General features: G+C 53.3%; 7 protein-coding genes, 3 long non-coding RNA genes, 1 other non-coding gene and 2 pseudogenes across 33 annotated transcripts; 8 read left to right on the top strand and 5 right to left on the bottom strand.

Annotated features, from left to right (window-relative positions):
- Positions 1–54351: 54351 nt before the first annotated feature.
- NOS1 (nitric oxide synthase 1) lies at positions 54352–139595 on the top strand (the record flags this gene model as incomplete). The annotated part of the gene is given in 28 exon segments (NM_001082385.1): positions 54352–55089; positions 69132–69258; positions 82932–83060; positions 84784–84929; positions 86157–86319; positions 87675–87766; positions 90597–90738; positions 93482–93621; positions 94526–94700; positions 98867–98968; positions 100970–101164; positions 101553–101638; positions 104188–104332; positions 105255–105359; positions 106693–106751; positions 109741–109857; positions 114191–114365; positions 117848–117986; positions 118419–118497; positions 125686–125879; positions 127898–128067; positions 130621–130831; positions 131485–131572; positions 133406–133527; positions 134829–134977; positions 135936–136130; positions 137200–137318; positions 139029–139595. Coding segments are annotated over 28 exon segments (4308 nt in total). The 3' UTR covers positions 139045–139595.
- LOC127484767 (U2 spliceosomal RNA) lies at positions 115303–115388 on the top strand (annotated as a pseudogene).
- A 9247-nt stretch (positions 139596–148842) lies between the features above and the next one.
- On the top strand, positions 148843–193697 carry FBXO21 (F-box protein 21). Of its 2 annotated transcripts, none has more exons than XM_002719805.6 (12): positions 148843–149152; positions 149824–149959; positions 151594–151688; positions 159893–160014; positions 162922–163068; positions 163346–163482; positions 164659–164795; positions 171552–171731; positions 173354–173486; positions 181293–181483; positions 183070–183227; positions 191575–193697. In XM_002719805.6, exons 1-12 carry the CDS (start codon positions 148914–148916, stop codon positions 191763–191765), a joined length of 1866 nt encoding a protein of 621 aa, XP_002719851.1. In that variant the 5' UTR covers positions 148843–148913; the 3' UTR covers positions 191766–193697. The 2 variants fall into 2 exon arrangements, with proteins under 2 accessions (XP_002719851.1, XP_002719852.1); XM_002719806.6 differs by having other exon boundaries at positions 181272–181483.
- A 12298-nt stretch (positions 193698–205995) lies between these two features.
- LOC149119841 (uncharacterized) lies at positions 205996–209279 on the top strand. 3 transcript variants are annotated; one of them, XR_016227222.1, is made up of 4 exons: positions 205996–206126; positions 206532–206582; positions 208678–208753; positions 209143–209279. It is a non-coding gene; the product is annotated as an uncharacterized LOC149119841 (long non-coding RNA). The 3 variants fall into 3 exon arrangements; XR_016227221.1 differs by having other exon boundaries at positions 208678–208801; XR_016227220.1 differs by lacking the exon at positions 209143–209279 and having other exon boundaries at positions 208569–208707.
- A 7930-nt stretch (positions 209280–217209) lies between these two features.
- On the top strand, positions 217210–259939 carry TESC (tescalcin). 7 transcript variants are annotated; one of them, XM_089323241.1, is made up of 9 exons: positions 217210–217400; positions 239621–239690; positions 249240–249320; positions 252827–252966; positions 254539–254600; positions 254708–254815; positions 258366–258413; positions 258732–258822; positions 259719–259939. In XM_089323241.1, the coding sequence occupies exons 1-9, from the start codon at positions 217343–217345 to the stop codon at positions 259739–259741; spliced, it is 681 nt and encodes a 226-aa protein (XP_089179367.1). In that variant the 5' UTR covers positions 217210–217342; the 3' UTR covers positions 259742–259939. The 7 variants fall into 7 exon arrangements, 5 of the variants coding, with proteins under 5 accessions (XP_089179367.1, XP_089179366.1, XP_051682598.1 ...); XM_089323240.1 differs by lacking the exon at positions 259719–259939 and adding an exon at positions 259180–259220; XR_016227218.1 differs by lacking the exon at positions 258732–258822 and having other exon boundaries at positions 254539–254605.
- Positions 259940–260726: 787 nt separating this feature from the next.
- FBXW8 (F-box and WD repeat domain containing 8) lies at positions 260727–392339 on the bottom strand. Of its 7 annotated transcripts, XR_011385213.2 has the most exons (13): positions 391895–392324; positions 373223–373327; positions 353448–353612; positions 348011–348099; positions 333143–333300; positions 306025–306221; positions 302598–302804; positions 281202–281329; positions 267310–267483; positions 266139–266249; positions 265577–265747; positions 263024–263105; positions 260727–261613 (listed from the first exon to the last, which is right to left on the bottom strand). XR_011385213.2 is itself a non-coding variant. In XM_051826628.3 (12 exons), the coding sequence occupies exons 1-11, from the start codon at positions 392210–392212 to the stop codon at positions 265603–265605; spliced, it is 1797 nt and encodes a 598-aa protein (XP_051682588.1). In that variant the 5' UTR covers positions 392213–392324; the 3' UTR covers positions 260727–263105; positions 265577–265602. The 7 variants fall into 7 exon arrangements, 6 of the variants coding, with proteins under 6 accessions (XP_051682588.1, XP_069922077.1, XP_051682589.1 ...); XM_051826628.3 differs by having other exon boundaries at positions 260727–263105; XM_070065976.2 differs by having other exon boundaries at positions 260727–263105; positions 392093–392324.
- On the top strand, positions 311657–312900 carry LOC138847456 (galactose mutarotase pseudogene; annotated as a pseudogene).
- Positions 392340–410654: 18315 nt separating the features above from the next.
- Positions 410655–412537, bottom strand: LOC149119840 (uncharacterized). Its single transcript, XR_016227223.1, has 2 exons — positions 412419–412537; positions 410655–412315 (listed from the first exon to the last, which is right to left on the bottom strand). It is a non-coding gene; the product is annotated as an uncharacterized LOC149119840 (long non-coding RNA).
- A 683-nt stretch (positions 412538–413220) lies between these two features.
- On the top strand, positions 413221–430493 carry HRK (harakiri, BCL2 interacting protein). The gene is made up of 2 exons (XM_008272334.5): positions 413221–413695; positions 430026–430493. Exon 1 carries the CDS (start codon positions 413364–413366, stop codon positions 413637–413639), a length of 276 nt encoding a protein of 91 aa, XP_008270556.1. The 5' UTR covers positions 413221–413363; the 3' UTR covers positions 413640–413695; positions 430026–430493.
- A 4826-nt stretch (positions 430494–435319) lies between these two features.
- RNFT2 (ring finger protein, transmembrane 2) lies at positions 435320–504943 on the bottom strand. 6 transcript variants are annotated; one of them, XR_011385211.2, is made up of 13 exons: positions 504803–504943; positions 503521–503699; positions 503051–503109; positions 496432–496883; positions 493305–493381; positions 488178–488278; positions 484274–484427; positions 448921–449070; positions 446433–446498; positions 446206–446307; positions 439548–439782; positions 437728–438580; positions 437215–437503 (listed from the first exon to the last, which is right to left on the bottom strand). XR_011385211.2 is itself a non-coding variant. In XM_051826636.3 (11 exons), exons 2-11 carry the CDS (start codon positions 503542–503544, stop codon positions 435435–435437), a joined length of 1212 nt encoding a protein of 403 aa, XP_051682596.3. In that variant the 5' UTR covers positions 503545–503699; positions 504803–504943; the 3' UTR covers positions 435320–435434. The 6 variants fall into 6 exon arrangements, 4 of the variants coding, with proteins under 4 accessions (XP_051682596.3, XP_051682591.3, XP_051682594.3 ...); XR_007911926.3 differs by having other exon boundaries at positions 437215–438580; XM_051826636.3 differs by lacking the exons at positions 437215–437503; positions 437728–438580; positions 439548–439782 and adding an exon at positions 435320–435461.
- Positions 504944–505124: 181 nt separating this feature from the next.
- Positions 505125–532207, top strand: SPRING1 (SREBF pathway regulator in golgi 1). 2 transcript variants are annotated; one of them, XM_070065975.2, is made up of 5 exons: positions 505125–505386; positions 517375–517531; positions 523181–523332; positions 523616–523729; positions 531526–532207. In XM_070065975.2, exons 1-5 carry the CDS (start codon positions 505276–505278, stop codon positions 531580–531582), a joined length of 591 nt encoding a protein of 196 aa, XP_069922076.1. In that variant the 5' UTR covers positions 505125–505275; the 3' UTR covers positions 531583–532207. The 2 variants fall into 2 exon arrangements, with proteins under 2 accessions (XP_069922076.1, XP_069922075.1); XM_070065974.2 differs by lacking the exon at positions 531526–532207 and adding an exon at positions 525475–525985.
- Positions 518889–518956, bottom strand: LOC127484774 (small nucleolar RNA U2-30). The gene has a single exon (XR_007911984.1). It is a non-coding gene; the product is annotated as a small nucleolar RNA U2-30 (small nucleolar RNA).
- Positions 532208–537752: 5545 nt separating the features above from the next.
- Positions 537753–551809, bottom strand: LOC149119839 (uncharacterized). 2 transcript variants are annotated; one of them, XR_016227217.1, is made up of 2 exons: positions 548300–551809; positions 537753–545292 (listed from the first exon to the last, which is right to left on the bottom strand). It is a non-coding gene; the product is annotated as an uncharacterized LOC149119839 (long non-coding RNA). The 2 variants fall into 2 exon arrangements; XR_016227216.1 differs by lacking the exon at positions 548300–551809 and adding an exon at positions 546710–548284.
- Between the last annotated feature and the right edge of the window lie 13409 nt (positions 551810–565218).

Genomic DNA, 565218 nt, shown 5'->3' with positions numbered 1-565218 from the left:
CTGGGCGGTGGGTGCTGCTGCTGGCCGCAGTGGGGTGACTGTGAACCAGGGAAGTTGCTGGACCCCTGCCACCCACGCAGGGCACTTGGGTGGAGTCCTGGCTTTGCCCTGGCCCAGCCCCAGGCACTGCGGGCATTTGGGGAGAGAGCCAGTGGATAGGAGCTCTGCCTGTCTGGTCTGTCTCTGCCTCTCAACTAATTCTTTCAAGTCCTCACGGTGACCCTGTGGAGTATTGGCCTCGGGTGGGAAGAACAGCATGTGATCCTCCAACAAAGATGTGCCTTGGGGAAGCAGGAGGATGGGGTGTGGCAGGAAAATGGACAGTGAGAGACCACCTGATCCCTATAGGTGAGGGAGCTGGGGCTCAGGGGGTCGGCCCCTCGCCCCGTCTTCAGGAGCTGCCCCTGGAACTCCTCGGCTTTGGCGTCTCCCGTCACGGAGGTCAGGTCCATGTCTCTGGGTTGCGGCCGTGAGCCACTTGGTTGCCCTGAACTTGGAGTTTGAAGTTGTGATTAATGGGGTCAGGAAGGCAGCACCCTGGCTGGTCAAAGGAGCCTCGCGAGCGAACCATAATTGGGTGATGCAGTTTCCTCGCCAGGCCCACGGCGAGCTCCGGGCCAGCGGCAGCACAGCTCCCAGCCTGGCCAGCAGGGCTCGCCGAAGACACCAAGGCCCTCCATCCCCCGAATCTAGCATCGCCCACCTGGTTTGAGATCGTGAGAGCAGGCTGAGCCCAGCGGGAGGGACCTGCCCTGAACCCCCATAGGCAGCAAAGCACAGTGGCCATGCCCAGGAGGCAAAGGGACAGGCCCACCCCAGCGGATCCCCGCCCCCCAAGAAGCTCAGAGCAAGGAACTGTCCCCGCTGTCCCCACGTGGGGGCAGAGGCCACGCTCCCCGCCCCACCTCAGCCACCATCTGATTGCAGGACCCTCAGCAAGCCACAAAAGCCTCCTGAGCCCTGGTCTCCTGGCCTGGGAAACAGAGGTGATGGTCCCCGCAAGGCCACTGCTGGGATGAGAAAGCGCATAGGGCCTACTAAGCGCCCAGCGCACAGTAGGTGCTTCGCAAGAGTAGCTGTTCTCAGCGTGGGGGACGTCCCAAGCAGACACCGCCGCCTTCCCACTTGTGTACCTCCAGTCTGGCCCTTGGTCATTCAGCTGGTGAATCAAGGAAAAAATGCGGTTTCTGAACAGGGCATGAACTTGGAAGTTGCAGGCTCCAGCCCTTGAGCCGTGCTTGGATGTGGAACCTATGGGAAGGGGGGTCAAAGTCCCATTCCTAGAGAGAGCTGTAGGAGTAGACATTTGGAGTAGTGGTGACGGCGGCACAGGAGACATCTGCACACCGTGTCAGGTGCCAGGGTGCAAGTCCCAGCTCTGCCCCCGACTCCAGCATCCTGCTGGTGCGCACCCTGGCCGGCAGCAGCTGATGGGTATCTGCACCCACAGCGCCACACCCTCATGGAGTTCGTGGCTCCTGGCTTCAGACCGGTCCAGCCTCAGCCATGCTGGGTGTTTGGGGAATGAACAAGTAATAGAAACTCTTGTCTCTTTGCCTTTCAAATAAGTACATTTTTTTTAAATTTTAAAATAGAACGCTTTGGTCAAATGAGCCAACGATGTTAACGTGCTGCCTGGCAGTTGGGGGCGTGTCTTAACTCCCGAAGGGCAGCGTCTCCACCCTGAACAGGCAGCCAGGTACAAGACTGGCAGGGAGCAGCCCACGCCTCTCACCAAAGAGGGCTCCCGAAGACCCCACCAGGACACGAGTGATGGGCCCTCCTCCCAACCCTGCTACGTGATCCCCAGTGGTCTTGCGTCATGGTGCCTGGGGCCTCATATAGACCTTAATTAATGGCAGTTCCCTTGGTTACGAGGAGTCTGTTTCTTTAGCAAGGGCCGCTCGGGTCCCAGGGAGGGGAGCTGGTTGTATTTCCCTGGAAGCAGGTCCAGGAGAAGCAGGGAATTTTCTGGCACATGAGCAAGAGAAGTCAGGGTCTCTCTGTAGGTCAAGGTGGGCTGACAGGCAAGGGTGGCCCTTGCCCCGCCCCCTCTACATGCTTTCTCCCATGGCTGAGGCTTTAGCTCATGGCGTTCTGCGTGTCTTCCTTCCTGCTTAGCATGAGGTTAAAGAAATGCCCCAGTGTACTGAGGAGTGGCGCTTAGACAGGCAGGTGCAAGTCACAGACAGGGATGGTCTGACAGGCACAGCTACCAATGGGCTCAGTATCCATTGGTGCTCCCAGGGCATGGAGGCCAGGTGCCGGCAGGTGCATGGGTGCCTAGGGTGTGTGAGGTGCTCTGTCCTGCGCAGCCAGCAGCAGACCCAACACACAAGGTTGGCGGAAGGGCTTTCTCATCTGCAGGGAGGGGCTGCCGGCTGCAGATGGCCAGATATTAAATTCTGCTCAGCTCCCTCTCTGCCGGCTGCTCTAGCTGGCCAGGAGAATTCCCATGGGCTGGCTCTGGGCTCTGTACCAGCTGCTCTGCCACAGCCCGACCCTCTGGTGACCCTCCGCTCATCAGGAGAGTCCTCCCTTCACAGCCGAGTGTTCCCCCTGCCTCTCGGCCAAGGCAGCCTCTCTACTGTCCCTAGACCAGTGGCTGAGGGCTCAGGGTCCAGCACCCAGCCAGCCAGGGCTCCCATCCTGGCTGCACTGGATATTTGCCTGTAGGTATCTAAGCCTCAGTTTCCCCCTCTGTGGTACTCATGTCAAGGGGCCACTGGGAGGGTGAAGCCAGAGATACCACGTGTGGCGCAGGGTCTCAGCCTTGGCACTGTTGACGTTTTGGTCTAGAGTGTTCTTTGGGGTGGATGCTACCCTGTGCACACAGATGTTGCCCAGCTTCCGCATCTGCGGGATATGGGTCTCCCACTGAGTGGCAGGAACTCAAGCGCTGGGACCATCATGCATTGCTTTCCCTGGTGCATTAGCAGGAAGCTGGATGGGAAGCAAAGCAGCCAGACTCAAACCAGCTCTCCCACGGGGGCTGCAGCTGTCCCAAGCGGCAGCTCTAACCCATTACACCACAATGCCTACCACAAGGTTTCTTTAAAAAAATTATACACACACACACACACACACACATATATATATATATATAAAATTTATTTGACAGAGTTACAGAGAGGGGGAGACAGAATCTTCCATCCGCTGGTTCACTCCCCAGAGGGCTACAACAGCTGGAACTGGGCTGAACCAAAGCCAGGAGCTTTATCCGATCTCCCATGTGGGTGGCAGGGGCCCGAGCACTTGGGCCATCTTCCGTTGCTTTTCCCAGGCCATTATCAGGGGGCTGGATTGGAAATGGAGCTGCCGGGACTCAAACCCGCACTCACAGGGGATGCCGGCATCACAGGTGGTGGCTTTACCTGCTGCTCCACAAGATTGCTTTTGACACGTGGTGAGGAAAGGGTGCAGGTGGAGGGTCCAGGCTGGAAAAGTCCTGCTGTCCCATCACAGGGCAGCCAGCATTGTGAGAGGTGAGCCATGCAGAAGTGGGAACAGCAGCGGCAGGGCCCCCCACCCAGCCCCTACCACGTTCTCTTGCTTTCTCCAAGACCACGCCCCACCTCACACCCAACCAGTAGTGCCACAGGCTCTGTGCAGCTGCTGTCAGGCCACCATAGCCACAGCTGCCTGTTCCCTTCTCAACCTCATTCTCCCCAGATCGGTTTCCTGGAAGAGGCGTACCCAAGACAGAACTCCCGAGGCGTAGAGCTTCTGATGCTAGAACCCCAGGAAGCCCCAGGCTGGCCAGCAAGGTCGGCTGCCCAGCCCTTCACCCACAGCGTCCTGGGTTTCTGCACACATGTCAGTCCAGGTGAGTCAGGTGCGTCCCCCACCCAGCAAGGTCCCAACCCTCCCCTGGAAGGGCAGGTGGCCCAGGAGCTGCTTTGCAGAGCCCAGAGGGGAAGGGGACTTGCTCAGGACCACCCAGAGAGTGAGCAGCAGAGCTGGCACCAGAGGCCAAGACATCTGGATAAGCAGCAGGATTTGAACTTGAACTTGAAGCCGAAGAATGATAACAATGAGGGTCCTCAAGCTCTGACGTTACCCAGCCCTGTGCTGAACACTCTGCTGGCCTCCTGGCACCGAATGCCATCCTGACCCCAGAAGTTAGTACTTTCCCACCAGGTCCGTGCTACAGGCAGAAAAAACGAGGCCCGGATACGTAGAGTGGCTGATACGAGGGTACCCGCTGGGAAACAGCAGTGTCAGGATGCAACCCCAGCAGTTAAGGATGGCAACCACTGGGCCACAAGGCCTACAAGCAGGCTCCTGCCCCAGCCCCCCGGCCTTGGTGTTAGCAAGTCTGAGTTGGGACCCCGGCACAGAACCACAGTGCACACACACACACACACACACACACAGGCATGGACACCCCTCGTTTCTTCATCGCGGGGTCTCAGCCTGAGCAACACTTTCAGAAGATTTGTTCAGGGAAGCATTTCTGGCTCTGGGGGACACTGGAGCCACTGTGGTTGGGGGGCCTCTCCGAAAGCCCCTCGCTCCCATTCCGTCTCTTTAAAAAGGGAGGAGGCAGGTGACAGGAGGCAGGCGTGGAAAGGGAGATGGCATTCTTTCAAATCCCTTCTCTCTTTTTTTTTTTTCCAATTATGGGGTGCACTATGGCATTTCAATATACGCGTCGTATAGTGACCAAAGCAGGGTCGTTAGCATAGCCACTTCTCATGCGTTTGCCACTTCTCTGTGGTAGGAGCATCCACAATGCCTCTTCAAGCTATTTAGAAACACACAATGCATTATCATTAATATCATGGCCTTCCGTGCAACAGGAACCGGAACTTGTTCCCTCTGACTCTTCCCACCCCTCCCCGCCAGCCTCTGGCTCTGGGATTCTGTTGGGTATTGCAGAATCAGTTGTGAGAACAATACAGAGACAGAGACACATGGGCGACCAGGAATCCAAGCACAGCATGAGCTATGGCAGCTTGGCGGTGAGCCCACAGGCTCTGCAGATGGGGCAGGGCCACTGCACTCAGTCTGGGAAGTACAAGAGGCTTCCTGCACGAGGCGATGTTTTAACCGACATCGGAAGGATAAGAAGGGCTTAGCCAACTAAAGACAGGTGAGAAGATGTTTTAGGCATAAAAAAGCTTGTGCAAAGACCCCCAGGGGTGGAAGAGAGTGGCCCATTCCAGTAACTGCGAATTACGTTATGTGGCTGGACTGTAGGTTACAAGGTCGGAGAGAGGCAGGACTGCAGAATCGGATGAGGGCCAGATCTGGCGGGACCTGTAACTCGTTCTATCTCGAGAACAATGGATGGCCATTGAGGGACTTGAAGTAGGAGGGGTTGAGAAGATATCTGTGCTTTAGAAAATCACTCTGACTGCCAGGGGGAGATGGGCTGGACAGGTGATGGGGGGCAAGGCAGGGGAATCTAATGTGGAAGTGGTTTGTGTCTTCTTGGTTCTCCAACTATCTTTGGTATTTAGCACAGTGGATGGACGTGTGCAAAGAAGAAAGAAATGGAGAAGGAAGGGAGTCAGGAAAGAGAAAAGGGAGATGGATGGATGGATGGATGGATGGGTAAATGGGTGATGGGTGGGTGGGTGGATAGATGTATGGTTGAAGGGATTGATGGATGGGTCGATGGAGGGATGGATGGATGGATGGATGGGTGTGTGGATGGATAGATGGGAGGAAGGAAAGACCCTCGGGGTAGAATAGAACCAATAAACACAAGTCCAAGGAGGAAATTTCATTTGGAAGGTTAAAACTCATGCAGTGATCAAAATGATCCAAGCTGGACAGAACTGCCCGGGAGATAGCGAGTTCTGTGTGTTGGGAGGTATAGAGATGCCGACTAGAACAGAATTCACGTATCACGGAGGTAAACGATAGTGTTTGTACCTGGTTTTCCTGTTGGGCTTTCTCCTTCTGAAACAGTAAGTTTATCACCTCTAATTGTCGTAACAACCTTGTGTCTTGAGTATGAACCAGAGTATTTCCTGCTTTCCACAAGTGAGGAAATTCACAGTTGGAGACTTCCCTGACTCGGTAACAGGTAGAGCCTGCCCTGGAAGCCTTGTGGCTCCAAGTCCCTTCCTCCTCCCAGAGAATCCCAGCCCACCTCTCAAGTTCCTTCCCACCAAGAAATGACTTAGTAGAAGCCAGTCCTGCCCTACAGAGCTTGAATTAACAACAGAAAATACGACATGAGAGGCCTTCCAGAAGCTCTTTGGAAATGCATACTCTGAAAAAAATCATGCCTGGCCTCAACACTTGCACCAAAATAAACCTAATTCCATTCTCCCACGGAGTTTTTTGAAGACTCCTCATATCAACTGCAAACCAGACATCTGGGTCCACAGGACAGGCAGAGCAACACGGTAGAGACAGGGTCAGCCTGGGGGCATCAAAGCAGCCTCTGGCCCTGGGAAAGTCACCTCACCTCTCGGAACCTCAATTTCACGTGTAAAACAGGTGTTCTGAACGCCAGCTTTGCAGGGGTGATGAAAGAATTTGACTCGGAATTAGGATTCTGTGGTTGTCAGTGTCAGATAGAGGAACCTGGTGCAGCCCTAGCTTCCTTTGCCCTCTGCTTTGTCTCTTCGCAGTCTGACCTCCTGGAGATGAGCTTTTTCCAAATGGCACGCCCATTACCACCTGCAGCCTCAGCACAAAGATGGCTTCCTCCGCCCAGTAACAAGTATTTCAGTCCCAGGGAAAGGCTCTGATTGGCCCTGCTTAGTCACATGCTCACCTTTCAGGCCAATCATTTTGGGGGAAGGGTCTGAGGCACTGTGGGAGGCCAGACCTTGGTCACGTACTCACAGCTATTGCCAGGGAAGCAGAATCTATGGTGAGAGGAAAGGTGCTGGGAACACGAACCGAGGGCAGACGTGCGGTGCGGCTGTGGAAGCGCCACTTGACACACAAGCGTAGCACGTTGTGGGGTCTGGGTTTGAGCCCGGCACCTGCTCTGGCTCCAGCCTCCTGCTAATGCGCACCCTGGGAAGCAGCAAGTGGCAGCTCAAGTTCTTGGGACCCTGACACCTACACCAGAAACCAGACTGAGTCCTGGGCTCCTGGCTGCAGCTTGGTCCAGGCTCAGTTGTTGTGGGCATTTGGGAAGTGAACCAGCGGATGGAAGATTTCTCTCGGATGGGTAGACAGTTGGACTACTGTGTGTGTGTGTGCACGTGTGTGTGTGAGAGAGAGAGAGGGAGGGAGAGAGAGAGAGAGATCTCCGTTTCAAATAAAATCTTTCAAAGCTAAATAAAACCCATTACAGATGTCTAGAACAGTGACTGGCATGCAGTAGCTGTGCACTAAATGGGAATATTATTGCTACTCGAGTTGACTGAGGTTGTCACTGATAGGTTCATGTTTAGAAAAGTCTGGAGCTGCACTTATGAGCCTGATAACATTTCGGCAGGGAGAGAAGAAGGGGCTAAACAGAGACCGCTTCGCTGGCCTTGCTAATGCTGTGTCCGTGATTCTCGGTGAGGGCCAGCACCGAGCAGCATCCTGTAGGCATCCTCCATGGACAGCAGTGTAGATGTCGCACAATGGGAATGTGCCGCCTGTGGGACCACAGAGTCCCCCTCTTCCCCCCCAAGACAGGCAGCCGGAGCTCGGAGTTTGTGCCTCCTGTGGTTCATCCGGTTCCTTCCGTGCCTTCCTTTACTTGCCACTGGTTTCTGTGCATCTGCTCAGCCCTGGTGTCAGCAGCAGACAAAGCCAAGCCAGCTTCCCGCTCCACCCCTAGCTCACTCTTCATCACAGTTGATCCTGCCTTTTGTTCTCGCCAAACTAAACATGGTAACCTCGCCAAAGAGGGCATTGAAAGGAAACACAACGATGGTTCATCGTGGATGCCATTGAGTCCATGAACTTGGGCTGCTTCCATAATGATTCCAAGAGGATTAGATGTTTTCATCCTTGGACAACTTCTTGGAAAGGAGACTCACGTGGGTGTTGGCACACCACTTCGAATGCCCGCGTCCCACCCTGGAGTGGCTGATCCAAGTCCCAGCTAATCTGTGCTTCCAATCCAGCTTCCTGCTAACTCCCCTGGGAGCCTGTAGACGATGTCCTGAGTGCTTGCCCCTCACCTGGGAGAGCTGGATGGAGTTCCCGACTCCTGGTTTCAACCTGGTCCAGCCCTAGCTATTGCAGGCATTTGGGGAGTGAACCGGCAGACCAAAGATACCTCTCACTCCTGCCTGTTCTCTCACTCTCCCTCGCTTTCCCCTGCACTTCAGATAAATAAATCAGTTCCTGAAAATGTGATTAGTCATAAGCATTTTTAAAATTTGTTTGAGAAGAAGATGGGTAGAGAAAGGGAGAAAGAAGGAGAAAGCTCCCAATCAGTAGTTCACTCCCCAGATGTCTGCAACAGCAGGACTGGGCTGCACCAAGGCCTGGAGCCTAAAGCTCCTGTGGAAGGCAGGGACCTAAATACCTGAGCCATTACCGACCACCTCCCAGGGAGCCAGAATCGGGAGGAGAGGCAGGCCTTGAACCCAGGCACACTCCAGCATGGGGCACGGACGTCTTAACCACTGTGCCAATGGCCTGTCCCAGCTGCCCGCATGTAAAACAAAACATTGCACATCAAATCTGAATGTGAGACTTGAGAATCCAGAAGCCCTCACATGCCGGGCCTTGTGCTCTGTGTGGCAACAACCAGTGGGAGCCATGCCACGCCCATCCCTTTGCACGTGGCCTGTGCCCTCCCCTTCTCCAAGGTCCCCACATGACCCACGTCTCTGAGCCAGTGACTGCTTGGCTGCTGCAGCCGTTGGAATTGCTCCCCTGGGATCAGGAGACCTCTCAGCTTCTCCAGGGGGTCTCCTAGCCGTGCTGCCTCCCAGCTTACCCAGAATCCCTTCCTTCTGCAACAGCCCCTCCAAAGACCCCCCATGGAGCCGCAGACCTGTCGCCCCGGGAGGGAGACAGAGGCCTTGGCTCTTTTACGCTCTGTTTTCATGCCCCGGCCTATTAGGAGAAGCTGCTTGAAGGAATAAAAGGCAGACATTTGAGTGGGTTTCATTGCTTCGGAGATGAGAGAGTTTCACTCGGTGCAGCGGGCAGGCAGTGCAAAATATCGCCAGAATCGCCTCCATTCAGCCTCTGAACAGCTTCATCCTCGGGCTGTTTGGAGCTCAGAGAGCCTCTTCAATGGGCCACACGAGGAAGCCAATGGTCCTTGAGCTTGCTGCAAGGTCAAGGGGACTTTGAAGTCACTTTTGGATGATTTTGTGCCCACCGGCTTCCAAAGGTTTGTTAGAAGCAAGGAAGAGATGAGTCACATTCCAATTCAAAGAATGTTTGTTGAGTGCCTACTAAGACCACAGGTTCCTGGCCTGTGTCTCCAGCCCAGTTTTCTCTCAGATCCTTATGTCCACCTTGCTTCTTAGCATATACACTCAAATGGCTCTCAGACTCCGCACACATCCTTGTTCTAAACTCTTTACTCCCACAAAAAATCAACCTTCTCCTTCCTTCCCTCTTTCAGTGAACATGAACCCCTTCACACCAGTGATCTGTTCTTTTTTTTTTTTATTTGACAGAGTTAGTGAGAGAGAGAGAGAGACAGAGAGAAAGTCTTCCTTCCACTGGTTCACCCCCCAAATGGCTCCCATGGCTGGCGCGCTGCGCCGATCCAAAGCCAGGAGCCAGGTGCTTCCTTCTAGTCTTCCATGCGGGTGCAGGGGCCCAGGCACTTGGGCCATCCTCCACTGCCCTCCCGGGCCACAGCAGAGAGCTGGACTGGAAGAAGAGCAGCCAGGACTAGAACCCGGCGCCCATATGGGATGCCAGCGCTGCAGGCAGAGGATTAACCAAGTGAGCCATGGCACTGGCCCCCCGTGATTTCTTTCTTGCTTATCCACAACACCCAGTCCAAGGCCAGATCCTTCTGGTCCCCTCCCCTCTCCTCCTCCTGCAGGTCGGTTAAGCAGTCCCAGCTGCTGTAACACATACGCCTTCCATCTCAGTGGCTCCCTGTAACAGAAGTTTATGTACAATCAGCTGAAGTTGAATGTAAGGTGCAGGTAATGATTCAGAGACCCAAGGAGCTCCCGAGGTAGGACTCTGTCATCCCCTAGGACTTTGGCTTCCACCTGAAGGGCAGGAAAAGGGAAGGCAGGGGAGATGCACCTGCTCTTAACCACTTCAGCCGAGACCGGATGCTGCCACTTCTGCCTCTCTCTCATTGGTGAGAACCAGTCCCATGACCTCATCTGGATGCAAAGGACACTGGGAAATGTAGTCTCCAGCTGGAAGCAGCTGCTTCCCCGTCAAAGCCCTCCGCTGTGGAAGTGGAGCCTGACCTTGGGTGGACAGCCAGCCATCTCTGCCACCTTCACGGCCACTTCCAAGGCTAAGTCGCCATGAGGTTTTCACTTCTGGCCTCAGTTCCTATCCCCTCTCTCGTCTGTTCTTCACACAGCAGCCAGAGCGGCTTTTCAGATCAGCGTGGGACCACGCCACACCTTAGCCTGGAAGCAGAGTACCTCCCTGAGACACGCAAGCCCCGCCGCACTCCGCACCCTTCCCCCTCCACCGACCACCTCCACCCCGGCCGGGTCTACACGTCAGGGAGCTTTCTCATCCTCCGAGGCTCAGCCCGACATCCATCCTTTCCTTGGTGAGAACATGAAGATTCCAGCGGAGCTCCTCAGAAGAGGGCTTTTCGCAGGGAGTGCTTGCTAGGCGCTTGCGTGGCTCCCTCTGTGCTTGTCCACCGCCCCCCCCCCCCACAGGCTGTCAGCTCCCTGAGGGTAAGAGCGGCATCTCACCTCGTCACTGCTGTGTCCCCAGCTCTCAGCACATGGCCAGGCCCTGAGTAGTGGACCAATACACAGTTGTCCGACAAATGAAAGATGCGAAGTCCCTAACTCTCCAGCACAACTCAACACAAGAGGCTCGCTTCTCATTTTATAGAGAGGCTGTGGCTTAGAGACGGGGTGTGGTTTTCCCCAGGGTCACAGAGCTGGAGGTGGTAGCCCCGGTCTACTCACCCCGGAGCTCTTTCTACAGTGTTTCTTAGTGCTCCCTGGGGGGTACTTTAGGCAATTTTTCTTTGTTCTATTCCAGATCTTCCATGCCCATCCAACCTCCCAGGAACCTGGGAGACTCCTCTCTTCCCACCTCCCCTGCATCTGAAGTGGGCACCGATCATGGCAGACACCTCCCCTGCTGGGAGTCAGAACCCTGGCAGGAAGGAAATAGGCGAGCTGTTGGGGAGGAGAGAGCAGTGCAGGGCTGGTTCGCAAGGGTGCAGCCATGGTTAAGGGAAACCAGCGAGGAAGGGTGCAAGACCCAGGACCACCGGGGGCTCCGGGAGTGAGAGGAGGAAGCAGTTAGCAGAACCCGCGGAATGAGCGGCATGGGAAGGGCTGCCGCTGACATGGCTGTAGCCATAGCCACTGGACCACAGAGGGGCTAAACCCAACCTCATTGTCCTCCGGCGCCCACCGTCCTGCTGAGACTCTCCGCTGGCAGGCAGGGGGCAGGAGCTGGAGTGACAGACGGCAGCCCACACCCCACCCCCAGCAGGTTGCAGGGTGCAAATGGGCCCCGTCCATTAGCGTTTCTTTGGGTTCAAACACCATCAGCCCACTCTGACAAAATGCCAGCAAAGTGAGGGATGCTTTGGATGGGTTTAGTGGTCGCTCTAAGAGATCAGGAAAGAGCTTGGGACAGGAGACAGAGCCCCGAGCCTCTGAGTGGATGGGAAGGAGAACTCCCCTAAAAAAACTGGGGTGCAGTTGCAAAAAGAAGGTATGTGAATGCCAAACTCACACCAAGAGACATCGCCCTCAGGTTTACTCCTACCAGAACCGTCCAGAAACGAAGGCTGCGGCGAAGCGCACGCTTCATCAAACCTCATCAGGATCACCCAGGGGCACTCAGTCAACGTTTGTGGCTTGGAGGAAGAAATGAACCAGGGAATGCTGAAGAACGCGAGGGCATTGGAGGTGACGTGGCCAGAGCTGAGCCTTGGGAAGACCCCTGCCCCCAGTTGGACGGGGAAGCCTTGGGGCTGAGGAGAGTCCTGGACGGGGAAGATGGGATCTGAGACTGGAGAGCAACCCTAGAGAAGGGAAAATAATGTTATCGGAGGGTACAGTCCGAACTGTGCACACGCTCTACGTGTGACAGTTGGTTTAACACAGCTCAGAGTCCGTGCAGTATGAGGTGGTCTTGATGCGAGCACCAGCAGGTGCTGGTCCCAACCCACCCACAGCTGTTGGCGCCTATGCCCCAGATACTCCAGGGGGTCTAAGGCAGCCCCACAAGCTGATATAAAGATCCCTCCAGCTGCCGGGATGATGGAGGCCTGGTCATTGAGCCCAGGGAGCTTCGGTTCTGTTGGTGCAGGACGATGGACCCAGGGATGGCCTTGTCTGCAGGAGGCAGAGGGAGTCGCTCACACAGGAGCCACCCACGTTGGGGGAGCCAGGGCAGCCGTGGGCTCCATCGTGGACGCAGAAGCGTGGCTGTCATCCAGCTGAGCTCTGAGCTACACAGCCCCTCGGCATGGGGCCAACTCCAACTTGAGCTGCACGTGAGCTCTGCCGTCCCAGGCTGTGCAGACGTGGCTCCCCTGTGCTCATCCCTGTCCACCACCGTCACGGTCATGGTGTGACCTTGAGCAGGTTGCTTCACCGCCAAAGTGGGGCTCAAAGAGCAGCCGCCTCTGGAGTCATCGTCGGGCTTAGTGGCATGGCCCTTGCAAGGGACTTGGCCGGGGGCAGATGACACAGCAAATTGGGAGTGGCTGCTTCTCAGCCTTGCGCCTGGGTACAGCACCCACCCCAGACCAGTTAGGGCCAACGCCTGTGGTTTCCTGTGACCTCGGATGGCCCCTCATTGATTCTGACGGCTCTGCTACAAGTATTGATCAAATATCAATGCCTTTTTGCTCACTGGGGTGTTAATTGGCCAAAGGAAACTGTATACAAAGGAGACCTAGCAGAAAGAGTCATTGTTTCCCCCCTTCCCCCTACCAGCATCAGTGCAGGGAAGGACCCATGCGGTTGGGAAAGTTGACATGGCTGTCGTTTTAAAAATTGTTTTCCATGCATTTACTTATTTGATAAACAGAGTTCCTATCCCCTGGTTCACTTGCCAAATGCCCACAGTGGCTGAGGCTGGGCCAGGTCAAAGCTGGCAGCTAGGAACTCAACCCAGCTCTCCCACACGGATGGCAGGGACTCAGCCACTCCAGGTGCCACCTGCTGTCTCTGAGGGTGTGTGCCAGCAGGAAGCTGGGGCCGGGAGCCAGAACTGAAAATGGAACCCGGGCACTCTGACATGGGACGTGGGTGTCTCAACCACCAGGCTATACACCTGCTCTCTGGGCTTTCTCCTCCCTGCCCTCCCTCCCGCCCTTCCTCTCTCCCTTCCTCCCATTATTAGAAAATAGAGAGAAAGAGAGGTCTTCCATCTACTTGTTCACTCCCCAAATGCCCACTACAGACAGGGCTGGGCCAGGCGGAAGCCAGGAGCCTGGAATTCACATCCACGTGGGTGGCAGGGGCCCAGGCACTTAAGCCGTCCTCTGATGCTTGCCCTGGGGTGTTAGCAGGGCTTGGGATCAGAACTGGAGCAGCTGGGACCAAAACCAGCACTCCTCAATGGCTTATCTCACGGCGCCATGCTGCCATGCCGCCAGCCCCTGGTTCTCCTTCCTTCTACGAAGGTGACGTCCTCACCTGTCGCCTCACTCCCTGGCTGGATGGCTGCTGGAGATTCCACCTTCCTGTATTTAAAAAGCTCCTTTATTGAGCACTAACTGTATGCACATCCTCCAAGAAGCCTTCCCTGCCACGGGAGCTAAAATTAGCCCCAGCTCAGTCCCCCTCTGCCCCTTGCCCCTGCTGTGTGTGTCGCAGTTGTCATGACGATCTGACATTATGTAACGTGCGTCCCTGTGGGCTTTTCTGTTGGCTGTGTCTCTGCGTGTGCCCAGCCTCCCTGAGAGAGACCAGCTCCGTGAGGGCTGGGGCTGCGGCTGCTTGCTCACTGCTGTCTCCCCATGGGCTGGAACACACCGTCGGTGCTCAGTGCATGTTGACCAGGCAAATAAAGATAAGGGTCCAGGGTCAAGCATTTGCAAGAGGCAAAAAAAATGTATGAGCAGTGAGGCGGAATTCTGGCCTGAACATGCTTATTCTTTCAATGGTCAAGAAAAGGCTGGGGAATAATAATTGCGGATCTGGAACCTGTGAGATGTAGTGTAGAAGGAAGGTCACGGTGTTCTCTGCCAGGAGAGGAAGCGGGAGGAGCAGATTTTGAAAGGGAGGAGGACACTGGGGATCAGAGGAGTTAGGTAACTTGCCCCAGGTCACACAGCTGGCCAAGGGAAGAGGCTGGAGTTGGGCCATGTCTTGAGGTTCCACGTTTACTGCCTTTCCCTCTGGTGGCCTGACACCAGCTGTCGTGTCTACCCAGTCAACGCAGGCACAAGGTGGAGTCCCCTGTGGCATGTAGTAAGGGTTCAATAAACACCTCCATGTAGCTTTAAATGGGACCCCCCCTAAAAGTAGACCCTGAGACAAGGGCTGGACCAACGAATTTCTCTGGAGCATGGTCCAAGGAAACACTGGGCAGGAGCGAGGGAAAGAGACAGGGAAGGGGAGGAGCCAGTTAAGGGCGTGTCTACCATGGGCCACCAGGGAGGGAGCCAGTTAAGGGTGTGTTCCCAGATGCAGGTCCACCATGGGCCACCAGAGCTTAATCCTGCAGGAGCCCCAGGAGCCAGCATGGAACCTGCACCTCGGAGTTCCCCACCCCAGGGGGAGGGCGGTGGGCTATCTGTACCCGACTCCTGGGAGTCGTTGGTTGAGGGTGCTCCAAGGGAGATGCTGGTCACTCGGCTTTTCCTCACCAAGACGCTGATGGCTGGAGCTGGGTCAGCACGATGACAATAGTGGGGGTGCAGCTGATGTGGGTGGGGGTCTACGAGAAGATGCCACAGTGCTTTGAATGACTGAATGAGTGAATGAAGGAGTGACACAGGCTGAGTGCCCCCTACACACCAGGTGTCTTGTAACTGTTAGTTATGGTGGTTTTCAAAGATTCTGAGAGACGGGTAGACACTGGGGCTTGCCCCAGGTCCCAGAGCTAGCCAAAGGAAGAGGCTGGATGCAGGCCAAGTCCTGACTGGCTCAGGGCCCACCCCCCTCTCTCCGTCCTGCTGAGCAGTGCGATGCTGGCATGAGGAGGGTGTGGGGAGCAGCCCGGACTGGACTGAGTTACTGGAATTAAGACTTATTCTATGCATCTGCTCTCCCACAATATGGCGCTGGGAGAGAAGTAAACAGCTTCCGCACAGCTGCCTCCAGTTCAACCAATAAACTGTAGGACTTGCTCCTGATTGGAGAGCAGCGTACTCGGCGTGTGGGCAGCCGAGTTAGGATTGGCGGAGGAGGACTATAAAGGAGGAGAGAGACGGCATGCACGAGGAACATCTAGGGGAAACATCTGAGGGGAACGCCTGTGCAGCCCCCGAGAGAGCCGGCCGGCGGTGTGCCGCTCCCCTGCGGAAGTGGGGAATGCGGCCAGGGGGAACTGCCCTTCCACGGAGGTGGAAGGGATAGTAGCCAACCCGGGAAGAACCAGCAGCAAACCCGGGGAGGGCCGAGCAGACGAAAGAACAGCGCAGGGTCCTGTGTCGTTCCTCCACGAAGAGGGGGAGCGACATAATGGTGCCGTGACTCGGATATGAAGCCTAGGCAAGGTTTAGTGTCGTTCCTCCACGAAGAGGGGGAGCGACAGGAGGGTGCCCTGGGCACCTCTTTCATCCCCCGTATCCCACTGTCGGCTTTTTGGCTCCAGGTCGTGGTCAAACAAACCTCACCCCAAAGTCCAGCCAAAGGAATCCTTTGCCCCGAGGTCATCCCAACCCTCCAGGGCTTCATTGCAACCAGCCTCTCCCCTTAACTAGTAGGCTTTGGCGTGCAGCAGACCCGGGTTCAAATTCTGCAGCTGCCCCTGCAGAGCTGTGTGCCCTTGAGCAAGGAACTCTGCCTCTCTGTGCCCCATATTCCTCCCCCACCACCACCACCACCCAGGGTGACTGTGAAGGACAGGAGGGTGAGTGTGGCCACCGTAAGTGCTTAGGAAAGGGTCGCCATGGTGATGGAGCGATGCAGAGGCTGCCTGTGTGTTGCTACCCCATCCCTCTGGGCCCCAAGCCGCCCCCTCAAGTCATTCCCTCCTCAGCAGCAACAGCCGCCATCCTGCAGTGATGAAGTGCGCAGACCCTGGAGCCGGTTCCCATGCTCCTGGGTTCAAATCCTGGCTCTGCCATTTTAGCAAGTGTTTGAAACCTCAGGTACTCGTGCCGACAGAGGACTGCTGATAGGCAGTGTGTCGCTTACCTGAAATGCGTGGGACCAGAAGTGTTTTGGATTCCAGATTTGCTCTGAGCTTGGAATATTTGCATATGCATGATGAGATACACTGGGGATGGGACCTGACTCTAAACATGGGATTAGTGTAGGCTTCATGTACAGACAGCCTGGGAGCACTTTAACGTGGTATCTTTGGTGCACCTGTGTTTTAACCGAGACCCATCACATGAGGTCAAGTGTGACATTTTCTACTTGTGGCATCCTGTCAATAGTCAAAAAGAGTTTCTGATTTGGGAACATTGCAGATTTGGTATATATTTTTTTTTTTGACAGAGTTAGTGAGAGAGAGAAAGGTCTTCCTTCCGTTGGTTCACCCCCCAAGTGGCCGCCACGGCTGGAGCTACACTGATCTGAAGCCAGGAGCCAGGTGCTTCCTCCTGGTCTCCCGTGGGGGTGCAGGGCCCAAGCACTTGGGCCATCCTCCACTACACTCCCGGGCCACAGCAGAGAGCTGGCCTGGAAGAGGGGCAACCGGGACTAGAACCCAGCACTCATATGGGATGCCGATGCTGCAGGCGGAGGATGAACCAAGTGAGCCACGGCGCCGGCCCCCAGATTTGGGATTTTTGAAACTCATGGATCGCTTTAAGATTTTAAATGTTTTATCATTTCATTTAAGAGGCAGAGAGATTCTCCATCTGCTGGTTCACTGCTCTGAATGCCTGCAATAGCCAGGTCTGGCTCAGGCAGAAGTGAGGAGCTCAAAGCTCAATCCGGGTCTCTCCCATGATTGTCCTGTCCTGGTCCCAAGTTCTGGATCCACCATCTGCTGCCTCCCAGGGTGCACGGTAGCAGAAGCTGGATTGAAAGCAGGGGGGCTGGGTAGGATTTGAGTTGGGCACTTTGATGTGGAATGCGTGCACCCCAAGAAACAGCTTTAACTGCTGTGCCAAATGCCTGCCCCCATTTGGATTTTCAGATTCGGGAGGGTGAGCCTGTGTGCTTCTTAGCACAGGGCTGAGACTTTAGGGCTGTGCCCAGCAAATGCAAGCCCTAAGTGTAACTGTTTATCTTCAGGGCTAGGGAACCTTGCTCCTACATAGGGCTGTTTGGATATTTACAACATCATTCATGGGCCAAAGCCATCATCTTAAAAAGCAGCCCGCTAGAGATGGATTGAATTTCAAGTCCCACCTGCAGTTGCCTTGGCAGGGCCAGACCCAATGATTTCATGGCTCTTACAGGGGCTGAGGGCTGAATGTTCCAACCCCAACAGGTGTGTGTCAGCATCTCACCTCCTGTTATCCTCTTCATCAGTATCTCCCCCGAAGTCCTCCTCTGAGCCAGCAAGGCCTTGTTAAACACCTGTGTGTATCCAACACTGCATGGAGTGCTTAGGCCCAGGTGGGGAGGCGAGCAGGGTCCCTGTCCCAAGGAGTGCAGAGGTGACCAGGGCGGATGCAGAGCAGGCGGACCAGTGCTGGCACAGTGGGCGGGACTGAAGGACACTGTCACATCCGGGGGATAAGTCGGAGAGTCCAGGTTCTTCCCTCGGCCCCCTCAGAGCTACAGCTTCCTCTGGATCTCCTGCTGTCCCCTCTGCCACAGAGTCCCCCACTTCCTGCCTGAGGCTTAGCCAGTTGAAGTCCTGCACCCTGGCAAACCAGCTGTGAGTGCTCAGAGGTTGGGACCATGTGTGAAGCAGCCAACACACGGGGCTGGGGGACAGGAGGGAGAGGGGAAGCTGAGGGCAGCAGCCATGGGGAAGGTTGGGGGCATTCCCCTGCTGGCAAGCTACTGCTCCAGTCGTCATGGTTCTGGGGATTCTAGCAGGAGACCCGAGATTCCTGGGCCCGACACACAGCAATAGTACTATGCAAGGCAGAGTTTCGCCATTTGTGCCAGCTCTCACAGGGCAGCCCAAGCAGGACCAAGGGACAGGAATTGGATTACAGAGAGGGAATCCCAAACCAGGAAACAGACACGTTGTGTAAGGGACAGACCTGCCCTGCTGGTGTCTTCATTACGCTGGACGGGAAGCACACTGCTCTGTCTCTGCATGGACACCACTTCTATCTTCTAAAGCCGTTCTGTATACAAACTCCCTTGGAAAGACAGTCTCTTAAAAAGGCAGCCAGTGCTTCTGTGGGTCAGACACACAAACATGCAAGACAGAAGTGGTCTCCCAACAGACAGAGATGGATGGATGGACAGATGGATGGATGGATGGGTGGGGAATGGACTGGTGGATGGATGGATGCACTGATGGACAGATGGATGGGGGGATGTGTCAGCGGATGGGTTGCTGGTGAGCTGGCTGAGGAGGTGAGCACAGGAGTAGAAGAGCAAAGATCTGCCAGGCGCGGATTTCCCAGCTGCATCCCAGGCAGTCCCAAGCGCTCCAGCAGCTCACAAGGAGGCCAGCGTAGAGAGGGGTCTTGCTCACTCTCTCTCTGTCTCTCTCTCTCTCATGATTCCACCATAGCTAGTATTTAGCTATTTTATATATGGGCTTCTGCATACAATTCTATTTAGAAAAAATTTTTCAAACAAAATATTTCCCTGACTAAAGCAAGTTTAAAAATCATCGATGTCGACAAGTGACTCCTCGCCTGGCAATGCATCAGGATCACAGGTGGCTTCTTGAGGTCCAGATTGCCAGGTGCCACCCCGGTTCCTGACTCCGTAGGCCTAGGGGAGATTCATAAAATATGCCTTTCTTTTTTTTTTTTAAATATTTATTTGAAAGGCAGAGTTATGGGAGGAGGAAAAAGATCTTCCATTTGCTGGTTCACTCCCCAAATGACTGCAATGGCCAGAGCTGAGCTGATCCGAAGCCAGGGGCCAGGAGCTTCTTCCAGGTCTCCCACACAGGTGCAGGGGCCCAAGGACTAAGCCATCCTCCACTGCTTTCCCAGGCCATAGCAGAGAGCTGGATCGGAAGTGGAGCAGCCAGGACTCGAACCAGCACCCATATGGGATGTCAGCACTGCAGACTGGGGTTTTAGCCTGCTGCACCACAGTGCCGGCCCCAAGGTTCACTCTTCACATGGCCACAATACCCAGGGCTGAACCAGGCCAGAGCCAGGAGCCCAGAACTCCATGCAGGTCTCTCATGTGGATAGCAGGTCCCAAGAACTTGGGCCATCTGCTGCTGCTTCTGCAGGCACATTAGCAGGGAGCTAGATCCAAGGTGGAGCAGCTGGGACTTGAACTCATGCTTATGCAGGCTGCTGGCGCCACAGGCAGCAGCCCAACCCACTGCACCATGATGGTGGCCCCCAAAATGTGCATGTCTGACAACAGCCTGGTGCTGCTAGCCTGGGGACCACTGGGTAAAAAACCATCCTAATACCCGTAGCACCTGACGTCAGCAAGCAATCTGTGAGTCATACCGGAAAATAGCAGGATAGGTCCGGTCATGACTCCCAGCCCTCCGTGAGCCTCTCATTGCCAAGCATGGGTGGGAGGAGAACCTCACACAAAACAACAGGAGAGGCGCTTCCAGGGGCAGGTCTCACATGATGCACCAGGCTGTGCTAAGGGCGCCACGTGTGTGATCCCATTTAACCAGCACCGTCCTACGCAGTAGGGGCTGTCATTGCCCCCCGCCCCAGCTGGGAAAGCTGGGGCTCAGAAAGGGTGGTTAACTGGCCCAAGCTCACACAGCTAGGAAGCAGCCAAGGCCAGGAGCGAGTCTGAAGCCGTGAAATCACACCGCCGCTTTGTGCCCTGTTGTCTTCCACAGTTAGAGAAGAGGATAGGCCAGCGTGCTCGCGTGTCTGTTTGAATCCATCAACTGTCCCAGCACGGGAGGTGAATGGAGCTCTGGGCTGTCAGTCAGGCTGGAGAGAAAGTGGTTCTCCCATGAAGGCTTTGAGAGTCTGGTGAGGGGCGGGCACTGAGCAGCGGCTTGAGCCACCACTTGGGGCACCCGCATCCCGTATCCCAGTGCCAGTTCGAGTCCTGAATCCACTGCTCCTGGCCCAGCTTCCTGCTAACGCCTCCCGTGAGGCAGCACGTGGTGGATCAAGTCCTGGGGCCACCGATGTAGCTGACGCAGGTGGGGTCCCAGGCTCCTGGCTTTGGCCTGCTCCAGGCCTGGCTGGGGCAGGCCCTTGGAGAATGAACCAGCAGATGGAAGATATTCATTCTCTCTCTCTCTCTCTCTGCCTCTCAAGTAGATGAAAATAAATACTTTGTTTTTAATTTGAGGTGAGACCAGCAGAATCGGTTCCCAGGGCTGGCCAGTGGAGACATGCCAACAGACCTGGCTGTTCTGCCTGTGTGACTTCCCACATCAGGCTGGGACAATCCTGCCCGGGGGGACACAGCTGTCCCAGCCCCTGGCACAGTGCTGGGCGCATGGCCCACCAGCAAGAGCGGGGAGTGAATGGGTCACAGAGGGAGATGTGGAGAACTTCCAGTCCAGCAGCTCTCAAAGAAAGCTAAAGGAGGAAGCCAGACAGCTAAGTAGCTAACAGGATGTTCTGAATGGGGGTGGCGACTCAGGGACCCCACAAAACCCTGCCCCAGATGCCCCCGTGGCATGCACGACAGGCAGCCCCGTAAGACACTGTCCCAGGGCCCGAGACAGTCTTGGAGCAGAGCAGGAGGCTAAACTAAGGGGTCTTGGCCAAGGTCACACAGCGGACGGACGACAGAGTCGGGGAAGAAGTGGAGTACCCTCGCCTTGGCTTGGGTAGCTTTCTGGAACAGCCAGCAGGAAGTTCACCTGCTCTACCTCCTCCCCCACCCCTACATGCAGGGGCTGGCCTCAGAATCGCCCTCACTCTCACGAGGAAGCCAAGCTGTGCGATCTTTTCTAGCAGGTGGGGAGGGCAGTCACCTCCCCGGCCACTCAAGCAGCTCTGCCCCCTGGTGCTGACCTCCCTTCCTTGCTCAGGGCTCTCACGCCAGTGGACGGGGCCTTGGGATTGTCTGAATGTGAGTGCCTTTGGTGGGGCAGGCATGCAAGTTAGCCACAGACCCCACTGCTCCCCAATGTCTCACACCCAGCCCACTACATGTGTCCCCTGGGAACACAGCCAGGGGGCAATGTTCCAGCAGCGGGCTTCTCCCTGCCATTGTCTTTGGTTGGTGTTGGCTGCTCTCTAGGACTGCAGCCATCAGAACTCCAGCTCTGGGCGCTTCCTGCTAGGTGGTGCCTTGATTCAGGGTAGGACAGGAGGGGGTTCTACAATGAGGGAGGAGGGGAGACCAGAGGACTGCATTGGAGCTGCAGGCAGCAAACTTCGGGCTCCTCTCCGTGTTCCCCCTGGTCCCCACCCCTCCCCTCCCTCCACCCCAGTGCCCCAGTCCTCACATCCTTTATGATGCCTCCTCTACCGGGACCTTGCTGCAAGACGGGGCAGGGAGCCAGAAGATGCTGATCATCCCTGGGGTGGCCCAGCATTCTCATCCCACCCACGTCAGCCCAGCTTTCGCCGGGACCCAGGTCCCAGGTCCAAAAAGCTGAGTACAGGAAGCAGCAAGTCCGCCTACTTGGTCTCAGGGAGGCTACAGTGAAGGCTTAGCGCCATCTGTTGGTCACTGTGGGAACTGCCTCTTTATCACACGGGCTGGGTACCAAGCAAAAGGCACCTACAAATTTATTTGCCCGCTGGATTCTTAGGAGACTTTCCCCGTTTTTGAAGGTCTGGTTCACTTGTTCCTAACCTTAAGAAGTTCTCATGCCCCTTTAAAAATGCACCTAACACCATAAACCCTCTGCCCCAGAAAAACACACTTGTCCTCAAACGTGCACACAACTGCAGGAAGCTAACCATCATCAGGTTAGGATCCCTGAGACCCCAAGATCTGAAGGGGTTTGCATGTGAGTGGCAGAGCCAGGTCCGGAGGCGTTCCCTCTTCTGCCCAGGCTGTCTCTTTAAGCCTTAAAGGGCTCTCCCTCTTGCTTCCCTGCGGAATCCTGCCGAAGTCCTTGGGGTGTTGATATTGCCAGGAACTGTGGCTGCGCTCCCTCCCTGTGGCTGTGGGCTGTCCAGCAGCTCTGTCCTCTACTTCTTTCATGATCCCCTCTCTCGTCTCTTCCAAGCCCCAGAACCAGCATCCACAGCTGACCTGCCACTGACCAGTTCTTGCCCCTGGGATAAATCTCTGAGCCTTCCTGGACCTTGCCTTCCCCTGGGTACAAGGTCAGGGGCAGGGGCAGCCATTTCCAAGGGTTCTTGTGCCACCTGCAAAGCCAGGCCCTGGCGTCATCCTTAGTAACAGGCACAGCTGACTGACTGCCCCGGCCAAGCAGCAGAGAGTGTGGCAACAGCGAAGTTCCCTTCCAGAATCAGAAATCCTGGGTGGGTGGGGCTGCTGCCTGGAGGGAGGGGCTCTGAGTGACAGCAGGAGGGGGGGACACAGGGGGCTCCCCCTGGGTCTCAACACACCCCTACTGCCCTATAATTAGGGACAGATCCAAGAGGCGCTTCTTGGGGAGGAAGCCATGTGGGGGATGGTGAGTGATGGTTCAAGGTCACGACGCACAGGGCTGGGCAGCCAGTGGGCGCCTAGCAGCAGGGTTACTGGCGTTAGGCGAGGAGAGCTGAAACCCAGCTCGACACTGAGATTCTCGCTCACTTATTCACGGGTTCTGGCAGGAACAGAGGCTCCCGACCTGAGCTTGTGCCCAGGCTTGCCTGAAACATAGATAGCAAGGCCCCACCCTGCCTGTCTGATTCAGCAGGTCTGGGGTTCGGTCCAGGAAACGCTGCTTCCGACACCTTTTCAGGCCGGCCCTGACATCGAAAGAGCAGGCTCTGAGGGTCACTGACTGAGCGTGACTGCTAGCCAGGCTGCCCTGCCCCGGGGTGGGGGGTGGGGGCTCTGCATGGCCTAGCATAGAGCCCACAGGGATCCCCAAGGGGGTTGTGTGTCGTGAGCACTGGGGAGCTCAGAGCAGGTGCTTCTCCAAGGTGGGGTGCCTGTGCTGAGCCCCGACGGCTGGCAGAACTGGCAGAAGAGGGGTGGGGTTTGGTTAAACTCTTACTTAGAAAGGGCTGGGCCCCCTGTTAATATCCTTCATCTCACCCTCCCGTTCAGTGTGAGGCGGGGAAGGCTAACCCCATTTTACAGATGAGAAAGGTAAGGCCCAGGGACTCAGGACAAGCCAGAAGCACGGGTCTGTCGCTGCCACGACTGCCTGCACCCTCACGCTCCCCTCCCCGCCCCGAGGCAGCTGCCACCTGGCTACGGCCCCAGGGTGCAGCAGCCACTCTGTCCACTCCCCGCGCTCGGGGCCTTCAAGTGTTTTCCCTGCTCGGGGAATTCAGCAGATGCCTTTCGATCGCAGCCTATTAAATTAGCCCCTCTCTGCAGCCAAAAGGAGATAATTATGTTTTCATTACCCTGGGTAATGCATTACCCCTCCACAGCAGCCACGCTGGCAAAGCCGGCCGCCCCGCCCCGCCCCCTCTCCTCCCCTGGGCACAGCCAGAGGGCTCTGCTCCCCCCAGGCCCACAGCTGCACCGCGGGTGGGTGCTGATGGCGAGGAGGGTGAAAGGGGACGGCAGGGACTGAGGGCTGAGGGCCTGGGCGACAACCCAAGAGTAACTTCTCACGATGACTCTTCATGGAGCCCCGGCCCTGGGCTGACACTGGGACAGTCTTGGCTCACTTCATGCGACAACGTTCTAGACAGAAGGGCAGCATCAGGGTCACCTGCCCCCAAAAAGTAAGAGGCTCTGGTGGGATCGAGTAGGCACCAATGCCCAGGGCCATCTCAAAGGCTCCCCACCCAAGGGGCACTTTGGGAACTGTCATTGTGCATTGTCCCAGAGCCACCTGGCTGATGGCAAAAGTGGCTCTTTGATTACAGTTGTTGGGGACCCCTGGAGACACTGCCTTCCCAAATGGTAGCGATCCCCTCCGAACCCAGATGCTCCCCAATGGTTGTGACTGTCCCCCTCCCTCTGTCGCCACACTGCAGTCACAGGAAGGTAGGAAGAGCGCCCCCTTCCGGGTCCCGTGAACTTGGGAGTCACTTTGACTCAGAGCCTCTATTCTCCCCACTGTAGAATGGGAAGAAGAAAAGGAGGCATCTCTTAGCACCTTGATGACGAAGCCTGTCAAACGCTCAGCTCCAAACCAGCAAAACGAGTCCAGGGTGGCCTGGAGTCTCTCTACCGCTGTAGCCCGTGGTGTCACCTGCTCCCCTGAACCCCACACAAATCACCAGAGCGAGGCAGGGCAAGTCTCAGTCCCCCCTCTCCCTCCCTCTCCCTTTCTGGATCTCCTCTCTATGTCTCTCTACTTATCTCTAACTCTCCCCCCAGCCCCGCAGTCTCTCTTCTCCTCCCCTTCCCTCCCCCCCCCCCCGACACGTGGGGGACCTACCCTGGACTCAGAGGCTCCCCCTCGCCTGCCGGAGTGGGACCAACTCTGCCTTCCAGTCTTGGCCCTGGCCCCACCTGGCGGCTGCCCTCCCTCTCAACCACTCCTCCAGTTCCAGGAAGGCAGGTGCACCTCCCCTGTTCCAGCCTCGTGGCCCCAGCCCTCACTCAGGTGAGCGGCTAGCCCAGCAGAGAGCAGCTTCCCTTCCCCTGGCTTCCTGATTTTCCCAGTTGCCATGGTAATCAAGGGAGCAGTGTTCTGAGACTGACACCTCGAAGCCCAGCGCTCAACTTTGAAATGGTTCAGGCAGGGGAAGCAAGGTCCAGGAGGGAAGGGGACCTGGCTGTAGGGATCCAGCTGCAGCCTCGCTCTCCGGGCAGCCCCTGTGCCACCTGGGTGTCGCTGTCATCGTCACCCTCAGCCACTGTTTCCGAAGCACTTGCTACCGGCCACGCTGCCTGCCAGAGCCGAGCCAGCGTCATCTCAGGCATCCTCACAGTGACCCCTGGCCCAGGTACCCATGGAGGAGACAGGCTCTGCAACTGGCCCGGCGCGTGCGTGTGTGCGTGCAGCAGAGGCAGGAAGTGGCAGAGTCCTGGGGCTGACGGAGTTACTTCTGCGCCCTTACCAGCAGCTGGAAGACAATCCAGACCCCCCCCTCCCCCCACCCGTCCTGTCCCAGCCCTGTCTTTAGCTCCTTGGTTAGTCCTTCCTCCCCTGTCATCCCCCCACACCCTTCTTCCTGCCCCAGAAGTCACACCCCCTGTTTCACCGCTGGATGTGCAAGACGCTCTGAAAAGCATTTATTAGCGACAGAGGGGGTGGTGATGGTTTTCCTCTTTGCGTCTTCTGGAGGCTACTTGGAGCTGCAGTGGGCTTGCTCCCCTTGGCAAGGCTGGGCAGGTGCCATGTGTGTGTGTGTGTGTGTGTGTGTGTGTGAGAGAGAGAGAGAGAGAGAGAATGAGCAAGCAATTGAGCACAAAATCCCCCTCTCGTTCCCTAATTCCCCACCCCACACACACACTGCTTTCCCAAGAGTGTGTGAGCAGCAGCGACAGTGAAATGTAAAATCCTTTGCAATCTGCCCAGGAAAAGACAGCTTTTGAGATGGGTTTATATGGTTACCCATATGGTAGGGCCCCTAAGAAAGGAAGGGGAGCTTGGGTCTTTGCCTCTTCCCTTCCCCCAGCCCAGCCCAGCCCCTGGCCTCTCCCCACCTGTGAGTCTGCCAGGCCACAGGTGACTGCGTCCTCTCCACGCCCCCCCCCCCCAGAGGCCAGACCTCAGCGCTGCCCTGGGAGATGCCAGGAACCAGGCAACACTTGCAGAACCGGCTGCCTCCATCCTTGTCTGCGCACCCAAGCGCTGGTCCCAAACACCAGCTGCCACCCCAGCTGGGGCCTGGGGGCCTCCAGCCCTGCCCAGCATGGGGGGCTGTGCCTTCCGCCACAGTCCCCTTCAGAAACGGTCCCCACCAGCAATGCGGGGACACAAATAACCATGCTGCCTCCCGTGGACCCCGCTCCACCCAGAGAGAACTGTCCTTCCTGTGTGGTCACTACACTCACCCCCTCCAGCCTCGCACATTGTGTGTGTGTGTGTGTGTGTGTTTCCTGATAGAAAAAAAATGGAAATTAGGTTATATAAAAGATGTATGCTCCGAAGCCCGGAGCCACTCTTTTAACGAGGGTTGCGCCGTCTCCCTCCCCACACCCATAAACCAGCCGGGTTGGACGTCACCACTAATTCGTTTCAGTGATGATAGGATAAAGGAGGGACATTAAGAAATAAATTCCCCCTCACGACCCTCCCTGAGCTCACGGCTCCGTCCCCACATATTTACGCCGCGCCTCCAGCCGCTGCGCGAGGAGCCACTTCGCGCCGAGGGGCGGCCGGGCGGCGAGCGGCGGCCGGGGTGAGCCAGGGGCGCGCACGGGGGAAGCCGGCACCGCACCGGCGTCCCGAACTTGGGCTGGCGGGGCCGGAGGGCGGGGAGGGGAGGGGAGGCCAGGGGAGGGCGCAAGGCAGGGGTGGGGGCTAGGCGAGGGGGTGGGGAGTGAGCTCGGCGGCACAAAGCGGAGGGGAAGGGCAGGGACGCGCGCGGCTCCTACCCGAAGGTGAGTGGGTGCGCCCAGCGCCCTGCAGCCGCGCGCGGGGCGGCCGACTCGGAGCACTCGGAACCCGGAGCGCGGCGGTCGCGGGCGCCCCGGAGGAAGCGGCGGCGGGCGGGCGGGCGCGCGGAGCGAGGAGCGAGGAGCGAGGAGGCAGCCCTAGCGCTGCCCGTCTCAGCGGCGGCGGCAGGTGAGTTCTAGGCGCAGGCTGCCCGCGCCCTCTTCCTGTCCCCCAGGGCTCGCCTCTCCCGCGCGCAAGGTTTGCGCCGTGTCCCAACCTCGTTCGGGCAGCCTCGTTGTCCTCCATGCAGGCGGTCCCGGGCAGAGGGGCTCCGGTGCCCTGGGGGTCGCTGTGCCCGCCTGGCTCCAACTTTGCAGGGACCCGGGTCCGTCCTCCGCCGCGCGCCGGCGGTAATGGCCGACCCCTCGGCAGCGCTCGCTGTCCCCAGCCGGCAGCCCGCGGCCGGGGGACCGCAATCCACGGGGGATCCTTGCACCTGCTCCGCCTCAACTTCGAGCTTTGCCCCGAGCCTGGCTCGCCGGCCGGATTGCGCTGCCAGCCCCGCGGTAATGGCGGAGCCGGGCCCTGCCAGCCGCTCGCGGCGGGGTGCCCGGGGCGGGGCGGGCTCAGCTCTTCACGAGCGTCGCTCCTGCTTGGCATCCAACTTTACGGGGACCCTGGCTGCGCCCCTGCGATAACCGCGAAGCCTCTGGCTCCTCTCACTTCCGCAGTCCGGGCCGGATTGGGGCGTAAGAGCGCCGGCTCCCAGGACCCGCGAAAGTTGCGCTTCTCCCACAAAGGGGGCTGCGCGGCTCCTGGAGCATACCCCGGGCTGGCGAGGGGGTGCCCGCAGGTGGCCGCGGGCCGGAGCAGGGTCCCCGTGAGACCCAACTCCCTTGGCCTCCCGAAGTCCCTTGGGTCCAAAGGGTCCAGACAGGGCTCAGCCCTGGGCGCTGCTCGGGACGGGCGCTGGGCGCGCGCCAAGAACCAAAGCACAGGGGCCTCTGGAGTGACTCCCCCCGGGTCCCAAGGCTAGAGCTGCCTTTTGCTTGCTGCGTGGCTGTGGCGTGAAGTCCCTTCACCTCGTTAAGCCTCGGTTTTCCCGTCTGCAAAATGGGGGAACCATATCTTTCTCGTAGGGTTATGATGGGAAACCTTTAAAAAAAATCATTCGTGTGACTCTGAACCCCAGGGCAGGGCACTGAATGCAGAAGATGGTGCTGTGTTTTTTTTCCAGCTCTGGGACCCTCTCAGAGGCTCCTCGGGGCTCGGGTTTCCCGCCAATGGGATCCGACCCCTGCTGCGGGATGGAGACACCCCAGGGTGGATTGCACGGGCCTCCATCTCGGCCCAAGTGGCCCCCAGGAAGCCAAGCGGGTTGTTTCCCTCAGATGTGCGTCCCTGTACTCTCTCGGTTCCGCTCACAACGCGCTCTTGGGGCCTGGGAGAAAGGGCCTCTGGGCCAGGCTTTGGTGCTAGGGAGCGCGCGCCCCAGGGCACGCAGTGCAGCGCTGGAGGGGCGGAAGGAGCTGACTCTCGAGGTCGCACCCCGAGAGAGCTGAGGGAAAACCATTCGCAGACACCAGAAAACATTGACGCAGCTCCCGGGAGCATCCATTCTCCTGCCCTTCTCCTTCTAAATCTCAGGATAGAACAGGGAAGGAGTTTCTCATGGCTGCTGGGGTCACATCCACTCCCTGCCAGCAGATGGATTCGAGAAGCCTGCGTCTTTTTTTTTTTTTTTTTTTATTTTTTGCCCCCTGCCCAGTGTCATCCCAGCCCCCTTCTACCTTGCAGGAACCCCAGAAGCCGGCTGGGGGACCAGGGTCCAAGGGGCTGTCACCCACAAGCTGTCCCCAGAATCTCTTCACACGTCTCCAGCAGAGCAATCTGAATCCCATTTTTGCAAATATGGAAACTGAGGCAGGGCTAGCCTAGCTACCTGCCCGTGGTCACCTGGCTGGCGGGCAGCACTGTTGGGGACCCTAACCCCGGTTTTCGGCCTCTTCATCCAGGGTGTTTTGCAGGCGCACACACCCCTGCCTCAGCACATACCACCTCATTTCCAGTATGCTCAGTCAGAGGCTGTCCCAACAGTCAGAGGTGTGGCTACATCTCCAGAAATTGCGTTTTTCCCCCAGGGTCCCGGACCATGTAGAGAAAGAGTAAACAGCAGTTGAGGCCTGGTGAGGACCTCTGCTTGAGGTCCAGCTTAGCTTGCTCTGTAGCTGTGTGACTTCCTGCGGCTCATGACCCTCTCTGAGATTCCATTATTTCTATAATGAGAACAGCAGTTCCCATGAGGGCCCGTTTTGATTGTGTGATAATGTGTGTGAAACGATGGCTTTCTATCAACAGTGGTGACTATAAGGAAACCCCAGCCCACGGGGAGAGTCTCCTGTGCGGCTCTTTGGGGCCAACAGTGTGGATGTGGCTTCCAGATCAGCCTGCCCATTGCTCTTCCTCTCTCTGTCTGTGCGTTCTCCCCAGATGTCCAAAGCCAGTCTCTGGAGGCTGTGTCTTCTATGCGCAAGGTCCCTCCGGGAATGATGAAGAGTAGAGAGTGGTGATGGGGTGGGCTGCTCCTGGCTTGTTTCTGCTGGTAGCCGCAAGGAGCTGTCCGAGGTACCACTGGGACGGTTGTCCAGAAACGTCCCTGCGGGTGGGGGTGCTGATGTCTCAGGACGCAGGAATACTTGGGGGGGGGGTGCTGTGCATACATGCAGGGTTGGCGGTGCCCCCTTCTTGGGTGTATTTTTGGGGAACCTTAAGACAAGCCTCAATGTGTTGCCTGTTGCTTGGATTCTGTGGGTCTTGGTGAGGCTGGGAATGTGGTTGGAGCCGTCTGCAATCATCCGTGCCCCCACAGAATTGGCGTTTTCCATGTCAGACACTGGGCTGCATGGAAGATGAGCTTGTGTTTCAGGACCACCTGGGCAGGTTCAGCAAAGGGGCTTGCTTCCTGCCAGGACCGGGGTGGGTTTGTCTGATTCGTAACACGAAGGCTGCAAGGCTTGTAGCTGTGGCTGTCATTGTTATCCTAATATATGAGAGCATTTAGGCATCGTCTTGTCTGGTGAAGCCCAAATGCCAGCCTTAGTGGCCAGCAACATCAGAAGCCACTGAGGCACTGGGTCGCCAGACCCCACCCTAAATCTAGAATCTGCATCACCACCCAGGGGAGACTTGAAGTAGCTCTGTTTGTAACATGACTCCTCTGGGAGATTTCGTGCCCACCACCCTCTTTGTGCAAATGGGGAAACTGAGGCTCGGGAAGGGTGTGTGTTTTGGTGAATGTGATGGGCGTGTTTCAGACGGAGCTGGGATCGAGCCTCCGTGTCTTGATTCTCTGTCTGGCATTCACTGATGATCACTTCAGTGTGGTGAAGCCCAGGACTCTGAACTTGAAATGTGGTCCCATCTCTTCTGATGGTTGTTATCAGCTGGACCAATTGTCGGGACTGAGTGTGATTCCTGCCACCTTGGCCTGGCAGGACATCCACCCGAAGTCCCCAGCGATGATGGCTGTTAGCCCCGCTGGTTGGCCCTTTGGAAGAACAAATTCTTACAAGGGATAATCAGGCTTAATCGTGGGAATCAGTAAATGTGGGAGCTAATGGGTCCAGTTTAATTACTGCTGATTTCACCGAAGCCCATGGTTTGAGCTCATTGCAGCGGCCAGCTCAGTGCTCCACCCTGCTTTTGCAAGCCCTGTATATGTTTATGTTACTTTCATGCTCATTCCAAGGCAAGGGGGAATGTGCACAGCACCAGGCAATGCTGGGAAAGTGAACCCATGCAAAGATACTAAGTGAAAATGATGGGGCAACAGAAAATGCCAGCACAGAGGTGGTTTACAGGGGCCTGGGGGCAAGGGTCTTGAGTGACAATAAGGAGTTATCACAGGGCGGTTCTGCAGCAAACAGCATGTTTGTCAAAAGTATTGTGATGAGTGTTAATTGGCAAAGCCCAGGGCCTGGCTTGTGCCCCGAGGCAGGTGCCCAGACAGAGGTGGTGTGAGCACTGCCCAGAAGCAGCCTGAAGTCTAATCAGGCACTGGACACTGAGCCAACCCTCTCCCAGGCGTGAAGTTCTGTAAGAGATGTGGAGGTGAGATGCTGTCTGTTTCATTTTGGTTTGCTTTTCTGCCTTCAGCTCACAGCAGGTGCACTGTTAGCTATTGTGTGCGGTGCTGTCCTGACCCTGGGTGGTGTTGTATAGCCCCTGGACTCACTTCCCTCTGACACGTTTTCAACTTCGAATCTCTGTGCCTCAGCTGAGACACCCAACCGGCTGACTGTCAGTATGTTCCGTGGTTTCTGAGGACAGTTTTTTTTTTTTTTTTTTGACAGGCAGAGTTAGACAGAGAGAGAGAGACAGAGACAGAGAGAGAGTTATAGACAGTGAGAGAGACAGAGAGAAAGGTCTTCCTTCCATTGGTTCACTCCCCTAATGGCCGCTACAGCCAGCGCTGCGCCGATCCGAAGCCAGGAGCCAGGTGCTTCTTCCTGGTCTCCCATGCGGGTGCAGGGCCCAAGCACTTGGGCCATCCTCCACTGCCCTCCCTGGCCACAGCAGAGAGCTGGCCTGGAAGAAGAGCAGCCAGGACTAGTACCTGGTGCCCCAACAGGGACTAGAACCTGGGGTGCCGGCACTGCAGGCAGAGGATTAGCTTAGTGAGCCACGGCGCCGGCTATGTGGACAGTTCTTAAAAGAAACTGTACGGCCCAGTGCAGTGGAAAACACCGACGTCCTTAGCCAGGGGCCGGAAGTTCCCAGGTAGAGTCTTCCTCCCACCTCCAAGTTGCCTGTTCTGTTAGCTGCTGGGATTTGATCGCTTCTTCTTAATTGGGATTTCCTGAGAATAATAGGACTTCCTGTTTGGTCATCCAGGTCGCTTAAGGAGTCTTGGACCTAAAGTACCTGAACATCTACAGGTTCTCAGAGGTGCCTGCCAGCATTCAGGAATAGCCAGGGCTCGCTGCTTTCTTCAAAGCCTGACAAAATTACTAAATTGCTACCGAGGGGATTAAAGGGCTGGGTGTTTCGCAGGCCCACTTTCAGTTAGCAATGAAGGAAGGTTCTTGTGAATTCAGAAAGCTTGGCCAGCCCCAGATAGTATCACGAACAGCCGCCGCTTCTGAGCGCGAGGATTTGCGGTTGTTATACATGAGAGTCGAGTCAGCCACTTCTTCATTTAGGGCACCGGCCCCGAGCTCCCAGCTCCATGCCAGGCCCCAGATGAGAGGCTGCAACATAGACATGGGAAAGATGTGATGAGACATTCAACTGGCTCGCGGGGTCTGAACAGGTGTCCACCTGCCAATAGCTAGAATAGGGGGAGGCTAACAAGGTGGGCCGTCTACCTGTCCCATCCCTGCTACATGGACCCCACAGGGCTGTATTTCATTCCAGAGATTTTGACCATAAAACCAGAACCTTCGGGGGATAAATCAGAGCAGTCCTTGATTGCAACTGACATATTCGGGGTCTATTTTATCTTTGAGTTTCGAAGCAGCTCTGAGTAAGGAAAATGAAAACCAATTACGTTCACGCAGCAGACTGCAGGTACCGAACAGAGCTGGCAAGCTCTAGGGGCTTGTTGGTTAGGATACGTCTTCCCTGGAAAGACCGCCAGCTGTCCTTCTGCACAGTGGCGTGGGAGCCACTGACGGGGGCACCTGTGCTTCTCACAGAACTCGGGGTAGATTAAGGGGACTGCCTAGGTTTGTTGGCTTGACATGTGTATCGGTTTTGATCCTCTTCTTAACATACACAGCTCCTTCGTGTAGATAAATATTTCTTTTACTTTTCATTTGGAAGGCAAAGGAAAAGAGAGAGGGGCAGGGAGAGAGGTTGATCTTCCATCTACTGGTTCATTCCCTAAATTCTCGCAACAGCCAGGACTGGGTCAGGCTGACACTAGGAGCTTGGAACTCCATCTGGGTCTCCCGTGTGGGTGCAGGGGCCCAAGCACTTGGGCCATCTTCTGCTGCTTTCCCAGGTGCATCAGCAGAGAGTGGAAAGTGAAGCAGCCAGGACTTGAACTGGTCTCTAAATGGATGCTGGCATTTCGAGCAGTAGCTTAACCCGCTGTGCCATACCACCCAGCCCGATAAATGTTGCTTCTTTTACAGTGCCCAGGATTCCCAGAGGTACCCCTCTTTACGCCTTGCCTCGGGAAGGGTGGTTGCTTTCTGAGTCCTCCCTGTGAGACCGCCCCGAGCTCTGAGGGTACATTTGAGTTTCAGAAACAGCAAGACGTCATCAGGGGCTGCATGTTGCGGTGAAAGCCGGTGATGGTGTCGGAAAAAATGTGGAGCCTTAGCTTTGAGGATGGCTCCCATTCTAAAAACAATGTGGCGTAAACGGGCCGGCTGTCTTGTCTGATTCCAAGGGTGTGCCTTGGACACGCACCGCGCCCTGTGCTCCTCATCCTGGGGCTCTGAGGTCAGGAACCAGCTTCCACGGAGCCCCGAATCTCCCCACCTGAGAACCCCAGGCTGCCTTTGGCGGGGGGAGGGGTATTCAGGTTGCCTTTTCTCTCCCAAGCGATGCAATTAGATTTGTGACTTAGGTTGTCATTGTTTAAAAAATAACCTTACGTGAGTATTTGGCGAGATTTTGCAAGTCTAATTAATTGTTTCAAGTATAATAATAGTACTGTGGCTTCTGTGGGAGCCCTCTTTATGCCTAAGATGTGCCTGCTTAAGATTTTGGGATGGAAGCATCATGAGATCTGTAGCTTATTTTCATTAATTAATTAATTAATTGACTTTGAAAGTCAGAGACACAGAGAAATGGAGACAGACACACAGAGTGAACCATCCATTTGACTCACTCCGCAAATGCCTCCAACAGCTGGGGTTGGGTCAGGTCAAAACCAGAAGCATGGAACTCCATCTGGATCTCCCACGTGGATGGCAGAGACCCGGGTACCCAGGCCATCATCTGCTGCCTTAGAGGGTGCACATTAGCAGGGAGCCGGAGTTGAAATCAGAGCTGGGACTGCAAGGCAGGTGCTGTGGTGTTAGTACGTGGGCGTCTGGACTGTGGCATCCAATGCCTGCCCCCATAACTTATTTCTAAATAGCTCATTGTGAAGACAGAGATGATGGATGGATGGACGGATGGATGGATGGATGGATGGACACTTGATAGAGGCAGACGGACAAGTATGCAGAAGCTCCTATGTGAGTCCTTCAAACAGTTCTTGAAAGAATGGAATTAAGACGCAAGTTTACTTTTTGGTACAAGAAGAATGTGAAAAGCTATGCCTGGTTTTTTTCAAATCCGTATTTTCTACGACCTTTCTGAAGATGCCCCCCTCAGCGACTGAATCGAGTTGAGGTGGCTGGGTTAAGTTTCCTGTGTGGAAATCTTTCCTAATAAAAAGTTGAGAGGCAGGAATAGCATTAGTGAGACTTTCTCCTGGGCTCAGTTTTCCCACGTCTCCTAGGAGAAGAATGTTCAGCGTACCCAACTCCGCTCCGTCCCCCTGCACACATATGCACATGCACACATATGTACACACATGCCTTGCACACAACCCCCCCTCTCGCTCTCATTTCCTGGAAGATATAACCATGCAGCTTAGCAGAATGTCACTGTTTTCCATGGCAGTCTTTCTTTACATTTTTCCCTGAGCATTTTAATTAGGGCCGTGAGTCACCATGCTTTATGAAGGCTGGTGACAATGTCATTTACGGCTGTTTAGCATCCCAGCCGAGCCCTGTTTGGCAGTGCTCATTACATCAGGGGCACTGAGCAGTGAGCAGGCGACAGTTGCCTCTGTCAGCAGCCGAGCAGGCTCGGGGCCTCTGGAGGAGTTAGGAAATGAGCCCAAGATTCCTCCCTGGAATGGCTTCCAGCGTCTCTGGCATGCGTCGGAGCTTGGGCACGCTGGGACGCATTTGAGCGCTGACCTTCTTCTGAGCGGCAGCTTCCTCCCAGGCTCAGCACTGTCACTTCTAGAGGGTGCTGTGCCATGACATTGGCTGGTGAGTGCTTCAGACCCCTCTGGAGGTGAAGTGATGGGGGGCGGGGAGTGGGCGGAGGCTGGATTCTGCAACCCATTCATGCAAGGTTCAAATCCAGCCACTGCCAGCGAGTCTCCCTGTCACCTTGGGCATCATTCATTCTTCTGTAAGCTTAGAGATACTGCCCCCTCCAGGGGGTTATTGGGACCAGCCAATGCTTAGTGCATCTTGAGTCCCTAGGTTTATCAGTAAAGATGGGGCCGATGCTTGGCCGGCACCGTGGCTCACTAGGCTAATCCTCCGCCTGCGGCGCCGGCACACCGGGTTCTAGTCCCAGTCAGGGCGCCGGATTCTGTCCCGGTTGCCCCCCTTCCAGGCCAGCTCTCTGCTGTGGCCAGGGAGTGCAGTGGAGGATGGCCCAAGTGCTTGGGCCCTGCACCCCATGGGAGACCAGGAGAAGCACCTGGCTCCTGCCTTCGGATCAGCGCGGTGCGCCGGCCATTCTCTCTGTCTCTCTCTCACTCACTCACTGTCCAGTCTGCCTGTCAAAAAAAAAAAAAAAAAAAAAAGATGGGGCCAATGCTTAGGATAATCCATCTCAGACGGATGCCCTGGACCATCCAGCTGCGTCTGACTTACCTCATCCCCAGACCCAAGGGGCAGAGGAGATGAAGATTTGTCCATCAGCAATCCAATCAGAAACCAGGGGCCAGTGAATCTGTTGATGTCGGCAGAGGCCAGCCTCCTCCTGGAGCCCAGCCGAGTCCAGAGCAGGGCAGAGAATGCTGTTGAAGAGAGAAGAGGAAGAGTTGATTGATAATAAAGCCAGCCCCGGTTCACCCACCCCAAGCAAAAAGATGCTTCCCGGATCTGGGACGTGCCAGAGGGGTCTCCAGGGTTCTGTAGAGCCCTCGTGACATCCTCAAAACAAATCAAGCATTTGCTTTCATTTCAGACACAAAAATACACCCCAGGGCACGCTGAGGAAACAGGAGTGGGCATGACAACATCAGAGGAACGGCGCCAGGGCGCTGCAGCCTCACCCGCACATTTGTGGCGGGAGGAGTCCTGCGTGGGAAGGGCACCCTGCTTCCCCGAGGAGGGGACGCTGTGGAACAATCTGGTAAAATGGCTTGGATGCCCTGTCCACAGGTAGCTGGTGGGCATCTGACCACATGGCCCCGTGGGGACGGCCAGCAGGGCCGTGCCAGCCAGGGCTAGGAGGAGATGCCTTGGATTTCAAAGCAGGGAGGCGGGGTCCCAGGAATGCTGAGATGTTAAAGATTTATTATGTGAGAGACAGAGTTATAGACAGAGAGAGGGAGAGACAGAGAGAGAGAAGTCTTCCATCTGCTGGTTCACTCCCCAAATGGCTGCAAATGTGCCCATCCAGCTAGGAGCTTCTTCTGGGTCTCCCACGTGGGTGCAGGGGCCCAAGCACTTGGGCCATCCTCCACTGATTTCCCAGGCCATCAGCAGGGAGCTGGACCAGAAATGGAACAGCCAGGGCTCAAACCAGCTTATGGGATGTGGGTACTGCAGGCAGAGGCTTACCTGCAATGCCACAGCGCTGGCTCCGAGTTGTAGATTAAACTTGGAGAAACTTTCCTGGTGGAGGTACGAGAGGTTGCACAAGGCTGTCTGGCAATGACCGTCACAGTGGCCAATGTTCTTGATGTATTTGCCGTGGGCCAGGTACCATGCCGGGAGCCAAGCCCATATATGCACAGGTTTCCAGACTCACTGGTGGTGCCGTTTTGTGTTGTTTTGTTTGATGGAGGTAAAATTCACGTAACGTAATATGAACCCTCTTAAAGTGGCATTTAGTTCATTTCCGGTGTTTTACAACCATTGCCTCTGTCCACTTGCAAAACATTTCTTGGCCCCAAAAGGAGCCCCCACAAGCACCCTGAGGGTTGGAAACAGATGTCCAGACGGAAGCATATCTGTGAAAGTTCATGTGCCTTGCAGCGTTACTTTGGTAACCACAGAGTGCGAGAAAAAGAGCCCATCAGTGGCTGAATGGCTGAACAAAACGTGTTCTGTCGGCTGAATGGCTGAACAAAACATGTTCTGTTCGTGCAATGAACTATTATACTCCTCCTTTAAAAGGTGAGAAGTTCTGACATGTGAGATACACGCTACAGCACGGGTAAACCTAGGGGACACAGCGTTCCATGAGGAAGACAGATACAAGGCCTCGTGTTGTACAATTGCACTGCTAGGCAGTATCCAGAATGGGCAGATCTGTAGAGGCAGAAAGCAGGTGGGTAGTTGACTTATTTATAAGAGGCAAAGAGATGGGGGGGTGGGGAGAGAGAGAGAGAGAGAGAGAGAGAGAGAGAGATCTTCCACCTGCTGGTTCACTCCTCACATGTCCACAATAGCTGGGCCAAGTCAAAACCAGGGACCAGAAACTCAATCCAGGTCTCCGATGTGAGTGGCAGGGACCCTCCTGCCTCCACAGGTGTGACTAGCAAGGAGCTGGGATTGGGAGTAGAGCCGAGACAAAGGCCAGCACCCTGATACGGGATGCAGATGTCTTCACCAGTGCTTCAGCCCCTAGGCCAAACACTGCCCCTGGGAGCCCACGTTTAGTTTGTGGTAATTTTAGACTTACAGAAGAGTTATAAGCAACTACAGCATGTTTATACCCCACCCAATCTGGCGTCCCCCGATGCGACTCTCACATGTGACCGCAGTACAGTGAGTGCAGGCAGGACCCTGACACAACATTGTGTTAGCTCGGCCACGGACCCCCTCCTCCGCCCGGAATCGCTCCCCCCCCCCCCCCCCCCGCGTTCCCTGTCCCAGGAATTCACACTTCTTCCTCCGCAGCGCCATCCGTGCTGTGACAGTTTGTCTGTCTCCCCTGGTCGCTCTTGGGCTTGTTGACACTTTGGAAGATTGCTCGTCATTCATTTTGCATGAAGTCGCTCTCTGTGAGTTTCCTCGAGGTTTTCTCAGGACTACAGTGAGGGGGTACCCACTTCTAAAGACTTACTCATTAAATATTTGTTTTGATAGAGGATAGAAAAGTGTAGCTAGCACGTTCATAAGTGATTCCATGGGTAATGATCTGTACGGTGAGGATCTAGTGAGTATTTAAGGTAAAATCATGAGTCGATTTTAAGGAAAGATATTAACCACATAGGTGCCTGGGTGAGACACAGGTGTGATGCAAAGATGCAGAAGTGGACGGAGCGCCTTGGGCCAGCTGACACTGGTCCACGTGGCCCTCTCAAGAGCCCTGCAAAGCAGGTGCTGCTGCCATTTTCCCTTTACCGAAAGGGAAACAGACACTGAGATGCCACAGGCCTGGTGCAAAACCACATGAACTGGGGCCTGGGGTCGTCTTTTTCTCTTTCAGCCTATTTGAGATATGGAGGAAGAGAGAGGTGGATGCACAGGTTTGCCACAGAGATCTCCCATCCGTTGGCTCGCTCCTCCATTGCCCACAATGCCCAGGACGGGGCCAGCCCAAAGCCAAGAGCCCAGCACTCAATCCAGGTCTTGCCCAACTACTTGAACCATTGCCACTGCCTCCCAGGGTCTGCATTATTAGGAAGCAGGAGTCAGAAGCCGGACCCAGGAATCAAACCCAAGTACTCTGATGTGGGATTGCTCGCATTTTAACCAGTGTTTTAACTGCTAAGCCAAATCCCTGCCGATTTCTTGTATTGTTGTGTTTACCTATGCTCTTTCTTTTAAAGAGATTTCTTTATTTTTTTATTTGAGAGGCAAAGTTACAGACAGAGAGAAGGAGAGAGAGAGAGGTCTTCCATTCATTGGTTCACTCTCTAAATGGCCTCAATGGCCGGAGCTGGGCAGATTTGAAGCCAAGAGCCAGGAGCTTCTTCTGGGTCTCCTACACAGGTGCAGAGGCCCAGGCACTTGGGCCATCCTCCACTGCTTTCCCAGGCACATTAGCAGGGAGCTGGATCAGAAGTGGAGTGGTGAGGACTCAAAGCGGTGCCCGAATGGGATGCCGGCGCCACAGGAGGGGGCTTAACCTGCTGTGCCACAGCACCAGCCCCTAACTATGACCTTAATCATGATGTTCCCCCACCAGCCTTCCTTCCCTCCTCTGATGTCTGCTGAGGGACTGTCTAGGCAACATTAATTCTCATTCTACTGTGGGTTTTATGGGGGGAGGGTGGGAAATTTGCAGAGCTCTGTTCAGTAAGGGAAGCAGGTGCCGAGGTGGGTATCTTCCAGGGGTGCAGCAGGTACCCAGGTGTGGCAGAAAATAAGACCAAGCCAGTCTGTGTCGCCCCAAGGTGGAGTCGCTAAGGACAGGTGAGAGGCCTGAGACCGTCTTCCTCAACTCCTGGTGGCAAGGACTGAGTGCACATCAAAAGAAAAATCTCCTCTTGGAGAGAAAGCTGTCACTCCAAGAAGGGTTTGGGGCAGCTTACTAAGGGGAAAAGAAGCAGACGTGGAGTTGAGAGTGACTGTCGCTTCCAGTGTGGCACTGTGCTCAGGCAGGGCTGAGCACTAGCCTGGGACGGATGTCGCAAGCTCTTGTGCGTTGGGGGGAGCCCACCAACCTCCTGGGTCGCCTGGGGGCACCAGATCACTCATCTTCCACAGTTCTGAGACACCTGGAAATTTGTATCTTGTACACAGTCTCCAGTTTTAAATGGTGGTTGGGCCGGAGCTGTGGCTCAATAGGCTAATCCTCCGCCTTGCAGCGCCGGCACACCGGGTTCTAGTCCCGGTCGGGGCGCCGGATTCTCTCCCGGTTGCCCCTCTTCCAGGCCAGCCCTCTGCTGTGGCCAGGGAGTGCAGTGGAGGATGGCCCAAGTGCTTGGGCCCTGCACCCCATGGGAGACCAGGAGAAGCACCTGGCTCCTGGCTTCGGATCAGTGTGGTGCGCCAGCTGTGGCAGCCATTGGAGGGTGAACCAACAGCAAAAGAAGACCTTTCTCTCTGTCTCTCTCTCTCACTGTCCACTCTGCCTGTCAAAAAAAAAAAAAAAAATGGTGGTTGCCTGCACGCAAAAGCAATTTTTAAGACTATGTTAACTAAATAGAACACATCTGTATGCATATGGACAGTTCTCTGTAGACTCCAACCGGAGTGTTGGTGAGGCGCGCACGTCCTGGATTTGAAGCATTTTTGTACAGAACAGGTTATAGTTGGAATTGAAATTGGAATGTTATTTGAAATTGCCATTTTGGTAAGTCATGAAATAGTTGAATGACAGCAATTTTAGACCGTTCAACCTGACATTATCACCCTCACTAGATCAAAGTATTCTCTTAGAAGTTTTATGGAACTGTGAAATAATGGCCCAGACACTTAGAGGCAAACTGGGGCAGGTTTTGCCAGGGTGCACGCGAAGCCCCTGGGGACCTTGGATACGGGGTCTGCTCCGTAGGCCTGGAGTGGGGCCTGGGTCTCTGCATTCCCAGCATCACCCCAATGATTCCGATGATGCTGGTCACAGACCACACACAGCGCAGCAGGGCCCAGGCCACACCCATGCTGGGGTTGTTACAAACTCTGTTAGGGTCCCTCTCCCTTGTTAGGGTCCCTTGACTCTCCTTAAATATATATATATATATATATTCATATATACATAGATATATATATTTACTTGAGAGGCAGAGTTACAGAGAGAGGTAGAGACAGAGAGAAAGGTCTTCCATTCGCTGGTTCACTCCCCAATTGGCCGCAATGGCCGGATCTGTGCTAATCCAAAGCCAGGAGCTAGGAGCTTCCTCCAGGTCTCCCATGTGGGTGCAGGGGCCCAGGCACTTGAGCCATCCTCTACTTTCCCAGGCCGAAGCAAAGGGCTGGATCAGAAGCAGAGCACCCAGGACTCAAACCAGCACTCATACGGGATACTGGCGCCTCAGGCAAAGGCTTAGCCCACCATGCCACAGCGCCAGCTCTGACTCTCCTTTCTCTGACTTCAAGTTTTATTAACCAAGCTTGTGAAGCGTGCCTGTGCTTGTGAGGAGCTATGGCACTGCCTGCCTCTCTGCTTGGCAGCAGGTGAACTGACATGGCAGGACCTCTCCGGATGTCTGCAGTCCCCACCACTCCCTCTCACCTCGCACCTGGGCTAGTTCCTTCAGCAGCTGCACACCTGTGTTGTTCAAGTACCTACTACGTGCCAAGCCCTATAAGATTGTAAGCCAGAGAAACATAATCTCCACCTTCCAGGAGCAAAGTAGTGACTCCAAGGAAGAAATTGTGGCAGAAGTCTCTTATACCACAATCCTTTTTAATTCTATTTTTTTTTTTGTCTTAAACACTAAGTTATCACCTATGGTTTCTTTACAGTATGAAATAAGAATAGTTGGCCCTCCATGTCCACGGGATCTGTATCTGTGGATTCAACCAACTGTAGATTGAAAATATTTGAAAAAAAAAAAAATTGTACCCGTATGAACATGAAAAAGACTTTTTTCTTACTACCCCCTAAACTGAGCAGTATAACAGCTGTCACCATTTGCAAGGCATCTATGGATGGGTTAAAGTAAAAGGGGGACATGCATAGGTTATGGGCATGTACCATGCATTTGTAGAAGAGACTTGAGCGTTCACAGGTGCTTGCATCCATGAGGTTCCTGGAACCAGTCTCCCAAGGTTACTGCAGTTGACCACAGCTTTTCATCCTAAGTAACAAGCTGGTCATTTAAACATGTGCCTTGACAAGTGACTGGACGCAGCCTCTCCCCTTCTCCCCACCTGACGTGGTGTCATTAGAGGTCCTGCTCTCCACCCTGGGGAGACAGGTAGTATTTGGAGGTGGTTCACCAGGAAGGGAAGTGAGGTGATATTTGACTGCTGAGGTGACTGGATTTTTAAGAAGTAATAGAACTAGATAGAAGCCGTATTTCCTATGAAGTCTGCAGCTTACATTCTGATATTGCCATCACTGTCAAATATAGGACTCCAGCAAATTTCCTAATTTCATGGGGAGGCAAGGAAAATCAGCATGTATCCTGAGTTTGAGAAACTTGAGTTGACTCTAAGAGCCTGAGACAGCACACACACTCCAGCTGTGACCCTCAGCCTCCTTATCTACTGAATGAATGATTAATCCACTGACTCCGACCCTTTCATTTATTGGATCAGGAAGTGCTTGGGAAATTATATTAAGGAGAAGTGCACATTTGCACAGTCACAAAAGTTGGGCACAAAATCCCAGAATTTTCAAGGATCCCTAAGACCTACAGGGCATCAAGCAACTCCATATTATGAATAGAAGAGAAAATCCATTGGGATAGACTATCCTTAGAACTCCTTGCATTTTACCAATTGCTCTCACATAGTTAGTGATCAGGCCAATTGCTTTAAAATATGTAGCATTACTTAGAAAGCGATGAAAGAAAAGACTGCATTCAGGCAGACTCGGGTTGAGTGCCCACCCCTGCTGACACTAGCTGCAGAATCTAGGACTCAGTGAATGTTATTGAGCCTCACTTTTGACATCTGTAAAACGGGGATGATAGTGTCATATCCTTTATATGGTGTTGTAAAAATGGGATAATTCAATAGGTTGTGTATAAAAATGTTCAAAGCATTAAGTTGAACATATGAAACTGATTATTTACAAAACTAATTTTATAATTCTAACCTGATTATACGTTCAGTGGAGGACAATCCTGTGACTACCTGATCATTTACTCAGATATTTATTGTGTGTTAGGTAGGTACCAATGTATTCTAAGACAATCAGTTCGGTTTTTTTTTTTTTTTTTTTTTTGGACAGGCAGAGTGGATAGTGAGAGAGAGAGACAGAGAGAAAGGTCTTCATTTTGCCGTTGGTTCACCCTCCAATGGCTGCCACGGCTGGTGCGCTGTGGCCGGCACACCGCACTGATCCAATGGCAGGAGCCAGGTGCTTCTCCTGGTCTCCCATGGGGTGCAGGGCCCAAGCACTTGGGCCATCCTCCACTGCCTTCCCGGCCACAGCAGAGAGCTGGCCTGGAAGAGGGGCAACCGGGACAGAATCCGGCGCCCTGACCGGGACTAGAACCCGGTGTGCCGGCGCTGCTAGGTGGAGGATTAGCCTAGTGAGCCACGGCGCCGGCTGACAATCAGTTCTATCATTCAAGTTAAACCGTACCATTGATGCCCACAGCCAAGTATGCCAGGCAAGATGTGCACCAGGCAAGGCCTGCCTCAGTGAACTGGTTTTCCTCTTGTCCTTGTCTTGTCTCCATTGTAGGGCAACTACAGATGCACATTAGCTCATCTAAGAGTCTTAATCTTTTACTCAAATTTGACTTGATTGTATTTATTGTTATTATTGATATGTCTGACATGTGGAATTATTTCTGCCATAATGGTTTGTGTTTTTTATTGATTGTGTTCTGTCTTTCCTGAAATTCATTTATAACTGATGCAGGCCTACATGGAGGATGTGATTTATTAAGCAGCAACTTTTAAGTAGATGTTGTCACTGTTCACTTAAAATACCCATTCTTGCTTCTTTTTCCTTCCATGAGATACATTTTACTATCCTCTTGATCCAGTTTCTCTGCACCAGGGAGCACCCAGAGATGCTAGATAAGAAAGGAGAGCCATGGCTGAGTCTCAAGTCAACCCTGAGCTAAAATTCAGAAGATACTGTTTTTTTTTAAGATTATTGGCCGGCGCTGCAGCTTATTAGGCTAATCCTCCGCCTTGCGGCGCCGGCACACCAGGTTCTAGTCCCGGTCGGGGCGCCGGATTCTCTCCCGGTTGCCCCTCTTCCAGGCCAGCTCTCTACTGTGGCCTGGGAGTGCAGTGGAGGATGGCCCAAGTGCTTGGGCCCTGCACCCCATGGGAGACCAGGAGAAGCACCTGGCTCCTGCCTTCGGATCAGTGCAGTGCGCCGGCCGCGGCGGCCATTGGAGGGTGAACCAACGGCAAAGGAAGACCTTTCTCTCTGTCTCTCTCTCTCACTGTCCACTCTGCCTGTCAAAAAAAAAAAAAAAGATTTATTTATTTACCTGAAAGACAAAGTTACAGAAATACAAAGGCAGAGGCAGAGAGAGAGAGAAAGAGAGAGAGAGAGGTCTTCCATATTCTTGTTCACTCCCCAAATGGCTGCAACAGCCGGAACTGTGCTGATCCAAAGCCAGGAGCCAGGAGCTTCTTCCAGGTTGCCCAGGTGGGTGCAGGGGCCCAAGGATTTGGGCCATCTTCCACTGCTTTCCCAGGCCATAGCAGAGAGCTGGATCAGAAGTGGAGCAACCAGGTCTCCAACCAGCACCCATATGGGATGCTGGTGCTGCAGGCGATGGTTTTACCTGCTACACCACAGCGCCTGCCCCAAGGATACTATTCTTGATGCTTCCTAAAAATCAACATCAGGCCGGCGCCGCAGCTCGCTAGGCTAATCCTCCGCCTTGCGCCACCGGCACACCGGGTTCTAGTCCCGGTCGGGGTGCCGGATTCTGTCCTGGTTGCCCCTCTTCCAGGCCAGCTCTCTGCTGTGGCCAGGGAGTGCAGTGGAGGATGGCCCAAGTGCTTGGTCCCTGCACCCCATGGGAGACCAGGAGAAGTACCTGGCTCCTGCCATCGGATCAGTGCAGTGCGCTGGCCGCAGCATGCCAGCCGTGGCGGCCATTGGAGGGTGAACCAGCGGCAAAGGAAGACCTTTCTCTCTGTCTCTCTCTCTCACTGTCCACTCTGCCTGTCAAAAATAAAAAAAAAAAATCAACATCACCATTACAGCCGACAGTTTACAAAGTGCACTTTACTGTGTCCAGCTTCCTGAATCTTCTCCAAAACTTAGGAACCAGTTGTTGTTAGCATTTCAATTTCACAAAATGAATTTGAGGGTCAAAACATTGATTTGCTTGCCTAAAATCAAATAGCCAGCCAGTGGCAAAGCTGGATAATGAATTAAATTATTTCCTTAAATCCCCCGAGTTCCCAGAATTATGCAAGTGATGGTATCGGAAAGTGTTGACTCGTAGAATATCCTTGACCACAGTGAAATTACGTAGTAATATTCAGGGAGGCGGTTCTTTAAGTGTTTCATTCACTCTTAATTTCAATCCATTTTTTTCCTTGCCATCTAGTGTCCCTTCTCTCAGAAAATGACTTTATACGCCTGTCTACCTGTGCAAGCCAGGTTCTAGGAGGTCACCACAGATACCTCTTTCTCCCTCACCCTGCACCCAGTCACCCACCACACGTCATTGACTCAATCTCTTAAGTCCACCCACTTACTCCTTTCCTCCCTTTTAATACCCTAATGCTAACCACCATCACCTCACATCTGTGGCCTAGGGCAGCCTCCTGATTGGGCTTCTCAAGGCCAAGGCCAGTCTTGCTTTCTCACCCATTTCCCGTCCCGCAGCAGCCGGAGTGATTTCATAAAATCGAAATCTGACCATGGCACGTCTCGTCTCAACATCCTGCAGTCCATACTGTGGCTCTGAGAATCGAGTCCAGAATCCTGACCTTGTCTCTCGAGAGACTTGCGTGAGAATCTCTGCAACTTTATAGCAAGAGGGTGGCTTTCTTCTGCTGCCACAGAGGGCTTTGTCCAGCGCCTCTTCCTCCCCCACCTCCGTGCCATCCCCCATCCTGGCCTCTCCTCCATCTCTCACCTCCAGCATCTGCCTTTTTCTCCTGACTTCCTCCAAAGCCTTCCCCACCCACCACTCCTCAGTCTGCTAGGTCTCCTGTACACAAGCTCATGAACACCCTGCAATCCCACCTTTGTCCTAACTGCACTTGCCGCTGACCTCTTTCCCCCACCCACCTCCCTCCCAGATTACCACTTCAATGCACTGCATTTCACTGTCCATGTATTTGCCTTATCACCCTTCCATGTTACAGATGAGGAACCTGGGGCTAACAGGTGGGAGAGCTGGGTCACGCTCCTGTCTTTCTGGCTCCAGATTCACAGCTTTGACAGCTTCATAGCACTGACATCAGTGAGGTGTGTCCGTGGGGACTTTTGTGTCATTGGCAGGTCAATGGAAGGACTTTAAGACCCTTAGCCCCGAAACCTGGGTTTAGCTGTCCATGTGTTGGATATAATTGGCTACATTCGTCTGAATTAGTTCATGTACACAAACTCTGCAAAACAGAGAGAGAATGGAGGCTCTGTGCTTCCCCCAGATGTCTCGCTGCCAACCACATCCCCACCCCCACCTTGGTGGTGCTGACTCACTGCTAGGTTCCACGACCTCACCACTTCTGCCTGCATCTGTCTTCCCCGGTTCCAGGGACACCAGACCCTGCCCTGTGGGCATGAGAAGGGGGAGCTGGTGACAAGCACCCATCATACTGGGAATCAGGATCAACCTATGTGCCCATAGCTTTTAACTGGTCTTTTAGCGCAAAGTGCTTAAGGCAACCTATGTCCGTTAGCTACCACGTGCTCAACAGAAAAACGAGTGCTTATGCGATGATGGTGAGTAACAGTGGAAGTAAAAGGACCTCTTCAGTGGACACGTACCACAGTCTATGGTGCGTTAAGAACCCGAAAGATATTGACTATTGTCTCATCTCCTCTTCACAGACACCCTAAAGAGATGCTCTTCTCGCCCCCGTGTTTCAGGTGCAGAAACTGTGACTTAGAGAGGTTAAGGGACTGGTGTATTGTCACAAAGCCCAGCAGAGAAGCAGCAGTGGTCCGTCTTTAAAGACCTTGTTCTGTTTTAAAATGGAAAACATGATTTTTAAAGCAGCCAAGCAATACAAAAGAGTACAATAAAAAGTCAGCTACCCTCACGTGTAATCCCGGGCCGCTTTTGCAGAAGTAGCCACGGGTACCCATCTACTGGATATTTACTGGGACAGGTTGCTGCATCTCCAAGCTCTTCCGTGGAAATGGGTGAATATATACCTATGTTTCTTTATCGGCATTCTTTTTATTTTTATTTTTTATTTTTTTTTAACAGGCAGAGTGGACAGTGAGAGAGAGAGACAGAGAGAAAGGTCTTCCTTTGCCGTTGGTTCACCCTCCAATGGCCGCCGCGGCCGGCTCACCGCGCTGATCCAAAGGCAGGAGCCAGGTGCTTCTCCTGGTCTCCCATGGGGTGCAGGGCCCAAGCACTTGGGCCATCCTCCACTGCACTCCCGGGCCACAGCAGAGAGCTGGCCTGGAAGAGGGGCAACCGGGACTGAATCCGGCGCCCCGACCGGGACTAGAACCTGGTGTGCCGGCGCCGCTAGGCGGAGGATTAGCCTAGTGAGCCGCGGCGCCGGCCTCAGCATTCTTTTTAAATCTGACAATGTTGTCTTGGCGATTGGCCCCTTTAGATCTCATTCCCTCTTGTTTTGTTTATTTTTAGTAAAGTTTATTGAATTTATTTGAAGGGCAGTCAGAGATTGTTCATCGGCTGGTTTACTCCTCAAATAACCTCGGTAGTGGGAGGTGGGCCAGGCCAAAGCCAGGAGCAGGGAACTCCATCTGGGCCTTCCACGTGGGTGGCATTGACTCCGGTATTTGAGCCATCACCTGCTACCTCCCTTGGTGCCTGTTATCAGGAAGCTGGACTCCAAAGCAGAGCCAGGACTTGAACCCAGGCACTCCGATATGGAACGCAGGCATCTGCCCCAAGCAGTGTCTTACGTGCTCCACCAAAATGCCCACCCTGGCTCACCCCTCTTTATTTAATTCCCTTCCAGAATTCCATTGTGTGGATATGCTATTATTCATTTAATAGTCCTGTGTTCATGGGTACTTAGATTTTCCCAGTCTCTCCATACTCTGAACAACCCTACAAGGCATCAGTGTGTGTGTGTGTGTGTGTGTGTGTGTGCATGTTTTTAAGGATATTTATTGCACTTGACCTGCAGGAGAATGTCCTCAAATTTAGCGCCCATCCAAAGAGGTTGTAGGAAGCAGTAAGCTAGGAGAGTGCAGGATTCTCAAACCTTCCACAACAAGGTGCGCTGTCAGGTTGCCACCAGTGCTTGGCCAACTCTAAGCTGAGCCCATGCCTGCCTCTCAGATGTGGGTGTTACATCTGGGAAGATTAAAGTCATCTTGGGTCAACAGGGGCGGTGACACTGGAGTGGGGGTGTTGGGGGGATGGTTCCCTGGCTGGGGAGACTCAGCTGGGCAGGACGCACCCATGCTTGGGACCCCCAAGGCACCGAATGCCAGCTCACCCTGGCTTGCTGGGGGCTGGCTGGTTTTCAGCTGTGACTTGCCCGCGTGGGAGAAAGCACGTGAGCTCCAATCCTGGGTGGTGATGTCTCTGGGGAAAGACTGCAAATTAGCAGTTCAGGGCATGCAAGGAAGTTGCTTGTTTTTAAAAAGCACAGTTGGATGCACACTTTCAGTCTTTTGTTTGTCTGGGGGGCGGGAGGTATTTTGTTGTTTTTTAAGACTTGGAGGACCTGGGATCGATTTTTAAATGAGCTTGGAGGGGGGAGTGGAAGCAGGGCTAGAGATGCTGTGGGTTTATGACCCACAGGTCGTAACGACCTGAAACGACCACAGGTCCTCGGACTGGGCCCTGTTGCTTTCGTATTGTCTGTTTACATGTAATAGGCTTGGGATAAAATAACGTATGTGATGTTCAAATAGGAAAAATGTTATTTGGTGCAAGGTGCACCTCCCTTCTTCTGACTTCCAATAGTCCTCGCAAGATGCAATTGTTGATGTCCATTCCTTCCAGAATAATCTCTGTAGTTATTTATGCATTTACCCATGTAAAATTTACCCCTGATAGCATACCTTGGTGCTCACTCCCTGTCTGTAAGTACAGCTTTGTCCCTGCTTCGAGTGACACGTTCATGACACAGATGAGTTAGGTTTCAGCTGCCGCTCGGGAGGCAGGATTTTGGAAACTGCACTACTGGCTTAGCCGACATCCTCTTGCAACCTCTCTCTCCGTGTGCTTATGGGTGGATTCTCTCTCTCCCCAGTGCACCCATTTCCAATGATCCACCCGAAAGGAGGGCAAGCTAGTGGCAAATTCTCCTCATTTTCCTGGTGTCTTCAGAAGGCAAAATCTGAAAAAGTATCTTCCACCTAAGTTAGCAGAAGATTCTTGGAGAGACCTGCGGGACAGAAAGGTCCGGGGAGACACAGTGGTCACAGTCTGGGCCAACCAGCCCAGTGACCACATAATGGAAGCCACATGTGGAATGCTTGGTTTTATAGTGGGCACTTTGTAACAAGTGGAAAACAATTGGGCAGATGAATTTTAATAAGCAGTTTCTTTAACCCACTACATCCATAAGAGCGTCGTATCAACACGGATCCATATGGAGGGTTGTCGGGACTATTCTTTTTCTCATCCTTGTCTTGGGAACCCAGCGTGGATGGCGTCTTGCAGGACACCGGCCCAGCCCCAGTTCAGGTCCACAGTGCTCGGGTGTGGCAGGAGGCACAGCTGTGCACCATACAGCTGGGGCTGGATGACCTCTTTGATTCTCAGGCCTTTATTTTGCAGGACCAAGTGCCCACAACAGCCAGAGCTAGGCTGGGCTGTAACCAGGAGCAGGGAGCTCAACCCAGATCTCCCTCATGGGCAGTAGGGGCCGAAGCACTTGGGCCATCATCTGCTGCCTCCCGGGGTCTACACTAGCAGGGAGCTGGAGTCAAGAGCTGGAGCTGGCACTCGGCTGTGGGATGGGGAGTGGAGGAGCCAGACTGCGTGATCCCCAGGACTCCTCCTCTTGGTTCTAAGGTTTCCCAGCTGGGCATTGTGGCACAGGGGGTTAAGCTGCTGATTACAATGCCCACAACCCGTATTGGAGCACAAGTTCAAATCCCAGCTCTTCCACTTCCGATCTAGCTTCCTATCAATGCACGTGGGAAGGCAGCTGCTGGCCCAGCTACTTGGGTCCCTACCACCCCTACCACCCATGTGGGAACCCCAGATGGAGTTTCTAGCTCCTGCTTTGGTCTGGCCCAGACCTCTTGATTGTGGGTATTTGGAGAGCGAACCAGCAGATGGAAGTTTGTTCTCTCTTTCTCTTCCTTCCTCTTCCCTCTCTCCTTTTCTCCATCATCTCCTTCCCTCCATTGTCTGTCTGTCTATCTCTCTCTCTCTAACTCTACCTTTCAAATAAATAAATAAGTCTTTTAAAAAAAAAGATGCCCCAACTTTCAGTGCCAGAAGTGGAAGCTGTGGATAAGCCAGGATAGGCAGCAGGATGAGAAGGCTGCGGGTGAAGATGTGCTTTGGGCAAGGAAAGGAGGGAGGCAGAGTGTCATAGGGTTGCCGTAAGGTTCGTGGTCAGCAGTGGAGAGCGCTCGGAATCCACTCACTCAGACCCAGGTTAACTGCAAGTCCTCAGTTTACTTCCGTGAACCTCATCGCCCTGGAAAGCGGTGATGGAAACGGTACTGCCTCCTAACCTGGCTGTGAGGAATCAGCAAGACGCCCCACACAGGGCCCGCACCGTGCTCGGCCGCATAAATCCTCAACTACCCAAGCCGCTGCTACGACCCTTCCTTGGCTTGCAGAAGTGAGACGTGGGGGCGGCGAGCAGTTTGCCCAGGGTCACGTGCCGAGGGGCGGGAGCCGACGACGCTGGTCTGTCTGGGCTCCCTCCTCCTCCCTGGCAGTCGTCCCCGGCCATCAGCCACTAATTTCTTCGCAGCAAGGTAAATGAAATAAATACACCCGCAACCGCCGAGCTACTCCAGGGAGGCGTGAGGCCAAGTGTTGTTCCCATGGTGTGTACTCAGGTGCGCACGCATTATGTGATGTGTTTAAAACCCAGCGGCAAAGGGCAGAGGCTGGGTGGTCCGCCCAGCTCCGACGTCCTGAAGGCAGTGCCCCCCGAGAGTGCTCAGTGTGACTTCAAGTGGGAGGAGGGGGCTTTCTAGAAGGGTGCACAGAGGAGCTTGGGCAGGACGGTGGTAGAACAGGAAGCCCACATCATTAAATATCACATAACCACCCCAGGGAACCACGTCGTGAGCCTCTGCTCTGTGGCATCACCAGGTTTCCTGCAGCCTCTGTTTCACCGGATCTCCCCAGCTACCCCAAGAGGCAGTTATTACTAATGACCCCATTTGACAGATAAGGAAACTGAGGGTGAGAGGAAACAGACCCCACCTGAAAACACACTGCAAAGCCAGGAGACACCTTACCTGGCGTCCCTGAGGCACTGGGGGTGCTGAGGACGCTCACAGAAGCTGGGCACCTGCAAACCAGCACCAATAGGGTCCGACAATAGCTTCACGTATTCCTCTGCCAAATGAACCTGAGAATTGAACTTGACCTTGATGAGGATGGAAAAAATATATATATAGCATGAGGTGAGCATGAGATTTTTGGAGGAAAAGAAAAAGTGTTATGGGATTGTTGCGGAGGGGGGTGGTACGGGGAGACTGTGTGTCTGTCTCTGTCTCTCAGAGAGCAAATTCCCCTGCCTGTCCCCAACCCAGCCTCTTTCCAATTCCTTCCAAACATTAGGTTTCCTGTCTAAGGCCAATATATGAGAAGGAACCAGCCCCCCATGTTCGCATGCTCCAGCCAAGAGGGCCCTCCCTGATTCTTGAAGGCAACAGGGAAAGAAAGGACAAGCTGAGAATGGCCCCAGAAACGCTGGGAGGGGCGGGCGATGGTGCGGATTGCTTTCTTTCTGTTTGCTTTGTTCTTCGGCCAAGTACACCCAGAGGCCAAGTCCGGCCTCTGTACTCCAGTCTGACCAGAGCTGGCACCAGGGAGAAGTGAGCTGGGGTGGGGGTGGGGGGGGCCCGCCTCCCTGGGAGCTCACCTTCCAGTCCTTTCTTCCATTGAAGGACAGAGGCTGGGGCCACATTGGGGGCCTAAGGGAGTCCTGGGGGTCAGAGCCCTACCTGCACCTGGAACCTGGAACAGATAGGGTTGGGAGGAAGTAAGGAAGCCAGCAAAGGGCCAGCGCTGTGGTGCAGCCGATGAAGCCACTGCCTGCATCCCGTATGGACGCCGGTTCAAGTCCCAGCTGCTGTACTTCCAATCAAGCACCCTGCTAATGCACCTGGGAAAGTAGTGGAAGATGGCCCAAGTGCTTGGGCCCCTGTCACCCACATGGGAGTCCCAGATGAAGCTACCAGCTTCTGGCTTCAGCCCGGCCCAGCCCCAGTCATTGCGGCCATCTGGGGGGTGAACCAGCAGATGGAAGACCTCTCTCTTTCTTTCCCTCTCTCTCTCTAACTCTGACTTTCAAATAAATAAATAAATCTTAAAAGAGAAAAAAAAAAGCAAAAAACAAGGAAGCCAAGAAAGGGTGGACCGGCCCTCGCCAGGGAGGTGGCCGTGGTGTCCTGTGTGGACTTCCCTGCCTGCCAGGACCTCGGCGGCAAGCTGCTGAGAGCCGCCCAGCACACGGCCACACACAGAAGAGAAATGACACAGCACCCCGGCGATGCCTGAATACACAGAGGGAAACACACACGCACGGCGACAGCAGATGGAGACGCAGCCTGGGCTGGGGCCGGGCATTCGTTATCCCCCACCCACACGGAGGGGCTGACTGGGGGGATTACGTAATGCGAGCTGCAAAGACACTGCTCCCCCTGCTCCCCCCAGGGTGACACCTCCTCCTGGGGAAGGGTGGGGAGCCCTCTGCCCCCAACTTGCGGGCATCTCAGCCCCCGGGTGACCCTGGGAAGTGGCTAAGAGGGAAGCGAGAGAGTGAGTGTCATTTCGTGCGTGGTGGCAGATGGGGCTCCCTCCTTGTGCTGAAGTGTGGCAAGGATGCTGGCGGGAAGGCTGCTGGGCTGGAGAGGGGCCGCAGGGGAGGGTAGGGGAGGGGAGGAGACAGGGCGGCTTGTGGAGGCCTCCAACCCCTCACACCCACTGCTGCCTGCAGTCCTGGCCCCAGCCCAGACGCATCCGACACACTTACCCCACCCGCTGTGCACCTGCTACATGGTACACACACACACTTCACCTGGGCCCCGGCATCTCCACTTGGGCCCCTGTTGGCCTTGGGTACCCCAACATGCAAGTTGGAAATTTCCAGCCTTTCTGGGGAGCAAAGCTGGGAATTGAGATAAAAAACTAGAATAGACACTTAGAATAACTAGAGCACAATTTGGTAAGCTCAGGCGCAAGTTCAGATCTCATCTCTGTCATTGTGAGACCCTGGACAAGTGACCAAACCTTCCCCAAGCTTCCGGCTCTTCCACTGCTGGCAGGGTGTGGGGGGAGGGGGGCTGTATTGTGGGGAGCAGAGGAGGAGAAAAATACATGTGAAGAGCATCAATGCGCTGGCGCCGCGGCTCAACAGGCTAATCCTCCGCCTTGCGGCGCCGGCACACCGGGTTCTAGTCCCGGTCGGGGCACCGGATTCTGTCCCGGTTGCCCCTCTTCCAGGCCAGCTCTCTGCTGTGGCCAGGGAGTGCAGTGGAGGATGGCCCAAGTCCTTGGGTCCTGCACCCCATGGGAGACCAGGAGAAGTACCTGGCTCCTGCCATCGGATCAGCGCAGTGCGCCGGTCGCAGCACACCAGCCGCGGTGGCCATTGGAGGGTGATCCAACGGCAAAGGAAGACCTTTCTCTCTGTCTCTCTCTCTCTCTCACTGTCCACTCTGCCTGTCAAAAACAAAAAAAATGCTTTGCAAGTGTCTGCTCCGCTTTGTCTTTGGGAGTTTCCTGAATGCATAAATATTCATTGAGTACCTACTATGTACCTGGGCTGGTCCTGAGGGCTCAAGGTCAGCTGTTGCTGGTTTTCTCCAGCAAGGTTTCAGCATGTGGACTCATCTCTGGGATATACAATGTCTGTCAGCGTCAAGTCTCTCTTTCTGAACTTGGAGTCAGCTGATAAATACAAAATGGCTTATGAAGGCCATGTGGCACCCATCGCCTGCGGGTCCCCGGAGGGTGAGTTTGTCGGGGAGGTTTTGGGGGACAGGGTGTCTGGAATGGGAAGCCCTAAGCTCTGTGCCAGAAACTGTTTGCAAAATGCAGAGCTGAGGGCTGAGTGACAGGTGGGTGTGCCAACGCCTGCCCTGGGAAGGAGAGAAGAGAGGTCTCGGGATTTTTGTCACTTGGTTTCTGGCACTGTCCCTGGTGTCCCCAGGAGGATCTTTGGTCTCTGGGGGTTCTGATCACGGGGATGAACTTGGGAAAGGCGTCTCCTGTGGGAAAAGGGATTTGGTTTCGAGGTTGGTGGCTTGCAGCTGGGGCCTGTCTGCTGGCTACCGTTTCCGTCTTAGCTTTGAGAGTGGTACCGTGTACTCCACGTCAGTGTCTTGTTTTTCTTCTTCTTTTTACGCCCTCCCTCTTCTCCTTTCCTCAGCTCCGGGAGCCCCAGATCGGCTGTGCACCTCACGGACGGGGGACCACGATGCCCAGGGAGTAGACAACATCTGCCACATGTCCCCCTTGACCCCTCCGCCAGACGCTTCTCCCCCTCAGCCTGTCTGACCCGTTGATCAGGGACACGTCCCCCCGCCACCTCTCCCGACGTCTGCCTGGTCAGCCATTGCTTCCTTGGAGAACGAGGACGGCGGCAGACGCATGAAATCATGCCACCGGCAGCCAGGCGGCCGTGACTGGGTGACGCCGGGTTGACGTCAGAGCCGGAGAAGACTGAGAGAGCTCGGCGGCCCCAGCTCCCGGCCCCTTCCCTTGGCGAAGCCTGGAGCCCAGCACCTCCTGGTAAAGTCTTCCCGGCTTGATAGGTGTTGAGGTCTCCCGCCGGGCACCATGGAGGAGCACGTGTTTGGCGTTCAGCAAATCCAGCCCAATGTCATCTCGGTCCGTCTCTTCAAGCGCAAGGTGGGGGGCCTGGGGTTCCTGGTGAAGGAGCGTGTCAGCAAGCCCCCCGTGATCATCTCCGACCTGATTCGAGGCGGGGCCGCCGAGCAGAGCGGCCTTATCCAGGCCGGCGACATCATTCTCGCCGTCAACGGCAGGCCCTTGGTGGACCTGAGCTACGACAGTGCCCTGGAAGTGCTCCGGGGTGTTGCCTCGGAGACCCACGTCGTCCTCATCCTGAGGGGCCCCGAGGGCTTCACCACGCACCTGGAGACCACCTTCACCGGAGACGGCACCCCCAAGACCATCCGGGTAACCCAGCCCCTGGGTGCCCCCACCAAAGCCGTCGATCTATCCCACCAGCCGCCGTCGGCCGGCAAAGAGCAGCCACGGCCAGTGGACGGGGCCGCGGGGCCTGGCAGCTGGCCTCAGCCCGCCCAAGGTCACGGGCAGGAAGCTGGCTCACCCTCCCGCGCCAATGGCCTGGCCCCCAGAACGTCAAGCCAGGACCCTGTCAAGAAAAGTGGCTGGGCGGGCCTGCAAGGCAGTGGCGATAAGAACGAGCTCCTGAAGGAGATTGAGCCCGTGCTGACCCTCCTCGCCGGTGGAAGCAAGGCAGTCGACGGAGGGGGCCCTGCCAAGGCGGAGACGAGAGACACGGGAGTCCAGGTGGACAGGTGAGCTGCCCAGGTGTGTGTGTGCATGTGTGTGTGCGTGTGTGTGTGCACGCGGGAGTCTCAGCCTCACAGCCCAGAGCTGCTCAGATCATGCACATGCATTTGGCCACCCTTGACCTTGCCCCCAAACTTGCAGTGACAACAGGTGAACGGGCACAACTTCAACGATGCGTCTCTTGCTGTGGGACCCATAGCTCATTATGAATCTTGCAGGTGGACATGGTGCCTTTCTGTTTCTATCCCCAGACAGGGAGAATCTTGTAAGAGCCCTACAAGGTGGTGTGTGTATGTGTGTGTGTGTGTGTGTGTGTGTGAGAGAGAGAGAGAGAGAGAGAGAGAGAGAAAGTTCCACATTTTACCTCTGCAAAGACTGAGGCTTAGAGAGGAGGGTTCCTTCCTGGGACTGCCTGGCAAGGGAGAGGCACCGGCGCTCAGTGCCAAGGCCCTGGGCCACCCTCCGCCTAAACCGGCTTTGTCTCCAAGACAGACATTCGGGCACAGGGAAGACAATCAGAGTGTGGGACAGGCACGGGCTCCCGAGCTCAGCGATCTCACTCAGATACGCAGGAGCTGAGGCTACGCTTAAAGAGCCGGGGACCAGCCCCTCTGTGTCTGCCAGACTGGAGTTTTCCAGTTCTCCATGGGTGGTGCCAGCTCCTCCCCAGGGAGGATTCGGTGTCTGGGCCAGGTGGTTGGAGGGTGCTGGGTCAGGAGAGGGATGAGAGGAGAGAGGAGTCCCTCTCTGCCTTCCACTCTCGTCGGAGCCCTGGTGTGGACCCTACAGGCCCTATGCTGCCAAGGCGGGGCGGGGCGAGGGTGCCCAGAGGGAGGCTGGGGCTGGGCCGCCCGGGAATCCAGGCCGCCATGGTGTCCCAACCACCTTTCCCCAGAATCCTAAGAGGCCTGGGAGCATTTAGAGAGCCCCAGGAAGCCCCTGGGGACCTGGGTTACAGGAGCTGTCTGAGTCCTGGCATTCAGGCATTTACTGAGTGTGCACTGAGGACCTACTGTGTGCCAGGCACCGTGGTTGGCTCTGGTGGTGGCTCAGTGAGTAGGAAGGGGCATCCCCTGACCTGGGGGCATCTTAGTATCGTGGGGGAGATGGCCCACGGCGAGAGAAATATTTAAAGTCACACTTAGGTCAGCAACGCGCTAAGGACATGAAGGAGAGGAGGCAGGACGCCTGAGCAGGGCGGCCAGCACCGTTCTCATTGGGAAAACAGCATTTGAGGTCCTGGAGGGAAGGAGCAGTGGTAGGCATTTGCCTGACATGTGTGAGGGGCGACGTGGGATCTGGGTTCCCTCCCTGATGGGGCAGCCTCAGGGCCACCGCCTGGGGTTTTCCTGACTTCCTGCCTCGGCTCAGAAATGGAGCCCATTCCAGCGAGGCCCTAGACCCCCTCTGCAGGACACTGGCGGCCCCATCACAGGCCCCAGCAAGGAGAACAGGGGTCCCTGCCTGCCCTCTGAGCCCCTGCCACTCCTTTCCCTCTGCAACTCCCCCGGACACGGCTTGCAGTCCCCTTCCTGTGGTCTCACCTCCGGGAGAAGGCACTTGCAGTCTTGGCCCCAGAAACAGGCCAGGGCCCACCCTCTGGCTGGGACAGGTGCTTGCGGACCTCTGCTGCCCTGGGGGTCCATTTCCAGAGCTGGCCACCAGGGTCACTCCCCAGGGTCCTCCTGGCCGCCGGGGACTAGAGGTCTGGTTTGCCCACGACTGCCTCCAATAAGCAAGAGACCTCCCAGGCCAGCACTCAGCCCCCCACCACGAGGAGCTGCCCCAGCCCAGGGTCCCTGCAGTGTCACATCCAGGGCAAGCAGCACATTCAGGCTGTGACCACCTCCCGGGTCCCAGTCTCTAACTGAGAAGCAGTGGTGTGTCTGGGATGAGCAGCATTGGCCTTGCTGGCTGGGATACATGAGCAAGTGCCCGTCTGCTCCAGCCATGACCTCTGCCTCCCGCCCCTGTTGACCCTCCCTGTTCCTCTTACCACCTCTCCCAGAGAGCAGTGAGGAGGACACTGAGCAGGGACCCTGCCCAGGGGCCACTGGCCTGGATGGCCGCCACTCGCCCCTGCACTTGACTGTGGTTCTCAGCTGGGCAGCAGGGAGACACGGGCAGTCAGAGCAGAGCCCCCAGGAGTCTGAACCACAGGGGAGGATGTGCAGTCCCCAGAGGATCCCCTGTTGTGGGCTCACACACACATACACAGGCATACATATACATACACACACATATATCCATATGCATGCATGTACATGTGTGTACATACATATGTGTGTATACATATACATGCATGTACATGCATACAGATACATATATACATGCACATACATACCCATATGCATGCATACACACACATGCATCCATACACACACATACATACACATATACACATACATGTGTGTGTGCATGTTTACATATACATATACACATCCATATATACATGCACATACACACCCATATGCATGCATACACACATGTATCCATACACGTATACATACATACACATACATGTGTGTGTTCACACATACATGTACATATACACATCCATATATACATGTACACACATGCACACATGCACCACACACATGCACATATACATACACATGCATGCTTACACATAAGTACACATGCATGTGCATATACACACGCGTCCATACATGCATATATGTGCATGCACACCCATGTACATATACATGCAGAAGCATGCACATGCACCTACATGCATGCAATACACATATATGCATACATGTATACATGCACGTGCATGCTCATATGTGCGTGCATGTGTGTGCATGCATGCACATATAGACATGCAAATTTATATGCACAAATACACATACACACACACACACACTCCAAGGAGCTACTTTGACCTTGTTCCCAACAAACAGGCTCTATAGAGAACATCAGGCTTAGGCTTGGACTTGGACTTGACTGCGGGTGTGAAGACTTTAATGGGAGCCCTGGGTGTGTGTTTGGGGGGGCATTCTTCAATCTCCATCCCAGGGAAGCCATCTCCTGCCTTTGTGTCTACAAGGACAAGGGAGGAGGGCCGAGCTGCTCTGTGGGCTCCTGCCCTGACAGACCTGTTTTTCCAGCTCAGGAACCTACATCAGGAATGCTTCATCCATCACTGCCACCCATCTCTACCTTGCACGCACGATGAGGCTGTTTGACCCTAAGCAGCAGGAAATGCAAGTTTGGGGCACTAGGAAGCCCACTGAGCCAGCAGTTCTAAGGCTGAATGTTTCCTAACAGCACATGCACCCCTATCAGATTTCTAAGATATGATTTTTTAAGGTTTATTTATTTATTTGAAAGGCAGTGTTAGAGAGAAGGAGAGACAGAGATCTTCCACCCACTGGTTCACTCCCCAAATGGCTGCAACAGCCAGGATAGGGCCAGACAGAAGCCAGGAGCCTGGAACTTCTTCCAGGTCTCCCACATGGGTGCAGGGGCCTGATCACTTGGCCCATCTTCTGCCGCTTTCCCAGGCCTTAGCAGAGAGCTGGATCGCAAGTGGAGCAGCCAGGACTCGAACCAGTGTCTATATGGGATGCCAGCGTTGCAGCCAGTAGCTTAACCCTTTGTGTCCCAGCACCGGCCCCATAAGAAATATTTTTAAAGGGCCAGGCATTTGGCACAGCAGTTAATATGCCTCTTGGGATGTCCACATCCCATATCAGAGTGCTTGGGGTGCAATTCCAGCTCCACTTCTGATCCAGCTCCCCAGGAGGCAGCAGGCTGTGACTCAAGTCCTTGGGCCCCTGCCACCCACGTGGGGGACCTGGACGGAGCTCTCGCTCCAGCTGAAGCCTGGCCCAGTCCCAGCTGTTGCACACATTCAAGGAATGAACCAGAGGATGGAAAACATCTTTCTGACTGTCCCTTTCTCTCTGCTTTCAAATAAAAAAAAATAACTATTTTTACAATATTTTAAGTGCCCCTTTTACTAACTGCAAGCTGATTCATGGATAATACCAGGGTACCTTAAAATATTTGTGGAAAATTTAACTAAAAGATAAGCTTATTTGGGTGCAGCAAGGTTTGAAGGGATCAGTGTCGTGATCCAGTCAATTAAGCCACTGCCTGTGACACCGGCTTCTCACATGAGCACGGGTTCAAGTCCCGGCTGCTCCACTTCCAATCCAGCTCCCTGTAATGTACTTGAGAAGACAGCACCAGATGACCAAGTCCTTGGGCCCCTGCCACCCATGTACGAGACCCAGCTGGAGTTCCAGGCTCCGGGCTTTAGCCTGGCCCAGCCCCGGCTGTTGTAGCCATTTGGGAAGAGAACCAGCAGAAGAAAGATTTTTCTCTCTTTTTCTCTCTCTCTCCCCCTCCTTCTCCCTCTCTTTCTCTCTCCTCTTCTCCCTGCCCTCTGCCTCTCTTTCTCTTTATCTCTCTAACAGCCTGCCTTTCAAATATGTAAATAAGTAAATCTTTAAAGAAAGAAAGATTTGAAATCCATGCCCACAACAGTCTTGAAAAAAGGTCATGGAAAACAGAAATGATGGGAAATTGATGCATGGATTTTAAGAAGATTTTGCACCAAAATAAGCTTACCTTTTAATTTGATATTCCCCAAACTTTTGGAAGCACATCTTATAAGCTACCCGCACTTGCTATTGTGTGTTCAGTCTAACGCCCTAAGGGTGACATCCGGGAGTCAGAGCATAGGGTGAAATCCGGTGGGTGCGTGGGTGGGAGCATGAGCGCCCAGACAGGCCCCCCACGAAGGGTCGGACGTCGGCACGTTCACGTAGGCTCGCTGCGCACACCACGGCGTCAGCTGCAGCCGGGCACAGGTGTGTTGTTTTGGCAACGCAAATGCCACCAGCAGCGTCGCCTTGGTGACGCAAGTTCCTGAGACAGCAGCAGGCCCCATCAGCCTTTCCTGGCTTTGCCCGGTACTGCGGGTTCGGCAAGTGTGTGCGTGGGAAACTACATTTTGGAGCCACATTTCTACGTGAGACAGGGAGAGGATCTCGGGCCGGGAAGTGGAGCTTGCTTTCTCCGTGGAGGGGCAAAGGTCATGTGGCCGCCTGGACCCTTGGTCCTTGTGTGGGTTTCTCCCACCTCTGATGCCACCCCTCTCCCACTGTGACACCAGGGGCATCCTCCTGCCCCGGTCACCATAGCAACCTTATGTGGCCCCATTGCCACATAAGGACCCAGTGAGACTCAGTGTCCCAAGTCAGGAATGGGAGGCCAAAGGCAGAATGTTGTGCGTGTCGTCTGGGGCCACCCCCAGGACTGGCAGCTTGGAGCCCACGGCTGCCTGGAAAAAACTCACCCTCCACATCATCTCTCCATGCAGCCTGTGGCTGGGGCTGTGTCGGCACGGGCACCCTGGTTGTTGGGTGAACAGCGGCCAGCCCGGGCCAGCTAGGAGGCCCACCAGCCTGGAGCCCCGTGTCCAGAGCCCACTCAGCAGGTCCCTGAGGCCAAGCGGCGGCCATGACCCTCACTGCTTCCCGGCCCCCGGCTCTCTGTTCTCTTGCCCTCGTTTTTCCTGCCTTCCTCTTGCAAACAGATCCGAGCTCTGGCTCCGTTTCTTGCATTTCGTGCATAGGGCGTCCCTGTTGTTTGGGACTGGGGGGAGGTGGTATGTACTCAGTCTCGCCCCGGCACCCTTGGTGGCAGGTGGCCCCTGCAGGCAGCGGCAGCATGGGAGGGGGCTTGAGCAAGGGGGGCGGGGGCTCGAGGGGCTTCTGGCTCCTTCTGTGCTGGGAGCGATCACTTTAAAATGCTGCCTGCCGGAGAATATCCAGGTTGCTCAGCTTGGTGCCCTGAAGGAGGGTTTTAAAGAGGCCAAGGTCCGCGGTCCAGCCTCCATCTGGACCTGCGGGTCAGCCACGCTGTGCTCTGACAGCCCCTCCCCATCGCGGGCCACTTGGTGAGCCACAGAGCACCCTCTGGACAGCTGCCTCTTTAGAGATTTGTGAGTTCAGCTCTGGAAGTAGGACGTGTGTGGTCTCAGCCTGACTGCGTAGATGAGAAAGCTCAGAGAGGTGGAGCAACTTCCCCAGGGTCACACAGCACTGGCCCCAGGGGGCAGTCCTCGTTCCACCTGGAAGTCTCAGTGACCACACTGAGAGGGAAGAGAATAGAAGGTGGGGCTGAGGACACACAGGTCAAGTTCGAACCTAGGGGCTGGGGTTCCTCTTCTGGCAGCCCTGGGGTGCATAATTGTCAGGAGAGGAGACCTCTACCCAGCTCTCCACGTGAGCCTGGCCCCATGCCCACATCTGGATGTCAGTCCATTCACCTGCTCCTCCCAGCACCTTGTTTTCCTCATGAGCTCACCTGGGCTCAGAGACATGCACTCACTGGTCCTAGGCCACACAGCTACCAGCACCGAAGTCCAGAGTTGCCCTGGAGGTCCCCATGCTCCTGACCTCATCTACTTTGCAGATCACACCATTGGCCATGGTGCCCTTGGCTTCCAGCCATCAAGTTTTCTGAGGATGATGGGATATTTGCTCAGGGTCTAAAAGGGAGACTGAGGCGCCAGGGTACACCTACTAAAGATAGCACCCATGGCCCCGTGCAAGGGACACAGATGGAGATGCCCGAGACCCGGCTTCCTGCCAGGCCACAGGGAATGCCCTCAGGCCACAGAAGCCCCACCCCCATTTCAGCATTCAGTTCAGAGCTGGGCCTGGAATAAAAGGAGGGAGGCAGGGAGGAGAGGGGCAGTTACAGCCGACCTCAGGAGGGCCACTGGTGGTGTTGACCCCAGGGCCATCTGATGGGTGGATTCTCTCCCAGGCTGCACGTCTCCCACCTTTGAATTCTCTGCCAGGGCATTTGTCAGTAAAGGCCCTGTGTACAGTAACCTTGAATTTCGCTGTAACTGGGCTTCTCACCTTGAGCTCTCGGACCCAAACAGCTGCCCCCGACCCCGTCTGTTCTGTCCTGGGTGTCATCCTGCATTGTCCCTCCCCTTTGCATCTGTGTCCCTGCACCCAGGAAGAGCCCACCTACCACCACATGGATGTAAGCAGAGGGCTTCTCCCCACCGTTCCTGCCACAGAGACTTAGCTGCATTCAATGCCGCTTGTAGCCCTGGGGACAAATAGCAAGCCTCAGCCCTGGCACGGTGCCATCAGAGATGAGAGACGGGGAATAAACCAGTAGATCCACACGACTGTATTAGATAGCGACACGTGTTACAGAGAGAACAGGAAGAGCGACTTGGGGATGGGGAGAGCATTAGATCTGGGGCCAGAGGAGGCTGGGAGCTGCCAACCAGGTAAAATATAGCAAAAGGTGCCCCTGGAAGAGGGTGGAGCAGAAGCAAAGGCCCTGAGGCAGAGGTCAGGTTGGAGGGTATGAGTGGGGGTCGTGGTTGGCAGCACTGTGGGATATGTGGGTGGGGCCACCATGCCCCACCACCATCCCTGCCCCCACTCTCTCTCTCTCTCTTTTTTTAAAGATTTATTTTATTTATTTGAAAGACAGAGTTGCAGAGAGAGGTAGAGACAGGGAGAGAGGTCTTCTATCTGCTGGTTCACTCCCTAGATGGCCGCAACGGCTAGAGCTGCGCCGATCTGAAGCCAGGAGCCAGGAGACTCCTCCAGGTTTCCCACATGGGTGCAGGGGCCCAAGTACTTGGGCCATCCTCCACTGCTTTCCCAGGCCATAGCAGAGAGCTGGATCAGAAGAGAAGCAGCCGGGACTAGAACTGGTGCCCATATGGGATGCCGGTGCTTCAGACCAGGGCTTTAACCCACTGTGCCACAGTGCTGGCCCCCACTCTCTCCTTTTATCAGCTTCCTGTGGCTCTTGAAACACATCACACCCAGTGGCTTGAGACCACACCCCCAAGCTCCCTGGGCCCCCATCACCATGGGTCACCAGCAAGGCTGAGTTCCTTTCCGGAGGCTCCAGGGGAGAGTCCATTTTCTTGCCTCTGCCATCTCCTAGGCTGCGGTCCGTGCATTCCATAGCTCACAGCCCTTGCACCTTCGAGACCAGCACGGAAGCATCTTGTTTCCATGGCTACATCACCTTCCTCTCCTGTGGCAAAGCTCTTCCCCTCTTGTGGTTCCATTGAGGGCCCACCCAGATAACCCAAAATAATCCCCCGTCTCAACACCCTTCACTCCCTCCGCAAAGACTCCTGTTCCATATAAGGTGACAGAGACACAGCCGGTGCCGTGGCTCAATAGGCTAATCGTCCGCCTGCGGCGCTGGCACACCAGGTTCTAGTCCCGGTCGGGGCACCAGATTCTGTCCTGGTTGCCCCTCTTCCAGGCCAGCTCTCTGCTGTGGCCCGGGAGTGCAGTGGAGGATGGCCCAGGTGCTTGGGCCCTGCACCCCATGGGAGACCAGGAGAAGCACCTGGCTCCTGGCGATGCACGATGCGCTGGCTGCGGCGGCCATTGAGGGGTGAACCAATGGTAAAGGAAGACCTTTCTCCCTGTCTCTCTCTCACTATCCACTCTGTCAAAAAAAAAAAAAAAAGTGACAGAGACAGACCTGGCCATTGTTCAGCCTTCCACGCTCATCCAACCCATACTGTGACCCGGCCCTGGGCTGATTGAGGCTGTCCCTGTCCCTGACCCTGTCCCACCCACTCTGTGAGCTCACAGCCTTGCTGCCAGCCCTCATCCTTTGCCACTCGCAAGCTCCTCATTTTGTGAATGCACTGGGCCTCCGTTTCCCCACCTGTAAAATGGGATGTGGACCAGATGAGCCCTCTGATTCCTTCCAGCCCTCCCACACAGGTTCCTCATAACGGACAGTGGAGGTCATGGCCACTGCAGGCCCAGCCACTGACCAGTCCAGCTCCTACCAGGCCACCTGGAGTGCATACTGCATCCTCTCTGCAGTGTCACTCCAAGGGGGGAACCAGGGCTAGCCTGTAGGTCAAAGGTTGCAAGCTGGGGGTTAAGGGTCACCGTGCTGCAAGTTTGTTTGACCTGCAGGGTTTTCTGAAAACGTGCATCTGGGGCAACATAGATGAATCAAGAGAATCCACTTTGGGAGTGGTTCCCTGTGTTTCGCAGCAGACAGGACTGTCCCTCAGTATCCGTGGGGGACTGGCTCCAGGAGCCCGTGGATGCTTGGGTCCCTTGTATAAAATGGCACAGCGCTGCACAGAGCCTCTGCACATCCTCCAGTACAGTTTAAGTCATCCCTCGACTACGTGTAATATCTGATCCAGGGTGCACACCGTGGAAACAGGGGTTCTAGGAGCATTTTCTGATGTTTTCCATCCGAGGTTGGTTCACTCTGCCGGTGTGGACCGAGGCCGACTGTGGTGGGTGTCAGAAGAGCGGTTAGCGCAGGTGCTACATCTCGCGCGGCAGCCCGCTGCGGGAGCAGGAAGGGGATGCTTGGGCTCTTGCCCAGACAGCTCCGTCCACCCATTCTCACTCCTAGCCTGGGCCCTGCAATTGTGCACATTCGAGAATGCGGCCCAAGCCTCAGAATATGAGGGACGAGGAGTCCCCATTGTGACCGCGCCCGGGGGTCCAACCTCCCTTCTCAGCTGCAGCATTTGCGGAACTCCTGCTGGCAGAAGCAGGCTTCGCTAGAATCTGGGGCTTCCTCTCACCCTCCAACCTGCTCTGCAGAGACCCCAGACCCAGCCATCCCGACCCCCAAGTCTTTGTGCCAGCCACGGCCACGGGCAGGTGGGGGCGGGAAGCAAAGGCTGCCGGACCGCGGAGGGCAAGGAGACGGCAGAGTCAGAGCATAGCTGGCGTCTGTGGAGATGCGGGCAGGGCTTCCTGCCAACGCCAGCTGCTCCTTGGCGGCCTCCCTGCCTGGCTGGGCAGGAGCAGGCAGCAGGCAGCAGCCCCCGCCTCCCAGGACCTGCACTCAAACCCACTCCCCTCCCAGGCCCGAGGGTTGGTCGGTGGTCATCCCAGACCAATGAGCCCACGTGCAAGGCACCTGTGGGGTCAGGCTCAGGACCTGGTGCCTTGTGCACAAGACGTCGGGGGAGCTGGCGGTGGGGAAGCCAGGCTTCAGACCAGCGATGGTTTTCAGAAGGTTTAGAGATGCTAGACTGACTCTTGGCTTGGGCCTGTTCACCCAGCCAGGAAGGTGGAAGAAAAAGGCACTGGGCTGAGTTCTTGCCACAAAGAACAGAGAATACTTGCCAGGTGGGAGGCAGAACTTCCCACCTGGCCTTCTGCGAGGAAAAATCAGAGGAGCAAAAGAGCTGGGATGAAGGGCCGGTGAGAGGGGAGGGGAGGGAGGACAGCAGAGAAAGGGACCTCGCTGTCCACTGCTGGAATCCGGGCCAGGCAGATCCCGGGGAAAGGGGTCCCAGTGTGTCTCAGAAGTCACGTGACGCCCCATTCACCACCTTCAGGGAGTTCCTGGTGCATTTCTTCAAGAAGAATGATGAACACAGCTTTACCAAACTTGCGTGCATGCATTCCACACATTGACCCTATTTGGAGGGAACAACGGATATTTACATTTAAGGTTCTGCATGAACGCGAGGTGTAGCCCACTGCCCCTCCGGGGGGGGGGTCCCCCTGATACACCCTGTTCACAGTGATTCTCAGCTGGAGCCATTGCTCCCCGGTGCTGTGGCCTCTGCCAAGTTAACCAAGCTCTGCAGGCTTCAGTTTCCCTTCTACCTGGAGATAAGCACGGCTTGTGTTTAGTTAGTACTGACTGCGTGCTAGGCATTTTCCATGGATGAGCTCCTTTAGGGAGTCCAAGGAGAGGCGAGGCGGGAAGTGGGCCTTGATGCCTGGGTGGGTGTTGGCTCTCAGCAGAGGACAGATGAGAGGGCAAGGAGGTGAGCAGTGGAAACACAGGCATGGATGTGGTGTGCTCCTTGGGAAGAGGGGAGAGGCAGACTGGGGCTCCAGTGATGGGCAGTGAGACTCTGGAAGGGAAGCAGAGAATTCACGAACTCCTGGGCACCAAGAACAAAACGTGGCCGTGCAAGCAGTGGTCTGAGGCAGACGTCCTTGCCCGTGCCCCAGCCCCCAGGGAAGACGCCTCCTTCCTCAACAAGGAGCCACGTAGGCTCCCATTCCCCCGTCTGCAGAGATATGAAGGCTTCAGTCCATACTGTCCGATGATGTACCCACAAGCCACCTCTGGCTGTTGAATTTAATTAAAACTCAGCAGAACTTAGCATTTAATTCCGCAGTGACAACAGCCACGTTTCCAGTGCCACACGTGGCTGGTGGCTGGAATAGCAGACGGTACAGACACGAAGCAGTTTCGTCATCGTAGAAAGTTCTAGTGGACAGTGATGACTTAGAGGGACTGTCACCGGCCTGCCGAGAACTACAGGTTCCTTCATCCATGTCTGATGAGCCCATAAACAAGCTAGTAGCAAGAGTAACAGCAGGGGCCGTGCAGCTCAGAGCCCCAAGCTTTGCCCCACTGCACAATCGTGTATACTGTTATTAACCCTATGTGAAGCAAGAGCCAACTGAGACAGGTTAGATGTGCAGAGTCATACAGCTTAAAACTAGCAAAGCTAAGACTTGGACCCAGTTCCACCCACTGCATAGCCCTGCCCCTACCCAGCATGCCACACCCACCACTCTGGGTGAGCAGGTTCATGGCGATAACCGGGTATTTCTCTCCGACCTGGCTGTCACTGACAGCCTGTGGGTTGGGAATCCAACTAAATCTACTTCTGGTTTGGCTCCTGGGTGAATGGACGCCAAAGAGCCCAACCTGGCTGTTCCCTGTGGCCACCTATTTAAAACATTCTTGCCTTACTTATCACACAGGACCCTGCAATAAGTTTGTATTGGCAAAACACTTCAGCTGTGTTATTTAAAATAAGAGCAGTGGTGGCTTGAAAGAGAGAGAGGAAAAAGAGAGAGAGAAGGATGTTAATAAACCCACAAATTCTCCCTGCAAATTCACACAAGACAGACTGTGTGATTCACTTTGGAGTTGCCTGGGTAATGTACCCTGTAATTTTTGTAAACCCGCCTCATTTGGCAAGAGATGTTGGGTTCCTTGCTCTGTCATCTCTGGTTTAGACCAAACATCTCAGCCAGATTTAAGAAAAGAGAGAATCTGGGCTGCCCTCATTCAGACCTGGTTTCAAATCCTGGCTCTGCTCTGTGCTTACCGTGAGGCCTTGGAAAACTTGCATCACATCTCTGGGCTCAGTTTTTCCATCTGTGAAATGGGGCTTCTCTTGCCTGTTGAGATGGAGTGAAACAGCTCAGGTGCAAACAGCCAGTGTGTTGCAGATGCTTTGAACACATTAGCCTGCTCCCCTCCCGGCTGAGTTAGCCTTTGCAGTCATGTGGGCTGCTACAGTCAGGAGCTGCGGAGCTGAGAGGGAGCTGGGTGACGTTCAGAGCAGCCCTCTCAACAGACAATCCCGCTGTTTATCACCACGTAAGTAAACCATTGACTCGGGTAATGTCTGTAGTCAAGAGCCACTCTGGCTGTGTTTTGGTGACATTTTAAAGAGGAGAAAACAGAATGTTCCCGCTGACAAATACAGACCTCTCCAAGCAGGAGAGCTAAGTGGCTGTGGTGTGGGCCGTGGGGACTATGTGAAACCAACAAGGATGGCTCTGGCTGGCCCTGGGTGAGCAGACGGAGGGGCCGGGCAGGGGCTGTGCAGGGGCGTGAACTCAGAGCTCTGGCCTTGACTTTTGGTTCAACCCAAAGGCTGTCAGTGCACCAGACTGGGGGACACAGGAGGCCCCCAAGCTGGCAGTGTACAACAGACGGCTGGCCACATGCCAGCCTCATCACCTGGGACCAAAGCCAGCATGGGTCACGTTGCCCCACCCTAGAGGACACAGAGTGAGACCACAGTAGGATGGGCAGGTCACAAAAGGAACAGGACAGAAAATCAGAGGTCAGGCGGGGCCAGCGGATGGCCTGAATCCCCGCCACTGAAGATGGCCAGCCTTGGAACTTTGCTGAGATAGCCTCGTCCCCAGTGTCTGAGAGTTCAAGGTCCAGGAGCCCAGTGAGCTCAGTGGTTAAGATGTCGGGAACAAATCTGAGTTTGCATCCACATCGCACCAGCTGTGTGACTTGGGCCGGGGATGTACCCTCTCTGTGCCTCCATTTCCGCATAGGCTGAGGAGTTTGAGGATGACGATGGTGGCGATGAGTGTGCTGACAGTGGAGAGGACGGTGGTGGTGACGGCGGGTCTGGGAATGACGGTGATAAGCAATGGTGACATTGATGATAAGACTACGGTGTGATGACAATGATGAGAGTGCTTCTGATGAGGATGGTGGTGATGTGGTGATGATGAGGAGGAAAAGTGTTGATGATCATGACGGGGACAGTGGTGACCATGATGGTGACCGTGAGAGTCGCTACTTCCAAAGAGTGGGTGGGAACGTTGGTGACCTTGAGCAGGTAGCTTCTGTCTCCTATGCGTCATCCATAAAATGGTGATTAACAATCATTCCTACCTCCTGGGGTCGTCCCAAGGATGAAATGAATTAGAGCATGCTTAAAGTGCTTGGCCCATAGTAGGTGCTTTATAAACATGAACTACCATTCAGAGTATCACTGTGTTGTTGCTGCGGCCCCTTTATCTGCAGAATCCTTCTGTTTATCGTAAGCTGGAATTGTATTGTTCACAGCCCTGGTCATGATTGGAATGATGGCCACCACCCTGGCCAACAGAACTACTGGATCCCACCAGCCTCCTGCTTCCCCCCCCCACGAAGTCCCACGGGCATGGAGTTGTCAGGCACTCACAGTACACGAAAGTCCTCCAGGGATGGGCCTCTTGTGTTCCCAGATCTGTGAAACAGGGAAGTAGGGAGCGATGTGAAAAATCCACACCACGGCGGCCATTCTGAAACCCCGCTCACAGAGATGAGTGAGCGCCAGCCCTCGGGGTCAACTTGTGCAAGGTCTTCTTTGTACTTGACAATGGCGGCTGCTTCCCCAACAGCCACTGGAGAGTTTTAGGGAGCCGCAGGCCGGGCGGCCAAAGCTGTGGGTGGACCCCGGGGGATCCCAAGAGACCCGGGGCTGGATTGAGGCAGTGATCTGGCCGTTCCTTGTGTGTCTCCTGCCTCACCACCCCGCCTTGCCTTGCAGGGATTTCGATGCCAAGTCGCACAAGCCTCTGCCTCTTGGCGTGGAGAACGACCGCGTCTTCAGTGACCTGTGGGGGAAGGGCAGCGCGCCTGTGGTCCTCAACAACCCCTATTCAGAGAAGGAGCAGGTAAGTGTGCGAGGCGAGCCTGGCGCCCACACTCCCACACCGCCCTGAACCCTCCCAGGGGAGAAGCCGAGGGGAGGGAGGCCAAGCCCCAGGCCGCGTGAGGATGGAACGCAAGCGCCATGGCCAAAGAGCCGGGTGCAATGGCCAGGGATGCTTCATCATTACCCTGGGATGAGGACTTGGGCTTCAGTTTGGTTTTATGTGTGCGCTTGCCGTTTTTCAAATTTTAGTTGGTTTTGCCCAGAAAGACCTTCCTGTGGTCCCAGGTTTTAAAAACATCAAAGGTGCATGGGAAACATTGTCGGGTCTCTCTTTCTCCCTCCCCAGAGGCAAGCCATAGTTAGAGCTTTAGGTACTAGTTGGCAGTATTTGATACAGACAAATATACACACATCACTTTCATATATTTGTATACGTATAACAGGGACCACGCATGGTGTTTTGTACTTGTTTTTCACTTCTCCACCAAACTTAAAGAGCTGTGCCAACTGCTAGGTGAAGAGAATCCTCGCTTGTTTTGGACAGCTGCATAATATTCTACTGCATGACCAAACCCTAATCTGTTGAGCCAGTCTCTGGTGCTGGACACTTGGCCATTGCCAATGCTTTGCTGTAACAGGTGACATTGTGCAAATGCCTCGTTTGGCACATGAGCGGACTTATCAATCGATTCCTAGAAGTGGAAGTGCTTTCTAGGTGAAAGGTCAGGTGCATTTATGATTTGTACAGAAATTACCAAATTGCTCACAACACAGGTTGCACCAGTCTGACGAGCCAAGTAGGAGAGTGACTGCTTTCCGCGGCCTCGCCAACTCCATCTGTTACCAAAGTTTGGAGTCCTCGCGAGAGTGCTGGGATGCGTGTTGACAGCTGAGCCAGCGTCATTCCCCAGGCGCGGCTAGGTTTGGCTGGAGATCAGCAGTGCCTTTCTCCCCCGGACCAGGCGGCTGGTGACCAGGCCAGGGCAACCCTACGGAAGCCTGGGAGTTGCGCATGCGTCCTCTGAGTGCCAGTGAAGTTGGGGTGGAAGGACCAGCGGAGGTCAGACGGGGGATGGCCCAGGTCACCCTGCACGTGATGACAGCTTTCCTTGTCCCTGCTGTCCTACCTGGGCTTGGGGCTGCCCCGGATGGCAGCTTCCATTCCAGCTCATCAAGCAATGGCTCCACGCCTCTCTAAGTTAGCTTCCAGGGCAGGACGGGCAAGTGCCGAGCTGCGATGGCCCCTATTCTCCTTAGCTGCTCGTGGATAGATAAGGATACAGGGATTCCCCGGGGCTCAGACCTACAGCCCTGTGGGCTGAGCCTCCCTCAAGCAGAGACGCCTGGGCCCTCTTGAGGGAAGAGCCCAGGTGTAAGTTCTTATTACGCTTGCCCCAGAAATCAAGGCCAGGGGCAGGCAGTGCCACTGACGAAGCCCACATCATACAACAGAGTGCCTGGGTTCAATTCCACCCTCCAGGCTCAGCCTAGTCCTGGCTGGTGCAAGGGATCCAGGGAGTGAACCAGTGATGGGAGATTGCTCTCTTTCTCTGTGTCTCAAATCAATAAAACAATTAAACCTTGGTTTAAAAAACCAAGGTCACACTATGAACATTAGGGAGCTACTGTCCATTAATGATGAAATGAAGCAAATACAATTTCAGATTCCTTTATGTTGTCTTTCTTAATGGAACATGAAGAGCCGTTGCCATCATATGAGCCCTCTCAAAACAAAGGAAGCAAAGAGCCACCTCGGGCCAGGGCCAGGCTGCTGACCACATGTCAGGGCCGCCCTTTGTGGTCCTAAGGCGACATTCACATTTATACCTCTGGTATGTTGCTGGCCTTTCAAAGTTTTAAATGCATTTATCTACAGCGTCCCTTAAGAAAAAGATTTCTTTCTTTACTTCAGAGGCAGAGTTACAGAGAGAGGGAGGGAGAGAGACAGAGAGAGAGAGAGGTCTTCCCTCTGCTGGTTCACTCCCCACATGGGCGCAATGGCCAGGCTGAAGCCAGGAGCCTGCAGCTCCATCCAGGCCTCCTCTGTGGCCGGCAGGGGCCCAGGCACTTGAGCCATCTTCAGCTGCCTTCTGAGGTGCTTTGGCAGGGAGTTGGATAGGAAGTAGAGCAGCCGGGACTCGAACTGGCGCCCATGTGGGATACAAGCATTGCAGGCAGAAGCTTAACCCACCGCACCACAACCCCGGCCCCTACAGCTTCTCTTTAAAATGTAAAAGTATGCATTATCTGGCCAAACTGAGCCTGTATTATTTAAATTTATTTATTGAAGAGACAGAGATAGCAAAATGGAGAGAGGGATGCAGACATAGAGAGAGGCTCCTTCCCCATGTGCCTGCAGTGGCCAGGGGCTCAGTCCAGGTGTGCGATGTGGGTGGGGGAACCCAGGGGCTCAGTCCAGGTGTGCAGTGTGGATGGGGGACCCAGGGGCTCAGTCCAGGTGTGCAGTGTGGGTGGCGGGAACCCAGGGACTCAAGCCATCATGGCTGCCTCTACCAGTATGCATTATCTGGCCGAATTGAGCCTGTATTATTTAAATTTATTTATTGAAGAGACAGAGCGAAATGGAGAGAGGGTTGCAGACATAGAGAGAGGCTCCCTCCCCATGCACCTGCAGTACATGGGTCCCACGGTCTGCATTAGCAGGACTCTGCAACCCGAAATCCAAGGTGTGGGATGCAGACACCTTAACCAGCATTAACTGTTAGGCTACCCACTCACCCCAGCCTTCGTTCCTATGGGGCAATAATATGCATACACTGGATGGCAGCTGACTTCTCTAGATGGGGCATTGCTCCCCAGCTTGCCCCGGTCCCCACCACTCCTTATTGTCTTCCTCTCAAATGTCCATGATAACATCTATCATATATATATATATATATATATGATATATATAGAACATCTATCATATATGTATATATATGAAGCATTAGTGTTGTTGATTTTCTTACAACGGCGAGGGTGAATGTTAAATCTTTTTGTACCCATGTCTTGATGACAAGGGCGGATAGAGATAGACCAAGAGGCCTGTATGTTTCAAGAAAGATGGGGAAGATTTTATTTGTTGTGAAAGTGAAGACTATTTTATGTGTTTCACGTGCAGTCCAGAGTTCTGTTTTGAAATTACCCAGACTGCTTTGCTGATCTACCTACCTGGCACCTCTAGGTGCGAGACTTTGTAACTCCCCAAGGAGGCCTTGACCTCCCCCGGGAAGACCTTGAAAGTCACGGCATAATCGGAGCAGTGGCAGATCTGTGCCATCCACCTCGTCCACCTGAAGAACTTAACCTTGACCTTCAAGCCGGGGGGTGGGGCTGAGTGCTGAGAACAGGGCACGGTGGGTCCCGGGCGGATCCTGCAGGGCACCCTGGTGAAACCCTCAGGGAGGGGCACTGAGAACCTACCTCCCAGCCTCCTGCAAAGCAGAAGTCCTGCTTCCTTGGAGGGCGTTGGCAAATGTGGGAAGACGGAGTCCTCCCGCGGTCAGGGCTGCCACGCATGCTAACCTGGAAGCTCCAGGAAGCAGGACGCGGAGGCCAGCAAGCCTAGGGTTCAAGTTCGCTCCACTTCCCCCCAGTGACCCACGGGGACTCAGCACCATTGGGCTGCGAGGTCCTCCTGGCTCTGTTGTCTGAGGTTCAGTTTTCTGGAGACCTCCTGGGAACAGAGCCGAAAGGGAGCAGAGACCCCAGTGCTCGCTTAGAGTTGAGTCCCGGCTCCAGAGCCTAGGACACAGCCCCGTGACGCCCACTAGACTCCTCGGGAGCTGGGTCCTTCAAGACGCCTCCCAGGCCGAGCAGACCTGTATTTGTTCTTCTGCCTTCCTGAGGGCCCGGATGCTCTGCTCAGCCTCTCCGCTCCTGCCCGGAGCACCTGGCCTGGAGCCCACTCCATCGGCTTCCTTCCCCGAGTTGTAACCCACGTGTGCTCTCTCGTTAAGTGTCCATGGGGGCTCAGCATGGTTAGAGACACACAGAGACCCAGCCAGTCCTCCTTCTCTGAGGTGGCAGCAGGGGAGCCACTGGTCTGCATTCCACCACCACCCCCACCGCCACCACCATCACCACTGAGCAAGGAAATTTAAGTGAGGCATGGTGGATGCAGGCTAGACCCAAGACAGAACTTCCTGACTCAGACCACTGTTAGTGGGGAAGAGTGGGGTCAGTCCCTTTGGCCCAGAAGGGGTTACCGTCCTCCTTGATGGTCTTTTTATCCAAATTCAAGGATGATCAGCCAAAAAGGCACTTTCTCTTAAGTCAGCCTCAGAAAACTAAGCCATTCGTGTTGCGTGATTAATCTTTGTCTGGGTTAGCTGTGGGCAAGGCCAGGGAAACGCAGTGTGTGGAAGCCTTGTGGCCACCCCCTGGCCAGCTGCAGCTGGCCCAGGGCAGACGGGATGAATCACCCCCCACCCACCGCTCCCCCATCCCTGGCGTCGCATCACATAGCTCTAGGGGGAGCAGAGACTGAGCAAACTCGGTCTTCCCAGCCTACGAGGCCCTGCGGATGAGGGCAGGGAGACGGGCACAGAGACACAAAAGGCCATGGCCACCGAGATATGTCAGCAGGTGCCAAGGAGAGGTTTACCCCAGGAGGTGACATTCAGCTGGGTTTTGAAGATGAAGTAGGAGTTTGCAGAGAAAGGCATTACAGTAAATGAAGTGATTGCGGCTGATCCGTTGCCCCTGGGGTCACCTTTTGAGCTGTGTACCCCTGGAGACACCGGCTGAGCCCTGACACCATCGTCAGGCCCTTCACGTGGGAAGTGTGCCTGTGAAACGTCACTCTAGATAAAGGCCAGGAGGAACTGCTCTTTGTCCGTTCGTCCTAGAACCTTGGGATTTGGACCAAGACTTTCCCAAGCTTCCTTCTCCATATGCGTCCAGCGTATCTAACTGACTGTTTCACTTTCCTAAGAGAGGAGAGGCAGAACCATGCCCTGCCTAGGGACCAATGTTCTGTTTTCAAATCATGAAGCATCATCAAACCCTCGGCAGGCTGAGGGAGGGAGGGAGGGTCTGGGCTGGGGGCGTGGTGCTTTTGTCCGTCCGTGCATCCTTCGCTGCCGTGAACCCTCTTGGCCCTCTCTGCTCTGAAGTCACATGGAACACGGTTCCATTGCGGCCCCCACCCCACCCCAGCAACTCAGCAGGAGCCTGGCCTTTCCCCCCACCCCGGGGACCCAGGGCTTGCTGCTTGCTTTTGAAATGTCAAAATCTGTTGAGATGCCTTTCTCTCCTCCAGGTAAGTGTCAGTGTCACCCAGCCTCTCTGAGGGCTCCAGCTTACAAGGCAAGTGGGGGAGGGGGAGGAAGCAGGTCTGTGGGCCACTGGTTCCCCAATCTTTAGAGGATCAAAGGCAATCAGGGCCCCTGTCCCCATCTGCAGATACAGGTGGGTGCTGGCTTTGCGGAAAACCCACGGGGCCAGCCAGCCCCGGGCCACCGGGCTTGGCACGCAGGCAGCCAGCGGCTGCTCTGCCTTTCAGTGGCAATCTAGGGCCCCGGCAAGGAAACCTCCGTCAGCCCTGACTCACCGTGCACTGCTGAGGTCGGGATAAAAATAACGCTGGCAGGGATAATAATACCGCCGCGCAAGCGTGTGGCTGTTGCAACCCTGGGACTCGCTCGCCTGCAGCATGGAGTCCATGAGCTCGAGGGGCAGGGGGCTGCTCCCCTCCTGGCTGGCGTTAGACCACTCGTGAGCATTTCTGCTGAGCCTGCCCTCTCTAGTAGGAGCGACAGGCTCCCCCCAATCGTGGGGAGGATGAGACGCGCTCATGTCCGAGATGCCGCCGTCGACCACGACTAGCGTCAGACGCTGCGCTAAGCACCCGGGCCGTGGTCTTGGGAAATCCTTTCACAGACCCCATTTTACAGAGGAGGAGACTGAGGCACAGAGTGGGTAGCGGCTGGATGGGGTCACATGACCAATCAGTAGTGCAGGTGCAGGCGGGCTTTAAACACAGCCCATGGGACCTCAGAACCCGCACACTCCCCACTCCCCGGATGCACACAACAGCCAGGACCGGGCTGGGCAAAATCCATGAGAAGGGAGTTCAATCCGGGTCTCCCATGTGGGTGGCAGGAATCCCTGGGCTATACCCTGATACCTCCCAGGGTGCACGTTAGCAGGAAGCTGGAGGTGGAGGTGAGATTGAACCCAGGCACTCTGGCCAGGATGTGGGAATCCCAAGCATTGGGTTAACTGCTGCAGCAGGTGCCTGCCCCCAGAGCAAGCTCTTAGCCCTACAGAGCCCAACAGAAGGAAGGCTAAAAAATGTTGTTAGTATCCTTGTTCTTCCTTAAAAGCTACTGTGTTGCCGACTTAGGTAAATGACTCTTTGGCTAGTACAGGTATGTGACTAATATAGGGCAGAGCAAGAAGCTGTCTCCCCATCTTTCAAAGGAGACCCTGTGACCCACCTAGAGCTCCATGATGCCCAGTGGACCCTGACAAGTGCCTCTGTCTCCCTGACCAGCCGCACCATCGTCCCTGTCCATCCCAGTCCACGTGACACCTGTGATTCGTGCCCCCTGGGTGCCAGGCTGTAGGAATACACAGAGAGAAAGGTGGGAAGGTGGGAGCAGAAAGACAGGAACTGGTGGGGAAGGGTGGGGGCTGCACTTTAAGCCCAGCTGTCTTGCTTGTTATTTGTTAACTTGGGGGGGTCACTTTGCCCCCTGAAAACTTCCCTTTCCTCATCTGAAAAGTGGGTTCCCAGGAGGTCTGACTGAGCCTATGGGTGCACAGTGACCCAGCCCAGGTCAGCCACCAAAGAGGCATTTACTGAACGTGGCTCCCACGGACAGGCAGTGCAACAGCATCCGTGGCCCAGAGGGGCTCACAGCTGAGCCGTGGTCTCTTCAGCAAATATTGGCTCCAAGCTCCAGAAACTTCCACCCCCAAGACAAGCGAGAGACAGACACAGGTGGCAGTCATCATGCTGTAATAGTTGGGGTGTCCCAGGCCCACCGTGCGCCAGCGTCACCCACGGAGCCCACCTGGCGGGCCTTGGCAGCCTCCACTCGGGCTGACAAGCTGAGGCACCTGTCGGCTCCTCCCTTCCGGAAGCCTCTCTCGGAGCTTTCGAGAAACCTCCTGTGTTTTGACATTAATTCCTCTCTGTGGGAGGGGCCCCTCATCCCCAGCTCTGTGCTGCTGGCCAACTCATTCTTGCCCCGACCCTGAGAAGGTCAGCTACCCGTGCCTTGGTCTGGTTCATGACCCAGGTGGGTTGTCCCCAGAGCACCTCCAGTGTCCCCCTTCCTCGAGTTGCCCAGGGTTTCTCGGTCCCCTCTGCTCTGGTGCTTTCCAGGAACATGCAGAGGCAGTCTCTGTCCCCTCCAGCTCTTGCCGGCATCTCACCTCCCTCCCCCAAGCCATCTCCGGCTCAGCGACTTGTCACTCGGCCAAGAGACCAACCCCCAAGCCTGCTGCCCTGTGTGGCCACAGCCAGCATGGAGCCAGGAAGTAGGGGCCTGAATGGACGGCTGTTTGGGTGCAGCCCTGCAGGAATTTCCACGTATTTTGCTGGCCGTTTGTTGTAACAGCAAGTGTATTCACGGCCAGGCTGTCCCGACTGCTGTCCACGCGGGACAATGGTCAGGGATCCGCAGCCCTACTCTGCAGGTGCATTCTCTGCATCACCTGGATTCAGGTCCTTTTCCCACAGAGGCCAAGCTGGGTCAAAATCATCATTCTTCTTCTCTTTGCAAATGGGTATTAGTTGCTAAAACCCCCTCCCAACAGAGACCCTCGGGGTCAAGAGAGCCCTAACCCATTTGCCGTGTCTGAAGGTCCCAAGAGGCTTTCAAAAGTCAAAAGACCCCCAAAAAAATCACAAAACTGGGTGTGCACTTTCCATATTTCCTTCTAGCAAGTTCGAGCTTTGAACAGAGGCACGCGGCACAAGGCAGTATCGTGGGGGTGGGGGTGGGCGACAAGATAGCGACAGGCTTCCTTTTCAGATGCACTCCCGGTGGGCCTGTGCTTTCTGGTCCGATCGTGGGAGCAAGTTTAAAGTGGTCTGGTCGTATCTAGCTATGCTGTGATCTCGCTCAGAGCAGTTTGGAGAAAGTAATCACACTTAAAGCGCCCTTACTCCCAGAGGTCCCCGCTCACTGCCAAGTTGCAATGGGTCTGACTCACGCATACCCCCTTCCCCACCCATCCTCCTGGACTGTTGAATAGGCGGGGGGAGATCAAGGGAAGAAGAAGTGATGTCAAGCTTACATGGAATTGTTGTAAAGAATGAATCCCTTTAGAGCTAATACTTTAAATGCACTACAAGGCAATTGTGCTATAATTGTTAAGTTCTCGAAGCGGCAAGTCTCTAAATGCATGGATGGATGTGTCCCCGCCACTTTGGGGGTCTGTGATCCTGAACTCTGAGCTGCCACAGCTCATAACTGGGTTGCATTTGCTGCCCAAGAGGTGGCCCCACAGGTTGGAGCAGGGCTGCCTCAGGCTGCTGCTAGGGGCACAGCGTGTGGCGTCTGGTCCCCTGTGCGGATGGCCCACTGCCCAGCTCGGGCACAGCATGCCGACCTCATTTCGGGACAAGCCAAGCAGGACAGGTTGCTGCAGGCCTCTCATGGAGAAACTGTTGCCGGTGCCAAGAGTGTGAGAAGACGAAAGCCACTTGCTTGCTTTGTGCAAGCTGGGGCCTTGGCTCCTGGCTTGGTGTGCAGGGCTGCTGTCACAAAACACTGCCAAGCCGGTGGCTTCGAAAGCAGAATGTATTATTGCGTCCCGGTTCTGAAGGCCGAGAGTCCAAGTTCAAGGTGCTGGCAGGTCTGGTTCTTTCAGAGCTGCGAGAGAGGAACGGATCCAAGCACGTGCTGCCTTCCTGGTCACAGGGCGTGCCCCTGGCGTGTGTATGTGTCCCCAAGATTCTCTTTCTATAAGGACACTGGTCGTATTGTACCAGGGCCTCCCTCTTGACCTCATTTTAAACTTGATGCCTGTAACGTAGATGCTGAGGTCCTGGCGGTGGGGATGGCCAAGGTGTATTTGCAGAGGGCTGCGGTCAGCTCCCCAGGTGTTTTGGGAGGGCCCAGCCTTGCCCGAGTGCTCAGCGCTGGTTTCCCTGTGAGGCTCGTGGTGATGAAGGCTTCCGTTTCTACAGCTTCCTGATTCTGGGGCTGCATTTCTGCCTGCCTGCCCGGGTCACCTCCCGACCCTGCTCCTCCAGCGATCCCTCCACATCTACACCACCGTCTCCCAAGTCAACCCTGACTCTGCACTTTGCCCTCCCACCTTCTCTCGCACCCCAAGGCGGCTCTCCGTTCCGCTTCCTGCACCCCGATCTCCACCAGCTTCCTTCCCGCAGTGACTGCAGCTGGGCTTTCCACTCTATGGTCTCTCACCTGCGTTGTTGCAGCAACTGTGGGTTCTCTGTCCCCACCCTCTGCAATCCTTTTCATCACACACAGGCAGTCCCCAACATATGATGGTTCTACTTACGATCTCTAGACTTTACACTGGAAACACAGAAACTGCACGTGTGGAGTAGCAGCCATGCTTGGAATTGAATATGGGTGTTTTCCCGGCCTACTGCCTTGCAGGTGCACGATACCACCCCCACCTCAGCCCCCACCCCCATGAGGAGAAGCAGCCTGTGCCAGGCGGTGGGCTGTGTTGCTAGGCCCTGGTGTGTGGCAGGTATACTCAACACCCCTTCTACTTAGGACATTTACAGCAGGTTTATTGGGAAGCCGGGGAGCGTCTGTGTTTCCTGAACATTGGCTTTGATCAGGTCACTCTGTCAGTCAGACAGCTCCCAGGGGACTAATTCAAGCCCAGCGCCCTTGGCTTCGCGTTGGAGGGGGCGCCACAATTTCACAAATCATTCACGTCTCCTATTGCTGAGCTCAGACTGCCATAGTGAGATGCATGGGCTGGAGGGGCTTAAAACCAGGCACGCATCTCTTGCAGTTGTGCAGGGCAGCCGTCTGGGACCGGGGGCCAGCGTGGCCGGCTTCTGCTGGGGCCCCTCTTCCTGCCTCACAGGTGTCTGCCTTCTTGCTGTGTGCTCACATGCAGAGAAAGACAGAGAGCGCTCTTTCTTACTCTTCTTCATTTTCCAAAGTTTATTTGCATGTTATTTGAAAGGCAGATCTTCCATCCGTTGGGTCACTCCCCAGATGCCTACAACAGCTGGGGCTGGGCCAGGCCAAACCCAGAAGCTGATAACTCCATCTGGGTCTCCCGCGGAGGTGGCAGGGACAAAGCTGAGCCATCACTGCTGCCTTCCAGGGTGCATGTGAGCAGGAGTGGGAGATCAGAAGTAAGGAAGCCAGGGAGAGGCATGGGGTGGGGGGGAGCAGAGTTCGGATGTGGGTTTTGTGTGCGTTTTTAAAATTAATTTATTTATTTGAAAGGCAGAATTACAGAGAGGGAGAGAGAGAGACAGAGAGGTCTTCCACCTACTGGTTCACTCCCCCAAATGACCACAACAGCTGGAGCCGGGCCAATCCGAAGCCAGGAGCCAGGAGCTCCTTCCAGGTCTCCCAGGCAGGTGCAGGGGCCCAAGGACTTGAGCCATCTTCCTCTGCTTTCTCGGGTACATTTAGCAGGGAGCTGGATCGGAAGCAGAGCAGCTAGGACTCGAGCTGGTGTTCTGATAGGAAATGTGGGTGTCAAAGGTGTGGTTTAACCCTCTGTACCACAACACCAGCTCCTGGCAAACCCACTGTTGGCTCCTGGGCTGTGCAGAAACAGGCAGAGGGTCAGAGCTAGGCTGCAGGCGGCAGCTTGCAGATCCGAGTTTTAGAGCAGCTGGGAGGCGCCTTTCCCAACTGCAGACTCAGTCCCTGGAGGGTGGCGACCTCACCTTCCACTTAGGGGCCTGCACTGCCGGACTGTTACAGTCCCTTTTCTCAGGCCCTCTGCAGGCCCTCTAAAGCCACATCTTTGCAACACCCATGCCATTGCAGGAGCAAGTGTCCCTGAGGGGCCTGGCCCGTGGGAACCACTGAGAGCCACCTGCATCTCCTGCCACCACCATACTCCCATTGTCCCCTGCAGACACACAGCCGGGAAAGGACGCAGAGCCACAGCCCCAGCCCACCCATGCCCAGTCCTGAGTGCCACCAACCTTCACGTGGAGCGGGAGCGCCCGGGGCCCCTGACTGCTCTATGAAGCTCCCTCTCGGTCCCCTCCGGAGTCCTCTAATATGACTGCTGGCTAATTAAACCATCAAAGCCCCAAGTCCAGCAGCCCTGCCGGCAGCCTCCTAATGCCTGGTTTCAAGTGTTCAATCCGATGACGCTCGGAGTGGCCCAGCTCGCGCTTGCACAGCCAATTACTCCGCTCTTAACAACCACCCCTTGCACATCTGGAGCCTCAGCAGATGGGCTTTTTATTAGGCCTCCCTCCCTCTGGTGACTGCCTGCCTGCAGGCCACACCCCCACCCTGAGCCTGGCCACCCTCCCCACCCTCTGCATCTTGGGCCCAGCCCCAGTGCCCACGCCACGTGTGTCATCCTCAGTCTCCAGAGCACACAGTAGAGAGGCCAGGATGGTTCCTCGGCTGGAGAAGAGAGGCCCGGTGTTGAGCGAGGGCAGCTGGGGGCCTTTCTCTCCAGCCAGGCTGGCCAATTTTCCAGGAGGATGCGGGTGGTCGGCAGCATCAGATCGTGTGGCCCCAGTGGCCTGCCCAGCACGTGACTTCGTTAGCTGCTGGGAGAGGCAGGGCACAGCCAGAATCCCCATGAGGTGCACAGGACATCAGGCCCTCGGGGGAATGGGGTTGCCTGCAGGCGGCGTCCCCTGGAGACTTAAGGAAAACAGTGCAGGGGTCAGAAGGGGAGGAGCGCATCCAAGTCCTCCCTGCCAGGCTGCCGGTGTTCGCTCCATCGGAGACCAGGGAAGGTACAGAGCGCAGGGGTCCTCGTGGCTCCCCAAGGCCTGGAGAGCTCGGCAGGTGCACTTGCTCGGGTCTCTCTGCCCCTTGTGATAAAGCCACGGATGCCATGGTGACAGCCCCGCCCTCAAGACCTCAGCTAATGCTAATCACCTCCCAAAGGCGCCACCTCCAGAAGCCTTTCACCTAGGAACTTGGGAATTCAAGTTCAATTCAATGTATCAACTCTCGGGAGATACATGCATGAACTTGGGAATTCAAGTTCAATTCAATGTATCAACTCTGGGGAGATACACGCATACCGTAGTGTGTAGCGAGAAAGTTTGTCTCTGCGGTAGCAGCAGTAGTCCCAGTGATACAGGAAGTTGGGCCAGTGGCAGCCTAACGGTCAGGAGCAGTGGCTACCATTTAGGCGGTGAGAGATGACAGTGAGTGGCCGAGGGTGCCAGCCGGCACAGCGGGGAGTGGGATGGGTGGACCCTGGAGCTGGGAGCTTGCTAGTGCTGTGATCTTGCCTGACTCTGTGTCCCTCAATAGCCTCATCTGTGAAATGGACACAGCAAGTGTTAGTTTTCAGTCTTAGCCCTTTGGAGCTCTCTGTGACTTCTGTCCTGGACCCAGCCTGTGGAATCCTAATTCACAGACGTCCTCGGCAGCCTGAGCTGCTCCGGGCTGATGCACTGTGGGCCCTGCCAGCCCTCTGCCTCCGTCTCCTGGCCCTCATCCTCACTCCCCCTCATGGCCACATTGGCCTCCTTGCACGACCTTGAACTCAACAACCTCATCCTCCCCCCATGGCCTTTGCATGTGCCTGTGTCGCCTCTACCTCCTCCTGATTTATATTTTAGCACCACCTGAGCTCCCATCAATGTCGTATTTGCTTGCTTACTGTTTGTCTCCACTTACCCTCAATAATGCTGCAGGAAGCCAAGGGTGCTGGGTGCTCAGTACATACTAGTTGACTGCATGAGTGCCCCACTTCAAGGTCATGGTCATCTACTCCTCGCATGTCACTCAGCTGACTCGTCTGATCTCTGCTTGGACAGCTCACCAGGGTGTGCCTGCTGCCTCCCCGGGACAGTGGCTGTGTCCCTGTTGCTTGCCCAATATGTAGGCACGCTTCTGCCCAGGCAGGGTGACAACTGTGCAGAATCACCCAGGACAACGGTGATCCTTGTCCATGAGGTCTGATGCAGGTACGCTGGCCTCAGTCAGCCTGGGACATTTCCCCCAGCTCAGTTCATTGACAGAAGTGAAGGTGAACAGGTGGACTGGAGGTGTTCAAAGACAGGAGTTGGGGAGCGTTATCACAGAGAACCTGAAACCTGGGGCATGTGTCCTGTGCCTTGAAACTTTCTCCTGCACTCCTCTCTGGTTTCCCAGTACCTTCCAGAAGTGGTAAGTTTGGACTGTAGCAGGAATCCCAGGAACCTCAGCAAACTGACCCATCCTCAGGTTTCCTCAGCGCTGGGTGCTGTCATCACCCAGAGAGACTGGTGGTGTGTTTCAGTCATGTATTCATTCAACAAATGTTCGCTGAGTCTGCTCAATGTTGCGGACCCTGCTCTAGACCCCAGCAAGACCACCTTGGGCTTCCTGAGCTCTCTCCCCAGAAGGATCTTCCACAGTGCTTCCCCCTCCACAGGGAGAGGAAGCAGGTCCCCCAGCACCCTGCACGTGTCCACCAGAGGGGCCTGGGCTATTCTCTCACTGAGGGCAGTGGCGACTCCGTGCAGGTCCGGGGGGCAGATGCACAGTCCCCTCAAGACCCTGGCTAATGCTCCACCTGCGTTCTCTCCTCCAGCCCCCTGCCTCGGGCAAACAGTCCCCCACTAAGAACGGCAGCCCCTCCAAGTGCCCCCGCTTCCTCAAGGTCAAGAACTGGGAGACAGACGTGGTTCTCACTGATACCCTGCACCTTAAGAGCACCCTGGTGAGTACCTGTGGGGGCTGCGGGGTGCACCAGGGCCTGTCAACTTCGGCGCTGTCCCCATTTGGAACCGGGTCAGTCTTGGGAGGTGGTGAGGGTGGGGAGGACCACCTGTGCCTTGGCTTGTCACAACCAGGTGTCAGTACCCATCCCCACCAGGTGTCGGTACCCACCCCACCACCAAGTATCAGTACCCACTCCCACCAGGTGTCAGTACCCACTCCCACCAGGTGTCAGTACCCACCCTACACCAGGTGTGAGTACCCACATCCCCACCAAGTGTCAGTACCCACCCCCCCACTAGGTGTTGGTACCCACCCCCCCACCAAGTATCAGTACCCACCTCCCCTCTAGGTGTCAATCCCTACCCCACCACCACCAAGTAACAGTACCCACCCCCCACCAGGTATCAGTACCCACCCCCACACCAGGTGTGAGTACCCACCCTATACCAGGTGTGAGTACCCACCCCCCACCAGGTGTTGGTACCCACCCCACCACCACCAAGTATCAGTACCCACCCCACACCAGGCATCAGGACCCACACCCACCACCAAGTGTCAGTACCCACCCCCCACCAGGTGTCAGTACCGTCTCCAGACATTGCCTAAAATCTCGGCAAGACACTCACCCTTTGAGTATTCACTGGTGAGTACTCAGGTGTAAGTGCTCTTGGTCCCTGTACCTCGTTCCCAAAACACCCGAGGGGCTCGGGAAGGCACCCCGCGGCCTGCTTGAGCGCTGCTGGAACGCTGAGCTGAGCGTCCTGGCCCGCACAGCAGGCTGTGCAGCTGTCGCAGCGTCTGAAACCTCAGCCAGCTAACGCACTGCTCTGCAATTTTGTAGGCAGCAGGCGTCTTGGAGGAATGGTGTACCTGTTAGCTACGGCAGCGGAACAAACCGCCCCGAAGCTTAGTGGTGGAGAACAGCACCAGCGGCTACTAGTCAACCCTACAGGCTGGGCTGGGCTTGGGGGTCACCCTGGGGCTTTCTCAGGCACCTGTGGTCCCTGAGGAGTCAGCCCAGGCCAGGCTGGTCTAGGATGGCCCTGGCTGAGATAACTCTTTTTTTGTTGTTGTTATTTATTTTAATTTTTATTTATTTATTTGAAAGGCAGAGAGATAGAGATCTCCCACCTGCTGTTCACTCCTCCAAATGCCTGCAGTGTCTGGGGCTGGGTCAAGCCAAAGCCTGGAGCTAGGAACTCAGTGCGAGGCTCCCACGTGCATAGCAGGGACTCAAGTACTTGAGTTATCACCCGCTGCCTCCCAGGGCGCCCATTAGCAGAAAGCTGGAATTGGACACAGAGCCGGGATGAGAACCCAGGCACTGTGATATAGGATACAGGCTCTTAACCCGAGCAGCATCTTAACCGCTGTGCCAAACACCCTCCCCAGGGCTCAGACAACCACTTCACGTGGTCTCCTCTGCTGGCCAGTAGCCTGGGCTTGCTCACGTGTGGCTGCAGGGCCCTGGGGGAGTGAACAGAAGTGTGCGAGATCTCTTGAGACCTGGTCCAGAACTGCCACATTCTTTAGGCCCAAAACCAGTCCAGACTCGAGGGGTAACAGAACAGGGTGGCGGGGTAGGGGCCCCCTTCTTGATGGGGGAATCAAAGTCAAGTTTCACAAGCAATGATGACAAGGAAGGAAAGACAAGAACCACGCCCATCAGTTCCAGGTCCACAGCCCAACATGGCCAAGCAATGCCCGGCTTTGTCTTGCAGGAAACCGGATGCACCGAGCACATATGCATGGGGTCCATCATGTTCCCCTCCCAGCACACACGGAGGCCAGAAGACATCCGCACAAAAGAGCAGCTCTTCCCTCTTGCCAAAGAATTCATCGATCAGTACTACTCCTCCATCAAAAGGCAAGTAGGCGCCGCCTCTCGGAGGCCCGGGGCAAGCTCCCCAGGCTGAGAACAAAGACCCCGGCTCCAGCCTTAGCCACAGGTGCACGAGAGCCTGAGCACGCCCAGGGATGGAAACCTGGCAGCCCAGCAGCCCATGCTGGCTGCCAGAAGCGTTTCGGTTGAGTTTACAAAGGACGGCCTAAAATCTGGTATCCTTCTAGCAAGTTCATAGGTACAAAAACTCTCCCACCTTTTCACAAAAAGGCACGCATGAGAATGTTCACAGGGACATTGTTTATGGTAGGAAAAGGAAAAGAAGCAGTAGGAAACTGGCCCAACTCTGTCAGCAACAGAGTGGGGGAAAAAAAAAGTTGTCTGGTCCAGGCCTGGAATAGTATACAGCTGGAGGCAATGAAGGGGTTAGCATCGTGCATGTTCATGTTCATGTTCATGGGGACGACTTTGAACAAAAGAGACCGAGGACCAGTTGGGGAAGGAGAGATGGGACACAGCACCATTTATGTAACCTTTGAAAGCAGGCTGACTAATACTGTGTGCGGTTTACACAGGTGGCCAAAGCATAAACAAATGTCTGACGACGGTAAATGCCAGTCTCACGACAGCAGCCACTTCTGGGGAGAGTGTGGGCTGGGCTGGGAATATTGTCCCTCAGGAGCTGTCAAATTATCTCTTAGGCCAGGGGAGTGGGGGTGGTCATTCCTTGTCCAAGAAGTCTTCCAAAAGTTCATAGACAAGGTGGGGGCTTCAAAATGTTTGTGGCAAAATAAACTTAGCTTTGAAGTCCATTTCCCACAAGTTTTTGGAAGTACCCTTGTGTTACTCTCTCTTGTAAACCTGAAATCTTCCATAGTCATTTACCATTCCGTGATTAAATTCGCTGCCAACATTTAGAAGTTAGAAGCGATCCTGTGAAAAGTCAGATCTCCAGTTGCTCTTGCGAGCAGATCTGGGAGCCTCGGGGCCCCCTTCCTATCTGGCGACATCCAATCGGCTGTGCTTCTTGGACGAGGCCTGGGCTCGCTTCTGTGCCACAGTCCCCACCCAGCCAGCGTGGTCCACTGCATACTGCTAGAGGCATGGTGGACACGTGAATCTGCAGCCTCAGCTCAAACTCTCGTGTGCAGAAACCAGCTCGGGACTCTGTGTGGCCCCTGGCCTCCCGCAGTAGCTGAGCCCTCCGCCAGCTTCTGACTCCCTGTCCATGACCCTCCCCTCCTCACTCAGATTTGGCTCCAAAGCCCACATGGAGAGACTGGAGGAGGTGAATAAGGAGATTGAAAGCACCAGCACCTACCAGCTCAAGGACACGGAGCTCATCTACGGGGCCAAGCATGCCTGGCGGAACGCCTCCCGCTGCGTCGGCAGGATCCAGTGGTCCAAGCTGCAGGTAGGTGGTGAGGCCCGGAGGCCTCCAAGGGCCCTTTGGTAAGGGGAGGGGATGGGACCGGGGATTGTGGGTGGAGCTTTAAGAGGGTCAGCTCCTAAGGCAGGCATTTGGCCTACTGGCAAAGGCAGCTGGGAAGCCCGTGTCCCACATCAGAGCGCCTGGGTTCTGTACCCGGCTCCAGCTCCTGACCCCAGCTCCCTGCTGATGCAGCTCTTGCCAGGCAGTGCTGGCTCTGATCTCTGGGTTCCTGCCACTCACGTGGGAGGCCTGGACTGTGCTCCTGGCTGCTGGCTTGGGCCCCAGCCCGGGGCCATTGTGTGCATCTGGGGAGTGGGCCGGTAGATGGGAGCACTGTCTCTCTCTTGCTCTCTGACCCTCGAGTAAATTTTTTTTAAAGATTTATTTATTTATTTGAAAGTCAGAGTTATACAGAGAGAGAGAGAGAGTGAGAGAGAGAGAGGTCTTCCATCCTCTGGTTCACTCCCCAATTGGCTGTAACAGCTGGAGCTGCGCCAATCTGAAGCCAGGAGCCAGGAGCTTCTTCCTGGTCTCCCACGCAGGTGCAGGGGCCCAAGCACTTGGGCCATCTTCCACTGCTTTCCCAGGCCATAGCAGAGAGCTGGACTGGAAGAGGAGCTGCTGGGACTAGAACCAGCACCCATATGGGATGCCAGTGCTTCAGGCCAGGGCGTTAACCTGCTGCGCCACAGCGCCAGCCCCCTCAAGTAAATTTTTTAAAAAAGAGAGAGACCAACTCCTAGCAAGATTCCCTGGTGCCCATCCCGGCATTTGTTGGATCCCAGATTCTCAGATCAAGGCCACAATGGGTGATAGTCAGGCCTTAGTTAGCCAGCACAGCGGATTTTTTACCTTTAATGACTTGTCAGTTTCCTGGTAGGGTTTACGGTCCCCAGTGTACCATACACCTCACCACTCCCATTTGTCTTACACCCACTCTTGTCGCTGCTGTCTGCCTCCTCCCTGAAGGTACCCGTTTCAGTGTCGCCTCGTGTGATTTTATTCTAGGGAGTCACTGAGAGCTGGAAGTAGACTAGTTATCAAGATCACAGGGCGTTGGTTTGATCTCGTAAGAGGAAAAGGAACCAGCTCATTCAGACTCCCTCTGTTACTCACCATCCCTCTCCCACGGTTAGGGGTGTTTGCCTGCTCTGAGTAACCTCGGTTATTAACATAGAAAACCCAGCCCGGGACCAAGTCCTGCCATGCTCATCGCTCCCCTGGGGCAGCATCTAGGGCAGCCCCCGCCTTTCTCCTAACGCGGGAAGACCGTGGGTGCCCGGAGCCTCGGGGGTGGGGCCATGGGGGCAGCCAGACTCACCGTGGGCCTCCTGCAGGTGTTTGATGCCCGAGACTGCACCACAGCTCATGGCATGTTCAACTACATCTGCAACCACATCAAGTACGCCACCAACAAAGGGAACCTCAGGTGAGCGCCCCCTGCTGGACGCCGGGGTGGGGGTGGCCGGGGAGCCTCAGGTCCCCGCTGCAGGGATCCTGGACCCTGGTTCACCGGGCAGGGCTTGTGGGAGCGGGGCCATGCTGGGAGAGCTGTCCTGTGCATCGCCTCTGGGACAAGCAGATGCTAGTACAGTTTGTAAAATGATGGCAGCAAACACCGTGCTCGACATCACCCAGGGAAAAGGCAGGCAGGAGTGTTTCAGGTTCCCAGGAATAGGAAAATCCCATTGCCAGCCACGACTTCCCCCACCTCCTGCTCTGTGGGCAGACCCACTTCTGATGCCACCCCTGGTAAAACAGGCACCGTCTCCTCCTGCTGCCTGCTCATCCTGCCTTCAGGCCCCACTGCTGCTGGCCACAACCGCGGATGCCTGTTGCACCAGGACAAGAACCAAACTGCAGGAGCAGGCGGGAATCATGGGGGTGGCGGCCTCCATCACAGCAAGCCTCAGCCAGGAGAGGCGCCCACAGGCAGCTGGCTGCACTTGCTGATCCCACTCCATCTGTTCCCAGCTGCTAAAGATCAGCCTGGCCCCACCCTAGAGATGCTGCCGGGCTGGCTAACCAGCCTGCGCGGCTACACGGAGCTTATCCAGAGTGGCTTATTTGCATTAAACACTGATTTTCTTGGATGTGTCTCTTCTTTGAAAGAGAAATTCATCGTGTCTGCCAAGGGTCTGAGCCCACTGGTAGGAAGAGAGCTTAGAATCTGAGCCTGCACCTGCGTGGCAAATTAGCGTGCAGGTCTCTCTCCCAGGCAGCCTCGCCCCTCAGAGGATATCCAAGAACCCTCCCTCTTCACATCTTGACCATTCATGGAGGAACCAGGCGTGGACCCTCCAAGAGTTTATGAGCCAGTCTGGTGGTTTTCAAATGGTGCTGTGATGGTGGTAAGGGAGGGTCGCCCCAGACCCAGCAATGCACCTCCACTTTTTAAAATTATTTGTGCAAGCAGAGCTTGTAAAGAAAATTTGCAGCTGGATTTTTAAAGTTTAAGTTCCCTGTCTGAAAACAATGAGAAAGTCATCCAAGAATAGAGACCATGTATCGGAATAGTTGATACAGAAGAGGGGGTGTTAGTCCATTTTGTTGTTCTTGATACTATGATGAAATACCCGAGGCAGGCTCTTTTATCAAGAACAGAGGTTGGTTTTGGCTTGGAGGTCTGGAGGTGAAGCTGGCAGAGTCGCCAGGTGACGTGGAGCACCGCACGGCAGGACACAGAGCGTGGGTGTCTGTCGGGATCTGTGTGTCTCTCCTGCTTGTAAAGTCACAAGGATTTAATCACGGGAACCCTACCCTAATGCCATAATCGGGTTCCGTTTCCTCTCCCTTAATGCTATTAGCATACGGCTTGGGGCAAGAGCATCCTGGAGGAGTTTGGGGGGGGGGGGACAAGCCGTTTTCACACCATAACGGAGAGGAAAAGGTCGAAGAAGAGGGGCAGAGGAGGAGGTAAAGGGCCGGGCATCCCACCGGCCCTGCTGCGAGATTCTGCTGAGGCCCTCGCGCTCAGAGAGAGAGAAAGCACCTCCTTCCTACACTTGCTGTGCGACTCGGCCTTTCTCAGCATGCTGTAGCTACGCGTACCACACGAACGTGTCTTAGCTGGCGCTCCTGCAGAGACACGGCAACAGGTGGCCCACTCCGTGTGTATCTCCTGGATGGCACTGAGACATCTGGGGACTGGGATTCATAAGACACGTGACTCTCAACTTACCCCTAGGTGTGACCCTAGGTGTGACCCCCCCCCCCAGACACACACACCCACAGCTTGAAATGCTCTTGTATTCTCTTGCATAAAAATGTTCTCAGAAGGAAGGTCCAGTGACCTTGGTAAGACCGGGGGTGTTACATGTAAGCAGGGCCTTTGACTTTGGCCTTGAAGTTGGGCTTCTGACAGCAGAGAGAGGGAGCCGGGCAGTGGGACCAGCAGGGGCAACGTTCTAGGGGAAAGCTCTCTTGGGAGCAGATCTGGGACCAACGGTTAGCCCTGACACGTGACCCGCTGAGTTGACCCAAGAAGCAACCAGGACAGTGGAATTCAGTGCCCTGATGGGACAGGTGCGTGCAAGCAGCCAGAACTCCTGGCACGCTGTAACGCTGAACCATGTGTGAGCAAATGATTCAACTTGGATTTCTGCTGATGCCACGGAGAAAGGCTCGACTTGGTGCTTGGGTGTCACCTGCACTTCTTTCATGCTTGCTCATCTGCCTTCTAACAAGGGAGCCTTGAGATCTGCAGCTTCTACAGTGCAGCAACAGAATTCAGGCTCCATGGTTGCCTGGGTAGGCAGGCGAGGGCCATGGCTGGTGACCTGCATAAATAAACGAGAGTATGCGGGCAGGTTGATTTCTTCCTCATCCTGAGGCTGTATGTGATTTACAGGGGTGTAGGGTGGACAGACTCGGAGAGAAGGATGATGATGGTGGTGGAAGAAAGGCTGGAACTAGAAATCGACCATGCATCCTTAAAGGGGCCAGGGTCCGATTGTCCCTAGAGATGAGCTGCTGCGAAAGAACTTTCTGGAAGCCTGGCTCAAGTCAATGTTGTTTTAAAATCTCCAGCTGCAGAAGCATTTTTGCTTACAGCAAGCTGGCACGGGGCCTCTGCAGACAATGGAAGAAGAAGCCATGGTCCTTCCCTCCAACAGGTGTCCCAGTGGCCCAGGGGAGCCTGCGCAGGAGTAAGCCACCCCCAGCCTCCAGCAGGTGTTGGCCTGGGCGTCACCGTGTCCAGCACGTCACAGTGTGCAGGGTCGGCCCTGACGCCGGGTGTCCTCCCCTGTCTCCCACAGGTCGGCCATCACCATATTTCCCCAGAGGACTGATGGCAAGCATGACTTCCGTGTCTGGAACTCTCAGCTCATCCGCTACGCCGGCTATAAGCAGCCCGATGGCTCCACCCTGGGGGACCCAGCCAACGTACAGTTCACAGAGGTACAAGCGTGCATGCCCCCACCTGGGTGCTCAGGGCCCCAAGAAGCCTTTTGGAATCTCAGTTGATTGGTTTTTATTTATTTGAAAGGCAGAGGGACAGAGACAGACAGAGACCTCTCACCTGCTGGTTGACTCCCCAAATGCCCACGCTAGCTGGAGTGATGCAAGGCTGGGAACTCCCGGGTCTCCCCCATGGGTGGCAGGGACTCAAACATTTGAGCCATCACCTGCCACCTCCCATGGTGTGCATTAGCAGGAAGCTAGAATTGGAAGCAACGCCAGGACTTGAACCCAGGCACTCCGATATAGGATGTGGGTATCCCAAGTAGCGTCACAACCATTGCACCAAACGCCTGCCCTCCCCAGTGGTCTCTATGCAAGCACGCTTCCTGTTTAGTGTTTCCATCCAAGCGAGAGCAGCTGGTGGCATTCTATTTGTCCTCCTCCAGACCCCCGTCCCATTTGGTTGTCCCCTCCCTTGTCTTTCTGGAATCTTTACAGCTGGGCATTTGGTCATTTTCCTCTCGTGACCTCACACAACCATTTTGTTGGGAACTATCGTCCTATTTCACAGACAGATAGACTGAGTCTCATTGAGGCCAAGTGAGTAAAGGAAAAGCTAGAACTGCAGCTTAATCTTTTGCCTTCCACCAAAAGGAAAGGAGCTGATATGTGGGAGCCAGGTCTGGCATTCTGGCATCCTGTCTGAGTTGAGCACTATGTCAGGCCCGTATCATTCATTCATTCCCTTATTTCTACAATGATTCAGCCACCCAACCATTCTTTGAGTCTGCATGGCACCAGCACCACCACCATTGCTGGTGGCCCAAGTCAATTCAAAAAACCCCCGGAAAAGTGAGCACCCCCCCCCCCACCATCCAGCTTCCTCCCAGGTGGTCGTGTGGACAGGCAGTACAGGTAAGACACGGTAGCCTGTCTGGATTGTCACTACCTCTTGTTTGTCACCCAGCCCAGCCCCAGGGGATTGTGTCTTTGTTCTTTCCTTGAACCCCACCTCCAAGACGGAGCTGGCAGGGCTAAGAGTTGCCCCACCCCCTCGTGGCTGCTGGCTTCATTTGCCTATGGCTTCTCTTATTAAAATAGCATTGTCATGAGGAGGGGGGCTGTAACCAGGGCGACCAGGAGTCAGCACCTGTGCAGTTCCAGCCTCAGCCAGATTCTCTGCTCCACTTGGCTGAGCACTAACTCTGTACTTGGCCGACCTTGTCTCGTGGATACCAAGTCATGAACGCCGCAGCCTCTCTGCCCGTTCTGTCTGCAGACAGGATGCGTTCCCTCAGCACAGCCTCAAGAACCACCCCCAAACCTGACCGCAGAATTACGCCTTCAGATACCCTCTCACCCAGCACAACCCAAGGGGCAGCCACTGGCGGCTCACGGCTTTGAGCAACTTCCACTGTGGCTTGTCCAAACAGAGATGAGTCAGAAATGAAATGTACACACCAGATCACTTACAGATTGATTTATCTGTTTGAAAGGCAAAGTTACAGACTGGGAGAGACAGAGACAGAGAGAGATCTTCCATCTGCTGGTTCACTCCCCAAACGGCTGCAAATGTGCCCATCCAGCCAGGAGCTTCTTCTGGGTCTCCCACGTGGGTGCAGGGGCCCAAGCACTTGGGCCATCTTCCCCTGCTTTCCCAGGCACGCATTTGCAGGGAGCTGGACAGGAAGTGGAGCAGCTGGGACTCGAGTGTTCACATGGGATACCAGCATTGCAGGCAGTGCCTTTACCCTCTATACCACAATGCCAGCCCCCACTCATGGGAAAACTCTCATTGATAACTGTGATATTGATTACCTGTTGAAATGATGATGTGTATGCATCCCCTAATGACCGGAACATGTTCTGAGAAATGTGTCATTAGGTGATAATGTCATCATGCAAGCGTCGTACGGTGCATTTACCCAGGCTAAGATGGCTGTGCTGTCAACAGATGACATGATTTTATGGGACTGCCATTGTATATGCAGTCTACCATTGAACAAAATGTTGTTAAGTGGTACATGACCATTTACCATACTTATTAATAAATTAATGGATTTATTGGATTAGTAAAGCAGTATAGATTTAATCTTAACCTTAGATATATTCATATTAATAATTTATCAATCTATCAAAATTAGTTGATATCAATAGTGTATCAAATTATCTTTTTGATATGTTTATTGGATAATAAGTATTTGCATATTTAATTTTATGTCCTATATTTCATCAGAATATATTGATAGCAGTACTTTAACACATTACTCATGATTTAGCATCAATATAAAGCATATTGTTGAGTTGTAAATATATCATTTAAGGTGAGTCCGTTATTAAAATTGGTTTCACCTGCTGGTTTTCTGTGACCGTCGCCACTAGAAAGCTGTCATGGCTTAAGCAGCTTGCGTTTCACCCTGTTGAGCAGCTGCTCTCCCGAATGCGTTTCACGCAGCAAAATGCCCTGGACACGCTTGGTACCCTGCGACCTGCACCGCGCTGTGGGAGTGCGCAGACCGCACATGCGCAGAAGCCAGATTCCGCCGCGTGGGAGCTCCCGGGCCCTGAGAAAGCAGGAGCGCTCGCTTGCCCTGGAGCCCACCGGGGTTCGCGCTGTTACCCGGCGAGGTCCAGGAGTGACCGCAGGGGGCTTGCGTTTGGCTGTCGTGCCCCGCCGTGCCCACGTGGCCGTGCACTCGGAGGGCCTGGGCACGACGGTGCGACCTTGGCTGTGTTGCAGATCTGCATACAGCAGGGCTGGAAGCCCCCGAGGAGCCGTTTCGATGTCCTGCCGCTGCTGCTCCAAGCCAACGGCAATGACCCTGAGCTCTTCCAGATCCCGCCGGAACTGGTGCTGGAAGTGCCCATCAGGCACCCCAAGTAAGACAGGGGCCGACGGGCGTGAGTGGGGTGGGGGTGCCAGTGCCCCTGCCTGTCCATCCCCACACCTCCCAGCTCTCTGTCCAGCCCAGACAGAGCTGAAGGGGGCTCCGGCTCCTGTCCTCAGTGGCTCGGGCCCCAGTGGTCTCTCATGAGAATCACTGAGACCCCCCCCTGGGCAGACTGGGGTCCCCATGTGCTGAGTCAGACCCTCCCTCTCGCCACTGCCGAGCAGCCACTAAGAACCTGCCCTGATCCAGCCCTCGGGGCTACAAACATGAAGCATCTATGGTCCACTGTAGACATCGATTTTTTAAAAAAGATTTATTTATTTGTTTGAAAGGCAGAGTTACAGAGAGGCAAAGAGAGAGGTCTTCCATCCTTTGGTTCACTCTCCAGGTGGCCTCAACAGCCAGAGCTGAGCTGATCCGAAGCCAGGAGCCAGGAGCTTCTTCCTGGTCTCCTACATGGGTGCAGGGGCCCAAGGACTTGGGCCATCTTCTACTGCTTTTCCAGGCCATAGCAGAGAGCTGGATCAGAAGTAGAGCAGCCTGGGTGGGCACTTCAGGCTGCGGCTTCAACCCCTTCACCATCACTCAGACCCATTGATGTTCATTTAAAACTCCTCGGGGCAGGGTGGGGTCAAGTTCTAAAGGAATCTGTAGCTGGGAAGGCACTGTGCAGGCTACAACCAGCAATGCAGGGAAATGCAGAGGGAGGCCCTTGACTCAGGGACTTAAAAAGCTCAGTCATAATGAGATCTGCAGACAGGGCCCAGGAATCAGCTTCTGACATAGTCCCGTCAGTCCCCAGGTCAGGGTCCTCTGACGGCAGAGGTCCCGCCCCTGTGTCTGCCAAGGAGACACCTGCCCCATGGTGCACTGGGCTATGTTGCACTCCACAGGTTTGAGTGGTTCAAGGACCTGGGACTGAAGTGGTACGGCCTCCCAGCTGTGTCCAACATGCTCCTGGAGATTGGCGGCCTGGAGTTCAGCGCCTGTCCCTTCAGCGGCTGGTACATGGGCACGGAGATCGGTGTCCGCGACTACTGCGACAACTCCCGCTACAACATCCTGGAGGTAAGGCCCCTCCCCGGTCCCCACAGGGGAAGCACACAGCAGAGGGCACGGCTCAGTAGTCGCGAGCTTCAGGGCTCAGGGACTGGAAGGGCTTCGAACAGAACCACACTCCTGGGGAAGCTTCTGGAAGCTCCTTAGACACCCATGTCTGTAGCAAGACACACAGCACACACCTGTGCTCACCCTGGTCATTGCACCTTGCATGCAAACTCAGACATTCCCAGTGTCCACAAATGCTCAGGTCCCTTAGGGCATGGAATTGGCATTGAACCTGCACACATCCTCCCATACCTGGAGTCTCTAGTTTATGAAAACAACATAGTACAGTGTGTATATATATATATATATATATATATAAACTATACATGGTTTCCAGTTTTTTGCAGCACAATAAGCTTGTGTTTTAATTCTGTTTTCCCACAAACTTTCTGAAGTCCCCTCATAACTCAGAATCATCTCACGGTGACTTACAACGCCTAACCCAGTGCCAGTGCTGTGTAAATAGTTGTTACGCTGTGTTGGTTGGAGAATAAGGACAGGATAAGTCATCAGAATGTGTTCAGCAGGGATGCAGTACTTTTGTGAATATTTTTGTTCTGTGGTTGGTTGAATCTACAGGTAGGGAAGTCATAGTTGTAGAAGTGGATGTAGATGGTATCATGCGAGTGTGCATTTTTTTTAAAGACTTATTTATTTACTTGACAGGCAGAGTGACACAGAGAGAGAAATCTTCCATGCGCTGGTTTACTGTACTACAACAGCTGGGGCTGGGCCAGGCCAAAGCCAGGAGCCTGGAACTCCATCCAGGTCTCCCTCCCAGGGGGCAGGGACTCAGTACATCTGCTGCCTTCCCCCATGCATCAGGATCAGAGTGGAGCAGCCAGGACTGCAGCTAGCACTCTGCCATGGGTCGCCAACATCACAGGCGGCAGCTTAGCCCACTGCACCGCAGCTCTAGCCCCCGCAGTGTGCATTTTCTGTGGGTGGTGGCGGATCATCTTCTTTCATGATAATGTCTCTGAGATTCTTTCACGTCACTGCATGTAGCAGTAGTTGGGGTACAGAGGGCCACTGGGTTCTCACGTAACCCTTACTGTAACCCCGAGGAACCATAACCGCCCCTTTACAGATGAAGAAACTGAAGTCTTTTGGGGAGAGAAAGTGGCAAATTCAAGGTCACACAGGAGAGCCCTTTTGGCTTTTCTCCTTTGGTGGCCGGTGGGGCCGGGGGAGGGTCTGATCCCCTCCAGGGCGGAGTCACCCTTACCTACTAAACAGCCCCAGATGGAACGTCCATCAGCACTGCTCTGCTCGCCTAGGCACCCCGCAGCCTGCTGCTGTCGGCCTTGCATCTAAGGGCCTGGACAGAGAAGGGGCTGGCATTGCGGTGTAGCGGGTTAAGCCACCGCCTGCCACGCCAGTTTGGGTCCCAGCTACTCAGCTCTCAATCCAGCTCCCTGCTAATGCGCCTGGAAAAGCAGCGGAAGGTGGCCCAAGTGCTCGGGCCCCCGCCACACACATGGGAGACCCAGATGGAGCTCCTGGCTCCTGGCTTCAACCTGACCCAGCTCTGGCTGTTGTAAGCTATTTGGGGCATGAACCAACAGATGGAAGATCTCTTTCTTTCTGTGTCTCTCCCTCTCGCTCCATAGCTCTGCCTTTCAAATAAATAAATTAAAAAAAAAAAAAAAAGAAGAAGCAGAAGTTAAGTGCTGGGCCTGCTTCACACGGTAAATAAGGCGGAATCTAGTTCAGAACTCATGGCCAAGTGCCAGGACTACTGGTGTCTCCCCCAGAAAGCAGATGGCGATATCCTCAGTGTTGCTGTGCCTTGGAGTTACCCAGGGATGTTTGGGGTACCCAGGTCCTACTCTCCCAGATTCTTTTTTTTTTTAAAGATTTATATATTTTTTTGAAAGGCAGAGTTATAGAGAGGCAAAGGGAAAGAAAGAGAGAAAGAGAGAGCGAGCGAGAGAGCGAGCTTCCATCCTCTGGTTCACTCCCCAAATGGCTGCAATGGCCAGAGCTGGGCTGATCCAGAGCCAGGAGCCAGGAGCCTCTTCCAGGTCTCCCACGTGGGTGCAGGGGCCCAAGGACTTGGGCCATCTGCTATTGTTTTCCTAGGCCAGAGCAGAGAGACTGACTGGAAGTGGAACAGCCAGCTCTTAAACTGGTGCCTATATGGGCTCCACCCACTACACCAGAACACCAGCCCCTCCCCCAGATTCTGACATCACTGACCTGGGGTAGGGCCTGCACATCAGCATTCTTCAAGAAGTCCTGGAAGATTCCACCGGGTGGCCAGCAATCCGGGCTCTGGCAGGAAGAGGAGAAGAGATTTCCACCTATTTGCATAGCTGTGGCCGGAGCTGCTTTGGGATTTGTAAAATCACATGTTTTTTTTTTTTTTTTTTTTTTCCCTTGCAATTAATTTCTATTCTTTTAACTGAACTCGTGCAGCTAAATGACAATAACAGCGTCAGGAGCTGTACACAGTTTCCTCTTTGCTAAGCGAACTCAAGTTTCCTGTGGATTTCTGTAAAGCAGTGGCTGATTGCTCAGCTTCTGCCTACGTGTCACAAATAAAGACCGCACGCAGAAGCCGGTCCGGCAGCCTTGGAGAGCGAATTAAGAAATCCGCTTTCTGATCGCAACTCAGAGTTCGGTGGCACAGAGCAGTCAGCGGGTGACTTCACAGAGACTCCCTCTCCCACCCCAGCCGTGCTCTCTCAGCCGCCTGTGTGTATAAAGGTTGACAGCTGGGACAAGGACGCCACTTACCCAAGCTACGTTCCGGGCCCGTAATGAGACCCGGGCTGCCGTCAGTGACTAGAATTGACGGAGAAAGTAAAAAAGCAAGGCTTTAATTAAGGAATTTGCTACAGGGTCCTCCCCCGTCCTGACATCGGCGCCTGCATCTGTGTTCGCTGGATCATCAGTGCCGTGCGATGTTTTGGCCAAGTGTTTGGCCAAAGGTGTCAGCTTGTAGGGGAGTGATTCCCGAGCCCTGGCTGCCAGGCAGCTCTCTGGGCTCCAGCTGCAAAGCCCACTGGCTCCGTGGGCCTCGGGCAAGTCCAGGCACCTCTCTCTGGACTTCAGTCTGCCCATCTGTCAGATGGAGTCCTCTGGGTCCCCACCCCCCAAGCTCGGGGCACCCCTAGTCTGCATTCCAAGTAGGACCCACTCCAGGGGTGGCGTGGGATGGGTGGGGAGCTTTTGACAGCAGATGATGTCACACCTAGACAACCTCGGTAACAAAAATGCTCCAGGGATGCCTGGAGTAAAATCCCCCAGCCTCCTCCACCCTCCCGTGTTGCCCGCTTCCCCCGCCAGCTCCCCTGAATCGCCCGCTCTGAGCACAGGGCACTTCTTGTTGTCTCTTGGCTGGCACAAGCCTGGTTCCAGCACAGGGCCTTTGCACTGGCTCTTCTCTCTGCCCACAGCCGCCGCCGCCCCCACTGCCTCTCATCACTTAGGCCCCGCCCTGTGCGCCCTCTCTGCAGCCGGCCACTCTGGCTGGAGTCATCCACTCCCTCCAGTTCCCCGGTCTTCTGTCCCCAGGGATTGCCACTTATCCCAGTGTTAACTCTCTCCCTTCCTTCTGAATGGAGGCTGAATAATTAAAAAGCCAGCCAAGTCTCTCTAGTTTCCTGCTGCCTGTGGGGTCTCAATTTACAAAAACAATAGTAATTCTTTTGCAGGGAGGCCGTTTGGTTGGGATGTCACTTCGGGTACCCACACTGCGTATCAGCGTGCCTGGGTTCCAGCCCCAGCCTCACGTCCTGCTGTGTCTGCCTGCCAATGCAGACGCTGGGAGGTAGCAGTGAGGGCTCAAGTTCAGGAGTTCTTGCTCCACCCACTCGGGAGACTCAGATTACATTCCGGGCTCCCGGCTTCAGCCTGGCCCAGCAGTGGCTGTTATGGGCATTTGGGAAATATACCAGCAGATGGGAAAAGTCTCTCTCTCTCTCTCTCCCTCCCTCCCACTTTCCCTCCCTCCCTTCCTTCCTTCCTTTCAAGCCAATTTTTAAAAGTATTTTGAGGAAGTCAATCCACCCGTGACCTGAGTTGATTAGTTAGGAACCTGGTGAATGACGCCCACCGTGCCCCGCTTTGCCCCGCAATCCAGAGGCCCCCCAGCACACTGTGTTTCCCTCTCCTTTCAGGAAGTGGCCAAGAAGATGAACTTGGACATGAGGAAGACGTCCTCCCTGTGGAAGGACCAAGCGCTGGTGGAGATCAACATCGCCGTTCTCTACAGCTTCCAGGTCGGGGTTCCCAGGAACCGCCTCTGGGGGCGTCTGCCCACAGCAGGGGCTGCTCCCCATACTGAGTCCTGTGTGGGAGGGACTGCCTGATGGGGGCAGGAATAGGTGGTGGGGGTGGGGCTTGTTGCTTGAGGGCCTCCAGAATTGAGATGACAGGCACCCCTGTGTTCTAGGCACCCAGTCACATACCAGTGACAAAATCACTGTCACTGTCAGAAACATGCAGGGCCCCGATGGCAGCTGCTTGGTGGTTGAAGGCTGGAAATGTTATCTTCTAAGCCTTGCCTTCAGAGGGCGAAAGGGGGCGCTGTTAAACACCATGCCGGGTGTGGCTGGTTAGAACCACTGTTTGGGGAACCCATATCCCAGATCAGAGCTCCTGGGTCCCCGACCTGGCTCTGCTCCCAATCCCAGCTTCCTGTGAATGCACACCCTGGGAGGCAGCAGGTGACGACTCCAGCACTGGGGTCCCTGCCACCCACGTGGGAAACCCTGAGGAAGTTCCTGGCTCCTGGCTGCAGCCGTTGCAGCCATTTGGAGGTCCAGCAGTGAATGGATGATCTGTTTCCTTTTCTCTGCCTCTCCCTCTTCCAAATAAAATGAAGATTTTACTATAGATGAAAGAAAGAACAATTATGCTGGCATAAATCAGGATTCTCCTGGACCTAGAGATGGAGGCCACTCTCTAGACTACAGCCCAGCTCTGTCCCCTGCGGGCCTCCTGCCTGGGCAGCTGGACACCACAGGTGCCCAGGAAAGGCACACGCGGGTTAAGTGAGACTGTGGATAGCCCGTGGGTCCCCATGCCCGGTGCAGGGAGCATGACTGCCCTGAGGACGTCACAGGGAAGAGCCGAGTGGGGGATGGGGTGCCTCCCTCTTCTCTCAGCTACCGGCACAGAGGCAATGGAGTTTCCAGGCTCATGGATGTGCTTGGGCGTGGCTTGAGGACAACGGTGAAGCCAGACAAGTGATTACAAAGGGAAAGTGCAGCGGGATCGGTGCTGTGACACAGAGGGCTGAGCGGCCCAAGGGCTTGGGTCCCTGCCACACAGGTGGGGGACCTGGATGGGGCTCCTGGCTCCTGGCTTCGGCCTGGCCTAGACCTGGCTGTTACAGCCATTTGGAGAGTGAACCAGCAGAGGGAGGATCTGGGTGGGTCTCCTTCTCCCTCTCTCTCTGTTACTCTGCCTTTCAAATTAATTTTTTTAAAAAAAGTGCAAGAACAAGGCAAAGGTTTGTGGGTAGAGAGGGAAGACGTTGCTAAGACAATGTGCAGATCCACATCTGCCAACCACAGCACGCCCTGGACACGCTTCGCTGTATTTACTGTATTTTTTTTTTTTCAAGATTTTCATAGACCTGGGAGACAGAGAGAGGGAGACAGAGTTCCCATCAGCTAGTTTATTCCCCAAATGCCTACACTGGCCCATTTTCAGCCAGGTCTGGAGCTAGAAGCCAGATCCACAATCCAGGTCTCTTAGCAGTGTCGGGGACCCAATGACTTGAGCCATCACGCCGGTCTCGCAGAGTCTGCAATTAGCAGGAAGCTGAGTCAGGTGTCAGAGCCGGGATTCAAACCCAGGCCCTCCCGTGCAGGATGCGGGTGTGTCAACCACAAGGCTAGATGCCTGCTCTGCTTGTTTTAGCTCACCTTGACCATCTAAAATGTGTGTTTTAAGAGGATTTTATATCAGCACCATAAGGGGAGAGCCAGTATTGACTGGCATAAAGAGAAGGTGATTATAATGTTAAATAAACAAAAAAGGAAAACAAAGCAGAGTTATTCCAAAGAGGAGGAAGGGGAAGGGGAGGGGATGGGGAGAGGGAGGAGAAGAATTGGCAGGAAAGGCGATAAAGCACCAAACAGAGATGCTGTCCTGGGAGAGAATCAAAGCTTCACTTCGCTTCCAAAGACCGTCTTGGGGCCCCTCCATGGGGAAGGCTGCTCTGTGGGCAGGGGCTCTTCCTCCCTGACCCCTCGTCCCTTCTCCTCCTCCAGAGCGACAAGGTGACCATCGTGGACCACCACTCTGCCACTGAGTCCTTCATTAAGCACATGGAGAATGAGTACCGCTGTCGGGGGGGCTGCCCCGCCGACTGGGTGTGGATCGTGCCCCCCATGTCGGGCAGTATCACTCCCGTCTTCCACCAGGAGATGCTCAACTACCGACTCACCCCCTGCTTCGAATACCAGGTCCTGCCCCCTCCGGCCCCCTCTGCACGCTGTGCCTTCTGCTTCCGGTGTGGGTGTTACACTTTAGAGGGCGTTTCCATACGGGCCCGTGAGCCTCCCATGACAAGTGGCTGCCGTATTGGACAGCACAGGTGTAGCCGCAAGACCAGTGCCCATGAAATGAATAGTCGGGGGCCACGAGTAGGGAATAGGAGAGGCACTGGAGGCTGCGTGGGAGGGGGGCACAGAAGCAGGTGCAAGGCACCTGTGCTGTGGTTGCCCCTGGCCGAATCTGTCCCGTGGAGGCTGAGGTTTGGGCCGTCCTGAGCTGCAGCCGGAGGAGCCATTCCCTCCCTGCGCTGACCACATTCCTTCCCTGAGCTGACCACAGTGCTCTTTCTCTTCCCAGCCTGATCCTTGGAACACCCACGTCTGGAAAGGCACCAATGGGACCCCCACGAAGCGGCGTGCCATCGGCTTCAAGAAACTGGCAGAGTGAGTCCATGGCAAGGGGGATGGGTGGGTGGGGTGCCCACAAGCTCGAGAGCCCGGCAAAGGGACTGCTGGCTTCTCGGGTGAGCGATGGCTCCGTTTCCTCCAACGCCCTGTACCTTCATGGCCTCTGGGTCTGGGAGGTGAATGTTGCCACCGCGTCTTCTTCTCAGCCTCACTTCGGTGCCTAGTGCCAGAAATGCCGCAGGTCCTGGGGGCAGCGTGAACTCACTCTGCTGACGATAAAAATGGCGGTGCTAATGCCCTGGCTTGTAGCATTGGCCAGTTTCCATGGTGTAAATATTCGTACCATGGTGGTTTCTGAGCTGCCAACAGGGAGTCTTGAACCCAGAGCCAGGGAAGCTATGATGTTGGCTCCAGTCCCGATTGCACACACCCCATTCTTCATTCATTCTGCTGACAAATGACTACCAAGTGCCTTCTGTCTGCCAGGCACTGCGCTGAGCTCTACAAATGTCATAGCAAGCCTGAGAAATAGGGCCCCTGCCCTCAGGAAGCTCGAAGCTATTGGTGTGCCAAAGAATTACACAAGGACAGTCAACATTACAGCTGTGGCAGGTGCATCAGGGGCTGGCTCATGGTGCCATGATATAGATGTGGACTCGATGGAGGTCCTTCGGGGCAGTTGAAGAGACAGCTGAGCTGAAGAATGAGATGGATAAGTCATCAGTGAGCAAAGAGGAGAGGAAGTAGGGTTATGGCCCAAGGCTGCCCAGGAGAGATCGTCCTGAAGAATACTTGGCCAGCTGCTCAGCGGCATGGGCCCAGCTGAGGCTGTTTAATGGGGCTGTCAGCCTTCTGCCCAGAGAGAACCCCCTGTGCCCAGAGCAGAGACCTCTGCAGCTGGCTTTGTGGCACAGACCTCGGTATGGCCTGAGCACCTCTCTTCAGCACCCCCTTGAGTCTAGAACTCTCTCTGTTTGACATCTACAACAGAGGCCTTGAGACAAGACACTGGTGGGCCTGCCAGGGGCTCACACCTAGGTCCTGGCTCCATGAAAGGGGTCATGGGACCTCTCTCCCTCCCTCCAGGACTCGCATCCCCTCTGCCAGAATCTCCCCTCCCCCACCCCCCGCCAGCCAAGCCGACACACAGCAGCAGCCATGCCTTCTCCAGCAGGAAGAGTTGGCGTACTCTCTGGGAGGGAATCTTTGCCTCTGTTCAGTCCCTGGGAGAAGAAAGAAAAAGACATCGAAAGCATCCACTGCACTGAGTTCGGGTAGAGACAATGGGAGTTAATTATAGATGCCTTTTCATGCTCGGATCATTTCAAGGGAATCCTCCAGGCACCTTTGATTCCTTTGGGTTTCTCCCCCTTAGCTGAGTGTCTTCCTGCAGCGTGGGTGGCTTGTAAAATGGTGACTCTCCCGGCAGTCAACCCCAGGTCGGGCAGACGGAGTGATTTGTCTTCACTTAGATTCCTAGAGAGAGGAGGGGCGCTCGCTCACAAGCTGAACCCAGGATTCCCCAGCCTCTGTCCTCTGTCCAAGGCCACCTCCTTGTCCCCAGCCCATGAGAGGCAGAGGAAGGAGCCCTGCTGTGGGCTTCTCTGGTTAGCTGGACAGAGGCTTGGCTTGACATTCAGCCCCTGGCCCAGGGCTTCAGGGCGAGCATCTTGGAAACCCATTGCTTCTCTTGGTAGATATTTATTCAGTGCCAACAGGAGCCGGGCTCTGCACAAGACCCTGGATGTGCAGTGCCCAAAAGAGCAGGCCTGCCCTACCCTTGTGGGTCTCTAAACCTCCTCATATCCCTTCTAACTCAGTATCTGTTGACTTATTAGGAATTCGTACCTATCACACACACACACACACACACACACACACTAGAATATAAGCTACCCGACAGCTGCTCAACCAAGAAAAGTCATCTGTGTTTCTCAGCTACTCTAACAGTGCTGGGAACAGAGTTAGACCTGGACAAGTACTGATGAGTGAGTGAACAAGGGAATGGGCGTGGGAGCAAATTTCAAGGCAATCCTTGGCATGCCAAGGGGCTCGAGACCAAGAGAAACCCATCAAAGTATCAAAGTACAGACTGATGCAACTAACCAACACACTGTGTTAATTTTATGTATTTATCTAACGTTTGAGAGGCAGAGGGACAGAGAGATCAGGCCCATCCCCTGTTTACTCCCCCCAAAGGCATACAGTGGCCAGGGCTGGGTCAGGCGGAAGCCGGGAGCAGAGAACTCAATCCAGGTCTCCCACACATGTGACGGGGACCCAAGTACTTGAGCTGTCACTGCTACCTCTCAGGGTGTGCATTTGCAGGAAGCTGGAACCAGGAACACTACACAGGACTTGAACCCTGGCCCTCCAACATGAGACACAAGTGTCTTACTTAACCAGCATCTTTAGCACTAAGCTAAACACCTGCTCCTAACGAACCATTGTAACGCATGCCCCCACACACACACACAGCCCCCATGCTGTTTCGTGGGTTGTGGCTCTTGCCCAAAGATTCCAACCTGGCATCTTCTTGACCTTGTCCGATTCCCATCTTTTCCTCTCTTATCTTATCCCCCCAGAGCCGTGAAGTTCTCAGCCAAGCTGATGGGGCAGGCGATGGCCAAGAGGGTCAAAGCAACAATCCTCTATGCCACAGAAACGGGCAAATCGCAAGCCTATGCCAAAACCCTGTGTGAGATCTTCAAGCATGCCTTTGATGCCAAGGTGGGTAGAAAGGGGGCGGGGCATAAGAGAAGAGGAGAGAGGGAAGTCAACAGGGAAGAATTTGGCCTTGACATTGAATGACAGCACACCTAAAGATGCCCATTAGCACACATGCAATATTTGCCTAGTTCTCAGGGGACTGTGATGCCCCTGCCCGTGAACCCTGCATGCGTCCCCAAAATGAAATTCCAGTCTCTAGAGCAAAATACTGCAGCTTTGTGAGAAACCATTGTAAGGTCCATTTGGGAAGCTGCACGTTACTTGCATCTCAGTGGGTTTCCTAGCTGCTTGCAGGACTTCTCGGAGCTTTTAGACACAAGCAAGGAATGTAATCTCCAAAGGCAAAAAGAACAGAGTGTGTTTCCCAGACATGAATGACCCTGGATCACTTACTTTCATGGAGCATTTCGGGAGACTGGGCTGTCCTAGACCCTTTCCGCTTAGAGAAATGTCGCTCAAGGGTGCTAAGACACAGAGCAACAATCTCTCCCTAAAGCAGGTGTCTCGGGTCCTCCATACTGCTGAGGGTGGGGATCCAGCTAGGTCCAGGCTGGTCATTCCTAGCCTAAATGAGCTCAGGAATGAGCCAAGATCAGGGGGTTCCAAAGAGTCCCGGGGACTCAGTCAAGATCTGCCAACAAACGGCCAAGCCCTGGACCACTGCGCCCGACAGTGTGTGCTCCTTCAGGCCACAGTGACCCTGGTAAGGCCTCCTGCTATCAAATACAAGTGTTCGCTTGAGCCCATTGGAACAGCAACAGCCGAGAACTTAGGGTGCTGCTCCCAAGGGAGATGCCTTGACATGACTCACCTGTCCCTTTCTCTCTCTTCTGCCCCACTCACTTTCTTCTACCTCCTGTCCCTCCTCCTCCTCATCTTCCTCTCTCTCCCCTCCTCCACATCTGTGCCCTCACCCACCCAGGTGATGTCCATGGAAGAATACGACATTGTGCACCTGGAACACGAAACTCTGGTCCTGGTGGTGACCAGCACCTTTGGCAATGGAGACCCCCCTGAGAACGGAGAGGTGAGAGGAGCTTCCACCCATCCTAGCATGTGGTTCCATCAGCAGGGAGAAAGAGGGGTGCAGCTGAGGCCCTTCCTCTGCACCTGCTGTTGGGTGACAAACCCCTCCCCGAGTCTCAAAGCCAGTGACTTCGGTTTGGGTCCAACTTAGGCACAGATCGGACATTCCCAAGTCCTCAGTCTGCTAGCATCTGCTGGTTAGTCCGACCCTGATGAGAATATTGTCACCTAAGTGTACTCCATGTTTGGAATAGGTCCCCCAACCAGGAGCTGCGTGTCCCCAGCTCCACGTGACAGAAGTCAAGACAGTATTTCTTTAATACATTTTTGTTTGTTTTGAGAAAGAAAGAAGCAGGGGGCCAGCGCTGAGGCATAGCGGGTAAAGCCTCCGCGTGCAGTGTCGGCATTCCCATTTGGGCACCAGTTCGTGTCCCAGCTGCTCCTCTTCTGATCCAGCTCTCTTCTATGACCTGGGAAAGCAGTGGGAGGTGGCCCAAGTCCTTGGGCCCCTGTACCCACGTGAGAGACCCAGAGGAAGCTCCTGGCTCCTGGCTTCAGATTGGCCCAGTTCTGGCTATTGCAGCCAATTGGGGAGTGAACCAGCGAATGGAAGACCTCTCCCTCTCTCTCTCTCTCTCTCCCCCCTCCCTCTCTCCCTCTCTCCCTCTCTCCCTCTCTCCCTCTCACCCTCTCTCCCTCTCTCTCTCCCCCTCTTCCTCTCTCCCTCTCCCCCTCTCTCCCTCTCTTCTCTCTGTGTAACTCCGACTTTTAAGTAAATAAATAAATCTTTAAAAAGAGAGAGAGAGAAGCAGAGAGACAGAGAACACCCATTCACTGGCTCACTCCCCAGACACCCACAACAGCTAGGGCTGGGCTGAGCTAAAGCCAGGAACTCGATCAAGAGTCTCCCACGTGGGCAGCAGAGACCCAGACACTTGAGTCATCGCTGGAGCAGGAAGATGGAGTCAGGAGCCAAGCCAGGACTCAAAGCCAAGCTTTCTGATCTGGGGTACAGGTTTCTCCACCAGCATCCTGACCACCATACCAAATGCCCACTGGGACGCTACTTTTGTGGAAGGAAGGCCGTCCAGGGCAGTTATGCGTTTGGGTGGAGGAGCCACACCTGCATTCCTTCAGTCAGCTGACCCTTCGCTGCACCTGCAGCCCGAGCTCTGTGGTCTAGCCCAAGCCCCTGAGCGTCCCTGGCATCACCCCCCACTCCTGCCAGCCATCAGCTCCTTTTACCACCCACGACCCCAGCCCCTCAATGCCCGACCCTGTTCCACATTCACCAATGCAGGCTTCACATTGTGCCCATCTGTTTCGGCTTCCAGAAATTCGGCTGCGCCTTGATGGAAATGAGGCACCCCAACTCTCAGCAGGAGGAGCGGAAGTAAGTAGTGGCCCCTCCAGGGTCCCATGACACCCCGGGGGGCCGCCGAGAGTGGGCTCACTCGGAGGTCTCCTTGGAGTTCCAAGTGGTGGGTGGGGCCTCAAGTCCACGTGTGACTGATTTCAGCTAATGGGTATCTGGGCGCCGCCAGGGCTGATGCCTTGGTTCACGTCACAGCCTTGCACCTAGATTCCTTTTTCTGTCAAATTAGAGATTAGAATCCCTGCCTTCGCTTTCTGGTGGGTAACGGCCAAGCAAAAATCTGGAAGGAGAAGTCCTGGGAAACATTAAGAGCGCTGTGGCCGGCGCCGCAGCTCACTAGGCTAATCCTCCGCCTAGCAGCGCCGGCACACCGGGTTCTAGTCCCGGTTGGGGCGCCGGATTCTGTCCCGGTTGCCCCTCTTCCAGGCCAGCTCTCTGCTGTGGCCAGGGAGTGCAGTGGAGGATGGCCCAGGTGCTTGGGCCCTGCACCCCATGGGAGACCAGGAAAAGCACCTGGCTCCTGCCTTCGGATCAGCGCGGTGCGCCGGCTGCAGCGCGCCGGCCGCGGCGGCCATTGGAGGGTGAACCAACGGCAAAGGAAGACCTTTCTCTCTGTCTCTCTCTCTCACTGTCCACTCTGCCTGTAAAAAAAAAAAAAAAAAAAGAGCGCCATGTAAATATCGGTTCTCTTTCTCCCTCCCACCCCCACTCCAAAGTCCGTGCAAGCAGCTGTGTCCCTAGACGCTGCCTGTCTGATGCTCCTGGGGACTTGCAGCTCCTGTGGAGGGGGCATTGGAAAGATGGGGCAGGTGTCTCAGAGGGCGGACCCTCGCGGACCCTCGGTCAGAACATGTTCTGGGTGGAATTGTGTCAGGCACAGTGCTGGGTTCCTAAGGCTGAAAACGTCTATAATCAGGGTTACCCTTGAAACGCCCTTGCCCTCGCCATGAGGTCAGAACGACCGGTGCATGCTCACACAGCCTCCCTGCAGTGACGCCAGCGCCGTGTCCCCTGCAGCACAGGGCAGATCTGGTGCCTTATGGAGGGCTCCGAACACCGCAGCTGACTGAGCTGTGCAGAACTTCACTCCCGGCGTTCTCTGTACTGAGCGCGTGTTGCCAGACGCACACACATCTGCTGCCCAGGAGACAGAAAGTCCCGGAAGCCAACTCCAACACCTGAGTCCTCACTCTCCCTGCCCTGTCCTGGGTGGCCTCCCAGGAGGCCCCCGCCCCCCTCCTCCAGGGAGAGATAGGGTACCATCCACTCTCCCCTCTAGGTACCCGGAACCCTTGCGTTTCTTTCCCCGTAAAGGGCCTTCCCTCCCCCACGGTGACACTGAAGTCCACGGTCTGGCTGCAGCCCGTGACAGCCAGCGCAGGTAGAGTGTGCGAGTGGGCATGTGTGTATCAGTGTGGATGCACGCGCCTCCATGTGTGCACATGTATGAACGTGTGTGCACGCATGCCCAGTGCCTGAGCACCCTAGACCACACCCAGACCTCAAGGAGGACCAGCGTTCTAACCCAGGCAGCACCGCTAACCCGCTAAGCAGCCTTGATCAAATTGCTTGACCTCCGTGGGCCTCAGTCTTTCTCATCTGCCAAGTGGGGAGAACATTTCTGTGCCTTGCCCACCACTGGGGACTGGGCTGTTGCAAGGATCCAGAGATAAGAACAAAGAGGAAGGCATTTGGAAAAACCCCCAGGCTCATACAAATGCACGTGGTTATTTTTACCCCACACCCATCAGCCGTCCCTCCCACACGAACGGCGCAGCCGCCCCCTGATACGTTGCGTCGCTTATTTGGAGAAGTGACTCAATGTGAGACTATTTTGGGGCAGCAAATACACTTCCATATATTTAGAACTATCCTGATGCCGGAGCAAAAACTTTGAAGAACGTCCAGCTTGGAAACCCTGCTGCCAACAGGCACAATGTTGTTTTTTCCTTTTTCCTTTTCCTTTTGCACTCAACTGTGTGTGTGGGGGGGGGGGGGTTGTCTTGAGTTTTAATTTGGGAGCCTGCATTTTGGAGGTCTTTGCTTATCTGCTCTGTCTTAGGGTTTTTTTTGGCTGCTGTTTTTGCTTTGTCTTATTCTTGACTTGTCTGATACAAAATTTACCAGTTTGAGAGGAAAACTGAGAGGCCTGGCTTCCTTCTTCTTGGTCTCAAGGCCAAGGTTTGAGTCCCAGGGACAGCTCTCTGGCCCTTCAGAGTAAGGTAATAAAAATGTAATCTCTTTGTGGCAGGGCTCAGCATTTTTCATGTTTACTCGATGTGTGAACTGCGACTAACCCCTGAAATACCTAAGGGACCGTGCTGTGGGAGGGGAGTGCTGAAGGGGCTAGCCCAACACTGCCTAGTGGAGCTTTCTACAGTGATGTAAGACGTTGCTTATCCATGCTGGCTCTACTTGGCTGCCGAGTACAGTGTGGCTGGTGCAAGTGAGGAACCAAGTTTTTCACTGCACTTAATCAAATGCACCTCTCGCCAAACAGCCACACGTAGCCAACAGCTACCACACTGCACAGCACGGATCTAGTCTTCACTACCTAAAGTTAGGTCTAGGAACAGGTGGCTTTGGCATCTCCCAGGAGCTTGTTAGAAATGAAGATTATCAGGCTCACCCCATGTTAACAAGATCCCGGGTGATTCTGGGGCACATTATTATTTGGGAAACAGGAAAGACTGGTCAGTTGGTAGTTAGGGGTGGTCAGTTTGAATCCAGCCTTCTTACTGGTTTAACCATTTTAACCATCTGCATCTCAAATGTCCTAAGGCAAACGTGGCTAGACACCTTGTGCAGGCAGGGTCAAGTTCAGATGCACAGATCCCACTGTGATGGATGTGGAACTGTAGGCACAGCCAGAGGAGTGTAATGGTTTGACTCTACACACCAGAGAAGGTCTCAGGACCACAGCGAGTGACTTGAAGATCCATCAGTGGTGTTGACCTCAAGGGAGGGCTCCAAGCCAGAGCTCACAGACTCCCCTTTGTCTTGGCAGGAGCTACAAGGTTCGCTTCAACAGCGTCTCCTCCTACTCGGACTCCCGCAAGTCATCAGGCGATGGGCCCGACATCAGAGACCACTTTGAGAGCGCTGGACCCCTGGCCAATGTGAGGTGAGCAAGGGTCTTGGGGGCCCAAGAAGGCTAAGGCTCTTGGGGGGCTGGGCCTGGTTGCAAGATGGGGTCTTCGTCATCACGGTGGGGAGGGGATCTACCTTATGTGCCCATCCATCCCTGGTAAAACCGGCTGCATCCTGGCTGTCTCCAGGTGGCTGACCCCACACCCACTAAAGCACACTACCTCGTCTCCCCATTTTCCATACCCGAGTTCTCTTTCTGTACACACTCCCCCAGAACCCCACACCCACGGTTCACCCATCATTTGTGCCAAAGGATATTACTCTCTGGACGTTGCTCAATGAACAACCCTTCCTAAGAGATGCATTTTACAATTGATAGAAGCTTCTAGAAACAGTCTGCCATGGCCCAGTGGTTCTCAATCCTGAATGCACATCAAAAACACCTGGGGATGTTTACAACATACCAATGTGACAACCAAGGCCACTTCCAGAAATTCTGAGGTGATTGATCCAGAACTGAGCCCACCCATTTCTTTCTTTTTCTTTTTCCCTGTAATTCTCTGCAATTGACTCTAACATGCAGTCAAATTTGAAAAATACTGGCCTAACCCCATATTTTCTACTGTATGGTCGCTTAGTATGTGATAATTTTAGGCGGCCCATGAACAAGGATTTTGTACTTCAAAAGTTACATGGTCAGTTTGATTTGGGAAGAAATTAAGCGAGGCTGTCAGAGTGACATTGGCCATCATGAGACTGATGTAGGCAGAGCCTTCAGGCCTGGCCACGAATCCCTCAGCCCTTCCCTAACCTGCTCAGAGCGATGGGTAGCAGATGGTGATCACAGGGCTCCTTGATACTGAAGTACCAGGCCCATCCAAGCATTGCAATAGACATTATTTTTCAAAACATAACTGAGCAGAAAGTTCCCATAGCCCCCAGCCCCAATGCATGCAAAGCCCACTGTCAGTGTCACTGTGATCCCTTTGTCACAAATGTCGAGCCTGCTTTGACCTTGACACCTCATGGTCTCCAAAGCCTGGTGTTGGCATCAGGTTCACACTTCACGTTGGATGTGCTATGGGTTTTGCATTCTGTACCTCAACACGGAAGCATAAGTCCTGGGCTCAGTCAGATTTCAGTTTCCCCTTATGAAGTCGATCACAGCAGAGGTTGGCAGCATATTGCCTGCTGGCCACTGCATATGTTGTACAACCCATGAGTGATTTTTTTTTTAACAGATGAACTTTTGTAATTAATTGGATGGTAGAAAACATCCCAATTGCGCCCCAATTAGCTGTAAGGCAAAATTGTAGTCAATTCTTATTATGACTTCAATTTTGTCAATAAAAATGTGCAAGAATTTGTTTTCTCTCATGTTATTTAAGTACCCACATAATAATTTTGATTCTGCTTCGTGGCCTACTAGCCTAAAAATATTTATTATCTAGTCCTACTGTAAGAAGTTAAAACTAACTAAAAACTTCTTTAAAGGGTTATTTATTCACTTGAGAAGTAGAATTATAGAGACAAGGAGAGACAGAGAGAAAGGTCTTCCACACTCTGGTTCACTCCTCAAATGGCTGCAATGGCCGGAGCTGAGCTGATCTGAAGCCAGGAGCCAGGAGCTTCTTCCGGGTCTCCCACGTGGATGCAGGGGCCCAAGCACTTGGTCCATCTTCTACTGCCTTCCCAGGCCATAGCAGGGAGCTGGATTGGAAAAGGAGCAGCCAGGACTTGAACCAACACTCACATGGGATGTTGGCACTACAAGCAGAGGCTTAACCTACTATGCCACAGTGCCAGCCCCCTAAAACTTTTTTAAAATTCAAAAAAAAAAAACAAAAACCCACAAGTATGGTGACATGTGTGATGAATAGGCTCCTTTGGATGGCATCTTTGATTTTAGCCAATCTCAAACAGGTTTCTGCCCAATAAATCAATTCTCAGCATTTAAAAAAAAAAAAAACTTGCCAGCTCCCAAGTGTAGAGGCTTAAAATGGGAATTTTGAAATCATAAAATGAAGATTGTCGTGGAACTGGGATGCTGTCAGAAGATTCTACAAACCTGGTGGCTTAGAAAGTGCAGAAACATAGCGCTCACACGTCTGCAGGCTGAGAAGCCCCAGTTCAAGGCAGAGGTGGTGTCTGGGAGGACTCTGCCCTGTGCACAGCTGTCGTCTCCTCACTGCATCCTCGCAGGGCCACAGGGAAGACCCCTGGTCTCTCCAGCCCTTGGGCTGGGCACCAAGCCCGTTCGTGCCAGAGGCCCCACCCACTGGTGCCCTCTCAGCGGGAGTAGCTTTGGATCAACACAGACATCTAAACCTTGGCATTGGGCTTGGGGAGCTAACGAGGAGCGATGAGAGGCACGTCCACTCTATAAATGAGGAATGAGCGACGTCTGGCCATCAGCTGTGGCAGACATCACGGCGTCTTGACCACTAGGCATGCCCACTGCTAGAACTTCCCATGTCTCGTTGGACTGACACCAAGGTGGACAACTTGGGGCAGGGATGCAAGGCAAGGTGACCCAGGCGGTGAGCATCTCTCCACACCACCTTGGAAGGAAAGTGTGAAGTATCTAGATTACAGAGGTCATGGGTTAAGGAGTGGCAGAGGGAGAACGCTGCGGAATCCAATACGCTTTATGGAGGAGGCTGTGGAATCCGAGGGATAGGGGGGCAGGAGGGAGGGGGGTTAAATGGGACAGCATGACTATGGACTGGGAGGAGTGGCTGTCAGCCTCAGTTAGCTGTCGCTGGATCTGAGCTCCCTGGACCCATCTCCAGTTCATCTTCCAACGATGGAGGTTCCCTCCCCAACATCCTCTTCTCCCACCTCCCTCCCCTGTCTCACTCTGTTGCCATCTTGTTCCATCATCCTACAAAAGGGATTGACGGGGGTGGGCGTTTGGTGCGGCAGCTCGGATGCCAGGGGGAATGCCGGTGTCCCACTTCAGGGGCCCCGGGCTGCAGTCCTGCCTCTGCCCCCCACTCCACTCTCCTGCTGATGCTCTCCCGGGAGGCTGTGACGATGGCTCAGGTACTCATGTTTCTGCTCTCCACGTGGGATTAGTTCCTGGCTCCTGGCTTTGGTTTGGACCAGCCCTAGCTCTTGTGGGCATTTAGGGAGTGAATCAACAGATGGAAGACCTCTCTCTCTCTCTCTCTCTCTCTCACTCTCTCTCTCTCACTCTCCTTTCCAAGTGCAAGTCCAAATGCATAATTTAAAGAGAGAGAGATTCAAGGGCAGGGCCCGGCCCTGTCTGGAGTGACTCGGTAGCTCTCCTCGGCTTGTCCGAGGTGTCCGCCTCCAGCAGGACACTCGGATCCCGAAGGAAGCACTCCAGTCCCTGTGAGGTCTAGAGCTCCAGTGAGGACCAAGTCCCGGCTGCATATCACAAAGTCCCTGCAGATCTGTGGACTAGCAAGAGGCCGCCCAGGCCCAGCCCTCCATGGCATCCCCACCCCGGAATGGAGCAGGGTCTCAGTAGCTTCACCCACCCTGGTTCAGGCGCCAACATTGCAGAGTGTTCGTGAAGCAAATTAATTCTCACAGAGACTGCAAGGGATGGAGCCAACCTGGTGGGACCTCTTTTAACCTCTTTTAGAAGGTCTTGTTTACACACCAACATCTGATGCGCTCATGACAAGTCCTTGTCTGGCCTGTTCACCAACACAGGTCCCCAACGACCCCCTTGTTAGAGCTCTTGTTATCTTTGTACTTAAAGCTAAACTAGTTATGTCACTTGTAGGATTCACACCTTTGGAAAACATAGACTAACTTCTCCCGTTAGTCCAGTTTAGGAATAAGCAGTACTTCCAGTGAATTGCTGTTCCCGGCTCATCCTGAGGACACTTTAGGGTTTTCTCCTATGCCGTGCATGGACCAAAGGAGGGGAGGAAAGCACTCGTGGGCTCTCAGGCTCACAGGTTAATTAATGTCCATGAGTGGGGTGTGGGGCACCTGACCACCACGTCTGTTTGTCAGCGAACACAGACTGGGTGGAAGAAACTTATTTTTTTTTATGGTTCCAGAAGCTAAAAGCCCAAGATCAAGGTGCCAGTAAGGTTAGTTTCTGGTGAGCCCTCTCCTCCTGGCTGGCAGCAGCTGCATTCCCATTGTGCAGAGAGAGAGACAAGACAGAGACAAACAGACAGAGAGACTGTATTGGGGCCTTACGCTTATAATGGCATTTAACCTTAATTACCTCTTAAAGGCCCTATCTCCAAACCTAGTTACATGGGGATTAGTAGTCCAGCGTGTGAATTTGGGGGGAACACAGTTGAGCCCCTAACACCAAACACTCCTGCCCCTATCAACCCGAAGTCCTCCAGCGTGGACTTCTTGTTTGTCCTTGGTAGGTTCTCCGTGTTCGGCCTGGGCTCACGGGCGTACCCTCACTTCTGCGCCTTCGGACATGCCGTGGACACCCTCCTGGAAGAGCTGGGAGGGGAGAGGATCCTGAAGATGAGAGAAGGAGATGAGCTCTGCGGGCAGGAAGAGGCCTTCAGGACCTGGGCCAAGAAGGTCTTCAAGGTAATCTGACCTCATGAACCTAGGGCAGGAAGCGAGGTGTCCCTCACCACTTAGGGACGTGGCCTAAACCACTAAGGAAGAGAAAGCACTTGAGAGAACTCCTGGCATCTGTCCCAGGTAGAGCTTGAAACAGCTCGGGTGAGGCTGGATGGCCTGTGCACGCGCATGCACACATATACACACATGCATGCACACACACACACACACGCTTTCCACCCCCAATCCAGCATGGTGCATTGTGGGCAAGGAGCTGGTCCTAGAGCCTGGGAAGCTCAGAACTCAGAGCACTGTCTCCCCACTTCACGTTGGGTAGACCAGCACCCGAGAAACGGAGTCCCAGCCAGGCCGATGGGCCATGCCTCGTTAAACCAGAGCTCAAATCTCCCCAGATCGTCTGCTGGGACGAGCTTGTCCCTCCTGGGTCCCATGTCACTCACCAGCACGGTAGTTGCTGGCCACACGTGGCCATTTAGATGTCAACCTAAATGACTTTAAATCAACTACAACGAGTGGCTAAATAAAGCGTGGGTTAACCATATGTTGGGGCATCTTTTGGCCACAGGAGGGGATGAAGTACCCATAAGTAGCACACCACAGGTGAACCTGGAATGCAGGACGCTAAGTGAAAGAAGCCAGTTGCAAAAGACCACATGCCAATTTGCATATCTTTTCTTGGCCAATAGAGCTAAAGACCCATCACACTTGTTTGTGTTTTTCAAGACCCAACCTGTCGTTGGCTATTTCTCTGGGATTATTTTATTTCTTGTTCTCTGCTCTGGTGCTTAAGCTTGCGTACCTCCAGATGCATTTATTTTTGCTAATGCACGTATTTTAAGCCAAACATGTCCTTCTCTGCATTCCTTTGTTGCATTCTCTATATTTTGATATGTTGCATTTTTATTTTCATTAAGTTAAAACATTTTCTAGTTTGTATTGCATTGCTTCTTGGCCTTTTGGCTAAGATCAAGTGTAGTATCTAGTTTGCATTGCAAAAAAAAAAAAAAAAAAAAAAAGGCAACATATCGTAGGACACCGTTCCTGTGCAAGTCCAGAATAGGAAAATCCACACGGATGGAAGATAGGGCTGAGGGGAGTGGGAACTGGAAATGACTGCTAATGGCTCTGGCGTTTTCTTTTGGGGTGATAAGAATGTTCTAGAACTAGATAGACATGATGATTGCCACTGAATTGTACATTTTAAAACGGTGAAGTTTTTAAAAGATTATTTTATTTATTTGAAAGAGAGAGAGAGAGAGAGCTTCTATCCACGGGTCCACTCCCCCAATGGCCACAACAGCCAGGGCTGGGCCAGCCTGGAATTCAGGAGCCAGAAACTCCATCTGCGTCTCTCGCATGGATGGCAGGGGCCTGAGCACTTGGGCCATCTTCTGCTGCTTTCCTAGGTGCATTAGCAGGGAGCTGGATTGGAAATGGAGCAGCCAGGACTTGAACCAGCGCCCGTATGGGATGCTGGTATCACAGGCGGTGGCTTAATCTGCTATGCCACAGCGCCAGTCCCTATAATGGTGAATTGTGTATATTAGGAAATACAGAGAGAGGAAGATAAGGTTAAAAAATAAATAGAATTAAAAATTGCATTCCGCAGTTGCACTGGCCACATTTGATTTGCCCAGTGGCCACAAGCAGCCCATGCAGAATGTGTCCATCGCGGCAGCAGAGGGAGTGAGCCAGGGACTCACGATTACGCTGGCCTCCCTGGGCTGGGGGCACTGGGTGTGGACTCTGTCTCCTCCACCTGCTCCTTCCCCAGCCCCCGGACGCATTTTCCTCGGTAGCCCCAGGAGCAGGAAGGGAGAGCGCACCCTCTGTCTTTCCCATGGGACTCTTCGTCTTGCTGGCACACGCACACGGAGGCCCCTGCGCTCCAGGAATGCCCAGGTGGGGACGCTGCGTTCCCACTTTTCTTCTAGACAAGCAGAGCTGAGCTCACCCCGCGACTTCTGCACTTGGGGATCCCTGTCTGGATCTTGACTTCAGTCAAGCAGCCTTGGCTGAGCATCCCGGAAGCGAGACCTGTTAAAAGTCTTTGACACTGGCTGGCGCTGCAGCTCACTAGGCTAATCCTCCGCCTTGCGGCACTGGCACACCGGGTTCTAGTCCCTGTCGGGGTGCCGGATTCTGTCCCGGTTGCCCCTCTTCCAGGCCAGCTCTCTGCTGTGGCCAGGGAATGCAGTGGAGGATGGCCCAAGTGCTTGGGCCCTGCACCCCATGGGAGACCAGGAGAAGTACCTGGCTCCTGCCTTCGGATCGGCGTGGTGCGCCGGCCGCAGCGCGCCAGCCGTGGCGGCCTTTGGAGGGTGAACCAACGGCAAAAAGGAAGACCTTTCTCTCTGTCTCTCTCTTTCACTATCCACTCTACCTGTCAAAAAAAAAAAAAAAAAAGTCTTTGACCCTTTAGCTCTCAACCCCCATCCTCCCATCCCACCCCCCTCTCTAGCAACCACTAATCCAATTCCCAACTCAGACTCCCCTGTTCTAGACGTTTCATACGACTGGCATCATGCAGTCGGGGTCTTTCGTTACTGGCTTCTTCCACTTGGGACGTTCTCGAGTGTTACCCACGTTGGATCCGGTGTGACGACTTCATCCCTTTTATGATCAAACAATCTTCCGTGGTGTGGCTGCACCTTGTTTTGTTAATCCTTTCGTCTGTCGGTGAACATTTGGATTGTTTTCAAAACAGTCCGAGGCCAAACTATGGGAAAAGCTACCTTTGAGAAAGTGTTTAATTATCAGTGGCTTCTAATCTCAAAAAATTAATTCCGAACAGGATCATTAAAGTTGGAGAACTAATGAGCTTGACACAAAGAAAAAAGGAAGTAAAAATGTGATGCAGGCATCCAGATGTACCGTATGCTCTGCCTCTGTATAATGTTTTACATCTTTCAAGAAAGATGGATTAGAGGTTCTATGGCGTTTACTTTCTCCATTAATAGTGACCCTTTACCCATGTGGGGTTAAGGAATAAATGACACAGTAGTGTTATCTCAAGTAGAGGTTAGATCCTAAACTCAGAGGTAAATGTGATATGCCCGGCACGTCCAAGGCACTCAAAATTATATCAGATGGATATGTATGAGTGTGTGGATGGATGGATGGAGGGGAGGGGCAAAGGATGGATGGGTGGGCAGATAGAAGGGCGGAAGAGTGGCTAGAGGGATGGGTGCATGGATGGATGGGTGGGAGAAAGGGTGGGGAGAGGGGTAGGTGGATAGAGGGGGGATGGATGGAAGGGAAGAAGGGTGGAGAGAGGGATAGAGGGATGGATGATGGATGGATGGATGGATGGATGGGAGGAAGGGTGGATGGAGGGATGGGTGGATAGAGGGGTGGGTGAGTGGGTGGAAGGGAGGAAGGGTGGCGGGGGGATGAATAGAGAGATACAGGCCATGACTTAGAGCTGGTGGGGAGGAGCCCGTCTTGGCTGAAGGAGGTCACCGCGAGCCCCGTGTGTGCCGCAGGCGGCCTGTGACGTGTTCTGCGTGGGGGATGACGTCAACATCGAGAAGGCGAACAATTCCCTGATCAGCAACGACCGCAGCTGGAAGAGGAACAAGTTCCGCCTCACCTACGTGGCCGAAGCCCCCGGACTGACACAAGGTGCCTCTCCCCACGGGGCAGGGGAGGCGTTCAGGACATAGTGGGAGAGAAGTCAGGAGATCCACCTCCTGTGGGTGCCCAGAGAAGATGCGCCTGGGGGCCTGGGCCTCTCTGCAGTGCAGTCCTCCCAAAATAAACATGGCCCCCACCTCCGCTCAGCAGCAAGGGGCCTGGAGGTCCCCGCCCCGCCCAGGTGTGTGTGACTTCCTGGTGCAGCCCTTGAACGAGCGCAACCAACTCTCCTTTGTGTTCTACGTTATCACAGACACTGCCCCCATCCCAACCGATGCCTGCCCGGCCCCTTCCCCCGGGGTTTCAGCTGACCCCAGCACAGGGCACAAGTGGGAGCTGAGAGCCCCCAAAGACCTGGGGGCACTTTTTGAGGCATCTTCAGCCTCCCCTCTGGAATCCCGCTGTTTCCCTCCCCCGCAGGCCTTTCCAGTGTCCACAAGAAGCGAGTCTCCGCCGCTCGGCTCCTTAGCCGTCAAAACCTCCAGAGCCCTAAATCCAGGTAAGAGCACCTTGCTTCCTGCAGAGCTGGCCACCCGCCATGCTGCCAGGGCCGCCCAGCCCAAGGGAGCAGGCCTGGGTGAGGCTGAGGCCCGGGTTCCACCTCGCACCTGTTGCAGAGCGCCAAGACCGCTCATCCTTTGCTGCATTTGCTTGTCTTGTTCTCCCTTGGTCATGCAGAAAGGGAGACGGCACTGGCCACTGCGAAAAGAGCAAAGAGAGGGGGGTTTCTGAGTCTTTCTTGCATTGCTTTTTATTTATTTGAGAGGCAAACAGGCAAAGAGAGAGAGAAAGAGAGAGAGAGCTGCCATCTACTGGTTCACTCCCCCCCAAATGCCAGCAGCAGCCTGGGCTGAGCCAGGTGCCAAGAACTCCGTCCAGGTCTCCCACATGGGTGGCAGGGGCCCAAGCACTTGAGCCATCACCCAGTGCCTCGCAGAGTCTGTATGAACAGGAAGCTGGGGTCAGGCAGCAGGAGCCAGAGCCAAGAATTGAACCCAGGCTCTCCAGCATGAGCTACGACTGTCTTGAGTACCAGGCTAAATGCCCACTTGCTTGCTTTGTTTGTAATCAGCGCTAATTGCCCACTCCCTTAATGAGTCCCTTTGGACAACGGACCACATCCTTGCAGAGCTGCCGCAAGTTCACAGTCCCCTGGCATCTAAGTCAGAAACCACTCAGTCCGTGCGTCTCCTTATTCTACAGCACTTTTTGGTGGAGTGCTGAACACTAGCTGCCCGGATTCTGTTTACATTTCTTTAGCTTGATGGGAGGCTCATTAGCTCTCACAACATCCACTCTGTGTTTTGAAGTGTTAGGAATCATCTTATTATGCGACAGAACCCCATATCTAATCTATATTACATAGCCTAATATCTTAACACCTGCTCCAACCACGATCTGTCTCCCGGCATCTCCGGTGACAACCAAAGCAACTTCACTTCCTCCCGGCGAGGGTAGATGACTAAGGATGCGGACCAGCAGCCCTCGCGCCTTGGTGCCTACTAGTCGTTCTTCCCCAGCCGTTGGCTTTAGTGGAAGGACACACCCTGGCCTGCGGCACCGGGTTACCACACGCTCGAGACCATGTGATCGCTGCTGAGTGTGTGCGAGGCTATTCTTGCCCGTGCCGGGTGCCCTCCTGACAGCCCACGGCTGCTGCGTGGAGCCCGTGTCCTTGCTGCCCCTCCACATCACGCCTTCTCACAATGATCAAACCCAGCCCGCCCAGCCGGCGACGCGCAGAAGTCACTCCCGCGGCGCTAATGAAGGCCTCGGCACTGATCCCTGTTGAATGGAATCTTTTTCACTTCGCAGTGACAGCCCATGAAGACCTTTTGAAATCTCGATTCTCTGCAGAGCCGGGAACAAAGAGTGGGCTCTGGAGCTCACAGCCGGGGCTTTCCGAGCCCCTCTCCGCCCTGCACCAGCTGTGTGGCCTTGGCCAAGTCACCCAGGCACTCTGAACCCTGACTCCTTGTCTGTAAGCTGAGAGCAATGGCTCGAAAGGTCGCTGACATTTCTCGTGCTTTCGATGTCCCAGGCATGGGGCTGAGTTCCCCCTGTGGGAGCTCTCCTAATTCCAGCCAGCCCAGGGAGTAGGTGCCGTTACCTGCCACGTTTTACATAGAAGGGACAGAAGGTACTTGTTGAAGGCCACGCCGACCTGGTTTTCTGTCCCCAGATTCGGGGGACACAGGAGGCCACCAGGGCCATTGCAAGGCAGCAGTGGGTGTGGGAGGTGAGCTACCTGACACAGCCAGTGTATCATAAGTTCTGCTTAGCACTCCGTCCTGTCTTAGCTGCAAACGTGGCATGGGTGCTGCTGTGGTCTCCCAAGCTGTGGGTGAAACAAGCCCCAACACAGAATTCCAGGGCTCTCGCGTTCTCTCCTAGGTCCTCAAACATTAACGAAATGGACCAGGAGACCAACCCCTTGGAAAAGCCAGTTAAATGCCTTAGTGTAACGGCCTGTGATCTAGAAAGGGGCTCTGTGTTTGAATTATGTCTCCGAGTTTCCATTTATGCCCTCTGAAAAAGTAGGGCAGCAGCAGCAGTGTTGGGAGAGAAGGGATGAAGAATCTGATGGAAATTTCTTTCGGTGACAAACTATGAAAGCCCAGCGTACAAATTGCTTTGCAAGCTGTGGAACAGAAATAGCAAGGAGAACTGAGAAGTGTTTCGATGCTGAGTTGAACGAAAGTCCCCGCATGCACCCCCTTCCATCTCCAGCAAGGGCGCCCGACTCTAGACCGAGGGTCTGGTGGGCGTGAGCAGGAGAAGATTCCACGCAAGGCTGGGCACTGCGCGTGGATTCCAATCAGCTGTGCATCAGCACGGCAGGCCCAGGTTATACCTCGCTGCTCGGCTTCTCCAAAGCCTGCCCTGTGGCACTGCCTATTTGCAGGCTTAATACCAGTTCCAGCTTTGCAGGTTTATGAAAAAGGGGAGGGTTAGGAGAATTGGATGGAAAAGCACAACTCTCCGATGTTCCCCTGCCCAAGGCCAAGGTTGGGCTGTTTGGCCCAGGAGCCCATCACCGGGATCTCACAAAGCACCCGCGCTCTGGGCTCTTCACGGCCAGCCAAGAGCTTCAGAGGCAGTAAACAGCCTTTGGAGGGTAATTCTTGCACAGCCAAGGAGAGTGCCTGCCATCCTCATGCCCTTGCCTGGAAATCAACGCCGGGCTGCACGGGCAACAGGGAGCAAACAGAGTGGAAGGGACCGTGGAAGGGCATGCTCACGGCGGGGTGGGGGTGGGTGGGAGCCGTCCTGGAAGTCAGGAGGGAGGGGCGGGTGCAGGCTGGAGCCGAGGCACTCAGAGTGGGCTTGAAGAACGGAGGGAACGGAGCAGGGGAGGCAGCAAGACAAAACCGCAGCAGCGAAGGTGTGGTGCATGGAGGAGCCGGCGGAAGTAGCAGATGTGACGGCAGAGGGCACCTCGTGGGGAGAACTCTTTTTTAAGTTTATTTATTTGAGAGGCATAAGACAGGAGAGAGAGCGAGAGCGAGAGCAAGAGCGAGAGCCCATCCATTGGTTCACTCCCCAGATGCTTGCAATGGTCAGAAACTCCATCCAGGGCTCCCACGTCGGTGGCAGGGACCCAACTACTTGAGCCCTCCTCCCTGCTGCCTCCCAGGGTGTGCGTTAGCAGGAGGCTGGAGCCTGGACAGGAACCCAGCAGTGCAGTGTGGGACACAGACATCTTATCTGCCAAGCCAGGCACTCACGGGACTGGAGAGAACCCGAGAGCCCTGCGTTCTCATCTCCTCTTGCATGAAGTCTCCCCTCTGCAGCCTTGCTCATCTGAACAGGGCTCGCCAAGAGCTGGCTTCTGCCCAGCCCTCCCAGGTCGTCCCTGCCTCTCCTCCAACCCCCGCCCCCTCGCTTCACCGGAGTAGCTCAGGGATGCTCTTGACCTTGTCCATCTGCATCTCAGACCCTCAGCCGCTACCCTAAGCAAAGCCACAGCCGTCTCCGCCCTGAGACTGGAGTAGCCGCCTCCCTTGACCCCTTGTGTCTTGGGCTTTCTCTCAAAGATCCACCTGCCAAGCAGCAGGCAGACCAACTTTCTTTCTTTAAAGATTTCTTTATTTATTTGAAAGTCAGAGTTGTAGAGAGATGGAGGGAGAAACAGAGAGGTCTTCTATTCACTGGTTCACTCCACAGGTGGCTGCAACAGCCAGGGCTGGGCCAGGCCAAGACCAAGAGCCAGGAGCTTCCTCCCGGTTTCCCATGGGGGTGGCAGGGGACCAAACACATGGGCCATCTTCTGCTTTCCACAAGCTATTAGCAGGGAGCTGGATCAGAAACAGAGCAGCCGGGACTTGAACTGATGCCCATATGGGATGCCCAGCATCAGAAGTGGCAGCTTTACCTGCTGTGCCCCCAAACCAGGCCTGAGAAATTTTCTAAAAGCAGAAACTGAAGTATGTCTCTCCCGAGCTTCACAGCCATCTAAGGAAGCCTCCAGACTCCTGGCTGGGATGTCACGACGAGGCCCTCGGCATCTGGCCCCTGCCACTCCAAACATCCCAGCCTCCTTTCCTTTCCGCCAATGTACCACCCCGTTTTCCTGCCCCAGGACCTTTGCACATGCCAGTCTCCCTTTCCGGAATACCCTGCCCCCAGATCTCTGCATGCCCACTCCATCTCATTGTTCAAGCCTCTGCTCACAAAACCCGATCACCAGGGAGGCCCCCAGACCATCCTGACACAGCCCCCTGCCCCCAACCCCTGACCACCCACCCATCGACATCACCAGCCCCATCTAAGATCTTTGGCGGTGACTTCTCCATGGAAACGAAGCCCTTGTCCACCATGCTGTCATCAGTGCCTGGAACAGCGTGTGACACTCGATGTGAACTTGTCGAACGAATGAACCTTGTGAGCTCCAGTGGCTCACGACCGGCAAGGTTTCCTCTTTCCATTGAAGAGTGAGCGTCAGGTGTTTGGGTTTTTAGGTTATTTTTTTTCCGGTGCTGGACTTTAGCAGGTTGTTCTTTCTCCTGTAAACCTGTCATTGGACCACTATGATGCAGGGGGCCGGGGCGGGGAGGCCTGTACCTGGGCACATCACACTTCCATATGTGGGAGTGATATCACACAAGGAGCCTCCTCCAAGGGGCAGGGCCCACGTGGCCACTGCTGTCCCTGCACTTCCCTCTCCCCCCTCCCCTTTGCTTCTCAATGGCCCGTGGGCATCCCAAGCTTGGACAGGCAGGTAGAGGGGGCAGGCGTCGGGAGTAGTGGTCAAGGGGTCGCTGGGGATGCCCACGTCCCACATCAGAGTGCCTGGGTTGTGGTTTGACTCTGTTCTCTGTTGAAGCTTCCTGCTAAGGTTCTCCCAGGTTGGGGGCAGCAGGTGACAACTCAAGTGGTTGGGTCCGTGCTGCCCATGTGGGAGACCAGAGTGGAATTCCTGGCTCCTGGCTCCTGGCTACAGCCCAGCCCTGGCTGTGCAGGCATTGGGGGAGGAAACCAGAAGATAGGAGCTCACACACCCCCAGCAGATCTGAGGTTGAAGACATGGTTATCCAGGCCAGTGCTGCCCCCTGGAGCCTGGGTCCCAGCCACACGTCTGGCAGCAGCTGGGTGGCCGCTGGGTGCTGGACTTCTCAGCAGGGGCCCCCCTTGAGTCAGCAGACAGGGCCACAGGGGCCAGCCGCCTCCGGTCCACCTGCTCCCTCCCACCCCTGCCCCTTATCTGCCCGGCCACCTTCTGCCACGCTCAGGAGGACACGGGAGGACGCGGCTGTGCGCGTGAGCCAGCTCAGCAAGTTCGGGTCCTGGGCGCTTCTATTCTGTGCACGCCGCGAGCATCAGAGAAGCGGGAACTGATTTGCGGGCCACCCGTGAGCACTGGGGGTGTCCGCGTTAGAAATGCCACAGCGCCCCCTGCTGGCTGTTCACTGCTGCGAATTCCCTTTCTGGGGCCGGTCGTGGGTAATGGTGTCTTTGCCACATTTTTTTGATGGCCTCAAAGACTGGTGCCAGTTTGGAGAAGAATCAGTTGGGCAAGACTAAATAATTGACAAGATTAGTGCCCTGCAGAGGGCAAGATCTTCCCAAAGAAGGAGTGAGGACCCCAGCCCTTAACACCACCCTTCATAATCATTGCCATCAGTCACCCACCACAGTAAGGACAGGGGTGCTTTGCTTCAAGAAAATACTTAAGGGCCACTGTTGTGGCCTAGGGGCTTAAGCCTGCAATGCTGGCATCTCATATGGGTGCCAGTTCAAGTCCTGGCTGCTCCACTTCCGCTCTAATGCTAATGTGCCTGGGAAAGCAGCAGAAGATGGCCCGAGTGCTTGGGTCCCTGCACCCGCATGGGAGACCTGGATGGAACTCCTGGCTCCTGCCTTCAGCCTGGCACAGCCCTGGCTGTTGCAGCCATCTGGGGAGTGAAACACTGGATGGATGGAAGATCTCCCTCTCTCTCTCTCCCTCTCTCTCTTTCTCTCTCTCTTTTCCTCTCTATAACTCTGCTTTCCAAAGAAATAAATAAATCTTAAAAAAGAATAGTTAAGATCCACCCCCCCAAAAAAAAAATGTGCCAGCTCAACTATTTTTAATAATGGCAGCTATTTGGAGCACAAAAAGGCTGTTGGTTGTGCCAAAAACTCCTTTATGTAAGGAGTCCCATTGGTCTATTTAAGGTTGATTGACATCCTGTGGAGAATGTAGAAGCTTCATGTTGAATGTCAAATGTTTCTGTCAACGCAAAGCCAACTGACACTGAAGAGAAGGCAGATCTGAAAAGCAAGTGGCTCAGTAGCTCAGTACGCGCAGGGTTTGGTTCGCCCAAGTGTCGCACAACCCAGCGTCGGCAGGTGTCATGGAGAGTGCGCTGCACCTGCCCGAGAACGAGGAAGAACCAGAATAATCACATTCGGAGCATGCATTCGGCAGGCCAGCTAGAGAGCCCAGCACTCCTGAACTTGAGACACAATCATCAATGCCAAGGCGCATGGCCCAGCGGGCGTAACCAAGTTTCTCTCTGTGTTTCCTTCTTGGAGCTCTCAATGGTGTTACATTGGTGACTTTGTGCATAAAAGGAACCCAAGCTTAAGGTCAAGGTGTTTTGTTTTGCCCTTGACCATGACAATATGAAGACCCCTGGCTGCAAAAGGAGGTACAGCTTGGAATTCTCAGAAGAGGTAGAATTGCACTGACTGGTGACCCCATTGCTGGTGACCCCAACAGTTCAGATGCCTGGGAGCACCCCAGCTGGTACAGAGAACAGGAGCTTTTCTGGCAGTCGTGTTGCTTCATTCACATTTCCTGAGCACACAGTGTGTGCCGTGTGCTGGCGGGGGCACCAGGGACAGAGCCATGGACAAAACAGACAAATTCACTGGTCAGGGACAGACCACAAACCACAGGAGGAAGCAGGCTGGGGGTCAGAAAGATAGAGAAGCAGAGATTTCTGAGAACTGAGCCCTGGGGAGCATCAGCGCCCAGGGTCTGGGGAGATGAGAAGGAGCCAGCAAGAGAGACTGAGCAGTGCTGCTCTGGGGATTCCGATGAGCCCCGGGGAGCGCCCTCAGCTCATGGCTGACATTGGGAATGATGGGACACAGCCTGGCTGGGAGGCTGGACAGGGACGGAAGGCAGGGGCTGCAGCCGAGATGGCCCGGCACAGGAGCAGTGGCCCCTGTCCCATGGTTGCCCCCGCCCTCCCCACAGCCGCTCCACCATCTTCGTGCGTCTGCACACCAACGGGAGTCAGGAGCTGCAGTACCAGCCTGGGGACCACCTGGGGGTCTTCCCTGGCAACCACGAGGACCTCGTGAACGCCCTCATTGAGCGGCTGGAAGACGCGCCCCCTGCCAACCAGATGGTCAAAGTGGAGCTCCTGGAGGAGCGGAACACAGCTTTGGGTAACACCCCCCGCAGCCCCGCCCCTGCCCAGGGAGTCCCAGGGGGGCCGGGTGTCTGGGGAAGGGGAGACCTATCCCTCTCCCCACACAGCAGCCTGGACAGGAGAGGAAGATGCCCCTTTCTGACCAGCCTCGGCCCAGCCCTGGGGAGATGAGGCTCCTCCCTTCCTCCGAGTGCAGTGGGGGTCCCTTTTGCTGCTTTCCTTGCCTCCACCTCCCCTTGGAGACAGCTGCAGGGCCTCACTGCCCACCAAGGCAGTAGCAGCTGAGATCTAACCCCGCATCCTCTTAGAATCAATGGCCAGCCAGGGATGGGGCCACTGGCTCTCACCTCATTAGGTTGAAGCTGCAGGCTGTGGGCGTGAGCGTCTTTGATATTCACGCTGGGGACTGTCCAAGGCAGAAGACTCTTGGGGCCTCGGCTCAGCAGGCACATAGGGGCCCAGGGCTCTGGTCCTGGGAAAGACGGTGACCTTCCACGGCAGCGTGGTACGTGGCCGCGGCCATTGCAGTGGAGTCACCGTGGGAATCAAGGTAGAATGTGACAGTGACAGCAGTGTGTAGGGACTTCCAAAAGTTCGCGGAAAACGGAATGAACAGGCGGGCTGGTGGAGGGGTACGTGGTGCGCTGACCAAGCTCGCGATGCCTGCAGCTCCTGGCAGAGGAGGGATTCCAGTCCCAGCTCTGCTTTTGATTCCAGCTTCCTGTTCGTGTGTGTCCTGGGAGGCACCAGATGATAGTCCAAGTACTTGGGTCCCTGCCGTGGGAGTCCCAGATTGAATTCCAGGCTCCTGGCTTCCCCCCTGGCCCAGTCTCTGCTATTGTTGGCATTTGGGGGAGTAAGCCAACAGATGGAAGATGTCTCTGCCTCCCTCCCTCCCTCCCCCTCTCTCTCTCCCCATATTTCAAATATAAATTAATCAGTAATTTATTTACTTGAAAGACAGATCTATATAAAGAGAGAGGATGAGACAGAGATCTTCCATTCACTGGTTCATTCTCCAAATGCCTGCAACAGCCGAGGCTGGGCCAGGCTGAAGCCAGGAGCCTGGAGCTTCCTCTGGGTCTCCCATGTGGGTGTAGAGGCCCAAAACTTGGGCCATCTTCTGCTGCTTCCCCAGGTGCATTAGCAAGGATCCAGATCCTAAGAGGAGCAACTGGGACTTGAACCAGCGCCCATATGCACTGTTTAAGCAGGCGTTTAACCTGCTACGCCACAGTGCCAGCCCATAAATTAAAAAAAAATCACATAAGTTTATTCTGGTGCAAAAAATAACAAATTCAAGTATCATTTTGTCATACTGCTCATTTTCCGTGAACTTTTCCAAGACCCCTTGTATAGTCACAACCATACTGGGAATTCCTAAAGGAGGCAGCACCTGGAGAGAAACACGGACTAAATCCAGCCCCGTGGGTTCTTTCTCCTTGCGGGAACACAGCTTTTTGTCTTGGGCTGCGCTCCTGCTGAGGTGTGTGGATGGAAAGTACAAAGTAGGAGTTAGAACAAGGTGTGACGCTAGACTGCCTGACTTCACGCTCCGGGGCGGTGTGACCTGGGACAAACCCCTTAACCTCTCTGTGTGCCCCTTAATCTCATGGAAACGCCAGCCCTCACCAGGAGTTAGTGACAGCCGCTACTGGGGAGGGCGCTCGGCGCGGAGAAAGCACCAGATGAGTGTTATTCGCGCCCAGAGGGCTGCGAGGCTGATCCCTCCGCCTCCACGGGCGCCGCCCACAATGCCGGGGCACTGGCGCGCTGTTCTCACGTGCTTCTCTCCTTTCCTCACTTCTGTATGTTGGAACCGGTTTCCCTGATTGGACTTGCTTCCCTCACACGTGAGCTCCCCACACGGCCCCCTGAGAGCGGGAAACCAGCATGGCAGGTGGCGGGAGAGCTGGTGGGTTGCAGAACCACCCTGCTTACCCAGCCCCAGCCTCTGCCCCGGAGCAGGCCTGGACCCCCTGGCTGGGAGCCAAGCCCTCCCGCGCCCCGCCCAGCCCAGCTGTGTCCCCACAGGCGTCATCAGTAACTGGAAAGACGAGCCCCGCCTGCCGCCCTGCACGGTCTTCCAGGCCTTCAAGTACTACCTGGACATCACCACGCCGCCCACGCCCCTGCAGCTGCAGCAGTTTGCCTCCCTGGCCAGCAACGAGAAAGAGAAGCAACGCCTGTTGGTCCTCAGCAAGGTGTGCCGCCCCAGCCCCTCCCCAGGGGGTGCTCCTCCTCTCCTGGTCTCTGGGAGCTGTGACACTGTATTCTGACAGTTTTCCAGCAGGGGGCAGTCTTGAGCGAAGGTTGCCGGTCTATTTTGCACAAGGTCCGTTTTGGTCGGAGTTAAGCATCATCTCCCTTTGCTTGTTGCTAACTGAGGCCTGACCGAACAGGAGTGGGCCCCCGGGAATCCCAGAGTTGTGTGCCACGATAGAAATTGCTGTCCTAAATCTTTTGCTGCCTTCCACCCTGAGCTTCCGTGAATTCCATCTTAACCCATATTTAGAAGAAAGAAACAGAGCATCATGCAGGGCCTTGACTTAAAAGTAAGCTTTTTCTGGCACCGGAGAACAGCAGGGTAGGGCTGACTGCTGGAGATTAGAGGCCTCTGGTCAGCTGAGCAACACACAGCTTCTGCCACCCTCACAGGGCAGTCACTGGCTCAGCCCCCACAAGCTTCCGCCAAGCCTCACTCAAGGAGGATGCTCCCCAGGGGCAGGCGTAAGATGCCTCCCGAGATGTCTGCATCCCAGAATCAGAGGGCCTGGGCTTCACCCCAGCTCTGCTCCCGATTCAGCTGCCTGCTGAAGCTGACTCCGACAGACAGCAGGCGATGGCTCAAGACCTTGGGTCCCTGCCACCCATGTGGGAGACTTGCATTGAGTGCTAGGCTCCTGGCTTCAGCCTGACCCAGCCCTGGCCATTGAAGGCGTGTGGGGAGTGAACCAGCAGCTGGGAGATCTCGTTCCATCTGCCTCTCACTATCTGTCTATATCTCTGCCCTTCTCCCTCTCCCTCTCCCCCCCTCCACTTTTTTTTTAAAGATTTATTTATTTATTTATTTGAAGGCAGAGTTACAGAGAGGCAGAGAGAGAGAGAGAAAGAGAGAGAGAGAGAGGTCCTCCATCTGCTGGTTTACTTCCCAGATAGCCGCAACGGCCAGAGCTGCACCAATCTGAAGCCAGGAGCTTCTTCTGGGTCTCCCACGTGGGTGCAGGGGCTCAAGGACTTGGGCCATCTTCTACTGCTTTCCCAGGCCATAGCAGAGAGCTGGATCAGAAGTGGAGCAGCCGGGACTCAAACCAGTGTCCATATGGGATGCTGGCACTGTAGGCGGTGGCTTTACTCGCTACGCCACAGTGCTGGCCTCATCACCTTTTCTAATAACAGAATCTCACCCAGGAAGCCCACCAAGCTCCTCCCAAGGGGTCTCCTCCAGTGAGCAGGTGCTCTCTCTCCTACAGTCTGGGAGGATAGCTTGAAGGGCAGGCAGCAAGGAAGAAGCTAATTAGCAAGGAAGCATTACTTAGAAATAGAGAAATCGACACCAAGGGTGACAAGGATTCCTCTAGGGAGTTGGAAACAGATGGCAGAAGTAGAAAGGAGGCCACCGTTTTCCATCATGAAAACAATGGTTGTTATTTAACTTTTCAGACACTATGCATTGTATTGATCTCAAACTTTTAATTAACGGGAGGGGGGCTAAGGCGGGGTAATCTTTAAAAGTTTGGGGAAAGTGGAATTACAAAGTAGGTTTATTTTGGTGCAAGAACATTTTGAAATTCATGCATTTTCTGTGAACTTTTTAATGACCCCCTCATGTGCACAGCTTTCAAAAATGTTTGCACCAGAACAAGCTCATCTTTCAATCCTATTTTTCCACGAACTTTTGGAACGACCTCCTTATGAAGGACCAAGGCGGGGTTCCATCTGGTGCCTCGGCCTGGGCTGTCCCGCAGCAGTGCAGCCAACACACAAGTGAATGGGCACGTGTGGCCGTGTTCCAATCACACTTTATTTATGCACACTGAAATTTGAATTTCATATGATATTTTTGTGTCATGAAATGGTATTTTTCTCTCCATTTCTTTTCTAAGCAGTTAAAAATGCAAGAACAACTCGTCCCTTGTGGGCCATTTGTAAGAGGCAGTGAGCCTGAACTGGTGGGTGGGTTCAAAACCCAGCCTCATCATCTAATAGGCCTAGAGCCTGTACATCCCTCGATATCCCCATCTGTGAAATGAGATAACAGTGTTCTCTGTAGTGGTCTGTATGTTGTGTCCCCCCAAAACTCGTATGTTGAGCCCTAACCCCGAGGTGACAGTGTTCACATGGGGTGTTTGGGAGGAGACTGTTCATGAGGGCTGGAGCCCTCACGAGTGGGATAGCAGCCCTTAGAGGAGAGGCCCCTGGCGCCCGTTCACCTGGTTCACCTGGTGAGGAGGCACAGCAGGTGCCACCTACAAGGAACAGCCCTCCCTAGAAACTGAGTCTCATGGGGCTTTGACTGTGGACTTGCAGCCTCCAGAGCCGTGAGTGACTCTGCGTGGCCCAGAGGCAGGTGCTCAGATGCAGCTGGGAGTGGGCCAGCGCCTGTTGCCCGAAGGCCTTCTGAGGATCCAAACCCGGCCCGGGAGGGTGTCCGTGGGGGTGTCCAGATCTTTCCTTTTGCTCTGGCTTCTTCCCTGGGCCTCTTCAAGAGCCCAGAGCTGGCTTCACGCCCATCTCTGCCCCTCTGCCCGGCGCAGGGTCTGCAGGAGTACGAGGAGTGGAAATGGGGCAAGAACCCCACCATCGTGGAGGTGCTGGAGGAGTTCCCGTCCATCCAGATGCCGGCCACCCTGCTGCTCACCCAGCTGTCCCTGCTGCAGCCGCGCTACTACTCCATCAGCTCCTCCCCAGACATGTACCCCGACGAGGTGCACCTCACCGTGGCCATTGTCTCCTACCACACCCGAGGTGGGCACAGGCGCTGGGAGGGCCTCACAGTGTCCACGGGCCCCCATGGAGCAACGGCTCATGGGCCAGATCCCAGATCCTGGCAGGGGACTCTGGGAAGAAACCAGGAAGGGAGGGAGGAAGTAGAGCTGGAAAATCGTGCCCTGGAGCAGCGCCAGTCCCCTGGGCAGCATCGAGAAGGAGGCGAGATGTGCATTTGGAAGCCTCAGCTGAGAGTCCCCCGTCACTGGCTCCACCACCCCCTCCCCACCCCTGGCAACAGCTAAAACAAGCCACCACCAGCCGCGCCCCGGGGAGCTCCCAGCCACTTCGTACCCATGTCGGCCACTCAGCTCCCGGGTTTCCACCCATTGACAAAGCAATTACAATGCACGGTGCTACACGAGTGCTGAGACCAGGATCTCAGCAGCCCACTGCGGGTACCGGGTCTGAGGCTCCCTCAAGGGGGCAGGATTTGAATCCCACCCACCAGCCCCCAGCAGAACCTTGGGTGCTTGCCAAGCCACAAGCCCATCCCCAACTAGACCAGGAGTTCCAAAGGCAGAAACGTGGTGTTGGCCATGAGCATTCTTTACTGGGGGGCGTTGGAGGGGGGGCCATGATGGGAGGCGTGGGGCCAGGGGGCAGCCAGGCCACCATGTTTCTTCTCGTAGACGGAGAAGGACCAATTCACCACGGTGTGTGCTCCTCTTGGCTCAACCGGATACCTGCAGACGAGGTGGTGCCCTGCTTTGTGAGAGGGTGAGCAGCCCTCTCAAATCTCCCCAGGGATGTTGCGAGCTGGGGTGGGTGGCCAAGCCTGCATGGGTGGTCTGGATCCCAGGGGACCTGGACGTGTATCCTGTATCCCTCCACGTTGAGGAACCAGGATCGGGAGACACAGCAACGTAGCAAGCTCAGGAAGCCTCCTAGTCAAAGGCAAGCCAGTGTATAAGCACCTGTCAAGTGTTTTTGCTGTGCCAGAGGCCAGGGCTACAGTGGAATACCAGGCTAAGGTGGGCTCGCCCTTCCTGGAAGGTACAGACTAGTGGGAATTCTATCCAGATTCTGCCGGGCACCCCCAATCTGTGTCCAGGTTCTTGGAGATGGGTAAGATCCAACCACCTCCATCACCAGAAGCTTTTCCTCCCAAACTCAGCTTTAAAGGATGCCCCAGAAGGGTCAGCATCATGCCACAGCTGCTTAAGCCCCCGCTTGCAATGCCACCATCCCATACTGGTTCTAGTCCCCGCTGCTCCACTTCTGATACAGCTACCTGCTAATGTGCCTGAGAAAGCATGGCCCAAGGGCTTCATCTACCGCCCCTCACATGGGAGACCCAGACCCAGATGGAGTTCTGGGCTCCTGGCTTCAGTTTGGTCCAGCTCTGGCTGTTGTAGCCATTTGGGGAGTGAACCAGCAGATGGAAGGGGTCTCTCTCTCTCTCTCTCTCTCTCTCTCTCTCTCTCTCTCTCCCTCTCTCTCTCTCCCTCCCTCTCTTTCTCTCTCTCTCTCTCTCTCCCTCCCTCCCTCCCTCCCTCCCTCTCTCTCTCTCTCCCTCTCTCTCTCTCTCTCTCTCTCTCTCTCACACACACACACACACAGTGCCTTTCAAATAAATAAATCTCTAATTAAGAAAGGGATGTAGCTGAGCCTAGGCCTGTTACAGGTACCTGCCTTGCCAGCCATGGACTCTCCTCCCAAACGTGGCCTGGGACAGACGCTGGGTTTGGAATGTCCAGAGTGGTCCACGTACCATTGGCATCCGAATCCCGTGCAGTGTTTCAAAAACACAGAGCCCAGACTTACTGCTTCGCCCAGGAGTGTGTGCCTTTTAAAACTTTTATGTATTTGTTTTCATGTGCGAGGCAGAGAGATGGGGGGAGAAACACGGAGAGAGAGAGAGAGACTCCCTGTCGGCTGGTTCGCTCTCCAGAAGCCCCCAGAGCTGAGAACTCCATCTGGCTCTCCCGTGTGGGTAGCAGGGATCCAGGAACTTGAGCCATCCCTGCTGCCTCCCCAGGTGCGTTAGCAGGAGGCTGGGATCAGGAGCGGAGCCGGCACTCAAAGCCAGGCGCTCTGATGTGGGATGCTGGCCTCCTAAGCGATGGCTGAATGGCTACACCCACCACCTGCCCCAGAACCCACGCTTCTGCCATCCCCAGATGGTTCTTTTATGCACTGAACTCCCTGACTTCAGGTTAGATCGGTGGTTCTCCACCCATCCACACTAGGGGACGCTTGGCAGTGTCTGAAGACACTCGGGTGTCACAACTCAGGGTTGCTCCCGGCATCGAGTGGACAAGCATCAGGGTGCTGCCCAGCTTCCCGTATAGCACAGGGCAGCCCCCAGCAAATGTCCAGCCCCAAGTGCCAGTGGTGAGGAGAGACGCAGAATGGAACAACAGCCAGACCCTGAGGACCTCGTCTTTCTGGAATATTCCCACACACGTGGGGCTCCCCCTGGCCCCAGTCGAAGAGCTGCCAGTCGGGCTGCTTGGCTCCCCGTGACAGCCACCTGATCTGCCTGAGACCGGGCTGTGCTCCCCTAGCCTGGAGCCCAGCAAGGCCTCTGCCTCTTCCCTCCCTGTGCAGCGCGCCCAGTTTCCGCCTGCCCCGGAACCCCCAAGTCCCCTGCATCCTGGTGGGGCCGGGCACCGGCATCGCACCTTTCCGGAGCTTCTGGCAACAGCGGCAGTTTGACATCCAGCACAAAGGTGAGTGACAGCCCAGTGGCCTCTCGTGTCCTACCCCCTGCGGCTCAGCGGCCCCAACACTGTGTCTCCCCATCGTGTCGCGGCCTGGGAGGAGCCGGAGGTAGTGCTGGCATTGTCCATAGGACTAAACTGCTTCCTAGCTCGTTCATCCCGGGGGGACGTTGCTGTCACTGTGACGATCTGGCCCCCTCGTGAGAAGCCAGGAGCCCTGGATGGGGCCGGCGTTAGTCCCCAGGACCGATGTTTCTGTGACTGTCCCAAAGGCTCTGGTTTGAGAGCAAGCCTTGCTGTGTGAACCACACAACAGAGGTACTTTGGGCGAAATGGGGAGATGGATGCACACAGTGGCGGCGTGCATTAAACAAGCATGTATTGAGCACCTACGGAGTGCCCAATGGTGTTATATGTGCCCGGAGTGTGGCAGTGAACCAGACAGAAAAAAACAACCAAAAGAAAAAAGAAAACCTGTCCCGGGCAGTCACGGCTCTCGCAGAGCGAGCGCAGAGAGACAAAGCGAGCCCTGGGCGCCCAGCACGGTTTTCGTATCTCACCTTCATTTTCCCAAGCAGTGCTGGGAGGGGGTGCTGTTGTGACAGTCGGCCGTGTTGTGTGCTCCTCCACAGACTGTGGGTGGGAGACATCTGGGGGGCAGGGGGATTGCATCTGTCCTGAACACGTACATTTTCTGGTCGTTGGTCCCTAAACGGTGCAGAATACAAGCTATCCACATAGCACTGGTGTTGTCATGGGTGGACATCATCAGGAGATGAGCTGAGTCCAGAGGCTACGTGCAGACACTGTGCCGCTTCCTCTAAGGGACTTGGGCATCCCCAGGCTCTGGTACCCTCAGGGAGGAGGAGGGGGCTCTAGCACCAACCTCTGCCCTGTGAATACTGAGGCTTGGCTCTTTCTGTTTTGCACATGGGGAAGCGTTTTGCAAGTTGTTCATCACCACGCAGAGCTGAGATTCGAACCCTGGGCCTTCTAGCCCTGGTGTCTGTGTTCTCAGCGCTACCCAGTGGTGGGGTCTGCTAAGTGGTGAGGGGGGCAGAGGAGCAGCCGAGGCCCAAGAAAAGAGGTCCGCCTGGTTCCTCCAGTGTGTGTGTGTGCGCGTGTGCATGGGCACAGGTGTGTGTACATGTGTGTGTGCACGCAGAGGCCCCGCCCACCCCGTGTTCATGAGCCTCCATGGGCGTGGCACACACTGAGGTCCCGGTCCCCCCACCCCAGCACCTCCACACATCCCCCCCACCCAGCAGACGTCAGCGCCGTGAGTAACGTGCGGTCTTCCTGGTCCCCAGGAATGAGCCCCTGCCCCATGGTCCTGGTGTTCGGGTGCCGGCAGTCCAAGATCGATCACATCTACAGGGAGGAGGCGCTCCAGGCCAAGAACAAGGGCGTCTTCAGAGAGCTGTACACGGCCTACTCCCGGGAGCCCGACAAGCCGAAGGTAACCCCAGCCCCGCGCATGCGCAGTGTGCTGGGGGGGGCGTGTCCCCACTCCCGGCCCTGCCTCAACTCTGCTCTGCGCAGTTGTCGCTCTGTGCTCCAGAAAGCAGAGGGAGGCAGAATTTGTAAATCCCCGATCCCACTTACAGGCAAACCCACAAGCGCGGAGGCACATTCATGGTCGCCAGGGCTGGGGAGAAAGCAGGAAAGGGAGTGGCCGCAGGTGGGGACAGGGTCTCCCAGGGGCCTCCTGGGAATGTTCTGGAACCAGGTAGTGGGGGTGGCTGCATGGTCTTGTGAATGGACATACATTAAAAAAAAAAAAAAAGATTTTATTTATTTGAAAGGCAGAGTTACAGATAGAGAGAGACAGAGAGGTCTTCCATCTGCTGGTTCACTTCCCAATTGGCTGCAATGGCCACAGCTGGGCCGATCCAAAGCCAGGAGCCAGGAGCTTCTTCTAGGTCTCCCACGCAGGTGCAGGGGCGCAAAGACTTGGGCCATCTTCCACTGCTTCCCCAGGCCACAGCAGAGAGCTGGATGGAAAGTGGAGCAGCCAGGACTCGAACAGGTGCCCATATGGGATGCCGGCACTGGCAGCAAAGGCTTAACCTACATCACAACGCCTGCCCCTGTGTTTTGTTCATTTTTGTTTTTATTTATTTGGAAGGCAGAGAGACAGACAGAGAGAATTCCCATCCACTGATGCACTCCCCAAATGCCCACAACAGCCAGAGCTGGACCAGAACAAAGCCAGGAACCTGGAACTCAATCCAGGTCTCCCTGTCAGGGGAGCCGATCGCTGCAACCTCCCTGGGTGTGTTAGCAGGAAGCTGGAATCAGGAGCCAAGCTGGGACTCGAACCCGAGCCCTCTGGTTTGGGATGGGCCTCCCAAGTTGGCTGCGCCACGTGTGTCACAGGCCCCGCCCCCTCTCCACCTCCCCCCCCCCCCCCGCAGAAGTACGTGCAGGACATCCTGCAGGAGCAGCTGGCGGAGCAGGTGTACCGGGCCCTCAAGGAGCAGGGCGGCCACATCTACGTGTGCGGGGACGTGACCATGGCGGCCGACGTGCTCAAAGCCGTGCAGCGCATCATGGCTCAGCAGGGGAAGCTCTCGGCCGAGGACGCTGGCGTGTTCATCAGCAGGCTGAGGGTGAGTGGCAGACTGGCTGCCCCCACCCGTCTGCACGTTAGGGATGCCGTGATGGTGTCCCTCCTCCCGGTTGTTACACTTGCAACTCTGGGGGGAGCGGGGGAGGCGCTGCTAGGTGGTGTCAAATCCTGTTTGAGGGAATAGGAAGGCATGTGGCTGTGTGGAGTAAATACGGAGCTATGGTGTATGAAAACAAGTGGGTGGACCTCTGGGCAGCTGTGGAGAAACCAGCCCAAGCCAACTCTACCTGCCCCTGGAACCAAGCTGCCATACTGCCCTGTACAGTGGGGCAGGCTGGGCACTGCACACACACACACACACACACACGATCTGTCCAAGAGCGAGAAGTGGGATCTGAAAGCCAGCCATGCTGGTGTAGCCTTTTCCTGGCTTGCCCACGACCGGGTAGAGGCGAGTGGGAGAGTCGTAACTATGTGACCTACTGCCCCAGATGCAAAAAAAAAAAAAAAAAAAGGAAGTCCCATCTTCTGCAGAGCTCCCAGGGACACCCGCTCTTTCTCTCCGCCTTCCTGAGTGAGCAGTGATGTGACATTTTTGTGGAAGAAGCTCTTGCTCTATATCTGATGCTAAACTCCTAATGATAATAGTAATGACAGCAACTTTGTGATAGAGATGTGTGGCTCCAAGCACAGCCACCCTGGAGCCCCCGTGCACTGGGTCTGTCTGGTGCGACCCTCGGGGAGCTACTTTCCGGGGTCCCCCAGGACTCAGCAGAGCGGAGGTAGAAAACCACCTGCCAAGCTGAAGCCGGTCTGCCGATGGCGGCTTCTGGCTGCGCCATCAGGACCAGCGCCGGTGCATCTCTGCCTCGCCTGGCACGCGCCTCTTCCCCAGCTGCCCCTTGCTGTGCGCTCAGAGCCACTGCCCTTGGAGGGCATCCTATCCCCCCACCCCTCAGGCCAGCCCAGGGGGCTCCCGTGGCTCCTGAGATCCCGGATGCCCGCAGCCCTCCGAGGCTCCCGGAACAATTTCCCCCTCCTCCCCTCCCTGCTAGCCACCATGGGCTACAACATGTCATGCTAAACCCGGCCTGACATTTGCCCCCTAGGATGACAACCGGTACCACGAGGATATTTTCGGAGTCACCCTGCGGACGTACGAAGTGACCAACCGCCTTAGATCTGAGTCCATCGCCTTCATCGAGGAGAGCAAAAAAGACACCGATGAGTAAGTTGGCGGCACCCCTGGGGGCAGCAGACCGAACCCTTTGCTCTGGCCCTGTGCTTTGGGCACGGATGTCTGGTTTTCCCACAGTGGCTTCCCCAGGCCAGCAGCATGGGCGCCGTCTGGGCACATGTTATAAATGAAGATGCCCAGGCCACACCAGACCTGCTGAGTCTGAAGCCCAGAAGTAAAGGTGCCCCCGGTTGCATGTTAAAAATGCCCCCCGGGGTGTAGGAAGCCTACTGTAGATGCCAGCGGCTATCTGGGGCGCCCCCTAGTGGACTGGTGGCTCCTGTCTCTGGGAAGTTGTGTTCACACCAGCTCCCTCCTCACCCAGGCACTGGGAGCTTATTACAGTGGATATGTTTCTGACAATATCACTCAACCCCTAGAAATTGCTGGAAATGGCCTGAGGCTCCACAGTTCTGGGATGGAGTCACGATTTAACGATGACACAGCAGCTGTGGGGGTCCTCTTCCCTCCCCCTGCCCTCCCCTCCACTTCCTGCCCCAGGGCACCTGTAAACCCCTCCACACCTTGAACTCAATGGGAATTCCCCTGTTTTGCAGTTGCACGTGCTCATTTCTTTTTTTATTTTTGGAATTTTACTTATTTTTTATTCACTTGAAAGCCAGAGATCTTTCCTCCCCTGGTTCACTCCCCCAAAGGCCAGTAAAGGCTGAGGCTGGGCGGGGTCCAAGTCAGGAGCCCAGAACTCCAGCTGGGGCTCCCACGGTGTATCCGCAGGGAGCTGGAGCAGAAGCAGAGAAGCCGGGACTTTGGTCCGGCGCTCCCAACTCAGGATGCTGGAATCCCGAGTGGCCGCTTAACCAGGACACCAAACACCTATCCCTACCCTCATTTCTTAAATAGCATCCTCATGAAGTCACATCCTTACGACAGCGTGGTAGTCTCCGAAACATACTTCTGCATCCCGTAGGCAGTTGCCTTTAAGAGCACAATTTCCTTGGTTGTCAAGAGCCCCTATAAATGTCTCTCTTGCTGGCTGGTGGTGAGCAAGCATGCGCGTGTGCGTGCCTTCATTCATTCATTCAAGCCAAGCCCCACTGTGAGAGTGCTCCAGAGAGTTCATAGAAAATAGGATGAAAGGGTAACTTTTGGTCCAAAAAAATTTTTTTTAATGAATGCGTCCACAAGGGGCCTCGGATTACACAAGAGATGGGTGCTTGGTGCAGCAGTTAGACCCCACTTGGGGTGCCTGCCTCCCATGTCAGAGTGTCTGTGCATCCCAGCTCCCCTTCCAACATAGCTTCCTGCTCATGTGCACCCTGGGAGGCAGCAGGCGAAGGCCAAGTGCTCGGGTCCTGCCACCATGTGGGAGACCCAGATGGAGTTCCAGGCTCCTGACTTGGTCCTGGCCCAGCCCTGGCTGTTGCAAGCATTTGGGGAGTGACCCAGCAGATGGGGGCTCACCTGGTCTGTTTCTGTCTATGTCTCAAATAAATCAAACACATTAAAAAATTGTTTGTCAAGGACATGAAAAGTACACATTATGGAAAAACTGTGTAGGTTTGATTTTTTTTTTTTTTACTCCATTCTCCATGAACTCTTTGAAGACACTAGGGCTACAGGACACACAGGAGAGAGACCAAGGCCCCGAGCCCAGCGCCCTGCTGGACTTGGTTTTCCGGGGTCTCTGGTGGGACTCGGCGCTCCTGCAGCCCTAACCATGTGGCACCTCTCGTCCTGCAGGGTTTTCAGCTCCTAACGGGATCCTCTTGGCCAGACGCTCAGCACGTGCTCCAGCGGGGCGGCTGCAGGCTGTGCGGGAGTGGACAGACATGGCTGACCCTGCCACAGGGCCCCGCGGGGTCCATGCGCTGCCTCTTGTCCTGTCGCTGTGTCCTGGCGTCCTCCCCCAGTGTCCACCCTGTGCGGTTTCCCAGGCCTTCTCGGATCTCTTTCTGTTCCCCTGCTGTGATGCGATGCCTTTGTAATCTGCAGTGGCTCTTACAGCTGTCCTCCCCCCCCCCTCCGCTGACAAGGGCGGCTCGCCGGTGCATGAGACCATGGACGCTGCCACCGTCCCCCCCGCCACATTGTTCCCCCCACCCACCCCGCCGCCGCCGGGTGTCCTTGGAACAGCTGCAGGTGTTGGATGGGAGTCTCCTGAGCCCGCCCCTCAGCCACCCAGGTCCCCTCTTCTCTGTTCTGATGATGTCGTTTTGGTGGTGCGTGGTGTGTGTGTGAGGGCCTGGGTCTCTGTCTCACCTGTGCAGGTGCACCGATCCCAGATCTGAGTCTGCCCCTGGCCCGTGTAATTCTTCATGTGTCTGTAAGTAAGGGTCTGTGCCAGTGTCCCTGAAATGCTTGGAAGCCCTCTAATTGTCCTGGTTTTAAAAGCAACAGGGAGAGAGAGATGTGACATGATGGACAAGCTCTCAAGGAAAAAGACTCATCACAAGATTGGATGCAGTGAGGTTCTGACACCAGCAGGTGGCGCCCTCCCTGGGAGATGAGCTCAGCTAATGGATTGGGCCAAACCCATCCCCCTCCACGCCACCCCCAGGCCTGCCATCCAAGATCAAGAGATTTAGCCACATTTATGGACCCCTCTCCCCAGACAATGCCACCTGAAAATAATGTTGCTGCATATAGAGCTGCTGCCCCCTCTGCCACCAGGCAGCTTGGGACGAGTCCCTTGTCCCGAGTGTCCCCTGGTCGTGGTAGTGAACTTCAGAGTGCTGGAACCTGGGAGCTGTGCCAAGGAAAACTCTGATCACTGCTTTTGCTGCTACACCCTTGGGGACAGAATCGCGGAAGTGGCTTCCAGGAGCTCTGGGCACAGAAAAGGTATTGGAGCCGCGACTCCGGGTGGAAGAACCTGGCCCAAGGGCCTTCAGCTTCTAAAACTGATCCCCCTGCATTTTCACCTCTTGAATGACTTTGACAAGGAAATACCCTCAACTCATAAAATCAGTCGTCCGTGGGATTCGGGGGCAACATTTCCCTGGGAACTTCCCCTCTCCTTGCAAACAAGACAAGGCGCTTTCCACACCTGCGTGCTCAGAAGCTCAATGCCAGGCAGCAGCCAGGCACAGCCAAGAAACCCCTGGGACCCCCAGCCTCCAGGGTGCAGCCCCAGGTCCCTAGGGAGGGAAGAGAAGCGCCCAGCCGGTTCTGTCCTGTTCTACTCTGCTCTGTCACTCAGAAAGGCTGCCTTCCCTTTCTGTTGCATGCATGGGCATCTTTCTGGATGCTTAGTTTGGGGGTGCACCAAGGAGAAAGTGTCCTGGCCCCTTTGGAAGAGCATTAGAGTGAGGGTGCCAAGAGCCCAAGGGGCCCCACCCCAGACTTTTTTTTTTTAATTATTTTTTATTTTATTATTTTTTTTCTGACAGGCAGAGTGGACAGTGAGAGAAAGGTCTTCCTTTTTGCCGTTGGTTCACCCTCCAATGGCCGCCGTGGCCGGCGCGCTGCGGCCGGCGCACCACACTGATCCAATGGCAGGAGCCAGGTGCTTCTCCTGGTCTCCCATGCGGGTGCAGGGTCCAAGCACTTGGGCCATCCTCCACTGCACTCCCAGGCCACAGCAGAGAGCTGGCCTGGAAGAGGGGCAACTGGGACAGAATCTGGCGCCCCAACCGGTACTAGAACCCAGTGTGCCGGCGGCACTAGGTGGAGGATTAGCCTAGTGAGCCGCGGCACCAGCCCCCACCCCAGACTTGTAAAAAGCCGCCCCTGCAATGCCAGCTCCCTGGACTTTCTCTCCAGACCTTTGAGACTTTGGAGACAGCGCCTAAGAGGTCACAGGTTCCCCAGGGACTGAGCCGCTGTGTCCAGCCTCCAGCAATGGGGAGGTGTCCAGTCTTCCCTCCCCAAGTCAAGCTGCCTGCACGAATGCTTTTCCAGCACCAAAAAATATACACTTGGGAGCGCTTAGCAGGTGCCAGCTCCTCCATCTGCTAGATCCCTGGCCTGGTGGCACGCCGGCAGGTGCAGCAGCATCTCGTTTGCAGGGCATTGGAAGAAATGACTATAGCTGGAATCTGTCTTTCTTTAAGTGCACACCTCTCCATCCCCAACACAAGCTGCTCGGTGAATGCTGGCTGGAAGACAGGAGGTGGGTCTGGTGTGTTTCTCTCACTTGTCAGCATTCTCTACACCAAAAAGCCTCGCAGTAGCCAGCAGCTGCAAGAGACGGAGCAGAGCGTAGTCCTGATTTAGAGTTCAGTGGATAGATACTGCCCTCTGGTGGCAGCTTTTGGTTCGGGCTCCACAGCTCATCGCAGGTGTGTGGTAACAGTTGAGCCTAAAGAAGGGTGACTGGGAATTTGGAGATTTCCAAGGTTACGCCTGCTTCTTTCCCTCTACCCCTCGAGCCTCAACCCCATTTCCCAAAAGTGAGTCTGTCCACGAGAAATGTAGCACTGTGACACAGGAGGGCTCCTACGCCGTGCGTGCAGTTACCTGTGGACCTGGTTCCCACATCTGGTACTATGAGTGCACCAGGGCTCGACTCCCATGGAGAAGGGAGACTTCCATTGGTTTCCTGGGAGCGAGACAGCCGAGCGTCTGTCTGTTGGAGGGGCTGCTTCCAATTCGCCACAGCAGGACTTTCGGGAATCGTCTAGTCCAAGTGCCCACGCTACCTGAGTGTGCAGATGGCCATGGGCTGGTTGCTTGGCCTTTCCTGTCTGTGCACCTGTACAGCAAGGTGGATCCCATGAGGCAATGCCCATGAAGTGCTCAGTTAGGGTTGCTGGCCCCCAACGTTACCAAATGTGAATTGTTCTCTTCACTCAATCTGGGTCTTGCTGCCCCAGAGTGTACACAGCGCCCCCTGCTGCGTGTGGAGATAAACAGAACACACCTCCCTTCCTTGCACTGTAGGTTAGAAGCAGAAAGCGCGGGGAAAGTGTTCTCAGAATTGGCAGAAATATCTGGGGTTTGAGATACAGGTGCAATGTCACGGGTGGATTTTGGAAGGCAAGAGTTCGCCGGGGAATGGGAGGAGGAGGAGGAGAGGCATGGGTCGGGGAGCATATCCGGTGAGTCAGGGCTGGCTCTGGGAGCCCGAGGAAGGTGACAGCCAGCCAGGAGCGGACAGTGGGGACAACTGAGGAGTGAATCAAGCAACGTGGGCTGTACTGGGGCAGCACCAGGGAGTGAAGCGGAGGCTTCTCGAAGCAGGAAATGAGGGTGATCGGAGCCAGGCTTGGAAGCGAATGTTCTGGCTGTGGCACCATGTGTGGAAGGCTGCCCCCGGAGCCCTTGATGGTTATTGCCACGCCCAAGACTTGAGTGGGGCAGCTGGGTGATGAAGCTGTTCCGGGAACCCAGGGACCCGATCAGCAGTGCCGGCTGCTGCACCTGCTGTGAGGGTGAGGGCGAGCCAATGGAAGGTTTGCCTGCAGCTGAGGATGGCTTTGGGGTGCTGGCATGACAGCCAACTTCTACCAGAGCCCACGGGGTGAACCCTCCCTTCGTCCAGCCAGGCCTGGGGGCACAGACCACCCCAGCCCGTTGTCGTCGGCCTGAGATCATGAGATCTCTCTTGCCAGACATGCTCTCGGCAGCCACGTGCTGTGGGCCCCAGGAGAGGCCACGCTTTGCCCCAAGCCCAGAGCAGGTGAGAGGTTTTCCGACCTTGCTCATGGGGACAAGGCTGCTCCGCCCCTTCAGCAGCAGCCCCCGGTGTGGCCTTTTCATCCATGCTGTTAGGAAAACGGGGCGGGGAGGGGCTTCGAGATTGCGCTTTGGTGGACCACGTCCGCTTGTGCGTTTGCACCTCTGCTGCCCCAGGAATGTTCCAGGATCCAGACTTTGGAGCACTGAACCGATTCCCCAGGTGGAAAGTCCGCGCCCCGAAACCTTGTTTAATGCACAGAATTATTTAAAATGTCCTGAATTGCCTTCAGTCTAGGTGTCAAGGAGAATGAGAGATTTTTGTGTTTAGACTTGGGTCGCATCCCCAGCATAGCTCCTTGTATATGCAGATAGCCCCAAAGCTAAACACACGCACAAAACTGGAAGTGCTTCTGGCTCCAAGCTTTTCGGGTGAGGGATCCTCAGCCTGTAACGCTTCTCAGTGCCACGTGCACGGGAAGTGGCCAGAGTCACGCCGTAGCGTGTTTATGAGTTTGTCCCAGAATATCTTAGCGGTTCTGGACGGGCAGGGGCCATGAGGGCCAAAGGCAGAGTCAATTATTAACGAGGTGGCCCTGCAGGCAGGAACCAGCCAGCCTGCACACACTGCAAAGACTCCAGGACATCAAAGCACCCAGACTTGGCTCCCAAGCCCTGGGAGGCTCCAGCCCAGGGTCTGACCACCCTGGCACTCCCAGCGTTCCAGGCTCGAGGAGTCTTGGGGACTGTCCTGGTCGTTGTAGGACGATGAGCAGCGGCCCTGGCTGCTGCTGCCGGAGGGCTACTAGCAGTCTCCTGCCACTTGCGACCACCAATGTGTCCCCCACCCCCGGCACAAAGCTCCTTGATCATGGACTTTAGGAGCAAGAGGACGTCTACTGGCTGCCCTGGGACTCCTCGTCACTCACTTTCTGCAAAGACAGCAGAGCCTGCTTGGGCCCGGAGGTGGCTGCTTGCATTCTCCACTGCCGGAGACGGGGAGGATTTGGGGGCTGGGGGGGTCTGCTGTCACAAAGGCCCCTCCCCGTCCACAGAGGGATGGGACATTCCAGTCCCTAAGACGGTGTGTTCTTGCTGATGGCTATGACGTAGACTCACCAAGTCCCCGGGCGTTTGTGCTGGGCCAAAGGCACTGCCCTGCCCTGCCCTCTGCCTCCACTGTTCTCGTTGTGGTGTTGTCATGGTCGCAGCAACCCCCCTTGCCCCCAACACCAAGGGCATCCGTCCCCCTAGGCGTCCGGCCTGTCCCCAGGGGTAGGGGTAGGGGATGGTGGAAAGAGCGGGGGTCGCATCTCACCACGCACACGCTGTCATACACTGGGACGCCCCCCTACCTCTGAGCTCTTGATGCTGCTAACCTCTGCCAAGTATCTCGTGTGCTCCAACACCTCCCGCGACGGACTGCCGCCCGCCGCGCGCTCTCCGCGAGCTGCCCAGAGCTGTCCAGGCTGTGCCCGCCGCATGCTCTTCCGTATGGTTCTCATCTTCGACTTTCACGGGGTTCCACAAACGTCTCCTTATGCCTGTTTGCATTATGGTTAAAATATTAAAAAGTGGACTCAACGTGGCTGGTGGTTATCTTTGGTTGGGTTTGCTTGGAATGGCTCCCAGTGCTGCCCCTAGGAAGCTCTAGCAGGAAGCCAATAAGGGGGGTGGTCTTGGGAAGGAAGTTCAGTGGGCTGCCATGTTAACTGCAAGAAGCCCCAGCCCACCTCCGTGTCAGCAAGTTCTCCCCACAGCCCGCCCCGCCACTGCCCAGCACCCCCTATGCAGCCATAGAAGGTGCCCCACCCTGGATCACCCACACCCAGCTCTTTCTGGCTTCATACACAGCCCTCAGCACCCTAAGCTTAATTTTAGCAGGTGTCCGATCCCAAAGGCAAGGGCCTGGGTGGGCGTTGTGGTGCAACAGGTTAAGCCACCACCTGAGATGCCCAGAGCCTGTATCAGGGTGTCCGGTTCGAGTCCCAGCTCCTCTGTGCTCCCAGCGCAGGAAACTGGAATTGGAAGTGGAGCCGTAACATAAACATTGCTGCACGGAGTCCAAGCAGTGTCTTAACTGCTGGGCCAGACACCGTCCCAGCTTGCTCCTTTTAAAAGCCAGTTCCTGGGGGTCTCTCCCACCCACCCATGAGCACCGGCTCAGGGGAAGACATGGGTGCCTGGCCTGCATGTTCCATCAGCTTCCCACGTGACTCACATAATACACTCTGGAGTGGCAGTAGGCCTGGCCTCAGCGACTGCTGGGGACCCTCTCTCATGACGCACAGCCCCACTGGGTGGCCTCTGTTGCTTAGCAACCAGTGACAAATCCAAGTAGATCCCCGAACACAACCTTCAGGCGCACAAATCGAAGCAAGAGAGGGTAGGAATCAGTGAGTGGTGGGGGGTGTGAGTATAAGATAATTTTTTTTGTTGTTGCTTATTTATTTTCATCTACTTGAGAGAGTAAGAAAGAGGTCTTCCACCCACTAGTTCACTCCCCAAATGCCTGAGATACCCAGTGCTGGGCCAAGCCAAAGCCAGGAGCCTGAAACTCCATCCGGGTCTCCCATGTGGGCGGCACTTGAGCCGTCACTGCTGCCTCCCAGGGTGCATTGGCAGGAAGCTGGATCGGAAGCAGAGGAGCCGGGACTTGAACTGCAGTGTGGGATGTGGGTGTTCCAGGGCTCGCTTGTATGAGGTTTTTAAGTCCTTGTAGAATGCGGGTTTCCTGGCCAGTTACGATATATTTACACACGTTGGGGAAATTGTGCTTGTGATGTTTCTCATTGCACCCTCCACGAAGTCACCAAGAGATGGAGCCCAGGGCAAGCATTCAGGATCGGTGGCTCCCAGTGGTGTTTAAGCCACAGCACTGAGAGGAAATCGCTTTAGCATTGACCTCTAGAGGAAAACAAGACGAAGTTCAACAAACAGCCGACTTTAGTCCTGAGTAGTTAGTTAGGTGACTTAAAAAGACAAACACACAAAACGTCATCAAATTCTTTGTCTTCCTGGACCTTGGGGAAGGGCCCCGGGCGCTTGCTCTCTTGGCCACCCTGCTGGAGAGTCCTCGACACTGCAGTACGGAGTTGCAGGTGGGAGCTTCCCTCGGGAATTCGCAGCACCTCCCGGATTTACCAAGTCCAAGATCGTCAAGGACGCTGAGCCCCATTCCCCTCCCTCCTTCCCATCCTGGGCACCGGGAAGCATGGGAGAGACCGAGAGGCCGTCTGGGAACTGAATTCGCTTGGCTTTGAGGGTTTCTGGTCACTAGAAAGGCAGGTATTCGCAGAAAGCTGGGCAAGAACTAGGAGGGAAGAGGCCCTGGCCCCCTGTCCTCCAAGCTGGTGACATCACCTGCCCTGCTAGAAGCATCCCTGCCGTGATGCCTCTGCTCAGTGACCAGAGGGGGAGAGGCAGCTCCTTGGGCCTGTACGCAGGGCATGCTGCAGCCACAAGCAGCCTTCTCACCCCCCCCAACTCCCCCACCATGCTGGCCCCGCCCCCCCAGACCTGCCCTCCCCTTGGGGCCAACAGATTCTAAACTCCACTTTTATGCTTCTGCTTCTGCCATCGCCCCCACCAGGAATCCCACCCTCCTCACTCGTCTCTGCCAATGCCATCTTGGTTGCTGAGGGTCGGCTTCCCACACCACCTTTACAGGTGCCTTACTTTCTGTCTGCAGCCGGCACCCGGCACCCGGCACACGGCTGTGCGGTAGCTGTGTGCATGTGGGTGTGTGTAGATGGGGGCATCTGCTCTGGGTGTCTGGTGTCTGCCCGGGCACGGCTGGAGAGATGCAGCTACCAGCCAGGCAATGCAGGCAGTATGCATCCCAGTGCAGGGAATGCACTGGAAAAAGCAAAGAGTGGATGAGTACTGCAGGTCTCCTGGGACCTCCTGGGGACCTGTGACACCCAGAGCTGTAAGATGATACATTCGCGGTCCTCTGTTATGGCAGCTCTGGAAAGCCAATGCAAACACCTGTGTGGCTTTGCTCTGGGCACAGCTCCTGGGCAGAGTCCAGTGGCTTGCATGGTCCGCACTCCACTCCCGAGGTAGCCCAGCCCCACTCCTGCCTCTACTTTCGGCATCTGATCATTTCTATCTGACTCTCTTCCTCCTGCCCCCCCCCCCTTCATAAAGACCCCTGTGATTATGCTGGGCCCACCTGGGTAATCCTGAATACTCACCCTAACTCCGATTCCTAATTTAGCAGGTGGGCATCTGGTACAGTGGATAAGACCCCATCCGCTTAGAATGCTTCCGTCCCGTATCAGAGGGTCTGGGTTCAAGTTCTAGCTCCACTTCAGATTCCAGTTTTCTGCTAATGTGCCTGCTCGGAGCGAGCAGGTCATGGCTCAAGGACTTAGCTGAGTCCCCGTCACCCACATGGAAGACCCAGATGGAGTTCCAGGCTGCTGGCTGTGGCCTGGTCCAATCCTAGCTGTTGTGGGCATTTGGGAAGCAAAACAGCAGATGGAAGACCTCTGTCTCTCTGTCTTTCAAATATAGATAAAAGTTTTTTTTTTTTTTAAGAATATCTACATAGTTGCACAACCAGCGCCACTATTTCTAGAATTTTTTCACCAGCCCAAACGGGAACTCTGTACCCATTAAGCAGTGACTCCCAGTTCCCTCCCAGCCACCAGGAGCCTCTAATCTCCCTGCTGTTTCAGTCAGTTTGCGTTTTGCACATGTTTTGTTGAAGTGGGAGCAGAGCACATCTTCCCGAGAGGGGCTCCTCTCGTGGCACCTGCTCTGCAAGGCCCCCGCGTGGGGTAGCCCGTGTCAGTGCCCATCCTAGAGAAACCTAGTCGGCCGGCCAGACTCCATTTCGTCAATAATAATCTTGCCAGCACTGCAACGTGGGAATGTTTTACTTCGCGGCCTAAGCGCAATCTCTTTGAAGTGCAAAAGGCAGGTGGAGTCCCTACCTCTCTGCTACCGTGGGAGTCCAGTAGGGGCACCATGTTCCCAGCTGGAACCACCTGCATCATAAAGACGTGAATGACTGGGCTATTCCTTGAGGCATAGGCACCCAGCTGGCACAGCGTGTCCTCTGTTGCCACAACGCCTTGGCTGGACTGGGAAAGAAGGAGGGGGTCAAGTTAGCCCAAACCTGGAGAGCTAGGGTGCACACTCCGCAGATGGCCTCCCACCATCCAGGAGAGTAACTGGGCTACTTCCACCTTCTCAGATTCCCACTCGGGGGGTCGGGGGACCCTCTATGGCAGCCTCTGTCTACTGACAGCAGATTGCTCCAGGAGGTCAAGGACCCCATTTTCCCTCAGGTCCGTATCCCCAGGGCACACAGCACAGGGTGCGGTACTGCACGGAGCTGAGTTTAAAACAAGGAAAAGGTGTAGGTGCCGGGAGTACAGCCACCCACGCTCCTCCAGGCTGCTCCGCTCTTGCCTGACTTAGAACCAGAGACGCCCACCTTTCCGAGCCTGCTTTTCCTTATCCGTGCAGTGGTTATAATTAGAGAACCTATCGTGGGAGACCAGAACATGCCTTCCCAAACTATGAAGGGGCGTCCTGCTGACGAGAAGCGCTGTCAGCCCTCCCTCCATGTGCCTGAAAGCAGGCGCTGCTAGGAGTTGTTACTCCCTGCAGTACTACAGAGGGCTCTGTTCATCACAGCGTCCTATAAAGAACGTGGTTTGGCACAGCAGATCCGGCGTTTAAGCCCCGGCTAGGGACGCCGGCATCCCATATCAGAGTGACGGGGGTTCGAGTCCCAGCTCCCTGCTAATGTTCAGCCCATTTAAAAACATTTTCTCAAAAAAAAAAAAAAAAAAAATGGAGGCCATTAGGTCCTGTTGCTGCCTCCCTGGCTCGGAGCTCAGCTCCCTTCTGCAGGAGCTGAAAGGGGGTGCGGCCAAGGGTGGGCGGGGCGCCGCAGGCCCCGCCCCCGAGGCTGGTGGGCAGGGCGAAGAGGGACGCCCCCGGCGCGCTCGTGCGCGTGCGCGCGCCGCAGACCCCAGGTACGCGGACAAGATGGCGGCAGCAGCGGTCGACAGCGCGATGGAGGTGGTGCCCGCTCTGGCCGAGGAGAACGCGCCGGAGCCGGCGGGCCTCAGCTGCCTCGTCAACCTGCCGGGCGAGGTGCTGGAGTACATCCTGTGCAGCGGCTCGCTGACGGCCGCCGACATCGGCCGCGTCTCCAGCACCTGCCGGCGGCTGCGCGAGCTGTGCCAGAGCAGCGGGAAGGTGTGGAAGGAGCAGTTCCGGGTGAGGTGAGCCCACCGCCCCGCGCGCCGGGCCGGCCGCGGACCCCAGCTCGGGACCCCGCCCGCGGCCGCCAGACAAAGGCCTCGGGGCCGTCGGGGCCCCGCCGCGCCGCCCCCCCACCCGGTGCCCAGATGGCGCGTCCGGGCGCGGGGTCCCCGCTCGGGGCCGCCGCCTCGCGCCGGGTGCGCTCTGCGCGCCTCTTTTGTGCCCGCCGCGGCGCGCGGTGTTTACAGCCCGGGCCGCGGGGGCGCGGCTGGCGGGGGTGGGGGGTGGCGGCGCGGGATGTCGATGCGGGGCTCCGGGTGGGATCCGGCCCTGCGGCGCCCCGGGGGTGACCTTGGGGCCGGCGGTTTCCCGGGCCGGGCCTCCTGCGTGGAAGGGTCGCGCGGTCCTCAGACCTCCTCGGCACCGGGAGGTTCTGATCGGGCGAGAGGATGCGTGGGACGCGCGCGCGCCATCCATGTTTACTGTCATTGTCATCGTTCTCGTCCCCGTCGTGTGGACCAGGGGGCCGGGGACACGGCCGTGGCGTCGCCACGCCAAGGGCACGGTGCGAGGCGGGGCGCGCGCGCGGGGTGGGGGTGGGGGGTCTGAGCTGGAGACCCTCCCCCCCGGGCCGAACCCGAGGCTGCCTGCGTGGCTCTCTGAAGCGGGGCCGGTGTGTCTCTCCCCGTAGGTGGCCTACCCTTATGAAACACTACAGCCCCACCGACTACGTCAATTGGTTGGAGGAATACAAAGTTCGGCAGAAGGCTGGCTTGGAAGCCCGGAAGATCGTGGCCTCGTTCTCCAAGAGGTTCTTTTCGGAGCACGTAAGCATCCGTGGACGTGGCCGCGAGCGCTGCGTGGCCGTGGGGTGTGTGCGTGGGGCTGGGGCTGCAGGCAGGCGCTCAGGTCCCTGCGTTCGCTTCCCCAGCTGCGAGAGAGTCATTGTGTCCCCTTCCTCCCATCCCTGCCAGCCTTACTTTCTAAAAAGCCAGAGGGAGAGAATGGGGCAGGAGGGAGTAGGGAGGTGTGCCTAGAGCGGATCCTCTGCCCAGCCTCCACCTAAAGTGGGGCATCATCATTGGTGATTGAGCTCTCTAGATCGCTCCCAGTTGTTTTCCCTAAAGGGCTGACGGAATGAATGCAATTCTGCTGTCTGGTGTTGCGGGTTCTACCTGGTGATGAACTGCATTATTTATCTATAAAAGGACAGAGAGTTACAAAGCTGTCTGTACATCAGAGTTGTAACTCCCTCGCATAAAATGACCTTGCAAAGGCTTTCTTTTCAATAGTGCCAAAATGCATGGTGGGTTTTTTTTTCTCACCCCCGAAATGTCTCCCAGAAGTTTCTGTATCCACTCCTAATGCTGAATTCTTTGCGTATCCAGACGACAACCCACTCTGATTTTCTGAACTTGTCTAATGATATTTATTTCTGGTCGGGGGTCCTAGAACGGGAGCCCACCTGTTTTATTTTACCAGCCTGGGTTTCTGAAGATTACTTCTGATTTTCTCACTTCATTACTACTAATGGAGTTCATACATTTGAAAGATTTTAAGGCTTCTCAAGTTTTGAAGAGGAAAATCTGAACTCTTTCTCCTTGTGGAGAATAAAAAATAGACCTTCCCTCGTGTCATTCCCTTCTGTAAACGTTTATTGGTGCAAGGAAGCGGACTTTATGTTGCACTTTGGAGAAGCCACGCCTGGGCTGACCGTGTCGGTCATCACAGACTGCGAGTCGTGGTGTGAAGCCTTGCACACAGCGTCCGGGCGCTGCGCAGCTTTGGTGCTGCTGGCCACGGGCTGCGAGGCTACGGCGTCCGCTGCTGCAGCAGCCGGTTGTGTGTGTGTGTGTGTGTGTGTGCGGTTTGAGCTTTCTCTGCCTTTGTCTGGTGATGAAGAATTGTGTTTGTTCCTTTGCTCCCCCTCTGCCTGTCCCATGCTTAATTAGAAGTATGTCAAGGACTTTGAACACAGCGGGAGTATACTTCAGACTGATCCGTGGGTGGGCGATTGGTTTGGCTCTGGACCCTTCTGTCCCTGCGTTCCCAGCATGCACACGGGCTGACCTGAAACATCCTGGCTGCTTTTACAAAGAAGAGGAGAAGTCATCTTAAAGTCTTAAATACCAGCAGGCTAGAGGAGTTGCCTCCTCCCTGGCTTATCTCGCTGGCCCTCTCTCCTGGTTGGTACAGCTGATCTGTGTGATGGGAACGCGTGATCCTGAGCTGTAGGACTTTGTAGCTGTAGTTCTGGTTACAGTTACTTTTCTTCGCCTTTCAGAAACTGCAGTCTATGGAAACACAATTAATTTACAAGTACCAGATGTGAACAGGTTAGGAGGAGAGTGTGGAATAGCTCCAAACAGGCACGTTTGTCGGCCACTCAGATGGGTGTTTGAGAGTGACAGCTGCGTTAGTACTCACGCTTGCGGCCTGTTGATGTCTGTCTTCCTCACAGGTTCCTTGTAACGGCTTCAGTGACATTGAGAATCTTGAGGGACCAGAGATATTTTTTGAGGATGAACTGGTGTGTATCCTGAATATGGAAGGAAGGTAAGCCTAGCTTTAGCAGGTTTTTTTTGTTGTTGTTTTTTGTTTTTTTTTTTTGTTTTAATAATAACCCCAGAAGGAATTGCTATAATGTGTGGCTGAACCCCGGAACATGTTTTGATATATAAGGAAACTTTGCAGAAATCCTTTCAGAAAGTAAAGGGGATTAACGTTTAGCTGTACTGTGGGTTATGTACTGCGCTTTGTCGCTTGTATCTATTACGTCATTCACTAATGTATTCTTGTTTTATCACCTATCTGCCTACCTCTATCAAATTTGCTGGCTGCAAATTGGATCTTTTTTATTTTTAGAAAATAACCTTAGGCATGTCTTAATTTGATGGACTCTTCTTTTTACAGTTTGTGAGTTTTGCTGTGAACTGGGACTGTTGTGAACTTGACCTCCATAAGTACTTGGCTGAGCCTTTCTTTCGTCTCCTGATCAGTGCACTGTGTTCCTTGGATGCTCTCCTGGTCAAGAAGAGCCCATTACCTCTTGGTTGTTGCTTAAAGTGTTTCTGCCTCTGGGTCTGCTGCAGAGGTCCATTTCTAGATTACCTGAAAGATGCCTTGGCCTCCAGCCCAAGCTGCCTGGGGGAAAGAGTTTGTGCTCTGCAGGTTCTGAAACTTAACTATGATGAGAGAGGAGAAGGGCAGTGTAGGGTCTTCCCTAGGAGAAACCACTGCAAGACAGCTGGGTAACAAGGCGTCGACTATTTTGTTGCCTTTAAGGGGCTTGGGAGAGAGAAATCTCTCCGTGGGACAACTGTGGGAGAGAGGTAAGATGTGTCACTATTCTAGGCCTTGGGTGAGTTCAGATGCAGAGGTCATTTTTCCGTTTCTATTTTGGTTTATCTATAAATGAATTGAAGTATGATCTAAGACTCAGTATCACGCAGCCTTCAAAATAAGAGCCGACCTGTGTTTTGTACACGTGTGAAATCTGTCGGTGTGATCTCCCCCGTGCCCTCCTCGCGGTGTTGGCTTCGTGTTTGGGACAGGCTGCTTTTTCTGGTTTAGGCTGGTTTCTTCTTCCTCTCTACTGCTTGCGTTCCCACTGGCCTTCTCTACCCCACTCCCATAAGTTTTAGTGACAACCTGGGTTGCCTTCTTCCAGGTTAATAGATGGTATGCATGGGGGAAGGGAGGGCATTATTTCACAGCATTGGGATCTTTTAATGGATACTTTTCTACATCCTTTTTTCTCATTCAACATTACCTTATGGAAATCTATCCTAATCAACAGGTAGAAAATCAAAATTCACTTTTGTGGTTGGTTGCCTCCTGTTTTTTAGGGTATATGGAACTGCCCTCTGTTGATGGACAGTCGCTTTCTTTTTCATTTTGTATCACTGGGAAGAGTAACAATACTTCTAATTGTTTCTTTTCCTTTTTTTTTTTTAAGATTTTGTCATTTACTTGAAAGTCAGTTACAGGGAGGGGAAGAGACAGTGAGAAGGAGATCTTGAATTTGCTGGTTCACTCCCCACATGGCCACACTGGCCAGGGCTGAGCCAGGAGCTTCATCTGGGTCTCCCCTGTGGGTTGGCCATCTTCTGCTGCCTTTCCCAGGGCGTTAGCAGGGAGCTGGATTGGAAGTTGTGCAGCTGGGATATGAACAGGTGCCATGTAGGATGCTGGCGTCACAGGTGGAGGCTTTACCAGCTATGCCACAATGTCGGCTCCTTCTTTTCCTTTTTAAAAATATTTACTTGGCAGAGACAGACTTTCAGTTTTCTCTTTCAGTTGGATAATATCATAAAATATATAATATATATGCATACAGAAGAGTAAATTTACATGAAAGTCCAGAGAAAATAATTAGAATAAGATTGGGAAACTTGCATCATTATATATATTTAAATATTTATTTATTTATTTGAAAGCAGAGTACAAAGAGGCAGAGAGAGAGAGAGAAAGAGAGAGAGAGAGGTCTTCCATCCACTGGTTCACTCCCTAAATAGCCAGTGGCTGGAGCTGAGTTGATCCAAAGCCATAAGCTTCTTTCAGGTCTCCCACCTGGGTGCAGGGGCCTAAACACTTAGGCCATCTTCTTCTGCTTTCCCAGGCATAGCAGAGAGCTGGATCAGAAGTAGAGCAGGCAGGACTCAAACCGGAGCCTTAACCGAGACCACTAATGCAGAAGCAATAGAAGAACATGGTAAATGATATTGTGATTTAAAGAAATAACTTCGGTGTGAGCAGAGAAACCACCAAAGTTGGAGTTAACAGGATTCTTCAGAGCTTCCCTAAAGGAAATGACAGGCGTATGTGACAGGCATTGGCCCCACAGTTACGGCCGCGCTCCCACATGAGTCCTGATGGTCGCTGCCTCCTGACTCGGGTTTTCTGCCAATGCAGATCGCAAGGCAGCAACGATGGCTCGGCTGATCAGTTCCCTGCCGGCCACAGGACTGGGCCCGGTCTTGGGCATTGCCAGCATTTGGGGAGTGAACAAAGTGAATGCAGTGCTCTGTCATTCTCTCTCTACCTCTCAGAGAAAAATCTTTTTAAGAAAAATGTGTAAAAGATAGGACAGTATTCACAGAAGAGCAAATCTAAGTGTCTGACAATCATGTAAAAAACCTTGGCATCACTATTAAAAGAAATGTTAGGGGCGGGCGTTGGGCATAGCAGTTAAGGTGCCACCTGGTTTGCCTGCATCCTGTACTGGAATGCCTGAGTTCTGATTCCAGCTTTGACCTGAATTGTGTTCCTGGCCCCTGGCTTCAGGCTGGCCCAGCCCTGCCTTTTGCAGTCATTTGGGGAGTGAACCAATAGATGGAGGATTTCTCCGTCTCTCCCCGCCCCCTCCCTCCCCCACCCGGTCTGTCTCTTTGTCTCTTTCTGCCTTTCAAATAAATAAGAATAAATTTTAAAAACTATAGACCCAAGTTTGTGTTAAAAAAAAAAAAGTTAAGGTAACAGTGAAATGATTCCTTTTTTATTTATCACTTTGGCAAAAAAGACTGAAAATGCATAGCCAGTGAAAACATGCGTTGTTGGCCTTTCTAGAAACAAGCGTCACGAACATGTTGTCCTTTTCCTGCCATGCATTTTAAACCCACAGCAGGTTGTTTCCAATGGCAAGGGATGTAGCACATTGGAAACATTCTGAGGATGCCGGCTTTTGTGGCGAACCTTGTTTGTGTTTGTTCCGTGTTTATCGTTGGGAAATGGAGAGCATAAGAGGAGAGAGGGCCGTCCCCATCCCAGCATCGGCAGACACTTCCCGTCCCTGGTGTTCTGTAGATCTTTCTGTCCTCCCGTGGATGTGTGAGCCAGCATACGCTCTACGGAGAACACTGACCCAGAATGACCAGTATTGAACTGTGTTTTAGGAAAATTACTGCATTTTAGACAGAGAAGTCCTTTGGGTATCCAGGCCAAAAGCTGAAGTCACAAGGAAAAGAAAATTACAATATTGGCCGGCGCTGTGGCTCACTTGGCTAATCCTCTGCCTGCAGCGTTAGCACCCCGGGTTCTAGTCCCAGTTGGGGCGCCGGATTGTGTCCCGGTTGCTCCTCTTCCAGTCCAGCTCTCTGCTGTGGCCTGGGAAGGCAGTGGAGGATGGTCCAAGTCCTTGGGTTCTGTGCTGCGTGGGAGACCAGGAGGTAGCACCTGTCTCCTGGCTTTGGATTGGCGCAGTGCAGCGGCCATTTAGGGGTGAACCAATGGAAGGAGGACCTTTGTCTCTCTCTCTCTCTCTAACTGCCTGTCAAAAAATAAATTAATTAATTAAAAAAAAAAGAAAATGACAATATCATCAGACTTTTCAGTAGCAATGCTTTATGCCAGAGGAAGAAAGAGTAGCATATTAAAGATATTGAGGACTGAAAGAAAAGGTTAGCCAAGGATTCTTTTTTTTTTTTTTAAAGATTTATTTATTTATTTATTTGAAAGTCAGTTACACAGAGAGAGGAGAGGCAGAGAGAGAGAGGTCTTCCATCTGATGGTTCACTCCCCAGTTGGCCGCAACGGCTGGGGCTGTGCTGATCCAAAGCCAGGAACCAGGAGCTCCTTCCAGGTCTCCCACGCGGGTACAGTGGCCCAAGGACTTGGGCCATCTTCCACTGCTTTCCCAGGCCATAGTAGAGAGCTGGATCAGAAGTGGAGCAGCTGCACTGCGAACCAGCACCCATATGGGATGCCGACACTTCAGGCCAAGGCGTTAACCTGCTGAGCTACAGCAGTGGCCCCCAAGCCAAGGATTCTTATGTCCAGGCAAATTGACTTGCACTTACGAAAGGGTGCAGACCAACTTGGCTTGCAGGAACTCAGGACTTCTGGGCCCTCCCTGACAACACTGCTAGAAAGTGAACTTCGAACAGCCCAGAAGCCCAGAGTGGCACTGGCTTGGGGACTGGAGGTGAGCATTTAGCTGTAGAACGGGAGCCAGGGTTCTGCGTGTAGATGCGGTGCATCTGTTCAAGAAAGCGAGCAGTGTGGGAGAATGGATTCAGCATGTGTAGCTGTTTTCAGTACTCGTGAGCAGGATGAGACTGTTAGCCTTGTTATTCTGAGGCTGAGTGTGTGTGTGACAGAGAGAGAGGGAGAGAAGTGCGAAGAGGCAAATGAATAGCTATATGATATTCTGTCGTCTCTGGTATCCTGGAGAGGCAGAGTTCCCTTGGAATAAAGAAGATGCTGATAGAAGATATAAAAAGGTCAAAGCCATTTACTTTGAATTTGAACCAGAAGTGTCAGTGTGAAGCCTGGAGGTTTTTATATGAGAACATTTCAATTGTTTGGAAAAATGGAATTAAATTTGTTTAGTTCGGTGCAAAAATTTCTGAAATCATACATATGAGGAACCTTAAAAAAAAGTCCATGGAAAATGTCTATTATGTAAACACTATACATGAATTTTAAAACATTTTCTATCAACATTTTAATTTGATGTGTCTCGATTTTTTTCTGCAGATTTATTAAAGTGCCTTTATAGTATTTTTTTATGGTCTCATTGCACGTACAATTATTTGTCTGTCCACATGTTTATAATCCTTCCCATAATCACAGGGGCCTCATCCACACTGCTCACTGCATGTCCCCTCAGTGTCTGTAGGTATGTGTGAGAATGTGGGTCTGTACAGGTACCTGGCTTACTAGCTCTGTCCATTGAGAAGGTCTAGAAACGTTAACCAATGCAGTAGAAATGTCTTCCCTGGAATCCAGATTGTGGTCTTGGTACACCATCTCTCCCGAAAGAAGCCAGGGTTTGTGAGAAATGACTGATTCTAGGTCTACTGCGAGACGTGTGGGAGAGCCTGGGGCACCAGGGAGGCCTGGAACCAGGTGGTGAGACAAGTAGTGTTGGACGTATCAGGGGCCGCCAGGGAAGCGGCTTCCTGGCGTGAGAGGAGACGCTCAGCATCAGTGTGGGTGGTCACTTCAGTGGATTGAAACCGTGAAATATGCTAAGATCCATGGATTGAGGCGCTCATCGCTGGGGGACGAAAGGACCCCAGACCAATGATTTTGAACATTTACAAGGGGAAGGAGGGGCCGGCGCCATGGCTTACTTGGTTAATTCTCCTCCTGTGGTGCCGGCACCCCATATGGGCGCCGGGTTCTAGTCCCGGTTGCTCCTCTTCCAGTCCAGCTCTCTGCTGTGGCCCAGGAGTGCAGTGGAGGATGGCCCAAGTGCTTGGGCCCTGCACCCCATGGGAGACCAGGAGGAAGCACCTGGCTCCTGGCATCGGATTGGCGTAGTTCCGGCTGTAGCGGCCACTTAGGGGGTGAACCAACGGAAAAAGGAAGACCTTTCTCTCTGTCTCTCTCTAACTCTGCCTGTCAAAAAAAAAAAAAAAAAAAAAAGCTATGCCAAAAGGCCACGTGATTCTAGAAGGCGTAGTTGCGCCACAATATAAACTTGGCTTTTAATTCTGTTTTTCTGTGAACGTTTGGAAATGCCCTCATGTACTTCTTTAAGCGGCTCGTTTGTTTCACGTGATGTTGAGAATGGGCAAGGTTTACAGCTCCCAGGTTAGGAAGCAGGTACAATAGCCGTCTACTGGTTTTCCTCTCCTCTGTGAAGACTGGCGCGCCCTTTGTTTCTTTGTGAAGTCAGGGGCAGGAGTTACTCCCTGCGGCTGTCCCGTGCCTTAGAATCCTGTGTGTGTGTGCCTGGAGAAGTTCAGCCACTCCGGTTTTAAGGAGCGTCTGCTGCGGGTCTGTCAGAGTGAACACCCCCAGGAAACCCTGTGCTGTGGAGCCCACGGTGTGGGAGAGGCGGGCGCTGAGCAAACAGGTGGACACTCTGGCCTGAGGACGTGGAGAGCAGCACAGAGCTGACTGACTGGTCAGGGAAAGGCTGCGGCGCCGCTGAAACAGCCGAGGCACAGAGCCCTCCCAGGGGCGTCTGAGCGGAAACCAGGAGTGAGGGGGGAACAGGGCACACGCCTCCTGCACAGGGACGTTCCTTTGGAACCGCACGGGGCTCGAGGGTGCGCACAGCCTGCTCACGGAACACGGCGCCGGGAGCTAGTGTGCCCGGGGCCTGCGCCTAGTGAGAGCAGTCAGAACTGATGTGAGAAGGTGATGAGGTGAGACGCAGGGGCAAGAGTCGGGAACCCATTGGAGAATGTGGTGCCATGCCTGAGCCTTGTCACTCGAATGCTGCTGCCGTTTTGAGGACAGGCTGTGGAAGAAGGTTCGGAGCTGTAAGGTTAGGAGGCCGCTGCTGTAACACGGGGCGGCGGTGGGGGGTAGGAGGAGGCAGTGAGCGGTAGCAGTGGTCGCCTCTGTGTCCTGGAGGTAGCCCGGTGACAGCGCCCGCCGGCAGGCTCTGTGTGCCTTCTGAGGGAGGCCAGGGTGCTCGGAGGGCGGAGCCTCACTGGGAGGTGCGGCGCCTGTTTCTGAGATGGGGTGGCTGTGGGGGGAGAAGTCTCGGGTGCTCCCAGATGTCCACGTGGGGTGGGAAGTAGCAGGTGGTTATCCAGTGGCTCTTCAGAAAGTTTGGAGAAATGGAATTAAAGGTAGTTGACTTTGGTGCAGACGTTTTTAAAATCCACAGTTTTTTCCATAATACAAATGTTCCATCTATTATGAAAAGAGAACTTTTGCACTAAAATCAGCTCATACTGTTTCCGTGGAATTTTGGAGTACCTTTATACGGGTCTGGAGTTGCAAGAACACTGCTCTTGAAAATAAACTGGGCTTTGGGCTGGAGCTGTGGTGTATCAAGTAAAGCCACCGCCTGCAGTGTTGTTATCCCATAGGGGCGCCGGTTCGAGTCCCAGCTATTCCACTTCCGATTCAGCTCTCTGCTGTGGCCTGGGAAAGCAGTGGAAGATGGGCCAAGCCCTTGGGCCCCTGTACCTGTGTGGGAGACCTGGAAGAAGCTCCCGGCTCCTGGCTTCAAATCATCCCAGCCCTGGCTATTTCGGCCATTTGGGGAATGAAGACTTCTCTCCTCTGACTCTGCCTCTCTGTAACTCTGCCTTTCAAATAAATTTTTTAAAAAGCAAAAATGAACTGGGCTTGTCGGTGTGAACAGGTAGTACCTGACCTGAGCTGGGCGAGCCGGCAGCGGCGGCGCGTGTGAGGAGCAGGGCTGCTGCCCCGTGTCCTGCAGAGGTGCGCCTCGGCCTCGGCTACTTGTACACCTCTTCCTTTGCCTCCTGAGGATGGGCGAGCCGACCTGAGGCCAGAGCCAGGACCGCCGCTCAGATCTCAGCAGTGCAGGCTGGTGCTGGTGTGGACGCAGAGGCCACCGCTGGGCCGCAACTGCCCTGACGCTGAGCCCAGCACCGTGAACCGCGTCTGTTCCGCACGCTGTGATTATGACTGGTGTGAGTGAAGAGCAGCTAAGTGAAGCTTTTGTTTATTTTTAAGCTTTATTATTTACTTGAAAGTCCGAGTTACACAGAGGAGAGGCAGAGAGAGAGAGGTCTTCCATCCGCTGGTTCACTCCCCAGTTGGCCACAAGGCCGGAGCTGCGCTGATCCGAAACTAGGAGCCAGGAGCTTCTTCCAGGTCTCCCATGTGGGTGCAGGGGCTCAAGGACTCCGGTCATCTTCCACTGCTATCCCAGGCCATAGCAGAGCGCTGGATCGGAAATGGAGCAGCCAGGACTCGAACCGGCGCCCCTGTGAGATGCCGGCACTGCAAGTGGTGGCTTTATCCGCTACACCACAGCACTGGCCCCAATGTGAGATTGTAAAGTCTTAATTCTTATCGACTAGTTTACGTTTATTTTTTCCCAGGAAAGCTTTGACCTGGAAATACTACGCAAAGAAAATTCTTTATTACCTGCGGCAACAGAAAATCTTAAACAATCTGAAGGCCTTCCTTCAGCAGCCCGACGACTATGAATCATACCTTGAAGGTGGGTCTTTCCCCATTCCCAGTGTTCCCACGGTGGAGGAGTGGGCTTGAAGAGCAGTCCCCGGGGAAGACTCCCCACTGATGGCGGATGCGAAGCAAGCCAGGGACACGGTGTGACAGGGAAGGGGCGGGCTGGGGAATGTGGAGTGGAGATTTTGGCAGAGTGAAGCTGCCAGCTAGGGAGACAGGGCCTTTCAAAGATGCACAGTTGGGTCAGAGTCGGGGAGCACTGGGTGAGCGAGTGCCGTGGGCCTGCCATCCTGAGCTCTCCATCATTTCCACGTCAGGGGCAGATGTCTCCACTTAGTGTCCATGTGACCACAAACAAGGCCCTTGGGCTGTGGGCGGAGCCCGCTGAGGACAGCGTGTTCAGTGAGGAGAGAGAAGCCAGCGGACAGCAAGGTGAAGGGAGTAGCCTTGTGTTCTCATTAAGTCGAGTGGAAACAAAGTGTGACTTCGTTTTTTAAAAACTATTTTTAATTCCTGGCATGTTACATAAACACTCATAAATCGTGGTTATGAAATACAGTTTGTTCACGCTCACTCCCTGCTCCAGTGGTTTCCCTGGTTCGAGGCTGTTTTGCCCTCTCCTGGTTTCTCATAGTCTTGTCCCTCTGCGTCTGTTCTCGTGGGCACCGCAGCTCCCGGCAGCATCGCTCTCAGTCGTCCTCACCTCCCTGAACCCGTCCCCCTCTCCCGCCCTCAGCCTGTAGCACGCCCACACCCATCCAGCCTGAAACCAGCCTGTCCCTGCTCCGGGGGAGTGAAGCCGGCAGCACGGACAGCTGACTTTCTATTGAACATTTCTACCTACTTTTCAGTGCCCGTAAAAACCTGGTCCTCTGCCTAGCTCCCAATGCTTCCCGGTACTTTACAGAGTGTTCCCTTTGCCTCAGCCAGGCCACTGTCCTCACAGATGCCCCATAAGCTCACCACGTTTGTGGGATCCCTCTTCTAATTCCCTCTTGAAAAGCCCACGCACCCTCCAGGGCTCAGCTGCACTCTCACCTCCATCACGTCCTGACCAGCTGGTTGTAGATGGAACCCCCCCGAGCTACTGCCGTGGTGTTTCACAGTAAACGTTCTGTGTCTCTCTCTCCCACTACTCACTCAGTTCCTCTGTCCCTTGTGAGACCCGTGGTGTGGCGTGCTCACTCTGCACCATGCAGGGCCAGTGCACGTGTGAGCCCAGTACCAGGGAGATCTGTTTGCATTGCTTAAAATCTCTGCCTCTCCACCCTTACTCTCTCCTGTGCACTGGAGTTGGGAGTCACCCTTCCTTGTGTTTATTTCACAGTCAAGAAGTGTTTGATAAGCACTATTTCCTGTATCTGTGTATGAAAGCAAATTTGTGTTCATATTTTTAAAATTTATTATTTTGAAACAACACACCCAATGAGTACTGTAGATAGATGTTGGGAAACCACACAAGGGCTTTCAAGTCGCTGAGTGGCCGTTGGTGCCAGCGTTCTGTCCTTGGTGACTCGCTAGTACAGAGCCAGTACCTTTGAAGCGGGGTAGGGGCTGTAGCCTTGGGTGGAGCTGACCTCACAGCAGTGCAGCATGGACTCCTTGAGCCCGCAAGTGGAGGCAGCCCCACGGAGGCCCAGGAGCCAGTCCTTGGCCAGTGGCAGCACTAGGACTGGGGTGTGGGTCTCTTTTTTTTCTTTTTTCCCCAAAGAAACCTTTTATTTAAGGAATACAAACTTCATGCATTTCATGAGTACAACTTAAGGAATATAGTATTCTTCCCAGCTCCACTCCTACCCCTCCTCCTCCTTTCTCTCCCATTCCCAGTCCCAGTCTCCACTGAGATCCATTTTTGATTAACTTTATATACAGAAGACCAACTTTATACTAAGAGTTCAACAATTTGCATGAAAAATGAAAAAAAAAAACCTGTTCAACAGTCGAGACAAGGGCTGTTCAATCATTGCATCTTGAAGTTAATTTCACTTTTTCTTCTTAGAAACTTAATTAACTTTAAAGAAGCACCCAAGAATGAAGCCTCTTTTGTGAGCACTTAGACATAATTATAACACAACTCTGAGGACAGAGGTCCCACAGGGGAAGTTAGTGCACGGTGACTCCTGTTGTTAGTGTAACAATTACCGCTCTTACGTACGACGTCAGTGTACATCACGTGAGGCTCTTGACGTGAGCTGCCTAGGCTATGGCAGCCTTTTGAATGGTGTTGGTCTCCTGATGCCCGTTCAAGTGCTGTCACTTCCTTGGAGCATTACAGGGGAATCAGGACCCTGAGCTGGTCTGAGATCTCCTGACTTAAAGATGACTTGAGGGCCGGCGCCGTGGCTCTCTTGGCTAATCATCTGCCTGTGGCGCCGGCACCCCGGGTTCTAGTCCCGTTTGGGGCGCCGGGTTCTGTCCCAGTTGCTCCTCTTCCAGTCCAGCTCTCTGCCGTGGCCTGGGAAGGCAGTGGAGGATGGCCCAAGTGCTTGGGCCCTGCACCCATGTGGGAGACCGGGAGGAAGCACCTGGCTCCAGGCTTTGGATTGGCACAGCGCCGGCTATAGTGGCCATTTTGGGGGTGAACCAACGGAAGGAAGACCTTTCTCTCTGTCTTTCCCTCTCACTGTCTAACTCTACCTGTCAAACTCTACCTCACTGTAATAAGAAATGGGAGCGTGCCATGTAGCACACAGTGTTTGGAGTCCATGACCTCTGAGAAAGGTTTGGATTACTGGGGAGGCGGAAGTGATGTGCAGTCTCCTTTGTTAAGACTGTTTGTTCCTCCTCCTTAGTGTGTCAGCGGCGAGGCCTGGCGTCCAAGGTGGAAGCTTCTGCAGGGCTGGTGTGAAAGCCACGGCCCAGGGTGTCTGGGATCCGGTGACAAGCTAGTTCCCAACAAGGTGGAAGTGAGATTTACTCCGTGCCTCTTGTTCCCCAGGCGCCGTGTATATCGACCAGTACTGCAATCCGCTGTCTGACATCAGCCTCAAAGACATCCAGGCCCAGATCGACAGCATCGTGGAGCTTGTCTGCAAAACCCTCCGGGGCATCAACAGTCGCCACCCCAGCTTGGCCTTCAAGGCAGGTGTGGAATCACTTTGGACCTGGCTGTACTTGCAAAAGAAAACCCGGAGGAGTAGGGCCGTCCGGGAAGCGTGGCAGTGTGCTCCTGTGATGTGACGAGCACTTGTTCACTGCAGGTGTTGGAGACCCAACACTGTCTCCTCTGCCTGCTAGAGCCACTGACAGGACAGCATGGGAGTGGCTAGGCGGTTGCCCGTATCTGGGGTGTCAGGGGTCCCTAGGGGTACTGGTCATGCCTTGTCTGTGCTTGTGTCCCAGAGTAGGGCTTTGTGTTTCAGGTGAGTCCCCCATGATCATGGAAATAGAGCTCCAGAGCCAGGTGCTGGATGCCATGAACTATGTCCTATATGACCAGCTGAAGTTCAAGGGGAATCGAATGGATTACTACAACGCCCTGAACTTATACATGCACCAGGTATGTACGGGTGTAAGCAAAACAATACTGTGTCCATGTATTCAACCAACTACACGTCGAAAATAATCAGGAAAAAATAGTAACGGTGTCTGTACTGAATTGTTGTCAGTGTTCTGTATGTGGTACAGTGTAACAACTGTGGCCCTCACATTAGCTGCCATAAAGAATCAGAGAAAAAGGCTTAAAGCAGGGTGTGCATAGCTATCGTGTGCTGTTTTATATGAGGCACTTGGGCAGCCTTGGGCTTTGAGACACTTGGGAGGTCCTACAGCCAGTCGCCCGAGGATAGTGGGGGCAGCTGTGCATCTGTAAGCTCATCGGTGGTGGGCTGCACGTGTCTTAGGACCAGCGCTGTCCTTTCCGTCTCTGAGTGCACAGTGAAACTCACTTCTCCCTCCTCTGCAAGGACACTTCTGTGGGTTTTAACCGTTTCGCTGTGGCATGTACTTTGTCTGCAGTCCCTTGAGGTAAGTTCCTGACCAGCAGGAGATGTTTCCTGAGTCAGCTTGGTCTGTTTATGTCCTGGGCATACCGACCGTGAACCTGATCGGGGCTCTGCTTCCCCTGGCTGCTGGCGCAGTGGGAAGAAGGCTGGAGTCTGGCTGCATCCAGTTGCCACGTCTTGGATCCTTCACTTTGCATTTGCGTCCCACGTGGCTTTGTGTCGGGATCTGTTCTGTGGCTCTGTCTGCTACTTTGGCTTTGTTTTGTCGTCTCTAACAGGCTTCTCAAATGGTCTTCAGTGCTTCCTGGAAGAAGGAGGGGCAAAGCAGGGCTTGGCTCGCTCTCCCTGTGCAGGGCCGTGCAGTGAGGTGTTCTGGCTCTGTGGTGTGTGAGGAGGCACAGGCGATACAAAGGAACAAAGAGCCTGGCTGTGTTCCAGCAAACTTTATATGGATGTTGATTTTCTTGTCACAAAATAGCACTCCTTTGATTGCTTTTTCAAGCATAAGAAGAATAAAACTCCTTTTGTGCAGACTGTACAGAAGCAATGCTGGGCTGGATGTGGCCCAGGGGGTGTAGTTTGTTGGCTCTGGATCTAAATCAATAAAATATTCCTTTCCTTAAGCCTCAGAGATGAGCACCTTGCCTGGACCACAGTAGGTAAGAGTGCGCTTGGAAAGGGCGAGAAGGGCCTTTCAGCTCTGCGAACTCAAAGCGTTTTCCCCTCTTTAGGTTCTGATCCGCAGAACAGGAATCCCGATCAGCATGTCTCTGCTCTACCTGACAATTGCCCGGCAGCTGGGAGTCCCACTGGAACCGGTCAACTTCCCAAGTCACTTCTTATTAAGGTGGTGCCAAGGCGCCGAAGGGTAAGACATCTGTGTGGTCCTGAGGGCTCGGTCCTGGGGTGCCCAGACAAGGCTGGGTTAGGCGTGCGTGGACAGGTTACAGGCTGGACAGGGGTGGGGATGGCACTGTGCTGGGTCTTGCCTATGTGGGTGTCAGTGTTTGGGTGTGACACTGTACTGGAGCGACATGGGTGTTGCCGTGAGGGGAGACGGGGTGAGGGGCACCCTGGATCTTTGTGCGTTCCTACAACTGCCCACGAATCTACAGTTAATTCCCAATTAGAAGTTTAACTGAAAGAACGCAGGACTAGGACTTCAGAGTGTGTGACTCTGCAGGTCCCTTGGTTCCAAAGCAGATCGGATCAAAGAATCTCAAGTTCTTCCCGTTCTTTGTAAAATCTTTGCTCCCTCCCACACACATGTCCAAGAGAGAAAACGGGAACCAAGTTCACCTTAGGCAAGGTTGGTGACTGATGTGAAACTTAGAGCATTAGTTAATGAGTTCTGGTTTGTTTGTTTGTTTTTTTTTAAGATTTTATTTATTTGAGAGGTAGAGTTACAGTGAGAGGGAGAGACAGAAAGGTCTTCCATCCACTGGTTCATTCCCCAAATGATTGCAACGGCTGGAGCTGCGCCGATCCAAAGCTCCTTCCGGGTCTCCCACGTGGGTGCAGGGGCCCAAACGGCTGGGCCATCTTCTACTGCTTTCCCAGTCCCTAGCAGAGAGCTGGATCGGAAGTGGAACAGCCAGGTCTCGAACCGGAGCCCATATGGGATGCAGGCACTGCAGGCAGAGGCTTAACCTGCTGTGCCACAGCACTGGCTCCTGGTGTCCTGTCAGGCAGAAAGCTCCTTTCCAGTTACAGTCTAGCTTTTCTCAGGTATAGTGTAGCTTTTCTAAGCTAAGTATTTCCGTCAGAAAGGTAGAAGTTTCTTTTCATTGAATCAGCTATTCAGAGAAAGAAGGTAGCAGGTACGTACTTGGATCCCGTTCTTTGAGCTGTTTCCTGGTGATGAGCTCTGAGATGCTGTGGTGAGTCTGTGAACAGTTCAGTTGACCGTCCTCAAGCTGGGAGGTCAGGCCCTGCTTCCCCTGCGCCTCATGTTCCTCCTCTGGAGAACAGGATCAGTGGTTTCCATAAAGTCGCTCAGACAGTTCAGTGAGATCACCCAGTGTTTTCCATGCCTGGCAGGGTGTCTGATGCCACATAGAAAACGACAGGTGGTGTCTGTACGTCTGCCTCCTAGTTTGGGAAATGAAACATTGTATGAGGATACTTCAAAAAGTTCATGGAAATGGAATTAATAGATAAGTGTTTTAGTGCAAAAAAATTTGAAATTCATGCACACAGGAGTCTTCGAAAAGTTCACGGAGAGGCTGTTTGAGGATGCTTGCCTCCCATGTCAGAGTGCTTGGATTGAGTCCCAGCTGCCTCACTTCCAGTGCTGCACACCCTGGGAAGCAGCAAGCGATGGCTCAAGGTCTTCAGTCCCTGCCATCCATGTGGAAAACCCAGTTGGAATTCCCGGCTCAGCCCTGGCTTTTGGTGGCATTTGGGGAGTGAGCCAGTGGAATGGAAGATCTCTCTGCCTTTCAAATAAATGAATGAAGAAATACATAAACAAACTGAACAAACTTTGTAAGAAGATCTGTGTATTTATTTCAATGGCAGAGTTACAGTGAGACAAAGAGACAGGGAGAGGGAGATCCTGCATCTGCTGTTTCATTTGCCAAATGGCTGCAACGGCTGAGGCTGGACCAGACTAAAGCCAGGAGCCAAGAGCTTCTTCTGGGTCTCCCACGTGGGTGCATGGGCCCAACCACTTGGACCATCCTCCACTGCCTTCTCAGGCGCACCATCAGGGAGCTGGATTGGAAGTGGAGAAGCTAGGACTTGAACCAGTGCCCATATGGGATGCAGGTTCATGGAGGAGTGAGCACTTTGTTTATTGAGTAGGAAGTCAGTTAAGACACCACGTCCTGTATCAGAGTACTTGGATTTGATAGCTGCCTCTGACTCCTGACTCCAGCTTGCTGCTAGTGTGCACCCTGGGAGGCAGAGGTGACGGCTCAAGTAGTTGGGTCCCTGCCACCCACATGGAGCTGGGGGTGGAGACTGAGTTGCCGGCCTTTGCTTTGGCCCAGCCCTGGCTGCTTTGGGCATCTGGGAGTGAATCAAAAAATGGGAGGTCTCTCTCTCTCTCTCTCTCTCCTTGCCTCTAACAAATAAATAAAATTTTTAAAAGATATTTCATGGAAAATGTATGTTAGGAAAAACTGTGTGTGGGTTTCTAAGGTTTCTGTGCTCAGATAAGCTTGTCTTCGTGGGCCAGGTAGGTGTGGTGGGAGCCCCGGGGTCCCTCCCTCCTGCGTCCTCTCACTCCTGCCATGGCATCCACCAGCGCTCATTCATCCCGAGCCACGTGTGTGCTTCCTAAGTGACCGTACAGGATGCCCTTCCGTCCCAAACGTGTGTTCCTGAAGATGTCCTCAATGGCTGCATGTGGGCTGTAGGCACCCATTTTCCTTATTTTAAATTTAAAAAATCGTATTTTAGCCATTCCCTTCCCCCAGATAACCAATCTCTCCAAATACAAGAGGCTTCAGAAAGTTCATGGCAGAATGGAATTTAAATAGAATGCAAATTTTCCACAAACTTTTTGAAGCTCTCCCATATTTCTAAAATATTCTTAAATGCCTATGTAATGACCTACCAAGGAATTCTGTGTAATAGAAAGCATTTAAAACACAGTTTGCCCTATTATTTACCACTGCTAAAGGGAGGGTTTGCTATCTTTTTAGCAGGATCATTTTCCCTTAGGCCACGATGCATGTACACTATAATGCAAATGACAGATAATTTGTGAGTACCCTGGGGCGGGTGATGGAAAGGTGCGCTGCCCCCCCCCCCCCCCAAGACTGCTCGCTCTGGGCCCTGCACAAAGGCGATGTGGTCTCATTTGCTGTGACTTTATGATTAGCCCCAATATCCACTAGAATGAGACCCCCATCAAACTCCTCCAAATTGCCTTGGCTCTTAGCTTTTCTTTTCTGTGTAGAGAGTCGGGTATCGGGTTCCTTACGACCCTGTGTGGATGCTGGCTGGATGAGATGCCTGCATTAATATGGGGAGCATGGTTAGTGTGCCACTGTTGAGTCTGTCTGTGAACATGGTCCTCTCTCTACTTATGTAAGTGATCATTAATGTCCTTAAAAAGATTTCATCCTTTGAGCTTTTGAGCTAATGTGTTGTCAGATTTATCCTTAAGCACCTAAAATTTTTGTACTATTTATAAGCAGTAATGTTACCGGTGAATGGCAAGGTTCTTGTCTTCGCGCAATAAAGAATTCAGGCATGAGACAGAGTAGTGGAAAGTAAAGTAATTCAGGCGTGAGGCAGAGTAGTGGAAAGTAAAGTAACAAAGTTTATTAGGGAAAGGACATCTATAAGAACGGATGGGCACCTCTCCAGGCAGAACCTGAGAGAGAGCGCCCAGTCTACATTTAGGCTGGGGTTTTGGGTCTTCACACATTTCCTCCTGAAACAAAGGATTTTATGGATGTAAATATTAAGAAGCTCCTATCTGAGTTTTCTCCTGAAGGTATCAGACAGGAGGAAGGCTAGCTGGCGCCATCCTGAGTTTAGAGGAAGGGTGAGCAAGACCCCCTGGAGAATTAGGATCGGGAGAAGGGTATTTGAAATGCAGATACTGGGCTGCATCTGGAAGATTGTGGAATATTGTCAGGCAGAAGGGGCGGGACACCCCCCCACCCCCGGGCAGGTTATCGGGTAGAAGGGGGCAGGGCAGGATGCGAATACTGGGCTGCCCCTGAAACATTATCGGGATGACTTTGAGATGCAGATGTATATGCTAGACATAGATGTCTTTTCTTTAGTCCTTTGTCACACACACACACACACACACACACAAGCTCATGTCTGACTTCCTACCTAACAGTAATTTTTTGTATTCTAAGTGTTGATGTTGTGCAGGGCTGTGGTTGGTACTTACAGAGGTCTGATACTCAGTGTCTTTACTGAATAAATTATTAGTGCTAATAATTTGTCAGCCTTTGCATTTCTATATAGGTATTCATAGTGTCTGTGAATAGTAGCAGTTTTGTTTCTTTTTGTAGCCTTTAATATTGTTTCTTTTTCTTATCTGCTCTGTTACTTAGATTATTTTGTACAGAGTTGAATAGAAACAGTGATAGCCAGTACCCTTGCCTTGGATACGGTGTTCAATGGAATGCTTTTACAGTTTCATCAGCAAGCATATTAACCTTTTGTTACAATTAGGAAAGCTGCCCTTTTTTTTTTTTTAAGATTGATTTATTTATTTGAAAGAGTTTCACAGAGAGAGAGAGAGAGAGAGAGAGAGAGAGAGAGAGAGAGAGGTCTTCCATCAGCTAGTTTACTTTCCAGTTGGCTGCAATGGCTGGAGCTGCACTGATCCGAAGCCAGGAGCCAGGAGCTTCCTCCAAGTCTCCTACGCAGGTGCAGGGGCCCAAGGACTTGGGCCATCTTCTGCATTCCCAGGCCATTGAAGAGAGCTGGATTGGAAATGAAACAGCCAAGACTTGAACTGGTGCCCACATGGGATGCCAGACCTGCAGGCGGTGGCTTTATCCACTACGCCACAACACTGGCCCTGAAAGCTGCCTTTTAAAATCTTAGCTTGCTAGAAGTTTCACTATTAACTAGGTATTATGTATTTTTTATGTCTTCTGTGTGTCTGCTGATGTGATCAAGGGAATTTTCTCTTTAGTGTGAATGGGTAGAAATAGATTTCTTAATGTTCAGCTCTGCTGGCATTCTTAGTGTACATCTATATCTTAACTTTACTGTTTTAATGATTTTTTTAAAGATTTATTTATTTGAAAGAGTTATATGGAGAGAGGAGAGGCAGAGAGAGAGAGGTCTTCCATCCGCTGGTTCACTCCCCAGATGGCTGCAACGGCCGGAGCTGTGCCGATCCGAAGCCAAGAGCCTCCTCTGGGTCTCCCAAACGGGTGCAGGAGCCCAAGGACCTGGGCCATCCTCCCCTGCTTTCCCAGGCCACAGCAGAGAGCTGGATTGGAAGTGGAGCAGATGGGTCTTGAACCAGTGCCCATATGGGATGCTGGCGCCTCAGGCCAGGGCGTTTACCCACTGTGCCACAGTGCCAGCCCCTTAATGATTTTTTTTTAAAGATTTATTTATTTGTTTGAAAGGCAGAGTTACAGAGAGGCAGAGGCAGAGAGAGAGAGAGGTCCTCCATCTGCTGGGTCATTCCCCAATTTGCTGCAATGGCCGAAGCTGCACTGATCTGAAGCCAGGAGCTTCTTCCAGGTCTCCCAAGCGGGTACAGGGGTCCGAGGACTTGGGCCATCTTCCACTGCTTTCCCAGGCCATAGCAGAGAGCTGGATCAGAAGCGGAGCAACTGGGACTCGAACCGGCGCCCATAAGGGATGCAGGCAGCAGCCTCACCCTCCACGCCACTGCACCGGCTCCAAAAATGATTTATTTTATTTGAAAAGCAGAGAGACAGAAAGATAGATGGATATATGTGTATAGATAAAGAGAAATCCTCCCTCCATCTGCCAGTTCATTCCCCAAATGTCCATAATAACTAGGGGTGGTCCAGGCTGAAGGCAGCAGCCAGGAATCTCATCTGAGTCTCCCAGGTGGGTGACAGGGACCCAAGCACTTGACCATCTGCTGCCCCCCAGGTACATTGGCAAGAAGCTGGATTGGAAGTGGTGTGCCCAGGACTCAAACTGGCACTGATAAGGAATGTGGGTGTCCCAAGTAGCAGCTAAATCCACTATGTCACAGTGTTCACCCAAAAGTCTGATTTTAATTTTTAAAGGACATTGCTGTATTAGGTTTGTTCACATTTTTTATGGGATTTTTTTTGCATTTATGCTCATAAATGACCTTGACCTGTAAATTTATGTTTTTCATGTGGTTCTAGCCTCATAAAAATATCGAGGAATTCTTTGTTTCTGGAATATTTATATATACCCTACAACATGGCAAGAGCTGGGCTATTTATACAACTCAAGGAAGAGATCCAACTAGGCATTTGGGGGCCAAAGAGGAAATCTTATGTGAAGATCACAGTGAAACAGCTGCTCACAGGAAGCACAAGTATCCCGGAAACAAAGCCACCTGAATGCCTCTATGAGCCCCGCGGGGCACCCTTGGCAGTGCACTAGAACCTGTGTCCTGCTCACTGCTCCACTCAGCATGGGCCAGACCCCCGGGACAGGTCCCGAGGAGGAACAGCCTGACGCAGTGCAGGGCCACAGCACAGGGTGCCCGCCTGAGGCGGTGTTGGGCTCAGCAGGCCTCAGACTTCCCTGCTTGTCAGCAGAGCCAAGGACTGAAGCCTGGTGTGAGGGGCTGTAACTTTAATCAGACCCTTTAGGGCCCAGGATGCATAGACAGTTAGCTACCGCGAGTGTGCAGAATTAATGAACTCCCTCGGGCATTCCACACACCTGTCTCCCTACAGAACTCTGATGGATACTCCTGGCAGGGAGCTGTAAGATTTATCTTCCTAAAAAGCTCTGTTAGATGTTGCCCATCAGTGCTGCCTCTTAATTTCCAAGTCCTGTGGTCTGGGCCCAGCAGGGGCTGCACAGGGCGTCAGGCTGTAAGCTTCGGACCGGTCCTTGACGCTGTGAGCAGGAGTGTCGCTGTTAACGTTCTGTCTCTGACTTGAGCTGCGTAGCATAGGGATGTCAGGCGTTGAGTTGAGATTTCATTTGGTGTTTGGCCGTTCGGCAGGGCAACCCTGGACATCTTTGACTACATCTACATCGACGCCTTTGGGAAAGGCAAGCAGCTGACAGTGAAAGAGTGTGAATACCTGATCGGCCAGCACGTGACCGCGGCGCTGTATGGTGTGGTCAACGTGAAGAAGGTGCTACAGCGCATGGTGGGGAACCTGCTGAGCCTGGGGAAGCGGTAAGGTTTTCCGGAGCGTGTGCAGGGTGTGTGTCTTCAGGGCCCCCCTTGCCCTGCAGAGCAGCCTGTGCAGGGAGCACCCCTGTGGTCCCACGGAGTGGCGAGTGTGGTGGCTGTAACCTCCGCCTGTCCCCCGTGACAGCAAGCTGTCTGCAGCTGGTGCGCACAGGGACTGTGCTTCGAGACCTTCACGAGACTTGGAGAAGCATTCTTCAGTGCAGGAAGATCTCGGATCGTTTTCAGAAACAGGATGTTCTCATGTTCCGTTTTCTGTCTTTTTTCTTTATAGCATTTATTTATTTATTTATTTGAAAGGCAGACATAGAGAAAAGGACAGTGAGGTAGAGAGAGAGGTCTTCCATCTGCTGGTTCGCTCCCCAAATGACCACAACGGCCGGAGCTGGGATGATCCGAAGCCAGGAGTCGGGAACTTCATCCTGGTCTACCACATGGGTGCAGGGGCCCAAGCAATTGAGCCACCTTCCTGCTTTCCCAGGCCATCAGCAAGGAGCTGGATTGGAAGTAGAGCAGCTGGGACTAGAACCAGAGCCCATATGGGCTGCTGGAGCCCTAGGGAGAGGCTTAACCTATGCCGCAGCGCTGGCCTCAATTTTCCGTCTTTTAATTTGTACCTTTTAATCTCTCAGATGGGAGAACAAAAATATAAAATGATCTTTCTTCTGAATCTAAAGAAATTTGTCCTGCCGGGAAGACTGAAAGCTGTAGTTTGTATGTTATAGTAATAGTTTTCTTCCTGGTGATGAGATTTTTTTTTAACAGACTTTATTAGAGCAGTTTTAGGCTGACTGCAAACTTGAACAGCAAGTACAGAGTTCCCGTTGTGGCTCCTGTCCCTACTTCTCTACTACCGGTAGCCCCAGCAAAGTAATACATCTGCTACAGTCGGGGAACCACCCTGACACAATGTTCTCAGCCCGAGCCAGTGGTTTGTGTTAGGATTCACTCCTGCTGTTGTCCATCTGTGTATTTGGATACATACATAGTGACTTGTGTTTTTACCATTTTTATCATTCACAGTAGTTCCACTGTCCCTAAAAATCTTTGTTCAAAAAACATTTTAAGATTTATTTGTTTGTTTGAAAAAGAGTGATGGAGAGGGGAGAGAGAGAGAAAGAGATCTTCCATGTCTACATTAGCCAGACCTGTGCCAGGCCAAAGCCAGGAACTCCATCCTGGTCTGCCAGGTGGCTGGCAGGGCCCAGACTGTTGGGCCATCATCCACTGCCTTCTGCAGCACACGAATAGGGAGCTGAGTCAGAAAGGAGCAGCAAGGCCCGGAGTTCCTGCTCTCAGATGGGACGCCAGTGTCACAGCAGACGCTTCACCCTTGTGCCACCACACTGGCCCCCAGAGTTCCATTTGTAATTATTTCAGTGTTATTGAAGTGCAAACATTCATGATTTTAATTTAATTTAATGTCCAGGACCAAAATGGGGTACAAAGTTTATATTTTTTGTGTATTTTGTTGAGAACATTGTTAACTGTTTGCTGAGTAGTGGGAGTACCAGAATCAAGAACATCTGGAATTTGTGTGAATTATTTTCAAAGTGTGGGCCTTGTGTTCAGAAGCAGACGGGATGAGACTGGTGTTTCTCTGCTAGGGAAGGCATTGACCAGTCGTACCAGCTCCTGAGAGACTCCCTGGACCTGTACCTGGCGATGTACCCGGACCAGGTGCAGCTGCTGCTCCTGCAGGCCAGGCTCTACTTCCACCTGGGAATCTGGCCAGAGAAGGTAATTATTTTACTTTGATATTTTGCCCTTGCCTTAGAGAGGGAAATCCTAGGTTGAAAGGCGACTCTTACAAGTTCATCCTTGTCTTTACAAGGGGAATGAGTGCAAATGTATTCAGAGTCTCCCATTGACCAACCAATTACATTTTTTTCTGTCTTCTTTCATTCTAAGTAAAAATTGGTTCCACTGCTGGGAGTTGCCTGTTCTCTGTGTCCAGCCCTTAAACACCTGAAACCACTAGGCTGTGCCCTGCCACTCACCCCCAGGTGGCCCACTCAGCAAGGGGAGCACAGCCATCAATGCCCAGCCCCCACCCCTGCTGTTAGCGTGAAAACTTGCCCATCCCAAATACCCACACTGGACTCGAAAGGACCGGTTGGTTTTGTTTTTGCTGTTCCATTTGGGTCTGCTTCACTTTAGAATGCCGTCCTCAGCCAGCAGCCGGCACTTGCCGAAGGCTGCAGCACACAGCCAGAGCTGCTCTGGAGTGAGCAGTGCGCATGGCACAGGTTCCGGCCCAGTAGGCTGCGTGCCTGTCACCTGGTGATGAGCCACTTTGTCTGTCTAGGAAGCTTTCATTTGGGACGCTCAAGGATGTCAGCATAAACGGACCTGCCTGTGTTTTGGGCACTGGTGAAATCTTTCTGCAGAGCCCAGGGCACCCTATCTGTCCACCACACTGAGTGACCATGGGAGCAGAGCTGGGGAAAAAGCAGACTTCTCACCTGCCTGCAGTCCTGTCGCCAGGAGTCCGTGACTGGTTGTTATTTTTGATACCGGGATGCGCGTAACTAATTCCTGCCACTGTTTACTTAAACTTGTAGAGCAATGTCGGGACGGTTTCTGAACCACAGAGCAAGCTTCTTAACCTATGCTGTTCATGCCCCCTGCCTCTCCCCATCCCCTGTAAATGAATCACGGTTAGACTGAGACGTGGTGCTGTTCACACACACACACACACACACCATAAAAATCACGGTTAGACTGAGACGTGATGCTGTTCACGCACACACGCACACACACCGTAAAAATCACGGTTAGACTGCGACATGATGCTGTCCATGCACCTCCCCGTTCCCATCTCCCAAGACTCATCCCAGTCCTGGCCCTTCACTCCATCTGCCAACACTGGCGTCCTGCGAACACTCAGGATTGCCCTCCTGCCAGGCACACGTCGCCAAGGCAGGTTCCAGGACTGTTGCACATGGAATGGTTTTCCTTGGAGTGCTTGGATGTCCCTCGTGCAGAGCTCAGGAAAGAACAGTGTCTCATTCTCCATGCATCCGCAGCTCCCCCTTTGTAAAGAGAGGATCTGGCTGAGGGACACCTTGGACCCCCATTGAGGACAAACCTGGGGGTGCCCGTGTAATTAGAGAAGGTTTCTCTGCAGAGGCAGGGCTCGGGTGGACCTTGGAGGAAGAGGAGTAATTTCAGAGTGCAGAAGACGGGATACTGCAGAGGTCAGTGTGATGAGGGCTCGCGTACAGATGCACTTGTATGACGCACGTGCGTATCCACAGGTGTTTCCATCTCCGTGCACCTGCTTGTGTAGACAGGATTTCTACAGGGGCGTGAGGTCTGTGTTGTGGTGGCTTTGACCGTATTAGGTAAGGGTAACATTCCCGAGCTGAGAGGCCCTGAAGATTTCCCTGCTTTCCACGGAATTAAGTCAGGAGGAGCAAAGAAACAGGCGTGCAGGTGCCCCTGGTCCCTGGCGCAGGAACCCAGGGTTTTGTGGCGGTGATGGAAGTAGCGTGGCATGGCCAGTTGTAAAGCCACAGACACTGGAGACACTTCTCTGCTCAGCAGCTCTGTGGGGTTGAGACTGTTGCCGTCCTTCTGTCTTCTGAATGTGAAACTGAGGCTCTGAGAAGCTGAGTCACTCGCCGTGGTCTCCTGCGCGTGTGTTGGTGGCGCCAGGGGTTCCTCAGTGCCAGTGGTCCCAGAACCCACTCCAGGGCTTCACCCCTGGGGGTCACGGCTAAGGCCAGATGGGTTCTGAAGAAGCACGACGGGCCCTCCCACTTCCTGCTGCCAGACCCCCTCTTCACCTGGGGCCACAGTTCTCCTGTCCTCCTGTCTGCATTTCTGCCCAGACCTCCTCGCTGTGGGAAGAAAAAGAGCACTTGGTGCCAGCTTCTCCATGTCTCCCTGCGGCCTCCTCCTCTCCCTCCTCCCTGCACAGCTGCACAAGAGCCTCGCGCCAGGGCTCCTCCCCAGAGCAAGGGCGTCAGGGCATCCGCTCCTGTTCCTCCTCCGCACCGCTGTTCTGGCCAAGGTTGCCAGGTCAGCCCTCTCTCACACTGTGAATGCAACAGGTGCGTCTGCTGCTTTCTCTCATGGTCACTGCAGGGTCCCCACCCCCACCCTTCCCTCCATGCCCCTGGGCCTCTCTGTCCTTTCCAGGCTCCAGGCTGAGGGTGGCTTCTAGAGTTTTCTCACTCTCTCCTCTCCCCAAGCTGCCCTGTCTCTGGCTCTCTTGCAGGTGGTGGGCATGGGCTGTTGACAAGGGCCTGTTTGCAGCCTGGGTCAGTGCACAGGCCCCTGCTTATCTCCTTCCCTTCTCTGAGCCCCTCAGGCTGTTACGTGCAGTGTGTCCCTTCACTTTCTGACCCTCTGAGTGGCTCCCCAGCTGCCCTGAAGGTCAGGTTCTGGCTCTTGGGTGCAGCTTCGAGGCTCCAGTGGCCTGACCCTGCCTGCCCAGCTGAGCTGCCTCAGCAGTGTCCTTTGGTGCCGTGTGCCGCACCAGCCACGGCCTCCATCTGCACAGGCTTGGCGTAGCCTCTGTGCACGCCACGTGCGTCTGCCAGGCCACCTCTGCCTCTGCCCGCTCACGTCTGCTGAGTCAGCAGGACCTCCTGCCGCCTGGGAGACCCCTGCCCTGGACCCTGCAGAGGTCGGGTTCCCTCCCCCAAGCTGCCTGTGCCTGCCCTCCGTGGAGCCTGTTCTGAGTCCACGGTGCAGTCCTTTCTTCCAGGGACCACATCTGCCGGCTCCTGGCAGCAGCCATTCCCTGTGCTGAGGAGGCACAGTTCCTGGATGTTGTGGGTGCTAAGAAATTTCTTTCTAATGAGTGGTTTTTTTTTTTTTTTATCTTTTATTTAATGAATATAAATTTCCAAAGTACGACTCATGTGTTACAATGGCTTCCCCCCCCATACCGTCCCTCCCACCCACAACCCTCCCCTTTCCCACTCCCTCTCCCCTTCCATTCACATCAAGATTCATTTTCGATTATCTTAATATACAGAAGATCAGCTTAGTATACCTTAAGTAAGTATTTCAACAATTTGCTCCCACACAGAAACATAAAGTGAAAAATAATAGATGATTTTTTTTTTAAATGATGATGAATTCAGATCAGACCTATTGTCATGTTTAATCCCAGTGAGAGTCAAGTTGGGAATTGATAATTTCTTTTTTTTTCTTTTTTTTTTTTTACAGAAGATCAGTTTAGTGTACATTAAGTAAAGATTTCAATCGTTTGCACCCCCATAGAAACACAAAGTGAAATATACTGTTTGAGTACTCGTTATAGCATTAAGCCTCAGTGTACAGCACGTTAAGGACAGAGATCCTACATGAGGAGTAAGTGCACAGTGACTCCTGTTGTTGACTTTACAAATTGACACTCCTGTTTATGGCATCAGTAATCTCCCTATGCACCAGTTATGAGTTTCCAAGGCTATGGAAGCCCCTTGAGTTCTCCGACTCTTATCTTGTTTAGACACGGTCATAGTCAAAGTGGAGGTTCTCTCCTCCCTTCAGAGAAAGGCACCTCCCTCTTTGAAGACCTGTTCTTTCCACTGGGATCTCACTCACAGAGATCTTTTTGCCAGAGTGTCTTGGCTTTCCATGCCTGAAATACTCTCATGGGCTTTTCAGCCAGATCCGAGTGCCTTTAGGGCTGATTCTGAGGCCAGAGTGCTATTTAGGACATCCGCCATTCTATGAGTCTGCTGAGTATCTCACTTCCCATGTTGGATCACTCTCCCCTTTATTTATTCTATCGGTTGGTGTTAGCAGATACTAGACTTGTTTATGTGCTCCCTTTGACTCTTAGTCCTTTCATTATGATCAATTGTGAACTGAAATTGATCACTTGGAATAGTGAGATGGCATTGGCACATGCCACCTTGATGGGATTGAATTGGAATCCCCTGGTATGTTTCCAACTCTACCAATTGGGGCAAGTCAGCCCGAGCATGCCCCAAATTATACATCTCTTCCCTCTCTTATTCCCACTCTTATGTTTAACAGAGATCACATTTCAGTTAATTTTCAACACTTAAGAATAACTGTGTGATAATTACAGAATTAAACCAGTCATATTAAGTAGAACAGGCAAAAAAAAAAATACTAAGAGGGATAATGTATTAAGTTGTCCATTAGCAGTCAGGTCTGTGCTGATCAAGTCACCATTTCTCATAGTGTCCATTTCACTTCAGGAGGTTTCCTTTTTGGTGTTCAGTCAGTTGTCACCGATCAGGGAGAACATATGGTATTTGTCCCTTTGGGACTGGCTTACTTCACTCAGCATGATGTGTTCCAGATTCCTCCATTTTGTTGCAAATGACTGGATTTCGTTGTTTCTTACTGCGGTATAGTACTCTAAAGAATACATATCCCATAATTTCTTTATCCAGTCTACCATTGATGGGCATTTAGGTTGGTTCCAGGTCTTGGCTATTGTGAATTGTGCTGCAATAAACATTAGGGTGCAGACCGCTTTTTTGTTTATCAATTTAAACTCCTTTGGGTAAATTCCAAGGAGTGGGATGGCTGGGTCGAACGGTAGGGTTATATTCAGGTTTCTGAGGAATCTCCAGACTGATTTCCATAGTGGCTTGACCAGTTTGCATTCCCACCAACAGTGGGTTAGTGTCCCTTTTTCCCCACATCCTCGCCAGCATCTGTTGTTGGTAGATTTCTGTATGTGAGCCATTCTAACCGGGGTGAGGTGAAACCTCATTGTGCTTTTGATTTGCATTTCCCTGATTGCTAGTGACCTTGAACATTTTTTCATGTGCCTGTTGGCCATTTGGATTTCCTCTTTTGAAAAACGTCTATTGAAGTCCTTGGCCCATCTCTTAAGTGGGTTGTTGGTTTTGTTTTTGTGGAGTTTCTTGATCTCTTTGTAGATTCTGGTTATTAACCCTTTATCTGTTGCATAGTTTGCAAATATTTTTTCCCATTCTGTCGGTTGTCTCTTCACTCTCCTGTTTCTTTTGCAGTACAGAAACTTCTCAATTTGATGCAATCCCAATAGTTGATTTTGGCTTTGACTGTCTGTGCCTCCCGGGTCTTTTCCAGAAATTCTTTGCCTGTGCCAATATCTTGAAGGGTTTCTCCAATGTTCTCTAATAACTTAATGGTGTCAGGACGTAGATTTAGGTCTTTAATCCACGTTGAGTGGATTTTTGTGTAAGGTGTAAGGTAGGGGTCTTGCTTCATGCTTCTGCACGTGGAAATCCAGTTTTCCCAGCACCATTTATTGAATAGACTGTCCTTGCTCCAGGAATTAGTTTTAGATCCTTGATCAAATATAAGTTGGCTGTAGATGTTTGGATTGATTTCTGGTGTTTCAATTCTGTTCCATCTAATGAGTGGTTAAGAAGTGTTACACCTGATTAGATATGAATGAAGGAGCAAAGAGGACAAGCAGAGTTTACAGAAAGGGGACAACTCGTCCCCTCTAGAAGCTGGTATTTGGAGAACAGGCCCATGTGCTGGGTGTGTCCTGACCAGCACACTGAGTGCAGTTCTTTAGCCTGCGGCACGGCTGCCGGGTAGGGGCAGGCCCACAAGTAGACCTCACAGGCAGGTGAGCGTCAAAAAGTAGAGCCAGCGTCCAGAGAGCCTCCTCACGGAGGGGCAGAGCTGGGTTGGTCAGCTGCCCCATTTGTGGCTACGTTGCAGAGGGGGCAGCCAGGGCCGTGTGTTTGCTTCCTGCTGGGCTGCTTTGGAGCTCAGCAGCAGCCCTGAGTCGTTGAGTCAGAGACCGCGTGGCCCGCAAAGCCTCAGGTGTTGACTGCTGCCTCTGCAGATAGTGAGTCCCGGCTCCCAGAAGAGGCGCAGCGGAGGTGAGGGCTCCGACCCCCAAGGCTGTGGACACTTGGATTCCAGGCCGGAGCACTTGGTTGGGATAGCGCAGTGTCCAGCTGTCAGCCCTGACCTTGGCAAACGCCAGGCCCCGATCACAGTGTCTTCTGTTCCTGCCTCTTCCCTTTACCCTCCGCCACACGTCCTGGGAGGAGGGGTCAGTAACCCTGAACCTTATCTCCTTGGCCATAGTTCAGCTCAAGCCTTCCCTTGTGTTCTGCACATTGTGCGTTCTGCCGTGTTCCTTATCTGTGCGGAGGGGCTGCTGGGAGGGGGCTGCGTATGTGGAGTGTAGCAGAGCAGCCTGCTGGAGCTGAGTGGGGCAACAAGGACAGCCATTGCACAGGACAGCCAAGTACAGTCAGTAGAGGTGTATTGTTCAGATAGGGTGCTCTGAGCCACGCAGGAGAAGTGCTGTAGTGTCCCCGAGGGACACATGGTGGGGTTTGGCTCTCAGCTCAGCCAACTCTTGTTGAAGCTGGGCTTGGGATACTTGGGGCTATGCCCCTCTGTCCATTTTTGTGTTTCAAACTTGCTGTGTTTGATGCCCCTACTCTTGCCTGGGGTGGCGGTGGCTGAGATGCAGGCCACACCCTCTTTCCAGATCTCCATGACCTCCTGGCCTCAGACAAGTGACTTAATTTCGCTAGGCCTGGGTCCTCTTCTGGGCATCAGAAGGGACTGCACTGCCGACCGTCGAGAGGATTGAGGGGCGTCCAACGCGATGAGCTTGCTGCCAAGCCCAGAGGAGAGAAAGTGTTCAGGAAACGCCGCGCTCTCCTGGAAGACAAGACTGATTTTGCAGTAACAGTAGCTTCACGTCACACAAAACTCTAGTTTAACAATACTTGGGTAGGGTCACGTGTACCAGGAAATAGATAGGGAAGTGATCGGTCGTCATTTGATAAGCAAAGATGCTGGTTCAGAGGTAAAGGCAGCCTGTTTTCCAGATCTGCGGCTGGAATCCAGTTGTATGGCCACCAAGCAGCCTGTAATTTGGACTCAGTGAATTGGAAAGATAAGCTTGCCAGAGTCTGCTAAGTGCCGAGTAATTCCATGTGTTTCTGTGGCGGCGCCGTGTGCCGTGAAAGAATGGGACAGTGGAGCCGGGCAGCGCTGCAGGATGGAATCTCCCCCTGCCCCGAGTTCCAGGTCCACTGTCAGTTCAGATCCTGCGAGTGACCTCAGGCTCCTAGGGCCCCGGTGCGCAGGGCTTCCTTCCTGAAGATGCCAGTTCATCCATTTGGTGCCCTCTCCGTGCCCCTTCCCGTCTTACCCAGCATGGGGCAGTTGTGCCAAGGCTCCCTCTTGTTCTCCAGTTAGTGAGTGGCGGGTTACATTAGTGTCCTCACTACGTTTAAACAGTGGGCATTCCCACAATTCCCAGCTGACCAAGAGCATCCCACCCTTTAGGAGCCAGCCCTTCCCTGCAGGCTGTGCCTGCCCCACTGCGCTGCTCACTAATCCCTCGCTCACGGGTCCTGGGCCAGCCCCCAGCGCCACAGGTGAGCCCAGCTCCGGGTGCGCACAGCTCTGACTTGGGGAGAGCCCCTGGGAAATGGCACGGAGACCTGGGCCGGCAGGGCCTGGCCGCCCCTTGCCGTCCCTCGTGAGGTTATGTAGGTAGGCCTAGATCCCGTGCTGCGGCAGAGAAAAGGCCTAGCTGAAAATATTATCTCCTAGTCTTTCTGTCTTGTCTTGAAGGTGCTTGACATCCTCCAGCACATCCAGACCCTTGACCCTGGGCAGCACGGGGCAGTGGGCTATCTGGTGCAGCACACGCTGGAGCACATTGAGCGCAAGAAGGAGGAGGTAGGCGTGGAGGTTAAGCTGCGCTCCGATGAGAAGCACAGGGATGTCTGCTACTCCATCGGGCTCATTATGAAGCACAAGAGGTGAGTGCCAGCTTCTCCCAACCCGCGGCGTCTGCAGGGAGGCGCCAGCCACCCACCGGAGGAGGACCTGACTCCTGGAGCGGCAGCGGGGCCTCTGGCCGCTCGCTAGTGGTCACTCTGCGCGTGCGCCAGACCTTGTAGCCCAGCGGTCTTCCGGTGTGTTTGGGGGCGTTTGGCCCTTCCCTGTGTGGGAGGATGGAAGCAGCTCTGTAAGCAGAGAGCTTTTCTCCTGCTTCTCCTGGCTCTTTCTCCTCTTTCACTGCGCCCGAGTCACGGGTAGGGCTGTGGGGTCAGAGGGACGAGGGGGACCTGTAGCAGGCAGCACGCGGCTCTGTCCCTGGTGATTGGACTCCCACACACCGCACCAGCAGGCTGGGAGCCAAGTCCCCCTCGCCAGCCAGTGCTGGCGGCAGAGCTTCCGCAGGGACTCGGGCAGGGGTCCTTCAGCGCGGTCTCCGTTTCCGCGTCCCTCATCACTGAGCGGTCTGCAATGAGGTGTTGCTGTCAAGCGCACTCCCCGTCTGGGCCCCGGGCATTCTGTGTGCTTCCTGTTGACGGAGCAGCCTCCGTCTGTTGTAGTTGTCCTTCGTCCTGTGTGTGTCGCTGCCTGGTGCACAGCTCTCTTCCCAGTGTGGGGCTAGTGTTGTTCATTCTTTCATTGCATTTTAAAGTTTTTCTTATGGAATTTTCAAACACACAGGAGAGCCGAGGGAGCTGAGTGATGAGCCGGGCGATGTTCCTGCCAGTCGCTGCACCGGGCTCCCCGGTCGTTGTCAGTTCCGTCTTCACCCGCTCCTCCCCGTGTTAATCGGCCCAGGGACCAAATGCCCTTTCAGTGTAGCTACTCCCGCATTGCCTGAAAGCTGCCACTCTGTTTCCTTTTAAATAACATTGGTCAGCCGGCACCGCAGCTCACTAGGCTAATCCTCCGCCTTGTGGCACCAGCGCACCGGGTTCTAGTCCCGGTCGGGGCGCCTGATTCTGTCCCGGTTGCCCCTCTTCCAGGCCAGCCCTCTGCTGTGGCCAGGAAGGCAGTGGAGGATGGTCCAAGTACAACATTGATCATCCTGTTCTTCTCTAAAAAGAAATAAGCAGTTTCTCAACATCAAATATCTAGTCAGTTCATGTTCTCCCAGTTGTCCTTTTTTTTAATAGAACCAGGGTCCTTTGGTCTCTGAGTTTTAATGCCATCAGACAGGATAGTCTTGTCCTTTCTGAGCTGTTTGTTTAGTGCTTTGTTGAAGAAATCATTCCTTGCCTTCAGTCATGAAGATACTGCATAGTTTGCAAGTCCTGCATCTCACATCTGGGTCCCAGGTTTGCTGAAGTTGATTTTGATGTGTTGTAGTCAGGCCAGGTCCTGGCTCCCTGTCCGTTTGGACACCCACTTGTCGTCCCATTACTGTGTTGAGGAGTTCCTTCTTTGCCAAGTGAAGTGCAGTGGTGACAGTAACAGGGGTCTGCCCAGAGGCAGGGCTGTCCTGGAAGAGCAGGTGAGTCTGTAAGCAGTGAGCGCCGGAGGAGCCAGGCCGTCGTCTGTGCAGGTTCCCCGGGCACTAACCGGCTACCCGTCTGCTGCCTGTTAGGTACGGCTATAACTGCGTCATCTACGGCTGGGACCCCACCTGCATGATGGGACACGAGTGGATCCGAAACATGAACGTGCACAGCCTGCCTCACGGGCACCACCAGCCCTTCTATAACGTGCTGGTGGAGGATGGGTCCTGCCGATACGCAGCCCAAGGTAAGCGGCTGCTCTGCTGGGCGTTGGGTGGCCCTCGGGCACGTTTGAGCACCCTGCCCTGAGGGCGCGGGGCATCCGTGAGTCAGAGATGTGGCGTCCTGTGGTTAGGACTGATCCTCAGGACACGTGGGCAGGCACTGGTACAGCCCTGCCAAGGGTTACAGAGCTCACACACTCAGCCCCTCCCACGCCAGGGCTATTCCCACACTACTTCTGATCTCTGTTCCGATACGTCACTGTGCTAGTTAGTTCCCAAAAGTCCGCCCTTCCAGACCCTGCATGGGCTCCCCTCAGCCCAAGAGAGCCTGTGCCCTGCCCGCACTGCCTGCCTAGACCAGAGCGTGCCACTCGGACACCTGGGGAGCCCTCCATAGTCCTCTGGTCTTGGAGGCTGGCTGCCAGCGGTGCTGTCTCAGAGCCCCTGCCCCGCCGTGTGGCCACTTGTGGGAACTGCCGTCCACAGCACGGGCACTAAAGGCACCTGAGAGAGCTGCCGAGCCACCTTTGGTTAGTGTTTGGAGCCACTGTCAGCCCTGACAGGTGCTCTCCCGGGGCACAGCTGAGCTGGGGGCGGATGGAGCCCGTGGAGGCAGATTCCAGACTAAAAGGCTTCCCGTGGGGATCTCCTGCTCCTTTGTCGCTGTTGAATTTCTCCTCCCTTTAATAGGACGAGACTGTTTAATGCCTAACTGTGAAGGCATTCGCGTTAATTTATTAGTGGGAGCAAGCACAAATGCCAGAGGGTGCCGCTGTGCAATGGGCGGCGTTGGAGAGCGGATGAGTTCCACTTGAGAACCTCCATCATCGTCGTCATCTCATGGGCGCGCAGACGGTGCACGGGTATGACAGCAGAGGCACGCGGCCGGGCAGATCCTTGTCCTGGACTGCTGTGTCCGCAAATCCAGCCCTGGAGATCCTGACATCTGAGAGCCTCCGAGGCTTCAGAGCTTTCGCGTTAGTGACTGTGACTTCGTCGGAAGTTGGGAGAGGCCGACCTCTGTCCGTGTCCTGGGGAAGCTGTGGGGTTGACCTGCCCCCTGGGCACCTGCAGACTTCAGGGCGGTGTTGACCTTCTCAGCCCGTGTCAGCTAAATCCCCTGGCAGTTTCGGAAGCTGGACGTGTGATTTGGAAGTCGGTCCCTGCTTTGCCAGGGCATTTGCACCGCCACAAAGCACCGGGGGCACTTTATAGTGCAGTGCAGGGTATACCCAGGAGCCGAGGAGGGTGATTTCATACAGTTGAAGCCAGCACCCACGGCTTCGCCACAGTCAGTGTCAGCGTTAAGACTCTCAGTGTTCAGTTTCCTGGTTTCTGGGAACATTTATGTTGACTTTAAATTGGGCTTTTAAAAAGTAGGTGGAAGTGAGTATTTGGTTGTAGGTGTTCTGAACGGGTCCCGATCCAGGCATGCGTGTGTAGTCCCGCCAGGCAGCCTGCAGCGGGCGGTGTACAGTTGATGCTTTGTGCCTCTGGGAGAAGGCAGGCTCTTGCCATGTTCACCATCTCTGAGATGGAGACAAACTCGATGGCTGCGGGACCCTTAGCAGGTCGTAGCCCTGAAAGCTCTTCCCTGGGCCCTAGTCAGTGTTTCCAGAGGGCTCCGGTGCTGGGCCGTGGACTACCAAGATGGAGCGGAGCCCTGTGGCAGGCTCCCCCAGACAGGGAGTTGGGGTGGGGGTGCCCCTCCGCAGAGCTCTGTGGGCCTCTCCTGGTCCATCTCCTTTGCTCTCGTGTCGTCTTCAAGTGTCAGTGTGTTGGTGACTCTCCAGACCCTGTTTGTGGTTGTTCAGGAGTCTCTCCAATTCCTCCCCTGACCTCACGCTGCTGCCACACCCAGCCGCCCCTGCCCGTCCCTTCTCTCTGGAAGGCACCGTTGGGGCCATCTGTGCCCTCCTCTGTCTCCTTACCCTCCCTGTGCATCCCACTGCTGCCCCCTGCCCCCTGCCGCCTCTCCTGTTTCCCATCGTGTGGCGCCCGCTCCCAGGCCTGCCCCCTGCAGGGCATCTTGCTCAGCTGCCTCACGGCTTCAGTTTCCTGCAGGGCTTCCCACTGCCAGTCCAGGCCTCCTCGCATCTCCTCCGTCCCTACCCACAGCTCACATTCGCCTGGGGCGGGAGTGAGCGCAAGTGCAGAGCAGGGAGGTGGATGGGGAGCGTCTAAGGAGTGAGAAGCCAGTTGTTTCCGAGGTGACTTGGAGTAGGAGCGTTTTCAAATATGCCGCACAGTTAGAAGACACACTGGACACCCTCTTCATCCTCCAGGCGGTCCAACACTGAACGCCTACTGTGTGTGTCTTAGCCTTTCACTGCTCTGTTCTGGAAGAATGTCCCAGGCGTTGTGACCTAAACTCAGTCCCACATTGTCTGAGGTGCGGGCGTTTCTCTGCCTCGCCTTGCCCCAGCCACATGAACACATGAAGCCGGTTGCTTGCGTCTGCTCTTGGATCCACGTTCATGGTGCCCCATGGTTACCACATGCACCAGATAGCCAGGACTCGGGGACCACGCTTGGCGGTTCCTTCTCTGGTCTCTTACACAGTTCCCATTCTGTGCGACCGGCTTTTGTCTTGGAAATCATCTGCCTTCCTGGAAGTTAAGTCTGACTGATGGATAGATGGATGGATTGACTGGAGTCTGCCAGCTCTGAGAATTCTGCCAGCGTTGCTTAGTGCCAGGTGCAGGGCCGTGGTGCTTGGCGTCCTGCTGTCCGGGCTGAGCGGGTGATTCACTGGGAGACTCGGTGTTCCCTTTGCAATTCGCAACCCCTGGAGTCACCTGTGAGATCCTGTGGCTGTCCTGATCTCCGAGCCGGTGACGCTGTGGTCAGTTCTAGTGCCTGTGCATACTGTTACCCAAGTCTTTCTGTGAGACTGCAAAGTGCGGACTTTCTGCCGCTCTTGCTCCATTTCTGTCAACAAGAGCTTTCTTGTCCCTCCCCCTTCTCCCCCCACCTTGTCTGCTGGCCACCTCCCTGCCAGATTCCTGGATTTTCATTTAGTCAATGGGTAATCATTTGGGACAATTTTATTCTCAAATTGGCTCATATTTAGCCAGTGGGAGACCTTGACAGTAAATTGTTAAAATGGAAATGATTTGCATTAAATTTATTTTGTTTTTAAACTTTTTTCTCTAAGTAAATTTGCAACCTTTATTTTCAGTGGTCCTGTTAACCTGAGTCGAACCTGTAAATAATGCCTTTCCAGTCATTAGCTGTCCCTGGAGTTGAAGAGTGAATTACAAACCACATACTGTACGCCATCTGTGAGCAGTTTTGTCTGCATAAGTAAAAGAATTCTTCCCTGGGTGTGTTAGCTTTCACGTATACAGCATCTTGCATATGTATAATTGTGTGGTTGTTTTGGTTTTGTGAGAGGCAGAAAGACAGACAGAGCTGCCATCTGCTGGTTCACTCCCCAGATGCCCATGAGAACTGGGGCTGGGCCGGACTAAAGCCAGGAGCCAGGTCTCCCACATGGGTGGTAGGAAGCCAAGTACTTGACCATCGCCTGCTGCCTCCCAGGGTCTGCATTAGCAGGAAGCTGGAGTCGGGAGCCCAGTAATAACCCAGGCACTTCCATATGGGATGCGGTGTGTTCAGCTCTCGGCTCGAGGTGCAGCCCTGGTGAGTAATGTTCCCATTGGCGCCTGATACTCTGTTGGCTCTGACAGGAGAGCAGTCCCTTTTCTCGCAATTGCTTCCTGGACCCCGTGGAAAATGAGTGTCATAGCTAGTCTGGATTTTAGTCAGCCACACGTTTGGGAAGACCAGGAATTCAGCCGATAAGCGAGAATCTTGTTCTTAAATGTGATGTCTTTTTATTTATTTATTTATTTATTTATGGCAGGCAGAAAGAGAGGTCTTCCATCGCTGGTTTACTCCCAGTTGACCGCGATGGCTGGAGCTGAGCTAATTCGAAGCCAGGAGCCAGCTTCTTCTGGGTCTCCCATGCTGGTGCAGGGGCCCAAGGACTTGGGCCATCTTCTACTGCTTTCCCAGGCCATAGCAGAGAGCTGGATAATCAGAAGTGGAGCAGCTGGGACACAAACTGGCGCCCACATGGGATTTTGGCACTGCAGGTGGCAGCTTTAACCACTATGCCACAGCGCCGGCCCCATGGTGTGTCTGTAGTGGTAGTGCACCTCGTAGGATGCTTGGTCCATGCTATGCACTGCCCACATGTTAGCACCCTTTTCCAGAGTTTAGTCTTACACTGCCCAAGTGAACTCTGCCCTGAGGCCGTGCACATGTGCCGGCCAGTGTAGGGCATGAGTGAGAGGCTCCTTCCTGCGCCAGGCGGAATGTAAGGGGACAGTCACTGCGGAGGGCAGCCTGGACGCTCTTAGCTCCCGAGATCAGATGAGATGGGGCGCATTCAGGGAGGAAGAGCTGAAGACGGACGCTCTCTTGAGTGGCACAAACCCCAAGTGCTACTCCTCCCACCCTGCAGTGCCACCCGAGTCCTCACCTAGAAGCACATTGAGAACTAAGTGCTGGGAGCCTGTGGCCCTCAGAGCGGCAGGGCCGTTGTCACTTAAGCACTGGCAGACTGGGGTCTGTGCGGACTGGAAGCCGGGACTGCCGTCTGGGGAGCCGCTTGCACATGTTGCGTGTTTTATGTGAGGACACCCAGTATTCTGCAGATCTGTGGGGGTTGTTTGCACACACATTCGTGTTCACAGCACGGATAGGAAGACAGAGGAGGGACTGGCACAGGGGAGGGGTCCGGGGCGGATTCATGGTTAGCATTTCCCTAGGTTTACAAGCTTTGTATTCACATATCTGGGGTCACTGGAAATTTAAAATAAAACAAGCAGATGCATTTCTCTGAAAACTTGAAGGGAATCTGGAGCAACGTCTCCAGATTTTGCAAAACTTTTAAGTCTACGATTCTTATTTTGTTTTAGATCTGACTTTCTCTTCAATTTCCTGAGAACCTTCTGTAGGAGACAGGTGTTTATTTCCTTTCATTATACACGCGTGCTCAACTTCATTATCTTGTCTTCTCCTTGGAAATTTTCTGTCACTACTTCCTGTTTAGCTCCTTTTTTTATTTTTTAAGATTTATCTATTTATTTGAAAGAGTTACAGGGAAAGGAGAGACAGAGAGATTTTCCTTCTGCTGGTTCACTTCCCAAATAGCTGCAGGAGCCAGGGGTGGGTCAGGCCACGGCTGGGAACCAGGAGCTTCCTGCAGGCCCGCAGGTGCAGAGGTCCAAACACTTAGGCACCTTCACTGCTTTCCCCAGGTCCTTCATTAGCAGGGCACGAACCAATACCCAGATGGGATGTTGGCATTGCAGGCAGCGGCTTTTTTTTTTGGACAGGTAGAGTGGACAGTGAGAGAGAGAGAGAGAGAAAGGTCTTCCTTTTGCTGTTGGGTCACCCTCCAATGGCCGTTGCGGCCGGCGCACTGCGCTGATCCGATGGCAGGAGCCAGGTGCTTCTCCTGGTCTCCCATGGGGTGCAGGGCCCAAGCACTTGGGCCATCCTCCACTGCACTCCCAGGCCACAGCAGAGAGCTGGCCTGGAAGAGGGGCAACCGGGAGAGAATCCGGTGCCCCGACTGGGACTAGAACCCGGTGTGCTGGCGCCGCAAGGCGAAGGATTAGCCTAGTGAGCCGTGGCGCCAGCCTACAGGCAGCGGCTTTATCTGCTGCACCAACACCTGCCCCTGTCTAGCTCCTTGGCAGGTTGAGAGGCCAGGTGCTGAGTCCAGGCCTGGTCTCTCCCTGCCAGCCAGTGGTGGGCCCAGCGGCACCCTACTGGACTCCTTCCCCTGCTCAGTCGTTTCCAGTGTTCCTGCCTGAACTTCTTGTGCTCTTGTCTGGGCCCGCGTTCACAGTCCTGTGGCAGCTGCCTAGTCGTGTTGCCGTGACAGACCTAGCGTGATAACCTGGGCTCACCCTTCCCTGTCCCTCACGCAGAAGCTAGATGTTACCTTGGAAGAGAAGGAAGGGGGTGGGAGGAGGGGGACAGTGAAGCAAGTCGGAACATGGAACTCACTTCTTCCGAGCAGGGTTCTCAGCCTGGGCACTGTCCGTGTTGGTTCTGGGTGATTCATGGGGCCGGGCGTGGGGTGCTTGTATGTCTTAGGGTGTTCAGCATCCTGACCTCTCCCCCCACCCCCCGCATGCGAATAGCAGCTCCCAGTTAGGACAACCAAAAATGTCCTCAGATGTTGCCAGATGTCCCTTTCAAGGCATAATAGCCCAGGGTGAGACCACAGCTCTCGACAGACTGGCTGCAAAGCAGTGCTGTAAGTCGCCCACGTAGGTTCCTTTTATACTGAGCGTCTCTGCCTGCCCGCAGTGACAGGCACCAGCAGTCCTTTAGAGCACAGGGGGTTTTGTTTGTGATGTTCCCGGATCCGTCCGTCCTTCCTTCCTTCTCTAGAACAGCAGAGAGCGATCTTCCATCTGCTGTTTCACTGCCCAAATGGCCGCATAGCTGGGTCCAGGCCAGGCTGAGGCCCGGGGCCAGGAACACTATCCTGGTCTCCCACACAGGTGGCAGGGGCACAAGCAATTGGACCATCTCCTGCTGCCTCCCCAGGTACGTTAGCAGGAAGTTGAATCGGAAGTGGAGCAGCCAAGACATGAACTGGCACTCTGATACGGGATGCTGGCGGCACAGATAGCTGAATAATGCAGTGCATCCCAGCGCCAGCCCCTCATTTTACAATCATTTCAAGTTTGTTTTCCATTGTATTTGAGAAACTGGGACATCCTCCATCTGCTGACTCACTCCCTAAATGCCTACAACAGCCAGGGCTGACCCACACCAAAGCCAGGAGCCAGGAACTCAATCTGGGTCTCATGTAGGTGCCAGGGACCCAAGTACTTGAGCCGTCACCTGCCACCTGCCTCCTAGGGTCTGCATCAACAGGGGTCAGGAGTCAGAGCTGAGAGTCAACCCCTGGCATTCCGACATGGGGTGTGGTGTCTGAACTGCCAGGCTGAACACACACTCTTTGTTATCGAGTGTGATTTTTATTACTTTCTTTTTACTTGAGAGAAGAGAGCTGTACATGGTTTTACCTCCACACCCCGAGCAGAACCTTGAAGGTAGGTTGCTGATTTTCTTCGTAGCCTAGTGTTTTGCCGAAGTCGTGTGCCAGCGTTGAGCCAGTGGCCTGTGGTTAGATGTTGATGGGTCCTGCAGTTCCTGCTGTAGGGTGCACTTAGATACACCCCATCCCTTCATCTTGCACAGGATTTGGCATTTCCTCAGCAGTGTGGATTCTTCAGCTGACACACCCTGAACACCATCTGAAGAAGCAGTTGAAACAGCCTATTAGATGAAATTTCGTTAGCTCCGCGCACGTTGTGGTGTAAGGAAAAGGCGGTCGCAGATTGGGTTCCCTCTTCCCTCCCGCCCCCAGAGGCAGACACAGGAAAGGCTGTGCATCCGAGACGCCTGCCGACCCTGTTCTTGCGGGCGTTGAGCCACACGCCTCAGGAGTAGTGTGCTGCCCTGTCATGTCGCCCACATGGCCTTCCTGCTGCCCTGTGCATGTCGGCCAGTCCCAGGGCCGGGTGTGCACAGTCTGACTTCCTGTTAGTTCCACGGGGACATCTGCTCAGCTCCTTCCTGGTGCCTGGGCATGAAGGGCGGGGCTTCTCTCTGCCCTGGACACAGAGCCTCAGCCATCTTGGCCAGAAGAGGTGCCCGAGACACCGTCCTTTGTGCCCATGGAGGAGCCGTGTCTCGGGTGTTTGGGGGGAGGTGAGCCGTGTGAGAGGATTTCAGCCTGTGTACCCCTTGCCTCGGCGTTTCCTTCTTAACCTTGTTGGCAAAGCAGACAGTGGGGAGAGGAGGTGGCACGGCCTTCCCAGGGGGTGGTACGCAGTAAGAGCCAGTGACACAGGGTGTGGAGGGGCAGACCGCCTCCCGCGCGTCTCCCTGGAAAGGGGCCGCCTGCCTTGCCTTTGCAAGCGCATGGCAGCGTCGAGAGGAGCTGGGCAGGAAGGTGTGCGTGCATGGGGCAGGCTCTCCTCAGTGGACCAGCCGAATGGCAGGTCCCACGGAGACCTGTACCAAAGCGACACAATGGCGTCCACATCTTCCCCGTGGTCTTGGTGTCTCAGAGCTCGGCGAGTCTCTAGTCCTCCAGCCCCTGAGAGCCAGAGTTGTGTTTGGGCCAAACGTCCTGCCTGGAGAGTGCTTCTGTTCCTCGCGGGGCCGTCCCGGGGCCTGTGTGCCGCCTGGTGCCCTGATGCCACAGACGGCTGTGGTCTTTCCGTCTGTCTCTCCCGCCTGGAAGGGGTGCTGGGAGGTGCTGTGGACCCCGGCCACTGCTGATATCTAAGTGTTAATGCGAATGTCCGTGTGCCTCTTTACCAACAGAAAACTTGGAATATAATGTGGAGCCTCAGGAAATCTCGCACCCTGATGTGGGACGCTATTTCTCCGAGTTTACCGGCACCCACTACATCCCCAACGCAGAGCTAGAAATCCGGTACCCGGAGGACCTGGAGTTTGTCTATGAAACTGTGCAGAACATTTACAGTGCGAAGAAGGAGAACATAGACGAGTAACGTCTAGTAGAGGACACTGCACCTTTGCTGCTGCTGCTCTCTCCCCAGAGACCGGGGCTCTGGCGTCTCCAGGGCCCCTCTGGATTCACACCACCAGGAAAGCCACTTCAGCCAGTAGTGCTGGTTGCCTCCTCCTAAGTTTAGATAGCGTGTGCTCTCCTCCAGCTGCAAAGACAATGTTGCTCTCCGCCTACACTAGTGAATTGATTTGAAAGGCACTGTGTTCAGTGGCATGGCTTGTACGCTTGTCCTGTGGTGACAGTTTGTGACACTCTGTCTTCATGCGATCTCACAGTTGGCACCCTCATAACCATTCTCTGTTCACTTTGCATCCTTACGTCCGTCTACACTTGTCTCAGAGCATTTCATTTTGCTGGACAGATGGGGTCGCCCGTTGGCAATAACTGCTTTCTGACCTCTGGAACACACGCAGTCCCACGCAGGATTGTCCGTCTCTGCGCTGACGTCAGTCGCGTATTCGGAGGTACAGTTGAGTGCTTTCTTGGCAGCATCTTGGAGATGGAGACATTAACACACTAATGGTAATTAGAGTCATTTGAATTAATTTTTTTAATATGTGAAACACAGATTTCAAGTGTTTATCTTTTTTTATTGTTACTTAGACTGGGAGAATAATAGTTTTCCCTTCCGTATTCCTCTGTTGGGCTTATGCACATGTCTACAAATCGTTAGTTTTCTGTTACCCAGAATTCTTTGAGAAAATGCATAATAATGGCCTTTGTGAGTGGACTTTTCCACGTTCATCTACGCTTCCTCCCTTTAAAATGACTACTTTTTTTCTTAATCTGCTCCAGTGTTGCGAGTAGGTGTTACACCAGCGATGGGTTCTTTTTGTGGTGAAACGTGCAGATCTGACATGAAATCGTTTCCTGTGCGAAGTCGTCCCCTGGTCTGCAGGGACCAGCGCGTGGGGGGTTCACTTCTGTCATCAAAAAAGAAGAAGAATGAGCCTTGAAAACTTTCTCGCCCTTGGTTCATTCCATGGTCACTTCAAGACTTCTCCGGAAGTGGCTGGGTAGACACGGAGAGTCGGGCCCCCATGGGATGGAGGCGGCATGCCCTCTGCCTTCCCCAGCCGCCAGTGCCCACGGGCCCCCGGGGCAGTGTGTGACTTGGTGTCCCCGTGCCGTGGGCTCCTTCCGATGCCATTAGCAAGAGCGTGGAGTGTGCCACTCGACCTGCCGGTTTGGAACAAGCTAATCTTGTCAGTAACCGGCAGAGCTACCTTCTGGAGTCAGGGCCTAGTTATTTTGCTCTCTACTTTGAAAATACGTAATAGGCTCGCTCTAGCGAACGAGGCACTGGGGGCCGTGCTGCCGCCAGCCTTGGCCCGTCTGCCCGTCAGCATGCGGCCTCCTCACACCGTGTCGAAGGACTGCCTCCCGGTTACCGTTTGGTTAACAAAGGGTAACCCAGGGATGACCGAGGTTTGGAAACTTCGTAGCCAGTGAAGGCTGTTAGGCGGCTGTGGGAGAGGTGAGGCTTTGGCGGCCGGCCCCTCCAGCCTGAGGTAGCTGTTGCCAGGGTCCACGTCCCTCGCCGCTCCTTGCCTGCCGAGGAGGGGCACTTTACACTACTCTGCTTGTCAGGCGATGGCGGCCGGCGAGGCCATCTCCAGGAGACGCAGTCCTCAGAAACACAGAGCGTGCCCGCGGCAGCAGCGTGGCTTCTCTGGTTTGATTGCTGTTTCTCTTAGAGTCCTGTCCAAGCCAAGAAAGGTGGCTTTACCTTTGCTGACCCGATTGTAAATACGGACCGAGACTGTTTTTAAATGTGTTTCTCCATGAATGCTTCCCCCGGCTCCGGGAAACCTGTATCACCTGTGTACGTTGGTATTTGGGCACTTTATATTTTTCTAAAAACGTGTTTTGGATCCTGTACTCTAATAAATCATAAGTTTCTTTTTAAAAACTTTCCAAGAGTTTTCTCCAGTCTAAAAAAGCCCTGTTATAAAAGTAGGTCTGCCGCAGTGTTGAAGCGCTCAGTGTTTGAGATAGTAGCGCTTTTCTCTTCAAATGAATGCCAAGGTCCTTTTATGCGATGATCAATGAATGGGACTTAGCCAGAGCAACGCCCCCCGGCCTGCCCAGTCCGTTTCAGAACAGAAGCCCAACGTCTGCCTAAGTCGATGCCCTGCTGGCTGTCCCTTCACCCCGGCGAGCGCACGGGGTACCTCGATGCTCTCGTGTCCCTGCACGAGTGGGCCCGGGATCCTCCGAGCGTTTCTGGTCACCACCCAAAGATGGCAGCTCTTTAATTTTGGGAAGATTCCATGCCATAGAATGAGAACTTCAGGTGCGTGGGGGAAGGCGAGGTTCTTGGTGTGTTTTGTTCCATGACTCACATGGCTGTCCACAGCGACCTGGGGATGGTGGTAACCTGTGCCGGGTGACAGCGGCCGTGGGCAGAAGCTGCGCGTGCCAGCATGGTGTTGTCTCCAGGCCTGTGCCGCGGTGCTCTGCCCTGGGACTCTGTAAGAGACGGCAGCGCGCCATGCCTTCCTGACTCGGCAGGGCCTGGGTATTTCTTCCCTGACCACGTGCCCCACTCCCGGGGTCCAGCGTCTGCAGAGCCGCTCTGGGGCACTGTGCGTGAGACACATCCGGTAGGGCCAGTGTCCGAGCGTGGTGTCCACAGATGTCCACGTGATCAGAGTCTGGAAGTCCGGCCCTGTCATCTCTGCCCCAGCAGAATTGCCCCCTTGAGAAAGCTGGCGCAGTTTTACACCTGCGCTTCCTGCTGCTTCCAGTCTTGTTCTCGCCGTGAAATGTCACAGCGTCTGAGCATGCCTCGCCTGGCCGTGCGGCCACGTTGCAGGCCTTTGGCTTGGGCAGAGGAGGAGACTCTCCCTCGGGCCTCGCTCTGAGTGAGGGATGGTGGGCTGCCGACACCTTTCTGTGGCCGTGATGACCAAGGTGCGTTGCTTCCCGTTTCCTGTTCACTGTCTTGGTCACTCTGGATGCCGCAGAGTTGGGCCCCGGGACTGTCTCCTGGGAAGACATCAGGCACTGACAGCATCGTGTGTGTGACTCAGTGTCCACCTGCCCACTCTGCAGGACAGGCCTGGAGCCTGAACATCGTCTTTTGTTTTGAAAATGTAGAAATATTCCTAGGTCAAAGGCCGGCTGTGCACAAAGGCAGGCTGCCGGCCTGGGGCCGCGGGCCGCTCTTCCAGACCTCTGAAGGGTAGGAACACAGGTCGCCTCCCACTGTGCAGGAGCCCTGGGCCCGCTCTTCACAGCCCCACAGCCGACACCTTGTGCAGTCACCTTGCACAGTGCCCTTGTCGCTGGCTTCGCAGTAACTTCAGCCTTCACTGTTCCAGGTCTGAACGTTCGAATCTTTTAGGTCAGAGACGTTACTTGAACAAATAAACTTATGTGTGATTGTAGAGCGACTGTGTTCCGGCCATTAGCGATGTATGTACCAGGGTGATGCTGGCTCTGTAGTAAACAGACCCGAGAAATGCAGTGTGGCTCGACCATAACAGAACTTTCTCGCTCCCATAATGCTGGGCAGGGGAACGCAGGCTTACGAAGCTCCACCATGGGCATGTGGCTTCCAGGAGCGACCCGGGGGCAGCCGGTTCTGTCCAGCTGGAAGGGGAGCGAGTATTTGGGAGGTTCCATAGGCTAGTCTGGAGCGACGCTTAGATCCACGCACTGAGCCCTCAGGCTGGGAGATACGGGCATGTTCCGCTGAGGAGGACGGAACCACGTGTGGTTAGCGGCCACGGTGAAGGCCACAGCCTGCTCCACCCTTCCCGCGGCTCAGCCACCCCCGCCCCGGGGGTGGGGTCCCACTCCCCCTGAGCTCCCTCTGCCCGCCTGTCTGCTTGCAGCATCCTCTCTGCTGGGTCTAAGCCCCCCTGTTCCTGTTCATGGCCAAAGGGTGCTCCACGTGCTGACACCCCGTTCGGTGCACAGTTGGGTGGTTTTCACCTTTTAGCTGTGGTGAGCAGGGCCGACCTGCACCACCCGTGACATACCCAAGATGAGCTACATCTGTTGGGTGTTTCATATATATCCGTGCTTTAATAGTCTCTTGCTTCCCCCCATAAAAAGCAAGCTTTTGCCCCTGGGGGGCGCTATTGTCCTGTAGAGGGCGCAGGCTCCCCTGGGCTGTGGTTTTGCAGCAGCTGCTGTCCCTTTGTCTCGCTGGTTGGCGCTGGTGGCTTTTCTTGGCGTCATCTTTTAACGTGCCCACCTCTCTCAGTGCCAGGAGCTGCGGTGAACACGGGAGAAGTATGAGGGTACGGCAGGAAGTTTGTGGCAAGATGGAATTAAGAGCTGAGTTTTGGGGGTGGCCATTTGGCATAGCAGTGAAAGTGCTGCTTGCGACACCTGCATCCCGTGTCGCAGTAGCTGCTTCTCCCCTGAGCCCAGCTCCCTGCTCAGGCACAGGCCGGGAGGCAGACGTGGTGCCTCCTGCCACCCACGTGGGAGAGCCACTTTCGGTCCCTGGCTCCTGGCTTGGACCCGGCCCAGCCCCAGCTGTTTCAGGCATTTGGAAAGTGAACCGACGGGTGGGAGTTCGATTATCTGGTTCTCAAATAAATACATTTATTTTTTAGTTTTTTTTTAATTTTAAAGACAAGTTTATTTTGGCACAAAAAATTAAAATCCATGCATAGTTTTTTCATATGCATTTTCCATGAACTTTTTGAAGACTCCACAGTTGCATGGATTTTAAAATTTTTTGCATGGAGCTCAACTTAACCTTTTAATTCCACTTTGCACCAAGTATTTGAAGCACCTTGTATATTTCGTCGCCTTTCTCATCTCTGTGGCCTAATCCTGTTTGACTTGACCCACCCCCAGATTTCCTTAAATTTATTCCTTGAAAAAAAAAAAGCCCTGGTTAATTTCAGAGGTATCTGCCTCTCATAAGAGCAGGGGAGGAAAGACGCATAATGGTGGGAGTTTCTAGCAAGCAGTGCTTCTGTAGGGGACGCTTTCCTGAGTGGTTCTGAAACAGTGAGGCCAGGCGGCCTTGGCATGGCCAGGTCTCTGAGCAGGGACCCGAGCCTGGGCTGTGGACCCAGGTAGAGTTTCCTCTGCCCCCCGTTGCCTCCTCCTGGGCTTCCTTGCCCCGCAGAAACTGCTGGCTGATGATGTCAGCCCTTCCCTTTCAGACCCCAAACCTTCGTGTTTCTTCATCCCTGGCTGCACTGCGGCTGCCCCTGGCGGCCTCAGCCATTCTCCTTCCACCCGCAGGCACTCCGCTGAGGGAAGACGAGGCAGTCTTGTCCCTGACAGTCTCTGCTCTTGAAGTCTGGGGGAACCCAAACTGCTTAAAGGCGTTCGCTTCTGCAAACGTGATCCCTCCGAAGCCAGGGCTGGCACGCCTGCTCTGTAAAGGGCCAGGTGGTGCGTGCCTTTGGCTGTGCAGGTCATGTGGTTTCTGTGGCAGTCACTCAGCTCGGCCATCGGCCCAGGGAAGCAGCTGTGGACAGCACATGAATGCATGGGCACAGCTGTGTGCCAATAAAGCTTTATTTACTGGGCCGCCCTTGTGGTGCAGCAGATAAAACTGCCACCTGTGATGCTGGCATCCCTAAAGGGCACCAGTTCGAGTCCCCGCTACTCCACTTCCAATCCAGCTCCCTGCCAGTGGCCTGGGAAAGCAGCAGCAGATGACCCAAGTGTTTGGGCCTCTGCATCCTTGTGGGAGACCCAGAAGAAGCTTCTGGCTCCTGCTTGCAGATTGGCGCAGCTCTGGTCATTGTGGCCATTTGGGGAGTGACCCAGCAGATGAAAACCCTCTCTCTCTCTCTCTCCCTCTCTGTAATCCGCCTTTCAAATAAATAAATTTCTTTAAAAAACTATTTATTTTATTTGGAAGGTGGACAGCAAAAGGTTTTCCATCTATTGTTTCACTCCCCAAATGCTTAGAGCACCCAGAGCTGAACCAGGCCAGGGCCAGGAGCCTGAACCACAGGGGGGTCCAGTGGATGGCACGGACCCAACTGAAGCCGTCAGCTGCTGCCCCCCTCCACCCCCCGGGGTGCACATTCGCAGGAAGCTGGAACCGGGAGTGGACCCGGGACTCGAATCCAGGCGCTCTGATGTGGGACGCAGACGCTGCAAGCAGCAACTTAACCGCTGTGCCGACTGCCTGCGCCCGTCTCCCTCTTCACGTACGAGAGCGCTTTAAAATGTTCTTGGAAAAAATGGAATTAAAAGATCAGTTTATTTCGGCACAGAACACCAGCGGAAATCCATGTACGGTGTCTACGTAGCGTGCGTTTGCTCTGAGCTTTCTGAAGACCCTTCTGATGTGTGCGCTTTTCTCCCTGAGCCCTGTGCAAGGCTCCCCGACAAGCTGTCTCCAGACAACTGTGCCTGCATGCCCTGTGGGGAAGGACGTGCTCCCGGTGAGCATGGTACCAGTCGTACCTGAGACCGACAGTGAAGGAGAGGTGCCTTCTAGACATGATAAAATGATGGTGAGGCTACACCCAGCCATCATAGAATCTCAGACTACCCCAGTATGCCACTACTGCCTGGTGCACAGCTGGTGCCAGTAGAGTGGAAGATGGCAAAGAGATGAGCTGTTAAAAAGCACTCAACACCACGGGGCAGGCACTGCACAGCAGGTGAGCCCGTGCTGGGGACGCCCACAGCCCGTATCAGAGTGCCACATTCCAGTCCTGGCTCCTCCACTTCTGGTCCGGCTTCCTGCCAGTGCACATCCTGGGAGGCCGTGGGTCCCTGTGACCCAAGTGGGAGACCTGGGTAGAGTTCCAGGCTCCTATCTTAGGCCTTGCCTTTACAGGCATTTGGGGAGTGAACTAGCAGGTGAAACATTCTCTCTCTCTCTCTCTCTCTCTCTCTCTACCATATTTATTTGGAAGGCAGAGTTACAGAGAGAGGGAGAGATCTTCCATCCGCCGGGTCACTCCCCAGTGGCTGGGCCAGACTGAAGCCAGGAGCCAGGAGCTTCTTCTGGGTCTTCCCTATTGGTTGAGGGACCCAAGCACTTGGGCCATCTTCTGCTGCTTTCCCAGGTGCGTTAGCAGGGAGCTGGATGGGAAGTGAAGCAACTGGGACTTGAATCTGTATGGGATGCCAGGGTCACAAGGCGGTGGCTCAACCTGCTGCACCACAGCCCCGATCCCAACAGCACTCAATGCCAAGTCCACATGCCCAAAGCAAGTCCTGTAGCTGCCTGACAACAAAGCACCGAGTTGGAGCTTGTGTCCGAAAGGCGCTTGTGCCGCAGGTGTGGAAGCCGGGGGAGCCACTGCTGACCAGTCTGCGTTAGCAGGGCGGGCGCCGTCTGTGAAGGTGGAGTGGGAGCCCGCAGAGCAAGCGCCCAGTTCCTGGACCTTGGCCTCCACGCCCAGGAAGCTTTGAAGCCTGGAGCTGTGAGCGGCGGAGCTCCGGGTCAGGGCCCCTCTGCGGCTTGTGGCTTCCTTCTCCTTTCGATGAATTACCTCTACGACCTTAATTCCATTTGCCACACCGGCTAAGAAAAGTGGCTGGGGCTGAGAGAGGAGCCGCGCCCACACTGGCCGGGGCTCTGGTTTATTTCTGCGTGGGGCGGGGCGGTTGGCAGCCCTCTCATCCGCAGAGAACGCAGCCATTGCGTCTGCTGCCTCCTGACGCTGCCTCCCGTTCAGCTTCCCCTCTCGTGTGCCTGGGACCCAGGGCCTTGGTGAGGCCGGGCGGGGGCCAGCCAAGCTAGGTCCTCGCTGATCCCCCATCTCCTAGGCTTCCCACCCCGCCCTTTCTCCCACTGCAGATGCAGGCCCCAGACCCCAGCCCGGCCCTGCAGGGTGCCCAGACCCGAGCTGCTGTTGACAGTGCTCGCTCCGGGTCCCGTTTGCTTTGGCTCCTTCTCGTCCTGGAAGTGGCCAGGATAAGGCGGCCCTTCCCCCACGAAGATGGCTCCCAGTGGGCGTGCGCGAGGGCGTGACCAAGGCAGGGCAGGTGTTGCTGGGTTGAGGTTGAGTTAGTGGCTCCTAGAAGGGTAGACCCGGGGCGCACTGTCACCTCGGCCACGGGGTTTGCCTGTGTGCCTTTCCAGGGGCGAGAGGCCACCGAGCAAAGCCCCTCAGAGGACCACCTGCTGCTCCTCTCCAGTTCTCAAGAGCCCACCTCTGCTGCCAGGCATGCATGGTGTTTATCAGCAGCTAAGGTTCCCCCCACCCTGCATCTGTTAGGCCTCCGTCCCGTTACTTGCCAAAATGCTACCATTTGCTTCTCACTTGAATTCGCTTTCCCTTCTACCTGGAGCTGCGGGTGGGTGGCCGAGCAGAAGAGCTGCCTCTGGGTCTGAGATGTGCAGGTTTGCGATGTGTGGGGCGACCGTCCCCATGTGAGCCAGAGGGGATGTGTACACAGGCACCCTGGTGACAATGTGCTTAGGGCAACAGATGGTTCTAGGGTGAGGGAGACTGGGGGGCTAGGAAGGCAGAGGTTTTGTAGCTTAGTCTGGCCCTGATAGACCGTGCTGTCACTTGTCACTGTCGGGGCAGGGCTAGCCTGCACGAGTCACCCCCGGCCCCCTCGGCAAACAGCGTCGCCTGCCGTGAGCGCTCCCGGCGTCCGCAGGAGAAGGCTGTTGAGCAGGCAGCCCCCGCACGCCGGCCCGGGGACCCTGCCAGCTGGCCGCGCTGTCCCTCCAGGGAACCTGTACTCGTGGTGCGGGCGGGCGCAGTCATTTTCCATTTCCCTTTGCCGGGTGACTCGGAAGAAAGCGGGTAGCGCTCCCAGCCCATCTTGCTGCTTCTGCAGGCACCGGGGCTGGGGGCTGGGGGCCCACCCTCCTCCTGCTCTTCCTACCCCAGCCCCTCGCCCCCTGCAGAAGCCACACCTCTGCCTGGAGAGGCTGTGTGTCTGTGAGCTCCTTGCTTGTTTGAGGCAAAGAGATACAGAGCGCCCCGTCCACTGGTTCACTCTCCGGATGCCTGCGGCAGCCGGGACTGGGCCAGGCTGAAGCTGGGAGCCCAGAACCCCATGCAGGCATCCACGTGGGTGGCAGGGGCCCAAGGACGTGGGTCCTCACTGCTGCCTCCAGGGGCGCTTGTCAGCAAGGAGTCAGAGTAGGGAGAAGAGACTCGCGCCCAGGCTCTGCTGTGTGTGATTCAGGCTCCGTCTGCTCGGCCAAGCACCTGCTCTCACGAAGTCAAAGTGTCGCCGCCCTTGGTGGCATGGAGGTGCCTGGTCGTGGATCCTTGCCTCTGTGGAAGGGGCCACGAATCCACAGACCCGGGCAGGCCGGGCGATAGGCACTGCAGTGGCCAGAGCTGGGCCATGTCCTCAGAAATACCGTCCTTGGGATGTGGTGTGGACACCAAACCTGGACTCCTTGCTTCCAGAGAGGGCCTCAGGGACAAAGGAAGCCATTCCTGCCTTCATGCCCGCAGCGGGACCAGCCCTGCCTGGCGTAGGCCCTGCCCCTGGGGGCAGCTGGCTTGCTCACTGTAGTCGGAGGGGTCCTATGAGGGACAGGTGGTGCAGCCCCACTGCCCCCGTGGTTGGCACTCGCGCGAGCCGCTTGCTAAGTTCCCCTCCTCACTCCTGTTGAAAGGAGTGAATGACAGCTGCTCCCTGGGGCGCACGCCGCCTCCCACCTGCATGGTTCACCCAGGCCCTGTCCTGCGCAGGGACCAGCAGGGGCCCCGCCTCCCCCCTGCACCTCCCTGCCCCAGGCCTCCCTGCCGCCTGCCTGGTCTTCCTGATGCAGGTGCCTCCTCCAGTTGCTCCCTTGCTTGCTGGCTTCCCACCTGCCCAGGGGGTGACGTCCTCAGTGCAGGCTCCACCCCCTGCCCTGGGGTGACACCCTCGGTCCAGGCTCCACCCACTGCCCTGGGGGTGACGCCCTCGGTCCAGGCTCCACCCACTGCCCTGGCTCTGCAGCAGCCATGATTTAAGGCTCCTGTTGCCCCGCCTGCTCCCACCCCTGCCTCTGTCATCATCACCCTGCGCTCCGCACAGCTGCAGCCCTGCTCCCTCCTGGAAGCCGCCTGGCTCGGCTCCACACCGCCCCACACCCTTCTCCCTGACAGGGTTAGGCCTTAATACCTCCTCACCATCCTGGGCTCTGCCCTGTGATAGCCCTCTGCCCTGTGATAGCCCTCTGCTGCTCTGCATTCTAATTTTTTGCCTGCATGCCCCACAAATACTCTACACTCCTTAACAGCAGGCACAGGGGCTGGGTCGCTGTTACCTGTGTAGGAGCTGCCATTGGCCAAACTAAATTGAGAAGAAGCCATCGCCGGGTAGAGGAAGTGATTTTAGAAAGCAAAGGGAAAATAGCTATTTCACGCCGTGACCCGAGACTGCTCCAGGCACAGGGGGCGCGGGTCCCGGGTGCGGGGTGTGGCCGTGGCTCTCGGGTGTGTGTGTGTGTGTGTGTGTGTGTGCGCGCACCTTCCTCCCAGCCGGAGGACAGACACCCTACCGTCTGCCTTCTAAATGACAGTGTTTATCTCAGTGAGGCAGAGGTTGACAGGCGCTTCGTGCGAAGGGGCAGGCAGCGGGCATTTCAGGCCTCGGAAGCCAGACAGCTGCTCCACTGTTGGGGCGCAGCATCCACAGACTGCGTGGGCGTGGCTGGTTGCTTTACACCCTCACCTGCAAACCCACCGGCAAGGCACTCACCCATGGGCCAGTTCTGCTCCCACCTCCTCTCCCTCGGTTGTCCCCGCGTGCCGAGGTCGGTGCTGACGGACTAGTAGGCACTCGGGAAATACTTGGTAGGTTAAATGCGCATGGAAGCAGGCCTCAGGTGGGGCCCAGGGGCAGTATGTGGTCGGGTTGTCTTGTCTGCATTCTCCGCGGTGCACCAGCTCCCAGGAGCCGGCCCTGTAGATGAGGCCCATCACAGGGCACTCCTATGCCCCTTGTGGCCAGGAGGCTCACTCGACACCCAGGGATGCGTCATCTCCCGCTTGGACCGGCCCCCCACGCGGGGAGGCAGCAGCGGCGCACCAGCCGGCCTGGCTGTTCCCCGCCTGTTGGCAGCCTCAGGTCCCCAGCTGGATGGAGAGGAGGAGCCAGGAGCCCAGCTGCTTCCTGCAGCCGCCAGAGGAGCCAGGGCTCAAACCCAGGCAGTCCAGCAGGGGGCGCTGGCGTCCCAAGGCCAGCTACCCGCCCCTCCACCGACCCCTGGGTGCACACTCAAGCGGGGGAGGTTCCTGGGATCCCGAATGGAAAGATAAGCTGATTTTAGCACAGCGTGCATGCGTTTTCTCCATGACCTGTAGAGGTCGCCTCTACCTCCAGCGCACCCTGCACACCCTCCGCGGCTTCCGTCTTTGGCACAGACCTGACCCCGGTGGCTCAGGCTGGCTGCTGATTGGAAACACCGGTTCTGTGCAGATTGCGTGTCCAGTGTACGAGTGCCACTGTTTTGCATGTAAATTGACAATTTTACAATCATTTTTAAGGGTTTTTTTTTTTTACCCACTTAATTAAATTCCCTTAAATGCTTCTCAAGTGCACTAATGGATTTCATATATTTGATTTCTTCTTAAGTACTTTTAAAGTCCTTCCCAAGTATTTCATTATCAGTTCTTATACCTCTAAGAAGTTGGACTTCTTCATCCAGAGAGGGCAAAGAAAGCTGCCAAGACAGACTCTGGGCGCCCCATTGGCTGAGGAAGGCACCCTTGCTCCCTGGGGGGAGGGGTGTTAGAGCCATAAGACCCATGGAACCTGCCTCCTGCATTCCCCAAAGCTTATTAACCCCTTAACCATGTCCTGGGGGTAGGGGTATGAGTGTGCACATGGGAGATGTCTAGGCTGGCTCTGCTACTTGTAAATATGGCCATTGGGTCTTTATTTTTGATTTAAAGAAGAAGTTGGACTTGTAAGTGTGGCACATCTTGAGCTGGGCAGTAGCCTGGCAGCCAGAATGCTCAGGTCCCACAGCAGACGGCCCGGCTTCGAGTCCAGGCCCCAACTCCCGTCTGCAGCTCCCTGCTGGTACCTGCCCTGGGGGGCCACATGAGTCCAGGCCCCGGTGCCCGCCCTGGGAGGCCGTGGTGCCGGCCCACGTGTGTGGGAGGTCTGGGTTGCCTGCATCCCTGGCTCCCGGCTGCGGTCCTCTCCCCAGCCGCAGCCATGGCAGGCATTTGGGGAGCGAACCAGTGGAGGGCAGATCTTTCTCTCTGTGGTTGTCTTTCAAATAAATAAATCATTTAAAAAGAGAACAAAATATTGTTTAAAAAATATGGCAACCGGCGCCGCGGCTCAATAGGCTAATCCTCCGCCTTGCGGCACGGGCACACCAGGTTCTAGTCCCAGTAGGGACGCCGGATTCTGTCCCGGTTGCCCCTCTTCCAGGCCAGCTCTCTGCTGTGGCCAGGGAGTGCAGTGGAGGATGGCCCAAGTGCTTGGTCCCTGCCCCCCATGGGAGACCAGGAGAAGTACCTGGCTCCTGCCATCGGATCAGCACGGTGCGCCGGCCGCAGCACGCCAGCTGTGGTGGCCATTGGAGGGTGAACCAACGGCAAAAGAAAGACCTTTCTCTCTCTCTCTCTCTCTCTCTCTCTCTCTCTCACTGTCCACTCTGCCTGTCCAAAAAAAAAGAAAAAAAAAAAGGCGCATCTTAAGTTCCCTTCAATAGTAACATTCTGTTTCCAAACTAAGGAAAATTCTCTGGGAACTTTTAAGTTCACATCTGGCCAACACAACAGGGTGAGCTGTACATTTAAAAATGGTTCTGATGTTGCCGGCGCCGCGGCTCAATAAGCTAATCCTCTGCCTTACGGCGCCGGCACACCGGGTTCTAGTCCCGATCCGGGTGCCAGATTCTGTCCCGGTTGCCCCTCTTCCAGGCCAGCTCTCTTCTGTGGCCAGGGAGTGCAGTGGAGGATGGCCCAAGTGCTTGGGCCCTGCACCCCATGGGAGACCAGGAGAAGCACCTGGCTCTTGCCTTTGGATCAGCGCAGTGCGCCAGCCGCAGCGGCCATTGGAGGGTGAACCAACGGCAAAGGAAGACCTTTCTCTCTGTCTCTCTCTCTCACTGTCCACTCTGCCTGTCAAAAAAAAATGGTTCTGATGTCTATACAGAGTGATACATATATATGTATGTTATGTATGCTTTACTGTATTTTTTTATTTTTTTAAAAAGTATTTTATTTATTTGAAAGGCACAGTTATAGAGCGAGGCAGAGACAGATAGAGAGGTCTTCCATCTGCTGGTTCACTCCCCAAATGGCCACAATGGCCAGGGCTCGGCCAGGCTGAAGCCAGGAGCCTGGAACTTCATCCAGGTCTCCCACATGGGTGGCAGGGGCCCCTGCACTTGGGTCTTTCTTCCTCCACTGCTTTCCCAGGTGCACTAGCAGGGAGTTGGATCAGAAGTGGAGCAGCCAGGACTTGAACTGGCACCCATGTGAGTTGCCGGAGTCGCAGGCAGTGGCCACCTGCTATGCCACAGTGCCGGCCTCTTTATTACAGTTTTTAAAAGCTCTGACCATGAACTCAGTTCATGTAAAATTGGAATCTCAAGGCCTTCCTGTTAGATGATGCCGACTTCTCTGGAATGTTTCAATCCCTTATGATACAAAATAGATTATTTTCTAATACTCAGGTCTTCAAAAAGCCCACGGAAAATGTGTGTGATGAGAAAACTGTGTGAATCTCAATTTTTTTTTTCGCACCAAAATGAACTTATCTTTCCGTTCCATTTTCCCCTGAGCATTTCCAAGTCTCTCTGTGTACAGCAGCAGCAGCCCTGCCGGGCGTCAGGGGGCACCAGAGCCTTAGAGTTGACCAGAGCTTTGCAGGGCAGCCTCGGGTTCAAGTCCTGCTTCCGTGGCTGACAGGTGGGTCCCTAACCTGGGGCAGGGGCCGGGGAGACGTCAGCAGCGACAGGGAGAGCGGCTGTTGCCAGGCGGCTGTGCCGTGCGCATTTCTGTACTTGATGGCCAACCCTCTGCAGGTTAAAGATCTCAACTAGGAGAAGCGCTGTGCCGCCCCTGGCGAGCCGGCGGCTGCCGGCCAGTGCAGAGCTCTGCCAGTGGTTCCCTGGCCAGGAAGGAGGAGCTGACGTTGGCAAGGACCTCGGCTGGACCCTGGCTGATGGCAGCACCTTCCGCGTGCGGTACTGGTGCCCTGGGTCTGAGGACAGGATCCCGGCTCCTCCCCGCGGTCTGCTTGGCCTCGCCACTGAACCCTGCACCCGTCTTTACTGCTTCCTTCTCTTCCAAATTCCTCCCACCTGCCAGGCCTCGGGGATTGCACACAGCTGGCCCCTACCGCCCCCGCAGCTCCCGGCTGCCCTCCCTCCAGTCCTCCAGGCAGGAAAAAGCAGGCGTTGGTTGAGGTCTGTGAAGAAGGGTTTTCCAGAGAGCAGACCCGAAAGCTGGTCTTTGGAGGGAAGGTGAGCGGACGGGACTGGGCACAGCTGGGAGTCGGGGAAGCCCACTGTGATCAGGAGCAGCGCTGGCCCTGCACACAGCTGGGGGAGGGACGGGAGGAGGAAGAGGCTGAGTGGTCACCTTCCTGGGACTCCTGCTCGGGCAGGGACATGGGGACAACCCCGGTGCCCGTCCGGGGGTCATTTAACCCACACCAGCGGCCGACCCAGGCCACCAGGGGGTCTGTGTTCCAGATGGAAGCCCTGGAGGGCATGCAGGGTGAGCCGGAGGCCGACGGGAGCCTCTCGCCCAGGAGCCTGGCGCTGGGGTCAGAGCAGAAGGTGGGGGAGCTGCCTTTAGGAAAATGATGGTCTTTAATCCTCATCCGACTCCAGAGTGGATGCTGCTATCCTAAACCCATTTTATAGGTGAAGAAACGGAGACCAGGCATCTCCAGGGAAAAGAAACGGACGGTGGAGGTAGGGTTCAGCGGGGTGGTTTCCCCATCGGCCACAGGTTCAGAGTGGCGTAGGCCCCCTGGTCTCAGCTGTGTCCCGTTCCCCCCAGCACGCCGCAGGGGGCAGCAGGGTTTTGTAGTTGACCGCAAGCTTCATAGCGAAGACAGAGGTTCAGACACTGCTTCTGAGACGGGCAGGCTGGCGAACGCGGCCCTGTAGCCTGGGGTGAGGCAGGAAGAACGGTGCCTCCCAACGACAGCCGGGACCGGGAGAGCGGCTGACGCAAGGCCGGGCAGGGACACCTGTGTCTCTAAGCACCGTGCGGTCTGGGGCTCGTTTCCCTCGCACCGCAGCCCAGTGCTCTAGCCACCACTGCCCTGCAGATCCAGAGACAAAGAAAGGCCATGTGATGCCCTCCAGGTCACACAGCGAGCCAGCGGCAGAGCCAGGGTTTGAACCAGGCCGTCCAGTTCAGCACCTAATCAGTGCATGGCTGGGCCCACAGCGTCCGGTCCACCGCGGCGAGCGTTGCTAAAGGGGCCTTGGTCAGGGGCAGCCAGCGAGTCCCGCGGAGGCAAGCGGCCATCACTGGCATTCCAACACTGCTTGCGGGGCTCCCCGGGGGCAGGGCTGTCCCACCTCCAGGCCCTTGGAACATCTGGCATCCGAGCATGCTGCACTTACGCAGCAGGCCCGCACGCTCATGTTTCTGCGGTATTTATAACAAGCCTGCTGAAGCTGAGAGACGTCTCAGAGGCGGAGGTGTGTTCTTGAGCCTAAGAATAGTGGCTGGCGGAGGCGCACCCACGAGGCACGCACACCCACGAGGCACGTGCACCCCTTCCTTGCAGTCAGCAGCAGTGGCGGCGGTGTGGATGGAGCACGGGTCTGCTAAGCAACCGTGGAGGTGCGCCCTCCCCTCCTGCAGCGGCTGCGCTGCCCCTGGGGTGTTGAGGCCAGGCTAGGAAGGGGCTGGGCAGCCCCAGGTGAGCTTTAGCTTGAGTCTGGAGGTTTCCCCTTGGCTTCCGCTCCCCTTCCAGCACCCTGCTGTTTGCTGAAGGCTGGCCTGATCGGGAGGGCGGGACTCCGGAGCAGAGATCAGCAGGGGAGGGGCTGGGGCAGGTGCCTCCAGGCTTTTGGCTTTAGACCCCTTTCTCAGCAGTTGGGGCCCGTAGGGGAGCAGAGAGCCTCCATCCTGCTCACCCCTGCCTCCCCTCCCCTAGAGAGGGGCATCTAACGATGGGGGTCCCAGACACCCCAGGGGATCTGCGTGCACGCCACGGTGTCAGGACTCCTGCCATCTAAGAGAGTGCAGTCCAGGGCTTGCTCCGAACCCCAACGGGTGCCCACCCACTTGTTCTGGAGCTGAAATGCATTCTGGGAATAGAGTGGGAAGAGGAAGTCAAGCCGGGGTAAAGTCCTGCTTCTCACCAGGGACTGTGGCAGGAGAGGGGAAGGGGGGGCAGTTTCCATGGGATTGGGATCGCCTGGAACGCTCTTTCAGGCTGGCCGGTACAGCCCTTATGGAAAACAGTAGGGCGGGTCCTTGCAACATTAACTAGAGACCGTGGGGTGATGCAGCAGCGCCCCTGCAGAGGGGAGGAGTCAGTATGGTGGAGAGCGCTCGCTCACTTCTCACGGTGGCCAGGGTCAGGAAGCAGCCGAGGCACCTGCCACCAACAGGTCAGTGGGGTCAGGACATCTGAGACACGTGTGTGTGAGTGTGTGTGTGTGCCTGTGTGCCTGTGTGCCTGCACACGCATACGGATAGAATGGAACAGAGAAGATTCTGCCACTTGTTTTTTTATTAATATCTTGTTCTACAATATTTACTTATTTGAAAGTCATAATTACAGAGAGAGACCTTCCATCTGTTGGTTCACTCCCCAGATGGTTGCAGTGGTCAGGGCTGAGCCAGGCTGAAGTAAGGAGTGAGGAACTCCATCAGGGTCTCCCATGTGGGTGCAGGGGCCCAAGCACTTGGTCCATCTTCCACTACCTTCCCAGGCCACTAGCAAGGAGCTGGCTCAAAGTGTAGCAGCCGGGACTTGAACTGGTACCCATAGGAGATGCCGGCACTGCAGAAAACAGCCTAACCTGCTACACCCCACCATAGCACCTGCCCTAGAAGCTGCCATTTGTAACCCGTGGACGAATCTGGACGCTATGCTAAGTGAAATAAGCCAGACACGGTAAGACAGATACTGCATGATCTCACCGATACGTGGACTGGAAAGGAGGTGAGCTCACAGAAGCAGAGAGCAGGATGGCCATGACCAGGGCTGGGGCCGGGGAGGGAGGAGAGACACTGGGGCAAACCTTGCACTCTAACAAGCAGCAGGGTCCTAACAGTGTGGTGACTGTCATTACTGATAATGTGTTGTACACTTGAAACTCTCCAAGGCCAGGTGTTCTCACACACACACACACACACACACAGAATGAAAACTGTGATGGTTGTGATAATTATTTTTTAATACTTTTTTTAGAGATTTTATTTATTTTTTTGAGAGGTAGAGTTATAGACAGGGAGAGGGAGAGATAGAGAGAAAGGTCTTCTATCAGCTGGTTCACTCCCCAGATGGCTGCAACGGCTGGAACTGCGCCGATCCGAAGCCAGGAGCCAGGTGCTTCTTCCCAGTCTCCCATGTGGGTACAGGGGCCCAAGCACTTGGGTCATCCTCCACTGCCTTCCTGGGTCACAGCAGAGAGCTGGATTGGAAGAGGAGCAGCCGGGACTAGAACTGGCACCCACATGGGATGCCGGCGCCACAGGCAGAGGATTAACCTACTGCACCATGGTGCCAGCCCCCGGTTGTAATTATTACCCAGTGTACACATGGATTTTACACGTGGGAGCATCCAGCCTGTGCACTGATCAGCTCTGCCTGCAGGATGGACAAAGGACAATTCATCTTTAAAAAAATAAATAAAAGCAGAGAAGAGAGATGACTTCCCCAAGGTCAAGCCAACATTAACACCAACTTCCTACACCTCCTTTCCCAAGGTTGTCCCCAAAGAGAGTGCCCGGGGCTGGTTCCCTGAGGAACCATGCGTGTCCACCTGCATCCTCCGAGCAACAGGGCCGGGGGAGGTGCCCCTCTGCTCGGAGTGCAGTCACGCAGGTGCACCCTGTGAGCCACTCCTGGGCACGCCGCTGTGTAGCCTCAAGGCTGACGTGCCACTCCGAGCTCTAGGACACGGGAGTTAATGAGCCACGGCTTCCAGCTCCACTGCCAAGCACACAGCAGCCCGAGGTCACATGACCAGAGCACGCCAAGAAAAGGCGCAAGTGTCCGGGGAATCGCACCACCAGGTTGAGTGGATCTGTGGCTTGCGAGCCTCCTCCCTGGTGTACGTTTTCACCACACTGCCCCTCGCCCCAGCCCCAGGGATTCCGACGGCATCTGCCGGGATTGGAGCTCCCCAGGCCAGGCAGACACGGCAGTGCCTGTACTCGGCTGTGCGCTGGGCTCAGCCGGGGGAGCCTCACCTCCCGATGCCGCCCTGCCCAGCGCCAGCCTGGTTGCACTGGGCTCTGGCTGTGCGGCCCAGTTTGAGAACCACTGTTCTAGTTCCTTCTGCGCCCAGCCCCTCGGCCTCCCCAGCAGACAGGGCTGCCTCTCGCCTCCTGAGTTGTCACAGAAGAGACGTCTGCCCGCGTTGCTGCCTCTGAGTATGTAACACATCCTCTCCTCCAAAGCAGTGGACCTGGGGGGTGGGGGTGGACAGGCTCTCAGGGCCCGAGGTGTGAGCGTGGGCCCCTCTCTGACGGAGGTCCCCACGCCCTCCCCTGCAGGTGAGCCGCTGTTGCTACTGCCCACACCCCCCACCCACCTCCCTCTGCCCAGAGTGGACAGGCCCTCTCCCCCCCGCCCCCCGTCCTCTGGTGGCTGGGCGAAATCTTCGGCCCTGTCTCTGTGCCCTCTTCCTGTGGGACAAGTTGAGGGGCAGCGCCCAGTGTCCTTCCCCTCCCCCCATCTTCTGCCACCCAACCTGATCAGAATTTTATTCTGTGACTCCCTCCCGGCCGCCGCCCCCACCCAGTCCCCGCTGAGGGTCAGCTAGGACCAGCGTCTGGCCCTGGCGCAGTGGCCCCTGAGCCAGCTGGATGACCAGAGTCGTGCTGGTGTGTTACCAGGCATCTTCAATGTGCCAGCTCTGTGAGCTGTGACTTTACCTCGTGTAAAATCCATGCGCCCATTTCACGGATGGAAATCTTGCCACAGGCCAAAGATGGGACTTGAACCCTGGTCTGTTGTGCTTCAGAACCCTGGTCTGTTGTGCTTCAGCCTCTACTCCCAGCCCCCAGGTTCCAGTGTGCAGTGATGCCCCCTCCAAGGTCCCAGGAACCTGACCCAAATGACCAAGGGACCACCTACACCCCAGAGCCGACTCTCAGGGCCTACTCAGCCACTCTGAGCTACTGACGCTTCCCCTGTGGAAATGAAAGCGGTCACTCACCCAATCCCAAGGGGCTCAGGACCCCAACGCGGCCTCTGCTCCAAGCGGCAGGTGGGGGAGGGCAGGTGGAGGAGCTGCAGGATGCCGAGCTGCCTGTGCCGTGGTTTGGGACCCCTAAAGGCCCCCCAGGCGCTTCCTCCCCGACCTCCCAACCACAGGGCGTCTCCCAGGCAGAGGGGAAGTTGCCTCTGCCTAAGGAACCTCAAAGGGGCGGCCGTTCAGGCCAGGCTGTCCCGCATTTCCTCCTGGATCAGGTGCCCAGGTCTGCCCTCTGCAGCGACCCCTAGGAGAGACAGCTGAGAGCCAACAGCCAACAGCCAGGAACCTGCTTTGTCAGCAGAGAACAGGCCCTGAACGCTGACTGCTGAGTCAGCATGGTGAGCAGGCTGGGGGCCCTGGGGCTCCCGGCCACACCCCTGTCTCCACCGCCCCCTGCCGCCTGCATCCCAGGTGACCCAGAGAGAAGGTGCCTGCTGCCTCCTTTCCTAATTATCCACTGCACCAGCTCGATCCCCAGTGTGTATTTATCCTTCCTGCCCGGCAAGCACTCAGCCAGGTGGGTCTCGCTGGGGCTTGCAGCCCTCCCTGGAGAGAAGCCAGGGAGGGAGGAGAGGAGGTGGCCAGGCCTGCCCCGCCCCCAGCCCGGCCTCCCTGGCTGGGGAGGCCCGGATGAAGGAGGTGGCAAAACCGCCCTGCTGGCTGTCGTGTCCTCCTGCAGGGTAGCTGGTGTCCCTGGAAGGAGCAGAGTGTGCCATCCCTGCCCAGTCACCCCCTAGCACCCTGCAGGCAGGTGAAGGGACATTGTGATGGCAAAGACCATGCTGGGCCCTGGCTTTCCCGCGTCGTCTCTGCCCATTTGCGGCCACAGAGGCGGCCCTGCGGGATCCCTCCCTGCAGGTGCCCAGGGACACCTTGGTCCAGGCGGTCTGGACAGCGGTGTGCCACGCATTTTATGAAAGGATGGGGGAGGGGGCTTGCCCGCACCCAGGTTCCTATTTCCAGCCCCCAGGCATCTGGGGTGGTGCCAGCTTCCTTCTTTGTGGTCCTCAGGGCCTGTTGCGGAATCAGTGGGCGGGGGGGGGGGGGGGTAAAATGCAGATTCCTGGGCCCCTCCTCTTACAGGAGAAGTCAATCCTGAGGCACAGAGCCATTCGAGAACCACTGATGAGGAGCCAAGTGGGGCTCCAGTGTGGCGTCTCCAGGTTCAGCTGCTCGTGCTTAGAACAGCTGTTCCCGGGAGTTCCGATACAGAGGCCGCGGCCGTCGCTCCCAGCTACGTTTGACAAACCACCCTGTTGAATGGGGTGGGGTCCCCCCCAAGGCATGGAGTCCCCTCCTGGGGGAGAGCAGGTTGTAGGAGACCCACTCACAGCCTCTTCATCCCCCGCCCCCCCCCCCACTGCACGTGCCCCCAAAGCTAGCTCCATATAAAGGGATGGTGCAGTTAAATAGATTTTGCGCCCCTGCCACCCATCAGCTCCCCGATAAGTTTGTTTCGTGGACAACAATGCAAAGAGCTTGAAGCCCATCCAGGGACAAGCCTCTGCCTGCCCTCTGCGGGTTGCAGGAACTGGTCACTAAATAAATAATAGAAACCCTGCCCTTCTCGAAGAGCTCCAGTCTCCTTCCTATTTTTAGACAGCCAGTCTGGCCTCCCATGGAGCTACGTCCCCTGAGGTCTGGGCACTGGGCCCCAGCCGGAGGTTGAGACAAAGACGCCGGTGGCAGCAGCGGTCGGGCGACCCAAGAAGGGCAGCAGGCACATCTCTATCTCTGTCCCGAGGAGCTCGGGTAGACGTCCAGGGGGCCTCATCCCGGGCCACCGGAGGACTTCCGTTATCCAACCCAGGGTCGAGCCAAAAGCTCTCGGAGAATGAAGAGCAGGAACTGCTATTCTGAAATTCCTGAGACCAGAGACTGGACAGGGTTCCAGTGTGAGTGCCACTTGTTTGTCTCACTAGGAATCAGAACAGGGCAGGCAGGCTGCTGAGAAAGTCCTGGGTACCCCCCCACTCCCACCCCCAGGCCACACCTCCGGGTGCCAGCCACCTCCCCACCACTAGATGCCCATTCTACAGATGAGGACAGCAAGGTCGGCAGCCCTTGGTAACCAAGCCAAGGGCACACAACCGGGGAATGGCAGAGCCTGGATCCGGCCCTGATCCCAATCCATCCCCCACAGCAGCTGAAAGGTCAGATGGGCACGTGTCCGAGGAGGAAGGAGTGCTTATAAGATGCCCGGAAGGACAACTTCAGAGTGCCGACCGAGGGTGGGGACACTGACGCCATCGGCACCAGCACCAAGAGGTCAAGGTGCAGGAGGTCCTGAGAGACGCTGCCCGCGCGGTGTGGGCAGAAATGCACCTGCAGGGTCTCCCGCCCTGGGCGGCAGGTGTTTCATCAACAGTCACTGATCGTTCTTGGATGTGGTTTAGGTGTGGGCTTCTCTAGGGTGGAGCTCAATCGAGATGGCACTTGGAGTCCTCGAAATTTCTTGTTCTTGTTTACAAAAGGATTTGTTTTATTTATTTGAAAGGCAGAGAGAGAGAAAGAGAGAGAGAGAGAGAGGTCTTCCATCTGCTGGTCCACTCCTCAAATGCTTGCAACAAACAGGGCTGGGCCAGAGCAAAGCCAGGATCCAGGGATTCCATCCAGGTCTCCCTCGTGGGTGGCGGGAGCCCAAGTACTTGGGCCACTTTGCCACTGCCTTCCTGGGAGCTGGAAGCTGGATCCCAAGCTGAGTGACTGCAACTTGAACCAGCACCCTGGTATGGGGTCCAGGCATCCCAAGCAGAGGCTAAACCTGCTTGCCACAGTGGGGTGGGGGGGCGCCCTTTAAAATTTCCTGGAGTCAGGGCTCAAGGATTAAGATCTTGCTGCTCCTAGAACGTCAATGCTCCGTGGGCATTACCCCCCCCCCCGCCCCGCCCCGAAGTGCAGAAGGGACGGGTGAATTACAGAACCTGCTGTTTGGACAGCTTTGAGGCTGCCCTCTGATGGACCCAGAGCCCATTCTGCGCGCTGTGCTTTTCCCACCAGCAGATGTGTCTGTTGAGCGCTTCTCATCCGCGATGCTACAGCGGCCAGTACCTGCTCATGTATCTTGCTGGTCCCTTCACACCTCTTCCTTCCAGACCCTCGGACCCCTGAGCTGTTTGCACAAGCAAACAGCTGTGCAACATTGAGGAACTTTGCAAGCCCTTTGTTAGATTACCGGTCGCTTGAAATGGACCGTGGCGGGAATATTTGCACCACTGACGTGGCAAAGGTTGCAGACCGGGATGTACCTTCCTCCTACTCTTTGCCAAGAGCCTGCTCAGTGCACAAGGCAGGACAGCGCTTAGCTCTGTGGGACCCTGTTTCCAGCGCTTGACAAATCTGCACCCGCTTGAGGAGGGCACCCTGTGACTGCTGTTACACAGGTGGGGACAGCTGAGGCTCACTCAGGCAGGCAAAGTCCCTCGCCCAAATGGGGTCCCACAGCCCCGCTAACAGGGAGGCGGGAGGACTGAGTGTCTGGGCTCTGCGGCCTTGGGTGGCGTCACAGGTCCCAGCCACGTGAATGACAGCCGCTGCTTTGAATCAGCCAGGAGAGGAGAGGCAGGTGCCTGGTGACTCAACTGTCTCCCAGGCCTCGGAAGCAAGGACAGGCTGTGTTATGGGAGGAGAGCTCACCCCACCGAGCCCCCCCCCCCAACCACAGAGCTTCAGACAACAAGCCCCACGCGGAGCTGCAGGCTTGTTCCCGCTCTGTTGACGCCGCCCACGGAGCCTGTGGCCAGACTGAATGACGTCTGGACCAGTGGCTGCAGCAGCAGCAGCAGCAGACGGCTTCATGTGGTGAGAGCCCTGCCGCGTGGGCATCACCGCCAGGGAGGAGGGCAGACCCTGGGTGGGCGCTGCAGCCCCCCCGGAGGCAGCCGGGCCCCTGGCACGTGGCTGTGGCTGGGGAGGGAGCCCAGCCTCTGTGCAGGGGCTGCTTTGCCTTGGGGATTCCAGATCTGCAGGGGCCCCAGGAGAGCCCGCGCCAGCCCTTGTTTTCCCGTCCGTGTGGTCACTGCCCGTGCACCCGTCTCCCTACTCCAACAGGACTTCTTCAGCCCTGGCTGTGGCTTCAGCACGTGGCCTGGGCGCAGAACGCAGCAGTCCCTCAGTAAGCATGCAACAAACGAACACGTGCAGAAGGCACACACCGGGGCCTTGGCTCCCCTCGCTCTTGCTGTCCCGGGATGCTTGTGATGATTTCTCCACACCCTGCAATTAGGAAACATCCCCCCTGGTCATCACGCCCAAGACTTCCTCTGCCCCAGCTTCCTGCTGGCTGCAGACGGGGGCTTGCCCAGCAGCAGGCACAGCGTGCAGCTGAGGACCCCAAGGACTGATGGGAGCCTGGGCAGAGAGAGGAAAGGAAGGCGGTTCCAGGCAGAAGGAACAGGTGCAAGGACCTGTCTGGGAGCTCGCGGTTGGCCAGCAGGTCCCTGTAGCCAGGTGATCCAGTGAAACCCTCCATGGGAGAGGTGGGGAGAAGCCACGAGCCCCTCTCACCGTCACACACATCGGCACCCGCCGGGGCTCCAGGAGCGAGGGGCGAGCAGTTGGCATAGCAGCTTAGGCGCTGCTTGGGACTCCTGAGTGTCTGAGTTCGAGCCCAGCCAGGTTCCTGGGAATGCACAGCTAAGCAGCAGGTGATGGCTCAAGGAGGTGATTCCCTACCAATGACATGGAGGACTGGGAGGAGTTGCAGGCTCCTGGCTCAGCCTGGCTCGGCCCTAGCTGTTGCAGGCATTCGGGAGGTTGAACCAGCAGATGGGAGATTTCCCTCTCTCTCTCTCTAATAAAAAAATGGGACAAAAAAAAAAAAAAAAAAAAAAAAAGGAAAAGGCCAGGAGCTGGTATTTGAACTTGGAATAACTGGTCCCAGCAGTTGTCACAGACTGGTTCAGTGGACTTGGACTTGGGGACTCCTTCCCTGGCCCCAGCTGTCTGTCTGGCTTCCTAGAATCCTCTGACATGGAAGGGGGACTTGGGGCCAGCTCTCCAGGCCTCTCAGACCAGCCCACGCCCCATGGCCAACATTCCTCTGCAAAGCCAGGTCTCTGCACCCCGAGGGTGCTGGGAAATGCAGATTCCAGGCGCTGCTCTGGGATCTTAAATGAGAACCTGCATTTCCCAGGGCTGCCCTGGTAGGGTACAGGGCCCCCCAGGTGGCTCTGGAAGGCATCCAGAAATGGCCAGGACCCAGGCTGGGTCCTGTGGGCTGCAGGAATGGACAACCAGTCCACAGCAGCCCCCTCTCCAGCATCCTGGGAAACTCACGGAGGGGAACTCGAGGCCCAACCGCAGCACCTAGCACTGAACCTGGCCCCCCCGGGCAGACAGGAAGCGTGCACCAGTCACTGACGGTGGTGTCGCCAAGCCTGGGCTCAAAGTCAGGACTTTGAATGTCCGCCCAGACTCCCGGGGCTCCCTGCACATCAGCGCCTGCTTGTGAGGGTCAGCCACCTGCGGTAGTGTGTGGGCGACTCATTAACCTAAGTCCATGTCAAGGAAGCGGGATGGTGGTGAGACAGCTGGCAGGCCAGGCCTGCATCACCCAGCCTGGAGTTCTAGAGGCAGAACAACCAGGCCGGGCCTTCGGACCACCCACGCGGCTTCCTCTCCAGCAGCTGGTGGGTGGGGAGAAAAGACTGTCACGTGGGCGTGCTCACCTAGAAAAGGTGCTGGGGAAGGGGATAGGGTCTTTCTCAGAATTGGCCAAGAGCAGGTGGCACTCATTCGAATATCGAATAGGATGGTTATTCCCAGTGCTTCCCATAGAGCTAGCTAATGCGCGCAGACCCCGCTATCCCCCCAGGGTTTTCCCTCCCGAGATCCGAGATCCGCGACGGGGGTGGGCGTGGATGTCGCTCAGGTCTGAGTCCTCCGACGCACACCCAGCTTGGCTTGCACCTGCTTCTATCCAGAGCCGGGAGGGGCGCAGGAGGGGAGAGGCACGACGCGCGTGCCCGTGCCCGCTGCCCCGGGCACCTGGGAACGCAGCCGAGGGCTCCCGGGCCCCCTCCCCGAGGCTTCCGGCGCCCGGGGCGGGGCGCTGCCCACGCCCCGCAGTGCGCGAAGCCGGCGTGCGCTAGGACCGCGGCGCGCTCCCGCCGCCGCTATATGAGGCCGAGCTCGGGCCCCACGCGGAACCCGAGGCTCCGAGGCGTCCCCGGCTTCCCGACCCGCCGTGGACCCGAGGCCGGAGCGGCCGCTGCGCAGCCGAGACAGCCCGGGGCCTGCGAGGGACACGCGCCCCGGGGGTCCCCGCCGCCGGCACCATGGGGGCTGCCCACTCCGCGTCCGAGGAGGTGCGAGAGCTCCAGGGCAAGACCGGCTGTGAGTACCCCAGGGGGGCGGCGCGGGGACCCCGGCTCGGCGGCCGCGCGGTGTGACCTTGGGCCGGTGGCTGGCCCTCTCTGCGCCTCAGTCTCCCCGTCTTTCGAATGGGTCCCCGCCGGCCACTTTGCGGGCTGCGGCCGCTCAGCCCGGGAGTTGCCGGGGATTGCGGGGTGGGGAGGGGCAGGGCCCAGGCGGCCCCCGTGCGGGGCGGCGCCCCGGGCCCGGAGAGCGAGCGCGGGGGCCGTGCACCTGGAGCGCGCCGCGCACCTGCGAGTCGTTTGGGTTCGTGGCGCGCGGGGGCGGAAAGTTTTGAAATCGGCCGGGTCTGGGCGAGAGCCGGGCTCTGGCGCTCCCCGCCTGTGTGACCTTAGGCGGGAGGTTCGGGGTCTCTGCACTTCCCCCCGCCCTCCCGTCCGCGACGTGGGCTCGGGTGGGCCACCCCCCGCGGCTCTCCGTGGGGCCGCAGCGAGACAGCGCCCGCGGAACACTTGGCCGGGCGCCCCGCGTCCCCCTCCGAGCTCGCTCAGACTCCCGGGACCGCAGAGGCTGCGCGCCCCGCATCCCGGCCGGGGCGGGGCGCCCGCAGGGAAGTGACGGCAGGAAGCGGCTGGGCGCCCGAGTTCAGCCGGGCTGGGTTCCGCCCGGGGTTGGGGGGCGCTGCAGGTGGGGAGGGGGCGAGCACTGGAGGTCGGGGTTGTGGGCAGAGTGGCCTTGGCGAACCCTTGAACCCTGGCGGCTCCGCGCCCCGCGCCGTGTGACCTTGGGCTGGTCCCTGTACCTCTCTGCTCACTTTGGTTGTGTGTGCCGTGGGCGATGAGATCGGGGAGCTGCACCCGGGGCGGGGCGGGCGCTGGCTCCCAGGGCGCAGGAGCGGCACCCCCGGGAGCGCTGAGCCCCCTCTCAGCACCACTTTGCAGGGGTCTGGTGGGGACATGGCAGAAAGCCCGCAGTAGCCGGAGTGGGGGAGAGAGAGGGAAGGGGGGGAACACGTGCACGCGAACCCCGCTTCCCGGGATGCATTTTCCATGCACAGATCTAGAACGGCCCCCAGCCGGCGGAGGGGAGGTGTGCTGTGGGTCTGTGGCTCGGTGGGCGTCTTGTTCCGTGAAAAGCAAGCGAGCGAGAGAGCAGTGTGGGCTCACCGCGTGCGTGGGGGTGGCTCCGTGAGGCTGGCAGCCACACACACCCTGGGTACTTGCCTGCGGAAGGGGTGAAGCCGCCGGGCTCCCCCACTGCCCGCCGCGTTGCTTGCATTTTGAGCCGCAGGAGCCGCTGACTTCGCGAAGTTCTGTGCCCCTCGATGCCCATGCGGAGGCTGCTGGAGCCAGGAGGGTGGCAGCCCCCGGCCGGGTCCTGCCCGGGTGCCTCCTGCTGCCTGGAGGTGGCTGGGGAGGGCTCCCAGCTGCCGGGCTGGGCTGCGGGAATTCCACCTGCTGCTGGCTTTGACAGGGGCGGGGAGCACAGAGGGGCAGGGACGGTGTGGGTTTCCTGGGGCCAGCGTCCTGCAGGGATGGCAGAGGCTGGGCCCCTGCTCTGTGGCTTTCCTTCTCCTGCAGTGTGGTTTCGCGTCTTGCCGCCCAGAGCTCAGATTTCACCCCCCAGGAGCACTTGTGCCTGTCCAGTAAATATTGACCCACCCGGGGCTGGAGGTTCAGAAGTGACCCGTAGGGGCTGATGTTCTGAGGGGCGACACCTCGCCAGTGTCAGCCCATGAGTGCTCTGTGCTGTGGACGGAGTGTGGGGAGCAGGGAGGAAGTGAATTTTGTCAGGGTCCACTCGGAGGGCTTCTTGGAGGAGGCAGCCGTGATAGGACCAAGGCAGGCAGGATTGCGTTGGTGACAGGAAGTGAGGATTGTGGGAGACAGGACCAGGGCTCAGGTTGTGGCAATATCCTGCCCTCCTGGGTCTCACTAGGTGCATGGCCCTGGGCAAGTCACGGGTGGGCCCTCAGTTGCCTTGACAGGAAATGGGCGCAGTAACGGGGAGTTAGGCTGGCGCGGAGGCCTCGGAGCAGAGCTGGGGAAGTGTGGGGTGCCGCTGGCTGCATGCCCCGTGGCGTCTGGGATCCTTCCCGGCTGCGCGACCTCGGGGTGCCCGCTGCGGGGACGTGGTGTGGTTACGGTCGGCCGGGGGTGTCAGCCTGCGGATCCAGGAACAGGGCCGTTCCTGGGCGTCCTTGGCAAGCGTCCCTGAGGACAGTCCCTGCCCTGGCCTCCCGCAGGCCCCTCCCTGCGCACCCTGGGGGCAGCCTTCCCTTCTTCTCAGGAGCACAGCCATTTCACAGATGAGACAACTGAGGCTCGGGGGGATAGAGCCAGGGGGTGCGGCCTCACAGCTGGCGGGCACCCAGAGGAGCTGGGGCCTGTAGGATCCCTACCCCCACTTTCTCCCGGTCCCTGCACCTCTGCTGTCTGGGAACCCAGGAGGGCTGGGCAAGCCTGCGGTCATTCTCTGGTCCCCTGCCCGCAGCGCTGCCATCCTTACAACGGGTGCAGTTCCGTGTTCCCTGCAGGCCCCTCCCGAGCCCCCCCCCCAGGGTAAGATTCCAGAAGTTTCCTCTTAACCTGACTCCTTACAAAGCTGCCGGTGCTGCCCTGGCTGCCGGCCCCCAGCCTCCCGGGGCGCATGCCCACGTCCAGGGCTCCGGCAGACTGGCCGGCCTCGTCCCCCGCCCCCACTCCCTTGAATCCCTGCTCCCTGGGAACAGAGAGAACCTGTTCGTCCCCACCGTCTGCTGGCCCACTCCGCAGATACCCGCGACAGCCAAGGGCTGGGCCAGGCCCAAGCCAGGAGCCTTGGTCTCAACCTGGGCCCTCGGAGTGCTTGAACCATCATGTGCCGCCTCCCTCCTTCTGAAACCAAACAGAGCCGGGGCTCGGACCAGGCGCTTTGATGTGGGGTGTGGGCTTTCCAAGCGGGGTCTTAGCTGCTGTGCCAAACGTCCCCCACCCCCACCCCACAAAGCATTGCTCACGAGCTGCATCCCACAGCTGCCCTCGTCTGGCTGTGCACCTGGGCACCCCCCTCCACGCATGCTGGGCCCCCCTGGCTTCATCGTGGAGCCAGCCTCACCAGCCTCACCAGAAATAGGGCCGAGCAGTGGCTCGCCCACGCAGGGGCACCCACCGGCCTGCCGCCCACTCCCTCCCCCTCGCCTGCTGGAGTCTCACTGACTGATGGGAAGCCTAACTAAGCGTCCCCAGGCATGTTTGCTGAGCCAGGAAAGTGCACCCCACCGTGTGGTTCACGACAGCGTGGGCATCCTGCTGGCGGGCGTGTGGCTGTGTCTGAGCCTGCCTGTCCCACGCAGGCACGGGGCCGGGTGTGCAGTGAGCCCTGGAGGAAGACGGGGCCTTGGGGATCACTCGCCAGTGGGTTCCCCTTGACCACTGTGCGGTGGCCGCACTTCCTGCCCCCACCCCCCACCTCCTCATCTGCACCTGTTCCTGCAGTTTGAAAAAAATAAGAAAAATGGCTTCAGGGGGCCACCCCGCCCCCTTCTGCAAAACCGTTCCAACAGGCAGGTCTGCGTCGAGGAGAGAAGCTTCCTGAAAGAGAAAGAAAATAATTTGCAGATGGAGCGCTCAGACTGGGGGTAGTAATGGCTCCTGTTTGTTGGGAGCGTCTCTTGCCAAACGTGGAGCTGAGCCAGGCGGTTCCCCTGCAGGGGCTCCTGCAATGCTCCCAGGAGCGCTGCCTTTCCCATCTTACAGATGGGGAGACTGAGGCCCGAGAGAGGAGGGGACTTGCCCGAGCCACAGGCTAATGGTGGGAAGTAGCCGGGGTTCTGTTCATGCGTGGTCTCATCCAAGCCTCCCACTGTGTGTGTAGGGGTGGCAGAGGCCAAGGGAGGGTGGGTAGCTGGGATGGCTGGGGGGCTGGGTAGCTGGGATGGCAGGGGGGCTGGCCTGAGTCTGTGTGTGGGATTCTAGTCGTGGGCAGAGCGCAGCCTGGGCCCTCTCGCAGGCCCTGGAGACCAGGGGACCGAAGGCTTGGGCTCGAGTGGGTGGCATAGCAGATGCTCTGCTGGGGACAAGGGCTGGCTGGCCGGCCGGCCCCTCGCTTCAGTGCTGTCCCGCAAAGCAGGAAGGGCAAAAGAGCCAGCTGGCCGGACCTGCCGGCTCCCTCCCTGTTGCCCTGCAGCAGCTGTGGCCTCCCACGTCCCCACCCTGCCCCACCCACACCTTTTAACCTGAGAGGCAGAGAGACCCCAGACCTAGAGAGAGCTCCCATCCGCTGCCCCGCCTCCCGCGTGCCCACCGCTGGGCCTGACAGAAGCCGGAGACTCCGTCCAGGTCTCCCATGTGGGTGGTGGCAGGGGACCAAGCACTTGAGGGCAGGCGTGTCACTGTCGCCAGCTCGCAGATGACAGCAAGGGTCACTCAGACGCCGAGTGTGGAACCAGAATGCAAAGACCAGACCTGCCGGTGAGGTTTTCAAGTGCAGAGAGCCCAGAGCTGTCACACGGCACAGACGGAGGGGGCAAGAGGCGGAGCCCGTTATCTGGGTGAGGTCGTGGCGCCCCAGGGTGTCATTTGGGATGTTGTGCAGCTTGTAGATAAAGTGGGGTCTGCAGACAGAGAGGGTTGGTTCAAGGTGATGTAGAAAGTTCTAGAACTTGCCCCGGGACGCGCATGCTCCGTGGGAGGCTGTGTCGGGGGAGGGGGGAGCATGACTGGGAGGAAGAGGCAGGGATGTGCCACTGCCCCCGCGTTCCCCAGGGCCTTAGGGGGGGGCTCCCATCTGTCCTGGAAGGGTCTGTGAATGAAGGCGGGCGGCGGCACTGCACTCCCGGCCTCCCCAGCTCCGTGGCTCGGTCATGATTGGATGCCGTCACGTCCATCATCTTTGTGCCCCAGCCCCCACACTGGCCGGGGCTGTGGTTGTGAGTCTGGGGTCTCCAGAAAGCAGCAAGGACTGGAAGCAGTGCCCGGCGCTACCCACACGACACTTCACGTGTTGTTGATGGGGTGCGTCGGTGTCTGCCACCCCCAGCGGGGAGGCAGGTGCAGGAGCTCCGGAGCGCCCGCCACCTTGGGAAGGGGACAGGGCGCCTCCTGCCCACGCCGGTGGGGCTGCGTGAGACGGGGGGGGCGGGGCAGGGAGGTGCCCGGCCGCCCCAGGCCTGCCAGCCAGCCGGCCGCCTGCTCTCCCTTAATTACTGGTTCAGAAAGCAGAAGGTCACCTTAAGCACCAGGACAGAAAGGCTCTTTGTTGTCCCCACGGGGTGACCTCTGCAGGGCTTCTGGTCTGGGCACAGCTCCCTGGGAGGTGAGGGGAGCGCTCAGGAGACATCAGCACTGAGGTTTGGGACCAGGAAGGAGGCGGCGGCTTACTCCCGAGGGTGGCCTGGCTGGACAACCTGGCCCGTGTGCTGACGCTGGCAGGGGGTCCCCAAGCCCCCTAACCACAGACCCCTGAGTGAGTGCCTAGCCCTTCCAGGCCTCGCCTGCCCCGCGGGTCTAAGGCCTCGCTTGCCTCACCCTCGCCTGCCTCGCCCTCGCCTGCGTCCCTGGGGCCTCACAGTGGCAGGCGGCCTGGCTTTGGTCCTTGTCAGCAGGTGCAGTTGACGTGGCTCTGCCTGTTACTGTCCAGACAAGGGACTCTGCCTCCCTGAGCCTTGCTTTCCCCATCTGTAAAATGGGCCCTGAAGTAGATGCTGTGACGCGTTTGTGGTGAGGATTGAGGGTGGGTAAAGCGCTTAACGCGGTGTAAGTGCTCAGTGGCAGTTGGCAGGAGTCGGAGTTACACAGAGAAGGAGAGGCAGAGGTCTTCCATCCGCTGGTTCACTCCCAGATGGCTGCAATGGCCTGGGTTGGGCCAGGCTGAAGCCGGGGGCCAGGAGTTTCTTCCGGGTCTCCCACAGGAGCGTACCTGGGCCGTCTTCCGCTGCCTTTCCCCAGCAGTTAGCATGGAGCTGGATAGGAAGTGGAGCGGCTGGGACGTGAACCGATACCCCTATGGGATGCCAGCATTGCAGATGGCGGCTTTACCTGCTGCACAACTACACAGGCCCTGAACTAATTGTTTTGTTTGGCCGGCCGCTTAACTCCTGTGTAAGGACTTTCTAGGACTTTGTGTAGTAATTCATTCCATTTTCAATGAGCCTACAAGTCTCTAAGATTCACTTACTGCATTTGAAAGGCAGAGTTAAACAGATCTAACACCTTCACAGGCCACAGTAGACAGGCCTGGGTCAGGCTGAAGCCCCGAACCACAGCAGGGTCTCCTGTGTGGGTGGCAGGGGCTCCAGGTCTTGGGCCATCTTCTGCTGCGTTCCCAGGCACCTTAGCAGGGAGCTGGATCTGGGAGTGGAGCAGCCGGAGCCTGAACTGACGCTCGGGTGGAATGCCATGGTGGTAGCCTAACCCGTTGTGCCACAATGCCTGCCCCAAGTCTACCACAGGCTCAGCTGCTTCCCCTGCACCCTGCCACCTCCCTTAGCTCCTGGTGGTTTCTGGGATGGTAGAAAAACAGTTCTTGTCTGTTTCACACAGGGAACTGTCTTTGCTGTTGCGGCTTCTCCTAGGAGTTGCAGCTCACACAGGTTCAAGGCCACTGCCACTCCTCAGCCTCCACCTTAGCTCCCAGAGCCCAGGACATCTGATGCCCCTGGACCCCTTTCTTTCTGGTTTTTTTTTTTTTTTTAATATTTATTTTTTGAAAGTTATAGAGAGGCAGAGGTAGAGAGAGACCGAGAGGTCGTCCATCTGCTGGTTCACCCCCCTAAATGCCTGCAACGGCCAGAGCTGGGCTGATCCAAAGCCAGGAGCCTCTTCGGGGTCTTACACACAGGGGCAGGGGCCCAAGCACCTGGGCCATCTTCTGCTTTCCCAGGCCACTGCGGGGAGCTGGATCAGAAGTGGAGCAGCCGGGACTCGAACCAGCAGCCATGTGGGATTGCAGACTGGGGGGCTTTAGCCCGCTGTGTCGCAGCGCCGGCCCTGGGGCCCTTCTCACAGCAGCTGCCATGCACCCTGCTGAGTCCCAGTTCCCCCTTGCTTCTGGCTCCTGGGGGGTCCCCCTTCCTTGGAAGCTTAGCCGTGCATTAAACTTTTCCTGGTTTTGTGCGTTGGTTCCTGAGCTTGCAGGAAAGGCAGACTGCGTGCACGTAGCAGGAACTGCACTTCTTTATCTGAATGCCCCGCCGTGACAGGCCCTCGACCTTTAGATAAGCCATCTCTGCTGGTTTGCCCTCAGAATTAATCTGCGGCTGAGGGTAGTTCTAGAAGGACACCAGTTCTCCAAGTCTCTGTTGATTCATTGTTGCTTTTTTCCTTTCATTGTTGTTGCTTTTTTCCTTTCCATGTCCCTACACCTTTCATTGAAATGGAGACATCTGTGTTTGTGTTTTGAGAGGCAGAGAGGCCTAATCCTCCGCCTGCGGCGCCGGCACACCGGGTTCTAGTCCCGGTTGGGGTGCTGGATTCTGTCCCAGTTGCTCCTCTTCCAGGCCAGCTCTCTGCTGTGGCCCGGGAGGGCAGTGGAGGATGGCCCAGGTCCTTGGGCCCTGCACTCCATGGGAGACCAGAAGGAAGTGCCTGGCTCCTGGCTACCAGCCGTGGTGGCCATTTGTGGGGTGAACCAACGGAAGGAAGACCTTTCTCTCCTGTCCTCTCCTGTCCTCTCCTCTCCTCTCCTCTCCTCTCCTCTCCTCTCCTCTCCTCTCCTCTCCTCTCCTCTCCCCTCCCCTCCCTTCCCCTCTCCCCTCCCCTCCCCTCCCCTCCCTGTCCAAAAAAAAAAAAAGGGGGGCAGAGAGTCACAGGCTCAGCTGAGGCTGGGCCAAGGCCATCACCTGTCCCTTGGGATGCACATTAGCAGGGAGCCGGGGTCGGGAGCCTGCGATTGAACCCAGGTTCTCCAGTGTGGGGGCGTGGGTGTCTGTCTGGTGCCTTTTCTGCTAGGCCAGGCCCCTGCCTCTGCCTTCGTTGCGTGAATGATGTGTGTGCTTCGTCACCTCCCAGTGTTGGCGCAGCACAGCAAACGCTCCTGAGAACAGAGTCTAGCGTCGACGGCCCCGGTCCCAGTCCTGCCTCCTGTAACGCTGTGACCACTGGCGGGCGACTGACCTTTCCCCAGACTCGACCTCTGGGAGGCAGGCGGTGTTAGCCCGGGGCTGAACAAGACTCTGCCTGCCCGGCGCTCGGCTCCGAGTCGGCGCTCACACGCGCGGGTGTCGTCCCTGTGGGAAGGGGAGCGTAGGTGAGCGAAGCCCGCGCTGCGGTGTTGGGCTCCTGCCCGCCCCCTCGGCCCTGTTCCCAGCTGCCTCGTTGCTCACGAGGAGCTTCCACTGGGAAACTTGAGAGTCTGTGGGAAACTGGAACTCAAAGATAAGTTTATTTTAGTGCAAAAAAAAAAAAAAAAAAAAAAAAATCCAGGCGCATAAGGGGCTTTGACAAGTTCATGGAAAAAAACACGTTATGAAAAAACTATTCCTGGCTTCCATGATGCTTGTGCCAAAATAAATGTATCTTTCGGTCCACGGCCTGCGAACTCTCTGGTATTTGAAAGTGAAGTGCACTCGCTGTGACCCAGCCTCCGCGCCAGTGCTGAGCGCTGGAGGATCCCACACCGGTGCTAAGCAGCCCCTTGGCACCTGAGATTAAAATAAATGCCACCTCCGTGCCAACGGGGCCCGGGCAGCTGTTCCTGGGCGTTCCTCGGGGTTTGCACTGACAACGCGGGTTCAATTTTCTGCTTGAAGCCACAGCTCCGCACTGCAGAGCAGGGTGGGGTTCAGAACTTCCACCCAGATGCGTCCCTTCATTTGCTGTAAAATCCCGCGGCTGGGCGTGGTCTTTGATGTGTGCACATTTGGCTTGTGGTGGTCAAGGTGAAGGGAAGAAGCCAGCAGCCGGAGACGCGACACGTTCTGCACCTGCCAGGCGTGAGGGCAGGCCCGGGCGGGCTGGCCCCTGGGAGCCATGGAGCCCAGTCCCTGTCTGTCCCCCCACCCTGGAGCCTGAGATTAGTCACTGCTTTGGCGCTAGCCCAGGTGGCACACAACAAGTCGATACCTCCCTCCTGAGTCTGGAGCCAGCTGCACAGCCCAGATGGCATCATGGGATTGCTTTGGGACATTACGGTCAGAGCCACGGGCAACCCCAGCGCCTCACGCGGCTCCCAGCAGACGCAGGCTAAGTGTTTATGTGATTCATTTTTTTAAATATTTATTTTTATAGAAAGCTTTTATTTAATATAAATTTTGTAAATAAAACTTTTGGATTATAGTGGTTCTTCCCACCCCCAAACCATCTCACCTTCTACTCCCTCTCCCATCCCATTCTTCATTAAGATTCATTTTTAATTATATACAGAAAATCAACTCTATACTAAGTAAATATTTCAACAGTTTGCACCCACACACAAAGTATGAAGTACTGTTTTTTTTTTTTTAATTTTTTAATTTTTTGACATGCAGAGTGGACAGAGAGAGAGACAGAGAAAGGTCTTCCTTTACCGTTGGTTCACCCCCCAAGTGGCTGCTATAACCAGCACCTTGCAGCCGGTGCACTGCGCTGATCCGAAGCCAGGAGCCAGGTGCTTCTCCTCGTCTCCCATGCGGGTGCAGGGCCCAAGCACTTGGGCCATCCTCCACTGCTCTCCTGGGCCACAGCAGAGAGCTGGCCTGGAAGAGGAGCAGCCAGGACTAGAACCCAGCACCCATATGGGATGCTGGCGCTGCAGGTGGAGGATTAGCCTATTGAGCCGCGGCGCTGGCCTGAAGTACTGTTTGAAGACTAGTTTTCCCGTTAATTCACATAGTACAACACATTAAAGACAGAGGTCCTACATGGGGAGCAAATGCACAGTGAGTCCTGTTGTTTTAACAATTGAGACTCTTATTTATGACGTCAGTGATCACCTGAGGCTCTTGTCATGAGCTGCCAAGGCTATAGAAGCCTCTTGAGTTCACAAACTCCAACAGTATTTAGACAAGGCCATAATCACAGTGGACGTTCTCTCCTCCCTTCAGAGAAAGGTACCTCTTTCTTTGATGGCCCCTTCTTTCCACCGGGATCTCACTGTGATTCATTGTTAACACTGGGATAAAATTGACCATTTTAAACTCTACAGCTCAGGGGCGGGCGTCTGGCAGCACAGTTAGGACACCATTTGGGATGTCTGTGTCCCACGATAGAGCACTTGGGTTCTACTTCCTCTCCATTGCTGATTCTAGCCTCCTGCCACTGTGCCCCCTGGGAGGCTCACAATGTTGGGATGGAGTTCCCAGCCCTGGCAGTTGTGGGCATTTGGGGAGTGAACCAGCGGATGGGAGGTCTCTGTGTCTGCCTTTCATATAGATTAAAATTTTAAGTGTTCCGTTCAGTGCCATCGAGCACGTTTGCAGTGTCGTGCCAGCGTCACCACATCTATTTCCAGGACATCCTCATCACCCTGGAAAGAACCCCCATTGGCGGTCACTCTTTGTCCCTTCCTGCCCCAAACCCTGGCATCCCGGAGTCTGCTTCTCATCCCTGTGCATTTGCCTGTTCAGGGTGTTTCTCACGATCGGAAGGTAGACCAGGTGGCCTGTGTGCCTTCCATCCTTTGGTTGGCATTGTGTATTCCAGCTGCATCTGTGTGACAGCCCTCGTTGGAACCATGTGTCTTCTCATTGCTGAGTAACACTTCATTGTGTACACCCACCGGCTGTGATGCTTCTGGCTCTGGTGACCGAATCATGTCTGTGAGTTTGTGTCTTGTCACGTGCACATCCTCAGAAGGAGGGGCTGTCTTGTCTCTGTATTTGTGAGGAGGAAGCAGTCTTGGAGTTCAGCGGCTTGCTCGGTTTAGTAGGATGTGAAGCTGGCGATCCAACCAGCATCTCGTTCTCTTTAAGCAACAACAAACAAGTTTTTAATTATGAACCAGAGACAGAGATCTTCCATCCTCTGGTTCATTCCGCAAGTGCTTGTGATGGCCAGGGCTGGAACCAGCAACCAGGAACCAGGAACCAGGAACCGTGTCTGGGTCTCTGGTGTGGGTGGCAGGAACCCAACTATCGGCCATCCCCTCCTGCCTCCCGAGATACCCACAGGCAGGAAGCTGGACTCGGAAGCCGAGCCAGGACTTGAGTCAGGCGCTCCAACAGGAAATATGGACGTCCTAAGTGTTGTCCTTGCTGCTGGCCAGACGTCCACTGCACACAGGGGCATCTCTTGGCAGTGACATTGTGACTGAGCCTCCCTCTCTGGCCTGGCTCACCTCTGCATCCTGGGACTTCCACCCTGTCTCAGTTGGGTCCTGACCAGTCCGTGGAGAGCTTGGGTGGCCTTGGAAGCCACCAACCCCTTCCTGATGGTGGCCCTTGGTATCCTGGGGCCCGTGTCTGGGCTAACACAGCAGGTGGTGGGGCAGCTTAGGGAGCCCTGGAGGCAGCAACCAGCAAGCTTCCCACCATCCTCACTGCTGCCCCCTGGGCTGAGCCCCTCCACCTCCTGTTCACCTGGGTGCTGCACCTGTCACCTCTCGCAGGCTCCCAGTGACATCATCCATGTCCCCTTCCATCTGTTGCCAGGCGCTTGGCTTTTGTTCCTGGCTGGCATCCTCAGGAAAGCCTGGATGAAGCCCAGGGACCCTGACTGTGGGGATGATGGCCTCTGCCCACCCTTGCCTGCCTTCTCCCTCGCCCCCTTCCCACCTGCACTGAAGTCCCTGGGGCTCCCTGAGCCCTGCTCACCACCTCTGCCAGCTCTGCTTGCTCTGCCCTCCCTGCCCACCCTCTGGCCCTGGGACCCCACTGGGTGACACCTGCCACTCCCATCCCCGTGGACTGGAAGCTCTCTCCCTGGCCCTGGTGCTCCTTGGCCAGTGGACAGGGTGTTTGTCAGCCAAGGCCCCAGGGAGTGGATGAGCCTTCCCGGGCTGGGACAGGGCTCTGTCTCCTGCCTGGCTGACGCGAGCACTCCGTGAACGAGTCCGCATGCCCAGCCGCGGTACCTGTCTGGGTCGTCCCCTGTCCCCCCAGCCAGCGTGGGTTCTCGAGCAGGTGGAGACGCAGGTGGAGACTCACGTGCCGCTGGCTGCCGTACCGCCTGTGCCATGGTGGGCGTGGGTGAGGTCAGCCTGCTGCTGCCTCCCAATGCAGGGGGAGGAGCCCGGACCCCGGGGGCTTTCGGGCCCTTTCCTGGCCCTTCTTCCTCTTGAGCGTGGTCTCTGGCCCCTGGCTTGTGAGCCTCCCTCCTGCTGTGACCCCTTTGCTCAGGACAGCAGGGCAGCCGGCTCATCACCACAGTCTGATGGGGGAGGCCGAGGCAGGCCCACTGCACTTAAACCTTCTGTCAACGGCAGTCGCTTCTGCCCTCATGGAGTTTGACCAACTGTGGACTGAAATTTTTTGAAATTGCACTGAATGTGTTCAGGCTTTTTTCTGGTCGTTACGCCCTAAACAATGCAGCACAGGGTTTATGTAACTTGGGCATCGTCATAGGGGTTACGAGTGAGCTTGAGGTGAGGGACGTGTGTGGGAGGCTGTGTGTGTGACTTCTGTGCAAACACTGCCCCGTGGTGTGGGAGGGACTGGGGTCCTGGAACCCACCCCCTGAGCACACTGGGGACAGAGCCCATTGGGGCGACTATTTGACACAGCAGTTAGGACACTGCCTGGGCCCCCCACACCCTGGGTGGGAATGCCTGGTCGGGGTCTTGGCTCCCTGCTAATGTGCACCCTGGGGGGTGGCAGGTGATGGCTCAAGTCCTTGGGTCTCTGCCTCCCCTGTGGGAGACCTGGCTTTGAGCCTGGCCAGCCTCAGCCGTTGGGGCATTTGAGGAATGAATCCATGGATGCAAGATTTCTGTGTTTCTACCTTTCAAATCAAGTAAAAATAAATAGGAATTCTGAAAGCCATCAGGTTTGTGTCTTCGTAAACGGGAGACCCTGGCTGCACGTCACAGCCGTCGGCCGGAGGGAACAGTGCCGCCGCTTACTCCAGGTCGTGCCTGCGTGCGCCGTCTCCTCTCCCTTCTGACCCAAACACACGGACGTCCTCGGCCCCTCCCTCGGCAGCCTCTGAGAAAAGCCTTGGTTTCAGTGGCTCTGTCACCTCCAAGGTTGAACAGCTTTTGCATTGAGCTCTCACTCCCGTCCCATGAAGCTCGGTGGCCTTCAGTGTATTTGCAGAGTTGTGCAAAGGTCATCGCTAATCCTAGGACATCTTATCACCCCCAGAAGAACATGTGTAAGCTGTTGCTTCCTGTTCGCCCCGCGTCTGGCAGCCCCTGGCAACCACCGCTCCCTTTCTGTCCCTGGGGCCTCGCCGGCTCCTGCCTCTTCCTATGAGTGGCTCCCCTAACAGGTGGCCCCAGGTCTGGCGTCTTCACCCCGCGCGATGAGTTCAAGGTCCAGCCGTACTGCACCAAGGATCAGAGCTGCGGTCATTCTCACCCTTGAGCGGTGGCCTCACGGGGCGGACAGAGCGCACTGTCCTTATCCACCCACCCGGCCGCCCTCGCGACAGCTGCCATGATGCAGGCTTTGGCTGCGAGTTCCATTCATCTCCGTCTGAGCTTTGGAGTGAGGTCGCTGGGCCGCGTGATCTTTGCCTGATGGACTACCCTCTTGCTTTCCCATGGACCCTGCCCTGTTTGCACACCCCCGCCGGCCGTGTGCGAGTTCCAGCTGCTCTTCATTGTAGTCATTGAAGTTAAAAACACTTCTTAAACTCTCACGGATTTATTTGAAAGGCAGAGTAGCAGAGAGGAGAGAGACACAGGAGAGGTCTTCTGTCTGCTGGCTTGCTCCCCAAACGCTCGCAGCTGCCGTGGCTGGGCCAGGCGGGAGCTGGGAGCTCCATCCGGGTCTCCCTGTGAGCAGCAGGGGCTCAGCCAGTTGAGCCATCACTGTCGCCTCCCAGGATCTGCATTGGCAGGAATTGAACCCAGGCACGCTGATGCGGATGTCTTAACTGGCAACTTAAATTTATCTTTTTTTAAGATTTATTTTATTTATTTGAAAGGCAGGTTACGGAGAGGGAGGTGAGGGAGAAAGATCTTCCATCCACTGGTTCACTCCCCATTTGGCCGTAATGGCCAGAGCTGCCCCAATCCAAAGCCAGAAGCCAACAGCTTCTTCTGGGTCTCCCACGTGGGTACAGGGGCCCAAGGACTTGGGCCATCTTCTACTGCTTTCCCAGGCCATAGCAGAGAGCTGGATCAGAAGTGGAGCAGCCGGGACTCGAACCGGCCCCCATATGGGATGCTGGCACTGCAGGCAGTGGCTTTACCCACTGTGCCACAGCGCCGGCCCCTTTCTTCTTTATTTGAAAGGCAGAGAGAGAGAGAGAAACAAATCTTTCATTTGCTGATTCACCCCCTCCCCCACCCAAGGCCTGCAACAGCTGGGATTGGGCCGGGTTCAAGCCAGGAGCTCCATCCAGGTCTCCCCTGTGGGTGGCAGGGACCCAAGCTGCTGAGCCATCACCTGTGCCTCCCAGGGTGCATTAGCAGGAGGCTGGGTGGAGTGCAGTAGCCAGGACTTGAGCCAGGCACTCTGGTATAAGCTGCAGATGTCCCAAGTGACAGCAGAGCTGTGGCACCACGCCCACCCTGAACCAGCACCTTTAGCGGTGAACAAACAGCTGCCCCCCATGGTGTGTGTTGAGGATTTTTAAGGCTCTGTAGCACCCTGATTTCAGCACATACCAGGGTTAATTGGACCGGCTTCCCGTGACTTAGCATCTTCCCCATAGGTTTTATTTTTTTTAAAGATTTATTTTATTTTTTACTTGAGAGAGTTACACGTAGAGAGGAGAGGAGAGGCAGAGAGAGGTCTTCCATCCGCTGGTTCACTCCCCATTTGGCCACAATGGCCGGAACTGCGCCGACCTGAAGCCAGGAGCCAGGAGCTTCTTCCTGGTCTCCTACATGGGTGCAGGGGCCCAAGAACTTGGGCCATCCTCTACTGCTTTCCCAGGCCACAGCAGAGAGCTGGATGGGAAGTAGAGCAGCTGGGACTCGAACTGGTAGCCATATGGGATGCCGGCTCTTCAGGCCAGGGCATTAACCCTCTGCGCCACAGCGCTGCCACCCACCCCCATAGGTTTTAAACTGTTCTAAGCAGGCGACAACATTTACTCTGACCTGTTTATCTTTGTACCTTCGTCTAAGATTGGTTGATTTATTTGAAAGTCAATTCTACAGAGAGAAGGAGAGGCAGAGAGAGAGAGAGAGGTCTTCCATCTGCTGGTTCACTCCCCAATTGGCCACAACAGCCAGAGCTGCACCGATCCAAAACCAAGAGCTTCTTCCTGGTCTCCCACACAGGTGCAGGGGCCCAAGGACTTGGGCCATCTTCCACTGCTTTCCCAGGCCACAGCAGAGAGCTGGATCAGAAGTGGAGCAGCTGGGACTAGAACCAGCACCCACATGGGATGCCGGCACTACAGATGGCGTCTTTACCCATTACGCCACAGCGCTGGCCCTGTACCTCCATCTTAATTATTCCGAATTCATTCCTGGAAATTGGGTTGCCCAAAACTGTACAAGACAAGCATGTAAAGCATTGTTGTCTGCCTTCCCTGTTAGCTGCGTCTGCAATGTAATTCTAAATTCTCTAGTAGCCACCATGAAAAGTGAACAGGTGAGTTAATTTATTTTATTTATTGAGTTATTTAGCCCAACTATCTAAAATATTTTTGTTTCAACATAGAACCCAAATAAAGTATCGAGGGGCTGGTGCTGTGGCGTAGCGGGTAAAGCTGCCGCCTACAGTGCCAGCATCCCATTTGGGTGCCGGTTCTAGTCCCGGCTGCTCCACTTCTGATCCAGCTCTCTGCTGTGGCCTGGGAAAGCAGTAGGAGATGGCCCAAGTCCTTGGGCCCCTGCACCCACGTGGGAGACCCGGAAGAAGCTCCTGGCTCCGGATCTGCCCAGCTCCAGCCATTGTGGCCATTTGGAGAGTGAACCAGCTGATGGAAGACCCCTTTCTCTGCCTCTCTCTCTCTCTGCCTGTGTTTCTATGTAACTCTGCCTTTCAAAGAAATAAATCTTAACAAAATGTATTGCAACATCTGCATTCTTTGTTGCACCAAGTCCTTTAGCCAGGTGTGCCCTCGGCGCACCTCCCTTTGCACTCGCCACCTCGCACAGGTTGAGGGGCTGCGTGTGGCTGGTGACTTCCGTGTTGGCCAGCACAGGTGTATCCTCTCTTGTGGACGCTGTTGGGACCAGGTGATGTGTCACCCCTATCCCCCCCACCGAAAGTTGGCCCCAGTAAACTCCGAGCGGCCACGCGGAAGGTGCGCGTCTCACTCAGGTTGAAATCTAAAGCTAGAAAATGTGGTCTGAGCTGCCGGGAACCGAAGCCTGTTTCTGTCCATTGTCCCCATGGCAACGGTGACCTCACGGGGGCCTGGAGATGTCTCGGAGGTGAGCAGCGAGGAAACAGGAGATGCTTCTGTCCCAGGAGCCCTGCAGGGGAGTGACGGGGCCCCTTCCATGACGTCATCCCTGTTGGCAGGGGTGGGGGTGGACCCAGGGGAGGGAAACGGAAGAGGCAGAGGCCGATCAGCACCCCAGTCACTTCTCGGCCTTTGGCTAAGGTCACCTATAAACCGGCTCCCCCCGCCAGGGTCTGAGTGTTTGGAAAGTCAGCCCCTGATTCCTCCAACACCATTCTTTCCCCAGGTTACTGTGGCATAGGAGCGTCTCTTTGCCTCTGGTGCTTTGGCTTCTAAAATCAGAGACCCAGGGGTGGGAGGTTGTTCCCTAATTCTCTGCCTTTGTCGAGTCAGGCAGGGCAGAGGGTGTGTGCGTGCGCGCGTATGCACGTGCACACATTCACTTGGGATGTAATGGACTGTGAGCTCTTCATTTGCTAAACCTAATCTGCAATGGCTGACACCCATCTTCCTAGCTCTGGGACCTTGGGCAGGTCTCAGTGTTCCCATCTCTAGAGTGGGGACAGAATCCTACCTGCCCGATGGGATTGGTGAGAAACATCTGGGAGCTAAGTCTTGTCAAGCGTAGAGTAAGACATGGTGTCCCGAACATATAAATGCTCGCTTAGTGTCTGCTCTTGTTATAGTCATGAGTGTGTTTGCAACTTTGTGTCTAAGCTTTTGTATCTTTGAGTCTGGGCTCCCACCTGATAACTTCGCCCCAAGTACCTGCTCGGGGCCAAGCTGAACCTGAGATCAGGGAGCTCCACCCAGGTCTCCCACTAGGGGGGCAGAGGCCCAACTGCTTGAGCCCTCAGGTGCTGCCCCACCCACCCCAAGTTGAACTTTTAGGCAGGAAGCTGGAATCAGAGGCAGAGCCAGTACGCAAACCCAGGTGCACCGGGATAGGATGTGGGCGTCCCAGCTCCGGGCTCTCCTGCTGGGCCAAACACCTGCTCTTGCCAACTTCCTCAGTTTTTTCAGTGGCTTTATTGGGATGTCATCCACACGCCGTGACATCTGCCCGCTGAAAGGGTGCTCCGTGGGTGGTTGCATAACTGTGGGGCATGTGGCCATCACACAGTCGGTCACATGTTTTATCCCTCTTGGAGAAGTCGGCCGCAAGGCCTCCCCGTTCTCCTGCTAGGTCTCTCCACCCCAGCCCTCTGCAAGCCCTGGTCATCTCTGTGTCCCCGTGGATTTGCTTGCCGGATGTTTCATGGAAACAGATGCATCGTGTGTGGCCGGCAGGCTGGCCCTCTGCGCCCGCCCTCGTGTGCTGGGGGAATGCGTCCTTACCAGCGGTGGCTTCTGATTGGTGTTTCTCAGCGGACAGATGGCTATCTGTGGTCTTGCACAGCAGACTTCCTGTGACCCCAGGAAATGAGGCACCGTGGGGTAGCCAGACCAAAACCCCCCAAAACCAGAGCTGCACATTTTCCCCCGGACAGACCGAGTGCACAGGGTGGTTGTGCCTCTTGCAGGGTTTGTGACCTTGACTCCCTCCCTTCTGAGCCTTGATTTTCTCTTCTGTGAAATGGGGGCAGTGTGCCCCTCACAGGGCCACGGGAAGGGTTGAGTCAGGGCAGATTTGCGTGGGACGCAGGCCTGGGCCAGGGAGTGAGTCATTAAGGGTAATGTTTGGGAGATTCTGCAACTGTGCCATCCACAACCAGGCCGTATGCTAAAAAACGCTGTTATCTAATATAGATACAAATTGTATTTTAGAGCAAAACTGGAAAATGCGGATGAACCAGAAGCAAGCACAGGGGCCCGCATGGTGGCATCACCTACCGGAGCTCCAGGTCAAGTCCCAGCTGCCTGGCTTCTAACCCAGCTCCCTGCTAACGCGCCGGGGAAGGCAGCAGCGGCTGGCTCCAGTGCTTGGGCCCCTGCACCCGGTAGGAGACTTGGATGGAGCTCCTGGCTTCAGCCTGGCACGCTGTGGGCCAGTGGATGGAAGAGCGCGCGCTCGCTCTCTCTCTCTCTCACTCTATCCCTCTCTGTCTTTCAAATAAATAAACAAATCTTTAAGAAAAAAGAAAACAAAGTCTTTAATCCCAGTATGGAGTTGAGAGATAATTGCTATGATTATTTTAGAGACTATAATTCTAGGGTTTTAAACAATTACTTAGAGCGCATCTGTATGTAGTTGTGGATTTTCCCCGGCATGGCGTCTGCTCTTGAGTGAGCTGCCCTAAGCCAGCCTTACATTTCCGAGTCGGATGCACAACTCTGCCGCTTGGAAAGGCAGCACGCTCCTTTATCACAGACGAAGCGTGTCGTCAAGTGTTTACCTGTATGCTTCTGAGTGATGCTAGAGTGAGTACAATTGTAAGCTATTACAGTTTGAGCATTCCTAATCCAAAAATAGAAAGTACTCCAAAATATGAAACTTTTTGGGTACTGATGTGACACTGAGTGGAAACGTCTACACTGTACAACCTTGTTTTGTGCACAGAATTACTGAATTTTTTTTTTGACAGGCAGAGAGAGAGAGCAAGGTTTTTCTGTTGGTTCACCCCACAAATGGCCGCTACAGCCAGGGCGCTGTGCCAATCCAAAGCCAGGAGCCAGGTGCTTCCTCCTGGTCTCCCATGGGGTGCAGGGCCCAAGGACCTGGGCCATCCTCCACTGCACTCCCTGGCCACAGCAGAGAGCTGGCCTGGAAGAGGAGCGACCAGGACAGAATCCAGCGCCCCAACCGGAACTAGAACCCAGAGTACCAGCGCCACAGGTGGAGGATTAGCCTAGTGAGCCACATCACCAGCCAGAATTACTGAAAATATTATACAGAGTTACCTTCAGGCTGTGTGCATAGGGTGTGTGTGAAACACAATGGAACTTCATGTTTAGAGCTGGATCTTGTCAACCACGGGTCTCGGATACCCCCACGTCTGAGAAATCCCAGAATTTGAAAGCTGTCTGGGCTCGAGCACCCTGGAGCAGGGACACTCACCTTCTAAGGAAGGCGACGGCGAGCACACCTGCACAGTCGTGTTTTGGTTCCTGTCGGGTTCATCTTCTCGGGATAAGTCCCCGTGAGTAGCGTTCCGGCAGGTCTTCAGTCAGCTCCGTGCGGTGACGGGACCCAGGTGCAGGGCTTTCTGGGAACACACCTGCGCGACCCGTATCTGGCTCAAGAAACAGAGCGTGCCCAGCGCCTGGGAGACCCCGCACACCTCTTTCAAATCATGAGTACCCTCTTTGAAAAAATGTATTTGAAAGAGAGAGGGAGACACAGCAGAGAGTGGGCTCCCATCCGCTGGTTCCCTCCCCAAACGCCTGCCAGAGCTGGTGCTGGGCCAGGCCCCTGGCTCACTAGGCTAATCTTCCGCCTATGGCACCGGCACCCTGGGTTCTAGTCCCAGTTGGGGCGCCAGCCCAGGAGACCGGAACTCGGCGCAAGTCTTTGCACTTAATGGGGTAGAAACCCAACTGCTGGAGCCATCGCCACAGCCTCCCAGCGTGCGGGTTAGCAGGAAGCTGGGACTGGGACAGAGCCAGGACGTGAATACAGCACTCTGATGCGGGATCGGGGTGTCCCAAGTGACGTCTTACCTGCTGTGCCCACCCACGATGCCCCTCAAGGGCAGCCGCTGTCCTGACCTCAGACGCTGTAGATGAGTTTTGCTTGCTCATGAATTTTATGTGCAGTCGCGTCTGACTCCTTGTGTTCACGATCATGTTTCCATGTTCTTTCAAAATTTTCAATTTATTTTCAACTTAATTTGAAAGGCAGAGGGAGAGAGGGAGAGAGAAGCTTGCAATGGCCAGAGCTGGGCCAGACGGAAGCTGGGAGCCAGGACCTCCGTCCGGGTCTTCCCTGTGGGTGGCAGGAGCCCATGCACTGAGTCGTCACTCCTGGAGTGGCACTAGCAGGGAGCTGGAGTCGGGAGCGGGGCTGATACTTGGGCCCGAACATCCGCCCATGGGGGCCCCTTCGTTGCTGCCCACCAGTCCGCTCTTTGACCTTCCTGTGTGTTCGTGCTGTTTTGCCCCTGCCCGGCCCTGGGCTTTGCCGCTGGGGCCTGGAGCAGCGCCAGCCTTTGTGTGGACCCTGCACCTCCACACAGAGAGGCTGGGCCATCAGGTGGGCGGAGTCCCTGCTGGCACCTGGGGGGCATAAAGAGCCGAGTGTCCCTGCAGAGAGGTGGAAAGCTGCCTGTGTGTGTGTGTGCGTGCACCACGTGGCACCGGCCCCCTCCCGGGTCCTGAGGAACAGATGAGCTCATGCATGGCCCGTGCCCACGGCATATGGCAGCGCCCCGCCTGGGCTGGCAGCCCTCCTGCGCGTGTCCTAGCACACGGCAGCTGCCAGGAGTGCTTGCGGCTTCTGGATTCTGAGCGGTCGCTGCTTGAACCGGCATCAGCTCGAGCCTCAGGCTAAAAACGAGCAACCAAAACCAAAACCCCGAAACAGGGCAGGAGGTGGAGTGAGAGTGGGGCCCTGGGGAGAGGCACCCTGAGGGCTGCAGCAGGTGGCAGCTCCCCAGCCCAGCCACTGGTCAGAAGCTTTGCGCGTGCGATGCAGAGTCTGGGCCAGCCCTGAGGCCCAAACACCAGGCTGATGGGGCTGCGGCAGGCTTTAGAATCCAGTCCAGGCTCCAGGGCTTGGAGACGAGGGGAGAAGAAAACCTTACCCAGCCACCCCAGTGCCCCCTGTCCTGGTTTACCTGGGGTGCGCTCCTGGACTTGTGCTGGGGGCCAAGGCACACACAAGGGACCTGCTGAATGCCCACCGTGTGGTCCCAGCCCCTCTGCTGCAGCTTTCAGGACCCCCACGTGTCTCCCCACCCCGTTGGTGGTTTTGGAAGTAAGAAATGCATCCAACTGGCCTCTGCGGAGCGGTTTGTAAGATGAGCACAGGTGTGCGGGCGTAACTGCGGGCTGACCCTGGAGGTGGTGTTGGCAGAAAATGCACGGCCTCAGAGTGAGAACACGGATGATCAACACCACCCTGGGCTGAGGGTCCCGAAGACCACCAGGGAATGAGAAGGCATTGCCCACAGCACCAAACACCATGCGCCAAATCCTACTTTTCCTGCCGGTCTCATTTCTCCACCACGTCCTCAGTGCAGGCCTCCCAGCCTAACCCGTCTTCCCCTTTCATTCCTCGTCTGTCTGTGTTAAAGACTGATTGGTTTGAAAGGCAGAGTAACAGGGGGAGACCGAGATTTTCCATCCAGGGGTTCACTCCCCAAGTGCCTGCAATAGCTGGATCTCGGCCAGGCTGAAGCCAGGAGCCAGGAACTCCATCCAGGTCTCCCACGTGGGTGGCAGGAACCCAAACACTTGGGCCATCGTCTCTGCCTCCCGGGGGGCTGCATTAGCAGGGGCCTGTATCAGAGGCATGAAGCAGCCAGGACTGCAACCAGGCGCTCCCAGCAGGGATGCAGGTGTCCTCCCTAAGCAGCGCTGAACCCCGCCACCACAGCGCCCACCCCCATCCCTCTCTGAATTTGTGACTGAAGAGCCCTGTTCTCACTTGGAAAAGCTCATCTTGAGGATTGGGAGAGGGGGGAGTTGGACAAGCAGATGGAGGGTCCCTTTAGTAGGCTGGGGAGCCCTGCCTGGCCGTCTCGCCTGCCCACGAGCTGTCTCGGCAGCAGCCGAGAGGGAACTGGACTAATCGCCCCAGCCTGCGTCCCCAGGAAGAATGGGCTTGTCTGCCAAGGAGGTGTGGGTGTCCCGGTGGGCAGCCGGGCGGGGCTGGGCGGGAGGACACCTGCAGCCTTCTCTGTGCGCTCCAAGGTCAGCAGGCACTGATGGTTCTCTCTCTCTCTCTCTCTCTCTCTCTCTCTCTCTCTCTCGTTTTCCTCCCTCCCTCCCCCTCAGTCTCATCGGAGCAGATCGAGCAGCTGCACCGGCGATTTAAGCAGCTGAGCGGAGACCAGCCGACCATCCGGTAAGACCTGCGGCTGGGGTCGGCAGACACGGGGCTCGGTGGGGTGGGTGGGGTCTCTATTTCCCCTGAGTGCCGGGGGGGGGGGCTTGGAAGAGCCCCTGAGTTGCCCCGTTTGCTCAAGCAAACTGTGGTGGTTCTCTTCCTTCTAGTTCCTTCTGAACCAAGGTGTTCTGATGGGAAGGAAAGAGTCAAATCTGTATCTGTTGGCATCAGAAAATCGTAGCTGGAGTGGAGATGGGGGGTTGGTGCTGGGGGGAACTTATTCAGCCCCCCACCCCGCCCCACCTGGTGCTTCTGGATTTGTGCTGGGAATCCCAGGTGCGTATCCTGCACCTGCTGAAGGCCAGGACCGTGCCCACCACTGGGTGCGAAACGAGACTCGCTTGTGGGTTCAGCTGGATTCAGGGACTCAGGTGTTGTCCGGAGGCCCTCTGTCCCTTGTTTCTACCTCTTCCGGTTCCTCCAGCCTCAGGCAAGATGGGCAGGCGACAGCCTCAGGTTTCTGTTAAGAATCGACGTGCTATGCTGTGTTTCAAGCTGTGGTCTTTAGATGCCCCGCACGTTACCTTTGTGTGAGGAGGAACGTCTCACACTGTGTTCTGTCTTGGGTGGTAGCCGAGTTACTTGGAGCTTGGTTAGGGAGAGGCCCTTGGAGCGAGCTGCTAGTTGCAGTGGATGCTGCAAGCCGCACTGGAATAGGCAGCGGTCACCACCAGCCACACCGTGGCAGGCAGCTGTCCACCACCAGCCACACCGTGGCAGGCAGCTCTCCACCACCAGCTCTCCACCAGAAGCAGAGTCCCAGAGGAAACAGGGTCTCAAGGTTACAGCCGTTGCAGACTTGGAGCAGCCCAGGAAGAGGTCTTGGCTCTCGGTAAGCACACGTTTCACCTGCACTGTCCGGACCCCGATGTGTGAACACCTACACGCCCGTCCGTCTTAACAGAGCCCAAAGCATCCATCTGAGGAGCTCAGATTCTAAGTCTTGGGGTTTGCATGGCCTCTGATCTCGCTTTAATTATATCGGAGGCAAAATTAAAGACCACCAGGAATTATACCTTTGCTTTCACCTCTCTGACCCACTTTGCCCAGTGGAAGGTTACCTGGCTTCTCATGGGCTGGGCTGGGCTACATGCCCGGTGTGAGGAAATTGCTAGGGCCAGCGGCTGCAAATGCAGGTTGGTTCTTCCCGGGGCTGTGAGGGGAGAGGTCTGGGGTCAGACCCAACCTGGGCCGGGGGTGGGGGGAGCACTGTAGCTTCAAATTCTATGTGTGTTGAATTATTCGATCTTTTTAAAGATTTATTTATTCATTTGCATGGCAGAGTAAGACAGGAGGAGAGACAGATCTTTCATCTGCTGGTTTACTCCCCAGATGGGCACAATGACTGGGGTGTGGGCTGATCAGAAGCCAGCAGCCAGGAGCTTCTTCCAGGTCTCCCACGTGGGTGCTGTGGTCCAAGGATTTGGGTCATCTTCTACTGCTTTCCCAGGCCATAGCAGAGAGCTGGACTGGAAGTGGAGTAGCTGAGACTCAAACAGGCATCTGTATGGGATGCTGGTGTCATAAGAGGAGGCTTAACCTGCCACACCACAGCGCCGTCCCCAATTCTTCGGATTTGAGGTTGAGGGTGCAGAGACCAAAAAAACGCAGAGCCTGTGTAGAAATCCTTCTGCCTTTGGCTGTGTGGCTTCGGGCAGTCTCTCTCTTGGCTTCGGGGAGCCTGTCCCCCTCACCCAGAAAGCGAGTGTGGTCGCGTGGGGTTTGATTTGAGCGCTGAAGGTGAGCCGACGTTGTGGGGGACAGTTTAGCTCTGAGCTGGGCTCACGAATGGGGCTGTGGCTGTCCTGCCACGTGCAGGGAGGCCTGGGCAGTGGTTGTCCTGGGAGGAGGGTGCAGAGGGGCCTGGGGCTGTGTGAGGAGCGGCACGGGAGACCCTCACTTCGGGGTTCTGTCGTCAGAGCCCCCGACCATCTTGCCACTGTGCACCTTTGGAGGATGTGCTGAAAGGGGGTGCCCCAAACCCGTTCTTTGCAGCTGGAGGGCACACACGAATCACCCGGACATCTGGCCACAACGCAGGCTTTGTTTCCGCTGGTCTGGGGTGGGGCCTGAGCATCTGCATTTCCAACAAGTGCAGGCGGCCGTTCAGCACCGAGGACAGCGCACAGCAGGCCCTCCGTGGTTGGGCGGCTGGAGCGTGCCCAGGCTGTCCGTGCTGCAGGGGCCAGGTGCTGCCTCCCCGTCCTGCACACGCAGCCCTGGGGCCACCCCGTGCCGTGTCCTTGCCACAGCTGCCCTTGCGCACGCCCTGGCAGAGTCGAGAGGTCTCCGTGAGCAGCCCCTGCTCAGCAGCCCTCAGTGGCTCCCCAGGGTGTTCTTGGGCCCCCGCGAAGGTGTGCAGGTGCCGGCCTCTGCAGAGACCTCCGCGTAGGCCGCCTCCTCTCTGACCCCCTGAGCCCCTACAGCTGCCTCTGAGGGCTGCCCTATCCCACCCCTTCCAGCACAGAACTGTAACGCCGCCACCAGCACCCCGACTCCATCTGCAGCTTCTGGCCCTGTCAGTCCCCCGGGAGGCAGGAGCTGGGTCTGCTTCCCTGGCCCAAGTGCCGAGTCGGGAGCTTATTAAGACCGAAGGTGGCCTTGGAGTAGGTGAATGAACGAGAGAGCCGAGGAGCAAGTGGCAAATGACAGTAACAACGCAAGTGCTCTGTACTGTTCATCACAGCCACCCCCCTGCCCGCCGAGACCTGTTGTCAGTCGTGGTTCGTCCCTTGTGGGTTTTGTTTTCAGAGGAGAGTGGAGCTGGGGCCTGGCACCCAGGGACTGTGCGTGGGTGTCAGCTGTTCCCATTACTCTTGTTTTCCGGGCTCCGCAGAAGGAGCCGGTTGCATCCGTCTCACACAACCTCTTAGGAAGCGGTGCTGGGAACACCTGCTCTGCCCATTCTCCAGACGGGAAGGTAAGGCTCAGAGAGGCCCCTGTGTCCCTGGCCCTCGGTCGCCCAGCTCCTAAGTGGAGGAGCTGGGGTTTGAACCTGGCTCAGATGCTGCTGGAAGGAGGCTGTGGCCTTGGCCTGGACTTGAGAACGACCTCTGAGGACCTGAGTGGCTGAGGTCAGGGACCTGTAGTTCCATCACTGCAGAGCCAGCCTGCAGGCAGGAGGGGAGGGCCACAGCATCTGTCAGTCATACGCAAACAAGCCTGCAGGGACCGCTTTGCCTAGTCCCAGGCTACCCAGCAGGGCCGGAAGAAGGGGGACTGGGCAGCTCTTGTGGTCCCCTGGGCTTTCTGACTGCGTCCTCTGAGCAGCTCTGGGCTGGGATCCAGTGGCCAGCGCCTTCCCAACCCCCGCTCTGCCTGGCCTTGACTCAGAGTCCAGGCCAGGCCTTCAGCTTTCTCCAAGCCGGCACCTTGAGGGCGCTGCCCAGGACGTCCTGGGCTGAGCCAGGCAGGGTTCCTTTCTTTAGCATTTTGAGGCTTTTCGGGAGAGCTGCCCAGAGGGAGGCATGGCCTGGGGCTTCCCAGCCGAGGCCCCCGGGCACCCCCTGGCCCTCCGTGGTGGGTGTGGGGATGCGGCCCCTTCTGCCCCTGCCTCTTGGAAAGCACAGGGAGGGAGGGAGTGCTGAAAGCCGTCTTTGCAAAGTGCAGGCTTTTTCCAGAGACCCAGATTTGTAAGTTGCATTTCAAAGCCCGAAGAGTTCGGTTTCTAAATTCGCAGCGTCGATAAATCGAACACAGCTTCGAAACAGTCCCACGAGGGGAACAGCGGCCAGAATTGATTTTTCCCTTCAACCCGGCCTTTCCTGTCTCTCTCCAGTCTGCTCTCCATTCCAAAAACCACCAGGAGCCCCATCCAGGGGGCAGGGCAGCCCCGAGGCTGTGGCAGCCTTCTTCCGGGCCCTGCTTCTATGTGAATTCCTGGCAAGACCGGTGCCTGATTTCTAAAACTCCGTAATGCTGTGTTCCTCTTGTTAAAGAGCCCCTCCCCAAAGTGTACGCGCTTCAGGACGCCCCAAACCCAAATGCATCCTGACCACCGAGGGCCAGGGTCTGTGCCCACTTGGCAAAATGCCCGCATGGGAAAGTGCTTACCTACTGTGTGCATTAAGCACCCACTGTGAGCTCCCCTCGGATGAGTGCCTGTCCTTTGCGCCCGTTAGAAGGTCAGAACTGTAGACGGGAGAACACGGGGTGGCTTCCTGCACAGTTCGTTCTTATCGGGTGCAAGTCGTTGATAGCAACTGGGAGCTTCCCGAGGGCTCTCTGGCCGCCTCTCAGACCCCAGAATAGACGCCTGGGTCACTTCAGACACGGCGACGAAGCAGCCCGCGGGAGGCCGGGTTAGATAGCGCCAGTTGCGAGCGTATTTTTAGATCCGTCAAGCCATCGGATGCGGAGTGAGGCCCGACATGGATACTCCGTGGACACAGCCCCCGCCGTGTGTGGGGGCGGGACGAGGGCTCTGCATCCGCTGTGGAGAGCCGCGTGCTGACAGCCCGGGCGGCTGCAGAGCACCCGTCTCTGAGTCCGTCTGGCCTCCCAGCAGTGCCCTTGCCATTGCTTTTTGACCTTAGAGGCAGGAGGTCCAGCTGCCACGAGCTGAGTGGTGACCATGCCAGACACCTGGCTCACGGCTCCCTTGTGTGGTCCTGGGTTGCCCCGGTTACCCCCATTTTACAGATTGAGAAACTGAGTTTGAAGAGGCTGAATTGCACAGCACAGCCACGGCTCGCGTGCGGAGCTGGCTGGCGGCAGAGCTGGGGCCCTCTTGCTGGGTCCCCTGGGAACCCAGTGTCTCGCCTTGAACCTGTCCGAGAGCTGACGGTCGTGGGGGTCGTGGAGAGGCACCCACAATGGCGAGAGGGTGTCGTGTGCCACTGAGCTCACTGTGCTGCCAGTGCTCAGTCCCACGAGGCAGCCCCCAGTGCTCCCTGATTTGAAGCCCCAGCCAGGACGATGCACGGTGAGAAGTCAGAGAGCGAGCGAGTTCCCTTCCACTGGTTCCCTCCCCGCATTCTGCAAGGGCCAGGCCTAAGCCGGAACTCCATGCAGGTCTCCCACGTGGGCGGACGGCAGGAGGCGGTGACTCCAGGCTGGGGGCCTGCAGCCTGGCTGCTTTCTTGGCTTTGAGGTCGGTGGCTGGGGCAGCCCCGAGCCCAGACGCCACAGAGCGGACTTTGCGTTTGAACTGGGCTGCCTTAGAGGCTGCCGGAGACCACACCGGGAGCGTGACCTCGGTGTGGACTTGGCCTTGCCTTTCCCTTGTGGGCTGGGTGCTTGTCCTGTCCTCTTCCGGGGTCCCCGGTGGGGCCTCTTGGGCTGCGGGTGGCAGAAGGCAGATACCCCCCTGGAGCCCCCTCTCTTTAAAGTGACACTGCACAGCCCCGAGGAAGAGCACGGGGTGGTGGGAGCCAGGCTGGAGCCCCGTGCTGGCTGTGTGACATTGGCGTGGTCACCAACACGGGCACCTTGCGGTGCTCGGTGAGAGCTTGCCGGGACTCCTGGGCTGGGTCGGGCCACTTTGACTTGCTGTGATAAAAGACCCCAGCAGCCTCGCTGGAAGGAACAGAGGTTTGTCGTTGCTGCTGGTTCTGGAGAGCCACTGCCAAGGTCGAGTGGGCGTCTGTGGTTCAGCCTCTGGGGAAGGGGTGGGGTCTTGCTGGCGGAGTACCAAGGTGGCACAGGGTACCCTGGGTGGGAGCCAGGGAGCACGTGTGTCTGTGTCTCTCCATGTACACCCGCCGGGACTGTGCCTTAATGGCTTCATCCAATGCGGTCCCTTCCCCAAGACCCTGCCCCAGGCATCAGGACTGGGTGGCGCTTCTGTCCCCGTGGGGGCCAGGGAAGGAATCAAACCCAAACCACAGGGAAGGGACCCCCAGGGGTTCAAACTCCCTGGAGGAGGCGTGCGAGGTGTGTGCCTCGGTGGTCGCTGTGGGTGGCACCTGCCACCCCCCCCCCACACACACACACGCTCACTGGGCTGCAGTGTGAAGCAGACCTGTGCCTCCCCCCGCCCCCACCCCCCTGGCCCTCGGCAGAGCCAGTTCCGCCAGCCCGGTGAGTACCTGGGGACAGGAGAGGGAGTGGGAGCTTAGAGTGAAACCAGCTTTTATGGGACATTAAACTGTGGGGAAGTGGGGCTTGGCCTGCCCCAGCTCTGGGCCCTGCCCACGTCCTCCTTGTTGGAGAGGGAGGGTGGCAGGTGGCAGGGAGTGTCCCCGAGGACAGATAGCAACCGTCACTCCCATGGGCAGCTGCTCCCCCTCTCTGCCTCAGTCTGCTCATCTCTGTAATGGGCCTAAGGTCCTGCCTTCCAGGGTGGCCGTAAGCTCCAAACAGCACTGGGCACTGCCTGCCGCTACCCCTGGGGGAGGAGCTGATGACTTGGCAGACCACCCACTGAGCTGCTCTGGCTTGCCAGAGGGTGCATGGTGTTGGGTGCGTGGTGTTGGGTACCGGGCAAGGCTAAGGGGCTGCGCTGCCACAGCCTGAAGCAACCATCTGCAGAGCCCCCGCTGCTCTGTGGGCTCCAGGCTAAGCGTGTGCTAAGCATGTGCTAAGTGTGTGCTAAGCGTGCTCCAGACTTGACCTTCCATCAGTTGCACCCCCGTGCTGTGTGATTCCTGCTTCCAGAGGAGCAGGGTGGAGCCCTAGACTGATGGCCAAGGCTGTGCCCTTCGCCCACTGGCAGGTGTTAGCGTGCCCACTTCACAGGTGAGAAAACTGAGGCTGAAGAAGGTTCGCAGGAGCCAGGACGCCCAGCCCGACAGCCGGCGAGGGTCTGGGGTCTCCCAGACTGACCGGCTGCTTCCCTGCTCCTCAGTTCCCTTCTGCGGTATACGGGTGCCCTGTCCCCGCAGGCGCTGCTCAGCCGAGGCGAGTGGAGCAGTGTGGTGTCCGGGTAGGAGCCTGGTGCTGTGGGGACCTGTCGGTCACGTGCATGCCCTGGCTGGGCTGGGCTGGGCCTGTAGTATCCGGGACAGCAGGAGCACTCGTGGTGTCGCCTGGGAACTGGGGTCGCGCAGGCGGTGAGGGCAGGCATGGCCGTGGCTGCCATCCAGCCGTGACTTGGCCACCTCGGATCCTGTCCCCTGGGAACCTCGGCTCGGTCCCCTCCCGGGGCGCTGGGCTCTGCCTGTGGTTGCCTTGCGGGAGAAGGGGACAGGTGCCTTCCGGCATAGGGGTCTGACATGCGCAATGCACACACAACTCGGGACTTTGACGGATGGAACACCCGCAGGCCCCCGTGCCCGCTCCAGGCACTCCCTCAAGGTCGATCAGACATGGTCCTGACTTCAGCTCCACGGTTTGCATCGGCACGTGGTGTTGGTACAGTGGTTCTTTTTTTTAAAAAAAAATTATCCTTTTTTTTTTTTTTTTTTTTTTTTTTAATTTGAAAGGCAGAGAGACCCTGTCTCCTTGTTCACTCTCCAGATGCCTACAAAGCTAGGGCTGGGCCAGGAAGAAGCCAGGAGCCCAGGCCTCACGTGGGCAGCAGGGACCCACCTACTTGAGCCATCGCCTGCTGCCTCCTAGGGTGTGCGCCAGCAGGAAGCCGGAGAGAAGCAGAGCTGGGACCCGAACCCGGGCCTCCAGTGTGGCAGGGGGCGCCCGAGCAGCGTCTCGACCGCTGTGCTGAACGCCTGCCCCGGCGCGGGGCTTCTTTTCTTATTGTTTTAGGCTTTAGGGAATTTTTTTTTTTTAAAAAAAGATCCATTTTATTTATGGGAAAGATGGAGTGACAGAGGCTGTGCATCTGCTGGGACACTCCCCAAATGACCACAAAGGTCGCAGCTGGGCAAGGCCAAAGCCAGGAGCCAGCCCAGAACTCCATGTGGGTCTCCCACGTGGGCGTCAGGGACCCAAGCACTTGAACCACCGCCCATCATTAGCTATAAGTGTTAGCAGGAAGTCAGCCGGGCACTCCGACACGGGGCACCTCAAGTGCTGTAGCAAACACCCACCTCCAAAGAGGTTTTGTTTTTTAAAGGCTTTGTTTTTTCAAAATAAAAGTCACATCTTGCCCATTACAATGTATAATTCAGTGACATTTAATAATGAATTAGGTTGCTAGAATCACATTTTTTAAATAAGATATATTTATTTATTTGAAAGGCAGAGCCAGAGAGAAAGAGGGGAGGTCTTCCATAGCTGATTCCCTTCCCAAATGGCTGCAACAGCTGGAGCTGGGCCAATCCGAAGCCAGGAGCTTCTTCTAGGTCTCCCACGCAGGTGCAGGGGCCCAAGGACTTTTGCATCTTCTACTGCTTTCCCAGGCCATAGCAGAGAGGTGGATGGGAAGTGGAGCAGCCAGAACACGAACCGACACCCATATGGGATGCTGGCACTGCAGGCAGTGCCTTTACCTGCTATGCCTCAGTGCCAGCCCCACAATTTTTTAATGTGTTTTTTATTAGTTGAGAAGCAAAGAGACAGACATACAGAGAATGCCTGTCTCTGGTTCATTCCTCAAATGCCCTCGGTGGTCAGGGCTGGGCCGGGCTGAAGCTGACAGTGGGTGCTCCATCCAGGAGTCCCACGTGTGTGGCAGGGACCCAGCTGCTTTTACTGCTGCCTCTCGGGGTCTGCATTAGGAAGCTGGAACCACAGGCTGGAGCTGGGTCTGGAACCCGGGTCTTCTGGCATGCGGCGTGGCCGTCGCCCAGACTGCCCGGCCCCGCCCTCAGTTTCAGAGCGTCCTTCACGACCCCCGAGGGACACTGTCCCTGCCCACGTCCCTTCCCAGCCCTCGGCTACTGCTCTTCTCCTGTTTCTCTGGATTTTCTCGTCCTGGACGTTTCCTGTAGACAGAACCCTACAACACGTGTCCTTCCGTGCCTGGCTCCTGTCACCTAGCGTCGTGGTTTCAGGGTCGGTCCACGCTGCAGTGGGTGTCAGGGTGTCGCTCCTTTAGGTGGCTGAATAGCCCGGCACACGGGGAGGCTGCAGGCATCAGGTGACAAACAAGGCTGTCGTGACGCCTTTGGGATTCAACAGTCTCAGCACACACCTGCGGGTGGCGTCGCACCTGCTGGTCGCTGCCCGTGCAGATCCAGAGCAGCCAGAGCGGGGGCCGTGGGCTGGGGCCTGAGGGTGGGCGTCGGGCGGTCTGGGACCGCTTACAATGGGTGCCCATCCCAGGGCTCTGCCTTTGGAGGTGAACGCTTGATACGAGGGCACTTGCGAAGTTCGCGGAGGATGGAGGGAAGAGGCGAGTTCGCTTTGACGCAGAGGATCTGACCCCTGCTCCGTGTTTGCGCTGTGAGCGTTTTGACGGCCCTGCACCTGCATGGATTTCCGAAACGTTTTGCAGCGACGTGAGCCGGTCGTGTAATTCTCTTCCCAACGGCTGCCTGAAGCCCCGTGGCACAGCTCGCCCGGCCCGGCCGGCTCCTGCCCAGGCTCTGGAGGAGAGGCGGGGTCCCAGTCCCACCCCCTCCCCCTGGACTGTCCCGGGGCCCCGCTCCCTGCCACACACACCCGCTGACACCATGTTCTTTTTGTCGCTCTTTTTCCCCGGTGCCTTCCCCACTTGGGAGCCAGCAAGGAGAACTTCAACAGTGTCCCCGACCTGGAGCTCAACCCCATCCGCTCCAAGATCATCCGTGCCTTCTTCGACAACAGGTGGGTGGGCTCTGGCCTGCAGGGGCCCCAAGGTGGGGGACTGTGTCCTTGGAGCGCCGTGGGTGCAGGACTTGGTGCTCAGAGCGCCCCTTTCAGTGGGGTTGTGAGCAGAGGCTGGGGCGGGGGGAGGCGGTTGTGAGTTCCCAGCTGGGGGACTGGGGGCTGCCAGTTCCATCTCCCTAGGTTTCCGTGTGCATCACCTCTGGCCGCAGGACAAAGGCCCCGTTAGCTCCCCTTTCTGTAGCTCAGCAATCAGCTGGGGTCTCGGCTCGGGGGTTTTCATAGAGCTGTCCGCTGAGGCCGGGCTCTCGCTTCAGGGCTCACCTGGGGCCCAGGGGGTCTCTGCTTCCGGGGTCTCTGCTTCCAGGGTCGCTGTCGTGCAGCCCGAGGCGACTCCAAGCCTTTGCAACAGGTGGCTTCCTCCAGAGAGGGTGTCCAGGTGGGGAGGGTTGCGCCTGCCCAAGGCTACCTGAGAGGCGGGCAGACAGGACACTCAGCTGCTGGTTCACTGGCCCAGTGCCTGCAGCCGCCTGGGCTAAAGCAGCCTGGAGCTCCATCCAGAGCTCCCACGTGGGGTGCAGGGGTGCTGCTGCCTCCTCCGGGTGTGTGTGTGTGTGAGCAGGGGGCCGGAATTGGCAGCACAGCTGAGACTTGACCTTGGGCACTCCAGCACAGGGCCTGGACGTCCCAGCTGGCGTCTTAATCACTGTGCCAAACCCCACCCCCCCCGCCCCTGGTTTCTGCATGTAACCCAGTGTCAGAAGTGACACCCCACCCACAACCTGAGATCACAGCTCCTGCCTCCGGGGCTCTGAAGTGCTGTGTGCTGAGGTGCTGTGCCCATGGCCCTGGCTTGCAGAGAGCCTGGTGCAGACCACAGCTCAGCCCCCAAGCATCCGCTGGCCTTTAGGTTGCAGAACTTGGTGATCCCGGGGTGGGAGTGCGCCTGGTGTTTGTGACTTTGCGGAAGGGGTTGTGTGGGCAAAGCACTGGGGTAGTACATACAGTTGTCCAAACACATTTTACTGTGTGTGCTAATTTCTTAAAAAAACAAACAAACAAACAAACAAAAAAAAACAACTGACCCAAGTCCCTGTGGTCTCAGCCATCACCATTGTGGGGCTGGGATCCGCCCGGCTCAGAACGGATCCAGGAGTTGTGTCCTTAGCTCTGTGTCCCTGGCTGTAGTCTGAGGGGAGGACGGGCAGGGGACTGGGCTGGCACCTCCCTCTGGCGAGAGGGCTTTGGGCGGGGCAGTGGCTGAGTCCCCTTTCTGGGAGGGTCTGAGGCCAGGCAGGGCGGCTGCAGGGCGCACAGGAGGGAGCAGGGGACAGAGGTGCTTCTAGGAATGCCCAGTGTCCACAGGCAGGCGTGCAAACGCAAGGCCGGAGCAAGGTGGACTCCAGGTGGGATAGGGCGGGGCGGAGGAGCCAGGGCTGGACGGCAGTCGGGCGGGAGAGCAGGTGGGGACCGGAGATTACCCAGAGAGCCAGGAGCCTCGGAATTCGCTCTGATTTGCATTTTGCAAAGCTCATCCTGGCTGCGGGTGGAGGGCGAGGGCTGGCGGGGGTGGGGGGCAGGAAGGACCGGAGGGATGGGCTGAGTGAGGGAGTGGCAGGGACTCCTGGCTTGGCCTGAGAGTGGCTCACGCTTCATGGAGCGAGCATAGGCAGGCGTCCAAGGACCTCTCGGGACCAGGTTGGGGTGGCCACAGCCTCACCCACCCACCCTTAGACTCTGGAGAGACCTCGTACTGCTAAGGGGCGACACCTATAACTCCCAGTGAGGGCGGATTTCACAGGAGGAGCCGGACGTGGGATTTTCCAGCCTCAACCTTCATTCCCAGAACTCTGTAGGAATGGGGCAGGAACTGGAGCAGCCGCCTCCGGCCGCTCCCTTCCTTACAGGGTAATCAGAAAGTTGAGGAAGCAAAAATATTGCTCTAAAACTGACATATTTGTAAAATAAAGAGAGCTGCCTGGTTCTAGGCTGGGCTCAAATTTGGACACAGCTCTGGCTTCTGCCCCTAGTCCTGGATGCCCATTTCAGGTGTGGGAGTGGAGAGCAGGCGAGGCTGGCTCCAGGCTCTTTGTTTGCATTTCCTGGGCTCTGGGCTCTCCTGGGCTTTGTGGACCCTGGTCTCAGCCTTTGCAGACTCCCAGGGAGGTTCCTCCCAGAAGTGGGTCCCAGCCTGCCCTGAGAAGGACCCGGAGCCTGTCACGTGGTCCCTGGACTAATCTCTGTCTCTCTCGCTGCAGCCGGAACTGCCCAGGAAGGGCATGGGCTCCAGGGAAGCCCGCCGACAGCCACAACTCGGACACGGTTAAAACGTGTTGGGAAGAGCCGACCCCTCAGACCCCGGGCGAGCTCAGGGGAGACAGGCAAACAAGCCTGGGAGGGTTCTCCTCTCCCTGCTCCGGCCATGGGTTTCACGGCTTTCTAGAAAATTCTCGGGCATAGAGAAATCGGCGGTGAAGCGCAGTGGACTCGTTGGGGGCTGTCAGTGTTCATGGGGTGCTGGAAGATGGCAGAGGCATGTCTTTAAACTTGGCCTTAAACCCTGGGTCAGGCGCAAGTAGATGGTCTGGGCGCAGGGGTCCCGGGGCCGGCTGGAGAACTGTGCTGTGTTCAGGACTCCGCCAGCCCTGTGACCGTTGGGCTGCGGTTCCAGGAGTGATAAGGCCTGGCCCTGGTGTGGGGGAGCTTGCATTTGGGGTTATCTTTAAGCCGTTTTGTTTTATAGGCAGCTGTTCCTCTCTGCCAGGCTGGGAGCGGGGTGGTTTGTGAATTTCCACGCCCCGACTGCACGCCAGGCACCGGCCCAGGCACCAGGCAGCCCTAGCGCTGCATCCTGAGCCCCGGGCGCCCCTGCCCTCTGTCGTGGGGCTCCCAGCCCGGGCTTGCTGTGCCCTGCAGCAGTAGCCAGGCGACTCAGAACTGCTGGCTCTGTGCTGATAGAGCGGGGACGGGAGAGACAGGGCTGTGGGCTCTGCAGGGCCCTGGGCGCTGCTGTGGGTGCTCAGGGGGCGGGGCGGGAAGTGGCTGTGGCTGGGTCCCACAGAGCCCTGTCTCTGGGTCTGAAACTTGATCCTCACACAGTCTCCTTGCTGCAAACTCTGCTTCAGTTTTTTTTTTTTTAAACCTTTTCAATATGCAAAGTGTGAAACCCTCCTTGGCTCATGGGCTGCAGAGTAGGCGACAGGCCCCTTGTGGTCCCTGGTTCACCCACCCCCTGAGCTCACGGAAGGATCAGGAGGTGTGGCCTGCTCGTGCCTCAGTTTCCCCACATGTCAGTGCCCACCTGTGTGCCCTGTAACGCCCAGCCCTCCGCAGCCATGTGGGGCTGGACTTGACACCCCCAGGGGTTCCCGGGACCCCATGGAGCAGGTGCTTGGGGAGCAGAGCCCGTGCCCAGGACGGCTGGGTTCTCGGGCACTGCTGCTCGGGGGAGGGCGGGATCTGGGTCCTAGCTGACACCGCCTCCTCCCCCCATCTCGCCGCTGCAGGAACCTGCGTAAGGGGCCCAGCGGCCTGGCCGACGAGATCAACTTCGAGGATTTCCTGACCATCATGTCCTACTTCCGGCCCATCGACACCACCCTGGGCGAGGAGCAGGTGGAACTGTCCCGGAAGGAGAAGCTGAGATGTGCGTGCCCTCCCCGCCCCCACCCCAAGGCCTCAGAGCGCAGGGTGCACAGGAAGGGGAGGGGGCAGGGAGACTGCTGGCATCCTTTGGCCATCCGTCCCCAGGAGGGTGGCTGAGGTGCACACCAGCCCAGTGCTTCCCCATCAGTGTCCAAGCAGCTTTGGGCTTCCTGGGATGAGTGAGGGGCTGTGGGGTGATGGGTTCACACAGACCTGGGTGCTAGCTGGCCCCTCGGCCAAGTGGCCCCATGACTCTACTTTTTTTTTTTTTTTTAATTTTACTTATTGGGATGGCACAATGACAGGGAGAGAGAGACATCTTCCATCCACTGGCTCAAGCCCCAAATTACCACAACAGCTCAGGCTGGACTAGGCAGAAGCTGGGAGCCTGGAGCTCCATCCGGGTCTCCCACGTGGGTGCAGGGGCCCAGGCACCTGGGTCATCTTCAGCTGCTTTCTTGGCGCATCAGCTGAGAGCTGGATTGGAAGTGGAGCAGCCGGGACTTGAACCGGTGTCCATGTGGGATGCCGGCATCACGGGTGACGATGTACCCACTGACCTCGAGCCAGAACACAGGCGAGCTGATTCCAAACCCTCGAGTGGTTCTGAGATGGCACAGGCAGAGCCCCCGGTGCCTGGTGGTGGCCCCTGAAGTGAGCCCCTTCCCCACCTCTGTGGACTGTGCTAGGGCCAGCATTGGTTCTGGAGGGAACCCTCGCTGTTCCTGGGGTGGCTGTGGCCCAGGCCGGCCCTCGGTGGAGCACGTCACGGCTGCTTTTCCCCGTGGACTCTGGCCGGCTGCAGCCTGGGCTGGGCCGCTCGCCGTCGGGATCTTTAGTTCCGGGGCATGTCCGTGGGGGCATCCCCAGGGCCGCTGTGTCACTGCGGATGTCTGCTCCAGGGCGGGGTAGGGGGCACGGGCCCAGGAAGTAGAGGGACTCGGTCAGGTCCAGACCCCTGGTTTCCTGCCCTTAGCAGGGTGCTGGAGTGGTGATGACCGGAAGAGACCCAGTGGGTGCTTGGTAGATCCCAGCTCTGGGGTCTCTCCCGGGGCTGAGCTGAGATGGGCGGTGGATTGGGGGAGGTCACCTCCCTCCAGTTCCTCGTGTGTGCTGGGCCGTGGGCTGCCGCCACGGCCACGGCCACGGCCACCACCACCACCGTGATGCTGGAGGAGAGGCTGCTGCCGCTGGCTGCGCTCGGCGGGGCGGGGGGGGGGGGGGGTCAGCCGGGACCCTGGTCAGTCCCCAGGCCAGAGTGGCTGCAGGCCTGTGGAGAGCAAGGCTGTGACCTGACACCCGTTCTGCTGGTGTTGCCATGGTGCTGGCCGCCCCCACAGGGTGCCAGGCTGGTCCTCTGGGCTCTCACTCCCAGATGCCATTGTTCCCGTTTTACAGCTGGGGAAACTGAGGCCCAGAGAGGTCCATCTGGCCCCACAGCCTATGCCCTTGACCCTTGCAGCTTTGGCACTGAGGTCTCTTACTGATGTCCCGGGCTGAGTGGTGGTGACCTGGGGGGGGGGGGCAGGCTCCTCCCCGCGCTGAGCCGCGCCCTCGCCCTTGCCCCCCCCAGTCCTCTTCCACATGTACGACTCGGACAGCGACGGCCGCATCACGCTGGAGGAATATCGAAATGTAAAGTATGCTTCTGCCCCCGCCCGCACTCCTGCCGCCGCCCCGGCCCGCCACCCGGACTCGGGCCCCTGGGCGCCGGCTCATGGAGTCTCTGCCCTGCCTGGCAGGTGGTGGAGGAGCTGCTGTCGGGGAACCCCCACATCGAGAAGGAGTCTGCGCGCTCCATCGCCGACGGGGCCATGATGGAGGCGGCCAGCGTGTGCGTGGGGCAGATGGTGAGTGCCTGGGGCGGGGACTTCACACCTGCAGCCTGTGGCCCGCGGCCGTGCGCGCGCACTCAGCCTTCGCTGCTGTTGCTGCCACCTGCGCCCTGCGTACCCCTCTGCCTGGGGCTGGGCCCAAAGCACAGCCCCGAACCTCTCCTGCTTTCCCCGCCCACCATGAGCTGTGCAGCGTGGGGAGGTGGGGTTCGAGGCCTCCTGGGACTGGCCAGCCCACCCCCAGCCCCGCCTGTTCAGCAGACAGCACGAGGCCCAGGAATTGATTTCTCTCCTCTTGAGTGACTCAAGGCGGTTTCTGGCCTCAAGGCAAGGGTCCGGGGGGGGGGGGGGTTGTGCTGGGCTGACCCCCGGGTCTGGGGCAGGCAGAGGAGCCAGTGGGGCCGGGTGTAAGTGAAGTGCCCAGTTGAAGGGTTCGTGTTCCGCTTGATTTCACTGGTGGGGAAGCTGAAGCTCGCAGCACAGAAGGGACCCTTTCTGTGCTGGGCAGGGCCCCTCTCCTAGGGCCGAGTGCAGCCCCCAGCCCCCCCTGAGGACCGCTCCGGTGGACGTGGTGCCTGAGGGCTTTGGTCGGCTCCACGATGGGCTCAGCTGTGTAGGGACACCTGGCTCACCCCGTGCCCTGCAGCCTTGACCGCATGGCTGTCCCCAGGCTGCTGAGCCCAGGCTGGTTCCTGAGGGCCCGGGCCGCTGCCAGGCCGGGTTCAGTCATCTCGCTGGGCAGTGGTTTATCTGTCCGCCGGGTGCTTGGGGGAGGCTTCTGGCCTGGGGGAACCGCCCCACTCGGGGCTTGTGACTTCGTGGGGCACGGGGTCCCTGCGGGTGCTGGGCCAAGTCCCTGTTTGGTTCAGGTTGCTCTGTCCCACTGCAGCCTCCATGGGCCGTGGTTTTCTTAATCTGTGTCCTCGAGGCCTGGTGGGGAGCCCCAGGCCTGGCTACCGCCCACGAGTCCACGGTGTGGGAACCACAGCCACGCTGGTTTTACCCAGGCACTCAGCAAACCTTCTCTGGACCAGAGGAGCACAGCTGGGGCCGTGTGTGCAGCCTCCCCTCAAGGTTGGGGCTCAGGGCCGCCTGGCCTCCGAGGCTGCCCCCTGGCAGCCTTGCAAAGCCAGCTGCTGCGTGGGTCAGCGATTCCTCTCCCGATGACCGCGGAGGCGATGCTGGGAGCAGGCTGGTGGCTGCAGTAGCTGTGCACCCTGCTCCGCCCCAGCCCCCCGCAGTCCTGCTGTCTTGCCCGCTGGGGCCTTACCTGTAATTAGCACTCCTTGGCCGGCCTGGGGAGAGGGCAGCCAGCCATCTCTGTGCTGGAGAAGGGAGACCAGGGAGGGAGGAGCCCGGGGACAGGGCTGGCCAGGCCACCTTGAGAATGGGTTGTTTTTATTTAAAAGATTTTTTTTAAAAAATTGTATATATTTGGCCGGCGCCGTAGCTCACTAGGCTAATCCTCCGCCTTGCGGCACCGGCACACCGCGTTCTAGTCCTGGTCGGAGCCGCCGGATTCTGTCCCGGTTGCCCCTCTTCCAGGCCAGCTCTCTGCTGTGGCCCGGGAGTGCAGTGGAGGATGGCCCAAGTACTTGGGCCCTGCACCCACATGGGAGACCAGGAGAAGCACCTGGCTCCTGCCTTTGGATCAGTGCGGTGCACCGGCTGCAGCATGCTGGCCGCAGCAGCCATTGGAGGGTGAAACAATGGTAAAGGAAGACTTTTCTCTCTCTTTCTCTCACTGTCTACTCTGCCTGTCAAAAAAAAATGTATATATTTATTTGAGAAGTAGAAAGAGAAGTCTTCCATTTGCTGGTTCACTCCCTAAATGGCCACAGAGGCTGGAACTGGGCGGGTCAGGAGCCAGGAGCTTCTTCCAGGTCTCCCACATGGGTGCAGGGGCCCAATCTTCCACTACTTTCCCAGCCCATAGCAGAGAGCTGGATCAGAAGTGGAGCAGCTGGGACTAGAACCAGTGCCCACATGGAATGCCGGCACTGCAGCCAAGGACTTAGCCTACTATACCACAGCACTGGCCCCTATTTAAAACTACAAAGAAACCAAAAAGGGGACAGAATCCTGCCCCCAGGCACAGCCGTCATGGACTTGGAGCGATCTCTGCTGCTCCCATCTGGACGAGCAGCCTAGCTTCAGTACCCCCGGAGCCTCATCTGTGGAATGGGTGCAAGGACAGAGCCTGCCCAGGGGCTGTTGCGAGGTCAGCGTCACTGTGAAGTGGTCGGCACAGAAGTCCTCGGGCCACGCCCTGTCGCCGCTGTCTGTGCCAGAGACGCACCAGCGCTGGCTCTGCCTTAGCCAAGGCCTCCAGCCCGAGGGGAGCCAGGTTAAGTCCTGCTCCTTCCGACCCAGCTCTGCAGATGGCCCAAGGGCTTGGGCCCCTGCCACCCAAGTGGGAGACGTGCGAGACGTGCATGGGGTTCCTGGCTGCTGGCTTTGGCTTGGCCCCGCCCTGACCATTGTGGTCATTTGGGGCGTAAACCAGTGGATAGAAGCTCACAACAGTTGGGGCTGGGCTGGGCTGAAGCCAGGAGCCAGGAATGCATGGGTGACAGGGACCCAAGTACTTGAACAAGCCCCTGCTGTCTCCCATGGCACACATTAGCAGGAGCTGGGGCTCAAATCCAGGTGCCCCAAAATAGGATGCAGACATGCAAAGTGGTGTTGAGTTGCCCTGCCCAACACCTGCGCCCCAGAGCTTTTGACAAGCCACACATACCACAGATATCCCTAAAGTTCACGAAGATGTGTGTGGTGGAAAAGCTGCTGGATTCGCAAACACTGTCACACCGAAATTATCTTTTTCAGTTGCATTCTCCAGAAACTTGTCTGGAGACCCCATCCGGGCCTGTGTTTCTGTGCACTCGGCCTTGAGCTGGCGCCGTGCACGCGCGGGGGCTGCTGGCAGCAGGTGTGCGCTGGCACCGTGCACACGTGGGGGCCACCTGGCAGCAGGTGTCTCTGCCTCCGTGGACGTGCGGGTCTCCAGGCTCGTCCGTGGCGGCACGGGTGTGCAGTGTTCATGGCTGCGTGGTAACCAGCACCAGGGCCTCCCAAATCTGTGTGGCTGGCCTCTTAGTGACAGCCACTGCCACAGCGTGCTGCCGGCCCGGGCTCCTGCTGGGTCCCAGAGTGGGACAGGAAGTGGGCGGGGCCCCAGGTAACATCCCCAGAGCAGGAAGGATGCAGGGGGAGCCTGGCACGGCCAACACTGCTGCAAGAGGCCCCGGGGCTCAGCCCTGCCTCCCCAGAGACTCACAGAGATGAGGTGGGCCCTGCAGGCCACCCGTTCTTCCTCATTCTTTCCTGGGGGCGTGCAAGCTTCGATTGGATTCGCCTAGCAGAGTTGCTATAACCCCCTGGGGGGCTGGCGGTGACATGGGGAGGGGGCAGGGGGAACTGCCCCGTGTGACCTGTGGGGGTCCTGGTGAACCTCCCTGCCCCGACAGTGGCAGTGGGTGGGGTGGGGGGGGGCGCAGGGGCATCTCCTGGCAGGAGCTGGGCGAGGCCTGGGAGCTCACTCCGGCATGTGTTCTGTCTCCAGGAGCCCGATCAAGTGTACGAGGGGATCACCTTCGAGGACTTCCTGAAGGTGGGTGTCTGGGAGGCCTGGGGGGCCTGGGGGTCAGGGAGATGGGGCCTTCCACCCACGGGGTGAGGGACGACGTTCCCAGTGCCCAGCGTCTCTGCAGGAAGGGCTCTGGCTTGGGGCATGACCATGTCTTGGGAGCCAGGACAGAGGACAGGGGCAGGAGGGGGTCCCAGGCCAGGAGCTGCCCTGCTCCTGCATCCCCTGGGACTGACCTCTGACCAGCAGCAGAAGCCCCCTGTGTCCTGGCAGCTCAGAAAGGGCGGGTGCCCCCACCCCCAGCAGGCAGCACACATAAGGATGGCAGGGCCTGTGCTGCAGGGTCTCCCCGGCTTGTGCCTGCTCCTGGCACGGAGAAGACCGTGGGCTGAGCAGCTGGGAGAGGAGGCTGGGGTGTGGCAGGTGGTCCTGGGTAAGCCTCTGAAGCCGGCCTCTGGCCAAGGCCCTACGTCACCCCTTGGCATGGAGCAGTCACCGCCCTGGCGTAGGGGCGTCTTCCCCTGGGCCTGTCCCACCCACAGCTCCACGGGAGCCTGCTGCCCTTCCCTCCGCATCCCTCACAGTGCCCAGAACGGAGGCTGGGCGGCGCCTGGGGACCGTGGGCAGTGCAACGGGTGCAAGAAAAGCCCCCGGGCAGCCCCGTGGGTGTCCCTGGAGGTGCCGAGTGACAGCTTGAGAACTGCGAGTCCTTACATAAGCAGGGACAGTGAGGCACCGCCCGCCTACCCGAGTTCCTGCGCCCTCCCTCTCCCCTCCCCATCTGTGCCAGGCTCCGGCGTGCCAGGGAGCTGGTGAGTTTGCAGTCGTGGGAATGACGGGCTCTGCGCCTGGAGGTGCACCAGGCTGTGGTGGACTTCACAGCAGCACCAGCGCCGGGGCTGGAGCCGGGGCCACGACCGCTGGTTCGAGTGGGCCTGTCTAGAACGCAGGACCATAGGGCTCTTCCGTGGCTCAACAGTCCCTGACAGTTCACAGGTGCTTCTGCCAGGAGCATGGTTCTGTCTGAGCCCCTCCCCATGCGGTGTTCTGGGGAGTGGGCAGTGCAGGTGGGGTGGCCCTGGCGTGCCCAGGGGCACAGGGCTGGGGTTCTGTAATTTGCACAAAACCCACAGAGCCCGTGGTGATGGGAGAAGATTCAGGTGACGGGCGCTGGGAGCACAGCTCGCTGTGGTGACCTCAGGATGCCGATGCCAGAGCCAGAGCCACGTCCCCAGACAGATGGGGCAGCTTTGCTCCTCACTTAGCTCAGAGCCTCTGGGTTTCACCTGCTGGCGGGGAGGGGGCCTGACCCTGGCCTATCTGTTGCAGATCTGGCAGGGCATCGACATTGAGACCAAAATGCACGTCCGCTTCCTCAACATGGAGACCATCGCCCTCTGTCACTGACGCGCTCGCCCCCACCCCGGGGAGCTGGGCCTTGGAGCTGGGCAGCCCCCACGTGGCCTGGGGCACCCCCTGGCTGCAGCTCCTGTAAACTGCGCTTTGCTGTTTTTATCTCTCCTCATAATAATAAAAGATTTGTTAATGAAGGCAGCTGGTCAGTTCCTCCCATCCTCAGGGTGCCCTGGGCACTTGGGGGCACAGGACTGAATGCAAGGGGACTTCGAGAAGGTGGTGGAAAAATGGCTTTTGGTGCAAAAATGAAATCTCTGCAGTTTTTTTTCCCTAATATACGTTTTCCACGAATTTCTCGAAGACCCCTCTTCGCATGGATTTTGCAGCTTCGTGCACCCAAGTGAACTTTTCATCTCATTTCTTGTGAAGCTGTAGAAGCTACAGCCGCTTGTGGCAAGCCGGCCGTGGCTGAGTGGTTCTAAGAGGCTGGTCAGGAGGAGAGGCGCCCCGTCTGCTGTGGGTGTTTTGGGGGCAGTTTTGCCGTTTCCCGCCTGTGTATGGGGGGCAGCAGGGTGAAGAAGAGCAGCCCCCGACTCCCCCCTGGGGCTTTCTGAGGGCCAGGACCAGAGCGAGGCACCCTCGGTGTGGTGATCAGCATGAGGACAGACGTAGAAGAGGCACGGAGCCCGGGTCCTGGGACTCGAGGCCCAGCCCCTGGCTCTGTCCATGGACCCTGCGGGCCACTCTACGCTTCCAAGAAAGTTCTCAGTAACCAGCAAGGCCCAGTGGGGTTTGCACGATGGGGTCTGTCACTTCTTGTTTCGGTATTAGTGCTTTATCTGCCTGACCCAGACCCTCACCTTGGGAGGTCACAATGGGAAAGGTTCAGAAAGGCAAGGCGGGCGGCGTGTGTAGCAGGTCAGCTGCCTCGTGCCGTGCCAGCATCCTGTATGGGCGCCAGTTAGAGTCCCAGCGGCTCCATTTTTTTTTTTTTAAAGAAAGAATTTTTATTTGAAAGTCAGTTACAGAGAAGGAGAGGCACAGAGAGAGGTCTTCCATCTGCTTGTTCCCTCCCCAACTGGCCGTAATGGGGAGCTGCACCGATCTGAAGCCAGGCGCCAGGAGCTTCTTTCGGGTCTCCTGTGCGGGTGCAGGGACCCAAGGACTTGGGCCATCCTTTACTGCTTTCCCAGGCCACAGCAGAGAGCTGGGTCAGAAGTGGAGCGACTGGGACCCAAACCAGCAGCTTTACTCGCTACACCATAGTGCTGGCCCCATAGCACTCTTACAATATGCATTTTCTCTGAATGTTCCAAAGGCCTCGTGTGTACATAATTTCAGCTTTTTTCTTTTGGCACCAAAGTAAGCATCTTTTCGGTCCACTTAAAAGAACTTTCTAGGTCCCCTCCTGTGTCCCTGCTCTGTTCCTTAAACTTGAACGTCAGCTCGTCACCTGAGCCTCAGCGCCAACCACTGCACTCACGGATATGCTGCCGAGCACAGGAACGCACCGTCAGGTACCGCCCCCGCCGTCACCTCGGCCCCTCGCTGGAGGGCCCTGGCATGAGGGAACCATGGAAGAGCCCATGGGCCACCACTGCCCCTGCCGGGGTCCCTACTGAGACCAGGCCAGGGTACGGATTCTGTGTCCCAGCGACCCTGGGGTCTGTGCAAGCAGAGCTCTGCTCTGAGCACAAGTCACTCTGGAGCACCTCAGGGTGCCTGCGACAGAGGGTGTCCCCAAGGCCCAGCCCAGCTCCACACGGGACAGTCACACGGAGCAGGGGACAGAAAACCAGGTGTCCCCAGCTTCACTGTCACCCACCTCCTGCAGCTTCACAAAGCAGATGTTCAGGCCTCAGCGGTTCCTATGAATGCAAAGCAGAGGGGTCCTGAGAAACGACCGCCGTCAGATCCACGTGGCTCCTTGGGAAGGACACCGGGGCCCAGGGCTCCCTCTGGACAGGGCGCTGGAGGGTGGGGCTGAGCACCCTGTGGCCTGCCTTTTTTTTTTTTTTTATTATTGAAGATGTATTTATTTGGAAGGCAGAGTTAGAGAGGTGTCTTCCATCTGCTGGTTCACTCCCCACATGGCCCCAACAGCTGGTGCAGGGCCAGTCTGGAGCCAGGAGCTTCTTCCAAGTGTCCCATGCGGGTGCAGGGGTCCAATCACTTGGGCTGTCTTCGAATGCTTTCCCAGGCCACAGTAGAGCTGGATTAGCAGTGCCACCTGCAGTGCTGGAATCCCATAAGGGCACTGGTTCAAGTGTCTGTTATTCCACTTCTGATCCAGATCTCTGCTATGTCCAGGAAAAGCAGAAGACTGGCCCCATCCTTGGGCCCCTGCACCTGCATGGGACACCTGAAAGAAGGTCCTGGCTTTGGATTGGCCAGCTCGGGTAGAGGGAAAAGTGGGGAGTTGCCCAACCCCTGCTTTTTTTCACGCACAGCCCCCGAGCAGGCTGGAGCTGGGATTCAGGGTGTCTTGTGGACGACCCACTGGCAGCAGCCTGGCCACTCCATGCACTCCCAAGGCTGGGACCCAGGCAGTTTGGTGGCAGACAAATGCCTGCTGGTTGTCACTTGCACCCTGGCCACTTCTGGAGGGTGGGCTCCCCTGGCGCCCCTGCCCACCCTGGCTGCCCAGGGCCCTCTTGGCTTCCTGGTTGTCAGCTCTGGGAGTCACTGGGTGGGGCTCCGTGTTGTCACTTAGCTCCTGCGCCTCCCCCTCCAAGGGGCCTGAGGGAGGCTGCAGCAGTGCCGAGCAGCAGGGGGTGCTGGCAGGGCCTCCGCAGGCCTGGCTTTTCTGGGACTCTGCTAACGTACTTGCAATTTGTTCTTTTCACCAAAGGCAGTTCATTAACATCCCTTTTTTTTTTTTTTTTTAATGTAATGAGTCCCCTCCTGCTAGCCCAGAGGCCTGGGTTGTTGCTGGGGAGAGGTGGCTCCAGTCTGCAGCCGTGGGCCGAGGCTCGTGTGCGTGTCTTACTACAGTGAGACTGGCCGTGGTGCGGTCCACACTGCTGGGAAGCAAGCGCGTTTGCCTGTGACCACTCGGTGTGCTCTCCCCGGCAGGGTGCACGCTCCGCTCTGCTGGTGCGGGGTAGGAGTCCGCATGGCTGGTGTCCGATGGGGGTGGGCTCCCAGAAGCGCCACGCTAACTCCCCGGCGCCTCCTGGGGCCACTGGCCTTGGATCAGCAAGAGCTGAGGGTTGCAGCCCTGGGCCTGGGTCTCTGGGCAGGTTGGTAACGTAGCCCGGATGATGGGGACACCTCACCTGGAACAGGCTGAGGGTGCGTCCTGACGTCCACTCTCAAGTAGGCACGTGATGAGTCAAACAAGCCCGCTCCGTCCTCCTGCTGGAAATTGCGCCCGGGACCACAAGTAAGTAGGCAGAGCCGGCCAGGGAGGCCCCTTCCCTGTCATTCCGAATTCTGTAGCCGTCTGCTGGGACGGGGGGAGGGCATGGGGGTGCTGGCTTTTGTTAGGAGTGGGCAATTTGGTCTGGGAGTTGACAAAAGGGCCGAGTAGTGGAACCAACCCGACCCGCGCAGCTTGGGGACCCTCCTGCAGCCACACTGAGCGTGCATCATGGATGAGGCCGTGCAGGGAAGGCGTGGCAGCTTCAGGAGCGCAGGCTGCCAGGCTTGGACAGTCCCCTTTTCCTTGCTGGCCCCAGGACTGGGCAGTCTCAGGCCGTGCTGAAGGGGGCAGGTCAGCTGTGACCCTGACCCTCGTCATGGAGCCTGCAGCTAACGAGGCAGAAACTGCCCCCGGCTGTGCTGGCGATGGCGCCGTGGCTACACAGGCTGAGGGAAGAGTTAAAAATACAAGTTGCCTCGGCGAGGGTTTCGCAAGCACCTGCCTTGAAGCTGTCCTCCCACACAGCAGTGACCTTGGGAAAGGCAAGGAGAGCGGAGTGGGCAGAGCCAGTGCCCGCAGGTGGCAGGTGAGCCCAGCCCCTGGTGAGGACGCAGTGGCCGCTCGGCCCTCTCATCTGTTGCCCGAGCGGGCGAGAGGTAAGGCTCCGGTCTGCAGTGTCCGTACCCCCAAGGGCAGCCTGCAGCTGCCAGCACGGGCGCTCCCTCCTGTCCTGGGCCAGGACAAGGTCCCCAGTGCGGAACGTCCAACGGCTGCTTCTGGAAGCCCACGTTCAACATCCGAGGCCAGAGCACACATGGCCGCTGCCAGAGCCCAGCACGCGGGAACCTGCCACCATGTATTAGAGGCAGGCCCGCTCCAAGTCGCCGCAGGCTTGCAGCCGTAGCCAGGTAACCATCTGGCCTGGCTGTGCAGTGCTGCGGGCAGGGCCGTGTGGCTCATGGCGCCGCAGGCCAGCACCATCAGCTCGCTGCCGCCACAGCTGCTGCTCAAAGCGAAGGCCCCGTGCAGGAGACGACAGCCTGGGTGAGCGGCCCTGCTTCAACAGCAGCCACTGTGCGGCTGTCTCGAGTGCTGCTTCTCCACAGCTCCGGCCTCTCATTAGCAGAGTGAGGAGCACTGGCCCCCTAAACCGGGGTTCCGGGTTTTCGGGTGGAATGGGGTGAAGAGCTCCCCCGAGGGGGTTGTCGGCTTGCCCTGTAGAAAGGACCAGAACTCCACTTGAGCAGAGATTCAGGTTGGCCTTCGATTAGCTGTCATCTGGGCAGTCAGCAAAGCTGAGACTGCTCCTTGGTGGGGAAGGTGATGCCACCCCTGGCGTCTCTGACCTGTGAGTTAGTGCCGGGGCGACAGAGGCACCTGACTTGCCCTGAAAACCAGTGTAGTGGCAGAGATGAGACTCCAGGTGGGGCGCTCTCCAGACTCAGGGGGATAACCACCCTTCTGCCCAGTTTCCCTCCCAAGGCTGGGACAGCCAGGGTGCAAACAGTGCGAGGCGTCAGGAAATCCCACAAGTTTAATTTCAGAACGAACGTGGAGAAGACACCAGAGGGGCGTGACGAGTCAGCCCGGAGGGGAGGTGGTTCTGGGAGAGCCGGAAGGCATTCGATGAAATCCACCTGGCACCGGCACCCTGGAAGGAGGCCTGTGTGGCAGAGGGAGGAGCCGGCTCAGGATGGTGGTCAAACTCTAGGGTCACCGTGTCAGGGAAGGCAGCCCTGTAGGAGGCACAAGGTCCCAGAGGTCCTGCCGTACCCAGACTGAGCAGGAGAGGCACGCACGCATCCACTCCCTGACCCCGTGTGCCTGCAAAGCTGGAGTTGAGGGACTGAAGACCCCTCCTCCCTCTCTGGAGCTTTCTAAGGGTTCTTGGCTAACGGGGCCCCATCTAACTTATTTTCAAAGCCAAGCTCAGCCACCGTGCGCTCACTGCCCCCCGGGGCTAGGAATTCCTGTCCTCCAGGCTTGCCGCTCCGCTTTCAGTCCAGGTGCGTGTGTTGTTTTGCAATCTGTGGATGTCTAATATAGCATGGGGGGGGGCGGTGAATGGGGCCTGGGCGGGGTCACGCTCTGCACTAGCTGCGGCCGGTGCTGGTGTGTGCAACAACTGATGCACATGCAGCAGCCCAATCTCCCTCTGTCGGCAAGCCTGCAGGACTGACACTGTCCTGCTCTGTTAGGGTGGGAGAGGGAGGGCTCCTTAGCCCCTGTGCCACCTGCTCTCCACAAATGTACAGGTAAATCGCAGAACTGCGCAGAGGGAACAGGGGAGGTGGCTGCTGGTGCCTCCCAGCCGAGAAGGAAAATGAGCTAGGGGGTGGCACTCCTGAGCCAGGCTGGGGTGCAAATCAGAGGAACAAGAAGACAAACGAGCCTGGGCAGGCCCAGTGCTGCCTGGGTGGCGCAGGGGCCCGAGCCCTCCCCCAAACCATCAACGGGACGGTCCCACCTGGAGCAGGGCGCTCTGGGCCTGCCCTAGGCAGTGCTGTCCGAGAAGGCCAGTGCGAGGTTGTAGTTGTGACTGCTCATGGCACCACAGGCCAGGCGGCAGATGGGGAGAGTACTCTGAAACGCCAGTTGGTCCACCGCAAATGCGTAGGCGTGGATCAGCCCCCGGTGTCTGGAGAGAGCACAAGACGACAACAGGTCAGGGCCACACTCCCCCCTCCCCTCACCCTCGTGGCTTGTCTGTGCAGGAGTCACCAGGGCCAGACACCGCACGCACAGAGGGTCAGCCTTGGAGACAGCCACAGGAAGGGGTGTCAAGTAATAAAGAGCCCCCTCTACTGGGTACAGTCACGCCACTGTCTCTATACAGGGGGACTTTTTCAGCTCATGGGAAAGTGGAATTAAAGCTTGGTGCCAAATTGTTGAAATTAATGCATTTTTTTGGTAATACACATTTTGAAGACTCCCTGCTTCATTTCTATGGAAAGAACGACCCTGCCGAAGACGCAGCTGTACAGTGTTCCTGACCGTGTACAGGCGGGGCCCGGCCCAGCCCAGCTCACCTCCTGTGCGTGGCGGAGTTGTCCAGGTCAGCGTTGCGCACCACCCGCTCGCAGGGCACGTTGGCTGTGATGAGGCTGTGGCTATTAAAGGAGATGTGCCGCACAGGGTGCCTGCATGGGGAGACATCACAGCTGAGGGGGGACACAGGGCCCTGCCCCCCTGAGCAAGGCCACATTCTGGGCGTGCATCCCCCTCACAACCTAGTGTTTCAGATCTAAATTGGCACCTGCGCAGGGGGCCACAGCAGCACAACTAGAAAGCCTGGGAAAGAATCGTCTTCCGTCCTGCTTGGAGGACTCTGTTCCTCCTGAAAACTTGAGCAGACACCGTGCCACACGCAGGGGCACGCCTGCCCTCAGCGCCCTTCCTGACTGTTCCAGAAGGTCAGGGGTGCCCCACTGCTGAGGGGGCGCAGCCCTGGGAGGACAAGGCAGCACAGCCACTGAAGGGTCCCCGGAGCACTGTAGGCGTGGGGGCAGCCTCCGGCTCCAACTCCGGATGGGCCCTGTGCACGGCTAGGGACAAGCTACTGGCAGTGAAGGCGCAAGACCATCCCCCTGGGGAGGGCCCCGCAGCCTGGGGCTTCACCTGGATGGTCCAACTGAGCTCTGACGGGGACTTACGAGGGTGCAGATGAGGCTGGAATTAGTGTGGGGGTTTACTTGCCTTTGGCACCACCTGGTGGCAACTCAGTGCATCATTAAGGAAATCAGAAAAAGGGCCTAGGAAGCCGTTTGCAGAGTAAGGTGGAGCTGGGTGGGGTGGATGCCACGCAGGGCTTGGAGCAGGGCAAAGCTGCTGAGGCTCCCAGGCGGAGCCCTCGCTGGCCTTGCTGATCCTCTCCTTCAGGACGACACTCACGGCCCCTGGCACCACCAAGACTACCTTGGAGGTGCTGCTGGGGACAAGACCTGTCCCACAGACACTGGCATCAAAGGCTGAGAGGACAAGTCCTCCTGCAGTGAGGCCCTGCTCACCAGGGGGCGGTGTGGGCCTGGGCGCACAGTCTCAGCTTCCTGCGCTTGTGTTACTCTTCTCGAGACAGCCCTCTGGCTGGGCATGGACCAGGCCGTTTCAGTGCGGAGTGGAGTTGGGGCACGGGGCACTCAGCACAGTGTCCGGCCCGGGCTGACCAGTGCCCCTCCTACAGCCACAGAGGAACTACCTTACCTAGAATGCACCTCCCAGAGCTTCTGGTTCATGCGGTAATCCCACACAGAGACCAGGCCTTCCTCGCCGCCGCTGACAATCTTCCAGTCATCCATCTGCACTGCAGAGACCCCAAGCTGGTGGGCGGAGAGCGACAGCGCAATTTTATCAGTGCGGAGGTCATGGATCCTCACCCTGGAAGGCCACAGAACAACAACAGGACCGAAGTTAAAGGCTGCGCTCCCAAACTCCTGTGCGTGCTAGTTGCTGTGTGCACACTTCTGGAGGCATCTGCTACTCGGTGAGCTATCCCAGCACTCCATCACTTACACACAGCTTGGGGACATTGGGGCCCTGCTGCCTGCCTGCATCTGCTCAGTGCAGGTCCCTTTAGAAGGGGGTAGAGGCCTTGATGCTGACTTTGTGAAACTAGGAAACCTACTTTCTTGTGACTTACGTGTTTGTTTCTTTGGTGATTATAATCTAGTTAGGTTTTCTGAATTAATTTTTTAAAGCTTCAAATCTGGAAACTTTTACCAAAGTTAATCCCTGGGAGAAAAAATCCAAATTGCTTTCCCAGTTTGCTCTTCATCTATACAGGTGCAAAAAGTGATGAAACCCACAGGGAGTGGCTACTCCGGAGCCCCAGAACTGCTCCCCAGCCTGGGAAAGAAGGACCGCTCCCAGACTCTTTCGATGAAGCAGGCATCCTAGGCCCCAACACCTGACAGTGCAGGCGGCATAAAAGCAAACACAGATGCGAATCAAACATCAGCTAAGTGAACCTGCAGCCATGCTGCTGGCAAGCAGAAGCCGAGACACTGGAAAGAAACCTGATGACACAGAAAACCATTCCTAATGACAGTTCTGTTACACAAAGTACTGATGCATGGTTACTGTACGACTGTACACTGTTTTAAAATTAGACTCAAGATCCAGATATTGCACTGTGGGCTGATTTATCATCAATTGCTACTCCACAAGAATCCAGTAAGTCAGAATCAACTATAAATTTATACACCAAAATAGCTGTCTCATGTACATGCAACCACTACTTTAAAAAATGAAAAAAATCCCACCTACAATAGCAATTAAAGGCAAAATATAATTTTCTCAACCTACCACATCTTACACGGAAATAATTCCTAACTGTATATGAAGATACTTTTTCCATGGGGGGAACAAGCACAAGTCAAACAATAAACTGAGAACGACGTGCAGAGATAGCCCTGAGGCCGGGAGCTACAGAAGAGGGGGCTTCTGATTCAGACCATGGTCGACCTTCACTGCGAATCCCTTAAACACTGCAATGACAGACACCGGCACCCTTTACATGCATTGCGGACAGCTCAGGCTGCATCCTCAGCGCCTGGGGGGGTGGTGGTGTCAGGAGCTGGGATGAGGACGACTGGGGTTCAGGTCTAAACAGGATGCAAGGACGGTCTCTCAGACGGGGGCCCAGCTGATGGGGGAGGAGGTATCGAAAAAACTGCCAAGTGAAGCTTCATTTCCCTGAAATGGAACTCAGGACGGAGTTACCGCCTCACATTTTTCACATGTAAAGGAAGCGGCTCAGGCAGTTCCACACGACCTTCTAGAAGCCGAGTGTGCAGCAATGAAGCCGTATCCAAGGAGCTACAACTTGTTGCACACGCAGGCTCAATCAAAAATACTCACCCAATGGAAGGATGAAAACGAGAAACTACCAAGGGGACTTAAGAGCAGCTTGAGGGGAAAGAGAGCACCTGTGAAGGACACTAGCATTAGACAGAGATCAACATTTACACTGTCGTGACCTGGAACGATGGGACAGTTATCTAGGTCACCGACTGAGCACCAGGGAATTATGGGACATCCATGTAGAACAGGGTGCCTGTGAACAGTGCTGTCCCACGGGGCGCACCACCCGCTGACGGACACCATGGTCACAACTGAGGTGGCAGCTCAGGAAGAGAGGAGCGCGGAGGATGCACCCCCACCCCGCCCTGCCCCGCCACTGTGTGCTTCTGAGTTGCGCGCTACCTGCTTAACATCCAAACTGCTGCAGAAGAAATTTGAGGACTAAGTCCAGACGTTAAGAGCGGTCACCCTGGAAGGAGGAGGGCAGCAAAGGAGGCTTCTACTTCCCATCCAGGACTCACCTGGTGCGTGGAGGGGTGGGGTGCTCTGTGCTGTCCGAGGTTGTCCAGGCACCTCAAAGGTATGCTTTACTTCACAAACTCAGGATCATCGGTTTCTGAGTTTACTAAAACAACACGGAAACGGAGCTGGCCTCTGCACTAAGTCCTGGCTGGGCCGCGGCAACGCCTCAGTGCTCTGGGTGCATCGATCCTCTCCGGGGAGGGGCTGGGGCTGGAAGGGCCCAGACAGCAGCGTGCAGCAGCCGGGGAGAACAAAGCTCTCCCTGCTGGCACTACAGGACCCTGCACGAGAGGCATGCAGGCTGCAGAAGGAGCTCAGCCTCGAGGCTGTGGCGGGAACCATTTGAGCCCAAGCCCTTCTCAGTGCATATTTGGTTAATAAGGGTCTACTCTGCCATGGTGATTTCCATAAAGCACTCCTCTGTTGAATATTTATACTCCACAATTTACAGTTTGGCTGTCAAGGAGACAAAGGAAAACACAAATTTGGTCCAGAAGTTCAAAGTTTGCCATCTGTTTTCCTATTGTATTTAGATACCAGCATGGATGGCTCCAAACAAAATAAACAAATACACCAAAAATACAGCACCAGTGTACGTTCTATGGCGAACAGAAATGGGCCCAAACAGACTTGAGCTGCTTCCCCCAAGGAAAAACGAAGAGCATTTCCCTAGCATCTCCTGACAGGCATCCCCCAGCACAGGGCGCTAAGTCCACACGTGCCATGCAGGTACTGACAGCATTACGCACCAACTTGAGGCAGTGCACCTTGGCAAACCCTGCCCCCACAGCATTCAAATCACACACTCGGCACTGGGAAACAGGTAGCACGGCAAATGGGCACAAAAGTATGCCAAGACACTGATTCCAGGGATAAAAAAACCGCCAATGGTGGATACTGTGCCTCTCTCACTAGCGAGTATTCCATCAACTTTGCCCGCTGAATAGAAAAATAATTGGTCCGAAAGCTGTAATTGTATTATGTTTAATATTCATGGTTGGGCTTGGAGAACGGTTCCAACACTCCCTCTCTCCAGCCCCTCTCTAATGAAAATCACACCATAGGAGTCGGCTGTAGCCCGCCAATTAAAACAAAAGACACCAGAACCTTCCAAAGACTCCAGCAGAGGGGCATCCATCTGATGGGCAGGAAAACGTGCTGGAGCCGAGAGGGAGGCACGCTCTGGTTGGTCCGGTGCTAAGCGCTCTAAATGACTGATTACAACACTTGCAGATGGAGCAAAGGCGGCACTCGCGCCCCACTCGCTCTAACAGCAGGCAGCGATCCACAGGCACACGGCAACTTCCTATTTGTCAGGGCTAGAAGTAGGCCCGGAGACTCTCTAATTGGGATTCACAACTCGGCTACTTCCCATTGGTTTGGATGAGAGTGCCCCACAGGATGATAAGGCAAACTGGATCTGAAAGCGAAGCTGAAGCCTGTTCAGACACTGGCCTCGCAGCTTAAGAAGGACCTGACCTCGTGTGCCCACCCAGAAAAGAAAGGGAACAAGCAATCAGGCATTAAAATATTGACCAAACTAATCAAGAAAACTAGCATTTAAAAAATATCAATGCCTGATTATACTGGGTTTCAGTGAACCTGGGGTATTAAAAGGAATTTTTTTTTTTTTTTTTTTTTTTTTTTGACAGGCAGAGTGGACAGTGAGAGAGAGACAGAGAGAGAAAGGTCTTCCTTTTGCCGCTGGTTCACCCTCCAATGGCCGCCGCTGCAGCCGGCGCACCGCGCTGATCCTGGCAGGAGCCAGGAGCCAGGTGCTTTTCCTGGTCTCCCATGGGGTGCAGGGCCCAAGCACCTGGGCCATCCTCCACTGCACTCCCTGGCCATAGCAGAGAGCTGGCCTGGAAGAGGGGCAACCGTTAAAAGGAATTTTAAATGTAACTTTATATACCCAAATCAATAGCTTTATCTACATGCACTGATGAATGTTGTCAGCAGTGACTACAGGCTGGTGGTGTGGCACAGTGGGTTAGCTGCCTGCCTCCTGCGATTCCAGCATTCCGTACAAGTGCTGGGTCGAGTCCCAGCTGCTCCACTTACAATCCAGCTCCCTACTAATGTGTCTGGGAAAGCAGCGGAAGATGGCCCAAGTCTTTGGGCCCCTGCACCCATGTGGGAGACCTGGATGGAGTTCCTGGCTCCTGGCTGTTGCAGGCATTTGGGGCGTGAACCAGTGGAAAGAAGATCAATCAATCTCAATCTCTTTCTCCTCCTTTCGAATGAACCTTTAAAGAAAACGACTAGAAAAATGTGTTTTCAGGTAGAATCGCCCAGTTTAATCCAGCTCAGCAAGTTTAGCACTCTGCATTTGAAACACCACATGCCTACAGTGTAGCATCCTTTCTGTACAGAGCACAGAATCAATGGGGCCAGTCCCCTAGACCTTCCGGCCTTCAGTCTCCTTAGCTGGGCCAGCACTACTTGATCCTGCAGAGCTCTGCAAAACCCACAATTCTGTGATCTGTGCTAGCCAGCCCATGGTACTAACTGGGGACAATGACGATCACGTACGTAATGCCAACAAATAACTCACATGACCCCAAGCTGGAAATACTGGCACTCTTGACATTTAAACCATTCAAATATTTCATATAATCATACTACACAAAGCAATGTTTTTACTTTCATGTACAATGATACAGTTCAACTTGCCTGATGTTTGAAGCTTACTGTATGTTACTGAGTAAAAGGGGTGAGAAATCTTAATCAAAAAGCTGTAAGTACTGAAGACAACATGGTACTGGCAAAACTTAGATATACAGATTGATGGACTAGAACTGAGAGAACAAGTCCTCAGACTTATGGTCACGTGACTTTCAACTATGGTGTCAAGACAACTCAATGGGAAAAGGTCTTTCCAACAGATGGTGCTGGGACAATGGACATCCATGTGCAAAAAAATAAAGGTGGACCCCTACCGATGTGACATATGAAAACAAACTCCTAATGCATCACAGACTTCAGTGTAGAAGCCCAAATTATACAACTCACTGTGGTCCTGGGTTAGAAAATGGCTTCTTGGGGTCACGTGCTGCTGCTGCCTGCAGTGCCAGCATCGCATATGGGCTGCTCCACCTCCGATCCAGCTCTCTGCTATGGCCTGGGAAAGCAGGGGAGGATGGCCCAAGTCCGTGGGCTCCTGCACCGGCATGGGAGACCCAGAAGCAGCTCCTGGTTCCTAGCTTTGGATTGGCGCAGCTCCTGCCATTGCAGCCAATGGGGAGTGAACCAGCAGATGGAAGACTTCCCTTTCTCTGCCTCTCCTTCTGTGTGTAACTCTGACTTTCAAATAAATAAATATTAAAAAGAAAAGAAAATGGCTTCTTAGGGCCAGTTGTGGTGCAGTAGGTTAAGCCTCTGTCTGCAGCACTGGCATCCCATATGAGAACAAGTTTAAGACCAGCTGCTCCACTTCCAATCCAACTCCCTGCTAATGGCTTGGGAGAGCAATAGAAGATGGCGCAAGAGCTTGGGTCCCTGCATGGGAGACTGGAAGATGCTTCTGGCTCCTGGCTTCAGATTGTCCCAGCTCTGGTCATTGCAGGCATTTGGGAAGTGAACCAGCAGATGAAAGACCCCTCTTTTGGTCTCTAATTCCGCCTCTCAAATAAAGAATTCTGGGCCAGTGCCGCAGCTCAATAGGCTAATCCTCCACCTGTGGCGCCGGCACACCGGGTTCTAGTCCTGGTTGGGGAGCCGGATTCTGTCCCAGTTGCTCCTCTTCCAGGCCAGCTCTCTGCTGTGGCCCGGGAGTGCAGTGGAGGATGGCCCAAGTGCTTGGGCCCTGCACCCCATGGGAGACCAGGAGGAAGCGCCTGGCTCCTGGCTTCATATTGGTGCAGCGCGCTGGCCATAGCGGCCACTTGGGGGGTGAACCAACGGAAAAAAGAAGACCTTTTTCTCTGTCTCTAACTCTGCCTGTCAAAAAAAAAAATTTTTTTTTTAAATAACTCTGCCTCTCAAATTAGTCATTTTTTTTTTTCAGGTTTAAAGATTTATTTATTCATTTGAAAGAGTTACACAGGAAGAGAAGGAGAGGCAGAGAGAGAGAGAGGTCTTCCATCCGCTGGTTCACTCCTCAGTTGGCCGTCAGCTGGAGCTGCACTGATCCGAAGCCAGAAGCCAGGAGCTTCTTCTGGGTCTCCCACACAGGTACAGGGCCCCAAGGACTTGGGCCATCTTCTACTGCTTTCCCAGGCCATAGCAGAGAGCTGGATCCGAAGTGGAGCAGCCGGGACTCGAACCAGTGTCCATATGGGATGCTGACACTGCAGGTGGAGGCTTTACCTGCTATGCTATGCCAAAGCACCAGCCTCTCAAATCAATCTTTAAAAATGGCATCTTAGGTATGATACTAATAACATAGTAGGTGAGTTGAACTTTCATCAAAATTTAAAATTTTTGTACTTCAAAGAACATTAAGAAAGTTGTGGGGGAAGGAGGGTTGTGGCGGCAGTGGTACTATGGTGAAGCAGGTGAAGCTGCCGCCTGTGACGTTGGTATCTCACATAGACACCGGTTTGAGTCTCAGCTGCTCCACTTCCAATCCAGATCCCTCATAATATGCCTGGGAAAGCAGTGGAAGATGGCCCAAATCCTTGGGCTCCTACCATACACATGGGAGACCTGGGAGAAGCTACTGGCTTTGGAACAGCCCAACTCTGGCTGTTGTGGCCATTTTGGGGAGTGAATCAGCAGACAGAAGATCTGTCTCTCCTTTTCTCTCTCTTTATAAATTCTGCCTTTCAAATAAAAAAAGAGAAAAAAAAGTGGAGGGGCTGGCCTGAGGCACAGTGGGTTAAGCTGCTGCCTGCGATCCAGCATCCCATATGGTGCCAGTTCAAGTCCTAGCTGCTTCACTTCTGAGCTGGCTCCCTGGTAATGACCTGGGAAAAGCAGCAGAGGATGGCCCAAATGCCTGGGCCCCTACCACTCACATGGGAGACCCAGAAGCAGCTCTTGGCTTCAGCCTGGACTAGCTCTGGCCAATGTGGCCATCTGGGGGGAGGAAGGGGTGAATCAGCGGATGGAAGATCTCTCTCTCTCTCCATCTCTTCTTTGCTGTCTCTCCCCTTCTCTTTCTGTAACTCTTTAAAATAAATAAATAAATCCTTTAAAAAAAAGTGGAAAGGAACCCACAGAATGGGAGAAAATATTTGCAAATCTTATCTGATAAAGAGACTTGTAGCTGGAAAATAAATAAACTAATATATAAATATAAACTAACAACTCAACAGTGAAGACACCCCAATTGAAAATGAGCTGAGGATTTGGACATCTTCCAAAGAAGATGAACAGCTGGGCAACAGACTCTGGAGAAGATGCTAAACACCATTAGCTATCGGAGAAATGCAAAGCAAAATCTCGATGAGATACCACTTCACATTAGGATGAGCACACTCAGGGACTACAGTAAGTGGTGGTGAGGACGTGCAGAAACTGAAATACTCACACATACATTATGCTGGGAGGACTGAAAAACTGCAGCCACTTTGGAAGACTGGTAATTCCTAACAAAAACTTACCACATAAGCCAGCAATTCTACTCTCAAGTATATATACCCAAGAGAATTAAAACATAACATCTACCAAACATGCACGAATAAACAGTAACAACTTATTCATGATAGCCAAAAGGTAGAAACCACTCAAATGTCCATTAACCAGTGACTGGATAACTCACCAGTGGTCTTTACCATGCGATGGAGTATTACTTAGTCATCAAAAGGAATGAAGTACTGGCATATGCTATGACACAGGATTACCCTGAAACTTGTTTTTTTTAAAGATTTATTTATTTACTTGAAAGTCAGAGTTACACAGAGAGAGGAGAGGCAGAGAGAGAGAGAAAGAGAGAGAAAGAAAAAGTGAAAGAGAAAGGTCTTCCATCTGAGGTTCACCCTCCAATTGGCTGCATTGGCTGGAGCTGTGCCGATCTGAAGCCAGGAGCCAGGAGCTTCCTCTGGGTCTCCCAAAGACTTGGGCCATCTTCTGCTTTCCCAGGCCATAGCAGAGAGCTGGATCCCAAGTGGAGCAGCTGGGACTCGAACCAGCATCCATATGGGATGTTGGCATGCAGGTGGTGGCTTTACCCGCTACGCCACAGTGTCAGCCCCACCTGAAACTGTTTAAAGTCATCTGTCGCTTTGTTTATATGGATTGTTCAGGACAGGCAAGTGCACAGAGGAAGTAGGTTAGTGGCTGCTTAGTGTCAGAGGGGTTGGCAGCAACGGCGAGTGACTGCTCACGGGTGTGGGTTTTCTCTCTGCACTGATGAAAATGTTCTAGAATTGACTGGTGATGGCTGCACAACTGTGTAAACTTGGAACACTAAATTGTTCGGCTTAAATGGATGGACTATATAGTAGGTGAATTCTGTCTCAATAAGGCCATTACAAATACAAGTTAGCATATGGGGGCAGGAGGGCAGCTGGGAAGCTATGGGATTTGTGAGCACCCCAGGAACAGACGGCATCTGCCTGCAGCACCAGCTCCTACCACAATGTTGCTGGGCTTCTCCAGTCTCGAGCCCCATTTCATTGCTGACAGCACGCAGGTCACAGATGAGAAGACAGAACCACAGAACAGGAAGGGACTTCATTTACCAGAGCCCTGAACTGCTGACTGGCTTTCATTCCGATCATTTAAAAGACAGTAAGAGGGCCCGGTGCTGTGGCATAGCAGGTGTGGCATCCCAGTTTGAGCCCCAGCCGCTCCTTTCCGACCCTGCTCTGTCAGGGCCTGGGAAAGCAGCAGAGGACGGGCCAGGTGCTTGGGCCCCACCTGCATGGAGACCTGCAGAAAGCTCCTGGCTCCACCTGCTGCGGCCATCTGGGGAGTAGACTGGCAGATGAAGACCTCTCTCTCTCTCTCTCTGCCTCTCTGTAACGCTTTCAAATAGATGAATAAATCTTAAAAAAAAAAAAAAAAAAAAAAAGGGAAGGAAGAGAGGAAAAGGAAAGGAAAGGAAGGAAGGTAGTTAGTTCTGACTGACCCTGGCCTGGACAGAGTAAGCCCACTACTGCCTCTTCCTTCTGACTACCACCAAAACCTGTGGACAAGAGACAAAACCACATACCTGACGAGCCCAAGCTGCTGGATTAGAAGGAGGCTCAAACCACGGCAGTACTGCACAGGGGAGGGGTTGCTCATTCCCCCTTTCCCTCCTGCAGCTTGGCCCCGATTAAGAGCTTCAAGAGCAGAACCATGCGGTGGTGCAGGAAGTCACAACTGGAACCCCATCTTCCTGACCAAAGGGCCAGGGAGAAGATCCCCTTCCTGAAGGCTGGAAAGCACAGGGATTGAGAAAGAAAGGAAAAACGTGAAGGACGAGATCCCCTAACACTGGGCAGGAACCCCAGGCTCCTCCCTGGGCTGTGCAGGATGCACCCAAAGAGGCCCAGCAGAGGCCGTGAGCACGCGGAGTTGACCAGTGCCCAGTCCCCTCCTACCCCGTGCGGCGTATGCACACAGAAGAAAACAGCACAGAAAGGCTGTTAAAGTGAACTGCTACGGGAGTCATCACCCAAGGAAAGGCAGAATTTGACACCTGAACCTAACCAGGGTGACATCTGCGTAAGAATTAAAAAAAAAAAAAAATCAACTTTCAAACTTTGGATGACCATGAAAACAGGGTCTGAAGTATACACATCGTCACATCTCAGTGTCCAGGACACGACAGAACATTACTTGACAACCAAAAACAAAACAGGAAATGTGATCCAACCCTAAAGTAGCCCAGATTTTGGGACTCGCCAAGGGCTTTAAAGTATCTACTGTAACTACATTCCACAAGGCAAAGATAAAATGAGCAGGAAGAGTGACCTCCTCAGCAGAGAAGCCAAAGCTACAAACAACAAAACAGAACAACTGAATGGAAATGCTGAACCCCAAAATATAAAACCTGAAAGAAAAACCTCACTGGACGGGTTCAGTGGCCAGCGTGGAGACGGCGGCGGGGACAGTCGGGGACAGCTGTGAGGCTGAAGTGTGATCAGCAGGAAGCGTGTGTTCTGAAGAACAGGAAGAATGGTCACGACACAGTGACCTCATGGCTACTATCAAAAGGCCTGACGCTGCCAAGAAGGCAGGCCCAGGAGACCAGAGTGCGCAGCGAATGCACAGCAAGGAGAAATGGCCAAAAGGTCCCAGTGTGGTGGAAGGTGTGAATTTGCAGGTTCTAAATTCAATGAATTCCAAAGTTTTAACAAAACAAAAAGAGTGATTTTCCTGCAGACTTTTTCTTGGTAACTCGTTCAAGTTCCTTACAAACATCTTAATTCCTAAGTTACTAACTCATGTTTGACTTCAGTGAACAAACATATACGTTTGTTTAATTGAAAACACCATTGATTATAAGCAGGACCAGCATTTTATGTATCATTTAAAATGCTGGCAATTTTAAGACGGCTTCCTAACAGGCATGTCCTGATTTCAAAGACGTGACAACGTTCACTAAACAACCGTGTCTTCATCGGCACGAACACAGCCCTGGACAGAGCAGAGCCTCCACCCAGCCCTGACACCTGCTGTGCAGCCCTCTCCTCTGACAGCACTCAAAAGACGTGGCAATAAAGGACAGAGCCCCAGGGAGCCACACGGACAAACTGCCCGGCTCTCCTCCCTTGAGAGCCTCCGTCCCAGCAGGGAGAGGCACAGCTGAACAACGCTGTTTCTGTCCCAATCATCCCCTCTTTCTTCATCACTTTTTTTTTTTTTTTTTGACAGGCAGAGTGGACAGTGAGAGAGAGAGACAGAGAGAAAGGTCTTCCTTTTGCCGTTGGTTCACCCTCCAATGGCCACCGCGGCCGGCGCACTGCGGCCGGCACACCGCGCTGATCCGATGGCAGGAGCCAGGTACTTAATCCTGGTCTCCCATGGGGTTCAGGGCCCAAGTACTTGGGCCATCCTCCACTGCACTCCCTGGCCACAGCAGAGAGCTGGCCTGGAAGAGGGGCAACCGGGACAGAATCCGGCGCCCCGACCGGGACTAGAACCCGGTGTGCCGGTGCCGCAGGCAGAGGATTAGCCTAGTGAGCCGCGGCGCCGGCTCTTCATCACTTTTACTCTGCCTTTTTTCTGGAAAGGGTAGCAGGCTAGGTATTTTTTCATTTTTAATTTAAGCCTGTCCACCCGCTCCCAATAAAACTCCTCACAAAATTCCACCCATGTCTACAAACTACTCACACTGATTTCCCTACCTTCATGAAAAGTTACTTTATTTCTATCTTAGCCTGGATAGTTTTATGTATCTTCAGAGTCCATTTCATTCTCAAGTTATTTATAAAGTACCAAGAGAATGCAGTGGAAATTAAGTTTTTAAATAAACTAGGGAGGTTCCAGGGTTTTTAAAAATTGCATCAGTCACTAAGTGACAGCCAAGGACACAGTTCTCCTCACAGGACTTGACCCCTCACTCCCACTCATGAAATAAAATCTGAGCTGTGCAAGCCTGGTGTGCATCTCTAAGGAGACTGCACTCACAGCTATTAAGCCTTTGGGGGAAAAAAGACAAGACTTCTCCACATTTAGAAGTCTAGATTCTTCACTCCTTCCTTTTTCCAGATGTGTAATTTTGATTATTAAAAAAAAAAAACCAACAACAGATCTTTAACCCCTGCTTCTCAAACATATCCTGACTCCCGGCATGTTCCTACACTCCCGGGCTGGCCGTCACGTCCCAGCCTGCGGTGGTCACGGAGCTGATGTGTGGTGCCAGGACGAGCTCGAGTAAACGCCACCCCCAACACTGGACTGGTCTCCTTCTCATCTGGAGACAGAGGGTTTACATGAACTGCATGGCTGGCTTCCTGGCCACATGGGCTGCTACGGTCACATGGGGATTACACACGTCCCGCAGAGGCCTTGTACACAGGGCCTTCGGCTCCTCTGGCAATGGCTGCATAATTAGGTAGCCTTGCTCCAGAGGGAAAAGTCAGCTTTCCTGAGGGCACAAGTGTATATCAAAAAGGTCACAGAAAATGGAGTTATTAAAAATAAGTTTATTTTGGCGCTGTTTTTTTGAAATCCATCTTTTTTCATAAAATGTATTTCCCATGACCTGTTGAAGACTCCTTGTATACATGGATTTCAGGAATATTTTGCACTACAGTAAACATCTTTTAATTGCAGTCTATGGCCTTTTTGAAGATCCTGTATACAGCTCTCCAGACAGCATGGCCAGGAGCCGACAGTGGCCGTGACATTGGTGCTTCTGTGTCTGGAGCTGACAGGGCTGTGTGATGCAGCACGTAGAGGCCGGGTGTGTGTGTGTGTGTGTGTGTGTGTGTGTATACGCAGAGGTCGGGTGTGTGTGTGTGTATACGCAGAGGCCGGGTGTGTGTGTGTGTGTGTGTGTACGCAGAGGCCGGGTGTATGTGTGTGTCTTCTCTAGAACACAGCTCTGGTTGCCATGAGCCCGCCCACCTGTGGTTGAACACCTAAGTGCTGACTGCAAACAAGCCCTGAGGCACAACCTGCAATCCCCAACTTTTCCATCTGGCTGTCCCCAGAGAGGCCTCTGCATTCGCTCTCCAGGAAAACAAGGCACTCCGCAAGTGAACTCCGAACCTAGAGATCCTGTCAGATGAGCCCGCAGCCTGGGCAGTGGGCAGTGGGCCGTCTGCAAGCTGAAACCCACACACTGAGCCCCCTGCTGAGACACGTGGAGGGGGGCATGGATCAGGCGTCACTATCTTAAGAGAAAAACTGCCTGGACACACACACAGTCTGCAGGCAGCAGCGGCTCAGTCATCCTAGGGCTTTCTTTCCCCCCACTAAAGCGCACTCTTATTATCTTGCCATGCTAAGTGGGGGGTGGGTAGATAGAGGGGTAAAGGTCAGGAGTTGAAAATATTATTTGATAAAATAATTGTTTTTGCAAGCTGCTGCACTGGCGGGACCACGCTCTGGGATTTGGCACAGAGGAGTTCCCGCCTCATGATGTGATACCCACCACCGAGCAGCCACCACCTGCAGCCCGGGGCCGGGCCCAGGGGAGCGGGCGCCGGCAGACCCTGGCCTCCAGCCACGCTACCTCTCTTCAGGGCACTGGATCAGACACAGCAGATAACTGCCAGGAAAAAGAAAAAAAAAAGCCGAAAGAAAAGGAAAAGGCAAGGCGGAGCGGGGGCGGTGAGGAGGAGAAACCTAAAATTTGGAAACTGCGGGTCTTTTCAAACACTTTAATCCTTTCGTGCTGATGGTTCCTGGAGCGTCCGTGGCTGGCACCAGATTCTGCACAGGGAAAATCCAACTCCCTGCGCCAGGGCGTTCAAGAGAAGCCTGCTAATCAGCTAAATAGAAACTGGAATCTGCTCGTACGGAGCCGCTCTTCCCCCACTCCAGAGGGACGCCATGGTGTTCTGAAACACACTCCTGACATCATTTGGCAGGCAGGCCTATTTTGCGGAACATGATTCATCCCTTAGGTTATTGTTTTTAATATTAGAAAGTGAGCTTTTAAACGCCAAGCAGATTTTGCAGCAGGGGGACAGAGATATTCCAAGTGGCCTCCCTGGGCCTTCCACCAACTGTGACCACCAACTGGCTCCCACGAAGCCCTTCCTGGGGTGCTTCGCAAATGAAGCAGGGACACGCCACATCCAACGATTCCTAATGTGAGACACTCTTCTCCAAGTCCAGAGTGTCGATGGGGTCAGGGCTGACCTCAGGGAGGCAGAGCTGGACAGCGAGAACCAGGAACATGAGCAGTGGACAATTAACAAGCATTGTCTTCAACTCAGACCTACCTCCTGTCCATGTTGCCGCTGACCATGAGGCTGGGAGGGCTGTCCCTGAGGTTGACGCACGTGAAGTCGCCGAGGGCATTTCCCAGCTTCGAGAGGCAGCGTTCTGCTTCCAGGCTGTACACCAGGATCTAGCAGCGGGAGAGAAACACGTGGGTGCACAATTCCACACACTCTCTTCTCACCACCGCCCTGGGGCCGGACCCCATCAAACGAACATCCTGCATGCAGCTAGTTCTTGATGGCATAGGTGCATGACAACCAGAATGACAAAAGGAAATGGAGAAAAAAGCAGAGAAAATTCAGAGTTCCTCAGGCCAAGGTGCAAAGAAACTCACAGGATCTGAAGGAACACGCTGGATGGGGAACTTGGGAATCTTAATGGAAACTACAGGTCACGGCCTGCTTCCAATCTGGACTTGATGGAAGAGCTAACAAGGAATCGGGCGGTTTGCAGGCCACGTGCCATGAGCTGTCTTCCTGTACTTAGACCACAGAAGGTACGAGGATCCAGGAAGATGGAGCTTGTAGAGTTAACCCTCGGAGGAGTCCTTCTTCCCAAACACTTCTCCCTTCAGTCCCTCTCCACTTGCTCTGCTCCACACGGTGTACAAGGCAACACGAAGGAACCCTTGAGCTCTAGAGAACACTCCCATTCCTTTTCTCCAGCAAAAGGAGCGAATACAAGGATGATTATGATGATCTTCAGAAAGACTCCTTAGGTCTTAACTAAAATAAAAAATCTCATTCACTTCCATTTAATCCAATTAGCATTAACTGCCTGCTGTGGATCACTGTTGTAGGTACCCAGGATACAGTCCTTGTCCTTGAATTCACACTGCCTAAGCCTCCTTGTTCACACCCACACCCACACCCACACCCACAGTCTACCCTGTTGATCATGTGGTTAAGGCCCACACACACCCACACACACCCACCCACACACACACAGAGTCTACCCTGTTGACCATGTGGTTAGGGCCCACATACACACACACACACACACACACACACACAGAGTCTACCCTGTTGACCATGTGGTTAGGGTCCACATACATACACACACACACACACACACAGTCTACCCTGTTGACCATGTGGTTAGGGTCCACATACATACACACACACACACACACACACACAGTCTACCCTGTTGACCATGTGGTTAGGGCCCACATACACACACACACACACACACACACACACAGTCTACCCTGTTGACCATGTGGTTAGGGTCCACATACATACACACACACACACACACACACACAGTCTACCCTGTTGACCATGTGGTTAGGGTCCACATACATACACACACACACACACACACACACAGTCTACCCTGTTGACCATGTGGTTAGGGCCCACATACACACACACACACACACACACACAGTCTACCCTGTTGACCATGTGGTTAGGGCCCACATACACACACACACACACACACACACAGTCTACCCTGTTGACCATGTGGTTAGGGCTCATCTTAATCACTGCGCTCAGAGGTGTGAATGTGCCTGTGTTGGAGAAATCCCCTTCAACACACATGGAGGTGATCGGCTTTCTCTCTCCTTAGCACGCGGAGTTACCACTTAGCAGCACGTGGATTTTTATTTTGGTAATGAAAGTTAGTAATAAATTCAGCAGTGTCTGCCTTGAAAGCTACCAACCTCACTGTTAACACATATTTCAAACAAGTAATAGCAAAAACATACCAGACTATTAACTATTGCTGATAGCATCCGAAAGAGCAATTTCAAAATTTAAAATGTCTTCTTAAGCCAGAAAGATAAGAACAGATGTAGCTGAAAATATGAGATTCTAACTCAGAAAACTTCAACAATTCTAAAATATCAAAGAATAAATTATTCCAAGTATAATTTAGAAATAATGAAATCTATTTTGAGCGTGCAACATAAAAATTACATAAAATTGGGTCCTGGAAGTAGAAAAAATTAACAGCAGCCTCCTGATCTACTGTACCAGTCATATTCTGCACCCGCTCATCATCACACAGTGCTGAGCGTTTTGTTTTCAGGAGAGGCCTCACAGCAGTAGCTCGCCCACGGTGAACATGAACACTGCACCTGACCCTGAGTCAGTGCACACGTCTGCGTCCCTTCTGAGGGACTTAGGAGATGGAATCCCTTGCTGACAAGACTTTCTGCAGACTCATCAGAAAGACTTTTAAGTTCGTTGTCCTGAGTTGAGTCTTCTGAAATGGTTAATAATTCACCAAGCCGGAGCCATCTGAAAATCACCTCTAGCATTCGGTTTAGTTAAAGACCACAGAGACTAGAAAACACATTCCCATCTCCAAGGCGGCTCTTTCCATGGTTCAAGTCCCTTAACGACCTTTACTGCTCCTCCCGCCCGCCTGCGCTCTCTCTCTCTTTTAATAAGGTTGAGCAAATGGGACTTCATTTTATCTGATTGCCACAGACTAGCGAGATTAATTATTCATGCTCACACTCTCCCTCTTGTTAAGACCATGCATTAGACTAATTTTTCTCTTTATTGCCCTGGTTGGGCGAGTCTCAGCCTACAGCTACTTGACTCACTCTCAGAGTGAACTGGGATGCTGCAAGGAAGGAAAGAGGTGCCCAGAGCCAGCACCTGAGAGGACGGCCTGCAGGACGCTGCCCACCAACGGCATCGGTGCCTCTGGTTAGGGACTTCTTTTCTTAGAAGCCAGGTGTGTATTAAGAAAAAGCTTATCACTGATTACAAAGCACATTTTCACAGGCATTAGATGTTTCTTGAAGAATTTTCCAAAACAGCTAGACCATGTGCAGCAGATCTGTGTTGTGGAAAGGGGGACGGAAGAAGTGTGGTGTGTGGTTGCTGTCACCAACCCTCTCCCTTTCTTTTTGGCTGCCAGGAGACCTAGAAGGTACCAGGTGGAAGAACATACAAAAGCACAAAGTTCTCCCTTTTCCTTAGAGTTCTTACAATGACCCATAGAGGCTAGTCTTAGAATCTAAACTTTCAATTTTGTCAACATTCTGATTTCTTTGAAATCTGTTTCTTAAGAATCTTTCGTTTTGTTTGTTTCAAATATAATGTAGTTTGTGAAAAATTCTAACATCACAGAATTATACAACATGGAAAGTGGTGGTCCTCTGTTACATCCATCCCTCTCTCACAACTAATTCTGACAGGTGGGTATGTGTGCCGAATACCTGGGAGGGCATGTCTGTCCTCTGTGCGTGTATACTTTTATTTATTTTTTGATGAACGAGATTGTTTTATAACCTGTTTTTCCCATTTGTCAGTACCAACACACACCTTGCTCTTTGTAAGGGCTGCCTGGGATTTCTCTGGATACATCACTCCATATTGACAGATATTTGGGTTCTTTCTCATGTTTTAGAAGGAATAAATAATGCTGTAACTCATTCAGCAGCCAGTCAACAAATACGTATTCATCACCTTCCCCGCACCAGGCGCTGGAATGAACGGGGACTGCGGAATGACACCAAAGCCACAGCCTGCTGCCAGCCCAGAGTCCGCCTCCCTTCCAGCTGGTGCCTGGCCGCCAGCTGTCCTGCCTCTCTGAGGAGACCCACCAACCCATCTCAGGCCATGTCCCAGCAGCTGGTGTCTTAAGCAGCAGGGGCAGCAGCAAAGAGTCAGGAGGGAGGCAGTGGCCACAGCCCAACATCTGGGAAGCATCAGCAACTGCCCCAGGGCAGGTGTGACCTGGACCATTAAGACGTGTGCGCCTGGCTTTCCAGAAAACCGCTGGCAAGAGCAGGCAGAGGCCCATTGTCCTACGGCAGGGTGGGCGCGGGGCGAGCCACTCTCCTTCACCATGAAGAAGGGGGTTCAGCAGTGCAAACCCCTCCTAACTCCAGGACTGACAGAACCCTCATGAGTGAACTGGAACCACTTCCTCACAGAACTCACTACGAAGACACTGACAGCGCTTTGCGGCTCTAACTCTTGGTCATTACTGATGAAGCAGGAAGGAACTCCATTATGTGTTTGCTTTAAGTTACCAAAACAGTAAGTCTTCTTCCTACTAAAGTGTCTGTCCAAGCAGTAAGCCAACAGCTGCCACCACCCGAGTTCCTGGTGCACCTCCTCAGAAGCCCAGCTCTGCCTTTCCCAGTTGTCAGGAATGCTCATCGGTCTCCCTTATGAGATGCTAGCATTTGAAAAGCTCTGTGAATTAAAGAATATCTGTCTGCCCACATTTTGAAAAGTGAAGTGACAAAGGGAGGATAAGGTTAGGAGCTGCTGTCCAGGACTGGAGCTGAGTAACAGATCCCAGTGGCGGAAGTGAGCCTGCACTGAAATTCTTAGACAAAGACGACCTGCTTGCTCCTCCCACATTCAGGAATGCACCTTCCTCACTACCGCAGATGAAGGAACTTCAGAGAGTTCATGAGAAAACTGAATTAAAAGACAGGCTTCGAGGCAGGTGTCTGGCCTAGTGCTCAAGATGCTCACACCGACACGGGAGGACCTCGGGTGGATTCCCAGATCCACCTCCTGACTCCAGCTTCCTGAAGATGTGCACCCTGGGAGGCAACAGGTGCCGGCTCAAAGGAGAGCTGAATTGCATTCCAGGCTCCACGCTTTGACAGCCCAGCCCTGGCCGTTGTGGGCATTAGGGGAGTGAGCCATTGGATGAGCTCTATCTCTGTTTCTCTGTCTCATAAAATGAACAAACACGAAAGATCAGTTTATCTTGGTACAGAAATTTTTTGAAATCTAAAGTTTTCTCATACTGTGAACTTCCCATGAATTTCTTGAAGACACCACATATATGTTCCCAATTTCTATCAAAGCACAGGTGTGCCTGAACGTGTCACCTGGAGGTACAAATGAGGAGAAGCTGAATTTTTTTTTATTTGTAAGAGTCTTTTTTAAAATAAAAAAACTTATTTATTTATTTATTTATTTATCTGGAAGGCAGAATTACAGAGAGACAGAGGCAGAGGTAGAGAGAGAGAGACAGAGAGAGAGATAGAGAAAGGTCTTCCATCTCTGGTTCACTCCCCAGATGACTGCAAACATCCGGAGCTTGCCCATCTGAAGCCGGGAGCCCGGATTTTCCTCCATGTCTCCCACGTGGGTGCAGGGGCCCAAGGACTTGGGCCATTCTCCACTGCTTTCCCAGGCCATAGCAGAGAGCTGAATTGGAAGTGGAGCAGTTGGGACTCGAACTGGCACCCATATGGGATGCCGGTGCTGCAGGCGGCGGCTCTACCCACTATGCTTCAGTGCTGGCCCCGGAAGCTGATTTTGAGAGGTGAAAGCCGCCTGGCCTGTGCTCTCTTCTCTTCCAGTCACTCGAGCATATTGTGTGTCTCCTTCCCCACTGCAGAGCCCATTCCTTTATGTCAGTGAAGGGATTCACCGTCTACGCACTTTGTTGTGCACAGGGACACTGTGAACCATGCACTGTCTTCCTCCTGCTCTTGCCCAGACCTGTGGTTCCTGGACACTGGGGAGCAGGAGGGTGGTGAGGAAACTGACCCAGCAGGCGGGGTGAGGCTCTGGGGAGCACCATTGCCAGGTACTGCACTGCACGTAAAACATGCCCTGAGACTTGGGCTCTAAGTTCCCTGGGGCCGAAATCCCAGCACTCACTGCACAGCATTGAGTCAAGGCCCAGCCGTGCTGTCCTCTGACTGACTGACTGGTACATGATACCATGCAAACCCAGAGCTTAGCCTAGCCTAGGGCCCAGCAAATACTCAAATACACATTTTACTGCTTCACGTATTCTCCACTCCTAGGTTTGGATTGTGCCGCCGGCTTGTCCAAAGGAACTGCTTCATTCTATTCAAGACACAATGTCTCTTCGTAATACTGAGATTTCAGAACAACCAAACTGCTTCTTGTCGTATGGTCCCATCACTGACACCACGGTGAACTAAATATCTGCAAAACCCTTCTACTTATGAACACTGAAAATGCTGCATAAAATTCAGTCTACGATCAAACAGTCCTGCACACATTCTGCTCAACTGCCACGAAACCAGGGAAATTCACAGGACCATGAATTAGGAGACCTTAAAGGGAAGAGAGTGTTCAAGCCAGGGATGTCTGGGGACACCTGCCAATGTTAGGAGCCAAGACAACTGGGGAGACAGGACAGTGGCTCCAAGTAGAACACAAAATTAAGACATCTGCATAAAGTTGGGCCCAGGTGGAGCTATAAACCCTCTGTGGAAACTAAGTTAGGGCAAACAATGTGTCCCCCCACCCCGCACCCCCTCACCAGGGCTACCCTGGGAAACTTGCCTGCCTGGGCCAATTCAGGGTGGGGAACAGCAGCTATGATCCCAAACCTGCCCGCAGACAACTTCAGGATTGGATTTACACCACCTACAGGGCCACAAGAGCCCACCGAGCTTCCCGTTGGTAGCACATATCCGTACCTGGCAGGATCATCTTAGGAGGCAGACAGTTCCACCCAGGCCCCTGATGGGACTTATGAAAACCAAGACCAGGGGCCAGCGTCGTGGTATAGCATGTAAAGCATCCCATTTGGGCACTGGTTCAAGTCCCTGCTATTCCACTTCCATTCCAGCTCCCTGCTGATGCACCTGGGAAAGCAGGAGGATGGCCCAAGTGCTTGGACCCCTGCACCCACGTGGAAGACCCAGAGGAAGCTCCAGGCTCCTGGCTTCAGATTGGGCCAGCTCCAGCCAATGTAGCCGTATGGGGAGTGAACGAGTGGATGGAAGATCTGTCTCTTCCTCTCCTTCTCTCTCTGTAGCTCTGCCTTTCAAATCAATAAATCTTAAAAAAAAAAATCAGCAAAATATTCACTCACAATAAAAGAAATTTATCATAAGCAAGAGACAGAAAAACAAGCTGAATTAAATATCTGATATGCCTGGAAATCTACCAGATAAATAATGTAGAAGCTGCATGCTGAAAATGTCTACAGAGTAAAGGAGGAGACACTGAGAAGTACTAAAATTCATCAAGCAAATTTGAAAACAAAAATTTCTAACCATTCAAAAGTCAACAGACATGTAAATGAGAAATCAGAAGAGCTCCAGAGAGACCTTGTGAACTGGAAGGCTGATCTGAGGAGTCACTCAGAGCACAGCGGAGGAGAAGGAAAATAGGACATGGGGTGAGCGGCACAGAAGGGAGAGTCACGGGGTCTAACACATACCTAGCTTGAGTTCCAGACGGAGCAAAGACACATTTTCTTTCTTTCCTTTTTTAAGATTTATTTTATTTATTTGAAAGACAGAGTTACAGGCCGGCGCCGCGGCTCATTAGGCTAATCCTCCGCCTTGCAGCGCTGGCACACCGGGTTCTAGTCCCGGTCGGGGCGCCGGATTCTGTCCCGGTTGCCCCTCTTCCAGGCCAGCTCTCTGCTGTGGCCAGGGAGTGCAGTGGAGGATGGCCCAAGTACTTGGGCCCTGCACCCGCATGGGAGACCAGGAGAAGCATCTGGCTCCTGCCATCGGATCAGCGCGGTGTGCCGGCCGCGGCGGCCACTGGAGGGTGAACCAATGGCAAAGGAAGACCTTTCTCTCTGTCTCTCTCTCTCTCTCACTGTCCACTCTCTGCCTGTCAAAAAAAAAAAAAAAAAAAAAAAAGAAAGAAAGAAAGAAAAAAAAAAGGAAAGAAAGAAAAAAGAAAGACAGAGTTACAGAGAGAGAGGTAGAGACAGAGAGAGAGAGAGGTCTTCCATTCGCTGGTTCACTCCCCAGTTGGCCACAATGGCTGGAGCTGAGCCGATCCAAAGCCAGGAGCCAGGAGCTTCTTCTGGGGCTCTCACATGGGTGCAGGGGCCCAAGCACTTGGGTTATCTTCTACTGCTTACCCAGGCCATGGCAGAAAGCTGGATTGGAAGAGAAGCAGCCAGGACTAGAACCCGTGCCTATATGGGATGCCGGGCATTAACCCATTGTGGCCACAGCCCCGGCCCCGACAGATTTTCAATTAGAAAATGACTAAGAATTGTCTACAACTGAAAGCAAGCAAGCAAAAGAAACCCCAATATGATAAATAAAAATGAATCCACACATAGAGACACTGGAGTAATGGCACAGACAACTAAAGGCTAGGAGATGATCTTAAAAGTAGACAAGAAGAGAAAAAATCCTGAAAGAGAACAATAGTTAGACTGACAGCCTGCTTCTCATTAGCATCCCCGGACACCAAAACCCACCACGGCTTCAAGGGCTGAGAGAAAGACCTATGGACCTCGAACTACAAAAGGCCAGCAAAACCTCCTTTCAGGAATGAGGGTGAAGGGAAGCGGTTCTTGGAGAGCAATAAAGAGCTTCCCTATAGGACGCCTAAAGAAGCTACTTTCGGGAGACAGAAGTCATTCCTGAAGGAAGACCCAAGACACTGGCAGAGTGAAGACAAGGGAATCACACATGCACACACTGACTGCATACAACTGCGAGGCTGACTGGAGGGTTACAGAGCAGAACGAACCGTATCGAGTCCTTACTGTTCCGACGACAGTGTGCCATGGCAGCAAGGCTGCCAGACGCACAGGACCTGCCCAGGTGACAGCTCAGAGTGGAGGGCTGCTTCTGGGATACCTGCACAGTGTATGCACATCAGACGAGTGCCAAGGGATGCCTCCCGTCCACTGAGGGCGGATGCTACTCTGGACACACAGTAAGGACAGGCCTCAGCCACACGGAAACACACAGTCTGCTGCCCACCAACAGCAGCCTACCAGCTAGTGCCTGCGCGCCAGGCACCACTTCTTTTAGTACAGGTCTTGAAGTACATTAGTCGTGCTGTATTTTTTTTAATAACAAAAATAAAAGATGCAAGAAAAAAAGACCTATAAATCTTTAGGGGTAGAATTTACTTGCTTTAGTAACCACGTTGCTATTTTGACCTACGTAACTATGACCCACCAAACTGTGAAATTTCACTACCAAACACTGCTGGGGCTGCACATGGATGGTCACACACAAAGCTAAGAGAACGGCCTCTGTAAATTCACAGATGAGCTAACGTTTAAAAAAGAGAGAGAGAGAGATGAGAGATAGACAATTGGGGAGGGAGGGGGAGCTAGTGAGAAAAGAGTAAATCATACACAAAACAGCCAATAAAAAAATAAAAAAGCAGTTAATATACATGAATAATGGATGTCTGATTTAAAAGCAGTTTACTCCGATATGATGTAATTTTTGACAATCAGCCAGAGAGACTATTTTGTAAGTCCTTGCCAGAGATAAGTCATAGCGTGAGGCTTGGTAACAGGGCCGTATCTGTGAACATGTGGAAAATGACTTTCCCCACCATCCCAAAGGTGACTTTCTGTTGGCAAACAGAGACCTGCCTCTCAGGTGCACTTAGCAGCAGCAACCAGTAAAATGCAAAGCTTGAAGAAATGGATCCCTGACATGAGCACGGCTCCCTGAAAGGCGCCCCCCCCCCCCCCCCAGTTTCCATGACATGCTTCTGGCACAGTCCACGCGCAAATCCAGCACAAAGGGAGAGCAGCCTGAGCTGCTTTCATGTTTAAGTTTTAATTGGAGTGACAAGCCCAGGAGGCCGAGATATTCCAGGGACGGGACGGTGTTGCTGCGCGTCGCCAGGCACTGGGTAGGCCAGGCCTGCACACACCACACCACGTGCCAATGCACCTGCAACCCCCACTGTTCCAGGACTGGACTCTTCCCGGGGAGGCAGTGCCAATCACCACAGGCTGTGCCAAACATGGGGGCTTTGTGATGTGGGCAGATGTCTACAAAAGACGAGAGCGAGGCCAAACCAACACCTATTGTGACCTAAGCCTGAATGGAACTAGGGAGCAGGAGGACACTTGGGTAAAAATCCAGGCAAAAATCATCCAAAACACTGACTATCTCGACAACACACGCAGAGGCGCTGGGATGAAAAAGGAAGCCCACTGCCACTTTGCGGCGGGAGCGGAAAGCAGCTCTCTGCTTTGCTTCAGGGGTCCGCAGATAATCTTTGTCCCAGTGACCACAAAGAACTGGCTAACAGTTAAGTAAAATGGACAGGAAATGTCCACTGTCAGGACAGCCAGGCCAACGAAGAGATCACAATCACTATGCAAATACGCGAGCGAAGCAGAACATCCTCCTCTTTGTTCTACGTCAGAACAAGCAGCGTGGGCGGCTTCTAGACTCTTCACAGATGCTGATCACGTGTCCGTGACCATGCCCCACAAGAAGGAGAAGCTTTACTACATCTATTTTAGAGTGAGGAAACTGGGGCTGCAATCTGTGGCATGAATTCTTTAAAATGAAGGGCAACAAAGGTGTTTCTTTTTATGTGGAAAGATAAGTGAGGGGCAGACATTGTGGTGCAGTGGGTTAAGCCGCTGCTTGGGAAACCTGCACCCCACACAGGAGTTCCTGGTTGAGTCCCAGCTACTCCATGCTTCCAGTTGAGCTTCCTGCTAATAATCCTGCGAGGCGCGGTATTAGCCCTAGTAGTTGGGTCCCTGCCAACCACTTGGGAAAGTGGGATGGCATTCCAGGCTAGCCCTGGCTGTTACAGGAATTTGAGAACTAAACCAGTGGATGGATGATCTCTCTTTCACTCTTTCAAGTAAATAAATCTTAAAAAAAAAAAAGACTACCACTGAAATGCTTATAATGTAAGTTATCTGTAAACCTGCAGACTTAACATTGTACGTGAAACTCAGGATATTACACTAGCTTGCTTATCAACTTACTTTTTATTTTCATTTTATTTTTTATTGAGAAGCAGAGTTAGAGACAGAGCAAGAAACAGAGAAAAAGGTCTTCCATCCACTGGTTCACTCCCCAAATAGCCGCACCGGCTAGAGCTGGGCTGATTGGAAGCCAGGACCCGGGAGCTTCTTCCAGGTCTCCCATGTGGGTGCAGGGGCCCAAGCACTCAGGCCATACTCCACTGCTTTCCCAGGCCATAGCAGAGAGCTGGATTGGAAGAGGAGCAGCCGAGGACTAGAACTGGCGCCCATATGGGATGCCAGCACCGCAGGTGGAGGCTTAGCCTACTACGCCACAGCGCTGGCCCCTCAGCTTGCTTTTGACTAGCCTGGCAACTTCTAGTTTGGCCCCAAGTTCAACAGGACAAAGGCCGCCCTCCAAGAGGAAAGACAGGCACAGACTGCTCATGCAAGGGACAGCTCAGGAGCAAGCTGAGGGAAGCAGCGGGGCCTTTGGCGCAGGGCACACAGCTCATCCACGGGCTCCCCTCTCCTCTGAGGTGTAACCCTTGGATCACGCCACAGGGTACACAGTGGTCTCAGAGACACAAGCTTAGCAGTGTGTGGCCATTACACAGACCGGCTGCTCCTGATATGCAAGGTTCCATTTGAGTCTCACAGCCACCAAGAGGGGGACAGATGGACAATCCCGTCTACACTGCACGCATGCATCAAGAAACTGGGGCTGACACAAGTCAACACGCCCGAGTCCACAGGTAACAAAAGTAGCCGAGGCAGCACTAGGTGCAGCACAGCTGTTCCCATCCACGTCAGCTGGCTGCTAGACAGGCAAAGACAGGGTGACAGCTGCTACCTACAGCGTTCTCTCACAGGCAACACTGCCACTCCATCAGGTGGACACTACAAGGTTTCTCAATGTACTGTGAGGAGACAGAGTCCCCGAGAAGTCAAACCTCCTGGTCAGCAATGAAGCTGAGAGTCCTTTAAACCTCCGCCCAAGGGTGCTCAAAGTGTGGACTCAGAGCCAGCAGCATCAGCAGCACTGGGCCTGTGAGATACGTGAATTCTCAGCGCCACCCGGACTCCTGGGCTCCAGACTCTCGTGTCCCCTGGCTTGCGACAATCCCAGCACTACGCCTCCATTAGCTTCAAGTCAGAAAAGAGCCTCCACAGTTAAAGAAGTGCTACTCAACTATAAAGACTCACTTCATGGCCGGCGCCGCGGCTCACTAGGCTAATCCTCTGCCTGCGGCACCGGCACACTGGGTTCTAGTCCTGGCTGGGGTGCCGGATTCTGTCCCAGTTGCCCCTCTTCCAGGCCAGCTCTCTTCTGTGGCCAGGGAGTGCAGTGGAGGATGGCCCAAGTGCTTGGGCCCTGCACCCCATGGGAGACCAGGATAAGTACCTGGCTCCTGGCTTCGGATCAGCGCGGTGTGTGGGCTGCAGCGTGCCGGTCGCAGTGGCCATTGAGGGGGTGAACCAACGGCAAAGGAAGACCTTTCTCTATGTCTCTCTCTCTGTCTCTCACTGTCCACTCTCTGCCTGTCAAAAAAAAAAAAAAAAAAAAAGACTCACTTCCTGCCTCCCAACTGCTGCCACGCAGGTAAAGCAACAATGCTGGCAGTCACCGTGCCACGTGTGAGACACAGACCTCGTGTACTGCAAGAGCTCGGCGGAGCAGGACCGTCACATACAGCCTGGACAGTGGGAAGGCTTCTTCTAGTAATGGACTCTGGATGGATCTGGAGACAGGAGGGGAAGAGGAAACCCCCTGTCAGAAAATGAGGCAGCAAACCCAGGGCTGGGTTGGCCTGGCTGGAGGCCTGGGACTGTAAAGCTGGGAGGGTGGGGCCCAACTCCCCAGAGTCTTCAGACCAGGCCGAAGGCAAGCACCAGGATCTTACCCACAGTCCTCAGCACCTGGCCATCACCCTGACACAACGTGAAATGGATCAGGACAGGTGCCACAAGAGTGCAAAGGTGGGAAAAGGGCAGGGTGAGGTGAGGGAAGGGCCTGGGGAGGGGATGCAACTCAAAGGGGTATTATTTCCATGTCATTTCAATGTTCATTTTAAAACCTACAGTGAACACAGGAGAAGAATTTGAGACCAAATTCATACTCTCTTATGGATGTGGGAAGACGAACCAGGATGGAAATTCCACATAAATAATCAGGGATGAAAGTCCGAGCTGAATTCACAGCCGGAAGAGCAGAAAGGCACTAACCGCCACATGCTTCAACGTGATGACTCGGTGAAACTGCTCAGAGCCTCAAGAACACTGATTTATTTCTTTAAAAACTGGAGAACAGTACTCATGACACTTCCATGTACAAACTCGCCAAGTGTAAGTGAAGACAAGACAAGTAAGACACCATGCCAGCCCTCACCAGCGGTGAGACTCTCACACATTACCTGACTGTGTTAGTTCTGCGCGGAAGCTAAACCGACCAATCCCTTTCTACTCTAAATGCACCCTTTCAAAAGCTTTCTCAGGAAAGTGAATTTTGTGGAGAAGCAGGGCTGTACCATTGCCAGGCGCAGCCTGAACATGGCTCCCACACCTGTCCCTTCCATAGGCTGCTGCTCTTACCCAGGAGCCACCTTCCTCACTCCAGCCTGACAGGGAGGTGACACACAGCCCACCCACTGCTGTGTCAGCCACCCACAAAAGCACATTACTCCCTTCTCAGCATCATCCCAGCTTCCGAATGGGAAGGCCAAGGAAAGGAACCTGCTTCAGGCTTATCTGACTCCAGAGACCTCCGCCTGGTCCCCCTCGACTGAGCCCTAAGTAACTTCATCCTGTTTTCATTGACCTGCCAGGACCGTCTGAGAGCTCAAGTTAGACTGAGCTTCATCAGAGATAGCAAGACTCCAACAACACTTGCCACAGAAGAACCCATCACAGCCCAACACGACACCAAAGACGGCAGAGGTTTCTTCTATCATGAGCAACCCTATGGCTCTGTGGAGGCGCTTCAAGGTTTCCACAAGGGAGTACAATGTCCCAGTGGATTTGAAGTTTGATACCATTTCATGACTATAACATGCACGAAATGCATTTGTTGTTCAATCCTCATCTACTTATTCATACAGATGTCCATTACTCTGGAATTCACCAAGTTCATAGCATAGATCTTCTTACGACCTCATGTGCACCTCAGCATGGAGAGAACCACCTTCACGTTGCTAAGTCACTGGGAAGGACCACCAGGCAGATTTCATCTCTGATCCATCTATTTCCAGTGCCACTCACATATCTGGCATAGAGCACGCTTTCAAGAAAGTGCTCACGAACAATGACCGCAGGGGCCGGCATTATGACACAGCAGGCTAAGCCTCTGCCTGCGATGCCTAGTTGGGTGTCGGTTTGAGATGCAGCTGCTAACTTCTGGTCCAGTTCCCTGCTAATGTGCCTGGGAAAGCAGTGGTCGATGTCCCATGTGGGACACCACAAAGAAGCTCTGGGCAGCTAGTTTTGGCCTGGCTGTTGTGGCCATTTGGAGAGTGAACCAGCGGATGGAAGCTCCACCCCAGCCCCCCGCCTTCTTCCTCTCTAACTCTGCTTTTCAAATAGATTAAAAAATAAATCTTTAAAAGAAAAAAACGACACCAACCTTAGCAGAAATAATGATCATAACTGAGAACACTGGTCTCTAAAAAAAATTTTTTTTTTTGGTTGACAGGCAGAGTGGATAGTGAGAGAGAGAGAGACAGAGAGAAAGAAAGGTCTTCCTTTGCCATTGGTTCACCCTCCAATGGCCGCTGCGGCCGGCGCGCTGCAGCCGGCGCACCGCGCTGATCCGAAGCCAGGAGCCAGATGCTTCCTCCTGGTCCCCCATGAGGGTGCAGGGCCCAAGCACTTGGGCCATCCTCCACTGCACTCCCAGGCCACAGCAGAGAGCTGGTCTAGAAGAGGGGCAACCAGGACAGAATCCGGCGCCCCGACCGGGACTAGAACCCGGTGTGCCGGTGCCGCAGGCAGAGGATTAGACTAGTGAGCCGCGGCGCCAGCCTCTAAAAGCTTTTTATTCTAAACTTCCCCAAAAAGAAAATATAAAAAAAACTGAAAGGTTTACAAAATTAAACATTTACTTTGTGAATCTTCACTTCTGTACCCATTGTGCTAATGAAATACCAAGTTTTTCTTCTCTGGAATGGAACCTGGCACAAAGGAACAGACGGACTTCCTGTCCCAGAGCAGGTGCGGGACAACGCGGCCACAATCTCTCAGCACTGAATCCTGACTCCAAGGGGTCTCCCAGACAGGTAACTCAACTGGTGACAATCACAGGCAGCCAACCCCAGTCTCCTCACATGCACTCCGCGGGAATGATGCTCACAGGAGACGCTGGCTCTCATCTTCCAGCGTGATGTACGCTGAGGCAGCAGCGCCAGGCAAGCGTCCTTGTCAAGCACAGACCAGCCCTCCGGATGACTTCACTCCCACCTCCCTGATTAGCATGCACGCCGCGTGGGGCTTAATACAATCTGCCACCAAGCGCCAAGTGCTCCAGACCTCCATGAGGAAATATGTCCAAGTACACGGAATGACGCTAAGAGCCCTAAGTGGATCTCTCTCCTTTATGGGCATGAGACACCTCGCCAACATAACGCTCCCAAATGAGGCAACTGTATCCTCTAACCCTCACCTCTGAGAGCAAGATTGTATCAGGCCGCAAAAGAATTAACAAGATGATAATGTATCATAAAAACGTTTTCATAAGTGACTATTTCTGACAGATTCAAGAGCTATGAGACATCAAAACAAATTTTAAAGGGATGTTTGGACACAAAGGGCTATGTTAACAGAGCCGACACCGATTTCTGCACTACAGCCGGATGAGGAGATGAGGACAGAGCAATTCCTCTTACAGTCCACGCAGTGGCTACCCTTCAGGTCATTTACGCCACTCCAGTCTAAGAACCCAAGAACGCAGCATCAGAACTGAAGAATCTGTTTCCATCTCAAAGTAAAAGACCTTCCCGCAGCCTTTGCCACCACATATCATGCACCCAGCAGGACGCGAAGAAAAGCAACAGTTTCCCGCCCGGTCACCTCTTCCGGCACTAAGCACGGATTTAGAAGAATCTCGTTAGAGAGCAAACGTTGCAGCAACAGATTCCTCGATCCATCAGAAGCCCTCAGTTCCTCAGGATCCCCAGTGTCAGATCAGCTCAACACAGCTCCACAGGTACCAGAAACAACTGATCCAAGACTCCTGGAACATCGGTGCTGGTCAGCAGCACAAAGGTCACGTGTCCGGCTCTCCTCATTTCACAGCAGAGAAAAGAGGCAGAGTCGCTGTCTCTCACTCAGATGGGCACCGATATGCTGAGCACTACGGCATGGCAGGTAAAGCCGCTGCCTGCGACACCAGCATCTCATGTGGGTGCCGGTTTGTATCCCAGCTGCTCCACTTCCAATCCAGCTCCCTGCTAATAGCCTGGGAAAAGCAGCAGAAGACGGCCCAAGTGTCTAGGCTGGTACCACCCACGTGAGAGACCTGGATGAAGCTCCTGACTTCAGCTTGGCTCAGTGCTGGTCATGGTAGCCATCTGGGGAATGAACCAGCGGGTAGAATATTTCTTTCTCCCGCTGATTTTCAAAATAAATTAATTAAAAGAAAAAAAAAAGCTGAGTGGGGCCGGTGCTGTGGCATGGCAGGTAAAGCTGCCACCTACAGTGCCAGCATCCCACTTCCAATCCAGCTCTCTGCTATGGCGTGGGAAAGCAGTAGAGGGTAGCCCAAATCCTTGGGCCCCTGCAACCACGTGGGAGAGCAGGAAAAAGCTGGCTTTGGATTGGCTGCGCTCCAGAATTGGAGCCATATGGAGAGTGAACCAGCGGATAGAAGACTCCTTTCTCTCTCTCTGCTTTTCAAATCAATCAATCAATCAATCTTTGGAGAAAAAAAAAAGCAGCTGAGCATGGGCACCTATCAATGTATACTGCAGCTCCCTCCACCCTAGCACGGTCAGATAGGAAAACTAGGCGGTCTAGTCCTTCATCCTCAAAGCAGGGAGCTGCAAAACCATCAAATGAAGGGCAGGGAGCCAGTGTTGCGGCACAGTGAATTAAACCACTTTTGACTGGCATCCCATATTGGAGTGCTGGTTCAAGTCCCAGCTGCTCTACTTCCAATCCAGCTTCCCACTAATGCACCTGGGAAAGCAGTAGAAGATGGCCTAAGTGCTTGGGTCCATGCCACCCACCCGTATGGAAGACCTGGATGGAGTTCCTGATTCCTGGGTTCAGCCAGGCCCAGCACCAGCTGTTGTGACCATTTGGAGAATAAACCAGCAAATGGAAGAGCTCCCTGTCTCTCCCTCTCTCACTTGCTCTGCATTTCAAATACATAAATGAATAAATAAAACTATTTTTTTAATGACGGCAGGAACAGTCAGATTTTAGCATTTCTCTCCTGGCCTCACTTTTTGTGATCTTTCTGTAAAGCCTCCAGAAGAAGAGCTGTGAAGGAGCCCCGGGGGTGGACTGCTGCCCACCATTGCCTCAGGTACAATTCCTGGGGAGGGCTATCAAAACAACAGGCCCACCGTGAGGAGCTGATCCTGCAGACACATTCACGTGGTTGTGTGCTCTCTGCAATGGCAGAGGATGGTCAGCAATCCAACAGCCATCAATAGGGTGTTGGCTCAATTAAGGCATATAGGATAACATAGTTCAGAGTTATAAAAGAACCAGTAAATTCTTCATCCTGTCACAATTTCCAAGGAATTCTGTTGCAAGAAAAAGGTACACAGCATTGTAATGTTTTTTTCTTTTTTTTTTTCTTTTTTTGACAGGCAGAGTGGACAGTGAGAGAGAGAGACAGAGAGAAAGGTCTTCCTTTTCCGTTGGTTCACCCTCTGCCACAGCAGAGAGCTGGCCTGGAAGAGGGGCAACCGGGACAGAATCCGGCGCCCCGACCGGGACTAGAACCCGGTGTGCCGGCGCCGCAAGGCAGAGGATTAGCCTAGTGAGCTGCGGCGCCGGCCAGCATTGTAATGTTTTTAAGAGGGGGTTAGGTGCCTATGGTAGTTTGCTGATAAGTCCACGAACTGTCCCTGGCAGCACCCACTGGGCTCCAGGAGAAACGGGGTGGCAGGTTGAGAGGAGAGGGAAGTCTCACTGTATACCCTCCTTCCTATCTTTGATATCTGAACCAGGGAAAAACAATACCCGGTCAAAAGATACTTTCTTCTCCTATACGTTTAAAAATCTAATCCTATAAAATAAAGATAATAATCAATATTCCATGACTTGTCTTGACCAAAGAAAATGTTGGCAGACCCACATGTAGCCCCTCATTGTGACTTCTGAAGTCCATATCTGTAGACTTGGGTCCCACAGACTAACCAAGACATAATGGGGGCCGGCACCGCAGCTCAATAGGCTAATCCTCCGCCTAGCAGCGCCGGCACACCGGGTTCTAGTCCCGGTCGGGGTGCCGGATTCTGTCCCGGTTGCCCCTCTTCCAGGCCAGCTCTCTGCTGTGGCCCGGGAAGGCAGTGGAGGATGGCCCAAGTGCTTGGGCCCTGCACCCCATGGGAGACCAGGAGAAGCACCTGGCTCCTGCCTTCAGATCAGCGCGGTGTGCCGGCAGCGCGCCGGCTGCGGCAGCCATTGGAGGGTGAACCAACGGCAAAGGAAGACCTTTCTCTGTCTCTCTCTCTCTCACTGTCTACTCTGTCAAAAAAAATAAAAATAAAAAAAAATAAAATGTAAGGTTTTCAGAGGAAGCAGAAAATGCAGTAGGCACGACCAAGTGAAAGGTCTTGCCTTGGCAAAAGCAAGGGAAGTTACACAGCAGCAGCCTGGTGCTCATCTCACTAGGGAGTGGGTGGCATTTGTGCTGGGGGAATATCTCAATGGAAGTTCTCACCAGCACTGCTAACAACCAGCTTTTCGCCCACGTGAGTGTGTGCAGGTCTGCTGTGTGTTCACAAAATAGCTGTGTGACAAAATGCTACTGTCAGCTTTCAAAGAAAACATCCCTTACCCCCATTCCTAATTTTAAGACACCTGTGAAAAATCTTAGGTCATAAGTTATTTGAGGGACTACATGGCTTTACACACAAATTTTCATAAAATTAATGTATTAATCAGCCAATTCTTATAATTACTGGGTTGGAAACTCTAAGAGGCATAAAAAAACACCTACTACTAAAGGACCCTCCTAGTCTAGTTTTGTGCTGAACTATTCCTTTAACACATTTCTAAAATGTATCTACTAAAGGAATAAATCCTTTCATATAAGTCAAAGAAAAACTGAACCTGCCAGATGAAAAATTTATTAAGAATATGAAAAATTTCGGGGCCGGCGCTGGATTGGAGCAGCTCCGGCCACTGACGCCATTTAGGGAGTGAACCAGCGGAAGGAAGACCTTTCCCTCTGTCTCTCCCTCTCACTGTCTGTAACTCTACCTCTCAAATAAATAAAATTTTATTTTATTTTTTTGACAGGCAGAGTGGACAGTGAGAGAGAGAGAGAGACAGAGAGAAAGAAAGGTCTTCCTTTGCTGTTTGTTCACCCTCCAATGGCCGCCGCGGCCAGCGCGCTGAGGCCGGCGCACCGCGCTGATCCGACGGCAGGAGCCAGGTGCTTCTCCTGGTCTCCCACGGGGTGCAGGGCCCAAGCACTTGGGCCATCCTCCACTGCACTCCCTGGCCACAGCAGAGAGCTGGCCTGGAAGAGGGGCAACCGGGACAGAATCCGGCGCCCCGACCGGGACTAGAACCCAGTGTGCCGGCGCCGCAAGGTGGAGGATTAGCCTAGTGAGCCGCGGCGCCGGCCAAATATATACAAATAAAATATTTTTTTAAAAAAATATGAAAAATTTAAACCAGATTAGTATTAAAAAAAACCCTACACTTAGAACTCTAAAAAGAAATGAGACAACAAAAGCATGAAAGCATCAGTTAAAAATAAGAAAACAAATAGTCTTTCCTCTCTCAACACATGAGCTCACCCCCTGCTTTCTGGGCCAACTCAGGAGTTCCGTGGGCACAGATCTTCCGGCTGAGGTCACCGGATGTGCCCCCCACAACAGCCGACTCGAGCACAAAGGAAGCCCTTCTTGCATGGAGGATCCGATACGCCACACACGCTTCCTATGCCCCGCTGTCGCCCAGGATAAAGAATACCTCGCTGGCCTCCGTGTGCCAAGCCAGGAAGTTTCTGAGCACTCACTTGGTTGCAAAACCAATGACACTTACAGAAACCAGACGCGACTTTACAGGACAAACACATCTGGGAGCTAAGATGTAACAATCACTACCAGAGGCCAGGATCTATCTATGAAGAGCAGGAAGCATACAGTGACAGTTAGCTCTCAGGGGCCAGCCACTACGCTTAAAGCCTTACACACATCTTTCCACTTCAGCCTACAACCCTATCAAGTAGGTACTGTTATGAACCCAGTTGTACAGATGAAAGTGAGGCACAGAGGATCAGGCAATCTGCTTAAAGTCACAAAAGGTAGAGGTTGCTGGTGGGGCTCGGACTCGAACACCGGCTGTGTGCCACCAGAGCCTGGATCTTGTTCAGTCCACACTCTGTCCCTGCAGAGAAGGGGCCTCCTTCCTCAGGAGGACGCTGTTGGAGGAGCCCATGGCCCCGAGGCTTCCCTTCCCAGAATCCTACCAGCTGCCGGCAGAGTCCACTGCAAGTGAAAGTGGAAGGAGCAAAACCAGACGGGAAGGCACAGAGAGCTCTATCGATCAGCTGCAGGACTACGTACTTGGACTACACTCAGGACAGCAAAAGGCTAGGGAGCGATAAGATTGTGTCATCATTCAAAGAATTTCAATTAAAAACTCGTCTTCCTGCTTCTGGCCCAAAGAGCATCGGAAGGCATTTTACACACTGTTGGTGGGAATGTACATTTTTGTCTAAAAAGTATTCATATATTATTTTCACCTATTTGAAAGGCAGAGTGACACAGAGAGCAGGAAATAATCCATCCACTGGTTCACTTTCCAAATACCCACAACAGATGGGATCTCCCGTGTGGGTGACAGGAACTCAAGTACTTGAGCCACTATATGCTGCCCCCCAGATGCACTAGCAAGCTGGATGGGAACTGTAGTAGCCAGTACTCACACTGGGACACTGTCAGGGTCCCAAGCCACAGTTTAACCTGCTGTGCCACAGTGCCCAACCACGGATGTAAATTTTGATGCAATCTTTTCAAAGTGCAATTTGGCCATGTCTGCCAGCATCTCAAGTGCACGTCACAGAGATGAAACATTCCAGGACCTTCGCGAGTCACAGTCTCCGTGTGGCACTGCCTGCAAAGCTGAAACAGTGAGAGCGGGCCAAGTGCCCACCCCTGAGGAGACAAACAGCCTACGGGCTGTGAGCACAGGCTGGGATGGCAGGGGCGGAAGCTTGGCTCATGCTGACATGCTGACATGGAGCACCCTCCAAGGCACACTGCTGCGTAACACACTGGGCACAGAGCAGCACGCACACGGCGACCCCATGCTAGTGACACGTGTTCCTTACAAAAGTACCTGCATGTGCATCACACTGTTCTACGTGGATATCAAGAAACCACTCATAGCGTGTCCAGCAGAGCTGAGGAAATGGTCACTTTTCTTTTTATATCCTTTTGAAGGGCTTGAACTTTTTACCATGCTCATACACTACCACAACACAGCAGAGAGAAAACAGGGTTTTGCTTCTCCAAATGCCTTCCAGAACATAAAATCTACGTTCTTTTTTTATTAATCTGACATCTTGCTGTTACCTTGTTTCCTTCGTACACCCATCCTAGGCTCTTCACGCCAAAGGCAACCTGGTTGGCAGAGACATCCAGACAGGTGACGGGCTGGCCGTAGACGTAGTGGAGGGTTCTGGCGGAGTCTTCCGCTTTCAGCAGGTACACCAGATCTCCAGCAGCAGCTATTGCCACAGGGAACCTTCCAGTATCTGGAACTATTTCCAGGTAGTCAACCTATTAGAGCATAAAAGCTGTTCAGTCCTACAAACTCACCCCAACTTGGTCAAAAGTACACAATTCCTCCTCCCCTCAACAAGACGACCAGCAAACCAACAAAGAAGCACAGGAGGACTGTTCATAGGAAAAGCAACACCAGCACCTCTTAGTTCTGAGAAGGTGCTCACCATCAGAGAAACACAGTGTGCTCCTAAAATGAGAAACACAGAGTGAAACTGACTGAGATACAGGCAAAGACCAAAAAGTCTGATAATGCACTGGACTGGAAGTGACGGGGGGACAGTCACATTCCTGGGAACCACCTACTGTTGGTGGGACTATATCCAATCCATCCCCTACCAAAAAAAAATCTAGCAACATAAATCAAAGCCTCAAATGTACATACATCCTGTCCCAGCAAGTCCACTTCCAGGAATTTACTTAGAAATAAACTCACACATATGCAAAATGACTGTGATGAAATTTTTTGCTTAAGTACTATTTTGTCACATCTAAAAACTGGGAAAACCCAGACATGCATAATTAAGGGACTAATTCAATAGATTACAGAATATCTTCACGCTGGAAAACCAGGCAGGCATAGAAGAAACATAGTGCCCTTTACAGCGTCTAAGGTAAGCTGGGAGGAGCGGGCTGAAAGGAGCAAGGTGGGTACCTGGCGGCTGGAGCACTAACACACAGGAAAGCGGGGGGCAGAGGAGGCAGGTGTAAAACGCACTGGACTGTACAGGCATCAGCCTGCCTTCAAGGAGGGAAATGGGTTTTATGATGGGTGGATGAAGCTTTCTCACTGTCAGCCTCACCATGTCTTTAAAGTTCTGAACCATGGGAGTGGTTATTTTTTTATTCACAAAATAAAAATGTTTTTAAATGGAAACAAAATAAAAATTGTTTCACATTAGCAAAAACCCTATTTGATTAACATATGTGCAGACACCAAAAATGTGCGGTCCAAAGGTTAGAACTATCTGAGTTCTCTGCTCGCTCCTGGTTTCAGGTCATGCAGTGATTCCACAGAGGGTCCTCTGGCCAGTCGAGGGCAGGAGGGTCAGTGCACGCCAGCATTCTATACCTCTGTGGTTCTCCTGACTCACGATCGCTAGCTCTTTCTCCAATGTGCACGGCTATGAGGAGCACCTGTCCAAAAATAATTTGCTTTTCTCTATCCTCAAGCGGCATATTTCTCCCCAGCGCAGTTTGTAGCAGGTTTTCACCTCCTTGAGTAAATGATGAGTATGAATGCCGAAGGTGACCCACACTGTGTGATTATGAAAATCTGCAGTGAAAAAGCATGGCACTTCCCAGACAGCATGCCAAACAAGTTCAACTCCTGAAGACTGTCCAGGGGAGCTTGAGAGAGAGTAAACATCCGGGTGACTCTACTAATCCTGGGGCCCAACAGTGCCAGTGGCAGCCCAACGTCGCCAACCATGGGTCCATCACAAAGGACGGGCATGCCCGGCTAACACCACAGCCCCGGGAACACTGCCACTGCTGTTCAGGGACTGTATCTGGGGAAGACAAAAATGACTGTGCGGGCCAGGGGGTGCCTTTTCCAGGGATACTGGGCACACTCTGGGACAAGCCCTCAGCCAGGGTGAGAAATAACACACAGAAAGTGCTAGGAAACATGCCTCCAGCATTGGCCACTTGTTCCTAGAACCACTCCTTATTTTCCTAAACACACATCTTCAGTTGAGCCATTTGACTTCGTCTTAGTACTGGATTTTTGACAGACCAAGAGGCTCAGGTTGAGAGTGGCTGTGCTTTGCTGGGAGCTGTAAATGACTTCCAACAGCTTCTGGTGTGTGCCAGGATGTCCCCTACTGCCAAGGCTGGACTGACACTGTGACAGAGGGACTTGCATTTTAAGTAACTGAGTCCACATAATTACTGTTGCTCTACAGTGATCTTTAGTCAGAGACCAAAAACAAGCATCATGGTAGTTTCATGAACAAAGGAAAATAGTCTATGCTCACTTTTTTTTTTTTATTTGACAGGTAGAGTTATAGACAGTGAGAGAGAGACAGAGAGAAAGGTCTTCCTTTCACCCCTCAAATGGGTACTACGGCCGGCACTGCGCCGATCCAAATCCAGGAGCCAGGTGCTTTTCCTGGTCTCCCATGCGAGTGCAGGGCCCAAGCACCTGGGCCATCCTCCTCTGCCCTCCCGGGCCACAGCAGAGAGCTGGACTGGAAGAGGAGTAGCTGGGACTAGAAGCCAGCGCCCATATGGGATGCCAGCACCACAGGTGGAGGATTAACCAAGTGAGCCACGGCGCTGGCCCCTACGCTCACGTTTTCTAATAAAACTCTCAGAGGGCAGCCTCAGGCAGTCTGGGGACAGTACAGGTACACTGCGAGACCAGCTCCTCACAGGGAGGAGCTCCCAGAGGTGGGCAGCACTGTGGCTTTCTACAAAGTTATCCGAGTCTAACGTGACTTCCACCAGAGAGCATGGGAGAGGAGTAAGGATCAGTTCCAGGTCAGGTCATCAGTTCATTATTCAAAGTTGGTGTCTCTGTTCATTCTCCAACAAGTGCCAAAATTAAGTCTGTTTAAATTAAATCCAAATTCAGCAAAGACGGAGTTGAGCACTTCCTCCTCACCACCAAATCCTCTCCCATCTTTCAAAGACTGAAGTTCATGGAGAACCTCACTCCAAATAATCTCCACAAAAGAAATTGCTAAGACTGGGTTATCTTCACACGTGCTGTTCTGGAACACAGCTACTCAACGAACAATGCTCACTCGAGAGTCACTACTCTTAATTCCGGTGAGACGTGCTTGGGATGAAGAAAGCAGGATGGGAGCCCTTCCTCCCACAAGGACTGTGATGACACCACTGACCCCTTTTAAACTTCTGTATTGGGCCAGGAACCAGTCTCAGATCTCCAAGGGCGCCAGTCCACCATGCTGGTCTGAGTGGGTCCAAGCACCACCATGGTGAGAAACCGTGGCCTGGGGGTTAGTTCTGAGGTCTGACTCACAGCTTTCTCATTCTGAGACCTGGGGCACGTCAGCTCACCGCTCGTAGCCTCTGCTGGCTTCATGGTGAATGAGGGAAACACCACTACCTGCTTAACACAGTTGTGGGATTTGTGGAGGCAAGGCCCACACAAAGCCCAAGTGAATGGGAGCTGGCAACATCACTGCTGTTTATTTTAGACCCAGAGACTCTAAGAATGGAAGATAAAATGGCCAGACTGAAAACTCACCAATTTCTGAACTTCAAACTCTGTAGCCATCTGCCAGTAGCCCTCCTCGTTGGGGTACAGCATTATAACACCAAATGCAGAGGCTGTGGCGACAGTGGCACCTTTTCGGCTGAGGGCTAATGCTTGGATTCTTGCATCGTGCTCGAAACGGTGGATAGGATACCTTCCAGTCCTTAGATCCCAAATATTAAGAAACCCTATGTAAAGAAAAGCAATGTGGGTAACAATGTTAAATGAGCTTAACACATGTTATTAGTAACAATCATGTAATATAAGAAAATGTAAAAACAATAAACTGGCAAAAAAATTTGCATCACATATTACAGAGGGTGTATTTCCTTAACACATAAAGGGCTCTAAGATGCAGTAAGAGAGGCCAGCACTGAGCTTAGGAGATTAAAGCCATGGTCTGCAACACTGGTATCCCATATGGGTGTCGTTTCAAGTCTCCGCTGTTCCACTTCCAATCCAGCTCCCTGCTAATGGGCCTGGGAAAGCAGTGGAGGATGGCCCAAGTCCCTGGGCCCCTGCACCCACAAGGGAGACCCAGAGGAAGTTCCAGCCCCTGTGGCCATTTGGGGAGTAAACCAGCAGATGAAAGATCTGTCTCTCCTCTCTGTAACTCTGCCTCTCCAATAAATAAATAAATAAATAAATAAATCCTTTAAAAAATAAAAATTTAAAAAAGATGCAATGAAAAAATCAAGAAGTGAGCAAAAAACATGAGAATGCTGTTCACAAAAAAAGAAAAACAGACATTTAAACATAAGGAGAAACGTAAAGACCCACCCTCGATTAGAAAAACACAAATGTCACCTGCATGATGATATTATTTACATCAGTCCAATTGACAAACATGAAAAGTATCACAAAACATTCTGCTGCTGAGGCTACGAAGAACAGGCTTCCTCTGAAATTGCAGGAGGCACATAAAGTAATTCACTCACTCTGAGGCAATCTGACCACATCTGCCGAATTACAAATGCATACACTCTGCAACTCAACCACGTTTATACATGAACACAAAGAAGCATGGATAAGGAGTCATGTTGTATTTTTCATGACGAAAGTCTGCAAGCTACCAAAATGTCTACAACAGACAACTGTGTAGACAGCAACCCCTCCACAGTCTGGAATTTGGAATAAATGAGCCCTTTACAAAGAGGCAGCCAGCCTTACATGTAACCTATAGAACAGAGGAATAGTTTGAAATAGCATGTCTTTTTTTGTTTGCTTTTTAAATATTTACTTATTTGAAAGGCAGAGTTACAGATAGAGAAGGAAAGACAGACAGACATAAACCTTCTATCCTCTGGTTCACTCCGCAAGTGGCTCCAACAGTCAGGGCTGGACCAGCCTAAGCTAGGAGCCTCATCTGGGAGCAGCCTGGTGCCCCACTATGGGATGCTGGTGTTACAGGTGGCAGCTTAACCTGATATATCACAATGCCAACCCCAATTCAGACACACAAACAAGTGCATGTAAGCACATACACAGCGATATATCCTAGGAGGATACACAAACCAGTGATAATGATTAGCTCTAAGCAAAGAAAGGGAAAGGGACAAGAGTAGTAGGCAAATTGGCTGTACATCTCCTGGTATACTTTGAAATGTTTTCCAAAGATTATCATAAATTTTAAAAATTGTATGGAATTTAAAAAGAATTGGAGTATACACAGTAACTGCCAAATGATTTCAACATAGTTCTTCATTCACTCTTCCATTTATACATTCATTCATGCAGCAAATGATGACTGAATACTTATTATATGCCACACATGTTCCAGACACTAGCCACCACTTGAAAATGGCCATCATTCTACACACTCAGGGCTCTTAAAAGTATTTTACACCCTTCCTCACTACCACCCTCCTCTGGCTGCCAGAGCTCTATTTTACACAGCTCTAAAACATGAACTTGACTATCTCACGCTTGTTGAAAATGCTGATTTGGGAACAGGCACTGCGGCACAGTGGGTAAGGTGCCACTTGTGTTGCTGTCACTGCACATCAGTCTTGTTCAAGTCCCAGCGGCTCTGCTTTGGATCCAGCTTCCTGTTACACATGCTCCTCGGGAGGCAGCAGCAGATGGCCCAAATACCTGTGTTCCTGCTACCTACGTGGAGAACCAGAGGAAGTTCCTGGTTCCTGGCTTGGGTCCAGATCTACTGTTGTGGCCATTTGGGGAGTGAACCAGCAGGTGCAAGATCGATCTGTCTCTCCCTTTCAAATAAATGAATACATAAATAAAGTTCTCTAAATGCTGATTTTACTACACATCCTTCTCTCCAGCACCCTGAAGGGCTGCTTAGTCCTCATACACATACTGGCCATTTCACCACAGCAGTGGCCTTCCAGGACCAGTAGCAGGACTTCTTAGAAATCCAAGTTCTCAGCACCAGAAGCTTTGGGGATGTTTGCCCAAGCCTGAGAATCAGTGGACTACAGAAATGCACTCTTCTCTCAGAAGTTCAAGCTTGCCTGTATTTGCAATGCCAATGATTGTTTCTTTTTCACCGAATAGCACACTGTTTCGATTACAGTTGGTTTTATTTTTCAAAACTCATTGGTAAATAATTATTCAGAGATGATACAGTCTGTGATTTGTTAAAGTTCAAATCCAGCTCCACCACTTGTTCGCCAAAGGACTTGGGGAAGAACTTAACAGCTATGAGCCTGTTTCCTCTTCTGTAAACTTAAGCCAACTTTACCTACCGCACAAAATGCTGGGTGGGTGAACGGAGACAACCACATAAAATGCTAAAGATCGGCCCTTCCTTCTTTATTTATTTTCTTTTAAAGATTTATCCATTGATTTGAAAGGCAGAGTCACAGAGAGGCAGAGGCGGAGAGAGAGAGGTCCTCCAACCATTGGTTCACTTCCACAAATGGCTGCAACAGCCAGAGCTGTGCTGATCCGAAGCCAGGAGCCTGAAGCTTCTTCCAGGTCTCCCACACAGGTACAGGGGCCCAAGGACCCAGGCCATCTTCCACTGCCTTCCCAGGCCACAGCAAAGAGCCAGATCAGAAGTGGAAAGCCGGAATTTGAAGCAGTGGCCATATGGGATGCAGCACTACACCACAGCACCGGCCCCTCTTCCCTTTTAGTTTTACATACTCTTTAGTGCATGCTGTGTCATACATCATATTTAATCTATTAATATAGTTTCCTCGTTGTTCATCTATAAATTCAATCCTAGTTTATTTCCTGAAACAGATAAAGCTTTTCTTTTTTCCTCTCTTTGTAATCCATATTCTTGTCTTTTTTTCTTGTATTTTGTCTTTAAACTTAGGATCTTACAGTAAGGCATCATTCAACACTGAATAAACTTGGAAAGTTAGAATACATTTTGTGCTAGACTTTCAAAGTGTCGGGGACTCAGCAGGTGACCGCAGGCTAAGCAGTTTGCCACGTGTGGAACGCCGCTTCACTGCAGAGCAGGGCCGTCCCCTCAGAGAGGCTCCACGACACGTTCCCCTGGCAGAGCTCGGAGAATTCTTTCCACTCTGAGTCAGAGGGAAAAGATGGGCTGCGGAAGATGCCGAGGGCGCTCCACACTGAACAGGACACAGCACCTCCCAAAGACTCCACGTTTCACGGACCTGCATTTGTTTGAGACATCACAGCAAACAGAGCCATGGAGTGCTCCCTGCCAGCTCAGAGGGGCAGCATCGTACTCCTCTTGCCGAGAAGAAACACAAGCCTGGAGTGGTGAAGCAACTGACCCGGAGCCTCTTGGGATGTGACGAGGCTGAGCTGCGATCTGGATAGAGGAGGGCAGGCTGGGGAGCTGCATCCGCAAGTGCATGAAGTAACTGCACTAGCAAGTAACTGTCGCGTGCCATCCAACTTGCCCTGCGTCTGCCAAGCGTGCAAGCTATTTAACCACAGCTCACTCTAGCACACATGGAGTTTATCTACAAACACATTGTTCATTATTAATCAAGGATTGGTTGTGTTGGCATCATTTTCGAACAGAACTGCATGCAATAAAATACCCTTTACCACAAAGTGGAGTTTCACAGAGCTCTCCTGAGAAAGGTCTTGGTGGAAAAAAAATCTAGGACTCTCTAGGTTTCATGGCAAATGCCTCTCTCCGGAACGGCGGCCATGTCCTCATCCTTCCCAGTGTCCTCTGTACCGACAGCGAAGTGGGCGACCAGGCCAGGCCTCACCTGTCAGTAGTGCTGGTTTCATCTGCATGGTCCGTCAACTTCACTTCTTCCTTCGGGTACTAACGAAACCCGACCATGCTTAGCATCCGAGATGAGACAGGATCAGGCAAGGTCGGGTGATATGGCCATAGACCCTTCAACTTTACTTCCAGTGCACATTTAGGACTGTCATGTCCTCTTGAAGAATGGACCCTTTAGTCCTGGGGATAAGTCTGAAATCCACTTGATCTGATACTGACAGTCACTCCAGCTGTCATTAGCATTTGGATCTTTTTCTATCCTTTTATTGTGCCTTGTGTCTTAGTTCATGAAGAAACATTGGAATTAAAAGACAAGTTCATTTTGAGGCAAAAAATGGAATCTAGGCATAGTTTTTCATAATGTGTATTTCCATAAACACTTTGCAGCCCCCTCATATTTAAAGTAGATTTCTTGTAGACAACATAGAGTTGGTCTGGCTTTCAATATGGGTGTTCCGACTACTGATATTTAGTGTTAAGGGTGGATTTAATCCATCATTTTTCTGTTTTCTAATTGTTCCATCTGTTCTTTGCTCATTTTCCCTCTTTTCCCCACTTTTTTGTGAATGAAGTATTTGGGTTGAATATGTGTTTATTCCATTTTCATTCCATTGGTGATTAATCAGCCAGACATTAGGATTCTAACGTACATCTCTCATCTTACCAGTCTATCTTCTACTGATATTAAACCAGCTCAGTGCAAAACAACTTCACAAGGGCATTCTTCCATTTCTTTACTCACAGCGTTTGAGCTATTATTGCCCTACTTCTTATTTCCATATATGTTATAAACCTAATGGATGCTGTTATTTTTACATAAGGATGCAATTATCTTTTGGAGAAATTTAAGTAAGAAAAAAAACCATTTCTGTTTACACATGTAATCCCTACTTCCAGCATTCTTCTGTGTCACTTCCAACATCAGGACATCTAGTGGCTTCTGCGAAGTCTGGGATTTCACCTCAAGCTGTCTGTGGGATATGTGACCCCCAAAGCTCAGGGGCAGGCAGAGACATGGCTGCTGGCAAGCAGGAGTGTTTCAGAGACGGTTGTATAAATGCTAAATGTAAGTTAACAGAGTTCTATCATGGCTACTTCCACAATCTCAAAGCTGCAGCGACCTGAGCAGTGAAAACACATATTTTAAAAAGGCTCTAGGGGCTGGCTCTGTGGTACAGGTTAATCCTCTGCCTGCAGCACTGGCATCCCATATGGGTGATGGTTCCAGTCCCAGCTGCTCCTCTTCCAATCCAGCTCTCTGCTATGGCCTAGGAAAGTAGTGGAAGATGGTCCAAGTCCTTGGGCATCCGCTTGGGAGACCTGGAAGAAGCTCCTGGCTTCCGATTGACCCAGTTCCAGCTGTTGTGGCCATTTGGGGAGTGAACCAGTGGATGGAAGACCTACCTCTCTGTCTCTCCCTCTCATTGTCTGTAACTCTACCTCTTAAATAAATAAATAAATAAATAAATAAATAAATAAATAAATAAAATCTTAGGGAAAAAAGCTCTATGCTGCAGATGCCAAGAGCAGGGGGTAGCGAGGTGCACACCTGAACTTTCCCAATGTGTTCAGCGACCAGGGCTGAGTCTGGGAAGCTGCCCTCTGGCACAGGGACACTGGAGAAGCTCCAGCTGCAGTCAGACCTGCTGAGGGTGGATATCATCTCATGGGGCTGCACCATCATGGCTCTGGAGGTCAGACAGGCAGGGGAACACCTCAGACGTGGTGCTTGGCTTTTCAAGTTGGAAGGGTACCTCCAAAAGCAGTTCTGCTTTGGCGCAGTGGTGGGAGGGTGGCCAACCAAATTAACAAAGAACATTCATGTTAGATGGGATGCAATATCATCTGGCCATCAGCAACGGCCCGTGGGTTTGGATGTCTGGATGGAGGACTCCAAGGGTTTGATTAGGTTCTCCAGATACCTCAGATACTGCCAAATGGTGTCCGGTTCTCTAGTGTCGGTGCAGATGCTGAGGAAGGCTACACCACAGAGTTAAAAATTTTGCATGGCATACACCTCGGGTGGCAGGGAACTCGTGGTCAACTACAGAGCACAGGCCAGTCCAACCACATTGGTCAGTCCCACCAACCATTCTTCTATCAGCTTGTCAGGGCAGGGTTCCCCCAATATATAGGACCATGAAGTTACCACAGAAACTGATGCTTGTTTGCCAGTGAGTGAAACCTTTATTGCTACAGGAGAAGTTGCTCCAGTGCCAGAAACTACATTCCAACTGAGAAAGCCAGTAGAGCTTGGAAAACACCTGTAGCAGTCCCCATCGATGGCTTTGACTATCACTTGTCTGAAGGGATCTAAAGAAAAACATTTGTGTGCAAGGGTGCATCCTTACGGAGGTGGGCAGGTACTAAAAGTGTACACCAACCAGCCTAGGGTGGAGTTTTACATGCCAGCTTCCCGGATGGCACACTGAGGAACAAGGCCAGAGGGGTCTATCGCAAGCCCTCTGGGGAGTGCTGGCCTAATGCAGTCAGCCAGCCCTGCTTCCCTGCTTCCCTGCTTCCCTGCTGAGGCCTGATGAGGAACACAACCTCGCCCCCGGTACAAGTTTTCTGTGGCTGGAGGAAGTGCTAAGATCTAACCATGGGGGCACACTCAGCAGCTGGTCTCCCGTCCAAAGGCGTGGAGAAGATTTAGAGGCTTTCAAAGTGATCTTGTGTACTAAAATCGTACAAATGGGCTCCACAGGACGCACACTGTGTGATTTACTGGTGCCACACTCCACAGCCCCCAGCCTTTCCTTTCAGAGAAGGGAAAATCAAGGGTTCCTAACATACAGTGTTAATAAATAGAGACTGTCTACTTGATCACTATAGGCAATAATTAAATTAATATCACTTTTTTAGGGGGAGAACTTTGCTGAATCTGTCAGTACTTAGGTAAACTTGTAAAACTCATGATCTCTAACAATTCCTTGTCTAGAAATCTATTCCATAGGAATACCAGTATAAATGGGTAGTAAAGACAAACATTCAGATAAAAGGTGTCCACTGCAACTTGGTAAAAATAAAAAACTGAAAACTATCCAATCCCATCAATACAGCAATGGATAAATGATAATCAATAAAATGGAATACTAAAAAAAAGTTATGTAATTGTAGCTGATTATCATCCATGAAAAGCGAGGCTTAGCTAAAAAGGAATCAATGCAGCATTTCATTCAATAATTATTTCTCCAGCCTCTGCCTTGTGCCATGGCACTGTTACAGGCACTGGGGACACTGCAATGAATGAGGCAAAGCAACACAAAAAGGTCCCTGACTCACAGAGCTGCCATTCTGGAGGCAACCATCGCACAACTGGGGGCCACCTGGATTGAAAGGACATGATCCCCACTTTCACAAAGCAAACACCAGAGAGAAAAAGAAACATATCAATAGCTATAATACAAATAAATTACATAACAGAGAAGTATACACAGAATGCCACAATGGCCACGCTTAACTTACTGCCATGTTGTCACATGATTAGGAGCCTCAAAAGGGGCCAGCGTTGCGGCATCACAGCTAAAACCACCGCCTGTGACAACAGCATCCCATGTGGGCGCGTTTGTGTCCCAGCTGCTCCACTTCAGATCCGGCTCCCTACTGATACGTATGGCAAAGCAGTGGAGAACAGCCCAAGAGCATGGGCCCCTGCCACCCATGTGGGAGACCCAAAAAGTCCCTGGCTGTTGTGGCCCTCTGGGAAGTGAACCAAGGGATAGAAGATCTTTCTCTGTGTCTCTTCATCTCTCTCTGTAAAATCTCCAGAAGTGCCAGAGCAGCTAACTTTCCCAGACATTTCTAGGCCCATACACTCTGCGTGATTATTACGGGAGAAGTACTCAATGACCACTGCAGCCAAAGAAAAGTCATTTCTCACATGGGTGTAATTTTTTTTAAAGTCTGATGTGAATGTATTTGGAAAGGCCAACTTTATCACATGGCAATAAAACACATTTGGCTCCTGGCACAGTGTGGGCTTCTGAAGGGGGCAGGATCGTGTCCCATTCCTGCTGCATTCCCTACTGTAGTGAATTCAAAGACTGAACTAGGGTGAAGGTCAATGAAGTGTCATGGTTTGGCAAGGGGACAGACGCACTGAAACTGGCTAAGACAGACCGGAAACGAGATAGGAAGGACAGGACTGTTTGACAGAGCCCCAGGGCAAGCAGCACAGCAGGACACTGTAAGGGATCAGGACCAAAAGTGAGGAAGACCTTGGAAACCAAGGCTGTGCTTGCTTCTTCCATGCACCACACACATCTTCTACCTGCTTCTCTCCACAATCAGCTTGCTCTTGTCCCATGGACTGCATCTGTCCCCAAGCAACGAGGTCTTCTAAACTAGGCACAAAGAGAAATCCGAGTCCACGAATCAGCTTCCCCCAGGATGCCCACATCCTTGTCCAATCATCTGAGGCCAAAAGACTAACTTAAACCCTATCCACATGTTCAGCTCTAGAGGCACCGGGGATGGATCTTATACCAAGAGGCCACCCCAAAATGTGTCTACTGTATTTATCCTGCCTTCTAGGTCAAACAGAGCTCAGCAAACACAAAGGGAAGTTCCTCAGGGTGTCTTAGCAGTGACATCAGGAGGTCTCTGTCACTGTTCCCTGCACTCCACACAATCCTTAAAAGCCAGGTTTGGGGCTCCATGTTGCCCCACACCAGGAAGAGAGACAGTACAGCAGGTGTCTCTATTTCTGACAAAATCCCAATAGCTAGATAAAAGATGTTTAATTCTGAGGTAGTGCTGGGATCACGACATTGTTTCACTCTTAAGAAACATGAAAAGGGTGCAGATGAAAGAAGAAATTGAATCTCCTGGAAAATCTGGAAGAACACATGAACAGAGGTCACTGGTCCAATCAGGTAGAGAGGCAGGGCCGCAGCCACACCGCTCCCTGGGCTCCAGCCCTCCACCTTGACAAGCAGCAGCTGGGTGAAAAAGGCCGCATTCACCCTAGACTAGGAGCAATCATTACGGATGACATGAGTGACGAGGGCCAGTCTTCTGAGGAGACATAAAGCCTGCTCAGCAGCTGTGGATGGGCACCCATGCCAGTCTGTGGCATGCCCCTCCCACTTCCCACAGGAGGCAGCCAGAGTGTGGTAATGAAACTGCACATAGTGGAAATGGGATCTAAATGAGTTTAAACTGATTTATGTTAGCTTTTGTAAAGATTACTCGATATCTGGAAAGTGCTACCACTGTGAAATAATGTTGACAATCCTTGAGACCTCCGCCTAATGGTACTTGCACAGAATATTTATATTCCTCGTCATGGGAACAAGGACCATAATGGATACCATTTTTGTTTTATTAGGGATGCATATTTAAATTAATCTGCTATTTGCCTAAACAATTAGCTGCTTCTGTTTGTGTGCACAAAGCCAAAATTGCAATTAGGCTTCCATCAAAAAGATAAGTCCCAACTAAAACTGTCCCGGTGGAGTCATAAGAGCTCAGGGCAGAACTTTCCAAAATTACTTTTTAGCATAATGGTAATTATGTTAATTGCTTGAAAGGTAAATAACTGCTGAACTGGTTTTGGAAAAAAACCAGTAGCCCCTCCTCTGATCTTTTCCATGCATCATAAAATTTAAAACAGGTTAATAACAGTTTAGTAAGTCACAAGCTGGTCACTCTGTGAGCTGCGAGTGTGTCCTAGGGTCTTTCATGCTTTTTTGGTTAGGACTTATTTCAGTCACGCATCTTAATCCTCTTGAGTTTGTACAGTGAACACCTGAAGCTTGATCTCAGCTCGGTAACAGTTAAATAGACAGGATCAATTAACCAAGTTCGCAGACACTGAATGAAGCTCACTATTTATAAAGACAGCTGGCAATCTCCATTTCCACCATGCAAACACACACTTGCCTATCAGAAATGAGGCAGGAGTTAAAAGAAATTCTGCAACAGGGAAGAGATATTTTAGCAAAAACTGAAAATACAACCACCGCACACACGGAATCTGCACCTCCTAAGTCCACACAACATCACGCTGAACCGCAGGCCAGAGACACAGAGGGAGCAGGAGGCCTGAAAGCACAAGAGAGGGGCCCGTGCTGTGGCTTAGCAGATAAAGCCCCCGCCTGCAGTGCCAGCATTCCATACGGCTGCAGGTTCTAGTCCTGGCTGCCCCACTTTTGATCCAGCTGTCTGCCATGGCCTGGGAAAACAGTAGAAGATGGCCCAGAAGAAGCCACTTCCTGCACCCACGTGGGAGACCCAGAAGAATCTCCAGGCTTTGGACAGGCCCAGCCCCAGCCATTACAGCTGGAGAGAGACTCCTCTCTCTCTGCCTCTCTGTAACTCTGCCTTTCAAATAAATAAATCTAGAAAGAAGAGAACAAAGAAAGAGAAAGAGCAACAGAAGTCTGGCTCCCATGGAAGAGGAGCATGTGGGAGAGGTCATCAGGAAGGGCTGAAGTATGCAAAGTCTGGAAAACAGCTGCATGCAGTGTACCCATCACCTGGACAGGGCACATCATCTCCAACATTCCTGCTGACCACAGCTCTAAAGATGAGCTCTACTGCCTATGGCAGAAAAACAGAGAGCAGGAAACGTACTAGAAGCCGCTTTTGAAAACACACAAGCATAAAAATCTCAAAGGGCTTGTGGACCAGTCAAATGACAGCTGAGGGCCCAAGCAAACAAGCACCCGGATATGAGCTTACCAAAGCAAATATTGAGTCAAGAGACAAAGAAGACAGGTTGAATACGCTTAGATGCTTTCAAGCTCAAAGAAGGAAACAAAGAACATTTGAAAAAGAAGAATCAAACCTGAAGAGACAGTGACTTGTAAAGCAGGCAATTCATATACTGTGAGGCTACAGCAATGTGATGAAATAGAAGAATTTACAGCTAACAAAGTCAAAGGGAAAACGGGTTGATGGAGAAGTCAAAGAACTGAGACCAGCTTTTCTGCAGGAGAAAGCACTAGGAAGGCAGACGGCGTGAGACCCCACTGTGCACACAGCCCTGACAACAGCCAGTTCTTTGCTGCAATACAATTATGAAATATCAACAGAATAGACTGTATTTGGAAGAATATATCTGACACCAATAATAGTGTTAGGGTACATCAAAAAGTTTGTGTAAAGTAGAATCAGTGCAAAAACTCTGAAGATTTTTCAAAAAGAAACTTTGAAGTCCATGCGTACTCATAGATGCCTCTGAGCAGGAGAGGAGACTGTGGGGGCCAAGGGACGAGGACGAGCGGTGGTAGGTTTAACAAGAGAACTTACTTTTTGTTACATACTCTTTGGTATTATTTGAATTTTTTCACATGTAATACTAAATGAAAATTATAATCTTGGCATATCAAATAATAATCTGATTATTTCACTCATAATCTGTATTTTATACTCAATATTTAATTCTGATATACAAAACTAAATTAAAAAGTCAAATTCTACCTCTGATTCACCAAAGGATTAAGGTAAATAAACCAAAGGAGTCCACAATATCACCACTATCTCTCCTCGATCAACTGGGTACATGACAGCCTCGCCATAAGGGCCTGGCTGGGCCAGGCCTAGGCCTCCAGGCATCAGTCTTAGCCTCTGTGTTTTTTCTTCTCTTTTAAAAAATGCTATACAATTGCTAGAAGGAAAAATATGTGAATCATCGAAAGATCTCCACACCTAGTTGAGTGTCATAATTTTAAAACAATGCTGGTAACCATTAAAGTGGAGTAGCAGTTGATCATATTGTTCACTCCAGTTTTGTGTGTTCTGAATTTTTCATAAAAGGATGTTTTTGAAATAACAATTTGAAAAGTTATCATTGAGGCCGGCACCATGGCACAGGTTGATCCTCCGCCTACAGTGCCGGCATCCCATATGGGCACCAGTTCTAGTCCCAGCTGCTCCTCTTCCAATCTAGCTCTCTGCTGTGGCCTGGGAAAGCAGTGGAAGATGTCCTGGGTCCTTGGGCCCCTGCACCCCCGTGGTAGACCTAGAAGAAGCACCTGGCTCCTGGCTTTGGATTGGCCCAGCTCTGATTGTTGTGGCCATTTGGGGAATGAACCAGTGGATGGCAGACCTTTCTCTTGTCTCTCCCTCTCTCCGTCTGTAACTCTACCTCTCAAATAAATAAAATCTTAAAAACAAACAAAAAAAAGGCTATCATTAACAAGAGTAAAAATACATGACCGTGGGGCTGGCACTGTGGCATACTGGGTAAAGCCGCCGTCTGCAGTGCTAGCATCTCATATTGGCGCCGGTTCTAGTCCTGGCTGCTCCACTTCCCATCCAGTTCTCTGCTATGGCCTAGGAAAGCAGAAGATGGCCCAAGTCCTTGGGCCTCTGCACCCATGTGGGAGACCTGGAAGAAGCTCCAGGTACCTGGTTTTGGATTAGCCCAGCTCCGATTGTTGTGGCCATTTGGGGAATGAACCAGTAGATGGAAGACCTTTTCCCTCTCCAACTCTGCCTTCCAAATAAATAAAAAAATTTTTTAAAAAGTGAGCTTGGGTTTTACTACTATTTCAACAGCCACACTGCCAACCAAGTGTCTTCCTATTTACAGTAAAAATTCCCGTAATGACATTAAGAAACTGCATTCCAAAGCCTCAAAAGATCTTGAAATCATACTACCAATTAATTTCTTTAAATAAAAGTAATAAAAGACTCAAACAAAAGGCAGGGGGAAAAACGACAAAAAAAAAAAAAAAAAGACTTACATTATGGCAGAACTACAGTCTGTTTTGAGTTACCTAACACCAAATGAGAATGAGAAAATCGAAACCACAGACATCTAACATCTCACTTGGGCATTCATATTCAAATGCAAATTTCCCCAGCAAGTACGTGGTTTTCTTGCAAGGCTCGGGGACATTTAGCACAGGGCTCTTGAGTTATCCATTATCACCATATTTTGTTGCTCAAATTGTCCCTGCTTTAGCCATTGGGAGCTCCAATTAAATTTTATTGTCCTGTCTCCATCATTTTTTTTAAACATCCTTAGTTTCTGGTCCCATAAGATGTTCCAGACTCAATTTCTATTTACCTGTCCTAATCCTGTTTTGCTTTAAGAATTAACATTTAGAAACCAAAATCTGGGCGCCAGTTATGCTTAATGCTACTAGGGTACCACAGTAGATTCTTAGGACCCTTAGGAATATGCAGGAAAGCCTTCCACGGCCTTGGGACAGAAGGCCAGAGAGCTGCTTATTCCAGAACTCCTTTCGGTTACACCGTACAGTCTGGCTTTCAAGTCCTGTGTAAGGGGAGTCAAAGCAAAGAGAAACAACTCAGAGCACAATCTGGTCACGATTTCTGGCCAAGGCTGCTGCCACCATGATCTCACACACACAATACTACTTCTTCACAGCCCTTTGGCGAGAGAGCTGAAGTACTTACGGAAGAGTTATTACAGCAGTAAAAACTCAGAAGTAAAATCTACTCACTAAATGTATTTTGGTGGCCATGGAGCCACCAGAAGAAATCTCCACTCCCAACTGTCCGCACAAAGACAGGGCTGAGCAGGGATACATTCTCACCTTCTAGTCTATCTATCTCACAGACAGTTGCTAAGCAAACAACTCTAACTTTGCAGGAGTATCAATTACACTGCAGAAAGTATTTAAATGGCACATTTCCTTTTTGAAAAGGCAGTTTTACTGAGGTATAATCTATGTGCTCCAAAGGTGGAGGAAGGACTTGAAGTGAGCAACTAGGTGAGAATGGACAAATGCACACAGCCCTGTAACCACCATGATCACCAACTGAATATTCCCATCACCCAAAAAGCTCCCTTACACCCCTGTGTGATCAGTCCCTTCTCCTCATCCCAGCCCCTAGTCACCACTTACCTGCTATCTGCCAGTTATGGTTTTGTTTCTCCCAGGATTTCACGTAAATGACATTTTACAGAGTATGTACTCTTTTGTAGTTAGCTTCTGTGTCTTAGCATAACGCTACTAAGTCTCACCTGTGTTGGACCATGAATTGGTAGTCAGTTGTGTGAATATATTTATAAAGTACTAATCCTTTCATCAGATGATATATCAAATGATATGTATTTATGTAACATCTATATATAGTACATAAATATATTATTGGGTGACATAGAAAATATAAATATGTATCAGATGATATAAATATGTGCATATATATTTTTATGAATTTATCCTTTCATCAGATGATATGGGTTGTTTCCAGTTTGGAGCTATCATGAATTAAAATGCTATAAACATTCAAGCGTAACTTTTTGTGTGAACATATGTTTTCATCCTCTTAGATAAATATATTAAGCTTAGGACTGCTGGGGTACTTGGCAACTTTATGTTTAATTTCGTAAGTAACAGTCAAGCTGTCATCCAAAGTGGCTGCAGCTGCCCCTGACTGCCAGGTGCTCCAGTCTCACCAACACTTGATAATAACAGTCTTCTGAATTTAAATCATTGCAGCAGATACATAATGTTGTCTCACAATACTTTTAATTTGCATTTCCCTATTGACTAACAATGTTGAGTTTATTTTCAAGTACTGACTGGTCATTTATATATTTTCTTTGGTGAAGTGCCTATACAAATCTGCCATTTTTTATTGCTTGCTTATACCTGAGTTGTAAAAGTTATTTATGTATTCTGGATGCAAGTTATATATCAGATATGAAGGTATTTCAAAAAGGTCATGGAAATGGAAATGAAATTTTGGTGCAAAAACTTGAAATCTATAGTTTTTTGTTTGTTTGTTTTTGACAGGAAGAGTGGACAGTGAAAGAGAGAGACAGAGAGAAAGGTCTTCCTTTGCCGTTGGTTCACCCTCCAATGGCCGCTGCGGCCGGCTCACCGTGCTGATCCGAAGGCAGAGGCCAGGTGCTTCTCCTGGTCTCCCTTGGGGTGCAGGGCCCAAGCACTTGGGCCATCCTCCACTGCACTCCCTGGCCACAGCAGAGAGCTGGCCTGGAAGAGGAGCAACTGGGACAGAATCCAGCGCCTCGACCGGGACTAGAACCCGGTGCGCCGGCGCTGCTAGGCGGAGGATTAGCCTATTGAGCGAAATCTATACATAGTTTTTTTAAAATATGCATTTTCCATAAACTGTTTTGTTTTTATCTGAAAGGAAGAGACACAAGGACAGGTAAAGATCTTCCATTTGCTGGTTTACTCCTCAAATGCCTATAACAGCCTGAGATGGGCCAGGCCAAAGCCAGGAATTCAATCCAGGTCTCCTATGTGGGTGCCCAGGATTTAACTACTTGAGGCCATCACCTGTACTTCCCAGGGTATGCATTAGCAGGAAGCTAGAGTTGGAAGCTGGAGGCAGCACTTGAACCCAAGAACTCCAAAATGGGATACAGGCATTCCAGTGCCTTAACTGCTACGCCAAATGCCTGTGCCTTCATGAACATTTTGTAGACCCTTCCTGTGTTTTGCAAATATTTCTACCATCTCATGACTTTTCTTTTTTTTCCCCCCCACAGGCAGAGTGGACAGTGAGAGAGACAGAGAGAAAGGTCTTCCTTTGCCGTTGGTTCACCCTCCAATGGCAGCTGCGGCCGGTGCACCGCGCTGATCCGAAGCCAGGAGCCAGGTACTTATCCTGGTCTCCCATGTGGGTGCAGGGCCCAAGCACTTGGGCCATCCTCCACTGCCTTCCCGGGCCACAGCAGAGAGCTTGGCCTGGAAGAGGGGCAACCGGGACAGAATCTGGTGCCCTGACCGGGACTAGAACCTGGTGTGCCGGCGCCGCAGGCAGAGGATTAGCCTAGTGAGCCGCGGCACCGGCCACATTTTCTTAATATCTTTAATGGGAAAGGTCTGTAATTCTGATGAAGTCTAATAATTATTTTCTTATAATTTGCGTTTTGTGTCCTAAGAAATCTCTGGGGTAGGCACTTAACACGGTGAAGACAACCATTCCCATATCGGACTGCTCAGTTCTGAATCTTGGTTCCACTTCTGATTCCAGCTTCCTGCAAATGAGCACTCTGAGAGGCGGCAGGTGGCGGCTCAAGTAGTTGCATCCCTGCCACTCCTACAGGAGATCAGACTGAGTTCCTGGCTCCTGGCCTCATCCTGGTCCAACTCTAGCTGTTCTGAGCATTTGGGGGATTGAACCAGCAGATGGAAAATCTCTGTTACCTGTAGCTCTGTGTGCATCTAACTTTCAAATTAAAATGAGAATAAAAAGAAATCTCTGCCCAACTCAAGGGCAAAAGATTTTCTGCTTCCTTTTAGATAAGTTTTACTCTTAGGTCTACAATCTATGTTAAATTCACTGGCATATGGCCTGAAATAAAATTGAAGGGTCATTTTAGGTGTAGGGAGGCACATACAAGGGGTCCATTTTCCTCTCTCCAAGTACCTTCCTTCTCGACTCTTCCCTGATGATGCTTCTGTTCCCCCACACTTTTTTTTTTTTTGATAGGCAGAGTTAAGACAGTGAGAGAGAGAGAGAGAGAGAGACAAAGGTTTTCCTTCCGTTGGTTCACCCCCAAAATGGCCGCTACAGTCGGTGCACTGCGCCGATCCAAAACCAGGAGCCAGTAGCTTCCTCCTGGTCTCCCATGCGGGTACAGGGCCCAAGCACTTGGGCCATCCTCCACTGCCTTCCTGGGCTACAGCAGAGAGCTGGACTGGAAGAGGAGCAACCAGGACAGAATCCAGCGCCCTAACTGGGACTAGAACCTGGGGTGCCAGTGCTGCAGGTGGAGGGTTAGCCAAGTGAGCCACGGCGCTGGCCTGTTCTCCCACTTTTCTGCACTCACACGTCATGCTTGTGATGGCCACCTGAGTTATCTCGTCTGTTAGTTTTCTCTACCATTTCTGGGTCTCTCTATTGACTGATTTTTCTCATTATGGGTTTCCATTTTCCTGCTTCTCTGCCAGCCTTCATTTTTTATTGGACAGTAAACCTTGTGAATTTTAGATTGCTGGCTGCTGGGTTTTATCTATTAAATAGTGCTGAATTTTATTTTGATTTTAATCAAAGATTAAAATACTTCAAATCACTTAGATCCTTTTGAGATTTGCTTTTCAACTTTAACAGTGAATCATGGCAGCTTTTAGTTGAGGGCTAATTTAGCCCCACTACTGAAAGGTGCCCCTCTTTAAGGCTTCTGTCCAACAACTTAGGTATCCCCAGGTCTGTCTGCTCTGGCTGATGGAAATGCAAACATTACACTGCCTGAGTTCCAGGAACTGCTGTGCCTTCTCCTTTCAGGTAGTTCTTTTCCTGGTCTCAGGTAATCCCTCACGCACCTGCAGAGCGTACTCAGCCTGCGACCCCTCAGCAGATGTCTAAAGTTCTTTCTCTGGCTCCTACTGGGCACTCCTCAGCTCAGGGAGGTGGCCAGACCCTGTCCCAGTGCCCCTCCTGCCTTGAGTTGGGCAGGGGGCAGCTGGTGTAACAGCAGGCCCTGCCCTGTTTCTTCTGCTCTAAGGGACCACGGTCCTGGGAGGCTACTTTTCCAATGTCTGAGAATCATGGTTTAAAGTATTTTTCCCAGTTTTACAGTTATTTAGGGTAAAGGGATAAATTCAGTTTTTGTTACTTTACCTTGATCAAAAATTAGTGTTTTCCAAACTTATTACTTTGATACAATTTCAAATTATACAAAAGTTGCAAAAACTCTCATATACCTGCAGTTCAGATCCCACTACCAATTACTTAAGCAACGTCCTTTATAGAAAAAGGATCCAACCCAAGAGGGCACTTTGTGTTCAGTGGTCACATCTCCCTCACCTCCTTCAACCTGGAATATTCCTTAGGTTATCTTTCCCTTTAGGACCTTGACAATTTTGAGGGGGACAGGCCAATCACTTTGTAAAATGTCCCTCATCTGGGTCTGGCTGATATTTTTGCTCGATTAGACCAGGCTGTGCATTTTTTTTTTCCTTACTGCACCTTATCACAGGGTACAGGACAACAGTTTGCACCACGATTAAACAATGTGAAATCTGACCAGGTTATTAAAGTGGCATCTGTCAGGTTTCTCAACTGCAAAGGTACATTCTTCTCTCTCTTAATTAGCAGTTAGTATGTTCTTTGACATGATGTAAAATCCCATGCCTTATCTCACTCTTACTACTAGCTTTATCATGGATTCTTTTTACCCAAATCAATTACCACCATGATGGCTGCCAATTCGTGACGTTCTAATCCCACCATTCTTTCTACACTACTAGTTGACATGTGACTGTAAGAGAATTTTTCTTTTCTTCCTTAACATTCACCTATCTGTTTCCTCAGTGTGTACCTGTGGATACCTGCAACATTCAAGGGGCTGTATCTGTTGCTGACACTTACACTGTCCCAGTTCTGGCCAGCGGGGCCACTTCACGGTAGCTTCTGTTCTTTGAATATGGCAACCATCATTCTTCAAGCTTCCTTACTTCATGACCATCAGATGGCCGGGCTTTCTGTTCTTTGCCCACCCTAGCTCTGGGCCAGCTATGGTTCCCTCGTGGACAGTGATCCTTTCAAGAGTGGGCTGTGCTCACTGCTGTGGTGCTGCTACTGCTTTAACCCCTTCTCACCAGAGCCAGGACAAGGAACACACACACACCACACCCCTGTTCACTTCTCTATCTGCAACACCATAAACTCCACCTCAACATCTCCTATTGCAATCCAGCCCCACAGGATCCACCCAGTCCACCCCCACCCCCCTTCCTTATTTGTACCTTCCTTCTCCAACAGAGAGGAAACCGGCTCAAGCTCCCACATACCCATGTGGCCATGGCCGACCTCCCAGACCCTCCAGGCCGCTGCTCCCCTCAGGCCCCCTCCTCCCACTGTCCCAGGCCCACTGGGCTTCCTTTTGACTCCGCTCAGGCCCGCCTAATGGCTTCTGACTAAGAAGGAAGGCAAGCAGACACATTTTACTTTGAAAACAAAAATACATTCATTCCCACACTTATTTCTGCTTTGATAAAAACCCTAGGGTTTAGATCGGAATAAATGCTACAACTAAAATTGTAAGTACTGAAAGGGAAATTAAATTCTCTCACTTAAAATTCAATTTATCTGCCTTGAAAAAAGCAAATTCATGCTCAATTAGGTTATCATTAGGTACATTCAAGAACTCGGGCAATTTATTTCTCTAATTTAAACCGTCTCTCCAAAGCCACCTTGCGTGATTTATTGCTCCTTTTGGTTTTTAACCTCAATTGTAATAAGATAGGCAGCAACTTGCAATTTAAGTATCACACTGTGTATTATTCAAAACCTATTTTTCAGTAAAATTATCCCCAGTAAACCAAAGGATTAGCACTAAATCTTGCATCAGAAATTCAATGTGCCACTTTATTCTGCATGAGAAAAATTATTTTTCTCAGTAATTCAGAAATTCATATTTATCCTAGATATTGATCATGTTAGTTTATGCCTCGTACAGAGTGTTTCTTAAATTTGGAAGCTTCCAAATCCCTAAGAATTCATCTGTGGATCTCTTGGCAAGACAAAGAATACATTACAAGGTAAACACAGACACGTGGGTTATCACTTAGTAAAACACAAAACGCAAATTCAGACACTGAGACCCCACAGCACAGTTCCGTTTTAAAGTCCAAAGACCTAGAATTTCTTTTGAAATTGATTTTGAAAACCTTCCCAGAGGTCTCCCCACTGCACCGGAGATGATCGTGGTTTCCGTGCGTTCCGGCCTGAGGCGCCTGGCCCTTCGTTCCGCTGCGATCACATGCAGTCCCAGGCTCGGGCGAGTGCCACTTCCAGCTCTTCTCTCCGCAGGATGGGCGACTTTTAGACGAGCAGCTGCACTCAGCCATTGCCTGCAGCAGAGAATGCAGGCTCTGGGGCTCAGCTCTGACACAAGGTGTACGTCCTGGAACGCGCGGGGTGGGGACCAGCTGGTAAGGCCGATGCCCCAGCGCTCTGCACTTGCAGATTTTAGTTCTCTTCTGAATATATTTAAAATATGCGCATTCCCACTGTTAGGCTAACTGTTTAAATGTACAGATGAACCTTATCTTTTAAAAGGACTGAATCTGCTTGTCTGGGGCTGGTTTGCCAGAACGCTTCACTTTGTTTTGTTTGCGGAGTGTCTGAAGAAGCAGCCTCCTAGACCTATAGCGTAGGCAAAGCTATCAGGTAAGAACTAATTTTCCAAGATTCTAAGAGAAAAGTGACCTGAAAAGAAAGGCCTTGAAAGGTACCATAAACCTCCACCATCCCCCATCCCTTGTCCAAGCCATCTCCCTAGCAATATGTCAACACAGTGATACTCCACCTCTCAAAGCTCACTACTGACAGAAAGGAGACGGGAGGAAATCCTGTACTCCATTCAGGGGTCATGCCATTTTATCCCAGTGTCCTCATCAACAGATCAACAAGAGGCATAAGCACAACTATAGAAGAACTGATTTATTACACTTAACGTCATAAATAAAACTTTAGGATTGCCTAGTCTCCCCACCTTTCCAACTAAAGCAGGATCCTACTGATGATCACTAATAAGCCTGGAGAGATCCCCCCAACTATTGCTAAGACTCAGTAAATGAGGAATCAGCGCGCCCTGGCCTCGGGCAGGCGCGGTCCTGGACAATGGAGCACATGTGTGCTCAGACAATCACATTGCGAGAGCTGCGGGAGTGGATAAGCCACTCTGCCTTGCTTGATGGCACCACAGAACGGCTGTTGGCTGCCCCATCTCGGCGGCCACATGCTGATGTGCACTGTCCCCACTTAGCAGGACAAACGACAACTTCTCTGCTCCTAGGAAGTATGTCGTCTCATTTCTCACCGAAGAGTGGGCTTTCAAGACCCACCCTGTGAGCAGGGAGCTGGTTCAGAGCACACTGCCATTCCCTAATGCTGTGGCTCAAGGCCAAAGGCAGGCAAGCATGGAGCAGATGGAGTCCTGGCAAGGTCTCTGCTGTCCCTGCATTAGCAGCATCTGCTCATTACTCAGAACCTTCGCCTGCTTTATCTAATGCTCCAGGAAAAGCATTTTGATTTGATTCATTTCGGTACGGTAACGTGCAACACAATTAGTGGTAAAATCAAACTGGAGGACGGCCAGTGCTGACAATCGGAAACAAGGCAGAAGAAATATGAGGCCAGTGGGTTGGAATTCAAAAAATCACAACTGTGGCTCACCTTGCCAAATCCTACCGCCCCAGGTGCGTGTTCAGTGCCCCTACAGGGCATGGAGGCGACACAGGATGTGGGGACGACCCAAAGCAGTCTTTGTCTGCCCCCATAGGATCCTTCCCCGGAGAAGATGCCAGGGACCACCCAGGGGGCTCAGTGGCTACAGAGCTTCTTGCTGGCACAACCACGAGAGTTGAAGTTCATTAACTCATTTTATTTATTATCTTTTTCTTCTTTTCTATGGGGCACAGTCACAAATTTCATACAGCAGCCCCATGAGGTAAATTTCCCTTTTGCCTTATTTTGGCCTAAGAAGTGCCAGTTAGCTGCTCCTGGGGAGGAGCAATACAAAAATGAGCGTTTAGTTATTTGAGTTCATCTCTGCCCAGAAGTAAGCAGTCACAAATACGGTGATATAAATGTTGTGGTGACTGTGTTCAGCTGAAGTGAGACCAAAGACAATGCTGCCTGAGGTCCAGGGAAGGAGCACCCACATCAGGCTGGTCAGTCAAGCTCAGCTGGAAGAGGACCAAGCACACACAGAAGTTCGTAGAAAAGAAATAACCCTGAATACCAAAAAGAACTTGTGACAAATGAAAGCTACCAAGACTGCAGCCCTGAGATCCTATAGCCCGACCTAATCTCAGAGTATCCCCTTCCCACGCATGGTGGGAAACCCAGAAGGATGGCGCTGGCAGCCTGATGGTGTAAAGTAACTGCTGGATGGACCTACTGGAACAGAACATGAAATGCAGCAACAGACCCAAACACAAAAGGAATTCCCTATCTAAAAGCTTATGAAGACAGCACTACACTCCAGTTAAGCACAGACAGACTTTCTGGTAAGAGACATTGGAAAAAAAGATATAGTGGGATTCAAAACTCATACTAAGGATCAACTCTATCCTGACCAAGACTTAAATATAAAGAAATAAGCCAGGACAGTAACAGAAAAAGAAAGATCTACAGGCAAGCATGCATATGGAAAAAAAATCAACCACTTTCACACTAACAGAAATACATATTAAAACTACACTCAGGGGCCAGCACCGTGGCTCACTTGGTTAATCCTCCGCCTGTGGAGCCGGCATCCCATATGGGCGCCAGGTTCTAGTCCCGGTTGCTCCTCTTCTAGGCCAGCTCTCTGCTGTGGCCCGGGAGTGCAGTGGAGGATGGCCCAAGTGCTTGGGCCCTGCACCCACATGGGAAACCAGGAAGAAGCACCTGGCTCCTGGCTTTGAATCGGCACAATGTGCCGGCCGTAGTGGCCATTTGGGGAGTTAATCAACGAAAGGAAGACCTTTCTTTCTATCTCTGTCTATAACTCTACCTGTCCCAAAAAAAAAAAAAAAAAAAAAAAAACAAAAAAAACAAAAAACCTACACTCAGATATTTCCTATCTATTAAACTGAAAACACTCAAAAGTTCAAAACATACTTTGTGCTGGTTAAACTGTGAGGAAATGGACATATCCTGATACCTTGTGGGTAAGACTGCCAAACAGTATACACGCCCATTTGCATATACCCTCTGACCTGGAAATCCTTCCCCTGCACTCACGAAACATGTGTGTTCCAACACTATCTGTCACAGCTAAGACCAGATACCATGCAGCTGCTCTTCACCAGGCCACGGAGCTTGCACGCGAGGGAACACTGCGCAGGTGTGCAAAGGGAGGGCCTGCTCTCTACACAGCAACACTTCTTTCAAGATGTGTCACTAAGTGACAAGGGCCAAGACACAGAACGTTACATAATGTTGTTTGCAGCCTTTCATGTAAAAAGGGAGAAGAATAAGAACTGATAAGCCTAGTTGCTTGGATTGCTAATATCAAATATTGGAAAGTTATAAAACAAAGTAAACATCCAGTTACTCTAGAACAGGGTAGAGAAGGGCTGGCATCACGGCGTAGCAGGTAAAGCCACTGTCCGCAACACCGGCGCCCTATACAAGCGCCAGTTCATGTCCCAGCTGCTCCATTTCTGATCCAGCTCCCTGCTAATAGCCTGGGAAAGCAGCAGAGTATGGCTCAAGTGCCTGGGCTCCTGCCAGCCATGTGGGAGACCCAGATGACGCTCCTGGTTTGGCCTGGCTCAGCCCGGCTGTTATAGCCACTTGGGGAGTGAACTGGCAATTCGAAGATCTGTCCCTACTTCTCTATGACTTTCAAATAAATAAATCTTTAAACAGGATAAACAAAAGTGAGTGGAAGTAAAACTTATCAAGGTAGAACTGTTAATACAATTTTAATATCTGAACTCTAAAAACGCATTACTTAGTCAAAAATATTAAATTACAAAATAAAACCCACTCACTTGTGGATTGAAAAATTAAAATCTCCTGGGGCCGGCACTGTGGCGCAGTGGGCTAAAAGCCCTGGCCTGAAGCGCCGGCATCCCATATGGGCACCGGTTCTAGTCCTGGCTGCCCCTCTTCTGATCCAACTCTTTGCTATGGCCTGGGAAAGCAAAAGAAAATGGCCCAAGTCCTTGGGCCCCTGCACCCACGTGAGAGACCTGGAAGAAGCTCCTGGCTCCAGGCTTCAGATCAGCACAACTCCAGCTGTTGCGGCCATCTGGGGAGTAAACCAGCAGATGGAAGACCTCTCTCTCTGTTTCTACCTCTCTCTGTAACTCTGTCTTTCAAATAAAATAAATTTAAAAAAAATTAAAATCTCCCTTGCATACACATATCCCTTACATCCGGGAACACTCACGGTTCACTGAAGAATGACAAAGTGTAAGCTATATGAAACACATATGACAAAGGTTATTTCCTGAGCCCTTTTCAACTGGAAACAATAACAAGCAAAAGAAAAATGAGGACAGACAGGGACAAGCAATTTGCAGAGGGGAAAAAAAAAAAGACAACTGAAAACACAATGGAAACAAATTCACATAGCACAGGGCCTTCATGCAGAATCAGAGGAAATAGAAGCACAGAAACAGCCACGCACGGGCTGGCACTGTGGTGTAGTGGGTAAAGCCACTGCCTGTAGTGCCGGCATCCCATATGGGCGCCTGCTTGAGTCCCGGCTGCTCCACTTCCCATCCAGCTCTCTGCTATCGCCTGGGAAAGCAGTAGAAGATGGTGTATGTCCTTAGGCCCCTGCACCCGCGTGGGAGACCTGGAAGAGGCCCCTGGCTCCTGGCCTCAGATCGGCACAGCTCTGGGCATTTCCGCCAATTAGGGAGTAAACCAGTGGATGGAAGACACCCCCACCCCCGTTTCTCCTTCTCTCTCTGTAGAACACTGACTTTCAAATAAATGAATCTTTTAAAAAAATATATAAGAAACAGCCATGCAACTCTGACACTTGTTGTTGTTGATTCATTTTAAAGGCAGAATGACAGAGAGATGGAACAGACAGAGGAAGAGATCTTCCATCTGCTGATTCACTTCTCACAGGGCTAGGTCCAGCTAACACCAGGAGCCAGGAACTCCATCGAGTTCTCCCACGTGGGTGGCAGGAACTCAAGTACTTGAGACATCATCTGCTGCCTCCTGGGCACATCAGCAGGGAGCTCAACTGGAACCAGAACATTCAAGCCAACACTCTGATATGGGATGCAGGAAACCCAAGTGGAGACTTAATGTTGAACCACAACACTGGCTTCCAATATGTTTTCGTTTGTGCTTTACATATGGTTTTGCTCTGTTTGAATTTTAAATGTAATTTTTGAACTCAAGTATTTAAAATATATTTTGGCAACCATTTCCAAGTATTTTCCAGTGAAAAGAGACTCTTCATGTCTACACGGCTCCCAACGTTTCTGTGCAACAACAGCGAAGAAATCTCCTTCAGGCTGAATCTTTAAGCTCACGGGATATGAGACATGGTGCGCAAATAAATCAAGCTCGCTTTTTTTTTTTTTTTTTTTAAGAAAGATTTATTTATTCTCTTCGAAGAGTTAGAGAAAGAGAGGGACACAGAGATCTTCCATCTACTGGTTTGCTCCCCAGATGGCTGCAATGGCCAGGGCTGGTCCAAACCATAGCCAGGAGCTTCATCTAGGTCTCCAATGTGGGTAGGAGGGGTCAAAACACTTGGGCCATTTTCTGCTGTTTTTCCTAGGCCATTAGCAGGGAGCTAGATCAGAAGTAGAGCAGGCAGGACACAAACTGGTGCCCATATGGGATGCTGACTACCCCAGGCAGCAGCTTTACCTGCTACACTACAATGCTGGCCCCTGGGCTCACATTTCTTGTGCTGAGAACTACACAAACAGCATGGCCCAGGACACACGATCATACTGGCTCACCACGGACTTCGACCTAAAGCAGAGTACTTGGTTGGCTTTCTAGGACCTGTTTTCCCACTGGTAGAATATGTGTGTGTACATTCATGTGTGTATATAGCAGGGGAGGCCATTAGATGATTCTAAAATTATATGATGCTGACTTAAAAGTACTGCTACCTTTGCATTTTGGAAAAAAAAAATCTATCTAGAATCTCCACAAACACAAATGAAATATTAATAATAATTATACTGGCCAGCACCATGGCTCACTAGGCTAATCCTCCGCCAAGCGGCGCCGGCACACCGGGTTCTAGTCCCGGTCGGGGCACCGGATTCTGTCCCGGTTGTCCCTCTTCCAGGCCAGCTCTCTGCTGTGGCCAGGGAGTGCAGTGGAGGATGGCCCAAGTGCTTGGGCCCTGCACCCCATGGGAGACCAGGATAAGTACCTGGCTCCTGCCATCGGATCAGCGCAGTGCACCGGCCGCAGTGCACCGGCCGCAGCGCGCCGGCCGTGGCGGCCATTGGAGGGTGAACGAACGGCAAAGGAAGACCTTTCTCTCTGTCTCTCTCTCTCACTGTCCACTCTGCCTGTCAAAAAAAAAATTTTAAAAAAGAAAAAATAAATAATAATTATACCACAGAAAACAGCCCAACCAAATTTCTATAGGCTTAAAAGAAAATAAGCCATCAATGGAATCTACTGGCAATCAAACCATTCACATTGTCAATCTAATAAAGATGTTTTCAAGATTCAGCTCTAATTTTTAAATGGAATATAGGCACAAATTCCCCAGTGGCTACTTCACTGTAGTTTTGTCCCCCTGAGCCAAGTGATAATGTTCCACTGAATAAAGATTTGCAAAGGGGCCACGGCATGAATGTGAACCTTCTGAAATGCAGCACCCCAACTTTCAGGTGAGTGGAGACTCAAACTTGACACCCTAAAGGAGGCTGGGAGCACAAGAGGCAGGTGCATGGGCTGGATGGCCACAGCCGTCATTACTCCTGTTAGCTATAATCTACCAAGTGTGTCATTACTTAGGTCAAGCCGATTTGAGACTGTTCTGCTCTAAGTCCACAGCTGTTCCCGCACAAAGAATTTTATGGGGACCAGAGAGATAACACACTACCATCAACGCTCCCAGTGGAATGCTGGTGCCAGGAGAAGGTAGGCACTGACTTTATGTTTCTATGTCAATTTTCCATAGATTATCTGTGTCTCTCCCCTTTCCACCATTCTCTCTGGACTGAGAAGAGACTCAAGGAAAAGCAGGCCAAGTATATGTAATATTTTACACCAAACAAGTTATTTGCTTAAGATGGCTTGGCTAGCCTCCTGTCTGGCACTAACACCCAGACTGACAGTTCCAGCAGGAATTAAATCCCAGTTTTAATAGGTGCTGTGTTCCTGTGCCTACTAATGCACTGAAGGTGACTGACCAACTTCTACACATAAAGGCAAGAGAGCATGTGTGTGCACACATGTGTGAGCATGTGTGTGCCCACATGGGTGAGAGGAGGGATTACAGGGGGAGCTGGCCACAGCTGCTTCATTTCTGTAAAGCTTTCTTCCCTTAATAGGGAGGAGGTTGCAGTTACTCACCATCCTCATAAGCTGCTACCGCCAGCGAGCTGTTTATCCTCACAAAGGAGACATATGGCTGCATTCCAGGCTCGTCCTCCTCAAACTCCGACTCCAGGAAGGGGGCGACATAGTCCCAGGTGCGGGTGTCCCACACCCTCACATCCCCTGATGTGTATCTGGAAGAGAAGGACACACTCCGTTCCAAAAAGGGATTGAAAGGAAAACAGAAAGAGGCATAAAACACAACAGGGGAACAAGATTTGGTGGGCCTGGGAGCGCGCCTGCGGCTCTGGGTGGACAGTAGCTCCGGCTGGAAGAAACGTCAACGCAATGACAGAAGGCTGCGAACATGCTTCCCGTTCTCACAGCACAATGGTGCCTGTGTCAAGTGAGAAACTAGAATAAGAAATCCAGTATCGAGATTTCCTTGTTGTTCCTTTCACACTTTCATAACCAATCTGCTGCCTTAAGTTCTCCTACCACAGGACTCACCAGCAGAAATCTGTATGAGCCACAGGATTTACACAGAGGAGGGACTGAGGGAGAGACGCTGCACACACTAAGAAGTGAGTGTGCTAGAGGCGCAAGCTTTCTCATACCTCATCCATGAATCAGATTTGACTGATGAAAGTCCCTAAGGACTACTTGACGTGCTGAAACAATTAGGTTTTGCCTTTAGCAGTCAGACAGCGCTGCCTTCTCATGAAAAGCTCTTACTGAATGCAGGACCCTCCCAGCTCTGCCCAGGCAGAAACAGCAGCACTCCCTCTGCTGTCACGCAGTCACTCCAATAAATGATGCCCCTGAAGCCCAGGCAGGGTCAGACGGCTCAGACCCAGGCCCCGTGGGTGAGACAGGACCAGATGACAAGCTGGGACGCTGCCCACCACGGAGGTGTACAAGTGCCCGAGGCCACAGCAGAGGCCTGGACTTCACTTGTAAAGCACCTAGTCCTGAGAGCCTCAGGAACGCGGAGGCAGACACAGTCTTCCTGCAGCTCCAACCACTACTCCTCCAGGGTTCTCTGCAGAGTCAAACACACCCTGAGACCTAGTTCATCTAGGACACGACACACTGATGAAGCTCCTACAGACGCCGAACCTCAGGTGAGATTTCCTAGTGAAGAAATCAGGAAGACACATTCAGAAGTGCTGCATTTACTAAAGGTAACTGCATTTTCCCCAAGGTATTAATGCATACTGAACACACGAGTTTTCAGTAACCCACAGGTCACTCTGTGGTCACAGCAATTCCCCAGGTTGGAGAAACCGGCTCTGTACCTGCAGGACGGCACCCGGAGAACATGCATGTGGCATACAGAGCCACACAGGACACGTGCTTTCTAGAACTAGATGCTGCGGCTGGGTGACCGCTGCTCCTCTGCAGACAAAAAGTCACAGCAGGAGGGCCCTGAGGCCAGGCGACAAGGCAGGTACTGACATGGCCCCGGCCAGGGATGAGGCAGGTACTGACATGGCCCTGGCCAAAGCACAGCCACCGGCTCCTAGGCAGCAATCCGACCGTCCTGCTGAATGAGGCACCCTGCTCAGGAGCGTAGTCCAACACCGCCGGGCCGCTCTCTGCAGGAAGGCCACGTGCTCAGCTACAGAGTCCCTTGAATTTCTAGAATGTCTGTCATTGGACTATGAAGCTCTGCACGAAGGAACCAGCCAATTCAGGAAAGAAAGACGAGAAGGATGACAATGTCGTAGAGAAACCCGGAGGGAAAAGTTAAAGAAAAAGTATAGCAGCATGCAGGGATCTCAAGGAGAATCATGCTCTATTAATATTTAAAAGGTTCCTGATGAGCCTTATTTATTGGAAAGAAGGAGAGAGAGAGAGAGAGAGAGAGATGTCTTCCATCTGCTGGCTTACTCCCCAATTGGTTGTAATGGCTGGAGGTGTGCTGATCCAAAGCCAGGAGCCAGGAGCCTCTTCCGGGTCCTCGACACAGGTGCAGGAGCCCAAGAACTTGGGCCATCTTCTACTGCCTTCCCAGGCCATAGCAGAGCTGGATCAGAAGTGGAGCAGCTGGGACTCGAACTGGCGCCCATATGGGGTGCCAACACTGCAGATGGTGGCTTTACTTGCTATGCCACAGTGCCGGCCCCCCATGAGCCTTTTAAGCTGTTTCTCTCAGAATGCAACTCCTGACTAGCTGGAGATGGAGGTAGGATTCAGTGTTTCCCATTTGCCTCCAAAACTGAGAACCAGTTCCCACCCAGTCCCACCAAGCACCTATGTCTAGCCCAGGTCTCCTCTCCTCCACAAAGCCTCCTCTGCCTCAACTACATGCCCTTCATGTTAAGGAAGAATACTCACTGTTACATTCCTTACGTGTACCTCCTAGCTCAACTCAACTGTGAGGTCTTCAAGAAGACCCTGTCAAAACATGTTACGTGTAGCTAAAACCAAATCAGTAACTGGTGACTGAAATGGGGTGTCCACCAGTAACACCCTGGTGGGTAGGAACAGCTTCCCTTTTGATCTCTACTACCCAACTTCCAGTGCCAATGCTGAGCCAAACACCCAGAACACAGACAGTGGACTTCTAGCACGTATTTCCAAAAGGACTGAAATACAGCTCCAGGGAGGGGCGCTGTGGCACAGCAGGTTAAGCCGCTACTTGGGATGCCCACATTCCATACTGGAGTGCCTGGTTTGAGTCCCAGCTTCTCCACATTGATCCAGCTTCCTGCTGATACACCTGGAAGGCAGCAGCAAATGGCCAGAGTGCTTGGGTTCCTACCACCCACATGAAGACCCATATAGATGAATTTCTTGCACAGAACATGGGTTGAGAGGTATGCGTTTAGCCTGACAGTGAAGATGCCTATGCTCCACGTCCAGCGTGCCTGCTTCAAGACCCGCATCTCCAGCTCCTGACTCCAGCTCCCTTCTAGTGCAGACTCTGGAAAGCAGTAGTGACAGCTCAGTGACCGCGTTCTTCCCACTCACCCGGGAGACCTGGGTTAAGTTCCTGACAGAGAACTGGCTTTGGCCCAGACCTTGCTTTAGTCCAGGACCATCCCTTGCATTGTGGACATGTGGGGTGTGAACTGGCAGATGAGATGGATCACCCTCTCTATCTTTGACTCTCAAATAATTTTAAAACTCTGAAAACACAAGATGAGCACAATTAATTTTCCATAGATACCTATGGAAACTTACTCTGTTCGTCATGATCTAAGAGCATGATAATCACAGAAACGTTGTGCTGCAAAATGACTGAAGAGGAAAAATAGGAGACTCCACGTCTCCTTTATTGGTGAGGACAGAGAAACACACCCAATTTCAGCATTTCAGCAGGTGCTCAGTGCCTTAGCAGCAGACTCTGAAATCCACCCCAGGTGAAAGCACTACCGCAACGGGAGTCAGACTCAGAGCTCATGGACTTAGCTAAGAAACAGACGTTTGCATGAGGATGCAACATCGGTTGAAGCAGAGGGACCTGCACCAAACCCTGAATGTGATCCACAAGCACTTAACAACAGTGGCCAGCAGCAGCGAGACAAGACACTGGATGGAGGTGGAAACAGGCTGAGATTTCTCTGGAGCTCCAGACGTCTTTCTTGCTGCCTAATGACAATTACACTCAACCAGTTAAGACACAACTATGACCGCTGCATTGTCAGAAAGCCTTTGGACCCCAATGTTGATGGCTCTCTAATTAGTGTCTGTGCAAAGTACAACTGCAACTAATATGTTAGCTGATGTGAGAACACTCCAGAAGAACTGGGGGAAGAAGCCTTTTCCAAGCGAGGGAGGATGTGCCCCCGCCACGCCCAGGGCCAGGGAAAGGGTATTGCTTTCCCAAGCTGTTTCACGCTCGGCAAGGTTGAGTTTACCTTACAAAAATAGGTCAGAGACCACAGCTGATTTTTGTTCAAAGAATGGGAACAGAACCTCTCCAAGCTCGGCACACGAGAGCAGCTGCCAATTTAAAATCATTTACCACGAAGCGCTCTCATTAACTGGTAAGTTCCCAACAAGGAGACTACTTATTTGGACTAAGAGACTGAAAGAAACACTGTACAGCTAAAAACCACCTTTAACCTCTCGTTTTTTGTATAAATATCTGGCGGAGGTTCCAATTTGCTTCCAGGCTGCCAGCACTTTTTGCTAAAAACAAATTTTCCCAAGACATCATAACAAACGAGGTGGGGGAGGTGTATTTTCACTTACACGTGCTCAGAAGTAAGGTTAGTGATTCACCTGAAGCCACAATTAGAGGCCAAACATCAGTGGCACAGCCAGGACCAAAGGGCACCCAGGGTTTTCTCAATCTGCTGCTTAGCCAGCAGGCCCCTTTTTCTCCATACACAACAGGGTCTTTACACAAACACTGCTTTGAAGAGCCATCCCACTGAAGTACAACATGAGGAATTTATCATTTTTAATGCTGTGACTCAGGCCTGCCCCTAAGCCATCAGTGTGACCACTCTCAACTGCAAGGAAGACGCCAACCTCAAATCTCCAGATGCTGGCTGCAGGAGCACGGGGCTGGCAGGTGCATGCTGTGCCGCCCACACTGTTAACAGGTGATGTGGGACGACAGAGAGATGGTTAGTAAAACTTTACCATCAGCAGGCTCATACTCCCGCAGCTGCCTCCCGAAGTCCCAGTTCTATTCTGATCAGGTACCCACGGTAGCCTGGAGAAGCCTTGCAAAGAAGCCTCAGGCCAGGAACAGCAAATAGTCTCATCTGTGTGTCAAATCAACAAATCAGTAGCGGCTGCCTATAGTCCTGTGTTGAGAAAGATGCTGAAACTATCCTACTGAGCTCAGCAGAAAAATTAATGCTGTAATGGATTATTAATGACCACCACGGCTCTGGGGATGAGAAGTGGCAGCATCCCGGCCCCACCCAACACTCGAACTGGCCAGACCCTTATCACTGCAGACCCTGCCCAACAGTCCCTTTCCAGGAGGAAGCTGGCCCAGAGCCTCTTCCCTGCCCTAACATCCCCGGTGTGTTCTGTAACCCCCAGCAGTTGTACCCCTCATTGGCCTATAAACTCCCAGTGAGCAAGGGATGCGTGGACAGTACTCATCCACTCTCAGTGAGTGCTCGTTATAGGAAAGGAGCCGCTGGCGTCAACCTACAACACAGAAGCGTTAAAGCAGTTAAAGCCTACCGCACAATCAGGCAGAGGCCCCCAAAAGTGCAGCACCCACATTCCAAGAATCATCTGCGCCCTTAACACGTAGAGGTTTTAAGAACTACTCACTTTCTCTGTGCTTTCTGCAGCGATAGCGAAGATTACAAATCAATAACAGCAAGAGTATTTACTATTTTCTATGAAACATGACTGTGTTATATTATGCAATTAACAAAATGAACTCAGTCCCACAGTGCAGTCGTTCCATGGAAATGCACTACTGCCAAACATCAAGTGGGACTTCAGGCGCATCAATTGAAAAATAATGAACATCTTAATGGACCTTACGAGATACATGCACTACACACTGACAACTGTTTTCCATACATCTTGGTTAATCACAATCAATAGCGTCAGAGTCAATGATGATTATGCAGAGTTAGTGTAGCTGTGGCCCTTCCCATTATTCCTTGGAGAACCAGAGATGGATGAATGCAGCCATGAGTTCACCAGTATTTATTAAAGGTATTCTGGAGCCCCTTCATTAAAGACATGATACACGTAATGCTCTCCTCTGGTCGCTTATCAATATCTGACCTCAGACTTACTTACTAGAAGAGCACGTGCACCTCACAGCAGAAAATAAGTAAGCTTAGAAGTATTTTTAAAAAGAGGTCCCTAACGGGTAATGACTGGACTCCTTATGGGAAACAGTCCAATGTCATAATAGGCAGCAGCACAAAATCCATATCAAACAAGGCTGAAAGGAAAACTGTCAGAAGTTCTCCAAGAAGCATGTCCTGAGTAAGCAGAAACATGGCTGACACGGATCTGACACAACCCTACCACCAATCCATATTTATAACACATTTCTTATCCCCAAGAACCTTAAAGTAATCCATAGGTATCATCTATTTTTTAGATACTCCTAAGAAACCTGCAAAGTGTCAGAAACAGCAGCCCTGAGAACATCCATTTCCGAATAGAAAATATCTTAAAATTCAGAGAAAATATATATATTTTTCAGATCAAAGCCACACTATTAAAATTTTGGCATGGTACATGGCTAATTTAAAGGTACATTTTTAACTAATGGGAAAAGTAGAGAAAAAATCATTTATAAGGAGTACATAGGGCCAGTGCCATGGCATAGTGGGTAAAGCTGCTGCCTGCAGTGCCGGCATCCCACACGGGTGCCGGTTCAAGTCCCAGCTGCTCCACATCTGATCCAGCTCTCTGCTATGGCCTGGGAAAGCAGCAGCAGATGGCCCAAGTCCTTGGGCCCTTGCAAGGACCTAGAGGAAGCTCCTGCTTCAGATTGGCACAGCTCTAGACGTTGCAGCCACCTGGGGAGTTCACCAGCAATGGAAGACCTCTCCCTCTCCCTCTCTCTGTGTAGCTCTTTCAAATAAATGAAATAAATCTTTAAAAAAAAAATAAAGAGGACAAAGTATTTCAGGCTACTTTAGGTGATTATGTTTAAACTGATATTGCCTAACAGTTCATAATTATAAAACAATGATAAAATTTCACTGAAATACCAATAGGCAAAGTAAATGACAAGATATTCAATACCAACTTTTATATAAACTTGAAGCTCAAATTTGTTTTCTATTTACAGAAGACTGGAAACCCTTGACTCTGATGCCCAGTTTGGTTGGAGAGACAGAGCTAATAAAGATAAAACAAATCTGCGTAAGATCACACCTGGTGCCGGCTGGGAGAGCGGTGTTTGCCACGCTGGTATGAACCTACGAAGGCGAAGGCGCACTGCCACAAAGGCCTGAGGCAAAATGGAACTGAGCATGCTCGGAAAAGGAAGGCAGCTCCTAACCTGCAACATTAAGTGATACCGGCTTTCTCTCCAGCCGCATGTGGCGGAGCCGAGAACCCTGCATGCAGAGCGGCTGCTCCTTCCAGTAAGCAGGAAGGCAGGCCACACCAGCGGAAAAAAGGAGAAAAACATTCAGGAGTTTCAAAAAATCACCCACAAAAGAGGGTGCTTAATATTTTTAAAACCAGATGGGAGGGGAGAAAAAGGTCCTCCAATGTGAATAGAAAACTGTGCTGCCCCCTGCGAATGGAAATGCTTCAGGGATCATAAATGAGGACGGGGCTGACGGCAAACCCCCCATCCCGGGCATCTGACAAAAGCCCCTGGTGAAGCAGCAGCACGAGGCTCAGCAGAGCTGGCCCCATCCCGAGGCCAGGGACGCAGGCCTCGTCTCCAGGGACCCAGCAGGCGCTCCCTCACTAGGCCATCTCCTCTACTTCTTCTGCAAGGCAGCTTCTACCGCACCCTCAGCCTCAGCTTGCATTCTGCCACCGTTGTGAACCCATGACGTCATCTGTTTGCAACACTCTTCACTTCCAGAGTGCAACTGGAGAGACGGAGAACAGTCCAAGCATCACAAAACAGAATAGGGATGTTTTCACAGCCTCCTTTCTTCTAAATGATAAACAAAAAAATTGCTAAACCTTTCTAAAAGTCTAAGAGCTGTCACCACTAAAAACCTAAATAAAGAAACAAACAAAAGAAACCTTTCCTGGTCACTTATTATCAACATACCTTCTAGATGATACTTCTTCTAAAAGGCAAGAAAGATACACATTCGTCCTCCCTACCATTTCAGGACGGCCACCAGGTCAGAGGAAACGCAGGCAGACGCCACCCTCTCAGAGAAAATAATGTGGCTTATTCTGCAGAGAGGTGACTTCTGAACACAAATGTGTCTTAAGTTAAAGCAATGGGAAATTTTAGCTGAAAAATCAAAGTAGAAAGTAGGTGTGTGTCTGAATTGCTAAGTCACAAGAGAAAAAACTGCTACTTAACTAATGGTTCAGGCATTTCCTGGAATGCAACAGTACCACTGCTCTCTGGCCACACAAGACCACAGAAGGTCCAGGAAAGGAGCTCAGGTGGGTTGGAGGAGGCCTGGGGAATGCAGGTTTGCAGATAAAGCAGGGAACTGACAGGCAGACACACAGTCCTCAGAATTTCCTGGGTGCTGGGACTGGCATTAGGCTCTGAGGGTACAGAGATATTTCCAGGGCCAGCACTGTGGCGTAGCAGGTAAAGCTGCTGTCTGAAGTGGCAGCATCCCATATGGGCACCCATTCAAGTCCCAGCCGCTCCACTTCCTAACCTGCTCTCTGCTATGGTCTGGGAAAGCTTTAGATGGCCCAAGTCCTTGGGCCCCTCTTCTCACATGAGAGACCCAGAAGAAGCTTCTGGCTTCGGATCGGCACAGCTCTGGCTGTTGCGGCCATCTGGGGAGTGAACCAGTGGATGGAAGACCTCTCTCTTTCTCTCTCTCTGCCTCTCCCTTCTCTCTGACTTTCAAATAAATAAATAAATCTTTAAAAAATATTTAAAAAAAGAAAGGTATTTCTGATGTGCTACCCCATCTCAAGAGAGGTCCAGTGAGCAGTGTCAAATGCTGCCAACAGCCTTAGAGGAGGATCAAGAAAAGGCCATTGGCTCTCAGGCCCCAAAGTGACACTCTGAGAGTGTAGCATTGCTTTAGGAAGCAGCACACATTAGGAGGACCAGGCCTGAGAGATGGTTTGGAGACTTATCAAATCAGAAAAAAGGTGAAGGTTATGGAAGCATTTTTAAATAATTTCTTAATCTTAAAAATCATAAAAAAGCATTCCCCCAGATCCACTAATTCCACCTATAGAACTGCAGCCCAGGAAAATAACCAACTCTATTCCACACACTCACGTGGAAATTAAATCTCTACCACAGCATGTGTTTTATAGTTTTTAAATAAGGAAGTTTCATAGTAATGAAAAGGAGATAAATATGCAAACCTCTACTCTTTTTTTTCCGGACAGGCAGAATTTAGACAGTGAGAAAGAGACAGAGAGAAAGGTCTTCATTTCTGTTGGTTCACCCCCCAAATGGCTGCTACGGCCAGCGCGCTGTGCTGATCCGAAGCCAGGAGCCAGGTACTTCTCCTGGTCTCCCATGTGGGTGCAGGGCCCAAGCACTTGGGCCATCCTCCACTGCACTCCCGGGCCACAGCAGAGAGCTGGACTGGAAGAAGATCAACCAGGACAGAATCCGGTGCCCCAACCGGGACTAGAACCCGGGGTGCCGGTGCCACAGGCGGAGGATTAGCCTAGTGAGCCGCAGCGCCGGCCTACTCATCATGTTATATAATAAAACAGAAGAAGTGCTCTAATGTCACTCCTAGGAGAATGGAAAAGAAAATAAGGATATAATTATTTAAGGAATTTTTGCAACAGATCAAAGTAGTAGTGAAAAATGTGTAATAACATTAAAAACCTCTGTAGTAGCCGGCGCCGTGGCTCAACAGGCTAATCCTCTGCCTTGTGGCGCCGGTACACCGGGTTCTAGTCCCGGTTGGGGCGCCGGATTCTGTCCTGGTTGCCCCTCTTCCAGGCCAGCTCTCTGCTGTGGCCCGGGAGTGCAGTGGAGGACGGCCCAAGTACTTGGGCCCTGCAACCACATGGGAGACCAGGAGAAGCACCTGGATCCTGGCTTCGGATCAGCGCAATGCGCCAGCCACAGTGCACTGGCCGCGGCGGCCACTGGAGGGTGAACCAACAGCAAAGGAAGACCTTTCTCTCCGCCTCTCTCTCTCTCACTATCCACTCTGCCTGTCAAAAAAAAAAAAAAAAAAAAAAAAAAAAAAAAAAAAGCTCTGTAGTGAGGAGAAAAAGGCAAAGAAAAGTAATGTACGCTGGAGCCAGCACTATGGCACAGTGGGCTAAGCCTCCACCTGCAGCGTCGGCATCTCACATGGGTGCTGGTTCAAGTCCCAGCTGCTCTACTTCTGATTCAGCTCTCTGCTACAGCCTGGGAAAGCAGAAGATGACCCAAGTGCTTGGGCCCCTGCACCCACATGGGAGACCTGGAGTTAGCTCCTGGCTTTGGATCAGCCCAGCTCCGGCCACTGCAGCCATTTGTGGAGTGAACCCGTAGATGGAAGACCATTCTTTCCCTCTCTCTGTGTAGCTCTACCTCTCAAACAAATATATTCGTTTAAAAAAAAAAAAAAAGTAATGCAGGCTATGATTACATTAGGTAAAAATATGCAGGAAAAAAGACACTGAAATCCAATGAAACAGACTGTGATAATGGGCTGTGTTACAGGGTGGTTTAGGTCAGTTTCTCTTCTCTACTTTATGACATGATTGCAAAACACATCTGATTTTACAATCACTTTAACTTATCAATTAATTTTTTTTTCTTTGCAAGCAGAGAGATCAGTTGGGGTGGGCCAAGGCGAAACCAGGAGGCCACAACTCAATCCAGGTCTCCTTTATGGGAGCAGGGACCCAACTACATGAACCATTACCTGCTGCCTCCCAGAATGTGTGTTAAAAGGAAGCTGAAATTAGAAGCATATCTGGGGTTCATATCCAATAACCCCACCATGGCATGCGGACGTTCCACGCAGTACCCTAACCACTGTGCCTTCGTGTTAAAGAGAACCGCCACGTGGCAAAGAAGAGAAGCCAGAGTGACAAGGCAGCAGATAAGGCTTCAGAGCAGGAAATCGGGGCCCAGGACCGACAGCTCTGCTGCTCAGCCCTGCATGGAGACTTTGTCAAAGCCGAGCGGACAGTGCCGGGCAAGCCTATCTCCATGCAGCCTCCGTCCCTCACACAACAGTGGGCCGAACAAACATGTCTGAAGTCCCTTCCAGGTTTAACGTAGTAGGACTCTAGATTGGGGGAAAAAAAAAAAAACTAAAAAATTTGAGAACAAGCAAGAGACAGCAGGCTCTGATCGCCAGGGTCCCACATGACAGGTAAGTGCAGGGTGGGAGCAAAGGAGACTGAGCACTAACTTGCAATGCCCAGTGCACACAGAACGGTACACAGGCATACCAACTGAGCCTCACGAGATACTTACACATTACTGGAAAGAAAACACACGGCTGCAAAGTTAGAAGTTAGTAATACAACAAACATCTAAGTGGAGCCATGAGGCCACATGATGAGCTACAGAGAATCCCTTCTCCGAGAGTGAGAGCAGAGCAGACCTGGGGCATAGGCAGGGTGTCAGGCCAGGGCGTCCCAGAAGTCTCTGGAGGGAGACAGGGTTGGGGCAGGCCTAAAAGAACGCCAGCCAGGTTTCCTCTGGGAGTGACGAAAATATTCTGGAATTAGATGATAATGTCACCCTGTGAATTTTCATAAAAATCATGAGCTGTACACTTTAAAAGAGTGAACGTCATGGTATGTGATTTCTATCACAATTTTTAAACAATATATGGTTAGTGGTGACTAAATGGAACAGTGAAAAACCCACAAAGGTTCACTCAAGAAGAGCAATAGGTAGGTAGGAAACAAATTCCAAAGAACTCTGAATGTCAGGAAAAGGTAAGTGGAAACTATTCCTAGGATGGCACAGGAAGCAAAGACTCATGGACAAAAGTGAAAAACAAAATCATTGAGAATCACGTCTGTTTCTCTGCTAGACAAACAGGTCTAAGGCGAGCAGGGGCCAGTGCTGCCCACACGACAGGTACTCACTCGGGCATCTGTCAGGTAAGGTATGAGTGAATGACTGTTTTAGGTAACTTTGCCTTTGTGTGCAAAGAAAAGTAAGGAAGCACAAATCCAGATCAACCTGGAGGCCAATGCAACACAAATCAGTCAAGGTCTTTGCAACCTGACCTCAACCAGGAGCTGCGAATGTAGAAGATGCAATTTCCCAACCATCTTGGCCCTCCCATAATTCTATAAAACACATTTAAGAAGCTTCAATGCAAAGATGTTTTATTGTTTTGCTAACCCTGGATACATAAAACCAAGCTTCTAAAGAGATTCCACTTGGGGCCGGCGCCGTGGCTCAATAGGCTAATCCTCCGCCTAGCGGCGCCGGCACACCGGGTTCTAGTCCCGGTCAGGGCGCCGGATTCTGTCCTGGTTGCCCCTCTTCCAGGCCAGCTCTCTGCTATGGCCAGGGAGTGCAGTGGAGGATGGCCCAGGTGCTTGGGCCCTGCACCCCATGGGAGACCAGGAAAAGCACCTGGATCCTGGCTCCTGCCATCAGATCAGTGCGGTGCGCCGGCTGCAGCGGCGGCCATTGGAGGGTGAACCAACGGCAAAGGAAGACCTTTCTCTCTCTGTCTCTCTCTCTCACTGTCCACTCTGCCTGTCAGAAAAATAAAAAAAAAATAAAAAAAAAAAGAGATTCCACTTGTGTAAAAGAGAGAAATGGGAAGGAAAGAAGAAAAGTAAGAGAAGCGCAGATAGGCTGTACAAGAGAAAGCAATGGCCATTGTCTCTTTAAGAAGCTCCTTGGAGATGCATCACGGTGAAAAGCTTGGTGAATACAACATTGATTGGGAATGAGGTAACCACAAACACCACTGTCTCAAATGAAAAGGGATTCAAGATCTGACCCAGAAAACAAGCATCGTAACCACCAGATGAAATTTTAATGATAAACACAAGATGCTCTCATACAAGCAAGACTGAAGTACCTCATGCGAAGCCATCCACCAAGGTTCTCTGTGAAAAGGGAGCCTCTCTGGCCCACAGATCAGGTTTCATCTCATCGATCCGCACAACTCTGCCACTGCCTGGCTCTGTGCTGGCAGAATCTGTAATGCGAACAGACCTCCAGGGAACAGGGAGGCGGGAGAGCAGCTCTGGCATCAGGACTCCGAGTCGGCCTGGCCTGCGGGAGCACCACATCCAGAGAGAACATTCCCAACTGGCTTTGGAGATTGAAGTCTCTCTGCTACTTTAATTTCTTTAAAGACAATTTCCAGCCCTGGCACTGTGTCTTCTGACACACGAGGCAGACTCCTTTATAAGCCCGAATGGTGTCAGTGCCTTCTGAAGTCACCACTGGTTGCTGGCATTAGTGAGCAGAAAGGACCTTGCCTGTCAGGGGCTCCTAGCAATGGGTTGTGGAGCCAGAGTTCTCGTCCATTAGCCTTCCTAAAAAAAACAGTTCTACAGTACTCTCACAGTACTATCAAGAAGTTTTTTTGTTTTTTTTTTTTTTTTTAAGTACTTGAAAGGCAGAGAAATAGAGATCTTCCATCTACTGATTCACTACCCAAAAGCCCCCAATAGTCAGGGCTGGATCATGCCCAAGACAGGAGCCCAGAACTCAATCTAGATCTTTCAAGATAAGCTAGGAGTCAGCGTCGCGGTGCAGTGGGTTAAGCTGCCGAATTCGAGGCACGCGTGGCACATTGCAGCTCAGGCTGTTCTGCTTCCAGTTAAGCTCCCAGGCTGATGCACTTGGGGAAGCAGTGAAAGACAGCCCAAATAGCTGGGCCCGTCACTCACACGGGAGACTCAGAGGTCTAGGCTCTTGGCTTTAGCTGTTGTGGCCACCTGGGGAATGAACCAGTGGATGGAAGATCTCTCTCTCTCCCTCCCTCCCCACCCCACCACCCCTGATCACTCTTTCTTTCAAAACTCGCACTCCAATATGTGATGTCAGCATTGAAGGCAGCAGCTTAGCTTGCTGTGCCTGGTTTTGTTTTCCTACTAGCAGACACCTTATTTGGCTCACTTCAGAGTCCATCAAGACTCAGAAATCTAAGTGTTTTGGTCTCTATTTTACAGCATGATTTAAGACTAAGAAGGCATACAATTTCAATTACACAGTTTGAGGGGCAGGTGCTTGGTAAAGCAGTTTAAGTGACTACCAGTCATGCCTGCATACCATATTAGAGTCCTGACTTGAGTCTCAGTTACTCTGCTTCTGATCCAGCTCCCGGCTAACATTCCTGGGAAGGCAGCAGATTATGGCTCAAGTGCTTGGGTCTTTGCTGGGAATTCCAGGCTCCTGGCTTCAACCTGTTCCAATTCTAGAGCTTACGGTCATTTGGAGGCCAAATCAATGGATGAAAGATCTCTCAAATTAAAAAAAAAAAAAAAAACTTTTTAATTTAAGTATACAATTTGAGACTATAGTTGAATCCAAAAAAAAGAGCTGATTTTCTTAATGTACATTATTTTTTAAAAGATTTATTTACTTATTTGAGAGGCAGAGTTACAGAGAGAGAGAGGTCCTCCACATGATGGTTCACTCCCCAAACGGCCACAACAGCCAGAGGTGGGCTGATCAGAAGCAGTCAGGAGCTTCTTCCTGGTCTCCCACACAGGTGCAGGGGCCCAAGCACTTGGGCCATCTCCCAGTGCTTTCCCAGGCCATTAGCAGGGAGCTGGGTCAGAACAAGAGCAGCTGGGACACACGGCAGCGCCTATATGGGATGCTAGTGCTACAGGTGGAGGCTTAACCTTCTATGTCACAGTGCAGGCTCCCCTAATGTACATTAAAAAAATACATCAATGCACCTCCATGGCAAATGATGAAGAACTCCTGAAAGTGGTTTAGGGAACTGATACCAAAGGAATTTACAAAAGCCAACATTCTATTTCTTGGCCAGGGAGACAAAAAGCCCTGGGCAGGACAGCTTGAGCGGCAAGCACGCACTGAGCTGTGGGGAAGGGAGGTCATGAGTGGCCACAGCACCAGCTTCAGTGCAAGAGAGCACAACAGGTCCTGTTACTATTCTTGCTTGACTTCTTTATGTCTTCATAAAATACAAACTGCGTGCCTTCGTGAAAATCCTACGTAACATGCCACAAGCGTGATGTAAAAGCTGGGACAGACACACTGAGGCAAATGGACCACAGGTCTGCTCAGCGCCGTTTGCTCCTCACCACTCGCCGCACAGAGTGAACATATTCCCAAGGAAAGACAAGGCCCCTGTACTCAGAGGGCGCCCAGGACACGGGAAGGACTGTCAGATGGAGAGCGGCCTTGCTTACCCAGCAACGACAACGCCGTCGTGAGAGTGCACATCACACAACACTGCGTCGGGAACAGGCTCCAGCTCGCTCACGGCCCCCTTTCGATTCTGCGTGAGGAAAAGGGGGATGCGGTTTATACAGTTCTTGGGAGAGCTGGAAGGCAAAGCATGTCACGTTCATCTACATCTCACAGTGCTACATCAGAGATACCAACCAAACAAGTCAAGACACTAAGCACATACAAGGTACCATGTACATTAAGGCACTGAGCTAGGGGGGCTTGGGATGAGTGAAACTCCCGAGTATAAAGAAAATCCAGGTGCACAAAGAACCACAGTCCACAGCAGGCTGGCAAATGGCTGCTGGTAGTGGCATTTGTCTGAAGAGATGAGCTGAGCTCCTCAGCTCAGTGGAAAATATTTCGTGTCCACTGACAACTCGCACAAGAACTCTCAAAATAAAATGGAAAATCAGATAGGAAGACAAAAGCTCAGGATGGCAGAAAGAAGAGGTGACTCGGTTTCTGACCGCCAGCTCAGGGCTTTCACGGTAACAGTGTCAAGGGAAGCTCTCAAACCTAAACACACATTTCCCTGCTTCCAGCTGGCACTGGGGAGAGCGGAGGGAGACCGGCGTTCACACTGCATGTCCTTTCATGACTTCTGAACTACGTTACCATGATCATTTATTTGGAAAAAAATACTAAAATAAGTATTTTTTAAAAGCTATAAAACAAAGGAACTCTGAAGGGATCTAAATATTTATGAAGAATAAAATCATGAAAGCTAAAAGCAAGTGTGGGGCCAGTGCTGTGGCATGGCAGGTTCAGCCTCCGCGTGCAGTGCCAGCATCCCGCATCCCATATGGGTGCCAATTCCAGTCCTGGCTGCTCCACTTCCTATCCAGTCCCCTGCTAATGTGCCTGGGAAAGCAGTAGAAGATGGCCCAACTGTTTGGACCTCTGCACCCATGTGGGAGACCCGGATGAAGCTCTTGGCTCCTGGCTTCGGCCTGGCTCAGTCCCAGCTCTTGCGGCCATTTGTGGAGTGAACCAGCGATGGAAGACCTCTCTCTCGTTCTCTTCTCCTTTTCTTTATTTCTGCCTTTCAAATAAATAAATAAATCTTTAAAAACAAAAAGTGGGAATAAAGTTTTCAAGAATACCAAGTAAACCATAATGGGCATCATGGCATAGTAGGTGTGCTGGTTCAAGTCGTGGCTCCTCCACTTTCTATCTAGCTTCCTATGACTACATCCTGGGAGGCAGAGAATGATGGCTCAAGTCCTTGGGCCCCTCCCACCCATGTGGCAGACCCAGATGGAGTTCCAGGATCCTGACTTTGGTCTGGCCTAGCCCATGCTATAGTGGGCATTTGTGGACTGAGCCAGCAATGTGGAAGATCCTTGTCTCTATATTTCTATAGTCGCTGTCTCTCTCTTTTGTTCTATATCCCAAGTAGATGAAAATAAACACTTTCTTTTTTTTTTTTTTGACAGGCAGAGTGGACAGTGAGAGAGAGAGACAGAGAGAAAGGTCTTCCTTTGCTGTTGGTTCACCCTCCAATGGCCGCCGCGGCCGGCGCGCTGCGGCCGGCGCACCGCGCTGATCCGATGGCAGGAGCCAGGAGCCAGGTGCTTTTCCTGGTCTCCCATGGGGTGCAGGGCCCAAGCACTTGGGCCATCCTCCACTGCACTCCCTGGCCACAGCAGAGAGCTGGCCTGGAAGAGGGGCAACCAGGACAGAATCCGGCACCCCAACCGGGACTAGAACCTGGTGTGCCGGCGCCGCTAGGCGGAGGATTAGCCTAGTGAGCTGCAGCGCCGGCCCCGAAAATAAACACTTTTTAAAGACAGGGGTGGGAATTGTGATAGAGTGGGTTAAGTCACCACTTGGGGCATCTGCATTCCATATTCCGTTTGTTTTTTTTTTTTTTTTTTTAAGATTTATCTATTTATTTGAAAGGCAGAGTTACACAGAGAGGCAGAGAGAGACAGAGAGAGAGAGAGAGAGAGAGAGTCTTCCACTCCCCAACTGAAGGCAACGGCCATAACTGCACCAATCCAGAACCAGGAGCCAGGAGCCTCTTTCAGGTCTCCCACATGGGTGCAGGGGCCCAAGGACCTGGGCCATCTTCTACTGCTTTCCCAGGCCATAGCAGAGAGCTGGATCGGAAGTGGAGCAGCAGGGACTCAAACCAGCGCCCATGTGGGATGCCGGCACTGCAGGCATTGGTTTACCCACTACGCCACTTCTGATCCAGCTTCCTGCTAATGTGCCTGGGAGGCAGCAGATGATGGCCCAAATACTTGGGTTCCTGCCATCCACATGGGAGATCCAGATGGAGTTCTTGGTTTCTGGCTTCAGCCTGGCCCAGCCCTGGCAGTTTGGGGAATAAACCAGCAGATGGAAGATTACTGTTTTAATCTCTCCCTCTCTCTCCCTCTCTGTCACTCTGTCTTTCAAATAAATAAACCTTTGGAGAAAAAAAAAATATACCACATAATTCCTAATTTCAACTTTGCCCCATCTGGCAGAAAGACTAAAAATGGTTATAAAGAATGCCCGTTCTTAGAATACAGCAAGGGGGCCAGCGCTGTGGCACAGCAGGTTAACGCCCTGGCCTGAAGTGCCGGCATCCCATATGGGCGCTGGTTCTAGTCCTGGCTGCTCTTCTGATCCAGCTCTCTGCTACGGCCTGGGATAGCAAGAGAAGATGGCCCAAGTCCTCGGGCTCCTGCACCTGCGTGGGAGACCTGGAAGAAGCTCCTGGCTCCAGGCTCCAGGCTTTCGGAATGGCACAGCTCCAGCCATTGCGGCCATCTGGGGAGTAAACCAGCGGATGGAAGACCTCTCTCTCTGTAACTCTGTCTTTAAAATAAATAAAATAAATCTTAAAAAAAAAAAAGAAAAACAATACAGCAAGTGTTTAATAAGTGGTAGCTATTATTGGAAAAAGATGGTACCTGTTTCATTAAAATGAACACAATCGATTTAATAAAAGTAAGCAGTTTTCTCCAAGGCCAAGGAACTAGACTGGACACATCCACGTGGCACCACCCTCCTCGTAGAGATATGGGGAGGGAAGGGAAGGATCTGGAGTGTGGAGGCCAAGGTTAAAGCTACAAGAACAGAAAAGCAGCTCTTGTGAGGGAGCAGGTGTTGGAAAGGAGAGGAAAGGGCCTGCCAGGAGAACCTGAGAGCGGCCAGCTTACAGACTGCTGCTGATGGCTTCCCTCCCCTCCTGGGCTCCAACCCCCAGTGGTATTCCAAGAGATCCTGGAACGCCAGGGTGAAAAAGCAGCCTATGCAAACCTAGAAAAGGAACGCCATGGCCCGCACAACCAGTTTGTCAAGCAGTTTCCACGCTTGCTGAGAACTTCAAGTCCAGGTCAGTCCTTACATGGAGAAATCTGAAAATTCTGGGTCCTCTCTTGGTTTCCCCAGACACTGACCTAGGAGGAGCCTCACCAAACGGCCTGCCCTCTCATCCTGAAGTCGACCATCACCAGCTCCGAATCTCTGTCTGTAGGGAAAGGCCTCAGGCTTGTGCAGGCAAGCGTGAGCCGTGGTAGATGTATCCTTGCAGCCTTCCTGCAAACAGGGCTGGCAGCGATGCCACTTTCAGCCCCACTCTAGAGAAAACAAGGCAGGCCAAGGTAAAGGAATTTTCCCTAACATTGCCTTTCCTTTTGCTAAGGCTTCCTTTCATCCTAGAATTATAGTAAGAACCCCATCATTACACTTGCTGATAAGTCATCACCTAAAATTAGACTGATGCAGCCCTCCTCACTAACAGCGTCAGGAAATGGGCCCAGACACTCCAAACAGGAGCCTTCCTCACATCCTGCCCGCAGCTTTCTCCATCACCAACCTTTTACTGAGCAATTCCCAAACACGTGGCTTTGTACTTGTTAAGAAAAAAAGGACATTCAGTTAAATGTTTTGCATGTAACTTGTGAGTGACTATTAAGTGCTAAGTGCACTTAATAATGAGGTGATCTTTTAGACACCATCACTTTCGCTATCTCCAGCCAAATGAGGAGGTGCCTGACTGCCTCGCTCCCCCTCTTGCTCTACACCAAAGAGGAAGCAAAGCACTAAGCCACTGCTTTGTCTCGCAGGGCCTGACATCTCCTACTGCAAGCCATGGGACACCAACTGTCTCCAGCTCCCATCTCAAGCTTTCCTAAACGGAAGCACCTCCCTGAAGCCAGGGCTGAACCCTTCACTTTCTAGCCCTCCGGCTGTCTGAGCACCTTTCTTTGTCAAACCTGCCCACTCTCCTCTCACCTGTGGTCCACCACATGGCCCTAACCGGGCGTGCCAGCTGATTCCCTTGCGTGGATGCACACACACATCCCGGGGCCAACGTGACCTTACTCAGAGATGGTGTCTTAACAACTTAACACTTCTTAGAACACTGGCGATTTTATCTCCTCCCTCCCGGGGGACATGTGGCACCGTCTGGAGACACTTTGGGTTGTCCAGACTGGAGGGAGGAGGCCATGCTACCAGCATCTGGTAGGTAGGCCAGGAATCCTACTCAACACCCTGCAGTGCACACAGGAACACCGCCTAGAAAACAATCATCTGGCCCCCAGTGCCGGAGTGCTGGGGTTTAGAGCACAGTGCCACTCGCGCTCACCCAGCCAGCCACTGTGTCAGGTGGCTCAGGTCAAGCGTATCGGTCACTAATCAGGTTACACGGTAACTAGGGACAAACCTACACACTGGCAATATGTCACCATCAGTAACAAGCAAAAGCTCATGCATCTCAAAGTCTATTAGGACTGACCCTTACAGGAGAGGAAAGGGTACAGGCCCATCCCTTCTCTCCCAGTGAATACCCACTTCCCAGGAGCAGCCACAATGCAGCCCTGTCGCGCCTCCAACAGCTTTATGTAACTGCTCCTTGACAGTTCTCTCCTACAGCCTCCATGGTACGAATTCCTAGCTGTGATCTAATATTTCTGTAGAGACTCTGAAGTGACAAATGTTAGGGAAGCAAGCCAGGAGGTTACGTGAGGGAAGAGAAGCCGGTGCTTAGAGACATTTAACCATCTCCCCCTGCATTCACTGGCAGGGATGCTGTCGGCTCCTTTTTCATAAGGACGGTGCTTTTGCTTCCTTCGTTTTTCCAGAGGCGAGAATGTGAGAACGTGAGAAGGAGCTGTACCGGGCACGACTTCAACAAGCCCAGCCAGCAGAGGGGCAGTGCCTGGCAACCCACTACACCGTTCCTCTCCTGGAGAGCAAGGGGGATGCTTCCCAATCTTGTGGTGGAAAACGGGGCAGACAGCGGCAAACTGGACAAGTCGGCAATGGCTGATGGGGCTGTTCGGCACACGGCCCTCACTTTGTGTTTGACAATCAACTGCAGACTGTAACTGAAGGCAGGGATTCCTTGTCCTTGTACACTGTTCTCTACAGGTCACGATACTGGCCACTGCCTACCTTCCAGTTGGTCCTTAGCATGTGCTCCCTGGCTCGGCACTCCTGGAAGACGAGCTTCCAGCAAGAATAATCCGAGATGCTGCTCTCCAGAAGGTGTCCTTCCTGCTGGCACAGCCTGTACCACAGCACCTCGTCTTCTGCAATCACCTTCCACGTCTTGCTCACCTAGAACAACAGAAGGGACACAAATGTCAAATTCTGCAATTAGAGGAGCCCCTTGCTATCCAAAAACCAATCAACGCCTTTATCACTGCCCTGGGTTTGCAGCAGTATAAAATGTCTCATTAACAAACACTCGGAGGTGGAAGAAAATACAAGCAAATGTTTCCAGTTTTATCTTTCAAGACTGTTTTATCACCGTGTAATCTCATCTTTTTGACTGCTTGATTAAATCATGATCTAACAAGAGAAAAAAGGTATACAAATACATAAAAGGCAAGACAGACAAACTTCCCATGGTAATTAGCCACATGATCACACACGACTGTCCAGGACAGAATCGCGACCTTCTACCCACAGCAGCTTCATTTCTATCTTCTGGATTTGGACCTGGTGGCCTGTGAAATAAGAGGCTGCAGTACAATAAATACCAATAGCACAAATTTACGGTCACAGAAGAAATTCAAATTTACATTACATGTGGGAACTTAAGATTTTAAAAAACACATTCAACAGAAAACTCCAGAACTGTAAGATCTGGCAGAGAGAAGCCAGCATCCTGTCTGTCTGAATGTTGAGTCCTAGCAGTGTCCAGACGAAATGGCCACTTCTGTTATTAGTGTTTTACTCCCTAACCCCAATATGGGCAACAATGGATTTAGTTCATCACAGGACAATGTACAAAGCTGGCCAGACTAGAAAAGATGGATCCAGCAGGCGAACACAGTGCAGTCTTCAGTGCGTGCTGAAACCGCCTGCTGCCTCTTCTAAGGTCGAAATCCATTTCTCATCAGCTGAGAGTGGTGACCAGTGGCCTCTGCTTCCTGTGTTTTTACTCCACAGGGCCACTTCAAGCATCAGAGACAGAGGTGAGAGGAAGAAACACGAGCCAAAGTGAGAGCAAGCAAGCACACAACAGAAGGGCAGCAGATGCTCACAATGCAAAGACACCTTAGGAAGGCAGAACAAAGACCTCCAAAAATCTCCACACAGTGACAAAAAACTGTCACAACCAACTTTTTCAGAGCCCCAGAAATTAATGAAAGGCCTGCAACATTCTTAGGAACATTTACTCAAGAAAAATGCCAAATATCAAAACAGTGATCTCCGTGTCATTTAACTTGAGCTATCCCCTCCCCTCCTCCAGCTCCAACAGCCTTGCAACTATGGAAGCTGGAAAACCCAGCAGCCTAGAAGTCACTGGGGGACAGACGCGTTTGGGGCTCCTCAGAGAATGTCACCATTTGACCTGTCTGGAAGCTACTGGAGAGGACTATTCCTGGGCTTGTCTTTATCTGAACTGAATGAGCACTCTCTAACTCCAGGGCATTTGTCCAAACAGTAAGAGACAACTGTTTAACACTACAGCTGCCTGAGGTGGCACTAACTGGTCAGGGCTAACAAGATGCTGACCAACAAGCTGTAAAAGGAAAAGCTGGGAATGGGATTCCACAGAGCCTTGAAAGACTCCAACGTATTCCTGGGAGTCTAGAATGCCAAGTGCACTTGCCCAGGAAAATTCTGAGAAGGCCCTGACCCCTAGGTCTTTCACCAGCAGTAAGAGAAGGCTAAGGCAGAGTGATGAGCTGCTGGAATGGGGAAACAGTGCCCAACACACAGAGCACTTTAGCAAAGGCTGCCTGTAAGGAAATCTGCCCATCAACGGCAGACCACTGAGCTAATCAAACTGGGACTTCTGTGGCCCTGCAGGACAAAGAATATAGACTAAAGAGTCAGGCCAGGAAAGTAAATAAACAGCACCAACACCAAAAACAACAAGCAACAGGAACAAACTCTGCAGAATGAGAATGATTGCCAGAATGGTCACATATTGTCAAGAATGTCCCAGTTTTTAACGACAAATTAGAAGACCTGCAATGAAACAAGAAGTAGGATCCAAACAAAGGAAAAGAGCAGTCAACAGAAACAAACTTAAAATCACTATTATTAACATGCTCTAAACACTAACAGAAAACATGTCTAAAGGAATACAGGATGGGCCAGCATTGTGGCAAAATGGGTAAAGCCACCACCTCTGACACCCACACCCCATAAGGATGTTGGTGCATGTCCCAGCTGCTCCACTTCCGACCAGCTCTCTGCTGATGACCTGGGAAAAGCAGCAAAAGATGGCCCAAGTGCTTGGGCCCCTGCACTCACAAGGAAGACCCAGAAGAAACTCCAGTCTCCTGGCTTTGGCCTGGAGGCCATCTGAGGAGTGAACCAGTAGATACAAGATCTCTGTCTCTTCCTCTCTTGCTTTCAAATAAATAAATATTTATTTATTTTTTAGAAAAGTCTATTCAACCAAAAGCATGAGTAGTACAAAAAGCAACACTGACCAACGTAATACTCTGCTGGCGTACGAAGGTTCTGGCTTCCTGTATTAAACTTCTGCTGTACAGGTGCACACGCACGTGTATGACAGCCACATCCTAAGTCACTTTCTCTGCAGGCACAGACACTTTGTACAGAAGCCACAACAGCAGAAGTTAAGGCGAGTAGGCATAAGCAACAAGGCTGTCATTTTTCTGAACCAAAGGCTTCACACCGTAATGCTGGCGGTGACAACGGCTCAAGTCTTCAGTTTCAAACTGAAGAATTCAGAGGGGCTTGGAGATCAGCTACGTTCATCTCCTCATTGCGGGAAGGTTCTTCACAGCACCCTCTGCCAGCTGAGGTCCATGCAATCCCAACATGCTTCCAATGCACAGCCTCCCAAACTGGTCTGCTCTAGCACAAGGCCATCTGACTACTAGAACGAGCTTTCTTCCACTGTGTAGAAAACGCCCTGATTCTGCCCTTTTGAAGAAACCATCTATTCCTTCTTCCACCGGGCAGTCCCTCAAATAGCCAAAGATGGCACCATATATCCCTTTAGTTATTTCTTCATTGCTGTAAATATTAGCCATTCTATTCAACTACTGGTCATGTGACTCGCTGCCATCTCCATCCCCCTCGAATGTACCCTAATGGCTGTGCATTTACAGCATCTCTCTTCAAATGTGCTGCTTGGGATTGAACACCACCTCAGCTCTGGGCTGTCGAGTGCCAAGAACAGGAAGGTCTGCCCAGGCATCGGCTCGGCGCCGTGCTTGTGGGTATGTCACTGCAGATTCCCAGCTTCTGTAGTCTGATTCGTTATTAAATATTTTAGCCAGACAAAAAGGTATAAAGAATATTTCACACGCACAGACGCAGCACCCTGCTCAAGAAACAAGATATCACTCATAAGCTTTAAACTCCTGCGTATAAGGGTACTTCAAAAGTTCGAGGGGAAATCAAAACACAAGTTTATTCTGGCACCCCCAAATTCTGAAAGCCATTTGTTTTCAGAACATACATTTGCCCCTTGTACACATGGATCTTAAAAAAATATTTTTTGCACCAAAATAAACACTTTTTAGCTCCATTGTCCATGAACTTCCTGAAGTACGTTCCCATCTCTCACTCTTCACACTCTCCCCCTTAACTGTGACCTCAATTTCATGCTTATCACTCTTCAGGAGCTTTTTAAACACAACCACAATTTACTTAAAAAGTTCCAACTCCCACCGCCACAGTGCTACTTTTTAAACCTATATTCTTCACTTTCTCTCCATTTAAAACCCCATCCTCCACTTCAGTCTTCTCAGATCATTTTTTTTCTCCAGATCATTCTTGAATCCCAATTCTGTCATCCATTACATTAGCTACTTCTCCCAACCATAAGTCATCTGCAAAATATACAGTCTGTGGCCTTTGTGTCTTAATTATTAAAAAAAAAAAAAAGTTAACTAGGATGGGGCTGAGAATAGGGCCCTGTGGCAAACCGCTAGAGCCTAACCCTAGGCTGCCATGGATCTATTAAGCAGCCCACCCTGGGCATGGCCACAGCATCAGTCACAAATCCACTTAACCACACTATCATCCCACACTTCTCCATCTTTGCCATAAGGGCTCAGTGAGGCAAACTCATCTGATCACAAGTGGTCAGGCAATAAAGAATGGATAATGACTCAATAACAATGCAGCCACAATTTTGACTAGAAAGAACACCATGGTTTTATTTTTGGCAAGTCTAATTCACAGCTGAGCCTGCCCATGCCACCCGGGTAGTATCTGTCCATCTGTCTATGCCAGAGTTGAGTGTGAGCACTAGGCAGTCATGAAAAACAGATAGGGATGGACCGACATCAGCTGTGATGGAGCCAGGCCACAAGACAAGTCGGTCTAGAGTAGAGTGTGTCCTCTATCAGACCCCTGGAATTCAGGATCAAATGAGGTATAAGATAAAAGTAACACCAAGGGACCCTCCACGGTTCTCAAGGCAGAAAATGCTAACACAGGGCAATTTTCCTGATCCTTCAGATCCAGGAGTCTTTGTTCTAAAAATTATGAAATATAAAATTTTGTAAAACTCATGAAATGCAACTACTGAGAAGACTCAGAGCAGCTGAGATCATACAAACATTGTCATTGAACACATCTCACTACACAGACCAGCAACTGCCACAGCATGCACAGAACAACAGTTTCTCGGAATGCTGCTAAGTATTCCATGGTGGGGGTGGCGCTGTGGCATAGCAGGTAAAGCGGTTGCCCACAGTGCCAGCATTACCATATGGGCACTGGTTCAATCCCAGCTGCTCCACTTCCAATCCAGCTCCCTGCTAATGTGCCTGGGAAAGCAGTGGAAGATGGCCCAAGTTGTTGGGACACTGCACCCATGTGGGAGACCATAAAAAGCTCCTGGCTTCGGATCAGCCCAGCCCTAGCCATTGCAGCCATTTGGGGAGTGGACGCATGGATGGAAGACTTCTCTGCCTCTGCCTCTCTATAACTCTTTCAAATAATACATATTTTTAAAAAAGGTATTCCCTGGTCAAACGAATTTAGGGACCACTGGTTTACACAAAGCTAAGCAGGATTACATGTCAAGGACTTCTCACAGAATTTAAGAGACTGGTATGTGTTGGCCGGCGCCGCGGCTCAATAGGCTAATCCTCTGCCTGTGGCGCCGGCACCCCGGGTTCTAGTCCTGGTTGCCCCTCTTCCAGGCCAGCTCTCTGCTGTGGCCCGGGAGTGCAGTGGAGGATGGCCCAGGTCCTTGGGCTCTGCACCCGCATGGGAGACCAGGAGAAGCACCTGGCTCCTGGCTTCAGATCAGCATGGTGCGCCAGCCATTGGAGGGTGAACCAACAGCAAAAGGAAGACCTTTCTCTGTCTCTCTCTCTGTCCACTCTGCCTGTCAAAAAATAAAAAATAAAATAAAAAAAAGAGACTGGTATGTGTCGCCCATCTCAGAAGAGGACACAGAAAGCCGCACTGCCCAGCCTTGTTTCCTGATTTCCAAAGCCCAACACTGTGCAGAAGTCACTGTAAAGAAAGCAGATATGGGTTCCCGGTTGATCAGACACTAACTGTATACAATGTGCATCCACTCTCCTCCCCTGTAACCACCAAACTGATCCATACCTTTGGCATGCAAGAGCCAACCCACAGATGTGCCCAGACTGGGGAAGCCATAGAGCCACCTGGGTTCCTGCTCTTAGAGTCAGGCTGGATCCCAAGACTGGCCCCAAACAGGGAGGGCAATCCTGTTCAACTCTGTGGTCCCAAAGCTTGTTAGATGGAGCTCTGACTCATCTGCATTGCAGGAGAATCCAAATCCAGAGCTCAGTGACTACAAACTAGAAGATCCTGACTAAGCCTCACAAACTCAGCCACTTGAAAACTGGACAAACCGTTCAGGAGGGCTTTTAAGAAGTCTCAAATATACAAGTTTTTAAAATCTTTGGAAGTTGACAGATTTTTATGTCCGCTCCCAGGAAAATGCCAAGTTTTAAATAACACAACCTAAAATCTGTCTGTACCATAGGGTGAGGAGATCAAAAATGGAGAAAACGGGCCAGCACAGCGGGTTAAAGCCCTGGCCGGCAGTGCCAGCGTTCACATGGACACCAGTTTGAGTCCTAGCTGCTCCACGGCCATCCAGCTCCCTGCTGATGCACCTGGGAAGGTAGCAGAGCATGGCCCAGGTGCTTGGGCTCCTGCACCTGCATGGGAGACCCAGATGAAACTCCTGGCTTTGGCCTGGCCCAGTCCTGGTTGTTGGAGACATTTGGGTAGTGAACCAGCAGATGGAAGATCTCTCTGTCTCTACCCCTCTCTGTAGCTCTGCCTTTCAAATAAATAAAACAAATCTTAAAAAAAAAAAAAAAAAACAACTGAGAATACAGAGTTGATGTTTTGATGCATTACCCATATCACTAACTCCACAGAAAATAATATTCAGGATAAAATTAAGTCCTGGACAACAAACACAAAAACCTCTTCAAGTGATTTTTAAGAGACTGAGGTGAGAGTTACTTCCACAAAGGGAACAGATTGTACCTACAATAAGGTAATAACAGAAATGTGCCAACAATTTCTTATGCAAACTATAAAGGGAAGCTGCTTGTTTCCTTCTTTTAAAGAATGAAAATGATAGCTTTTAAGAATTTCCTTAAATTCTGAAGAAAAAAAATAAAGAAAGGACCTACTTAAACTTTCACAAGCAAATTTTAAAGGACACCACCAAAAGAAAAAAAATTCCTAGTTGTTTTAATTCTTTAAATTATATTGAGTCTCCCCAGTTTACAAGCCTGAATTTCCAAAGATCTAATGGTCTTTCCTTTAATCCATCAGAACTAGAACAGCCCTGCGCAGTAAAAGCCCCACTGAGTGAGCCTCAGCTGCAAAGATTTGCTAATAAAAGTGTCTCCAGCATTTTCTTTATAGCACCACTGTGAATTGCCGCATTAAAAAAAAAAAAAAAAAAAAAAAAAGCTCTTGGCTCAAACATTAGCTTCATGACTCTGCCTGGACTAGGGCTCCCAGTGAGGCTCAGGCAGGGGACAGTGTCACCATTCCAGCTGCACGTATGCACAGCACGTCTGCGCAGGGAGGCCAGGCCACGTGCCACGGCTCTTTACATCCATGATCCCACCTGCCCTGGAGCCCCTTAGCTTTCACCTCACCAAGGTCCTCAGTGACCTCCAGGCTGCCAAACCCAGTAGTCACTTCTCAGTCCTCTCATTTGACAAAGAGCAGCACTTAACACTTTTGATCACTTTCTCCCCCTTCTCAGCTCCAGGGAACCCTGTAGTCTGGTTTTCTTGCTAATCCTCGCATAACTCCTTCCCCATTTCCTGGCTGGCCCCTCTGGCTGCCAGGGTCAATCCCTGAATCTGGTCCTCTATCTACTTTTACTTCTTAAATGTTCCCATTGGGTTTCCTGGCTTTCCACACCATCGATGTCCTGGACTCAGCCCAGAACTCACCTTCAGCCTCACGTCCTCACTGACCTCCCGGTCAGAAGAGGGCCACCTCGCCCCTCCCTAGCTCAGGACCCTGGAGTCCTTGCCGGTTCTGTGTCTCCGTACTCATCCTGACTCTGTCCACTTCCTCGGCTGCAGCCCTGGTCTAAGCCACCAGGTTCCCGCCCCTTCAGATTATTTCAGCAGCCTTCCATCTGGTTCCTGCTGTGCCCCTACAGCCTAGTTGCCACGGAGCAGCCAATAGGAGTCCTTTTAAAATCTGAGTCCAACCTCACCAGTCCTCTGCTCACTCTAAAGGCTTCCCATCTCATTCAGAGTAAAACCTCAAGTTCTTAGTGGACAGAATGCCTTTCAAATTCTGCCATCTCTCCTCACTCCCTTCTTCACCATATCCCTGCATTAGCTCCCTACTCATGCTCTACTTTCTACAAACTTAGTGGCTTAAAATAACAGATTTATTCTCCTACAGCTCTGCCGGCCAAAGGCCTACAATTAAGGTCTGGGCAACACTGCACTCCTTCAGGATGATACAGAGAGAAATCTCCTTTCCTTTTCCTGCTTCCATTAGACACCTACATTCTTTGGCTTGTGGTCCCTTCCTCCATCTTCAAAGCCAGTGGCATCTTCTCTCCTCTGTGCGCTCCCATCTCTCTAAGGAGCCCTGTAGTTACACTGAGACTAGCTGAACAATCCAAGATCACTCCATCCAAGATCTGTAACTTAATCCCACCAGCAAATGCCCTTTACTATGAACACTAACCCTTTCACAGGGACCCAGGCATCAGGACATCCCCTTTGACTTCCTGGCGGCTGTTCCTCAAACAACAGGTGTGCACTCTGCCCCAGGTGAGCCTCAGCCACACCTGCCTCAAGGCCACTACACACCATCCATCCCTCTGCCATCTCTCCTCGGGTCTTTGCTCACAGATCACCTTCTTTGTGAAGTCTTCCATGGCCACTTGAGAGCACAAGGCCAACATCACTTGTGCTGTCATTTTTTTCCCCACAACACCGATGGCCACCTGACTGCCTACTGAATGATGTCTTTACTGTATGTAATGTAAGCTCTAATAAGGCCAAGTTTTGAATCTGTATTGTTCACTGTTACCCTCACTGTCTAGAATGGTGCCTGGTACAGCATAAGCCCTCTGTAAATAACTGAATGAGATGTAAGAAGAAATCCAACTTTTTTTTTTTTTAAGATTTATTTATTTATTTATTTATTTATTTATTTGGAAGGTAGAGTTATAGAGGCAGAGACAGAGTCTTCTATCTGCTGGTTCACTCCCCATATGGTTGCAACGGCCGGAGCAGGGCTGATCAGAAGCCAGGAGCCTAGAGCTTCTTCCAGGTTTCCCACACAGGTGCATGGGCTCAAGGACTTGGGTCATCTTCCCAAGCCATAGCAGAGAGCAAGATTGGAAGCAGAGCAGCCAGGACTCAAACCAGTGCCCATATGGGATGCTGGCACTGCAGGTGGCTGACTTTACTCGCTATGCCACAGCACCGGCCCTAGAAATCCAACTTTTCAAAAACTCAACTTTTAGAAAAGCTGGATTGCTTTTATTTTCAAAGGTCACATAAGCAGCTCAGCTCTGGCTTCCTCACTCAAATGCATTCTCTCACTTTTCTGTTTTTGTTTCTTTTAAACTCTTTGATCATGGAAAATCTCAAACACACGAAAGTCACATGAACAGTGCAGCACCTCCTACGTATCCCCAACTCAGGACAGGGATGCTCAGTGCTGGCCACTCTTGCTTCATCTGGCTCTCAATCTACTTGCCAGAGTTTCTTGCTTCTTCCTAACCTGCTTTAAGGAGGCAGAGACTGCAACCAGGCGGACTGAAAGCAACTGAGGGTGCTGCACTTAGGCACACCAGGAACCTTCCAACAGCTCCTTAAGAGCGCAGTCTGGTGGCAGAGGTGGCCTTCAGAGCAGACTGTTTCTGCTATGAAGACGCGTCCGCCCCACTCGGCTGTGAACCTTCACCTGCAGAGACTTCACGCAGATCCCAGACTTTCAGTTACAAACCCTGGACTTTTGCTTCTCCTACAAGGACATCTGGCAGGATCATGAGATCACACTTCCCTCAAAACTTAACACACCATAATCAAATGGACTGGACTTTAGTTCCAGCATTACTTTTTATGGTGGTAATCACCCACTTGCCCACCAATTTTATTGTAAATCTTAGGTTTTTAACCTCTACATCTTCTCTTTTTCTTTATTGCATCCTTTATGAGCATTTTTCTGCTTTTTCCTTGAAAAACACACCACTGTTGCCCATGCAACTAAATTTATAAAACTACACAAGAATACACATAACCAAACTCCAGGTTACAAAAAACCGAAAACACAAAAACACAATATCATAGAGGAGATCAGTGGCTGCCTGGGATTAGAAACAGAGGTGGTGGGGCAGGGTCTGAGGTCAATGCGGCCTTAAAAAGCTATGAAAGGGGCCAGCACTGTGGTATAGTGGGTAAAGCCACCACCTGCAGTGCTGGCATCCCATATGGGCACCGGTTCCAAGTCCCAGTTGCTCCACCTCTGATCCAGCTCTCTGCTATGGCCTGGGAAAGCAGTAGAAGATGGCCCAAGTCCTTGGGCCCAGCACCCACATGGGAGACCTAAAATAAGCTCCTGGTTCCTGGCTTTGGACTGGCTCAGCTCCAGCCATTGCAACCATTTGGGGAGTGAACCAGCAGATGGAAGACTTACTTTCTCTCTTTCTCTCTCTCTCTCTCTCTCTCTCTCTCTGTAACTCTTTCAAATAAATAAGAATCTTAAAAAAAAAAAAAAAAGCTATGAAAGGGGAGCCTAAGAAATCCCCATGACACATGTTCTTGTGCTGGCTGAGGAGGTTACCACACAAATCACACCTGGGAAAAAGCAGCATGGAACCCAATTCACCAGCAAGTACATGCCAAACTGGTGAGACTGGAATGAGCTTTGTGGGTTGTGCCAAGGTCAATTTCCTGGTTATGACACCATTCTGCACTTAGATGAGATGTTACCAATGGAGGAGACCAAGGAAGGCTACATAGAACCTCTCTCTGTACTAAGTTTTGCAATTTCCTAGTAATTTATCATTATTTTAAAAGTCTTTAAAAATGACTGTTGGTAAATACCTAAAAAATCATCACTCCTCAGAATCATTCATTTTAAGATTTATTTATTTACTTGAAAGACAGAATTACACACAGAGAAAAAGAGAGAGAGAGAGGTCTTCTATCCGCTGGTTCACTTTCCAATTGGCCGCAATGGTTGGAGCTGTGCTGATCTGAAGCCAGGAGCTTCTTCCAGGTTTCCCACATGGGTGCAGGGGCCCAAAGACTTGTGCCATCTTCTACTGCTTTCCCAGGCCACAGCAGAGAGCTGGATCGGAAGTGGAGCAGCAGGGACTCGAACCCGTGAACCATATGGGATGCCGGCACTGCAGGCAGTAGCTTTACCCACTATGCCCAATGCTGGCCCCTCATTCGTGTAATATCATGGCAAAGAAATGCAGTAAGCTTGTAACTTGGAAATTTTATCATGGTTACCCATTTAAAAATATTATCCCTAAAAAAGTGCCAAAAATTCTGTACACACACACCAAAAAAAGAACACAAAATTATTTACGGCAAAATAATGGAGCTGATCAGTGTTATCCAACAAGTCAATTACTTACTAAAAGTCACACTGTGTTCAGACGTTTCTGCTTGGAACACGCCATGAGATACTGAGTTCGCAGGGGGATAACTACTGATGTGCAAAGGGCAAGGGAGACCAGCATCAACAGCACACAGTGATCACAAACTTACGTTTTCCCAATTTCAGTCCTGCCACATAAGCCCTCAAAACGCAGAGAGGGAGGAGATGTGAGGAGGAGGCAAAGTCTCTGGAAACCAGCTCTCCGGTAGAGTCTGTAGCATAATTAAATCTCAGAAGGCCTCCCCACTCAGGCTTCCTCGCTGTGAGGTGCTTACCAATTTGGCATAAAGATCTAAGCAAACAGGTTTTCTCCAAGGGCACACACACAGGTCACAGTGCCAACTCCACATAACTGGCCCCATTTCACTCAAGTCCCAAGGCGCCTAGATTAAAAGAGGCAGGAAGAGCAAGCCCCTCTCAAATAAAACCATAAAGCAGCAGGGCACACCATCCAACAGAAGGACTTTCCCCTGTTTCAAAAATAAAAGCACCACAAGAAACAAATGAAACTGCTACTCATATTTACTACTTCAGGGTTTATTTTAACAATTTGGAGTCACAAAGCCAATTCCACAAACTACTGGCCATCCGTTGTCATCCTCGGGTACAAGCTCCATAAAAGTCCTGGCTTTGTACATCACAGCCAACAAAGTCCTGTACGTTAAAAGGCTCTGTTTAAGAATATTTTCTATTCTTACACATGTGCTCTAAAAACTAAGTTAACAACCACCACCAAATCCAATTGGCCCAAAAGGGATGAGTTCTGGTGCACAATTGGACCACTGTGCTGCAAATTAAACTGCTCACACCTGCAGAATAATCTCACCAGCATAACCAATCTCCCCTGAAATGCAGCCCCTTTGTACCAAAAGGGGGTCTCTTCTTCCACCAGATCCTATCTTTCACTGATAAACTCTTTGGACGAGAAAACCAGCAGCAGATGTGAAAGCCACATGGCTCTCTACAAAGCAGGAGAGCGAAAAGCAATGTTAAAAGAAATAATTCCTTCCACAGCAGCTCACTATCAAGAATAAAGATTTTATCATCGAATGCTGACTTTGTGTAACGCTATTAGACTCTGTTCGAAGACTTCAGCTAACAGCATCAGGCTGAAATCCAGGAGTTGGACTCATTTAGCTACACTCTTGTTTTTAGCTTTTGGGAACAAGGCCAATGTGTAAAGTTAGAATATAACAAATCCAATTTCCAAGGGGGAAAGGAGACAATATAGGTACTCTTAATACAAATGACAGGCTCTGAGCACAGCTGACACTCTTGTACATGGTTTCTGTTTTTGTTTTTATGGTGAATTTTAGCCTTTAATTTCCATCGTTTTCTAGGGACACACTCTGCATTAATAATATCTGCAACACCTTCACTTAAGTAATACTATGGCAATCAGGAGTACTGAAAATCTTTTCAAGTTCACATTTAATTAAGAAAATAAGCAAAATGCCTCATATAAAGAAATAATTTTAACGCCAGACAAACTCTGCAAACTGGCCTATACCATGTGCTTTTGCTGAACTGCACGGTGAGGTAGAAAGCGCTACAGTCTGGGAAGTGGCTGCAGCTGCTCCACTCAAACTGCTTTCGTATTTTGGACTTTACGTTGTTGCCGGTACTCTGGATGTCATAGTCCTTCTACCAGTCGACTTACTAAACTATTTCTTTAAGGTACACACACCCTTCTAAAACGCATGACAGAATCCAGGGATGTCAACGGTCACTGTAAACAAATTTTTTGGCAATTATGGAGAATGGCTACTCCGGTGTCCTCCATCAAAAACCAAATGTCAGTGATCACACATCTGACTTACAAAAACTTGAATGCAACTCACTCGATTAACAGAATGAAGGACAAAAACCATATGATCATGTTAATAAACGCAGAGAAAGCATTTGACAAAACTAAACCTTCTTCTCTTATTAAAAACTCATAACAAATTAGATACAGAAGGAATGTATCTCAACACAGTAAAGGCCATGTGTGACAAACCCACAGCTAACATCACACTGAACAAAGAAGAACCGAACGCTTCTCCTCTAAGTTCAGAAGTAAGACAAGGATGCTCATTCTTGCCACTTCCTTTCAGCACAGAATCGTAAGTCCAAGCCTGGTGATGGGCAAGAGAAAGAAACATAAGACACTCAAATCAGAAAGGAGGAGTTAAATGGTTCCTGCCTGCAGAGGACATGATCTTACATGTAAAAAACCCTACAGACACCACCAAAACACTCTTAGAATAAATTCAGTAAAACTGCAGGACAGAATATCAGCCTACAAAAATTAGTAGCAGTTGTATATTCTTTTTTTTTTTTTTTTTTTTTTTTTTTTTTGACAGGCAGAGTGGACAGTGAGAGAGAGAGACAGAGAGAAAGGTCTTCCTTTGCCGTTGGTTCACCCTCCAATGGGCCACCGTGGCCGGCGCGCTGCGGCCGGCGCACCGCGCTGATCCGATGGCAGGAGCCAGGAGCCAGGTGCTTTTCCTGGTCTCCCATGGGGTGCAGGGCCCAAGCACCTGGGCCATCCTCCACTGCACTCCCGGGCCACAGCAGAGAGCTGGCCTGGAAGAGGGGCAACCGGGACAGAATCCGGCGCCCCAACCGGGACTAGAACCCGGTGTGCCGGCGCCGCTAGGTGGAGGATTAGCCTAGTGAGCCGCGGCGCCGGCGGAGCAGTTGTATATTCTAACAATGAACTAAAAAACAATCTCGGGCCGGCGTCGCGGCTCACTAGGCTAATCCTCCGCCTTGCGGCGCCGGCACACCGGGTTCTAGTCCCAGTCGGGGCGCCGGATTCTGTCCCGGTTGCCCCTCTTCCAAGCCAGCTCTCTGCTGTGGCCCGGGACAGCAGTGGAGGATGGCCCAAGTGCTTGGGCCCTGCACCCCATGGGAGACCAGGAGAAGCACCTGGCTCCTGGCTCCTGCCATCGGATCAGCGCGGTGCACCAGCCGCAGCGCGCCGGCCGCGGCGGCCATTGGAGGGTGAACCAACGGCAAAGGAAGACCTTTCTCTCTGTCTCTCTCTCTCACTGTCCACTCTGCCTGTCAAAAAATAAAAATAAAAAAATTAAAATTAAAAAAAAAAAAGAAACAATCTCATCACAACAGACACAAAGATAAAATAGTAAGGAATAAACTCAAGGAGGTGAATGACCAGAACAATGAAAATGAAAACAGAAATAAATACAAAGATGGTCCACATCAGTACATTAGAAGATTAATATTGTGCAAATATCCATATTACCCCAAGTGATTTAAAGATTCAATGTAACCCATATGAAAATTCCAAAGGCATTTTTTCATATAAATAGAAAAACAATTATAAAAATTCCTGTGGAAGCATCAAAGACCCCAGGCTGCCAAAGCCATCTTGAACAGAAGAACAGTGCCGGGGCATCATACTACATGACTTCAGAATCTACTACAAAGCTACAGTGATCCAATCAGCACGGCACTGGATAAAAACACACTGACCAATGGAACAGAATGGAGAGTCTCAGGCATTTAGTTTCTGACAAAGGTACCAAGGACACACAATAGACAAAAAGACAGTTTCTTCAATAAATGATGATGTTGGGAAAACCTGGACAGCCACAACCAGAAGAATGAAATTAGACCCTCATCTCATACCACAAACAAAAAAACAACTAAAAATGGACTAAATCATTAAACATAAAATCTGAAACTATAATACTACTAGAAGAAAACACAGGGGCTCCAGGATACCACACAGACAACTCTGCCTTTCAAATAAAATAATATTTAAAAAAAAAATTTTTTTTTGACAGGCAGAGTGGACAGTGAGAGAGAGAGACAGAGAGAAAGGTCTTCCTTTGCCGTTGGTTCACCCTCCAGTGGCCGCCGCGGTCGGCGCGCTGCGGCCGGCGCACCGTGCCGATCCGATGGCAGGAGCCAGGAGCCAGGTGCTTTTCCTGGTCTCCCATGGGGTGCAGGGCCCAAGCACTTGGCCATCCTCCACTGCACTCCCTGGCCACAGCAGAGAGCTGGCCTGGAAGAGGGGCAACCGGGACAGAATCCAGTGCCCTGACCGGGACTAGAACCCGGTGTGCCAGCGCTGTTAGGCGGAGGATTAGCCTAGTGAGCCGCGGCGCCGGCCAAAAATTTTTTATAACAAATAAAAGTATTTTTTAATTTTTTTAATTTTTATTTAAGAAATATAAATTTCTAAAGTACAGCTTTTAGATTACAGTGGCTTTTTCACCCCCATAACTTCCCTCCCACCCGCAACCCTCCCATCTCCTGCTCCCTCTCCCATTCCATTCACATCAAGATTCATTTTCAATTATCTTTATATACAGAAGATCAATTAAGTATATATTAAGTAAAGATTTCATTAGTTTGCACCCACACAGAACATAAAGTGTAAAATACTGTTTCAGTACTAGTTACAGTATTAATTCACATTGAACACACATTAAGGACAGAGATCCTACATGGGGAGTAAGTGCACAGTGACTCCTGTTGTTGACTTAACAAATTGACACTCTTGTTTATGGCGTCAGCAATCACCCTAGGCTCTTGTCATGAGTTGCCAAGGCTATGGAAGCCTTGAGTTCGTCAACTCCGATCTTATTTAGACAAGGAAGTCAAAGTGGAAGTTCTCTCCTCCCTTCAGAGAAAGGTACCTCCTTCTTTGATGGCCCGTTCTTTCCACTGGGATCTCACTCACAGAGATCTTTCATTTAGGTCTTTTTTTTTTTTTTCCTAGCCAGAGTGTCTTGTCTTTCCATGCCTGAAATACTCTCATGGGCTTTTTAGCCAGACCCGAATGCCTTAAAGGCTGATTCTGAGGCCAGAGTGCCATTTAGGACATCTGCCATTCTATGAGTCTGCTGTGTATCCAGCTTCCCATGTTGGATTGTTCTCTCCTTTTTAATTCTGTCAGTTATATTAGCAGACGCTAGTTTTATTTATGTAATCCCTTTGACTCTTAGTCCTATCATTATGATCAATTGTGAACTGAAACTGATCACTTTGACTAGTGAGATGGCATTGATACATGCCACCTTGATGGGATTGAATTGGAATCCCCTGGCACGTTTCTAACTCTACCATTTGGGGCAAATCAGATTGAGCATGTCCCAAATTGCACATCTCTTCCCTCTCTTATTCCCACTCTTATATTTAACAGGGATCACTTTTCAGCTGAATTTAAACAACTAAGAATAATTGTGTGTTAAAGAGTTCAACCAATAGTATTAAGTAGATCAAAAAAATTAAAATATTCTTAAAAAGGTATTCAAAAAGTTAATGAAAAGTGTACATTATTTAAAAAAACTGAGCCAATGGAGCCAAATAAACACTTATCAAAAGATATGCAAATGACTAACAAGAATGTGAAAAATGTTCAATATCACTAATTGCCAAAAAACTGGAAATTAAACCCACAATGAGCTATCACCACATACCCATCAGAGCAGCTACTATCTAAAAGATGAAAGATGACAAGTAATGTGAGGCTGTGAAGAAAACAGAACCCTTGTACGCTGCTGGTGGGAATGTAATTAGTACAGCCATTAAGGAAAACTGAATGAAGATTCTCAAACAACTAAATACAACTACCATCTGACCCAGCCACCCCAAAGGAAAGAAATTATGCTGAAGAGGTATGTGCACTTCTGTGTTCACAACCAAGACAGGAACTCAATGGACAAACAGGTAACAGATATGTGTTACAGATAAACAGTGGAATATTATCCAGCCTTTAAGAAGAAAGAAATTCTATCATTGGCAATAACATGGATGAATCTAGAAGATATTAGATTAAATGCAATAAGCCAGGCACAGAAAGACACATACCACCTAATTTCACTTATATATAAAATCTAAAAAAAGTTTAATTCATCAAAGTAGAGAACAAAATGGCGGTTACCCAGGCTGGGGGTTGAGGAGAGGACTGGGGGAGACAATGGTCCAAGGATAGAAAATTTCAGTTGGACAGAGAAATCAGGTCAAGAGGTCCTTTGTATGGCACGGTGATTACAGTCCATAACAATATATTATATACTTGAAAATTATTAAGACAGTACATTTTGTGGCTGGTGCTGTGGCGCAGCACGTGAAGCCACTGCCTGCAGCGCTAGCATCCCATATGGGTGCCGGTTTGAGTCTTGGCTGCTCCATTACTGATCCAGCTCTCTGCTATGGCCTGTGAACGCAGTAGAAGATGGCCGAAATCTATGGGCCCCTGCACTTGTGTGGGAGACCCAGAAGAAGCTCATGGCTCCTGGCTTCGGATCAGCTCAGCTCAGCTCAGCTCTGGCCATCTGGGGAGTGAACCAGTGGAGAGAAGACTGACCTCTCTCATTGCAACTCTGCCTTTCAAATAAATCAATCAATCTTAAAAATTAAATTTTAAAAAGTACATTTTAAGCGTTCTCACCACAAAAAATAAGCATGTGAGGTAATGTATGTTATTTGCTTAGCAGAGCCATCCTACAAAGCATACATATTCAGAACATTATACTGCACAATAAATACAACTTTTATTTATCAATTACAAGTAATAAATTCTAATAAAAGAAAACTCAATTATATGCTCTTGGCATAAACCTTTGCCTCTCAAAGTATGGTCAAAGCCACACTTGTGTCACCTGGTTAGAAACAAAGACCATCAGGGCTGGCACTATGGCTTTAGTGAGTTAAGCCACAGCCTACAGCACTGGCATCCCATATGGCCGCCCGTTCGATTCTGGCTGCTCCACTTCTGATTCAGCTTCCTGCTAATGAGCCTGGGAAAGCAGCAGAGAATGGCTCAAGTGCTTGGGCCCCTGAACCCTTGGGAGATAGGAAGAAGCTCCTGGCTCCTGGTTTTAGTCTGGCCCAGTTCTGGCTGCTGCAGCCATTTGGGGAGCGGACCAGCACATGGAAGATCTCTGTCTCTTCCTTTCTCTAACTCTCCCTTTCAAATGAAAATCAATCAGTCTTGAGGCTGGCGCTGTGGAGTACTAGGTTAAGCCTCTGCTTGCGGCGCCCACATCCTATACAGGTGCCAGTTCAGGTCCCAGCAGCTCCTCTTACGATCTAGTTCTCTGCTTATGGGAAAGCAGTGGAAGATGGCCCAAGGTGCTCAGACCCCTGCACCCGCATGGGAGACCCCGAAGAAATTCCTGGCTCCAGGCTTCAGACTGGCCTAGCTCTGGCCACCGCAGCCATTTGGGGAGTGAATCAGTGGATGAAGACTGGTCTCTCCCTCTCTGTAACTCTGACTCTCAAATAAAACAAATCTTTAAAAAATAATAAGTAAGTCTTAAAAAAACAAAAAAGAAATGTAGACCATCAAGCCCCAACCTAGACCTTCTAACTCCGAATTTGCATTTTTATCAAGAGTCCCCCCAGATTCACATCCAAAATGAAGTTTGGTCTAGGTGATCGTCCCAGCCACTCCACTCCACTGGCATCTACCCCAGAGTGAACCCAAAGCAGGTGGCACTGATCTGCAGTCCCCTCACTGGGTCTCTATTCTCACGGGACTCACACCAAGCGAGATCCAAGGGCAATGTGCACTATATACCTAAAACCCAACTTAACTCTTCAATCCCCAGCTGACGCACAGCTACCAAGGTAACAACGGGCTTGATGTAACCAAGGGCTCACATCTTTGCACTATAAATGGTGAGTATGGGACCCATGCTGTGGCATAAGGTAAAGCCACCACACACAGTGCCAGCATCCCATATGGTCGCCAGTTTGAGTCCTGGCTGCTTCAATTCCAATCCAGCTCCCTACTAATGTGCCAGGGAAGGCAGTGGAAGATGGCCCAAATGCTTGGGCCCCTGCACCCAGGTGGGAGATCCGGAGGAATCTCTTGGCTCTGAATAGGTCCAATTCTGACTGGTATGGCTATTTGGGGAGTGAACCAGAAAACAGAAGATCTCTCTCTGTCTCTCTTTCTCTCTGCAATTCCGCCTTTCAAATAAATAATTTTTTTAAAAAAATAAGTAGTGGCCGGCGCTCACTTGGCTAATCTTCCTCCTGTGGTGCCAGCACCCCGGGGTTCTAGTCCCGGTTGGGGCACTGGATTCTGTTCCGGTTGCCCCTCTTCCAGGCCAGCTCTCTGCTGTGGCCAGGAGTGCAGTGGAGGATGGCCCAAGTGCTTGGGCCCTGCACCCGCATGGGAGACCAGGAGGAAGCACCTGGCTCCTGACTTTGGATCGGCGCAGTGCCGGCCATAGCGGCCATTTGGGGGATGAACCAACGGCAAAGGAAGACCTTTCTCTCTGTCTCTCTCTCTCTCACTGTCTAACTCTGCCTGTCAAAAAAATAAATAAAAATAAATAAAAAATAAATAGTAATAATAAAAAATGGTGAGTATATCAACAGCACAAGCCAGCTGCAGCCTGGCGCTCACTGCCACAGGTCAGCCATAACTTGAATGCAGGGATGACAGTGCTCTGAAGCAAACGGCCCCAGAAGTAGTGTCGTGGAACACAATCCTGTAAGTTCAAGGGTGCCTTCCTTTAAGGAGAGCTGCTATCCAGTTAGCTGATTCTGTGAAGTATGTAACTTTATAAGTAAAGTTTCTTACCCAGGATCTTCCTGTATATTACCCACCATCTGGAAAGCTCTCGAACCCGTTAACCATAGCTTACCTGCGCACACCGTCCTAGTTCTTTCCTGCCCAGATACTGAAATATGTTGATGGCCAATTCATAAGGCAGCTGGACATCGAAGAAGGGCACATCATCCATTTCGTTCTGAGGGGAAAAAAGAACAAAGCTTACAATTCTGAGATATGAAAATAACTCATGGCTGCAGGCCCTCTGAATGACTGTCCTCAGGCGGCGCTGAGAGACAAGGCTGTGTCCCAGGAGCAGGCCTTCTCACTGCCTCACAGAGCAGCTACAGAACCGCTGCAGGACTTGCCAGCCACACCCAGCTCCGACCCCCACAACCGCCCCCCCGCCCCACATTCACTTAGGAAAGCCACAGAACCCTTTGCCACAAGGCTTCAAGAAGGAGAGGCAAGGGCACCATTGTACACACTGGGGTACACCACGGGAAGCTGTACAGAGATGTGTGGCAGCCCCCCTGGCTTGTAAGGCAAGGTGGGCAGCAGGCAGCCAAGAAAGGGAGCCCTGAAATCCAGGAAGCCACCCAGCGCCCAGGACAACTGCCATCGCCCCCAGCTCGGTGGGCACTGAGTACCACAGCTGGGGAAAGGCGGACCTAGGGCACTGAATGTTTTCATCAGAAAAAAACAGGGCTGTGAACACGAGTGAAAAGTAAACAAACAGACGCTGCTTGTGAGGGGACACCACACCGTCCTTGGCCGCTGGAGCAGGACAGGTTTCCCAACCCTCTTGGGGGCTTAATGTGGGTTAACCTGAGGCAGCCAGTGCAAACAAAGAAGTTCTTCTTCGGTGTCATTTATTAATGTAGGGAAATTAGAGCTTGCCTGCCTTTGGATGGGCAATTAGAGATGAGGTAACAGACTTCAGCTGAGAGATAAGGCTGTCATGACGATCTTGGTAGCACAAAGAAACATGAGTGTGAAACAGAAAAAGCCAAACGTGCATATGCACCCCTCTGCCTGCTCCCAAATCCACCTGCCAACGCGCACTCTGGTACTTGCTTCTGCAAAGCAAGAGAAAGCTGTGCTCTTTGTCCCAACAGAACTCACTTAATAAAATTCATTTTTAATAAGCTTTGGCTGACATCAGTGACTGGTTGCTGAATTGTTAATTCACCATGCAAACACAACAGTCTTACGTATTGCAAGGCTACAGCCTCAAAACAGAAAACAGTCTCAGCATGTTTAAGGGACTGTGAACACTGATTTGGACATTACTAAGATTCAGTGTAAAGATTTTTCTGGAATCATATTTCTGTTCATCTAGGAGACTCAGGGCTAAAAGATAATCCAGAACATATGAAGAGAATGTGATATTCAACTGCAAAAACAGAGCAAGGCTAAGTATGAGGGCCAAAAAGGATCTCTAGAGGATACACACACATAAAAAAAAAGAGTAAGAACTGACAAGCCTCTTGGGCAAAGAAGGAACAGAATGTGAAATCAAGGGAGAAACATCGGCCATACTAAAAAAAACAGGAAAAAATCTGCAAGTGTAATTGGAAGACACAGGGGTTCTTGCCTAAAAAAATAATGGAAAGTTATTGGTCTAATGTCAGGCTAGTTCGCCTCCCACAACTAATTGGCTTCCCGCATCAACAAAGAGGCACAACTCTCGCTCAGAGTCTCACACAACTTGAGACTCCTCACCACAATGTGCAAGGGAGCCCCTGCGGCCACAGAGGGCTGTACACAAGGCAGATCATCACTTGTCACCCTGGACGACCCCCATCTACACTAAGTGGGGAGGCCTATTTGGTAAAGACACCAGAGAAGAATGTCCCCTAACCTCATGGGACCAGAACAAAGGCAGACAAAAGCCTGCACTAGTGCAGACTGAAGTCTCGTTTAGCTTTTCACTGTCGAGACACGCCAGGCCTTGCTTTCTTCAGTGGGTCCTATTCAGGACTCACTATGGACCAGCTTCTGCACTTGTCACTCCTGACATCATCTGCATTGTTTCCAAGTAGTCTAATACAGAAAAGGCACACTTCTGGTAGTGTGTGTGACACTTCTGGTGGTAGTGTGTCTGCCGCATGCCTGTCCATACCCCACAGTACCAGCCTGCTCACACAGGGACGTCATCTCCCCAGCCCTGCCATATTGTAAGTATGTGATAGCTAGTAACAGGAGCAGTGAGAAGATAGTGAAGCAGACTGTACTCAGGAGTGTGAACACTAGAAGTATCCATGTAACAGGAGTTTTTAAAAAATCATCATCGGGGCAAGTATTTAGTGTAGTGGTTAAAATCCACTTAATCCAGAGTGCCTGGGTTTACTCCCGCCTCCAGCTTCCTGCCAGTGCGGATCCTGGGAGGCAGCAGATGATGGCTCAAGTAGCTGGGTTCCCGCACTGATCTGGAAGAGCTGTATCAAGTTCCTGGTTCCCTGCTTTGGCCTGGCTCAGCCACAGCTACTGCAGGCACAATGGGAATGAACCAACAGGTGACAGCTCTGTCTCTTATAAAATAAAATTTAAAAATAATCATCTTTAAAAGGCTAGACCTGTGTAGTAACTCAAGAAGCCTCTGCTCTGGTGCACAGGCGATGAAAGGCTGCAAACAAGTCCGTGGTGTATTACAGCCACCACACCAACACACCAGAGACCCTGTGCTGGGCTCATGGGAAGGCACACATGGCGATGGTGGAACATTTGTAAGTTCTGAAGGGTGACCACTGTTCCAAAGCACTGAACTGTGATTTCGTAAACACCAACATTAAAGGGTCAAAAAAAATTTTTAAGTCACTGTACACTTAGAATTACAACTCAATAGCTGACAATGTGGCACAGCAGGTTAACCTGCCACCTGCAACACAGGTTCAAGTCCTGGCTGCTCCACTTCCAATCCAACTCCATGCTAATGCACATGGGATGGCAGCTGAAGACGCCATCCATGTGAGAGACCCAGAGTTCCAGGCTCCTGACTTCAGCCTGACCCAGACCCAGCCGTTACAGCCATTTGGGGAGCAAGCAAGCAGATGGAATCTCCCCCTGTCACTGTCTTACACATAAAGTCTTTTTAAAAATTACAACTCCAAAACAGATTAAACACCCATCTTTCTTGTATGTAAATGACATGTCCTGCTGTTATCACTGGTTGGTTAATGGCAGGAGAATAAACAGCAACATAGTAAGAAAAAAAAAAAAAGATACCCAGCTTAAGAAATTTGTAGGCCGGCACCGCGGCTCACTAGGCTAATCCTCCGCCTAGCGGCGCCAGCACACCGGGTTCTAGTCCCGGTCGGGGCGCCGGATCCTGTCCCGGTTGCCCCTCTTCCAGGCCAGCTCTCTGCTGTGGCCAGGGAGTGCAGTGGAGGATGGCCCAAGTGCTTGGGCCCTGCACCCCATGGGAGACCAGGAGAAGTACTTGGCTCCTGCCATCGGATCAGCGCGGTGCGCCGGCCACAACGCGCCAGCCGCGGCGGCCATTGGAGGGTGAACCAACGGCAAAAAAGGAAGACCTTTCTCTCTTTCTCTCTCTCTCACTGTCCACTCTGCCTGTCAAAAAAAAAAAAAAAAAAAAAAAAAAGAAAGAAAGAAAGAAAAGAAATTTGATTTGCAGACCTAAAAGGTCAAGAGATCAATGTTAAGGTTTCATGCTGTGCCTGGAATAATTTTGGCAAGACATTGTATCAATGGCCTTTTTTTTTTTTTTTTTTTAAGGGAAAGAGTTTATTAGGGAAACTCGACAGAGGAAGAGAGGGAGAAGGAAAGTGTAAGAGAGACAGTGAGAGATCAGGAGACGGAGAGAAAGGAAGAGAGAGACGGAGAGAAAGGAAGAGAGAGAGAAGGGGGGAGGGTGTTCAGGAGCAGGTCCTTTTAAAACTTTGTTGGGGGAGGGGGCGGGCAGGGAAGTAGGAGCAGCAAATCCCATTAGGATGGGAGTGGATTTGACACCGATGGTTGGGCCATGTGGCCACCTGGCTTCCAGCAATGGCAGCTGGGGCTAGAGCCTAGGATGCTGTCAGGGTGTAGATCACACCATAGATAAAACAGCACGTTGGGGCCGGTGCAGTGGCGCAGAGGGTTAAACCCTGGACTAAAGTGCTCCCATCCCATATGGGCGCCAGTTCTAGTCCCGACTGCTCCTCTTCCGATCCAGCTCTCTGCTATGGCCTGGGAAAGCAATGGAAGATGCCCCAAGTCCTTGGGCCCCTGCACCCATATGGGAGACCCAGAGGAATCTCCTGGCTCCTGGCTTCGGATCAGCGCAACTCTAGCTGTTGCGGCCATCTCGGGGGTGAACCAGCGGATGGAAGACAACTCTGTCTCTACTCTCTCTGTAGCTCTTTCAAATAAATAAAATAAATCTTAAAAAAAAAAAAAAAAAAGACTGTGCCTCAATGGCTCTTCTAATAGACACAATAAATACTTGGGGAGGGGGGCAGATGTGTCACTTGGGTGCCCCCTTCAGGTCAGAGACCCTCTCCCCAGATGAGAAAGCTGCCTGCCATCAGCTCACAGTTAACTCTCTTCCTGGGCACTGCCCTTGCCAAGCAAGCTGTCTGGCCAAGTTGTATCTCAGAGGGCAGTCTGCCGCCCCTGGGTAGTCACTGCCTGGGCACAATGTCTGCACTCTTGCCTCAACTCAGAACCTCTCTGAAACCAACCCACTGAACCACCACCCACATGCAAATCTGCGAGTCGAGAGTATGCTTTTCCCCAGAGCAGCAGACTCGACCCATCAGTCACGTTATGGACACATTCCAGAGGATTCTGTGCACAGCTCTAAAGACATCAGTCTAGGTAGCCTACTTCCCTCTCCTTGTCCCTAAGGGAGGCACACTGGAATGCAGGTGAGACTGATATCATTATACCAACCCGCCAACAAACTTGTGAATTTGCTATCAGTAACACAACAAAAGAGTAAGAGCTGTGAGTATGTTGACCCCGTGGCTGATCACACCAGTTTTTATAGGTCTGCTTGATTTAAGAAGAATGTGAAGCCACATCATAGACCGAAGCCGCAGCCCAGTAACGACCAGAATCCTACTGGCAGCAGCAGAGTATCTTCAGCCCTGAACTGCTCTTCTACAGCAAAGAATTCTACTTGCCAATGCATGCAGAGAACACCCTGTCACCCAGGAGATGCTATCAGAATTCCCCACTAATGGGAAGCACACAGATGTGCAAAACGCCCTGGGTTGCTTTAACTCAACTTCTATATTTACCTAAAAACATCAAAGTGGACAACTTAGCATTTTGGAAACAAAGATACTCCAGGAAATAAGGAAAGACAGACAGTAGAAATATTAATTTAGGAAATCTTGGCCACACTATAAAAATATCAATTTGACTACAAATGTTGAGAGACTAATTTGGCGTGAATCCAACAGATCCTGTGTTGTGAGACTGGCCAAATTTAGGCGACAGAAGAGCCATAAATTCGGCCGGCACCGTGGCTCACTAGGCTAATCCTCCGCCTAGCGGCGCCGGCACACCGGGTTCTAGTCCCGGGCGGGGCGCCGGATTCTGTCCCGGTTGCCCCTCTTCCAGGCCAGCCCTCTGCTGTGGCCAGGGAGTGCAGTGGAGGATGGCCTGAGTACTTGGGCCCTGCACCCGCATGGGAGACCAGGAGAAGTACCTGGCTCCTGGCTTCGGATCAGCGCGGTGCGCCAGCCACAGTGCGCCGGCCGCGGCGGCCATTGGAGGGTGAACCAACGGCAAAGGAAGACCTCTCTCTGTCTCTCTCTCTCACTGTTCACTCTGCCTGTCAAAAAAAAAAAAAAAAAAAAAAAAAAAAAAAAAAAAAAAAGAAGAAGAAGAAGAGCCATAAATTCAAAGCAGCGACATTCCTTTAAATGTAAGGAAAAGGCTCTTTTTAGTAACCCACATCTGGCTTTTACTTCTTCAACACTGGCTCTCTACCACTGCTGGTGATTCTTGTCCCCCATTAACACATCAACACCACTTTTGAGTTTAAAAAAACAAAACTGCCCAGGGTCTCCCCCAGACCTACTGCCCCTCACCCCCTGGGCGGGGGCTCAAGAAAGCATCTCCTTCTCAGGGGATGCTTCTGCACACCACGAGGTGAGAAGCACAACCCTAACTCACAGGCACACACAAAACCCAACCCATCCCCTCCTGCCCAGTCAAGGGGGAAAAACACAAAGGGGTCATGTTACTTGCTGATTTAAAGTCAGTGAACAGCAGATTTTCCCAAAGTCTACTGGACCTACTCCAAAAATGCTGAGAGAAATGGCAAACAGATCCCTCCCACGGGAGCAGACTGGTACTCCTGTGTGCTAATGTAAGACTAATTCTGTAAATGGACTGGTTTTGTGCCTTCCCGTTGGAAATTTAATCTGTCTTCTCTTGTTTAACAGAAGAAAAGATAATTACTGAGAGCCCAATCAGTAAAAACTGAAGAAACTTGACTTGGGGTTTTGTTCTCCGTGGACATCTCCAGGGCAAACTCTAGGAAAGAGCTCTCTAGATGGTGTTTTAAGAACTGAGAAAAACACCCTGGGCTCAAATAAGAGATTCAGAATAACATTTCTCCTCAATCTGACTAGTAGGAGACTGCTCTAAGGAGTTTATCTCGAAGTGCAAAGATAAACTCTTAAAGATAGTGCAAAACTGAGAAGAGGGGCCGGCACAATCTCACTCAGAAGGAATGAGTTCCAGTTTCACTGTGTCTTCTGTGAGACGAAAAAACTGACTGTGAAAAGGCCCAAACACTATCCAACTAGACATCCAGTTACAATCTTCAATTTGTATCAAATTTTGTATTCCTCAAAAAAAATTAAATTTATTTTTATTTATTTTAAAGGCAGAGCCCGAGTGAGATCATCCACCTGCTGGTTCACTCCCCAGATGCCCACAGCAGGCAGTGACGGGCCAGGCAGAAGGCAGGAACTCCACCTGGGTCTCTCATATGGCTGTCAGAGACCCAGTTACTGTGCAATCACCTGCTGCCTCCCGGGATGCGGATTAGTGAGAGGCTGGATCGGAAGTGGAACTGGGACTTGAACTCAAGACTCAGACTCCAACACAGGATGCAAACACCCACCCTCAAAACATTCTTTATATCAGAGAAAATAAGAACATCTGAATCAAAAAATGTATAAAGAAAAAAGAACATCTGAATCGCCTCTAAGCGATTGTTTCCTTCTTTCTATACTACTCATATAATTTCCTTTTTTTCTTTCTTTAGAGATTTTATTTACTTATTTGAGAGGTAGAGGTAGAAGTAGAGGTAGAGAGAGAAAGAAAGGTCTTCTGTCCGCTGATTCATTGCCCAGATGGCTGCAATGGCCAGAGCTGGGTCAATCCGAAGCCAAGAGCTTCTTCCAGGTCTCCCATGTGGGTGCAGGGGCCCAAGGATTTGGGCCATCTTCTACTTCTTTCTCAGGACATAGCAGAGAGCTGGATGGAAAGTGGAGCAGCTGGGACTTGAACCGGTGCCCATATGGGATGCTGGTACTGCAGGTGGAGGCTTTACCCCCAATGTCACATCACTGGCTCCTCATACCATTTTCTTCTTATTCTCTTTGAATTTCCCAAGTATTTCTACACTGAGCACAAGATATTTTTACCAAGAAAAGCAACACATTTTAAAATAAGGTAACTGATGTCCAAAACACTATGTGAATTGAGAGCCATGCCAGTGCTGGGGTGTGATAGGTGCTGTTAGTAAATATGTCAGACACGGCATCCACACTCAGAGCACTGAAACCTTATCGACATGAGTCACTGTCACGTGAAATGGAATACAGGAGACTGCAAACGGCAGTGCAGCCCCCTAAGGTATTCCCAAGTTCATTAGTATACCAGCTATTGAGAACTTGGAAACAATTTCTCCAAAGAAACAATGCTACAAAGAGTGGTTAAATTCCCAAGCAGTCCACAAATCTCTTAACATTTAACCTACTGCCTGCGCTGGCTATGACAAAGAGCCAAAGGTATTCACTAAATATTTGTTGACTGCACAAGCAGACCCTGGAACTGAACTGTAGAATCTAACCAGCCCAGCGCCTTGCACACAGATGTGCAATAAACATCTATAAGATTTGATGTATTTTCTTCACTTTTTTAAAAAACAAGAATAGGTTTTCCAACTCAGATACATTCTCCTTCACCACCTTCTGCACGACTGTCCTGGGGACCCTGGCAGGGGAGGTCGGCGGGGGCTGGCATGGCGCAGTGGGTTAAGCCACCACCTACAACACCCGCATCACGTATCAGAGTGCTGGTGTGAGTCTTGGCTGCTCCACTTCCGATCCAGCTCCCTGCTAATGTGTCTGGGAAAGCTATGGAAGATGGCCCAAGTACTTGGGCCACCGTACCCACGTGGGAGATCCGGATCACGTTCCGGGATCCTGGCCGTAACCTAGACAAATAGTGGCCATTGAGACCATTTGGAGAGTGAACCAGAAAAATGGAGTATCTCTTTGTCTCTTCTGCCTTTCAAATAAATAAATCTTAAAAAGAAAAGGGGAGTGGGGTAAGACAGGCAAATCTAAAGAATTAGGGCAAGAGTGCGGGGGAATCCCAGGGGGTTGGGTGTGCAGTGAAGAAGTTTCTGTGAAGCAAAGAGACTGGACCTCTGCTTTCAAAGTCCCTTTTAGTCTAAATGGGGATCAGAACTTGTGAGACACAGCAAAGAGGAAAGACAAGGGAGGAGGAGCTCCAGCCGTGCAGCCAACTGGGGAGTGAACCAGCGGATGGAAGACCCCTCCCTCCCTCCCTCCCTCCCTCCCTCTCTGCCTCTCCTTCTCTGTGTAATTCTTTCAAGTAAATAAATCAGTCTTTTAAAAAATCAATCAAGGCCGGCACCGTGGCTCAATAGGCTAATCCTCCGCCTAGCGGCGCCAGCACACCGGGTTCTAGTCCCGGTTGGGGTGCCGGATTCTGTCCCGGTTGCCCCTCTTCCAGGCCAGCTCTCTGCTGTGGCCAGGGAGTGCAGTGGAGGATGGCCCAAGTGCTTGGGCCCTGCACCCCATGGGAGACCAGGAGAAGCACCTGGCTCCTGCCATCGGATCAGCGCAGTGCGCTGGTCACAGCACGCCAGCTGTGGCGGCCATTGGAGGGTGAACCAACGGCAAAGGAAGACCTTTCTCTCTGTCTCTCTTACTGTCCACTCTGTCAAAAAAAAAAAAAAAAATCTATCAAGAGCTCTCCCAATCCCCTCCATCACTCCTCCCCAACATTTGTGGAGTGACCAATGGATGAAAGGTCTCCTTGTCTTTCGAATAAAATAAGAATAAAAATAAATTTAAAAAGACAAAGAGTACCAAGACAACAGAGCACTTACCCAGCGCAGGGCCCTCTGAGCATGGGCGTGCAGCCACAGGGGGCGTGCCCACCAGGGCACCCTGGAACCTGCTCCCTCACACCTCCTTTTGGTCTCCCGTGAAATACAATCTTCCCAGAAGGGCTTTCTGCCATGGCACCATTTAAAATTACAGCACCTCTCACAGCACAGGCACATCCTGTCCCTCTGACCTGCCTTATTTTTCCCCAGAGCATCTAATGTCTGGCAATTATTCAGCCACTGCCCAGCTTCCTAGTTCCCAGAATGTGAGACACAGGAGGGCACAGGCTGTGTTCCGTCCCGTTCACTGCTGGGAGCTCAGCGCTGAGAACAGTGTCTGGTACTGCGAGGCCCCCGACTGAGCATCTGTAGATGGCAGGCGAGAAGCCCCAAGCTGCTTCAACAGCACAATCTTCCAATGAAGGAATGATCTAAGTTACAAGTTGTTCTGGTATACAGAGCCCATTTCAAAATGACTCCAAAGAGAGACCGAATTCATGAATAATGTGCGGGCACTGACAACCAGGACTTTTTAGTTGGAGGAAAGGCAGAAATCTGCAGGGATCAGGGAAGAGAACATAGGGGAGGGAATTCAAGCCGAGCCTTAAAAGGAAGCCAACGAACAGCAGAGAAGAAGAGCTATTCCAGGAGATCACGGAACAAGTCCACATGTGACTCGGTTTGCTGTTGTGTGTTGTATGAGCAGGACCAGGACTGTTCACAGGAAGAACTTCCTTATTTGCTCCTAACTTAAAAGCCGAAGACAGTTAAGCACGGAATTGATCTTGCTGGCAGCACAGATAAAGGCTCTGACAAGTTAAACGTTGATAGTCGGGGCCGGTGCTGTGCCGTAGTGGGTAAAGCCACCGGCTGCTAGTGCCAGCATTCCATATGAGAGCCAGTTCGAGTCTTGGCTGCTCTACTTCCAATCCAGCTCTCTGCTATGACCTGGGAAAGCAGTAGAGGATGGCCCAAGTGCTTGAGCCCCTGCACCTGTGTGGGAGACCCGGAAGAAGCTCCAGGCTTCAGATTGGCCCAACTCTAGATGTTGTGGCCATTTGGGGAGTGAACCAACTGGTGGAAGACTTTCTCTGCCTCTGCCTCTCTGTAACTCTTTCAAGTAAATTGATTAATTAAAAAATAAATGCTAATGGGGCCAGTGTTAGCATAGCAGGTAAAGCCACCACCTCCAGTGCCAGCATTCCATATGGAAAAAAAAAAAAAAAAGTTGATAGGGAGTGACACATATTGGCCTGCAGTATTAAAACTTGTGGCACATGTGAAAACTCCCATCTTAAAGCTGAAGGTTCTGAATGCTCACAAGGGTCCTAACAACTCCAGATCCTCTTCATAAAGTTGCTATTACAAGGCAGCAATTCTGCCCTGTTTCAACTCAATGACCTTAGCTGGGGCCCTCCTGCACTGAGGGGGGAAGGGAGAGAATAAGACAGCAGACTCTTTCCTCCAGGAATTCCCAACCCATGGGGGAGGGAGGCTGGGGGCTTGTCATGGTAAGTTTCAGCAAAGAGGAAGTGAGATACCTTGACAGACAAACTGCAAGCACAGACCATGTAAGCTGAAAACTTCCTACCACAATGTTGCCGTGTGTGACACGGTGTAAATAAACCCGCCACACTGCAGGCCGCCTAAGTACAGACATAACATTTGATAATGAAAATCAACAACTGCGTTACTGGATTATGTTTTTATGCATTATTTATCATGATTTTAAGAGTACACTCCCAGTTATTAAACAAAACAAAACAAAGACTGGGGCAGTGTTGTGGCATAGCAGGTTAAGCCATTCCAGCTGCTCCACTTCCAATCCAGAGCCCTGCTAACAGCCTGGGAAAAGCAGCAGAAGATGGCCCACAGATGAATTCCTGACTCCTGGCTTCGGCCCAGCCATCGCTTTGCAGGCATCTGGGGAATTAACCAGTGGTAGAAGATTCTTTCTAGATCTCTCTGAAACTCTTTCAAAAAAATAATTATTAAAAAAAACCTAATGACTGTAAATAGTGTACGGTGTTATGTGGACAGCAGCCTCATACATCTGTGTCTCTGGACTGAATCAAGAGCCTCGCCAAGTGACTGACAGTGATACCATCTAAGTTTGGGCGAGTGCACGCTATGACATTTGCACAGTGACACCCACTAACACATTTCTCAGAACATGCCCGTTACGTGATGCATATCTGCATGGTCAATAGAACACGTGCATTCCCACAGCACTGCTTCACCCTACTGAAGTGGACCTGTGTTGCTGTTGCTTCTGTTCAACATCTGTTCTCCCTTTTTTATTTTGACAGACAGAAAGGTCTTCCTTCCATTTGTTCACCCCCCAAATGGCCGCTACGGCCAGCGCGCTGCACCAATCTGAAGCCAGGAGCCAGGTGCTTCCTCCTGGTCTCCCACGTGGGTGCAGGGCCCCAGCACTTGGGCCATCCTCCACTGCCTTCCTGGGCCACAGCAGAGAGCTGGACTGGAAGAAGAGCAGCCAGGACTAGAATCCAGAGCCCATATGGGATGCCGGCGCCACAGGCAGAGGATTAACCAAGTGAGCCACGGCGCCGGCCCCTCTCCCTTTTTTTTTTTTTTTTTAACTTACTTATTTTCACTTTATCTGAAAGGCAGAGAGACAAGAGAAACGTCTTCCACTCACTGGTTCACTCCCAAAATGCCTGCATCAGCCAGGCCAAAGTAAGGAGCCTGGAACTCAACCCGAGGTCTCCCACATGAAGGGCAGGGACCCAAATACTTGAGCCATCACCTGCTGCCTCCCAGGGTGCACATTAGCAGGAAGCTGGGTCAGAAGCAGAGCCAGAACTCAAAACAGGCACTCCAACAGGGGATATGCCAAAGCCCACCCCCTCTCTTTTCTTTTTGGAAACCCCCTTCTTCCCACCCAATGTGATCTGGATGGGACTGACTCTTATCTTCAGGAGGGGGCACTGAATACAAGTCTGGCCAATTTCAACTGATGATTGCCTCAAAGATAAAAACATGACCCAGTGCTGACAAACAAGTATTTAGGAACATGGTTTGTGCTGCACACAACAGAAAATATACGCTCTCATTCCCCTGAATTGCTAAGCAGACAGAATATAAAACTTAGTTGCTAGTAGTCTTTGATTCCAAAAGGGGACAGTCTGCCTGTGAACAAAGCCAACAAAAAGGGAAACAGGATTAAGAGGAGGAGAGATTTCTAGTTACTCTATGTAAGCACAGAGAACAAACACTACCACCTGCAATTTTCAGTTACATGAATCAAGATGCAAGTTAGGGTCTTTTACGTGTTGTTTAGAACCCTAAGATACCACCTCAATAAAAATGAGACCACAGGGGCCAGTGCTGTGGCACAGCGGGTTAACACCCTGGCCTGAAGTGCCAGTATCCCATATGGACACCGGCTCTAGTTCTGTCTGCTCCTCTTCCGATCCAGCTCTCTGCTATGGCCTGGGAAAGCAGTTGAAGAGGGCCCTAGTCGTTAGGCCCCTGCACCCACGTGGGAGACCCAGAAAAAGCTCCTGGCTTCGGATCAGCACAGCTCTTGCAGTTGCAGCCATCTGGGGAGTGACCAGCGGATGGAAGACCTCTCCCTGTAACTCTTTCAAATAAATAAAATAAATCTTTAAAAAAAATAAAAAATAAAAAATGAGACCACATAACCAGATAATACCATCATGCTAAGGCCAGAAATACAACTGCAGTCCTACTCGGGGGTTCCAGTATCTCCAAGAAGCCCGAGATTATGAAGCAAGAGGAATGAAGGCAGGGGAGGGTGAGCAAGCCTACGGCCTTTGGCACTCTCACTACAGCGTGTCATTTCTTTCCTTACTTCAACCACACGCTGGGAAGACTATCAAGTGTCAATTCAGGTATTCAGAGTGACTTCTAAGTTTCATTTCAACTGTGCCTGTCCATCAAAGCTTCTGGCCTCTACCCAAGCCTCAGACTGTCAAAAGCAATGCTGCCCACCTACCCTTCAAAAGGCGATTCTCGATTGCTAACTCATTAGCTGTCCTCACTCCAGTGAGACTCTGCTTGCGGAGACGGCACCAAAAATGCGTAGAACGCACTGACAGCAATCAGTGTGCCGAGAGTCAGAGAAAAACAGCAGAGGGGTATGAGTAGGAGGCACCAGGATTTTTTTTCCCCCACTTTCATGTCAAGTAGCTCAGCCTCTGCTAGAGTTTCCGGGGAGTCCCAAATGGAACTAAATCTTTCTTTTCACAAGTTGTCACGCCACAGATCAAGCAGATTCTGGGGAAGGTGCAGGGCAAGGAACACAGACTGGTGAGCCAAGGCAGACAGAGCTGCAAGAAAGGTCTTTATTCGACCTGCAGTGTTCTTACTTACCAACTACTTCAAAGGGAAGAGTCTGGGGGTAGACTACTGTGGCAGCAGCCCCTAATTTGTTCATGCCTCTCTATATCCAGGCACTTGGCTAAGTCCTCACTGACTGAGCCTGGCCATACGACGCTTTGGCCAACATGACAGTAGCAAATATGGCCCAGGGAGACTTCGAAAGCACTTGCACACTGGGACCTGCCCTCCTGCTACTCTCGTAACTCTTAGAAGGCCCACTTGGGCCAAGTTGTTGGACAATGAGATACTCATAACCAGACACACTCACCCACACACAGCCAACTACCAACCCCAGGCAGTAGAGCTAAAAGGAGCCCAGCAGTTAATTTCAGGCACATGTGCGAGCACACCCAAGTGCAGCCACACTGCAAAACGGTGAGTTGAATGCATGATGGCTGTTTTCAGCCACAGTTGTACTATCCAGTACAAACTGACAGATACAAATACACACTCCTGATGTTCTTTTTAAAATCTAGGAATGGGCATTGTGGTACAGCCGGTTAAGCAGCCACTTGTGATCATCACATCCCATACCTGAGTGCCAGCTCTAGTTTAGGCTGCTGTGTATCCAATCCAGCTTTCTGCTACTGTATTCTGGGAGGCAGTAGGTGAATGTCCAAGTACTTGTGTCCCTACCCCTACACAGGAGACTAGGTGGATTTGGGCTCCTGGTTTCATCATGGTCCTGCCCTAGCTACCCTAGGCGGGGGGGCGGGGGGGTGGGGGGGTGGGGGGGTGGGGGGTGGAGAATACAACAGCAGATGAAAGCTCTCTCTCTTGCATTTGCTCCACCTTTGAGTAGATGAAAATAAATATTTAAAAAACATATCTAGGGGGCCAGCGCTGTGGTGTAGTGGGTAAAGCTGCTGCCTGCAGTGCTGGCATCCCATATGGGTGCCGGTTCGAGTCCCGGCTGCTCCACTTTTGATCCGGCTCTCTGCTATGAACTGGGAGAGCAGCAGAAGATGGCCCAGGTCCTTAGGCCCCTGTATTCATGTGGGAGACCCAGAAGAAACTCCTGGCTTCAGATTGGCTCAGTTCTGGCTGTTGTAGCCATTGGGGAGTGAACCAACAGATGGAAGACCTTTCTCTCTCTGCCTCTTCCTCTGCCTCTCTGTAATCCTTTCAAATAAATAAATCTTAAATACATATACATACACATACACACACACACACACACACACACAGAGCTCACAACACTGGGACCACATTCCTACATGGCAAGCATGTTTCTGTTTGTCACTCTACCACCACACCCATGAGAGGATCAAGTTCAGCTGCCATATGTCATCTCAGTTGGCTGTTACTTATGGTAAAGTAAAATACCATGTTCCACCAACTCAATTTACTACCTGAGAAAACCAATACAACCCATTTGGAAAATTGTTTGCCAATATCTACCAAGGGAGATACATGCTGCAATCCAGCAACTCTAAGTTAATACCTAAGAAAAATGTGCACACTTGTTCCAAAAGATGAACACAATGCTCACAGGGGCCCTATTCCTGATAGCCCCAAACTGGTCATTAACTAGTTATCTATAATGTCCACCACACAACTACTGATGACTAAACAAAATGTGGTATCATTAGAGAATTCAATCTCACACACAAGGCTTTGCACAAGAACCCAGACACAGGAGTTTAGGACATGATCCCATTTACACAGTTCAAAACAGACGAACTGTGCTAGAAAGCAGGCTGGAGGTTACCCTGAGGTGGAAGAGAACATGTGGAGGTGAAGGGCGGTGCTGTTCTGGGATCTGGGTATGCTTACATGGATGTACACACGCCTGAAAACTTGTTGAGTAGTACATTTATGATCTGTACACTTCAGTTCAAAGTTTGATTTAAAAAAAACTTGGGGGTCGGTGCCGTGGCTCACTTGGCTAATCCTCCGCCTTGTGGCTCTGGCATCCCATATGGGGCCGGGTTCTAGTCCCAGCTGCTCCTCTTCCAGTCCAGCGCTCTGCTGTGGCCCAGGAAGGCAGTGGAGGATGGCCCAAGTGCTTGGGTCCGGCACCCCATGGGAGACCAGGAGAAGCACCTGGCTCCTGGCTTTGGATCGGTGCAGCACCAGCCATAGCAGCCCTTTGGGGAGTGAACCAACAGAAGGAAGACCTTTTCTCTCTGTCTCTCTCTCTCATTATGTATGACTTTACCTGTCCAAAAAAAAAAAAAAAAAAACACTTTAAGTGGAAAAACAAGAACAAGATGGCCATATTCCCAGAAGACAATTCCTACACTACCCAACGTGCTTAATATTAATGTGACAGAAAAAAACGATTGCCCCTATGAAACACAGCATTACAGAGCTGTGACTGGGCCTGGAAAAGATGCAGAACCAAGCACCTGTGGAGCCGGGAGAAAACCAAGTGCACAGCACCGTGCCTGCTTCATTGTTTACACTGCAGTCTCAGCCCCATGGGCAGTGGGGCTTATCAGCACTGACACAGGAATCTAGCTCTTCGCTACAAATGTTATTTCTCACAGTGACCCTACTGGGTGGGTTTCCTGTCCCTTAAAAATCAGTTACTTTCCTAATGTTCATCAACCTTGGGGTTGAAAACAGCCACTGCAGAGGCCCATTGGGAATGCTGCAGAATATGTCTCTGAATCCCTGGAACAGCACCCAAGAGATGGTAAGTAATCACACAATGAATTATCACTTTATTGACAGTAGTGTTACTCAAGGTTGTAAGGTAGTGCGTGTTTGTGCTTAAAGGAAACTTGCTGTATGAGACACTCCTTTTTTATTTTTTTACGTTTATTTTCATCTATTTGAAAGGTTGGTGGAGACAAAGCGATCACTGGTTCATTCCTCAAACACCCCCAACAGCCAGGGCTGGGCCAGGCTGAAGCCAGGAGTCCAGAAATCTGGGTCTCCCACATGGGTGGGAGGGGCTCACACACTTGAGCCACCATCCACTGCCTCCCAGGATGCACTAGCTGGAAGCTGGATCAGAAATGGAGTGGCGGGGACTGCAACCGGCAGTGTGCTACGGCATACTACAATATGAGCACGGCAGGTGGTGGCAGAACCCACTGCGTGACAACATCCACCCTGCAAGGTATTCTCAAACATCACGGGTGCCAAGACTGGCTGCAGCACCCAGTGGCACCTGACGTGATGCTTCAGAGGGGGCAGAGCACCCACAGGCATGTGCTGCAGGCTTCTGCATGCGACCCAGGGCACTCGATTCTGATGGGCTCCCTGGAGAGGGACCTTTTGTTTTCAGAATATTCGATTTGCTTCTCCATTATTTTTTGTCTACTGCCTATCCCTCAGAAGTGTCATGGCTGAAAGGCCTTGCGAACATGGTCCTCTGACCAAATCTCACACTTGCCCCACTGCAGGCCCCACCGTCTGAGCCCTCCCTCTGCACACTGACTGAGCAGTCTGGCCAAGGCCCAAACCTGCACTTAGCAAGGTCTCAGGTGATTCACACGCCTGGGGAGAGTGGAAGTCCAAAAGACTTGGATTCGAATCCAACCCCCCCAAGTTTATCCACTGAGTAACCCCAGAAAAATGATAAGAAACTCGTTTTTCTTCATTTGTGAAAGGCGAGTTAACAGCTAGCTCACAGAATTAGAAGCGGGGCACAGGACCAGACACTTGGTAAAATTCAAAAAGTGGCTATTAATGTTACTTGAGTAAAAAACTACATGCTACATAAAATGTCATTACTTTTTGAAACAACTTTCAGTTACAGAATCACTGCCAATTGGAAAACTGTAAGGATCAGGGCCAGCGTCGTGGTACAGTGGGTTAAGTCGCTGCCTGCAATGCTGGCATCTCATACAAGCGCCAGCTGCTCCACTTCTGATGCAGCTCCCTGCCAATGCACCTGGGGAAACAGCGGAAGGCGGCCCCAGTACCTGGCTCCTGCACTCACGTTTGAGACTCAGAGGGAGTTCCAAGCTCCAGGCTTCAGCTCGCTCCCCGTAGGGCTCTTGGGGAGTGAACCAGCAGGTGGAAGATCTGGGCCCCCCCCACCCCCAACCCCTTCTCTCTGTAACTCTACCTTTCAAAGAATTCAGTCTTTACAAAAAAACACCTGTAGGGGCTGGCACTGTGGTTAAGCCACCGTTTGCGGCACCAGCATCCCATATGGGCACCTGTTCGAGTCCCGGTTGCTCCACTTAGGATCCAGCTTCCTGTTGATGCACCTGAAAAGGCAGTGGGAGACGGCCCGCCCAGGTCCTTGGGTTCCTGCGCTCACGTGGGAGAATCAGATGAGGCTCCCAGCTTTGGCCCGGCCCAGCCATCTGGGGAATGAACCAGCAGATGGAGGACCCACCGACCTCTCTCTCTGTTTCTCCCTCTCACTGTATCTCTGCCTTTCAAATAAATAAAATGAATCTTAAAAAAAAAAAAAGTGATTTCCTTTGAGCCTGGTTATAGCAAACCAAACTGTCTTAACTCTGAACGTGGGAGGGAGCTGTGGATGCGTCTCAGGTGATCCTGATTCTGCCAGCTTGGAGAAGGAGGCTTTTTTAACCAAGACTCCCAAACTCCCTCCTGCTTCTCCAAGCGATCTCCGCCCCCCCCCCCAAAAAATTTAAAAAAAAAAATATTAAGACTCTTCATTCTTACAGCAGCCAGCGGCACCGCTAAGACTCCTCTTCCTTTTTTCCCCTCCTTTTAAGTGACACAGGAAAATTATGTAGTCAACAGTACACCAAAGAAGTTAAAACTCCTGCTTGTCCATTTCTCGCGTCCTCTTGCTCAAAGTTCAGGATTTCTCAACCGCACACTTGTTGATGTTTGGGGCCGGTGTGCGTTGGGGCAGCCGTCCTGAGCACTGCGAGACAGTCGCGCGCGCGCGCACACACACACACACACACACGCACACAGTCCCCGGCTGACCACCCCAGAACGCCAGGCACCGCCGAAACGGGGGGGGGGGGGGGGAAGCCGGATCCCGAGGCACTTTCCACGCGCTGCTACTCGATGTTTCCCCCACGACCGGGAGCACGCCGAGTTCTTCCGCCACTCGTGGCGGGGGCGGGGGCGGGTCGGGGGGCGGGCCCGCGCCGGGCCTGGGCAGCTGGCGACGCCACTCACCAGGTCGCGGATGAGCTGCTCCACCAGTGCCTCGCCGCCCCCAGCGCCCTCGCGGGACGGAGGGGAGCGGGAACGGCTCGCTGCGTCCGACCTCTCAGCCCGCGTCGCCCGCGCCCCGGGGGGCCTCCCCGCGCCCTCCAGGAGGCCCTGGGCCAGCGCCAGGTATCCCGAGGCCTGCTCGCCGCGCCCGGGGTTCACCTCGGGCCGCCGGGGCCGCCGCTCCGCGGCCTCGGGCCGCCGCCGCTTCCTCAGCGCCTGAGCCTGCGCCAGCTCCTCCTGCCAGCGCCGTCGGAACTCCTCCAGGCTGCGGTCATCCATCGTCGCAGCTCCGGAGCCTCCGCGTCCCCCGCCGCCGCCCCCAGCTGCCACGGGACAGTCCCTCGGCTGGAAGTGTCCGCCACAGTCGGAAACCGCCGGGGCGTCGCTTTTGAGTTCCGGATGGGTGGCCACGCCCCCTCGCCGCGCCACGCCCCTTCATGCTGCGCAGGCGCGCACGTGGCTGCTCGGCTTGCGGCTCCTCAGGTGCGCGCGCCGGCTCGAGGGGCGCGCCGGTGTTTTGCCGAGCGAGGACTTTGTGCCCAGCCGATGTTCCATAATTGAGCAAACTTGCATATAAGGCTGTAAAAGCGAAACAAAACCTCTTGGAGTTGACATTCAGGAGGGCGGGGAGCCCGGGAGGGGGTCATGGAGGAATCAGGGGCGGCCATGAGGGGTTGAGAGGAGTGAGGAGGCGTCGTCGGAACTGGAGAGCTGGCTGGGGAGAGAGCAGCCAAAGCATGGGGCCTGGGCTGGCGTTTGGCCCGCATCCCACAGGGGAGCGCATCCTGGGAGGCAGCCACCATGGCTCCGGGACTTGGGTCCCTACCGCCCACGGGGGAGACCTGGATGGGGCTCCTGATGCCTGGCTCTCGCCTAGCCCAACCCTGGCCGGTTCAGCCATTTAGGGGGCGAACCAGCAGATGTGGTTTAAAAAAAAAAGGGAGGATGTAAGATGGGGCATAAGTGTCCAATACAAGTACATTTTTTTCTCTGAAGGTATTCATTGTGCGCAGAGTGTGTATGGGGGGGTGTTCAGTCCTTTTCGACAGCTACTTTCCTCCTTGGGGTTCAGCTCCTCAGTTTCCTGTTGGTACACATGTGTCTTCCCCTTTTTCTTGATGCACCTGATAGCCCTGTTGACCTTGGAGACCTCCAAGGTGTACCTCCAATAAGGTACAAAGCCACACACTTCTGGGACCATGTCCTGGTGAGGCTGTACCTCAGCTTGCTCAAGTTCGTGGTCACTTTGTGCCCTTCGTGGAGTCCCACGGACATAGCCTAACACAGACCTTTGGCCACTGGTCTTCAGTGTCTGCTGCCAAAGAAATATGTATTTTCATAATGATAATTAAAATAATAACCTATTTCCCCAAAAACCTTCAGCAAACATCTCACCTTATCCTGGATATCTTCCCTATGGAATTCCAAGGATTGGTCAAGCTTGCTTTATCAACTTGAGCCAAAAGCCAAGCCTAGCATTCATACAATTGCCCGTTTTGAGTCCCTGTTCTACTTCTGATCCAGCTTTCTGCTAATGTGCTTGGAAGGCAGTGAGTGATGGCTCAAGTACTTGAATCCCTGCCGCCCACATAGAAGACCCAGATGGAGTTCCTGGTTCCGATTTCTAGCCTGGCCCAGACTTGGCTGTTGCGGTCATTTGGGAAGTGAGCTAGAGGATGGAAGATATTTTCTCCCCCCCCCCAACTCTGCCTTTCAAGTATGAATAAAAGATAACTTGAAAGGCAGAGTTGGAGAGATACAGATCTTCCATCAGCTGGTTCACTCCCCAAATGGGAGCAACAGCTGGAACTGGGCCAGACGGAAGCCAGGAGCCAGGAGCCGCTTCTTGATGTCTCACGTGAGTGCAGGGGCCCAAGCACTTGGGCCTTCCTCTGCTGTTTTCCCAGGTGTATTAGCAGGGAGCTGAATCAGAAGTGGAACAGCTGGGTCTTGAGCCAGCACTCATATGGGATGCTGACACTGCAGGTGGCAGCTTTCTCTGCGCCAGCCCCAAAAATAAATCTTTAAAAAAATAAAAATAAAATGACCATCAGGCTATAGGTATTAGGCAAATAGGAAACATAAATGAATTTTGTGTTTAGACTTCGGTCTCCTCCCCAAGCCATCTCATCATCTCCTGTAAATGCCCAAAATCTCAAACATGTCCAGCTCCAAGCATTTTAGATAAGAGATGCTTTTTTAAATTTTATTTTAATTTTTTTAATTTTTAATTTTTTTACAGGCAGAGTTAGTGAGAGAGAGAGACACCATTAGTTCACTCCCCAAATGGCCGCTACGGCCAACGCGTTGCGCTGATCCAAAGCCAGGAGCCAGGTGCTTCCTCCTGGTCTCCCATGCGGGTGCAGGGCCCAAGCACTTGGGCCATCCTCCACCGCCTTCCCGGGCCACAGCAGTTGAGGAGGAGCAACCGGGACAGAACCAGTGCCCCAACCAGGACTAGAACCCAGAGTGCCGGCAACGCAGGTGGAGGATTAGCCTAGTGAGCTGCAGCACTGGCCCGAGATAAGAGATGCTTAACATGTACTCTGCTCCACCCAACTGTTGGATCCTAGCCCACATCTCCCAAAAATCAATCTCTCTCTCTTGAGTTATGACCAACAAAAACCATATTTTAAAGAATAAAGATTTTTTAAAAAATTTTTTGACAGGCAGGGTGGACAGTGAGAGAGAGAAACAGAGAGAAAGTTCTTCCTTTTTGCCGTTGGTTCACCCTCCAATGGCCGCCGCAGCCAGCACGCTGCGGCCGGCGTACCGTGCTGATCCGATGGCAGGAGACAGGTACTTATCCTGGTCTCCCATGGGGTGCAGGGCCCAAGCACTTGGGCCATCCTCCACTGCACTGCCTGGCCACAGCAGAGAGCTGGCCTGGAAGAGGGGCAACCGGGACAGAATCCGGCACCCCGACCGGGACTAGAACCCGGTGTGCTGGCGCCGCAAGGCGGAGGATTAGCCTAGTGAGCCGCGGCACCAGCCAAGAATAAAGATTTTTATTAGAAAGCGTAAATTGCCATCAGTAGCCTTGAAACCCCACATTGGTTCTTTATTTTTTTCTTTTTTTCTGATGCAAAGCAAGAGCTAGTTCCCATTGCTGGTTCACTGCTCAAATACCCACCACAGCCAGGGCTGGAAAAGGGTCAGAGCCAAGAGCCCAGAACGCAATCCAGGTCTCCCACTCGAGAGGCAGGAACCCAATTACTTGAGCCATCCCTGCAGCTTTTTTTTTTTTTTTTTTTTTTTTTTTTTGACAGGCAGAGTGGACAGTGAGAAAGAGAGAGACAGAGAGAAAGGACTTCCTTTGCCGTTGGTTCACCCTCCAATGGCCACTGAGGCCGGCGCACTGCACTGATCCGAAGCCAGGAGCCAGGTGCTTCCTCCTGGTCTCCCATGGGGTGCAGGGCCCAAGCACTTGGGCCATCCTCCACTGCACTCCCTGGCCACAGCAGAGAGCTGGCCTGGAAGAGGGGCAACCGGGACAGAATCAGGCGCCCCGACCGGGACTAGAACCTGGTGTGCTGGTGCCGCAGGTGGAGGATTAGCCTATTGAGCCAGCCCCCTGCAGCTTCTTAAAGTGTGTGCTCCTGGGAGTTCATGCTTGAACAATCCATAACTTCAGACAAACTCCTTTCCCCTGACATGAATGCCTCCTTGGCTCCCGGGAGCCGAGACAGGAGAATCACACCTCATTTGGAATTGGTAATGTGCGAAGAACACCAGGAGATTAATATGCAAACGATACAAGAAGTGGTGATGCTTTCAAAGTACACTGTTTAGAAACATGAACAGAAACAGGAGACTGATACAAGTGACCATTTGGAAGATCAACACAACACTGGTACATCTGTGGCTGTAGGCATTTTTGCTGTGTTGCTTTGCATGTCTTCTTGTGAACAATATACAAAATTTCTATGAAAAAAAAAAAGCAACTTTGGGCCTGATTTGAAAAATGAAAAAACTATCTGTAGCTAGAAACAATTTGCTTGTTCTTGAGAACTCTCCCATCAATAATTCTGTTTTTTAAAAATGCTACACAGACGGGATTTTGTGTCAGCTGCCACTTAGAGACTTAGTCATTCACAAGGAGGTGGTTCCATATGGACCCCGCTCCTCACCCCTCTCTCCCTCCTCAGCCCCCTCCTGCTCTGATGGAAGCCCCCTCCCTTTTAATCTCCCCAACCTGGCTCCGAATCCCCTCTCCCTGAAGGTGTCACCCTCCCCGCAGACAAGGAGCACGGTCTGTCCTTGGATTGCCTGTTATTTCTCTCGAGAATTCAGCTCCAGCCTGGCGCTCCCCAGGCACTCTTTGTTCAGGCCCCTGTGGCACAGAACGGAGAGGCAATGGCTTTGGCCTTCATCGTGCATACTCACCCCCCAGCGTGTACTCTGGGACTGCAGGAGCCGATGTCCTCACCTGTTCTGTCTAAGAAGTAAAGCACCAGGTGCAGTGCTGCTGGAGCCCCAGCTGCTCCACTTCTGATCCAGCTCCCTGCTGACGCACCTGGGAAAGCAGAAGATGGTTAGTGAAGTGGTGCCGTCTTACCTAGCTCTGGTCCCATCACCATCTTGTACAGTAACTTCGGCCTCTCCAGAACCCAGCCTGGCTTACTAGGAGTCAGATGACCAAATGGCCGGACCACAAACATCAACTCCACCCCCACCCTAACGGCATTTGCTGCTCCTACGTCCCTACCCCTGCAAGGCTGTAACAAGACCTGCTTTCCCACACCTCCCTCTCTCTCTCTCTCTCTTCATTATCCACCCCATCCGCTGCCCCCAACATTAACCTTTTCCCTCACTCCAGAGTTTGGTGTGTTTGGTGGTGGCCTTTCAAAGATGGAGTTCCAGCACCTGGTTTTGGCCTGGCCCAGCCCTGCTCCTTGCAGCCATTTAAGGAGTGAACCAGATGGGGTTCCAGCACCTGGTTTTGGCCTGGCCCAGCCCTGCTCCTTGCAGCCATTTAAGGAGTGAACCATTTAGCGGCTGGGAGACCTCTCTGTCTCTCTGTCTTTCAAATAAATAAAATAAATTTTTTTTTTTAAGTACTGCTTCTGAGAGCAGGTGTTTAGCCTAGCAGCTAAGATGCACACATCCCACAGCAGAGTGCCTGAGTACAAACCCAGCTCTGGCTCCTGACTCCGGATTCCTGTCTGTGCAGGCTTGGGAGGCAGGTGATGGCTCAGGAGATGTGGTCCTGGATTGTGGTCCAGCCCCCAGCTTCAGCCAGAATCCAGGCCTGGCCATTTGGGGAGTTAACCAGCAACAGGGAGCTCTCTCTCTTTCTCTCTCTCGCTCTCTCTCTCTCTCCCTGCCTCCCTCCCTCCCTCAAATAAATAAAATGTTTTTAAAAAGAACATTGTTTCTATAAACATTCATGTAGTTTTTTGTGTACCCTCTGTTTTCATTTCTTTTCTGTATACTTACAAGTAGAATTGCTGGGTTAGATAACGTTTAATCACTTACTTACTCAAAGAACAATCACATTGTCTTCAAATGGCTACATCCACTAGATGTGGATGAGGGTAACATCTTCCCTCTCAAAACCTTCTAGGGGCTGGCGCTGTGGTGCAGTGGGTAAAGCCACCACTTGCAGCACTGGCATCCCATAGGGGCACCAGTTTGAGTCCTGGCTGCTCGACTTCTGCTCCAGCTCCCTGCTATGGCCTGGGAAAACAGTAGAAGATGGCCCAAGTGCTTGGGCCCCTGCACCCACGTGGGAGACCTGGAAGAAGCTCCTGGCTCCTGGTTTCAGATTGGCACAGCCTCAGCCATTGCATCCAACTGGGGAATGAACCAGTGGATAAAAGACCTCTCCCTCCCTCTGTCTCTCTGCCTCTGCCTCTCAAATTAATAAATAAATCTTAAAAAAAAAAAAAAACCTTCTGTGGCCTAGAGAAGCTAAGCCCTTTTCCACTTGATGGCCTTCACACGCACTGCCCTCTTTCTTCATCACTCTCCAGGGAGGCTCTGGGTTCAGCTGTGACCCCAGGACAGACCATCCCTGCCACCCCGGAGTGATGCATTACACACAGTGCTCACTCTCAGTGAAGCTCACCCTCTCCACAGTGGGTAAGTGGTTTTACTGATTATTTACGGATAGTTGTGTGTCTCCTCCACCGGAACATGGGCTCCGTGGTTGGTGGTTGTGGGGAGCAACTGGGAGCAACTCGGACTAGACTAAGTTACTGGAATTAAGACTTATTCTATGCATCGGCTTTCCCACAATATGGCGCTGAGAAGGGAAACAGCTTCTACACAGCTGCCTCCAGTTCAACCAATAAACTGTGGGACCTGCTCCTGATTGGAGGAGAGCAGCGTACTCGGCGTGTGGGTAGCAGAGTTGGGATTGGTGGAAGAGGACTATAAAGGAGGAGAGAGACGGCATGCACCAGGAACATCTAAGGGGAACACCTGTGCAGCCCCCGAGAGAGCCGGCCGGCGGTGTGCCGCTCCCCCGCGGAAGTGGGGAATGTGGCAAGGGGAACCGCCCTTCCACGGAGGTGGAAGGACCAGCAGCCAACCCGGAAGGACCAGCAGCAAACCCGGGGAGGGCCGAGCAGACAGAAGAACAGCGCAGGGTCCTGTGTCGTTCCTCCACGAAGACGGGGAGCGACATAATGGTGCCGTGACTCGGATATGAAGCCTAGGCAGGGTTTGGTGTCGTTCCTCCACGAAGAGGGGGAGCGACAGGTGGTGGCTACCGTGTCTCTCTTGTTCCTTCTCGTATTCTCCTCTCCTTGCACAGCCTGGTTCCTAGGATGCTGTTGTAGTTTGAACAGGATTTGCATCCCCAAGTCATGCTGATATTTTACCTCCAAAGTCTTGTTAGTGATGCCAAAGAGGGTGGGGGCTTGACATTAACTATGGCGTTCAGGAGGCGGGACTAGTGGGAGTTCCTTGGGCCCTAGGGGTGTGCCCTTGGAAGGCAATTCTCAGGAAAGGGCTAGTTTTTTGTTTTGTTTTGTTTTGTTTTAAGATTTTATTCATTTATTTGAAAGTTAGAGTTACACAGAGAGAAGGAGAGGCAGAGAGAGAGAGAGAGAGAGAGAGAGAGAGAGGTCTTCCATCCGCTGGTTCACTCCCAACTGACCACAATGGCCCAACCTGCGCTGATCCGAAGCCAGGAGCCAGAGGTTCTTCCAGGTCTCCCATGTGGGTGCTGGGGCCCAGGGACTTGGACCATCTTCTACTGTTTTCCAGGCCACAGAAGAGAGCTGGATTAGAAGTGGAGCAGCCAGGACTAGAACCGGCGCCCATATGAGATGCCAGCACTGCAGGCGGTGGCTTCACCTGCTATACCACAGCTCTGGCCCTAAGGGCTGGTTCTATAAACCTCTCTCTGACTCCTGGCTGCCATATGGTCCTTCCTCTGTGTGCTTTCCCCATCCACCACCCTCATCAGACACCAGGCCAATGGGCCAACCAAACTTGGACGGTGAATCCCCAAATCTGTGAGCCACAACAAGCCTTCTTTCTTCCTAGGTATCTCCTCTCTGGTGTTTGTTACAGGGATGAGAAGCTGGTTAACACGGACAGGAGCTACAAATCTCTGTTGGATGGATGATGAATCAACGAGTGAATGAATGATGGGGCCCAGGGAGAGCAGGTATTTCTGGTAAGTGTTTGTGTTGCCAATGAGGCTGTCAATAATACAGTTCTGCACAATTACACACACACACACACACACACAGAGTGGGTAAAAGAGAAAAAGACGAATTCACTACTTTAAGAAAGAAGCAAGGGCTGTCATTGCAAGCCTCATGAATCTTGCCCCCGTGCTCACGCAGGAGCCGGAGTTGCTTGGCCAACTCTACTTTGTAATCTGCTGAAGAAATGAGTCTCCCGTCCTCTCTGTTCCAATAGAAAAATCGCAGTGAGCACTTTGGTGCACAGAGCACTTTGGAGTTCTAATTACGGGTGACACACGAATGGGAAGAAAAATAGGAAATCAAACGTTTGAGCCAATACGTTGGGATTTATACCGGCACTTAATAGCCGCAAAGTACCTTGAGCCACTCGGAATATGCTCAAAGCACTTTGCAGGACATCGTGGGGCCATCGTGAGGATGAAGTCAGGAGCATCCATCAGGCACCTGCATTCTTTAAATGTGTGTCAGCTCTGCGAATCTTAATGTCTAGGATTTAACTGATTAACTAATTTGCACACAATTTCTCCAAGGTGGAGGCTACACACAACCTTCGGAGAGGGGCGGGAGTGTGGTGCGGGGGTTAAGATGCAGCTTGGGATGCCGGCATCCCACATCAGAGGGCCTGGTTCAGGTCTCTGCGCCTCTGTTTCCGGCACCAGCTCCTTGCTGTTGCGCATCCTGGGAGGCAGCAGGTGTTGGCTCAAGTCCTCGGGTCCTTGCCGCCTGCATGGGAGACACAGGCTGAGTTCTGGGTTCTTGCTTCTGCCTGGCTCTGCCCCTGTTTGTTGCAGGCATTTGGGGAGTGAACCAGTGGATGGAAGATCTTTCTGTGTCTCTGTCTCTGTCCCTCTTTGTCCTTCAATTGAAATGAAAAAGAATAAATTGAAAAAAAGAGAGCAAACAAAAAACCGTGTGAGGTCTGGCTGTAACCAAGCTCTGTAGCCTAGTTTCTGAACACTTTCCCTCCTTAGTCTGCCACCTCTGGTCAGTCATAGTCACCTCTTCCGACTCCACTCAGTCATGCTCCGTCTTGCGTGGACCCCATACTTGGTCTCTCCTGCACCTGCCCAACCAGTGTCTATCTTAGAGGTCATCTCCTCCAAGAAGCCTTCCTCCTTCTCCACACTGGGTTAGAGCCTGTGTTACTTCATAGTCTTAGGTCAGAAGAAACAGAAACCCAACTGAAGATGACTTTGGCTAAAACGAGAATTTAGGGACAGACATTTAGTCTAGCAGGTTGAGACATCTGCCTCCCATTTCAGGGCATCTGGGTTTGATTCCCAACTCTGGCTCCTGACTCTTGCTTCCTGCTAATGCAGACTCTGAAAGGCAACACTGACAGCTCAAGTACTTGGGTCCCTGCCTCCCACGTGGGAGACCCAGCATGAGTTCCTGGCTCTGGGCTTTGTCCTGGCCCTGCCTTGACATTCGCAGGCATCTGGAGAGTTATCCAGTGGGTAGGAGTTCACTCGCTCTCAAACTTAAAAAAAAAAAAAGATTTATTTATTATTTATTTTAAGGTGAAAGAGAGAGAGGGGAGGTCAATCGATCTTCCACCTGGTGATCTGTTCCCCAAATGCCTGCGATAGCTGGGCATGGTCCAGGCAGAAGCCAGGAGGCTGGAACTCCATCTGGGTCTCCCATGTGGGTGCAGGGGCCCAAGGACTTGGGCCATCTTCTACTGCTTCCCCAGGCCACAGCAGAGCTGGATTGAAAGAGGAAGAGCTGGGACTAGAACCAGCGACCACGTGGGATGCTTGTACTGCAGGTGAAGGATTAACCCACTGAGCCACAGTGCCGGCACCTCAAATAAACCTTTAAAATTAAAGGGGGGGGCGGCACCATGGCTCACTTGGTTAATCCTCTGCCTGCAGCGCCGGCATCCCATATGGGCACCAGGTTCTAGTCCCAGTTGCTCCTCTTCCAGTCCAGCTCTCTGCTGTGGCCCAGGAGGGCAGTGGAGGATGGCCCAAGTGCTTGGGCCCTGTACCCTCATGGGAGACCAGGAAGAGGCACCTGGCTCCTGGCTTCAGATTAGCGTAGTGCCGGCTGTGGTGGCCACTGTGGGGTGAACCAACGGAGGGAAGACCTTTCTGTCTCTCTCTCTCTCTCTCTGTGTCTAACTCTGTCAAAGAAAAAAACATTAAAGAGAGAGGAGGGAGAGAGAGAGATAGATTGGAGAGAGAAAGTGTGTTTAGGGCAGGCTTTTGGTATAGCAGATAAGTTGCCACATGAGATACCCATATCCCATATTAGGGTGCCTGGTTTTGAATTCTGGCTCTGCTCTCAATTCCAGCTTCCTGCTAATGTGCACCCAAGGAAGCAGAAAATAATGACTCAAGGAGCTGGGCCCCTACCTTGATGTGGGAGACCTAGATTGAGTTCCAGGCTCCCTGCTTTGGCCTGACCCTGCCCTGGCTGTTGTGGATATTTGGAGAGTGAACCACTGAATGAAGCTCTCTTTGCTTCTTTCTGTGTCTGTCTTACAAAGAAACAATTTTTGAAAGTATATTTATGTGTTTGAAAGAACTACAGAGAGGGAGAAGGAAAGACAGAGAGAGAGCAAGATCTTCTATCCACTGGTTCACTCTCCAAATGGCTACAATGGCCAGGGCTGAACCAGGCTGAAGCCAGGAGCTTCATTGGGGTCTTCCAAATGGTATCAGGGAACCAAGTATTTGGGTATCTTCCATTGCTTTTCCCAGGCCATTGGCAGGGCGCTAGATCAGAAGTGGAACACCTGGGACTTGAACTGGCATCCACATTGGATGCTGGTGTTGCAGGCAGTGGCTTTACCTGCTTCACCACAACACCAGCCCCAACTTATTTTTGCTCTGGGAAGTCCTGGACACTCTCTCTCTCCCTCTCCCTCCCTCTCTGTCTCTCTCCGTCTCCCTCTCTTTCCCCACTAAGGCCAGAGAGCTCATGCCTCAGTGGCCAAGGCAGGACAGAGGCTCCTAAGGCCATGGCATCCATCAAAATCATAGGAGTGAGCAGAGGAGCAGTTCCCCAGAGGTGGGGGTGAATCCTGACAAGACATACATGCTGTGTGTCTGTGACTCCCGCAGGGAGTTCTGGGATCTCCTTCTTTGTATCTTTCCCTCAAAGTACCAAGGGAAAATGCAAGGATGACACATACAGACGCAGCGGATCTTCACTTGTACAAACCTTGTCATCACACTGCTGGAACTGACATGTGTGGAAAATGCACCTAGACTCCTAATACGTGCATTTCTACCTTTCTATTCCCCTTTGTTACTACTCCAGTGTGGCTTGTACCCTCCAACTCCTGGGGGCAAAGGCAAAACCTCCACTGTGAACTTCACGGGAATCCTCCCAGGCTATTTTAAAGGAATATGTGTATGTGCCCATGAGTAATTTACAGCATTATTCCATTGTATTTCAAATCCAACTAGGCAATGTTAAACCACACACATAATTGCCTCATTTTACAAATGCTTTACTTGACTCAACAAAATGTTTTTGAAGGCCATCTATCTGTAAGTCTAGTTCATTCCTGGTCATTTCTTCTAGTGGTCTGTTGTATGATAGACCACGTTTGCTTTATCCACTCTCCTCCTGACGACTGTTTTGTTGCTTCCAAATTGTAGTGATTTGAATTGATGCTGCAAGGAACGTCTTTGGCAGCACTGGAAGAGTTTTCTAGTGTAGAATATGCCATCATTTTCCTGTGTTATTCCTTGCTGGTGAAACCCTGTCTTCACCTGGACAGCTTTGTGCTCAGCCTCGAAGAATAAATCATGATTTGACTAACGTGGTAGCAGGTGAAACTTTTCTGCAAACAGCAAGACAGTAAATATTTTTGCCTTGCAGGTCACACAGCCTCTGGTATTGTGTTACAAAAGCAGACAGATGATATATCCACACACGATGCGAGTTTCACTCAACTTTATTTACAAAAATAAATGGATATACAGTAGTAAAGATGCACTTGAAAAGATGGTCAATGTCATCAGCCATTTTTCAGCAGGAGTATATTAAACCACATGGAGGTGCTACTCCGTGCCTGTGAGAACAACTGAATAAGAAAAGGTGCCAACACAGAGTAGGGGGTTGGAGATTAAGGTTAAGTTTATTGTGTAGCAAACTTGAGTGCCTGAGTTTGATTCCTGGCTCTTGTTCCTGACTCCAGCTTCCAGGGACGCAGGAGAGGATGACTCAAGTAACTGGGTTCTTGTCATTCATACGGGAGACCTCAGCTCCCAGCTTTGGCTCAGGACTCTGCAAGCATTTGGGGAGTGAACCAATAGATGGAAATGGAAGAGCATTCTCTCTCTCTCTCTCTCTCTCTCTTTCTTCTTTTCCTCCTCTTCCTCCCTCTCTCCTCCTCCTCCTCCTCCTCCTTCCTCTTCCTCCTCCTCTTCTTCTTCTTCTTCCTTACCATTCTCCCACTAAAACAAAATTTTTTAAAGATTTATTTATTTGTTCGAAAGGCAGAGTTACAGAGAGAAAAGGGAAGGACAAATCTTCCATCTGCTGGTTCACTTCCCAGATGGCCACAATGGCCAGGGCTGGGCCAGACGGAAGCCAGGAGCCAGGAGCTTCCTCTGGGTCCCCCATGCTATTGGAAGAAGCCCAAAGTATTTGGGCCATCTTCCACTGCTATTCCAGGCACATTAGCAGGGAGCTGGATTGGAAGTAGAGCATCTGGGACTTGAACTGGCATCCATATGGGATGCCAGCATCACAGGCAGTGGTTTAACCCTCTATCCCATAATACCAGCCCCTAAAATAATTCTTTAAAAAGTGGTAACACCCAATGCTGGAGCTGAGGTGGAGAAACTGGATCATTTGTATTGGTGGGAGTGTAAAATGGTGCAGCCACTTGAGTAGAGAATTTAGTAGTTTCTTAGACAATAAAACATGCCACTACCGTATGACCCAAGAATGGGCGTTTCTCCCAGAAAATGAAAACTTATGTTCACACAAAGGCCCAAATAGAAGTATTCACAGCAGTTTTGTTTCCTGTAGTAAAAAACTGGAACTAAAGTGGATACTCTTAAGAGTGAATAGTTCAACGGTGCTGCCTCCACCTCCTGGAATCCGCCCCTTCCCCATGGCAGGGGGTATTTGATCACGCATAGGTGAAAAAACTCATACTCACACACACACACACACACACACACTCACAACGAGTATAACTGAAACTGGGGAAATCTGAATAATATCAGTGAGCCGTTTTAAGTCAAAATTCTGGTTACGATGAAATAGTTTGGCAAAATGTTGTCTTTGGGAGAAACTTGGTAAAACATAGAAGCAGAGATTTTTATACTATTTCTAAACTTGCATGAAATTTTACAATTACCTCAACAAAAATTCCATCTAACACAAAGCCACACAGATGAAGGGTGACATTGGCTTGCAGGCTGTAGCTTATGCCAGACTCTGGGCTAAAGCAATCATGGCAAAGCAGGCAGAGACCTCCTATTACCTGCTGACAATTGCTCCCTTCCCTTCCAGGAACAGAACTCCCAGATGTATCACTGATGCTAAGCCAAAAGACTACATTACCCAGAATTCCATGTAGTTGGGTATGGCCACATGGGTAAGTTCTAACCAATGAGATGAGAGAACATGTTAAACAGTCATTCTGGGATTGTAAAAGTGTGATGGGAATTCCAGCAGCCCTTTTGGATCACGAGACAGCATGGAAGACAGGTGGGAGAGCAAACCTGAAGGAGCCTGCGACCCTGACACCTGTGCGGCTCCAACCCAGGCCTGCACCACTTCCTCAGGCTTCTTCTGTGTAAAAGGGAGTGGAATTTCTATCTTGTTTAAGCCACTGTGATTTGGGATGGTTTGGTTATTTGCAGTCTTTTTGTTTGCTTTTTTTGAAAGGCAGAGAGAGAGAAAGAGAGAGAGATCTTTCATCCACAGACTGGGTGGCTCCAAACAATGGAAGCTTATCCTCTCACAGCTCTGGAGGGGTCTAGAAGTCTACCCCACGGTGTGCACAGGGCCAGGTTCCTCCCCAGGGTTCCGGGAGAGCCCTCCTTTGCCTCTTCTCAATGCACGCTGTCGCTCAGCTACTCGCAGCCTAGCTCCAGGCTCCGCCTCCACCCTTCCATGGTCTCTGTCCCTCGGAGAACCCCTTTCCTGTGTGGCTAACAGCAGATTAGGCTGCCCAGCACGACTCAGCTTGATTACATCGGCAAAAGCCCTATTTCTTTCTTTCTTTATTTTTATTTTTTGACAGGCAGAGTGGACAGTGAGAGAGAGAGACAGAGAGAAAGGTCTTCCTTTGCCGTTGGTTCACCCTCCAATGGCCGCCGCGGCTGGCGCACCGCGCTGATCCGAAGGCAGGAGCCAGGTGCTTCTCCTGGGGGTGCAGGGCCCAAGCACTTGGGCCATCCTCCACTGCCTTGCTGGGCCACAGCAGAGAGCCGACCCGGAAAGGAGCAGCCGGGACCAGAACTGGCACCCATATGGGATACCGGCGCTTCAGGCCAGGGCTTTAACTTGCTGTGCCACAGGGCTGACCACCCTCATCGACACCAGCGGTAGACAGTCAAGTCTAGTGATGGCTTGTTTAAATAAGCTCAGGTGCCATCACAGCAGAGGACGACACCTGTGCGTTTTCACAGCTGGCACTCTGCAAGTATTGATGAGACTCTAATTAGGGGCCGGGTCCTCTGTGCCCCCTGGCCGTGCGCATTCCTCTACCTTTCCCTCCTGACTCCCAGCAGCAAGACCCTCCAGGGAGAGGAAGCCAGTGAGCCCTCAGGAAGCCCCTGGAGAAGGACTTCCGCCCTCTGTGCAGGTATGCGGCAGCGAAGTCATAAATGGGAGAGACGCAAGCAAGCTGCCCGGCCCCAGGTCTGCTGGTGGGAGGGGACTTTCCTGGGAATAACTGTGATGTAATTGAATCTCAGACTCACTGAAATCTGAATCCCTTTGTATCCCCAGTAGGTTTGGGTCAGCGTCCCTGTTCTGTGTCTTAAGTGGATACTTAATAATCCCCAGAAACCAACAAAGACCATAACTTAATATTTATTGAGTGCCAAGCACTTTGCTAAACGCTCGGCATCCATTCTCTCTTTTAATCCTCCCAGCAACCCAGTGAGCTTCGCACTAGGATCACCGTTTCCATTGTACAGATGGGAAAGTGGAGGCTCAGAGAGGTTCTACAAAGAGGAACCAAGCTGCTGTCCAAACCCAGGTCTCTCTGGTGCAGAGCCTCAAACCCACTCCGGCTCTGCCTTTGATTCAGGAACTCTGTTGTTCTCCAAGCAGCCTTTTGGCATCAGATCTGGCCCTGGCATGCACACATGGCTTCAGGAAACACAGCTGTGTGGAGGACGTAACAGCTGTTCGCTCATTTACCACCCCACCAAGCCACAGGAGTTAAAACACTGTAAGGTAAGGCTCATTGGGTCTCCAACACCAGGATGGGTCGTCCTTGTGTTAATTAAAGAACAGACACATACCCCAACCTCTGCCTGCTCAAACATAAGAGCGTATTTCTATAGGGGGCAAGGGAATGAACCAGGGCAAGAAAAATGTGCTGTATATTAGTGATTATACCAGTCCCAGGCAGCCAGCGTTGTATGTTTGACAGCAAGCTGAATCGGGATGCTTAACTTTCACCCATTCATTCATTCAGCAAATGAGTCGTTGCTAGGTGAACCAAGTCAGGGTTGCACTGGTCTGACACTCTGCGCCAGAGAGACCTAGGGTTTGGACCCCAGGGCCCCTGGCCTTGCAGAGTTTTGGGCACTGGGATTCCACAGAAAAACCTTCAGAGACCCGAAAATCTGTCTCCTTTCCTGACCTGCGTGGGACAGAGTCGCCACTTCCTTGCAGCCATCTGGGAAAAGCTCACTCGCGTGAACAACTGGGTTTCCACGAGCTGCTTTCCACAGTGATCTAAACCCTGCCTGGCTCGATGGTCTCCGGGAAACGTCTACAGGCAGGAGGCAAACAGCCCAGGAGCTCACCCCCTGGCCACAAGCCGAAGAATGTCCAAGCAGCCGCTGCCTGGGGAAACGCATGCGTGTAGCTTCCACCCGGGACATCGGTGCTCGCTGCAAGCGTCTGTAGCACCACCGTGGCATGGCCAGACACCACGGTCTGGTGGCTCGAACACCAGGCATTGGCTTTTGCACAGTTACGGAGTCTGGAAGTGCGGGAGCGGCATGTCCGCGGGCGCCGTTCCTTCGAAGGCATCTCTCCTTAGCTTGTGGATGCCGCTTTCTGTGTCCATGTGATCATCTCCTCTTAGAAGGGCATCACTCTTATTGGATTAGGGTCCACCTTGATGACCATTTTAACTTAATTAACTCTTCTTAAAATATTTATTTGAAAGGCAGAACTACAGAGAGGCAGAGAGAGAGAGAGAAGTCTTCCATCTGCTGGTTCACTCCCTGGATGGCCACAGCGGCAAGAGCTGCGCCTATCCAAAGCCAGGAGCTTCCTCTGGGTCTCCCACACAGGTGCAGGGCCCAAGACTTGGGCCATGGCCCACTGCTTTCCCAGGCCATACCAGAGAGCTAGATGGGAAGTGGAGCAACCAGGACTCGAACCAGCACCTATATGGGATGCCAGCACTGCAGGCGGCGGCCTCACCCACTATGCCACAGCCCCATTTAATTGCCTCTTTATTTTTTATTTATTTATTGACAGGCAGAGTTAGATAGTGTAGACAGTGAGAGAGAGAGAAAGAGAGAAAGGTCTTCCTTCCATTGGTTCACCCCCCAAATGGCCGCTACGGCTAGCGTGTGCTGTGCCGATCTGAAGCCAGGAGCCAGGTGCTTCTCCAGGTCTCCCATGGGGTGCAGGGCCCAAGGACCTGGGCCATCCTCCACTGCCTTCCCGTGCCACAGCAGAGAGCTGGACTGGAAGAGGTGCAACTGGGACAGAATCTGGCGCCCCGACCGGGACTAGAACCCGGTGTGCCAGCGCCACAGGCAGAGGATTAGCCTATTGAGCTGCAGTGCCGGCCTAATTGCCTCTTTAAAAACCTTGTCTCTACTGATGCAGCAGGGTAAGCCACCACGTGCAATACCGGTACCCCATGCTGGAGCACCAGTTGAGCCCCAGCTGCTCCACTCCTGATCCAACTCTGCTAACGGACCTGGGAAGGCAGAGAAGACAGCCTGAGTGCCTGGACCCCTGCCGCCCATGTGGGAGACCCAGATGGGGTTTCTGGCTCCTGGCTTTGGTCTGGCCCACCAGCCCTGGCTGTTGCAGTCATCTGGGGCATGAACTAACGGATGAAGGATCACTTTCTCCCACTCTGTCAGTCTACCTGTGAAATAAATAAATCTTTTTAAAGACCCTGTCTTCAAATACGGTTTGCATTTTAAAGTACTGGGGGAGGGGTTAGGACTTCAACATATGAATTTGGGGAAGGGCCATGGGTCAGCCCATAGCAGTTCCTCCTAAGACTTCCCAATGGTTACATGATATACACACTTTGGGGGCAGACAGCTGTGTGACCTTGGATCAGTGACTTAAATGGTCTGTTCTGGTTTGCTCACTCATCACACTGCACATCACTGTACCTGCCTCCTGGGGTTACTGGCTTCCCATGAGTCAATACGGCCAGAGCAGTTTCAACAGTGCCAGGCAAAGAGAAAGCAGTAAACAAATGCTCAATAAATTCAACATCAGCATCCAAACCTCATGTTGACTAGAGGGTTAGGGAAGTGTTGAGTTGCTCTCCCAAGAATTTGCTTTCTCAGGATAATGTTTGGCATCAGTGATGGAATCACCACTTACTATAGGGAACCATGTGTATGTGAGGTGTAGGGCCCCGACATTCTTCAGTGTACACCACTTAGTGACTACATGATCGCCTATAAAAATATTAACTAGATGCCGGCGCCGCAGGCAGAGAATTAGCCTAGTGAGCCACGGCGCCAGCACCCCAGGTTCTAGTCCCTGTCGGGGTGCCGGATTCTGTCCCGGTTGCCCCTCTTCCAGTTCAGCTCTCTGCTGTGGCCCAGGAGGGCAGTGGAGGATGGCCCAAGTCCTTGGGCCCTGCACCCGCATGGGAGACCAGGAGAAGCACCTGGCTCCTGCCTTCGGATGAGCGTGGTGTGCCAGCCACAGTGCGCCGGCCGCAGTGGCCATTGGGGGGTGAACTAACAGAAAAGGAAGACCTTTCTCTCTGTCTCTCTCTCTCTCTCACTGTCCACTCTGCCTGTCAAAAAAAAAATATTAACTAGGGCCAGCTCTGTGGCGTAGAAGGTTGAGCCTCTGCCCACAATGCCAGAATCCCATATGGACGCCAGTTCGAATCCTGGCTGCTCCACTTCCAATCCAGCTCCCTGCTAATGCACCTGGGAAAGCAGTGGAAGATGGCTCAAGTGCTTGGGCTCCTGCACCCACGTGGGAGAGCCGGATGAAGCTCTTGACTCTTGGCTTCATCCTGGCCGAGCCCTGGTCATTGCAGCCATTTGGGGAGTGAATGAGTGGATGGAAGATATCTCTCTCTCTCTTTCTCCTTTTCTCTCTCTCTGTATTTCTTTCAAATAGATAAATAAAATCTTTTTAAAAATAAAAAATAATAACTGTAGCCAACATGTACTAAATGCTCAGATTATGCCAGGCACATCCTGAGGGGTTTACTGCTCGAGTTTTTTTTTTTTTTTTTTTAAGGACTTATTTATTTATTTGAAAGTCAGAGTTACACAGAGAGAGAGAGAGAAAGAGAGAGAGAGAGAGAGAGAGGTCTTCCATCTGCTGGTTCACTCCCCATTTGGCCACATCTGAAGCCAGGAGCCTGGAGCTTCTTCTGGGTCTCCCACACAGGTACAGGGGTCCAAGGACTTGGGCCTTGGGCCATCTTTTTTTTTTTTTTTTGAAGCTTTTATTTAATAAATATAAATTTCATAGGTACAGCTTTTGGATTATAGTGGTTCTCCCCCCCCATACCCACCCTCCTACCCCTACTCACATCCCACCTCCTACTCCCTCTCCCATCCCATTCTTCATTAAGATTCATTTTAAATTATCTTTATATACAGAAATCAACTCTATACTAAGTAAAGATTTCAACAGTTTGCACCCTCACAGACACACAACATATAAAGTAGTGTTTGAAGACTGATTTTTATCATCAAATCTCATAGTATAACTCGTTAAGGACAGAGGTACTACATGGGGAGTAAGTGCACAGTGACTCCTGCTGTTGATTTAACAATTGACACTATTATTTATGATGTCAGTAATCACCCAAGGCTCTTCATGAGCTGCCAAGGCTATGGAAGCCTTTTGAGTCCACAAACTCTATCAGTATTTAGTCAGGGCCATAAGCAAAGTGGAAGTTCTCTCCTTCCTTAAAAGTACCTCCTTCTTTGATGGCTTGGGCCATCTTCCACTGCTTTCCCAGGCCATAGCAGAGAGCTGGATTGGAAGTGGATCAGCCGGGTCTCGATCTGGCACCCATATGGGATGCTGGCACTGCAGGAGGAGGCTTTACTCACTATGCCACAGCACCGGCCCCTGGTAGGGTCTTACTCAAACCTGTGAGACTGTTGCTACCATTATTATTTGTACTTTGCAGTTAATGAAATGGAAGCTCCACAATGCCACATCTCAAGGCCAAGTTCACCAGTGAGTGAGCAGTGGGGTGGGCTAGGAGAACTCTGGTGCGAGCAGATGAGGGGCGCTCAGATGCAGGGTGCTAGGAGAGGGAGGTCTTGCCTTATCCCTACTTCTCCATCATCCTCTTCTCCTGCTGAATGCTGCATCCCCGTGGCCAAGCCTGCACTCTCTCTGCTGTAGAAAACATCCAAGCTGCTGGGACCCGACCCAGCGCCACCTTGGGAGCCCAGCATTTCGAGGGGGCAGGCATCCAAACAGGGTAATAATCGTCCCATTAAAATTAATGTCCATGAAGTGAGCCGTTAAAAGCGTGCAGATTAAAAAGGAGGGGGGGGATTGTTCGATTTAAATCCAAAGGGCTTTTTAAATAGACACTGTATCTTCATTCTTGGAACGGTACACCCGGGCAATGGATCAGGTCCCCCCTGCAAAGACTAGCGGGGATTAAGGAGGTGAGTCCCAGGAGAATGGGGGAGTGGATCTAGCCAAAAAGCAAAGAGAAGCAAGGTTTATCCAAGGCCCGCCGCATGCCAGGTGCTTGGCATACATTTCTCTCATTTAATCTCTGCTCCAATCCTGGGAGGGAGGTATTATTATTCCTAGATTACAGGGGGCAGTATAAAACCATGGTTAACAGCTCAGAGCCTACTGCAGACCCAGACGCACGCTTCGCCTTTCACTAGGGAGCTGCGCCCTCAGGCCTTCCCCGTCGTGCCTCAGTTTCTTCACTAGGATAGTTGTGAAATTCACTTTGGGTAGCCCAGGCAAGAGCCCATCTGCAGGGCACCTGACCTAGAAGATGCTCAGTGAGTGTTGGCCATTGTCAAGGGCAGGAGAACCAGGGCTGGGTGGGAGCACAGGCCACCGAGAGCACATGGCCCAGCTGGGATCTGGCCTCTGTCATTTCTCCACAAGCCAAGGACAGGCTCCGCCTGACACATCCAGCCCAGAGCTAAGTTCCTGATCTTGAGGTAGCTCTTCCAAGGCACCAAAGGACTCCTCAGAGCTTGGCAAACCTCTGCTGGTGGGAAGGAGGGAAAGGAGAGCCTCCGGACAGCTTCCAGGTCACAGGCTCCGAGCCGCGGCGCCTCCAATGGCCTGAATCCCCATGCTTTAAGACCGGAGAGGTCTCGTTCTCCAAAGACTCCTGAGAGTGACAATACCACATTTTGTAGTCTGCAGGAGAACAGCGACCGCCCTAGGATAGGAAAGAGGAGGGCCAGAGTCATCCCCCCCTCCCTCTCCCTTACCTTCGCCGGTCCCTTCGGGTCTCCACCGCGCACGTCTCTGCTAGCAACTTTAACCCCAGCAGGGGAAAAAAAATCACCAAAAAAGCAGACAAAAATCAAGTTCCCATGCAGAAAGCCCCTTGTGAGGGTCTTCGGGGTTCGGGAGCTGTGCGCGCACCCGACCTTGGCCAGACCCCTCCAGTCCCCACCCTCGCCCTCCTCCAGGGTTCCAGCGGCGCTCCAGGCGCGCGGCAGGGTCTAGGCTGCGGGCGGAGCCGTGCGGGGGTGTGTGTTCACACCCAAAGGCGTACAGGTGCCAAGGCGGACCCGAAATGAAGCAGGCTGGGCTGCCTCTGGACCTTCCGCCAGACTTAGAATCCACCCACCTCCCCCAGAACCGAACAGCAGCCTGGGGGTTGTTTCTGAACGGTACTGCCCAGTTCTTCTATCCGCTTCATCCACAGCGGCCAACAAGCCTGCTGCCTCCGCCAAATCGGAACTGGAGCTGAAATCAGGATGAGGGGAAGGAGAAAACGTCTCCCTCGCGCTCCTCGTCTCCGCGGGGGTGCCCCCCCCCCGAGACCCCTCAAAGCCCAAGCTCTCCGCCGCGGGGCGCCTGCTCTCGTCCCAGCGTCGCGCGCCCCACCTCTCCCAAACCACGCGCCCCCTCGCCGCCGGCGATGCTAGGGTTAAAAGTTACCTCTCGGTTTCTTCTGCCTGCAGCCCCCCCCCCCCCGGGGGCCGGATGATGTAACCCCCCTCTCCGCTCCCTCCCCGCCCCCATCCACCATGTGACACTTTAATTAATAATAGCTCCGTCAGCACAACAAACGCACTACACAAGGAGAAACTTGGTGTCCAGGGGAGGCCCCCGGCGGCTGGAGCGCAGCGGCGGCGGGCGCAGAGGCCGGAGGGAGAGGAGGCGAGGGGCGGCCGGAGCGCGCGGAGGGAGCGAGGCGAGCGGTCATGTGCCCGTGCCCCCTGCACCGTGGCCGCGGCCCCCCGGCCGTGTGCGCCTGCAGCGCGGGCCGCCTGGGGCTGCGCTCGGCCGCCGCGCAGCTCACCGCCGCCCGGCTCAAGGCACTCGGCGACGAGCTGCACCAGCGCACCATGTGGCGGCGCCGCGCGCGGAGCCGGAGGGCGCCGGCGCCCGGCGCGCTCCCCACCTACTGGCCCTGGCTGTGCGCGGCCGCGCAGGTGGCGGCGCTGGCGGCCTGGCTGCTCGGCAGGCGGAACTTGTAGGAACGCGGGGCTTCTTGGTGGGGCCGGAGCCGAGACCCAGCCGGAGCGAGCAACAGGTACGCGAGCGAGTGAGCGAGAGCCAGAGCGCGGGAGAGGGGCAAGTTCGGGCTTCGTAGCGTCGCTTCCCCTTCTTCCTCTGCTCCCTTGCCTTGCAGGGATCTTGGTTGCCATATCTTTCCGAGCGGCAGGGCCACTTCTCTGTCCGCTTCCGTCCGTCGCCTTGAGCTCATCCTGCGGTTCCCTCCAGCGCGGTGGATCTGGCGCACTTGAGCCTCCGCAGCCCCCACCAGCCCCACAAGTAGACACTCGACTTAGGTACCAAGTGCCCCTGCTTTGAGAACGGAGTCACCACCCAGCCAGAGAATCACCCATCGCAGTTTCAAGGCAAATCCCTGGCCTCTGCCAAGCCGCCTGTCCTCCCGCCGCCTCTGCTCCCGACCCCCTTCCCCGTAAGACCCACGTCCCCAGTTTCGGATCCCCACTGTCTTGCGCCCTGAGAGCGCACCGCGCCACTTCCTCCGCCTCCAGGATTCTGGCTGTTCGCCTTGATCTCCTCCAGGCCCGCGCACTTTGCAGTTTTGCTCCGCGCTGCCAACTTCGGGCCTCTCCAGCAAGCTGTCCGGAGTGAGGAGCTGGTTGGCCTCTTAGTCCCCACACGGCGTAGCTGCAATGAGATGTCCCAGCCGAGGGCTGGGATTGGAGATTTAGGGAACCTCCAAGGGGAAGCCTGAATCAGGAGCATTCATTGAGCTCCTCTCGGGATGCCGGGCTTTGTTTAGGGAGGGGGCGTTTTGAGAGCTTGCTGTCTGCTGGGCGCTGCGCGGGGGTGGAGATGGGAAGTGAGTATCGAGTGCCTAATTTGTTTGGCATCGGTGGGAGAAAGGTACGAGTCCTTAGCCAGAGAAGTTCATGAGCCCTGGCTGTGTGCTTGGCGCTTTGGGAGAGCGCAATTGTGAGGATCCTCTCTCCAGGTTCTGGAGTAGTGAAGCGACAGAGGATGAGGGTGGAGAGGTTCGGGCAGACCCCACCGTAGGTGGAAGGCGAGCACCAGAGGTGGGGATGGCAGAGGCCCTGGGATGCCTGGGCCCGCCACGCCGCGCGCTCGCGAGTCCCGGCCGAGCCTGGCGGGGCGCACACACCTTAGCGAGCTGGCACAGCGCCCGCGGGCGAGGCCCGAGCGTCTGCGCCCGCGGGGAGAGGCGGCAGCCGGAGCGTGGGGGGTGGCAGCGCCGGGGGAGCTGCGGGGGTGCGCAGGGTGTGAGCCGGGAGCGCGGGCGACAGATGTCGCGTGGGCCCGCGAAGCCCGGGCGCTGGTGAAGACAAGTGCGCGCTTTAGGGCGCGCTCCGCCCTGCTCCCGGAGGTCCCATCCGCTTCTCCCCGGCCTTCCCTGCCTCCCAGAGCCAAGACGGGGCGGGGCGAGGGTGTCCCTGGTCCGGGAGGGCCAGGCTAGGACTGCCCACTCTGGAGCAAAACTTGGGTTGGAGCCTAGGGAGCAAAAGGAAGTCGAAGCCCAAAGCGTGGACTTTGGGAAAAGAGAGAAAAACGGTGGGAGGAGACGGAAGTTTAAAGAGAGACCCGATGAGGAGGGAAGGCTAGGACCGGGGCGGGGCAGAAGAATCTGCCAGAGGCGGCTCGCAGCCAGTGGGAAACAGGAGCGCTCAGAACCGAGAGGGAGCTAAACAGCACGGGGGCCCGTCGGGACGCGGCTTCCTCGGGTCCTAGAGAGTATGGGGACCAGGCGGTGCGGGGTGGCTGGTGCCCGTGGGGGTGGGGGTGCGTGTCGGGCCCCAGCAGGGAGACTGCTGGCCGAGCGCACCGGGACCCCTTTCCGCGCCGGGATGCGGGGGAGGATCTGGGAAGCGGGGGCCCGCACAGCCCGGAGCGGGCGGGAGGAGACCCGCTAGGGGGCAGGTAACTGTCGCCACAGAGTTGATTCTGCTCCCCCACCCCCATCCCTGCCCCGCTTCTGCCCCCAGAGTTGCTTAGTTCTGCGTTCCGGCTCCACTTGACCGCCGGGCCGATCCCGAGGGCTCTCCGCCCCTCGGCTGGGTCCCTCCCCCAGCATCCCCAGCGGCCACACCCTCGAGGCTGCTCCGGCCTCGCGTGCCCTGACCGTAGGATGCCGCCCACAGCTTCGGTCCAGCGCCGCCGCGCGCGGCCCGGGACTCTCCCGGAGCTGTGCTGCACAGCCTCCCTGCGCCCCCGCGGCGTGTGGTCCCCGAGTCGGGGCTGCCGGCGTCCCCTCCCACGCCAGGGTGAACCTCGCTCCCCGCCGCCCACATCCTGACCTCAGAGTACTAGAGGCTCAGGCCTTTCTCAGATTCGTGGCTTCTTTGGGGGGGGCGGGGAGAAACCCATTTTTTCCTAACTCCATTCAGGTAGGAAGACGTGAAAGGCAACCCGTGCGCAAAAGCTCATTGGCTGAGTTCGGCGTTGGAGGGAGGCAGCTCTGCCCTCTCCTCTCCTGGGGAGAAACGCGGGTGGCCACGCCTACTTTAGAAGTGACCAGGAGGCCTGTGCCAGCCGTGTAGGGCGGGGGTCCCCACCTTGCCGTGAAGGGTGGGCTTAGCTGCCTGCAGGAATCAGAGGTAAAACAGACTTGCTTTGGAGCTGCTGTTGAGAGCCAGCAGTGCCCTGTCAGAAGTCAAAACAGCAAACAGACCAGAAACAAACCACCCGAGACTCAGTTTTCCCCTATGTAAAGTGGGGACACGGTGCGAGTCTTCCGAGGGTTGAATGAGTGCATGCGCTGAAAACTGACAGTTCCTGGAGCAAAACAAGTGGCGTGAGCGTGAACTTCAAGATTATTACCCCGTATTTAGTTCCTTTCTTTCTCCATCGCTGGCAACTGCGCACCATTCCTACCTGCCCTCTTGGGAGATCAGGGTCGGGTAGGCCAAAGTAGGGTGATGGTTAGGAGCGTGGGTGTGGGAGTCCAGGGGAACTGGACTTCAGGTTCCAGCCTCTTGCTGGCAGCATGACCTTGGGTGTGACCTGGTCTCTCTCTGTTCTTCTGCACATCAACTGGAGCTGTCCTCTTCGAGGTGGGAAAGATAAGAGTGCATGTGTTTCCAGTGTCCAGGGTCGTGCCCGGCCTTTGGTTCCAATGTCACCAAGCGTTAGCGCCATCGGTGGTATCACAAATGGGCAATCGAGGCAGAGGCATCCTCATCTCGCAGTCAGAACTGGAACTGGAGTTTCTGTCTCTGAGGACCGGCTGCAGTGGCACCCACAGGTTGGGGCAGTGATGCACTGGGAGAGGCACTTTTCCTGGGAGGTTGGGGATGCGCGTGACTTAACCAGTCAGTGCTCAAAGAACAAAAGACGCTTTCTGGTGTGCACTGGCTGGTGGTGGAGTGGGAGGGGGGAGACGTGTGCTTTGGGAGGGGGCGGGGAATCTGCCTGGGAGAGGGGGCCAGGGGAAGGGGAGAGAGGGGGACTCTGCAAGCCCAAGAGGCAGCGTGGTCAGCGGCAAGGAAGATAATGGGCCTGGCAGGAGCCTGCTTTAATGAGTTAATGACGGGCTGGCCGGCTGGCCAGACATGCTAACTGGTTCTTGGCAGGTACTTTGGGGATTAAGTGGTTAAACCTGGAGGCACGTCCTGCAGCCTCCCCCCCCACCCCCCAGCCTGCTGCACCTCTGCCAGGAGGACTTTCTCTCTCAGAGCTTGAAAGCCTGGGCTTCTGTTTGGCCCAGGGACGGCTGGGAGCCCGAGGAGGCCAGCTGCTGGGGAGGCACCTCCCGGGAAGGGGCCAGATGTGCAGGGCCGTGGCTGCCTTCCTGCCACATGGTCCCTGTCTGGAGTCATCACTTGCCTAGGGAGAGGCCAGGACACCGTGCCTGCGCTGTGGGTGTGAGCCCAGCTGCAAGCAGGCGGGGGATAATTAAACACAGCCCCAGATGTGGGCTGGGTGCATTGGCAACCGCACCTCTGGCTTTTGAGAAGGGGGCTGGGGAGGTGGGCAGGGTGGGGCAGGGACTTCTGTCTTCCTCTGCTCATCGCCAGTGTCTGCACGGCAGGTTTCCCAGTGTCCTTAGCTGCTGGGGACACGCTGGTTACTCAGTGAGCACACGGTGGCTGTATGCTGCATGAACAAGTCAGTCGGAGGCTCTGCAAGGCAGTTATTATGGTTCCCCAAATCCAACTTCTTTCCCTTTTTCAGCTCTTGCCTATTGAGTGGCTACTGTGTGCAGGGCACTGTGCATACAGGAAGGAGCAAGATCTGGAAGCCTCCCCTCTCAGGGAGACTACATCTTAGTGGAAGAGATCAACAGTCAGTACTGCCCTGGTTGCTCTCATGGTGTAACAAATGACTCCAAAACCTAGAGGCTTTGAGCATCTGTCCCACAATGCTCCTACATTCTGTGGGCTAGCAATATAGGGAGCTGCCAAGGGTGATGTGTCTGCACCTGGATGGCGGGAGGCTGGAGTCACAGGCTGGGGACAATCCCTTTACTGTCTGGCTGTGGAGAGCCAGCAGGGGCTGTCAATCAATCCAAGGCTCTTCCTGTGGCTTGGGCTTCCTCATAGCATGGAGGCCTTGGAGTAGCTGGTGGTTTGGAGCCCCAGGAGCAGTGGCTGGGAGAGCTGGGTGGCAGCTTCTTGGAGTGACTGACCCAGCTAACCAAGTCACTTTGGTCAGAAGCGAGCCCCACGCTGGCCCAGATTTAAGGGGAGCTGTGTGGGACTGCAATCTATGGGGAAGTGGCAAGATTCTAGAATAGCCTTTGGGACAGAAGCTATTGTGGTACCCATCGGGATCATGCAGTCGTACCCAGAGATCATTTCTGGAGCTGATGCTTGCACAAAGAGAGCCCTCTAGTGCCTGGAAGATTCCCGGCCTGCAGGATTCAGGAGTCAGAGAGGGCTGGGGAGGCACCAGGGAGCCCCGCACTGAGTGACAGGAAGGAGCCAGCTATGCACAGATCTGGGAAGGCAAGTCTGGGGGACTGGTGGGGGAGAATGCAGACTGTGTGTGGGGGCAGAAGCAGTGCAGCCTGGTGCTGGAGGGGGCAGAGGCAGAGGTGAACAAATCCCCACTTCAGTCTGGTTCAGAGAAAGCGGGACCTGCCTTTGATCCTGCTCCAACCTCTTAGTAGAAGCAACCAGTCGGCCTCCTGTCAAGAGAGGACCTCTGTGTAGCTCACAGCTGCCCTAGGGCCGGGGAACATAGTGGCCACCGAGTGGCTTTCCATTGCTTGAGAATTTTCATCAGGGGAGGAAGGAGTCAGTGATGCCAAGAGGGTAGATAATGGGTACCAAAATACACTCAGGAGGGGTTAGGTCTGGTGTTTTGTAGCACTGTAGGGTAACCCTGGTCTCCAACAATTGACGACAGGCTTCAAAGTAACTAGAAAAGTTCCCAACCCAGAGAAAAAAATAAATGCTTGGGAAGACAGGAATGATAATAACCTGATTTATCATTATACATTGTATGCATGTATTGAATGGTTGTACTCTGTCCCATCCATAGATACAATGTGTCAGCTTAAAAAAATGTAAGGGGGCAGGTGTTTGCTATAGTGATTAGGATGCTGCTTGGGAGGGCCTGGGTTGAGCCCCAGCTCCTTTGCTTCCAGTTCCTGCTAATGCATGCCCTGAGATAAAAAGGGGATGACTCAAGTGCTTGGGTTCCTGTCACCCATAGGTAAGAGCTGCAGTGGGTTCCTAGCTCATGGCTTTGGCAAGGCCCAGTCTTGGCTGTTGTGTCTTTGGGGAGTGAACCAGCAGATGGAAGTCTCTCTGCCTTTCAAATACATGAAAATAAATAAATGAATGAAATTACTTTTTTCTTGGTTACAAAAAATATTACAATGTCAATGTCAAGTATTTGGAAAATGCTGAGTAAAAGAAAATTGTAGAGTCCAGTAGTGTAGTGGGTTAAGCCGCTGCCTGCAATGCCAGAATCCCATATGGGTGCTGGTTTGAGTCCCAGTTGCTCCACTTCCAGTTCAGCTCCCTGCTAATCTGCCTGGGAAAGCAGCAGAAGATGGTCCAAGTCCTTGGGCCCCTGCACCCACGTGGGAGACCCGGTTGGAGTTCCAGGTTCCTGGCTTTGGCCTGGCCCAGTCCTATCCATTGTGGCTATTTGAAGAGTTAATCAGAAGATGGAAGATTCTCTCTCTCTCTCTCTCTCTCTCTCTCTCTCTCTTTCTCTAAGTAACTCTGCCTTTCAAAGAAATAAATCTTTAAAAAAGAAGACAAAAGAAAACTGTCATTTCACTTCCCATCGAGGAAGGTGGTTCAGCTTTGAGCAGAGGACCGGAGTAGCAGATTTCTGTGCTTGCCTCCTGTGTCCAGACCAGAGAGCTCCTTCGACGCTTCCTCCAGATCCATCCCCAGGGGTTTCCCAACTCGAGTCGATCGCCCTTCGTGAGGTGCTTCCTTTCTGCAGCTGGACGAGAAGTGTGGGGCCCTGATGCCTCCACGTGTCTTCTCTGACCCCCATTTCCCTGCGAAATGCTTCCTAGGAACTTGCAAATTCCCTAAGCAGACGTTGCCAAGTTAGCAGAGCCACAGAGAAGACTTGTTCTTGTGCACCTGCCTCTGGGCAGGGAGGGCTCAGTGCTACCTGTGAGAAAGCCAGTCTTTTCTGTGGGCTAAACGGCAGCTCCACAGGAAGGCAGCTTCCTGGATGCACTTTTTTTTTTTTTTAAGAGACAACAAATTCTACTTCAAAGTCATATTAATGATAAGATATATACGCTTGTCTAGTTTCCCTAATATAAAGATCTATATTTAAAATTGGAAAGAAAATTGAAGTGGATTGTTTTTATCCCATTACTCATTGTTAACATTTTGGTATATTTCTTTCCACTTAAAAAAAAATGCCTGGACAGGGACATTAGCAAATGGAATCACTCTAAATATATTACTGGTAGCCTGACTTTTGTGATACATCATGGACATTTCTTGGTGCTTTGTAGAGGCTGCCTGCGCTGTGTTATTTGGCTGTTGCATCACCGGCATTCCTGACCCACAACTGTTGGGTACTTATTCCTGGCTTCAGCTCGGCCCAGACCCTGGCTTTGGCCTAGACCAACTTTGCCTGTTGGAGGCATTTGGGGAGTGAACCAGGAAATGGGAGCTCTCTGTTTGACTGCTTGCCTATCTGTGTCTCTCTGCCGTTCAAACAAAAAGAAAATTCTGCTCACAGATGTTTTTAGCCCAAAGTTACTAATGTGATAAATGGCTAAACCATGATTTCAAACAAGATGTCTCTGATTCTAGGGCTCCCTTCGTTCCACCACGGCAGAACCACCCTGTTCTGTCCCTTCACTGTAGCTTCCAGGAGGTCTCAACAGCACAACTGCTGGGTATTTAGATGGCTTCCAACATGGTCCAGAGCATCCTTGTGGATAACTGCATTTTTTTTTTCAACAGGCAGAGTGGACAGTGAGAGAGAGAGAGAGAGAGAGAAAGGTCTTCCTTTGCCGTTGGTTCACCCTCCAATGGCCGCCGCGGCTGGCCCACTGCGCTGATCCGAAGCCAGGAGCCAGGTGCTTCTCCTGGTCTCCCATGGGGTGCAGGGCCCAAGCACTTGGGCCATCCTCCACTGCACTCCCTGGCCACAGCAGAGAGCTGGCCTGGAAGAGGGGCAACCGGGACAGAATCCGGTGCCCGGACCAGGACTAGAACCCGGGGTGCCGGCGCCACAGGCGGAGGATTAGCCTAGTGAGCTGCGGCGCCGACCAATAACTGCATCTTGTAGATTTTTTTTTCTTATTTAATAATTAGAGAGAGAGAGAGAGAGAGAGAGAGATTCTTTCCACTGGCTCACTCCCCAGATGCCCACAGGGGCCCAGTCCTTGCCCGGGTCTGGCAGAACCCAGAACCAGGAACTCAGTGCAGGTTTCCCATGTGGGTGGCAGGGACCCAAGTACTTGAGTCATTGCCTGCTGCTTCCCAGGGTCTACACTGGCAGGAAGCTGGAGTCAGGAGCCAGAAGCAGGCCTGGAAGTGAGGCATTCTGTTACAGGCTGCAGGGTCACAGTGGCATCCTCACTGCTAGCTAAATGTCCACTCCTAGCTACCATTTTCAGAGGCAGCCAGACTTATGATACGTTACTGCGTTGTCACACCATGGGGCCTAATTGTTGAGTCAGAATTATTTCTGAGTGGAGCTCTCACATCCATTTCTAGTTCTGCAAAGGTGACGTTTGTTGGGTTTGGGCAGTCAGAGCAGCACAATAAACACTGCCTAATTTCAGCTTACCTGAACCATCTCTACATCAGAACTGGGAATTTATGGAAACATCAGTGGGTTTATTCCCTATTTTTTCTTCTTGTAACTTCTTAAAATTTATATAAAGGTTAAGTCATAAGATGTAACTCCTGGTAGCTGTCTCTCAGATTCTTCCATATTTTATGTGGCGGTAGGCCGGTTGGTAGAGGCGGTATGAATTTTGCAGTCAGGCCAACATTCAGATAAGGTCTCCACCTGCCATTTGTCAGTTTGTGACCCCTGAGCCTCAGTTTCCCCCCTCTGTGAGCTGAGAAGAAGAACAGCATCCACACTGGAGGGGTGTTATGGGTAAAGGGCCCGGCCCAGAGCTGGCCCTGTCTACTTGTGAGTGACAGAGTGAACTAACCCTGCCTGGTCTCTGTAGCTGGGCCGGAGCTCTGCAGTAACAGGAGAAGCCACGCCTCTGATGTTCAGAGGAGTGTGAGTAGTGTGGGCTGTGTGTGGCAGTTCTGGGTGCAGAGTTCAGTCCGTGCGCCCCATCCATGGCGTAGAAGGGGCTTTTCTGAGCATGTGGTCACTGTGGTTGCTAAATTGACTCCCAAAATCTATGCCTTCCCGGAAATGCGATTCAGCCACTCCACCAGGGCCCGGGGAACTGCCAGGCAGGAAGTTCCTAACCTGGTCAGCACTGGCCTCTGGTCCCACAGGGCACAAACCACCGCGCCTCTGCCCTTCACTGTATCCCAGCTCTGGAGCGTGCAGACCGGCGGATCAGGCGTGCATTACCTACTGAATGAATGATGTATGAATGAGTGAAGGAATGAATGTGTGGGGGAGGCTTTGGGTAATTGTGAACGCCCATAAATTAGATCAGTCATATTGGGGGGCTTCATACCCCTCTGCTCCTTACCCCTTGAGGGAGAAGCCATGGTTTTGTTTTAACTCACAAAAGGTCCATGACCCCCAAAAGGTCATCATTGTTCCAGAAACATAACCAGAGCTGGACAAGACTATGCATTTATTTTATTCATTTCACAAGCAAAGAGAGAGAGATGGAGAGAGAGACAGAGAGAGGGACAGAGGGACAGAAACAGAGAGAGAGAGAGAATGAGAGAATCTCCCATCTGCTGGCGTATTCTCCAAAATGCTCACAACAGCCAAGGCAGGGCCGGGCCGAAGCCAGAAAGCTGGAACTGCATGCAGGTCCCCTACCTGGTGGCAGGGACCCAAGTTCTTGAGCCATTACCTCCTGCCTCCCAGGGTGCACACCAGTAGGAAGCTGAGTGGAGAGTGGAGCCAGGACTTGAACCGAAGGATTCCAGTACGGGATGTGGGCATCTCAAGTGGTAGCTTAACCTGTTGTACCAAATGGCCATCCCTGCAAGGGGCTGAGAGATCATCAAGTCCAAGTCCTTCACGGAGCACGTGGAGAAGCTGAAGCTGAGCAGAAGCCACTGAGGGGTTAGCTTAGCTGCCAGCTGATGCTACCAGTATTTGGGCGTCGAAGGCAGGGGCTGAAAACAGGTGGTCTCCAGGCTCTATCTGGCCCTGGCCAGCTGCTGACTCTTGTTTGACTTCCATATTTTCCCCCTCAACACTTAAACCAGGCATTCCTATGTAGAAGCCTGGATTTCCGATATTTCCTGAGATCTGGCAACATTCCCACTGTGGCAGCAGTGGGCGGGAGATGGGGCCAGGGACCACTTTGGACAAGACACAGCCACTCCCAGGTCCCCCAGGTGCACTTAACAGGGCCCAGTGCATTTCAGTCCATGACCCTCGATTTCCGGGACCACCCTAGCAGACCTCCCTTGGGGCACAGCCACACCCCGACACGTATCCTGCGTAAACAAGTGAGCTCGCACGGTGCATGTGACTTCGTTACCTGTTTTTGCTCGACTCAAAATAGGTCATTGAGAGCGTCCCACGTCAACACAGAAAGGTCTTCATCACCCCTTTCCATGGTCGTGTGGTGTTCTGGTGCTGGGGTGGGCTGTGGGTTCCTTGTTTGGTCACCTGCCCTGGAGGGACACTGACACCCACCCCCATTTTCTGAGAGGGCACATAGGGCCCCAGGGGGGCACAAACCACCCCACGGCTCTTTGCCCTTCCCTGTATCCCTGCACTGGGATGTCCCACAGAGCAGGCATCCGCTGACATTCTAGTTCGGAAACCTTGGCAACGGAAGGGGGAATTCCCAGGGGTCACATCGCCTGATGGACGGAGGTGTGGATGAAGGTACTTCAGGAAGTTGGGGGGGAACAGAATTGAAGGATGGGCTTATTTCCGTGTGGCTTTCTCATCACACACCTGAGCTTTTGGGAGACCTCTCACGCTACGTAACATGAAAATCCTGCAGGCAAGGCTCTCCTCGTGGGTGCTGAGCTGTTTACTTGCGTGGTGCTCCAGATCCACCAGCCACACCCTCATCGTGGGTGTAGTGGGGAGTTCCTGGCTCTCTCCCCATACGCTCGGTCATCAGCAACCACTCACGGGGGTGGGCCTTTGGCCCAGTGCTTACCTTGCCCACATCCTGTAGCCGAGTGCCTGGGTTCAACGCTGGGCTCTGGCTCCTGAGTCCAGCTTCCGGCTACTGTGAATCTGTGGAGGCAGCAGGGGAGGGCTCAGGTATCTGGGTTCCTGGTCCCCCCCGCCCCCCCGCCATGGGAGACCTAGATGGAGCTCCCAAGCACCTGACTTTGGCCCTGCTCTGCTGTGGGTATTTGGAGAGTGAACCAACACTTGGGAGCTCTGTCATTCTCTCAAATAAGTTAACTGACAACATTTTTAGATTAAAAAAAAACTCACTTGATAGCACTGATAGATATTTACTGCTAGCCAGGGGCTGGGCCAAGGGCAGGAAACTTCTTCCAGAAGCTTCCAAATGGCCTCTTTCTCACATACCAAAAGATGCCACCTGTTTTTTTGGTCCCCTTGGCGCCGTCTCCTCTGGACCAGGCTTCCCAGCTGGCTGGTATGAGCTACCCAGATGGGGATTTGAGTGGTGACCTGGCCAGTGCGATCTTAGTCCCTCTAGGAATCAACCTGGAATGTTTGGCTCCTGGGCTCAGGCACTAGGCCTGCTGGTATTCCTGGCACTTCTGAGTCAAGAAGGAAGACGGGAGCGTGGGAGGCTGCACCTTGCCTCACCCGTGACACTCAGCAGACAGCGAGTTGAGCACCTACTGTGTGCTGGGCTCTGGGGACATCACATTCAGAAAAGAAGAAAGGAGGAGGGGAAGGATTTGGTGCAGCCGTCAAGACGCCGGGTGCCCTGAATCTCGTATCTGAGTGCCCGGGTTTGAATCCCTGCTCCGTTCCCACTTCCTGCTCATGCACAGCCTGGGAGGCGGCAGGTGATGGCTCCAGTACCCACGTCTCTCCCACCCACACCGGACTAAGTTCCTGGTTCCTAGCTTTAGCCTGGCCTGGTCTCAGTTATCTTGGACATTTGGGGAGTGAACCAGCTGATAGAGGATCTCTGTCTGTCTCACTGTCTCTCTGCCTTTCAAGTAAGTAGAAAGAAATGTAAGAAGCAAAGAAAGCTACCAAGTGTTTGTAAACACACAGGAAAATACTCTGGGAGGCTGCACAATTGGCTGTTAGCACCGGCTGCTCCGGAGTGGGGCTTAGGCTGCAGTTGTTTGACCTTCTCTGTTGTTTAAATTTGTAGCTTATCACATGCAGACATAAGAGCAAAGAAAGGTATTTTTTAAACAAGAAAAAATTGAAGCCTTATATTACAAGTCCATTTTTTTTTTTTTAACTGTAATGAACTACCTGGTCCAAGTGCTGGCTGCTCCACTTCCATTCCAGCTCCCTGCTAATCCTACAGGGAAGGCAGTGGAAGATGGCCCGAGTGTTTGGGCCCCTGCACCCATGTGGGAGACCCGGATGGCATTTCAGGCTCCTGGCTTCGGTCTGGCCCAGCCCTGGCTGTTACAGCCATTTAGGGAATGAACCAGAGAACGGAAGATCTCTTTCTGTCACTCTGCCTTTTCAATAATAAATAAATAAATCTAACAAAAATAAAAGAATTTAGCATTTAGGCTTGGGTCCCCTCCCACAAAACATGTCATTTTGTACATGCAAATATTCCAAAATGCCAAAAATCCCAAATACTTCTGGTCCCAAGCATTTGGAATAAAGATCACTTAACCTGTGTGTAGATGTGTCTGTGTGTGCACAGGTGTGCATGAGCGTGCACAAGGTACTTCAAAAGTTCTGGGGAAAATAGAATCAAAAGATAGGTTTATTTTGGGGCAAAAAAATGTGAAATCCACGCACAACACAGTTTTCATGAACTTTTTGATGACTGTCATATGCCTGCATTTCAAAGTTTTGTACCAATATGAACTCATTTTTCATTCCATTTCTTTTTTTTTTTTTTTTTTTTGACAGGCAGAGTGGACAGTGAGAGAGAGAGACAGAGAGAAAGGTCTTCCTTTGCCGTTGGTTCACCCTCCAATGGCCGCCGCGGCCGGTGTGCTGCAGCCGGCGCACCGCGCTGATTCGATGGCAGGAGCCAGGAGCCAGGTGCTTTTCCTGGTCTCCCATGGGGTGCAGGGCCCAAGCACCTGGGCCATCCTCCACTGCACTCCCTGGCCACAGCAGAGAGCTGGCCTGGAAGAGGGGCAACCGGGACAGAATCCGGCGCTCCGACCGGGACAAGAACCCGGTGTGCCGGCGCCGCTAGGCGGAGGATTAGCCTGGTGAGCCGCAGCGCCGGCTCATTCCATTTCTAAAGTCCCTTCTGTATAGACACATTCATGAAAGGAAATGGGGGTGAGATCGGGCTGTTTGGCCATTTGCTGTCTTCAGTTCAGAAATCATAGCCCTTGTTCTGTCTCGGCTCCTTTCCATCTGTGTCCTTCTAATAAGCATGGAGCTTCCTGTGTTCATCCAGTCTTCTGTCGATGGACACATTGTTACAAGTCTTCTGTCGATGGACACATTGTTACAAGTCAAACCTGAGGGCACATTCTGGAGCCCACTTAGGTGGCCACTTCTGTAGACTAGATCCCTTAGCCTAAGGTGCCCAGCAGCCCACCCTTCATGGTGGGACCTGGTGACGTGACACCCACTGCGCGGGAACACACACGGGGTCGTGGTGGGCACAAGTGTGCATTTCTGGTGCTTGTGGTTCACCGTGGATGCCAGTCTGTAACCAAGACGTCAGTGGGTTGGGGAATTTGTCCATTGAGCGGCCCCAAGGAATTCTCAGGGAGACGCACTGAGGGCTCAGGGAGTCAGAGTAGGAAACGTGGCTGCTGGCTGCCCCGAATTTGCAAAAAGATGGCATTATTTTCGTGAATGCAGTCAGCACAGCATTTAAAATGGCTTCTCCCATGTCTCCTGGAGCCATGTGATTCTTCCTGCGTCACCTGCATTCAGCTAATGGATCTGACACAGCCTCAGTCCCTGCCACCTTCTGACGTGGCTCCCTGCCCGGCAGGGCCCCCGTTCCAGCCACACTTGCCACTGACCTCCATCTTCCTTAGGTCCTTCCCCTTTCCCCCCACCCCCTGCAAAAAAGTGACCTCTTCTCCTTCCCAGTATAGACAACATATAGATGTGTGTCTCTTCAAATCTGCCTTCTCTCTGAAGCCTCCCTAGTGAACGAAACTCCATCCTGGCTTCTGGGCTTTCAACACACCTTGGGACAGTGGTCACTGCTGGGACTGGCCTGTGTCATGCCATGTCTTCAGTAAGACTAGGGGCAAAGCGACAGCAGGTGCCTGGCCTTCTCCAGTGCAGGGATCGCTGCTTAGCACAAAGCCAACAGGCGATGATGGCATGCAGAAGGTGCTTAATTGTGCTTTCTCTCCCTTCCTTCTTCTTAGGGCAGCATAATTATCCGGAGATAATGCTGCAGGGTTGCACTGCCTTCATTCTGTAGGCTGGACACTGACTAAGTGTGTTTAAGAGCCATCAAAGCTGGTTTTAACAAAATAGAATGCACTTCTCAGTGGAGCTGACTGATGACTTTTATCCAGTCCAATTTGAATCAGGCTATGTAGACAGAGCTCCTACTATGCCTAACAGGATGGAAGGGGACCTCTGGCCTGGGCAGGCTGCAGAGGTCTTTGGCCTCCACCAAAGCAGGTCATAAGCAAAAGGTTTGAAGTCATTGAGTTGGATCCTTGTGACGGTCAGCTAACATCGATTTGGGTCCTTGCGTTTGTGACTCGTCTTGTTCATGCAGTCAGATGAACCGGGCAGAGTAACCTCAAGCTGAGCAATCAGAGGAGAGTTTAACAGTAAAGGGTCAAAGGCAAAGACATGGGCAGGGCTTAGGAGCCCAGCGAGGGATGATGCAGCACCCCAGGCTGCAGTGCAGGGGTGCCGCACCCCCCCGCCCAAGGCCTGAAGGGGCAGGGCTCGGGGAGTAGGACCTGGAGGTGCAGTCGGTGCCCCGGAGTGACTGTGCAGCAACCATGGCCGATCTGCGCCCAGCGGAAGGCAGCTGGGGAATAGATCCTGGGATCTCGGTTGCCCATTGGCGCCTCCTGTTGGTCAAACCCAGCCAGAAGCAGGAGGAACCTCCTGATAACCGTTCTTAGAGCTCCTACATCTTGGACTTTTTCCAACCTGGAAGTATTAAAGTGATCGCTCTCCCACACCACTTGGTTTGTATCATTCTTAGACCTGCATGAGAGTAATGTGTCAAATCCTATCTCCCCCCCATTAAATTGTAACCATAAAATCCACCCTTTGAATTGTACCAGCTGGTGTTTTTTCATCTGTTCTTAGGCTTGTGTAACCATCCCCCAATCAACTCCAGAATAGTCTCATTTTCCCAAAAGAAACCGCCTCCTTTAGCAGGCACCCTCCCTGGTTCCCATTTTGCCCAGCCCCAGGCCTCTGTCCTCATTCTCCTTCCTGTCCCTGAACATGTCTGTTGTGCACTTTCCTAAAAGGCACCCACACATCTTTGTCCTTTTGCGCCTGGCTTCTCTCACTTAGCATCACGTCTTCAGGGGTCATCCTGCTGCAGTGAGTGCCAACGCTCCTCTCTTTTTGATGGCTGAGTAATATTCCATCCGTGCACCACTGGACGGACAGTTGCATTGTTTGCCCTCTCAGGCTCGTGCCCATCCTGCTGCTGCGAGCACTCACGTTGGAGTCTCTGCTTCAGGTGCACCCTCTCCTCTGCCCTGCCTGCACTGCCTCGTCTCCTTAGCCTGGCTCCTTCCCTGGCACCTCTTTCTCTCAGGAGACTTCTCTGACTCTCGGGGGCCCCAGAAACTGCCCCTCCCAGGGCGCCTGCGGCCCCTGTCTCCCCAGATGCTCTTCACTGTCAGTTTCTTCCGTTACCCTCTGTGGGTCTCTGAGGCCAACAAAGGCAGGAATTACGTCACTGGATGTGGAGCACCTGTGCAGTGCCTGGCATGTTTGGAATGAATGAATGGGGCAATGAATGAGTGAATGAATGGATGAAGAGAGCAGACTGTGCTGTGCCTCTGCCTTGAACTTGGTAGGAAGTGAGCAGGTGAAGTTCTCGTCCTAGTCTGGAGGAGCAGGAAGCAGTGTAGCTCTAGAGCCCCTAGTATGAATGCAGAGGACACCTAGCAAATATCTAGGTTTGAGAACAGTGTGTGTGTGTGTGTGCGTGTGTGTGTGCAAATGTCTATTTTATTCTTTATTTGAAAGGCAGAGAGACAGAGAAAGAGAAGCAGACAGACACACAGACAAACAGACAGAGATCTTCCATTCCCTGGTTCACACTCCAGATGTCCACAACAGCCCAGGCTGGGCCAGGCTGAAGCCAGGAGCTGGGAACTCAACCCAGATCTCCCACTTGGGTGGCAGGGACCCAGGTACCTGAGCCATCGCCTGCTGCCTCTCAGGGCGCGCATTAGCAGGAAGCTGGACCAGAAGCATAACAGAGACTCCAGCCCAGACACTCCTATGTGGCTTGGGGGCATCCCAAGGAGGGGCTTAACTGCTGTGCCAAACGCCCACGGCACAAATGTCTATCTAGGGAAGGCTGCTCTAGGGACAGAGCTCTGGGGGAGGGGTGCAGTAAGACCAGTTTTGGGGGGTCCTCCTCCACATCAGTGCATGGCTTCTAGCAGTCCCCCCTACTCCTCCCCCCAACCCCAGCATCCTGGGCTGACTGTGCGGAGGCCTGCCCTGGCTGGGCTGCAGTGACGTCACCCCAGCAGTGACCAAAACGCCCATGTTTGTTTCTGCAGGTTGGTGAAAACCCTGTGTCCTTGGAGAAAGCTGGTTCCCGTTTTCCCGAGGGGGAGCCCAGAGCTTGAACGGCCGCGTCGCCACTTCGAGAAGGAAGTGGAGAACAAAGACGGCGCCCGTAGCAATAGCAGAGACGGAACGGGACTGGGGAAGCCCTTTGGAATTCCAACTGCAGAAGCAGACCCCGATGCTATTTACATACAGCTCTATATATAAAAAAGAGAAATCGTGAATATTCCTTATCAGTGCATGCCTTGTTGAGGACACGGTCCCTCCCTTCCTGCACCTTGCCAGGGGAACTCTGACACTGTAATGTCTGGGGCACTGGAGGAGAGGTGCCTGCTGTGTACCGAGACCATCTGCAAAGACTGGTGGGAATGAGCCACAGCGTCCACCAATGCTCTGGGGATAGATGCTGATGGAGGAAGAGGTACAACTGGAAAAGGCAAGGTAGAAAAAAAATGTAGGAGGACTCGGGGCCTGTTGTGTAGGGGCAGTCTGGGACACTTCTGTTTCCCGACACGTCCTGACCTCTCTCTCTCTCCTCTCCATCTGGATAGATGACTAGCTCCCGCTGTCGTATCAGGAGAAACGGGACTTTTTTTTTTTTCCCACCCATGTGGCATCTCTGGTGCTTCACCCATCTTGCTGGTGCTAAGTGTGGTCTCATGGGCACTGCCTTGTTGTTCTGTGCACAGAGCTGGAAGCCAGGGCACGAGACAGATGTCTATTTTGCTGTTCCAGGATGGGTTGCAAAAGTGCCACTTGCGAGTCTTCTCTTTCCCAGTGTGGGGACAAAGGATCCAGGGTGGTTCTGGAGCAAACCTTGGGGTTGACGGGGTTGGGAGGGGGCAACACTGGGTGGCCTGCTGGCTACGAGGTGCAAAACTGACCTCCTGTGTGACTTGGCTGCTGGCTTCTCTGCCTCCCCCACCACTATCCTGGGAGCCCAGCCCATGGCCTCTCCCTACCCCCAGGGGATTTCAGGGCCTTGGTTTTGTGGATGAAAGGGACAAGACATAGCCACATTCTGGTTGAGGGTGATTTATAAGCAAGGGTCACTGGGGGAGGGGCAGGGGTCACTGACACGAAATGCACCAGCATCTCACTGACTGACAGGTCTGATTTTTTTTCCTTCCCAGGAGAAGCTACTATTTTCAGAAGTTTCTAGAAGGGCTAAAAAAAAAAAAAACAAAAGATTGTGCTGGACTGAGACTTGGCTGCAAAGACTCTTCAGGGAGCAGTGGGGCTTTGCTTTTGTTTCTTGGCCTTCATTTTTTAAAAAACCCAACAAGAACAGGTATTGCTCTTCTGTGTGGGCTACCACACACTGCATTTTCACAGCTGAGATGGCCGGGCGGCAGGTGGAGACAGTGATGCTCCAGGTCACCATCCAGGACCTAGGACAGGGGCATCTGGCGGGCTGGGTGTCACCCCTGCCTCTGGTTCTAGAAGCCAGCAGCAGTATCGGCAGTGGCAAAAGCTGCCTGGCGCTGAAATGGGCATTACTCGGCATCCCCACTGCTGGAAGTCAGCGGGCCCTTCCCCACATACAGCCCTGCAGGGCTGCAGCATGCGGGGAGCTGGGGTCCTTTCTTTTTCTTTTTAAGTCCATGCCTTGTGTTTCCCTAAAAGGCCCTTGAGAGAAAAAATGCACCCCAGAATGGTTGAAGGTAAGGGAACAAGAGTGCTTGTTTCTGGAAAACTTGTTTTTCCCTCCTGGCTCCAGCCCTGCCTGTCAGTAGATGTTTGCAGGGGACCAGGAGACAGGCAGGGGTGTCAGAGAGTGGCAGGTCGTGACAGCCCCACCCCGCCGTGAGCGTCCTGCTTCCCTACAGGCACTCCCCTAGTCACAGTCATCCCCATTTTCTGGGTTGGGGGTCCTGTTGCTGCTGTTGTACACAATCACAGTTTCCTGCTGGCCACCAAGACACAGAGGAAGGGGGGCGGGACTTGTTTCTCCAACCCTGATTCGTCTTCTGCAAACAGCACTTCCCCTGCAGGACCTGGCCTCCAGAGGCTGGGGCTGGCATTCCGGGTGACCCTGCCAGCACTGAAGCCACACGGCTGAGGGCCCTGGGCACCCATGACCTCCCGGCGGGGGTGGGGGAGCCTCGCAGCCAAGTCCCTTGTACATAGTCTCATGAGTTGCTAGAAGCCGTGTATTTACCAAATCCTGGCCTTTTCTTGCACATCATTCATTTGAGTGCACTTCTCGGCTGCCCCGATTTTTGACAAGGGGTTGTTTTTAATGGTTGTTTTTATATGAGATTTGACTCCTTGATGGACATTTGTATTAGGTCACAGGGGCATGATAGATGTATGTATATATGGTCTCCACCACCTCTCGTTGCATTACTTGGATTGCATGAGATAGTGGGGTGGGTTGTATTTGTTTTATTATTATTTTTTTTAAGAAAAACATTTCCACACTGTGCAAAGTGCTGGCACCGCCCTTCCCTCCCTGCCCCCCTCCCCCTTTCTCTCCGGCTGCCAAGGAGCCATTGATTTTGATTAGCTTCGCTGCAGAGCGTCTGTGAAGAGAGAGAGAGAGGGAGGGAGGCTTTGAAATAAATTTTAAAAAGACCTCATATCGGGTTTCAGCAGACAGCAGTGTGTGTGTGTGTGTGTGTGTGTGTGTCCCTGCAAAGCCAAGGGAGGACTCTGAGATCATCGGTTTGGGAGCTTGCTGCATAATGAGGTGGAGAGGCTGTTTGCCTCCGCCTTCCTGATGGCACTGCTGGAGCTCAGAGGACAGGGATTGGGAGCCACAGGGACTGGGACCCCCGGGACTACAACATTCCAGTAAGATCTGCTCCCTTCTGGAAGCTTCTCTTCACCCCAAACCCATAAACCAATACAGTCTGTTTTCAAATGCGGGGTTTCACGTCCTAGTCCCTTTGTCAGAGAAGCAGCCCCAGTAACCCGGTAGCCCTACTGGCTGCTCTCCATGGTCCTGAGCCACCAGTGTCTCCCAGAGCCCAGATCCCTCTCCCTTGGCCCCCAGCCTTTCACTGGGAACCTGGAGACTTCTTTTCCACTTCTTTCATTGGCCTCCTTTTGTTTCTTTTCAATTTCAATGGGGGTGGGGGCTGGAAATAGCTGTCACCGAACAGGGAAGCTGTACTATTTATATAGCTGATCTCATGTACTCCTAACTGGATTCGTGTTTCCTGCCGGAACAAATTATCACACTCCCTGGCTGAGAAACCGGGGGAGTCCTCTCCCACCCCTCTCCTACACAAGTATCGTTTAAGGACACTGGCTCGCTAGGGTAGAGTTTTTGAGTGTCCATCTGGTATCAGAAGCTGCAGTGACTGGAACACAGGTTTTCTTCTCGTGTGTTGATAGCAGCTTTCTTTTCTGACATTCCCTTAAGTCACCCTGTGCGAGCAGAGTCACAAGTTGGTTACCAGGGGAGGGACACACTGGCCATGCAACATAGAAGCTGGTTGCAAACGCCACGGAGCGGGGGGACGCTGAGGTCCAAGTGTCATTTAAAGCGTAAGCTGCAAATTTATTTGTAAAATTTTCATTCATTTAACACGTGTTTGTTGGGCATCTACAATGTGCCAGGTTGAATTCCATCTCAGATGAGACTTGACTTACTGAGGGTGGAGGGACAGCCCTGTTTGGAACCAGACCATGCGAAATGTCCCTTTCTGGTCTGGTTCACAGGCTTGAACAGATTTCTCAGGTCACCTTTGTGACCCCACGCCTTGCTGGCAGGCTGTTACATGGTGTTTATGAAGAGCCATGCTGTCAGCTGACAGTGATGAAAAGACCTGAAATCGTGACTCACCCCCAGCATAGAGACTGACTGGTCCTTGCTGCTTTTACAGCAGTCACGCTACCCTCCAGCAAGTGCTTGCCACTGCTGAGCTCGGTGCCCGGTGCTCACTGTCTTCCCCCTTGGGAGTCCTCACGCCCACTCCAGCAGAGAGCACTGTCCCGATTCTCCTTTTACAGTCACGGAAGCTGAGGCTCAGAGGGGGTTAGCAACTTAGCCTAAGGCCTCTCAGTGAAGTGGCTGAGCCAACATCTGGACTCCAGTCAGTGTGACCCCTGGCCCAGGAGCTGGCTGCTGTACTCTCCCGGATCCCGTGGGGAGGTGGTTCCATGGCACTGCTCGTTCGTGTGGCCCCGCAGGAGAGCCCAGGGAGCTCCCCTGCACAGAGTGTCATCTTCAAGGACTCTCAGGGCAGGCTGGGTGCTTTAGTGGGGGTCTTGACGCATTCATTCCCTACTCTTTGCATTTCTGATTTCTGCAGGGTCCTGGGAAGGAGCACTTAGTTGGCAAATGGCCTCTCTGATTTATTTCCCAGGACATGGGAAACTTTTCTTACCTCCTCCCTGTGCCCTCCTCCCACCTGAACCCCCAAGTTCCTCTCTCCAAGGTCTTTTGCACTACAAGCGCCAAGGAGCCGGTGTGCACGTCAGGGATGGCTTCGAGGGCACGGGGAACCTCGGTGAGGCCTCTGGCCCAGCCACAGAGGCAATAAGCTTGGGGACATTCCGTTCTGGGTTCTGATGTTGTTGGTTCATTGTGCTCTTTTGTAAGAGGGATTTCATACCTTGGAGACGCTTTGTACATATTTGTAATGACTTTATTATTAAAAAGAAATTGGTTGTGCACTTCTAGCCAAAGGCCTTTGCGTTTTCATTTTCTATTGGGAGGTTGGGCCTCCAAGCCGGGGAGAACTCCTGCCGGCGGGTCTTGCACACTTCCACCCCGCCTGGAGCAGCATCCACACACTCACCTCACTTCTCCAGCTCCTGAGAACTCCTCAAAGGAAGGGTTGCTTTAAACAAGCCTCTTGGGTTGGGCAACAGGTTTGGGGAACTCGCCCAACAATTCCGGATCAGTCTGCACAACCATCATTTGTGCATGGCTTCATGTGGATGAGCTAATGAACTTGTAGACTGATATCCCCAACTGTGCTCACAGGCCACACCGGCTGGGTAACTTCATCTGCATTTAACTGACCGGAGATACGCCAAGAGACCAGTTCACTTCCTGGGGATGGCAGGTGGGCAGCAGGTTGTTTTATTCCGATGAGACCTACGCCTTCCCCACTGTCAGTCCACGCGGCTCAGAGGGGCTGTCTGCCTTCTTCTCTCTTGGCTCAGTCCCCACTGCAGGGCTCAACATCTGACCCAGGCTGGCCCCTGGCCCGCATCCCACAGGCTGAAGCCACTGGTGTGGACACAGGGGAATACCAGTCAGCTTCGGCACTTGCTGGAGCTCTGGGGACACAGAAGCTTCCTTTTGCTGGGGTGGTTAAGCTGCTGGGTGACAATCACAGAGCTGCCGGGGCCGCCCGACCGCCCACAGGAGATCCGACTGCCTGGAAATCAGACTTCGAGGGAAGCTGAGTTGAGGAGCGGAGAGGTGGGAGCTTCTTTAGTCACCGGAGCCCTGGCTCCAGCTGTACCTGAAACCCACAGTGTTACATGAACCAAGTCCTGCTACTTAAGCCATATTTGAGTTGGCTTTCCTTTTTACATTTATTTAATTATTTGAAAGGCAGAGTTCCAGAGAGAGGTTCCATCCAGTGGGTTACTCCCCAAATGGTTCCAACAGTTGGGGCTGGGCCAGGCCAAAGCCAGGAGCCAGGAACTCCGTCAGAGAGCCCCCTGTGGGTGGCAGGGACCCAAGCACTCGGGCCATCCTCTGCCTTTCCACGTGTACCAGCAGGGATCTGGATCACAGAAGCAGAGCAGCTGGGGCTCAAGCCAGCTCTCCCATAAAGCAGGCCAGCGTCGTGAGCCAGTGGCTTAACCCACGGTACCACAATGCTGCCCCATTTATGATGTGGTTTTCCAACAATGGCAACCAAAAAATGCTGCCTGATGTTTCCACAACTGGTGTCACCGTGTTGTCCTGAGAGGCACAAAATGTCACCTAATGCCATCAATATACATTGATACAGCCACCCTACTCTGGCAACCGGGCACACTCTTCTTGAATCAACCTAAACATTCTGGGTGCAAACAGCCAGCAGTTCGCCCCTGAGCAGGCAGCAGAGGTGCCCTAGTGGGGCCCCTTCTCATCTGTTACCAGCTTTGTGTTCCCATCCTGCAGTGGTGTGTGCTCCGCTTGACCTGAGAACTTTAGAGCTTGCAATGTGCCTTTGGACATGGTGGGGGCACTCAGGAGACACCCCAGAGTGCCTGGGAGGTTCCTTGTCAACTCAGAGCCAATTGCTGATGTGTTTTCCTGAGTACAAAAACCATGGGCCGGGCAAAGCAGGATTTGGTACAGTGGTTAAGGCACTGCTTAGGATGCCTGCATCCATATCAGAGTGGCTGGGTTGGAGTCCTGTCTCCACTCCCAATCCAGCTTCCGGATAAGGTGCACCTGGGAGGCAGCAGGTAAGGGTTCAAGTTCTTGTCCCTGCTTCCCACGAGGGAGAACTGGTTGGAGTTTCTGGTTTCAGCCTGACCCAGCTCTGGCTGTCACAGGCCTTTAGGGACAGAACCAGCAGATGGGAAATCAATCAATCAATAACTCCCTCTCTCTGAATCAGTAGATGGAACTGACCTCTCTTTCAGCTAAATAAAAACAAAACAAACCCCCTGTCGGGGGGATGATCTCCGAGGCACCATCCGCACTCTGGAGCTGCCCACGTGACCCGGCAGCCTCCTCCTCGCCTGGCTTTCCCCTCTCCCTCTTCTGCTTCATTCATTCCCTCCCAGGTCTCTCCCGGGAGCCTTTCCTTAGTAAGGCTCACGCACCTGGACAGAATCTTCTGTAGGGAAACCAACGTAAGACAATGCACCTACTCCACCAAGCGCTTCACATCTGATCTCCATCGGTTTGCTTGCCTTAGAAGTGGGAAAAAGAAAATCAAGACCATGAACACGGCTGGCGCCATGGCTCACTAGGCTAATCCTCCGCCTTGCGGCACTGGCACACCGGGTTCTAGTCCCGGTCGGGGCTCCAGATTCTGTCCTGGTTGCCCCTCTTCCAGGCCAGCTCTCTGCTGTGGCCAGGGAGTGCAGTGGAGGATGACCCAAGTGCTTGGGCCCTGCACCCCATGGGAGACCAGGAGAAGCACCTGGCTCCTGCCATCAGCCATGCGGCGGCCATTGGAGGGTGAACCAACGGCAAAGGAAGACCTTTCTCTCTGTCTCTCTCTCTCTATCTACTCTGCCTGTCCAAACAAAAAAAAACCATGAACACAATTGTGCAAACACGATCTTTATTGACAGCGAGTCCCCAGCAGCGAGATGGGCGGCGCTGTCTGTCCCACAGCGAAAGCGCTGCAAGTCCCCGGGGCTCCCGACGGCTCCCGCAGGCTTGGCCCCTCCTCCTCTCCCGCCGGGCCCAGAGCTCGCCTTCCCTTCCCCCTACATTTACTCTTCTCAGGATCTTCCGTGTGAATGGGGCCATTTCTGAGGACTGCGTGGAACTCGAGTCAGTGGGTTATAAAAGTTCAGAGCAGGATCCTTGGGCCCTGATGCTGGAGTAACCCTGTTTATAACAAACATGTTGCAAGCCCACAGCGGGAGGAGGGCATACTAATTTTTTTTCCAGTGGAGTCTCTGGGCTCTTCTGTCAGGCCTGCTGCTTGGAGAACTGCATTAGCCATGCCCCCACCCCAAGCCAGGTGAAGTGAAACCCACCCAGGAGAGACCCTCCAAATAGGACACCCCAGAGGGAGCGGGTAAGTCAAGTCCTAAACTAAACCATCTCACCTGCTCCCGCTGTCCCCTCCGGGTGCCAAGTCCACAGCGGCAGCGGCTGTCTCATCATGTGCAGCATGTTAGTTTTTTTCTTTTTGGGGCACGGGCACGGTGAGCTTGTTCACCAGTAAATGAAAGCGTGTGTTGCCTTGATTCCGGCGGATAATCTGCTTAGGCTGTGTCTCCCCAGGGATGGCTACCGGGAGATACAGCGACTTCCCAGAGCCATGCAGCTTTCGGGCTCAGGATTCCAGGTCTGCCCTCGACACGCTGGCACTTCAGGAAGCCTCCTCCAGCTGCCGTCTCTTGTGCTTCTTCGAGGGCATCTTCGAGGGCAGGGAGATCTTCCAGTGCCTCCCATCAGCTCATCCTCCAGGGGGGAGACGCAGAGCAGCCACGCCCCCCCCCCCCCCCCCCGTTTGTTTCCCTCTGCTTCCTTTTCCTACTTGATTTTCCAGCAAGCGGGACTGTACCTCCACAGCCATTGCCATGGCAACAGAGCTTGAAAGATGCCACACGGCCCTGGAAGCGATGTCCAGCTGGGGACGGGCAGAGCCAGGATGTTGAGCTAAGGAGAGTCCTGGTGTGGCGGGACCAACGGGACTCAGGGACCAACGGCCCGAGTCTACTGGGTGGGGGCACTCAGCCTCCCCCAGTTTCTCCTGGGGCCTGTGTGCTCATCTGCTCACTGGCTATGCGATGGCTTTCCCTGTAATGCTGTCATTGGCACCAGCCGTGGTGCTGAGGCTGACAATGAGAGAATAGAGTTGGGAGAGAAGGGTGGGCAAGATTCCAGCAGCTCGTGTGTGGTCACCTGTGCCGTCTCGTTCAGACGCCGAGCAGGGAGAGTTTTGCAGGCAGAGACCTAATTTTGCCGTGGACATTGGCAGGGCTTTTATCACAGGGATTACAGAATCCTTTTATCACAGGGATTACAGATCGGGACTGTGCTCTGTGCTGCCTCCCTGGTTTGGGGAGAAATCCCAACAGGCTCGTCCCTTCTACTCTGAAGACGAGCTGGGGAGATGGCAGCGTCCACAGGAGCTACCGACAGGCCTGGGACTTCAGTGAGGGACAGGACAGAGGAGGAGGAGGGGGAGGAAGAGGAGGAGGAGGAGGAAAGGGAGGAGGAGGAGCAGGAGTAGGGAAGTCAAGGCGGGAAGCCCAGGATCCCTATGCCTGGGCCAGGCTGAGCTTTCTCGACGCTGCTGTGGGTGTGGGCACTCCCACCTCCACAGCCCAGGAAGACAGCAATTCTAAGGGCCCAGTCTTTCCATGGACGCAGCCACAGGAGACTCAGGAACTAACGCTGACAGTCTGCGTCCCCCGTGCGGTCCGTATTTCACACGCTCTGCACCTGCGACGCTGATTCTCACCCAGGGAGCGCCTCGGCTCACCTCCTGTGTTGCTGGCAAACCACACCCACTAACTGGGCCTCACGCCTGCAGCATCTGAACCGTAGGGCTGGCTGCACGCTGGAAGCCAGACCGGGCCTGTGCTGCAAACTTGTGACCCTGGGAAAGTTACCCCATCAAGCTCCGTGCCCCAGGTTTCTCATCTGTCAAATGGGGGAACCAACAAGACCCCTGTCACTGGACCGCTGTGAGAGTGACGGGAGGTGACCCACGCAGGGTGTGGCCTGCTGTGCCTGGCACACACTAGGTGTTCACTACGTCAGGTTATCCCAGGGACGTGGTAGGGGGGAGGTGGTGACTTCCAGGCTCCTCCCTAGTATGCACCATCACGTGCTAGGTACTAAGTTAAAGTCACCAACAGGTGGGGCCTTCACACACCACCAGGTGTCTGACTCGGAGGGAGGATGGACGACCTACCTGGGAGATCAGGTCTGAGTCGGGAGACCTCCCCAGCGGCAGGGAGCAGTGCAGGGCTGGGCCTAGGGACGCCGGCCCTCCTGCCTCTCCCGGGGCGGCCCTAATACACCTGGAAGTGTGCGGAGGTGGCCCCGTCCTTCCAGCAGCGCAGGGTATCCACGGCAACCGAGCGGCAGAGCGGGCAGGTGCGCTCGCGATCCAGCCACAGGCACAGGCACTCCTCACAGAACACGTGCTGCAGGGACAGCAATCGGCATGGCCAGGAGCTCTTTACTGAGTGTCTGCCTCGGTCCTGGGAGCTGGAGACACAGCCGCGGACCGAAGAGCCCATCCCTGCCCTCGCGGCACCTGCGCCCCGGCGGGAGAGACGGCTGGCACCGTGCATCTCCACGCGGTCCGGGATGCTGGGGTGAGCACTAGCGTGAGAGGCAGGGGAGGGGTGCGGGGTGCGTCGGGGGGGCCCGCATGCTAACCCACACAGGGAACTTCACAGGGTCGCTGATATTTGGGTAAATCTTGACGGAGGGTGAGGAGGGAGCCCTGATATTTGGGGGGAGAGCACTTCTCGCAGTGGGCAGGGCATGTGCAAAGGTTCCGAGGCCCCAGGTCCCCGACGTGCTAGGGAAACAGCGCGAGTGTGGCCGAGCGTTGAGGGGGAGAGGGTGGGAGGGGATGAGCTCAGAGAGGCAGCTACGGCACTGCAGGGCCTGGTGGGCTCCTGGGAGGACTTTGGTTTCTATCCTGAAGAGGAGCTTGGAGCCATGCTAGGGGCTCTGAGCAGAGGACTGATGTGACCTGCGGTTTTAAAAGATCCCTTTGCCTGCTGGGTTGAGAACAGAAGACAGGGGTCAAGAGAAAGGCAGAGAGACTAGAAAGACCAGCAGGTTCTTGCATTCCCTGGCTATACCACATGGAGAGGTGACTTAACCGCCCTGTGCCTCAGTCTGCTAATCTGTAAAATGGGGACAATAACCCCCACAGGAAGATTAAGATGTTAAAAAGCACTTAGAGGGGCCTAATGCTTAAGGTGCCTGCGAAGAGATCGACATCCCACATCGGAGTGCCGGGGTTCAAGTCCTAGTTCCACTCCTGATCCTAGCTTTTTGCTAACACACATCCTAGGAGGGAACAGCTGAGAGTTCAAATACTTGGGTCCCTGCCAGTCCCACGAGAGACCTGGATCAGGTGCCTGGCTCCCTGTTAGCCTGACCCAGCTCCAGCGGTTACAGGTGTCTGTGGAGTGAACCAAAGATGGGTGCTCTGTCTCTCTGCTTTTCAAATTATTTATTTCAAAAAAAAAGCACTTAGCGGGCCAGCGCTGTGGCATAGTGGGTTAAGCGGCTGCCTGCGATGAGGCATATGGGCACTGGTTTGTCTCGGCTGCACCACTTCCAATCCAGCTCCCTGCTAATGTGCCTGGGGAAGCAGTGGAAGATGGCTCAAATACCTGGGCCCCTCTCAACCACGTGGGAGACCCGGATGAAACTTCTGGCTCTTGGCTTCAGGCCTGAGCCAGCCCTGGCCATTTGAGGAGTGAACCAACGATGGACGATCTCTCTCTCTCTCTCTCTTTCCCCTTCTCTAATTCTGCCTTTCAAATAATAAAAAAAAGAAAATACAGGGCCAGCACTGCAGCCATTTGGGGAGTTAGCCAGAGGATGGAAGCACGCTCTCTCTCTGTAACTGCCTTTCAGATAAATACACTCTTAAAAATAAATACATCTTTACAAAAAAAAAAAAATCAACCTAACCTGGGAAGACCTGAATCCTGCCAAGAGCCACCCGATGCAGCCCGGAGATGACCATGGGAATGGCCAATACCTCAACTACAGCCTGGGAGGGGGCACACAGTTAAGTTGGGCCTGGATCCTCGACCCACAGAAACTGAGACAGTAAGTCTTTCCCTCGAAGCCAGTGGGTGTTGCACCATTGCTGACATAAGAACTCTGCAGCAGACACTCTTGCCCATTACCCTAGACTGTTAGTGTTCGCATGTGGAGAGTGTGGGGAGGGGTTTTGAAGCACTTATTTATGAACAATGACATGAGCGAAAGCATGACATGGGAGACACACACCCCCTGCCCCAACCTAACTATGGATCTCTTCCCCGCACACCAGGCCAGCCACGTCCACTTAAACACTGACACTGGCTACTGGTGTAACAGGCTCTGACGCTCACCCACACATGGCTACACACAACGCCTTACAGGACTGTAAACAAACCCGCAAGCTGCCCAGGGCTGGCATTTTCACTCCTGGATGACAGCTGACATGGAGGGGCACCATCGGGACTACCAAGCTGGTGCTGGCGACCCTGCTGGTGCTGAGTGCGGGCTGGGGGAGGAGCCGGAAGCAGGTGTTCGCAGCGTCCACCCCAGCTCAGCCACACATTCCTCTGAGGAGGCGCGGTGCACAGGCTCCGCTCCACAGGGCACAGCACGCTGCCAGGAGCTCCTGGGAACAGTGTTCTCGTTCTTAAGGCAGCTTCTGGGACATCTCAAAGCAAGAGGCCGAGCCCGTGGGAAGGGCCTGGCCAACGGCAGCCGAGGCTCTGGGCTGGGATCCCGGTTCTGCCTCTAGGAGCAGCAAGGCTTTGCCTTTGGGAGCCCGAGGTCCCTCCTCTGTGCAACAGGACTGGCGTTTCCCTGCGAGGCGTCTGGTCGTTGGGAACACGTAAGGCCTCATGGGAGGAAGGGGGCAGATCAGAGCCGCTGCCCTCCGCCCTCTCCTTCCTACCCCGCAGCACACAGAGCTCAGCTCTCACCGCCACCAAGAACGCGGGCAGCTCGTCTCCTCATCATCTGCCCACTCTTTTCTGGCAAAGGAACCCTCTGCCACACCAAGTTCCTCTCACTGCGTTCGAAGTGCCCTTGCTTGGCCGCCCGTAGCCTGTCGGGGTCGTGCCATCCGCACGTGTGGGTGACAGACTGGGGAGTGCCTAGGCACACACTCAGTGTCTGCCTGGCCAGCTTCCAGCTATAGTCTCCCTAGCTTGGGGTGGGTGGGGGGATGGGAGTGACACACCCTCTTAACTGGGTGACTCTTTGAGGGGGAGACAGGATGTTGTTTTAACCAAACGAGTTCTCATCCATTGGTCTGCTCATTAGCTTCCTTCTCCTCTGTTCCCCTCCCTTCCCTCTCATTCATCCACCCACCTACTTCATCCATTCATTGAGCCATCGGTCCATCCACTCATCTACCCATCTAGCCACCCACTTAGATGTCCATCCACATGGTCATCCACCCCTTATACCTCAATTTACCTACCTCTACACATACCCACCTACTCCTCAACCTGATCACCATCCCACCCACCCTCCCCCTTCTCCCTCCCTCCCTCCACCCATCCATCCAGTTTATAGAGCCAGCTCTGTGGTTCTGTTGCTAAACAACACAGGCCTGATCTCCAGTCTCAAGTTCCTCACAGCCTGGCAGAGGGGAAACAAACCTCGTACAACCATCTCGCTAAGAACGTAGAAAGCGTCACGAAGGACAAGCATGGGCATCTACAGCTGGGAGCGCGATCAGTCAGGGAGGCAGAGTCAGCTGAGTCATTCATTCATTCATTGGTTCAATCATTCAGCCGGGTCAGGCATCAGCAAGGCCCTTTCACCTGTGCAAGTCGTCGGGGCCCGTGCAGGCCCCGCAGGGGGGCGAGCAGGCAGGGCAGGGCTGGGTGAAGGCTCAGCCTGGTGATGTTTGTGGTCTTCAACCACCACGGACCTGGGACAATGGCGTCTCGTCAGAGCCCGCCTAAGGACTCCTAACCCAGCGGTGGGCAGGCACAGTGGGACCAGGGGACAAACGGGGAAGAGGCCTCCAGACTGAGGCTCGGAGAGATTGCCGGCAGAGAAGAAAGACTTCTACCTTGACGTCATGTTCAAACAATCCCTGCTCCTGGGAAGGAAATACAGATGGCTCGGAAGCATCTGAAAAGATGCTCAACCACGCTCATAATTAGGGAAATGCAAATCGCAAGCGCACTGAGACGGCATTTGTCACCTGTCAGATTGGCAAAGCTCAAAAGAAGCTGGGTAACGCTGAGCGCTGGTGAGGGAAGGAGCAGGAGGCCACGTCCCGCTCCGAGCTTGGGGTGCAAGCGGTGCATTCTTTACGCAGGGGAACTTAGCAAAAGCTGTCCAAACCGTGCACCCTCTGACCTGGTAGTTCTACTGCCGGGGATTGATGCTACCAAGAGCCTGCAAATGTGTGAAATGGAATGTGTGCCCATAAGGGCTAGTATTTATCCAACTCGGACCATGTGCCAGGGGTCGTCCAAATGGCTACCCTTGAATTAACTCATTTAGTCAGCACAATGGGCCCAGGCAGGTGCCACGGATCTGCCCACTGCAGATCGCTTATGACAGCCATATTTGCAATAACAAGAGATTAGAAGCTACTAATTGCCTATCAATAGGAGAATGATGAAACGAATGGTGGTCTATCCGTGAAATCCTGTGTTACGCAGCTAAGAACTAGAAAGGGAGCAATCCTGAAGACAGAGTTTCAAGTTAAAAAGGCAAGGTGTAGCAAGCAGCTTGTGAACAATATGCAACAACTTATGTTGTTTAAAAAAAGATTGTGTGTGTGTATACACATATACATATATGAATATATAAATATATGTAAATTCTGGGCCGGCATCGCGGCTCACTAGGCTAATCCTCCACCTGCGGCGCCAGTATCCCGGGTTCTAGTCCCGTTGGGGCGCCGGGTTCTGTCCCGGTTGCTCTTCTTCCAGTCCAGCTCTTTGCTGTGGCCCGGGAAGGCAGTGGAGGATGGCCCAGGTCCTTGGGAGACCAGGAGGAAGCACCTGGCTCCTGGCTTTGGATCAGAGCAGTGTGCTGGCCATAGCAGCCATTTGTGGGGTAAACCAACAGAAGGAAGACCTTTCTCTCTCTCTCTCTCTCTCACTGTCTAACTCTGCCTGTCAAATATATATATATATATGTAAATTCTGTAAAAGCAGCTCTTGAGGGCTAAAAGGACGCTGGTCATGGTGGTTGCCTGTGTGAGTAAACTGGGGGTTGGGGCACTGTAGGAGGCCTGTCTCCCTTCTCCTTTGCCATCTTTCAGAACATTTTTACAGTAAGCTTTGTACTTTGGATTTATTTTAGCCTTGCAGAAAAGCTGCAAAGATGGAACAGGAACTCTCCACACACCGCACCCGGCTGTCTCCCAGAATGTTATCTCGCACCGCCACGGCACCTGCATCCGAGCTGGGAAACCGACCCACCCGATGCGCTCCTGCCATCAGACTGCAGGCCTGCCTTGGGTCTCAGGAAACGGCTTTTCTACTAAATCCTCTTCTCCCTCCCAGAATCCAGCTCTGGTCCCATCCTGCATTTATTCATCGTGTTTCCTGAGTTTCCTTCTTGAGTTTCAACTCATCCAAGTACATTATCGACTTGAAAGGAAGTAGAATTAGGGGTGGGCATTCGGCCTGGTGGTGGTGAAGGCACCTGCGTCCTAGAGCAAAGTGCCCGAGTTCCAGTCCCAGCTCGGCTCTGCATTCTAGCCTCCTGCGAATGCACACGCTGGGAGGCAGCAGGTGACGGCTCAAGTACTTGGGTCCCTGCCACCCACGTGCAAAACCTGGATTTCACTCCTGGCTCCTGACTTCAGCCTGGCACAGCCCTGGCTGTTGTGGGCATTTGAGAAGTGAACCAGAACATGGGAACTGTCTGTCTGTCTCTGTCCCTCTCTCTGCCTCTCAAATAAATAAAATGATCCCCCTCTAAAATCTCTAACAGCAATAAAATAATTTTTACTGATGCTAGAACAGGACCCCTGCCTCCTGGAAGCTGCAGAGGGGGCCACCTGCCTTCCGATTCCGTCTGGCCTCTTCCAGAAAACCCTCCCCGACCTGGGAGCCACCGTCCTCTGCCCCAGTCCCCGGGGAAGCTGCCTGCCTCTCTCTTCCATAGCGCTGAGCACCGCCTGCTTTGTCTCAGTTATTTATGTGTCTGCTTCCTCCCCGGGCAGGGGCAGGGTCCCTGGGCCCTGGGCCCCGCCTCCCCGGTGTTTGACAGGATGCTTTCGCCCAGCACACATTCGATGAACTGGCAGCCAGCGCCTGGTGTCAGGGGGCGGAGCAGGGAGGGGCGGAGGGAGTTCAGAGGGGCTGAGCAGCACTTCCTATCATGGACGGGTGACCTGCGACTAATAACGAAAACGAGTGCTGATCACAATCGTTGTGATACTGCAGCTTCTGCAGCTGCTGACTAATGCAAATGCGGCTTTCTCTGCAGATGACCTCGTTTCATGGTTGTAATAGCTCTAGGAAGTAGTATTGCTATTATTATGCCCATTTCACACAGGAGGAAAACCAAGGCTCAGTGGGATGGAGGGAGTGACCCACTCAGCGTGGGGAATGCCTCGGGGGTCACACTTTGCTGGGACACCACCCTGAGTTTGGCATTGCTGTCTCTGACCAAGGAAACTGGGGCTCAGACAGGCTAAGTAAAGCCACCCGGCTAGTAAGAGGCAGAGCTGAGATCTGAACCCAGGTCTGGCTGACTCCAATCCTGCTCAGATCCCCGTCCAATCCCACAGCAGAACCCTGAGGTGTGGTCTCAGCACAGACTTCGGCTCTTCCCCAGGGAGTGGCCCTGCTGTCCCCGGCCTCAACCCGACGGCCCCGCCCAGCCCCACTCACCTGGCACAGGAGAATCAGAGGGTCTCGGAACTCGGCCTGGCAAATGGCACAGATATCACCGGCCTCTGTGCACTGCTGCCCCGTGGCTCGCACCCCGTAATTCTGCTCGGGGCAAGGGAGAGGCAAACACAGCTCTGGGCCTCGTGGGAGCGAGGCCCTGGGAAGCGCCACGAGACCCGCGGTCCCTGGCCCCGGGGCCTCAGTGGTGACCCCCGAAGCCCACTCACCTGGGAGGTGCAGAGAAGCTTCAGGGCTTTCCTCACGCCACCTACGCGGCCACAGATGTCGAACGACTGCAAGGAGAGCAGGACAACTGCTGACGGGCACCAGGGTGCTTCAGAGCCCCCCACCCCCCGAGAGACCTCCCCACCCTGCCGCTGTGTCCTTGACTCAGAACCTTTCTAGATGTTTTCTCCTGTTTTATTTCTTCATTCCCATTAGTTTTGCTTAGCCTTTGTTTTGCTGTCTGATAGCAACAGTCTCCCCTAGGCCAGGACAGCCAAGAAATGGCACACACACTGCCTTTCTCCACCCCTGAGGCCAGGGCAGGCATTGCTAATCAATCACAGAAGTATTCCATTGAGCCCAGCCAGACCCATCTAGCACTCCAGTCAGCCACTGCCAGTTAATCAGAATCAGCAAGCAGGCTAAGCCCCAGTGACCGACACTGCACGGCTGCACCTGCTGGGGAAAGGAACACAGAATACATCCCTTCCCCTAGGAGTCACTCCAGTCAGGAATAAAGAAAGAGGAGAATGTAAGAGTTACACAGAGAGAGGAGAGGCAGAGAGAGAGAGGTCTTCCATCCGCCGGTTCACTCTCCAAGTGGCTGCCCTGGCCGCAACTGCCCTGACCTGAAGCCAGGAGCCAGGAGCTTCCTCCGGGTCTCCCACGTGGGTGTGGGGGCCCAAGAACCTGGGCCATCCTCCACTGCTTTCCCAGGCCACAGCAGAGAGCTGGATTGGAAGTGGAGCAGCCTGGACTTGAAACGGCGCCCATATGGGATGCTGGCGCTGCAGGCGGCAGCTTTACCCCTATGCCACAGCGCCAGCCCCAAGGAGGATGTACTTTTAAAGTTTCTATATGGGGGGAGGGGGTTGGGGGTTGTCTAATCTACTGGTTCAGTCCACAAATGCCACAATAACAGACTGAATCCAAAGCCAGCAGCTGGGAACTCAGTCCAAGTCTGCTATGTGGGTGGCAGGAGCCCAATGACTTGAGCCATCTCCACTGCCTCCCAGGGTCTGCATGAGCAGGAAGCTGGAGTCGGAGCCAGAGGTGGGTCCTGAACTCAAGGACTCCAATATGAGATGTGGGTGTCTTCAGCAGCAAGTCAAATGTCTGTCTGGTAGACGCTGTTATTTTTGGGAAAAAACCCAGGATCTGAACTAACGATGAAAGTAAAGCACTGGCGGTTCAGTGGCAGGTGGTTAACACCTCCAGCTCTGAAGGCAGCCTGCCTGGGTCTGATGCTGTGTTCTGTCGTCTCTAGCTGAGTGGGACTGGGCAAGTAACTTTACCTCTCCAAGCCTCAGTTTCCCTGACTATAAAATGGAAGTAATAACAGTGCTTGTCGAACGGCTGCTGTGAAAATGAAATGTCAAAGGACAGTAGAACGGTGAGCTTCACAGGCAAGAGACAAGGGGGCTCGAGCCATCGTAAGTACTGACGCAGCGGGTGTTAAGATGCCCATGTCTGGGGCCAGCATTGTGCTGTAGCGGATTAAGCCACTGTCTGCAGTGTCGGTATCCCATACGGGTGCCAGTTCAAGTTCCAGCTGCTCCACTTCTGATCCAGTTCCCTGCTAACATACCTGGGAAAGCAGCAGCAGATGGCCCAAGTCCTTGAGTCCCTGCACCCACAAGGGAGAACTGGATGCAGCGCCTGTCTCCTGGCTTCAGTCTGGCCCAGCCCAGGCTATTGTAGCCATTTGGGGAGTGAACCAGCAGATGGAAGACTTTCTCTCTGCCTCCCCCTCTCCATAACTCCACCTTTTAAACAGATAAATACATGTTAAAAGAAAAAGATGCCCATGTCCTCCCTCACAGTACCGTGGTTCAGCCCCTGGCTATGGCTCCTGACTCCAGCTCCCTGTGACAGCAGACTCTGAGAGGCAGCAGGTAATGGCTCAAGTACTTGGGTCCCTGCCGCACATGTGGCACCCAGACTGGGTTCCCAGCTTCCAGCTTCCGCCCCAACCTAGCCTCAGTGGTTGCGGGCATCTGGGGAGTGAACCCGTGGATGGGAGTACTCTGCCTATCTCTCTCTGTCTCTTAAATAAATACACAGCAAAATTTAAATAAGCTACAAAGTGGATGAACTGCGAGGATGTTATGCTAAATGAAAGAAGGCGACACCAACAGTCTGACATTGTAAGACTGTTTTCATAAAAGCATTCAGAGTAGGTTAATTCAGAAACAGAGTGGCTAGGTGGCTGCCATGAGCTGGGGAAGAGGAGTGGGGGCGGGGAGTGAGGAGTGGCTGCTTACGGGGCCCAGGGCTTCCTTCCGGGGAGATGAACATACCCTAGGCAGAGGTGTTGGCTGCACGACACTAAGTGCCACTGCAATCTACACTTCGCATGATAAGTGGTTAGTTGTGTGTTCCGTACATTTTGCATCAATTACACAAGCATTAGCATGGGGATTCCAGGCTCCCAGAGGGCCCTCGGCAGGCCTGCTGAGTGCACGAGCCGCCCTCCCATGGCCACCTCACCTTGCAGAGGCTGTAGAGGACGATCAAGACCCCTCCCAGGAAGTAGCTGTTGGAGGCGTCGTCCCCCATGATGTACTTGTACCACAGCTGGATGGGGACCAGGGAGCGCAAGAGCTGGCTCAGCTCCTCGATGACCAGGTAGAACTTCCCCTGCAAGCACACGGATGGCCGGACGGCCCGTCATCGTCTGGGAGGACCGTGCCGAGCAGCCTCACACGGACCACTCATTCACGGACTCTGGGGAGCACACGAGGCAGCTCTGACAGGGCTGCGATGGGGCCAGGGAGACGCCCTGCTTACATCCCTCGACCACTGCTCGCCAGCCCAGATCACAGGGCCCAGGTCAGGGAGGGCGAAGGGATGCCTGTGGCAGAGGGCGGGAGCGTGGGTCACTCCCCGGTTCTCTCTGCAGCCTGGAAGACTCAGAGCCCCATGTGGACAGATAGTCCCTGTCCCTGCACCCGCTCCCCCCTCCCCCCTAGAGGGCTGACTCAGACATCACAGGTGACCACCCTAAGGGAGGCAGATGCAGGTAAGGCCAGACCACGAGGCCGAGGCTGAGAGCAGGGAGTTGGGCGACCCTCCCGGCCCCATCACCTGCCGTCTCCAAGAACACGACGGATTTTCCCTGGGCAGAGAACATGGACTTGGGTCTGCCCACTGCCTCATCTGCTGTAGGTTCACGAGCCTCAGTGTCCTAGTCTGCAGGATGGGAACCCCGACTTCCAGCCTTGGGGGCGTCTTTCAGGAGCAAGTGAGAGGAAGAGGAAAAGCACCCGACGTTGCACGTGGGGACAGGGTCAACTGTCCTTTCTCCTCTGCCCTGGCGCAAGTCCCTTGAGCTTCCTGTGGCCTATGCTGCAAAATGGAGCTGCTCTGCTGTGTCCAAGTCACACCGACTTGCATGGTGAGACCGTGTTTACCCAGGAGAAATGGGGGCGCACGTCCTCCTGCACACCAGGGTCCTCAGCAGCTTGGATCATAAAATCGCAAACTGAAAACCTGAATGTGCATCAGTGGGAGAACACACACGAGCACACTGTAGCACATTTACACCATAGGATCTACTCGAGAACAAAAATCAACAGAAGCCTGCTTCACAGCAAAGTGGGTGACTCTCACAGACACCACGTGCAACCTGAGCAGACAGGGACAAAGGGGCGCACATCGTCTAATTCTGGTTCGTAGGGAGTCCTGGAACAGGGGCCCCTAACCTGGGGAGAGAGAAATCACATCAGCAACTTGGACTGAGTTTCTGGCTCCTGGCTTCAGCCTAGCCCAGGCCTGGTGACTGTGGGCACTGGGGGAGCGAATCAGCAGATTGGAGATTCTGTCTGTCTGTCTGTCCGTCTCTCTCTCTCCCTCCCTTCGTCCTCCCTCCTCCCTCCCTCGATGAGTGAAAGGATGAATGAATAAACTTATTTTAAACATCAGATCAGTGGTTGTCTACACTGAGAGGCAGGGCAGACTTCCTGCAAGGGGGCATCAGGGAACTCTGGACACTGATAGAAAGATCTTAATCAGGATACTGGCTATATAGGAACATTTGCTTAAACTCACTGAAATATGTGCCACCAAATCTGTGTATCGTATTAAATGATACTTCAACCTTGATTATAGCAAACACACAGGGGCCAGCATTGTGGATTCAGCTGCCACTCACATCACTGGCATCCCCTGTGGGTGCTGTTTCATTTTTTTTTTTTTTTTTTTGACAGGCAGAGTGGACAGTGAGAGAGAGAGACAGAGAGAAAGGTCTTCCTTTGCCGTTGGTTCACCCTCCAATGGCCGCCAGGGCTGGCGCGCTGCGGCCGGCGCACCACGCTGATCCGATGGCAGGAGCCAGGTACTTCTCCTGGTCTCCCATGGGTGCAGGGCCCAAGCACTTGGGTCATCCTCCACTGCACTCCCTGGCCACAGCAGAGAGCTGGCCTGGAAGAGGGGCAACTGGGACAGAATCCGGTACCCCGACCGGGACTAGAACCCGGTGTGCCGGCGCCGCAAGGTGGAGGATTAGCCTAGTGAGCCGCGGCGCTGGCCTGGCTGTTTCATTTCTAATCCAGCTCCCTGCGAATGTGCCTGGGAAGGCAGCAGAAGATGGCCCAAGTGCTTGGGCCCCTGCCACCCACCTGGATGAGGCTCCAGCCTCCTGGCTTTACCTTGGCCCAGCCCCAGCCATTGTGACCATTTGGCAGGTGAACCAACAGATGGACGATGCCTGTCTGTCTCTGTCACTCTGCCTTTCCAACAAAATAAGTAAATCTTAATAAAAGATACGCTTCACAAGGATGACTTCTTTTTTAACTTTAGATTTTGAAATAATTTTAGACTTAGAGCTCTCATGCAGCTCCCCCTAAGGTTGACAGCAGTATAACTGACATTGCTAATGAACAAAGCCAGGACATTAACATGGATACTGGTATTGTTAACTAAACCACAGACCTCACTCAGATGTTCCCAGGTACCCCACTAGTTCCCAGGTACCCCACTAACATCTGTTTCCTAGTCCAGGGTTGGACCCAAGTTCTCAGGCAGAGATTCGGGGAACCTGGAGGACTTGTACCCAGGAAAGTCAGGGAGAAGGCCTGCAACAGCACACAGCATCTTTCTGCTCCTCTTCGTTGGTTTTTGTACTGAGCAGGTGAGGTGTTTCATTAGTTACAAAGTGCCCAGTGCGTGCCACGTGGGTACTGGGCAGCCACCCTTTATATTCCATCCCGATGGCCACTGGGAGGACACCTCTCAAAGCAGATGTACGCACACGGCCAAGGACTAGGGAAGGGTACCAGTCTCCCGCTCACTTTCACCTTGTGACCGTCTGGCCATTTCCAGAGGGCTCGCCCCTCCCCACCTGACGCCCACCAGTCCCTGGCCCCCAGAAACATCCTCTGGAGGGCCATTCCTGCTTTCCCTCCGGAACCCGTGGCAGGTGGGGTGACCGGAGACCAGAAATGCTGTCACGCTTGTTGTCCGTGGCCAGAGGACGGCAGCTAAGTGGGCGACAAGGGCCATGGCTCCCTGCCCGCCCCCTTGCCCAGTCTTCACAGGAGGCCCCGACTCTCCGACAAACTTTGCCTTCCTGATTCATTCAACCTCACTGCCCCACGCTTTCCTCCGTCTCCCGAATTGCTCCCACTCGGATCGTTCAACTCTCGTGTGTTCCCTCTCATCCTGGACCAACAGCCCGATCTCTCCCAGCCTACACCTTTAACCTGCTCTTGTCACTCCTCCCTGGGTTCAGTATACTCCCAGACAGAAGGAGTGAAACGTCCGTCCATCCACCTTTCCTCCCTCTCTCCCGTCCTTCCTTCCATCCATCCATCTGCCCACCTCCCTCCCTCCCTCCCTCCCTCCGATTTCTAGACACTTTCTCTGTATCAGACAGTGACATTTCATCCCTGTTCTCGGGAAACTCACTCTCCAACGAGGAAGACCATCACTAAGCAGCTACTGCCGCACAGTGAGGCAGAACTCTGCTAGAGGTAAGCACGGGCGGGTTTCAGACGGGGTCTGAGCAGGAAAGTCTTCTAAGAGAAGGTTTCATCTGAGCCATCTTCAAAGCCTTGAGACCCAAAGTGCGGCCCATGCACAAAGCATCAGCGATGGCCGAGTGCGGGCAAGCAGGAATTCAGGGTCCCCAGAGGATGAGTGCAAGGTCAAGCCCGAGCAGCAGCGCTTGCGTGGATGAGCAGGACGAGGGAGGAAGGCGTGTTCCCCGCCGGCCCGAGGTGAAGGAGGAACCTTGGCTGTGGGTGTTCCCCAGCACCCAGCACACGGCGGGTGCTCGCTGCGCCCGTGAAGCTAGAGAGTCTACCCTCTTCCTCGCATTAGCTTCCCGACCCCTCGCTGTGGAACGCTGCAGACAGAACTGCTCCCGAGCGAGCACGCATGTCCCGGAAGACGCAGGGCAGTGATGAGACAGCAGTTAGCTGCGGGGGCAGGGGCGCTCTGAGGGGGACACCAAACCCCCGGGGAGAACGGGGCATTTCCCAGGGACGTCCTCGCTCCCTGAGTCGTTTCGGAATTCCACCAAACGGAATGTGGGCTTCTCTGGGGTGTGGGCGAGCCAGGAGAACTGTCCAAGTAGGAGGCACACGGGGGACGGGAGCCACTGTCACAGGCGGCGCTGGGCCACTGCTGGCTCCCCGCATGGACTCTGGTGATGGGGCAGAGTCTATTCCTCTCTGCCAGGACGGGGTGGGAAGAGTGAAGTGGGGAACCAGGAATCAGCAGAGGGCTGGCCCCACAAGGGGTGGCAGGTGAGGGAGAGTGGGTGCTGAGCAGCACACGAAGGGAACAAAGAATTTGTGTGAACGCAGACGGGACAGACGACTAGAGGGATCGTGGGGAAGAAGGATGGGCGAGACATAATCAGACACTCGCTAGCTGTTGGATGAAGGACGCATAGCAAGGAATATGAGCACTATGCTGTTTTCACTGTAGTTTCGAGAGGAGAAACAGGAGGTTCACAGAACCAAGGGACATTGGGATGCAGGCAGGAGAGACCTCTGAGGCTCCAGGCCCAGGCCTGGCGATCCAGCAGCCACGGCTACCTTCCTCCTGCCTGGTGGGAGAAACCCAGGCTACAAGGAGAGGCCAGGGGAAGAGGCCACGTGGAGAAATGGCTCCGAGATGGCAAGGAGGAGGAGAAGCGGGGGATTCAGCCCACTGTGAGAACTCAGAGGCACATACAGAAACTACGTGAGCCACTCCAGCTGAGACAGACACCTGGGAGCCATGACACTGTCTTGGGTGGTCCAGCCCCAGCAGAGGCCAAGTAGGAGAGGGATGAGCTGGCCCCATGGCCCTGACTCAACTCCCTGGGCCTCAGAATAGAGAGATGATAAAATGATTGTAGTTTTAAGCCAGAAAAAAAAAATCGTACTAGAGTACTTATTTAAGACCACGTAGCAGGGCTGGCACCTTGGCTCACTTGGTTAATACTCTGCATGTGGCGCCAGCATCCCATATGGGCACCGGATTCTGTCCCGGTTGCTCCTCTTCCAGTCCAGCTCTCTGCTGTGGCCCAGGAGGGCAGTGGAGGATGGTCCAAGTGCTTGGGCCCTGCACCCGCATGGGAGACCAGGAGGAAGCACCTGGCTCCTGGCTTCGGATCGGTGCAGCTCTGGCCGTAGCAGCCGTTTTGGGGGTGAACCAACAGAAGGAAGACCTTTCTCTCTGTCTCTCTAACTCTGTCAAATAAATATTTAAAAAAAAAATGGTTAAAAAAACAACAACACATAGCTGGCGTTGTGGACTGAATGTCTCCTCCCATCCCAATTCATACACTGAAGCCCCAATACCCAAGGTCCAGCTCTCCCTTAGTGCCCACAGAGACTGGTTCCAGAACCCCCAGATGCCAAAACCTGTGCACATGCAAGTCCCTGATATAAAATGACCTGATGTTTGCACAGAACCCACCCATGTCCCTCTGTTATACATCACAGCCTCTCTTGATAACTTCATTTTAAACGTTTATTTCATTTATTTGAAAGACAGAGTTACACAGAGAGAGGTAGAGACAGAAAGAGGTCTATCCTCCGGTTCACTACCCAAAGGGCTGCAATAGCCAGGGCTGAGCTGATCCTAAACCAGGAGCTTCTTCTGGGTCTCCCACGTGGGTGCAGGGGCCCAAGCACTTGGGGCATCTTCTACTGCTTTCCCAGGCACATTAGCAAGGAGCAGGATTGGAAGTGGAGCAGACGGGTCTTAAACTGGTGTCTCTATGGGATGCCAGCACTGCAGGCGATGGCTTTGCCCACTACACCACAGCACACCGGTTCTAGTTGGCTGGAATCTTAGCTACTACAGAAAGATTGGCCCTTATGGGTAACTAACAAATGTTTGTTGAATGAATAAATGAGTAGACTAAATGACCTTGTGGTTCACACAGGGAGGCTTCCCGCAGGCAGGGTTCTAGAAGCTCCTGGGGACCAGGAGTCTGCACATTAGCAACATTTGGGAACGGGACAAGGCTAAGGGAAGGGGAGGACTGACCAGTGACTGCTGTGCTGGGCACGCAGCCGTGGGAAAGACGAGCAGTGTAGGCCAGACGTGGACAGCAGCCTGGGTGCAAGGCTCAGCCCCGCCTCTTCCAGCAAGTACCAGGGTGCAGGGTGTGACCTTGGGGCTCAGGTGACCTGGGCCTGAACTCTGATTCCGTCTCTTGCTGAGTTCCTGGGGAAGTTCCTCTACCCTTTTGTGCCTCCGATTCTCCGTTGGTAAAAGGGGGTTGGTGGAAGTCCCTCCCGAGGAGGCTGAAGGAGTTGAGGCCCAGAAGAGCAGAATGGGAAGAGCTGACTATCGGGGGTCCTCGTCGCTAACGTGAAGACAGTGCTACGAGTGCGGCGAGTGAAGCCACAGGGCAAGGTGTGCCTCCTTTGCAGCTGGGTGGCAAGGGCCACCTACTATCTGCCTCTGGGCCTCAGTGTTCTGTGCGATGCAGCTGTGGACCCAGCGGTGACACTCTGGGCCTCCAGCCACTGTTAAAACGGTTACCAGTGTCACTTCTGGTTGTAAGTGACGGAAAGCTGACTTGAACTAGCTTGACGCAAAGACGCAAACACGTTAGGTCGCATGATGGGGAGGCAGGGCTCTGGCTTCGAGTGTAACCAGGATGTGCAGATCAAGTGATGTAGTCAAGTGTCGCTCCCCCATTTGGGGAGGAGCGACACTGGACCCTGCGCTGTTCTTTTGTCTGCTCGGCCCTTCCCGGGTTAGCTGCCGTTCCTTCATTCGTGGAGGAACGACGCCGACCCGGGTTAGCTGCCGGCCCCTCCACACACACACACACACCCCAGCCGCTTTCCCCGCTTCCGCGGGGGAGCGGCACACCGCCGGCCGGCTCTCTCGGGGGCTGCTCAGATGTTATCCGGATGTTCCTTCAGGTGTTCTTGGTGCATGTTGTCTCTCTCCTCCTTTATAGTCCTCTTCCACCAATCCCAACTCCGCTACCCACACGCCGAGCACGCTGCTCTCCTCCAATCAGGAGCAGGATCAGCTCCTGCAGGTTATTGGTCGAACTGGAGGCAGCTGCGTAGAAGTTTACTCCTCCCCAGCGCCATATTGTGGGAGAGCAGATGCAGAGAATAAGTCTTAATTCCAGTAACTTAGTCTAGTCTCAGTTGCTCCCCACAGTCAAGGATTTTTATTTCAGGCTGGCACTGTGGCATTGCAGGTAAAGGCACTGCCTGGGATGCCGGTGTCCTATATGGGCTCTGGTTTGAGTCTGGGCCTCTGCACTTCTGATCCAGTTCCTTGCTAATGGCCTGGGAAAGCAGCAAAAGATAGACCAAGTGTTTGGGCCCCTGCCACTCATGTGGGAGACCCAGAAGAAGCTCCTCATTTCTGGCTTTTGTGGCCATCTGGGAAGTGTACCAGGAGGTGGAAGATCTCTCTGTCTCTCCCTCTCTCTAACTCTTTTTTTTTTTTTTTTGACAGGCAGAGTGGACAGTGAGAGAGAGAGAGACAGAGAGAAAGGTCTTCCTTTTGCCGTTGGTTCACCCTCCAATGGCCGCCGCGGCCAGCGCGCTGCGGCCGGCGCACCGCGCTGATCCGATGGCAGGAGCCAGGAGCCAGGTGCTTTTCCTGGTCTCCCATGGGGTGCAGGGCCCAAGCACTTGGGCCATCCTCCACTGCACTCCCTGGCCACAGCAGAGAGCTGGCCTGGAAGAGGGGCAACCGGGACAGAATCTGGCGCCCCAACTGGGACTAGAACCCGGTGTACCGGCGCCGCTAGGTGGAGGATTAGCCTAGTGAGCCGCGGCGCCGGCCTCTCTAACTCTTTTCAAATAAGTAAGTAAATCTTTTTTTTTTTTTAAGTGTCTATTTCTGTGGCTTCTCCAAATCTCAATTCAGATTGTCCCCTCTCGATGTGTAAGCCCATGCTCTTCCGCCAAGCACAGACCCTCTGCAGGTGGGAATCACAGTGGGGACCGTGGTGATGACTCAGCTCTGAGTGCCAGGCCCCCTCTGCGCCCAGAACCACGAGCAGGTGCCAGCAACATTCCCATTTCTACAGATGGGGAAAATCAGAGGCACCAAGAGATCAGGTAACAGGGCTGGCAGGAGAGGGCTGGCTCACCTGTATCCGGTAGGAAAGATGGCCACTGTCAGACCCAAGCCACAAGGCACCCACATTCCTCCCTGGGCTCATTTACCACAGGGACCAGCAAGTCTTGGAGTCAAGTGGCCGCTTTGAGACTGAGCTGGAAGGGCATCTGGGGCCATCAGGTTCTCTGGTCAGGCCTGGTCACATGGCCATGGTATGGGCTGGGTACCCTGCCTGTGATTGGAAGCATGGAGGGGGCAGGGGCGGTGCCACACAGGGGATAAACAGCTCCTGTATGTCGATGCCCTCCTTCAACGTGGGGAAGACAAGCAGGAAATGCTGGCAGCCTTTTGGACCAGAGGCCCCTGTGTGTTCAAGAGCAAAGGGCCCTTGGACTGCAGCTCAGTTCTCCACTGCACAGGGGAATGGACCACGCTTCCTGCTCCGGCATGGGCAGGATGGGCCCCACCAGGGACCGACAACAAAGGCTTGTTTTCCTGGGAAGGTAGCCTGCACGTCTTTTATGATCACAAGGCTATGGGGACAGAGGCAACAGAGCCTTTCAGAACAAAACAGCCCCAAAGCTGAGACCTCTGAGGGGCTGAGCTGTTGAGCACAGGGGCCAGCGGGGTCTTCCTTGTGTAGAAAAGGCTGGGAAAGGGATGGGGGGGGGGTGTGAGGGCTAAGCACAGGTGTGGCCAGGAGCAGTGGCGGACAGCAGTGTGGACGTGGCAGCTGTGGGTGGAAAGGCAGTGGAGGGGGAATGCAGGGGAGGAGGGAGAAGCCGGGCAGGAGAGCGGGCCTTCAGGCGGGAGGGAAGATGGAGTTCCAGGCCAGAAGGAGCTAGAAGGAAGGGCAAGGGGGCGGAGAGGGAGGGGAACCTGTGGGTGGCCCTGACCAATCCCACTCGTCAGGTGCGAAAGCTCCAACCCAGAGGCAGCGGAAGGAAGACCAAAGCAGAAGGCCAAACAAGGGAGGGGATCACAGGATGGGCAAGAGATGAAACCTGCAGAGGGAAGGGCACGGGCCAGGGCTGGTGAGCTGGGAGTTTCTGTTGAGCTCACACTTCCAGCGTGCTGCCCCCAAGCTGACAGCCCCCAGAGAGCGACTGGTTCTTATCCGCCCCAGGTGACAGGGGAGGAACCTGGCTCAGAGCCACGGAGCACGCGGTCGAGTTGCCCGACAGTGTGAGAGCCAGGATTCCAACCCGTCCTGACTTCCCAGCGGCTGCTTTGCGGCACTCCGAGGAACAGCAGAGAAACAGCGGGGCGTGGGGGTGGGGGCGAGGGATGAGGGGGGCCTGGAGAGGGGCGATGACAGAGGATCGGGTGCCTTTGCCCCTGAACGTCAGCGCTGGCGACGTCGTGGGCACACACGGCTGCCGGGCCCTGGACTGAGATGTGCAGAGCGCGCGAGACACACACAGGAGACTAAAGCGTCTGTCTCCTGCACACAGAGAGCAGAGCGCTGCGGCAGCCCCGCACCCAGGGCGCACCCACAGCGCCCAAGCGACCACTGGGCGCGCGCCCTGCGCTGAGTAGCCCGCTTCCCAAAGTCCGCGAGGCCGGCCACGGCGTGCTCGTTGGAACAGTGACTGGCTCCAGACCTCCGCCCGGCGCGGCTGTGCTGGTGCGCGGACCTGGACGGCTACAGTGTGTGGAAACCGCCTGAGTGCAATCCTCACGCCTAGGCCCTTTGCCATACAAGGTCGCGCCCCAGTTAAAGGTAAAACAGGAGACGGAGGAGCGCGCTGTCGGTGGAGGGCGGGCCCGCGGCGGGGACGGCGTCCAGGGGGCGTGCGTTGCCTGGCAACGGGCGCCGCGGTGACGTCACCGGCCGGCGGCGCGGGCGGGGTGGGCCGCCTACCTCCTCCTCCGCCTCCTCCTCCTCCTCCCCCGGGCCGGGATGAGATCACCTCAGCCGGCCGCCGGCTGTCCCCGCGCTCCCAACAAATCGACTCCTAGGCGAGCGCCGGCATCTCATGATCTCATGGCCCCGCGGGACGGCGCCGGCCGATGAGGTCACAGCCCCGCGCCGCGGGCTCGCGGCGCCTCCGGACACCGAGCCCCCGGCCCCCGGCCCTCAGGCCTCCCCGCCTGGAGGGCCAAAGCCACCTTTGCTGTTCTTTTACGCCTCTGGGTCCGCCCTCTCCCGCCCTTGTTTGCTAACAGGTCGCCCCTAAGGCCAGCAGAGGGTGACCGCCGTGGCTGCGCGCCTCGTGAACCCCGAGGTGCGTGGACACGACCTACCTGACGGGCCGTGCGAGGGGACACAGCTCTCGGCCCTGTCTCCCAGACGAGGGAGCCGGGGTGCCCCCGCAGGGCAGAGGCCCGTCACTCCGACTCCCTTCCTGCACCCCAGACCTCTGCAGCAGCCTCTCCCTGCTCCCGGGAGAACAGCGGCCGCGGCCACACTGGCCAGGCGCCCACGAGACACTGGGCAGTTAGTGTTTCGGGTCCCTGCCCCACCGGAGGGGGATTGCACGGGCCGTTCCACACGGCGGGTCCGCAGGGGTGAGTGACTTGCTGCGGAGCGGGGGTTTGTACCAGGTGCCCTTGACCCTACAGCAGACACTGGTACCCTGAAAAAGACGCCGGCCAGCAGCCCTCCCGGCCCCACGCGTCAAAGCAGCTGGAAGGGGAGAGCTCACCGCGCCCTGGCACCGGTCAGCGCCTGTCCCCGAAGGCGCATGGGGCAGGGCGTTACTTCCCGGCCACTTTGCAGAGGTGAGGATGAGGCTTCCTTGAATCAAAGCCACGTGGCGAGGGAGCAGCCGTTTAGGCTCAGTGTCAAGTCCACGCGAAAGCCTTCCTGTTTACCAAAGGAACCCTCCATGGCCTCTGTTTAGTTTTACTTCCTAGGCTTCTTCTGGCAGTCTGAGTTTTGTGTGTGTGGTTACTGGCGATCCCCCCAGGGAGGCAGGGACCCTGTCTGTCTGGGTTGGCGTGTTTCATTCACTGTCATCTTTACAACACCCAGTGCCTAGCATACAGTACATACTTAAAACGTATAATTTTTTTTTTCTTTGTGGAATGAATGCAGAGTTGGTGGCTCAGGCTAGTGGCCAGCGCTGACCGTCATCCGCAGGCTTTAGGCAGTGCAAGCCCCTTGGTACACGTCCTTTGCTCTGGCGCTTGCTCAGGGCCTCTACATTCTAAGTTCACTGCAGCATTGGCAAGCCTCTGATTCTACCTCCAACACCCCCCCAAATTTTTTTTTTAAACAGCTGGGTACATAGGTATTAGTTATTTTTTTAATCCTTACATATGTTATTTAAAATAAGCCATTAGCTGAAAATTTGCTTGCTATTTTCTCAGTTGATGGTAACATCCCCAGAGACAGGACAAACGATTCCCCCCAGTTCGTGGATGAGGAACACTGACCCTTAGTTTAAGGCCTGAGAGATTTGGGATCTGGAATCCAGGCCTGTCTGGTGTCGGCTTGGCTGCTCTGACCCGCGGCCACATCTGCCTCCTGGTGACTGGACACTCATTGCTAAAGACCAGAGTCCACAAAAGGGGGTGTCTCTCTCTCCCTCCTGCCCCCAACCTCCTACACAGTCTGCTCTTCTGGCTTCCGGGGCCAGATGAGGAGGAGGCCAGAGAGCGTGCCAGCGGCTGGGGCTGGGATCAGGCTCTGGCGCTCCGGCCCCAGGGGTGGCTGATGGGAATCCCTGGGGCCAGGCCGAGGCCCCGCAGGAACTGCCAGGCTGGGTAGAGAACTCTGGCCGTCAGCAGCAGCAGTCGGGCTCCTGGTTTCATTGGCCACGGTTCCCTTGTTCTCAGAGCCTGGGCCCATGAGCTGGAAGGGCCCTGCCACGTGGCCTGGCAGCTGTGCAGCACAGCCTCTGTAGCACAGGGCCCCGCTCTGTGGCACCCAGGAGAGGCCTAATTATAAAATGTTGATGATTAAGTGGCCTGGGACCCTGTTAGCGGTTGGAAGGGCGGCCTCGTCCCTCTGTCCGGGTCCCAGTTGGATGGATGTGCTTATCTGTCCCCGTGTCAGCTGTGATGGGCACACATGCTCTGGGCTGTAACTGCCGGTGCCTGGCTACCTTGAAAAGCACCAGGGATTGGGCTTGTGGGGGGACGTGCAAGGGGCAGGAGGGAGACAGAGATGGACGGAAGGGCCTCCTTTCCTAGTGGCCGGGAGCCCGGAGCTTCCAACTAGATAGCCCCCCGCCCCAGCTGGGGGTCTCAGCCTCAGTTTCCTCCACTGCAAGGAAGGAAGCGGCTTCTCCCCTGGAGTGCCAGAAGGGGCCGCCCTGCTGCCACGCTGATTTCAGCTCAGTGACACTTGTGACCCCCAGAACTGCAAGATAATAAAACCATGGGGTTTTGAAGCCGCAAAGGTCGGGTAATTAGTTACCGTAGCCATAGGAAACTGCTACAGGGAAGAGAGAATTACTGCTGTCGCTAGGACAGCGGCCAGATGGAACGGCTGGGGCATCCCGGATGGGCTGGTTTCCGTGGCACAACGGGAAGAGGCCACTCCCTGGCTGCTGTGGTCCTGGCCACCCCTCAGACTGAATCTCTCACCCGCATGTGTGACGCCCAGTGTAGAACGTAAGAATTCAGGGTCTCCCGTTTAAAAATCAAGAAATTCAAGACAGCCAACACACTGTACCTGTGCAACACTGCCATCCCTTAGTCCCAGCATGGGTGACTGGAGCACCTACTCTGTGAATGTGCCATACTGGGGATGAGACAAAACGTACAAGAGACCTGGTTCCTGTTCTCTGCACGTGAAGTCTAGTGGGGCAGAAACCCAGCAATCACAACATCGCGTGATGCATTCAAAACAGAAGTAGCCTAGGGGCCGTGGAAGCACACAGGTGAGTCACCCAATCCCACCTGGGGCCAGGTGAGGGCAGGCTTCCCAGTGAAAGTGACATCTAAACAGAGACCCCAGGATGATAGGGTGATCAGAGTAAGCCAGACAGGGCTGAGGGGCCAGGGAGATGGCGTTTCCAGCAGAGGGAGTAAGAGAAGGGCACAGTCTGGGGGTGGCAGGTGGGAGCTAAGTGAAGTTCAAAACACCTGGCAAGTGGAGACCGGCGCTGTGGCGCAGCGGGTAAAGCCACCGCCTGCAGTGCCAGCATCCCATGTGGGCACCATCCCATGTGGGTTCAAATCCTGGCTGCTCCACTTCTCATCCAGCTCTCTGCTGTGGCCTGGGAAAGCAGCAGAAGATGGCCCAAGTGCTTGGGCCCCTGCACCCACGTGGGAGCCCCAGAGGAAGCTCCTGGCTCCTGACTTCGGATGGGTGCAGCTCTGGCTGTTACAGCCAGTTGGGGGGTGAACCGGTGGATGGAAGACCTGACCTCTCTCTCTCTCTCTCTGCCTCTCCTTCTCTGTGTAACTTTCAAATTAAATAAATAAATATTAAAAAAAAAAAAAATCTGGCAAGTGAAGGAAAGGGTGTGAGCTGGAGGAGACCTAGAGGACACCCCTCTGAACACCGCTGGAAGGCTGCAGGACTGTGGACGAGGTACTCAAAGACTTTCTCCTCTTAAACAGAACAGCCCCAGACACCGAGGCCTGGCCGCAGGGACTCCATCCCCTGCCACCCGCAGTGTGCGGACGGGGCTGCTCCGGGTACCAGGAAGCCCCAGAGCCCTGCCGTGACCTGGTCTAGCTGCAGGGACACAGAACAGGGCCCTTCTCCCCTGTCATGCCCTGCCTCTGCTGCAGTCCCTCGGCACCCACCTGTGAGGGGCTGCGGTGCGCCAGGCACCAGGAATAAGCACACAGCAGAGACCAGGGCTCCGTGTCCCAGGGCCCTCTCCCTCTGTGCGCCCCTGTTCTTCTGGGTCTCCCCCCTCCTCCCTCCCTTTCCTGCAGGCCCCTGAAGGCACGGTCAGGTGGTATCCTAACAGCTAAGACCAAGCAGGCCCTGGAAACTGCACCAACCCTTCTCACCCTCACGGAGCCCTCCTGGGGAGGGTAAGACAGGCTGAACATCCGTAACCAGAGAGCAGAGCATTGTGGGGCAGATTTTCAAATTATGGGTGCTCAATGGATACTCCATGCCAGTGGTTGCGAATCAAAATTGCTGAAGTCAGAAGAAACACTTCTGGCCCCTAGCATTTTGGCTAAGATACTTAGCCTGTACCGTCACAGGGGCAGACATGGCACTCAAAGCCATGAACTTGTCTGAGGATGCACAGGTAACAGCAAAACCAGGCTGCCCCAAGACCAAGCCCAGGACCGGCTCAGATAGGCACTTAGCAAGAAAACCATTTCATCATTTTTTTTTCCTTTTTGGCCTATTCTTATTTATTTATTTTTTTGACAGGCAGAATGGACAGTGAGAGAGAGAGACAGAGAGAAAGGTCTTCCTTTACCGTTGGTTCACCCTCCAATGACTGTACCGTGCTGATCCAATGGCAGGAGCCAGGTGCTTCTCCTGGTCTCCCATGGGGTGCAGGGCCCAAGCACTTGGGCCATCCTCCACTGCACTCCCTGGCCACAGCAGAGAGCTGGCCTGGAAGAGGAGCAACCGGGACAGAATCCAGTGCCCCGACCGGGACTAGAACCCGGTGTGCCGGCGCCGCAAGGTGGAGGATTAGCCTATTGAGCCGCAGTGCCGGCTTTTTGGCCTATTCTAAGCTCTGCCCTTGGTACCTCTGGGTCCCAAGAAGCAGGCCCAAGACCCGCCAAGCCTCAAAGGGCCACCGAGCCGTGGGGTAACAAGGCCGGGCCTTCCACGTGAAGTCACCAGGGGGAAATGCTCAGAAAGGAAAAACCAGACGCACACAGAGCGCCCTGAGCTGCCAGGAATGACCACGCACACCCCACCTGCACTGCCTCAATCTGCTTTTCACCTTGTCTCACAAGTCCCTCTCACCCCTGAGAGGTAAAAGCCATTCTTTCCTTTTTCACAGCTGGGGAAACTGAGGCACGGACAGGGTCAAGGAATGACCAGAGGAGATACTGACAAACTAGCACGACCGGCATTCCAACTCAGATCCACTGACCCCTGTGCCCCAGCTTTGCCCATCCACTCTGGAACCTTCTGCACAGGCTGACAGAGAAACCCATCCAACCACCCGAGTGGGGGCAAGCGTCAGAGACCCACAGAGCAGCAGCCCCCGCCCAATGCCAGGTGCGCTGGACTCTTCCAGGGCTGCTTCCCCAGTCACTGAGCTGGCAAGGCATGAGATGACTGGCATCACTGCAGCGCCCCAGGGCAGGGGTTGCGCTGTGTCCCCACACCGTGGTTTGGAAAGGTAGGACAGGGAGCCAAGCGCTTGGGCCTCCCCGCCTCGCCCCGTGTGCAAGTTCATCCCAGCACTCGCACTCCACCATTCCTTCCTCTGAAAGTCACCGCACACCTTCAACGCTGTGCACAGCGGAATGAGATGTTTGAGAGGGATCTGGAGAAACGCAGGCACCAAACTGTTGCCCACTTCTGTGCCACGGCTCTGGCTGCCCCTCCCCTGGGCAAGCCCTGTCGGCTTCATGTTGCCTGGCTGATTCCCACCCAGACCTTGAAACTGGGTTCCGTGGTTTCCATCTCAAGGAAAACTTTGCTGGGGGCAGGTTTGGAGACCCCTCTGTTTTCCAAGAGGGCCTGGAGTCGCTGCTTCCCTGCCCGCCCCCACACCCTGGACCTGAGCTTTGAGCTAGGAGGTCCCAGGTATGGGGAGCTCCCCTGTCCAGCGCAGCGCCTGGCACGCTGCTGGTGTCCAGGGAGCACCTGCAAAGGGAGGCTAGGAGGGGAGAGGTCATGTGTCCTGGCAGCACTCACGCCGGGGCCTTTGGCCTCCTCTTGCCCAGCCCTCTGCAACTTTCCTAAGTGCAGGAGTCACTGGGGGTTGGGTTAAAATGCAGATTCCAATGCAGCAGGTCGGGGGCACAGGCCTTGACTCTGCTCCCAGGCGCTGGATGGCAGCTGAAGGCACTCGGGTCTGGCTGTGCCCAGCCCCTGGGCTCCTCCATTTCCCCTCTCATTCCCGGTGCCTGCCTGAGACACTTAGCACTGGGCAGGGGAGGGTGGCCACCCAGAGCAGCCATGGCCAGCGCCCTCCCCTTTGCAGTTAGGTCCAGAGAAGGGTGGGCCTTGGGACAGGGATGACGGCAGCTGGGGTGGAGCCAGGCCCGCTCTCCAGCAGTGACCACGGGAGCTGCTGAAAGGCATCATCTTTCAACCTGGAAATCGATTTCCCAAGGCCCCCCGCGCCAGGGGTGGGCGCAGGAGGAGGGTGGGAGAGGGCAGGAGCATTAAACTAGCAGCTGTGTTCCTAATTCCCCAGGAGGGGGCCTGGCCGCCCCTCCTCCCTGCTGAGTGTTTGCCATTAAAAACAAACAGTATTATTTGGTTCAATATAAAATAAATTAAAGGAAATTAAACTGCGGGGGCCATGTGGCGAGCCTTGTCCTCCATTGTCTGTGGTCGGTTTTCATCTTCCCCACTGGGGCACGACAGCTTGGGGGGTGTGGAGTGGGCAGGACTAGATAGACAGATAGATAGGTAAATAAATAAATAAGTAAATAAGTAACGCCAAGACGCCCCCCCCCCCCCCCCAGTGGAGGCTGCTGGGATGTGGGGAAATCCCAGGTGCCGGCTCACGCTCTGTCCCTGTGGTTCCCTTGGTGGCAGAATGTAGCCTTTGCGAGTCTCCCAGGGAACGAAGGGAAAACAAAACAACAAAATGACATGCAAACCCAGGAGACAGAAGAGGGGACAGCCAGGTACCTGAAGGGAGACACAGGGGAACGAGCGTGTGTGGCACCTGGGGTGGCGGCTGCAGGAGTGGGGAGGGAAGGGGGCAGACAGGCAGGAGCAGTGCAGTGGTTAAGAGTGTCGGTGCAGATCTCCACATGCAGAAGTATGAAGACTGCTACCTTACACCTTACACGAAAATGCACTCAACATGGATTAAAGACCTAAATCTACAACCCGATACCAACGAATTATTAGAGAACATTGAGGAAACCGGGCAAGACACTGGCACAAGCAAAGACTTCTTGGAAAAGACCCCAGAGGCACAGGCAATCAAAGCCAAAATTGACAAATGGGATTACATCAAATTGAGAAGCTTCTGCACTGCAAAAGAAACACTCAGCAAAGTGAAGAGGCAACCGACAGAATGGGAAAAAGTATTTGCAAACAATGCAACAGATAAAGGATTAATAACCAGAATATATAAAGAGATCAATAAACTCATCAACAACAAAACAACCCAGCTAAGAAATGGGCAAAGGACTTAAATAGGCATTTTTCAAAAGAGGAAATCCAAATGGCCAACAGACGCATGAAAAAATGCTCAGGATCACTAGCCGTTAAGGAAATGCAAATCAAAACCACAATGAGGTTTCAGACAGAAATCAACAAACAACAAATGCTGGCGAGGATGCGGGGAAAATGGTACCCTAATCCACTGTTGGTGGGAAGGTACACTGGTATGGCCGCTGTGGACGACAGCATGGAGATACCTCAGAAATCTGAATACAGACCTACCATATGACCCAGCCATCCTACTCCTGGAAACCCACCCAGGGGAAATGAAATCAGCATATGAAAGAGTTACCTGTACTGCCATGTTTATTGCAGCTCAATTCACAATAGATAAGACATGGAATCAACCGAAATGCCTGTCAACTGAAGAATGAATATGAGATATGTACACCATGGAATACTACACAGCAGTAAAAATAAAAATGAAATCTGGTCAGTTGCAACAAAATGGATAAAACTGGAAAACATCATACTTAGTGGAATAAGCCAGTCCCAAAAGACAAATACCATATGTTTTCCCTGATCTGTGATAGCTAACAGAGCACCTAAAAGGTAATCTATAGAAGTGAAATTAACACTTCAAGATGCAAAGACTTCGAACAGCCCTTGTCTTGACTGTTGAGGAACAGTTTTTTTTTTTAATATAATTTATTGGACAATTTATTTAGTATAGAGTTAATCGTACGTATACAAAGTTAAGTGAAAACAGATCTTAGTAAAAAATAAGAATGGGAATAGAAGAGGGAGGAGGAAGAGGGGTGGAAGTGTGGGTGGGAAGAATTGCTATATTCCTAAAGTTGTACTTACGAAATGCATGAAATTTGTATTCCTTAAATAAAGTTTCTGAGGGAAAAATGCGTAGGTGCAGGGGCACAGTGTGTTGAAGCCCCGGTCTGCAGCTCCTGGCATCCCACATGGACGTCAGTTCAATGCTACTCCATTTCTGATCCAGCTTCCTGCTATCGCACCAGGGAAAGCAGCAGAGGATGACCCAAGTGCTTGGGCCCCTGTACCCACGTGGGAGATATGGAAGAAGCTCCTGGCTCCTGTCTTGGGATCAGCTCAGCTCTGGCTGTCGTGGCCATTTGGGGAGTGAACCAGTGGACAGAAGACCTCCCTCTTTGTCTCTACCTCTCCCTGTAACTCTGTCTTATCAAATAAATGAAATAAATATTTTTTAAAAAGAGTAGGTGCAGAGGCAGGCATTTAGCACAGTGGTCAAGATGCCAATCGTGATGCCCACACACTGTATCAGAGTGCCTAGGTTCAAGCAAGGCTCTGGCTCCTGACTCCAGCTTCCTGCTAACAACGGTGGCGGCTCAAGAGCCTGGGTTTCTGCCATCCAAGTGGGACACAAGGATGAAGCTCCTACCTCCTGGCTTCAGCCTGGCCCAGTCCTGGCTATTGTGGGGGCATCTGGGGAGTGAAAAAGCAAATGGAAGCTCTCTCTTTGCCTCTTAAATATGAGAGAGAGAGAGAGAGAGAGAGAGAGAGAGAGGGAAAGAGAGAGAAAGAGAGAGAGAGAGAGAGAAATGAGGGCGCTGTAACTCAACCACTGCACCAAAGTCCTGGCCCTGCCACGTGGTTACCCTGGCGAGGCACTGGACTTCTCTGTGCCTCAGTTTGCCCAGCTGCAAATTGGGGATAAGAAGAGTCCCCCCCAGAGGGTGACTGCAAGGATGACCTGAGTGCACGTTGTTTATTATTACTGCTCTGCATCACTCTATAGCATTTCTTCTTCTAGTAGTATTGTGAGTCCCTGGGGACATCTCCCTGGGCACCTGTAGGACTTGACCTCTCACATCATAGCTCTGCCTCAGCCTTGCTGTGTGACCCTGGGAAAGTGAACTCCCCTTGCTGAACTTCAGGTCCTTCCTCTATAAAAAAGGGCTGATCACCCTGGCACGGAGACAGCAAGAGCCACCCACCACCCAGCGTCCCCATCCCCTTTCCCTTTCAACTGAGAATCTCAAAATGAGATCAGCTGTTGATGCCATCTGGGGAGTGAACTAGCGGATGGGAGACCTCTCTCTCTCTCTCTCTCTCTCTCTCAAATAAATAAATAAATAAATAACGAAAATCTGCATTTCTGCTGAGGTCCATGGGCTGCCAGCTGCAGGAGGAAGCTCCCCAGGCCACTGTGCAGATGGGACGACTGAGTGGTCATCACAAAACACTGACAAACACAGATGGCAAAGCACACAGAACCCACAAGTGCATTCAAAGAATAATGTATCCGGATCAAGGGCGCTCATTTCAGGAATGCAAGCACTGCTAGGAAATCCAATTATCGCAGGCTCGAAGGAGAACACGCAAACGCTCTTCAACCAAATTCGACAACCATTTCTGATTTGAACACTTTCAGAAAGTTGGACTAGATGGATGCTTTCTTGCTGTGATCAAACACTGGCCTCAACCCTAAAGCTGGCATCGGGGTCGACGGGGGACTGTGGCAGTCAGTTCCACGCATTGATGGCACTAGCAAGGCTGCAGTACTGGCGACGCACCCACACCTTGACCCAGGCGTGGCTGGGAGGGTGTTTGTACTTGAGCTAACATCTACCACTGAGGTCACCCTTGACAACTGTGGCGGGGCCACATCCAATCAGCTGCAAGGTCTTAAGAGCATGCCTGAGGTGTTCCTGAGAAAGGGGACCGTGCGCTTGGAGACTGCAGCAGCCGTGGCTGCCTGAGTTCCCAGCCGGGCCCGTGACCGTCAGCCCTCACAGGCTTGCAAGCCCATTCCTGGAAATGAATCTTTGCTGTGCACGCACTCTGCTGCTCCTGTTTCTCTGCGGTGCTCTGACACAGGGACCCCAGAGGTGTTCTCTCCGGGATCAGGGAGCAGGGGAAACTGCCCACGGGTGCCTCTGGCAGGACAGAAAACAATCAGGCAGCAAGAAGTGGCCCAGTGAGCACCCAGGAAAAGACGGGTGGTGAAAGAGGTGCAGCCCAGGTCTGCCTCCATGTGCCAATCCAGAGCCTCTACAACACACTGCTTCCTTGGACGTCTGCTCCTGGTCCTCCTTGAAGACTACGGACCTCAAAGTGGCGGCTAAAAGCTTAAAGCAAGGGGGCTGGAGCTGCGGCGTAGCGGGAAAAGCCGCCGCCTGCAGTGCCAGCATCCCATATGGTTCAAGTCCTGGCTGCTCTACTTCTGATCCAGCCCTCCACGATGGCCCGAGTCCTTGGGCCCCTGCACCCACGTGGCAGACCCAGAAGAAGCTCCTGTCTCCTGGATTTGGATCAGCCCAGCTCTGGCTTTTGAAGCCATTTGGGGAGTAAACCAGCGGATGGAAGATCTCTCTCGCTCTGCCTCCTTCTCTGTAACTCTGCCTCTCAAATAAATAAATGTCAAAAAAAAAAAAAAAAAAAAAAAAAAAAAAAAAAAAAGAGCTTAAAGCAAGGCATGGACAAACAGCAATCCGTTCTCAGCACTGGAGGAGGTGTAAAGTCCAGAAGAGAAGTTCCTGACAAAGCTGAAGACCCTCAGTCCAGCAATTCCATTTCTAGTGACTCTGTTAGAGAAACCTGGGTGCATCCAGACACATGGGAAAGACACCAGAAAGATATGCAGATACTCATCACTACACTTTCATCCTGCAAAGAATGAAGCAGCAATCTGACTGTCACAGTAGGGTGGGTAAACCATGCACCTCAAGACAGCACTTGAAGTGAACTGAGAACGGGAGCTACCCCTACCCATAAGGCTCAGTGGTTCTCAGACAGCGCTTGAAGTGAACAAACTGAGAACGGGAGCTACCCCTACCCATAAGGCTCAGTGGTTCTCACACTTCACTGCACGTTCCAGCCACCTGCAGGCTTGTTGAGGCACCCCTTGCAGGGCCCCACGGCCAGTGTTTCTGAATCACTGGGTCTGGGGCAGGATCTGAGAACTTGCATTTTTTTAAAAAATTTAAAATTTATTTGAAAGGCAGAGAGAACAAGGGAAAAAGAAAAAAAAAAATGTTCATCTGTTGGTTCACTCCCCAGTGGCCCACAACAGCCAGAGCCAGGCCAAAACCAGGAGCCCAGAATTCAATCCAGGCCTCCCACAGGGGTGGCAGGAACCCAAGCACTCGAGCCACGATCCTGCCTCCCAGGGTGTGGAGCTGGAAACAGCTGGGGCTCAAACCCAGGCACTCTGCGATGGGGTGAGGCTGTCCCAGTCAGGCTCTGAACTAACGCGCCAAATGTCCCGTCCACAATCTGCATATCTGACAGGTGCCAGGTGATAGAGCAGCTGTGGGTCAGGGACCACACCTGGGTTTGCATGGCTGCACCAGGGGACTTCAGAAATCAATTAGAAAGCAAGTTCATTCTGGTGTGAAAAACTCTGAAATCTGTGCATAAAGGGAATCTGAAAAATTTCATTGGAAACACCTATTATGAAAAAACTATGCATGGATTTCACCATTTTTTTTGCCCTCAAATAAACTTATCTTTTTAAGATTTTTATTTATTTACTTGAAAGTCAGAGTTACACAGAGAGAAGGAGAGGTAGAGGCAGAGAGAGAGAAAGGTCTTTCATCCACTGGTTCACTCCCCAGTTGGCTGCAATGGCTGGAGCTGCATGGATCCAAAGCCAAGAGCCAGGAGCTTCTTCTGGGTCTCCCATGTGGGCACAGGTGCCCAAGGACTTGAGCCATCTTCTACTGCTTTCCCAGGCCACAGCAGAGATGGGAAAGTGCCACAAATGTGGGGATCCTCACTGGGTGCGGATGGGATGACCTCGCATGGGTTATTGCCTCAAGGTCGTCTAAGTTCATCCCACGGGTATTTGGGGGGTGGCTGACTAGGCATTGCTGCGTTGTCTGCTGTCATGTCATTTTCACTGTCGGAGTTCTCTCTCTCCCCAAGTCATCAACAGTTGCCTGTGAGGCAGTGGCCTGGAGTGTCAGGCTCTTATCACTCACAGATTCATAATGTTTGGTAATCTGTGTGGGTTTCTGAGAGGAGGGGTATCTTTCCCATGTTTGAGCACTTAAGAGCGGCACACCACACCAACTCTAGCCAAAGGAAAGACACGCACAGCACTGCTGCCATACAAAGCTAATCCCTAGCACCTCAGCGGCTGATGGCATTCTACAGGGGGTTCCCTATGTTAGGCGAACAGATAGTGGCGTGTCAGGTCGTATGTATGTCCTGTGCTTAGTGGGGGACTTCCTTGATTCATCAGGTCAAGGCCGTATGCCCACACGGTGTCCCTGGAGTGTCACCTCTCTCGAGTGAGGGAAGATGACTTGGTTAGGAATTCTGGGATGATCAGTCCCTTATGTGAATCGCCGGGCGAATCGAAAGTAAAAGGAGGAACCGAGAAGCGACGTACACTTCTGGGTGGTGTGTGCCTAACCTTGGGTCTCTTCGACCAAGGACAAGGGCAAGGAAAGGGGTGTAGGAGGGGGTTCTGTGGTCACCCTCACAGAACCGAACAGCACACAAAACACGGAGGGGCCTTCTTGCCGAAATCAAGGGGGGACCTCACCAAGTCCGACATGCTGGGTGTCACGTTGGGTGCCAGACGTTGCTGAGGATTTGTTCTGAGAGGAGGAGCGTGGTAGGGGCAAGAGGTGCAGAGTCACCACACAGACCCCAGGAGTCGGGTGAAATTGGCCAGAGGGGAGCAGCCTGCAGACTCGTTTGTTTCAGATGGTACAGCAGCTTATATAGCCAAGGCAGCCAATCCGGTCAAGGGGTGGTTTATGCCCTAACCAATCACAGCCTGTTGCCAGGCAGGCTCTGTTGCCAGGTGGGTTTCAAAGTCATTCCTGAGTAACAGACGCTAGCTTGCTAGCAGCCATCTTGGCATGGCTTTCTCATTCCACCACAGTGCAGCAGCCGGGACTCAAACTGGCACCCATATAGGATGCTGGCACTGCAGGCGGCGGCTTTACCAGCTACACCACAGCACCGGCCCCTAAGCTTATCTTTTAATTCTACTTTCCGTGAACTTTTTGAAGTACCCTCATACAAAAAACCCCAAAACACAATGTTGTGTGACAGCGGAAGGTGCAAAACGGTATGCATGGGATACCATTTATGTTAACTTGTGCACAACACTCAGTATTCTAGCCTGTCACAGATACACACACACAGCAAATAAACCACAAGTGGTTACCTGGCGGGTGGGAGAGAGGCTGAAAAAATCTTACAGAACGTGGCAGAGATTTTGTCCTAGTCCCATTTATTCCCCCCTACCCTCGGGCCTCAGGAAGATTTCCCAGAATGCCCTCCTTTTAGCGGGGGGCACCCTGGCTGAGTTCCAGCCAGCAGGAAAATCAGGATGCAAGTGACCTGCACCACCTTGTGGGGCCTAAGACCTTCCACGCACTCCTCCAACTTCTCTCTGCTCACAAGATCGGCTGGGTGCCGAGGTCCCAGTGAGGCCATAAGGTCCCGGGCCTTTCCTACTCTAGGCATGGTCCCTGCACCAGCCGCATCAGCACCACCTGAGAGTTTGCTAGGGATCAGAATCTCAGGCTCTTCTGGGGAGCAGGTGAATCAGAATCCCTAGGGGTGAGGCCCAGGAAGCAGCGTGTGAATAAACCCCGTGGATGATTTTTATGGACATTAAAGTGTGAACAACTGTTCTAAAGGGATGGTAGTTTCACTCGTGGGGGAAGCCTGGATCCCTAAACACCGCACTGAGCAGAGCCGCTCAGCTGACCTGCACTGGACTGTCATGAGCCAGCAGTCAGGGACTGTCATGGAGGCCATGTAGACTTTGGTGTCCTCTGCGCTTGTTCTGCCAGTTCAGAGCGCCGGGGGCTCCAAGGACCAGATCAAGGTGTCAGCGGTGTTATTCTGAGGCCTCCCTCCCCGGCTGGCATGGCTGCCACATCTTCACGTGGTCTCCCCTCTGTGTCCACGTCCAACTCCGCTCTTCATGTAAGCACCCTGGCCCACTCTACCGGTCTGCTTTAACTTACTGACCTCTTTACAGATCCTGTCCCCAGATACAGCCTCATTTTAGGGTACTGTGTGTTGAAAGTTCAACATAGAAGTTTTGGGGGACCTAATTCAGCTCACACAGTAGGGGAGCTGACCCAGGGCCATAAAGCAAAGTTTAACCCAGAGTTCCCACTGACATTGGTGCCAGATGGCTCTCCGCTGCAGGGGCCTGTCCTGCGCTTGGCAGGAAGTGAACAGCATCTCTGGTTCTGCCCTCTGAATACAACCAAAACTGCTTCCTAAAACTTCCCAATGTCCCCCTGGCTGGGAGTCCTGAGCGAGCCCCTTCTACTGGACATGTGCGGCTGGTTTTTCATGGAGCTTCTCGTTTCCATGGGAAAGAGAAGCCTTGCATCTCTGCACACGGGAGGGAGCGCTGTGAGAACCGCAGCTTAGATGGCAGACCCTCCCTGGTGTAGACAGATGTCTGCTTGGGGAGGGGATTGGGGGAGGGAGAGCGGGAGATGTTTGACCTCCAGCAGGGAAAAGGACACAATCAATGGGAAACCACTCTGGGAGCAGAAGTGCTAGGTTCAGGGCCCAGAAAACGCAGGGATTTTAATGGCACAAAAAGCCCCATGAATCCTCTTGTCTCTTATGTCAAGCAAACACCTTTTTCACTATGGCCCACCCTCCCCCTCCTCCCGTGTACTTGGAGAAAAACCAATAGGGCTGGGAGCTCAGGGAATCTGGCCCTGGTAGAGCCTCTTGTCTAGGACATTAGGCTACGCAGGCTGAAGCAGAACCGTGTTGAGGTGAGACAGCACACGGGAAGGGCTCCCGCCCTGACCCCTGCAGAAAAGACAGCCCAGGGCAGGCGTTTGGCACAGCTGTTACGATGCTGCTTGGGATGCCTGCATCCCATGTTGGAGTGCTTGGGTTTGAAGTCCCAGCTCTGCTCCTGATTCTGGCTTCCTGCTAATGCACACCCTGCGGCAGCAGATGACAGTCAGTCATACAGGAGACACTGACTGAGTTCTCCGCTCCTGGGTTCAGCCTGGCTGTTGTGGACATTTGGGGAGTAAACCAGCACAGAGAAGACCTCTTCCGCTCTTTCCATCAAATAAAATTGAATTAACCATGCTACATAATGCAAGTACAGGATGTTTCCATCATTGCAGGAAGTTCTGTTGGACAGTGCTGTTCTAGAACATTCTTGGGATAGGCTTTGATTCTGCCGACTTATATAGCTTACATAGCTAGCAGGCAGCTGCCATTCTTCCCACTTCTCAGATGGAGAAACAGAAAAACAGGCACATCTCTGAGACTTGCATGGGGCAGTTGAAAGGGGCAGCGGCACTGCAGGGCACAGAGCATGGGTCCTGAGCTCCCAACTGGGCTCAGATCTTCCCTCCATCACTCATTACCTGAGCTCCAGGAGGCAGGTGCTGTACCCCCGTCTCCCACTTGAGTGGCAGGGACCAGGATACTTGGGTCATCATCGCCTGCTGCCTCCCAGGGTGAGCACTAGCAGGAAACTGCAATCAGGGGCAGAGCCTGGACCTGAACTTGGACTTGGGCACCCCAACATGGGATGCAGACGTACCAAGCAGCATCTTACTGGCTGCTAAATGCACGGCCCTGCATGTGATGATTGAGCACCTGAAACACGGTGTGGCTGAGGAAGTGAATTTGAAACTTGGTGGATTTAAATTCAGAGCCACAGCTCTGGTAGCGCTGGGGGCACTGTGAAGCCCTAGGGAGCAGGGGAGGGAGTGGTGGGTGAGGAGGTCCGAGAGGCGGAGCAGGAGCCAGACTTGGCAAGGCCAAGCACAGGAGCTACACAGTTCTCTGGGTTTGTAACGAGAAGAGGCCCCGAGGCACCTGTGCTGCAGGATGGTTTGGGGCTGAAGCTCAAGATCAGTTATCGCCATCTTTGACCCTCTTGGCTGGCCAGTGAGCTTGGCTGTCCTGGGATGCCCAGGCGCAGGGATTCCTGACGGACTCTCGGGGGTAGGGGGGCATCTGGGAACGGGCACTGGTGGAGGGATGATTAAGAGAGGAGGAAAATGAAGGGACTCCCAGAGTCCCCAGACAGGGGGGCTCGCTCGGCCTCACACAGCAAGGCCATCAAGCAGGCTGAAATACCAAGGCTCTTCCAACGTGGTCATTGTCACATTAACGCTCGAGCCGCCCCCTCCGCAGACGGCGTGGCGGTGCGGGAAGGAGCATCTGGGCTGTGAGCCATTCAGGGTCCCTGACAGATGTGCCGTCCCCCCACCCCCACGCCAGCTGCAGACGCGGCCCGTCCTTTTCTTCCCCCCAGACAAGGATTGATGAGGATTCGGGAGAGCACTCAGACAGGCAGGGAAAGGCTGTGAACCTCTTCCAGGGCTGCAATTTATCTTGGGCACGGCATTCACAGCTCTTCTTACAGCCTGCATGATGTGCTGACCCGGCACATCAATCTCGTCGAATAAAATAATAATAATCCGAAAAAGGGAGCTGGACTGTAGCCAGCGCGGCATTAGTAACTGTCGCCCACACCTCGGATGGCGACCGGCCCCGCCCCTCGCCCCCAGCAGTGCCCACCCGGGGAGAAGGAAGGAAGGTGACTCTGGCAGGACATGGGGGAATCTGACGGAGACCGGGTGGGGTTCTTGTCCCTAACTCCGGGAACTCCTGTGGGAGTGAGGGCAGTCTGGCTGCTCAGAGCAAGGGCCCTGGAGTCAAGTTCAAGTCCCTGCAGAGCCACTTACAAGCTGAGTGGCCTCGGCCTATTTCCTTAACCTCTCCTGCTCTTGTTTCTCCTTCTAGGAATGTGAAGTGGTTCAAAGAGTTAAAAAGAATGATGCCGAGACCCAGATACTCCACTTCAAGCTATTTACCCGGAACTCTTCAGAGAAGGACTTGCACACAAGCATTCACAGTACAATAGCCAAAAAGTGGAAGGAGCCCAAATGCCTATCCCTGGATGAACAGCTAAGCCGACTGTGGCCTGGCACACAGTGGAATATTACACAGCCACAGAAAGGAATGGAGTACTGGTGCTACCATGTGGAGGAACCTTGGGAGTATCATGCAAACCAAAGGCAGCCAGACATAAAGGGCCACCCATTGTACAGCTGCGTTCCTGGACGTGTCCAGAACAGGTGGGTCCATAGACAGATGCCGATCGCTGGGGAGGGGGCTGGGCAACAGGGGCTGCAGCAATTGCTTATTGGGCATGCAGCTTCCCACTGAAGTGGTAAAAATGTTTTGGGAGTAGACAGAGGTGGGGGTTGCACAATATTGTGGATGTGCTAAGTGCCGCTGGATGGCTAATCGTTAATTATAAGTTAGGTGACTGTCGCTCCCCCTCTTCATGGAGGAACGACACTAAACCCTGCCTAGGCTTCATATCCGAGTCACGGCACCATTATGTCGCTCCCCGTCTTCGTGGAGGAACGACACAGGACCCTGTGCTGTTTTTTTGTCTGCTCGGCCTTCCCCGGGTTTGCTGCTGGTTCTTCCCGGGTTGGCTACCATCCCTTCCACCTCCGTGGAAGGGCGGTTCCCCCTGCCACTTTCCCCACTTCCGCGGGGGAGCAGCACACTGCCGGCCGGCTCTCTCGGGGGCTGCTCAGGTGTTCCTTCAGATAGATGTTCCCTCAGATGTTCCTGGTGCATGTTGTCTCTCTCCTCCTTTATAGTCCTCTTCCACCAATCCCAACTCTGCTACCCACACGCCGAGTACGCTGCTCTCCTCCAATCAGGAGCAGCTCCTGCAGCTTGTCAAGTTGGTGAAAGGCAGCTGGGTAGAAGCTGTTTTCTCCTCTCCCAGCGCCATATTGTGGGAGAGCAGATGCATAGAATAAGTCTTAATTCCAGTGACTTAGTCTAGTCCGAGTTGCTCCCAGTTGCTCCCCACAGGTGACTTCTACGTCAATTCAAAAAACACCCCAAGACTTGCAAGCCTAATGTCAGAAGGAAGTGAGCTGAGCAGAGCCCAGCCATGGGAAGGGCTCACCAGACACGGGCCACTTCTGCAGCTACCAGGATTGTCATCATGAGGTTTGTGGCCTCTGGCCTCGTGGGATTGGTAAGATTAAATGAGGGGGCCAGCGCTGTAGTGTAGCGGGTAAAGCCATTGCCTGCAGTGCCGGCATCCCATATGGACGCTGGTTCTAGTCCTAGCTGCTCCACTTCCGATCCAGCTCTCTGCTATGGCCTGGGAAAGCAGTAGAAGACGGCCCAAGTCCTTGGGCTCCTGCACCACGTGGGAGACCCAGAAGAAGCTCCTGGTTCCTGGCTTTGGATTGGTACAGCTCCAGCCATTGTGGCCAATTGGGGAATGAACCAGCGGACGGAAGACCTCTCTCTCTCTCTCTCTCTCTCTCTCTCTCTCTCTCTTTCTCTCTCTGCCTCTCCTCTCTCTGTGCAACTCTTTCAAATAAATAAATAAATCTTAAAAAAAAAAAAGATTAAATGAGATAATGTCCTTGGGAGGCCGTGAACACTGTGAGGATGAGGGTTTTTGTCTACTTCGCTCTCTGCTGTATTCCCAGTGCCTAGAACAGAGCCCGGCCCATTGCTGGGAATTCAACAAGAATTGCTTGAACAGCATTGCTACACACCCTGCCTGGCCTCTGGTCACTGCTCAGCAGTATTTAGCTGTGTTCATAACTCCTGGTACCCCCTTGTGGTCTCTACTGGCTCAGAGAAATGAGTGCTACTTTGCTTGTGGATTTCTGTGACTTCAGGACAGAAGTGTGTAGACACCTGCCAATTATAAGCAGTTTGATCTGCTAAAAGAGGAGGTGGTAGGAATTAGTACAGCCGGCTGAACTATCCAGCATCCATCCATGTAATTAATACCTACTTGCCCACCAATTCACCCATCTAAAAACCTTCTCATCCAGCCATACAAGTTAACCTGTCCACCTATGTATGCATTCACTCATCCGCCTGCCAACTGTCTGTCTGTCTCTCTCACACACAAATACACACACATCTTACCACATGCAATGGATGCCTGTGAGTGTATCACAGAGGCAGGTGACTCACCCACAAATGAGCTGCGTTCCTTTCCTGCTGTCACGGAGGCAGCACAGTGGGGAACGAGCAATTACCGTCAGGGTGGTGTGGGCCAGACCTGGGAGACCAGGATGAAGCTCCTGGCTCTTGGCTTTGGCCTGGCCCAGCCTTGGCCATTGTGGACATGTGGGGAGTGAACCAGGGAACGGAAGATTGGTCTCTTGATCTCTCTCTCTGTCTGTCTCTCCCCTTCTCTCTCTTTCCTTCTTCCTCTCTGTAACTCTGCCTTTCAAATAAACAAGAACAAGTGCCAACCCTGCAGCAGGGACAGGAATTGGTCAAGACGTATGAAAGGCAGAAGGGTCTTTGAGGCAGATGGGCCAGCAGGCACAGCAGGCAGGAGACAGGAAGGCACACAGCCGACTCTGAAACCTACTCTGAGAGGTGGTGGCCAGTTAGCGTTTCAGCGTCTCAGTTTTCTCACCTGGGAAACGGGATAAGACAAGCAACTGCCATAGGGCGATACTGTCAACACGGGAAAGTTAAAGAGTAAAGGAAATGAAAGAAGTAGAGCCCAGCTGAAGCGCTGAGACCAGAGGGTGGGAGGCAGGGAGGAAGTACAGTGAGTAAGGGTGCTGGCCAGGAAGGTGGGCCTGGTGGAGGCTGCACAGCCTCCCCTGCCTCCCCCCAGGTGATAACAACCCACCTCACATTTCGTCCAGGCACATCCATCAAGCCCTTTTGTCTCTGGCATCTCAACAAGAGTAGCATCTCCATTTCCTGCAGGAGGAGGCAGGCTCAGCGATGGTAAGTGATTTGCTGAAGGCCCCATGGCTGCAGAGCTTCAGGGTGGGACTGGCCCAGAGCCCCCAGCCTCTGCTCCACCTGCCAGATCATCAGGAACAAGAAGTGGCCGTGGCCTTGGGTGTTCAAAGACAGATTGTTATGCTGATTCTGGGGCTGATTGGCTCAGGGCTTTTTAGACAGATGAAATAATGACCCCTCAAAGAGACCAGTCCTAATGCTTGGGCCCTGTGAGTGAACCTTCAGAAAAAAGGGTTTTGCAGGTACAAGGGACTGAACGGTGTTGGCCTAGATGATTGGTGGTGTTGGCCTAGATTATCGGAGTGGGCCCTAAACATAGGCCCATGTATCCTTATGAGAGAGGAGGAGGGAGACATCACTCCCAGGAGAGGACAAGGTGATGTGACTTGGGAATGGAATGGCCATAAGCTGGGGAAAGCTGCCAGACACCTGAGGCTGGAAGAGGCACAAACAGGTCCTCCCCTGGGGTCCCTGGAGACAGGGAGTCCTGCTCACACCTGATTTCGGCCCAGTGATCCCGCCTCTGGACTCCTGGCTTCCAAACCATGAGAGAATACATTTCCCTCATTTCAAGCCACCACCTTTGTCGTTACAGCAGCCACAAAAAATGGATGCTCAGTTTTCATTCAGAATTGAGAGCCGTCCAAGAGCCAGGATAGGGAAGGAGTCCGGCCGGCACCCTGAATGTCCTAAGCGGTCAGTACCTGCCTGCCTAATCGTCCTTCCAAAGCCACTTTGAGGTGGAGTTTGAGCCTCAAGGCTGGAACGACCGAGGGCAGCATTCCAGCCCTGCCTGCCGTGCAGCAGATGTGTGGCTACAAAGGCACCCATCTGTCAGCCCGCCGACTCCTCATCCCTTAGGGAAACCAATGCTATTCACGGCAGAGAAACACCGCGAGGCTCGGTGGAGGACTTCGCCCAAAGTACTCCTAGCACCGTCACAGGTGCACAGCTGGTGCTCAATGACTGCAAGTTATTACTGTGACAGTTATTTTTCCAGGCACCACTAAGCTAGCTTCACCCACATACAGATTCACGTCTCCTGCCCTCCCTGGACAGCAGGAAGATTTCCTGGAGCAGGAGTTCGGGGCAGTGGTCAAGGTGCCTTTCAGGATACCCACATCCCATATCAGAGTCCCAGCTCAACTCCCAATTCCAGCTTCCTGCTAAAGCACTATGGGAGGCAGCAAGTGATGGCTCAAGTAGTCGGGTCCCTGCCACCCACATGGGAGGCCTAGATGGAGTTCCTGGCTCCTGGCTTCAGCCTGGCACAGCTCTGGGCATAGTGGGTATTTGGGGAGTGAGCCAGCAAGTGGGAATCCTCTCCCTATCTGTCTGTCTCTTTCTCTCTGCTTTACAAAAAAAATGCAAAAATAAACAATATTTCCTGTCGTGTTTCCATCTGCAGCTGCAGACCAGAGGGCAAAGGGCAGGGACTGAGTCTAGCGCCCCTTTCTCTTGTGCGTCCCCACTATCCCCGCACGCAGGTCTGCCTGACACTGTCCAAGATGTCTGGACACACTGGGGCCAGGGGGAGGCAGAAGGGAATTTAACAATCACACGGATGAGTAACGACAAAGCCCCACAAAGCTTCGAAGGACAGACCAGGCCTCAGGCAGGAGGGTCTAGAACTGACTGTGTTTTGAGTAGAAGCTTCAGAGGTCAGCAGCCACTGGAGAAGCAGCGTCGCCATGGATCTGGAGGGCGTGCGCAAGGAGCTGGGACCGGAGGGAGAAGGGCGCAGGCACGCAACGCAGAGCGCGGCTGGAGGTGCTGCTGAGGGGGAGGGCGGGCCCTGCAGCCGGGTCTATGGAACTTGACCTTGCTCATAGCAGGGTTTGGGATGGGCAGAAGTGAGAAGTGTTGGGCAGGAACACGCAGCTGAGCTGTTTTCTACCAGGTGGCTCCGCTGCCTATTGTGAGATATACAATGTATTTTTATTTACCATACAAGGGTACTTCTAAAAAGTTCATAGGAAAATGGAATTAAAAGTCTGTTTTGGTGCAAAAAATATTTGGAAATCTGTGCACAGATTTTTTTCATAACGTGCATCTTCCATGCTGCACTGATCTGAAGCCAGGAACGAGGTGCTTCCTCCTGGTCTCCCATGCAGGTGCAGGGCCCAAGCACTTGGGCATCCTCCACTGCCTTCCCGGGCCACAGCAGAGAGCTGGCCTGGAAGAGGAGCAACCCGGACAGAATCTGGTGTCCCAACCGGGACTAGAACCCGGGGTGCCGGCGCTGCAGGCGGAGGATTAGCCTAGTGAGCCGCGGCGCTGGCTTCTTCCATGGTTTTTTAAAACCATGAGCAGGGAAGAGCGAGCTCCCATCTGCTGGTTCACTCCCACATGGAGCTGGGAGCCGGGAATGCACTCCAGAGCTCCCACGTGGGAGGAGGAACCCAGCTCCATGAGCCACCACTGCTGCCTCCCTGTGCAAAGCAGGAGGCTGGAGTCAGAAGCGGAGCTGGGATTGAACTCAGGCACTTTGATATAGGATACAGGCATCGTATCTGGCATCTTAACTGCTGGGCCAAATGCCCGCCCCTCTGGGAACTTTTGGATGACCCCTCTATGTATGGGATTTCAGTTTTCTTTGGCACCAAAATGAACCAGTTTCCATTTTCCAGGAAGTCTGGGAGTCCCCTCGCCGGCAGTCACCCTACTGCCATACAGATCACTAGAGTTACTCCTGCTGTGTAGCTTTGTACCCACTGACCCCTCCCTGCCTCCACCATCTGGTAATCATTAGTCTATCTCTACTTCCAAGAGACAGGCTTTTCAGATTGCACGCAAGAAAAGAGGACTTTGAGCATCTTGCCATAAAGAAGTGCTGAGTGCTGGAAGTCGTGGGTGCACTGTTACTCAGCTCCGGTCTTTGCACAAGGTTACTGCAGTGTCACGTTGTGCCCCATACACCTGTACACTATCACAGGTCCACCGAAAATGAAGGCCGCTCCGGCCGCAGGGAAGAGAGTGAAGCAGAGAAGGTTGGAGAGACCAACAGAGGGAGACTGCTTGGTGTCACAGTGCTGAGGACAAAGGTGGTGGTGCTGGAGACACAGATGGCAGACACACTCTACATTGTTTAAGGTGAGAAAGTCATCAGAGCTTGATTATGGGGGCTGGCGCTGTAGTGCAAGCGGGTTAATGCCCTGGCCTGAAGTGCTGGCATCCCATATGGGCGCCAGTTCAAGACCCGGCTGCTCCACTTCCGATCCAGCTCTCTGCTATGGCCGGGGAAAGCAGTAGAAGATGGCCCAAGTCCTTGGACCCCTGCGCCCAGAGGAAACTCCTGGCTCCTGGCTTCGGATCGGTGCAGCTCCACCACGTTGTGGCCAACTGGAGAGTGAACCATCGGATGGAAGACCTCTCTCTCTCTCTCTCTGTCTCTGCCTTTCCTCTCTCTGTGTAACTCTGACTTTCAAATAAATAAATAAATATTTAAAAAAAAGAACTTGGTTATGGACTGGAAAAAGCAAGGGAAGAGGAGGAAGACAAACCAAGGTCACTCCTAGTTGCTGACCTGAGCAAGCGGCAGATGGAGGGGCAGCCCTCTGAGATGCAGAGCAAGGGGGAGGCCCAGGCTTTGAGGCAGCTCCCAAGTTCATTCTTGGCAATCAGTCCACTGTGCCTCGTTCCTTTGTCTGCCTCAACCCCAGCAATGCTGACAGAGCCTTCCTCAGGAGGCCATATTTTAGCTTACTTGAAATCACCCCCTCTTGGCCAACAGCTGATTGGATAAAGGGTGGCCACATGACCCTCACACCCCCCACAGTCCAGCTGGTGGAAGATGGGGACTGGGCCCAGGAGTGTGCATGAGCTGCAGAATGCTAAGAGGACAAGTCATGTGACGGTGGCTCTGGTAGGTGGCAGACCATGAGCCACACCACAGCCAGGGAGGTTCCATTTTGGTATACCAGGACTGAGAAAGGCTTGTCACCTGTCCGAAGTCACACAGCCACAGAGGGGCATAGCTGGGGCCTGAAGGTGGCTGTGTCTGGAGCCCATGTCCACAAGTATAACCATTAGCAGCACTGCTTCCCACGGCCTAGTACATGGTGGAGTGTCATGGGACACTGCACAGGCTTGGGGATGGTGATGGTGGTCTTGGAGGTCAGATAAGGGCATCTTAGGACCACTGCAGGCCCACTGTTTCCCCTCTCCATTTCCTCTTCCTCCAAGCAATGCCTGGCATACATTCTGAGCTTTCTGACCTTGAAATATGTGGATTTTCCCTCTTTAACCCACCTGCCTTGGTCACCTTTCAGAAGCACTGGCAGTTCTTATAACCCACAGGTGATATCTTGTCCTAGGCCAGCTCAGTCCTCGGCACCCCATTGGCTACTCCCCAAGACCTCTCCATCCCAAAGCGGGAATGCAGGCCTTCCCCAAGGTAGTACCATTGCTACTGCTTGTCCCACCTGGGTCCCTGGCAGACATTACTAATCGATCACAGAGCTCTTTCCTCCTGAGCCTAGGTACCTTTTACAAAATGAGATCCAGGCATCACAAACAGTTGAAAACCTGTTAGGCCCCTTCCTCCTTGGGAGATATAGGGCATTTCACATGTTTTTTTCCTTTCTCAGGTGACATTTCAAGGAAGCTATGGTTTGGATGTGGTTTGCCCCTCAAGGACTCACATGTTGGGAGCTTGGTTCCTGTTGCGGCAAATGTTACGACATGGTGGGACCTTTAAGGGGTGGGGCCTAGTAGAAGGTCATTAGGTCAGGAGATGACTGGGGACTCTGCCCTTGGAAGGGATTAAAGTTGTTCTCATGGGACGCTCAATCATTTTCATAGGAGGGCTGTATAAAAGGAGCAAGCCTGACCTCGCCCCAGCTTCTGGTCCTCACCCTGTGATATCTTCCTTTCACACTGCACCTGCTGTGATGACACTCCCACAGTGGGAGCAGCCAGGCTGGCCTTGGCAAGAGCTGGCACCATGCAGTATGGACCTTCAGCCTCTGCCGTAGCGAGCCAAGCAAACCTCCTTTCTTCATATCCATCTAGTCTCGGGTGCTTACTTATAGCCACACACATGGACTGACACAGATGACAGCAGTATCCAGGGCAGCTCTGAGCAACAGAACCCAGGAGATGAACTTGGAGGGTGGCGGTGGGACAAGAAGGAAGGAGGACAAAGAGCCAAGCTCGGCCTCCAGGAACCAGGAGGTGGGTGGCAGGTGCCACTGGCTCTGGTTCTGTGTATTCCACGCAGTGGCATCAGCGCTGCCTTCACCCATCCCCTCCTCTCCCAGAAGATGCCCTGAATCCCCTGGAGAATAGGTGCGAGTGGGGCCACCTGCAGCCACACCCAGTGCCTACCTTGGACTTGACAGCCAGGATGATCTTGGGCAGGGCCACGATGAGGCACTTGAGGGCGATGGTGATGTATTTCAGCACAAAGTCGGCAATCCCCACGATCCACAGCAGGTCGAAGAAGTCTAGAGTCTCCAGGTTGGGCTTCAGGAAGATGAGGCTGTCGGGGGGATTCAGAAAGTCAGCACGTTCAGTGAGTGCCAGGCCCGCACTCGGGAGTCCCACAGATGTCACCTGCGGAGGGGACACTGAACTGCACACCTGTGCCTGCTCCCGAGCCTGCTACTCACCTGCCATGGGTCCTCTGGTGGGTCTCTTAACCTCACTCAGCCTCAATTCTCTTGAGAGTTAAGTGACCAGATTGACTGTGAACATCATTAAGCGCCCCTCCAGATTCTAGGCGTCCACAGCAGGCTTTATCAGAGGTAAAAGGAAGGACAGAGGGAATCTGATACATCAGGCATTGTGCTAAGCTCTTTAAAAAAATTAATTTGGGGGCCAGCATTGTCTATCAGCAAGTTAAGCCTCCACCTTCCACACTGGCATCCCACACAGATGTCAGTTCAATTCCCAGCTGCTCTACTTCCAATCCAGCTCCCTGCTCATGCGCCTGGGAAAGCAGCAGAGGATGGCCCATGTGTTTGGGTCCTTGTGCACATGTGAGAGACCCGGAAGAAGCTCCTGACTCCTGGCTTTGGCCTGGTCCAGTCTGGGCTGTTGTGATCATTTGGGGAGTGAACCAATAGATGGAAGATCTGTCTCTGTAATTGCTTTTTTTTTTTAAGATTTATTTATTTACTTGAAAGTCAGGGTTACACAGAGAGAGGAGAGGCAGAGAAAGAGGTCTTTTATTCGCTGGTTCACTCCCCAAGTGGCTGCAATGGCCGGAGTTGCACCGATCTGAAGCCAGGACCCAGAAGTTTCTTCTGGGTCTCCCACGCGGGTGCAGGGGCCCAAGGACTTGGGCCATCTTCTACTGCTTTCCCAGGCCATAGCAGAGAGCTGGATTGAAAGTGGAGCAGTTGGGAGTTGAACCAGCGTCCATATGGGATGCTAGCACTGCAGGTGGCAGATTTATCCACTTCTGTTACTATTTTACTAAAAAGGCCTTTCTAATCCTTTCTCTTTCCCCACCTTAGGAACTCCTAGAACCCATATGCTGAGTCATTTGATAATATCCTGTAGATTCCCAACAGTGTTTTTTAGTTTTCTAATTTCTTATTCTTGCTTTTGGTCTGACTGTATAATTTCCTGTGTTTTGTCTCCTAAGTTGGATATTCTTTCTTCGCTTCACCGATTCTGTTGTTAAGGCTCTCCATTGTTTTTTTATTTGTTCCACTGAATTCCTCATTTCCAAGATTTCATTTTGATTTCTCTTTAAGGTCTCAATTTCGTGGGAGAAATTTTCTTTCATGTCATGTTTGGATTTCATTAGTTTGTACATTTGCTTCTCCTTCTTTTTTTTTTTTTTTTCTACAGGCAGAGTTAGACAGTGAGAGAGAGAGAGTGAGAGAGAGAGAGAGAGAGAGAGAGAAAGAGAAAGATCTTCCTTTCGTTGGTTCACCCCCCCCCCCCAAATGGCCGTGCTGCGCCAATCCAAAGCCAGGAGCCAGGTGCCTCCTCCTGGTCCCCCATGCAGGTGCAGGGCCCAAGCACTTGGGCCATCCTCCACTGCCCTCCTGGGCCACAGCAGAGAGCTGGACTGGAAGAGGAGCAACTGGGACAGAATCCGGTGCCCCAGCTGGGACTAGAATCCGGAGTGCTGGCGCCGTAGGCGGAGGATTAGCCAAGTGAGCCACGGTGCTGGCCATGCATTTGCTTCTGATTACTTCTCAGTAATCCTATGATCAATTTTTTTGAATCCCATTTCTGGGATTTCTTCAATCTCTTCATTTTCACAATCCAGTATCGAGGTGTTGTGTTCTTTTTGGGGTGTCATGTTGTCTTCCTTATTCTTATTTCCTAGACTGGTGTGTTTGTATTTGGCATTTGTGGGGATACTCATTGGTTTCTTCTTTGTTTCTTCGCTGTGGTGGCTTTTATCTTTGGACTATGTCTGACTGGATTAGTGGAGTGTCTGCTTTCAGGGACTACCTAGAGGTGTGTGGTGGGAGTGGCCAGGGAGCTCTGTTCAGTGCCCCAGGGTGAAGGTGTCTGAGGTGACACACCCAGGTTTGGCAAGGTAAATATATATATATATATATATATATACATATTTTTTTTTTTCAGGGGAGGTGTTTTGTTGTCTGTTGGCATAGACTCAGCTGAGCTCCTCACCTTGAAGGAAACTGGTGCCTGGACACTAGCCTCTGTGAGTATATGATTTGTCCACTCTGCCACAAGGACCACACAAAGATGCTACCAGACATCTAAAGAAGAACTAACTAACTCCACTTCTCAAGTTATTCAAAATAATCAAAAGGGAGGGAATACTCCCAAATTATTTCTATGAAGTCAGCATCACCTTAATTCTAAACTTGAAAACAATACAACAGAGAAAGAGTACAGGCCAGGTTCCCTGATGAACACAGACGCAAAAAATCCTAAACTAAATTCTGGCCAACTGAATCCAACAACACACCAGAAAGGTCATTCACCCAGACCACGTGGGAGTTATCCCTGGTATGCAGGGATGGTTCAACATTCACAAATCAATGTGATACACCACTTTAACAAACTGCAGAATAAAAACCATATGATTATCTCAATAGATGCAGAGAAAGCATTTGATAAACTACAACACCCTTTCATGATGAAAACTCTAAGCAAATTGGGTATAGAAGGAACATTCCTCAATACAATAAAGGCAATTTATGAAAAACCAATAGTGTCCTATTGAAGGGGGAAAGTTGGAAGCATTCCCACTGAGATCTGGAACCAGAAAAGGATGGGCAAAAAAGAAAGAGAGAGAGAGAGAGAGAGAGAGAGAGAGAGACAGAGATCTGCCATCTACTGGTTTTCTCCCCAAATGCCTGCAAGAATCAAGAGCCAGGCCTGGACCAGACCAAAGATGGATCCGGGAACTCCATCTAGGTCTCCCACAAGGGTGGTAGAGACCAAACTACGTGAGCCATCATGTGTTGCCTCCCTGTGTGCATTAGCAGGAAGCTGGAATTAGAAGTGGATCTGTGGCGGCGAAGGTGGCGGGGGTGCTATGGCATAGTGGGTTAAGCCACCGTCTGCAGTACCAGCATCCCATATTGGCACTGGTTTGAGTCCCAGCTGCTCCACTTCTGACCCAGCTCTCTTCTATGGCCTGGGAAAGCAGACAAAGATAGCCCAAGTGCTTGGGTCCCTGTACCCATGTGGGAGACCCAGAAGAAGTTCTTGGCTCCTGGCTTCAGATGGGCCAGCCCCAGCCATTGTGGCCATTTTGGGGAGTGAACAGGTGGATGGAAGACCTTTATTTCTCTGTCTCTGCCTCTCTATAACTCTGCCTTTCAAATAAATAAATAAATAAATAAATAAAAAGAGATGGAACTGGGACTCAAACCCAGGTACTCAGGATGCAGATAGCCAAGTGATATCTTAACTGTTACAGCAGACACCTGCCCAGCTCAGTATTTTTGATCTGTGGCTGGCTGAATCCACGGATGGGGCGCCTACAGACACAGATGGCTAACTGTCCTGCATTAAATAAAATCGTTTGTTAAAAGTGATTTCTTCTGTTTCCTTTTAGTTTTCTTGATGTGGCAACTAGAAAGTGTCAACTTACCTATGTGGCTTGCATTGTATTTTTATCAGAGAGAGTTGCTATGGGCAAGTGTGTGCCCCAACAGCAAGGTGGGATCTGAAAGGTGCAATGTGACACAGAGCTGGTGCACCGTTCTTCCCAAGCGAAGGGTGTGTGCCCCAAGCCCAGCAAAGCCCCCCAGCCCTGCTGGGGTTGGTGTCAGACTCCCCTCCTTACCTGTTATACAGCTGCTGGGAACTGAAGGTGTAGAGGACATACAAGGTGTTCCCCGCCAGGAAGGCCAAGATCCACAAGATGACCAGCACTGACCTCTTCTCCTGGAGACAAAGCGAGAGATATCTGTGGGGACACTGTGATGCCAAAGGCACACACGATGGAATGTTCCAGAATGTTCTCTGTTGACCTTTAACTTTCCAGTTTCTTAAAGCTTTGGAGGAAGCTGGGCTTACAGTGAAGGGAAGGGCACTGGCATCTTTCCATCCCACTGGAACCCAAGGGGTGGAGAGGGGGGTAAGGGTGGACACCGTCTTGGAGAACCATCTGGAACGACTAGAAAGCAGTGTGGCACACAGCACAGACTCCACAGCCAGACAGCCTGGATTCAGATCCTCCGTCTGCAGCTGGGGAGCTGTCCAGTCTCAGGCAAGTGCATTCTCCTTGCACATCTGTACATAGGAGAGCACTTCACCAAGTTCAAGGGAAGATGGCGTTAAAAGTATGAGTTTAAGGGCAGGCATATGGTGCAGTCATTAAGATGTCACTTGGGATACTCACGTCCCATATCACCACCTGGTCTGAGTCCCTGCTCTGCCTCTGATTCCAGCTTCTGGCTAGCGTGCACCTTGGGAGGCAGCAGGCAATGACTTGAGTAGCTGGGTCCCCACCCACGTGGGAGAACCAGACTGAATCTTCTACTTCTTTTTTTTTGTTTTTTTAGATTTCATTTTATTTATTTGAAAGGCAGAGTTACAGAGAGAGAGGTAGAAGGAGAGAAAGAGATCTTCCATCTGCTGGTTCACTCCCCAAATGGTCTCAACAGCCAGGACTGGGCCAGGCTGAAGCCAGGAGCCAGGAGCTTCACCCAGGAATCCCAAGTGGGTACAGGGGCACAAGGACTTGGGGCCTCCTCTGCTGTTTTCCCAGGCACATTGGAAGTGGAGCAGCCAGGACTCAAATCAGCACCCGTATGGGATGCTGGCATTGTAGGTGGTGGCTTATCCTGTTACACCACAATGCCAGCCCCAAGTTTTCAACTTCTGGCTTCATCTTGACCCAGTCCTAGCTGCTGTGGGCATTGATGGGAATGGACTTGCAGAGGGAAGATCTGCTTCTGTCTTTCAAATAAAATGAAAATAAATAATACATCTTTAAGAAGTAAAAAAAAAAGTATGAGTTTATTTTGAAACAAAAAGATTTTTAAGCTTTGCATAGGTTTTTCATAATATACATTTTCCATATAGTATAAGAAAAACTTTGTGAACACACACATAAAAATAAACACATCCAGGGGCCGGTGCTGTGGCACAGTGGGTTAACGCCCTGGTCAGAAGTGCTGGCAACCTATATGGGCGCCAGTTCTAGTCCTGGCTGCTCCTCTTCCAATCCAGCTCTCTGCTGTGGCCTGGGAAAGCAGTAGAAGATGGCCCAAGTCCTTGGGCCCCTGCACCCACATGGCAGACCTGGAAGAAGCTCCTGGCTTCGGATCAGCGCAGCTCTGGCCATTGCAGCCATCTGGGGAGTAAACCAGCAGATGGAAGACCCCTCTCTCTCTCTGCATCTCCTCTCTGTGTAACTCTGAACTTCAAATAAATAAATAAATCTTTTTTTAAAAAAATAAACACATCCATTTAATTCCATTTTCTCTGAACTCTTTGAAGTCCCCTGGTATTACTGTCTGCCTTCCAGAACTGTGAGGATTAATGTACATCAGTGCTTCCTGGAGGGACGCCCAGCGAGTGGCAGTCGCAGTTCACATTTCCTGTCAGCAAATGAGACACACAGAAATTAGATAATTCTTGCTCAAGGGCACACGTGCTAACCCTTATTGTCCTCATCTGAAAACGAGGGTGTGACTGAGGATTAGGTCAAATTAATAAATCTAAATATTCAGGGGCTGGCGCTGTGCTATAGCACTATAAAGCCACTGCCTGCATTGCTGGCAGCCCATGTGGGTGCCGGTTCGAGTCCTGGCTGCTCCACTTCCAATCCAGTTCTCTGCTATAGCCTGGGAAAGCAGTAGAAGATGTCTCAAGTCCTTGGGCCCCTGCGCCTGCGTGGGAGACCCGGAAGAAGCTCCTGGCTCCTGGCTTTGGATCAGCTCAGCTCTGGCTGTTGCAGCCAATTGCGGAGTGAACCAGCGGATAGAAGACCTCTCTCTCTCTGCCTCTCCTTCTCTCTCTGTAACTCTTTCAAGTAAATAAATAAATCTTTTAAAAAAATAAAATAAATATACAGTCTATGGTGGGCATTTGGCCTAGTGGTTAAGATGCCTGCGTCTCACTTCACAGGGCCTTGATTTAATCTCTGGTTCCAGCTCCTGACTCAGATTCCCGCTTATGCACAACCTGGAAGGCAGAAGTGACAGCTCAAATAATCGGGCTCCTGCCACCCGTGTGGAGACCTGGATTCAGTTCCCAGCTCCAGGCTTCGGCCTGGCCTCGTCACAGGCATTGCAGGCACACGGGCAGTGAGACAGTGAGTGGGAGTTCTTTCTCTCCATTTAACTCTCCCCTTGCCTATCCACTTGCCTATCCAATAAGCAAACGTCTGGCGTGGTACAGACACACATCAGGTTTACACCGCGTAGGACCTACGACTAGGTGTCTCCAGCCCGGCAGTAGACTCAGTGCTCGAAACTTCTGTGCTGGAAACTTCTGTGCTGGCTTTTTCTAGCACAGACATCTATGCCACCACCCCGCACTGATCCTGCTCGCTGTAGGGCCACCCTGATGGGATCAAACTCATGCACAAGGCCATCAGCACCTGTCATAATCCAGCCCTCTCTCTCTTTTGCTAGCCTCACTCTGACTTAGTTCCCGGGGAGAAAAACCAGAAGCCATTCTCCGTTTGCTGCAGCTTCTGGGCGAGTGAGCGATCGCAGGAACTGTCCGGATGTGGCTGCAGCAAGGGTGCGCTCCAGCCCAAGGACCCCTCTGCTGCTGATCTTCATAAAGCTTGTCTTTTCCTGGACCGGGCGGCTACACTGCTGGAACAAGATGAGGTCATAACTTTCCCAGGGTAACCTTCCTTGCGGTTTCGGTAAATTCTCAATACATGCTGTCTCCAGACACAGCTCAGCGCCCCGCACCCTGTTTGGATGCACATTTCCAAAGAGCGGACTAAACAAATGCATCTCTATGTACCCATTATGCCAGGAGCGGTCAAGGTTAACGACTCTGAAAACCAGCTGCAACCAACTGCCTGCTCTTATCAATGTGATTAATCCACTCAGCAGCCCTTTTGCCTCAATCAATAATAGATTCCCGTTTGATTCTTCGCAGATTCAAAGGAACCGGGCGACAGAGAGGGAATGAGCAAAGCCCCGAGAGGACAGACTCAGAAAGACAAAAGGGGCAGCGCTCAAGTATAAAGCTCAGGTGCCGTGCAGACCCTTCTCTCAGAAAATATGCACACATGGGCAACACACACCCGTGTCTTCCTAGGGGTCAAGGCCCCCAGGAGGTCTGTCCAGGCATCCACTGGGTCCCTAAAATTTCCACATACGTTACTGCATCTGTGAGAGAGGGGCAGCTTCCAATCCTCCCTCTTGGGTGTGGAATCCACCTGCTGTCTCAATTGTGGTAGACGGGGTTTTGCATAAGGACAATGAGCATAAGGGTCAAGAAGAGCCCCCTGGCTCTGGGTCCAACCCTGGCGCACGTGGAGACTGAGCTGCTGTCCAGGTGACACGGAGGCCCAGGTGCTTGTGAGCTCCAGAAGAGCAAGATGGGGTATCCGTCACTAGTGCAAACATGGGCTTCTACACGGCTCAATAAATGCTGCCGATAAGCCGGGCACTGTGCTAAACACCTGCTATGCAACCTCTCCTCTCATCCTCTAGATGGGCCTACAAAAGGGCACGAGTACAGGTGCCCCTGACTCATGTAACAGCGCCGTCACATCCTGACAGAGCCATGGTAAGCAGAAACACAAGTCCAAGTGCATTGACCGCATCTGACCTCCTGGGCCTCCGAGCTCGGCAACAAGCGCGCCGTCCACAGCTAGGTGTTTCCCTCATGACTGCAGTGCTGACTGGGAACTGCCGCCACCTCGCACCCCAGAGAGGATCGTCCGGGGTATCGCCAGCCCGGGAAAGAACCAAATTCCTAACTCAAAGGATGGCTTCCACTGGATACCTTCAGTTATACACAATCATAAGATTGCAAAGTCTAAGCTGGACCACCATTAAGTCAAGACCGTATGTAGTCCCTCTTCTAAGGGAACACCTGAGATGACCAAGGTAATCCACCTGTGGGCTTGCAGGTTGGGGGGGGGGGGCTGGCATTTGAGCTTGGAATCAGCAGTCTCTCAACTGCCTGGGTTCAAATCTTGATGTCACCACTGACACCAGCTGTGACCTCCAGCAGGAAACTTAGCTTCTCTGAGCCACAGTTCCATCATTAGGAAAGTGAAGTCAGAATGATTCTGCCTCCTCCAGGTTGCTGGGCTGAGTCTACAGGATGAGATGAAGAAGGGGCTCAGGGCTGTGCTGGCGGCAGAGAACACTGCGGACGGTGGCGGCATCAGCAGGAGGAAGGCGGCCCTAAGCCTGATGTGGGTTGCGAGTGAGCTAATGAGTTGAATGTCAGGAGGGCAAAGGGGCTGGTCTGGGGGCACGTGGAGGAGAGGCTGGAGGGACTGGTCTCTATGGGGCACAGCAGAGCGGGAGGGGTAGCAGGAGAAGGCGTTCCCAAGATGCCCAAGATGCATGCTTTCCCGAGAAGCCTACACTCTGACTCTTGGAGCCTGTGTCTGTGTGAGCGACTCCCTGGCCAAGAGGTAAGAAGACAGCATCAGTTAGGAGTCAGCCCGCGCTGCCTGCATGACCCAGGCAGGCTGGGATAATCACAGGAGCCCTTACACATGGAAGAGGGAGATGCAAGTATGGAAGGACATGGAAGGCTGCGGACATGCAACCCCACTGGCCCAAAGCAAGAGGAAGAGGTCAGGAGCCAAAGAGACCAGCAGGGAGATGCTCCCCTCGGGCCTGCAGAAGGAATGCGGCCCTGCTGGCCTTGGTCTTGGCCTGCAGACTTCCGCCCTGCAGAACCGCCGGGTGATGAGCACGTCCTGTTGGCACCGCTGAGCCTACAGCCATTTTTCCCAGCAGCTGTGGAGACTCACCTTCAGGGAGACCTGCTCGCGGAGCGTGGAGTTGGCGTAGGCGAAGGTGCTGGCCATCCCGATGCACACAGCAATGCCTGCGGGACAGAGGAGGGCTCAACACCACCGGCTCAGACTCATCAGGCCCGGCCCAAGTCTGTGAGCAACGCTGGAGAGGGACACATCTGGGTCCCCTGGGAGTCCACAGACGAGGGAGAAGATCCCACTTCCGGGGGTCTAGTTCCTGCATGAACCACTGGGGGCCCTGAGCCATTCTGGCTGAGGGGCGGGGTGAGGCCACTGGGGGATAGTTCATGGCACCAGGATGGGAACACAGCCTGGGCAGGCTGGCAAGACCTGGCTTCAAACCCCAGTCCTGCCACCTCCTCTCTGTGTGAGCCTGGGCAAGTCACTGCCCCTGTCTGGGTCTCAGTCTCCTCATCTGTGAAATGGACAGAATAACACCAGTCCTTACCTAGTGGAGGGATAACGCTTAGAGAACATCATCTGATTATTTCTACTTTGTTTTTTTAAAGATTTATCTATTTATTTGAAAGGCAGAGTGACAGAAAGAGAGCAAGCAAGAGAGACCTTCTAACTGCTGGTCCATACTTCAGAGGACTGCAACAGCTGGGGCTGGGCCAGGCTGCAGCCAGGAGCTGAAAACTCAGGTCTCCCAGGTAGGTGGCAGGGACCCAAGCACTTGGGCCATCTGCTGCTGGCTTTCCCAGGCGCATCAGCAAGGAACTGGATCGGAAGCAGAGCAGCCAGTACCGGAACTGGCACTCCAACGCGGAGGACGCCAGTGCTCTGAGCACAGCTTGACCTGCTGCACCAAACACTGACCCTCTCCTTTTTCTAATTAAAAAGTTTATTTTTATTTACATGGAAGATAGAGAGACAGAGAGAGAGGTAAGAGATATGGATCTTCCCTCCGTGTCAGTCTAGGGGCTGGAAATTCAGTCTGAAGCTCCCCTGTGGGTGGCAGGGACCCGAGTCCTTGAGCCATCAGTGCTGCCTCCCAGGGGGCGCATCAGCAGAAAGCTGGAATCAGAGGTGGATCCAGACTCACACCCAGGCACTCTGATATGGGATGCAGGCGTGCCAAGGTATGGCTTAACATGTGCTAAACATTCACCCCTATTTCTACTTCCAAAACAGAGTCTGAGGTGCGTTATTTGCAATAAAAAACAGAAAAAGCGCACAACACCATAAGGAAATAAAATTGAACGTTAAAGGGGAAAAAAAATCCTGGCTAACAGGCAAACATGACCCAGGCAGATGGGGGAACGGAACTGAATTTTATTCCACAACTCATTTAATTGCTACTGTTTGCCAAACTACAATCTTGGAATTCTTCTTGAATACTGATTTTCAAATGCTACTTTTTTTTCTTTGTAGAAAGGATTCTGTTTTCACATGATGTGCTTGGCACTCACTCACTTTTCAATAGTACACATATCCAGGTATTTCAGATGTAAATATATATTACATTTTATATATTATAAATATGTATTATACTCCAGGTATAAAAATGTTTATTAAAAACATGAAATTCGAACGGGTAATGCCACAGTTGTTTTTTCCCCCTCTCCTCTTTGTTTAAAAAAGCAAACAAATGGTGCTGGATTGTGGTGCAGCAGGTTAATCTGCCCCTTGTGACACCAGCTTCCCACCCATATCAGACCACTGGCTGGAGCCCCAGCTGCTCCACTTCTGATCCAGCTCCCCGCTGGTGCACCTGGCGGGGCAACAGATGATGGCTCAGGTGCTTTGGCTCCTGCCACCCACGTGGGAGTCCTAAGTGGATTTCTGGGCTCTTATCTTCAGTCTGGCCCAACCATGGCCATTGTGGCCATTTGGGGAATGAATCAGCAGATGGAAGCTCTCTCTCTCTGTCATTGTGCCTTTCAAATAAGTAAAATGATTTTTTTAAAACAAATCAACAACAACAACAAAAAACCCCACCAACTGACAAAGAAAATGACCACACTGCAGAGCGAGAGAGGTGGGGGCTGTGGAGTTCCAGGCAGGGATCTGCGTGGCAGCTCCCACTTCCAGGACGTAGGAAGGGGCTGACAGGGTAGCACCCCACAGTCAAGAATGTGGGCTGATCTGTGGACGTCCCCTGTGGGAAGCAGCAGGGGCCATGGACAGTTCTCACCAGGGTTCCTGCTGCAGGACTAGCATGGCCGCCCACGAGCCCTCCAGGGCACGGCCACATCACAACCCAGGGACAGTCGGTAATGGTAACAATGCACCAGAGACCACTTAGGCAACGTGAGCCCTGCGCCACGTGCTATGCTAAGCACGTCATGACTCAGTATCTCACTTCCGAATGAGAAGTGGTGTTTAATGAGCACTTGCTATTTGCCAGTACTAAGCCAAGTATTTTCATGTGTGTTAAAACAAATGAAAATAACAAAAGTAACAATTTACACTTGCACGGTAGCCACGGTGCCAGGCGCTGTCCTCCATGCCTCACTCAGACTCAGCCTGTGATCCCATCAAGTGCAGCTGCCTGTTGGCATCCGGGAACCTCCCGAGGGTAGTGAAATCCATGGATGCACAAATCCCTAGTATGTGACGGAACAGTACTTGTGACCAGGTCACGCCCCTTCTCCACACACTCTGTTTTCTCTAGATGACTTGTAACACCTGCTGCAAAGCCAACACTACGCACGTAGCTATTATCCTGTGTTGTTTAGGGAATAAGGCCAGGGACAGGTCCATACACGCCAAGTGCGCATACATTTTCTTTCCAAATATTTTCCATCTGCAGTGGGTGGACTCTGGATGCAGAACCTGTGACCACTGGGGGTGGGGCAGACTGCACGTCCCATCACAACCCCCGTTTTATGGATGCTGAGGCACAGAGAGGTTCGGTATTGTTCCCAGGGTCACAGGGTGGGGAAGGGACACAGTGGGGTTCAGGCTCCAGCCATCCAAGCTTGCTCCTGCTCCTACCAACCAAGCAGCTGAACAGCTTTCTATCACTGCCCCCATTAGATCAGGAAACTGAGGTTCAGAGAAGCCAAGAGACTTACCCCAAGTCACACAGCCAGCCAGATCTGAAGCCAGGTCTGCCCTTGCCAGCCCCCGCCCCCCCCCACTACAGGGACCCCCCGTGTGCAGCCCCAGGCCTCACCGAGTTTATGCTGGAAGCACACTTTGGCCAAGAGGATGAGGATGAAGGGAAGCCCCTTCTGCAGCCAGCACATCACAGCCTTGAGCTCGGACAGGGCAGGCGCAGGTGTCCCCGGCTGCTCATCGCCAGCCTCCTCCGCGTGCCCGCGGTGGTCGCCGCCCACATGCTGCAGCAGGGAACCCCCGCGCGTGCCAGGGCCGTGGTGGAAGTGGTGGTGGGGCGGCCGGTGGTGGAAGGTGCCGCCCTCCTCTCGCGCCGCAGGCATCTGGATGAACACGTCGCCGCCGCTGGCCGCTGCGCCCAGCACCAGACTGGCTGGGAAAGGGCTGGCCGGCAGGCCGCCTGCGAGGCCGGAGAAGAGCGTGGGTGGGGAGGCCGCTTCTGCCTTCAGACTCTCGAAGACGCCACCCTCATCCACACTGGCCTCAGAGCTGAGCGCCTGGCTGCGATTCCTGCAGGACAGGGGCAGAGGAGTCAGGGGCGTGGCACCCCAGTGCAGGGGTGGGGGGTGGGGGCGGGGTGGGAGGGTAGGTGGGTGGGGCGCTGGCCAAGTAAGAGTAGCAATGGGGGCGCCCAGCTGTGAGCCCTCAATTCATGCCTGTTTATTTGAAGGGTACAGGAACACACACAGATCTGCCATCTGCTGGCTCACTCTCCAATTGCCCCAACAGCAGGGGCTGGGCCAGGCTGAAGCCAGGAGCTCCATCCAGCTCTCCCACATGGGTAGCAGGGATCTGGGTACCTGGGCCATCACCTGGTACCTCTCAGGGTTCACACTAGCAGGAAGCTGCAGCAGAAACAGAATCAGGACTCGAACCCAGGCTCTCCCAGGTGGCCCACCTCTGGGCCAAACGCCCACCCCTCAGACTGGTATGTTTAAGACCTAACCCCTGGAGACCTAAGAACAGGACCCCCTGTAGAGATGGGTGTTTACCAAGAGAACCAAAGCTTGGGCACTCACTCAGTAGGACCGGCGTCCTCAGAAGAAATTAGCTCACAGACATGCAGAGTGAGGACCTTGGGAAGCCATGGGCAGAAGATGGCATCCACAAGCCAAGGAGAGGCCTCAGAAGGACCCCCTGCCACTCACACACACCCCTGGATCCCGGCTTTCCCGCCCCCAGAACGGTGAGGGAAGGACTTCCTGTGGCTGCAGCCGCCTGGTCTGCAGGCCCTTGGGAGGACGGCCCCAGCGGCGCTGAACACTTGCTCCACATCAGACTCACTTTTTTTTTTTTTTTTTTTTTTTTGACAGGCAGAGTGGACAGTGAGAGAGAGAGACAGAGAAAGGTCTTCCTTCAATGGCCGCCGCGGCTGGCGTGCTGCGGCCGGCGCATCGTGCTGATCCGATGGCAGGAGCCAGGTACTTCTCCTGGTCTCCCATGGGGTGCAGGGCCCAAGCACTTGGGCCATCCTCCACTGCACTCCCTGGCCACAGCAGAGAGCTGGCCTGGAAGAGGGGCAACCAGGACAGAATCCGGTGCCCCGACCGGGACTAGAACCCGGTGTGCCGGCGCTGCAAGGTGGAGGATTAGCCTAGTGAGCCGTGGTGCCGGCCCCACATCAGACTCACTTCTAAGTGCTCAGCTGCCCCCGAACCCCGGAATCCTCCTCTCCACCCTGGCAGTAGGTGCTAGTGAGACCCCCGCTTTACAGGCCGAGCAGGTGAGACCCCGTGGAGACTGGGCGAGGCATGGAGCGGGCAGTGCAGACCCAGGCGGCTCACTCCAGAGCCTCCTCTCCTACCTGCTGTACGCACTGAACCCGAGCTCAGGATTCTGTGTGCTTCTGGGATAGTCTCTGGAACCCAGGGAACCCCTGGCTCTGGGACCTTCAGGTTCAGGGACTCCCAGGTCCCAAGAGGGGCACACAGGAATGGCAGGAAGAGACCCCCATGTGCACCCCAACGCCACCTTCACTAGGGGAACTTATCCCGCTGCCCTTGGTTTTCCCACCTGAAAAATGGGTGTGAAGTTCACTCAGGCCTAGAATTCCGGGGGATAAAATTGATAATGCCCTTTGCCACGTACCTGGAGCCTCCTAGATGCTCCTTCATACCTGGGAACCACACTCTCTTTTCCCAGGGAGGCACTCCGGGGCCAAATTGCCTTTTCTAGGTCCTAGCATGGGTTCTTGGGCTGGACTCAGGCAAACAACTCCAGGACTCTGTCAGAGCAGCCTGGAGTCACCCCTGTAGGAAGGGGGAGCCCAGGAGCAGATGGGGTGTCCATGGACGCTGAATCCCAGGGTTCCGGATGCCATCTTCCTTCCTTCCTTCCTTCCCTGTCCTCTTTTCCCATGGAACACTACGTGGGGATCCAGTCTACACTGCTTGATGTGCACCTGTCGGGGAGGAGGGGGGAGGCGACGTGCACCCTGCAGGAGGTCCCCCACAGCAATCTGAATACACCATGAGCTCGCTAACAGCAAGACCTGTGCTTCATTCACCCTCTGGATCCCACAACCCAGGGCACACAGCTGGTGCTTAATAAATGCACACCAGCTACTATTCCAGTCCCAAGTGAGTGAGGTTTTACGCTGCATTCATAGTTCATCCTGTATAATCCGTTCTCTCAGAGACCAGGGAACACTGTAGAACATGTATATCCAGTGATTTCATTATCCCATCAAGGACTTCCCAGGCTGTACTCCCTCCCGTAGTCTTAAAGCCTACTGATAGGCACCGGTGTCATTCCCACTGTACAGATGAAGAAACTCAGCCGGCGCCGCAGCTCACTAGGCTAATCCTCCGCCTTGCGGTGCCGGCACACCGGGTTCTAGTCCTGGTCAGGGTGCCAGATTCTGTCCCGGTTGCCCCTCTTCCAGGCCAGCTCTCTGCTGTGGCCAGGGAGTGCAGTGGAGGATGGCCCAAGTGCTTGGGCCCTGCACCCCATGGGAGACCAGGAGAAGCACCTGGCTCCTGGCTTCGGATCAGCGTGATGCGCCGGCCGCAGCACGCTGGCCGCGGCAGCCATTGGAGGGTGAACCAACGGCAAAAAGGAAGACCTTTCTCTCTGTCTCTCGCTCTCTCACTGTCCATGCTGCCTGTCAAAAAAAAAAAAAAAAAAGAAAAAGAAAAAGAAACTTAGACTTGGAGAGATGAACTCCCTACTCAAAGCCTCCTCCTGGAGAGAGCCGCCTTCACGGGGCTGTGCCATCCCACCCGGGTAGCCTGTGATCATCCGCCAGATTTCAGCTGAAAGCTCTCTTCTGGGGTGCAGCCTCCCCCCCTCCAACCCCAGACACAGAGTGCTCCCTGCTGCTGCTTCTCCCTGCACCCTCACTCACCTGCCTGGGACTGATCAGACCTCGGTTCACTCCTTATCTCTCGCTCTAGACTTGCCTGTGGCTCTCAAACCCTGGTTGCATACTGCAATCACTGGGGAGTGGGGGCTTTTGCAAGTTACAGGCGAGCCGAGCTCCCAGCACCTAGGGTTCCTCCGAGTTCCCTGGAGATCCTAATAGGCAGTCAGCGCTGCAAGGCAGTGCTCCGGACCAGGCTGCACTGCACAAGGTCAGAGCCAGTGTTAGCTCCCTGTGCATCCCGACCACCGGCACGGTGCACCTGGCACACGGCACGCGCCCACTAAACGTGGCCTGAAAAAGGGACTGAATGAACACACACTACAGACCCTGAGAAGGCCTGCAACAGGAAACAAATCAACTTTGTTTGAACCCGGTGCTTCCCAAACTTGTTTGGTGACAGGATCCCTCTGATCCATGGGAAATCTATGAAGCTCACCAGTTAAACACAGCAGGGAACTTCAGAAACCGGGCCTGAGGGTCCATTCCTCTAAACCTGGGGTACCCTGCAGATGGCTTCCCCCTCTTGTCTCCCACCACGTCTCATCTGTGCTGGCTTCCAAGGCCCAGGAAACATGCAGTCCACCTCCCTCGGGCTCTGGATAACGATGTTGGTATTAATCATGACGACAGCCATGGACACCTAGCTGCGCACTACAGGGGGCCTGGAGATTTTTTTGTTTATTTTTTATTTCTCCAAGAAACAGAGCTCAGAAAGCAGGAGTCCTGGCAGGTGTCCATGCTGGCCCGGGTGGAGGCCACCTTCTCCCCGGCCCCCTACTGTCCCATGGGGCACCTCCACACGCCCTTGAACTTTCCGGTACTCTGAGTTCACCGGGCTCGGGGGATGTCAGCATGACCTGGGAAGACTCAACCCACCGAGAAGCTGTTTATAGCCGGCCTCCCCGCATCTAGCCGGGATTTCAGTCTAAATGCTCCTTGGAGGGCACAGAGGCTCCACTTCCAATTTAACCCCTTAAGGGCTAGAGCTGGAGGCAGCCCAGAAGAAGTGGATTTGTCCATTTAGGCGGTGGGTGCCTCAAAGCACAGACTTTGGGGGACACGCGGACTGGGGCCCAAATCTCGGCCTTGCCCCTTCCTGGCTGTATGACTCCAGGTAATATACTTCCCCTCTCTGAACCTCAGTTTCTCCATCTGTACAATGGGGATTAAAAGCAGCCCTGATCTTACCAGGCTCCAGGGAGGGGGCCTCATACATGGGGTGGCCATGATTTTTCTGCTGTGGTCTCTTCCCTCAAGGATCTCCTGGTTCCCCTGAGAGCAGAGGGCAACACTGTCTTCAGAGACTGGGAAACTCTAACACTGAACGCCGGATGCTGTGTCTACACGGTCAAGTTCATTCCTTCATCAGCAGCCCTGCGTCTGATTATCTTCCATTTACAGAGGAAGACACAGAGACCCACGGGTGATGGGGAGGAAGTGGCTGTCCTGGGGTTTTGGCCAAGGGTTGTCAGACTTGAAGCCAGTGCTATTCCGAGTAGAACAGGCAGGACCAGGGCCAGCGCCGCAGCTCAGTAGGCTAATCCTCCACCTAGCGGCGCTGGCACACCGGGTTCTAGTCCTGGTCGGGGCGCCGGATTCTGTCCCAGTTGCCCCTCTTCCAGGCCAGCTCTCTGCTGTGGCCAGGGAGGGCAGTGGAGGATGGCCCAAGTGCTTGGGCCCTGCACCCGCATGGGAGACCAGGAGAATCACCTGGCTCCTGCCTTCGGATCAGTGCGCTGCGCCACGGCAGCCACTGGAGGGCGAACCAACGGCAAAGGAAGACCTTTCTGTCTCTCTCTCACTGTCCACGCTGCCTGTCAAAAAAAAAAAAAAAAAAAAAAAGAACAAGCAGGACCGACATAAAACTAGGTCCCAAGGCTGTGGCTGGAGGACACTCTGGGTGGTTGTGCGGCCGACCTTGGGGGCTGAGGGAGCCTGGAATAGGATGGCGAGGGACGAGATCGCTGGCTCTCTGCTCGGTAGATACGTGGGCTAGCGCCAGGGCAGGGAGACTGTCACTAACTGGGAACAGGCCACATGGCGTGTACAATCTTGGGTTTACATACATAGAAAGTCTAGCTCGTGAGTGTTTTCTTAGATCCTGTATTTACTCATTGCTTACAGGGCCAAAGTTATTTGTATCCCCGCTGTGGTTCAGAGCGGCTCATCTCCAGCCCGTCACCTCTTACTCTAACCCTCACACATGCAGCCAGTATTTCCTCTGCCCTAAATCACCCAGGCCAGACAGCAAACAACTGGAGCCCACCAGCACTGCTCACTCTAGCCGGTCCTAAGCTGTCCCCCTGCCCTGCCTCATCTGTTGCATGGAAAACACAAACAAGGCTTGGCCTCTGCTCTCATGACTGACATTGGAGCTTCCCCCTGTAGCTCCGGGTGCTGTTCCCCACCAACCCCCCCCCAATATGTAAGCAAGGAAAATCCCCTTGCAAAGTCCCTGGCCTCTCAGTGTTCCAGACTGAAGGCCTGTGTGCCCCGCATTCCCACGCTGACATGCTAAAATCCAACAGGATGGCATTAGGAAATGGGATATCACTTTGGGAAGTGACTTCTCTATGGGATGAGTGCCCACACAGAAAGAGCTGTGGTGCAGCCGGATGAGCTGCCCTAGGGGACAGCTGCATCCCACACGAGAGGGCCTGGTGTGCGTCCTGGCTACTCCCTGGGCTTCCAATCCAGCTCCCTGCTAATGCACCCGGAAGACAGCAGGTGATGGCCCAAGTGCTTGGGTTCCCGCCACTCCTATGGAAGACCCAGGTGGAGTTCTCGGTTCTTGGCTTTGGCCTGGCCCCACCCTGGCTGTTGTGGGCCTTTGGAGAGTGAACCAGTGGATGGACGATCTCTCTCTTCTCTGACTTTCCACCTTTCAAATCAATCAATGCATCTTAAAGTAACAACAACAACAAACAAAAGAACAGACTGATCCCTGGCCCCTGCTAGCCTGTCAAAGAAACCGCCCTAAATCAGGAAACAAGTCCTCACCAGACGACACCAGCTCTGCCGGTGCCCTGGTGTTGGACTTCAGAGCTTCCAGAACCCTAAGACGTCCCCGTCTGCCATCTAAGCTGCCCAGCGTTCTGCCTGAACGGATGAAGGCATCGCCAGAAGTCAAAATCCCGCAGGTGCTGTCACTGGCCCTGCGGAAGGCCGTCCCTGCGCAGGGCGGCTTCCACGCCCGTCTCCTTGGCGAGGCTGACAGCTCTGAGAGGCAGGGGTCGTTCCATCCAGTGTGGGGTTCCCTCTGGCCGTCACACACCCAGGGTGCTCAGATGGAAGGGAACCGAGAGAGCCCTACCTTTCAGGCGGGACGTTATCTGTGTTGCTGCTGTGGCGTCTCTGCATTTTCCTTAACACCTGAAAGCCAACACACAGGAGAGTCAGAACCTCCCGACACGCCCACTGCTTATCAGGTTGCCATGGTAACCATCAACAAGGGCTCTGTTGGACCCCATTGTGGTCTTTCATGCCACCCGAGCTTCCATCTGACTTGCAGTCCCATGAAGTAAGTGTGGTCAGCCCATCTCCCAGGTGAGAATGATGAGACTCGCAGGTGCAGGATGTCCTCAGGCGAGAGGAGCCAGCAGTGCGCTGTGCAGCTGGATGCTGGACTGACACTGCCCCTAACATGCTGTGTGACCTTGCACACATCAGCTACCTCTCTGTGGCTTCAGCCACTTAGGAGGCCTAGAGAGGTCAGACTTCTTCCGGGCCACACATGTAATAAAGTGGCCACTGGGGACGTGCATTCCCGGGAACAGCCGTCACCTGTTTCACTGCGAGTAGCCACATGGACGTCAGCACTCCATACTGCCAACACCGGGGGTGGTCATTTGGCGCTCCTGCTGGGGAGAGGGTCACTGGAGCCCGGAGACGGCAGGCCTTCCCTCCTCTTCCTCTCCGGAGGGATGCACAGGTCAGGAGAGCTGGCCGGGACGCTCCAAACCCTGGACGGCACAGAACACCTGGGTAAACAGCCCGTGGGTGCTCTGCGCCCGGTAAGTCTGCAACATTGTTGGTTGCAATGGGCAAATGACGCCATCCGCTCCATATCCTCTTGCTGATGACTCTTTGCAACACTTTTGCATAGTTAAGATCATGTATTTGAATCCACTATTCCAGGATAAGACTTGACTGGGGAATGAGGTAAACACGTTTCAGATCCTCCCACGGCTGCCCGCCCCAAGCAGAATAAGTAGGCTCTGTTCACAGCCCAGGGATCCTGCCCGAGGTGGGTGCACACGTCTCACTGTCTCTTCTGGGACCAGGGAGTGCCTTTGACTTGCTCTGCAGATGGCAGGTCAAAGGTCACCTTCTCCCAAGGGTCCTGGCCACCCCGCTGACCTCTCCGGCTGTGGAGTGGTTTCCGAACCCCGCCAACCTCTCAAGGGGGCCCTGTCGTGCTTCCTAGGGCCACTGAGTGGAGCTAGAACCCATCAGCTATGTCTCCTTTGCTTTGGGCTAAGTGGGTCTTGGGTCTACCATGTCCCTACACAAAGGAAGGCCCATTAAGCAGAGTTCTCAAGAACCTGTCTGTTGCTCAACGCCCCCGCCCCCCAACCCGCAAATCCCTGGAGACGACACAGGCTCCCGAGGGCCGCCCGCACACCTCCTAAACGCAATGCCCAAGGTCTAGTTCGCACGCTTGCTTTCCACTCAGTTTCCGAATCTCTGTGGGAGGCAGGCGGTCCGTGAGTTCCTACAAAACCGAATTCTGGAACCAACGCCCGTACGCGGGACGGAGCTCCAGGACCGAACGCATCGCCCAGAGCTCCCCACTACCTCGGGGAGGGCCGCGCCGCCACCCTCCGAGGCCTGCGACGCTGTGCGTCGTGCGCGGGCCGCTACACTGCTGCACAAGCGCACGCGAGGGAGCATCTCCTGCAGTACTTGCAACGGAAGCAGGCAGGTGCGTCCGCTCCAACGTCGCGAGCGCTGTCCGCTCCTGCCACCCACGCACAGCGCCCAGCGCTCTGGGCTGCAAGGCTTGACTTCATAGACCGAGCCGGTTTTCAAGGAAAAAAAAAAAAAAAAAGCGTTCTGCTATTACCTGCCCAGACAATTCAGCAATCACAGCCGCATCACTCACGTCCATCTGAGCCAATCGCTGGCGCTGCGCGGGCAGCACGTGACTTCCGAGTGCTTCCGGTTTCTCCTCCCGAGCGTTCTCCAGGTTGCGGCACTAGGCGCTAGGACCCCAGCACAGCTGCTCTGGTCGCTTGGAAACGATTGCCCGCCCCCTTCGCAGACTTTAGCCAATAGGAGACCTCCACTCCTCAAGGACCCAATGGTAAGGAGGGGTGGGCCAGTGACGCCCAGGAAGGGAGGCGGGGCGCGCCGGGTGTCACGTGTTGCGACGTGCGCCGGCGCGGGGAGGCTGCCGGGAGCTGGCTCAGCTGAGGGTCCCGCGGCCGGTGCTCCCGGCGAGGCATGAGCCGGTCCGGCTCGTAGGGGCCATGCCGCCGGGTCTCCGGGCCTGCCACGCTTCGCGTCCCGGCCGCCGCGCCCTGCGTCCGCGCCGGGATGGTGAACCTGGCGGCCATGGTGTGGCGCCGGCTTCTGCGGAAGAGGTGGGTGCTCGCCCTCGTCTTCGGGCTCTCGCTCGTCTACTTCCTCAGCAGCACCTTCAAGCAGGTCAGTGGCCGCCCGTGCGTCCCAGGGTCCGAAGACGCGGGTCTCGGGACGGGCGGAGGGACCTGCCCGTGGACGGGGGGCCGGGGGCGGGAGGCGTTGCCGGGCCAGGGCCAGAGCTGGCTGGGACGGGAGCCCGGCGCGACGCGGTGGGCGCCTGCACCTGCCCGGTCGGGGGCCGTGGGGGCGGGCGTCCTCCCGTCTCACCCTCGCGGCGGCTCTGGGGGCGCTGGGGGTCCTCGCATTACCGCGAGGACACCGAGCCTCAGGAGGGAGGGTTCGGCCGGGGAGGCCGCCCCTCGGGGGGCTGTGCTGAGCCCCCCAAGTGCCTCGGTGGACTCGAGGTTGGCAGGAATCCTCTTTGGCTTTCTCTCTCCTCGTTTTCTTCCGTGTGAGACTTTCTGGGAGAGATGGCAATTTAAGTCCACCCCGGGGTGTACCCAGGACGGCCTTGGGTTGTGCTGTCGTCCGGAATAATCATTCAAAGGTCCGCCTTCCTCTCTCAAGGGTCGTGGTCGTGGATAGAAAATAGAAGCGAAGAGAAGTAGATAAAACAGCCTGGCCACCCCCGTTTTAGCGGCTGGGCAGTGGGAGGTGCGACTCGGATCCAGCCCTCCGCCCGCAGGCTGGGTGGCGAGGCTGTCTCGCTGGCGCAGGTGTGTGGGTGATCCTGGGCGCCGCCGGGCTTCTGTGACTCGTTTCTGTCACCGCTCAGACAAGGTGTCGCTTCTCCGTCTGGTGGGCCTCTGAGTGTGTCCACCTGACGGTGATCTCTGAGCCACTGTTTCAGTACCAGTTGTATGCTGCGAGCATCCCCCGTTTGTCACCGGGGCCTCCACCTGTGCGGCAAACCTGACCGCCTATGTCCCGTTGCCCGCTCCATCTCTCTTCTTTATTTTTCAGGCTGTATTCTGTGGTCGAATACTCATGACGTCATACTTTTCAACCTTTTTTTTTTTTTTTTAATGGCAGACAGGATTTGTTATTGGTTGTTTGATGAGGGAGAGGGCAGAATAGAGGAAGGGACCGTGGTTGGGAGGTGTCTGACCCCACAGCCGTCTGAGACATCTTCAGGTTCATCTGCATTGAACCTGTTAGAGCTCGCTGCCTGCAGATGTGGATCTTCTCGCAGCCAGGGGACTTGAACTTGGCCCCGCATAGGCCCCAGTCCCTCGTTCCTTGTTCTTGTTTGGAACGGGTGGACGTGATGACTTGGCCAGTGCGAAGCCGCTGTGTCCGTGGTCTTTGCAGAAGCAGCTCACTTACTTGTGTGGAGCCTGTGGGCACCAGCACAGGTCAGCGTCTTTGGATGTGAATGACGCGGAAGGGGCGGAGCTGCACTCGAACGTGGGAGCGGTTTCCGCCCCAGCTTTTTTCCGCGTACTTGTTGGCACAGATCTGGGTCGTCTCCATGGCCTGAGAGAGCTGCTTTTGTTCAGCTGTCACTTACGGCTACACAGTGGGAACACATCCACTTTTGCCTTCTGGCCCAGATCTAGCACACAGATCTTGGCATCTGGGACCCCTGGACAGACGTGAGACTTTGGGCACAGCACTGGGCGGGACAGCAGCCCATGGCAATAGCAGGATCTGCAGTGGCCAAAGGGAAAGAGTCCCTTAACCATTTTAAGTGTTCAGTCTGGTGATGTTAAGTGCTTTCTTGGTGTTGGGCAGCCATCACCACCCTCCGTCTCCCTGACTCTTTTCATCTTGAAAAAGCTGAAACTGCTCAGCAAAAGTCCCTGGTAACCACCATCCTAGTTTCTGCTGACCCCACACCTCTCCCCCTCTCCCCCTCCCCCTCTTCCTCCCCCTCCCCCTCCCCCTCTCCCTCTCCCCCTCTCTCCCTTCCATCCCTCTCTTCCTCCCTCCCTCTCTCCCTCCCTCCCTCTCCCTCCCTCTCCCTCCCTCTCTCCCTCTCTCCCTCTCTCCCTCTCTCCCTCTCTCTCTCATTGTCATTTTATTTGAAAGGCAGACAGAGGTGTTTGTCCATTCACTGGTTCGCCCTCCCAATGCCTACAACACCAGAGCTGGGCTGGGCTGAAGCCAGGAGACGGGAACTCAGTTCAGGTCTCCCACGTGGGTTTCTGGGACCCAAGTACTGCTTCAAACCAGGGTGTACGTTAGCAGGGAGTGGGATCAGAGCAGAGTAGCTGAGACAACCCGTGCACTCAGATGCACGCATCTCACATGGCAGCTAGGCACCCGTCCCTTGATGTCTCGTGTCAGTGGTGTGCAGGCTTCTCGTCCTGGCCAGAAGGAGCTCTGGATTTTCTTGTCGGTGCAGCTTCCTCTTGCAGCCACCCCGCTCTCCGGAAGCAGCGCTGCCGTTCACCAGGTAGTTCAGGCCACAGAGGCCTCATCTTTCCTTTCCCTCATTCCTGCATCTGAAAGACGGGCCCTGCCTTCTCAGTGTCTCCTGCACCTATTCATTCTTCTGTTTGTCCCTGCTGTCACCCTCGGCCAAGCCACCACCACCTCTGACCCTTCCTGTCTCTCAGTCTGCTCGCTGCCTGGCAGTGGGGCTGATGATCTTTAAAGAGATTAGACTGGGGCTGACGTTGTGGCGTATATTGCCACTGGTTCGAGTCCCAGCTGCTCCACTTTGGATCCAGCTCCTTGCTAATGGGCCTGGGAAAGCCAGGGACTGTGGCCCAAATGCTTGGGCCCTTGAACCCATGTGGGAGATCCAGAAGAAGCTCCTGGCTTTGGTCTGGCCCCGCTTTGGCCATTACGACCATTTGGCGAGTGAACCAGCAGATGGAGGATTTCTCTCTCTCTGAAACTCTGTCTTTCAGATAAACAAAATCTTAAAAATAAAATCAGATCATGCTGTTCTCCCATGTGTGATTCTTCAGGTTCTTAATTGGATAGAACTCCAGATTCCATTCCAGGATTTCTCCAGGATTGAATATTTTTTTAAAAGATATATTTATTTATTTGAAAGTCAGAGTTACACAGAGAGGAGGAGAGGCAGAGAGAGAGAGAAAGAAAGAGAAGTCTTCCATCCGCTGATTCATTCCCCAATTGGCCACACTGGCCGGAGCTGCACTGATCCGAAGCCAGGAGCCTAGAGCTTCCTCCAGGTCTCCCACGTGGGTGCAGGGGCCCAAGCACTTGGGCCATCTTCTACTGCTTGCCCAGGCCATAGCAGAGAGCTGGATCAGAAGTGGAGCAGCTGGTACTGCTCATTAACAGAATATTTCCTGTTCATTTGCTTGTTTATCTGTTTCACCTCTCTCTTCATTTTAGAATAGAACTTCTTGAGAACAGGAACCTCGTCCTGTTGGACGAATGCATGAGCCTAACTGGGCTGCCTTCCCCTCTCCTCTCAGTCTGGAGAGTTCTGCTCACTTCCACGGCCTGGCTCGGGTGCTCTGTGGCCTTCCCCAGCACCGCTTCCCTGGCACTCCAGCACACCATCCTCATTTAAAACAAGTAATAATACAGTGTTCTTTGGTAAACCTGTGACTTGTGACTATAATTTGTTTTAGTGGAGATGGGAGAGAGTAAGAACCCCCTAGAGTGACCGGTGCTGTGGTGCAGCACCAGTTCAAGTTCCAGCTGCTGTACTTCCGATCCAGCTCTCTTCTGTGGCCTGGGAAAGAAGTAGAAGATGGCCCAAGTGCTTGGGCCCCTGCACCCACTTAGGAGACTTGGAAGAAGCTCTTGGCTTTGGATTGGTGCAGCTTTGGCCGTTGTGGCCACCAGGGGAGTAAAACAGCAGATGGAAGACTTCACTCGCTCTCTGCCTCTGCCTTTCTCTAACTGTGCCTTTCAAATAAATAAGCAGATCTTAAAAAACAAACAAACAAAAAAACCTAGAATTATTGGGCAGTGTTTTTGCTTTTTTTGTTGTTGTTGTTTTAAGATTAATTTATTTGGAAGGCAGAGTTAGAGAAGAAGAGACAGAGAGGTTGTCCATCTGCTGATTCACTCACCAAATGGTCACAATTGCCTGAGCTGGGCCAAGAGCCAGGAATGTCCTCCCCCCCCCCCCCCCGTGGGTGCAGGAGCCCAGGCATTTGGGCCATCTTCCACTGCTTTCCCAGGTACATTAGCAGGAAGCTGGATTGGAAGCAGAGCAGCTGGGACTGGAACCCGTGCCCATATGGGATCCTGGCGCCCAGGCGGCGACTTTAATCATGGCACCATGGCACCAACCCAGAACTGTTTCCTGATTGTTCCATGGAGAGAGGGAGACAGCAGCACTTTGAACTAAATGTAGAGCACTGTGAAGTGAGGAAGGAGATGTGAGGGGAGCTCATGTGTCTTAGCTTGGGCTGCAAGGGTGGACTGCCAAAGACAGGTGGCTTCAGTGAGGAGCATTTATGCTGGAGGCTTAGAAGTCCAAGACCCGGTGCTGAGGATTCCACAGCTGGTGAGGGCCCTCTTCCTCCTCACATGGTGGAGAGAGAGCTCTGAGGGTGTCAGCCTGTCGTCTGGGCTCCACCACCCTCACCTCTTTGAAACCTGGTTATCTCCTGGAGGCCCCACCTCCAAATACGATCAGACCTGGGATAAAGGCTTCCGCGTAAATTTTCAAGGGACACAGACGTTCAGCTCGTAGTCCTGTGCGACTGCGGGTTCTCCTCCTGTGCAGCTGGCTTCGCAGCCAGTGGCCTGCTGCCGCGTTCTGTGCCTGGTTTTCAGGTCACATCCGTGTGTGCTAACAGAAATGTCAGGAAGTGCCACTTTGCCTGTGTCTGTGCTGACATAGCATTTCCAGCCTTTCTGCCCTGCAGTTTGATGCCTGACAGACAGCACTCACATTTCAATGTGTGTTTTCATATGCATAGCACATGTTCATATACTTCAGGCCATTTGGGCTGGATTTTCCAAGCATGACTGGTTTGTATCTTTTTCCTATTTTACCTTTTGTTTTTACATCTTGGCTTTGTTTGGAGTTCATTTTGGTGTAGGATGTCATTTTGTTCTCTCTTAATGTTTTTATTTATTTGAAAGAAAGAGATCTTCCATCCATTGGTTCACTCCCCGGATTCCTGCAACAGCTGGTGCCGGGGCCAGGCTGGAGCCAGATCTCCCACACGGATGGCAGGGACCCACATACTTAAGCCCACCTGCTGTCTCCCAGCACGTGCATTAGCAAGTGGCTAGACAGAAGCAGAGGTGGGACTGAATCCAGACACTCTGATACGGGATGCGAGTGTGCCACGTAGCAGCTTAACCCACTGCACCACAGCACTGGCCCCGGTTTCTCTGGATTCTTACTAATTTAACTGTTCTGCTCTTTGTATTGACTTACCTCTTTTGACCATTTGACTGTTGGGTTTCTTTTTGTCACTGTCTAGGAATTCTTCACAGAGGCTGTTGTTCTTTTGTGAAGGTTCCAAGTGGGAATCTGAGATCTGCGTGACTTTAAAACCCACATTAATTCATAGCCATTGTGACAGAGATGAAACAGACTCCGTGCAGTGTTTGGTTTTGCTTACACAGTGCTTTTTAAAAATGGGATTAAAAATGTATGAGATTTCATATAAATCTTCCCTTCTGGCTTCTCTGGAAAAAAACAGGCACTCTGTCAGCAGAGGTCTTCATTCCAGTCTAGAAATAGCCGGGGCACTGAACCGACTGCGTGCGTTAGGTCCTGGGAGATGCTCCTCCTCTGGGCCTCACTCATTCACCCTTGCCTGGCCCCCTCCTGGGTGCACAGTGGGATCAGCCCTCCCTCCCTGTCTGCAGGTAGGAAGGCCACATGGCCTGCTTTGGCTAGGACAGTGTCAAGTGGCATTTCCAGGTGTTTGTTCCCGTCTCCCTGCCACCGGTCTTGAGGCCGTGTGTTGGTCCATCTGTTATCGGTGTGCGTTTGCTTCGGTGCTGCCTCGGGCCCCTGTGAGTAGTTCTGTTGAGAAGACTGGTTCACGAGTTTGCATGTGGGCCTGCGTTTTCATTTCTTGTGGGTAAGGTGCTAACCCTGTGCCTAACATTTAGGAAATTGCATGGCTGTTTTCCAAAGTGCCTGCGCCATTTGCAAAGAACTTTGAAGAAACTGCACTTAGATTTAGTGCGGTATTTGGTGTCCACAATTTTCTGCAAATGCTGATACTATCTGTCTCCACTCCTGTTCCCAGCTACACATCTGTGTGAGGCGGAGTTTCTTCACATGCTTCAGCCCAAACACCGAACCTTGTGGATTGAAGGCCGAAGTAGCTGTGTGACCCCAGCTGGCTTCTATTAAGCCAGATGTTGGAAAGATTTGCAGAAATAGGAAAACATTGTTCCTCTTCTCATTTTATTTTTTTCAACATTTTTTCACAAACATTGAGCTAACATGCAATGAGTTCATTGCTTTCAAATGAATAAGTACTTGATTTAAAATATCTCAAGAATTTAGATTCTAATTTTCATTAAAGCAAATATCACCCTTTGCAAGTCATTGAAGACCGCATGTTAGGGTCCTTGCCATTGTAAGAGTATGACTGTGGGAGGACACTTGGCTCAGTGGTTAGAATGCCACTTGGAATAGCCCTATCCCATCTCAGTGCCTTTCGCTCCCTGCTCCAGTTCTGATTCCAGCTCCTGCTGAAGCACACCCTGGGGCAGCAGGCGGTGACTCAGGTCATGGGCCTTGCTGCCTGCTCAGGGGCCCAGGTGGAGTTCCTGGCTCCTGACTTGGGCTTGGTCTAGTCCAGGCTGTTGTAGGCATTTGGGGAATGAAGCAGCTGAGAAGACGCTTCCTCCCCTCCACTCCCCAACACCTCATCTCTGTCTCTGCCTTTCAAATAAAAAATTAAGATGAAAAATGTAAAGGGTTATGGGACCAGAAACAGTGCCACCCCTGAGTCCCTTCGGACTAGCAGCTGCTGCGTGCACCTGAGTTGGCCGCCATTGTTGGCTGCGCACCAGCTCTGTGCCCGGAGTCGAGTTTGCTTCGTCTGCCTTCACCTCAGGTTCTTCAGCTGTACGTGGAGCTGGTAGGCTGGCTATGGGGGGCGGAGCTCATCTGTGACCGATGGCTCGTGGGCTCTTGTGCGGGGACACCGTGAGCTTGCAGAGCAGATGCGGCAGCTGTTTGTCTAGAAGAAGCTGAACTACTGTCTTGAATTCCTCTTTTCTCTGGTTTTCATGTCTTGAATGCTTTGGGGGCTCCTTCCTCATTGCTAAGAGATGGGAGCACAGGAGAAATTAGTGACAGTGCTGAGGAGGCCTTTGGGGGAGAGCTTTGGGGGTGGCAGGTGGATGACGTGACTTGGGTGTGTTTCTTTAACGCACAGGTGGTGAACACCCAGTGTGTACCCAGCACCATCCTGGGTACAGAGCAGGCCAAGTTTCCATGCTTCTGCTGGGGGCAGGGGTAAGAAGGAGAGATACTAAGCAAAATGATTCCAAATAATGTTTTGTGACACAAAACAAACAGGATGGTATGGTGGAGTGGCAGGGAGGGCCTGACTCCACGGGAGGCATGGGGCCCAGGTGAGAACCCTGGCAACTACTGACTGTCACCTGCTGCCTCAGAGGGTGTGCCTCAGCTGGAGGCTGGAGTTGTGAACAAAGCCAGACTCAGTCCAGGCACTGCAGGTGGGAAGTGCCCACCCCACTCTCATTTTTCACATTTGTTTATGAACATAATTGCAGCGTTCTGTTAGTTTACTTCATATATAAGTGTTTCCCTATCTGTAAAAGCTTTTTGTGTGTGCAGCTTTTTTTATGACTGCAGTTTTCCGGGCTGCATTTAGCATTCCTCAGATATTAGACATTCGGGTGCTCCTCTGCCTTTATTGCCTGTTTTTGGGACCCACAACCTGACTGTGATGCCTGTGTTTCAGTGCTTTGCTACTTACATGGAACATTGATTTCATTTGACTCTTTAACCCCTGAAAAATACACAGCAATTAATGCAGCCCTTTTAAAGCCGGAGACAAAGTAACCTGTAGTAGCATCAGTGCATTCTGCAGCCCTGCAGCCTCTGCAAGGATGGTCTCGTGTGATTTTGCTGCTTTCTGTGCCTGTTCTCTCCTGGTATCCTGTGTGGACACCTCTCTAAGTGTCCACAGTGGCTGCTTGTGCTGATTGATGATGCCTGTCTCTCAACAGCTCTGGAGGCACTTTGCGAACAGAGATCCTACCTTTGTCTCTGTATCATAGCACTTGGGTGAACTTTGATACTTTGGAATATGGCACTGTGTGTGTGTGGGGGGGGTGCGTTCATGTGTGTATGTATGGAAAAGCTTAAGTTGAGACAGCTTCATTGGTTAGGTGCATCAGTTTGGGAGAACTTCCCTCGGTGCTCCCTCCCCACCCCGTTGGCAAGGCTGGGTCTTGAGAAAAGCGAACATGAGCCAATTCATTGTATTTGCTGTTGTGTCATCTCCGCCTTACTCACGCGCTCCTTTGGCAAGGTCTCGGGTATTCATGTTTGAAAACAAGCTCAAGTGCTGGGAGAATTGCTTTCCTGTTTACCAGAAGTGTAGTGTGTAGCGGAAGTCCTTCCGGGATGCACTTGCCGGTGAACTCTTGCTTTCTTTCAGGAAGAATAACAGGATAGCTTGGGAATAATGCCTAAGAGCACTCCTAACCTTGTCCTAAGAGCCAGTTTGCTGTACGGCGACCAGCCTTGTGGTGGGTCCTTATGGCTATGAATTTGTCTAGAGTAGTATTTGCAGCTCAGTTGAGTTTGCACATGGCTTAGTTATGCAGCTGACCGCCACAGGGTCCCAGAAGGGCAGAGGGGGTGAATTTGCTGGTAGCTAAGCACGATGCCCCTGAGTGATTTGTCCCAAATCCCCAAGACTCCTGCACTTAGCTCCTCTTCTTGCACCAACCGAGGAATACAGATGTTGTTTTGTGCAGCCTGTCCTCCTGCTATGCCAGTTCTTTCTTTTAAAAGAACAAAAGGGAGGGGCAGACTAGAAATTAAAGCCACATTGGAGGACTGTTCTACACTTAAGAAATTCAAGAACAAAACCCCATACTGGTAGACTTGAGAATGTAAATTCTGTTAACTTAACTGGCAGTAAGGTTACGGACAGTACATAACCGGCGGTAAGGTTACAAAGGGTACATGTAACTTTTGGCAAGTTTGGCACTGTAGCATTTACTTTGGACTATTCAAGAGAATGCTTTTAAAGCTCTACATGTTATTGCAGTACATTCTGTGACAACAGAAACCCAGGGTTAATGTTGATCTGTAGAGGATGTGTTTGCTAAATTATGGCACATCAACATGATGGATTCTTATTACATAGCCTTGAAAATGTGATTATCAGGATAATGTAGGTCCTTGGAAATGTTTTACTCTCCAATTAGTGTCATGATGAGCTGAAAGCAGTGCATCCTGATTTGTTCTGTAAATACCGGGGTTAAAGGCTAAAAGTTAATATGCAAAAACAAATACAGTTTTACTTGAGGGATGGGATTATGGGCAGTTTTTGTCTGTAATGTTGGTAATCATTCTTTTAAATAAGCTTTTCGTATTGGAATAGCTATGGATTTATTGGAAAGTTGCAAAGACAGTATAGACTACTCATAGACTCTTTGCCTAGTTTCTGCTATTGCTAATAAGCTTCCTGTCCCTTTAATATTTTTATCATTTTAATTTCAAAGTAAAGCATTCCTCACAGGTGATTAAAGATAGCCTATGGTCTTTCTTTCCATCCCTTTGTCTCTGATCTTACAAACCTCTCTGTGTACGTATATTGTCAGAATTTTAGCATACTATTTTGTTGTAATTATGCATTTTACTTTGCACCTTGCTTTTCCACCTGGTACACCCTAGATATCCAGTGCTCTGCCTCCCAAGTGTTAAAATCATCTGTCTGCCTTTTTTTTTTTTTTTTTAAGATTTTTATTTATTTATTTGAGAAGTAGAGTTACAGACAGTGAGAGAGAGACAGACAGACAGAAAGGTCTTCCATCCACTGGCTCATTTCCCAAATGGCCACAACGGCCAGTGCTGGCTCGATCTGAAGCCAGGAGCCCAAGCACTTGGGCCATCCTCTGCTGCTTTCCCAAGTCATAGCAGAGAGCTGGATCGGAAGAGGACTAGAACCGGCACCCACATGGGATACTGGTGCAGGAGGTGGAGGATTAACCTACTACATCACAGCACTGGCCTTCATCTCTCTGCTATACAAATACTGATTTCCAGGTCTCATCCACAGAGGTTGTTTTCTCATTCTGTGGGGAGGCTCAGGAGTCAGAATTGTTTTAAGCTCCCTATATAATCTAAAGTACGTCAGGTTTAAGAATGCTACTTGGGGCTGGCATTGTGGCATAGTGGATTATGCTGCCTCCTGCAACACCACCATCCCATATGGGTGTCGGTTTGAGTCCTGGCTGCTTCCCTTTCAATCCAGCTCCCTGCTAATGCACCTGGAAAAGGCAGCGGAAGATGGCCCAAGTGCTTGGGCCCCTGCCACCATATGGAAGACCCAGAAGAAGCTCCTAGTTCCTGGCTTCATCCTGGCCCAGCCCTGGTCATTGTGCTCATTTGGGGAATGAACTAGTGGATGGAAATCTCTGTGTCTCCCTCTCTCTCTCTCTAACTTTGCCTTTCAAATAAATGTAAATAAATACTGAAAAAGAATTGCTACTTGAGCTTGATCCCAGAGGAATCTGGGTTGCTTTTGATGATAGGCGTATGCTGGCTGGTGCTGATTCGGTCACTTTTCTGCTGTTGAGTGTCCAGGCCCTTTCTCCCCTTGGGACAGTGCTGTGCTAGACCTTCTCTGCATCTCCTTTGCACTGGGTTTTCTAAAGCATAGTGTGTGTGTGGACACATGTATTTTACATATTAATTGCTCTTCCCAAATTATTTTCCTAAAGAAATCTCAGTAACCAAAAATGTGTGCTTTTTCTTAATGTATAAGATTTGCCATCACGTTTTCAAGGTTATTACCATTTTCTTAGCAAGTGACCTATGATGGATCATTCTTAAGGGGAAAAGCCACAGCACTCTGTTAGAATGGTGAATAAAGTACCTGCAGACCTCTGGGAGTGAGTCTCCTGGTGGTTTTGTTTTGCAGTAATAAAGCATTCAGAAGATGACTGTCGCATGCTTGGCTTGCTTCCTGATATGTGGGCACCGTCCCCCATAGTCTCTTAGTAGTAGAAAGAAAGCAGTTTTGAAAGCTCAGTATAGTGAGCCCTGGCATAGCTTCAGGGTTGGGAGGATGGGTTTGATCGTTGCCTCCTGGCTGCTCTCCCCTCGGTGGGTCTGGGAGCAGGCTGGTGGGACTGGATGTCTTCTTCCAGAGTAGCCTTGTGAGGGTCCGCATGCAGGATGCTTTCACCACAGACATTGGCCAGTTGGCGTGCTCCATCTCGCCCTGAACATCGGCCCCCCAATTCAGTGTCCCCTTGTGTGTACCCAAGTGCCTGTAACCGCAAATGGAAGACACCGTGTGCTATAGACGGGAGATGACAGGCACAAGCGAGGTTCCTCTGTGGTTTTAAAAGTGTGTTTGCTTGAAATCTTTACTTAATATATACTAAATTGATCTTACATGTATAAAGATAATTGAAAATGAATCTTGATGTGAATGGAATGGGAGAGGGAGCAGGAGATGGGAGGGTTGCGGGTGGGAGGGGAGTTATGGGGGGGAAAAGCCACTGTAATCCATAAGCTGACTTTGGAAATTTATATTTATTAAATAAAAGTTAAAAAAAAAAGTAAGCTTGCATTTTGCATCCTATCCCACAATGAATTTGTTTCTTTTGACTTGCCATCAGAAGAAGCTCAAAACCTCTCCAGGTTTTTTCCCCCCCGTAAGATTAACAGCTTTGTGCATGTTAAAAATGTGCAGGTCATTCAGGGCAGTGCTGGTGAGTCTGCCAGCTTTGAAGCTCAGCCCTTACTTTGTGCTTTTTTGTGTAGGTTCATGTTGACTTTGGCTCACGCTTTGCTTACACCACAGGAGTGCAGTATTGCAAGCTTTTTGCAGTGTTTCTGTCCTTTTACTGGAGTTTCTATGAAAAATGTCTGAGATTGCAAGAAGAGAAATTAACCTCTGATTTATGGTCTCTTTGTAGGAGGAGAGGGCAGTGAGAGATCGGAGTCTCCTCCAGGTTCAAGACCATGATCAGCCCATCCCATGGAAAGTGCAGTTCAACTTGGGCAATAGCAGCCGGCCAAGCAATCAGTGTCGGAACTCCATTCAGGGGAAGCACCTCATCACAGATGAGCTGGGTAAGGTTGACTCCCTGTCCTCTCCTGACAGTCAGGAGACAATAGGGTACTTAAAAAGTTCATGGAAAATGTAAACAAAAGATAAGTTTAGGGGCAGGCGTTGTTGTACAGTGGGTTAAGCCGCCCTGTGGGGCACTCACATCTCTTTTTTTTTTTTTTTTTTTTTATCTTTTATTTAATGAATATAAATTTCCAAAGTACGACTCATGTGTTACAATGGCTTCCCCCCCCATACCGTCCCTCCCACCCACAACCCTCCCCTTTCCCACTCCCTCTCCCCTTCCATTCACATCAAGATTCATTTTCGATTATCTTAATATACAGAAGATCAGCTTAGTATACCTTAAGTAAGTATTTCAACAGTTTGCTCCCACACAGAAACATAAAGTGAAAAATAATAGATGATTTTTTTTAAATGATGATGAAATCAGATCAGACCTATTGTCATGTTTAATCCCAGTGAGAGTCAAGTTGGGAATTGATAATTTCTTTCTTTCTTTTTTTTTTTTTTTTTTTTTTACAGAAGATCAGTTTAGTATACATTAAGTAAAGATTTCAGTCGTTTGCACCCCCATAGAAACACAAAGTGAAATATACTGTTTGAGTACTCGTTATAGCATTAAGCCTCAGTGTACAGCACGTTAAGGACAGAGATCCCACGTGAGGAGTAAGTGCACAGTGACTCCTGTTGTTGACTTTACCAATTGACACTCCTGTTTATGGCATCAGTAATCTCCCTATGCACCAGTTATGAGTTTCCAAGGCTATGGAAGCCCCTTGAGTTCTCCGACTCTTATCTTGTTTAGACACAGTCATAGTCAAAGTGGAGGTTCTCTCCTCCCTTCAGAGAAAGGCACCTCCCTCTTTGAAGACCTGTTCTTTCCACTGGGATCTCACTCACAGAGATCTTTTTGCCAGAGTGTCTTGGCTTTCCATGCCTGAAATACTCTCATGGGCTTTTCAGCCAGATCCGGGCACTCACATCTCTTATCAGGACACCCGGAAGAGTCCCAGCTGAACTACTGATCCAGCTTCCTGCTGCTGTGTCTGGGAGGCAGCAGATGGCAATGTCCTAAGTACTTAGGACCCTGCTGCCCAAGGGGGAGACCTGTATGGAGTTCTGAGATCCTGGGTTTGGCCTGGCCCAGCCTTGTCTGTTGCAGGCATTTGGGGAATGAGCCAGCAGATAGAAGATCTCTCTTCTTTAGCTCTCCTTCTCTGTCACTGTAACATTCAAATAAATCAGTAAATCTTAAGAGAAAAAGGTAGGTTTATTTTAATGCAAAACAGTTTTGAAATCCATGCATAGTTTTTTCATGAAATACACATTTTTCATGATTTTTTAAAAAATCAATTCTGAGCTCAGGTCAAGTGTAGAAAACTTCGTAGTTACAAAGGTCAGTTGGAAACCCTTTGTCATTGCTTCCATGGACTTTCTGAACATGCCCGTGCTCGTGGGGCTGTGTGCAGGGTCTTTGTCTTCACAGGGCTCCCCCTGCGGTGCAGTTTCCTGTCTTGCACGTTTCCAGCATTTCTCCCATCGCTTTGCCTTCTTGCTCATCATTCTGGGTTCCCTTCAGTGCCAGAGAAGCTTGGTGTGATGGCTGTGATTCTTAGAAGGTCGTTGTGCCTGCACTTCTGGCGTTAGCATTTTGTCATGCATCAGCCCATTGGCCGCTTCCTGCCAGTCTCGCCTCAGCCCCAGTGTTTCCTGGTCTTGCCAGACCTGATGATGAACTCGGTAGGGTAAGAGTTCAATTCCTCCTTGTTCACCTGAATGGTATCTGTAGTGTTGACGCATGGTAAAGGTACTTGTTGACTGGCTGGCCAGATGATTCCAAATGAATTAAGAAGCTTCAAAATGTGTTAGTCTTACAGTAGAAACATCAGTGTGTTTGATAAGGTTTTCTGTGCTTTCTCTGAAGCTGTAAGAACAGCGATTTCTGCTCTGGTGGGGCAGCTGGAATAGACACCTGCTGGGCTTTTCCTCAGTCTTTCTGGGGCTGGCCTTGTGGCAGAGCAGCTGAAACTACCACCCTCAGTGCCAGTATCCCATGTGACCTCCAGTTGGTGTCCCAGCTGCTGCACTTCTGACCCAGCTCCCTGCTAATGGCCTGAGAAAGCAGCAGAAGATGGCCCAAGGGTATGGGCCCCTGCTACCTGTGTGGGAGACCTGGAGGAAGCTCCTGGCTTCTGCCTGGCCCAGCCCTGGCCATGGCAGCCATTTGGGGAGTGAACCAGTAGATGGAAGATCTCTCCCTGTGTCTCTTCCTCTTTCTCTGTAACTCTGACTTTCAAATAAATAAATAAATCTTTAAAAAAAAAACAAAAAAAACAAAAAAAAAACAAAAAAAAAAAACAAGAAGGTAGTCTTTCCGAAGGAAAACTGCTGTGCTTGGCTCCCACTGATTGAGTTTCTGCTGTGTGCTGGGCACTGGGCTACATGCATTCCCTGAACATCATATTTGATTTTGCAAGAATCATCCTACAAGGTGAGGCTGCACTCATTTTATAGATGAAGGTGTAGGCACCAAGAGATTAAGGAGCTTGCCCTGGATTGACAAAGACTCCTTTGTACAACCTAAACACGTTACTATTACCACATAAAAACGTCACAGTTTCTCCTGAATAGCAAATACCCAGTGTTCAAAATTCCTTAATTACTTTCACAGATTTTTCTCTTCAACTGGCGGTTTGCAAATGCTGGGAGCAAAATACAAGATACAAGCAAAAATACAAGCAAAAATTTACAAGCTTTTGCTTGTAAGAGTGAGTGTCCGAGTCTCAGAACAGGTGGATTATGGAGGTGACAGCATGCAAACTGTAGAGGTGGCCTGGCACTGCCGTCTTCGTGCACAAGAAAGCTGAAGTCAGTGAGGACGCATGCTGTCTTTAACATGGAAACCACAGTGCACTTATTGATTAGGGAAAAGTAGGTTGTATTCTCTGCAAAATGAGAACCAGAACGTTTTCAAGCCTCAGAATCATCCAACCAGAGAGATTACTTGGAAATGAAGACCGGAGTTGGAGGAAAACTGGCTGGCTGGGGTAGAAGAGCTGGAAGTGCCACACAGAAGTGCTCCCCTGGGTTCCTTGTGGTGGCAACGTGGCTTGGGAGAGTGTTTTCGTGTTCCCATCCACGTCTTCACTCTCCAGATGCCCACAATAGGTGGGGCTGGTCTGGGCCGAAGGCAGGAGCCTGAAACTCAATCCAGACCGCCCATGGAGGTGACGGGGCTCTAGTTACTTGAAGCGTAGCTGTTGCCTCCTAGGGTCTGCATTAACAGGAAGCTGGAGTCGGGAGCTAGAACTGGGTATAGAACCCAGGTATTCTGATATGGGATGTGGGCATCTTAACTACTAGGCCAAATGCCCACCCGTTCTGTCTATAAACGGAGTGAAAGGGAAATGAGAAGAGATGATGTGGGTAGTCAGTGGGTAGACCTGTGACTGACACCAGCCAGCCTGACTTGGAGTTCAGGGCTTACTTCATGCAGAAAAGGTAAAATTTTAGCCTTGAGTTATGAATGCAGTTTACCATTTTCTTTGATCATAGACAGAAAATAATATTTTCCTGAATAATTTAGGTGAGACAAACCCTCTCAGACTCCTTGAGTAAAAAATTCTGAGAGTGAGTCATTCGCTGAAGCAGTAAAAATCCGAGCCATGGTATTTGTTATTTATAAACTCCATGAAAAGGAGAGAGAGGTAAGTAGTTTAATAAAGAAAACTTCCATAATTACTGAGCAGGCCAGTGCCACGTGAATCTTGCCTGGGGAATGCACTATTAAATCAGACAACGATGTAGGGTTCCAGGCTTTTCAGTGGTTGGAAATTCATTTCCCAAGCAATAGCCGCACACTTTGAGGTTGCAGTCCTCCCGGACACCTGTTGGAAATAGCATTTGCCTGAGGATGTGAAGGATGAGAAGTGAGGGCCCCGTGGGCTTGCTTTCTTTGCCCGGAGGGTAGGAGGAGCTGCAGTTTCCAGGCCAACCGCTGCAGGTGGGCCCTGCGAAGACAAAGGAGCCTGAGATGCTGGCCCTTGACTGTGGGAAAAAGCACAAAGAAGGTGGGAGTTGGGCCACACGCCTGTCACGTCCTGTGAGAGATGATGGAATCAGGGTGTGTCTATCACTTGGGGCAGGATTTTGAGAAAATACTTACTTGGATTTTTTTGTTTGTTTGTTTATAAACCCTATAACAATGCTTAGGGATAGTTAGGAAGACCCTGAGAAACATTTCCTATGACGTTAGATCATCCTCTCTTAGGAAACAGAACAGCATAATCCACAGCGAAGGCACCCGTTCCCCGGTAGCGAGAGCCTCTCTGGAGGCCTCAGTGTGCCAGGTGCGAAGTGCGGCGCTGCTCGTCTCGCCTCCATCGCCGCTCTGCTGGCGCCTCCTGCGCCTGTACAGAATGTTTTCCGGAGCGGTTTCTGAAAACAGCCATATCCTACAAGTCTCAGTCTCTGAGGAAAAGAAGCTGGGGCATTTGGAGTGGAAGGATGCTGGGAACAGCTGCTCTGCACCTGCGGCTCCTGGGAGCCTGAGCCTGCACCTTGAGCTCCTACGCACACCTGCGAGTCTCCCGGGGCCACAGCGTGGCCCTGCGGAGTTATTCTTGCATTTCTCTGTCCTGCTCCCAGAAGGATGCAGAGAACTGTGTTGAGCAGCTCCGAGCAGTAGCGTAGCTTCTGTAAGGAGCCTCTTACCCTAAAGGTGTGTGTGAATCCGTGGGGTCAGAGGGCGTGTGTTTAGAGACGATGGGCTTGTGGGGGTTGGGGGGGCTGGACATTCTCTGCCTTGGATGTTAGAGAATTGTGTTTCCTGATGCGGAAGGGAGTTTACATCCCTGGCATGCGGGGGTGCCAACAGTCTACCTCAGTTTGTAAGTTAGCTGGGACTGTTTCCCTTCAGCCAGTTGACAAAGGATAACTGTGACTGTGTCCCCTCTCAGAATCCTCTGGCTTTTCCTGTTTCAGATTTTTTTTAAAACCTTTTTTTTTTAAAAAGATTTATTTATTTATTTGAAAGAGTTAGAGAGAGGTCTTCCATCTGCTGATTCACTCCACAGATGGCCTCAACTGCTGAAGCTGTGCCGATCCAAAGCCAGGAGCCAGGAGCTTCTTCCTGATCTCCTATGTGGGTGCAGGGGCCCAAGGACTTGGGCCATCTTCTACTGCCTTCCCAGGCCATAGCAGAGAGCTAAACAAGAATTGGAGCTGCCGGGTCTCGAACCGGCGCCCATATGGGATGCTGGTGCTTCAGACCAGGGCATTAACGCATTGCACTGGCCCCTCAGATTTTTGTTTGGAAAAAAAAAAAAAAAAAAGACATTTTTCTTTCTTTAGGCCCAGCTGGAAGAGTGGCTTGCCTAAGTTAGGATAGGAAAATGTAGCCCGGACATGATCGTAGACTGAAAGGTTGCTGTAGGCAAGTGATGACCAAAGCCCAGTTATGACGTAAGAGGCCCTGCTTCCCAGAACTGTGGCCTGGGGAAAGCAAGCCCTTAGCATATGAGGGCCAGGTGCTGAGAACGCCCAGACTCCAGATTTGGCATCCGTGTTTTTGTGTGCAGCACGGTCATTGCTGCCTCGCAGGGAAGGCACCTGCTGACTTCATGCTAAGGTCAGTCTCCGACTTTCAGGGTACGTGTGTGAAAGGAAAGATCTGCTGGTGAATGGCTGCTGTAACGTCAACGTCCCCAGCACGAAGCAGTACTGTTGCGACGGCTGCTTGTCCAACGGCTGCTGCAGCGCCTACGAGTACTGCGTCTCCTGCTGCCTGCAGCCCAACAAGGTACGGGAGCTGCTCCCTTGTGTTCTCGTGAGCTTTAGGCTTTTCCTGGAGGCAGAAAAGAACCAGCTGCATGGTACAGTAGCCATTGTCTTCCAGTGCCCTGAATGGTTCTTCTGCAGGGTGGATCATTGTGTTGCTAATCAGAAATCTCATGAATAAGGTCCCTGGCCCCCAGCCTCCTCCCTCCTCGGGTCAGCATTCTCTTAGTTAGGAGGGATTTCCAAGGTTACCTTGTGCTGCCTTAGTCTGGAATTTATTACAGGTACAACTTTTGTTTCCATAGCAACTTCTCCTGGAGCGCTTCCTCAACCGGGCGGCCGTGGCGTTCCAGAACCTCTTCATGGCAGTCGAGGATCACTTTGAATTGTGCTTGGCTAAATGCAGGACTTCATCCCAGGTCAGAGGCTGTGAGCTGCCGCTGGGGGCAGGGGGGGTGGGTAGGGTGGCGTGAGAGTCGGGCTGGGGGAAAACAAGAAGGTAGACTTTGGGTTGGTGATGTGGAGAGGAGGGGCGCACGGAGCCCTGCTGTGTTGGGTGGAGTGATGATGCTTAGAATGCCAGCTTGAGATTCAAGCTTTGTCCAAGGTAGGGGAAGCACGGCTTTTGCATTCAGTCAAGGCTTGTGTCTCCTCTCTGGTTGGCACGTTCACACTTTGAGTGTGAGCTCAAACTTATTTTGAAATCTGAGTGGAGTCCTCGCATTCCAGCTGCCTAGAGAAGTCGTCCCCCACCCCGTCTGTGAGATTTAATGATGGCTTTCTAGCAACTGCGGTTTAGAGTAAGCAGTAATCTGTTCTGGGTCAAAGTTACGGTTTACTTTAGGAGTCAAGGGGCAGGAACAGGTGGTGGTTAGGAACACACCAAGACGGGTGTAGGGTGTCCAGCTCTCAGCTCTCGGTGCGTATCAGCATGCTGTCATTAAATGCGCTGCTCTTTGGTCGTCGCGTATCGCACTTGCCGCAGGAAGCGCCTGCTTCTTCGACGCCCCGTTGGGCAGTTGTCGCAGGCCTCTTGGTGAAGCCAGCAGACGTGTTGATCACACAAGCACACTTCTCCTGGCTTCTAGTCGCGGCGTCATTTGGCGTTCCCTGTCGCTCTCGTACCCTTTGCCAGATTTCTGTCCTCCGCCTTTTGCTTTTCCGCCCCTTTTTGTGTGTCTGGTTTGTTCAGAGGGTATTCAGTATCCCTGGGTAAGTGTTGCAGGGATTATAATGAGCGCTGGAAAACATGAAGACGTTCCTGACGGTCTTGTTTTGCTTGAAGAGCTTTCCGCTTGAATGGCTTCAGAGGGACTGTGGAGGAAGGCGGCACGCACGACTCGCTGGGTTCCGATCCTCTCGTTCCGAAGTGCTGGGAAAGGCCAAGTCTTCTCTTTGCTTAACCGATAAAACCCGGGGGTATTTCCAGTCTTCCGTGAAGCTACCATCCTTTCTGACTTTGCCTTTTATTATAAACAGAGATTTCCCAGTTGCCATTCAATGTGTTTTGATAACAGTATCCCAAGAAAGATGCTTTGGCTGTATGTCTATTAAATTGGATTAATACTTACGATTCAGTTGCTTAGCATTGGTCTCAGGGTAATTAGAGAACTGTAGATGAGCCAAAAACGCAAGTTGCTTGTATGAAAACAAATTGCTGAAAAATTAGCCATCAGGGATGATTGTGTGCCTTAAATCATGCCCACAGCTTGCTCGTCCTGTGAGGTTTGCGTGGTACGCTGGGCCTCGGCGCACGCAGCCGCCTGTGGGCACACGAGCGTTACGAGACGCCTCCCGAGCCTGGGCTTCCTTCCCAGGAACTGAGGTTCTCGGAGCGCAGGATCAGGTGCACACACCCTCTGGATCTTAACCTGTTTTCGGTCATTTAAAAAGAATAAGTGTCTTGAGTCGCCGAGGTCACGGCTGTGTTGCTAAGAAGCTCACTGGTGGGCGTGGAAAGCAGCAGCCTTGCGGCGATGTCACTTTCATGCCCTTCACTGGCACTGTGCGGAGCACCCTTTGTTCCGCAAAGTGCCTGGGCGCCTCTAGTGGGTGTGGAGATGGACGTGGGCCGCCTCCTGCAGGCCGTGTCTGCCGGCCGCTCTGCTCTCTGTGTGCAACTCTGCTGTGTCTCACCACCCTCCTGTCTCCCTTTTGCCCACAGAGCGTGCAACATGAGAACACCTACAGGGATCCCATAGCAAAGTTCTGCTATGGCGAGAGCCCGCCCGAGCTGTTCCCTGCGTGATGGGCGCTGCCTGCTTGGGTGGCTGGGGCAAGGAGCCCCCTCTGATGAACTCAGCGCCTGGAGCTGGGCTGCAGCACCCAGGCTGGTCCACGGGGAGAAGACGGGCAGCGTGAGGAGGCCTTGGCTGTGACCTTCCTTGGTCGCGCACTGCCCAGGCATTGCCAGCTGGAGCTGTTCTGTGAAGCGGCCTGGAGCCTGGCTTGTCCCGCTCTCCAAGGACAGACCGTGGGCCGGGTGAGGGTGGCGGCCTTCGGAGAGGACGCGGCCCCGGCGCGTGCTCCTCGGGCCAGGTGTTCACCTCCAGTTTTGCCATGGGCCCTTTCACTGTAAAATTATTTATTGGATTTTTCTGGCATGGTGGGAAAGTTGTAAAGTTGTATATGGGAATGCGCCTTGCCGGTTAGTCAAATACACTCAAGGAAATTTTGTTCTGGTCGTTGGTCCTTGTGTTACGTGAATTACAGCATCACTTTGCCTCTGGAATGTTTGTCTCTTCGAATGAATGCTCTCTGTAGGTATTTACCAGTGTCTCTAGAAGTGAGCCCTGAATACCACCTGTTAACTGTGTCCTGGCCTCGGAATTTGCCCAAGAACTCAGAGACTGCTCCACTCGGACCCCAGGCCAGACCTGAGGCGCCCCAGGTCCTCTCTGCACGTGTCTCCTGCCTGGGCGCCCCAGGTCCTCTCTGCACGTGTCTCCTGCCTGGACGCCCCAGGTCCTCTCTGCACGTGTCTCCTGCCTGGGCGCTCCTGGCTTGCCGTTTTCGCGTTTCCTGTGCTGTGTTGAAATCACAGCGGTCCCCTCGGCCCTGGCGCGAGGGGAGCCTCGGGACGACCCTGGGCCGCTGCCTCTCGTCCTGTCCCAGAAGCCACTGTGAAGGTGGTTCCTCAGTGGAGATGCAGTTAGCAGCCTGCGGTGTGCCGTCATTCGTTTGTTCGTTCGTTCTCTGTTGCTTTCAGCTTTGGGAGGTGTAGGTACAATGATCAACTTCCCTGATTTGAGAAGAAGGAAAGAAATCCTGACTTTTCTCCCAGAGGACTGCAAGAGATTCTTAGCTCACCTGAGTGGGTGACGTGCATGTGCCTGACAGCCTGGAAAGAGCCGCGTGACAGCTGCCGGGATGTCCTCGGTGTACAGGCTCAGACCCCTGCGATTTTCAGCTGGAACATGGAAGAGCGTTTGGTCCTAGGATCAAGACATCCTTTGCCTTGCATGGCACTGCTGTTGGGCTTGGGAGGCCCGGCTCTTCCCTGGACTCAGCCAAGGTCTTGCTCATCTTTTCTGCCGCTCGGTTGCCTGACCTCAGAGCAAACTGCTGCTTCCATGACCCCCTTTCAGCATCTGTTTTTCCCACTGGTGCTTTCTTTCTCTTGGGCCTTGTTTGCTTTCTGCTGTGTCCTTTCACTTCCTCCTCCTGCTGTGTGTGTATCTTACACTTATCCCAAGGTCATTGGCTCCCCGGAATAAGCTTTCCTAGAGGGTAAACTGCCAGGCAATTGTTTTTTCATTATTAGGCCCCAGGAAATCTATTCTGTTTGCCTTGGGCTTCTCAGATCCTGTGTGTACTCAGCAGCGCTAAAATCAAAGCTTCTGTGAGTGGGAGGGAACCCTGGCCCGTATGCCTGTTTTCATCAGCCTCATCCTTTCCGGTACCGCGCTGTGGGATTTGAGCGTCAGTCTTCCCTAGGTTGACCCGGCTAGCAGCCTCTGTGTTGAGCTTGTTGCCACGCTTGAGTAATGTAACCTGGATTTAACGTGAGCAGTTTGTGTCAGAGGTCAGCCTGTGCCTGTTTACGGAGCCTCTCCGACCTTGACTTGAGCAGCACGTCGTGTATTTTCAACGTTTTCACACCCGGTACCTGCGGCCTTACAGGAAGAGGTTTGCACTTGCTTGTGTTTCTGCTTTGCAGACGGGGAAATGGTGAGAGGTGCCGCGACCTCCAGATCCCCATTGAGACTTCATGACAAAACCCAAACAAGAGCTTCATCTCGAATTCTCAGTCCAGCGTTGCCACTGCCCCTGCCCACTGCAGCGCTGACTCATCCCTGAGCGTCTCCCCTGAGAGCGTATAGATTTCAGTCGTCCAGGTCCAAAGAGGGGTGAGGTGGCATAAATATCCAAATCTGGCAGATAATCCAAAGGTCACTTCCATCTGGCTGTGGGGTATGTTTTTTGTACTTAAATCCGTTAGGGGTGTGTTCACTGTTTTGGAAACTCAGGGTGCTTCAGACCACGTGGGGGAGCCAGGCCACCCAAGCCTCTGCAGGTGGTCAGCCTCTCTGGCCTCCCATACAGATCCCCATTCTCCACCGCGCATTATTTCTGGTTCCCTTGACCAAGGGTTTCTCAAGTGGGGAGCTTGTCTGACTTTTATATGCACAGAGCCTAGCAAAGCGTGGGCTGGATGGTGAGCCTTTAGGAAATGTGTGAGATCCCGAGTGCTTTCGGCTGAAGGAAGTTGGGTAATCTAAAGTGTCTCCCTCGGTTCTGCATCTTCCTCGGCTCGCTTGTTGCTGGAGGTGTGGAGACAAGGTAGGCTGCAGTGGAGAGGAGCACAGAGTAGAGTGTGTGTGCCCGGCTCTGAGGCTGAGGGGCACCCGCCATGGAGGGCCTGATCGGCAGTGAGGTGGGCCTGGACAGCCCGCCCCGCGGCTGCGAGTGAAGGGTGAGCTCCACAGTGCCTGGAAGAGCAGAGGGGACTTTGGAGCAGCAGCTGCGCCTCCCTCTGCTCCCCAAAGGGCCTCCTGGAAGTGCCTCAGTCAGTGCTGGTTCCCGGGGAACTGCGGTGAACAGGCACAGAGTTTGCAAGATTCCAAGCAAGCTTCTCCCATCCTTGGGATTTGCAGATAAGTTGTAAACACAGTTGGTACAAAGATACTGTTTATTTGGTGTCAGTTCAGCTTTGACCATCCTCGCGTCACTCCATTAATTGATACCAGAGATACCATTTACTTGGCACACTCTTCATAGGCCCGTTACAGTTGGGCCTTGGAGTTAGTGGATGCTGCTGGCTTCTTAACTCTTCTGAGTCTTTGGGCCTTTCATCCGTGAAGTGGGGTCACAGCAGCCGCCTCTTGTAGGGCTGCTGCGAGGTGTTGGTGTGAGCAGGGGCCTGTAGGCTTGGAGCTCAGCAGAGAGCAATAGTGGGTAGAGGGCAAGAATTGAGGGTGGGTGGGCTCCTAGAGTTGAATGGGTGGTCATTGAAGGGCTTTTTTTTCTGTCTTTATTTTTAATCTTGTATCACCTTTTCCCCAAAGAAACCTTTTATTTAAGGAGTACAAATTTCCTAAGTACAACTTCAGGAATATAGTGATTCTTCCCGCCATACCCACCCTCCCACCCCTATTCCACCCCTCCTCCTCCTCCTGCCTCTCCCATTCCCAGTCCCATCCTCCATTAAGATTCATTTTCAATTGACTGTACACAGAAGACCAACTCTGTACTAAGTAAAGATTTCAACAATTTGCACACATACAGAAAAACTGAGAATTAGTTTTACAGTTAATTCTGATAGCACAACTCATTGAGGACACAGGTCCTGCATGGGGAGTTAGTGCACAGTGATTCCTGTTGTTAATTTAACAATTAATACCCTTTTGTATGACATCAGTGGTCACTCGAGGCTTTTGAATCCACAATCTTCCTCAGTATTTAGGGCCATAAGCAAAGTGAGAGTTCTCTCCTCCCTTGGAGAAAAGTACATCCTTCTAGATGGCCACTTCTTCTGTCCACTGGGGTTTCACAGAGCTCCTTCATGTGGGACATTTTTTGCCATAGTGTCATGGCTTTCCATGCCTGAAATGCTCTTATGGGCTTTTCAGCCAGGCCAGATGCCTTAAGGGCTGATTCTGAGGTCAGAGTGCTATTTAAGGAGATTGTCATTCTGAGTCTGCTCTGTGGACTGCTTCCCATGTTGGGACATTTGCTCCTTTTTAATTCTATTATTATCAGACATTTGATCTTATTTATAGGATCCCTTTAACACTTAATCCTTTCTATATGATCACTTTAACACTTAAGATAGCATTTTTACCACCCAGCTTAATTGGATTTGGGGTCCTGTGGCAAGTTTTTTTTTTTGTTTTGTTTTGTTTTGTTTTGTTTGACAGGCAGAGTAGACAGAGAGAGAAACAGAGAGAAAGATCTTCCTTTGCCGTTGGTTCACCCTCCAGTGGCCACTGTGGCCGGCGCATCGTGCTGATCTGAAGCCAGGAATGAGGTGCTTCTCCTGGTCTCCCATGGGGTGCAGGGCCCAAGCACTTGGGCCATCCTCCACTGCACTCCCTGGCCACAGCAGAGAGCTGGCCTGGAAGAGGGGCAACCGGGACAGAATCCGGCGCCCCGACCAGGGCTAGAACCCGGTGTGCCGGCACTGCAGGCGGAGGATTAGCCTATTAAGCCGTGGCGCTGGCCCAGTGGCAAGTTTTTAAACTGTACCCTTAGAAGTAAGTCTGTATAAATGCATGCAGAACTATACAGCTTTACAGTTAGAAACTTCCTCTTCCCTCTCTTATTCCCACTCATTTTTTACTGAGATCAATTTCAATTGACTTTATACACACATGATTAACTCTATTTTTCTTGATTTTTTAATGAGTGGCAAAGAGATGGAGAGCTCCCTTTGCTAGTTTACTCCCCAAATGCCCACAACAGCCAGGGCTGGGTGGGGCTGAAGCCAGGAACCAAGGAACCCAGTGTAGGATTTCCACATGGTTGGCAGGAACCCAACTACTGAGCCTTGACTGCTGCCTCTCAGGGACTGCATTAGGAGGAAGCTGAAGTCAGGAGCCAGAGCTGGGAATTGAACCCAGGTACTTCTGATTTGTGCTGCAGGTGTCCCAAGCAGCATCCTAAAACTTTGATTTTTAAGTGCTTGAGCCGTTATGTGCTGCCTCCCACAGTGCACATGGGCAGGAAGCTGGATTTGGAAGAAGTGGCAGGACTCGATCCTAAGTGCTCTGGTGTGGGATAAGGACATCCTCAGCGGTGGCCTACCCTGCTTGCCACCATGCCCACCCCGGTGTGTTACCATCTTCAAACTCCCTGCCCGTGCATCTCAGTGTTCTAACTTGTGTCTGTCTAATTTCTGGTGAGGTGAACCCCATTTCATGTTTTATTGTTTCCTGGGATCGATTGCTTGTTTGTGACACAACCATATATTTTTTTAAAGATTTATTTTATTTATTTGAAATACAGAGTTACAGAGAGAGGTAGAAACAGAGAGGTCTTCCATCCGCTGGTTCACTCCTTAGATGGCCGCAATGGCTGGAGCTGCGCCGATCCGAAGCCAGGAGCCAGGAGCTTCTTCTGGGTCTCCCATGCAGGTGCAGGGGCCCAAGGGCTTGGACCATCCTCTGCTGCTTTCTCAGGCCATAGCAGAGTTGGATGGGAAGAGGAGCAGCCGGGACTAGAACCGGCGCCCATATGGGATGCCGGTGCTTCAGGCCAGGGCTTTAACCTGCTGCACCACTGCTCCGGCCCCATGACTACATTTTTTTTTTTTTTTTTAAGATTTTATTTATTTGAGAGGCAGAGTTATACAGTGAGAGGGGGAGAGAGAGAGAAAGGTCTTCCATCTGCTGGTTAACTCCCCAAATGGCCATAATGGCCAGAGCTGGGCCAATAGGAAGCCAGGAGCCAGGAGCTACTTCCTGGTTTCCCTCACAGGTGCAGGGGCCCAAGGACTTGGGCCATCTTGTACTGCTTTCCCAGGCCACAACAGAGAGCTGGATCGGAAGAGGAGCAACTGGACCACAACCAGCGTCCATATGGGATGCCAGCACCGCAGGCAGAGGATTAACCTACTGCTCCACAGTGCTGGCCCCACTTTTAATTTTTTAAACTTCCTTATTACTCCAGGGCATTTTTAAATGAAAGCAGCCTCACACCCCTTCTCTGTCAGCCCTGTGTGACTTACAAGCAAATAGCTCATACATTCGCAAACTCACTTTTCTCGTTTTTCTAGGGCAGTGGTTCTCAGTCAGGAACAAGTTCCCGCCTCCCTCCACCAGGGGACATCTGACAGTGTTTGGAGACATTTTGTCACGCGTGGAGGTGACGCCTGGTGGGTGGAGGCCAGGGACGCTGCTGACCATCTTGCAGCGTCCAGGACCCGGAACGACCCGGCCGCGGTGTGGACAGTGCCCAGGTGCGGTGGCCTTGCTCCCGGCAGCTTGTGTTCCCCTCCGCAGCTGGACCGAGGAGCTCCCGGTGGCTGAGTGCAGACTTCATTATTTTCCTGCCCTAGCTCTGTGCCACATGAAGCGCTGCTGATTCAATTACCCTGCAGTCCCCACAGGGCCTGTTACCTCCTCACAGGTGCCTGCCAGCCCAGCCCCGTGCTGCCTCGAGCAGCGGCCTGATTCCCCTGCCACGCTGGCCTTGGTGCGCTCAGCGGAGCACGGCCAGCGTCCTGGCTGTGGGGCCGGCTGGGCTTTCAACAACCACCCTCCCCTGCACCGCGACCAGCTCTCCCTGCGCCGAGGCAGCAGTTCTCCGAGTGGGGTGGCTTTGCGGGTGATGACAGGAAGGAGAGGTGGGCCTGCCCTGCCGTAGCCTATTGAACTGACTTAGTCATTCCCCTGAGAAAAAAAGGATCATGTAAGGAAATAGTAACCACACAAACCAATCGGAAAATTGAGAGTTTCCTCTTCCTGTCTTTGTGGCATTTGTTAGTGCATTGCCTTCTGGTCAGGGCTGTTCCTGTCTGCGTGTGTGCGTGTGTGTGTGTGTGTGTGAGAGAGAGAGAGATTATTTAAAAGGCAGGGTAACAGGAGATCTGTTTGCTAGTTCACTCCCCAAATGGCCTCAACAGACAGTTCTGGACCAGACTGCAGCCAGGAGCCAGAAACTCCGTCTGTGTCTCCTACATGGGGCCTGAAGCCCTAGGGCTGTCATCCAGTGCCTTCCCAGGTGCGTCCGCAGGAAGCTGGATCAGAAGTGGTGCAGCCGAGACCTGAACTGGCCCTCGGAGGCGGGGTGCTGGGGTTGCAAGTGGCAGTGTTGCTCACTACCGCTTCACTGGCCCCCTCCTTGCTTTTTTGCAGTTTGTGTTTGTGGTGTGAGTGTGGAGCGTATTTCAATAAGTTTGGGGAAACGTGGAATGAAAAGAGTTCATTTGGATGCCAGGAAAGTACATTGGACGTCCACACCCAGTTTCTTTACCATATGCATTTTTCATGGCCTTTTAAAAGACTCCTGGGATGCATGGAGTTCAAAAAAATTTTTCCTCCAAAATAAACAACCTTTTAAAAAAGAGGGTTCTCTCTTTAAAAATTTATTTATTTTCATTGTACTTCAAAGGCAAAGAAATAGAGAATCTTCCACCCACTGGCTTACTCAGCAAACCCTGGCTACAGCCAGGACTGGCCCAGACCGAAGCCGGGCTTCCAGAACTCAGGTTGTTTCCCAGTTGGCAGTAGAAGCCCACGCACTTGGGCCGTCGTCTGCTGCCTCCCAGGGTGCACATGAGCAGGAAGCTGGCTCTGAAGTGGGAGTGGGATTCGAAACAGGCACTCTGACAGTGTGTGTGGGTATCCCACCTAATGAACCAACCCCTGCACCACACATCTGCCCCAGATTTAATCTTTGAGTCCCAGCTTCCTTGAGCATCTTTTTTTTTTTTTTTTTTTTTTTTTGACAGGCAAGAGTAGACAGTGAGAGAGAGAGACAGAGAGAAAGGTCTTCCTTTGCCGTTGGTTCACCCCCTCCAATGGCCGCCACGGCCGGCGCACTGCGCTGATCCGATGGCAAGAGCCAGGTGCTTCTCCTGGTCTCCCATGCGGGTGCAGGGCCCAAACACTTGGGCCATCCTCCACTGCCTTCCCGGGCCATAGCAGAGAGCTGGCCTGGAAGAGGGGCAACCGGGACAGGATCCGGCGCCCCGACCGGGACTAGAACCCCTGTGCCGGCGCTGCTAGGCGGAGGATTAGCCTGTTGAGCCACAGCGCCGGCCCCTTGAGCATCTTGAAGTCCTCTTGCGTCTGGCATTTCTGATGCGGTCTGCTTTCACAGCACAGTGGAACGAGTGGCTGGTGCCGGTCTGATGCTCAGCCGGGGGTCAAGTGCTTGCATTCACGTGGCCAGCTCTGCAGCTCTGCACAGCCAGGTGTTTGTCTTCGCCTGTTTAACTTGAATCGTTGTGATTTGGAGTTGAGCTGCTGAATTGTCTCAGATGAAGTACAGCCTTCAATATTGTAGTAAAGAAACAAAAACTTGGGGCCGGCACTGTGGCTCACTTGGTTGGTCCTCCACCTGTGGCGCCGGCATCCCATATGGGCGCCGGGTTCTAGTCCCGGTTGCCCTTCTTCCAGTCCAGCTCTCTGCTGTGGCCCAGTAGGGCAGTGGAGGATGACCCAAGTGCTTGGGCCCCTGCATGCACATGGGAGACCGAGAAGAGGCACCTGGCTCCTAGCTTCAGATTGGCGTAGCTCCGGCCACAACGGCCACTTGAGGGGTGAACCAATGGAAGGAAGACCTTTCTCTCTCTCTCTTTCACTAACTCTGCCTGTCAAAAAAAAAAGAAACAAAAACTTGCCTCTTAGAACCAATAGAGGAAGCAGTTATTCAAATATCTTTTTAAAATTTTATTTGGCAGGCAGAGAGATGATAGAGTGAGCTCTCATTTGCTGCTTCACTTTCCAAATGCCCACAGTGGCCCGAGGAGTTGAAGGAAGCCAAGTGCCTGTGCCATCGCCACCGCCTCCCTAGGTTCACGTGAGCAGGAAGCTGGAGATCAAACTCGGGTGTTCTGGGATGAGATGTGGGCACCTTAACTGCCGGGCCGGAACCGCCCCCAGTGGTTCGGATGTTTTAACAGGAGTCCAGTTTTACTGTTTCTCAGGACGTGCGTCCCATGGGACCAGCTGGATCCACACACACCACTGCTAGAAGTGCATTGCTTGTATGTGGGAGTTTTGAGTATTCTTGATATAGTAAAGTAGTTTCTTGAGTCCTTGGAATTTTTTCATTCATAAATTCTCTATGCAGCGTGGAGTTGGTAAGCTCTGATCGGTACGCACCCAGATTATCCCCACTTGAAAAGGTGGCGTTGGTGAGAAATCACCGTTACCAGCGATTCAGGATTCTAGACTGTTGGCCACAGCCCGCTGTTCCCGAGTAGGCGTGGATATGTGTGCCCACCCTGTAAGGATGGGCCATGCCAGTAAGTTGTATTTGGGGAGGGAAGGTGATAAGAAATATTGAATAAAGTGCTTCCTGCACAAATGGCTGATCAGTATGCTCACTTGGATGGTGTCGTGGGCTGGACAGAACTTGACACCCCCGACTCATGCAAGTGTTTAAACTCCAAAGGCTTGATGTTAAGGGACTGATGGGTTAAGGGGGAGACTTGATCTAATTATGGTGGGTTTGGTGGGAGGTCTTTCGGCCACTGGGGACCACTTTCGGCAGATGGTTCTCGCCAGAGGGTTATATAAGCCGGGTTCAGCCTGACTTCTCAGTCTGCGTCCTGGCTTACTGGCTTCCATGTGGTCATCCCTGTGTGCCTCCTCCGTGAGGTCAGCCTCCACCAGATCCCAGCCTCATGGGCTTGCCCGATTCTAAACCATAGCCACCAAACTGTAATCCAAATAAGCCTTTTCCTTCCCAAGAAGCCCCTCATGGGTATTGTAGCTAAAGTAACAAAAAGCTGGCCAGTGCAGGTGGTAGGCATGCCGACGTGTGTGAAGTATGACATCACGTGTGCTTCTCTGGGTGTGTCCCCACCCCTCAGCCGTTGGTGTGTGAGTGGCATCTGACCTTGTCAGCAGGAGCCCAACCATCAGCGACCTTGGGTAGATAACCTTCCTGGCGTGGTGTCTCCTCGTTTGTCCTTCGAGGGTGATTGCCAAGGTATCTGTGATTCTCACAAGGGAGGTGGATTCAGCCACCTGGAACCCGTCTTCCTCAAACCAGGCCTCCCCTGCCCCTGCCTGGGGGTCTCAGCCGGGACGAGCCGTTTTCCGCCTCTTCTGCCGCAGGTTTTAAGCACTGGCCATCTCTCTCCCTGCTGGGACCCCCTGCACCGTGTGTTGCCGCCCTGCACCTGTGAACACAGCTGCTGTGTCTTCTGTCGTAAAAGCAGCAGCCTTTTGGCAGGAAGGCCCAGAACTGACGGTGTAACTGGCCGCACCTTCAGACAGTGCTGAATTATTTAGATGTGCTTAACCTGAGGTACCCAGAGCAGCCTGGAATTGCTAAGCAGGGCTGCTGTAGGCGTTGCTCAGTGAAAGGTTTTTTTTTTTTTTTCATTTCTTTTGTGTTAAAAGGCAGAAACCTTAAAATGTACAAACTTGCTAAAAAAAAAAAAAAAGTTGCCAAATTAGATTCCTGGCCCCTGAAAGACAGGCACTGATGGAAGCACCTGTGGAAACGCTGGCCCGCGTCTGGTATGTAAATGTGTGTTTTACATGTGTGAGTACAAAAGGTAGGATCCTGCTGCACGTATTAATTCAGAATCGTTAGTTCCTGGGAGATTGCCTTTGTCCAGCTATAGCCTGTTCATTTGCAGCGTGGGAAGGTGCATGGTCCACTTATCTTCCTGCCCTGAAAGTGGAAACCCAGAGAGAGAGGTGAAAACCCTGTTGTCTTTGCACACAGGCCTGGCTTTGCCTTTCTGCATCCTTTCTCCTTGCCTGGTTTTATGCACTGGGGGAAGAAGTCTTTTTTGTCCTTCACGAATAAATGAAAGCATTTGCCGTGGCCCGAGTTGACCTGCACGCTAAGCACCGTGGAGACAAAACCTGTCCAGGCAGGCGGTACATTTGCAGTTTACCTTCCACTTTGCTAAGCGAGAGGAGAGAAGCAGAAAAGGCTAAGGCCGCTGCCCGTCTCCTGAGCGTCACCTGGAGCATCGCTCAGTGCAGAAATGAACAAAATGAGCAGGTCACGGAGCACCCCGGGCCATCTTAGCGATTGCTGCTGTGAGCAGATGATGTCAGCTCAGGGCGGCCCCAGGTTCCCTCAGGGCCAGCCCTGCTCGGGCGAATGTCTGGTCTATGTGGTGGTTTTCAAGGGTGGAGGATGCCACTTCTCGTTGTTATGTATTTATTTTTGAAGATTTATTTGAAAGGCAGTGTGACAGAAAGAGATCATCCATCTGTCTGCTGGTTCACACCCCAAGTGGCTGCAACAGCTGCAGCTGGGCCAGGCTGAAGCCAGGAGCCACGAACTCCATTCTGGGTCTCCCACATGGGTGACAGGGATCCAGGCACTTGGACCATCTTCTCCTGCTTTGTGAGGCACATTAGCAGGGCGCTGGGTCGGAAGGGGAGCAGTGAGATTCACCTGTGTTCCGAGATGGGATGCTGGCATCAGAAGCAGCCGCGAAAACCTGCTGCTCTGCTGTACCGGCCCCAGCATGTCAGCTTCCGGAGCTGTGCCTCTGTGTTCTGTAGTGGCCACCAGCAGTCTACGCTGGAAGCCAGAGTCCGCTGTGCTGTCCTGCAGGAGCCCAGGGCATGTGGAGTCTCTCCTGGGGGAGTTGCATCCGGGTACTCCTTTTGGGGGAGGCCCTCGAGGCCCCGTCCCTGACATCTGCACCTGCTCGGGCTTTGCCCACAGCCTGCTGCGTGGGAACTTGGAAGCCCGAGATAAATAGTCTTGCAGCAGCTTAGCACTCGGCCGGGCTAATTTATTTGACACAAATAAGCTCGTTGACCTGACTTAACACGCAGCAGAACTGCAGTCAAGTTGGGCGGGAGCTCGAGGCCCTCACGTCTCACCGCAGCCCTTCCAGAGCTGGGTGCACGGCTGTGGGGCCGTGTCAGGGGAGGAAGGCAGAGGACCGCGGGACGGAGGGGAGGGGAGGCGGCCGCCGCGGCAGACGCCAACAGTTGCTTTCCGTGCCACTTGGTGGCACCAGCGCCACGGGCTTTGCTGTCTGTCCTCCGCGCGCTCCTTGCCTTGACCGGCTGGTGCCTGCGTGTGGCTGCCTCAAACAATGAAGCCGCTCGCTCCTCGAGGTGGACGGCAGCTGGTGCTTGCCGGCAGTGCCGTGGGTGGGGACTCACGTGGGTGAGCACCACGCTGGGCTCTGAGCCTGCGGACCAGGGCCCGAGGTGGAGCACAGCGGTTCTACAACTGCTCGGAAATTTGTGTTTGTCCTTGGGATCAGACCATGCCTGGTTTGAGTGAAGAATTCCGCCTTCCTGTGGCCGGTCACTGCAAGGAAAGGGCTTGGAAGAATGTGCTGGGGGGGGGGCGGGACTTAGTGTTCCTGTTCGGCCGTGGTGAGAGGCCTGTGTCTAAGCCTCCTCCCCCTGAGAGGAGCCCTGGCTGGGGATGGAGTTGTGTTCCCACCTCTCCCCCGGAACTCCTGTGTGGGAGCCCAGCACCCCACCCCCAGCCCTCAGAATGCCTCTGTGCGTGGAGATGGGGACTCTAAAGATGCCATTAAATTGCAGTGGGCCGTTAGGGTGGGGCCCTCACCCAAAGTGACTGGCATCCTTATGAGAAGAGGGAGAGAGGCCCGGGCACATGGCGCTGAGGGAGAACCCAGTGAGGACCTAAGAGGAGGCAGTGGCCTGCCAGCACCTTTAGCTGCCCAGTCCCTAGTAGCTTGTGTGGCTGCTCCCTTGACCTAAGGCAGGCCTTGCAGGTAGGGAGTTGTGAGTCCATATGCAAACCTAGGACAGTGCGGTGCAGGGAGAGACGTTGGGAGCCACGTTCAGGTGGGTGGGCAGTGCTGATTCAGGTGTGGACCCCTGGGGGCTGGTGGTCTTGGGCATCTTTTCTTTCTTTCTTTCTTTTTTTTTTTTTTTTGGATAGGCAGAGTGGATAGTGAGAGAGAGAGAGACAAAGGTCTTCCTTTGCCGTTGGTTCACCCTCCAATGGCCGCCGTGGCCACGCATCGTGCTGATCCGAAGCCAAGAGCCAGGTGCTTCTAGTCTCCCAGGCGTGTGCAGGGCCCAAGCACTTGGGCCATCCTCCACTGCACTCCCGGGCCACAGCGGAGAGCTGGCCTGGAAGAGGAGCAACCGGGACAGAATCCGGCACCCCGACTGGGACTAGAACCCGGTGTGCTGGCGCCGCAAGGTGGAGGATTAGCCTAGTGAGCTGCAGTGCCAGCCTTGGGCATCTTTTCACTGCTGTGGGCCTGGGTGTCTCCTTGGGCAGGGGTCCCTCCAGATCCTCGGCTTATTCAGAGCTGTCTTTTTTTATTCTTGAGTTGCTGGCGTTCTTTATATCTTCTGGATCTCATTTCAGATATTCAAACGTTTCTTTCTTCCATCCTGTGGGTTGTATTTTCAGTTGTTTTTTTTTTTTTTTTGATGGTGTTCTTGGAAGCATGAGAATTAAATTTTTATGAAGTCCGGCTTACCTCATTTTTCCTTTTGTTCGTGCTTTTGAGATCTAATACCATTGGTTTTGAGAGTGATTCCTGGGAGTGGATGTGCCTGAGGGGGTGATCATTAGACTCTGATTTGCATGGCATTCTTTGTTTTCAGTGCCTCTGAATCCAGCACACACCCGCCCACCTGTGAGTCTCTCCAGAGGAGTAGTCTCAGGGTCTTAGAGCCCAAGCCATTACAGATGTCATCAGGTCACTGTGTCTGTGGAAGACGTCGTTGTCCCACCTGCCCCTGTCTCTCCCATGCAGGTGTGCAGACCTGCTAATGTGCACCCACCTGTCCCACACAGAGGTCTCCGGGCTGCACAGCCTCCCGCGCCCTCTGTCCTTGTCCTCCGGTTGCCAGCAGGTGCACTGAAAGCAACCTTGTGGGATCAGGTCGCCATCTGGTGGCAGGGATGGGTGAGTGCAGTGACAGGAGCATTCGGATCCTGCCAGGGCTCCCTGGTGCAGCCCCAGGGCAGGTTGTAGAGGCCCATCAGCCAGTGCCTTCCGTTGTGATTGTGGCCGACTCCTGTCGCTTTGTCAGGGCTTCCTACCCGTGGAGCTCGTGTTTAAACCTTGAACCACTTACTGAAACAGAATCCTTTTTCTGAGCACCCCCCCCCCCCCTTTAAAAAAGATTTATTTGGAATGCAGAATGACAGAGATCTTCTATCCTCAGGTAGTTACAGTGGCCAGTGTGAAGTCAGGAGCCAGGAACTCCATCTCCAGGATGGTACTGAGGCCGTCTGCTCTGGCTTTCCCAGTGCAGTTGCAGGGAGGTAGATCAGAAGTGGAGCAGCTGGATCTTGAACTGGGGCCATGATGTGGGATGCTGGCCATCCCAGGGGGCAGCGAACCCTGCTGTGCCATGACGCTGGCCCCCAGAATCTGTTTCCTACGAGGCAAGAAAGCTTGGGCGTGTCTTCTGAGGGCTTCTCTCGGTCCTCAGGAGCTTTGAGCGTTGAGCTGGGAGCAGGGCTTCACCTCGGGTGGGTGAGAGACGGTGGACACCGTCATTTCTGGTATCCAGATGGAAACGTTGTCATCACTGCCTGTGTGATTGCCCTCGTTCTTCAGCTTACAGGTTCTCCCAGGTGTCTCTTTATTCCTGTTTCTCCCAGGCCCTTTGGGCCTCGACGTGTCCCCACTTTGCTGATACAGAGACCGAGGCCTCAGAGAAATAAACCATTGACATGAGCAATGATTTTATTTCTTGAAATGAGTGCTAGGTTGGCCAGGGTGTGAAATCGTCATGCCTAGTGTGGTGTGTTACACTTGGGAGGCATTTTAATAAGTATGTATTGAGTGAATGATGGGGCCGGCGCCGTGGCTCACTGGGTTAATCTTCCACCTGCGGTGCTGGCATCCCATATGGGTGTTGGGTTCTAGTCCCGGTTGCTCCTCTTCCAGTCCAGCTCTCTGCTGTGGCCCAGGAGGGCAGTGGGGGATGGCCCAAGTGCTTGGACCCTGCACCCCATGGGAGACCAGGAGAAGCACCTGGCTCCTGGCTTCAGATCAGCACAGCTCCGGCCGTAGCGGCCATTTGGGAAGTGAACCAACGGAAGGAAGACCTTTCTCTCTGTCTCTCTCACTGTCTATAACTCTACCTGTCAAATAAATTTTAAAAAATATATAAGTATGTGTTGAGTGAATGAAAAACATCAATCACTTCAGCATCCTGATTCCTATCCAGTTGTTTTTTTCGTGTCTCCCACCTTAGATGCCTGAGTCCTTTCAATAAGTAATTGTGACATTGTTCATTGAGAGCATGCATTTATAACTTTCCCTTCAACCTTTAGTAAAAGGGGTGAAAGTTCAGTGCTTCGCAGTGTACAGAAAAACTTGAATGTACATGTTTACAGCAGCCAAAAAGCAGAAACAACCCCAGAGTCCGTCAGCAGGTGCACAGCGTAACCAGATGCAGGCGATCCGCACCGTGGAACATTGTTCAGTGTAGAGAGGGCTGAGGGCTGATGGACACTGCAGCGTGAACGCACCTGGGTGTGTTGTGCTGAGTCGGAAGCAGGAAGCCCGCCACGAGGGCCAGCTGCCGTGTGGTCCACTAAATGAAATTCCCAGAACAGTTGTACTCTAGAGACAGAAAGCGGAGTGGAGGTTGCCCAGGACTGGAGGGGTTGGGGAGAATGGGGCGTGGCTGCTGATGGGGAGTGGAGGCGTTCAGCTGGTGGGGAATGGTTGCAGAACGCTGAAGAAGTGTACTAAAGACACTTTAAATGGGTCTCAATCTTTCTTTGGTTTACTCATTTGAAAAGCAGAGAGGGAGAGGATATCTTCTTCCATCTGCTGCTTCACTCCCAAAATGCCCTCCATAGTCAGGACCAGGCCCAGCTGATGCCAGGAGCCTGGAGTTCCATCCAGGTCTCCCACGAGGGCAGCAGGGACTCAGGCACTTAAGCCATCACCTGCTGGCTCTCAGGGTGCATGTTAGCAGAAGCTGGACTGGAAGTCGAGCCAGGACTCGAACCCGGGCACTAAGACGTGGGATGCACATGGCCCAAGCAGCACGTGACACACACTGCAGCACCAGCCCCCCAGCTCGGAATCTTCCAGGTCGTTAGTTACATTTCAGGAAAGCCGTTTAAAGACTATAACAAAGCTTTGCAAATAGTTGGTGTACGTGTGGAGTGGGAGAAGAGGGCTGTGCCAGACCCAGGCGTATACCCCAATCCTGCCGCTTGCTCGGGGCACCGTTCGACAGTTGGACACCACTATGACACTGCTGTGACGCTCGCTTCCTTATCTGTGAAGCAGACGTGCTAATAGCTCCCCACAGGCCTTCGTGGGTGAAGGAAATGATGTGGGTGACGTTTCTCGCACATGCTCGCTTCAGTCTGCCTCCCAGCCCCGACTTGCTGCGTGTGATTTTGTGACCTTAGGACTCGAAGTCCTTGTGCCTTCAGAAGGTTCCGGTGTGCAGTGGAGCTGAGCGGATCCAAGACCTAAAGTGAGAGGTTTGGGCCGAGCTGAAGTCCTTGCCCGGGCGGGCATCCACGACCCCCTCGTTAGATGCCCTCTCTGAGACACACAGCTCAGGCCCTTTCTCGAGGCGCTGACCCTGCAAAGAGCCCTGGGGCACAGGCACGTCCTCTGACTGTGTCCTGCCTCCAGGCAGGGGGCCGCTGTCCAGTCCTGGCTTCACCAGGGCCATGGCCACCAGTAGAGCTTTCCCAACACCCTCGTAAAGCAGCTGGTCCTGGAGGATAAGAACCCTCCAAGCCGCTCTGCGTGAACAGTATGTCAGATCAAGGCAAGTAAGGCCAAAAATCTATGGGTGCATCTGGAAATGATCCTGCCATACCCAGACTGACAGGTCATATCACTCGTGCCTTCAGACACCTCAGCACCTGGATGAAGTTGACTCTATCTCGACCCCTGACCCCAGTCCTAGTCAGGATGATCATGGGAGACATGCTTAAAGAACTAGAGGCTATAGGGTTGACACTGTGGTGCAGCGGGTTAAAGCCCTGGCCTGCAGTGCTGGCATCCCATATGGGTGCTGGTTCGAGTCCTGGCTGCTCCACTTCTGATCCAGCTCCCTGCTATGGCCTGGGAAAGCAGAAGATGGCTCAAGTGCTTGGGCTGCTGCACCCACATGAGAGACCTGGAGGAAACTCCTGGCTCCTGGATTGGTGCAGCTCCAGCTGTTGTGGCCATTTGGGGAATGAACCAGTGGATGGAAGACCTCTGCCCCACCCCGTAACTCTTTCAAATAAATGAAATAAATCTTTTTTTGAACGTTTCAGATTTGGGGAACATTAAAAAAAAAGAACTGGAGGCTGGTGCTCCACCTTGAACTCCCCAGGTTCAGAAGAAAGCACCCCATGGGTGGCACTCAAAGAAGGGAACAAGGGACCAGCATTGTGGTGTGGTGGGTAAAGACGCTGCCTGCAATGCCGGCATCCCATATGGGCACAGGTTCGAATCCTGGCTGCTCCATTTCTGATCCAGCCCCCTGCTAATGGTCTGGGAAAATGGCAGAGGATGGTCCAAGTGAAGTGCTTGGGCCCTGTACCAATGTGGGAGACCTGGAAGGAGCTCCTGTCCTTGGACTGGCCCAGCCCTGGCTGATGCAGCCATTTGGGGAGTAAAACAGCACTTGGAAGATCTTTCTAACTCTGCCTTTCAAAAAAAAAAAAAAAAAAAAAAAAGAAAGAAAAGGAGGGAATAAGTTCCCAAACACAGAACTGTCGCTCCCCCTCTTCGTGGAGGAACGACACTAAGCCCTGCCTAGGCTTCATATCCGAGTCACGGCACCATTATGTCGCTCCCCCTCTTCATGGAGGAACGACACTAAACCCTGCCTAGGCTTCACATCCGAGTCACGGCACCATTATGTCGCTCCCCCTCTTCGTGGAGGAACGACACAGGACCCTGCGCTGTTCTTTCGTCTGCTCGGCCCTCCCCGGGTTTGCTGTTGGTTCTTCCCGGGTTGGCTACTATCCCTTCCACCTCCGTGGAAGGACAGTTCCCCCTGGCCACATTCCCCACTTCCGCAGGGGAGCGGCACACCGCCGGCCGGCTCTTCTCGGGGGCTGCACAGGTGTTATTCGGATAGATGTTCCCCTTAGATGTTCCTCGTGCATGCCGTCTCTCTCCTCCTTTATAGTCCTCCTCCACCAATCTTAACTCTGCTGCCCACACGCCGAGTACGCTGCTCTCCTCCAATCAGGAGCAGGTCCTGCTGTTTATTGGTTGAACTGGAGGCAGCTGGGTAGAAGCTGTTTTCTCCTCTCCCAGCGCCATATTGTGGGAGAGCAGATGCATAGAATAAGTCTTAATTCCAGTAACTCAGTCCAGTCCGGGTTGCTCCCCACACAGAACCTCAGTGGGCTAGGAAGGGAGATACTTTTTAAATAAATTGCAGAGGAGGGGGGCCAATGCTGTGGCATAGCAGGTAAAGTCGCCACCTGCCATGCCAGCATCCCATATGGGTGCTGTTTCGAGACCTGGCTGCTCCTCTTCCAATCCAGCTCTGTGCTGTGGCCTGGGAAAGCAATAGAAGACGGCCCAAGTGTTTGGGCTCCTGCACCCGCGTGGGAGACCCAGAAGAAGCTCCTGGCTCCTGGCTTCAGATTGGCACAGCTCTAGCTGTTGCGGCCATCTGAGGAGTGAATAACCAGATGGAAGACCTCTCTCTCTGCTCTGCCTCTGCCTCTCTGTAACTCTGCCTTTCAAATAAATAAATAAATCTTAAAAAAAAAAAAAAATTCCAGAGGAGGGCCGAGCCAGCTATTCTTACAAACATAAAGTTCTACCGGGTTTGACGTTACCAAATTCTCACTTTAGTCCTGAGGCGGTAAATTCCAGTTCCCTTTCCTTGAATAGCCTTTCTACTGGCCAGAGACACTTTGGGCTCTCAATGCTAATAACAGCCATGAGATCATGTGATACAGAGCTGCCCAGCCACAGACCAGAAATGGGGGCAAGGACAGTGGGAAGTGTGGGTCCGGATGGATGGATGGAGGCCAAGACTCCGCGAGACACAGCAGCCACCCTGCGGAGTAGGCAGTGCCTCTTCCAGCTGGCCGGCTCCTGCACATCTGCCCTCGGGCACCCTGGCAGGGTGTGGGGGACACTTGTGTCCCTGTGTGTGTGTGTGTGTGTGTGTGCTGGGTCTTGTGTTTCTGTCTAGAATGTGGCACCATGGGTGTTCTGTTGATGACTTAGACGCCTGGAGGAAGATGGACCAGGCCCAGGTCAGGGTTATGCGGCGAGTCTGGCCTGCCTGAGCAGAAGGTCATTGTTAGATGCAAAGGTACAGCTTAGTGTAGAGGTTGGCAAACGGCTTCCACCAAGGTGCCGGTAGCCAGCAGTTTGGACTCTGCAACCCGCACTGTCACAGCTGCTCAGTGCTGTCAGTGTCAGAGCAGCCAGAGACTCTATGCAAACAAATGAACATGGCCGTGTTACGATAAAACTTTATTTACAGAGGTCAAGGGCCAGATGCAGCCTTTGGGCTACAATTTCCCAGCCTTTGGCTCAGTCTTTGTTACCCACACTTCTTCCCCAGTGCAGTCCCTTATTTTAGAGCCCAAGTTCTAGACCAGCTGGAATCTTGCCTGAATGGTCCCAGGTCCTTATTGCTGGAACAACGAGGAGCCCCACCCTGGAGAAGGACCTTGACCGAGTGGAGCGGCAGGAATCCGGATTCGAAACCCACGCGGCAGGTGCTCGGAATGACGACTCTCCTGTCTTCCCATCGTCCCTTTGTGGAAGGCTGGGTGTTTTCATTAGCTAATTTCATTGGCAAATTGCTTTGCAGAAAATTGTAAAATGTTTCGTGCTACAAGTGCCAAGAGTCTTAATTAGCTTTCCTTAAAGATACCACCTGGAAGTGTGAGAGTTCTGCTCCAGGTCCCAGCCTACAAGAATAACCTGCAAAGGAAAAACTGGTTTTTAAGTAAACACAACTGAAGGCACGGATCACTTGTGTCTTCCTTCCGCCCAATCTGAATCCTAGCAGCTGGCGCATTAAACTCCATGATTGGAGGTGCTGGGTTTTTTTTTTTTGGTGTGTGTGAGGTTTCTTTGGTTTTGTTTTTCCACGAGAGCCTGGTGGCAGCAGGGGCACAGAACAAATTAACCCATCCATTTGTTGCTGCCGTGACACGTCAGGGTCACAGAGAGGAGGAGACTGACAGCCGCTCAATCACACGGCTCGCAGGTGCCCGAGTCGGGGAGTGAAACGCGCATGTCCTGCGCCCCGAACAGCTGGGTAATGAATCTGCTCGCCAACACCCTTGGTTGTGCTTGGCAGCGGCGGCTGCAGCACCGTCTGATCCGTGTCAGTGTCAGAGCAAGTGAGATGTAGTTAATACGGGCCCTAGGTGCCGAGATGCCTCCGCTGGGGGAGTCCAGGCTCTCACGGAAGCCCTGCTAAATTGGCAGGGCAGGGCCAGGTGTCCGGGGAGGGCCGGATTTGTCAGCCTGGGCACTGATGACTGTCAGGGCTCGGTGGCTCTTTGTGGCGGGGCTGTCCTGTGCACCGTGGGCTGTTGGGCAGCGTCCCCTGGTCTCCACCCACCATTTGCCAGAAGTAGCCCTCATCCCAGTGCTGGCCACTGAAGGTGTCTCCACTGCCAGTGCCCTCTGGGGGCACAGTCACCCCCTGGCTGAGACCCACCGGACCGGGGTAGAGTCCCTCTTTCCAGGTGGTTCACGTGGGACAGGGCCCTGATCAAAAGCACCAAATGTCACTCTGGATTTCTCTCTGTCACACCCTCATCTAACTGGCTGGCGAATCTCTCAGACGTGAGCCTCCAGGAACATTCTGAACCCAATGGCATCATACACCCCCACCCTACCCCCTACCCACCCCCCCGCCCCCGTTCTAGCCCGACTGGGCTTCCACAGGCTGTTCTCACGCTGTAGCCAGAGGGACCCTTTGTGGGGTTCAGTGAGGGTCTCACTGTCCTGCTGGGACTCCCAGGCTCCATTGCACTTGGCTGAGTGGGACCCCAGCCCCACCCTGCTGTGTGGGTGCTCCTGCCCACCTGTGGCCTGGGCGCCTCTTCTGGGCCCGAGACCTCCTGCCACAGACACCCTCGGCTCTGCAGGGTCTCTGCTCAGTGCCCACCCCAGAGCCCTTCCCTCCCTGGGCCCTGAGAGGCACACCTGCGTCTCCCCCAGCCCAACCTCCTCAGTGTCTCACTGGTGGCATTTGGAGCTTGGTGATTCTTTGTTGGGGAGGGGGTTTGTGCTGTGCACGGTGGGACACTGAGCAGATGACAGGAGGACTACTCCCACCCATGGTGACACCGCATGGCTGAATGCCCTCAGGGGTGATGTCGACCTGGTTAGAGAAGCTGCTCCTTGCTCTGTTCTCCAGTTCTCTGGTAGGGGATCTCCCGGCGGTATTTCTTGCTGGAACACAAACCTCTGACAGCAGGGACTTCGGTTGGGTCCTTGCTGTGTCTCCAGGACCCAGGTGCGGAGTGGGTGGTCAGGCAGTGTGAGGGACGTGTAAACTCCCTGCTTCTGAGCAGCCCACCTGGCAGTGGCTCCTAGGTTTGGGGCAGGGGTACCCTGCCGAGGCTGTGTTTCTGGTTATCGATGCCTGCAGCCTGTCCCGTGGACCCCTGCAAATCCTGACAAATCCAGGGGAACCTTCACGACACCTCGTCCAGGTCTCCTAGTGTCACTCAGGGCACCTGCTACTGGGCCGCCCCGAGTGTAAGAAGGGCTGACTGGGCAGAACAAGGCAGAGCGCAGGGAGCCAGGTTTTCAACGGGGCTGAGGGGGGTGGAGGCCACACCTGGAAAAACACCAGCCGCTTGCCTGGTGTGCAGTCCCGTGTGATCGGAGCAGTAGTGGGCAGCAGCTCCAGAAAGCACTCAGCTCTTGTACTTGGGCACTTGGGCGCTTTCCTCCGTGGCTGCACAGGGCACCAAGAGCTTGAGTTATGAGGGTAGCTTGGCCCTTTCCTTCACACCCCTCCTGCAGGGTGGCCAAGCCGTCCAGACAGACAGCTGTGCTGTATGAACCCAGGGGCACCCAGTGCTGTGGGGAGGGCTCACCTCGCACAGGCACGTTTTGCTCCTTTTTCTTAAAAAAAAAAAAAAAAAAAAAAGTATGTGTGTATGTGTGTGTGTGTGTGTGTGTGTGTGTGTGTGTGTGAAAGAGCTCCTGTCCACTGAATTCACTCCCCAAATGCCCCCAATGGCCACGGGGCCAAAGCCGGGGCCAGGAACCCAATCCAGGTCTCCCACATGGGTGGCAGGCACTCAGCTACTTGGGCTATCACCTGCTGCCTCCCAGGGTGCACGTGAGCAGGAAGCTGGAGCCAGGAGCCCGTGCTAGGACTCGAACCGAGGTGTTCCCATCTGTGACATGGGCGTGTTGACCACCCTCCCTCCTCCCGGTGCTCTCCTGTCAGCTCCTGTCTCTGTCTGCGTGTTTATGGCAGCCAGGTGCAGGGCTGCTGAGTGTCGTGATGAGGAGAACCTGGACTCTCAGGCAAGCTTCTCCCACCACCTGTGTATCTCCCGGCAAGTTCCGTCACTTCTCTCAAACTCAGTTTGCCAATCCCCACGATGGGGCGATTCCCGGCTCTGCGGTTGTCCTGACGGTCACACCAAACCATCAGTGTGCTTCCCTGCCCTGGCCGCTCTGGGTGCCCACCGAGGCGTTGTTACCATTATTTCCTCTTCCCCGGGCTCCTGTGTGACCTGCTCTGCCCGTGCCAGGGTTCACTAGGGTGGCCCCTGCCGCCCCTCCTGTGCCAGCCTCACCCCCAGAGCCCCTCTCGCTGGCTTCCCAGCGCGCTGAGCTCATCACCATGATTGCACCGTGTTAGCCACAGTGATTGTTCTGTGCCTTGGCACCTCATTACTGAAATAAAGTTAACGTTAATGGGAGTCCTGCCGCTAATCCCTGCGCTCACCTCTGCTGAAGAAGCGTCCCGTGATTAGCAGCCGAGACATGCATATATTCATTTCAGATGCGCTCCCCTCCTCCTGGCAGGCACAGGAGCTGGGGGCCCTTGTAGCTGCCCACAGGTGGGGCCAAACCAGGGCACAGCAGGGCTTGGGAAGCAGCCAACACCCTCCCACTGCGGCCCCTCCCACTGCGGCTGGGTGCAAGTGCAGACAAAACCAGTGCTCCGGCAAGTAGGCCTGGGAGCCGCACTGGCCCACACATGGCCTCGCCCCTGCTTGGACCTCCCCGGCTTTGGCTCTACCCTGTTGGGGAGGGCAGCCCTGTTTAGTGCCTTGGGACCCCTACCCCGCCGCTGCGCGGGAAACCAAGGCTCAGGCGCGTCTAGGGATGGCTCTGGGATGTCCCCTCTGCTCTCCCAGGCCCACGACGCTGTCCGTTGTGCAGACCTACAGCCCAGCGGTGCCCCCAGGGAACCCATGGACCTGCCCGCTGTGGAGGCAGAGCCCGGGAGCTCGGCCGCTCCGATGTCCCGCAGGAGACACTGAAGTGTTTTCTTTCCCAGCACTGATGACAGCTGGGGGTGGGACGATTACTGGGACCCCTGCCCAGTGTCCACCCCGCCCCGCGTGTCAAGGGCATGTTTTCGTCCCGCGCCGGAACCTAAGGTGCAGGCCCCGCGGCCCTGAAGGCGCGTCTGTGAAGCCAGCAGCCTGCGCGCACAGTGTAACCACGCGGCCGTTCCGCAGCTGTTCCCACAAAGAGGGACAATGGCCCAGCCCCACCCGCCCGAGCCGATCCCAGCCTTGTCTGTGCCGCTGCCAATGCTTTGATCAGATTTCAGTTAGGACGGGGAGGGCGCGCTGCAAAGTGCTCCAGGCTGGCTGCCAGCAGGCACCTCAGCAGAACGTGACAGCCGCCCAGAAGTGTCAGCGCCGGGAGAGGCGGCTCGCAGGACGCCTTTTAGAAAATAATTATATTTGAATTTTAAAAGCAATCTTCATATATGTAAGTGGATTCATTTATATGGAAAACTATGCTGGTCCCGCTACCCTTTTAATATTTGATGTCACATCAGCTTCCTTCACAGCTGGGGGATTGCTCTGTGGCTTCTCGGGGACTTTTGGGAATTGTGGCTAAAAAAAAAAAAAAAAGAACAATAACAACAACAAAGGGACTTGGTACTGTTACTTCTTCCTTGTTCCTTGTCTGTCCCCTTCCCCCACATCTCAGCCAGATCCTCGGTTGCTAACGAGATCACAGGGAAGGGGCAGTGTGGGGAGTGGGCCCCAGGAATAAGCATTGCCTATTGCTGTTGTCGGTAATGACGCCCTGTGATTTCTGTTACAGTAAAGCAGACATCGTGTAAGAGTTCTCGCCGTACGTAAGTGTTCAGCTCATTGTTATTAAGCTTGTGTACGCTGTTGTGCAACTGCCACCATCATCTGTTTCCAGAACCTCTTATCTCTGCAAACTGAAGTCCTTTTTAAAAAAAGTGTGTTTATTTGAAAGGCAGAGTGACACACCCACACCCCCCCCCCCCACACACACAGAAGGATCTTCCTTCTGCTGGGTCACTCCCCAAATGCCCACAACAGCCAGACGTGGTTCAGGCTGAAATCAGGAGCCAGGAACTCCATCCGGGTGCCCACATGAGTAGCAGGGACTTAAGTACCTGAACTGTCCTCTGCTGCATCCCAGGCGCGTTAGAAGGAAGCTGGGTTGGAAGCGGAGTGGCCGAGACTGGAACCAGCACTCTGCTATGGGCTGTGGGCGTCCTGAGTGGCTGTTTCACCCACTGTGCCACAACGCCTGCCCCAGACTGAAATTCTATACCCCATCAACACTGACCCCACTTCCCTCTCCTCCCAGCCCCTGGCAACCCCCATTCTGCCTTATGATCTTGACGACTCTGGGCACGTCCTGTAAGTGGAATCAGACAGTATTTTGTGTCTTTCACTTAGCATAATGCCTTCAAGGTGTTCATCCGTGCGATAGCAGGGGTCAGAATTCCTTTCCTTTTTGAAGGCTGACTAATATTCCACAGTGTGGATGGACCATCATGTGTTTATTTAGATACGTGGCCTGTCTACTGGTTATGGAATCTGGCAGGTTGCCAGCCAACCTCTTGGATGTTTACCCAACTCGTAAGGTAATGAATGCTTGTGGGTGAGCAGAGGGGCACTGAAGAGACAGTGGAGGACTTTACTTGTAGTAATCAGCTGTTACCTTGGCCTTAGAGCTGTCTGGCTCCATAACTATGGTTCTCAAAGGTTGCTATGTTCCATGATGGTTCAGCAGACCCTGTTAAAATGAAGATCTCCAGACCCTGTCTTGAGCTATTCTGCTTCAGAAGGGCTGGAATGTGGCCTAGGCATTTGTGTCTCAGCAAGATCCTGCTCTAGCATTAAGTTTCTCGGAAAACTAGACCTTGCTAAACATGCTGTAAAGTCTAGGGTCTCGCACGCTATCCTGTATGACTGAGTTCCCAAGAGACTCGGAGGCCACTTCGCAAAACGCACTTGATATAAACAAAAATGTTGCCAGTAAAGGGGGAGATGGGAGATCCTCATACACAGAGGCCATGAGTTCACGGCGTCAGGGCCTGGCGCTTGGGCCGCATGTCCGGCTGTGCATCTGCACAGCCCAGAGAGTGAAACGGGGTCATCCCCGGGGTATATGCTGTGTGTCGCAGAACTCATCCCAGCAGAAGCCCAGCCATTCCCTAGATGTTGGTGTGAGGCATCCTCGTGCAGGAGGCCTGGTGCTGCGAAGGGAAACATCACAGGGTCCTGAGTTAACAGGGGAGCCAAAGTGCCCTGCCAAGCAGCGGCTCAGCCAGAGCAGGCCCCGGGGGAAAACCCCAGCGGGGCTGGCCCAACCCGCTCTGCTTTTCTGTAGGGCCCGCCTGTCTCTCCTCTTTCTCTAGTTCCTCTCTGTTGGGGTCCCCCTGCCCCCGGGGGACAAGAGCCCAGCAGGAGGTCTCTGCTTTAATGGCCAGGATGCCTGTCTTTAGAATTCGCAAAACCCTGGGTCTCCAACCCCTGGCCAGCTTGGCCCCTCTTCCTTGGGCATGCAAGAAAAGCCGCTGTCTGGTTGAGTGAGCTCTGCTATAAATCAAAGTGTCACCACTTAGCCAGTAGAAGTGATTTAATTAATCCGCTGTGTTGTCCCCTGAGCGTCACTCCACCTGACTGCTAATCAACTTCCATCAGCAGGAGGAAAATGCAGGCCCCCTTTTTTCTGAAGCACATTGCAGAAGATGAAGGGGGAGAGGGAGGGGGAGAAAAAGTTAATTGCAGCAGGGGAGCTCAGCCTGTCACAAGGAGAAAGTCTCTTGTCTGGCATCTGCAGGCTGCCTCTTTATGCACGGCCCCGTCTCGGGTGAGCTGCGAGAGAGGACCACTTTTTAGCGATATTAATATAGACATTATCTATTGTCCGTATCTATTTATCAGAAATAATATCTTGCCTGAAAGCCCATGACAGCTGGCATATTGCAAAAAAAAAAAAAAAAAAAAAGGAGGAGGGAACTGTTCTTTTATCATGCACCCCCTATTTAGACCATGTCTCCCCCCTCGCTTGCTCCTCGCTCTCCCCCACCCCACATACACACACCCTTCAGCTCTCCCCCACCCCACATACACACACCCTTCACTGATAATCAGATACGACTGAGAGTCTTTGCATCTATCTCTAGGCACAGGGGCACCTCTGACAGATGACCGCCCCGATTTCTGTCACAGCCAGGTGGAATCCGCGCAGGCCATCCCTCTGCAATGTAATTAGGCAGGTCTGCTTTGTGCTGTAGTGCTCTGAAGCTGAAATGAGCTATTGGTGATGAGAACCCCGTAAGTTTCCTTAGCTCTCCTCGCCAGTGGTAGACAGCTTCATCTTACAGATAGGAGAAACTGAGGCGAACACAAGCGAAGGGGATTTCTGGGGAGTCGCAGCGCCAGAATTGGGCATTCTCAAACAGGAGCCGTCTCTTGTTGCAGGAGGTGCCCACGATGCAGACGTTGCGATCCATAATGCACACTTTGCATGAGCCTTTTGAAAAATCCTTGTGTGCGTGGATCTCAAAATATTTTTGTGCCTAAAAAAACTTATCTTTTAATTCTGTTTTCCACAAACTTTAAGTATTCGCATATACTCTAAACAGAAACCTGTAGAAAATCTCTTCAGTAGAATGAAGACCAGAAAATCTGATCCATATGTAACATCTGGCATCAACTTTACATAAACTTTGGTTTTTTCCCCACTAGGGGGCCCCGTCCCCTGCAAGCAAACATGGAGTTCCCACCCTGCTGATGAGGGTGAGTCATGTGTCTTTAAAAATGGGGTGGGAACACTGTGTTTCAGCACTCAGGTGCTTGGCATCACAGAGCCTCTGCTGTACCAACGTTCGTGGACCTGACTCTCTGGAATCAAGTCACGCTGGCACTGGACACCTGCGCCTCCCAGGGACCCTACACGGTGCATCCACACAGGACTTCATTTGGTACAGTACAGTCATTGGGTGGCTGTCCTGGTTCAACCTGCAGCAGGAGAAGGGATTCGGGATGAGGTGTGCCTAAAGGTCAGCGGGAGAGGCGACATTTATTTACATACAAAGCAAAAATACACCCAAGAAGGAGTGTGGCCATGCTCAAGAGAGAGCTGTAGCCAGCAAGGTCAGGAGCCATCCCCTCCTATGAGCTGGAGGCCTGGGAGCAGTGTGTGGGGCGAGGTGCAGTGCAGTAATCAAAGAGGCCAGGGCTTGGGTGCCACTATTTCCTTGCCCTTTCTTAGAAAACCAGAAGTGTCTTGGCGCCCGGTGCATGATGGGAGTTGGAGTGTCAGCCATGGTCACTTTATTATAATGACCTTATCATGAGCTGAAGGTCCTCATGGGGACCCGGGGGGCAGTCAGTGAGGTTCTTTCGGGCGGTGCCTGACCTAAGCTGTGACACCGAAGAAGCTGCTGTTTTCTACTGCTAGGAAAGGGGAAGGGGTGGGTGGCACAGGTGGGGTTGCAGGGAGGGGCCGGCGACCTCAGTTCCTCCTTGCTCACTACCTCCATGACTGCATCATTGAGGTCTCTGGGCCAGGACCACCCCTCAAATCCTGCACAGGGGTGTCGTGAAAGTGACAGGGTGCACCTCCCTTGTTATAAAGTTGAAACCCCATTGGAGTGACCACGCAGGGCAGCCTGAAGGGTAAGAGTTGTCCCAAGAGAGCCCATGTGCCCTAAAACTCCCGCAAGGGTCTGTGGAGCTGCAGGTGCATGTGTGTGTGGTCTATCCAACACCTGGGGCCAGCCCTCCCTCCTCCTCTCCTTAGCATGGGCCTCCCTAGGAACAGGTTTCTTATTGGCAGTGGCAGAGTAGGGAGAGAGAGAGCGAGAGCGAGAGCGAGCGAGCTTGCAGGTGGCTTTCTTTGTGGACATCCACAGGAGAGCACACCCCGGTTGCAGAAGGGAGGTTCGGCCCCTGTCTTGTAGCTATTCCAAGGGGACTGTGTGGAGAGGGCTGGTACTGGAGCTGTGTGGAATATTCGGCTGCCACCAACTGTGGGCTGTGTTTCCTTACCTGTAAGATGGGATCTCCCGTCTCCCTGGGATGGGCATCAGGCCGGAAGGGAGGACAGCACAGCACGAGGCACACAGGCAGTTTCCTCCTCCTCTTCGCTGACCCCTCCCTCCATCCCTCCATTCCTCCCTCTGTTCTTTCGTTTCTTTCAGCAGCCCCGTGGTTTATGCTATAAAGTACTCGATAGTGGGGACCCAGATCCCAGGTCATCAAAGACCCAAATGCTGCCACCCTTCCCTCCTTCAAAGCCCGCTCATGGGCTGAGCTCAGGCCACTGGGGTCCCCGTGTCTTCACCCACCCAGAGGGGCTGTTAACGGACTCCGAAGCAGCTCTGTCCACGTGGGCCTGTCACTTCTGGGGTTTCCACCACGACCGCAAAGCCCACCCCAGGAGGACAGTGGGTGTGCAGAGTCCTGCCCGGGAGCTGTTTGTGCCCACCGTTTAGAAACATCTGTCCTGATGTTTTCCAGAGCACAGACAGGAAGAGAGCAAGGTGGCTCTTCCTCTGATGAGGTCCCTGTAGCACGTCTGTAATTGGAAAGCAGAACAGTCCGCCTTGCTTCCTCATTTCGCCGTGAACATCTCATTTGAAGGAGAGAGTGACGTTATTGTGGCCAGGGTTGCATTGTGTGCAGACAGGTGTGCCGTCGGCGGAAGTCCTGTAGGTGAGAGACGGCACAGCCTTCTGGGAACTCGCGGCCAAGAGCTGTGCTGTTTTCTTGTCAACAAAAGCCTGGTTGCTGGGAGTCTTTTCTCAGTGAATCTTTGTGTCCATTGTCACGTTGAAGACCTCGAAGTTGGTGCCCCGAGGTTCATGGATGGGGATGGGAAGGGGGCGGGCAAGGTAGGTGGGCAAATTTCAGAAATCGTGTCCTGAAGCACCTGTTCTGCCCGGCCCTGGACTAAGTGATGAATGAGACGTGGCCCTTGCCTTTGAGGGCCTCGCGGTCCGCCGAAGCCGATTGACACGTGACGTAATTGTCATCAGAGTGGTGACTGTCACCAGGAGCACAGGAATTGATAGTGTGGGGCTACAGAGGGTGGAGTGGGATGTGGCCCGGGAAGTCTTTGCTGAAAAGAAAGGGAGAAAGGCGGTTAGGAGGTAGGAGGAAGAGCTTTTTTTTTTTTTTTTTTTTTTTTTTTTTGACAGGCAGAGTGGACAGTGAGAGAGAGAGACAGAGAGAGAAAGGTCTTCCTTTTGCCGTTGGTTCACCCTCCAATGGCCGCCGCTGCAGCCGGCGCACCGCGCTGATCCGATGGCAGGAGCCAGGATCCAGGTGCTTTTCCTGGTCTCCCATGGGGTGCAGGGCCCAAGCACCTGGGCCATCCTCCACTGCACTCCCTGGCCATAGCAGAGAGCTGGCCTGGAAGAGGGGCAACCGGGACAGAATCCGGCGCCCCGACCGGGACTAGAACCCAGTGTGCCGGCGCCACAAGGTGAAGGATTAGCCTATTGAGCCACAGCGCCAGCTCGGAAGAGCTTTCTAAAGATTTATTTATCTATTTGAAAGGCAAAGTGACGGGGAGAGAGAGAGAGAGAGAGACAGAGATTCTCCATCAGCTGGTTCGCTCCCCAAATGGCTGGGGCTGGGCCACGCCAAAGCCACAGCTCCATTGTGGTCTCCCACATGTATGTCAGGGGCCCAAGCACTTGGGCCATCTTCTGCTGCTGTGCCAAGTGTATTAGCAAACAGCTGGATGGGAAGTGCAACAGCTAGGACTTGAACCAATCTGCCAATATAGGGTACCAGCATTGTAAGTGGCGGCTTCACCTGCACCCCTATGCTGGCCCCTAGAAGGAGGAGCTTCTGTGATGACCAGAAGAGGCTTTTAAAAGCACCAGAGCCACCAATAACATCTTCTCATTACGTTGTGCTGAGCCATGTGCTGAATGCGTGAACACACACGGTCTCACTGCGTCCTCCAGCTTCCTGCATAAAACCCTGCTGTACAGACAGAAACCCAGACAACGCTGGCTGAGACTAAACCGCGCACCAAGGTCATGGGGTAACAAGTGGGGAATCGAGATTCCCCAGGCGCGCTGGTCCCCCGTGCTCCCAACCCCACTGCTTGATGTGACTTGGACGTAGAAGACAAAGCTGGAGGGGCATGGGCTGGGGTGGGAGTGCAGCTTGCAAAGGGCTTTTCCTGCTGTGTGATGGAATCTGGACTTCTTCCTGTAGGCGGTGGGAAGCCAGCAGAGGTTTTAAAGTGGGTATTGATTCTGCTACCGATGGGAGATGGATCGGAAGAATAGCCGGTGTTGAACTAGAGCTGCGAGCTGTGACTGTCTGTTGGCTTCTTGTGCTGTCCTGTTGCCCTGCGGAAGCCCAGCTGCCCAGCATGGGCACTGGCTTCTTAAGGAAGACGGGCTTCCCAACCCTGGGGAAAGGAAGCCTTTTGCTTTTCTTTATCCTTTTATTATTTTTTTTTGAGCTTGGTTATGCGATTTACTTTTTTGCTATAATGCTCACATAGACATGTGCGTTGGAAAAATAATAAGCGGTGTGAGGTGAGGAATGACAGCAGAAGTCTCCTCGTAAGCCCTGCTTCACCCTCTTGGTGTAACCACCATTAAAAATTTCCTATAGAGCTCTCCTGACAGCTTTCTATTCATATACAAGGATATGTGTATAGACTGCAGGCTTCTTTTTTAATTTTAAATTTTATCTATTTTTGACCAGTTAATACATGCACATAGCTCAGCACTTGCCAGAGTTTCACAGGGAGAACTCTCTCTCCCATGGCTGCCCGCAGCCACTCTCTCCCCTGCAGGTGACTGCTCTGTGTGTGCACACATGGTTTATGCATGCAAACTGACACTCCCACGTGTGATTTCTCTTTTTCGTTTAAGCCCAAAAGTTACTTGGCATGCCGTATATCCCGTTCTACTTCTTGTTCTTTTTTCTTCATGATAATTTAAAAAATTTTATTTATTGGAGAAAGAGACAGGGACAGAGAGGGAGAGAGAGAGAGAGAGAGCTCACCCATCTGCTGGTTTATACCCCAAATGCCTGCAGCAACCAGGGCTGGGCCAGAATGGAACTGGGTGCCTGACTTTCACGTGGGTGGCAGGGACCCAATTACTTGATCACCTGTTGCCTCCCAGGCTGTGTGTTAGCTGGAAGAGGGAACCTAAAGCAGAGCCCAAACTGGAACCCAGGCGGTCTGATAGGGCTGTGGGCATCCCAAGCAGCGTCTTAACTACTGGACCAAAGGCTCATCTTGTGAGAATAATTTTTAAAGCCCCATTATTTAAGAGAGTGCTTATTAAGTTCCACAACTCCCCCAATGCTTCCTGTGCATTATCCCATTTAATCCCAGGAGGCAGGCGCCCTTGTGTTCCCCATTTCATAGGGAGGAAGCTGAGGCACAGAGAAGTCACGAAGTCAGGAAGTCAGCCCTGACCTTGTGCTGGGACTGAAGGAGAGCAGGGGAGGGGACGCGAGTCGGGACTGCTGCCGCTGGCCCCTGTGCCTCCCAGCCAGTGCAGGAGCGCTTCCCCGTTCCCTCCCACGGTGGAGACCGAGGCTGTGACTGACGCCCTCCTCCAGCACCGCACTTCTGCAGAGACATCTCTGGGTGCACATCCTGCGGTGTTGAAGCAAGTGGGTCTGCAGAGTGGGCTGCTGGCAGCGGACCTGCTGCTCATGGGGTCGCATTCTCCGCATGTGGGCAGAGCTGGCCTGACTGCGCTCCAGACCGCCTCGCTCCCCCAGACGGCGCAGGGAAGTGTCCAGCCCACGCCCGCCCGCACCCGCCCGGGGCATCACCAGATCTGAAGGCTGAAAAAGGAGCTCCTTTGTATCTGCATGCATTATGGGTGTTTATTGGACATTTATGTTTCTTTTAGGAACTGGTTTTCTTTCTTTCTTTTTTTTTTTTTTTGGTGTGTGTGTGTCCCTTGGACATTTTCCATTTCAGCTTTGTCTTTTTCCTAGAAATATATAAGAGCTCTCTGAGTACTAAAGAAATGTGCTGCAAATATTTCTCCAGTTTATTGTTTATATTTGTAATATTTTCACCATATAGAGGACTTTAATTTTTACATAGTTGGACCTATTAATCTTTTCTTTATGGCTTTCAGGTTTCATGTTTGCCTTTTTCTCTCTACAATTATATTTATTTTAATGACTATTTCTTTTCTCAGCCTTTTTATGGCTTTAATTTTTAAATTTAGCTCTAACCCATGTGGAATTTATTTTGGGTAGGGGTGATACAGCGGTCCAGCTTAATGTTTGGCTTTGCAGTAGTCTTTTTAGATTTCCTGGCACCCAGGCTTTCATGCCATTGCGGTGATCACTAGAATGAGGCTGTAGGGACAGTGTCGTGGTGTAACGAGTTAAGCCACCACCCGCAGCACCGGCATCCCAATGGGCACCGATTCAAGTCCTGTCTGCTCCGTTTCCAATCCAGCTCCCTGCTAATGCACTGGGAAAGCAGCAGAAGATGGCCCAAGTCCTTGGGCTCCTGCACCCACATGGGAGACCCGGATGAAGCTCCTGGCTCCCAGCTTCAGCCTGGCCCAGCCCCAGCTGTTGCGGCCATTTGGAGGGTGAACCAGTAGATAGAGGACCCCTCTCCCTCTGTAACTCTGCCTTTGAAATAAATAAGAGAGAGAGAGAGAGAGAAAGAGAGAGAGAGAGAGAGAAAGAGAGAGAGGCTGGAGTCTGGGGAGAGTTCTCACAGTGGGGAGAACCTTGACTCACAGAGGCTGCTTTGCCCCAGGGCACCAGCCCTTCTGTGCTAGTCCCACTGGGAGCATGGGTCTAGCGTAGGCTGCATGTCTGTGCCAGACCCCCTAAGCCAAGCACAGAGACCCCACACCTTTGCACCTCCAGGTTCCTGGTGCTCTGGCAGCATGGGGATTGCTAGATTGTGTGGGATGAGCTCCTGGGGCTCCCACTCTGCTCTGCGTTGATGCAGGTGACGGCGGGGCCTCCAGCACGTCCCCTCCTCTCACCGAGCTGCACCTTCCCCATCACGATGCCCACCCTCAGCAACTGTTTCAAGACGTTTCTAGACTCAAGGGATACTGACCGTGACTGCACTCAGTAAACCCTGGTGGGCATCGCAGATGGGAAGTTGAAACTGGGGGCTCCAGCTTTGCTCTTAGGGGACCATCTCAGATGCATCCAACATCGTAGTGGCTTAAAGGCAGGACAGTCTTCTTACAGAGTTTTCCTCTATTCAGAAAAGTAATTACCACTGTAACAATTACACGTTATCTGCTTGCGGGACATAGGGGTTTTCTTTTCTTTTTTTTTTTTCTTTCTTCATTTTTGATGAGAAAAGACAACTTCTAAACACCTTTTTCCAAATGAGCTCTTGCACAGAATGGTGCTCACCACTGTCTCCAAAGATGGGCTGGGAACAGGAGGGTCGCGTGCAGGAGACCGGGCATGTTCAAGGCAGGGCAGGGAGTTCGCTGAGGGTTCTTTCAGGCTTTGATGGAGCCTTGGTGAGACTCAGGTCTCTTCCAGCCCTCAGTTTCCCTCTGTAGGTCAAGAAAGGGACCTCACACCAAAGAAAACTCAATGGGGAATGAGCCGGGGGAAGGGAGGACTTGAGCGCCTGTCTTTCCTTTATTTATTTATTTTCCAGATTTTTTAATTTGAGAGGCAGAGTTACAGAGACAGAAAGGTCTTCCATCCGCTGGTTCACTCTCCAAAGGGTTGCAACCGCAGGAGCTGGTCCAATCCGGAGCCAGGAGCTTCTTCTGGGTCTCCTATGTGGGTGTAGGGGCCCAAGGACTTGGGCCATCTTGTACTGCTTTCCCAGACCACAGCACAGAGCTGGATCAGAAGTGGAGCAGCCAGGATACAAAGCAGCACCCATTTGGGATGCCAGCACTACAGGCAGAGGCTTAGCCTACTTTGCCTAGCACTAGCCCAAAGTACCTACATTTTTAAGACAAAGCAGAAACCAAGATTTTTGGGTATCATTTTAAATATTGGATAAAATAATTTTAAGACATTTATACTGGCCTAGCACAGCAAGCCCATGGGGTTGGATCTGGCCTCTGGGGGTGGGTTCCGTCTCTGGGCCCCACTTTCTGACTTTTGCATTTGGCCTGTTTAACAAGAGGACTTATATAGGAATGAGCATGCATCGCCAGAGTACCACGTAAGCGGCTTTGCCTAGCTAAGCAGTTTTAATCTTATTTTCATTTTCCCAAATCATTGAAGTATCGCGTCATCATACATCCCCCCATGGCAACTCACAGCTGCCTTTGAGGACAGGTGAGATGGAAAATGTAGAGTGTTTTCATGCATCCTCACGTCACAAGAAAGCTTTGCAGGCTTCGCAGTCTTACACTCCTGTCAATGGTCTTATTTTAAATCCTTTTGTTTAGGTGTGATTGACATGCAGAACGTCGCTTGTATTTATCATATGCAACTCGGTCAGTTTGGGAATGGGTATACTTCTGTGAAACCTTCACTGCAGTCCATGCCGTAAACACCTCCATCACCTCCAAAAGCTTCCTCCCCCCCTTCATTATTATTGTTATTATTTTGTGGTAAGAACGCTCACCGTAAGATCTACCCTCTCAGCAAACTGTTGAGTATAGTAGAACTACGCTGTGCAGGTCTCTGGTACCCGCTCGGCTTGCGCAGCTGAAACCTTGTAATCTTGGGCCAACAGCTCCTCCTTTGTCTCCCGCTCCAGTCTCTGGTATCCACTGCTCTGCTCTTTGCATCCGTGAGTTTACTGTTTGGGAGTCCTCATATGAGGAGGATCACGTGGTGTTTGTCTTTCTGTGTCTGGCTTATTTCCCTTAGCATTACGTACTGCGTCTTCATTGCATTGTCCCGTGTGGCAGGATTTCCTTCATTTTGTTTAGGCTCCATAACATTGCGTTGTATGTACAATCCACATTTTATTTTTAATTAATTTATTTATTTGAAAGGCAGAGTTAAAAGAGAAGTGAGGCAGAGAGAGGGAGTGCAAGAGAGCAAGAAGAGAGAGAGAGGTCTTCCATCCGCTGGTTCACTCCCCAAATGGCCTCAATGGCTGGAGCTGAGCCAATCTGATGCCAGGAGCCAGGATCTTCCTCCAGGTCTTCCATGCGGGTGCAGGGGCCCAACACATAGCAGAGAGCTGTATCGGAAATGGAGCAGCTGGGACTCGAACCTGTGCCTGCATGGGAGGCCAGTACCGAACGTGGTGGCTTTACCTGCTGTGCCGCAGCACCGGCCCCAACAAACCGCATTTTCTGCATCCATTTATTTCTCACTGGATGCCTCGGTTGCTTGTGCATCCTGCTGTTATATGGATGTGCAGGTATCTTTTGAGGTCCTGACTTCATTTACCCAGAAGTGGGGTAACACCTCACACCTGCTAGGATAGTTATTATTGAGAGAAAGTCAACAGGTGCTGGTGAAGATATGGAGAAAAGGGAACTCCGTATACTATCGGTGGGAATGTAAATTTGTGCAGCCACCATGGAAAGCAGTGTGGGAGTTCCTAAAAAATTAAAAGTAGAACTTCTATATGATACCAGCTGATTTTTGACAAGGCTACCAGGACAATGCAATGTGGGGAAAACAGCCTTTTCAGCAAATGGTGCTGGGACAACTGGATGGCCACATACAAAAGTATGAAGTTGGAACCCCTACCTCACACCACACAAAAAATGTGTCAAAGACCTAAATGTAAGAGCTCATGCTGTAAAAACACCTGGGAAAAAGCATAGGAGTAAATTTCATGACCTTGAGTCAGGCAGCGGTTTCTTAGCTACAACAGCAAAAGCATACGTGACAAAGGAAAAAAAATAGTTGGACTATATTACAATAAAAAAATTAAAAATACAACAACAACAGTTGGCATGTGGCCATCTGGAGAGTGAACCAGCAAATGAAACATCTCCCACCCTCTCTAACTCTGACTTTCAAATAAATAAATAAATCTTAAAAAAAAAAAAGTCTTGTGCCACAAATGATGCTATCAAGAAAGTTACAGATAAGTCATAGGATGGGGCAAATATTTGTGCATCATCTTTGTCTGATAAGCCCTCACGTGCTGCCTCCCGGAGCGCGTATCAGAAGGAAGCTGGACTTGTTAGCAGAGCTGGGACTTGCACCCAAACACTTCAATATGGGATGCAGGCGTCTCAAGCAGCATATTAACCGTCTGCCCAACACCCTCCCCCCTTTAAGTTTTTTTGAAGACCCCCTTATATACAGAATAAGCAAAGGCACGCAAATAGAAAGTGGGGGCAGACATTTCATGTGGTGAAGACAATGGCTTAGGACACTTAACATTGCACACTGGAGTGCTGGGGTCTCAGTCCTGACTCCAGTCCCGACTCCAGTTTCCTGCTAACATGCTCCCTGGGAGGCAACAGCTGTGTTCCTGCTGCCTACTTTGGGAGACCTGGACTGAACTCTGAGCTCCTGGCTTTGGCCTGGCCCAGCCCTGGCTATTGCAAGCATTTGGTGAATGAACCAGAGGGTGGAAGATCACTCTCTATCTCTCCACTTTTCAAATTAAATTAATAAATACTTCTTTTTAAAGAGAAAAAAAAATGGTTGCCAGGGGATGGAGGGACGCGCGGGTCTTCTTTTAAGGGACAAAGAGGCTCAAACATTGGTTTGTGGGGATGGTGTCCCACCCTGTGACTGTGCCAAGAACCCTCCTGCGCTCTGAGCTGCACCATGTATGATTTTTAGCTAAGAAGCTGCTTCGAGAGAAAGGTTCTCATGCTGTGGTGGTCTCTGTCACGTCAGGAGACAGCACCATGAGCACGGTCCTTGAGCACCAAGGACGGCGACATTGCAGCTGAGGCATTTCCCCTGCTAAACACACCAGCCATCGGTAGCCATCAGCAAAGTCGGGCCCGTGCCAGATCCCTGTCTCTTTATTATGTCATCTGCTAATATGATCACCGCCACCACAGCCGTGTTAATTTCAGGACTGAGAGCGCAAGGGAATTTTAAGAATGTCGGCGCCTCTTCCCACAACCTGCACAGGGGAGTCCCGGCCACCTGTCCCAGCAAGGCCAAGTCCAACGTGGCCCCGGAGGATCTTGGCGTGCAGCCACCATCCGTCATGGTTGCTCCCCATTGGGGGTTTTTGGTGTGTGTGTGGTGTGTGTGTGTGTGTGGTTTTCTTTTTGGGGGTGAGTCAGGCCTCCCCTTTATAGACTTTACCCTCTGACCCCATCTCTCCTGGGGCGCTGGAACCCCAGCCATGAATGGGAATGGAAACCCCCCACCACGTTTGCCAAGTGAGAGCAATTGAGGGCGGCCAGTAGGCAGGAAGCCGGTCCCACTGCTGGCAGCCGCCTGATCTGTTCTCTCTTAACAGGCTCCTGTTGTCTTCTCTGTCACGTGACACGTTTCCTGTCCCCCTAGGGTGCGAGTGGTCGTTTAGAACTTTGTACACGAAGGTGCCTCCCTCCTCGCCTCTGCCAACTTCCCTCCCCTGGAAGGCCACCTGCGTTCTCTCCCCCTCCTCTGCACAGCATCTTACCCAGGGTCTCAAGCCCAGCCAGTTCCCCAGATTCTTGTATTTGTCTTGTTCCCTCCTTTCCTGGGCACTCCCAGGTCAGCTGTCCTTCCCATTGCTGGCCGCCAGCTCCGTGGCTTCGCCCTGGCCGCTCACTTAGCAGCTTCCTGCCCTGGTAGGAAGAGAGCTAATGGAGTCCCCCTCCACGGCCCCTGCAGGCAGCTACTGTCCAACTTGCAGGGGCTCCGCAGTGCTTGACCTGCACACAGTGCCATCATGACCCTGCAGACCAGGAAATGTTTGTTTACACCAACTCTCTGCCGCCCAGGGCAGACACCAGGCGCCGTCATTGTCCCATGTCCCTTGTCTCTTCTGTGGGTTTCGGTCCTCTCCGGCCTGCAGGCCAGGCAGCAGTCCAGTGTGGATCCGGGGAGTGTTCTCGGGGGGCCAGGCCCGTCCTCTTTTCTTGGCCATTCCGGTAACAAATATTTATCTAGCGTGTGCTTAGGGGCCAAGTGCTGCGTGCGATGCAGCGTTGTGGGGAGTAAGCCTGACTTGGTCCCTGCCATCATGTTCTTGCAGTTTAGGGAGACGGCAAATTTCAGTTATGGTAATTGATTAGACAGAGGTGTTCAGGGCACAGTGAAAGCACTGGACAGAGAGAGACCTGGCCTCCCACTGCTGCTGGGCGGCTGGGGGAGGCCAGAAAAGGCCCTGGGGATTTTTGGCTTGGTGGCCTCCTTTCTCATTAAAATAATAATAATAATAATAATAATAATAATGAAAGCTTACATTTTCCAAATGCATTTGTATAAAATCCAGGCTGGGATTCCTCATTATATGTAGTCACTATTCTAGTTGCTGTTTTCCTCTTCTGATTTTAAAGAAATTGAACGCGTGGTTCATGGGCCCCTAATGGTGTTGTGGGTCCTTGACACTGTGCCTGCTGTGCTGTGAAGCTGAAGTCAGCCCTGGAAAAGGCTTCCCCGGGGAAAAGAGAACCAAGTGAAAGTCTGAAGAATACACACGGGAGAGTGACTTCGGGAACCAGGCACAGCGCGGGTCTCTAGGCTGTGGGGACGTCTGCAAGGCTCTGTGTTCGAGAGACTGCGCAGTTGAAGAGTTTGAGTGAGATGAAGATCGGGGAGTAGGGGAGTGCGTATGAGTGAGGCTGGACATCGGGAAGGCGTCCTTCACCCTGGGGCCGTGGGAAGCATTGATTCCTGTCAAGGCAGGAAGTTAAATGGCTTTTGAGGGCATCCGTGGGGAAAGCTGGCCAGAAAACCAGGGCGCCCCCAAGTCCTCCCATTAAGTCAACACAATGAGAACCAGGTAAGAATATCATATCCGCTGGCCTGGGTGGGGACTGCGTGGGGGCCAGCGGGTTGTGTGTAGATGTGTGGGACAGTGTTTAGAGGGACAACGCCCGTGGGGAAGTGAGGGCAGAGTCAGGGGGGCGCCATGGACCTCCCAGGCGATCCCACAGAGCCGCCTGGGGCTGGGACAGCCTTTTAGACACATCACAGGTCAGGGTCTTCGCAGTTCCCCAGGAGAGGAGTGGAATCTTGGGCCAGCTGATGTGTGCGGCTGGGGTGGTTCCCACGGCGGGACTCGGCCTTCAGCTGTGGGCCTTGGGGAACTCACTCTTGGCCCCACTGGGGGATCTGGGCAGCTGAGCACATCGCAGCCATCGCGCCCCCTCCCCCAGGCACCGAGTGTCGCCGTGAGGCTTGGCCTAGAGGCCCTCCCACCCTTGCTGGTTTGACCTCCGGCTCCAGTCCAGGATTTCTCTCTGAGCCTCAATGCCCGGATCCTTGGCTTGTTTTGTATACGCCAGTGTAGACGGCTCAGGTTCCCACTGCACAGGGAGCCTCTGCAGAGCAGGTGCTCGCTGTCAGCTGTAAG

This window comes from Oryctolagus cuniculus, chromosome 21, assembly GCF_051225735.1.
Source record: "Oryctolagus cuniculus isolate XC-2025 breed Fujian yellow rabbit chromosome 21, ASM5122573v1, whole genome shotgun sequence".
Lineage (NCBI taxonomy): Eukaryota > Metazoa > Chordata > Mammalia > Lagomorpha > Leporidae > Oryctolagus > Oryctolagus cuniculus.
The sequence above is the reverse complement of the archived record's forward strand: the minus strand, read 5'-3'. Positions and strand labels throughout refer to the sequence as shown.

Coding starts and splice junctions, on each gene's coding strand:
- TESC (XM_089323239.1), top strand. CDS start 217,343: ATGGGGGCTGCCCACTCCGCGTCCGAGGAGGTGCGAGAGCTCCAGGGC. Junction 217,401..239,620: donor GCTCCAGGGCAAGACCGGCT/GTGAGTACCCCA, acceptor CCTCCCCCTCAG/TCTCATCGGAGCAGATCGAG. Junction 252,967..254,538: donor CCGGAAGGAGAAGCTGAGAT/GTGCGTGCCCTC, acceptor TGCCCCCCCCAG/TCCTCTTCCACATGTACGAC.
- FBXW8 (XM_051826628.3), bottom strand. CDS start 392,212: ATGGATGACCGCAGCCTGGAGGAGTTCCGACGGCGCTGGCAGGAGGAG. Junction 353,613..373,222: donor AACTAGGACGGTGTGCGCAG/GTAAGCTATGGT, acceptor CTGTTGTTCTAG/GTGAGCAAGACGTGGAAGGT. Junction 265,748..266,138: donor AACTCCGCCACGCACAGGAG/GTGAGCTGGGCT, acceptor TGCTCTCTCCAG/ACACCGGGGGCTGATCCACG.
- RNFT2 (XM_051826631.3), bottom strand. CDS start 503,544: ATGTGGCTACTCGCAGTGAAACAG. Junction 503,110..503,520: donor GGCTACTCGCAGTGAAACAG/GTGACGGCTGTT, acceptor GTTGGCTTTCAG/GTGTTAAGGAAAATGCAGAG. Junction 449,071..484,273: donor TCCTGGCTGTCAAGTCCAAG/GTAGGCACTGGG, acceptor GTGTGCTTGCAG/GGGAAGTTCTACCTGGTCAT.
- SPRING1 (XM_070065974.2), top strand. CDS start 505,276: ATGGTGAACCTGGCGGCCATGGTGTGGCGCCGGCTTCTGCGGAAGAGG. Junction 505,387..517,374: donor TCAGCAGCACCTTCAAGCAG/GTCAGTGGCCGC, acceptor GTCTCTTTGTAG/GAGGAGAGGGCAGTGAGAGA. Junction 523,333..523,615: donor GCTGCCTGCAGCCCAACAAG/GTACGGGAGCTG, acceptor TTGTTTCCATAG/CAACTTCTCCTGGAGCGCTT.
- HRK (XM_008272334.5), top strand. CDS start 413,364: ATGTGCCCGTGCCCCCTGCACCGTGGCCGCGGCCCCCCGGCCGTGTGC.
- FBXO21 (XM_002719806.6), top strand. CDS start 148,914: ATGGCGGCAGCAGCGGTCGACAGCGCGATGGAGGTGGTGCCCGCTCTG. Junction 149,960..151,593: donor AGAGGTTCTTTTCGGAGCAC/GTAAGCATCCGT, acceptor TCTTCCTCACAG/GTTCCTTGTAACGGCTTCAG. Junction 173,487..181,271: donor TGGGAATCTGGCCAGAGAAG/GTAATTATTTTA, acceptor ATTATCTCCTAG/TCTTTCTGTCTTGTCTTGAA.